The sequence below is a fragment of the Sorex araneus genome, chromosome 2, assembly GCF_027595985.1.
Source record: "Sorex araneus isolate mSorAra2 chromosome 2, mSorAra2.pri, whole genome shotgun sequence".
NCBI lineage: Eukaryota > Metazoa > Chordata > Mammalia > Eulipotyphla > Soricidae > Sorex > Sorex araneus.
This window is the reverse complement of record NC_073303.1, coordinates 334,648,042-335,141,056: the sequence shown is the minus strand read 5'-3', so window position 1 is coordinate 335,141,056 and position 493,015 is coordinate 334,648,042. Positions and strand designations below refer to the sequence as shown.

At 45.4% G+C, this 493,015-nt stretch overlaps 4 protein-coding genes and 1 pseudogene across 7 annotated transcripts; 2 read left to right on the top strand and 3 right to left on the bottom strand.

Moving 5' to 3' along the window:
* Positions 1-54,605: 54,605 nt before the first annotated feature.
* LAMA3 (laminin subunit alpha 3) lies at positions 54,606-318,776 on the bottom strand. Its single transcript, XM_055129258.1, has 75 exons — positions 318,501-318,776; positions 289,277-289,429; positions 245,476-245,593; positions 244,449-244,567; positions 242,322-242,492; positions 239,931-240,022; positions 236,364-236,479; positions 233,956-234,074; positions 220,627-220,717; positions 217,932-218,063; positions 216,479-216,541; positions 207,272-207,406; positions 201,481-201,618; positions 198,783-198,829; positions 197,015-197,114; positions 196,298-196,350; positions 195,964-196,069; positions 194,373-194,472; positions 191,631-191,787; positions 185,494-185,626; positions 181,264-181,406; positions 177,846-177,943; positions 177,298-177,451; positions 172,999-173,159; positions 169,444-169,552; positions 166,321-166,418; positions 165,297-165,441; positions 163,386-163,512; positions 163,164-163,303; positions 162,019-162,134; positions 160,294-160,505; positions 158,879-159,083; positions 141,844-141,988; positions 140,896-141,036; positions 139,435-139,596; positions 136,824-136,922; positions 134,450-134,533; positions 132,376-132,606; positions 128,407-128,520; positions 124,405-124,514; positions 121,006-121,086; positions 114,200-114,306; positions 111,099-111,149; positions 110,088-110,239; positions 109,589-109,699; positions 109,364-109,475; positions 108,984-109,151; positions 107,103-107,299; positions 104,207-104,323; positions 103,041-103,195; positions 102,641-102,782; positions 100,924-101,026; positions 98,956-99,072; positions 98,694-98,873; positions 97,870-98,012; positions 96,757-96,927; positions 94,906-95,057; positions 93,704-93,866; positions 92,993-93,126; positions 90,409-90,553; positions 87,954-88,073; positions 86,933-87,066; positions 81,455-81,572; positions 80,420-80,560; positions 77,514-77,653; positions 76,005-76,136; positions 74,873-75,026; positions 71,102-71,256; positions 67,051-67,234; positions 64,198-64,338; positions 61,153-61,312; positions 60,690-60,820; positions 57,069-57,162; positions 55,857-55,976; positions 54,606-55,109 (listed from the first exon to the last, which is right to left on the bottom strand). The coding sequence occupies exons 1-75, from the start codon at positions 318,774-318,776 to the stop codon at positions 54,964-54,966; spliced, it is 9,984 nt and encodes a 3,327-aa protein (XP_054985233.1). The 3' UTR covers positions 54,606-54,963.
* Positions 318,777-330,397: 11,621 nt separating this feature from the next.
* LOC101543736 (RNA-binding motif protein, X-linked 2-like) lies at positions 330,398-331,476 on the bottom strand (annotated as a pseudogene).
* A 17,385-nt stretch (positions 331,477-348,861) lies between these two features.
* Positions 348,862-405,908, top strand: ANKRD29 (ankyrin repeat domain 29). Of its 3 annotated transcripts, none has more exons than XM_055127339.1 (10): positions 348,862-349,083; positions 363,518-363,628; positions 367,748-367,846; positions 373,824-373,922; positions 377,343-377,441; positions 381,201-381,299; positions 390,732-390,830; positions 392,844-392,939; positions 396,761-396,859; positions 402,789-405,908. In XM_055127339.1, the coding sequence occupies exons 1-10, from the start codon at positions 349,063-349,065 to the stop codon at positions 402,870-402,872; spliced, it is 906 nt and encodes a 301-aa protein (XP_054983314.1). In that variant the 5' UTR covers positions 348,862-349,062; the 3' UTR covers positions 402,873-405,908. The 3 variants fall into 3 exon arrangements, with proteins under 3 accessions (XP_054983314.1, XP_054983316.1, XP_054983315.1); XM_055127341.1 differs by having other exon boundaries at positions 363,518-363,647; XM_055127340.1 differs by lacking the exon at positions 363,518-363,628.
* Positions 405,909-416,727: 10,819 nt separating this feature from the next.
* NPC1 (NPC intracellular cholesterol transporter 1) lies at positions 416,728-465,403 on the top strand. Of its 2 annotated transcripts, none has more exons than XM_055126466.1 (25): positions 416,728-416,880; positions 428,950-429,072; positions 430,769-430,875; positions 433,244-433,419; positions 439,546-439,713; positions 440,728-440,977; positions 441,824-441,897; positions 442,341-442,711; positions 443,060-443,286; positions 445,337-445,437; positions 447,651-447,753; positions 450,718-450,907; positions 451,759-451,941; positions 452,639-452,753; positions 454,593-454,720; positions 454,815-454,958; positions 456,028-456,117; positions 456,454-456,644; positions 457,772-457,887; positions 459,695-459,824; positions 460,519-460,719; positions 461,550-461,781; positions 462,525-462,638; positions 463,554-463,716; positions 464,706-465,403. In XM_055126466.1, the coding sequence occupies exons 1-25, from the start codon at positions 416,827-416,829 to the stop codon at positions 464,786-464,788; spliced, it is 3,834 nt and encodes a 1,277-aa protein (XP_054982441.1). In that variant the 5' UTR covers positions 416,728-416,826; the 3' UTR covers positions 464,789-465,403. The 2 variants fall into 2 exon arrangements, with proteins under 2 accessions (XP_054982441.1, XP_054982440.1); XM_055126465.1 differs by having other exon boundaries at positions 442,290-442,711.
* RMC1 (regulator of MON1-CCZ1) lies at positions 465,197-490,541 on the bottom strand. Its single transcript, XM_004606122.2, has 20 exons — positions 490,369-490,541; positions 489,792-489,868; positions 487,173-487,257; positions 486,082-486,138; positions 485,080-485,166; positions 483,053-483,193; positions 482,475-482,578; positions 481,298-481,387; positions 480,615-480,720; positions 479,648-479,759; positions 471,225-471,269; positions 470,989-471,042; positions 469,154-469,282; positions 468,363-468,469; positions 466,894-467,013; positions 466,557-466,634; positions 466,250-466,354; positions 466,094-466,162; positions 465,779-466,004; positions 465,197-465,335 (listed from the first exon to the last, which is right to left on the bottom strand). The coding sequence occupies exons 1-20, from the start codon at positions 490,468-490,470 to the stop codon at positions 465,256-465,258; spliced, it is 1,974 nt and encodes a 657-aa protein (XP_004606179.1). The 5' UTR covers positions 490,471-490,541; the 3' UTR covers positions 465,197-465,255.
* Positions 490,542-493,015: the final 2,474 nt, after the last annotated feature.

The window sequence follows — 493,015 nt, the reverse complement described above, 5'->3', positions numbered from 1 at the left end:
ACTTCATTCCCGCGGGGCCGCCCCCTGGCCCAGGCAGCCAATCCCCGAGGGCGAGCGTGGCGGGGGCGGGGCCTCCGTGCACCTGCTGGACGCGGCCGCGAGGCCCACGCCGAGGACCCCGGAGGCGGGAGGGGGCGCGCGGATTCCTAGACCCGCCTTCCGCCCCCGCCACCTGCACTAGCCCGGTGTGGCGAGGGCACGGAGGGAGGCTTCTATCCCCGGTACCTAAATGTCCAAAAGTTCTGAACTGAGCCCTCCAAGCGCGTTCTGGCCTCACCCTGACCGTGATCCGCGCGCACGGGGGAACGAACAAAGATTCCGTAGAAAGCTTTGCTTTTTACGTGATCGAAAGTCAGCCAGATATCAGAGATGACTGAAAGTAGTCGGTGGCGCAAATGTCAGGCTGTTCTGGTGACATCAGGATGAGTAATGACAGTCAAACGAGTCAGGATAATTTTTATTTTTTTATTAACTTCTTTCCCCTCCCCCTCCCCACACCTGGCGATGGTCAGGGGTTACTCCAGGTTCTGGACTCAGGAATTACTCCCGGCGGTGCTCAGGGCATCATATGGGATTGCAGAGATAGAACCAGATCAGCTGTGTGCAAGGCAAACGCCCTACCCGCTGTACTGTCTCTCTGGCCCCTATATTAATTTCTTTTACTGCCCATTTTAGCAAAATCGGTAAATACGTTCTTACAATCACAATTTTGTCCCCAGTGTCAAATTAGACCACCTATATTAAACCATTTAGTTCTGGAGCGATAGCACAGCGGTAGGGCGTTGGCCTTTCACACAGCCAACCTGTGTTCTATTCCTCCACCCCTTTAAGAGAGTCCTGAAAGCTACCAAGAGTATCCCGCCCGCTCGGCAGAGCCTGGCAAGCTACCCGTGGCGTATTGGATATGCCAAAAACAGTAACAACAAGTCTCACAATGAGAGACGTTACTGGTGCCCACTCGAACAAATCAGTGAGCAATGGGATGACAATGACAGTGACAGTGACAGTTCTTAGAAGACAATTGATCATTTCACTTGGTAGAATGTCTGCGGAATGGTCAGAAGAGATAGTACTGCAGGTACTTGTCTCCCACAAGGCTGATCCGGGTTTGATCCAGATCCCCTGAAAGCAGAGGCAGGAGTAAGCCCTGCACACCACCAGGTATGGCCTGATGCTTAAATAAGAGAAAGGGAAGGAGGGAGGCAGAGTTCTCTGCTGGAGCATTTACATTAGAATTTTTAAATTAGAGTGATCGTTAAGCCTAGTGATAGTTTATACATTTTAAACACTGCAATGGAATCAAGAAAAATATTGTTGCAGAAAAATGCTATAAAATAACTTTGCTTTATATGAGATGCTGAAGATTATCCTGTGATTTGTGCCTTCCTTACAACAGTATCTGGAGTTTTACATTAGTTTGAACATTCACAGATAGGAATAAGAGTAAGGGGAGCGATAGCACAGCGGTAGGGCGTTCGCCTTTCACGAAGCCGACCGGTGTTCGATTCCTCCGCTCCTCTCCGAGAGCCCGGCTAGCTACCGAGAGTATCAAGCCCGCACGGCAGAGCCTAGTAAGCTACCCGTGGCGTATTGGATATGCGAAAAAACAGTAACAACAAGTCTCTCAATGAGAGACGTTACTGGTGCCCGCTCGAACAAATCGATGAACAACGGGATGACAGTGACAGTGATACTGGCTTTGTTAACTAGTATAACTGTTACAAAACTATGCTAATTCTTGAGTACAGGTAGAGTCACAGATAAAAGCAGAAAAGTCACAGAGAAGATTTTCACCACTGGAATACAATAAACCCTCTTGGGTTAAAGCATTGGTCTCAACCATCAGCAATTGCTACCGACTTGCAGGACATCCAGAGGCCATAACCTCTTGTCTCAGGACATTATGCAAGAGATAAGCATTTCTGAGGATCCTGGGACTAGATGTAGGGAGTTGTAGGTTCCATGGAGCCTTCCATAACTGCTCAAATCTAAGTGGCAGAGGTATCTATGTGCTCCTTACCTCATTTATGTTTGTGCATGTTTGAGGGGCCAGGGCCCTCTGAAGCACCAGTGGCTGCTGTACTGGCCCAGAAACTCAGAGGGCTTTCTCCAGAGAGGGGATCTCGGCTACACATTCCCAGTGGTAACAGGAGCTAACAATGTATCTGATGCTTACTAACTACCTGAATGTTGGATCTGTGGAACCATCCACCCCCATCTGTCTAAAAAATAATAATAATCTAGTCAACAAGGGGCGGGGGATGGGGTCAGGAGAGAAATAGCAAGCTTAGCAACCAGCCTGTACTCCCCCAAACAGAGAAGAAAGCCAACTGAGTTCTCAGTGGCCCTATTAGTGGGAGGGGTGGGGCGGGGCTCAGGAATTGAAGGCACCATCTGCAAGTTAAGAAGTGGTACCTGGCTCTGCAGGAGAGAATGGAAGTAGGGGTTAGAAAAACAAACAACTCTTGGGAGATTAGTGCTGGCTCAAGAACCTGGAGGAATCAGATGTTCAGACTTAGTGATACTTAACTGTTTCACGATTGGGGCAAGGTCCAGTTCAAGTGCCTAGGACCCCATCATCAGAAAGGAGAGGGTGGAAGTGGATAAAGGACAATGCTGCTATATAATGTACAGCAAACATGTAGCAAATTTGACTTAACCAGATACCAAATAAATTAGATCATCAGTAGTAGCATGAATGGACATTTTCAAAGAATTGCTCAGTAATGAAGGATGCAAAAAAGGAATCAAAACAGGCCCCACCATCCTGAAATGAGACACTGCGGGGACCAGTAATCAGGCAGCACCCAGGGTTCACCTAGCAGGTGGGGGAACAAAGCCTGATGGCATTTTCTTCAGTAGGCAACAATGGGAGCAATAATGGCTGTTTAAGAGGTCATGATGTATATTACATACAAAAGAAAAAATCTAGATGACAGACACATCAGGTTTCTATGCACTTGAAATCATGAGCTCATGCAGCATCTCTGCAAAGCGAGTGCAGTCTGCAGTGCACTCAGCTCCAGTCTCGAAGGATGAAACAGAAATCTAAGTGTTTCTTCTGCAGGGGGGAGGGGAGGGGGCAGGACAGCTCTCTGGTGAACAAGAAAACCTATTCCCTTTTACACACTTTTGCGGGCATTTGGTGGTACTGTTTCTGATTTCATGATGAAACTAAAAATCCAAATGATCAGTATAAAGTTTTAATCTTATGGGTTACCCCTTGCACAGTAATTTATAAGGTGTCTTGGTTACAAGCAACCAGAAAAAAAAAAAAACTGACTCCCTGACTCTGATTCAAAAGAGCAATTTTACTCATTCTCAAAGGGGTTTCCTAAAATGAGGCAGAATCGGCAGAGTTGGAGCGGCAAAAGTCCAGGCCCCCATTTCTCCACCTCTTAGCTCAGGTGTTTGGGGCCTGGGAGTCTGGGAGCTCTTTCCCAGCTAGTTCTCCTCTCGTGGTCCCCAAAGACCCGGGCACTGCCAGATTACCTGCCCCCACTTTCCACTCCACACCAAGGCACTGCTCCTCCCAAGTTTAACCAAATGTCATCCAAATGGTTCTCACTGGCTTCAGCTCAGCTGGTTGTGGTCAGGTGCTCATTCTAGTATCCATGCGTATAGTTGGGGGAGGCTGGGTGGGGCTCATAATCATTGGATCAAGACAGTAAGAACCTGCCCCAGAATCCAGCTGGGGTCACTTCCTGACTCCTAAATTCTAGGACTATCAGAAAGGACTAGATGGCAAAGAGACCAATGAAATGATCCTCTCCCCTGCCCTCCTAAACATGTTTTGGAAATTTGAGTTTCTGAAATTTCATGCCAAATATATTTGGGTACTGGAGTGATAGCACAGTAGCCGGGTGTTCACCAGCCAACCTGTGTTTGATTCCTCCGCCCCTCTCGGAGAGCCCGGCAAGCTACCGAGAGTATCACACCCACATGGCAGAGCCTGGCAAGCTACCCGTGTCGTATTGGATATGCCAAAAACAGTAACAATAAATCTCACAATGAGAGACATTACTGGTGCCCGCTTGAACAAGTCGATGAGCAACAGGATGACAGTGACAGTGACAGTGACCCTATACTATACTATCTCAAAAAAGTCTAATGTGTTATACTTAGGATCTATTTTAAAAAAAACAAACATTTTTAGTGGATCATAGTGGTAGTATAGCAGGTAAGGGGCTTGCCTGGTACGTAGCCAATCCAGGTTCCATTCCTGGCATGGTATATGGTTCCTGAGTGCACAAGCACTGAGAGCAGAGCCAGGAACAAGCCCAGAGTACAACCAGGGGTGGCCCCAAGACAAAAAATGTTTGTAAGTAATGCTGATAATCATGCCTTAGTGTATCTATTTAATTCTTCAGCAGTAAATTGAAATAAATACAGGTGCCCAGAATATCTGGGATTCAATAGCAGAGGAGAGTGAGATCCGTGTCACCACACTTTCATGTGGCTAGCTCTGTCATTGTGGAGCGATAGGACAGCAGGTAGGGTTTTTGCCTTGCATGCAGCCGAACCGGGTTCGATTCCTCCATCCCTCTCGGAGAGCCCAGCAAGCTACTCAGAGTATCCCTCCTGCAAGGCAGCGCCTGGCAAGCTACCAGTGGCATATTCAATATGCCAAAAACAGCAACAAGTCTCACAATGGAGACGTTACTGGTGCCCACTCGAGCAAATCGATGAACAACAGGACGACTGTGACTGTAACAGCTCTGTCATTAAATCCAGCTCTTTGACCCTTCTGACCTTGGGGAAGGTTCACTGCTTTCATTTAAGAAGGCAAATCATGCAGAGAGCTGATAAAATCCCACTGCAGTTCACTTGCTGGCCTCTACAGAGAGCACTTAGGATCAGTCTGGTTCTTCCTCTGATCTTTGACGTCACTGATGGTCTAGTTAGGCTTTTCCAGACACCCTGGGTGGTACCTGAACCAGCACCATGCCCTCAGCAGGGACTGGCTACCTCTCGTCTACCTTTCCCCAGCTGAACCCCAGTGGGACACAATAAGGGTTTAAGCAGAGTGTTACTAGAATTTATAGTTCTATTGTACAGATTCCAGCACAAGACTGGGGGGAAAGGCTTTGTGTCACTCCTGAAGCCATGTCCCTCCCTCCCCAGGGGAGCAAGCACTGAAGACTTTTCCAGCTCCGGGACTGTTATGTCTTTGGGAATTCCATCCTTTCATTCATGGCTCTCTCTCTCTCTCTCTCTCTCTCTCTCTCTCTCTCTCTCTCTCTCTCTCTCTCTCTCTCTCTGGTTCTATCTTTCTTTAGCCCAGTCTCCTTCCATTGGACTGATCTGCCACGCACCCAGCTCCTTACAGACGTTATTGTCCCTGGGCCTTTCTCACGACTGCATATTTTGTAGCTGCTCAGAGTGAATGTCTTCAACTTCTCTTTTTGTCCCCTGGCTATTGCTATGTGGAGAGGACTGTTTTCTCTGGTGTCAATGCCTGCATCTGTTGAGTTCCCAGGAACGGAAGCAGATGAGCTCAAACCCCTGGGATAAAGGAAGGAAGGGAAATGTGTGCAAATGTGCGAGATTTTTCACTTTGTGTGGTGATGATTGTTTTATTTCCTGGCGTATCTAAAAATCAAACTCATCTTGTTAGAGAATTAATCTATACATGGAATTCTCTTTTGTATCTAAATCAAATATTTGTTTATCCTTCCATTAGCGGAGCTCTATCCTAGTACTTACTAAAATCCCAGCTGGATCATGCAAAGATATAATATATCTTTATAATAACTAACAACAAATGTCACTGTCCCAGTTCTTATCTCTAAGAACCAGACTTCTTTATTTCCTGACAGCAGGAAGAATACCTTTCTGTTCACCTAACCACATGCATGTGCCTATATGAGTGGAATTAGCAGCAGTATTGGCATGTCTTTTCCAAGTCTTGGAATCAAACTCCTGAGGATTTTTTTTATCACATGCAGAAGGTACTCATACTCATTTAAAAGCCATATGATGAGGTGGCCAGAGTGATAGCACAGCTGGTAGGATGTTTACCTTGCACACAGCCAACCAGAGTTCTATCCCCAGTATCCCATATGTTCTCCAAAGCAATGCTAGGATTCTTTGAGTGAAGAGCCAGGAATAACCCCTGAGCACCATGGGGTGTGGCTCTACCCTCCCCCCCCCCGAAAAAAAAATCTATCTGATGAGGTGAGCTCCCAGGAGGAGGGTTAGAAGTAGGAAAGGAAGACTGGAACTGGGCCAAGAGTCCAAATCATAGATTAGAATTCTGGTTCTGCAGTGCATTAACATTGCAGCATCTGTAACCTTTCAACCTCAGTTTCCTCATCTATGATCATCAGTAATCTTTTTTTTGGGGGGGAGGGGTGTAAGGGTGTATTCCATGATGCTCAGGGATTACTCCTGGCTCTGTGCTCAAGAATTACTCCTGGTGATGCTCAGGGGACCATAGAAGTGCCGGGGATCAAACCCAGGTTGGTCACATCCAAGGCAAGTGCCCTACCTGCTGTTTTATCACTCTGGCCCCAATAATCAGTAACTTTTAAGGCAATAAATAAATGAAATAAAAGGCATGCGAGTGTGGTTTCTAAGTTGCAATCACAAGATACCTGCTTCCATGCAATTAGTTGTCTAAAGTCAGTAGATCCTTCTGTTCACATATTTCCCTGTCAACAGTTTCATCTTGAAATATCCAGTGTAACGAAAAGAAAATCTGTGCAATTAAATAACCAGATGCATCATATGGAGATAATTAGCTTAGACCATTCTAATATAAACAATACATGTTTGCGGTTATGAATGCAGCCTGAAGGAAAAGTACAAATTTTCTTGAGAAGTATAAAAAGATCCAAAAATATCCAAATTTTAGGTATCTTCATTTGAATATGAATGGCTTCAGCATTAATCATTCATAAATACATTTGGGGCACTTCCTGAAGAAGGGCTAGACAAGGAACTCAATAATATTTGGCATGAAAGTTTGCTGTGTGGGGAGGATTGGGGCTCTCTCTGGCTATGCTCAGAGATTACTCCTGGCTCAGTGTATAGGGGTCACTCCTGGTGGGTGCTTGGGGGACCATCTGCAATGCTGGGGATTAAACCTAGGTCAGCCTCACTCAAGACAAGTACTCACTGTACTATCTCTCTTGTCCCTGATATGAAGGGTTTTTTAAAATGTATCTTCTATGTCCTGTGTATAAACATGTTTATAGTTAGCTCTTGTTTATCTTTGTTAGAAGAGATACTTTGCTGATATGAAACAATGCCTTAGTTACAAATCACTTGTGTTTTGCTCTGAGGTTAAGTGAGCAATCCATATGTCCCAATCCTGATCTCAGAACCACTGAATTTCTTATTATGACATAAGAACTTGTTGAAAAAGTTTTCTAGGAATAAAGGTAATCTGTACAGGTACTTCCTACACAGATACTTCCTGACACTAGCTGATGCTGATTTTCTATGGGGCATTCACTAAATGTACCTATGGAATCAGAAAAGGAGCCACACTGGCATTGTTTAGACACATGTCACAAGATCCCTTGTTGCCGCAGACAAAACATGTACCCTGGGATGACATTCATAGTAAATAGCATAGTAGACTTGGCCCATGAGTATCAGAAACCATTTGATTACTAGATGTCTTTCTTAAAGGATTAGAACATGAAATGATAATTCACTAGATTTGGTCATTTCACATCTAGCTTTAAGCAAAGATCCTTAATAGGGGTCTCAAGAATGACTCAGCAGGAAGAGCACTTGCCTTGCAATCATGAGATCTCAAGATTGATTCCCCATGCAGTTTATACGTGCTGAGAGCAGCCCTCTCAGCATTGCCATCTGGGCACCCACATTGCAACATAGCTCTGTGACCTCTGCCATACAGCTAGGTAAGTGTGTACAACACGGCCAACGATGTATGGGCACTATGACCAGGAGTGAGAGAACCACAGAGAATTCTGGCACTGCAGCCAGAGTACACATGAGTGGGTTTTAGCCCCAGCAAGCACACATGTGAGGACCATGGCAAAGGTGTGTGCACCTGGTGAGCTCAGCAACGAAGAGTATAAGCACCCTAATCAAGCGTGTGCAAGCTGTCATCGCAACTAGAGCAACAAAAGGAATGAAAGATGGAAAAATAAAATAAGATGCAAGCTGGGGAGATATCTCTGTGGAATGGAGTCCTTGTTCTGCAGTCAGGAGGCCCAGATTTGATCCCCAGTGCCATATAATCTCTGCTGAGCACTGTCAGTAATGACCATTGAGTACTGAGCCAAGGTAGCTCTGAGCTCTGCTGGGTGTAGAAACCACATTCCCGTCCCCCAGAAAGAAAGAAAAAGAGAAAGAAATAAAAAGAGAGAGGAAGGAAGGGAGGGAGGGAGGGAGGAAGGAAGGAAGGAAGGAAGGAAGGAAGGAAGGAAGGAAGGAAGGAAGGAAGGAAGGAAGGAAGGAAGGAAGGGGGAGGGAGGGAAGGAGGGAAGGAAGGAAGGAGGGAGGAAGGGAGGGAGGGAAGGAGGGAAGGAAGGAAGGAAGGAAGGAAGGAAGGAAGGAAGGAAGGAAGGAAGGAAGGAAGGAAGGAAGGAAGGAAGGAAGGAAGGAAGGGAGGGAGGGAGGGAAGGAGGGAAGGAAGGAAGGAAGAAAGAAAAGGAAGGAAACAGAAAGAAAGAAGGAAAGAAAGAAAGAGAGAGAGAGAGAAAGAAAGAAAGAAAGAAAGGAAGGAAGAAAGAAAGAAAGAAAGAAAGAGAAAGAATAAAAGAAAGAAAGAAAAAGAGAGAGAAAGAAAGAAAAGAAAGAAAGAAAGAGAGAGAGAAAAGAAAAGAAAGAGAGAAAGAAAGAAAGAGAAAGAAAGAAAAGAAAGATAGAAAGAAAGAGAAAGAGAGAGAAAGAAAAGAAAGAGAGAAAGAGAGAAAGATAGAAAGAAAGAATGAAAGAAAGAAAAAGAGAGAGAAAGAAAGAAAGAGAGAGAAAGAAAAGAAAAGAAAGAGAGAAAGAAAGATAGAAAGAAAGAGAAAGAGAGAGAAAGAAAAGAGAGAGAAAGAAAGAAAGAGAAAGGAAAGAAAGAAAGAAAGAAAGAAAGAAAGAAAGAAAGAAAGAAAGAAAGAAAGAAAGAAAGAAAGAAAGAAAGAAAGAAAGAAAGAAAGAAAGAAAGAAAGAAAGAGAGAGAGAAAGAAAGAAAGAGAGAGAAAGAAAGAGAGAGAAAGAAAAGAAAGAGAGAAAGAAAGGAAGAAAGAAAGAAAGAAAGAAAGAAAGAAAGAAAGAAAGAAAGAAAGAAAGAAAGAAAGAAAGAAAGAAAGAAAGAAAGAAAGAGGGAGAGAGGGAGGGAGAGAGGGAGGGAGGGAGAAAGAAAGAGGAAGGAAGGAAGGAAGGAAGGAAGGAAGGAAGGAAGGAAGGAAGGAAGGAAGGAAGGAAGGAAGGAAGGAAGGAAGGTTTGTTGTTTTTTCTTGTAAAGTTCTACCAGTGCTTTATGTATCTTGTATGTTAATTCTTTGTCAGATGAAGGAAGGAAGGAAGGGAGAGAGAAAGAAAGAGGAAGGAAGGAAGGAAGGAAGGAAGGAAGGAAGGAAGGAAGGAAGGAAGGAAGGAAGGAAGGAAGGAAGGAAGGAAGGAAGGAAGGAAGGAAGGAAGGAAGAAAGGGAGGGAGGGAGGGAGGGAGGGAGGGAGGGAGGGAGGGAGGGAGGGAGGGAGGGAGGGAGGGAGGGAGGAAGATGGTGTGTATTAAATTTGAAGACAATACCAGAACAAGAAGAGGAACTGAAAGTACAGAAAGGAAAATGGCTGAACCAGTTGACACTCCCACCAGCAATGAATGAAGGTCCCTCTTTACCCATGTGAACACTGGTAAAGTGTTTCTCTGTAGTTGTGCCAGTCTCTCTGGTGTGAGGTGTTATCTCGTTTTGATTTGCATTTCCCTGATGATGATTGGTGGAGAGCATGTACTTTTTCATATATTTTTTTGGACATTTGTATCTCTTCTTTGAGGAAATTTCTGTTCATCTCTTTGCCACATTTTTGTTGGGGTTTGATGTTTTTTCTTGTTAAGTTCTACCAGTGCTTTATGTATCTTAATGTTAATTCTTTGTCAGATGAGTGGTGGACTAGCATTTTCTCCCAGTCTGGAGCATGTCTTATTCTGGTTATCATTTTTTTGCGTGTGTAGTGTAGAAACTTCTTTGTTTTATGCAGTTCCATTTATTTATTTTTGTTTTCATTTGGTTGGCCAGTGTCATTGAGACACTGAATATGTCTCTAGATTCAAGGTGATGAAAGGTACTGCTTATGTTTTCCACAATATAATTTATGGATCCTGATCTGACAGCACAGTTTTTAATCCATTTTGATTTGACTTTTGTGCATGGTGTTAGAAAGGAATATAATCCAGCAATTCCACTCCTTGGCATTTATCCAAAGAGCTCAAAAACTTTTCAGAGAAGACATTTGTACTCCTATGCTTATTGCAGCACTATTCACAATAGGGAATATTTCCAAATCTGAAAATAACTCAAGTGTCCAAAAACAGATGACTGGGATAAAGAAACTGTGCTACATATACATAGTGGAATAATACTCAGCTACAAGAGATGAAGTCATGCAACTTACTGTTATGTGGATGGATCAGGAGAATATTATGTTGAGCAAAGTTAGTGAGAAGGAGGACAGACAGAATGATCTCTCTCATATGTTGTACATAAACAAACATGCTAAGGAAACAACAAATACTCAAAGACAACCGAAACTAAGAATTGGTCTTTAGTAGGAAATGGGTCACTACAGGGAGGATGACGACAGACTCTGGGACAATGGTGAGGGAAGCCGACATTTTGGGGAGGGAGGTGTGGTGTTGGGATATTTTATGCATAAAACCCTTCCATTATCAATATTGTAAATTATGGTGCCTAAATAGAAATGTTTTTAAAAGAATAATTATGTAGAAAATTAATATCTAACTACAAATATAGTAATAAAAATTGCCTTACCTAAAATAATAAAAATTGATCTTAATAAAAAATTTGGAAAAGTAGTATAAAAAAAAGAGGGGACTGGAGATAGAGTAGTGCATGCCTAACAGATGGCCAAACCTGGTTTGAACCCAGCACATATGGTCCCCTCAGCACTGCCAGATGTGACACTGGATACCCCTAAGCACCACTGATGTAGCCCAAATAATTCCTGGCACTACAGGTGCCCTAGTAGCAGTGATCCACGGTTGATCAGCCAAGAATATTTTAGCACCACTGGGTAGAGCTGAAAAAAGAAAGCATGAAAGAAAGCATTTGCCTTCCCCCAAGACACATGAAGGAGGAATTGCCCACTACTGCGCATAAAAATATTCTATATTTGTTTTTAACAAACTCTATAGATCAAGGTTACTCCCCTAATGAGATAAAACACACATACACAGCGAGAGAAATTAAAAACTTATCTTGAAGAGAGTTTAAAATTAGATGGTTGTACAACTCTGTGAACATACCAGAAAGTCAAATAATTGTATATGTAAAACATGTATTTTACAGTATGAAAATCATATCTTGAAAAAGATTAATAATGTTAGTGGGGTTTTTTTCTTTTGGGGGGTGTGGGAGGAGGAGAAGGAAACAATGGCTGTGATCTCTGGCCCCTAAATGTTAGTGTTCTATAAAAATAGTTCTAAACCACAAGGTTCAGAACAGTGGAAAAATGAGTTCATGCTCTCAATTTTTTATTTCCCATATGTGAGGAGAAGAAAACAATTTGCTATGAAATAAATCATAAGCAGTGTTCATAGAGTAGTACAGATCTTCACTGTAATGGCATGCCCAGTGCTGGCTTAAGATCTGACAACTTGTTGGTCGACTTAATTATCTAGATAACTTAGTGAGGTGGGGCTTATACCAAGTTCACAAATAAATCACTCCTTGAACAAATGCAGGGGTTGGGATACCAACCCCTGCAAGTCAAATATCCCCAATATAAGTTACAGATCAAAGGTTTTGCATCTACAATTCAAGCAGTCCACACCCCTTGTTGGATGATCTATAAAGAGAATTGCAGATAGAAAAATATCCTGGTGTAGGTGGTCCATGCTATCCACACTCAGGTTGTTCAAAGGTCAACCGTACACAGACTATGGGTAATTTTCCTAATATCACTGCAGGCAAATTAGAGTGAGGTTTACACATTGATCTCATCGCCCACTCTGTAAGTGTTGTTGGTTAAAGTAAAACTGCTCTCTCATTCATTAGTTTCATTTGATCACCATCATCTCTTATTGAAAATAAGAATGCCACTCATGCTAATTTTGATCACCTGCATATCATACCCTCCCTCACCATACACAATAACTCTCTCAATTAATTAGAAGGCTCTTTGAGGACATGCAAATATTTGAGCTCACGTCTGACATGATTTGCTAAGACCAGAATGGAGCTCAGACAACTGAGTTTGCCTGAGAAGTCCAGGTGATTCTAATGTCAGCAAACAAACATCAAGCAGCCCTAGGAGACAGAACTATCTAGAAGACAGATCCTGGAAAGCAGAACAACTGTTGTTTATCTTTCCATCCGTGGACTTGATTTCTTTTTTTCTTTTTGGGTCACACCCGGTAATCCACGGGGGTTACTCCTGGCTCGTGCACTCAGGAACCACTCCCCGAGGTGCTCGGGGGACCATATAGGATGCTGGGAATCAAACCTGGGTCGGCTGCATGAAAGGCAAACGCCCTACCTGCTGTACTATCATGCCAGCCCCGGATCTTGATTTATTATCCTCAGTATATGCTTCAGAACTACTGCAAGAATAAATGCATGGAAGGCATCTCTCAATGTATGATTTTGATAGTAAATTATTTTTATTTCTTTGGGTCTGAGCAGCTGTAAGGTGTGTGTTTAGGTTTAAAAAAATAAGGCTTTCATAGATTAAACCATTATTGGTGAAAGAGTCTTCTAATAATACCATAAGTTCTCTGCATTTCATCATCCTGTTATTTATATATCCGGGGTCAAAAGAAACACTTGTGGAGGGGAATCAGACAGGCCCTCCGCAGGGAGGAAGGAAGGATGTGGACACAAAGAAATCACTTCAGTCCTAACTCTTGACACTTATTTTTAAATTTGGTTGTAAAAGAAGACTCGGAACAGTCAGCCAGGTCAATACTAAAAATACACATTTCTTCACTTCACCTCACCCTCTGCATCCTGCCCTGCCGTCTCCTCTGAGACAAAAACAGTGAACACAAGAAGAGACTGTGAGGTGAGAGAGGGGAAATGAGAATGCTGTTTATATCCACAGATGGGGGTTGGATGCCCAGGCTCCTCAGGGACTATTTCTTCATTCCTAAACCAGGCCAGAGAACAACTGAACAACTGCTTCCCAGGCCCAGGGCATCTTCCTGACTCTACCTTTCTGAAAAGGAGTTGATCTCTTATAAACAAGCCCCTCACCTCTGTGTAAGATTTATGCTTCTACTTCCACACCTCTCCCCACCTCCCCCCTACTCATCTGGGAAGCTTAAAATAGTTCTATGTAAATTTAAAAAAAAATTTTTTTAACTATGTCTAACAAAACACACAAAAAAGTAAGCCAAACAGGATAAAAAATGATGGTATATTCAACTGAGGTTGGTAGAGGAACATCTTAATTAAGGGGGCAGAGACAAGGGCCTTTCAGAAGGTGCCATGCCTGATATCATGTTACGTGTCAGTCAAGATAAATGAGTGAAAGCAAGGTGTTCAAGCAAAAGTTGACCTCCGCATTTTCTAGATATTTCGATGAGCTCTAGTTACAGAATCTGCAAACATGGATGGAGCACAGGTGTCATTGCATTTGTAACCTCTGCTCTTGATCTGAGCCTGTGTCATTCTGTTGATCTGGATTTAATTTACTTAATCTTGTTCCATCTCAGTTTCATCATCAGCGAACAGAAACAACGATCAGGTCCCTGTTTATTTCATAGGGTTGCTATGATAACCAGATGAGAGAAACAGCTTTATAATTTTCTGGGCCTAGGACAAAATGAAAATGTGGGATTCCTTGTTTTCAAAAACAAGGTCTAAGTATTTCAAGATGGCAAAGAGGAAAGCATCAAACCAAGTTCCAGGTGCCTCTGGGAGCAGTGAGACCTGTGTGACAGGACAGGTCTCGTGCATGCCATGAGGTCAGCTCTGCCAGGTGAGATAAGGAACATCAAAGTGTCCTGGCCAGCGACAGAGCACAGCAAACTGGTGAATCTCTCTTTTTCTCTCTTTGGCTCTCCAGCGTTATATTCACCTGCCAGGGTTCCCGGAGAAAAGTCTTACAACCTGTGTGTCTCAGACTCTCCCAATGGATCACCTCGCAGTTTGAAAGTCCTCTATCAAGGGTCAGCAGGACTGATTGCTGCTGGCTGTAAGGAAAACTGTAAGGGAAGAGTCTGGCCTCTCTCCTTGACCTGTGCGTGGCCTCCTACTTCTGGTGTGCATCCAGAGTTTCTCTCCTGATTAGGACAGTAGTCCTACTGTAGCTCAGCTCTTCTTAACTTGATGACCTCTGCAAGACTTTATCTCCAAATAAGGTCCCATTCTGAGGTACTGGGAGGTTATGAAGCCATCAGTAAAGTGAGGGGAGGGACCTCATTCAAGCCACAGCAAGCATCCATCCCTACCTCTGCTGTTTTGAAGGTGTGTTCTACGGTGTATATTCTCCAGAAAAGCAGTGCTACTAGACTGTCAGGTGCACTGCCTGATGAGAGGGAAGGTCCTATGGACTTTCCGTGTGCCAAGCCCTGGGTGCCAAACCCAATCCTCGTTCCTGTGGCTCCCCTTCTTCTTCCTCCTCCCCTTTCCTGCCCCCGAGGCCTATAGGCCTCTGTTTTATTGCCTAAGGCTGCTGCTCCTTAGGCAATAAAATACTTGTTCCAGGAGCCCCATTCTTCAGTCTCTGAAAACCTTTCCATGTGCACCCAGTAACTCTTCGCTGGCCTAAGGAAGCTGCAGAGAAGGTTTCTTGTAAGCATGCTGAGCCACCTGGAATGCCATGCCATCACTGGGAAGGAGACAGGGCTGCACCTGAGTTCCGGGCCTGGCTCTGTCTGCCTCCACTCCCATGGTGTTGGCAGAGGTCCAGGGCCTCTGAGGAGATCTAAGATCTTCCCAACAGTTGGAGGCTGGGGTGGCACCCCCTGCCCCCATGCCATGACACTGAAAGAGGAAGCCTCCTTTCCTCCCTGCAGCTGCCCTGTAGCTGATGCAAGTCTACCTTTCAGACATTCCAGATCACTTTCCTAAGACCCTCAATTCTGCCCCAGCTCTTGGCCTCACAGGAGAGTCCAGGAACAACACCTGGGAGGTAGTCGAGTCGTTTAAAAGACCCCAAATATATATAGGGTGTTGGTTGCAACAGTACAGATGGGCCCTGAATTAACAAGGCCTCTCTGGGAAACCAATGGGAATCCTTTCATAGTTTGCTTGATAAGAAACACAAAGACCCAGTTTTCCTGTGAAAACCCCACAAAATGATTTATACTAAGTTTATCCCCTGTGGGGGGAGTTTCCTTACTTACTTTCCAATAAACTTTTCTATTTTCTAACTCTAAGTCTGAGCATCTTTATTACTCAACGTTTCCATCCTAGAAAATATTGAAGAACCTGGGAACCGTGGATGAACACAGACACCCACCATTGCCACGCCTGCATCAGACAGAGGGTGTCTGCCCAAAACTGCTTAGAGGGGGCAGTAAACACTCAGAATGGAGAGCTGAACCCCTGGGGACCATTTTAGACCAATGAAAGTCTGGAAGTCCAGGGAACCAGCAGATAAACCTTCCCTTTCGCCCTCTTGACAGCCAGTGTGGAAATGTGCTGACTCCATTCAGACCTGGTTTTGAGGTGCTCTGTGTGAAGTTCCCCTAGATTCGCTCCCAATCTCTCCTGATTCACTTGCCCTATGCACCTCCACTCTCCGATAGAGCTTTGAGCCTTAAGCTTCACCTCAGGCACTTTCCTCTAACAAAGCTTGGCTTGCTTTCATAGAAATAAGCCCTGCTTTGATTCCTGAAAGTGAAAGACCTTGGAGGAAGCCTTTGATTTGGACTTAGACCTGGGAAAGGCCAAGAAGGAAACCATTTCGTCACTCCAACCTGTCCGCAGAGCTGCACTTACCTGCTCACAGACCTGAAGTGGCAGGCAACCAGGAATTAATGAACAGTGAGACCAGGTTTGTTATGAAAACATCAATTATGTCAAAGCCACTCAGAGAAATGAGGCAATCATCCAAGACGATTGTGGAAGAAACTAGAAAACAAAAGGGCTTTCACTTGAGCTAGCTGTGTGAAGGTGGCTATAGAGAAGGGGTTGGGACCAACCGCAAGTGTTTACTTAAGGGGTGTGGCTGATTCTGCAGGATCCTGAGTAGCAGGATGCTAGCAAGTTTTAACGCTGACCACAGTTTACCACTTCAGTGCTCCTGAGAGCTTCACGCTCAGTCTGGGTCCAGCTTCTCATTTCCTGTTCCTGCGCACAGCGAAAGGAGGAGAAGCACCACCCACAGCAGCATTTACTCCTCAGGCACAAATGACTGCGGCTTTGGCTCTTCAAGGCCATGAGAACGTCTTCAGATATTTACAGAGCTCTTTTAACAAAGCGTTTAATTAGGTTTTCTAAGAAACAGTAAAAACTAAAGTTTGGAGTCTCTCAAAAACAAAATTAAGAGAGGAGTTTCAGAAAGAAAAATAGTTCTGTCGGGACTGGAGCCATAGTACAGCAGGTAGGGCGATTGCCTTGCATGCGGCTGACCCAGGTTCGATTCCCAGCATCCCATAGGGTCCCCGAGCACTGCCAGTACTAATTCTTGAGTGTAAATCCAGGAGTAACTTCTGTGTATCACCTCGTGTGACCCAAAAAGCCAAAAACACAAAGAAAAATTGTCTGTCATCTAGTGGCTTTACGGTCCCAGGCAAATGGCTGAATCTGCTTATACAAAACAGACTGACAATTCCTCGTCAATTGGTATAAGGATAAGGGTAGAGGCATAGCATATAGTTTATTAGTTATTATTGTTATTATTTTGAGCAGGAGGCGCTCCCAGCAGCCTTGGGCCTAATGGAGCTCTGCCTGTCAGTGTCTCAAGACCAAGGCTAGACCCAGGGGTGCTGGGCTGAAGGCCAACAACCAAACCCAGCACCTCATACACAGATGGTATAAGCTCTGCTGTTACATACTTCTTACATAGTGGGTATTGGAAAACAAAATATTTTTAAATACATTTATTTAGGACTGGAGCAATAGCACAGCAGGTAGGGCATTTGCCTTGCACGCGGCTGACCCGGGTTCAATTCCTTTGTCCCTCTCGAAGAGCCCGCAAGTTACCGAGAGTATCCTGCCTGCACGGCAGAGCCTGGCAAGCTACCCATGGCGTATTCGATATGCCCAAAACAGTAACAAGTCTCACAATGGAGACGTTACTGGTGCCTGCTCGAGCAAATCGATGAACAATGGGATGACAGTGCTACAGCGCAGTGCTACATTTATTTGGTCAGAGAGAGAATGCAATGGACTGGAGTACATGTTCTGTGTGCAGGAGGCTTGGGTTTGCATAGCCCCCCATCTCCACCCACAGCACCACCAGGAACGACCCCTGAGCACGGAAGCCAGGATAGACCCTGAGAACCACAGGGTTACCTTAAAAGCAAAAAAAAGTTTCTGATATATTATTAATAAGTGTTTGATGTGTATATCTATTTTCTATATCCACTGTGATCTTGTAAATGTTTCTCAAACCAAAAGGGGTTGCGAGTGGAACAAATGTAAGAATTCCTACTCCACAACTTTACCCACCCCTGTGATATCTTTATTGATGACCAAACACAATTTCTGCTCAGCATAGAGGCGTGATTATCTGTGAGAACAGCTTCTGGAAGACTGGTTTGGGAGCATGCAAACATGGTCATAACTCCCTGCCCTACCTCCCTGTAGAACAGTTTCTAGGTTCCAAATTGCCTGCAGGAGATTCCTTTTGAAAGCGAGTTCTTAACAGGAGGTCAGTTACTTGTGCTTTGAAAGTAAAATTTGCAGTAGAAAGATGGTCCCTTTGTTTTGGGGATATATTGTGGGGAAAGGGGGAGTTCCACACATTCAGGGGAACTCCTGGTGGCCTTGGGAAACCATCGGGAGTGCTGGGAATCAAACCTGGCTTAGCTGTGTGCAAGTCAAACACTCTACCTGCTGTACTATCACTCTGGCCCAAGATGGCCCCTTTGTAGGAAAGGAAAGATATAAGAAAGGGTTCATGGATATAAGCACATAGGAAGCTCCTGAACTGTATGTGCAGCTTTCTATGCCCTGTCCTCAAAAACTCTGATTCAATACTCTGGGTTTTGGAAACTGGGAATTAGCATCACACACACACACACACACACACACACACACACACACACACACCATTTTATTCACTTATTTATGTACTCATTTATTGAGGGCACCTCCCAAGCAGTGCTCAGGATACAAACCAGAGGATGCAGTGCTGCTCTGGCATTGTGATGAAGGGAACACGAGGTCTTCTGGCCGTGCTTAGGGCCACACCTGGGGGTGCTTGCCATGGGCCTTAAACCTGGTACTGTCTCCTCTCTCTCTCTCTCTCTCTCTCTCTCTCTCATGCACACACATATCATTTTAAAGTAAAAGTCATTTGATTCACAATTCCACAATTACCTTCTGAGACAGCCATCCAACTCTGCAATGAATACAGTTGAACAGCCCACTGGTCCTATTCCCTGTCTTTGAATAGCAGGCACCAGGCATCCTTAACTAGCTGGACTGGCCACACAGATCTCTTTGTGAGATTAGCATGGGTGAAACAGCTAAGCTGTTTAATATTAGCATGGGTGAAACAGCTAAGTTTTGAGAGTATGCATATACAGAATAATGCTCCCCCAATTTGGCTGCTTGTAGGAAACATCAGGGAACACTTAAAAAAACTTTTCCTTTCATTTTGCATAGTGGCATTCCTGGTGGTGCTGGTGTGTGTTTGTATTTGTGTGTGCCCACACACAATGCTAGTTCTCAAACCTCAGGTCTATTGATTCAGAACACTTGAAGACAAGAATTAGAAATCTGTGCTTTACCTCTGCAATGTTCTTTCTGGCCCCATCTGAGAAATTAAAAAAATATATATTACTACCACACACACACACAATGTTTGTACAGACATAAGAAATAAAAACTTACATCCATAAGCCATTAGCCAAGTGCTCATGGCAGCTTGATTTGTAAGAGTTTCAAATTATAAACCACCCAAATGTCCTACAATAGGTGAAATGCTAAATTCTGGAGCACACTCATCATGAAATACAAAGCAATAGAAAGGAAGGAACTATGGATATAAATAACAATATGGAAGGACCTCAAGAAGATTATGCCAAATGAAAAAGTCAATTTCAAAAGGTCACACACTGTATAATTTCATTAATATGACATTCCTGAACTGACAAAATGCAAGATGATGACTAGATTAATATTTGTCAAAATGATAGGGAGAAGGAGGGGTAGGTGACTTTCCAAAGAGGTAATAAAAGGTGATCTTTGTGATGATAAAATAGTGCTGTATCTTCTTTGCAGTGGTAGAAAATTGCATGAAAAAAAATAGCATGGAACTATGCACCCAATGCCAATTTTCTATTTTTAAAAAATATCGTAGCTATAGTTATATAAATTATAAACATTAAAGAAAAGTTTGCACCCTGTTGTGAATAGATATTTTTGGAGAGAAAGGAGAAAATTCCCTCTGCTGAGGCTGCTTCCCAGACCCATGAACTGTTTTTTCTGAGGCCGGGTGGGCGTGGGGGGGAGGGCAGTCCTTGTATCTGTGTGCCGCAGAATCAATGCAGCCAAGGTTGAAGCCAATTGAATCAGCCACTTCATAGCCTTCGCTGCCACCGTCTTTCCATTTGGTGAGCATCGTAAGCAGCAGAAACAGTCACCCACGACATAGCAGGGCTACGTGTGCCAACACTGGTTGCATAGTGATGAGGCTTTTTTCAAGCCTTGAAACAGAGCTGACTGAAGATATTTCTTGAGAAATGTAAGTGGCATTAAATCAGCATTTGAGAATAAGCTTCAGCAACTGGGGATGTGTGTTGGGGGTGGGGGAGAGGGTGGCACAGGGTGTTCAATTAAGCTCACAACGGCCCTGGGTTTCACTGTTCCCCTAGATTCCTAGTCAAATACAGAAAAGACTCCTGGTTTTCAGTTTTAAGTTCCTAAGATATTCTCTAAGTGTAAAACATCTCTGAGCAGCACCCACAGGCTCCCACAGAGTTGAGAGCTGCAGATTGTTTTCCTCTACCATTTCCTCTACCTACCAGTAGTACGGGGACTGGAGCGATAGCACAGCCGGTAGGGTGTTTACCTTGCATGCGGCCGACCCGGGTTTGATTCCTCCATCCCTCTCGGAGAACCCAGCAAGCTACCGAGAGTATCTCGCTCGCATGGCAGAGCCTGGTTAGCTATTGTGTCATATTCGATATGCCAAAAACAGTAACAAGAAGTCTCACAATGGAGATGTTACTGGTGCCCGCTCGAGCAAATCAATGAACAATGGGACAACAGCGATACAGTACTACCAGTAGTACTGGCTACTACATATCTGTTTTGTTACTGTGGCTTTCTTACTTATTTCATTGAATACAAGTGAAAATCATTCCACAAACATAAACTGCTAGTTCTCAAGATAGACGTGCATTTTTCTTTCTGTTTCTTTGGTCTAACTATCCAAGGGCTGATCATGAAAATAATAGATCACACTTTGCACAGATTGTTTCCCTCTGTTTATAGCCTTCCTCTATTTCTTGCTATTTTATTGAAATGACTTTAAAGTGTTTGGGAGTTTAGTGTGTCTGATCATTTTAATGCTTTCCAAACTAAATTTCTTCAGCCAAAAACTGTAAGAAATCTAAAGCTTTGTTAATTGGAGCATTCACTGAAGATTCACATGGAACTTTGGGTTGACTGTGGATGTGATATGAATCTCAAATCCTCTGCTGTCAATCCTGGTGCATTTCCCATTATATTTCCAAAAGTAATTAAATATAGCTCTGTAGCACTGTCATCCCGTTGTTCATTGATTTGCTTGAGCGGGCACCAGTAACATCTCCATTGTGAGACTTGTTGTTACTGTTTTTGGCATGTTCAATATGCCACAGGAAGCTTGCTAGCCTCTGCTGAGCAGGCGGGATACTCGTAGCTTGCCGGGCTCTCGAAGAGGAACTGAGGAATTGAACCTGTGTCAGCCTCGAGCAAGGCAAACACCCTACCCATTGTGCTATCGCTCCAGTCATTTTAAAAATGGTTTTTAGTGTATAGCATGTAGTGTCACTAAATAATGATCCAAAATGGTATTGCTAATTGTGATATTACTTAAGTATTCATGAAAAGGAAAATTGGACCTGATATTTTAATCACAGTAACTCAAAGAGAGCAGAAGATTAGATTCTAAAGCTCACAGTTGGGTCACACTTTGTTCTTTATACTTTTTCCCACTGAAATTACAGGGGCCTTCAGATCATTTTTACATATTCTCAACCAAGTAAAAGTAAAAAGACTCCGTGTATACATGTCTATTAAAATATTTTATTTTAGAAAAGAGCCACATACCTCATAAAAATTAGTTATTACAAATGTGATAGTCATTTATTGATAAATTACATGCCTGCTCTTTGTATATTTTAAATTATAGTAGATATTTATTACCAACCTGAAGTTAATTCAAGTCTTTTAACCCAACCCTTTATATGACATAATGGAAGTACTTCAACATCTGTGTTAGCTCAAATGTTAGCAGAGATTTAAAGAATGTCATTGAGCATTATCATGTTTTATGAAACCATGATGGAAGCATCTTTCATAAGATGCTTATGAAAGCTCACAAAGATCCCTCCCTCTCTCCCTTCCTCCCTCTCTCTCTCTCTCTTTCTTTCTTTCTTTCTTTCTTTCTTTCTCTTTCTTTCTTTCTTTCTTTCTTTCTTTCTTTCTTTCTTTCTTTCTTTCTTTCTTTCTTTCTTTCTTTCTTTCTTTCTTTCTTTCTCTCTTTCTCTCTCTCTCTTTCTTTCTCTTTTTCTTTCTTTCTTTCCTTCCTTCTTGCTTTTTCTTTCTTTCTTTCTTTCTTTCTTTCTTTCTTTCTTTCTTTCTTTCTTTCTTTCTTTCTTTCTTTCTTTCTTTCTCTCTTTCTTTCTCTCTTTCTCTCTCTCTTTCTCTCTCTCTTTCTCTCTTTCTCTCTCTCTTTCTCTCTCTCTTTCTCTCTTTCTTCTTTCTTCTTTCTTTCTTTCTTTCTTTCTTTCTTTCTTTCTTTCTTTCTTTCTTTCTTTCTTTCTTTCTTTCTTTCTTTCTTTCTTTCTTTCTTTCTTTCTTTCTTTCTTTCTTTCTTTCTTTCTTTCTTTCTTTCTTTCTTTCCTCCTTGTAGCATGATTATAGTATGTTAACTTTCATGATATCAATGGACAAAGTAACTGCCCCTCACCACCACCAAAGTACCCCAGAACCAACACCTCTATCCTTCTGTCATCTCTAGTCTGCCTCTCTCCTTTTTCCCGCCTGCCTTCCCCCATGACTTTGTAGTCTCAGTTTTGCAAACAAAGTCCAAGGATTTGTACTCATTTGTTGTTGTCTAGTCCCCTGTTTTGTTGTAGGAAGCATTTGTTTCCATCATACTTCTTGTCAATTTCATGGAAAGACCTTTTATTTTGTCCTCAGTTGGCACTAATATTTTGGCATCAAAGATGAACTTAGCCAGTGTAATGAAAAGTATGATAAAAACACAAAATGATAGATGGTTCCTCCTATCATCCTGGTCCATAAAGTCACTCACATTCTCTCTGACTCTCTATCTATCTCTGTCTCTCTCTCTCTGTCTCTCTATCTATATCTGTCTTTTTCTTTCTGTCTCTCTCTGTCTATCTATATCTGTCTTTTTCTTTCTCTGTCTCTCTCTGTCTCTCTATCTATATCTGTCTTTTTCTTTCTCTGTCTCTCTCTATATCTGTCTCTGTTTCTGTCTCTGTCTCTGTCTCTCTCTCTATCACACACACACACACACAGAAAACAAACAACTTCCCCCTCCCCTGGGGAATTCTCAGGAGCAACGAATAATGTGAAACCTTTCTAGGCTAGTAACGGGATTGTTTCTCCCAATGACAGTGAGGACAACAGGGGACCACATGTATGGGCAGAATTCAATTGCTGGTGCAGTGAAACTTTCCTTTCTTTCCCCCCACTTTACTATGGAACTGTGATTCACCCTTAAGCATAAGTCAGATCAAACAAGGCTGGCACAGCTCAGGCAGCCTTTTCTGTACTGCGGACCCAGGAGCACCGCCTTTTTGGCTTACAAGCCAGTTGGCTGCTGTCTCCATGTGTGTGCCGCACTTCAGTCTGGCCTGCCTGCCTGCCTGCCAGTTGCCCAAGCGTTCTGCAGAGCGAGGAGCAGGCCAGGCTTGTCAGGCAGGTTGCTACATTCCAAGCACAGAAATGTCAAGTGCACATAATTACTACTAATTCGAAAATACAGAAAAGCTGCTACAATTAGGGGGCAGTGGAGCAGTGCCTTTGTTGTTTCCCGGAAAGAACTGAAATTACAGCTTTTCTTCCTCACCTCATCAGCACACATCCTTTTTAATGGGTTGCAATGTGCAATTATTTATTCATTTTTGAATCTACTCTCTGCTAGAAGGAGGGCAGAGACCAGTTGTGTTGTGTTTGCCATTGCACACACTCAAGATGATGCAGGAACTTAGTTAACTATTTGCTTAATGAACAGATGAGCATGGTATTTTATCTCTAGGAAAGAACCTCCAAATAGATATGCCCCACTGTTGAACCTAGTTAACTGAACAGTCTACGTTATTCATGTTGAATAACAATGGACTATCATTTCTCCTAGGAAATGATATAGTGACCTTTATCCATAATCCTTTATCCTCAATGTTTTATGTAAGGATAATGACCACAATAGCTTGTACAACATATCATAGACAAGGAGTCATATTGACTGATACCCTTTTCCATTTGTTTGTCTCTTGAAAGATCTACTTATATCTACTTATATTTATATAATCTCATATATTTTCTTTCTTTTCCCTCTTATTTTTAAGTATGCATATCAAACCCAGATCTTAAGTCATAAGCTTTGCCATTGAATCACATCCCTGGTCCCTAGATAAATTCTGTGTCTAAATGACTAAAACTTCTTGAAAAAAATCTTTCATTGCCACTTTCAGTATTTTCTAATGGGTAACAGTCTTAAAGATAACTACCACATCATTGACACGTAATAGATGTTAAATGTATATTATTGTTTTGTGAATTGAATTCCACAGTGAAAATTAAACTTGCAGCCACCAAATATTTTGGTTGTTATAGCAGCTTTTGGGGATCACTTTTTAATTCAGTTGTGATTGTGTGAATTAAATTTCTTCTTTTCTAGTGCAAAGCTGACATGCCTTTTCTTCCAAAGGCAGGCATTTCCCCAGCCATTTTCGTTTTTCTCTGCTCAACATTTCTAGGTAGATGGCTCCCAAAGGAAGTCAGATTCCACGCCATTAGCTAGATCACTATTCTCAAAACCCCGGACCAGATAGGCATTACAAAATTGTTCTTTTCAGTTTTTTTTTCTGTGTCTTTTAAAAGGAAGACATACTTTTGCCATGTGGAGTACTTTAGAGATTTACCTCTTAACAGAACTTACTGGAAAATAACATTTTAAAAGATTTTTGGTTAGTAGATATTTTATTTATTTCTAATAACCATGAAGTATCATTGTTACATACATGAACATTAAACATTTTCTATGAGTTAAGGGCTAGAATCACAACTATGATTAAAAAATTTTTTTTCTTAACATGTAGCTTAAACCCAGAAGTAAAGGAGATGTTGCCTCTTCAACAGAGAGTATGTTAGGAAGAGTCATTTTTACCAGAGTCATGGACTGAAGGTTGAAAGCATCATTTAGGTATAATTTTTTATCTTACACCATCTTTTAAAAACTTAACTGATGCATTCTGATGTTCACTTGCTACAGATATTAAACACGTCCTATTTGATAAGCTTTGATGTATGTGTATATCATCAAAATCCAATTCACAATTAATCAAGGCAGTGAACATATCCTGAACCCCCCAAAGATTTGTCCTCCACCTTTGTCATCTCTGTCCCTTACCTCTCCACATCCTGATCCTTTCTCACACAACAACGTATCTCTTCTTTTATTAGAAGGTAGTTTTCATTTTCTTTGTTTTTTTTTAAAGCTTTTGTTGAGTTTTGTTTTGGGGCCACATCCAGCTATGCTTGGGGCTTGTGGCTCTATGATCAGGATCACCTTTGGCAGTTTCTGAGGAGACCATAAGCTGCGTCAGAATGGAATTATGGCTGGCTACATGCAAATCAAGCCCCTTTTCACTGCACTATTTATCCGGGCATGGTAGTTTTCATTTTCAAGAACTTCATATAAATGAAGCATTGGAATATATACATTTGGCTTTTTTGACTCAACAAGATCATGTTGAGATTCATGGAAGTTGGAGCATAGATATAGTTCATTGCTTTTGCTTAGTTGTGTTTTATTGTACAATTAAACTACAGTTTATCAGTTTATCTGTAGACGGAAATCTTGGTTCATTCTAATTGTTCTCTTACATGTAAAGCAGTTCTGTGGGCTTTCATGACACATCTTTTAACCCTAAATGTGCCTATATAATCACAAGCATAGATTAAGAAGCTAAGCATGTAAATACACTCTGACATTTCTAAGTATTGGTGTTTATAGTTTTCATTTGGCCATTATATGTTGATTATTCATTTATTGTCTATACACATTTCCCACCACAGACACATAGAATTTAAGTTCCATGTTACATGATATTCTGTTATTTTATTCATGACTGCTCTTAATAAAGAGATGGCACATAAAAGTTGAAAGATAGTTCAAGAGGTGAGCACCTGTTTGAAACCCTGAGTTCCATGCCTGGTGTGGCACACTCCCCTCTTGCCGTCCACACCTGTGCACCATTAGTTCTGGTGGCTTCTAAGCGCTGCTGGGTATGATCTTCATGGTTCCCAAATACTTCCAAGTGTGATTTTGGTGGTCCCCAAACACTGCTGAGTCTGAGCTGTGTGGCACCAGGCACCAGCACCAAGCCATCAGCCTGCATTGCAAAACTGATCATCCCCAGAGTGGTCTCAGACCACTATGGGGTGTGAATCCCAGAAAGGACATTAAAAAAAGTTGATATATCAGTGTCAGGGATATGGCTCAGTGGTAGAGTAAGTGCCTCACATGTGTGAGGCTCTGGTCTGCATCTCCAGCAGCACATACACACCCCACACAAAATATACACAAACACACACACACAAAACACACACACAGAACACAAAACAGACATACACACAAGTCACTGAAGCTCAAGTAAGGAAACAAGTATTTTGAGACAATTTATATTATTTGATGGAAACCCAAGCCCTTAATAAAAATCCTAGAGGTCTGTAAAAGGCCTAATTCTCTCAAACTTGGACTAGTATTTTCTAGAGCAGGAGCAGGGTAAAGAAGGAAAAACTGATGGAAAGAGAAGACGGTGGTAATTTTAGCAAGACAGCTAGAGAAGAAGTAGAGGGGACCTACCACTCAGTTAAAGTTAGAGTAGTAAGAGAGAGAGAAAGAGAAAGAGTGAGAGAGAGAGCGAAAGGGAGAGAGAGAGTGAGATAGAGAGAGAGAAGAGAGAGAGAAGTGCCTGCTATAGAGGCAGGCTGGAATTGGCATGAAGGTTGATTGGGAGGGAAGCTGGGGACATTGATCCTGGGAAATGTGCACTGGTGGAGGGATGGGTGTTGGAACACTGTATGACTGAAACCTAAAAATGAATATCTTTGTAAGGGTTTATCTCACAGAGATTCAATTAAATAAATAAAAGATTTTTTATAAAAGAAAGACTAACAGGGGCTGGAGCAATAGCACAGCGGGTAGGGTGTTTGCCTTGCATTCGGACGACCTGGGTTTGAATCCCAGCATCCCATAGGGTCCCCTGAACACCGCTGGGAGTAATTCCTGAGTGCTGAGTCAGGAGTAACCCTCGTGCACCGCCGGGTGTGACCCAAAAAGCAAAAAAAAGAAAAATAAAAGAAAGACTAACTTTTTTTTTTTTTTAATACAGAAAGAAACATCAAGGAGAATTGTCAGCAGAAACTTTTAAGAGGAAAAAGAGCTAGCAGGGGACCAATTACTTGTATGCACTTTGCACTTTACACATTATGTGGCACATTCTTTCAAAAAGACTGTCTTCTGCTAAAAATATGATAGGAACAAAAAAGAAAGTAAAGAGCTGACCATGTGGTCAAAGCCTGAGTTGAGCTAAGTTTGCCTTTTGACCAGAGCAATAGGTATGGCCTTGGGCTTGGGACTTTGTTGCTTTGTATCCATAATAAAGGAGATAATAACACTTACCCTTCCTAGAATTGTTCTGGGAATTAAATGAGCAACTATAAAAAAAAGAGGTGACTGATATCTTTAGACAGCTCAATAAACATAGTGCATTGTTAAAATCATCATCAAATCTGCCCACCAACAGAATGATATCACCACTTGGGGATGTTGCTTAACATGGAGTCTTTCTCTCCTAGTCACACATTCTCTCCCATCTTTCTCTCTTGGTTTGTGAACTCTCAAGGACCAGTTCTTCTCTTCCAAAGGTGCATGCCTCTTCCCAGTGGTAGGCCATCAACTGAACATCAGCTCAAGGGTAATGTTTATTATTGTATCCACAGATTAGCAGAATGCCTAATTTACAATGGGAAGTCATTTTTTAGTTTTGGTTTTGGGGCCACACCCAGTTGTGATCAGGGCTTACTCCTGGCTCTGTGCTCAGGGATCACTCCTGGTAGGGTTTGGAGAATGGTATGGGGTGCTGGGGATTGGACAGGTGCACGAAAGCTAAGTGCCCAATCCCCTATATTATCTCTCCAGCCCCTACATTGGGAGATCTTAAGAGTAACTCTATAATAATATTAACATTTTATTAGTATCTTAGATAACTATACCAATGAACATGACTACTGCCCATCTTTGTTTTGAGTACCATCCATAACAAAGGCCATTACAGTCATTACATCTGAGATTTTCTTAACAGCAGTCAAACAAAAATCCTAAGTATTATCATAGAATGACTTTGGGAGAATAGCATCGAAGACTTAGATAAACTAGCTACTTGGGTTTAAAGTTTAGAAACTCAAAATGATTAAGAATTTTGCTTCTGGGTCAGAGAGATAGTACAGCAGATAAGACACTTGCCTTGCCTACAGCTGACCCCATTTGATCCCCAGCACCAGGTATAAAGCCCTGATCCCTGCCATTAATGATCCCTGAGCAGCCAGGTATGTCAAAAACAAAAAAAAAAATTTGGGGGGAGGGGAGTTCTGAACAAAATGGAATCTCTGTCACACTGAGGACAAATAAAATATGTGAAGCAAAGTGAAATACAGCTAGATATCAAGCAATAAAGAATTATCTTTGAAGGACAGGAAACAGGCTATATGAGTATATAGGATTGCCTTAGAGAGTTTCCAGGTCACAGCACAGAGAGAGCAAAACAGAGAAAATACCAGCGGATCATGAGATAAAAAGAAGTGGCTGCAAGTCTGGGCTGGGGGCTGGTTGGGTTGGTGAGGGTTGGGAGGAGACCACGGCAGCTGGAGTCTCAGACCATATCCTGGAGAATTCAGAGCTACTCAGGGAGGAAATCTCCCAGGGTCTGAAGGGGAGTCTTTCAAATGGCCATCTCAGTGCTGATCCATGAATGCCAGGAAGCACACAGCTTGGGCGGAGGAAAGTGAAGCTGATTTTTGACAAGGAATGCAAATGCAGGTGGTGGAGATACCAAGGTGATGCAGTGGAGGAAAGTCTTTAACAAACAGTGTTGGAACAATCAGGTATGTTATGCGAAACACAACGGACTTCATTCATATCTTGTGTCCATATCTTGGCTTATATAACCTTCCACAAGCTCATATGTAGTCATTACAACTATTATTCAGAGCTTTTCCTTATCTCAGACTTAGTTCAGGTTATTCAAATGAGAAAAGCTGAAAGGGCCAGAGCCCTAGTAAGGAAGGGTGTTTGCCTTGCATGGGACTGCACCAGCATCCAACATGGTCCTTCAAGAACTGCCAGGGGTGATCCTGAGCACAGAGAAGGAGTAAACCCTGAGCACTGTGGTGTGCAGCCCCAAAACCAAAGTAGAAAAAAGCTGAGAAGTTTGCTTTTGAACATATTTTCTTTTTTTAATGTAAATCAGTACTTATAGTCTAATTTACTTTGAAAAGTTATGTCATACAAATTTTACACTGTATTAGCTTTCAAAAATTGGTCCATAGCTCATTATTTGCTTTAGAAACACATAATTAAAGACAATTTCCTATAGATTCCATCACTTTCAGAATACTTTTTACTTTCTCTGATGAGTCACAAATTGCGTTAACATTCAAGTAGTCTGGGCCTAAGAGATAGTACAAGGGGTAAGGCACTTGCCTTACATCCTGCCAATCCCAGTTTGAATCCCTGCACACAGAGCCAAAAAAAGCCCCCAAACACAGTCTGATGTGACCCGCAAACCCCAAATAACCACATAATGTTCAAGCTGTTATTTGGTTGAGGGTAATCAAATATTTTCAGAATATTCACTTCTTGAAAATTTAGATTAAGACCAGTCAAATTAAAAGGCATGAATACATTTAAACTTTCACTCTGCCTACTTCAAGACTAAGTGCTCCTAGTTAATTAAAAGAAACGAGAAATGTGAGTTTGTTATTTAAAGGAATCTGGTGAGGTGCTGGAGTGATAGTTCAGTGGGCAGGGTACTTGCCTCGCATATGGTCAACCTGGGTTCAATCCCTGGCACTATCATCCCCAGAGCCCTGCTGGGAGTGACCCCTGAGTGCTGAGCTACAAGCAAGCCCTGAGCACCACAGGGTATGGGGAAAAAAAACCCAAAACAAAAATCTGGTGAAAATTCCAATATGATGCGTTCTATTTCAGAGAATGACACAAACAACACAGTACTCACTGCAGGGCAGAGGAGGAAACCTGGGAGTGAAGCAGTGTTTCCAGGTTCTCTTTGGTGGGCTTCCTCCCCTTCTTGCCTGCCCTGTGCCCAGGACTCAGAGCCCATGGATTAAATTGGATGCACCTGGCATCTGTGGTGTGCATGCAGGGGAAAAAGGATTTTGAGCTTTGCACTTGTCCAGCCGTAACTGATGCTCAGCCTGTTTACCAAATGTCTGGTATATGGGTACCAAAAATTCAAGTCACATGAGAATACTAATAGCCAATTCTCACATGGTTCTGCCTACCTGGTGGAGATGACTCTAGGGACTCTACTGTGGACCCTTTTACTCTTCACTGTACTCAAGGGAAAGGTACTCATGTTATCTCTGCATTGTTGCTGCCAGTTATGGAGACCACACTGGGCAGTGCTCAGGAGTCACTAGGGCCATGCCAGTAGTGCTCAGGGGACCATATCTTGTCAGGGGTAGAATTTGCAGCAACACATGTGCAAGGCCTATGCTCTACCACAAGAACCCAATTTTCAGTTCCTGTAATCTCTGTTTTGAGAGGAGGAAACTAAAGCAGGGGAAGCTACTACATGGTAGGCTTTGGATTCTCCCCAGGGAGTCTGACAATGCTATATTGACTCTCAGATGGAAAAGTAAGCAATATCCTTTTCCTCTGCTTTGGAGGTGTTTCCAGAGGAAAACACTTGTGATTCTTCATGTATTCCTACCTTCACTCAAGTGAAGTATCTGGCTCTATCTGAAGACTGGACTATATTAAGAACCATGGGAACTGGAGCGGACATATCCCCTCTCCCTGTGGAATGTAGAGAGAATAGAAGGTGGCAAGTGAGGGGCCAGGGATGTTGCACAGCAGCAGCATTTTGCCTGTGTGAGGCCCTGGCTTTTATCCCAGCGTCCTGTGAAAATATGGCACATGTCAGACAGATATAGGAGCCCGACTAGAAGTAGTTAACTTGGCTGGTAGACAGTGAGAGCTTGCTAAAGAAAGCCATGTGAGTTTGAATTCTTTTGAGTTTTGTTTTATTTTGATCTGCTCTTTCCAGATACAGGCAGATTCACTACTTAACACCAGCTTAAGCAGCTCAGAACACTCTTCTTTTGTTTCTTTGCATCTAATGAGATGATCTAAGCGTTATTTCTAAGGATGAGTTATGCATCTCCTGTTAAGATGGATCTCCTGGCTGGCTTAATAAGTGAAGTGGGATCAATCATTATACTACCATGAGGATGAATTTTTCATTCCTAGAGAGCGGAGTGTGAAGAGAATGGGGAACCCCGTGGGCCCAAAAAGCTGGACCTGTGGGATGGAGAAGGGGAAGCAGAAACTTCCGGAAGCAAGTGCCCTTGCTCCCCACTCTCCAGTTTCCCAGGCCTTTGCCAGTGGGATCCCAAGGCCCTTGCTGGTGGGTTCACCTGTCCTGCACCGCCAGAGCTCCAGGCTGTCTATGTTCTTGCTCTTGTTTTTCTGTTCAATTTCTGCTCAAATTCTGTTCAAATTCTCACTTTCTGAAATAGAAGCCTCCTCCTTTATTTTTAAAAAATTTTATTTATTAATTTTTAAAAATTTTTATTAGTGAATCACCGTGGGGTACAGTTACATACTTACAAACTTTCATGCTTGCGTTTCAGTCATACAATGATTGAGTACACATCCCTCTACCAGTGCTCATTCTCCACCACCAATGATCCCAGTATCCCTCTCCCCACCCCCACCTCCTCCCCCCCACCCCACCCCACCTCTGTGGCAGGGCATTCCCTTTTATTCTCTCTTTCCTTTTGGGTATTGTAGTTTGCACTAGAAGCATTGAGTGGCCATCGTGTTCAAACTATAGTCTACGTTTGGCTCGCATCTCTCAACCCAAGTTGTCCTCCAAATACCCTTTACTTGGTGTTCTCTTCTCTATCTGAGCTGCCTTTTGTCCCAGCATTTGAGGCCAGCTTCCAAGCCATGGAGTAGATCTCCTGGTCCCTATCTCTATTATTCTTGGGTGTTAGTCTCCCATTCTGTTACTTTATATTCCACAGATGAATGCAATCTTTCTATGTCTCTCCCTCTCTTTCCGACTCATTTCACTTAACATGATACTTTCCATGTTGATCCATTTATATTTAAATTTCATGACTTCATCTTTTCTATCAGCTGCATAGTATTCCATTGTGTAGATGTACCAAAGTTTCTTTAACCAGTCACCTGTTCTTGGGCAGTTGGGTTTTTTCCAGATTTTGGCTATTGTAAACAGTGCAGCACTGAACATACAAATGCAGATGTTATTTCTACTATACTCTTTTGCCTTTCCAGAATATATTCCCAAAAGTGGTATAGCTGGGTCAAATGGGAGTTCAATTTCTAATTTTTTGAGGATCGTCCATACTGTTTTCCAAAAGGGCTGAACCAGTCGGTATTCCCATTAGCAGTGAAGGAGAGTCCCTTTCTCCCCACATCTGTGCCAACACTGGTTGCTTTTGTTCTTTTGGGTGTGGGCCAGTCTTTTCGGTGTAAGATGATATCTCATTTTTGCTTTGATCTGCATCTCCCTAATGATTAATGATGAAAAGAATTTTTTAATGTGCCTTTTGGCCATTCAGATATCTTCTTTGAGAAAGTTTCTGTTCATTTCATCGCCCCATGTTCTGATGGGGTTGGATGTCTTCTTTATGTAGAGTTCAACTGGTGCCTTGTATGTCCTTGATATCAACCCCTCATCCAATGGGTATTGGGTAAATATCCTTTCCCATTCTGTTGACTGTCTTTGTATTTTGGTCACTGTTTCTTTTGAGGTGCAGAAGCTTCTTAGTTTAAGATAGTCCCATTTGTTAATCTTTATTTCCACTTGCTTGGCCAGTGGCATGTCATTTTTGAAGATACCTTTAGCTTCAATGTCGTGGAAGGTTTTGCCAACCTTGTCTTCAATGTATTTTATGGATTCTGGTATAATGTTGAGGTCTTTAATCTATTTTGATCTGATTTTTTGTATATGGTGTTAGGTAGAGATCTGAGCCCATTTTTTTTGCATGCAGTTGTCCAATTTTGCCAGCACCATTTGTTAAAGAGGCTTTCCTTGCTCCACTTCACATTTTTTGCTCCATTATCAAAGATTAGGTGATCTTGAGGGTGTGTATAAGGATATTCAACCTTGTTCCATTAGTCTGCGGCTCTCTGCCTTTGTTCCAATACCATGCTGTTTTAATTATTACCATTTTGTAGTAGAGTTTGAGGTTGTGGAAGGTGATGCCTCCCATCTTATTTTTTCCCAGAATTGCTTTATATATTCATGGTGATTTGTTGTTCCATATGAATTTCAGGAGTGTTTGATCCACTTCTTTGAAGAATGTCATGGGTGTCCTTACAGGGATCACATTGAATCTGTATAATGCTTTGGGGAGTATTGCCATTTTGACAATGTTAATTCTCCCAATTCATGAGCAGGGGATAATTTCCCATTTCTTTGTGTCCTCCTTATTTCATGAAGTAGTGTTTTATAGTTTTCTTTGTACAGGTCCTTTACTTCCTTAGTTAAGCTGATTCCTAGGTACTTGATTTTCTGAGGCAGGATGGGGAACGGGATTGCTTTCTTCATGTCACTTTCTTCTCTCTCATTATTTGCATATAGGAAAGTCATGGACTTTGGGTATTGATTTTATAGCCTGCAACTTTACTATACAAGTCTATTGTTTCTAGGAGTTTCTTGGTGGAGGCTTTAGGGTTCTCTAGGTATAGTATCATGTCATCTGCGAATAGTGAGAGCTTGATTTCTTCCTTTCCTACCTGAATGCCCTTAATATCTTTTTTTTGCCTAATCGCTATTGCAAGTACTTCCAGTACTAAGTTGAACAGAAGTGGTGAGAGTGGGTATCCTTGTCTCATCCCTGATCTTAGAGGGAAGGCTCTTATCTTTTCCCATTGAGGATGATGCTTGCCAAAGAGAAGCCTCCTCCTTTAAAGCTGTGTTTACTTCAACCACAACACCTAATCAGAGAGAGAGAACAAAAGGGAATTCCCTGCCATAGTGGCAGGGTGGGGTGGGGGGAGACGGGACTGGGGAGGGGAGGAGGGATGTTGGGTTTACTGGTGGTGGAGAATGGGCACTGGTGAAGGGATGGGTTATCGAACTTTGTATGGGGGAAACATGAGCACAAAGATGTATGGATCTGTAACTGTACCCTCACGATGACTCTCTAATTAAAAATAAACTAATAAAAAAAATAAAGCTGTGTTTACTTCAAAATCAGCTCTGTTGCCTTAGGGGGTTGGTTTCCCAATCCTGCCACTTCAGGCCAACCCCGGCAGGGTGAGTTCACTGTGGGGCCTTGAGCACACGTGGTGCTCTTGAGTCCTGCAGTGGCCATGACCACTAGGGCCATGCCCAAAGGTGCTGGTAGGTGATGTACAGAAGGTTGAACTGGGGTCAGGCCCATACCCTGATGGTTGTACTTAAAAGTTTGAACAGTGTGTTCCAGGGATGAGACCAGCCTTCTGAAATGAAATTACTCTTTTTTGGAGTTCTGACGATGAAAGGTACAAGTTATTAGAGAAAGCATTTGGAAGCCGCTCATAGCAGTGCGTGGGTGGGGTGTCTAGGCAGCCAGGAAAGTGCCTGTTTTTGATCTGTCATCAGCACGGAGACCCATACACTGGCCGGGTGTGGTCCAGCTCTGTCCCGAGAGAGGCCAGGCCCAGGCCTGGTCAGAGACATCTCCCTCCTGAAGAGAGAGCTGGAGGGCCTCACTGTTCCCCAGTGAGAGACGGGAGAGAAGTGCCTTTGGTAGCTCATGGATGTGTGCTAAGAAGTTGAAGAACTTGGAGAGGTACTTTGGCAGTTAGGCCACTGGCCTTGCACCAGGGTTTGAGTCCCGGAACCCATATGATCCCCAAACCTCTCCGGTAATGACTCCTGAGCACAGAGTCAGGAGTAAGCCCTGACAACGGTTGCTTCATCCCTCACCCCCGAAGGAAATTGGAGAGTAAGTAAACGGAAGGAAAGGCTGCCTTATTTATTAATTCTGACAATCCATGGAAGACATGCAGAGGGTGAGAGGACACTGGTGAACGGGTGTGATTTTAGATTTCAGGGAGTGTGGACAGGAAAGGGGCACCGGCAGAGCCTGCATGAGGTTAGAGGGCAAAGTCATTGCCAAGAGGGGAGGGGAACAGGGGTGAGGATGAGCTGGAGAGGGGTGCTCGTGCAGGCCTGTGGCAGGAGCCATATGGCTGGCAAGGGTCACTTTGCCGGGACAGAGACCCTGTCTTTCCTCCAAGAGATTTGTCTCTCAGTGGGGTGCTCTTTCTTCTTTATCTGTCCATCAGTGCTCCGCTGTCAGCAGGCAGAGATCCGGACACAGAGAGAAGCTTCCAGGGCTCCCAACAGCACAGCGGAGCCCCAACCCAGCAGGCCTGCTCTGCTGGGCCAAGAATCACCCAGAGTGACCCTTGGCTCCACAAAAGATGAGGTGGTTACAGGTCCTGGGAGTTTCAAAACACAGAGAGAGGGAGCTCTGATGAACTTTACCTGAATGCTCCTTCTTCTGGAGTCACATCCGCTCCCTTCCTCGCTCCTCCCCCTGAGCACTCACTGTTCTGTACAGCCTACTCCTCTTTCTGACCCTCTCCTCACGGGTGTGTCTGGGGGCAGAGCGTTTCAAATTGTGCAGTTCATGGCTTCTCACTCTGCTCAATCAGCCACCAGAGGGTCTTAAGGGCGGGGCTTGGGGGGCAGAGGTGCTAGGAGGGGGTACAGGGATAGGAGGGTTAAGATGCCTGATTAGTCACCATCTAAGCTCTATTTCTACTTTGCCCCCCCTTTGGCTGTTGGAGGCCACATTTTCCAGAGATCTATTTTTACCCACTGAGGGATGGGGTAAAGCCGCCTTTGTTAGGTGGGGGCTCCTAAAGTCGCTCTTTCTGTTTGCTAATGCTGAGCCACTGTCAGCCAGCATGAGCCTGCAGACAGCTGTCCACTCACCGCATGCTCAGGGATGCAATGGCTAAAGTCTGGCATGTGACAGAAGCCTCAGCACGGAGCACAGCTACTGCTTGGGAACTATTTGTAGAAACTTTGGGTATACAGAGAGTTTCTGAGCCAGGCCAGGGCTTCCAGCTCAGGGGCCTTCCAAGAGCCCTGTGTCACTAACCCTGCTGGAGGAACACCCTGAGCGCTTCTGACTTTGGCAGAGTAACACGTAGTTAATGGGGAAGGTGAAGCCTTAGAGAATCAGTGATGCAGTTACGGCTCTTGTGGGGCTCCACTCCCTAGATCTGCGATAATTTCAGGCAATTCATGCTGCACAGCTGCCTGGTGCAGGTTAGAGCACCTTGAGAGCTGCACAGACATGTCTTTGCTGGTTTGAAAATAGGAGGAAGGAATAGTGGAACCATGATGCATTGCATAGACGCACACTTGGGGAACCTGCAAAGCTACCTGTGCAGCACACTTTGATGATGGTGATCCTTCTAGTACCAGTGCCAGTGAGGATAAAATATTGGCAATATAGCAATAGCACAGTGAGTAGGGCATTTGCCTTGCATGCAGCTGGCCCGGGTTGGATTCATCCGCCCCTCTTGAGAGCCCGGCAAGCTACTGAGAGTATCCTGCCTGCAAGGCAGAGCCTGGCAAGCTACCTGTGTCGTATTCAATATGCCAAAAACAGTAACAAGTCTCACAATGGAGATGTTACTGGTGCCCACTCAAGCAAATCAGTGAGCAACAGGATGACAGTGACAGTGATTCTTTTCTTTGCAGTATCAATTTTATCATCAGGCAATATAAGCCTCGTACATTTTCAAAAGACCCTGGCTCAATTAAAATAGCTAGACTCCATCTTATTCAAATATTGCTTTTTAAAAAGGCATTGGGTTCCTTCCAATTAGCATAAACCATGCTGCCAACATTTAGAAATAATAATTAATCAATACAAGCTGTAATTTAAAATAATCACATAAATTGTAAGTCACCAGAAGCCAACTGTATGTTAATTATTAACTGAGAAAGGATGAACTTTATTACAACTATGCCTAAAGCCTGCGTACAACTATGCCTTGAAGCTTCTAACTACCTCCTGAAACAATTCCAAAATCATGACGATTAAGTATAAAGGTAGGGTGGGGTGGGGTTTACATGTACTGCAAGGGTCAGGAAATTGTGTACCTATTATCTTAATCTAGGTGCCATTATAAATGGCACTTGAGATCAGGACATGGGTCTAGGTCATTAGAATCCTGGAAAGTAGGTCCTTAGAATCCTGGTGAAGTACAAGTTACCATAAATGTGGAGTAACTCCACACTATAACATAATGATATCACTAATAGTTTTATAGATTGGAAGTCCAACTTGAATTCCATTATGCTAAAATAAATTTCTGATTTAATTTTTATTTACTTTTTTTTGCAGTTATGTAGCATGGTTACTAGAGTGTTAGTGTTTCAGATTTTAATGTACACAGTTACTAAACTTTCACCACCACCAAAGTAGCTAAGGTTCTCCATCACTGTGTGTGTGTGTGTGTGTGTGTGTGTGTGTGTGTGTGTGTTCTCCCTTACAATGTCCTGTGTCTGCTCTAGTCCTCTACTTCCTACCCCCTCCCCCACTGCTTGGTAATAGAATAAAAGAGAAACTGTGTTATGAAAAATGTTCACCATCAATGCTTTCAGGGACAGTCAACTCAAACTGACAATGAGATCTCATTACCGTGAAAGGCCTACAACTCATTACCATTTACTATATAAAAAAGAATGGAAATTGCAGATGCTGACTGGGATGTGGTGAAAATGGAACATTTATTCACTGCTGGTGTGTCTATTGATTGGTTCATCTTCCTAGAAGAATAATTAGGTTGCACACAAAAGATTATGAATGGAACTTCCATATTACCTAGTGATTCCACTCCCGGGCATCTATTTCCAGAACACAGAAGCATTGATTTGAAAGGACATATGTACACTTGGAAAGTGTACATCTCAGCAATTTTTATAATAGCCAAGATCTGGGAAAAAACCCAAGTGCCCAACAATTTGGAAAAGAAATTGTGGTGTATATGTATAATGGAATACCGCTCAGCTATGAGGAAAGATGAAATCTTTTCTGCATCAGTTTGCTGCAACTTGGATGAATTGGAGGGTGTCACGCCAAGTGAAGTGAACCAGAAAGTAAAAGATAAATATCATGTTATCTTGCTCTTATGTGGAGTATAAGGAAACAAAGAAAGGAATCAGATAATTCTGAATATATTTAAAAAACTCAGATAGGACAAATAGAATTGGAAATTGAGAAAGGCAAAGGGCAAAGGGGTGCAAGGAGGAAGGAACCATAGGCACACTGGATTGGTGTAACAGCTGAGCAACTGTAAAATGACTTCAACTATAATACTGCAATACAAGTATTAACAAAGCAGCTTTAAGGATGTGTCACTGTATCACTGTCATCCAGTTGCTCATCAATTTGCTCGAGCAGGTGCCAGTAACGTCTCCATTAGTCCCTCTCACGTGCTAGTGTAGCCTAATGGCATCTGCTTGCTCCAGGAACACGAAGTGAGGCCCGTATTGTTACTGTTTTTGGCATATCGAATATGCCATGGGTAGTTTGTCAGGCTCTGCCGTGAGGGCGGGGTATATGCAGTAAGAATGAATTCCTAAAAAACGGAGGATTCGCTCCCCAACTCAGAGTTCTTAATTTAATCACACCTTGAAATTTCCTTTTGTCAGGAAAGGTAACATTCATAAATTCTGGGATGTGGACTTGGGCATTTCTGTGGGGACAAGATTCCTCTTACAACAGAGGCTAGAGGCCATAGGTGATACATGCACATGTATGAATGTGCATGCAGCAAAGGATGCCAGAACTGTTCACGTGGAGGACAGAGTTTGCTGAACGAGGATTCCTTCTCAGACCACTCTCCTGCCCCACAGACTGCCTCTCACGAAGGCATGTGGACACGGCTACACTGGTGTATCAGTTGTGCTGGATCCAATCAGCACAAGGTGTGAAAATCTCATACGGTCACTCTCATAACTGCCCTGAACATACAAGTGTTTGGAAAGAATGAGGTCAGCAGCTGCTAACTCCCTGGAGCGATGGTGCTTAGACCTTGTGTACCAATACCTGAAACGAGCTCTGTGCTCACTCGTTGTGATGCCTTCACAAGTGTTCAACTCTCCGAACCTCAGTTTCCCCCACTTGTTAAATGGGGAGATGACTTTGGATCACACAGAAGTGTCATGAGTATTAAATACATAAGTATACGCAAAGTAACTTGATATATAACCATCAACTGGTCATAAAAATGGCAGCAGGCTAGCCAAGGAGATAGCTCAGAGGGCTGGAGCCCAGGCTGTGTATATAGGAGATCCAGGTTTGATCCCCAGAACAGCCCGGTCCCTCGAACACCACCAGATCCCCAAATTCTGAGCCAGGAGTAGCTCTGAGCACAGGTAGGTATGGTCTCCAAATAAAAAGGCAGTACAAATATTACTCATCAACCAAAGAAACAGTTATTGGGTGTCAGATACTGAGGATGCACCAAGAAGGAAGACTAGCGAGACCTTCCACTTGTCTAGGGGGAGAGACAGGAAATAGACAGGGAAAGAATAAGCACACAAAGCCTCCCCGATGCTGGTTGTGGCAGTACAGGACACAGGAAGGTAATAGATGGCACCTCAGAAAGTAAAGGGGCAGGAAGATGAGAGACTGTGCAGCCTCCTCGCTACTTTTCCCACCCAATAAAACCCAGTGTGCTCAGGAGGCTTGAGCATTTTCCTTGATCCTGAGAGAGGATCTCCCACCCCAGTGAGAAGCACAACCGATCTTAGTCCTCAACCCCCACCGCCACCCCACTCTGCTACCTGGCCATAGGAAAGTACACTGGACCCTTGTGAGGTCCCAGGGGCCTCTGCTGCTGCCTTCTATGCCTGACCGGTACAGAAAGAAAAACCTTTTGCTTCTTCCTGCTCTTCTCTTTCTCACGCAAAATGGATGAGTCTTGTGAACTGGCAACAGGCTTTCTGAGATCATAAAACAAATGTGGAGATCAAAGTCTGACAGAGCAGAGACCTCTGAAGGGCTGAGCCTGGGTGATGTAATTGAGCAGCAAAATCAAAGCAGCCACAGCCTCACAAGGATGGTTCATGTAAGAGGAATTGCCCGGCTCTTGCTTTCTTTCGTGTAGAATTCCTCCCCGGTGGTGCTGAGGCGGGGCTGGGGAGCAAGCTGAGGGCCTTGCACGTGCGAGGAATGTGCTCTGCCACTTTAGCCACCTCCCTGGTCCAGTGTGTCTTTGAACACTCTTAGGAAAATCTTGTTTTCTGTTGCTTGCAGTAGAACACATCCTTAGCTATAGAAAGACCAGAAGGGATATTTTACTTTGAGGCCTGAGGATCAGAGAAGAACACTCAGGGGGAGGGAAGACATGGAAGGCTGCATACTGGGTGGTGAGTGGGGCAGGGAAGAGGGGACCCTCATGGGTCTCAACAGAGATGCTCTAGAAAGTGAGAAATCCCTAGGACTTTGCCATGCAGGGTACATGTTGGCAGTGCACTGTAAACACTGAAGAAATGGAAAGCGGAACAACCTGCCATTTTTCTGGGGCTATTGAAGAAGTTATTAAAAATTAGGCTGAAGGCAGAAACCGGAGGCTCTAATAAGCACTTGGAAACAAAGAGCCTTGGAAAGGGAAGAGGTCGACAAGCTCAGTTATTTGGGAGAGGTGCCCTGAATTGTAAAAGCTTCTCCAGCTCATAATGCACAGAAAGGCCAGTAGCATTTCAAGGACACTTGACAGCACATTCTGAGAATATACATCCTGACCTTTGTTGGGGTGAAGGCCCTGGGGCCAGACCTACAGGTTTTGTATTTGGCATTATAGAAATTGTTAAAGAACCATCTAAAGACAGACATCACAGTGTTAAAATGCATTTCTGCTGTGTATTTGGAACTCCAGGGTATATTCCCAGAAGTGGTTTTGAGGGTCAAATGGAAGCTCAAATCCTAGGTTTTTGAGGAATGTCCATATTTTTTTCCAAAATGGCTAGGCCAGTTGGCATTCCCACCAACAATGAAAGAGAGCCCCTTTCTCCCCTCATCTGCACCAGCACTGGTTGTTCTTGTTTTTTGAATGTGTGCCAGTCTTTGGGGTATGAGATGATATCTCACTGATTTTATTATTTTTATTTGCATTTCCCTAATAATTAGTGATGTAGAGCATTTTTTATGTGCCTTTTGGTCATTTGAATTTCTTCTTTTAGGAAATTTCTGTTCATTTCTTCTCCCCATTTTTTGATGGGGTGGGATGTTTTTTCTTGTGAAGTTCTACCAGTGCCTTATATATCTTTGGTATTAACCCCTTATCAGACGGTATTGGGTAAATATTTTTCCCATTCTGTGAACAATCTTTGTATCTTGACCACCATTTCTTTTGAGGTACAGAAGCTTCTTAGTTTAATATAGTCTCATTTGGTTATCTTTACTTGAACTTACTTGGTCAATGGTGTTTCATCTTTGAAGATGGGAAAAAGAATACAGGAGGCATCACCTTCCCCAACTTCAAACTTTACTACAAAGCAGGTAATAATTAAAACAGCATGGTACAGGAATAAAGACAGACCAGCATATCAGTGGAATAGAGTTGAATATCCTGATCACTTAATCTTTGATAAAGGAGCAAGAAATATGAAGTGGAGCAAGGAAAGCCTCTTTAACAATGGTTCCGGGAAAACTGGGCAGATACACATAAAAAAGTGAACTTATACCTCTATCTAACTATGTACAAAAGTCAGATAAAAATGGATTAAAATCCTCAAAATCAGACCTGAATCTATAAGGTCCATGGAGGGAAATGTAGACAGAACCTTTCATGACATTGAAGACTATCTCTTTTAGAATAAAACCATTAATAAAAAGGCAGCATGATAACTGAATGGCTAGAAATTTTCATTTAATCCACTATTTATCCTAAATTTCTTGAATTCCCCTTTTTCCTAAAAAGTATAATGCTTTCTCAATGCTTGGTTGAAATAATTCTAATATACTCATTGTAATCAGTTTTGCTAACAGTTATTTCTTAATAAAGACATCTCTTGACAGATGTGATTTTTGATATATTAAAACAACAACAACAAACTGGAGGCAGTGGGCGAATGATTTATAAGATAGCTACAGTGGAGGCAGGCAGCCTGGTTAGAGTCCAGCAGAAAGATTGATGGCCTGACTCGGGGGACAGAATTGAGCATATATTAGGAGGAAGAATGGACTGACTTAAGAGACCAAAGATGACTCATAGGGTTTTGCTTGAACTATTTACCGGAATGAGGACATTTGGGAGATGACTAGCTTTGGGTGAAGATGTTTTGATCTGGGTACATTCTGCTCTAGGAGTCAAGTTGATCTCTAAGGGGGATATGAAGCTGGCGACTGAATATGCTAAGTCCAGGGTTCAGCCCTGAAGAAAGTGTGTGTGCAGAGGTGACACTCAGGTAGGCCCCTGAGACTGTTTTATTTTTTACCCCCAGCAATAGAATTGCCACCACCACCTTCTGGAGAAGCAGTTTGATGCAAAGAATAATGACACCAATATTTTTTCAACCTGCTGCTATACGCATTTCTCTTTGGAAACCCTAGATGTGTAAAATTGGGTTAGGTAGGCCTGATTGTACCAGGTGCCTCTCTATAGTCTCTAGGAGATGATCTCCCAGTCAGTTAGGTTGCAAATAATGAAAGCTACTCGCGGTGTCTGTGGACAGCAAGGCCTTATTAACTGTGTGACTCAGACTGCTGAAAGCTGGCTCTCTTGTGGGTGACTAAGACTCCTTTGAAAGAAGATGTGGGTTCCGGCAGCATTTTAGTGCTTGGATTTTAGAGTGTTACACGGTGTCTTTCTCTCTGAGTACAGACATCACTTCGAGCTAGAGAGGATGGTAGGATTAAAGTTGTACTGCAGCCCTCAGGCCCTCACCCACATACTAGCTGTTCTCATAAAGGTGATGCTGAGAACAGCTTCCAGGAAATGCGCAATCCTGTGTCAGTGTGAACTTGGGGGCTTGAAGTAGAAGTTAATTATTTTGGTGATTAACCACTATTTCCAATGTGACCAGTGGGGTATCACCCCAAAAGGGGATAAGGGGGAATACCTTCCAGCATGATAAATGGAGGAAGTCAGGGGACTCCCCATCTGAGGGAAAATAAGACTTTGAAACTGGGGTCCACCTATTCTAATTCCTTTTGAATGTATGTGCAAATGAAGGACCCTGGATACCCTGGGACGCCCCCTGCCCCATCCTCATTCACAATGCCATGAAACTGAGAAATAAAGAAGTGGTCCATAGGTCTCGGAGGGATTCCTTAAACTACCTCTGTGCTCAAAGGCGTTACTTTGTCTCTGAGCACACCAATCTTGTTGATAGACAAAAGGCCATGTTTCCTTTTTGCACCTCTACCTTCTTGACTTAGGTTTGTGGCCATTGAGGCCAACACATCAGGAGACCACCTGCATTGTTAGGAGGGAAATGAGAGGGAGAGGTCGGATAATCAAAACCCCTGAGAGGCATTGGTGCCTCATTTACGTATGTGATTTGATTGGTCAGTCGTATAAACCCTTATTTACATAGTGAGTAACCAGTCAGATATCAGGAAATCTTAGGTGCCTTGGGTTTTGCTACCTCAGTCATGGAGGTTGCTGCTATTGGAAACTTTTGAACCCATGACTGCTACTAATTCCACAGGAAGATTCAGCCTGCAGAGATGTACCTATGTGTGCTGTATGTAAAGAGCGGTAGCACCAAAGGCTTCTGGTGGTGGGCGTGTTAATTTTACTGACCATTTATAGGAACCTAAGGTCAGTCTGATCCACTGCAATTGCACCAAAAGCATAGCATGTAATACAGATCATTTGAGGCAACCGTGGGCGTGGGGGCAGGAAGCATCAGGTTGCTCAGGAAACAGAAGCATAAGAGCAAGAAGAAGAAAATTGGCAATTTGCCAAAGAACAGGTGAAGCAGGGAAACAGACTTGAATTGGCAAGTTTAAGTTATTTTAGTTGGTTGAGGTGCAAGGGGCCTTGGGAGAATAAGGCTGTATAAAAGACAGAGGAGTTAGGCTTTAGATGTGTGGTTTGCTCTGCTGTGAGATTTGGTTATATCTAGGGATTAGTTAATCCTGGAAGGGAGCGAAAATTCCCTCCCACCCCCCAAGCATCTGAATAGTGTGGGCTGCACTGCCAGGACTGGGTGTGTAACTTTGGGGTTTACTCTGAGAAATAGTCTTCACCTCTGCTACAAGGAATAATAATACTTGGCTTTGGGGCTCATTGTTGAGGCTGAGGGCAGTTATATAGGCACTATGTCTGGCACCTGCAAAATAACGAATACGTTTCTTTGTGGTTAGATCATGAGCTCCAGTTACAGAGGTTTGAGGGTTGTTTTAGAGAATTGAATGAAGAAGGGCAGATGTGTTCCTTCAACCCCAGTATTTCCTAGTTGGAAGTAGTTTCCAAATGTAACCAGAACTTGCTTTATTTTCTTTTAAATTATTTTAAATACCTAATGAGATGCTTTGCTTAAAGGCAATGGTATCAATTTATGGATCCATAGGTTGAGCAGATTCCATTTTCCTGGGGAAACTTTGCATCCAGAAGAGTCAGTAATTTCCTTAGTTTTCACCAAAGAGAGGAGTAGCCTAGCCTTTTTGGAAAATCTTCCATTGATTGTAAATGAATCAATTTCCCTTTAACCTTGAGTAATATGTGATGCTAGTGAGATTGAAGTTTGGATAACTTTACATTTTAGTTCATCTCCCACTTGTGTAATTTCTTTCTCTTTTCTTTAATGAATATTTATTATATCCTAGGCAGAAGGAGGAAGCAATTTACATGAAAGAATTTAACAGGAAGAATCAAAACAAAAGCAGCTCAGGGAGCCTGCCTCACATTTTTCTGGGTACATAACTAGTGCTTAGTTTAGATTTCTCTGCATTTTGGTGAGTATATAAAGGAAAATATCAAAAGGAGAAAGTGAAGTCTGAGGTCGGAGAACAGCTGCCCTCAATAATAATTAGATGTCTCTGTTTTCAAATTTCCTTTTCTTTTGACCTGAGGGCTTCATCTAACTTGTAATTATTCTGCAATGTCTTCAGAGCAAGGGAAGTTGTTTGGTGTAACAACTGACAGTACAACAGCAATGTGGACAATTAGCCCTGGAAATAGTCACATCAGCAGACAGCTTTCCCTGTAAGCCAACCTCTTCTGGTCTGTGCTCAGAGCAGCTCAGGTTCTGATTTTTAGGGGTTTTATTTTATTTCCAATGCCATGATCTTCCCAGGTGGAATCTCTACTACTTCCAACCCTCCCGTTTGCTCTTTTCTGTTTTTATCCCCCCTCTTCCATAGCCATATGGTGAATGGGAAACCCTGTTTGGGGAAGTCATTGAACCTGGCTTTGAATGTCACCGATTGCTTACGTTTTCTGAGCACTGAAGTGCTCTGGTTGGAGGTTTTCAATGTCCTCAAGTTAAATGAGACACTTTGTTGGACAGTAGGTTCTTACAATTTTTCTAACGCATTGCAAAGGCTGCCTGCAGCTGGCAGAAAAGCCTGGGCAAGATCAGAGAAAAAGCTGCTCTTCCTTGAACTGGAAAAAGGTCAGCCCGTGGTAGGTCAAGGGCAGGAGGAATCTTTAAAGGACCTGGCAGTGGAAGCATGTTAGTTTAGAATTTTTTTTCCTAATTTTTCTGAATCACCATGAGATAGTTACAAGCTTTCATGTTTGGGTTACAATCACACAATGATCAAACACCCATCCCTCCACCAGTGCACATTTCCCACCACCAATATCCCAGGTATACCCCCCTTCTCCACCCTCCCCCTGACTCCATGGCAGACAATATTCCCCATACTCTCTCTCTACATTTGGACATTATTGTTTGCAATGCAGATACTGAGAGGTTATCATGTTTGGTCCATTACCTACTTTCAGTACACATCTCCCATCCCGACCAATTTCTCCAGCCATCATTTTCTTAGTGATCCCTTCTCTATTCCAGCTGCCTTCTCCCATCCACTCATGAGGCAGGCTTCCAGCTATGGAGCAGTCTTTCTGGCCCTTGTATCTACTGTCCTTTGGTGTCAGCCTCATGTTATTTCATACTCCACAAATGAGTAGACCCTAGTAGTTATTTCAACAGCTCCAAACACAGGATTTCCCAGGTCAGAGTCGGCTGTTGGTTTTTAGTCAGAGTACTGTAGTGGTCCTTACCACATGCTTTCTCTCAGGTCAGCATTTAAATTAGTATTCGTCCACTTTCTGTGATTAATCATAGTGATGGGCTGATTACTCAGAATACTCTACACTTACCCCTACAGAATACTCTACACTAAGAATACTCTACAGTCACCCTCCATACCCCTGCTTTTCTCTGTGTCGGTCCTTATCTGGAACACCCACTTGCTGAGGACCACTCAAGAAATCTAGTGTGATGGGCATGTCTGTGTGTGTGTGTGTGTGTGTTTGTGTGGAGGGAGGGTCTTTAAAGTTCACTGTTAAATCCATGGGAGCCAGTGAAAGCTCCTGGTCCCTGGTGCCCTTTGCTAACCAATCCCAGCTAGAGTAGGACAACACATGTGCATCAACCATTCTGAAGTACCCCCCGCACTCCCTAGGCTGCTTTCTGGATGAGTGAAATTTCTAGCAGGAGCATCAGATGGTCTGGGTCTGGGGCGAGGGTGAGGTGTAATGATTCTATTATGATCTATGGGCTCATTCCCTCATCTTTTGCATTGCCCTCCCCACATAATTATTAACAGAATTCTTTAATTCAGGACTGTATATTTTTTAAAGGACACTTTAAAATGAAAATGGTATACAAGGAAACATGTACCAAAGTTCGAAAGAACTTTGACAGTACCTGAGGAATTGGAAATGACACATCCCAGGACTTGCTAAAATCAGGGACTCCGGATCCTGACTACGCATTAAAATCATCTGGGTGGGAGGTCAGAGAAATAGCTCAAGAGGCTGCGCATTTGCCCTTGTATCCCAGAAAAGCCAGATTCTACCCTGCACTGCATGGTCTCCTGAGCACCTCAGAAAGCTTCTCCTCTGAGCACTGCTGGAAGTGGCCTAAAAGCAAAACAAACAATCACACACACAAAAGAATCACCTGCGCTGTTATAAAAATGACAATTGCTGACTCCACCCAAGACGAGACTTCTAAGTGGGGCACAGATATTATATCTACACTGGAAATAACTTCCAAGGCACTTCTGTTGCACCAAGCATTTAAAGAGCCACTGGACGGGCTAACTCAACCCGTCTGTAAACTGAGTCACTCAATGCTTGGTACCTGGAAAATGAAACTAGAAAAAAAAACCCAAAAAACCATCCATCCTCAATCTTGTCTTGATTCCTGCACCCATCTTAAGTGTTCATTAGGTGAGTCAGAGTTAATTATGTGAAACCTGCCTAAATGATGGTGAAATAATTACAAGTTTCATTATCATCCATCATCTCACATAGATACAAAAGATGAGAAATGGTTTCTTTCTCATAATGAGAACTTCTGAGTTAATTCCACAACATATGGCAAATAGATCATTGCATTGTACATTCGAAACTCTGCCTCACAACCTGCCGAGTCCTCTGCTGTTGTCCCTCACAGCTCATGGTGCCCCTGATATTCTCCACCTTTTCAAGCTTCCTCTTGCAGACAACAAGGATTTCTCACCCAGAAAATAGACTCCTAAGGTTCTGTTTTGTTTTGTTTTGGGGCCACATGTGACAGTGCTCAAGACTTCTAGCTCTGTATTCAGGGATCACTCCTAGTGGGACTTGGGGGGTCCATATGAAATCATGGGAAGATTGAACCCAGTGAAACACATGAAGGCAAGTACTGTACTTGCTGTACTATCTCTCCAGCTCCTACAAGTCATTTTTCAAAATAAATATTTTTCCTTATGGCAGGTGGTAGTTTCCTCTTATTGGGAAGGGGGAAGAGGTAGATTGTAGGGATCAGGGGGAGCATGAGACAAAACCTAATGTTCTCTGTTTTCTTTTTTCTCCAGGAGCTGTTACAGCAGCATCTAGACTTTTTGGCATAGGAGGCATCTTGGGAAACCATGAGGCACTTTAGCCTCTATCAAAGGCCCCCTGTTCCCACCATATTGCAGAAACAGTGTAGCAGGGGCCACATTCTCTATTGACAGCTCTGCAGTTGGATGCTACATATTCTGACACTAATTTTCCAGAATGTAGACTTTACTTCTGAGGAAGTGTATTTCCTGTAAACGGTAATGCCTACTGTGGTCTTGGTTTGAAAAGGTGCATACCACCCAAGGACAGTAGATACAATGGCCAGGAGGATTGCCCCATAGCTGGAAGACTGCTTCATGAGCAGAGGGGAGAAGGCAGATGGAATAGAGAAGGGATCACTAAGAAAATGATGGCTGGAGGAACCAGTTGCGATGGGAGATGCATGCTGAAAGTAGATAATGGACCAAACATAATGACCTCTCAGTGTCTGTGTTGCAAGTCATAATGCCCAAAAGTAGAGAGAGAGTATGGGGAATATTGTCTGCCATGGAGGCAAGGGGAGGGTGGGAAAGGGGGGGTATACCCGGGATATCAGTAGTGGGGAATGTGCACTGGTGGAGGGATGGGTGTTTGATCATTGTGAGATTGTAACCCAAACATGAAAGCTTGTAACTATCTCATGGTGATTCAATAAAATTTAAAAAAAGGAGAAAAGGTGTGTGCCAAGCTGTCTCCTTAGTATGAACAAATTCAAATTACTCATGAACTCGCAAGGGCTTTCGAGCAAGAGTGAACGTAGTGTGTATGTGCTGCATCTCTGTGTGCACTCAGGGAGACTAACGTGCTCCAGAAAACCCGGGTCTTTTACTCTCTGAAATTTCAAGCTCCCATTTTACCAGAAACTCAGTGTAGAGGAAGATAAACCACTCATTCAAAATTAATGGGGACCAAAACCTTCTGGCAACGAAGTAATCTGGAGTCATAGATAACTTTATGAGCAAAAGGGGGAGGAAACATTTCCAGGAAATAGTATTCATTCTCTTAAGATGCCAAGTCCCACTTTGGAGAATAATTTACTCAGTCCTGCAGACGATCAACGGGGCTATTTCAAAATGTATCTCTGCTTTCCAGGCCTGTAGATATTATGTTGGATTATCTATGCTGAGGAATTATTTTTTGCAAACCAAGGTATAAGAAGCATAAGTTTTTGTCATTTCCTGTGACAAGTTCTAACATCACTCAGGTTGGGAAAGCTGAGCTTTAGAGTTCTCTGCTGGGAGGCCAGAGTGATGCTACAGCTAAAGAGATAGTACAGGGTCAAGGCATTTTCCTTGGATTCTGCTGACCGTGGCTTGATTCCTGACACCACCATGAATCACTCTTAAGCGCAGAGCCACAAATAGGCCCTCAGCACCACCAGGTGTGCCCCTCACCAAAGTTTTTTTTTTTTAATGGCTTTTTTTGGGTCAGACCCAGTGATGCTCAGGGGTTACTACTGGCTTTGCACTCAGGAATTATTCCTAGTGGTGCTGAGGGAACCATATGGGATGCTGGGGATTGAACCCAGGTCAGCTACGTTCAAGGCAAACACCCTAACGCTGTGACTATCATTCTGTCTCCCCCCGCCACACACACACACACACACATACACCAAAGTCTAAATCACACACACAAAAGCAATTTCGAGGTGAAGAAGGAAGTAGCTGGATTGGCCTGTGGCTGTGGCCACTCAGGCAAAGAGAGAACAGTGCACCGGGCCAAGTCTCAGAGGAATACCTACTTCCATCCTGGCAGCATGTCCAGGGCCTGACATCTGCAGACTCACACAGTTCGCAGACCTGCGGTGTCCTTGACTCAGCACTGACTCTGAGGCCCAAGCCCAAAACACCAGCTCTCCTGACTGGTACACCTGCTGCCCGAGTTTCCCGGTGGTGTGAGTTTGGCCTCTCCAAGCCTGGCACTCTATGGGCAGCTTTTCCAGCTGCCGCTCCTGGCCTTGAAGATCACAGCACATGTGGGGAGTTTACCTTCCAGGCTCTGGACTGAGGCCAGTTTGAAAGGTTTGAAAGGTAAGTGAATACAGGAAAAGTGGTACAGGTAAGGCGCTTGCCTTGTGTGCAGCAGACCTGGATTCAACCCACAGCACCCCATCTGGTCCCGCTCAAGCCCACCAGAAGTGATCCCTGAATACAGAGCTAGGAGTATCAGATCCAGAGGACAGACAGGTATGGCCCTCCCAAACAAAAATTAGAAAAAACAGAAAACATTAAAGTTAATTGAATACAAACTGTTGCTAAAATATTTGACAACTGCAAATAACAAGCATGAATATGTTTGTATCCTTATCCTAGTTATTATACTTTAAGATTGTATCCTCAGAAAGTAAGTTAATATCCATAGACATAGTAATTTTAGGTTTTATTTTATAATTATAAAACAAAAAATTGGAAAGAATCCATTGTTAGGAACTGGAGGTTCGTTAAACACATGATGGCAAGTTGATCTGGTGGACACTTTTCTGTAAAGCATTAAGCATATGGCTTTTTGTTTGTGTGGTTTTTTTTTTTGGTTTCTGGGTCACACCTGGCAATGCACAGGGGTTATTCCTGGCTCTGCACTCAAGAAATACTTCTGGTGGTGCTCAGGGGGCCATATGGGATGCTGGGAATCAAACCCGGGTTGGCTGTGTGCAAGGCAAACGCCCTACCTGCTCTGCTATCGCTCCAGCCCCAGCGTATGTTTTTGGTTTTTTTTTTTTTTTTTGCTTTTTGGGTCACATCCAGCGATGCTCAGGGGTTACTCCTGGCTTTGCACTCAGGAATTACTCCTGGCGGTGCTTGGGGGACCATATGGGATGCCGGGGATTGAACCCGGGTCGGCCGCGTGCAAGGCAAACGCCCTACCCGCTGTGCTATCGCTCCAGCCCCGCCAGCATATGGTTTTTAAAGCCCTATTAGACAAAGGAGCTGGGGCGAGAGTACAGGGTTAGGTGAATGCTTTTCACACTTGATACCCAGTGGTCTGATCCTGGCACTACACCCTTGGAGCATCACTAAATACAGTCCTGAAGCACCACTCAACTCACCAGCACTTCTGGATGATCTGGGTGGTCCCTTCAAGACTCAAGCAGCCCTGCATCCTCGGGCATAGCATCATCTGGATGGCCAGTTGAGATTTATCAAGAGTGGCCCTGAGTCCACTGAGTATAGCCTGGGAGGTTTCCTCTCTCCTTCAATAATATATACAGTATAACTAATTTTATAAATACACATTATACATTAAAAACAGAATATGGGAAGGGGTAGAGTAATAGTATAGCAGGTAAGGTGCTTGCCTTGTAAGTGACTGACCAGAGTTTGATCCACCGCATAGCATATGGTCACCCAAACACTTCCAGGAATGATCCCTGAGCACAGAGCCAGGAGTAAGCCCTGAGTCCAGCCAGGTGAATCCCTAGCACAAAACAAAACAAGAATATAACTTTTTCTGCTGCCCCAAAGTAGAAGGTTCCAATTTGGTATTATTTGGGAGATATTGTTGGGATACCTAGGGATACTATTATTATTAAGTTATAATTAAAATGTTCTTAATGTTACCTGAAAACCAGATGCATTCTGATTTCAGTTAGTGGGGAAAACTGGAGCAACCAAAAAACTTACATAGAATTTCTGAAGGGATTATGCGTGATTTGATGCTTGTCTGTGTATTCCAAGTTTTCCAAAATAAACACATAATATCCATCTATTAAGAATTGGCACCAATCACTGGCCTTAAGTCATTCTTAGTTAATAGTCTGGATTTTGTAGGACTAGTGCTGATGCCCAAAATTGAGGTGAGTTTGAAGATGAGCGCCTAGGTGAGAGGAAACACCTGTGTCCTCGGATGTGCATGGGCAGTGAGACTCTAACTGTAGCTCGGGATCTGTGCTAACAGGTGCCCCCACTTCCCCAGGTACTCCAGCAGTAGGCGCCGCTAGTTAATTTCCTCTCAGTGGCAGTGGCCGCTAGTTAATTTCCCCTTTCATGGTGCATTGGACCCATATCTCAGCCTTCTATACCGAACTCTTACAAGGGCTGCCTGCCCCAACCACATTAGGCTAATAGTCTACTAGCCTATCCCAATCAGAATACCCTCCCTCCAAACTCAGCAAAATAACGATAAGCACAAGAATCTGTACAACCCCAATCTAAAAGAACACATCCCCCGAATTGAATCGGCATTCAAGGCCCCATGTAAGTTGCACAGGAGCACCAAAGAGGAAGGTAATATCCTTGAAGGGGAAAGAGGAGACCAGCATCTACTGAGCTTACCCAGAGTCCTTCCTGGCAGTGAGAGGGGGACACCAATAGTGAACTGGAAAGATCCACCGCCAGACTACCACAGCATCATGGGGAAATAGCGCAGTTCCCCGCCACAAGGAGTGTATGAAGAGAAGAGCCCTGCAGTCTCCACAGGGAATACCCACATACATAATCTCTCTGATAAAGAATTCAGAGATGAAATCGTGAGGATTTTTAATGAGCTCAAGGGATATCCCACGTTGAGGTGAGTGAGAAGAGAATGGGAGCTGGGAGGGAAGTGGATGGCGGGGAATGAGGTCCAGGAGGCTTGAGAGAAGCTGAAGGAAGCAGCTCCCCAAGAAACATCCTTGCTTCTGAGTGACTGGGTGCCAGTGACTAGCGAGGGGTCACCCGGAGATATGTGTGGCAGGTTTCAGAGTCCCCAGCAGGAACCCAGTATACAGGTGCTGTGAGCTGGGCAGAGACAAGCCCTGTGGCTCGCTGTCCCCACACCCCTCAAGTTCCACACGTGAGTGGATAGTGACTGCGACACCACCGAACAGGGACAATATTTGTTTCGTCATTGCAATTTGTTAGTAATTTCCATGATAGTTGAATTAAAGAGCTATAAGCAGCCCCTTCAAAGACCACATTTCACACCTGAGAACATGCCCAGAGAAAGTGAGTGAGGGCGGACAGTTTCCTCAGGGGCAACTTCCTACCTGACACTCGCTGCTGCCTCCTGGTGGCTGAGATTATAGGAGGCACAGGTGGACAGACTGTTCCTCAAATTACTCAAGAAGAGGGGAAACCTGTGGGATTAGGGAGAATTAATTGCCCCACTATAATGTATCTCAGAACTATTGACTAAAAATCCATAATAATGAATAATCTCATAGATACAGGTAGGAATCCAGGAGGAAAGAGTCCCCCTTTAAAAAGGATGTTCTTTGTGCAAACTCAGTTTCTGGGTGATCACCTAGTAGAGTGTACACACACACACACACACACACACACACAAGTTAAGGTAATATGTACATATATATTTACATGTGTATAAACACATAAGTAATTTATTGAGGTAGCATGTTTACCTATATACCTTACATTGGCATTATTATATACTCTAGTATGTATGTTTGTTTTAGGGTAAAATGTTACCACACCACGCCAAGTATCAAAATGCCTACATCCCTCCACCTGTGTCCACAGGACACTTCCTTTCCTTCCATTTCCCATGTTGTTGTTATCACCAGTCTGAGGGCCACAACCAGTGGTTCTTGGGGCGAGGGGGTTCCTTGAACCTAGGAACCTAACCCAGGGCCTCAATGTACAAGGTCTATTCTCTTCCACTCTAAGCGCATCCCCACCTGGTACAGTTTCCACTCAGATACCAGCAAGTGTTTCCAAAAAACAGTGACTTAGGGTTCTGTAAGTAAGGCTCTCCCAGCCAGTTTCTGTTGAATACCTAATGAGAAGAAGACCTTGTTGCCATTCCAGGAGAATAGCCCCCGTTTGCAGAGGTGGAGCTTAGAAAACACAGCCATAGGACTACATGGGGAGGGTCATAGAAGGGCCCTGAGTTGAAGGGACTGTGGTTCAGCTGCAGAGGTGGAGGGCACATTGGTATCAGGACACCAGAGAGGATGGTAATATTCAAGTCTTGGAATTATTTGTTATTTTTCTCCTGATAACATCCTGCATAGAAATGCTTTTTAAATGCTTATGGAGTGCTCTTTGATCCAGAGACTGTGCTGGACAATAATGCTGAATTAATACATGGTTCATTATTTTGTCAGTAAAACTAAAAACAAGGCCTCATTCTCCTGGACTTCTGGTAGTGCACCTTTCCAACCTTTGATTGTGATATGCATAAACATCCCAGTACCTCAACCAGGGAGTTTCCACGAAATTGATCATAACTAGATTTGCTTGATAATGGATTGCCTATATGGGAAGTCAAATGGGAGTATAAATTCACTGAGTGGGTTTGTTACTTACCATTTTATGGGTATAAATGTGTATCCCCAATCTGACTGCCCCTTGTCCAGGGAAGAACTTACTTCTTGCACCTAACTGTGAATCTAACACTGACCACACATACCACCTCCCCCATCCTTGCTGAAATATTATTTGGTGAAAATATGGAGCAGGTGTGACAGTGAGCAGGTATGACATTGAATAGTACAAGAATCAATATAATTACAACGACCATCAAACCCATTAATTTTTAGGCTAAAAACACATTATAAAGAGCACATTGCATTTTATTTAACCCCATAAATTATATACCCTTGACATATGTAAAACTTTCATATTTTTAAAGTGCTTTTAAATATATATTTTTAATAAATGGAAAATAATGTTCCTTAAAAGACATTGAATTTTTAGTGGAAAATAATATTACCAAAAGCATGTGACAATTTGTTCATCATCTTCAAGCAATGGAATTTTTATATAAAATACATATCTAGCACTGAATGCCAAAATGGTGGTTAGATGTAGTTGGAATTAGAAGTCAGATTTTCATTGGAACCTGTCTGGATGGTGTCTTAAGTCAAGAATGATGCTATGTGGGGCGAGGGAGTGCCTGAGACATCAGTGCCAGAGAAGGTGAACTCCCGTGCTCTTCCGGAGGTCCCCGTCAGTGGTCAGGGCAGCCATTTAGACTGACAGTTCCCTGGACTTCCAGGGCCTCGGTGACAGGGACAGGAGTGTGGTTGACTTGAATGTTCTTCAGACAGCCGAAAAATGATTTCCACACTGGTATCTTCAGGGTCTTCAAATTGGCTGAAAGAGCAAAGAAGAGGCATTCAATGGGTAATTCAAGCTGTCAAATGAATGCACCTCACTTAAAAAAAAATGGGTTTATTTATTTTCAAATAAAGGGACCCGGAGTTCCATCTTATCCAGCCATTTTCTTTCCTCCAGCAGGCATCTGACATGCCACCTGCTGTAATAAATCAGCACAAAGGCAACCCTTGAGCTTTTCCAAAAGAAGGAATTCTATAGCTTGAGTCACTGAGAATAAGTACAAATTCTAGTGCCTCTTATATGTCATTGAAGACTTACAGAATTAACATCCAGACTATGAGAAATGACAATTCTCTTTCCAGATAAAATTCCAGTGTCGAACTTGTCTCCATCTAAACTGTCACCTCCAATCACCTGTCCAATTCTCCCATCCTGGCGTCACCTCGCTTAACAATGCACCCATCAAATGTGATGCGTGGAGAGGAGAGACCAGTTTTTCTGCCCCTTTCCTGATTCCTGGCCTATCTCAGACTGCTACATTAAAGCAGTCTCTTCCAGGAGACTTATAAATTAGAGCCTTGGGAAAAGGGGAAAGAGAAATAATAGGGCCAGGACTATCCCTGACAGGGATCACTGCTGGCCAGTGAGCAAGTCCACGTGCAGGCTTCACTGGCCAGCCAGTGGCTGCCCTGCTGATAACCCGCAGGCTTACTGCCAGGGTAAGATGGAGAGGCAAAAGTTGACATGAGGAAATATGTGAAAGCCAAAGGTGGACAAGCTTACCTGGGACACCTCCGATGTGCAACGGCTCCTGAGTGCTGGTAGATGGGAACGGAAGACGTCCCGCTGTGTAGCTGTTGTCTGAGTCCAGTTCCAGATGCAGGATGTGTTGTTTTATGGTGACTGCAAGGAAAGGACCAGGGACAATACTCCTACGTGTGCATGTCTACACTTGTGTGTCACTTCGGGCTTTCTCTGGACTCCTTCCTACCAGATCTAGAGGAGTACCATTCACAGAAGTCTGGAGCCAAGACATAACTGAACTAGTTTCTAAATGCCAGGTGGTGATTATGCGCTTCCAGAGATGTGATTGAATTTAACCCATCAGTGAATCAGCAAGGCAAGTATTATCCCTCCTGTTTCTCAGACAAGACTCAACCACTGAGGAGTCAATGGAGTGGGTTAGAATATGGTGAATGAACTGGACTGAAGTCCTGGTCTCTTCTTTCTACCAGTCATGCTTATCCCACAGGCTTTTTGCTTCTTGGAAAACTGACTCCAAAACAGTCACTTTTCACCCTCAAAACAAAATTTCTCTTATATTAACAATTTTGGCTAATTGAGATAGCATTGGGTTTTAAGTTAGCTCAGAAAAAATACTCACAAAAGGTATTTTAGCTAATATATTTTCAAACTAATGTCTGTTATCCATAAAAGAGAAAATTCAATTTGGAAGGTTATTCTCCACCCAGCAGTCTGTCTAAATGGTTTGCTTTAATGTTAAGTATTTGTTATAATAAAACCAACCACGAATCTTAATAATATTAAGAGCAAATAGTAAGAGCAAATACTGAAAACTTACCATGCAGCATACACTATTAATCTCTTTACATGGGATGCATAAAATCCAGTTCATTTAAATCCATATCCCATTTAATTAATTTCCTCAGCCCTGGGAGATGCACATTATTTTCCCTCCCTTGTGCAGATGCGGAGACACAAGGTCAAGAGCAATAAAGTAGATGGCTCAAGGTCACACATGCAAAGGTGGAGCCCAGAACTGGTTTCTGTTTTCTTCGACTTTAGGGCCGAATTCTAAATTATAGTGTTGCTTTATCTAGAAAATAATCAAAGTTTTTCAGTTTTCTGGGAGAGAGATGAAAAGACATTAATTTGGGAGACTGGCCTGAGTCGTTAATGGATGATGAAACGAGGCTGTGTCTGAAATAGTCCTGATGGAAAAGGAGTGGGTGGGCAACAGGCCAACAGACATACCTGCCACCGAGTGCCACTGTCCATCACACAGAGATTGCTTTGGCGTGACTGACGTTGAAATGCCACCTGCTTCACTCTCCACTGAGGCTATGACCTGGAACACACATGAATTTTCCTCTAGAAAGGAGGGTGGAACCAACTTCCCTGGCCATCTTCTCTTTCCCCCAACCATCCAACCCCCGTGACAGCCCAGGAACCCTCAGCTATAGGCATTTCCCCCAGCATCAGATGTCACTCAGGGCCCAATGCTTGGCAGGAACCTGATGCCTCCCTTGTGGGCCAGCGGACTGTAAACCCCATGTCCTGTCTGGGCTGCTGCCAATGGAAATGAGCACTTTCCTCCTAACCCGAAGCCTGCCCCTGTCAGGCTTGACTGGGAGGCTACCAATTAGCACAGAGAAGCTTCCGGAGCTATTAATATGTGACCGTGACTCTGCTTAGAAGGACCTGTGATATTTGGAAGGCAAATATAGGCCTGCAGTTGTGGCAGGAGGCAGCCAAATATAATAATTCCATGACCACTTGACTTTATGGAGGGGTTCTCATTCAAGGAGTTTAATAAGCTGATTGCATTGTGAAGGATCCTGCATCCTGCTCCGTGGGCCAGGATTCTCCAAGGGCTGGCCAAAGGTGAGTGAGATAAGAGGACTAAAATAAGCCTGTCTATAAATTATTTATATTTCATTTGCACTAGACAGACAGAGAGGCTTCTTCTCAGGCAGTGTTTGAGCTAAACAATGCCCGAGCCAGCAGGGTGCCCAGAAGTGCCCTTGACCCTAAACCTACTGCTCCTGAAGGTGAACCGAGGAGGAGGATGTTCAGCAGGATGGGGACTGTGGTCAGGACCCGTGCCCCCAGGCTACCCACCCGCACTACAGAGCCCTCTCTTCTGTGCTTGTTGTCTCTCAGGGCAGCAAGTGTGAGAGAGGCAGACAGAGAGGAGGACACCGGAGAGGAACTTTACCAAAGGAATGAAGAACCTTCTAGTGCGGGGATGAAGCCTGATACTGGCCCTTGACTGACTTTCCCTCTCATTTTATTTGTTTGTTTGCTTTGGGGCCACCTCCAGCGACGCTCAGGGCTTACTCCTGGTGGGTTCGGGAGATCCTATGGCGTATTGGGGATTGAACCTGCATCGGTTATGTATAAGGCAAGGCCAGGTCTATCCACTGTACTATTGGTTGAGACCTTCCCTCTCATTTTAGTACTGACACTCACACGTAGGTTGGAGACTTAATATGCAAATAAAGCATGTCAGAGAATGAATCCATACTGGGTATGCTCCAAGAAAGGTACCGCCTCTACATGCTCAAAGGGAGCGACCTTACTGATTGCTGTGCCTAAAAATGAGAGTCCTTAAAAGGATGCCTATTATGAATGGGAAGAAGTATTTGCACATCATCTATCAGATAGATGGATAACAACCAAGGTACATAAAGCATTCTCAAAGTTCAATAAGAAAAAATCATAAAAAAATGGGAAGAGGATATGAATAGAATAGAACTTCCCTGGAAGGATGTCCAAATGGCTTATGAAAAAGTATTCTTATTATCAGGGAAATGCAAATTAAAACAGCAACAGACATCATCTCAGACCAGGGGGAATGGAGATATCAAATGGACTGGAAACACCCAGTATTGGAAGGAATGTAGTGAAAAAGAAAACTTTGTTGACTGTTGGTGGGGCTGTCTACCCCTTAAGTCTCTGTGGAAAATAATATGGAGACTCTTTAAATAAAGTAAGACTAGATCTTCCTCTGGCCCAGCCATTCCACTTCTTGGCATCTACCTCCAAATCATTGCTTCAAAAGTATGCACACCTATGTTCATTGCAGAACTAAGTATACAGATAGCCAGGATATGGAAACAACCCAGATAAACAACAATAGATGAATGCATATAAAAGTTGTGGTATAGGTGCATGGTGGAATACTATCTAGTCATAGAATGTACAAAATCACGCAGGTTGTTGCAATGTGGGAAGAACTAGAAGGTATCATGTTAAGTAAAGCAAGTCAGAGGGAAAAAGACAAATACCAGATGATATCATTCTTTGTGGTATATAGAAGAAGCAAAAGGGACAAGTATTGAGTGCTGACAAAACAAAAACATGTATTCAGTGCTTACAACCATATGAGTGAAATAGAAGTGGCATAGGGACATTGCTGGAGGGTCTCAGGCATTTGTTGGTGGTGAAGGTGCAGTAGATTTGTACATCAAAACTATAAACATTAACATTATTATAACCACCATCTTACCTAAACTATGATAAACATTAAAATCAGGCAAAAGTGAGAACTCTGCAAGAGACGATGACCCCTGGCTTTCTCTCTTTTCCCTGGAGCATAGAAAATGAACGTCCCATGCAAGCCAACATTTGCCTACCCTCATCTCCTTCCCCAAACAGCCAGACCCACCCATGGATCTGCAACGAAGTCACTGCTGTTACAAAAGTCACCAGGTCTTGATTTGATGTCATGAGTATGTGATTGTTTCTCATCGAGAACCACTCCCTGCAGTCCCTCCCCTTAAAATCCAGCCTCTCTCAGGGTGCCAGAATTCTCAGCTTGCTGCCCATCGGCCAAAGCTTTGGGCATTTTTTTTCTCTTCTGGGATTCCCATCTTCTCACTTACTAAACTGGGGGAGGATGTGAGGAAAAAGAAATGCATTCAGTAACCATCTTGGTCTTGGGACCTCAGGAAGGGAAGTTTCCTAGAAGAATTTGGTTTTAAAGAGAAGTTTTGAGAAGGAAAGCCTGCATGGGTGGGGAAGATAAACAATTGGCTGCATGTGTGAGTAAGGGTTGGGCTGGAGCCACAGAGGCAGCCACTAAACAAGACCTGGGAAGTCAAAGAGGCCCTGAGGAGGCTGCGTGGCCGTGGAAAGACTAGTGAGATGTGAAAGTGGAGAATGAGAGAAAGTAGAACTGATTTAGTGGACACAGGGTCCAGGACACAGGTATAGACAGCTGACAGGGGATCTTCTCCATGCATAGAGGTGTACCCTGAGCATACAGATGTGACAGGGATAGAGGGGAAGAAGGGAAATAGAGCACATGGCAGGATGGGGGGTCCTATGGCTGCTTCTACCATCTTGACAAAAGCCAGGTATCTAAGAAGGATCATCCACATTCAATGTTTTCTTTTTCTTTCATTTTCTGGCCTTTGGGTCCTACCCAACTTTGCTCGGGGTTTACTCCTGGGTCTTCAGGGAGGAGCTTGGGGAGACCATCAGGGACACTGGGTAATTGAACCCAGGTAGACCATGTACAGGCAATGATTTACCTGCTGTGCTATTGCCCCGGCTCAGGATTGCCCACATTTTAAAGATAAGGAAACCAAATTTAAAAGAGATAAAATAATTTTCCAGGGTACCTATAAATCAGAGGTGGAGCTGGGGAGACAGTCAAGCATATTTGCAATTTTCCAGTTTTAAGGGTGAAGAACAGAAACCCTAATGAACAAACTTCTTGCTAGAGGAAATAAGTAGGCAAGTCCAGCACTGGGGCCTCTGGAATACATAAACTCCTCCCTGCCATCATGTCACCTGCCCTGACCCCCACGGTAGACTCAGCCCTTGTGTAAACCCCTGCCCACTGCCCAGGTATCGGCTTCTACTCACCTTCCCTGACTCCATATACACACACAGGTGCTTCCCTGTCTCGGTCCCGATGAGTATGAGGATTCCAGTAAGACTTCTTGGGCGAATACTGAAGACAAGCTTAAATTCTGGTCCCAGGGACACCGGGTTAGCTTTCAAAAAGAGAGAAGAAGAACCAAGAGCCAAGCAGTTAAACATCATCATGGGGGGTGGGGATGTGGAGAAGATGTATGTTCTTCCAACATCAAACAAAGGTTCCTGAACTCAATATCCACCCCATTTTCAGGAAGGAAAAAAAAGGACTCTGTATCCCTTCCAGAAATATCCCTTCTGTGAGGCACAGACAGAAAGTGCTGACTACACTGAGGTCACTACAATCCCTCCCTCCTGTGCCCCCCACAAGTCATTCTGGCACCCCCAGGGGGTGGTAGTGCCCACTCTGGGAAAGCCCACAAGACACAGACAGCTCTCAGCTGCTTCTTACCTAGGACCACAAGGCCTCCTTCCTGGGAGAAATAAATGCCTTTCTCCACAGAGCCGTCGAAGCAGGGAGACACCCCCACGCTTGCAGAAGGGCTACCCAGGGGTTGCAGATTGAGTTGAAAGTTCTTCAGGCATCCCACAAAGCTGATTGCGGGGAGGCCCTGCAAACAAGGAAAGATGGTGAACGTTGGCACCTGCAACCCCAGCACTGAAGCTGAAGCCAGGCAAAGGCATGAGGACAAGGGGGAGACCTGGTCCTTCCTGCTTCAAGGAGTCATTTGGGCCTGATGGTTCCCTACCCGCAGTGCCAAGAGGACCTGGACCGCTATCTGGTGGGTGGCCACGGTCTGCAGGTCCACCATAACAATGCCGTGGGGGGGGGGGCACTAGTGACTGCTGAAGAACAGGGGGAGACCTGGCCCCAAGCAGAACTGCCATGGTCAAGTTCCACACATAGCTCACAGATCTCTCTGTCTCTTTGCGGGTAAAATCCACTTCTTAAGAGTTTCCTCTGTGATCACTTAATGCAGGTGGCTGACTGAAAAAAGAGGCTGAAACCTTCCCCAAATAAGAAAGTGTCAACAAAGCTCCCTACCTTGTTTGGTTCATTGCACCCCATCAACTCTTGGCATTGTCATTAAGTCAAGGCGTGGAGTACAACCCCAGGGAGTGTACATGGGGTCTTGGGCCCGCCTGAAGCTCCTGAAATGGGGGTGTCTCATCTAGGGCCCAGGGCAGGCCTCAGGGGCTTCAGGAGTTCTGGGAAAACCACATACAGCCCCTGAAACTCTGCCAGGAGTTACCCCTGAGCACAGTGGCCTGTGGTCTCCAACTGAAAGGAGATGGTACGGGAGGTAAAGCACCTACACGCAGCTGCTTCTGTTGACCCTGATTCTGTCCTTGGCACTGCAAAGCGACCCCCAAGTACTGCCAGGGGTCACTCCTGAGCACAGAGCCAGGAATAGCCTCTGGACAGTGCTGAGTAAGGCCCTCAAACAAAAATTTCCTAAAACGTTCTCAAAAGTATCATCAACTAAAATCTCTATGAACTCCCTTCTAAAACAAATGCTTTTAGGAATTTGGAGTCCGATATGGCAGATACACAATTTAATGATTAGAGAACTTATTAAATTTGCATATTATATTGGTGTCAATGATAAAACTAAGGATTCCTCTCCTAGTAAAACTTTTAGTTGCTTAATATTTGTCATCTTCCATAGTGTGTCTGACACCATCCAGGGTAGCACCTCCACAGTGGTATTCTGGGGCAGACGGCATTTGGCTGGAGGTTTGTTGCCCACTGAAATGATCCAGGTTGAAGCAAGGCTGCAAAGGGAACCTCAGATTGTAAAGGAAGTTGCAAGTGAGTTGCTACGGATCATTCCTGATAGTAGGATGTTGACTGTGATGAACACAGGTCTAAAGATAAGGTTTATTATTCAGGGCCCAGAGAGCTAACTCAGAGGGCTGAAGCAAGGCCTTGCACTTGAGAAAGCTGAGTCCCATCCTAGGCACCACATGGTCCTGCCAAGCACTGCTGGGGGTAGCTGGGACATGGGGCAGAAAAAAACCCTCAATCAAGTGGTGCACTTTAATGGCTACATAATGCTGGTTTCTGTGGCAGGGAGATAAGCACAGAAAAACTAACACTGACATCAAGGGTCCTCATCAGTGATTACTGTTACAGGCACACACACACAATGCCACATGAAATTTATGATTTGAAATGATATAACATAAAATAAATATTATTTTAAATGTATTATATGAAGTATATATCTGTAACTAAAGAACGTTATTTTCTGTAAGAGAGCAAAATAATGCTCTGGGATTTTTGCCCAAACCTCAGTAGAAAACTCTAGTGAGCAGCCTGGGTCGCCCCAGAGTCCCCTAGCCAAGGGTGAGTCACTCTGACCAGCTGCAATCGAGGCTGGTGGCAATGACCTGCTTTCATTGCATCCTTTTCTGGCCCAGATTTCAGTCGTGGCTCTTCCTCCTCTGCTGACAGCAAAGACCATCCAACAGTTAAGGGAAAGGCCTCGAGAGCTGGTGAGCATGTCTGGTGTAAGTAGGCGGAGCTATAGTGGTGTCCACAATGAGAGGAGGGAGTGGCAGGGGTGGCCACTCAGAGCCCAGTCATGGATGGGACACACCCCTACAGCTTGGGGATAAATAAACACCTCTTATACAATATGAATTAATTTAATATAATTTATCAATCTTTCCCATTTGTGTCCCTTTTTTAGTCTCATTTCCCTCCAGTGGCCTCTGTCCTACATGCTAGCCTCATACTGCTCAGCTTCATTCACACAATTTTCACATGTGAACCCCTTGGAATATCTGGGGACCAACAAGGGACCACATGGCACCCTGTCTAAAAGCACTATACTTGACCACTTGCCACTCTCCTTTCCCCCAAAGCAAGAAAGTGTAGGTCATTAACACTTTAATTTTTATGTATTTATTTATATGGCTACTTACTCTTTATAGTAAAGGGTATTACATTTCCATTTCTAAGAAAGGGGAAAAGATCTGTTCCAAACAAATCTTAATTAAAAAGTAACTGATTGACTATTAAATACTGTCACTATCACTGTCATCCCGTTGCTTATAAATTTGCTCAAGCGGGCACCAGTAACATCTCCATTGTGAGACTTGTTACTGTTTTTGGCATATCGAATATGCCATGGGTAGCTTGCCAGGCTCTGCTGTGCGAACAGGATACTCTCGGTACCTTGCCTGGCTCTCTGAGAGGGGCAGAGGAATCAAACCCAGGTTGGCCACATGCAAGGCAAATGCCCTACCCGCTGTGCTATCGCTCCAGCCTAGGCTATTAAATAAATACCCAAATATAACAAAAAGGGTGAGAGCTGTACAAATGATGAAGTTTGAAAAACTTTATCAAAACTCTCTGCCTCTGACCCCAAATCTATGTTTACATTCTTGTAAGAGGAGTATTTTGATATTGTTGAATATCTTATATAATTATGATTATAAGGTAAAGAAAAATAATTGTTTATCTGCAAATTGAAGCATGATCATTTACCTTTAGCTTCCCTGAAGGAGGTGATCCCAGGTAAATTGATGAGCTGAGGCCAACAGTGGAATTTCCAGGGAAACTTCCCTCCCGGGTCTTCAGTCCATCCACAACCAAGAGCCCTTTGAGTCCATCTTGCCCAAACACCACCTTGAATGGAGAGAATAAATTCACCAGCTTCTTCCCCTTGGTGTGCTATCCTAGTGATCTCAGGACATTGAAATCCAATGTCTTTCTGTTCCTTCAAATGGCCTTAAAAAGTAACAAAAGATTTTTTTCCCCTAGGATTTTCACCATCAGCACCATTTTATGAGATTATGTTAGACACTGAACAGACAGAGCTGAAAAGTAAACTGACAAAAAGTTGGAAAACTAAATTAATTAAAAGGTATAGTTAGTCTGTGAATTTAAACAAAAGATAAGCAACTGAAGACTCAGGGGAATAACTAACAAAATACAGCCCCGCCCCCAACAACAAAGGGTGAGGAATCACTGTGTAGAGCTAAGGCGGTCTCCCAGAGGAAGGCTTGGGACACCGAGTAGCGCCTTTTACTAAGGAAAACAAGTGCTATAAAACTCTTTACTTAAGGACGGAATCCCTTGGGGTCAGAGAGAGAATGCAGCAGGTAAGACACTTCCCTTGTACACCACGAGCCCAGATTCGATCCCCAGCACCCCAAATGCTACTCCAATCACCACCAAGAATGATCCATGAGCACAGAGTCAGGAGAGCACAGTCAAATGTGACCTCCAAATCCAAACAAAACAAATAGAAATTGAAGTTGGGATCCTGGGCCCTAATGTCATCTGCTATCTCATGGCTAGTAACTTTCCAATTTATATCCTCCAGATTATAGTTAGAGGATGATGTCTGCTCTCTACGGTCTGAGACTCAGGGGATTGAAATTCTAATCTCTGAAAATACGTGGTTGTAGGACAATCTAAACAGAACTCCTACTGGTCCCCAGCTCAGAACTGTCCTACAGCCTATCTGCTCTCCTTATTTCCAGTCTCAGGAAAAGCCCCACTCCTGGTCAGTTGCTGGTGCCTAACAAAGACCACAGTACTGGTTCCTCTTTCACTTACACTCCACAGCTTGCCATATCGTCCTGGTTCTGCCCTCCATCCACCTCACCTGGGGACCTTGAACCCAAGGCAAGACATTCACCTGGTTTCTCTGCTTCAATTCTTACCCTCTTCTAGTCTCTTTGACTAAAGAGAGCTTTGAAAGTGTAAGTCTCTATATGTTCATCGTGGCACTGTTTACAATAGCCAGAATCTGAAAAAAACCCGAGTGCCCAAGAACAGATGACTGGTTAAAGAAACTTTGGTACATCTATACAATGAAATACTATGCAGCTGTTAGAAAAAATGAAGTCATGAACTTTGCATATAAGTGGATCGACATGGAAAGTATCATGCTAAGTGAAATGAGCCAGAAAGAGAGGGACAGACATAGAAAGATTGCACTCATCTGTGGAATATAAAATGGCAGAGTAGGAAACTAAAACCCAAGAATAGTAGTATATAATACCAGAAGGTTGGCTCCATGGCTTGGAAGCTAGCCTCACACGCTGGGGGAAAGTCATCCCAGATAGAGAAGGGAACACCAAGTAAAATGTGATTGGAAATCCTGAGCGGGGAGGGAGATGCACGCTGAAAGTAGACTAGAGACTGTACATGATGGCCACTCAATACCCCTATTGTGAACCATGACACCCAAAAGGAGAGAGAGAGAACAAATTGGAATGCTCTGCCACAGAGGCAGAGCAGGGTTGGGGGGGATGGGATAGGGGGTGGGAGAGATACTGGGTTCATAAGTGGTGGAGAATGGACACTGATGGAGGGATGGGGAAAAACTAGTACAAAAATGTGTGAATCTGTAACTGTACCCTCACTGTACCTCACTAATTAAAAAATAAATAAATTATTAAAAAAAGAAAGTATAAGTCTGTCCATGCAGTTCTTTCTGAGTATGACTCCCAGAAAACTTCAGAGTCACTAAGACTAAAACCCAGAGACTGAGACAGGCCTTCAAAGCCTTCATGATCTGGGCGCATCACTCTCGGAGCCCCTTATTTTTTCTACTCTCTTAGCTCACCTACCTCTACTCCTAGAGGTCGCTGTTCCCTCTCCCCTGAGCACTTTGTTCGACTTCACCTAGAGAAGATTTTCCTTCATGACCCCCACTTATCTGACTCCTTCCCGAGCCACTTTTCAGTCTTGTTTCAGCCTTTGCTCAAAGTTCTGACCAGCATCTGCCGTTACACTGGCTAAGTTTTGTATTTCAGCTCCAGTTTGACAGCTCATTAAATAGCCTGAATGACTGAATATAATCTGAGTTCTAGTTCCCTCATCAGAAAAAAAATTCCTTTTGGCTCCAAGTTGTATTTCTTTCCAAGTGAGCTAAGGACACAACATCCAAGCCAGACACGAGAAAATCATCCTCAGGAGGAAACTGGTCCTAAAAATAGCAGTCAAAACAGGTAAAAGGCACGGGGCAGCACCGGGCAATTATGGAGAGGCCAGGGGCAGCAGTGAGGGCAGCTGATGTGGCATTGGGATGGCAGTTAGGACAGTACCCTCATCAGTGAAGCCCATCATGTTGGGGACTTCGAGACCTGTCCATTCTTCTTCTGGAAGATACAGTGTCTCCATCTTCTCCATTCATTTTTTTTTGGGGGGAGGGGGGAGGGCAGGTGGTGCTCGGAATTTACTTCTAGCTCTGTGCTCAGGTGTTATTCCTAGAAAAGCTCGTGGAACCATGAGCAGTGCCAGGGATTGAACCAGGGTCGGCTGCGTGCAAGGCAGCCACCTTAGCCTCTGTGCTACCCTTCCGGTTCTCCATCTTCTCCAACTTACCGTGTGCCACTTCCCATCGTTGCACCTCTCTTTGCTCTTGAGCCTCAGCCTTTTCCCATCAGTTCCCCGTGCAAAGACCAGACGTCCTTTCGAGAGATAGAGAGCCACGTGGGCATCTGCGGTGCCTGTGGAGAAAACGAGTCCTCTGGGGGACACTGTCTGCACATCCACAGCAAACTGCCACCTATGGAAAGAAGGCAAGAGACAAAGAAGGAAACGGGGAGATGAGGAACATGTTTCTGGAACTTCGAGTGTTGGGAAGGAAGGTGATGAACCCCCTTTATTCAACAAATAAATAAGGGTGAGTTTTGATTAATGACCCATTTCTCTGGGGAGTTCGAACATATGCGGGTGTTGAAAGTTCTTTCGTATAATCTCCATACTGAGCCAGAGAAGGCAAGCATGCTCTGTGGCCAACTTACTAGTGGGAGAAGAACCAGAGCACGGCAGGCAGGAAGATGACGCAGTAACAGACAACAAGGTGACATGAGCAGTACTGGTACCATCTTAACCAGATGGTATATTCCTAATCATACAGCCACTTCCCAGAAGTCTTTCAACTTACAAAGGTGAAGCTCCTTACCCAATTGAACACTCCATTTTGGCACCTCCAAAGCCCCTGGAACCATCATGCTATTTTCCATCTCTATAAATCTGATTTCTCTAAGTGCCTCATCTAAGTGGAATCATACAGTATTTGCCTTTTTGTGACTGACTTATTTCATGAAGGCTTTTACTTCTTAAACCCAGTGAACATACATTCTGTTTTGTATCTAAGGGAAATTGTGGGAAGATGGGGGACAATTTGAATGACAAGAATTAAAAAAAAAGAATTTGAATTAAGCATTAAGTAAGCATTTGATTTCTGCAAGACAGCCTTAACACAGAGGCACAGAAATATAGATTCCACCTCCTACACCTTTACTTTTTTAGGACTCTAACATCCCACCTATGTTGGAACAATAATTGGACAAGAATCTTGCAGTAAAAGCAGGAAGTGAAGGCAAACATTGATTCAAAGAGTTACTGATTATTCTATGCACTTTGGACTAAGCAAGCTTCACTTTATCTGAAAGCTTACACCTTCCATCCCTCCCTTCCTCCATATATCCATCCATCCATCCATCCATCCATCCATCCATCCATCCATATATCCATTCATCCATTCACCCATCTATATATCCATCCACACAACCATATATCCATCCATGCACATATCCATATATCCATGAATCCATTTATTCATCCATCCATAAATTTATCCATTCAGCCACCCATCCATTTATCCATCTATCCATTATTAAATCAACATTCCTTCTATTTATCCAGCAACCAAACAATTATTTACTGAGTGTGTAATATGTGCTGGGAATGCAATGACAGATGCTACACTTTCTGCATTATTTATGGTGCACGTGCACACAGAGAGGGGTGCCTGAAAGTGCAGTGGGAAAAGGTGAAGACAAGGGAACCATCACATTCTCCTTGTGGTTTGCATCAAAATGCATATCAAACAGAAGACAGGAACTGGCCTATCCTTGCCAAAGTTGTACTCCCAGTGCCCAGTAGACAGCAAGCACTCAAGAAACAGTTACTGCATTGAATTAAATAGTAACTGGAAAATTTGGAGACAAAATCAGAAGTGGAAAGGAAAAATTAGTTTCTTCTCTTTGCTTCTTAATATCGTGAGACTGATTAAACACGGAGATGCACTTTAATTCTACAGATTAGTAAATTTCCTTGAGGGTAACATTCCTCAAAATGAAAAGGAAATCTGTATTTGTTAAATTAAACCATCCAGATGGTGACACTGCTCAATATTTCTCTGGGTACATGTGTGTGTGTGTGTGTGTGTGTGTGTGTGACTATGAATTGGTTTTCTATGGCTTTCTAGAATCTGGGATAGCTAATTAAGGAGGGTATCAGAATTTGTTGCAGAATTAAAGTACATATGTGGGCTTGGCGATCAGACTTGACATTTGCTTTCCAGAATTATTTCCTAAAGCAACAAATTTCTTTCAGAAAAGGCTAGCTGGCTAACCCCCCTCCACCCTTCTCCCATTCCCCCCGCCCCCCCATAAAGGCAACAGGAAATTCACATCTGAGCATGTGATAGTGTAGCTACACCCCTTCCTTGCTGGTGTTTAAGTGGGTATGACAGAGCATGAAAATTCACTTACACATTCATCCAAGAGCCAAGATAGAGATATTTTAAAGGAGAGTTTAAAAAATAAAATAAAACTTAATTAAACATGATGTTTACTGGGGCTGAAGAGATGGTTCAAAGGGCTGGAGAGTGTGCAGGAACCCCCTGGTCAAGCCTGGCACTGTGTGCTCCCCCAGCACTGCCGAGTGTCGCCCCTGAACCCTGCCCAAAATTATGTGTGGCCTAAAATTATATTTATTACCAGGTTTCTCCCATGTTTACAGGAGGTATACAAGATACTATTAAACTTTTTTTTGTATTTTCTTTTATTTAAAAAAAAAACTATATTTACTAATGATTGGGTAGTTTTACTTTCCCATTAAAAACTGTACTTTTCGGAGCTGGAGAGTTAGTTCAGCATTAAGCTGTTTCCCATGGCTGACTCAGGTTTAATCTCCAGCACTGTATAATGTCCCCTGGGCACTGCTAGAGTGGTCTCTGGGCAGAGTCAGTGGCAAGCCCTCAGCGCTGTCAGCTGTAGCTACCACCTCTCCCCCACCCCCAATTAAAGTGAAATAAAATTCTGGGGCTACAAAAACCCAGAGAAGGACCCCTACTGTTTACTGTTCAGGTTTGGGGAGAGAGCTGCACCCAGGAGCGATTCCCCACCTCACAGCTGGGAGCAACTCTGAGCCCTGCTGGGTGTGGCCTGCAGCTCTGCAGGACCCCAGTGCCGCATCCTCAGGCCTGACGCTCCACCTCAGTCCTGGTTGGTTGAGAATCACTCAACTGAGAATCACTGCGCATCACTTGGGGGATCCCCAATAAAAGAGGACCTGCTTCACTGGTCCAGTGGACCCTGAGGCCCCCTGCCACATCCTTGAATCCACTGCTGCATGCTGCAGCTTCCAGCCCTGGGTCTTGCCTGATATACCCAACACGAAACCTTCCAGGTGGTGGTTGTTGGCAGGGAGGTCCCTGCAGTCTGCCTCCCTTGGGGTTTCGCTGAGGCCCTCCTCACCTCCTTCCTACCCCTTTCTTTCCTCAAACCTCTCCCAGCTAGACGCCCCCTACTCTAAGTCCTTTTTCTTGCATACTACTCTTATCCTTACAGCCGTCTCCCAGAGGACTTGAACCCAGGCCTTCAAGTCAGGTCTTTTGGACCCCTGGGCAGTGTCATCTCTGCAGAAAGAAAACACGGGCACCTTTGAATTGATGACTCCTTCAAAACACCTGGAAGCTCACCTAAGAGCTTGGCCACCACTCCCCCAGACCCTCCAAGAGATGCTACTTGTTGGCACACAAAGTCCAAATGGATTCGGAGATGACCTATGCAGTGTGGAGTCACCCTAAAAGAATGATTTCCCCCTAAATGATCTACCGCGGGGCAGAGCTATAGTACAGCAGGCAGGGCATTTGCCTTGCACGTGGTCAACTTGGATCTGATCTCCGGCAGCCCATATAGTCCTCCGAGCCCCTCCAGCGGTGATCACAGAACCATAAGTAAGCCCTGAGCACCACTGGGTATGGCTCAAAACAGAACACAAAGTAAAATAAAATGATCTATCCAGTTCAGAATATTCCTAAAAAATGATTTCCTCTAAGTATAGGGCACAAGAGGAGAGAGCTGATTGATCACAGAAACAGGAGCAGCTTTGGAGAGAACGATCGGCCTCGTTTTCAGAACTCCATCCATCCTCAGCTGGCGCTGAGCTGACTGTTCTGGCAGCCCTGGGCAGGAGCGTGCTGGGGGCACACTATCTGCAGCGCTGCCTGGGCAGGCCTGGACCTCTCTTCACAAGGGTGGGGGAGCTGAGGCAGGAGGGAGCGGGCAGCATATCATGCCCACGAGGTACTGCAGAGCAGGGCTGGGAGCTGGCGCGGAGTAGGGAGATGCATCCCTACCTGGGGGTCTGCAGCTCCGGGGGCAGTGTGAACCGCATGTGACTGGTGGGGCTGTCCCCAAATCTGAGGGCCCCAGGAGATGATGGGCAGGTCTGAGCTTCTCTCCACATCACTGCTCTTCTCCTCGGGGTGGCCACTGGCATGTCCTGTAATAGCTGCAGGAGGGGAGAGAAGCGAAATCAGGACAGCCAATTGTCAGGGGAAGGCAGGCGGCCACTCTGGCTAAGTGCCCAGCTTGCTCTTCACTTTCCCTCCAAAGAAATGAAGCCAATAGAGAGGGCTTCATCCTTGTGGAGGATGCACGTTACTTCCCACCCCACCCCCCCCCCCCCGACATAGAATGGCTATGTCTGAGAGAGCCAGTCCATGGCCAGGGGCACGCAAGCCTGCACGGAGGCCCAACTCACATGTCCCCGGGGCCACTAGCTGGCCTTCTGCCACGGGGAACTGAATGGAAGATGGCAGGGAAGAGAAGGTGTGGGACGCGCACACAGTCCGTCTCTACTGCTGACCCCTCGCAGAAGTCTGCCGTCGGGTGGGCTTCTCCACAAGATCCACCCACCATCAGTAGAGAGCATGAACAGGAAAACGGTGGGCACGAGGGGAACATGAGTCTCCCTAGCGCTTGCCCTCTTTTTCTTTCCTACAGACCCCAGATTTTGATAATGTGCCAAATCTCCCCCAGGGGCACAGCGCTCTGCAGGGGTCTCTTTTCACCAGAGTTCAGGGCGTGGATTCGCTCTGTTCTGGGTTGGTCATCCTGGCCTGGCCTATGAGCCTTCAGAGCCCACAGCCTGGGGAAGGCCCTTCCTTCTAGAGGGAAAGTGGCAGAGCTGGGACCGTGGTCTGTGTAACACCGGGCAGGGGTGGGTGTCCCAGAACCAGCAGATGGGCCAGACCTCAAGCCCTGCCAGCCCAGAACCATCTGTTACTACATACATGTGGGACAGGGGCTTGGACTCTTGAAGCAGGTTGCAGTTAAGTTTTCTTTTTTTCTTCTTTCATTGAATCACCGTGAGATAGAGCATGACAAAATTGTTCATTATTGCGTTTCTCCACCAGTGCAATTATCCAGCAACTGTGCCTCCAGTCTCCCTCCCACCCCTTCAAGCCACCCTCTATCCCAGCCTGCTTCTGTGGCAGGTCTCTCTCTCTCTCTCTCTCTCTCTCTCTCTCTCTCTCTCTCTCTCTCTCTCTCTCTCCCTCTCTCATTTTAGGCATTATGCAACTTAACTGTATCTCAGTTCAGTTTTCTGGAGCTTGGAGGAATAGGCTTCCTAACAAATTCACAGTCCTTCAAGACTGGCTTTGATTCGTAACTGCTGACTGAAGGCTCAGCCTGGGACTGAAAACATTCTGGGCTGGCAGATGGTTGAGCGCAATTGTTCAGAAAGCTCAGTGAGCTGCTTAAAATCACGCCTAAACCCGAACCCACTGGAGCTTCCTGCCTGCGACTCCCTCCTTCCTGAAAAATTCTCCTGTGTGTGTTAAGAGTGGGAAGAGTGAGACGGACAGTTTTCATGGGCTCTTCTCATTGTCAAATCTTCCTGCACCTTCTTCCAGGTCCTTCTGTCCTAGCACCCAGACCCAGGTCTTGCTTATCACAGACATGGCCTCCCCTACCTTTCACACATCAGCTCGCCCCTTTCACCCCTGTGCGAGGAGCCCTGAGCTCGCACCTGTACCCCTGTAACCCCTGCCATGTAGCCTCCTCCTCAACACAACTTCACTAAACTGAAACATTCTGCCAAATCAGGGGTCTCACAGCACTCTAAGCAACGAGGGGCAGTTCCAGGGCCAAGCCTGGCGCTTCACGGATGCAAGGCAAGTGCTCAATTTCCAAGCTACATCTTTGCAGGGATTGCCCTCCCCTGCATTTAGTAACGTTGACGCAGCTTTAAGCAGTTGTTCCAGCAACTTCATGTTGACTGGAGCAGAGGGGCAACCCCCTATCAGGTCATAGAGGCTTGTTGGGGCTGGCTTCAGGGCGTGAGCCCCCCTTACTCACTCCAATCTCCCCTCTCTCCCTCCTCCCCCCCACTCCCCAAGCTTTCCAGGATTCTAAAGGCCACACAGGATTCCAGGGGCACATCCTTCCAGCCCCACCAGTGACTGACAGGTGCCCCTTGTCAGGTGGTCTTTGACCTCACTGAGGATCCATTTCCTGACCTGGGCTGCATTTTATCCTGCCCTCAGATGGGGGTGATGAGGACTGAAAGAAAGAGAATGAAGATGTGTGCAGATCAAAGAGGAAACCGTGTCTTGCATCTGCACGGTTTCAGGTGCAGCTACGTCCTGCTCAGGATAGGCTTCTGCTGTGCAGTGAACTAGCTCCCCTCTCCACCCAGCTGTTCTTCCCACCCCGTCAGGCATCATCTCCTCCAGAAAAAAAGCAGCAGCTCTCAGGTGGGCAATTTCTGCAGCACCCCGTGCAGCAGGCATGAGCCTAGCTGGGTGAATAATAAGTCCCAGTAGCTGCTGTTTGCTTTCTGGGTACTGGGCACTTTCCTAAAATCTGTGTTTATTCTCTCCTTTCACCCTTACACCACCACCAGGAGCTCTTGCTTGGATCCACTTATTTTGCAGAAAACAGATGCATGAAGAGAGATAAATCATTGTTTGAGGGGTTAAATCATTGAGAGGACACATCTTGTTAAGTCCTGAAGCCAAAGGCAAGCTCAGTAAGCCTGACTCCCACTCTTTGTACATACCAGGAGTTTTGTGCTCTGCCCTACTACCGGGATTTGGGAGACAGAATTAATGCACGTGATTCTGTTGAACTTAGGAACTTGCCTGGAAGAGAGCAGCCATGGAAAATGGGGTATTGAGAAGAGCACCTGGATTCTGGCTCTAGGTTTACCGTATACTCTACTTCCAGTTGCCAGAGTTTGGACACAGCAGTGACCTTTCCAAACCACAGACACTCTGCTCTGTAAGCTGTGACTAGTAACAGTTCTTATCTCACACGGTCACTGCGGACTTAGTAAGACAACCACTTAACGAACTTAGTCTGACACCAGCACATCCATGAACCACATTCACTGTGACTTCAGGCAAAGGAGGTCACTCTGCTGACTCAGGTAGTGCAAATCATTCCTTCGTCCTCAACCATGACTTTCACTCCCAGATTCCTTCAGTCTGAACTCTGTGTTCAATTTGTTAAGATGCTTCCACTCCCCCCAATAAGGAGCTGCATCTACTGTCAACCCCTCTTGGTGCTTTAGAATCCCCTGGAGACCCATATAAACCACTGCTCCCTGGACCCACCCACTTAAGAGCATCTGACTTAATTCGTGAGAATGCAACCTGAATTCAAAATTTAAAGCCAGGAGTTCCTTGTGCGCTACCAAGGTCAAGATCGATGGGGATGATGATCTGGTCAGGAGACGCAAGACGAGGGGAAGCCCCTCTCACCCCTCATCCTGGGGTCAACCACCATACCCTTGGGCTGAATTATCAGACAAGAAGACAGCTACAGATACTAGAATCACAAGTTAGGTTCTACTTGTTCCCTGGCTGCAAAAAATGACCAAGCTTTCAGCAAGATACAGAATCAAAAGTTAGAAAGAGAATGGCTCTGACATTTTGGAGTACTCCAACTACTGCTGACCCAGCAACTCCATGTCACAGGGGCATAGACCACCATGGGACCCCGTGATCTCGCACCAGCCTCCCTCCCCCTGCCCCTGGGTTTAACTCCTTCTAGGCGGATTTTCTCCCAGACAGTCCCCCATGGGGCAGCAAAGCCCAGTGTAAGGTTTCGATACTTACCTGGTCTCTGTTGAATGTCTTGGCCTTGGAAAACTTTGTTGAACCTTTGAGCAGCATCAGGAAAGGCGGTTTGTTTAAATCACAGCCTCCCAGTGACACCTCTCTCTTGGTAGATTTACTGACAAAATCTAAAACAGTGGGATTCTGTGACAACCTGGGCAGAAAGCAGGAAAGGAAGTGCTGTCACTTTGTGTCAGTGCCGTCCTCAGTGTCAGCAGACCACAGAGGAAGACGAGGGGTTTTAAAGATGCCCGTTCTGAGTCCTGCTCTCTGTGGAGGTTTCCATCTCCTGCCCAGCACTCTATCTAGAGGAGGAGGAGCGCATTGCCAACTAGAATATTCTATGAACAGCATATTCTTATCAGCATCCCCTGAAGCCCCAGCACTAGAGCGGCATTCCATAAAACACCAGCACCAACCACGCCCGAATAATCAGGGCTATCACTAAATCCAAATATATAGATACTTTCTTTGGAATGGGTGTCGCAGGGATATACAGAAATGGAATATGCAGAGAGGAGAGACACGGGCACTGAATAATCTATGATAATGTTGACTGAGTTGATTTCTTACTCGTCTGAGTAGAAAAGTCTTACAAGGCTGCTTTATCTCATGACTGTTGCTGAGTCTGGATGGTCACTTAGGCTGACCGAGGCTCACAGCCAGATGGGGACCTTGCTCTGCTTTGGGGAGGGTTTTACCTATGAGCTTGCAGAAAAGAGCACTGAAGCATTGGCATGACAGCCCTAGACTCAGTTTCCTCCAGAAAAAGTCATGTTGGCTGTGGTTCTCCTGTCTCCTGGCCCTGCCTCTCTCCATGTACACACATCCTTGGTCTTTAAAACTGGAAAGAGCCAATGCAATACCATGGCACAGTCTTGATTCGGAGACAAGATGCCAGGGCCAGTGTCTGAACGCTGACTTCATTAATCCTCTTGCCACCAGGGCAGCAGGACATACATGTCCTGAGTGGTGGCAGTTAATGAGTGCCACCTCAGAGAGGATGCTGGGTACATGGGTGGTGTGGGCGCCCCCTGAAGCCCAGGGGTCAAGGCATCCTCCATGAACCTGACCAGTGTAACACCCTCTGTCTGGACAGGCTGCCCCTTCCCCCCCAAGAAAGGACACGCACCTCTGGATCAAGACGTTGCTGATGCACCCCTCAAAGTCACTCCCGCCCAGACGCAGGGACTGCAGGGAGTTGGAGAAGCCCTGAAGCCTTTGGCTGCTTTTCAGGGGCTGGTCGTCAATGAGAAGCCGGAGCCTGGAAGAGGAGGAAGTGACACAGCCGTGAGAACCACGGGTCAGAGGGGCTTCCCCTGTGGCCAGCTTCTACTCTCTCCTCAGACTCAGTGCCTCTGAACTACACAACCTGGCAGACAGACTAGCTTTGAAAGTGCCTTTCCGTTCTTTTATGTTTTCTTCTCTTTATAGGCAGGCAGAGGATTGTTCCCAAGAGGGACTTGAAGGATCTGGGTACTCAGCCAACTGGGAGTGGGTGTGTGAGTGAGGGCCTGAGGGCATGGAGCTGTACAGGCCTGTGGCGGTGGGACCCAGAAGGGTCACCCAGCACTGACAGGGAGTGCAGGCTTTGGACCGGGGTCTTTTGCACACACCCTTGGCAGTTGCGCTTTACCCTGTGGCTCCATGTGCAATATATTTTAGCTCAGGATATTTCAAGTGTGTGGCTCTGTGGTTTGTGCCGTGTAACTGGACCCACACCTAACAAAGCTGCATCACTGAAAGAAGCAGAGCCTGCTGGCACCCCAGGAGCTTTATCCTGGGTTCCCTTGCCACCTTTAGCTTCCTCCCCTTGAGTGACTCCACTGAATCCACCTCTTATTTCTCCTCCACTTGACGAAATTCTGAGGAACAGCCTCATTTTCCCAGCTTTTGAACTTTGTGTAAATGAAATCAGAGGAACTGAAGCCCCTTTTTTTGGGTTTGTTTATATTTGGTTTTTGGACAATCCTTGATGTTGTTCAGGGCTTACTCCTGGCTTTGTGCTCAAGAATCACTCCCGGTGGAGCTTACGGGTCTATATGTAGTACCCAGGATTGAACCAGGATTGGGCATATGCAAAGCACATGCCTGAATCCCTGTATTTCCCTGTATTATTTCTCTGGACTCACATGTCTTTTTTTAAAAAATGTGTGTGTGTGTGTGTGTGTGTGTGTTGGGGAGAGGGCACATTTTACAGTGGCTCAGGGCTTACTCATGGCTTTGCACTCAGGGGTCTCTCCTGAAAGGGCTTAAGGGACTATATTTAATGCTGATGCTCAAATTTTGGTTGGCTCTGGGCAAGGCAAGCACCCTTCCCGCTATAACAGGGTCAGCCCCTGAAATCTTCTCCATCATGAGACTTATTTCACTCAGCATTCTGTAGTGAGGTTTGTCTACATTATTTTGATCACGTGTCTAATTTCCTTCTCATTGCTGCGTAGTGATAACTATATTTTAAATTCACTTAAATTTAGTCATCTATCCAACTGCACACACAATTATATTTTCATTCCGAACTTGAAAAGGAAACAGAAAGAAGGCCAAGACTTGTAAAACAGCATCAGCACCAAAACCAAACGTTTTTTCAAAAGACTTGAGAAAAATTCCATTAAACAGAGTAAAGAGCCAGCCGACTCACCCAGAGTTGTCGCTGATCACAGTCACATAGTGCAACAGCCCATCCATGTAGGTCTGCGGAGATTTGAGAAGTGGGCTGCTGCTGTCTCTGGTGCTCAGCTCGATGTGACCGTCTTCCAAGGTGACCTGCAGACTACTCGACTGAAACAAGCAAATGAGAGACCTGTCAATGCAAGACATTCATGTCTACAGTTCATGAGTCAATTACGACCTCACAATCAAAATGTATTTCCTTTCTATCATATTTTCTTGCTCTTTTGATCCAAAAATTGTATTTGTATATCTTATTTCTGCCTTGAGACCACACCCAGAGATGCTCAGGGATTACTCCTAACTCTGCACTTAAGAATTATGCCTGGCAGTGCTCATGGGACCATATGGGATACCAGGGATGGAACTTTGGTCAATCGCATGCAAGGCAATCACCCTCCTGCTGTACTACCTCTCTGGTCCCATGAATTTGAATATCTTGATTCCATGTTTATGAACATGAATCACTGTATCACTGTCATCCCATTGCTCATCGATTTGCTCGAGCGGGCACCAGTAACGTCTCCATTGTGAGACTTGTTACTGTTTTTGGCATATCAAATATGCCATGGGTAGCTTGCCAGGCTCTGCCGTGCGGGTGGGATACTGTTGGTAGCTTGCCGGACTCTCCGAGAGGGGTGGAGGAATCGAATCCAGGTCGGCCACATGCAAGGCGAACGCCCTACCACTGTGCTATCGCTCCAGCCCATGGACATGAATATCTGTGGCAAATTACTTTAACACTGATGAATTTATCAAGAGCATTTTATGGGTCTAAATACATGAATAATTAAATTTCTTGGTAAATTATAAAAAACAGATTATACTGCTGCAATGAACATAGGAGTGCAGATGGTGTTTCTGCCGTGTGTTTTTGGATCCCCAGGGTATATTCCTTGAAGTGATATTGCTGGGTCAAATAGGAGCTCAATTTCTAGTTTTTAAAAAAATGTCCATATTATTTTCCAAAAAGGCTGGATAAGTTGGCATTCCTATCAACAATAAAGGAGAGTCCCTTTCTCCCCACATCCGCACCAACACTGGTTGCTTTTGTACTTTTGGATGTGTGCCAATCTCTGTGGTTTGAGATGATATTCCATTGGTATTTTGAGATCAAAATCATCTCCCTGATGATTAATGATGAAGAGCACTTTTTCATGTGCCTTTCGGCCATTTGAATTTCTTGACTGTAGACTCCTTTATTTTAGTTGAACTGATTTTTTCCATTTGGTAGCATTGTCACCCAGACAGGAGAACGCTCATTGGTATGACTCAGCTAGCTCACAGAGGAGTTGAGGGAGATGTTCGACCTCTCAAGAGTTCACCACTGTCTGGAGTTGGTGGCATCTTTTTGCACAGCCAATTCTTTTGTCTGCTTTTGACCATTTTGTATCAAGTGTCTCTTTACACTTGGCAGAGGAAACAGTGTTGAGTGTCAAGAGTTAGGTCAACACAGTCTGCTTTGACAGAAGAGTCGCTCTCATAAATGGAATGTTGACATGTGCTTCATCGGGCTTAATCGTTAAAGAATAGAGCACTAACAGCCAATGAGCAGTCACATCCAGAAAGGAGAGGTGCTCTCATGCAGCCGCTGCCCCTTCGTTCAGCAGCTAGGAGATGCTTCTAGTGCAGACAGCCCTAAAGGAATAGACTCGGCAGAAGGAGAGGGACAGATACAGAGTGTCTGCATTCATTTGTGGTATAAAAAATACAAAGTAGGAGACTAATATCTATGGCCGGGGAAAATAGAGGCAAAGAGGACTGGTCAATGGTTGGGATCAACCACAAGTGTGTGTGGGGTAGAGGATAGATAAAATAGAGAAGAAATCAGTATGACAATAACAGCAGGAATGATCATGCTGGACAAGAACTGAATATTGAAAGTAGGTAAAAAGATATTGATACCCATTCATTATCTAATAACCTTCCAGCATCAATAATGAAAACCACAATGCCCAAAAGGAGAGAGAGAGAAAGAAAGAGAGAGAAAGAAAGAAAGAAAGAAAGAAAGAAAGAAAGAAAGAAAGAAAGAAAGAAAGAAAGAAAGAAAGAAAGAGAGAGAGAGGAAGAAAGAAAGAAAGAAAGAAAGAAAGAAAGAAAGAAAGAAAGAAAGAAAGAAAGAAAGAAAGAAAGAAAGAAAGAAAGAAAGAAAGAAAGAAAGAAAGAAAGAAAGAAAGAAGAAGAGAGACAGAGACAGAAAGAAGAAAAGCACTTGCCATGGACTAGGCTGGGGGGTGGGGGGTGGGGGTTGATGAAAGAGAAACTGGTGCTGGGAATTGTACACTGGTGGAGGGATGGGTGTTGGAATATTATATGACTGAAAATTAATTATAAACAGCTTTGTAAGTGTCTATCTCACAGTTATTCAATAAAAATGTTAAAAAATAAAGGAATAGACTTGGGAATGACAGTGTGGTATGTCTGTTTTAAAACCTCATTCATTCCACAAGAGAATTTATAGCATTATTTGACTTCTATGCTTACAGAACCATGTTAACCAAATGCTCTCAAGTTATAGTGAATATATTTTCTTACTAAAGGGAATTTTTGTGGCTCTGATGTACAAAAAAAGGGAGAAAATGAACTTAATTTCTCCCAGTCACCAGATATAAATATTGTCAAACTAGTTACTGCTGCTATAAATATAGACAAATTCAATTCTATAAACTATAATGTACTCTCTAAACGTGACTTCCTTAAGGGCCTACTTTAGGAGGGTGAGAAATTTTCCACCACTGGAATAATATACTGTTCTGTTTACCATGTGCTGATAAGTGCCCAATAAATTCACCTCTGAAATATCTCTATTGTTTTTGGCATCAAACTTTGAGTCCAGCTTAAATCACGCTTAACATTTATGCAATGGTTCAGACGTACCCTTGTTTGGTGATTTAACAAAACGCCACTGGGTTGAAAGGTCTGAAATCCGAAGGAGGCCTGGTAGTAGTTGGGCAATGGGTAGTCCAGATTGGTGAAACTCAGTTGGCCTCCCCTGGAGAATGAGGCAGATCGCACGAGCTGCAACACAAACATGGAATAAACACCTGGCATTGTTCATGGTTGTGATCTGCAATAATACCTCATGGCTGTAATCTGGTACTTCACCCTGTGCCCATTCACCTCAACAGATTCAAGTAGCCTCAGAAGTCAGAAAGAGAGGGGCAGCCATAGAGTGATTGCACTCATTTGTGGAATATAAAATAACATAATATGAGCCTAACACTCAAGGACAGTAAAGACAAGGGCCAGGAAGATTTCTCCATGGTTGGAGCAATGAGCTGGCGAAGAAGGCAGCTGGGATAGAGAAGGGATCACTAAGTCAACGATGATTGGAGGGATCACTCAGGAAGGAGATATGTGCTGAAAGTAGACAAAGGACTAAATATGATGGCTTCTCAGTATCTTTATTGCAGATTAAAATGTCCCAAAGTAGAGAGAGAGAGTAAGAAGGAAATTGTCTGCCATAGAGACAGGGGATAGGATGGGGTGGGAGTGGAGGGAGGGATACTTGAGAACATTGGTGGTGGAAAATGTACACTGGTGGAGTGATGAGTATTCAATCATTGTATGACTTAAATTCGATCATTAAAGTTTTGTATCTCATGGTGATTCAATTTAAAAAATAAAGTATCCTCAGAAGAAACAGTTTGCTTTTCTGCATGATAATTTACCAAATATCTGTTAGGTTATAGATAATAGATATAGATATAGATATATAGATAGATGCTATGCCTACTTCCCAATATACTTCATAAGCAAATGTAAAGAGGGTTGGAAACTTATAAGTACACAGCGAGTGTACATTAGGTAGTTCACTACAACACTTTGTCTAGTGGAAAGTCAAAAGTTGACATGGTAATTAATAAACACCCAGGATGGACTGGCTTGGTAAGGTTTTGAATCATATATTACCTGCCAGTCTTCTGAGCATTTTTTGGTTACTCCCACAGTATCATTCAATCTCACAACACCACTTGTTTTCTTCAGATTTTTCATGCAGCCCCGGAATGCAGGTGTGGAGATATTGAATCTGATCGGGGGAGACAAAAACAGGGAAGAGATATCCCACGTCAGGCACGCCTGTGAATTGGGCTGGAACAGTGCTTTCTATCACTCTGCACCAAGGAACACGGGGGGCAGGGGGGCTTGCAGTTATCTGTCCTCACAGGCTTTCTATGATGCTATTTTGGGATTCTGGGAAAATCTATGATTCTGCACTCTTAGCGTTAGAAACGACTTCCACAGTGTTGACAGAGGAATGACTGGTGTTCCTAAGTATAAAACCACAGAACACACACAAGGTAGTCAAGGTAAATAGGAAGCATATCAATAAGTTAATTTACTATGAATATTATATACATATATAAATCACTGACATAAATGGGTAAGGAATACTCTGAAACAAATTTTGCCCTTTTTTTTGGTTTGTACGAGTGGGTGTGATGTGGTTCTGGTAGGGAAGGGGCAGGTGGTGCCTGGGCTTGAACTCAGGGATCTGCCCATGTCAGGGCTCGTGCTCTAAAATATCCCTGTTTTCTCTGTCCACTTTTAAGGCAAGCACTGTAAACTCAGGAGAAATAGAGGTAACCTTTTGGTCCTACACACTGATGAGACACGTGACTTGGTATTTAGTTGTTAATGACGCAAAGTATGATTGGGGCTCAGCTACTGCATCTGCCACCTTCCAAGTGTCCAACCTGGGCAAGGAGGAATGGTGGTGACTCACCACAAGGAAGCAGGATGTGTGCCTGCACCCACACATTGTGGTGACCCCAATGCTTTGGAGTTTTCTCTGAGAGGCAAAGTGTGGCACTAGAGCTGTGAGTCTCAATCTTTCCCTGACTGACCCCTTCTGGCCATGTTACCTCCCTGTGTCCCACATCCTGCCAGAAAGTTCCCTTATTTATGGTCCCCTACTTGCACAAATTTCACCTGTTGTGCCTTGGAATATCTGGGGCCCACAGGTGACCACTGGGATCCACTGCCCTGAAGTATGGGCTCCATAGTCTATCTGTGGTCAGTTGTCATCTATGCAAGTTAACTTTTCTGCTCCTGTTGCCTCCCTTATCCAAAGAAACTATGTAAGTCTGTTTCATAGGTCTGCTTGCGAATTTCAATGACTAATATGGGTAAGACAATTGAATGGTGCCTGGGATAGAGCAAGTACTTCATGCGAGGCTCCAGGGTCAGTAACTAACCCCAGACTAGTGGAATCATTTCAACAAGGACTTCAAAGTAGCTCTTTCTACTGCCTTTGTATTTCTTGTTTGATTTGACTTTTACATCTGTCTGGTATTGAAGTCACATGAAACATAAAGACACATAGACTGATTCTTACTGGAGAAAATATTTGTGGATCCTTTTTATTTTCCTAAGGGCCACAGGCAGCAGTGCTGGGCACCCAGGGTCCCTCATGGCAGAGCCAGGTCCTCATGTTCAGTGGAATTCAGGGGCCAATGAGGCTACACCTAGGGGTACTAGGGAAGTAATGGAGGGATGTTGGGAATTGTACTCAGGGCCTCACATACTCTAGGTATATCCTCTACCACTTGAACCATCTTTCTATGATGCCCCCCAGCCTCACCCCCAATATTTGTGCTCAAATGATGGCTTGGAAAAATGCAAAGTTGCATTCATTCTAAATCTCTAAGACAGCATTTCTCTCTTCTAAATGGAAAGGTGTTTGTATTCATTTTTTTGTCCAATTCATTAAAAACAGTTCATATGCAGTTCCTAATCAAGTTTAATTACAGAAGAAAAGAATCTTCATTGATACATAGCACGAGCTTGGCTATGTTATAAAAATAACTTGCTGCCTCCTGAGAAGAAAGGTCACAATAATTCCTAGAGTATAGGATAACATTGGTTTGTCCTTTCTGCCTTGCCACAGGGAGCTTAGGGTTATCAGGTTACTCCCATCACAGTGCTCCCATTTCTCTGTGTTTATTTGTAAACTCTTTCTTTGTGCTCTGCTTTCCCAACCGGTGAATCACCTTTATCTTCTAATCAGACTCTGTTAACAGCTTGTAAATATTGCTTTTCTCTTCTCCTTAAGTCCTTTGCATAGTTGATTCAGAGCAATGTCTTTTTTGCATAGATACAGGAAGACAGTTAATGCTATGCTTTTGTAACTTGGGAGTTAATTGTCTCTGAGGGATATTCACTCCTGGGCATCTGTTCTCTCAACTTAAGCCTTAGTTGCCCTTACTTCCTAGCTCCCCAAAAGCAGGGTCCCGACAAAGGAATGGATGGACCCAGGGCAAGCTGTGAGCTATCCTGGCATCAAAATGGACCAGGCCAAAGTGCCATAATACTTAACTATAAGTTAAGAGCATGGTCATGGACAAATTCTGTCATGATCCAAAAAAGTAACAGCTGGATTAGAACCCTCCTAGGGTTAGGAAAGATTCATCTGGCCTGAGCACTGTAGTCTGAGATCTATAGCGAGATGTCTCCAGGAGAGCCACCCTACAAGCTTAATGTATCTCTTACTGTGTCCATACAAAATAACTAATATTAAGAAGTAGAACTAATATGTTAATTTAGTTATTGGACTAAGGAGAGGAGAAACACTCGTAAGTAGTATTTTGCCCTTGAACGGAAGAAGGGATTTTATATGTTAACTGTGCTACCAGACAGGGTGTGGTGGCTACCCCCAATGTGGAGAGATGGTGAGAGACTAGGGAGAGACCAGGCTGCAAGATGGAGCACGGAGAGATGAATGGGAGAGACAGGAGACGGGGATGAGGGGCAATGTGAGACTGGAATGGGGAGCTTAGTGAGACTGGAACAGATGTGTGGAGAGAAGGGAATAAATGGCAGCTGATAACCAATCACCTTGATCCTAGTTTATTCCTTTGTCCACCCATTGTGGCATTGGCTGTCCTGAGTGGGTAAGTGGCCCAAGACCACCAAACGCAGGTGGTGAAAGAGAGCCGTGGGTCCCCTAGCCGCATGGAGGTTACACACTATAGTTTGTCTCTCTATACATCATTTACATCATTGACATCTACTCATTCTTGGGCTTCAACTTGTTTCCAATGATTTTCAACCAAAGTCCTCACACCAGAGTTGATCCACAGGCATGAGAAGGTGGAAGACTAAGGGATGTGCACCACCACCCTCTGGTCCTTTCCATTAAGAGCAGGCTGGGGAAAGAAGTGGCAGATAAGAATGGGGTGCTCATGGATGGAGAGTACCTGTTTTGTGTCAGGGTTCTTTTGTTCTTATAATAACCATCTCAGGCTTATGATTGTCGAGCTCATACTGCTGCAATTATGAAACCAGGTACTTGGCTTACTCCTTTGCTCATTCTAAAGCCTCATGTCCACCTTCCAGAGAGGAATCTGCTCTGCCCATGTTAGGGATGCAGCAAGGAGGCCGCGAAGGGTGGGTGACCTGCCTAAAGTCATGCTGCTGGGAAATAATAGCTCCAGGAGTTGGTGTGTGAGAGAAGCTAGAGGGACTTGAGACCCCTGCTAAGAATGTTTACACTGGAATGAGTCTGACTCTCTGCCCCAGCACAGATACGAGGATGAAAGAGACCACTTTTTTTTTTCTTTTTGGTTCACACCTGCAATGCACAGGGGTTACTCCTGCTCTGCACTCAGGAATTACTCCTGGCAGTGCTCAGGGGACCATATGAGATGCTGGGAATCGAACCTGGGTTGGCCACGTGCAAGGCAAATGCCCTACTTGCTGTGCTATCACTCCAGCCCCAAGAGACCACTTTCTTGGTGCCTTCCAATGCTTCAGATTCTGTCCCTGGGCCCTCAGTGTCTGAGTCCCCCATCCTGGCATTCTTCATGCACTGCTCTTTCTTCCTCTACACTAGAGTATCTTTCCTATTTATCACTACTCCAAACTCCTGCCACACAACCAGCTGTCATGAGACACTATGAGTCCATGTGGGATGACCTGCTGAGAACTTCAGGGTATACAGTTGTGTGGGTTCCCTTAAGTTCCTCTACTTAATGCCATTCAGTGGAACAAAATTAACATGATTAAACATTCACAACTAGCTAAAGTGCTAGTACACAACATGGTTAAATTGCTATCAATATGTATGGCACGACTAAGATAACCTCTTTGGTTCTCAATTTCTTCATTAAAATGAAGTCTTCATTAAAATTAAAAGCCATAATCTGCCGACTTTTTTCCAGTTCAAATAATCTTGGAATAAAGATATTCACTTCTCAACAATAGTGCCAAGCTTTCTATGCACCCATGTCTGCTGGGTCAATTTTCAAACAAAGATTAGTGCTTTCGTATTAAGGTGGGAACCAATGTCTACATGTATAAGGGCTCCAGGACAAAGATTACCTTCATCGGGCACCCAGAATCACACCTAGCACTTCTTTAAGCTGGGTTACAAATGAGAAGGACTGGAGCGAGAGCACAGCAGGTAGGGCGTGTACCTTGCATGCAGCCGACTCGGGTTCGATTTCTCTGCTCCTCTCGGAGAGCCAGGCAAGGTACCGAGAGTATCCCGCTCGCACAGCAGAGCCTGGCAAGCTACCCATGGCATATTTTATATGCCAAAAACAGTAACAAGTCTCACAATAGATACATTACTGGTGCCCACTCGAGCAAATTGATGAACAACAGTGCTACAGTGCTACAAATAAGAAAATGTGTTAACTAGCCTAAGCTCTCCTACAGAAGCAATTATAATCAAATGTCTTGGGAGTGTTTTGAGATTCCACATGAGGCTGCACTAACCCACAGGGGAGTCTTCTTTCCACACATCATCTTCCTTCTAAAAGCCTTTTTTGGAAGATACAAATCCACCAAATGTAAAAGCTATTTTTGCAGACATTGCCAAAGAGGTGATTTTTTACTCTGCATGCAGATGAAACTGTACTTCCTTTCAAACAGACTTCATTTGTTCATGTACTCATTAATCCAAGAAACAGCTGTGCCCTTATCCCATTGGGTGATGGCCTGGAGGAGGCCAGGGAATACAGATATGGCTTCCCTTCCTAGAGATGCTCCCGAAGGCAGTGAGCCCAGTGCTGCCTGCCAGGCCCGGGTCTGCCTGTTGTGCCACTCTCCTCCCTCCCAGGCAGCCCTTCAGGACCCCAGGGCCACCCACAGCCTCCATTGCTCACAGCAGCGCTGTCAGCACCAATAGTTTCCTCGTGCTTTCTTTCCTCTCCAAATGACAGTGGGGGTGGCCTGCCGTTCTCTCCTTCCACATGGCCAGTGCCAGTATCCTGCATTAGGGTCTATTTCATTCTGCCGACTAGTACAGCTAATATTGAAAAAGTAACCTCCTAGTGGCGTGGGGGTTGTTGCTGACATTAAAATAGGTAGACTAACCCAGTGGAATAATGGATTCTACCAGGGGCAATCCGCTTCTTCTTTACTTTAGAAACCACGTGCTCTTACCTTTCCCTGAGAGCAATTGGAATTCCTCCCAGATAGTAAGTGCTGAAATCAAATATATCAGCTTCAATTTTAATGTTTTGGGTATTCACATTTATCCACATAAGTTTTTGGACTTTGCCAATTTTGATGAGAATCTGAAATAAATGAAAGAGGAGTCAGCATGTCATGGTCAGGAAAAGCTTCTGGGCCACATATCTAGGTTATTACATATCCTTCAGATTCATTTACATACAGACCAGGAAGACTCTGAACCATCGTGCTTTTGGATAAAAGTACAATATAAGGGTGGAGAAATAGTTCAATGTGCTAGAGCAAATACTCTGCATGTAGGGGACCTGGGTTTGATCCCCAGCACCATATGGTCCTCTGAGCACTGTCAGGAGAGACCCTCAAGCTATGACCCAGGAGTAGCCTTTGAGAACCACGAAGTATGGCCCCCAAACAAAAACAAAGCATACATTTATACACATATCATTTTAGTAGAAATGTTTGCACTTGAAATTACCATTATATAATTCATATATATGCCTTATGCCCAAATTATCTAATTGATTAATTAATCTGTATGTGTGGGGATTCGATCACATCTGCTCAGGGCTTATTTCTAACAGGGTTGGGGGACCATAGGTGGTGCTGGGGATCAAACCCAGGTTAATGATATGCAAAATTGTAAGATAAGATAAGCATCTTATCTGTTATACTATCTTTCCATTTCTTTTATCTTTTACTGAGAAACATAGGTTTTCAAGATTGTAAATGTTTTTTTTGCTTTAGGGTAACAATTTTACCCCACTAACTACCAAAGTGCCTCTAGCCCTCCACCACTGTTCCACTGAGCCCCTCCAATTCCCCCTGTTCCCCTTCTGGGTAACCTCAGTTCTGTGGTCAGAGTTGAAGGGTTACTTTTACTGGGAACCAAATGCTCAAAGTATAAAATGTTATCTCACTGTTATCTAGTAATAGTGTTTGGAGCCCATTTGAAAGGGCATTTAACAGTCAGAAACAGATTGCAAGGCTATACCGAATGATCTTTCCCATCATTTATGATGTCTTTGAATCCTCTCTCTTCAGGCAAGTCTGAATTCAGTTTGTACCGCACCACGAGAACACCATCTTCTATATTTAGAGAGATGAAGCGATCCTAGAGCACAGAAATAACGCCGGTTAGCAAAAGGTTCCACTGAAGCAAGACTGGTGTCTTGGAACTCATGGTTACCCTCAGCCTCGGCCACCTCTTCAGTTAAAAGGGACTACAGTGCTGAAATGTTCAATATCTGGGACAGTTAAAATTGCTAAATACAATACATTAAACTTCATGTCCTGTAGCTGACACAGCTGAAATAAATTATTTCATTATAGCCTATAATCAGTATTTGAAAAATAACACTGCCATCTTTCAGAGAAAGGCATGGCATATTGCTATTTTTAGAGAAAAGGCATAGTCCTACTTAAACTCTGATGTTTCCCACTATTGGCTTCCTGGCACAGTCTGATGTCTGTCTCCTGCTGTTCAACCTGATATTTGAGTCCGGAGACTCGCTTGGGGAACCTGCATAGAATCCTCCTCCCAACCATCTCTCTCCGTCACTATCACACTCACTAGCCCCAATTCAGGGGAGCCCATGAATTTGCTTGCATGGATCACAGGTACCTCAAATGCAGAATCTCAAATAGAACTTCAGGGTCTTATTCCTCCAGCCAGCTGACCTGCCTCTTTCCACACCTCCTCTCTGCTCTCGCCTTTCTCACTCCCTCACTTTGAGTCACCTTGTTAAGTAAGTCACAACCCTAAGAGAAACCATTCTTGAGATTTCCTTCCCTCTTCCATCCCACCAGTTCTAGTCAGGCCATTATTTCTTCATCTCTCCTATGTCATGCCACTACTTCTTCAGCTGAGTGGCACATTAACTCACTGTCCTCCATTGTCCATCTTTGTCTTGCTTAAATCCACTTCTACTCCCAGCCAAAGTGGTCTTAGGAAAAGGCAGGTGCAACCCCCCCCCCTCCTCATCCTTTTATCTGAACACTCTTCTTTGTTACACATTCACATTTCACCTCAGACTTTCTTCTACACTACTCATCACCATTGTCATAAGCTCATTAATGGACAATGCTTTACTTTTATTCTTCCCCACCAAAATAGGAAGCCTTGAAGGGCTGGCAACATGTGGTATCTCCCAAGTGGAAAGTATCATGGTTTTTAATCCTGTTATGACTGAGGATGGGAACTGATCTCGGAACCAGTTGTTGAGAATCACCCATGAAAGGTACACGCTTAAACCAGCCATTTACTTTTGGAAAAATGTGCTCAGTAACATCTACGGAGGGACTGAGGTTTGCTCTTAAACAATTCCCTACTGACAAAAGGCTCATGTCTCCGAGAATTTGCCAGAAACCAATCTAAAAGGAAAAACCAGTCCTTGCCTGGGTCCAATGCCTCGGTCTTGAAAAGGGCATCACATTCAAAAACAAAGGAACAGCTTTACTGCCTGAGAGTAAGAGCCATCCTACTTAGCAGGACACTGGATGTATTTTCTTTTATCTGCTTGCTCAGGAAATTTCATGTGTTTTCTTCTAATATTAGCAGGACTTACCCTTAGTCCCTAAGAACTTCAAATCAAGGTCTCAAGTTGACCTGCTTTTGAAAAACAGTCGCCTTTCCCAGACAAAGTCACAGGTGCAGTGTGACTCATCCCTCCATATTTTTCAGGCAGCCTGAGACCTTACCAACCCATCAAAACTAACTCAGCCTTGGAAACAGTCTGGAAGACCCTGATCTAAACAAATTGCCCCCCAAGAGGGGAACTGAACCAGGTGGGAGGGTCTGGTAAAATCTCACACTCATATCATTTTCATAATCTAAGATCTGAGAGCCCATGGACTGATCCACCTTCCTCCTGGAGCACTACCTATGGAGTAACCACAGACACCCCGTTCTTGAATTCTGTCAACCCCTGGACCTCCTACCAGCGATGGACTAATGATCCCTTGCAGAGTGACACTAGACTTTTCTAAGCTCATATACATAAGGGGTCTCTGTGCTTGGAAATAGGATTCTGTGTTTTGGGAAGACAAGGGCCAGGCTGATAAAGATGCAATGCCACAGGACTTGGACAGAGTGAGCCCAAGAAACAGAGTGGATCAAACAGCCTTGCTCTCAGAAATTCCAGGAGTCTTCATGGGCTTTGGGGCAGAACATTTAGATTTTAAGACAATCAATAGTTTTTGAAGAGTAAAATATGACCATGACAACAGGGAGAAAAAGTGGGAGGTGGCATGTTCTCAAATATCTGGGTACTTGTTTCATGAAGACAAATATTCATTCCCATGGCCAAAGAAAATAAAATTGAAACAAGGGAAGAATGTAAGTAACCTTTGCAACTAGTTTTTCAGTCCTTGTTAGTTGTTTTTTTTTAAATCAAGTATCCCTTACATTATTGAACCGAGTGGACATTTGGATGCTTCTTACAGATTACCTGGTTCTCTGCAAAGAACAGCAACCCTCTGTCCACGGTGGTCTGAATAGTCTGTCCGAAGGTTGGGAAAGGATGATTTGGTTGAGTTGGAACTCGAGCATAACCTGTACCTTCAAAATAATTTTTGTCTGACTCTTCCTTTCTCCTGCCAAGATCAATCATTGTAAGTTAGAACATTGCAGCAAAGAACTGCCACATGAATGACAGATAATTAACATGAGATTCTATGTGAAATTTAAAAAAATCATATACTATATATGCAGTACATTTGTCATGATTTTATTAAAGAGGAAGAAACATATTAAACATGTCAAAACAGCTAGCTATTTTGCTTGGAAAGACTACTTCACTCTATGATATTCAAACTTCAATTATAAAAAGATATTATTCAAGAAACCAGGGATGTGGCTTCGTGGTAGAACTCACAGTTGAGCACCCAGCTTGTATGTGTGAGGCCTTAGGTTTGATCACTGGCACTTCAAAAAAGAAAAACAATATTCTTCAAGCAAACCTCCAGGTTGCTTCTGGCTCCATAGAGGACCCCAGTGTTTCAAAAAGTAGCACCATGTGGCAAAGTCTTCTTGCAAAGTAACTTCTAAACATCTAAAATGTCTAAAGGCCAGACCCATACTAGAATGCAAAACATTGTACTATACAAAGTGAGCCACACAAACTGTGAAATTGAAATCACAGTCTGTTCTATGAAAGCACAAAAACGGCTAATTTTTCTTCAAGATGGAAGCTACAAACAGAGAAAAGCTATTTATACCATCCTGTGGCAAGTCCACCACTACTACATTAGACTACCTCCTTGCTAACTCCCAGCTATTTTAACCATACTTTGTCTCTATTTGAGTAGGCGTTATTATAGCCAATATCAGTGAACTAGTAAAAAAAGTCTTTTTTCCCCTTTCCTTTTTCTTGATTGAGTAGTCAGTGAATAACCTGTGGAAAGTTTATTTTAATGAAAGGGGTGACTGCAATCTAGAGCAGAAAGAATAAAAAAGAAAAAAATAACAGCAAGTCATTTGCCCCCTTAGTGAGTGATCTGGTCTCATTAAATTCACCAGCTGAAATAAAATATCAGGGCAGATTGTTTGCTTAAAGAGTTGGAATAGAATTTAAGAAGGCTCTTTGGCCTTGGGGAAGATGCAGAGAAACAACAACAAACATAGGAGTGTTGATTGAGTTCATGTGACTAAAAGAACAAGAAAAGATAAGATAACCCAGGCCATTTCCAAGGTACCAGCTCTTTCCTCCATATTCATGAATAGTTCAATCACTTTAGAAGGAAATGCTTTCCATTTGGCTTGAGTTCCGCTTTATAAAGGTTTCAGGTGTTATCATGTGTTCAATAGATTATCTCCAGATAAAAGATGGTCATCTCTTTTTGAAATGGGACTTATTTAGTGGTGTTCCTGTAACCTTTTTCTTAAATATAAATGCTTAGTACAGAAGAAGGACAAGGAGGAGGAGGAGGAGGAAGATGTGGAGAAGGCGGAGGAGGAGGAGGAGGTGAAAGAGGAGGAGGAGAAGGAGAAGGAGAAGGAGAAGAAGAAAGAAGAAGGAGAAGGAGAAAGAGGAGGAGAGGGAGGAGGAGAAGGAGGAGGAGGAGGAGGAGGAGGAGAAGGACAAAGTGGAGGAGGAGGAGGAGCAGGAGAAAGAGGAGGAGGAGGAGCAGGAGAAGGAGGAGGAAGAGGAGGAAAAGAAAAAGACAATATTCAAGGTCCTTTCTGCGAATGTCTACTTAGGAATCTAAGACCTAAAAGCTGAAGATCTCAAATATATTAAATTAATAATTTGGACCAGGGAAATAGTACGGCAGATCAATCTGCCATACCACACAACCCCCTGAGTCTTGCTGGGTATAGTTCTAATGATCTCTGAGATCATGATCTCATGAGACACCTTTGGCACCTGGTGTCCCCTGAGCATTGCGGGGGCAGCCTGTGTTATCCAGGGCACCACAAGGCCTGTGTGGCGGCACTTCCTTGGACCTGTGCATCAAACTGCTGCCCTCGATGGCCAGGAATCACCAGGAGTGGATCTGGGTCCCCCAACTAATTGCTCAGAAGGCCTCTGTCAAGATAAATTATTAATTTAAAGCAAAATTTTATATTCTGTCCTATATTGGAATATTCCAAAACTTTTTAACTATAGGGAGGGTCAGGACTTTGAAACAGCAGTTTTCAGGAAGCTCAAATATTCAAGTTCCTGGAAAACCAGGTACCCCTACCCATAGACCACTGAAATTTACAGTTAATGCATAATTTGGGGCCTAAATAAGTCATTACCTTATACTGTGCAAATCATTTTATAGTAGAAGGCACAAAAAAACTTAAGAATAATTTTAAACCAAGAATTTGATTTAAAAAAAAAACACGATATATACAAATGAGGAAATAATGGCCATAATTATAATTAAGAGGATGACTAATAGAGTTGTGCCCAAGCATAATTTAAGAACCTGTCCCCCAAAGCAACAAACAGCATCAACAACATCTAACCAACTTATTATATGTAATATACCTACAGGTCACCAAAATCACAGTGACAGAAACACTTGTTTCCAGGTTTTATTTACCGTCTACAGGGCTCCACTTCAGTTGTGTTGAGATTGAATGCTGACTTGAAATTGTACAAACTGATCACATTTTCATTTAGGTCATCTAGTTCAATACAACCTTTGTATGGAGGGAATCTTATTCTACTGGGAAGCTGAAAAACAAACAAATAAGTCTTCCACTAACTGAACAGAGGATAACGAGCAGGTTGACCAGAAAGCAGGTGGTCAACCAATTAAAATATATTATTTTTATCCATCAATGTGCAATAGGGCTTAAGGATATAGACTCAAACCCAGCCTAATGTCCTAACTACTAATTATCAGCTTTCCTCATCTGTGAAATGGAAATGTTCATTTTGCTTATTTTTAATTTATATACTTAAGCCAAATGACTGCACTAAAGAGGTGCTCTACAAATGTTAACTATTGTTATGAGATATGCCTCAAGAATCACTGTATCACTGTCATCCCGTTGTTCATCAATTTACTCGAGCGGGCACCAGTAATGTCTCCATTGTGAGACTTGTTGTTACTGTTTTTGGCATATAGATTATGCCACAGGTAGCTTGCCAAGTTCTGCCATGCGGGTGGGATACTTTCCTTAGCTTGCCGGGCTCATGCCTCAAGAATACACAGTTAAATGCATTTTATTTCTGGCTAATAGGCAAGAGCATTTTAACATATTTAAATTTATGTATTTTCACTCAGCAAAATAACATTCATACTTACTCTAAAATCAGGTGGGTAACCTCCAACATAAAATACAACATTTTCAGGATCCAGATTCAGGAGTGTTTTGCTGTTTCCACTCTCCATTTCATAGAATTGCGGAATTTCCAATTTACTGGATGTGGCTTTTTTGGTGTAATTAAGCCTTGCAAACTGGTAAATTCTGTTTAAACATAAATTGGATAAGAAAGTTATGTAGAGGCATGAACTTGAAACAGTGGGGAGCGTGAACAGTCTCGGGCGGGGGCGATACTGGTTCGCGCTCCATGGAGATGTGACCCAGGTGGCCACACGTTTGTGTGGCCACTTTGCTGCTGATTGACCACGATCCGGAGGCCAGCTAGGCTACTTTTGGTATGAGTAACTGCTTGCAGCAATATCTCTAGACTGTGAACTAAGCCATAGCCCCATGCTGCCCCAGGAAGGGAAATGATGCAATTTCTAACATAAATCTCCCTGGATTTACTTACTAAAATACTAAAATACAGAAATCCTAAACCATGCAGCCATAATAGTGGCCGTGCGACTTCATATGTCTTCATTCTCAGCAATGGAAAACTAATTATCAAAATGCTTCCTTGTGCAGGACTGTTTTTTTTTTTTTTGGAAACTCCAACAACAATATTGAGTTTTGTGTTGAAATATGGAATGTAATCAAGGTAAAGAGAAAATGAAGTGAAATTTATCAGCTACGCAGGCGGGAGTGGGGGGTGGGGGGGTGAGAGGTATACTGGGGTTTTTGGTGGTGGAATATGGGCACTGGTGAAGGGACGAGTGTTCAAGCATTGTATAACTGAGACATAAGCCTGAAAACTTTGTAACTTTCCACATGGTAATTCAATAAAATAAATAAATTTTAAAAAATTTTTTAAAAGGAAAGTTATGTAAAAAACTATTAAAAATTATATGAAATATATTTTTCATATATTATATGGAAAAATCGAAGCCAAGATACATAATGGAAGTTCCGTAGGCATGGTTAGATTAGCAAAGAGCAACAGTTGGGGCTGCAGAAATAGAATGGGGGCAAGGTGACTTGGATATAGCTGACCTTGGTTTGACACCTAGCAACAGAAATGGTCCCCCAAGCACTACCAGAGGTCACTCCTGAGCACAGAGTCAGGAATAATCCCTCCAAGCACTGCAGCTCTAATCACAAAACAAAGCAGAAAACAAAGAGCACCAGTCAATATAATCCGTACCTCTGAAATTTCACTCGGTCCATAACCGCCTCCTGGGTTTCGCTCCTGGTTAAGATCTGGTCCACCTGGAGTTCAGCCTCATGATCTCCCAGGTTGTAGATGCATGTGAGTTGGCCCCTGATAACTGCCATGCCAATGTAGTCCCTGGAGGACTGGAGACACGAAGCCCACCTTAGAATACCTCACACACTTCTCTCAAACTCTCATCCCATAGGAGTATGCTTCTAATGACTAAAGAGTTTAATGTCAAGAAGACTCAGGCAGACAGAATAAATGAGGTGAATCCTTGTATAGAGTATTATAGATAGAGCATATAATTAATATCGTAGATGTCTTTGCTTAGCATAGAAGACTCATTTATTCACAATTCTCCCCTGCATCCCCTGTCCCCATTCAGTTAATCTACAAAAGTTACCAAGCCTCTGTCATAAGGATGCTGGGGATATGATTCAAATGATAAGAGCACATGTTGGCAGGTGTGAGGTCTGGGTTATATACCCAGCATGTCCACTCCCCTCTCCAGTACCACAAGGTCTGTTCCTGATGGTCCCAGAACACTGCAGGGAATGGCCCCATACTAGATACGGACTCGGACCTTCTTTATATATAGATAGGTAGATAGGTAGGCAGATAGCTAGCTAGATAGCTAGATAGATAGATAAAGATATAGTTTTTTTGGGTCACACTTGGTGCTGCTCAGGAGTTACTTCTGGCTCTGCACCTAGGAATTACTCCTGATGGTGCCCAGATCATATGCAATGCCTGAGATTGAACCCAGGTGGGCTTTGTGCAAGGTAAATGCCCTACCTTCTGTACTATTGCTCCAGCTCCTCTATTACATTTAAATCTGGTAAAGGAGCTAAGTCATTTTTGTTCTTCCTATAGAATGTTCTAGTAGCCTACTGTACATGCTTCTGTTGCATCACCCTATACGATCACCATTAGCTTCATAAACATTTTCCTTCCCTATTACAATGTGAACTTCTAAAGGCAGGCATAACTTGTTTTCAACTGTGGTAAAATATATATTACATAAATTTACCATTTTAATCATTTAAGTGTACATTAAATACATTAAAAAATAAGTGTCTATTTTAAATGCAAGGTGTGGTACTCAGCAGGTGTTTGGTATAAATTTGCTTTATGAATAAAGCAATGTATATTTTTTCATTACATAAAACCTAAAGTCATGTGAGCATAAGGCTACAAATAAAGTACCAACATGAAGCAAGAAAAAGTGAGGAATAATAATCTTGGCATTCCTTGTCCAACCATTGTATCCTAACCCACCCAGTGATGAGCTGTCCTCTAAAACAGACATGTACTTGGAAACAAGGAGGTAAGAGCTAAACTAAATCAGTCAAAAGTGCCTACAGCAGCAGTGGTTGAAATTTTAGAATTATGACTAGAGAGGGTGACTGAAGTTCTTATTATTTAGGCAGAAGGGGCTGCATTGGTTCTAGGCTCATCCACAGAAGTCTCTCCTCCACCTCAACTCCAGATCTGAGGAAGATGCCGCCTTGGGCAGGAAGAGGAGAAAATTCTCCATTCTGTGAGGACGAGCCATTGTTCATTTCCATTAAGCTGCCATATTGCTACCCTAGTTGTGCCCATCTTAATCCCCGCATGTGTACATGCTCAGGTGTACACACACATGCCCACATGTAGAGCACACTGGGTAAGACCTCTAGATCTTACAGGAGACAAGCAGCCACAATCGACAGGAGGTGTCCTCAAAGGTGGTGTGGTAGGTGGACATTTGGGTGGGTTTTTCTTTGCTATGGCATCACTGTATCAGACACTTCAAAACCCATATTTTGAAAACAAGAGAAATGCCCAAGCAATACTTACATCTTTATTTCCAAGGTACATCACAAACATGTTCTCTGTGCCCCCATTTTCTTTGGGCTCAGGTCTTTGAAGAAACAAAGAAAGAGATGTGTATCCTTTCATATCTTCCAGGTCACTGGGCAGCCGGACTTCAACTCCAGATTTACCATTGAACCTCATGGGGACAGCAACCTGCCAGGAATGAAGCCATGGGATCAAACACTTAAGAAGACAAAGATGCACGTGCTTGAAGTTTATGTTTCTGTGGCTACTCCTTGTAATGATGTATCAGCCTTTCCCAAAGTACTCTAAGGAACAAATTAATGTGACTATTTCCTAGAAGTGGATTATAAACTCATACAACTGCTTTGGGAACTAGGCAATTAAGCATTCTAGTTCTTTCTATTTGTCAATTTGGGATGAGTGACAGGGAGGGATTGAGAAATGCTTTTAACTCGCTTCCCTTGAAGTAAATGCAGATTTGAGGTAAAAGGTAATAATAGTGAGCTGAGAAATCAATCTGCGAAGATGACTTGGATTCCGGCCATTTCAGTCCTAACCCCCAAGCATTTCCCTGGAGGGAATAGTGGTGGTTGGGGGGAAAAAAGAAGGTATTTTATTTCTAATACTTGAGGACAAAACCAACTTTGAGTTGGAGAAGTCAGGAATTCAAGTAAATAATGGCGAATTCAAATGAAAAAAGCTGATGCATCAGTGCCCATTGAGAAAACCTTGTTGTAACTCATGTTCAGCACCTTCATGTGGATGTGTCCATCCTCAAGAGAGGTGGTGTCTACAACTCACAAGTTACACTGAGGGGGCCAGCCCTGCACAGTATCACCTCAACATTCTCTGATCATTGAAATCTTTTTTCACATGCAGGAACATCTTCCCAGCTGGCCCTGGGGGATAACCCCTTTTCCTGCCTGCAGAAATTATGTGAACAGGAAGCTGGTTCAGGGTCCCGACATCCTGGATCACTTAGGGGATGAAGATGTGTTGGGGACTTGGAATGTCCACATTGTAAGTCAATAAAGAATGAAGGCCAGAAACTGAGCATTTTTCCTTTCTGATGAATGTGATGACTTATCAGGGAACCGTCTTGCTCCCCTGGCAACGTGTGCACATACCCACCTTGTTGGCAGCATCTCGTGCCTGCTGGATTAGCTCTCGAATCCTATCCACATTGTCGGAGATGTTGCCCAGAGGCAACAGCTGCTGGTTGATACTTTCAATCTTGCTCAAAAGATCAGGTAGCTTGTTGGTTAGCTTCTTTACTGTGTGCGAGATTACCAAACACAAATCTCTCATTTTAAGTTGAGAAAACGTTAAAAACAGATATTCTCACTGACAATGTTTGTAAAATGGTGCATTTGTATCCCAAATTATGTACAAGATAACTCTGAATCAAGTAAAACATTTTCTAAATACCTGGTGGATTTTGTTATGCAATCTAAATATCCTCTTTCTCAACCACAATAGCTCCCTGTGGCATATTCAATATGCCAAATACAGTAAAAATAACAGTCTCATGACCCTGAATGAAGCCTCCAATCATTGGGAAAGACTAGTAAGGAGGGGCTGCTAAAATCTCAGGGCTGGGATGAATGGAGATGTTACTGGTGCCCGCTCGAGTAAATTGATGAACAATGGGATGGCAGTGATACAGTGACAGTTTCTGATACTTCATATCAGTAATAATTCAATACCAAGATTTAAATTCAGAGATACAGACTTCTACAATCTGAGGGAAAACCAATAGCAATGTTAATGGATTACAAGAAAAGTTTTAATGGGTTCTAATTAATAGAAAACTTAGGCTCTCTGAGTGTATTATATCATTTTTTTCTCTTAACATTTTAATTTATGAAAGGAGAATTTACCCAAGAAGAATTAAAATTAATGTAAAACTTCCTGCCCAAATGGATAGCATATCCTGTCTATAGAATGCCTGATACCAGAGTTATCTGCATCGGTGAGAGCCTTGTTGAAGTCTTCACTCTGTGCTGTCCCATAGGTGTCTTTCATTCTCTCCACGTCTGTCTGAATGGGGTTGAGCCCATCCAGAACCTCATCGGTGATGTCGTTGGCATTTCTGACCATGCTCTTTGCACTATTGATCATCTCATCAATGTCATCTGAAACATACAAAAACCAAGAGGGTAAGACTCGAGAATGCTCTCAAAATAAGTCAAGCCAGCGGGCTCAGGAGATGCCAACCTCTTTGTATCCCACGGAGATCATCACGGATGACTGTGAGGTTGGTTTCTATCAGCTCCTTCTGAATTGTCACACTGTTCAGAGTTTGGTGTAGGTTGTTGAGAGCGGGACTGATTTCTAAAATAAAATACCAAGAATAAATTACCCTGTGGGTTTTTTCCATTGGTAAGGGAGGCTCTGATACAAACAGTAATTGCAGAGAATTGACAAGACCTGTGTCTGAAGGATCATCCCTGGCAATGTTTACTGTGTGTGCCTAGATTCCAGTTCTCAGGTCCCCATGATAGAGGCCAAGAGCTCATCAGAGCCTTTAGCCTCCCTGAAATGCACATGGAGAAAGGAAGCGGCTTAATAACCTAAGAGAAGGCTCATCTTTTACTCTACTCAAATCAGAAGTCTCTGCTCAGAGCAGGAAAGCGTGTGTTAGCCTAGCTCACTGCTTTGACCAAGCATATGGAGCCGTGTCTGACATTAGGCAGGGCCTAATGTTTGTGCATACTTAGTGAATGAATGAATGAATGTATTCAATTAGAATACAAGAAAGGTATGGTGGTGAGCGAGCATCAGCCACACAAACATGCACATAAAGTATTTGTTTCTGTTGATTTCCAAATAACACATTTAAGGACATTCAGGTAAAAATAAGAGACTTCACAGACATTTCTGGTAACAAGACCTCTTTGGGGTCATAGAAAATGAGAATAAATACTCTTAAGACAAAACTGATGGCAGATGGATTAAGTAATAATCACAGACCTGGTTTAGGCTACAATATAGTGTAGCATCTTAGCCCTACTTAAACAGATCCCTAACTTTCAGCTCAAACTCTGCACGGTGTCCTACCAGACCATCTGAGTTACCAAAATTTTCTAAGCAAGTGATTGCATGCTAACTCATATTTTTAATGTTTATTTTTCATGCCTGTGCTTTTATTTTTTTATTTTTATTTATTTATTTTTTTGCTTTTTGGGTCACACCCGGCGATGCACAGGGATTACTCCTGGCTTTACACTCAGGAATCACCCTTGGCGGTGCTCAGGAGACCATATGGGATGCTGGGAATCGAACCCGGGTCGGCCGCATGCAAGGCAAACTCCCTACCCGCTGTGCTATCACTCCAGCCCATGCCTGTGCTTTTAAAACATGAAAACAAGGGCAAGAGAGATAGGACAGGAGTAAAACCACTTGGATTGCATGAGGCTCGATCCCTGGCACTACATATGATCCCCCAAGCTCAGGCAGAAGTGATTTCTGAACACAGAGCCAAGAGCAAGCCCTAAACCAAGTATGGCCACAAAACCAATGATATAAGATAAAAAATGAAAATAAAAATATTCATTAATAGAGGTATCTAACCCCCCTGATAGGAACTAAAAAAACAGAAGAAGGCCTGTGACCCAGAGTTCTGCTCGGCCACGACTAATGGAGGCCAGAGACGACCAACAGCAATTACAAGGTACAGGAATGTGGTGAGACTGAGGCTGTTTAGTTCAAATAACTAAATGGGAAATTTCCCAAGATAAGACTTACACCCTCCCCCTTTTATTTCATGTTCCACAGTAGCAGTGGGTTTTGTTATTTTTGGTTGCCAAGATTTTAGAACTTAAATTTCCCCAATGGCCTGAAACTAATATCATCTTGACTTTTAAATAACAAACCTTTACTGCACAGACCTCTAATTGATGTGGCTTCCCAATGCCATGATAACACTAAGAGTAAATGAAATAGCCATACAGGTCAATTACATTCAAGATTTATTTATAATCAAGAGGCGCTAATTTAGTATATGTTGACTATTGTGAGGAAACATCACATCCATAAAAAACAAACACACATGGATTTGTAAAGTAACACATGTGTCAATAATGAGATTCAAGAAGAGAAAATTTACCCTCCTGGTTCCATAGCCCATTTTCAACTCTCGACAGCCCCATTCATTCCTTCCTCCTGGCCCCAGCCCCTGATTACCTTGCTCTAGCTTCTTCTGTGTTATCTTGGCTTCCTTTAACAGCGTATCACTGTCAGAACTCAGGGTTTTAGCTTTTCTAGGAAGATCTTCATTTGTCAGTGTCTGAAAGCAAAACATTTATCAGTCTTATGCATGCAGTTGGCAGACCTTAGAAAATATCTGGTAATATATTCATCCTTCTCTTTAGTCTCTGATGTCTGAGGTTCAAAGTTGAGGGGATGGTTCTAAAAGATGATTCCTGAGGGGCTTGTAGGCACTCTGGTGGTGGTGAGGTGAGGTAACTAATTATGCCAAGACCATGAATGTTATTATTATTGTAAACAAGGAGCAATAGCACAATGGGTAGGGCATTTGCCTTGCATGTGGACAACCCGGGTTCGATTCCTTCACCCCTCTCAGAGACCCTGGCAAGCTCCAAGAGTATCTCGCCCGCACAGCAGAAGTAGACAAGCTCCCCATGGCATATTCGATATGCCAAAAACAGTAACAACAAGTTTCACAATGGAGACGTTACTGGTGCCTGCTTGAGCAAATTGATGTGCAACGGATGACAGTGATACAGTGAATATAAATTATAATTAAAAATATATAACACAAATGGTAAATGCTAGGAAACTATCAAGACTGTTTCTTCAAAACACAGTCAGGATTGGTGCACCCCTTCTTGGTGATGTGCTGGTAGTGACCCCGTCTTTTCTCCCCACAGACTCTGCTGTAATACCCTCTGGAATAGAGGAGGTCTGTGTTGACATTAGGTTTTGAATCTTGGTGAAATGAAAATCTTCAAACTTCTAAGAAGACCAACCCCTGACTCTTTGATATTTAATATTGTTTTTCATTGTTAGATAGGGACATTGAAAGGAATCAGAAGATTCCAGAGGACTCTACATTCATGACAGGCAGAAGACCAGGTAACCAGAGAAAAGTGGTTATCAAGGGCCTTGCAGAAAGTTCTCTCTTTCTTGAAAAGTGATAAAATTTCATTAAAGTATAAAATCATAAGAAGCAAACTACAATATTTGTCAACATCTATAATAAGCCTATCTTCTATCTTTAGAAATATTTCTTAAACTGTGCTACATAAATCAAACTATTGATTTAATATAGAAATGACCCATGGCTAGAGCAAGCTGTGTAGACTACAAGAAGCAGTGGTCCAGCAGCGGGCTTTCGTCTGAGATAAGAGTGATGGCAAGTGGGCTCTTTAAGGGAGGACGCAGTGCTGGAATGTTATGTGCATGCAGCCCTACAAAGAACAGTATTGCAAACCACGGTGCCCAAATAGAAAAACTAAATATGCAAAATTAACATGCAGGAAGTGGAAAGCATGAAGCAGGTAGGGTGCTTGCCTAGCATGTAGTGACCCAAGTTTGCTCCCAGCACCACATGTGGTCTGATCACTCAGGAGTGACCCCTGAGCAAAGAGCCAAGAGGAAGCCCTCAGCACAACTGGGTGTGGCCCCCAAAGCAGTTGGTCCGTTGCTCATCCTGGCTTGATGCCTGGGTTGGTGGCCAGAGCTGTTTCATGCTTGGGGCACAAAATAAAAAAAGAATAATAATAAATAAAAATAAAATAAAATAAAATTCAGGTCATCCAAAAAATAATGATAGTATGATCTTTTTTTCTTTTCCTTTTCTTTTTCTTCACAGAAAAGGGAAGCCCAGCTCTCTGCAGACAGGGAGACGGCATCTGGGGAAACAGCAGACGGGGCTCACCTGGAGGGCCCCCTCTGAGGCGCTGCTGGCTCTGTCGGCGGCATCCTCGGCGGCCTTGATGGCTTTGAGGATGTTGTCGTAAGCAGTGGCAGCATCCACGGCGCCACGCACCAGTTCATCCCCGCTGGCATTCTTCTTGATCCTGGAAGACAGGTGGGTGAAGATGCAGGCAACCTGCCCTGGTTGCAGCAAGGGCCCCCCTGGAGTCCCCAATTCTCTCATCAAATGGAAACCAGAGGTTGTGGGTGCTGCAGCTCTGCACCAAGGATGGCTGCAAAGGCACCCCTTATTGTTGTCAGGTTTGGACATGGGCCCCACCTCCTGCCCTCCACCCTGTTCTGGGGCCACATGTCCTGGGAACTGGGCCCCGCAGGGTGCAGGCAGAGCTCCCGACACTCACTCCTCCAGCTGCTTTGCCAGTTCTTGCAAGGACTGTGCGTGTTTTTCTGCCTCCACCACCAGGGCTGTTTTGCTGGCAGCTTTGGAAAGTTCTCTCACTCTGTCACTCAGTTCAAGCCTGGCTTTGTTTAATGAGGCTGCTAATTTTTCATAGTCCTGTTTCCCCCGAGTAAACAGAGAGAGCATAAATTTAGGAATGTACACTCCAACGTCAGAAGCAACACACTTCCACAAGGCAGTGAACAGGTAATTGTTTGAGAAACCTAATTAACTCTTAGCCATTTCAGATGGTGATACTGATAATATTCTCTCCACTTCTCTTATGGTGGACACTACCTTTTGATGCATGTTCTAAAAACACAGTTATCAGCATAAAGTTATACTAAGTCCAATCATGTTCTAGCTTAGAAATAGCAATTATCAAAGTATTTTTTTTGTTGGGGGGCACACCCAGCAGTGCTCAGGAATTGCTCCTGGTTCTGTGCTCCAGGATCATTTCTGATAGGCTTGGAAGACCACTATGGGGTGCTAGAGATCAACCTGCATCAGCCATGTGCAAGGCAAGTGTCCTACCCACTGTACTATTTCTCTGGCCCCATCATCAAAAGTGTTTTTAAAATGTCCAATGAGGGCCAGAGAAACGGCTCTAAAGGCTGAAGCACATGCTTTGCATTTGGGAGGCCTGAGTTTGATGCCTGGCACTGCCTGATCCCCTGAGAACTGCTGAGAGTAACTCCCAAGCACTGGGCCAGGCAGGAGTAGCTCCTGAGCACTGCTGGGCAAGTCAAAACACAAAATGAACAAAATAAAACACAGAAAGGCTTTCTAAGAAATGCCATTCTTTTAGCAACCACCAAATTCTGCTAGTAAAGATATGCTTGTTGCTCTATTAAGTAAATAACTGCATAATATATATACACATATATCTATATATAATCACAAAAGTAACAAATGCTGACTGCAGACAAATTAGGCAATCAGATAGACATACAGCAGACACGTCATTCTACCCTCTCCGAAGGCAGCACTGCAGTAAATATCTGTGTGCACCATTTCCTTCTGTTTCAATAAATGTATGTATGTAGGAAAAACATAGGTCATTCCATCTTAGAGTGTCTCTCAGTAGCATCTGAATTCCACTTTTCTAGAGAACACATGGGTCCCTACCTCCTGGCTTCTCCCCATCTGTTGCAGGACCACTCTGGTTTGCTGCAAGGACACATCTGCATTCGTGATATACTTGGTGAAATCACTCTGCAGGGAATCCATTTCTTTGACTTTTCTCTGGAGAGAATAAAAGAGAATAAAAAAGAAGACATGAGGTCCAAGATACAGAATCAGAAAGTACAAGTATATTTGCTGGATCACAGCACATGAGTCATTTCAGAGTCAGAATGCTCTCCTGAACTCAAAAGATCGCCAAGACAGCTACAATGCAGGGCAATTAGTTCACATTGAGAGGCCATAGTTAGCCCAAAATGTCACTGCACTGTCACTGTCTTCCCGTTGCTTATCGATTTGCTCGAGTGGGCATCAGTAACGTCTCCATTGTGAGACTTGTTTGTTACTGTTCTTGGCATGTTGAATATGCCTCGGGTAGCTTGCCAGGCTCTGCCGTGCGGGCGCAATACTCTCGGTAGTTTGCTGTGCTCTCTGAGAGGGGCGGAGGAATCGAACCTGGGTTGGCCACATGCAAGGCAAATGCCCTACCGCTGTGCTATTGCTCCAGCCCAGCTCAAAATGTGTGCCAATGAAACAGCAGTTATCAAGAGTATAAGGGCTCCTTCTCTAATCTATTTAAAAAACGTTTTAAAGGCTAGTAAACTACTTATGTATATTCTGTATACGTATAGAAGCACATTCTATAAATAAAATATGTTTTCAGAATGTTAAGCAAAATATTTATCTTAAGCCATGTTAGCAGTGTGGCACTGTTGAGTAATCACTGAAAATGACTAACATGGGACCCTGGAAATACATGATGGCAAACAAAAATTACATTATTTGCCAACCAAAAGTGAATTAAGAAAAGTTCCTTCAGTGGACTGGTAGCAAACTGTACACATGACTGAAAATCAATATGCAGTTTTATCATGTTGAAAAAAATCAGGCTTGCCTTTTGACCCCGTGTTCTCTCTTGAACACACATCCTCCTTGCTTATCCCTATGTCTCTTTGCCTGCTTGCTCTTTCAAGCTTAGAACTTATTATTCCTTACCTTCTCTTCTTTTGCATCTTTCTCAGTAAGCTTCATTTAACAAAAACTACCTTGTTTCACAAAAAAACAAAAACCAGAAACCCAATCCAGTAATTATCACTGTGGAAGAAATTTTCTACCCTTGGGTCCATGGCGAATACAGAATTCAGCTCTGGTTTGTGGATCAGAATGAAGGGTTGCCACTGCGTTCACCAAGCACCCAACCTTGGCCAGTCTTTGCGGCCGCTGCGCGGGAAGGAGAGGGTGCTTCCCCCAGGCAGGCTCCCAGGAGCCAGAGCCGGCCTGGAGCAGACTCGGGCCTCTCTGCGGCCCTTTTAGTGCCATCCTTCACATTCTGTGCTTTAGGCCTGCCATCTGCTTAAGAAAACGGCCTCGTGGCAAAGTGCGAAAGCGCTGCCTGGCTCTCCCGCCCACCAGCAGGCTGCCAGGTCACGCGGGTACCTGTGAGCGCCTCACTCCTGAGACACAGAAGAGCGCAAATTAGACAGGCTATTTGTATACAGGAGCACCGAGGACCATGTTACAAACTGGCAGGCTATGGAAATATCACGGAGGCTGCAGCCCGCACCCTGCGTCACACACACTCGGAGACCGCAGCTAAGTCCGAGCTCTGAGACTTGATCCTACAGATGGCTGTGAGGGCTGAGAAGAAGGGGAGAGGCTACAGACTACAGAACGCAGATCGTTGAGTCCAGGCAGAAGCTGCCAGAGTTCAGAGATCCAGAAAATTGGGTCCTGCTCCCTCCCTTTGGCATAATCAGCAACTTTGCCTGAAGCATTATCCTCAGAAGAGGCTTTGGCAGCTGTGAGTATTGCCGTCATCTAGCGTATCTTTAATTTTCCTTTTACCAAGTCCTTCTTCGGGGTGAGTGGCGGGGTGGCAGTTCTGCTATTCCACTTTTACTTTCCTGTCATTTTAAGCCCCTTCACGTTTTTTTGCTGGCTTAGCCTACAGAGCTCACCTCTGAATGCAGACACGGACAGAACTTGACCTCTCGGTCCTGTCAGAGCTGCAGGCATTTCTTTCTTTTCTTTTTTTTGTTTTTTCTTTTTTTTGCTTTTTGGGTCACACCCGGCGATGCACAGGGGTTACTCCTGCCTCATGCACTCAGGAATTACCGCTGGTGGTACTTGGGGGACCATATGGGATGCTGGGAATCGAACCAGGTCAGCCACATGCAAGGCAAACACTCTACCCGCTGTGCTATCGCTCCAGCCCCTACAGGCATTTCTTTACAGCAGGGCTTCTCAAACTGTTTCCCATGGGGGCTTCTCGCAGACCTTTTCCCTCCATCTGGCCTCCAGGACTCACAGTGAACCCCCACTCTCATACTATGCTCCTGCCACTCACATATTTTCACATGTGACCCCCTTAGAACATTCTAGGGGCCCATATAGTCTCTGGCTGAAAACTGCTGCTCATTTTCATGTTCCTCTTACCAAGAAGAGACTGGCTGGAAATGTCTTTTGTCATTATGGTAGTGATGTTTATACCACTGACATCAAAAGTCCGTTATTAAAAACATATCATCTATGTTGCTGTGAATTAACGACAGCAATCGGTTTAATTTATCATTTACTTGGCGGCACCGTTCCTCTACTTCTGCTCCCGGCAGGAAGTGGGTGAAGCACTTTGCTTTGCTTTCTTGGCGCTTTATGTTCAGAAGTCTCTGTGGCCACTAAGGTATAGGGATGGTTTTGGTTTTGCAGGTAATGTGCCTTTCCTGTTTGAATAGGGTCTGATGTCCAGGTGGGTACCCGGCCATGTCCCTTTATCAACTATAAAGATCGCTGCTCCCACCCCTTGTCACTGAAGAAAGCATGCAGCTCCTAGCCCTTAACTCACCCGGATGGACTCCAAGGCCCTCTCATTTTCCTGGTTGAGGCCGCTGGCCTTCTTGGCATTGGCTGTTGCTTCTTGTACCATAGCATACAGGTCACTCACTTTGCCTTCGTATTCGCTTAAAGAATCGTGGATACTCTTGACCAGGCCGCTGTTCTCCCCGTGGTGGCTTTCCAGCCAGCTCCTGATTCGAGTCAGCACTGTAATACAGTTGGGTTTCCACATGAAGCTGCCAGAAAGACTACAGAAGGAGTACTGGGTTCCTATCCAGTGCATGGTTTTCCTTCAACGTGCAAGGAAAACAGGAAAGAAGCTAGCAGTTACAAAGTACCTGTGGTGGCCACTACAAACTTCCTCAATTAACTTCCACGGAAACAGTTGTTACCATGCTCATATATCAGAGAGGGAAATCTAAGCCCTGAGAAATTGGGAAAAGCCAGGCTTGCATGATTAGTCAGCCCTGCAACTCAAACTAATCTGAGGGTATAAAGCCTAGCCTCCTTCTCCTCCAATATTGTCTCTTTAGTGTTAAAAACCAAGACCATGTTTAGGCAATACAGATGCTATAAGAAAACTGACATTTTGTGTATAAGTAACCACGGAGAGAAATTTCACTAAAGATCAGTATTTGAAGAAATAGGTACCAAACTCATATTTAAATATATATGTATATATTTATATATACACACATGTATGTATGTATTAGAAGAAGAATGTCCGTGGCCAGGGAAAACAGAAATTAGGAGAACTGGTCAATGGTTGGAACTAACCACAATTATGTGTAAGGCTGAGGGTAGATAAGATAGAGAAGAGACCAGTATAATAATAATACTTGGGAATGATCATGCTGAACAAGATCTGAGGGTTAAAAGTAGGTAAGGGCTATTCTTGATAACCTTTCAGTATGTAGTACTGTAGCACTGTCGTCCCATTGTTCATCGATTTGCTCGAGCAGGCACCAGTAACGTCTCCATCATGAGACTTGTCATTACTGTTTTTGGCATATCGAGTATGCCATGGGTAGCTTGCCAGGCTCTGCCATGTGGGTGAGAGACTCTCGGTAGCTTGCCAGGCTCCCCGAAAGAAATGGAGGAATTGAACCCGGGTCAGTCGTGTGCAAGGTAAATGCCCTACCTACTGTGCTATTCATTCCAGTTCACCTTTCAGTATAAATATTGCAAACCACAATGCCCAAAAGGAGAGAGAGAGAGAGAGAGAGAGAGAGAGAGAGAGAGAGAAGAAAATTGCCTGCCATAGAGGTAGGCAGGGGGTGGGGGTGATGGGAGGGAACTTGGGGACACTGGTGCTGGGAAATGTACACTGGTAGAGGGATGAGTATTGGAATACTGTATGACTGAAATTCAATCACAAACAGCTTTGTAGTGCTATCTTTCAGTGATTCAATAAAAAAGTTTAAAAAAAAAAAAGAAATACGCACCAAACTAATTATTTCCCATAGTTTAAAGCTATGAAGAATTTTCCCTAATCAAATTTTCACATAGACTCAGTATACACACATTTTTATAACTGTAGCTCTAATGTCAATTTATGGTTTAGCAATTCATATGGTGTTAAGGTGACCATTAAAAATAGAGAAAGATGAGGTGCTGACTCAGAATGAAATTGCAGTTAAAAAGGGGAAAAAGATGAACCAACAGGTAGGGTCTGAGAGGAATCTGCTCTGCATGATGGTAAGATGTTTTAGTAGATAGCCTCTTGGTGAACTTTGAAGACACCCCCCCCCCCATTTTTACCAACTGATGCTTATCTCAGAACACCAAGGATGAGATCTTCCACCTACACGTAGGAACCCAGACTCTGCTGGACACAGTGTACTTCAAGCAGCTAGAAAAGATGGGAGGCAAGAATATGGAGCATCCTTACAGAGCTGAGACTCGCTCTTTGCAGTTTCTGCTTCTTTCAGGGACTTTCCAAAGTCACGGCTCCTCAGTTCCCTCATCATCCGTTCTGCCTCTGCCAACTGTCTGGAGAAATCTCCTGGAGGCACATTGTTGCCTTCTCCATCGGTCCCAGAAACCTGCTTCAAAAGAACTAGAGAACAGAGTGGATTTGTTAAGCTGGGATTCTAGGGCTCCAATAGAGAACTTAATTAAAACATGGACGACTATTCACAAGGGTTCCTATTAATTTTTTAGTATCACTACAGAATCTTTTTCATGATGCTGAACTCATAAAGAAAAAATTATTTCAGGGTATGAAAGGTTATATAATATAAATACATAATCAGACTGAGCGACTCTTACTTTGCACGTTGCTTATGACAGTTTTAAGCTTGGAGTCCAGCTCTTTGGCACTCTTTATTGTCTGATCAACGTTGTCATTTAGTGTTTGTGCTTTTCTGGAATTTGTTTGAACCTGTCAAAAAATGAATTGATTGCCAACAAATTAAGTTGATTAAGAAAGAAACTAACAGAATTTTGAAAGCAAAAAAATTAAAATAGGTTGATGTTACTGATCTAATACATTACCTTTTCTTGCACAGTTTCAAACTCACGATTCAAATTACTCAGTTCTTTTTCTAGGCCATCCACTTTCAAGCCATGATTTGAAATGGTAGAACGGTAGTTGAGCAACTGGTTCTGAAAGTCAAATACAGAGAGAATGTCACTTTTGTCACTTTAGAATGGACATCTGGAATAAGTTCAATGAACTTGGGAAACCTGATAATGATAGGAAATGAATCGTTTAGCAAGTTTAATGTTAATTCTGCAGGGAAAAACATGTGATTCTTTGATTGTCTGTTGTTTGGCCTTTTTGCCCAGCTCTGAGCTCAGGAGTGACCCTTGACTATGCTCAGGAACTATACATGGTGACAGGAACACCCGTGAACCAGGTTTAGGCTGCAGGCCAGTCAAGGGCTTGGCCTCCCACACTATCTCGCTGGTCCCGAGTGTGGAACGGACACACAAAGGATTGACTTCTGCTGTGTCCTGGGCTGGGCACGTGCCGGGCCCGCAGGGGACTCACCCTCAGATCCTTAGTCTGGCTCTCCAAGCGCCTCATCTGCTCCAGAGTGTCCGCACTGGCACTCAGCCCCTGCAGCCGGGATTGGACCAGGCGCAGCTCATCACTCATTCTGGCCAGGTCATTCAGGAGTGTCATCACACAGCTGTCACAGTCTGCAGGGGACGCAGCAAAGGCCAAGGGCTGTGAGCTAGTGGAATGCAGTGCCGGGGTCGGGGGTGGGCTGGTGAGCCTGGGTCAGTGGAGCTCCCCGGGGAATTGTGCCAATCTGGGTTTCTCAGGGAGGTACGTTGATTCTGGGGAAGGGGGAGTCTTAGACTGTTTTAAAAAGAACTGACGGCTGACAGAGATGGGGGTCAAAAAGTCAAATAAATACCCAGTCCTAAGATAAGTCCTGCAGATGAAGTGTCTGCCATATTTGCTATAGTTAACAGGGCTGTGTCATACACTTAGTGTTGCTAGAGAATAATCCTAAAAGTGTTCCTCCTAAGTAAAAACAGAACGTGATAGATACTAAGGGAACTTATGGTGGTAATCATTTCACAACACACATATATATCAAAGCAATATGTTACATGCTTTATACACACAGGTTATGTACCCATTATATCTCAGTAAAACTGGGGTGGAGGGGGTGAAATGCTAATTGTATGTAGCTTGGTCTTTTGAAGGTGGGGGAAATAATTTTTTAAAAATAGCCTTTATTTTCTGAGTGCTTGCTATTTATAAGGCAGATATCTTGATAAGGGACTTATAATTATTTTTTATGCCAACTTATAATTATTTTTATGAAGGTAGGACTGATGTTATGCCATTTTCCAAATGAGGAAACCGAGGCTTAGAGAAGTGAAGTCAACTGCCAAGACCATGCAGTTTGTACCTGCCAGAGGCTGCACATGCCCCCAGGGAATCTTCTCCCACCATTGTTGTCCCACCCTCAGCCCTGCACAGGTAGCTCGGAAGTCACACAACCTCTCTCCACACTCGGGACAGACAGGGGCTTTCTTTGCTCACCGTCACATTCTTCTCCAGGCCCGCTATCTTTGGGTTCTTGGTTTATGCAGTCTGAAATGAGAAACGAGAGTCAAAGAAGAGATTGTGACTCGACTTACTCTTCAGCTGCTATTTAACTTGGCTTTGGGGAGAGGCAGTTAGGGGAGGTGACAGTCAGTTCCTTATGCCTCTGCATCACTGTCCCTGCCCTCTCCCTGGCCCTGCCCAGGCAGATTTATCCCCCCCTAGATGCAGGCACTTCCCTTGGAGACTCCCTGATTGTAAAAACACAGTTACTTCAAAATAAGGGGCTATGGCATTCTGATCAAATGAAAATGTTTTCTCATTCATGTTAAGGCTTTCTTCCTTTGATAGCCTCCTCAGAACAGTCTCTTCCCATACCACTCAGAGACATTTTAGAAACACTTGTGGAGCACCACAAAGCAGCCCCTGTGTGCCATGGCACCTTGCAGGTGAAAAAGAGACAAAGCGCAAGGCAAAAGTCCCTGTTGTCCTATGGCTTAATGGTCTGCAGATGAGGGGAGTTAAGTAACACAGCAGGGGGACAGGCACTGAGAGAGACACACACAGGGTGTTGGTGACCAGAACCTCCAGCTAGCACATATCAGGCCAATTTTGTGGTTCTTGGCTAGTCTGGAAAGCACACTAGTTATTCTTTACTTCTTCCACTTCTGTTCTTTCTTTCCTAGTATGGAATTCTCTCCCCGCCCCCACCTCCGCCAGACCAGGAGGCATCTCTACACTCTCACAGACCTCAAGAAAATAATCTTAACATTGCTACAGAAAAATTCTAAGCTTGAAATGTTCCTTGACAGTCCACAAGGACAGTTCACAGGGACTATTTTTGTGCTTTTCCTTCTCAGCAGTAGACTACAGTTTGTGTGTTTATACTTTTAAACCACATTAATTTTATTTTTTGGTGGGGTGTTAGGGATTTAACTTAGAGACTCATTCATACAAAGCAGATGTTCTTCCCCTGAGCTACATCTTTGGCCTCCATATTTATTTTGATATAAACATCAACCTCGATCTTACCACTCAAAGATAATCAATGTTTCTTTATGTATGCTTATCTATATTTTGGTATCACACATCAAATCATGGTTTCTTTTTTTAAATTTTTATTTCTTTAATTGAGTCACCATGAGATACATAGTTACAAAGCTGTTCATGATCAGGTTTTCAGTCATACAATGATCCAACACCCATCCCTCCACCAGTGTCCATGTCCCACCACGAATGACCCGTTTCCCTCCCACCACCCTCCCCTTCCTCCCCCAGCCTGCCTCTATGTCTCTCTCTCTTTCTCTCCCTCCCCCTCTCTCTCTCTCACATTCTTTTGTGTCACCTTCATTTCCTCAGTTAAATCATAAATGCCTTATTGCCCAGACCCTACTTTTATCTGGTTTTATTTCCGTCATTCTCTCACTTGGCCTATGAGGATTTGGCTTATGTGTGTGACCATTTTATCATGCAGTTTTTCCAACAGGTCTGAGTTTTGGCCACCAAAGAATTTGTGGACTATTATTTAATACAAAAAGAATAAAAAAAGACAAAGTTTTATGTATTTGAGCATTATCTTTCATATTTGGAACAAAGAGCTGCCATGTGCAATCCAAATTGCTTATTTGTAAGAGTGGGGTTGAGAAAGACAGTCAGCTCCTGAGAAGCTGTGTGCACACTGAAGCTCAGTAATCTAGACTGAGCATGTTCTTCAGGGAGCACTCCTTCTCCTCTGTCAACATGTCACACATCTTCCTTCAAATAGATCTCCCGCCATTGGTTTCCCACAAGAGGCTGCCACTCCTGTTTTAGAGCCTCTCTCAGGCCACATGGGACAAGAGCCACCTCCCTCCACCAGTCTTTCAAGCCCAGTCTTTCTGTCCTGACGTGCTAGTCCTTCCTCATGGGACATGGTTCCATGTCCTTCCCCAGCCCTCAAACAATTTCTGAACAAACCTTGTCTACTGTGTCCTACAGACACCAGGCCATACAGAGACTTGCAGGACAGCCTTCCAGGGAGCCAGACACCTGGTGATGAGCCCAGGGACATCAGAAGTGTCTTAGAGGTGGTGACATCCTCTGGAGCTATGCCCAACTTCCTGCTGACTGAAACCTAAGCTCTTTCACTATCCTGCTACTAAACCACAGTTCAGGTAGCCCATACGGATTATTTTCCCATCCCACTAGAGGACCACATGATTATTCCTAACATAATTTTGTCCGCTTGGAAACTATCCAACATGGCAAGTAGTTCAGGTCTTTTTATATTCTGTGTTAGATGGAGGAGGCATTGGCTGAGTATCCCAGCTTGGTGTCATCTGATTTTATGGTGGCAATGTATTTTATCTTTCTAATTCACATGGGAAAAGTTGAAGAAAATAGGACTGAGGATAAAGCCCCAAGGCTTGATAACAGACTCAGTATTCTAGACTGAAAATAATCCATTTACTCTGCATTCCTTTGGGAACAGTCACCTGATTTATTCTGATCCCACACCCAGGGTTTAGCTCTCTTCCTTGTCATAACTATAAATGAGATATTTGATCTAAGGGTTTGATGTCACACATTATTAGTGGCATTTTCCTGACAAATCACTTTAATATTCTCTGTCAAGGAAGAGAAGAACCTACCTGTTCCTTCCCAGTTGGTTCCTAATGAACCTATATTGACTCCCACAATTGCCTTTTTTCCCTGCCATGTAAAATTCATCATAATTATACCACCCACATCCCAGAACATCTATTGCTCTTACACAAAGAACGTTTCGATTCCTCAGCTATGCACATGAAGAGAGCTGATATGAAATAAACTTAGAATGTCAAATGGAGAGTTTAAAAGAAAATACATCAGAATAGGGCCCGGCGGTATTTTGATATAATAAGTTGAGTTTAAAAACCAATTTCTTTAAAAAAGAAAAAACCTCCAAGTGAGTTATTCACCAAAACTTTAAATACTACCCAAATATTCCTGAGATTGTCAAAACAAAGGGCAAACTGCTAGCTAGAATTATGTACTAGACTTGCTGAAATGTTTGCTGGGTCCTTGCCTGCTACTTTATACCAGTTTTAGAGGTCAACTGAGATGTGAGCCAACCTTACCTCCTGTTATGGGGTCACAACTGCCCAACTGGCCATTGCTATTGCAATTACATGGTTGGCAGCTACCTCCAAATTTCTGGGGATTCCCAAAATATCCTGGTGCACACCTATAGAAAACACAGAAAACAACAAAAAATTATTTTCCACTCAATTTTCTCAAGCTTTAGCTCTCTATTTTTGGTACTGTAACTCTGTGGGGAGGCACTGTCATCATTCCACAGGCATAGTTTCAAGCCAGGTACTAATGTCTTGAAGGAGAACTTATGAGCATGGAAGTTTGGCTCTGACACCCAGTATGACAGATCTACCTGTAACAATTACCCTCTAAGCAACAGGAAAGTGTAAAAGATAAAACATAGGAGCCAGAGGCTTGACCACCGGAAATCAGAGGAGAGTGAATTTCATGTGAGGGCAATGTTCCCGAGCAAGGGAAAGAGTTCAAAGCACTGGAGTGTGTGCCCTGCATGTACTGGATGCTGTCCCCACACTGCTAAGACCCCAGCACTTTGGCACCAGTTGATCCCAAGTACCACCCCATCACTGGCCTTAGTGCTGACACTTCAGGTCACACAGTCAGTTCAAGTACAGCCAGAAGTGATGTCCCCTTCACCCTGGAGGCACTGTCTGTTTGGAAGAACCCTCCAGAAAGCGAGAGAGAGAGAGAGAGAGAGAGAAAGAGAGAGAGAGAGAGAGAGAAAAGAGAGAGAGAGATTTATGTTCCTGAAGATATCACAGTTAAAAATGTTTTAATTTACAGACAATTTATTCAAAGAAAAAAATGTAAAGTAAGATACATAAATTAAAATTCTTGCCTAACAGGGCCTTTTATCAATCTCTCCTATTGTACTAAACTTATATTTGTACTAATCGCTCAGAGCTGAATACAGTGAGAGCAGTCCAGCTGCTGCCTTGAGCCTTCCCTAGCACTGTAGCACTGTCATCCCATTGCTCATCGATTTGCTCGAGCGGGCACCAGTCACGTCTCCATTGTGAGACTTGTTACAGTTTTTGGCAAATCGAATATGCCACGGATAGCTTGCCAGGCTCTGCCGTGTGAGCGAGATACTCTTGGTAGCTTGCTGGGCTCTCCAAGAGAGACCGAGGAATCTAACCCAGGTCTATCGCCCTACCTGCTGTGCTATCGCTCCAGTCCAGGGCTTTCCCTATCCTAGATAATTTTTGGAGACAATAACTCACTTTGTTACCTACAAGCTAAAAGATCAGGGACTGGAGAGATTGCACAGGAAGGTGCATGGTTTGATTACCAAGCAGCACCACATGCAGTCCTGAAAACTCCCAAGCAATGCCAGGGTGGCATTGAGCAGCACCACATCCTCAGACCCTCGCACTGAACTATCTCCTGGGCCTCCTGAGCACTGCTGGTGGAGTGAGGGTAGGGGGCACCAGATCAGAATTAGAACCAAAGATCATATTTCCTTAGTTCTGGTATTCTGTAAAAACACATTTTACTGTTTCTAAAATTGGATTGTGAATTAAAATATTTGTATCCATTAGCAAATTTCTACTAACACTCTTCCCCCTCCCCTCCACACACCCACCAAGTTGTCGTGAAATCAATGTTCATGGTAGTTTATCATCAGTCAAGGGTGTGTGGGTATGTATCAAAGGAAACTTATGCATCAAAGGAAACTTAAGCTCTGCACCAAATAACTGTGCAAAAGGCACAGGTTTTGAGTGAAGACGGTCTGTCTGGGAATGGAGAGCTACTACAGGAGTTAAGGTGCTTCCTTTGGATGTGGTATGTGTTATGGACAATTTCTTCAAACAAAAAAATGTGGTCTACCAGCACCGCTAGGAGTGATGCCTGAGCATAGAGCCAGAAATAAGACATAAGGACCACCAGGAAAAGCGCAAGCCCCAACCCTCAAGAGATCTGGCTGGATTCTGGCTTCCACCACAGTCTAGGTTGTTCCTGGGCTGCTGTTGTAATGTATCAAACTTCAGTGTTTTCATTTTCCATGAAAATATAAGCTCCAAGAGGGTACGGAGGTGTCGGCTGCTGTGCTTCACTGATGTGTCACAAGCACCTGGTATAGCAGAGCTTGGGTGCAGGTTGGGTACATCTTAGGTACCAGATAAGAATAATGTATCGCTGTCCGCTGTCATCCCATTGCTCATCGATTTGCTAGAGTGAGCACCAGTAACGTCTCCATCTTGAGACTTGTTGTTACTGTTTTTGGCATATCGAATACAACACAGGTAGCTTGACAGGCTTGAAGTGAGGGCGAGATACTCTCAGTAGCTTGCCAGGCTCTCCGAGAGGGGCGGAGGAATCGAACCCAGGTCAGCTGCATGCAAGGCCCTACCTGCTGTGCTATCGCTTCAGCCTAAGTATAAAGTAAAGTAAATAGACAGTGCAATATTTTGGCTCTTATATATATATATATATATAGAAAATGTAATAAGGAGTCTAGTTACAATGCCTGCACGTAATAGATACTCACTAAGAGATACACACTATTCTTTGTCTCTCTCTCTCTGTACTCCCCACACTCCACACTCCCCCTCACCCACTACACACTTCAGAAAGTAAATGGGAGACACAATTTTTGTTTGTTTGTTTGGGGGCCATACTCCTGACTCTGCTATCAGGTATCTATCTATAACTCCTGGTGATGCTCTGGGGACTATAACTCAAGTTATCCACATGTAAGGCAATTGTCCTACCTGGTGTACTTGGGAAAATAACACTGGTGGTGGGGTTGGGGGTGGAATACTGTATGATTGAAAGTCTACATTGAAAAATCTTGTGAATCACAGTGTCTTAATATAAAGTAAAATAAAATAAACTCATGTAATGTGGCCAGACTTGTATTTAGAAGTTTAGAGGTGAATTTATAGCAATAAGAATCTTAAGAATTAAAAAAACTAAACAGGAAGTAGAAAACATACACATTCCCTAAATATCAAGAAGATAACTAACTGACGGGGCTTATTTAAATCTACTCAATAGTTTGATAATGGACTAATAGTTGAGTTTAGCCCATAATATCCAAAAACAGAGAGAGAGAAGGAGGAGGAGGAGGAGAAGGAGGAGGAGGAGGAGGATGAGGAGGAGGAGGAGGAGGAGGAGGATAAGGAGGAGGAGGAGAAGAAGAAGGAGGAGGAAGAGGAGGAGGAGGAGGAGGAGGAGGAGGAGGAGAAGAAGAAGGAGAAGAAGAAGAAGAAGAAGAAGAAGAAGAAGAAGAAGAAGAAGAAGAAGAAGAAGAAGAAGAAGAAGAAGAAGAAGAAGAAGAAAGAAAGAAAGAAAGAAAGAAAGAAAGAAAGAAAGAAAGAAAGAAAGAAAGAAAGAAAGAAAGAGAGAAAGGAAAGAGAGAGAGGGAAAGAAAAGAGAGAAAGAAAGAAAGAAAGAAAGAAAGAAAGAAAGAAAGAAAGAAAGAAAGAAAGAAAGAAAGAAAGAAAGAAAGGAAGAAAGAGAGAGAGAGATTTAGCATCTGTACTACATCTCTGGGCCCTGGACTTGCCTTTTATGTGTCTGGCCTTATTTTATACAGAACAAAACATTTTATAATAACTGGGATCTTAGGGTGCTGGGGGCTGTAGGGAACTTTGTGATGACAGTGGGATCTTGGCATTCTGACAGTGGACATGTGTAGCAGCACTGTAGGAATAACACAATAATATTGTAAGGAAATGAAATTAATAAAAAATGTAAAAGTTCAGTTTGATAGGTGTCACCTCTGTCTAAACTTTCCATTTGAAAGGTACACAATTACAACATACTTGTAAAGTCAACAAAATATTCAGGAAGTCTGGTTCTACTTTTGCCTTACTCTTGCAAAGAGTTAGTTACTGATAAGAAGGAGTAACAGTTTCCTCTAGACTCTCGATGGAAGTCATTAAACATAATGCTGAGTGAAGGAAAACTTCCTGATCTGGGGCAGGAATGAGACTCAGTGACAGATCATATGCCTGCATGGATGAGCCCCTGACTCCACAGATGGCAGAGCTACTAACAACTAATGAGAGCCTGGCTGTCATCAAAATTGAGGGGCTTGAAAGAGGGGAAAATGGTTATAAAAGCCAATGGAAATCCCCTACTCCAAAAAAAGTCTCCCCTTCCACTCACAATAGTACCCACTATAGAGGTTCTCAACTTGTTTGACCTATCACCCCCTTTCCAGGAAAAAAAATATGTCATTTAGTGGCCCTGGAGAAATCCGCCTTCTTTATGTGAATGAACAGAAAACACTCTTAACTGCACCATCCACCATGATCCCAGTGCCCCAGAAGTGGTACTGCCACTTTGGGAATTACTGTTCTAGTATCTTGGCCTTCTTCTTCTTTTTTAATTTTTTGCTTTTATTTTCTAGGAACAGGTGGTACTCAGGGGTTACTGCTGGCTCTGCACTCAGAAATTACTCCTGGTGGTGCACAGGGGACCATATGGGATATCGGAGATTGAACACAGGTCAGCTATGTTCAAGGCAAGTGCCCTACACACTGTACTATGGATCCAGCCCCATCTTGACCTTCTTGCATCATTACTTAGCTGAACTGTCCCTTGCCTCCACATTCTTGATTCCCTGACTCATTGCCCTCCCTCAGACCTCCCTAAATCTTAGCTTGTCTGTGAAGTGTTTCAGATAATCCCACTCTAGATACTGTACTATAAAATGCAGTTTAGAGGCCAGAGTGATATCACAGTGGGTAAGGTGCTTGCCTTACCTGTATTAGATCCTAGGACCTACTGAATATGTTTCCTTGAGCACAGCCAAGGGGCTTTTAGTGGTGAAATATATATAACATAGAGACATTGATTTACAATGATGTGCTATAACCTTAAATATATAATGTTGTGATGCAGTGTTACCTCAATAAAGCAAAATAAAAAAGATAAAACTTTTTACATCACATATTTATAGCTATTTCAAATGCCTCTTCAGTGAGGGTGGGAGGCAACAGGCTGAGCACATACTTTGCATGCAGGAGGCCCAAGTTCAACCCCTGGTACTACATGGTCCCCCAAGCATTCCCAAGGATGGATTAATAAAATAAAATAAATACAAATGCAAATAAAATCTGTCAGTTTTTAGTATCCAGTGGTGGCAGGAATTTGGTATTTTGCTCCTTGTGGGAATGTAGAGATACAACTGACAAAAACATATCAAAAGCCTAAAACTCCACTACTTCTCTAATTATATCTTGATGAAGTCTGTACACAAGTAGCTGTAAGGACTTGATTTTCATGGAACTTTGAATACAAAGTTATAGTCAAGATCAATAGCAGGAGATTATGTAATTTTTTTCCTGACATGGTGTGATCACAGAGTACTTATTGAAGTGTAAAGTTGAAAAACAGTGTTATATGAGAAAAAAATGGAAACAGAAAGTAAACAAAGAATGACTTGTTTTTTAAGAAAAAAAATTAGGCACATAAAAATGTTCTGTAAGAATACACAACAAGATTTTAACAATGGTTTTCAATAGGTAAATGATTATGCATAGGATTACATATGGAGTTTACTGCATAGGTAGGAAAGCCTCATTTGCTCCTAGTTCACTTATATTATTTATTTTTGCAAGTATGCATTTATCTTATTCTCACATATAATGTGAAAAGTATGTTGTCATGTGATTCATTTACTATATTGTCATTTTTTTCAAATAAGTGTGTACTATAGTTTAAGCAACATCATTAAGAATTTAATTTTAGGGGGCTGGAGCGATAGCAAAGCAGGTAGGGTATTTGCCTTGCATGCAGCCAACCCGGGTTTGATTCCCAGCATCCCATATGGTCCCCTGAGCACTGCAAGGAGTAATTCCTGAGTTCAGAGCCAGGAGTAACCCCTGTGCATTGCCAGGTGTGACCCAAAAAGAAAAAAAAATAATTTTAGTCTTCACAATCCTTGGCAATGGCCTGCATGAACAAACTAATCATAAATAACTAAAGCTTGGCTCTCCCTTAGAGTCAAGTACATCCATCACATTTTGCAATATTCTTTTCTTTACAAGCATTACTAAACATCTATTATACAACAGTATCATGCTGGGCACTGGGGATTCAGAAATGAATAAGACACGGATTATCCTTCAAGTGATCATAATACCCTGTGGGGAAAGAGAGGGTGTGTATATGGGGCGGGGTGGCAAATATCTAGTGTTGTGAATATCTGAGAATATGCAAGAGTGTATACTGCTCGATCGTATGTATAAGGAATGGCGGCATCATAGGGGTGTCCAGGAAGGAGTAGAAGGAAGAATTATGTCAAGATGCTTGGGCGGGTATGCAGAAATTCCCATAGCAATATAGAGGCTCTATAGGGGATATGTCAGTGAGCAGCACTGTAGCACTGTAGCACTGTCGTCCTGTTGTTCATCAATTTGCTCAAGCGGGCACCAGCAATGTCTCCATTGTGAGACTTGTTGTTACTGTTTTTGGCATATCGAATATACCACGGGTAGCTTGCCAGGCTCTGCTGTGTGGAATACTCTCGGTAGCTTGCTGGGCTTTCTGAGAGGGACGAGGGAATCGAACCCGGGTCGGCCGCGTGCAAGGCAAACACCCTACCCGCTGTGCTGTCACTCCAGTCCTCAATCAGTAGAGAGATCTATAAAATGTTGGACCTCATAATCAAGTTTTGAAACATATACCAGCCACGGAAGTGAAGAAAGACCATGAAGTATGGAATGAGCAGGCTCACAATGTTCTCGAGACCTTTTCCTGCCTTCCGCCTGGAAGCCAACAGCCTGGCTCAGAGCCACCACGATCAGCGCCCCACCTATTGGCACATGCCTGGACTGTTTGCCCAAGGAACCCACCCACCTGGAGGGGGTGCACCCACCTTTCACATTGTGTTCCCGTGTATCCGGGTTTGCAGGAGCACCTCACGTTTCCGCCAGTCACAACACAGCCAGTGGCAAAACTAGAAGACAAAACAAACAAACAAATAGAGTCATAATAGAAAGCAACAGGTTCTATTCTCTTTATTTGTTGCCACAAATAACTGGCTCGCATCAAGTGAACACAGAAACCGTAGGTCTGGCTATTTTCTGTGTCAAGAAAATTTTGCCCATTGAGACATACAGTTATGATGGTGCATTATTTTAGCTAACATTGGGCAAACTTTGGTGAATAAGGATTTAGAGGCTTTTATTTTGTTTTATCTGTGGCATACTGAAATACATTCTTTCCCTTAAGACAAAGCAAAGCGGCTCATTTTGGAAGAGATGATTACAACAGCATTTTTTCCGGGAATAACAAGGAAGGTATAAAACAAGTCTAGGCAGAAAAAAAAAAAAAAGAACAGAGAACTCTGGTTCTCCAGAATTTTTCTCTCCCTGTTTATTCTAGTTATTTTCTCCTGGGCACAATGTCTTCTGGGGAAAGTGGGGAGAGAGGCAGCCCCCCTCTTGAGCCCCCGTAGAGATTAAGATAAGAGAATGCTGAACTACCCAGGTATTTCTGTGACTCAATCATCATTCATTGGGGATTTTTATGTTCTCCGAATCAAGTTGTGGAATTCAATTCCTTTCCTTTAGAGTTCTAAGTGGGCCTCTATTTTGAGAAAGCTTTCAAATCATTTAGTAAAGATACTGTGAAAATCCCTGATGTTGCCATGAGAAATGTCTCAGTGTCCGTTGAGTATTACAGTGACAAAAATACAAGGGAATCTAGTTCCACTGATACTTCAGACTAAGAGAATTCTTACTGGGGAAACTTCTCTTGATGGACACAGAACTACCCCTCAAGACACAGTTAGAAATCCATCAGCAGTACAAACACTGCTGGAAGAATTAGATAAAAATGGGGTTTTATTGATAAATCAGAGGAACTGCTTGTTACTTCACGCTGTGGAAGCTGGAAGCTAACCTTGATAATAACAATGCTCTTTGCAACCAAAGTGGAAAGCTGTTTCTAAAGCACTTTGGAAATCTTGCTGCTTTCAACTCTCTAGCTTCTGTTCATACAAGTCTGGGCAAGAGTCAAGTGATAAATCTTTTCCAAATAAAGCTGCAGGACTGGGCAGGTTGAAGGAGTATCAAATGTATGGATGGCAAAGCAGGGTACAAGTTTCAAAATATGAATCCCCAGAAAGGGCCAGGTGACAGCTGGTGATTTTAAGGCAACTGCTAGGATACTGTACCAATGAACAATTAGCTGTCTACCCTGGTTCTCGAGCCTATGCACAATGGATGCTTTATTAGTATCTTCTCATTTTCACACCATCTTTTGCTTGCATAGTAACTTGCTCTGTTTTGCGTGCACCACAGTAAACATGATGAGCAAGAATGATGCACCATGGTGAATAAGGTGCCAAGCCCAGAGAGAAAAAGCCCAGAAAAGAAAAGACCATCAAACCATAATGCCCATAAGTAGAGAGAGAGAGAGAGAGAGAGAGAGAGAGTAAGAGGGAAACTGTCTGCCATAAAGGCAGGTGGGTGGGTGGGGTGCAGGGGGTGAGTGTGGGGGTTGGAGGAATACCAGGGACATTGGTGGTAGAAAATGTACACCGGTTGTGGAGGGATAGTTGTTCAATCATTGTATGACCGAAACTCAAATATGAAATCTTTGTAAGTGTTGCTCATGGTGACTAAATAAAAAAAGGGGGGGACAGTAGTTAGAATAGTTCGGACAGAGAAGAGATCACTATGACAAGATAGATGGAAATGATCACTCTGGACAAGACTTGAGTGCTGAAAGGTGGTAAAGAGACATAGATGATAACCTTCCAGTACCTATATTGCAAACCATAATGCCTGAAAGGAAAGAGAGAGGTGGCAGGGGGCGTGGGGGGACAGAGAATGTCTGCCGTAGAGGCAGGGTGGGGGGTTCGAGGAGGGAAACTGGGAACACTGGTGGTGGGAAATGTACACTGGTGAAGGGACTGGTGTTAGAACATTGTATGACTGAAGCCCAATCATGAACAACTTTGTAACTGTGATTCTATTAAATAAATAAATAAATAAATAAATAAACAAACAAACAAATAAAAAGGTCACTGTCACTGTCATCCCGTTGCTCATCGATTTGTTCGAGCGGGCACCAGTAACGTCTCTCATTGTGAGACTTATTGTTACTGTTTTTGGCATATCCAATACACCATGGGTAGCTTGCCAGGCTCTGCCGTGCGGGCTCAATACTCTCAGTAGCTTGCCAGGCTCTCCAAGAGGGGCGGAGGAATCGAACATGGGTCGGCTATGTGAAAGGCGAATGCCCTACCACTATGCTATCGCTCCAACCAATAAAAAGGTACTGTTAGGAAAAAAGAAATGAAAAGAAAAGGCCATCCTTCTACCCACAGGACCTATTGGACATTCTAGAGTTTGAATGACAATGCAGATTTAGTGTCCATGCTTCAGAGCTCTCCTGTGGGCCACCCCCCGACCCCGGCCTTACAGTGAGAATAAATTGCAAATACTTTCCAAGGGCCTGAAAGGTCCTTCAGATACCCAGCTGCCCCAGAACCCACTTTTCCCCTATCACCACACTGCAACTGCTCTCGCCTTCTTACTTACTGTGAATATGTCATCAGAGTCCAGTTATCCCCTGCTCTTCCCTTGCCTAGGACCTCATTTCTAAGAGCTTGTCATGACTTACTCCATCTTATTCATGGATCCTTCCCCCAGTGAACAGAGGAAGCCCTCCATCTCATTCTCTAACGTGGCCCCTTACCATCCAGGCAACCTCATCTCTAGCTGAAGGGAGACATCTTGTTAACTTAATAAAAGCACCCAACACATCTTTATTCTGTGTAACAGCTCCTTCCCCACACCTCATTTTTCAAGTCGAACTTCCTGAGTTCTTCTGAACTTCACTTTCACTAGCAAGTTCTAGCTCTATAGTGAGTGTTGGATTATTAATTCCTTGACCATTGAATGCGTAGCCAAAGGAAAAGGGGAAACCAAGGAGCAGACCACTTGGAAAAACTGTCTTGTCTTATATTTTTCAGTTTTGTTTTCATCTAACTGCTTTATTATTAAGATGGAATTCACACAGCATATAATTCACCCACATAAAGTGAATTATGACTTTTTAGCATATTTAAATGACTTTTAGCATATTTAAATGAGTTTGGGGGTATTTAAAGAATTGTACACCCATTAACACAATCAATTGGAGCATTTTCATGGCTTCCCCAAGACACCCATACCTTAACAGTCCCTTCTCATTACCCGTAACCCAGTCTAGGCAACCCCCAGACCACTCTATGTCTCTGGATTATTTCCAAGTTCCACTGTACCTGTTTGAGTGAGGGCATGGGCAGGCCTGACAGGACCCATGCACGGCGCTCCCATAGAAACCATCTTTGCAGCGCTCACAGTGGTCACCAGCGGTGTTATGTTGGCAGTTCTTGGGACAGATGAACAGTGCAATTAATAGCAATTAATAGTTGACACTGACCACTCTCAAGGCCACTGTGACTTTAATTACTTACACTGACAACTCAAGTCCTCTGAATCTGCAAGATGCTAGAAAACAAAGAGATGCAAGTGCCCTTCCCTAGCTCCAGAGGATTTTAAAAAGTGAATAATAACATATCTCCCTTCTATCTTTTTCTTAAAAAAACTTCTATGAAAATGAACTTGATTTTGCTTCAGAAGTCACTTAACTGCATTATGCTGAAAAACAATGATGGAAATATTTTTCACCTATGGTGTTTATTAAAATAATAAAAATTGTATCATAGATGTTGAAATTATTTGACTTGATTCCAATGGTCTAAAGCAGCAAAAAGAATTTTTAGCTAAGCTTTTTTGTTTATGTAAATCCAATGAGTTACATTTCAAATTAAATGTCTAATTAAATTTGTTCTTCAGTAAAGTGTTGAGATGCTTTGCAACTGAGAAGTCCACCGAGACAAAACCTGGTGAAGTGTGTCAATTTTGTGGAATTTTTAGCTTAATGTAACCCTTCTTGTTTTTTTTTTTTGTTAGCATCAGAGACCTAAATGCACAAAAATAGTCAGGAAAACTCCCAGGTGATGCGAATCTGAAAATGTAGTGATACTCTAGGTTAATTATATGGCCTGGAACAAGTGAAATTTTAAAATTGGATTATGAACTTTTTCCTCTGTATGCAAAATTGGTGCTTGAGTGGGAAGCTCTAATGATCGTTAAGTTTTTAAATAATGCCTGGTTCCAGGCTGGAAAAACACTGTGCATTTGGATGACAAGTGGGTGTGGGGTCAGTTCTGGGTGGTAAAGTCTGTCATCTGCCTGCTCACGATTAGCAGATCATCCTTTGTAAACTGCTGAATAATTGAGATCCAAACAATTCACTAATATACTAATTAAAAACTTTTTTTCCAGATGAAGATGCATCCTACGAACACAGATAATTAGTAATCATTTCAAGAAACAAGTTAGGTCTTTAAAGGGGGATGGTACTCCCATGATAGCATTGATCCCAGGATCACTGGAGAGCGCATCCTTGCCCCAATTCATCTTCCTTCCAGAAACTGTCATTGCGTGTGGGTTTTCCTATGGCCTGGGCACTGGGGGAAAGCCATGCTGCAGTGTGTGGCTCCACTCCACTAGGCAGCTGTCAAGCTTTACTGTAAATGAATGACTCAATGTATAGATGGGTGAATGAATGGATGGATTGACGGATGGACAGAAGGACAAACAGATGGAGACAGATGGATGCAAGGATAGATGGATGCATGCACGTATGGGTGAGTGGATAAAAGGATGGATGGATGGACAGATGGATGGATGGGTGGGTGGATGGATATGTTCTCCCTACCTCCATGTGATGCCCAACTATGCTGTACTTGTGTACAAAGAGAGATCAGTGACTTGGAGGTAGACTGAATCCTGTGGATATACACATTAAATACACAGAAAGTATGATGGCCAGAGTTTTTTGGCATACTCTATGGACAACAGGAGGGCCAGTGGGCCCTTCTGGAACCTCAGGGGAAACCTTCTGAAGGCCATAATGGAGGAAAGAGGAGAGGAATTAGCAGGGTGTAGAAGTGAGGGGAGGAATTAGCAGGGTGGAGAAGTGAGGGGAGGGCACTCCACGCAGAGGGTCTATGGGTACAGACCATTAGTCCTGCAAGACCACAGCAGTGTGTACATGCAAGAAAAGCAATTTGTGTTCTGGTGGGAGGCTCTGAGAGCAGCTGAAGAATGTGAATACCCCACCGTGAATACCTCTGTGAGAAGCCTCCTTCAGCTGTGAGTTCTAGAGTAATCATTCTGAGGCAGGAGGGAGAGAGATGCAAGCACAGGGAATGGAGTGGGTGGGGATGAAAGGTTACGGTAAAGGGCAAAAGGATGGGGGCTCACGAGAAGAGGAAGCCTGGGAGAAAGTGGGCAGAGGCTGAGTGGAGTAGATTGGGGGCATCCCCAATCTCTAGCTTGCCCAGCTGACACCTGGCACATCCCCTCCTGCTCCTGCCCACACCGCTGCATACACAGCACTTTCCTGGCAAGGAGTTGGGCTATTATTTTCACTCCAACTTCAAAGTTCATACTGAGACGATATGGAAATTTGCACACGTTGTGAAGATTCCAGATTTTTGGAATCCATTTTTGGAAATGGACTTTGCACCTTGAAAGGCAGAGGCCCTTTTGAAGAGGCATCGCCCATCTGAGAGGGAAGGATGCCTGAATGCCTGAAAGAAGGAGAATAACAACCTGGCTCCCACCCGTGACCACATCTGAAAGCTGCAGCCACACTCGGGCCTTGTGAGGGAGCATTGAGATGAGTGAGGACACAGGTTCCAAACCTCTGTGTGTGCAAGTGTGTGTGTGTGTGCATATGTGTGTATACATGTGTGTTCTGTGCATGTACATGTGTATGTATGTGAACACTGTGTGCGTTGTGTGCATGTGCATGCCTCTGTGTGTGTGCCCATCCACTCCCACAAGACAAGTCTCCTGAGAGTAAAGATTATATCTGCTGGCTTTAACCCCAACACTGAGTTCCATCTCCCCGTCATGATCAAATGTTCAGTAAGGATTTCCTGAATGAGATCCTTCTAGAGGGTGGCACATGGCCATTGGGGAAAAGTGAAGACAGCATGACAAAGAAAGAAAATGGGAAAAAAAATTTTTTTGACTGATAAAAATACATGAATTATGACTCACTGGAAATCCATTCACAGGGTAAATGCACTACAGAAAAAACTCTTTTTGATCTCTGGCAGCTTTTAGAAAGTGGACTAGACATCTAGCAATGGTTCAGTGACAGATAAATATTTATTTTTTTCATTAAAGGATCTACCTGTGTTACGCACAACATAAAGTATGAGAGACACAGTTTATGTATGAATACTTATAAGCTGAAAAAAACAATTTCTCAATGTTCTCTCTTATTTTTGAACTTATAAGGTTAAAATCCTACAGAATAGTCTGTCGGGCTCTTCATAACAGTTTCCTGTCCCAGCCTGTCCTATCTTGTAAATGAAGCAGTTCCCTGGGACACACTGAACTGGCTTCATACAGTCAAGGAAGGAAAATAGATGCACTTTAGTTGCATTACACAATGCTAAGGAAATTGTGCCAGAATGAATTTCCAAAGAGCACAGCAAAACCAAGAGCTTAACATTTCCAGGGGTTCGGATGTTCTTTTCTTGCCTAAGAACAGGCAATTTTCCTTCTAGCTGGGGGGATCCCTGGCCCCCAAGGAGAGGGGATCTGAAAAAATAGAGGATGGTTGTAGAAGTTTTCAAATGTTCTATTTCAGGATGCAAAAGAACAATTTCACGACAATAGAATGTTCTGTGGGATATTTCCTATAAGATTCCAAGAGAAAATAGCTTTTCAGTGATAAGAAATCAAGGAAGTCTTTTGCTTCTTCTTCTCCCCAGTTGCTTCCTGGAGCAGTGGCTCATTGGATAGCAACGTGGATCCCCCTCCACAACATCCTGCCACCCCAACCAATGTGGGTCCAAGCAAGGATTCTAATGTATTAATGGCCTGGCAAGAATTCAATCCCAGGATTCACCCATTCATGTGATTTAATGTGGCAGAGATTTAGAAACCTCTCCATTCAGTTTTCTGATGTGTTCTTCTCTGAAGGTGCATGTTAAATGAAGGAAAAGGTGGAATGTTAAAGAACTCAGTCTGATAATGCCGCAGCCTCCTATATTTACAAAGCATTTATTATACCAAGCCTATCAGGAGTTTGGTAGAACATGTGACATCTGACATCTCAGGTTTGGGGGTGCCAATTAGCGGGGTGGGGGGAGACCCAGGTGGCTGCTGGTTGCATCACAGCATCAGTTACTCACAATACATATTCCTGAACCTTCCTGGCATCGGTTTGAGTGTCCGTTGCAACTGCAGGGAACGCAGCGTCCAGTATACAAGCCATTGCTATCCCAATAGTATCCAGGGCTGCAACCCTATTTTTCAAGCAAAGAGTTAAGTCAATAGGAAGGAAGAAAATTACTATGCAAAGCAAATGACCATCTATCAAGCATTTAACTATGTTCTTTCCATTTGATGATGGTGGATTTCGAGTTTCACACACTAGCCTCGTGCACTTGCTTGCAGGGTGAGCCACAATGGGGTGGGGTAAGTTTTGAGCCTAAGAGCGAAGTGTGTGCAGGCAGGGGAGGGAAAGTGTGGAAAGCTGACGCTCTTCTCATGACATTTATTTGTGGGTATGTGAAAGGTGGGAGGGGTGAGAAGGAGGAGGCTCAGTCCCTTTGTCCTTAGCAGGCGGACCTCTAAGTTAGTCTCCTCATGGTCAAGTTCTTTTTGGTAGCCACATCCTTTCCAAATCGGGCTAGTTGGGGAGGCAATGTGGAAGGGAAAAGAGATTTCATTTCTAACTCTGTGGCAAAGGCTGGTGGAATCCCTTTACTGCCACCCGCAGCATATGAGCAGCAGGGAGAGGAAGGTGCTTGAGTTATCATTAAGAACTTTCCAGGAACATTTGGTCCTGGCTGAACACACAAAGACTGGGCTTGAGGCACTCTCCTGAAATGACCTTGTTCTCTTGTTCTACACCACTTTTAGTATTTCTGTCCTCTACATATTCTTTTAGTGTTAACACATTCTTTTTCTATATGGGTGAAAAGAAAGATGGTTTTCTTTGAATAAATTGTTGGGATTTTTTGCTTGTTTGTTTGTTTTTTTTTTAGTTTTGTTTGGGGGCCACAACCAGCTGTGCTCAGAGCTAACCCCTGGATCTACACTCAGGGATCACTCTGGCAGGGCTCAGGGTACCATACGGTGTGCCAGGGATTGAACCCAGGTTGGCTGTATGCAAGGAAAAAGCTTTATCCACTGTACTATCTCTCCAGCTCCAAACTGGCATTTTTAAAAAAGATTTTAATTAAGAATGCCCCCAATTAGGGAAAAAAAGAGCATTCTTACCTGAATCCACCCATTAAAAAGTACTTAGTTCTATGCCTTTAAAGGACAATTATGGAAATTTCCTTTATTTCAGGAGAGTAATTCAGTATTGGCGATTTAAATCAGATGTTAGTTCTAGCTTCTCTCATTGATATCCTATCTGCCCTATCTTTAGAGTATCAGAAGAAAATTTCAACAGAAATTAGAATATTTCATCCAACTCTCTTTAAGTCACACTTATATCTGTAACACTGAAGCTATAGTCAAGGGAAATCTTGAAAGAAACGATCTCATTCATTCATGGCTGGCCAGAAAGGCCTCCGCTTGTTGGGTAGGGGAGAGAACTCTAAAGCTGAATAGAACTGGAGAAAGAGGTCTGCATACTCCAGGGGTGAATATCCCCACCACTGGCAATTAGCTCAGTTAGTCTCCAAAGTTACCAATGACTTTGGATAAAACACATTAACAAGACTATAGTTTCCTCTCTCCTTTTTAGCGGTTAAAAACCTTGTTTAGGCAAAGGGATATACTGCAAAAAAATTAGATTACTTTGGGTTGTTATGTGAATAGGCTTGTCTAAAGGAGAAGCAAAGTATGAAAGGAATGTTCTTTAGCTGAAAGCCTGTCTGAGAGATTCTTTAAACAAGATTCTGCCAATGATGGTATAATCACATCTACAAATTAATAATCCTTACCAATAATTGATAAGAACCTTATCATTATCACCACAGATCGTATTCCATGCTTATACAATAGTCATTTTGGGTAAAGGACAATTCTCCAAAGATACACTCTGGTTTGTTATAACAACATAAGCTTTAAGGGAAAGACTTAACTAATGTGTTTTGTGGGGAGGATAAAAGTGAAATCACCCATTTTAATTTGCTTTTGATTAGAAAAAGAGTATTCTGCAAGAGTTGTGCATTGTGTGACTCAGAACATCTCTCAGTTACTGAAATATAATGATCTTCTAATTTCTCTAAAGCATACCTGAGCCACACTTTACATATAATTTGGTTCAAAAATTCATGCTATATGGAAAACTTATCAAAACAGAGATGATTGTATCCTAATATATAATTTCAGTAAAGGAATTTTGCAAACAATAACTTTCTAACCAGATAATGCTCCCTGGTAAAGTTTCTAATAAATTTTTGTCAGACAATTAATGATACAACTACATCAGATTTCTAAAGCTACGTTAGAGCATAAGAATCTAATTCTCTCTGAGTGTGCATGTAACATTCAGAATGTTCAAAAGGGGAAAGCAGAATTTAGGAGGTTAATGCCTAGCAAATTGAAGCACAGACATTAGATCTCATCTCTTTCTAAATGCATATTTCACTGATTCTGATCCTTAACTTTTCTTCCAAGTAAACTTTGGAGGGCTGCAAGGAGAGGAATGAATATTTATGTCCAAGAGACTTGGGATATTCCTAAAAGGGCACAAAAGAGCATATACCCAGCCCACAGGCAAACTGTTAGCTGTCTGGGCATTTTCAGGTGGGCCGATGCTGACGGGGCTGTGGTTAACACTCCGGAGAGGCATCGTAATGAACACATCAGTCACCAGGACAGGACGGGAGCCTAGGGTCTGTCCCCCAGCCCACCCATTACATATTTGACCCTCAAGCTGGAAAGTGACAAAGCTGGGAGCCCAACCGCAACGCCAACCACAGTTTCAAAGGGAAGTTACCTGTCTGGGTTTAAATTCCACAAAACTTGCTTGCAGACGGTTTTGGCCAGGGTGTGGGAGAAAGGCCAGCCTCTGTTGCTGTAAACTGGATCCTAAACACTGGCCCAGGGTGGCCCCCAGGACCCACAGCCAGGCGGTGGGGTGCCAGGCTGACCACCTCACTGCGGGGGGCATCGCGGTCCCTGGGCGTCCTGCCGGCTGCTCGCACACCCTTGCCTCCTGTACTTATAGCTGCCCTTCCTGCTCAGCGCCCAGGCCCGCCTGACTCAGGGAAGGCAGGCTGTCTGCGGCGGGAGGCCCCACCTGTAAACTTCATGCATGAGTCAGCCTGTGCGCGAGCACACATAACAGTCTCACCGGCAGCGCACCGCTCTGTAATTCCTGCGAGGTGGGGCACGCAGCACCTTCCGTGGCCTCACCCCGCAGACGGCACTGGCCCATTAGAGCAGCTGTAAATCACAGGCTGAGTCATGCGGAGAACACGCCCTGGGCGGGAGGGCGGTAATCCCGAGGTCCCACTCCTTCCCTGGAGCTGTGCGTTTTGTTTTTTTTTTTTAAATCATTATACATGAAGAAAAATTTATTTTGAATTAAAATGAAAAAATATATATGCACACATCTATTTGTAAAGAACTGAACTATTTGGGGCTGGAGCGATAGTACAGTGGGTAGGGAGCTGTGTGTTTTAATCCAGCTCCGAGAGCCTTCGGGCACCTGAGGACTGTAGCCAAGTCAGGAGTCCCGGAAAGCTGGGCCCTTGAAGGGAGGAGTGGCTGACCCACAACGGTGACTCCTCCCAGGCTGACCTACTGATTGACTGGAAGCCTTAGGGAATGCATAAAGAGTGGCTCAACACCAGTGCCAGCTTTTCTGTAGTTGGCATTGTATTCTTACAATAAAACTAGAGAAAAAATATATATATGTAGCATTGTAGCACTGTAGCACTGTCGTCCTGTTGTTTATTGATTTGCTTGAGCGGGCACCAGTAACGTCTCCATTAAATCCTAAGTCTGGGAAAAGACATTTGCCACCCAGGGATTTCTTTTCTGCATCTACTCCCTGCAGGCGGACCAGCGTTGCTCTAGGCCAGCAGAAACCCGTGCAATGAATGGAGCAAGAGTCCCCAGCCCATCCCCAGCAGCTCGGAGCTGCAGCCGGGACTTCCCTGGGGGGAATTTTCCCAGCTGGAGGGACTTCGCACCTGGCATGAGTCACCCTGGAAGTTAGGGGGACAGGCACACTTCTCCACTTGATGTGCTCTGCGTCCACTTCCTGTGTCAGAAGCCTCCTCCAGCCCCACCTCGCCCAGGGTGAGCCGCTGCGTCTCCGTGAAGTAGAGGCCTCGCAGGCGCATGCCTTGCAGTCTAGACAGCAGCGTCATCAGCTCTGCCCTGGACACGGGGGCTCCGCTGCTGGCGTGTCTGAAGTTCCCCTGCACCGGGAAGCAGAGCGGTCAGGACCACCTTCGGCGAGCTCATGTCCAGGGGTGTAGAAACAAGTCATAGAACAGACATTTGAAAGGCATAAGTAGGGCTGCGGAGAAGGCAAGGGGGCACAGACGGCCCTTTCAACCACACGGATATTGTACAATATGGATCTGTACCATCCAACTATCTGTGTCTAGCTAGTCTAGAACTTGACCGCTGTCACAGAACTGAAACTCTGTGAAGCCCATTAAGAACTCCAATTTAGGAGCTGGAGCGATAGCACCTCGGGTAGGGTGTTTGCCTTGCATGCAGCCAACCCGGGTTCAATTCCCAGCATCCCATATGGTCCCCCGAGCACCGCCAGGAGTAATTCCTGAGTGCAGAGCCAGGAGTGACCCCTGTTCATCGCCGTGTGTGACCCAAAAAAAGAAAAAAAAAAAGAACTCCAATTTATTCCTCGCCCTTGCCCTGGAAACCATTCTACTTTTCGCTTCTGTGAATTTTATTGCTTTAAATATCTCATCTAAGTATAATTACGCAATATGTGTCTTGTGGGACATGACTTGTTTCGTTTAACTCGGCACCCTTAAGTTTTACTCATGTTACAGCATGTCAGAGCTGCTGCCTCTTTCAAGGCTTAATAATATTCCAATGGCACTTCTGAGCACCAGGATGCAAGAATTTGCTGGGGGTCTGCTCATGGTCCACTTCGTGATGTTACTGAAAGAATTTCATATTTGAAAGAGTCCCCTCTCTTTTGCACAGATCATGTGATCACAGCCAAATCGGCCCCAACCTCTGGGCAAATCACAGGAGCATCCATGGTTCCTGATCAACACGGGGTACGAGGACAGCTCCCAGACAGATGGGAGCTAGGGACACCCTCGCTAAGAAAGGGACTTCAGTACAGAGCAAGATGACACTGAGAAGAGATCGCTAAGGTAGGGGACTTCAGCCTTTGGAACGGGATAGGTCACGCTGAACACCTGGCACTCCAACCCACAATTCTATTCTCCTAACACTGGAGTGGAGGCAAGAAGCACAGGACATACGCAGGACTTGGGACACCAGCAGGCCTCACCACAGCGACCGGCAGCCCTGGTAGTCCCTCTCTGACAGCGTGTCATATCTTGTTTATTTATTAATACATTTATTTAACTCGAGCTGCCAGACACATTTAATACAAATGGACCTATCTGGGAATGGCTGTAACCAAGTAGCTAGAGATGGTGTGTTAGGATTCGAGGTGCTCTCCATTCACTTGGATTACTCTTATTTCACAAGAAATAAGATATTGGGGTGTCTTTTTTTCTCTCTGCTCAAGCTAAGCATTTGTTGTATGCTCACTAAATGCCAGGCACTGAGGGAAGCCTAAGGATGAGAGGGAGATATATCCCAGCGTTTACAAAGTTTCAAAGACCAGGATAACTCACAGAATAACAGAGACATCACTGAGTGCCTTCAAGATAGTACAGTTTGTATCTTTGTTTGCTGAAGGGATAGGAGCTGTGCTCAGAACTTTCTCCTGGCTCCCTGGCTCTGCACTCAGGGATCACCTCTGGCAGGACTGGGGGCCACAGGCGGTGCTGGGGATTGAACCCTTGCTGGCCTCATGTAAGGTATACTTCCTGCCTGCTGACCTATCCCTCCAGCCTTAAAACTAAGGTCACATGAGAATGAAACTGTATAGTTTACATAATCTATATTTTTAGTTGGTATAACATTTATATGAAAAAAAACCTTTTTAATCCATAAAAGCAGCTTTAAAATTCCAGGATAGCTTGAAAGAAGAAAATCAGAAAATGACGAGGATCAAGAAGAAGTGTTTTTTGAGCATTTTCCCTTTACCTCAATCAGCTGCACACGCCCCTGATACAGTCGGTCTGGCCGGGGGCTGTTTGGGGCCTCGTAGAAAATGGACACATGCTGACCCTGTCCCAAGAGAACCAGGAAAGTATTAGTGTTCTTGGGCTCATATATCTAGGAGCAAACTCCTATGGAAACCCATTCCATTAAAAGTCTGATTCTAGCAAATAGTGGTATAAAAGAACTGGCTGGCAAATAGCTTAGTAACACTGAAGTAAGGGAAAAAGAAGACTGCCTCACACAGTTATTTTAGGAAATAGGAAACTGGGGAAAATCTGGTTTAGCTTGAACATTGCTAAAAAGATGAAAAACAATTCTTTTAAAAACCACGTGTTGCAGCAAATATACGAAAGGTCATTGCTCTGACCGCCTGCAGGAGTAGATGGGGTGGGTGAGTGAAGAGGGTGGTCAGCCTGGCCTGCAGCCCACAAGGCCACAGAGTATAGAGCTTGCATGAGCCTCCCTCATCATCCGCTGTCACAGTCCCTCGCTACTACGGACAGCAAACGCAAAGCCATTGGTGTGCATAGACAGGACACCTAGGACCTTACACTTCTGCTGTTTCAGTTTCTTGGTGGCTTTTGAGGAACTCCAAACAGGACCTAATGGGAAGGTCAACCCCCACTTTAGCACCGCTTTCCTCTTAAGAACACACGAAAGAATCAGCATTTCTGATGTACTAGCCCTTGAGGACCAGCTCTCCTAAACACGCTTCTTTCATTAGAGCCGGTATTTCAGAAAGAAGTGTAATCACAAATCATTAAAAACCTTAATCTAAAAACCATGCCCCATCGACTCTTATTACAGTGGTTCAGAACAAAGCAAGAGAGTAAATGTCCCATGAGCTTATTTATTTTCCATGTTGGAAGGTCAAATTAGGGGGGGGGGGGAAATGGTCATCACTTCTCCATGATTTCCAATTGCTCTTGGCAATAAAAGCCAGATAAGCTAATGTCTGACCTTGACGTGTGCTGCAAGAATATGTCGCTGAAACCCAGGATGGTTAAGACAGTCATTTTACTGAAAGCTTCCTCCTCCCTGCCCCTTTAGATGATAACTCTAAAATATCTGGTGCTTCACTTTGACTTTTAAAAACAACACATCAATAACTCTGGGTGCCGGTAGGACAAACAGCAGCACAGCACTATGTGAACCCAAATATCTCCTAGCAATAAATGCCCTCATCTGTGAAGGAGTATGAGTGATGAAGGAATATTTGCCAACAAGCCGGGATTGCATCCCAGTACTCCAAGCACCTAAACCAGAAATGGTCATATTCAGGTGATGGGGCTCTACCTAAGCTCCAGGAACTGTGCCATGAATTGAGGGGTATTTAAAGAATGTTCTAGATTAGAGTTCTGGCTTCTTTGCCTGGCACACAGTACACAGACATCGTTTTTACACTCAAAAACACCCAGAATGACTCCTCCACGGTCTGCAGCCAGCAAAATTCCCTGCCAAAATCTTAAGCCTCCTCCTTCCTAGTGCCAGGTTGGATTTCCCGAAGTCTGCACACAGAAGAGAGAATTGGGGTTGGGCTAGACACCCCTGGAGGATGCTCACCCACCCCACATCATCTCTGCTCATCTTGTTTCCTGCCCCTCAAAGGGCACTTCTCTCAGAAGCGTGGCAAGAGCAGGGACAAAGCTAGACCTTTCCATGAAGCTCTCCGAGTGCCTCTCTACAGGCGGTCTCCACGGAACTGTCTGGCCTTCCTCTCAGATATGATGTACTGTTGGTGGATCATGACTGCTTGCATATATCTCTCATCACCTCTCTCAGATTCCACTCTTATTTTTGAGGCCAGAGATCACGTGGCCGTTGTGTGCCCTGCACCTGAGTCTCACACACAGGACGGGCTGAGAGCATGTGTCAGAGCTTTCCTCTTTGAACTACCCCACATCCCAACCCGGGGGGTGTAACTGCTTTATTTTACCTCAGGGGTCCCGCCCTCTCTTTTTCTCTCATACTTCCTAAATGAAACTGTTTTACTGCATAAGGACATGTACAAAATTAAACTGAGATAGAGAAACATCAGGAAAGGAATTCTTATACCATGAAGCATCATGTTTGAGAAGCCAGGGTGAGACACAAGTGTCTCTTCTGGAGGGAAATTACTGAGGTCCGGGAGCTCAGGGGCAGAGGATGCTGCGAAGGTTACACTTGGGGTTAGGGTTAAGGTTCGTGTGAGGGTTCGAGTTAGGGCATATGCTCTAAGATTTCCTTCTGCTTTCTTCAAAAATTAAAAAGGGCATAAACCAGATATGATGCAGCATCTTATCCCGAAGCCCTAAAAGTAAATCATCACCAACTGCGGCCACCACTCCTAGTACGTAGCTGATGTTCTGGTACTGACCATGAGCTGCACATCTGGCTCCTTCTCCAGAAGGGTCATGTCCCCAGGGAGGCCAAAAGACTTGATTTGGTAGGTGAGGTACCCACCGTACGAGGAAACCTAAAACCAAATGAACAGGATCAATAGCACAAGCATTTACAAAGACTATGGCAACAAGAACCCCGACAGAGGGTGGCAAGGGCTCTGCGATCAGCCTGTTAACTGGGCTTATCCTTGCAAGGTGCAAATGAAAGTTTTTAAACTTTTTGCTTTGTGACATTTGATAACATTTCAGATATTTGGCGTGAAAGGGATTGAGTTATACAGGAAGGTGGTTCAGTGACAAAGAAGAACAATGACCGCACAGAAATGAATAGGATCTTTTCAGTCCAGAAGATGACTAAATTGAAATGTTCATTTAATCCACAGCTGCTCTGAGAAATCTGGGCCATCTGTTTCTTATTCAACTCAGAAGGTTGAGTTAATACCTCACAAAGCAAAACTTTGAAAAAAGATTTAAAACAAATGTCCCCTAACCCTATCTCCTGGGACATGGCCGTGTGTCCGCTGGGGTGATGGACCCATCCTGGGTGTTACCCACGTAGCACAAAGGCTGTGACTGGTCACTTTTCTTCCAGTGACTTCACCATTGGTGCTGCCACCTCCTAACACCTCTGCAGAAGAGGAGGGTGGGAGCAACAGGACTGCGGGCAGGGCATTTGCCTTTCACGTGGCTGACCGGGGTTTGAGCCTGGCACCCCACATGGCCCCCTGAGGTTTCCCAGGAGTGATCCTGAGCACAGAAAGAGGTAGAAGTCCTAAGCATAGCTGGATTGACCCTCCCCCTCCCCCCAAACAATAATCCATTGAAAGGATACCCACTGGGGAGATGAAAGCAGCATCACCTCACAGCAGGCAGGAGAGGGCAGTAACAAGAGCTGAGGAAAAGCAGAGGTTCTCCTGGGCTCCCTGGGAGTCCATTGATGTCCCTTCTTCGCACCCCCTAACCCCCTGCCCCCAACAATCAACACAACAAAGCTTCCATGTCTCTGAATCTTGGAACCTAGAAACACTCCAGTAGAATATCTTGAATCATCGGTTGGAGGTGAAGTGTTGCCTTTGTGCTGGGATAAAAGGATTTCAATGAATTAATTCATACTATTTGTATTAGGGCCAAGTTGGCTGTGCTCAGGGCTTATTCCTTACCCTGTGCTCAGGATCACGCCTGGTGATGTTCCCAGAGGGGGTTATATGTGTTCAGGGACTGAACCTGTACAAGTCAAGAACTCTACACAGTTTCTTTCTCTCCAGTCCCTAAGGGAATTTTAAAACTATGACCACATATTCTTTCTTTCTAGCTGGGAAACAGCAGAGACCTGCCTGGGCCTTTCTGGAAGCCAAGGGAAGAAGATGGCAGAGTCCCAGCTTTAGATAGTTTACTTTTGATGGGCATAGAGAGTTTATTGGATAAACTTCTATACAACAGATAAATCATAAACATACACATGTATGCATGCACGCACACACACACACACACACACACACACCATCATATATTCTTTGGTCCTCCTGCCATCAAAGAGGGGGAGCTTAATTCTTTTCCCCATGAATATGGGGTGAACTTAGTTTCTGTCTTTTAATGAATAGTATGTAGCAGAAATGATGATATATAATTTCCAAAAGTTAATTATAAAAATATTGTGGTTTTGAACTCTCTCTTTCTCTCTCAGCTACTACATCAGTAGGCCCCTTGTGCACTGAGGAACTGAGGCTTCAGTCGAAGGCCAGCAGAGAGCAGGGGTTGAAGAAACCTGGAGGAGCAGATGACCACAGCTGCTGCTGCCTCGCTGCCTGCAGCTCCTGACAGATCCTGACGTCTAACCCTAGACTTCTGATCCACACATGCTGTATCACATCGTCACCTCTGTAAGCTTCGAGGTTTGGGTGTGATTTGTTACTGAGCAGTAGAAGACCAGTACATGGGTGTGCTATGTAAAGGTCAAAAGGAGTGTGACATGAGGGGGAAACCGCATTCCCACTCTCGGAGGTAAAAATCCACAGTCCCTCAACAAGAAGAGGGGATTGGAGAGCGAGGCGGGAGAGGCTCTAATATTTTTAGTCATTCGATAGGTGGAAATATGGAATCACTGGAGCTAGTAGTGACTAGCTTCTTAGCTCTACAAGAAGCATCTCACGGAATGCACCAGATTCTGCTAAAGAAAAGTTGAACTGCCCTGGGCTCAGGTACTGGTGTTGCTTTTAATAAGCCCCTGAGTCACTTTTCAGCTTTTGTTTCCCTGGAAGAAGCCTCTCCTTTGCTTTAAAACAAAGAATTCCCAGCACTGGCATTTAAAGGCGTAACAGTACCATTTGCAACTGGTAAGATTTAAAGAGTTACTTCTCTGGAGTTGTCAGTGAGTGAAAATAGAACAAAACCAAGTGTGTGATCCCTTTGCTGGGGAGCTAACCTGGGGGCTCCAACCAGCCGCACCTCACCTCACTCCAGAACTACAAAAGCACCCTTACTGCTTTTGTAGTTACCTTCTTTCTTCCATTTTAGGAACCAGAACTTGCCAACGTTCCCCTCCAGCAGCCCTGTACCTGATCCTCACGCAGGGCAGACAAGCCTCACCTTGTCCCCTAGGTAGGAGGGCGGTGCCACCCAGAAGGCACTGTGCTCCGTGGCCGGCAGCTCCTGCAGGTCGGCGACCACACTGCGGCTGCCCGGGTTGAAGGACACCGGGATGTGAGCCCCGTTCGCCGTCTCCAGGTGCCAGCCCATCATATCCACGAACTGAAGCAGAAATACAGAGAGGGAAACACACTGTGGCATGTCTGGTGGAGGTGGTAGCCGAGGGGTGTCTCCGTGCTGCCCTGGAGTCTGGACCCAAGTGGCCCTGTCTGAGCCACTGCAACTAGGAGCCCCTGGAGAGGGACCCATTTGGGATTCATTTGTCTCCTACCACACATCTGAGCTCTGAACACGCAGTATGCACCAAATGCCCAAACAATGGGCACGCTTTAATGGTGAGCACCTCTTAGAGAAAAATGTGACTTGGACTATGGTGTCCTGTGATCAATGTTTTCTCTCCATGGAGGATCCTACCTAATGTTTCTTTGATTGCAAAGGAAGCTAGGAATTAAATTAAAAAGGGAAGTAAAAGTAGGAACTGACAAGGCTCAAATTAGGAAAAACCGCTTCTAGGTTTTCCTAGGGATAAGAAAGAAAACACAAGACTGGATTTACAAACTAAAAAATAAAAATTTCCACCATGAGCCTAAACTCCTTTTAGGAGGCAAAAACCAAAATATATAATTTTCTCAAAATACTTCCTGGTTGTAAGATATTAATACATGAAGAGAGAAGTCTTGAGATTCCTTGTTGATGGAATGAGGAAGCAATGAAAGTTTTTATTTCATGGAGTTCATTTAAAAAGCAGCCCCCCACAAAAGATGTGGTAAAGTAGATAAGGGGTTAAGTAAAGTAGAAAGAAGAAAAAAAGATACAAAAGAAAACAACAAAGCCTGTTTATTTATTGAGCATTAACTGAGCATCTACTAAGCCCCTGGATCAAGCTCCAGATGCTGAAGCTGCATCAGAGAGTTTCCAAGCTAGTAGAAGGCAGATCATGAACATACTTTAGAGTTGAAGTATGGTATATCGAGTGATAAAAGCACCAGAGTATGCAAAACCAAGGAAGCACTCTGGGGCCCTGGGGCCTGGTGAGCTGTTCTGTGGGGAGAGTTGAAGAAATGTTCCTTCTGGGCTTGGCTCTGGGATTTTGGGCAGCATCTGGCAGACAGGATTGGACAGAGCACAGGACTGAGTTGGGAACACTGAGTTGGAGAAAGGAACCAATGGTGGTGGTGGAGATGTGGGAAAGGGGTGTAGGACCACCTGCTAACACTAACAGAGTATGCTACAAAAAATTATAGATTCAGTAATTCTACAGATCTCCAAAGTAATCTAACAGAATTCTAGAATTCTGTTAGATTACTTTGTAGATTCCACAACTGTTCAAGTTTCATGCCAATCCACTCCTTCCTCTTTCAGAGGCGCTAAACAAAAGGAAAAGGCAAATTTCTTACATACCTTAGTTCTTCTCCTATGTGTACTTTGACAGAGAGTGGTTACTCTAAAACAAAAGCAGCTGGTACAGCCCTTGGGATTTGATGGGTCCAGATGGAATGATCCTTTTCGACACACACTGCATTCTGGACCTTCCACATTTTCCTATTGATGGGAAATACAAAATGAGAGGTCATGCCCACTCTAGGACATGGCAAAATTTTTTTTTCATTCTTGCACGAACAAAATTCCTACTCAAAATGTCAGGTGGGTGATACATCTAAGCACTGAAAGATACATAATCACTAAGCCTTTATACTCTGTGGTTTAAACACCACACCCAAAAGGAAGTTTCCACATTTTCATAAGATGCCCCTGGGCTTCTAGAAAGTAAATAAATCAGAAGGTTTTACAACATGAGAGATATAATTATCCTCTCAGCTACTATCCCAAAATATCCACACGGATTTGGGACCCTGAAACCACCTGGTAGAGCCCCTTGAAGCAAAACCAATGAACCCAAGGTCGCCAGGAACCACCTGAACCCATCTGAACCAGACACCTGATCCTTAAAGGTTCCAGTGGCCTCCTTAAAGGATCAGTGGGGGAAAGGGGGGAATGAGATCTTCTCATCTAAGTATTTCTATCAAATGAAATTAAAGACTAATTTATTATGCCACACACATTACAGGACTCATGGTCAGTCTCATTTCATACATGATTCTATATGTTGACTCAACTTGAAGAATTTCCTCACCATACTGGATAGTACAGGGGTTATAGCACTGTTTTTGCACACCGTTTGTTTGGTCCATGCATAGAATTCCAAGAGCACATCAGGGATGACTCCTGAGCACAGATCCAGGAGTATCTGAGCATAGATATGGCCCAAGCTGCACCCACCCACACCCTCCAAAAAACAAACATCCCCTCCAAAGCCCCTGATTTGCCTGACATTGCAGGTGGCCTTACCTTGCAGAGGCAAGCTCCGGTGTCGGGGTCACAGACCTCTGGCAATGAGCCATCCTTGCTGCACCGGCAGGGGAGGCACTCAGGGAAGTGGTAAAACCCTGCAGCACACCGGTCACACTGCCGCCCTGTGACCCTGGGTTTGCACCTAGGCCACAACGAAAGGGAAGCAAAGTTTTCATCATCTTTGGGCACACACGGCCGGCACTCTCGTAGGCTCCCTGCTACTGTGCTCCTGCAAAGCTCTTCGAGGGCAAAGACTGTGGCTGGAGGGACAAAGAAGGCTGTGCCAACTCAGAGCAGGCTGCTGGAACTATAGTAAGAATGTCAAACTCTATGGGGTGAGACTGGGAAGACTTGAAATGTTGTGGCATAGGGATAGAAGAGGCAGCAAGGAGAATCTGGGTTTTCTAGCTCCAGTGATGGAATGAATTTCAGGACTGTGGTGGAGGAGAAGAGGAGAGGAAGGGAGGAGGCGAGGGGGAGAAAGGATGTAGGATTACATTGGTTTGTCCTTTCTCCCAGCCACAGAGCTTTTGGTTTATTGGGTTGCACCCATCACAGTGCTCCTGAGGCACTCCCATTCCTCTGTGTTTATCTGTAACCTCTTCTCTGTTCTATGCTTTCCCAACTGGTGAATCACCTTTATTCCCTAATTAGACTCTGTTGACTTGTAAGGTCAGATCCTAGGACACTGGATTTGTATTTGTAAGTGTACTATTGCTTTTCTCTTCTTCTTATGTCCTTCACATAGTTACTTTAGAGCAATATTCTTTTTGTGTAGACACAGAAAGAGAGTTAAAACTATGCTTTTGAAACTTGGGAGTTAATTGACTCTGAATAATATTCACTCCTGGGAATCTCTTCTCAGCTTAAGCCTCAGTTTCCCTTAGTTCCTAGCACCCCCTAAAGCAGGGTCCCAATGAGGGACTGGATGGAAACAGGGCAAGCTATGAGCCATCCTGGCATCAAGATGGGCCAGGCAAAGTTCCATAATACTTAAGTATAAGTTAAGAGCATGGTCATGGACAAATTCTGTCATGATCCAAAGAGTAACAACGGAATTAGGACCCTGCCTAGGTTAGGAAAGACTAATCTGGCCTGAGCACTGTAGTCTATCTATATTGAGATGTTCCCAGAAGAGCAATCCTATAAGCTTAATGTATCTCTTACTGTGTCCATACAAAATGACCAATATTAAGGAAAAAATAGAATTAAGATGAATGTCTAAATGGTTGTTGGACTAAGAAAAAGAGAAAGGCACCCCTAGACGGTTGCTTTTTTGTTTTTGTTTTTATTTTGCTTTTTGGATCACACCCAGCGATGCACAGGGGTAACTCCTGGCTCTGCACTCAGGAATTACCCCTGGCGGTGCTCAGGGGACCATATGGGATGCTGGGAATCGAACCCGGGTGCAAGGCAAACACCCTACCTGCTGTGCTATCAGTCCAGCTCCCCTAAGTGGTATTTTACCCTTAGACAGATCATCTTTCTGGATGAGAATTTGTCCTAGGAGAAGCTTCCCCTGAGGGAAGAACTTTACATTTGTTGATTGCATGACCACACCTATGTGTAATTGCTACCCCAACCCATCATGGTTTGGGATATAACTAAGGCTGTAAGAAAGGAGAGGGGAGGAGGATCAAGGAGAATCAAGAAGAATTGGGAAGAGCAGGATCAAGAAGAAGAAGAAGGAAGAGGAGAACCCAGGAGAATCCGGGGGATGGAGGAGGATCAAGGAGAATCAGAGGAGAATGGAGAGGAGATTGGAACAATCTTCAACTGATACCAACCAGCCTGGCCCTCGTTTCCTCCTTTGTCTGCCCATTTCCATTGGCTGTCCTGGATAGGGGAAGTGGCCCGAGATCACCAAACGCAGGCAGAGAGAGAGATATTCATTGTTTTTTTTAATACACAAAAGGGGACAGGAGAAGGAGAGAAGAGAGGATGAGAGATGAAGAGAAAGAGAGGGAGGGGAGAGGGAGGAAGGGGAGGGGAGAAGAGAAAGAGGACAGGGGAGGAGGAGAGGGGAGAAGGAGGGGAAGAAGAGAGGAGGAGAGGAGAGGAGGAGTAGGAGAGGAGAGAAGGAGAGGAGAGAAGGAGAAAAGAAGAGAATGTTGAGGAGAAGAGTAGAAGAAGAAAGAGGAGGATAGAAGAGGAGGAGGAGGGGGAGGAGAGGAAAGGAAGAGGGGGAGGAGAATTAACGGGGAGGAGGGATGGAGGCCGGAGAGGACCTGCAATGGAGACGAGATGGGGAAATGTCCGGAGAAGCAGGGCATGGAATGTGAGAAAAGGCAAGGGGCTTCAGAGAGCTCCAAGGCCCTAACGTGGACCCCAGCTGCCCAGTGCAGCCCTGGAGACCCCCAGAAATGCTGAACAGAGTAGCACTGCATCTCTGGAACAAGTGCTGAACCCTCAAACAGAGCTGAGTATCCCCAGGATTGGCCTCTGGGCCCCCAAACACTGCTCTGACCTCCCACACCCTTACCGGGGTTGGGGATAAAAGGGGAACAAAAGAGATCCCAAATAAAGCTCCAAACTGGATGAGTGCTCAAGGAGCGGAAGGAAGAGAAAGTGGGCACCTGAGTTCCACAGTTGCAGTCTGAGGAAACCTACATGTAAATCCTTCTTTGTGGGTCGAAAGAAAGCATTGGGAAATGCTTTTTACTGGCATTTAGGAAGTTGGAATACTTGAATATTGAGCTATTTCAATTTCATATATTAATTAACTTGCTGCCAGGTGTATATAATCACCTATCTCGCAAGTCCTATTAAAATATCTTACCCCAGTGACCTAGAAAAGATAAACACAACTTTATAGCCACTGAGTGCATTTGGCAAGTGTCTGCCTGTAGCCAGGCGAAGGCCTCTGTGTTGGGTGGAGGACTGAAGTGTGGGGCCAGGCAGCCTCCACCTGCATCTGAACAGAGACATGTACTGAGGGCGGAGCCCTGAACACATTAGCGCCTCCCAACTGTGCTTCCCTACATGGGGGTGATCATGTCACTCTGTAGGATTACTGTGTGAATTAGCTGCAATAATACATAGGAAAGTCTTAGAACCAGACACACATGCCTGTGTTTGCCATGCTGTTCTTGATTTGGCATTGACAGAAGGATGTGAGTGGACATCCCCGCATTCCACTCACCACTGTCAAAAGAAGACAAACATGAGTGACCTGCAAGGTCAGTCAGCAGGTCTGATGTCCTTTCAGTGCCTTCCAGCTCTTCCTTGCTGATGGAGAGTGGCCTTGGACTTGGAATGGACATTCTAGTGCACTCTGGTCAGGGACCCCCCTCAAGGATTTGGATTAAAAACAAGCCATCTTGAGGATGGAGAGATAGCCCAGGAGTCAAGGCGCTTGCCTTGCACCAGCCGATCTCAGTTCCATCCCTGGTGTGAGAGTCTTCTGAACACTGCCAGGTGTGGCCCCTGGGCATAGAGCCAGAGATAAACTGGAGCACCAACAGGTGTGCACCCCACCACCACCACCACAAAACAAAAGCACCATCTGTGGGAAATCCCTGGCACAGACGGCTCCAGCACCACCCGGGTGACCCCATGGTCCTAGAAACCATCAGCTTGGCTGGACTCCAGCAGCATGTCACCAGGCCTGAACAGTGAACCGTAAAATATAATGAGGCTCACCTTCTTAGAAAGGCACCACCACCCAATCATATTACCCTTGTCTCAGGTTTTTTCTCTGTCTACACACACACACACACACACACACACACACACACACACACACACACATGCACACATGCACACACACGCACATACACATGCATGCACACGTGTGCGTGCACAAACACATACACACACACACACTTCCACTTATTATCAATGTGCCTCTGGGCCACTGATCCAGCTAGCCTCTTCTTCCTCTAAATCTTGAATCTCAGACAAAGTGCAATCAGACAGTCCAGACCAAAATGACGACTCACAGGTCATTCCGTTTGTGGAGGAGCGTGAATATGCAGTGCCAAGAACTCTGATAGAAAGAAGAGAGCACAGACAGCCCAGGCGCAAACAAATCCATCAGGTGGAGAACTCCTGAGAAGAGGAAGCGAGGGAAGAGCTGACCCAGGTGCAGTGACCACCATGTCTCTCACCTGCAGTGAGGGAGTGAATGCTGCGAAAGGACAGTGTTATTGTCACCCAGTATCTGATTCTGGGTCCCTGCTCTAAAGAGATCTGCTATACTCTTTCCAAGGGTGAATTGTCATCATTTCTCAAGGAGCAGGTCTCACACTGAATGCTCCCGGCAGACAAAGCCGAGAGTGGTCTTTGGAGAAAATGACCCAGATCTGTAGCGTGCAAGTGAGGACAAGCAAGTGGGAGAGTCTCTGGGATTTTTTTTTCTTTTCTTTCGCCTCAATGGAAAAGAGGAACAAGACAATTTTCCAGGGAGGGCAGCTGCTTGTTGAGACAAGAAGAAACAGAAGCACGATCATCCCTTGTCTGCCCGTTGATTTCAGGACGTGTGTGAGATAATGTGGTGGCAAGGAGAGCTGGGCTGAGCATGTCAGTAACGTGAGATAAGACTGTGAGCCTCCACCACCGGCACTTACACAGCAACCGAATGCATGAAAGCGATGCCAAAAGCAACAATGCTGCACAGGGGGTGGTAAGAGGGACACTGGGATCATTGGTGGAGGTGAATGGGCACTGGTGGAGGGATGGGTAAATGATCACTGTATGTATGAGCGAAATGCAAACACAAAAGTTCGAAAGTTTGTAACTGTACAGCACAGTGATTCTCTAATAAAAACTTAAAAAAAGAAAAGATCAGCAGCCTATGAGCTGACCCTGAGGATGACGGTAGGTCCGACCCACCAGGGTTACCCAGAACATAAGGAGTGGCGTCTGGGCTCCTGAGCAGTGTCGTGCTTAGAGCAGCCGGCACAGCCATCCTGTGCAAAGAGCAAGGACCAAAGGAGTTCAGGGTGGGGCTGTGACAGAAAGGGGATGGAAAAGGAACTTCCTCTTCAGAGTGAAGCTGGATCGCTATGAACACCTGCCCAAGGCCAGCCTGACATCCTCATCCGGGGAGATGCCCTGCTACACCAGGAGAGACCCACATTGCAAAAGGCAGAGGCTGCTGCATGGGGCACAATGGCAGCGTCTCAAGTAGGGGAAAGTCACCTCCAAGACAATGGGCCGAAGGGGTGAGCTCTGCACATATGTGGCTCACCACATCTCAGTGAAAAAAGAAAATTGGGTGTTTGGGTGCACTCTAGGCTCAGGATCTTTTTTTTTTCCCAGAAAGATAAAAGGAGAAAACAAAGAGGATCCTTTTCAACATGCATCAAGCTCCATTTTATTCTAGAATCCAAAGCTTAACTTGCCCCATTGACTTGTTCATTCACCAAGTATTAGGTGCCTTCTAGATACATATCCAGGGAGACTAGGAGGGAGGAGACAAATGGGAATAAGTCCAACTTGAGGACACAGGATGGAAATGAGGAAAGTTTGGTTATCATGGTAGAGGGGGGCTAACTGAGCTTAAACAATTGCTGTAGGCGGGGGCTAGAGCAATAGCACAGCAGGTAGGGCGTTTGCCTTGAACATGGCCGAGCTGGGTTTGATTTCCAGCATCCCATATGGTCCCCTGAGCACCGCCAGGAGTAATTCCTGAGTTCAGAGCCAGGAACAACCCCTGTGCATCGCCAGGTGCGACCCCAAAAAAGTAAAATAAAAATTGCTGTATGTAGTGAGATGAAAGGGAATCTCTGTAGATTGGTAGAAGGTTGCATGCCTTTTTTGAGTTTGTATTTTCAATGCACAATTCTTGAGGGATATGTGTTGTTGGGGGTGGTGACAGAAATTCAAGGATAATAGAAAAGGCAGCAAGAAAACAGATAACTGTAAAATATGCAAAGAAGATGTAAGAGAAAGTGAGAAAAACAAGTTCGAAATTTGAGGGAAGTGAGAAGCCCAGGTAGACACAGGAAGTCGGTCTTTATCTTAAATGATAAGTGTGAGTGAGGTGTGCAAGTGAGGTGTGAGCCTTCTGCACGGGACCAAAGTACCCGAACTGGAATGGATTTTAGAAACTACATTTTGATATTGTATGCCTGAAACCTAATCATCAGTAACAAATTTCACGGTGACTAAAAAAAAAATTGTGTCGAGGCAGGAGTGATAGCAAAACAGGTAGGGCATGCCTTACATGCGGCCGACCCGGGTTCGATTCCCAGCATCCCACATGGTCCCCCAAGCACCACCAGGAGTAATTCCTGAGCGCAGAGCCAGAAGTAACCCCTGTGCATTGCCAGGTGTGACCCAAAAAAGAAAAAGAAAAACAAAAACAAAAAAATTTGTAGAAAAAAAAAGCAGAAAGAAAAATAGAAACTACAGTTTGACTGATAAAAAGAACTAAAGCAAAAATGGTGACAATGTGCAAAGAACTGAAAGCAATATTTCATTCTGGTTAAAGGAAAATGGAGAAAGAAGATAACCGCATAAATACATGCAGGAGGTGGACAGAGTAATATTACTTGCATGCTTGTCTTGCAAGCTGCTCACCTGGATTTGATCCATGGCACCCCATAAGGTTCTCTGAGCACTGCCAGGGGTGATCCTTGAGTGCAGAGCCAAGAGTAAACCCTGAGCACAGCCGAGTGTGGTTCAATTCCCCTCTTTTCCCCCCAAAGTCCCATGTTTGTAAGAAAATATGAGAAAAATAGAAATTTTTAACCCAGTGTAATTGCATGTTTAGTCTATTTCTCACTTCAATTAAGGGGAAATAAAAGACAAGGAAAGAAGGAAGGGAGGGAGGGAGGGAGGAAGGAAGGAAGGAAGGGCCCAGAAAAATAAGATTAATTAGGATAACATCAATATCATTCAAACAAGAAAGGTCTTAATCAATATGGCCACAGGAGGCAGAGAACCATGGGAAAACACATGGAAATTCTATACCTTTCCAGAAGTTGATACTTTACTGTAGGGGAGAAGGGGCTGATTCTATATAGTATATAGATATAGATAGCATATAGTATATAGATCTCAGGCATTGAGGACTGATCACCATTAATTATATATATGTATATATATTTATGTATATTATTAATTCAAGAAAAGAACTAATTTGAAAGGCAAGGGATGTCATAGTTTTTGATATAGGATCAAATTGTAGAATTTTGAGTTGTAAGGGGTCTTTGAAAACCTAAGCCTTATAAAGCAGATTATATAGAGGAGAGGACAAGAAGCCTGAAGAGTTTAGGGGAATTATCCAAGGCCAATCAAGTAAAGCCAAGGTAGGAGATTTTCAACAAAGATAGGATAAACAGGCCACGAAAGATCAGGACTGGAGCCGCCAGTCTGAGAATCATAAGAGGATGTGATGAGTCTATAAGCCCTCACTGGGTTGGCTGAAATAGAGATGCCCAAGAAAAGCTTTCTTTTTGCTACTGCTCTTCTGAAACTGGCAGAAATGGGAAGGGGCGATTTTAGGGAGACAAAGCACGTGACAGTTCATCCTTTAAAAACCCTTATGAGATAGGTTCCCCCAGGCATGTCATTTTACAGATGAAGAAGTGAGGTACACAGAGAAGTAACATACTGGGGTCACCCACATAACGGCAAGACCTGACCTTAAGCAAATTTACACTCGACATCTTTTGGATCTGAGGGCAGAAAGAAATGGGTGAGTACACCAGCAAAATAGAAAAAGCATCCTTCAGAGTGTCACCCAAAAAATGTGTGCTACCACCTGTCGGGGTGCTGGAACGATCTAGGTGAGCAGCAGTAACCTTAGGTGCATTGGTACTTGTTCACTTAAAGAAGGAAGATTTCCACGAGTGGCCAAAGAATTTTGTCTCTGGACAGAGGGCAATCGGCCAAGTAAGTTTGGGTACCTCTGCAAAGGGCAGTAAGGGAAAGATACTATGTCTCCAACGATGAAGAGAGATGGTAAGAACTCTGAGTGCTCTCTGCTCTGCTCTCTGATTGCTTGTGCCCGCGATCCTCAGAATCCACCTTTCCCACCACTCTGATGTGCATCAAAGGAATGGCCTCTCTTTCTGCTTGTTACGGCTCATGGTCTAAGACAAGCTGGGAGTGCTTCCGTGCTAAGAATGCCAACCAAGCCAATGACCTTTTCTGCGATTTCAGTTTTCTGTTTAATACAAACATTTGGCAAATCTGTGTTGACTGAAATAGAGATAATCCAAAAAAAGCTTTCCCTTTGCTACTGCTCTTCTGAAAAGAGCACATTTGTACAGGGACATAGCTTCACTGGATATCCAGGTGTACTGCCATCCCCTTTAAATAATTTTAATATAGCTTGAGAGTGGTAATTTTAAAAGCAACCATCCATAGCTTCTTTGTATCGGGAACTGCTGGATGAAGTCTTTTGAGGATACACCAGTCTTTCTGATTGTTCTAAGAATAAGATATATTCTCGGGGCTAGAATGATAGCACAATGGGTAGGGTGTTTGCCCTGCACGCGGCCAACTTGGGTTTGATTCCTAGCATCCTTTATAGTCCCTTGAGCACCACCTGAAGTAATTCCTGAATTCCTGAGTGCAGATCCAAGAGTAACCCCTGAGCATTGCCGGGTATGACCCAAAAAGAAAAAAAAACATTTTCTCTGATTCAAAGCCGATACAAATGTATGTTTTCACTCATATAATATGGATTAAATCATTGTTTTGTGTTGTTATGCAAGTTGAAATTTTGGTCAACCTAAATAAAATTTTCGACTTTTGGGCATTTACACAATTTTACAGTATTTTCTGTGATGCTCAAAAATAATGAACAGATAGAACTGAGGTGGAAAGGTAGAGATAACCTTAAAATTTTTTTCCCATTTCTTTTCCTTGGTAACTGTTCCTGCAATGACAGTAGGTCATGCACATAAGGTTGTGGTATCCAAACACTTGGTGCTCATTGAAGGTCTTCCACAAACTGAAGTGCTCACATACTAATCACTACGAGACACTCCGGGTGATACAGATGTGCCTGAGATCATGCACTTTTGTTGTGATGCTGGAAATCCCAAATAGAAGAGCTGCTGGGATCATACTCAAGCTTGTGGGTGGTGCTCAGACTCATCAGCCTCATACTTGCAAGGCAGGTGCTCTACAGCTGAGCTATCCCCTGCCTCACAGCTATGCTTTTTACCAACTTCCTTTATAGATTAGGAAGCAGAGGCCCAGAAAGAAAATACAACTTTCCTGGATCCAGAGCCCCCTATTTATTACAAGAGGGAGGTGAGTCAAGAGCTCAGATTTGTGGCTTCAATATAATCCAGCTCAAATTGGCTCTGAAACTCCTTTTTTCTTTCTTTCTTTTTTTTTTTTGCTTTTTGGGTCACACCCAGCAGTGCACAGGGGTTACTCCTGGCTCTGCTCTCAGGAATTACTCCTGGCGGTGCTGGGAGACCATATGGGATGCTGGGAATCGAACCTGGGTCGGCCGCATGCAAGGCAAACGCCTTACCCGCTATGCTATCACTCCAGCCCCAGCTCTGAAACTTCTGTACCAACTTCAATGAAGTAAATAGTGAATAGTTTGGATTTCTAGAATTACTTTATATAACTAATTTGAAGGTGAATATTTGTAGTTTGACTTTCTTTTAAAAAGAGATTTACAAATTTCAAGTTATAAATATTCAAATAAAATGTGAAAATTCCCATCTCTATGTTTTGTGATTTGTGGCAACTTGTACCATTGCAAGAGAGTCTGTCATACAATTGAGAGATTTTTTTCCTTTTACTGAAAAACAAAGCTCTGTGTATTGTTGATTTTTTTCTTTTTATATAACTTCAGTTTCATCTAGGCATGTTCTTCTTTTCCTTTAGAAAAGGAGGGAATAAACGCATTCTTTTCTTTAATATCTTCTAAAGAAATAATCTTTCCAAGCAACCAAAAGTCTTTTCAGAGTGAAACTGGAATTACCACAGCAATTTGTGCGATTCAGAGTCACATAATAAACTGAAAGGTTTTCTTACGTTTTCTGCCAAGAGGCATTTTGTGACAAATAGACTTTGATCATGGAGATGTGGGTCATACCATTAGGTTAATAAAATCTTTTTGGGAATGTCAAGATGCATTTTATTTCAACGTCTTAGTAAAAGTGTGAGACAGAGCAAGAAGATTCCACTTCTCTTGGTTTCTTTGGTTGAGCAAATCTCTGTAAACTGCCTTGGTCCAGGCTTAGGACTTTTCTAAAAGCTACTTAATTGTCATGACTAATGAAGGTTTGTTAAGAATTACTCCTTACAATTTTTACCTAAAATATTATAGTAAATTCATCCATTATCACCTGACATCTAAGGTGATATCTTTCCAACAGAATGCACTCTGGGATTTCTTTTCCTCATGGAACAACACTGAGAAACTGTGAGGTCCTGTTTGCAGCAATTTGTTCTGCTAAACCATTACTTCCTTTTATTTAACCAAAACTTATTTATTTAACTAAAACTATGCATCTTGGGCTAGAGAGATTGTGTAGCAGGTAAGGTGCTTGCCTTGCACACAATCTCTGGCACTGCATAGTCCCTAGAGCCCCACCAGGAGTGACCCCTGAGCACAGAGTCAAGAGTAAACTCTGAGAACCACTGGGTATGATCCAAAAAACAAAATAAAATTATCAAATGAGTTCTCAGACAGTAAATTCTACTTCTCTTCCAGCCTGAAACTGCCTTTCTCTCCCCTTGGTGCCACTGCCTCTTGTGACTCATCACAAGTCCCCCAGAGGCGCCTACCTTCTCTGGGGGCCCCTCACTCACTCACTCTTCCCTCTTCCCTCTGCATTGGCTCCCAGTCCTCCGGTCCCAACTCCTCACTTGGACATCCTGTTTTCGAAAAAAATCTGCAGCAGTTGTTATGGGAGGGTTGGAGGATGGAAGACGTTGTACTTCCTTGCCTTTATTCTGTGGCTCATTGTGGTCTTATTTGCAATCACACTCCGGGGCTCTGTTGGTCTCCCATACTTCAGAATCTCCCTGCAGTCTGACTTTGGGGGGGGGGGGGCAACTCCAAACAATAACAGTGAGTTTTTTGTTGAAATATTGAATATAATCAAAGTAAAGAGAAAGTAAAGTGAAATTTATCAGCTACACAGGTGGGGGTGGGGTGGGGTGGGGGGTGTATACTGTGATTCTTGGTGGTGGAATATGTGCACTGGTGAAGGGATGGGTGTTCGAGCATTGTATAACTGAGACTTAAGCCTGAAAGCTTTGTAACTTTCCACACGGTGATTCAATAAAAAAAAAAATTTAAAAAAAAGAATCTCTCTGCAGCCATGACTTGGACCAGAAGAGCATCCTGAACCCCAAACTCTGCCAGTCTCCTAAGGGAACCCCTTTAGTTTCCTTTCCTGCTCTTTTGCATTTCCTCCCCAAAAGAGATGAATCATGACTATTTATTATGGTTATGAACTGCTTATTCTGCTGTTTACAAGGAACTCAAATTCATTTGCTCCAGATTCATGCTGCACTATCCCTGAATGAAAGGTTCCCCCTCTACTTAGTTGCCCATGCTTAGTTGTCAAACTTGGCTTCCGCTGAAGGACTGTGCACACGGATTCCACATGAGGATAACAAATGATTTTTTATATCCCTTGTTTTTCGAATATATTATTGGGGGGAGAGTTCCCAAGTGGTGCTCAGGAGGCCCAGGGGTTCCACCAGCGATTTCTGCCAGCTGTGCCATCATTTCTATGCAAGGGTCTGAGGAGCCAGTGCTGCTCGGGTTCTGTGGTGCTGGGAAGACCCAAGCCACTGCAGTGTAGGTGTTGGGACCATACCCAGTGATGCTCAGAAGATTGTGTGGTGCCGGGAATTGACCTTGGTTCAGGCTCTAAGTTTCAACCCCTATAACCAGTTATTGATTGATTGTTTGCAAATAAATAGCATTGCAAAACTATTCATGACTGGGTTTCAGTCATACAATGCTCCAACATCCATCTCTCCCTCAATGTAATTTCCCAGCGCCAATGTCCCCAGTTTCCCTCTCACCTCCCAAACCACCACCCTCACTCCCCTCCCCTCCAATCCCCTTCATTCCCCTCCCTTCCCCTCCCCTCCTCTCTTCTCCTCTCCTCTCCCCTCCTCACAAACACACATACATACTTTCTCTCTCCTCATTTTAGGTATTATGGTTTGCAATACAGATGCTGAAAGGTTATCATGTGTATTTCTTTACCTACTTTAAACACTCAGTTCTTGTTCAGAGTGATCAATTCCAACTACTGTTGTCATATTGGACCCCCCTCTATCTGAACTACCCAACACCCCCAACACACTTGCGGTAATTTCCAGCTACTGACCAATCCTCCTGTCCCCTGTCTTCCCTAGCCTTTAAAATCAATGATTTTAAATCAAATATACTTCTCTTTCTATAATACTTTATATTTTCTTTTCTAACTCCAGTCTTAACCCCATGGCTCCCTTTGTTATGTTGTAGGGAGCTGTAAAGAATTTTTCTTTTAAAATGTTTTCTACTGAGAAGCCACTGAGGTGTTCTGGTAGCAGCAGACTGGCTTGGCTGATGACCTTCTACTGTCCTCCTAACTCTCTGATGACGGTCTCTTCTCTAGCCCTGCATGGCAGACCTGGTCAATGATTCCCTCCCAGCTTCGCGGAGAGAAACATTCTGTTGCCCTTATCCCTCCCTCTGGATTTGTCCATGAAAATCCACACATTTTATTTACAGGTACTCTGGGATCTGGTGTCAAATGACAATCAGTTTCGTTCTAATTTTTAAAAAGGTGGTTTTCAAGGAAGGGAGGGGTCTGGAACCAATGGAGAACAAAAGAAGAAGTGAGAAGTCATAGAAAAATAATAGAAAATAATTGAGAGGTACTTGATATCCTCAAACTCCTCAAATCAGAGATAGAAAGCAATGAGATGAAAGCACAGGAGGAAAGCACAGGACAGAAGAAAATGAAAGGACAGAAGAAAAGCAAAGAAGTGGCTGGAGCTATGGCGAAGAGGAGAGAAGCTGCTGGAAGGTTAACAGGCAACACAGCTGAAATCAAGCAGCTGAAATCAACCATCATGTACATGAGCACATGATGGGCCAATCTACGACGTTCTGGCATTTGTCCAGTTACTCTGGGGACCGGACTGGAGCGATAGCACAGCTGGTAAGGTGTTTGCCTTGCACCTGGCTGACCCGGCTTCAATTCCCCTGTCCCTCTTGGAGAGCCCGGCAAGCTGCTGAGAGTATCCTGCCCACATGGCAGAGCCTGGCAAGCTACCCCTGGCAAATTCGATATGCCAAAAACAGTAACAAACCTCACAATGGAGATGTTACTGGAGCCCATTGAGCAAATTGATGAACATCGGGATGACAGTGCTACAGTGCTACTCTGGGGACCAGGGTTGAAACAAAGAGGAAGCTATTTTCTCAAGAAGCCAACTGAGAGCAATAATGACATCATTGGATCACCACATAACTTCTTTGTCGTTTCTATGAAGTCGCCTGAGCCACGTGGGACACAATCAGGTCCTTGCTTCTTTCCACTTCTTCATCTCCCACCTACCAACCCCTGGGACACTCTCCCAATGACTCCCGGGCGGGCGACGGGAACTCCCCTGGAACCCCCCAACCTTCTGCGCTGCGTGGACACGCCTCTCCGCTCCTCCCTAATGCCTGAACTGTCAGTCAGGTACTCACACAGATGACCATAACCCTGCCTACCCGGCCCTGTGCCCCCAAGAGATTACTGGCCTGTATCTCGGGTGTGGTCTCAAAAGGGGCGTGGCCGCCTGCCAGAGAGGCTGCAGTTATAACTTTTCTTACATTATACTCTGTATAACCTATTTCTTCGAAAAACACCCTGACCATCTCAATCACTCTATACCAAATAGTCCTTTAGCTGACTCAAACTTCACAAAAGCTGTCAGTGAACAATAAAAGTTGCACAAACTCCTTGTAAAGAGAGCATAGCCTTAAGTCATCACTAGAGGTCCCACATAAACCAGGAGGTGCACCTGAGAGTAAGGAAGTATTCTAGAATTGGAACAAGGCTACCATCATCAACTTAACACAAACTAAATCCCACCTGCAGAAAGAGGGAATAGGGATAGACAACTAGAAGGTTCCAACTCTATACTTCCATAACAATATGGAGAAACAGAGAAAATCTCCTCCACAAAGAGAGGATGAAGAAAAGATTCCAGAAATTTTCACAGGGGTTACCCACATACAGGACCTCTCAGAAAAAGAATTCAGAGAGGAAATCTTGAAGAGGGTCGATGTAGTCAAAGTAACCATAGAACAGACATCCAATAAATTAAGGGAGGATATGAATGAAGCTTTGGAACGGTCAACTAAGAAAATGCAGGAAGAAATGAGAGCCCAAATTTCAAAGCTACGAACAGATGTCACAAAGCTACGAACAGAAGTCACACAAATAATGAATTCAGTAAATGAATTAAAATCTCAGTAGGTGCCCTCAACAGCAGAATGACTATAGCTGGAGACAGAATCAGTGAGCTTGAGGATGAGCTGCAAAAAGCTTACAGGCAACAACAAATAATGGCAAAGGACCTTAAAATGGCTCTAGAGTGAATCAGAGTCCTAGGGGATGACCTCAAGAGGAACAACATAAGAATCATTGGAGTACCAGAAGCACAGGGAAGTAACCCCAATGAAAAAAAACACAGTTAAAGACACCATTACTGAGAAATTCCCAGAGCTGAAGAAGGCAGGCTTCCAGATCCAAGGAGTCCTGAGAGTACCAGCAAAAAGAAGCCCAAATAAAAAGACTCCAAGGCATATCATAGTCAGAATGACTGTAGATAAAGACACAATACTGCAAGCAGCAAGGTCAAAGAAGGAAATCACATACAAAGGAGCACCCCTTAGATTTACAGCAGACCTATGAGAGGAAACCCTCCAAGCCCGAAGACAATGGTGGGACATAGTGAAAAAACTCAACGAAATGAACGCCTCACCAAGAATACTCTACCCAGCTAAACTCTCACTCAAACTCGAAGGAACCATACATTATTTCATTATTTTATTACATTATTTCACAGATAAACAACATCTCAGGAACTTCATAGACTCAAAACCAAACTTAAAAGAAGAAATTAAGGGGCTATTGTAAGTCAAGGAAGAACCCCACAAGAACAACAAACCCCACAGAAAGATGACACAAAACCCCATAACAACAATCCACTTCTCCATCTCCTCCAGCCCCAACCCTTGGAGCTTAGTCTATGCAATTCTCTGTGCAGAGAACCCAACCAAAAAGAGATGCTCAATTGCTGCAGTGAAAAGTCTGGTATCACAATAAAATTCTCTGTGCATGTCACTTTCCATCCAGATTTCCTGTTTGAGAGGCATGAAGCTCTGAGGTGATTCAGGGGGGACTCATGCCTGTGGTTTTAGGGCTTTGGAATGTTTCATGACTCAAGCTCTCACTCAGCTTCCTTCCAAGATTCCGGGAGTACAAAGGCGTTGTCAGGCATCAGGCAACAATCAAAGGTGAGGTTGAGGGCCCTCACTTCGGAAAAGCAAACACTGCTGCTACAGAGTGAGAGTTTGTGCCCCCAAAAGATATGCTCACGATCCAACCCTCTATATCTAAGAATGTCATCTTATTTGGAAATGGGGTGTTAGCAGATAAAACCAAATTAAGGCAAAGTCATTTGGGGTGAGGTGGACCCAAATCCCGTGGCTGGTGTCTGTGGAAGGACAGAAGAGACACAGAAACACACATAAAGGAGAGTTCTGTGTGAAGACAGAGACACGCAGGGAGAAGCCACACCATAGTAGCACAGGAACTAGAGGAATGCAGCCAATAGGCCATGGACTGCCAGCATCACAGAAAGACGCAGAGAGGAATCTCCCCAAGAGCTTTCAGAGTGAGTGTCACACTGTCAACACCTCTGTTTTGAACTTACACTCTTTAGAACTGTAAGACAATATAAATTGATGTTCCTATCCTGGAAGGGTCAGAGAATTAGTTCAATAATAAAGCACTTGCCTATATGTGTGAAGGCCTGGGTTTGATCCCCAGTACCACAAAAGCACCCAGTGACTCAACTGTGGAGTAAAGATGAAACAAGGGCGTAGACAGTATTGAACAATTCACCTTGAGTTACAGAATTTGGGTTTTTTTGGGGGAGGGGTCTCTTTTGTGCAGTTTTCGGGCCACACCCAAATGTGCACAGGGCTTATTCTGGCTCTGTGCTCAGGAATCACTCTTGGAAGGCCTAGGGAAACAAATGGGGTGCTGGGGACCAAAGCCATGTCAGCCACATGCAAGGCAAGCACCCTACCAGCCATACTATCTTGCCAGCCCCAACTTACAGATTTATTAATAAGTAAGGGTAGGGGGAATAAAAATTGGAACAAAGGTGACATAGGAACAAAGGATCGTGGGCACTGTGACGGTGGAGGGGTGCAATAAATTTGTACATCAATATTATAGATTTTAACAGACTATGACCATATTACCTAAATCATCAGGCCCAGTAAATCCAACATCCTAACCAGGAAGCATCTGCCCATGCTGGTCTGACACCCTCTCCTTGCTCAGTAGCTTGGTGCAAATAAGTTAGACCAAAGGTCCCTTATATGAATTCAGCACCTAGTGGTTGGAAAGTAAGACAGTCCCCTTGGGAACTGCTACCCAGATGTATTTAATGTTGTGTTCCAGATGCTTTGCCTACCAGAAGCTCCACCCCCGGCAGGCTCCCTATTGTGTTTCTGGCTTCTCGGTCCCAGGCATGGAGCCCCTAACAATGAGGGGAGCCCCTAACAATGGAGCCCCCCTGAGGGGGTCCCAGACCCTTTTCTGCTCAGCCACCGAGTTCAACTTCAGTCTGTGTCACACACTGTCCCTACAAAACCACCCGCTGACACTGACTGAGCTGTGGCCTCGGGACAGCCGTCTGCTCACACAGGCTCTGCTGCACACCGACAATGGGAGAGACAATCACCCCACACCTGCCCCCATTCTGGGCCGGAAGCTCCTCCTAAGGGGAACACCGGGAAGTATGTGAGCGAGACGTGGGCAGGGAGCACCTTCCCTCCCAGCACAGGTCAGCGGAGTGTCCCCAAGCTTACCTGCACTGCCCGTGATGGCTGTCACACTCTGGGCTGTCGGTCCCAAGGGTGCCCATCCGGGAACAGTTGCACCTTTCACAGCCGGTCAGGGGATGGAAGCTGAAAGAGTTGGGCTCACACACCTCACACTGGGGCCTGAGTGTGCGGGGTGGGCACAGGCACTTCCCGGTGGTCTCCTCACAGAGGCGCCCACCACAGCTGCATGCTGGCCACAAGAGAGAGAACCAAGGGCAAGATCAGAGGCTGCCCGACCTCTAGCAGAATTTCCAGAAGCTCCCAGGGGGACTGTCTTGCTTTCCATGCACCATGGCATTCCTGGGGCCTAGGCTTGCCTAGGAAGGGCCATTTCCAGAGACAAAACCATCTTAACAAAGGTTCACAGCTGATGTGTGTGAGTCCTGAGTGACGAACGGGGGCCCAGGGGTCCAAGTTCAGTGACATGCTCAGTGGGGACTAGGTATCTGCTTTCTCTGTCTCTCTGTCCAGCTGCTAGCTCTGGGCATGCACTCTGCCGGCTTCTGCTGATGTTTACAGAATTAAAGCTTAGAGAAATTTGAGGGAGAGACCACGCTGCTTTAACTAGCGGGCTGAGGCTGTCTACAATGGCACCCACCATACAGCTGCTTGTAGGCTTCCAAGGTGGTCCCATCCCCGCTCAGCCCCCCACTTCACTGAGCCGAGGGTCAGGGCAGACAGCAGCTGTGTCTACCATTACTGGGCTTGGGGAGCCTTTATTCTGCCTGGGACCATTTGGGTATTTGTAGCATCCTTTGTGGGCCCTACAGTACAGGCAGGCGGCCTTCAGGCATCTGCGAGAAGCATCTGTATTTGTCCTGCTATGTATTACAGCTACACCACGTGATTTTGTAAGCATTATACAACCCATGGCCAGATGTTCCCCACATCTGCTCCCTAGAGCCCTCTTCCACGTGAGAGATGTTTGCTCCACACCCTCATGCTGCCATGTGCCCGGAGATGCCCCTGGGTCTCAGGGCACCGGGTGGTTCCTGGAGCTCCGAGGAGGTCCTGTGCAGCAAGCGGTACACTCACGTGTCCACGGTTGCCTCCCCTCTCCACTGAGGGTGCAAAAACGGAGGGGACTTAGCTCGCCAGCATTCTGATGCTTACTGACATGCTCACGCGCCTGCTTCTCAGAGAGTCTGGGTCGCGATGAACGTGCCAATGCACCGTTTCCCCCTAGAGCCTCACAAATCGGAGTGTGGCTTCTGGACCAGCAGCACGGCCACCAGCTGGATGCGGGTCAGAACTGCGGACTCCCGGCCAGCCCAGTGTCCTGAACCTACAGCCCATGTCTTCACGGGAGCCCCTAGCACAGGGGCTCGAGCACTGAGACATTTGAGAAAACCTGCCCGGGAGGGCCTGAGCCCTGCCTCGCGGCCGGAAGGTGCACTCACGTTTGCAGTGTGGGAATCCGAAGTAGCCTGTCTGACAGCGGCTGCACTGCCGCCCCGTGACGCCGGGCCTGCACGGGCACTGTCCGCCCTCCGGGCTGCAGTGATGACCAATGGTCCCAGCCGGGTGACACCCACAAGGCAGTGCACCGTTGTGGTAAAGGGCCACCAAGGACGTGGCAGAATTCTTGCAAAACTGGGAGGCTGTCTGAGGGCTGTGGAGACAGAAATGAGGCCCGCTGTCCCCTAGCTGGACTGTCCAGAGAGGACCCCAAGCTTTCCCTTTCCTTTTGTTCCACCAGGCAGTGATGGGGGAGGGGTGGAGGTTCTGACTACCAGTCAGCCCCGACATCCCATCTGTGCCTCACAGCCTGTCCACCCACCCATGCACCCTGGACACATCCCAGAACCAGCAAGGACTTTTGTGGCTAGAACGAAAAAGTGAAAATTTACTAATAAGATGATTTGTACAACATGGGGTCTTACATCTCAATGCATTGGTTATTTAAAAAGAAAGTACATTACAAACTTATGAACTTTCATGTTTGCATTTGGTTTACATCCCTCCACCAGTGCCCATTCTCCCCCACCAATGTTTCCAGTATCCCTCCCACCACCCCCACCCCCACCCCCACCACCCCACCCTGCCTCTGCAGCAGGGCATTCCCTTTTGTTCTCTCTCCTGTTGGGTGTTGTAGTTTGCAACAAAGGTATTGAGTGGCCATCGTTTTCAGTCTATAGTCTACTTTTGGTATGCAGCTTTCAACCTGAGTGGGTCCTCCCAAAATTCTCTACTAAGTGTTCCCTTCTCTATCTCTGCTGCCTTTTGTCCAAGCATGTGAGGCCAATTTTCAAGCTGTGGGGCAGACCTCCTAAATAAATAAATAAATAAATAAATAAATAAAGTCAAAAAAAAAAGAAAAAGAAAAGAGAAATGGCAGAAGCTCACAAAATAAAAATAAATTACAAGCTAAAAAAAAAAGTACATTAAATGAATGTTAGTATACCAGTAACAGTTACAATGAGGAGGCAAACTATTCAGACTTACTTAATGTTGTGTTCTAGAAGCTTTGCCTACCTATAACCACACACACACTCAGAATCCCATAACCATTGAACCAAATATCTATTTCATGGATAAGGAAAATAAGCTTTTGGAATAAGTGACATCCCCCAGGCTGTAGAGGGCTGGCATGGCCACTTGGACGCTTAGTTGCTGGAATTCTCAGTCTTTCCTTCTGGCATTTTCTCTTCACACAGGCCCCTGGACTCCCTGGCTTCTCAAGACACCTACAGTGGGGGAGGGGCGGGCTGCAGGAAATATAGGGCCATCCTAGGCTGGGGGGGGCGGGGGGGCAGGCAGGGCCCGAGGAGCAAAGGCTGGGGGTGTTTGGTGTCTGGTGACACCTCTGCTCCCTCAGATGGGAGAAGAGAGTGAGCAGGAGGTGCAGGTCCTTTCCAGTAGGTGGAATTTGTGGGGCATTTTTCGGGAATTTCAATGGAGCAGCAGGAAGCAGCAGAAAGGAAGAGGAAGCACGTGCCCTGAGCAGCCTGGGAGTGGCAGAAGAGGGTCATCTTGCTCAGCCCCGCCCTGTGATTCCTTGCTGCTCCTTGGGGTGCCCAGGAAGAAGAGGCCCTCCGAGTAGTTCCCTCTCCCAGTCTTACTCTGGGTAGGAAACGTGGGGGATCTCTCTGCACCTGGTGTCCCATATACAAAATAATACTTACTCAATATAAAAACTGTTTCTTCCACAGTTGGTGATAAACTCGGATGACTTGTCCAGGAATTTCTTGTGAAGGATTTGGTAGTCATATTTTTCCGCAGGCACCACTAGGATACGGACCTAAAAGCATCCCATCGGTTTGACTTAGGATTTCTAACAGGACACACTACACTTCTCATCCCTGAGATCCATGTTCCTTATCTTTAAGCCCAAGGTCAAATGCAAGAGGATTTATGCAGAAAAAAATAACAACTTTAAACTAGTGTGGGGCTGGAGTGATAGCACAGTGGTAGGGTGTTTGCCTTGCACATGGCCAACCCGGGTTCGATTCCCAGCATCCCATATGGTCCTCTGAGCACCACCAGGAGCAATTTCTGAGTGCAGAGCCAGGAGTAACCCCTGTGCATTGCCAAGTGTGACCCAAAAAGAAAAAAAAAAGGTGTAACTCATGTTTCTAAGAAGGGGACAAGAATGGATGCAGATGGGCAGAAACACCCAAGTGCAGATGACATGATCCAGAGGGAAACGAGAGAGCACCACGCTCAGTGTCCTTCCCCAGGGAATGCCAACATATGGGGCATGGGGAATGAGAAGTCACTGAAGAATATCACCAGATGGTTAGGGGACAGCAGGTAGGGCATTTGCCTTGCACGTGGCTGACCTGGGTTCAATTCTCAGCATCTCATATGGTCCCCTGAGCACTGCCAGGAGTAATTCCTGTGTGCAGAGCCAGGAGTAACCCCTGTGATTGCCAGGTATGACCCAAAAACTTAAAAAAAAAAAACAGTACCCAAAGTAGCTCGGAAAGCCCCCACCCTTCCTGAAAGAGACTTTCTGGAATCTAGATGTTAAATTCTTCTAAGAGAGAAGAGTTCAATGGGGGTATGAAACAGTGACCAGAGAATCTCCAGAAAAGTTATTCTTTCTCCTTTTGCTAGTTTGTGTGTGTGGGCGGGGGGGGGCTCCCAAATGGTGCTCAGGAACTCTGGAGGCTACTCCTAGTGATACTCCGAGTGGTGGTTCGATGCAAAGCTCAAGAATGACCAGGGTCACTACAGTAGGGCCAGAGCCCAGGCCACGATCCAGGCATGGAGAAGAGCCCGCCAGGGCAGCCATATGGACAAGGAGCTACAGCACAAGCAGACGCACCAACACTAAGGATTTTCCTTCTGGAATCTTCACTGTCACAGCCACCTCAGGTTCTGAGACATCAAATTCAATTTGATTTTCTGCGATCACTTGGTCCCGGCAGCCCAGTACATGAGGACAAAAAGAGGCACGAAAGATCCCTGGGTGGTAGAGAGAGGAATTGCCGTTACATCTCAGCAAGAATAAGCAGCAGGCAGCCACACAGCTGTGCCCGGGGCATACCTGGCCGTAGGTGCCCTCCATCCACAAACACTTGGGCAGCAAACGTGGGGTGTTCAGGTTGGCAAAAATGGATGACAAAGACATATCGGCCTGGGTGAGGTACAAGTTCTTTTATGGTCATTTGGTTCTAGGAGTGAAAAAGAGAAAGAAGGCAAATCCCTCTAGCTCAAGTATTATAAAGAATTAGAATAATGGGGTGTTTGGAGGTTAAAAATCACGATGGCCCAAGATGAAGGCACTTGCCTTGCATGAAGCCAGCTCCAGCTCGATCCCTAGCACTGCATGTTCTCCCAAACGCCACTAGCAGCTGACCCTGACACCACCAGAGAGGGGTGCACCCCCCAGCTCTTCTCCCCATCCATCAAAACATTCCAAGCATTTATCCAAGTGAAGTAAGCCATGTTCACACACAACTTTCACTTAGGTGCTGTTAGATGCTTTGTTTGTCCTCAGAAACACTGAAAAGAAGACAAATGGCCCTGTAATGAACAGCCTATGGCCCAACCACAAGTCTGGAGGCAGTGTGATTCAGTACAACTGCTTCGGCCGTGTTTAAAAGTCAACATAGCAACTGCACTTCAAGTAAACACACATGCATAATATGATCAGAAACAGGCTGTCCAAGAGTGTGCACAAATTTAAGCATGACTTGTCATGGTCACAGAAGAGTTCAACTCCATTTGTGGTGTTCAACCACCGACACTTTTCGAATTCCACCACCTCCCTTTGCCCTGCACCTGAGTGAGCCAGTAAGAAAGCTAGGAGCTCACCCCTTCCATATGCAGGACGTTCAGACTATGTAAATGCTAGCCCTGCTACAGTGAACCCCACACTACAATGAAAACCAGAAGAAAGACGTGCCTTCTGCTTAAGCCCAGTCAGTCCTACTCTCTTCAGAAGAGTTTCTTTTCAAACGTCCTAGCGGCTACAATAAGAGATTGTCATCAGCTTCCAAATGAGAAGTGTGACTCAGGAGGAGAAGTAATTTATTAAAGGTCATACACTAATTCGATAGCAAAACCAGGGTAAAACTCTATTGTCTGAATTTTAATTCATTTCGACCTGTGATTCTCAGGCGAGCTTTTCTTTATGAAGTTTCATCAAATAGTCCTCTTGAGACATTATTAATTTTCTTTTCTATTCTTTTCTTTTTTACTAACTTTTTTTTTCAATGTTGAAGATTGAACCCAAGGCCTAAGGCATGCAAGGCAAGTGCTCTTCGACTGAGTTACATCCCTGGTACCTGTAAATTTCCTAACTCAACAAATGGGAACTGCCACCATATACCTAAGATTACAAGGATATCCTGTCATCAGAGCTAGTTGTACAGGTCCTACAATTTTATTTAGAATGTAACTGCATTCCCACATCAGATTTTATCTTTTTAATCTAAAGATGATTAATCAATAAACATTTATTGAACATTTTCTCCTGCTCTTGGACTGGTACAACTGGGGATCCCCCAAAAATTGTTTTTAAACCACCAACAGCAACCACTGCAACAGTGTTTACTCTTAACATGAGAGAGAATTATTCCTTGGTAACCTATAAAAATGTGAGTCATCATAAAGTAGGCCTTGTAGGTTGCCCAACAACTGAGTGAAGAAAAATACAGGAGGTAAAGAGAGAGGATCAGAGAGGGTGGTAATCAATAAGAATTATCTAGACACCTCATGATTGGATTCTCCAGAGCTGAAAAAAGAGGTACTTATAGTCCAAGGGCATGAATCTTAAGGCAGGTTGAGGTAAAAAAAAAATCCTTGAACCTCACTTCCAGAAATTTCCATTTATTTTGTGAATTTGCATTTCTAGATAGTTCCAGATGATGCTTCCAGTGTGGGCGAGATGCATATTTTGAGAACCTCCCATCTAGAACAACATGGTCCCTGGATGTCAACTCAGATGTCCTACCTGAGGGGCCTGCAAGGTCACTCCAGTAACAACATCGGCAGCAGGTGTAGGATCCTGAGGCAGGGGCAGTGAAGACTCACCACTCGGGACGTGAAAAATTAAGGCTGTTGGAGGAGTTTCAGGGGCCAGCGAGACACAAGCAGCACTGGGGGGAAAAAAGAAGAAAGGAAGACCAAGAAAGGACATTTTAATATAATCACAAAGTAGAAGAACTATCCACTGGGGAGGAAATAGATGTTGAGCATGAGGCTGTGTGAGTCTCCAAAAAGGGTTCAAGGGAGCCACAGGACGGTGGTGGAGTCTTTAGACTTGGCAATCTCTGGTCAGGTATGTATCAGCCCCTGCTCCAAATGGAGAGCTCCAGCTGAAAACAATCTTAATTTTGAGGGAAAGTGAAGTTAGATCAAAACTGATTGCAACTTCCCATCACTGAAATAAAATGTATTGTTTAGTTAAATCAGGGAAATGAAACATGATTCACTTAAAGCATAAATGTTCACATAACTCTACATAAAAAGAAAAGAAAAATATGCACCATTTCTTCAAGAAACAACTAGATTTTACTGCCTGGGTTGGGTTTGTAGTCCTAAATATATGCAACATATTTTGGGACAGTGCCTATAATTTGTTTTTCAATCAATGTCAAAATAAACCTAACAAAATCTCAACAAGCACTGATTAATTCTTCTAAAGTAGTTGTGATGTAGTTCATTACTTTCATCTTATTTTTTATGAAGACTTTCAGACACAGAGATTAAAGGAATAGAACAAAGTCTTTGCAAGGGTTCAGAATAGAATTCAGAATAATTGCTTTGGAAGGTGAGGCTTAACCACTTCCGGCCAGATAGTACTGTGGCAGTTCTGTGAAGGTGGCTGAGATAAATTATTTAGGTAGGTTTTTATTGCTAAATCCATCACCAGCATTTAGCCTCTTGGCCACTGAAGTGAATTTTAAAGGTGCAGATCTGTCCAAATGGCAGTATCACTCCGTACAAACAAGGGAGAAAGGAAGGAAATAGGTTACCTTTGATTAGCAACTTGTCCATAACTGGCAATGCATTTGACTTGCGGGCTCAAATATTCGGTTGAGAATTCTTCAATGGGTATGAGACAAATCTGATGCTGTTGAGCAAATATAAAGCAAAAAGGTACCTCAGCATATTAGCAAAACCTGTGGTAAGGTCAAATACACTCTTTAAAGAACTGCTGGCACTATGTGGATGGAGCCTGAGAATATCACGCTGAGTGAAGTCATCCAGAAGAAGCGGGGCAGATCCAGAATAATCTCTCTCAGATGTGGGCTACAAAACAGCGTAGTCAGGGATAACAAATAGTGAAAGACCTGAGTACCAGTTTGGTGAACTGAGCTTACCAAAGGAGGTGGACGGGAGAGGCCCCCGGACAATGGTGGAAGGAAGCAGACGCTCTGGCGGAGTGTGTGATGTTAGAGCCGTGTGCGCATGAAGCCTTGTAATAAACAGTACTGTAAGTCACACTGCCTCCAGTTAGTAATTTAAAAGCTGTTGAGTAAAGACTTCAACCTGAGAAATCCTAATTGTTGTTTTAAAACTGGCTAACAATGGGGGGCAGAGTCATAATACAGCAGGTAGGATGATTTCTTTGCAAATCACAGACCCAGGTTCAGTCCCAGGCATCCCCATATGGTCCCCTGGGCACCGCCAAGAGTGGCCCCTTAGCACAGAGCCAGGGGTAAGCCTTGACCAATGCTGGGTGTGGCCCCAAGCCCAAAAATAAAATAAATTACATTACCATTAATGTAATGTAATTTACATTACCATTACATTAATGGTAAATGGCCAAAGGCAATTAACGTAAGAAAAAATTCCTTTTTATTGTTAAACAGGATTACTGTCTAAATTTCTTTTAGAATTAGTATACAAATATAATCATGAGAAAGTTTAAAATAAATGTCTGTGACTTTTGGTGACCGTTCTGCTTGTTAGTTTGTGTCTCCTGCCCGAGGCCAAGGCAGACTCTTCAGAGCCTTTAGCAGAGGGGAGGGGTATGTGAGACAGAGGCTGTTTCAGCTAGTAATCACCCTCTTCCTAAGGGACACCTCACAGTGTAGGCACATTGGGATTTTGTGAAGAACCAGTCTCCAGAGCTAGTTTAAGAAAGCTAGTCGTGGGGCTGGAGAGATAGCACAGCGGGTAGGGCATTTGCCTTGCACGCAGCCAACCTGGGTTCAATTCCCAGCATCCCATATGGTCCCCTGAGCACTGCCAGGGGTAATTCCTGAGTACAGAGCCAGGAGTAACCCCTGTGCATCGCTGGGTGTGACCCAAAAAGAAAAAAAAAGAGAGAGAGAGAGAGAAAGAAAGCTAGTCGTGAGGCTGAAGAGTGGGTTAAGGTGCTGCCTCATGGTGGCCACCCTTGACTCAGTCCCCAACATTGGCACTGCGTGGTCCCCTGAAGACCACAGAGCCTGGAGTAGCCCCTGAGCACTGCTGGGTGTGGTCCAGTCAGTCATTAGCTTATCCATAGACTTCATTTTCAATCAAAGCTACATCACTAGCTCACACATGCTTCAGTAACCACAAAAATTTGTTGGACTAAATAACTACTACGACGCCAGGCATGGAGACCCTGGGAGTTGGCCAGTCCAAGCCGGGTAACACCCTGTGCTCAGGAAGCTTCCTGTCCAGCAGCTTCGCACCTGAATGACATTTGGCTGTTTCAGAAAGAATAAACTTATACTTAAAAGACAAAACTACAGCTCCATTATAATTTACAAAAATGAGGAGGTTAAAATTTACTTGGATTATTATGTTTAAAAAGAAAGTAGTCATTTTAAAGAGAAAGTCTTAGGTCATTACATACTTCATATAATAATTGTTAAAAAGCTGCATTCCAGGTGCTTCTTAACAGAAAGGCCAAAGTTTTCAATTATGTCAAGCACAAATGTTTAGCTTATTAAAAAGGTGGGTCTGGCACTTCCCAGAGAGTGAAGCAAGCTTAAATATGATCACCAGCAGGAAGCTGCTTCATCTCTCATTCTATATTCCCTGAGAAGTCCAGTGTATCTGACCATCTCTTTGTAGTCCAGTTCCTATTCATTTATACATTTGCCAAACTTGGTACTTTTACTTATTATTATGCATCCCCTACTTTGTTAAAGTTCACTTTCACTAAAACCTACCTTAGTACCTCTCTTCTCCACCAAATGGAATCCAAATTATGGAGAATAGCCCCCAAGCTCTTTCCCCAGAAAATTGTTCCTACAGGCTGTGTGTTTATATACCAATCCTGCTCTCATCGTGTGATATTTTTTTAGGCCTTATGTGTTATGTGTTATGACTTGGCATTTATTTGAGGGCAGGCCTGAGAGTGCTCAAAATAATTTTCCTTGTAATTGAATGGTGATTGCTTCTTCACAGTACGCCATTTCAGCTCAGGAATGCTTTCATAGGAACACCAACCTTAATTTTGGTTTTAGGGTTACACCGGGCAGTAATCAGTGACTACTCCAAACCTGTACTCAGGGTTCACTCCAGGTAATTCTTGGGGGACCATATGGTGTCAGGATTTTTAAACTAAGAAACCAACCAGGTCTCTTGCATCCAATGCAGGTAGCCAGCCTACTGAGCTCTTTCCAGCCCAGGAAATGCTCTATTTTGGGACAAAGGAGGAAACTTGTTTATCTGGTTTACAGAATGATACTCTCTTTGAAGTAGAGGAGCTACGGAGTATGAATAAAAAACACTAGATGATGACAACCTTTAACCTTCTGAAGGAATGTGCTTCAGAAGCTACAGACACAATCAAATAGTAAGGAAGCAAAGAAAATAAATAGAATATGGCAATTGTCTGCATCTGCAATAATAAACTAGAGAATACAATGCAAAGCTATTCCATTCATAAAGTAACCATGAATGAAATAGAAATTTCTGATATGTGTTCAAATGTGACGACTAAACCTCTATGGGGCCTTATAAAAAAGGCTTGAACAAACAGAGAGGGGAGTGAGATTTGTGGACGGGAAGATAATGCATATGGAAACTGGCAAGTTTTCACAGGGTTGGTTTTGTAGCTGAAATGCAAACCCAGCCAAAACATTTTAATAAGATTTTTCGAGCACATAAATCAGCAAAGAGCTTGTGAAATATAGTGGACAAGACAGACGTACCAGAAAGAACTGGGCCCTGTGCACTTTGAGGTGAATGTCCGCGTCTGCCAGCAGGTCATACACGGCCAGGCGGCGCTGGCTGTCAGTCACAGCACTGCGGCAGACGATGCTGTAGGAGCAAGCAGAGTGTTCTCAGTCCCGCTCCCCGAGTCCCCATGCACCCTACCTCCCTGTGGATGCCGCCTCCCCTCAGCTTCTCCTGTCCATAACCAGCTAAGCACCTGTTAGCTGGCCTACACCATGAGTTTAAGGGGAAGGAGATCCGCAATTGTCCACTGAGGCCTGCACTGCAGGTCTCAGGACTGAAGCCCTGGCTCACCTTTCTCACTCTCCACCGATACATTACTAGGAAGTCCAGTCACTGCCAGGGGGCGGAAGGTCTACACTAAGACACAGCCTGCTCCACAACCAGTGCAGGTCCAGTACCACTGGTGGAGAAAGCAGCCCGGGGCCTCACACCATCCATCCCACCCCCAGTTAATAAGTGTGGCTGCCACACTTGTGAGGAAACCCAAGTTTTCCTCTGGAGGGTTAAACTGTTCCTCTCATCCTTCCTTCCTCACTTCTCTCATACTTCTCTACTCCTTCCCTCCATCACATCTGATGAAATACCGAGGTCAGGGACATTTCGAAGGTCATCATTTCTGACCATCTAGTGGGGACACCAACCCTCAGAGGCAGTGTTTCTGGAGAATAATTTTGGACTGATTCCCTGTTGTGCTCATTACATCTCTCCTGGTAGAAATGTAATCTGAAACTAGGAACACGCCAAAATAGAAAGACCGTTTCTTGGAAATTATTGGAATAATTTATGCCATGACATTCTTGGTAAGGATTAAAATGACATTGTCTATAAAGAACCAAGAACAGGCTATGAGAGGTATTAGAAACTCAGTAAACAGTCCTTTCACTCCTCTTTGGCTGTGTGTGCATGTGCGTGTACACACGTGTGTATGTGTGTCAATGAAAATGTATTTCTTTTGGATTCAGCATAATCCTGGGAGTTAAGTCTACTACATGATTCTCTTAGATTTACTTTTCCCTTATCCTCTAATAAATTATTATTAAGCATAGGCTAAAAATAAAATATGGCTTAATTTAATCATTTTAATCACTTGTGGAAGCAGATTAGATTTCTCAGTACTAAGAGTGGCAATCTACCAGCATGGCTTCTTTTCTACTTTTCATATATATATATGTGAAATATATATGAAATGTCATATATATATATATGAAATTCATTTGAGAGATGTAGGGAAAGGCTTTAAGCCTCAGTGAGAGAAGTTGCCAGGGTCAAAGTTCCTGTCATTTGAATTAGATTTTCATGTATCCATTGCTTTCTCATTGCACCAGAATTTTGGACTTGACTGTTTCTTTTCAGTTATTCACATTAAAAAGGGGGAAAAGAGGCTGGAGCAATAGCACAGTGAGTAGGGCATTTGCCTTGCACACGGCCGACCTGGGTTCAATTCCCAGCATCCCATATGGTCCCCTGAGGACCGCCAGGAGTAATTCCTCAGTGCAGAGCCAGGAGTAACCCCTGTGCATCTCTGGGTGTGACCCAAAAAGCAAAAAAAGGGGGGGAAGGGGGGAAAGGGGCATATTAGCTATCTTAACAATTGAAAAAAGGAACGTGAGACTTTCCTGAGAGCAGTTAACTTAGAGTGACAATGACTCCTACTCTAATAGAATCCTGCATTGGAATTCTAATGATAGAGGCTGGAAAATGAGAACTCTATTATTATCATGTCAGGAATCATGATGACCTGCTGAATATCATGCCATTCACACAAAAGCCATGAAATGATGCTTATGGAACACTGGAGGGACACCTTTCCTTTTTCCCATGTTGAAAGCACTCCCCTGTTTGAGCTTGATCTTCTCAGCCTTTTCCAGGCCCTTAAGAACATTTCCACCAGTCCCTCAACCCTCTCCACTTGGTAGCCCATGAGCACAGCTCACGCCCTGTGATAAAGGAGCTGGAAGGAGTTTGCAAGTTGGACAGATGTGTGTGGAGAAACCTGTCCAGATGCTGCACGCAAGGGAACTCAGGTGGCACAGTGACCCCTGCCCGGGAGCGTACATTACAAGGGTTGCTGATCTCACCTACTGCTGGAACCAGTGCTTGCACATAAAGACAGAACATTGCCGGGAATTTGTCTGGCCTATCTGATGCTCTTGTTAAAAGTCTAAATACGATTACATTCTTCGTTTTAAACCATCACCCCAGAGACAAAAGCTGCTTAGATTTAAAAAAATTTTTTTTGAGGAAATCTTTCACAGCTGCATCCATCTTTTTACTAAAAGTAAGTCTTCGTAAAATCATTTACTTGCAAAACAGGTAACATGTCCAAGTCCTTTGGGTCAGTCATCTTGGGTCTGACAAAGAGCAAGGCAAAAATAAATACAATGCAATGTCATGCCCAAGGCCATGGCCCGAACTAAGAGGATTCTTTGTAAATTCCCACCTGCTGTCTCAAGAGCCTCTGACTTCTAATGCCATTTACTCTACAATTAATTCCATGTGGAAACACTCCATGCCCTGATTCTTTAATTAAAGCATACTCAGAATATTTCTTGCATATATATCATGAACTATTATGCAAAGAAAACAAATTTTAAAATAAATCCTTGTCAGTCAGAGCTTTTGTAAGTGATGAATTTCATCCCCATGAATTTAAAAATTCTTTGTCAAATTATTTTTCACATAATGATCAAACATTAATTATCCTCAGCTCTGAAGGCTTTATGTGGAAGGCAGGTGTGCACCCACCGGCATTACCAAGAACAAGTCTTTTTGCATATGCCATACGGTGTCAGCGGTGACAGCTCTGCATTCCGAGTCCCACACAGGACTGATACCAAGACAATTAGGAGCCTGAGTTGCTTCTAAGGGTCTAAGTCCAACAGCCAGTCGAACATATACCTTTTTGAGAAAACATAACCTTTGATTTGGTTTCTGTTTGTGTTTTTTTCTGTTATTTTGCTTTGTGGTCATATCTGATGGTACTCAGGACTACACCTGGCTCTGCACTCAGTCATTACTCCGGATGGATTCCAGGGACCATACTGTGGTACTGTGGGTCGAACTCGGGTCAGTGTACTATCACTCCTGCCCCCAAAGTGCAACATTTGAAAGATTGCACATAGAAAAGTTTCACTGGATTGCATAACCAGTCCCCTGCTTGTTTTCAAGACCAGCCTCAAAAGGTATACACTAAGACACAGCCTGCTTACCAACTGGCGTACAGAACTGAGAGCACCATTGGAGGGGGGGCGGGTCGGGGGCAGGTTGAGGGGGCGGGGACACTGGTGGAGAGTGTTGGAATCCTGTATCAAAGAAACCCTCACATGAACAGTATTGAAAATCAGGATGCTAAATGAAAATAAATATAATTATCCAAACATTGCAGAAATATGAAGGATCAAAAATAAAGAACTACCTAAACAGATGAATGAAGTTCCCTCAGCAGACCTCCAGAGGTTGCTCACTTACTGAGGAACCCATGCCATCCTGCCCTGCTCCCACCACTGGCTGGCGCAGAACTGAATTACCTGTACTTGCAGCTGTAGATGTTCACCTGACCCGCCACGACAGAGCCAGAGCTCTCCACATCCACATCAGCCACAGTTGGTTGGTCTGCTTCCGTGGCATATTCCACCACGACCACATAGCGGTCAACTTGTGGGACCCAGAGCTGCAGGTGGAGCTCCACCTGTCAGAGAATCAGCACAGACAGACAGTCACCTGAGGACCACAGCCCTGGCTGCATGTACACAGGCAGCAGTGGCCATAGCAGGCGCTGCTCAGAGCTGTAGCTGCCATCAGAGTGGGAAGTGACCTTTCGGGTAGGGATGCCGGGTAACGAACAGGATGCTCTACTTAACCGGGAATCATAATGGACTAGTACCTTCCATTCAAGTGAAAATGGGTGTCCTGTACTTTCATTTAACTGGCAACCCTAATACTTATGGGGTTTCATTCTACAAAGCAAACGAGTATACTTGACTTGTTTCTCAAGGGAAAAGATACTGTAAAGTCTGAAGTGAAAAGGAGTTGCCAATGAGAGATCAGAAAAAAGAAAATGTGCCCTGAAGCTCTCTAATTGCTCTAATTTTTTTTTTAAGAAAGGTTCAATTTTGTGACTGCAAATAAGGAGAGTCCCCACACAAATCCACTGTGGGGACAGGGACTAACAAGATGTGCTTTCCTACTTCTAAACCATTTTCTCTGTCTGAAATGTGTCTCTTTGCACTACCTTTTTTAAAGGAAAAATATACCATGGATGTTATGCACCTTCAGCACAGCTAAGTCTCTATGCCAGTGTGCCTATGGCCAGAAACGTCAAAAAGTTAACAGTTTGGTCCTTGACAGAGGAGAAAATCCAGTACTTGGTCTATATTGTAAAGAAAATTAGAGGCCACACCCAGTACTTAGGAATCCTCTGCCTCCAGCCTCGCCATCCTGAACCAGTACTTACACTTCCATGGAGCCTCTTGTGTAAAAACAAGTAAAACAACAGTATTCACCTACTCAGAGTAATAGGAAAACTCAATGAATCTAAAAACACATGAAGCATTTTAAGAACTGAATGAAACACATTAGTATTTCATGTGTCTACATAAGTACCTTTAACTATACTTCATTTTTTCTATTGATTGACCCCCACTGTACAACACAAAAGTAGAATTATTTACTCAGTGAATATCTAGTTGGTGGGGTTGGTGGGGACATTTCTGGTGGTGCTCAGAATACTATGGTGGTGGTCAGAGGACCATGTCAGGAATTAAACCCTAAGTTCCCACATACAAAGTGCTTAATCCATTTCTGTTTGCCATCTTCCTGACCCATTAATGCCCCATTGATGGAAACCTACGTGGCCTCTAATTTTCTTTACAATATAGAATTCTATGCTAGTATGTCTGTGAGATTCCTGCAGAATTGCCAGCTCCAATTGTATATGCATATTTAATGCCTTTACCCATTTTAGAACTGCGTTTCTTGGCAGTTTTATCCACTTCTGCCCACAAGGTGAAATCCAGCCAAGCTTTAGCACATTTCATTAAGATGACCCAGTCCTTTGCCTTCAGGATATCCACATTTGCCATTTCTTCTGAACATCCCTGGACCATAATCTGCTATTTTCCACAGTAATATTTCTCTCAGTTAAATAATAGACTTTCCTCAGGGAAAATAAATGTGGGATATCCACACAATTTTTCCACTGCGTTACAGAGTGAAATACAGTGCTATCATTGTCCATCTGGGGAGGTTATTACTAGCATTTCTCCCCTGGGCATCTCCCAACAAAGACTTATCCATCTTCTACCCACAAAGCACACACAGGCATGTGAGAGATTGAGTTTTTTCCCCCAGAAGTTATTTTGCCTTCCAGTTCTGCCACACCACTCTATTACTGTTATTATTTTTACTCTGAGTCCTCTGGATAGATTTTTGGAAGAGTTGTTGGAAGGATTTTGAGAAATTCAGATAAGAGACATAAAAGAGGGTCAACAGAAACTTTTACTGTTTGCTGTTACCAGTTATTTATCTTTAAAGGATGGATTGAATGGAAGCACTGTCAATCTGGAGAAATGTTCTACTGTTTCATGGCACAGAATTGCCCTCACTGAGTTACAAGTGTCTGAGAATAAACACCAAAGCTGGTGTGTCAAATCTGTTACTTACACAAAGATAAGAGGGATAAAAATATTTGTGATATCAACGCAAGGATGCAAAATGATTTGGCAAACATATACTTATCAAAACCCTCTTTCAGGACAGCCCATCTGCAAGAGGGTGAGCACTGAATGGGAACAAGCTGAACTTGGGCTCTGCTCTCAGAAAGACTTTAGTCAAACAACTAGGCAGATGCAATGTGAAATTACACATGGGAAAAAGGCTCTGAAATGTGAAATTACGATGGGGACACCTCAAGCAGTACCTGAGTGTGTCAGGAAGGTAAGGAGAAAAGAAAATTCTTCCTTAAAAAAAGCAACAACTTGACTGGAAGACAAGGAACAATTATCAGGCCCTGAGGAGAGGAAAGAACAGGGAGGCAGAGGTAACAGCATGCGTTAAGAGGTCGCCCTTCCACAGACAGCACCATAAGGTTGTACATAACGCAAGTCCAAAAGGCTGAAGGCAGGTCACATGGGTGAGGAAAAGAAAGAGGCAGGATATAAAATTAAAAGCTAAGGTGGTCAGCCTTAATGGCCAATGAAAATGACATGCCTTTGCCATGTTCGGGCTGTATATGTGTGAAGGAGATAAGAAAGTGGGTGATGCTGAGATGTTGCTGAACAGTAGGAGTCTAGATAGGAAGATACAATGGACACGATATAATTAGGATGAGCTAATTAGGAGCCCATGCAGAGACTTCGATGGAAGCTGATGGTATTTGGACAGGGAAGACGGATAAGGAGAAGGGGAATTGTTTGAGAAAATCTTGGGAAATCCACTTGGGAAGGGGCTCCTTCAAGTCATGAAAGGCTAGAAAACAAAATTATGGCAGTTTACCACCTCGGTTTCTTTATAAGAAACTAGAATTTGGGCACCAAAGGCCAAAGATGTAGCCTCATGGCCATGAACTGACTTTAAGCCACCCACAGGCTACTGCAATGGAAGAATAGAATTTCTAGATTTATGTACATTTAACGAACATAAATTTATATAGACACATGGGACTAGAGGTTGCTATATTAGACAGTCCTAGTCCGTAAACATCCTGATAAAACAGTACTAAGACTGTCATATAACACTGGGCAGGCCAAGACTCAATTTTATGTATCATGCAAATAGGGCCCTGCCTTTGGAGTGCTGGGGCTCTGGGCTATATTAGGCAAGAACATCTTCTGATGAATCATAGGCATGAGTTCCCTGAGGCCGACCCTTCTTATTCTCAGCTCTATTTTTCTGTTAGTTAGGAAATGTGCAGATAAGATATGTGTGTGTGTGTGCACGTGCATGTGTGTGTGTCTGTGTATGTGTATATTTGTGTGTGTGTGTGTGTGTGTGTATGAATAGGTGTATGTGTATATACAGAATGAGTGGGGTATGATTCAGTGGACTGTTAATATTCGCATTAGCATAATATTCAGTGGTTTTGATTTTATGTTTTGTTGTTTTTCTGAGCCATGCCCAGCAGTACTCCTGGCTCTGTGCTCTGGGATCACTCCTGGAGGTACTCAGGAGACAACATGTGTTGCCAGGGATCACACACAATTGCTGTACTATTTCCAGCCCCAACATTACAGAAAGTTAGAAGAATGAAATATCATGGAGCAAATTTCATTTCAGGGTTGAGGTGTTGCATTGTATATTCTTACTGGTTTCATAGACGAACAGTGCTCTAACTCAAATCATCAATTAGCATAATCTTCAGAGGTTTTCAAACTCAATAAAACTCCAAGGAGAAAAGGCCAAGACCTGTTCTCTGAGCTAGGAGGGAGCAGCGGTGCGCTAAGCAGTTCCAAATTGTTAGCTCAAGGAATTCAGTTACAAACTCCTAGCCTAAGGGGTGACTAAGTCAGAGAGCATTTTGTCCTTTTAGGGTAACTGTGGAGTTTCTGGAGCCCTCTTGCCCTGAGTCAGGTAGAACAGGAAGATCCTTGCTAAGCTCCCTTCTAAGGGGATAGAAAAGAATGGCTTCTGTGGTGGCCCATGTTCCAGAAAGTGCTGGAGGACTAACCTTACCGAGGGGCTGTATGGAGTACCCCCAGTCCCAAATTCAGAGAGCACAGGCACTTTGAATGAACGCCTCTGAGAACATCTTCCAGACTCTGGCTGAGGGACTGCAGCAGACACAGACAGGGACCAGAAAAGCACTGTCAGGAAGTAAAAGGTGACCCCACCTCTCTCCCATGGAGGTCGGCCATGACAGGGTGTGCAGGGCTGGGCTGCCTCATTGCCAGGGGCTTCGGCTCTCCATCGAGCAGGAAGTGGCTGGCCTCACACGCAGCAGCACAGGAAAATCGGGCCACAGGCAAATGCTGGTAGAGCAAGCAACTTCAACAACAAAACACAGCAGTTAGCGCAGAGCACAAAAGCACCAGCGCCCAAGCTCATTCCCCAGGACTTAACCGTTCCCTCCACTCTCCCTTCCTTCACTAAACTCCCCCGGACTGCTTACTAGCAGAATCAGGAGATTTTCATCGGCATGAGGGAAGGAGGAAGCAAAGGTGGGGAGGCCGAGTTCTATTTTCACTCTTGCTAGCCTGGACACAGGACTGGAGAGAACTGCTTGGTCAGGCAGCAGCTTGCCTCTGCGCTAAGGGGTCAGATTCATTAGTCACCAGCTGCCAAGAGCAAAGGCCTTAAAGACAGCAGTCCCGTCCCAAGTAATCACGCCCTGCTTCTCCTAACTCCCAGGCCCCCACGGTGCACCCGCTGCCATACTCACTTCTCCCCGGGGTCTCCGATGTCAGCACAGGGCTCTGTGACGGGCAGCTGCAAGGACAGTGCATCATAGTAGTCCCGAGGCAGCAGCACCAAGTAGTCCTAGCAAATAAGGACCGAAGAGACCATTACACATCTGCCTCGTGGCCCTGCTTGAGCACTAAGTTACGTCTATTTAGGGAACATGAACCAGGTGAAGTGTGCAAGTTAACCTCTCCACATTAACTGCTTTTTCTGATTCCTGACTTGACAGAACTCACAAAGCAACTCATCATGAGCTATTGATCGCTGGCGACCAACACCCCAGGTGAAGGAGGGGCCATCTCAAATCTCAATAGCTGAGTGACTGACATCTTCAAAAATGATCAGAACAAACTTGCAAACAAAATAATGAATTTCTAGTCAATAAAATGTCACCTGCACCATAACAAGACCCTGAATTGTAGGGTCTCATGCCTCCTGGCCTCTTCTTCCCTTCCCAGGAATCTCTCACCTGGGCTGGTATAAAAGAGATGATGTTTTGTGACTCTGGTGAATCACAGGCTGAAGTTGGCCTACTGCCTGTCCTAGGAGAGGAGAGGAAGAACATGTTCCATGGATTGTGCCAAAATGAAGCCCACAACATAAATGCAACTAAACAGCTCTTCAGGAAAGAGCAGAGCTCTGGGCTTCTGAGACACAGTGATTGACAGCTGCAGGCGAGCCTGGCAACCTGCCTCTCCAGAGAGGGAAGAAGGGAGGGATGTTTGCCACCACTGCGAAGAGACTCATGCATGAACCATAAGGCTTGTTCTCTCTTCAGAGCCCTCCATCTGTCGAGAGGAGAAATGGATGGAAGAGAGAAAGGAGGACATGCCAGCCCCCGGGGGCTCAGAGACCCAATGCTGTGGGCTTATTCCCAAGTGAATTTTCCTTCCTTCCCTCCTTCCTTCCTTCCTTCCTTCCTTCCTTCCTTCCTTCCTTCCTTCCTTCCTTCCTTCCTTCCTTCCTTCCTCCCTCCCTCCCTCCCTCCCTCCCTCCCTCCCTCCCTCCCTCCCTCCCTCCCTTCCTTCCTTCCTTCCTTCCTTCCTTCCTTCCTTCCTTCCTTCCTTCCTTCCTTCCTTCCTTCCTTCCTTCCTTCCTCCACCCCTACCTTTCTTCCTTTTTATTTTTTATTTATTTTTTTAATTTTATTGAATCACCATGAGATAGTTACAAGCTTTCATGTTTGGGTTACAATCACACAATGATCAAACACCCATCCCTCCACCAGTGCACATTCCCCACCACCAATATCCCCGGTATACCCCCCCCTTTTCTACCCTCCCCCTGCCTCCATGGCAGACAATATTCCCCATACTCTCTCTCTATTTTTGGCCATTATGGCTTGCAACACAGACACTGAGAGGTCATCAGGTTTGGTCCATTATCTCCTTTCGGCACACATCTCCCATCCTAACTGATTCCTCCAGCCATAATTTTCTTAGTGATCCCTTCTCTATTCCATCTGCTTTCTCCCCTCCACTAATGAAGCAGGCTTCCAGCTATGGGGCAATCCTCATGGCCCTTGTATCTACTGTCTTTGGGTGTCAGCCTCATGTGATGTTATTCTATACTCCACAAATGAGTGCAATCCTTCTATGTTTGTCTATGTCAGGGATCATTTCTATAGTATATTTTTGGTTTTTGTTATGGGGTCACACCTAGCAGTGCTCAGGACCTCAGAAGACCATATGTGGTGCTGGAGATTGAACCCAGGTGGGAACCATGCAAGGCAAGTGCCCAATTGGCTGTACCATCTTTTGACCCACACATGCATTTCAATTTAAAAATGACTATTCTCCTGGTAATGTTCTATAGGTTGGAACATATCTTCTCCTTACTTTATAGTCCCATGGATCCCTGGAAGAGTAAAGGCCGATACACAGGCTGAACAAAATACTTTTAAATGAACTGTATATCATATGGAGCCATATATATGAATTACAACACAGTCACTCTGAGCAAAAGTCACTAAGCATCTTCCCTGCCTAAGAAGAAACCTTCATAAGGAATTTCTTCATTCTATCATTCTAACTCTGGATTGTTATTAGTATTAATGGTATTTTCCTCTTCCTTGTTTCTAACATTTGTGAAATATTCTTATACCTTTATAAGGCAGCAAAGATGCAAGGAAAAATGGAATGAGAGCATGAACTTTTATGTTCTATCTGTGTGTGATCTCCTATTGGCAGAGGACCTAGAAGAATTCCCTATTGTTAGGAAGGAGCCACTGAAGCAGGCTGAGAGTTAAGGTTCTTACCTAACATTTGCAAGTATCAACAATCAAATGGGATAAACTAGAAGAGAAAGGTTTATCTTTCAAAGTGCGCAACACCAAGTGCCACGAAAGGTCTCCTTTCAAAAGGACCTTGCTGTGCTCTGAAAGAGACAATAAAGAGAGGTAGTGCAGAGAGCACGTTTCATCTCTCCAATTCCCCATGGCTTCTCTGCCGGTTGTTAGTGTTCGAGGACACAGTCTCCCCTCCAAGAGTTTTCTGTCTAAGGCAGTCCCTCTGCTCACGTGCAACCCCCTAGGTGGAAGAAGCAGAGAAGAGCTGAATCCTCCAATCTCTCCTTTCTCTTTCCTCCACCAATCATGATACTGATACTAACATCTCCATTTCCCCTAACTCCTAGCTCAGAGGTCATATAACTGAACATGGGGATCTCAAGCAAGCAATCAAAATATTTGGTCACATAAAAATGTTGTAAACATGAAGCAAAAGAATTAAAAATCAAAATGCAAGCTAAATATGAGAAATTTCTGGCAGTGCTCGCCCGTGTTGTATTTCTCAGACTGAAGGGGTCTCAAGTGGGAAAATCTTCAGAAACCCTGCTGTGTTTATACTGACTCCCTCTAAACAATTCCCAGAGAGATGGATCTTTTAACCTGCCCATCTGATTCTTGATAAAAAAATCCCACAAACGGGCAACAAGGCAAGGTAATATGCTCATTAAGCTCTTACATTTCTTTTAATAACTTAAAATGTGCCATTATGAGTTTGGAGTCTTCTATTTGAAAGCACACAAGAGATATTTTAAGTTGATTCCTATGTCACTGAGGGGCAAATGTCAACTTATGCCTTGGTGTCAAAATGAGAACTACTTACGATTTTTATCTTTTGGGGGAGGGTGTTGGATCACACTGGCAGTGCTCAGGGGATGCTCCAAGCTCTGTGCTCTGGAATCACTCCTTGTGAACTTGTGGTGCTTAGGTGACCATATGCAGTGCCAGGGACCAAACCAAAGTTGTCTGCATGCAAGGCAAATGCCTTAAGCCCTGGTCTATCTCTCTGGGTCTGATTTTAATATGTTATGGTCATTGTGGGCCATGGGAGATGGGACCCTCTTTAAGGGAAGGAGAAATCCTATGAAGTTTTTCTCTCAGAATTATCACTTACCAGAAGAACTCCCTCTGCCTTGATACAAGCAATCCATGTTCCTGGTGCAATTGAAAATGGATCTACAAAACCATTTCCCGGGATGGTAACAAAGGCTGGTTCCTTACTTGGCAGGAAGACGATTCCTTTGCTTTGAGCATCACCTATCAAAAATAAAAAGGACAGTTTAAAATATGTGTCCAAATGTTGGGGTTACAATTTTAGATCACTGTCACTGTCACTGTCATCCCGTTGTTCGTCGATTTGTTCGAGCGGGCACCAGTAAAGTCTCTCATTGAGAGACTTATTGTTACTGTTTTTGGCATATCCAATACGCACAGGTGGCTTGCCAGGCTCTGCCGTGCGGGCGCGATACTCTCAGTAGCTTGCCGGGCTCTCCGAGAGGGGCGGAGGAATCGAACCCGGGTTGGGCGCGTGAAAGGCGAAAGCCCATTCAGATATTTTTACATCTGAAAAAAATTGACGTGATTTACTGGTCATATTTGCTTATCCTAATTTTTAGTTGCCAGTATGCATATACATATGTATAAGAGAGTAGGAAGCGACTTATATGAGCAGTAGCTATGCTGGGATTGTGAACGATTTTTGTAAAATTTTAAATAACTAATAGATTAAGACATGTAAATTGCTTAGAAATATTCTTTGCATAATGTGCTACTTTAAAAATTAAACTGTTTTCCCTCCTTGCTAATATATAATTTGAAATAGCAATTGCTACTTAAGAATATTCATTGAAGCCTTTTTGGAAAACAATATGGGTATTCTTCAAAAACCTAGAAACTGAGCTCCTTTCTGGGAGTAACAATACTTGTGGGAATAGACCCTGGGGGAGCAAAAACACACAGCAGAAATGCCATCTCTACTTCCATATTCATTGCAGTACTATTCGCAGTAACCAGAATCTGAAAACAACCCAAGTGCCTGAGAGCAGAGGACTGGATAAAGAAACTATGGTGCATCTACACAATGGAATACTACACAGCTGTTAGGAAAAATTAAGTCGTGAAACTCACTTATTAATGGATGGACATGGAGAGTATCATGCTTAGTGAAATAAGTCAGAAGGAGAGGGACAGGCATAAAATGATTGCGGTCGTTTGTGGGACATAAAAAAAAATACATAGTATGAGACTAATACCCAAGGACAGTAGAAACATGAGCCAGGAGTATTGGTCCATGGTTGGAAGCCTGCCTCAGGTGCTAAGGGAGAAGGCAGTTTGGATGACTCTGGATAAGAACTGCGTGCTGAAAGTAGGTAAAGGAACAAACATGATTAACCTCTCAGTATGTCAAATCATAATACCCAAAAGGTGAGAGAAAGATGTGTGTGTGTGTCTGTGTGTGTGTATCACTGTATCACTGTCATCTCGCTATTCATCAATTTACTCGAGTGGGCACCAGTAACATCTCTATTCCTCTCAGCCCTGAGATTTTAGGAGCCTCTCCTTACTTGTCTTTCCCAATGATTGGAGGCTTTTTCAGGGTCGGGGGAATGAGACCTATAGTTACTGTTTTTGGCATATCGAATACACCATGGGTAGCTTGCCAGACTCTGCCCATGTGGGAAGGATACTCTTGGTAGCTTTCTGGACTCTCCGAGAGGTATGTATATAAAGTCATCCTGTTGATCAATGATTTGCTCGAGTGGGCCCAGTAATGTTTCCTTTCATCCTAGCCCTGAGATTTTAGCAGCTTCTCTTTACTCGTCCTTCCCAATGGTGCCACATTAGAGGCTCTTCAGGGTTAGGGGAATGAGACCCATCATTGTTACTGTATTTGGCATATGAATATGCCACGGAGAGCTTGCCAGGCTCTTCCGTGCAAGCAGTAAACTCTCGGTGGCTTGCCAGTTTCTCCAAGAGGGAGAACTAGGCTATCAGATGTCTAGTGCTTCCGGGAGCTTGGTTTTATAGTCTCTGGATGTTGGCTATTGATGGGATTACATGGTGCCAGGAGCAGTTTCTGGATGTGACTGCCTAGCTACTGGAAAATGGGGAATCTGGGTGGAAGAGGCCCAGTCCCGATCCGAGCAGCCTTGGAGATCTTGGCCTGGGTCACACACACCTGGGTCCTCTGCCAGTTCCTTCATGTGTGAGGCTCGTTTGAACATGTGGAGAGTAGCCTTGAGTATGGCTGTGGCTGGGTTCCAGAGGTCTTCAACTGCCGGGGCTCTGCTCGGGGTGGGGAGGGAAATTTAACCTGCCCCCTCCGAGAGGCCCTGATGAAGACAGATAGGCGCAGGGGCAAGAGACTCTGCACCACCCTCTTTCAGGAGCTTGGTTTTATAGTCCTTAGATTGCTCGAGGCCACTCTCCACACATTCAAATGAGCCTCATGCATGAAGGAACCAGCAGAGGAACCCAGGTGTGAGGGATCCGGGGCCGAGATCTCCAAGACTTCTTGGATCGGGACTGGGCCTCTTCCACTCAGATTCCCCATTTTCCAGTAGCTAGGCAGTCACACCCAGAAATTGCCCCAGGTGCCATGTAATACCATCAATGGCCAACATCCAGAGACTATCTATATGCATTTACATATATATGTGTATATAGGGGGGGAGAGAGAGAGAGAGAGAGAGAAGAGAAGTGCTTGCCATAAAGGCAGGCTGGGGGGAAAGGGTGGAGGGAGGAAATTGGGGTCATTTGATGGTGGGAAATGTACAAATGTGGAGGGATGAGCGTTAGAACATTGTATAACTGAAATCTGAGCATGAACAGCTTTGTAACTGTGTATCTCTTGGTGACTCAATAAATAAATAAATAAATAAAAATAAAATAAGGAAAAAAAGGAATACTCATTGATCTTGAAACAAGAGACTGTTTGGGGATTCTCTTTGTTTTCAAAAGGCAGTAAGTTTTCTTCTACACTAAGTAGTTGATCTTCTCTAGAAGACCCAGACACACACAACAAAAACTGTTACAGAAAGGTATTTATTCCAAATCCTTGTGTTTTGCAGTATCTGTGAGGCCCAGGGGTGGAGGAGTAAGAACAGCAGCATGGCCTTTGCTTCCTGATGCTGAGAATGTGAAGGATCAAACAGCAGAAAACAGGAGAATAGAATATGGTACAGCCTGGTCATTGGTATTTGGGAGGAACAAAGATTATGTAATTGTATTGAACCTGATACTTATACCCGAGGACAGTAGAAACACAATTTAGATCCAGACCTAGATATAAGGATCTTAGAAAGTTGTTCCAGAGGGTTAGAGAAGAAACCAAAGTGTAGCCCAACTTCTTCCATTTAACAAATCACAAAATTGCATGGCAGTCACCAATGAGGCAGTCAGACCTCAGAAGGAATCTGACACTTGGGACTTGGTTACAAATACCAGCCAGCTGTCTGCTTAGGAATTCAATACACTTCTCTACTGTTTTCCTCTTTCACCTCTGCAGTTCACAAGGTTCTCATTATGTGATCAGATGGATGTGTGCTATAAGTGATATGGAAGGCTGCTCCTTCTTCCTGTTGGTTATTAATCAGGCTCTAGACCCCAAGCTTGGCCAACCAATGTGAGGATATCAGTTTTGCCCTAACTAGTCCAACTCAGCTGTGGATGCTGAAGGAATGAGCTTAAAGTCTGATGCTAAATCAGATCTCTCTTGGCAGCATCTATGTTCACAGAGGAGTGGGAGAAACCCCAACTCAACAGCCAACAGACCTCCCTCCGGGTTTCTGACTGTGGCACCCTTTGTCTCCCCGGAGCTTCTTTGACAGCCCAGTCCTCATCCTTGAACGAGTCTGGCACAGTTTCATCTGGAGCCCTCTTGGAATTTATCAAATTGATCTTAAACATCCCTATCTTCACCCCTTTCTCCTTGAACTATCTGAAACAATGTGAGAAGTTAGGGCAGTGGGCCAAGTGTCTCAACACCACCGAGATGGTGCCAGTTGGTCATGAATAACCTTTCACTTAGCTTGGCCCTGGCATGATATTATGTTTTCAGATAAGGCATAGATTGCAATATAGCTATTATTTTTTATTAATGGTTGGTGATGCATTTGATTAAAATGTTTCAATAAGCAATTATTAAACAAGCAAATATTTCAATTATGCAACAAGCATAAGCTTAAAGCCTGAAAAGGTAGCAAAGTCCAGGGCCCTCAAACCTCACCCTGATGTAGTCAGGTACCAGGCTGTCTTCTAAAGAGGTAAAGTTTGTAAAAGTTGGAGAAAACATTTTACTTGTTAATCATTTTTTAATCCAGAAGAGACTGAGAATTTTGCCTACCTTCTGTAGATGAGGCTGGATAAATTATTACGTGGCCCGATGCTGCTTGAGTGCCAGGGTTAGCATATCTCAGAATAATACGAAACAAGGAAAGGCTTGATTCCCCTACATTCAACCGGATCCTTACTTCATTCTGAAAAATATCAAGAAGCCGTACGTTGTAAAAGAGACAACTGGTTAAAAGAAATGCTAGCCCTGGGACCAGAGCAATAGTATTATGGGTAGGGCGTTTGCCTTGCATGCAGCCAACCTGGGTTCAATCCCCAGCATCTCATAAGGTCCCTCAAGCACTGCCAGGAGTTATTCCTGAGCACAGGGCCAAAAGTAACCCCTGGGCATCTCTGGGTGTGAACCAAAATGAAAAACATGCTAGCCAAATAGTCACTTCGTGCTTAATTTGGATTACTGCCAGGTTTGTCGAATGCACACTCATACACACACATTTTCTCTCTCTCTCTCTCTCTCTCTCTCTCTCTCTCTCTCTCTCTCTCTTCTCTCTCTCTCTCTCTCTCTCTCATACACACATCTACCCAATTAGTACCAAATAACTAACTGTGGAAATTGGCATTACAAGCCTAACAATATATTTAAACCACTTACAGTTATAGTTGCAGTAAAAATGCACTTTCTCAGCCACAGATGCTCTTTTGGCCTTTTTGTAAGCAGGCAGACAGAGGGGGACTTTAGATGACCTAGCTTAGGGAAAGTCACAGTAGCAGAAGCAACCACCATTGGCTATAAGAACTAAGAAGGCAGAAGAGGAGAGGAAAGTGAATTATTTAACACCATCATGCTCCCAGTAGACCACCACCAGTGTCCATTTTACATGCTACAGTTTAAAGTGGTCCTAGAAAAGGACTAAGGAAGGTGTAAGACACACCCCTCCCAACACTCGTGAAAGATAAAAATAGAGATATGACTAAAAACTAAAATATGCTTATGAAGTTTATCTCAATCACTAGGCTTGTAGAATATGGGCTTTCTGACCAGTGAGGGAGCGATCCGATAGACCCACTACCATCACTCAGCCCAGGTCCCAGTGCTCCATAAGATACTCTGTATGTTGCTGAGTCCATGATCGTAAAGGGAAAAGAAGACTATTTTCATCTAAATTGCAAACTAGGTTCAGCTCCAACTGTTGTCCAAGGAAAATTCATGAAGCTTGGAAATTCCAAAATCAGTGTTTCTTTTGGTGTCTTCCCAGAGCTTCTGGTTAATAACATGAAGGGGACTTTGTTGAATGAGGCATTAGTGTAACACAGACTAACTGGTCAGGATTCTTGACTCCGAGAGAAGGAGCTTCAGCTGCCCCACTGAGGAAGCCCAGCCAGCTCTCTCAATTGGACAGGATTCCTCTTAAAGCACTCCATCTTGGAAAACAAAAATGCAAAAATGTATCTGGAATTAAGTAAGTGATTCAAGATCCTCTGTCTAAAAATACTTAGGGACAATCCATCACTAGAAATTAATTCTTTGGTGTTAACCAGCTGCTCATTCTCACTGTAAAAATCTGTGAAAAGAGGTACATAAATCTTAGGGCCAGAGGGACAGTACAGTGGGTACGACATTTGTCTTGCATGCAGCCGACCCAAGGTTGAATCCCCAGCATCCCACATAGTATCCTGAGCCGCCCAGGAGTGACCTCTGAATGCAGAGCCATAAGTGAGCTCTGAGTACTGCCAGGAGTGGCTAAAAAGCAAAGAGAAAGAGAGAGAGAGATACATACACCTTGATTGGCTCGATTTTTCAACTCCATATAAACAGTAGCATCCAGTGCTTTTTTTCTACATAGTGGAGGAAAGGCATCAAACTCAAGAAATGGAATTGCTATATTTGGGGAGAAGAAAAGAGTGGGTGTCTTGAAAGAAAAGTGTCTGCTGTAGAACCAGTCTGGGGGTACAGGGGATGGGGCAGAGGGGAAACTGGGGACATTGGTGGTGGGAAGCATACACTGGTGAAGGGTTGTGTGTTGGAACATGGTATGACTAAAACTTAGTAATGAACAGCTTTGTAACTATGTTATGGCAATTTAATTTTAAATTAAAACTTTTTTTGCCCAGTCGGGCCCGTGCTCGGCTCCGGCCGGCCGGGTTTTCGGCCCGGGCGCCCATGCCCCTGCAGAGCCGGTGGATGTGGAACAAGCGGGAACCAGAGACAGCTTTAGGAATTGGGGTTCCAGCAAGTGCCTGCACCCATGTATGGAGACTGTGAATTAAGCCTTTGCCCCACGCCGGCTAACGGAGGAAAGAACCTTCCTTCTTGGTCTCTCTCCCCTCCGGGAGAAGGCGTGGAGTCCGACATTTTGTGGGTCCGTTGAGAAGGTACGAACTTGGTGGCGCGGAAAAAAAAAAAAAAATGTGTGCTTTGAACTTGAAACAGCCGCAGGATACAAAGCCAGCCCCAGTCGGGCCCGTGCTCGGCTCCGGCCGGCCGGGTTTTCGGCCCGGGCGCCCATGCCCCTGCAGAGCCGGTGGATGTGGAACAAGCGGGAACCAGAGACAGCTTTAGGAATTGGGGTTCCAGCAAGTGCCTGCACCCATGTATGGAGACTGTGAATTAAGCCTTTGCCCCACGCCGGCTAACGGAGGAAAGAACCTTCCTTCTTGGTCTCTCTCCCCTCCGGGAGAAGGCGTGGAGTCCGACATTTTGTGGGTCCGTTGAGAAGGTACGAACTTGGTGGCGCGGAAAAAAAAAAAAAAAAAAATGTGTGCTTTGAACTTGAAACAGCCGCAGGATACAAAGCCAGCCCCAGTCGGGCCCGTGCTCGGCTCCGGCCGGCCGGGTTTTCGGCCCGGGCGCCCATGCCCCTGCAGAGCCGGTGGATGTGGAACAAGCGGGAACCAGAGACAGCTTTAGGAATTGGGGTTCCAGCAAGTGCCTGCACCCATGTATGGAGACTGTGAATTAAGCCTTTGCCCCACGCCGGCTAACGGAGGAAAGAACCTTCCTTCTTGGTCTCTCTCCCCTCCGGGAGAAGGCGTGGAGTCCGACATTTTGTGGGTCCGTTGAGAAGGTACGAACTTGGTGGCGCGGAAAAAAAAAAAAAAAAATGTGTGCTTTGAACTTGAAACAGCCGCAGGATACAAAGCCAGCCCCAGTCGGGCCCGTGCTCGGCTCCGGCCGGCCGGGTTTTCGGCCCGGGCGCCCATGCCCCTGCAGAGCCGGTGGATGTGGAACAAGCGGGAACCAGAGACAGCTTTAGGAATTGGGGTTCCAGCAAGTGCCTGCACCCATGTATGGAGACTGTGAATTAAGCCTTTGCCCCACGCCGGCTAACGGAGGAAAGAACCTTCCTTCTTGGTCTCTCTCCCCTCCGGGAGAAGGCGTGGAGTCCGACATTTTGTGGGTCCGTTGAGAAGGTACGAACTTGGTGGCGCGGAAAAAAAAAAAAAAAAAAATGTGTGCTTTGAACTTGAAACAGCCGCAGGATACAAAGCCAGCCCCAGTCGGGCCCGTGCTCGGCTCCGGCCGGCCGGGTTTTCGGCCCGGGCGCCCATGCCCCTGCAGAGCCGGTGGATGTGGAACAAGCGGGAACCAGAGACAGCTTTAGGAATTGGGGTTCCAGCAAGTGCCTGCACCCATGTATGGAGACTGTGAATTAAGCCTTTGCCCCACGCCGGCTAACGGAGGAAAGAACCTTCCTTCTTGGTCTCTCTCCCCTCCGGGAGAAGGCGTGGAGTCCGACATTTTGTGGGTCCGTTGAGAAGGTACGAACTTGGTGGCGCGGAAAAAAAAAAAAAAAAATGTGTGCTTTGAACTTGAAACAGCCGCAGGATACAAAGCCAGCCCCAGTCGGGCCCGTGCTCGGCTCCGGCCGGCCGGGTTTTCGGCCCGGGCGCCCATGCCCCTGCAGAGCCGGTGGATGTGGAACAAGCGGGAACCAGAGACAGCTTTAGGAATTGGGGTTCCAGCAAGTGCCTGCACCCATGTATGGAGACTGTGAATTAAGCCTTTGCCCCACGCCGGCTAACGGAGGAAATATGTAATTTCTGGCAGAATTTTCCCAGGACTTTATACAGAAATCCAAAACCGCGCGGACGCTACCGCGTCCGCGCGACTTAACATTTATAATTGTCATCAGTGTGAAAGGGTTCCATTGGAACAGGTCAGACTTGGGGGGGAAACTCCAAATAATAACAGTAAGTTTTTGTTGAAATATTGAAGGTTCTTAATGTAACAGCCACCTCTGGACTATGAGCTAAGCAAAAGCCCCACGCTGGCCAACGTGGCGTGGAGTACACCATACTATGAGGCGCAGGAAGGGGGATGAGGGGGAAAAATTAAAAAAAAAAAATGGAAAAGGAAAAAGAGAAAAAAAAGAGAGAGAGAGAGTTATGTCAACTATAGTGAGTTTTGTGTTGAATTATGGAATGTAATCAAGGTAAAGAAAAAATGAAGTGAAATTCATTAGTTATACAGTAGGGGGTAGGGCGTGGGGGCGGGGGGTAAACTGGGGTTCCTGGTGGTGGAATTTGGGCACTGGTGATGGGATGGGTGTTTGAATATTGTATAACTGACATATAAACCTGAGAACTTTGTAACTTTCCACATGGTGATTTAATAAAAATTAAAAAAAAAAAAAATAAAATAAATTAAAACTTTTTTAATTTTGAAAAACATTGGAAAGAATAGCGTCTTTGGGTCTTATGTACTGTTCAGACTGTATGGAGATTCTGACCAGGCAAGAAACACCTTTGGAACCAAGAGAGGCTCCCAGATCACCTGCCCTGTCACAGTTTCTCTAAAGGCAGATGGAGCTAGAAATAGCAAGGACTGGTTCAGACTTGGGTAAGGGCAAGTACTGGGTAATTCTGGTCATCATTCTATTTTCTTCGACCGTGAGTAAATGCTCGAGCAAATCGATGAACAATGAGATGACAGTGCTACAGTGAACTTTTACACAGAATAAAAGCTTCAAGAGACCAATCTCCAAGAGAAATTCTAAGAAATTACTAAATGACTTGAGAGAGATTTTTCATAATAAATATGTTCTAAAAGTAAACAAATAGTGTATATACTTCCTTACTCATTTCAGTACAAAACTGACAGAGTCAGAGAGAAGAATAAAGGAAAAGAGAACAGCAGAAAAGGGAAATTAAGTAGCAACAACAAACACTCCTCATTTATCTTCCTTTTTATTCATATATCATCCAGAGCTGAAAAAGCATCAAACAAAAATTTTCTTGTAGTCAGCTCTTTTTTATTTTCCACAGTGGCTTTAGAGAGAAAATGTCTCTCGTGTTGAAAGAAAATCATTCTCCAGACCCTGTACCAGGATGTTTCATTCAGGGAAACCCAGAGGTGGGCGGGTGAGGCCTCTCCATGCCTCAACAGAGTCAGCCCCAGCAGCCAAAAACCAGAACTCAACCACCACCATGCTCACGAACGCTCTCTACATGTTCAGATTAGCCTCATACATGAGTGGACCTATTCCTGGACATCTTATACCACAAATATTCCAAGAATAGCACACCACATATGATGGGGTTTAAAGAAGAAGGCAACCAATCTTAGGGGGAAATATACTTATACAGACATAGATAAAAGCACACAGGCTCAACTTTAACAACATGTTAGTAGTCTTTTATAGAAGGGCTTAATGGTTCCTGGGTGAAATACAATAATCTTCACACACTTTCCTCTAAGAAACCTTTTTTTGGATCGTTTTTAGCAGATTATTCATAACAAACAATCCAAAATAAATTATTTTGGTTCTGTTTTGGGGGCAGGGGTTGGGGCTCTGGATGGAAATATCCAAAATATGGTGGTGGGAAGGTGTAATGGTGGTGGGGTTGGTGTTTGAATATTAAATGTAATCAAATACAGTGAACTACTTTATAAAAATAAAATATAATTTAAAAAAATAAGAGAAAAGAAAACCTGATCTTTTTAAGAACTTTCCCACTTCTTATAAAAACCATTTTTATTTAACACCTTAATTTTTTTTGCCAAATAAAAGTACCCCTAAGCTATAAAATACACTCAATGTGCTCATCTGTTAAAACGCAATCCTGTTCTGAGTCTCAGTAATCCTGCAATCAGGGCGGGGATGATTTGCCTCCGGGGACGCTCAGAGCATGCTGTGGCTAAGTGCGTAGGCATTTCTACCCTGAAACCACTTCCTGCTGGAGACGTACCTGCAATGAGGTCATCTGGGCATAACCTCTCCAGCTGAACCCAGGGAACTCTAGGGGATCAAAGCCAAACCGAAGCTCTCTTCCATCAGGGGTGCTGCCATCTTCGATCTCATACTTCATATGGTGCAGATCCGGGAAATAGTAATTGTTTTCAGGTCTTTCACACATGAAATGGAAATGTGAATACAGCAGGTTAGGTTTGCTGATACTTGAATATACTCTAATCCCATCAGCAACAGCAGAAAAGAATTCCCACCAAACTGATAGAGGAAAATTGACAGGGGCCCCCAAACCTTTTTGCTATGGTATTACTTTCACTCACATAAAAAGTTCATATGAAACACCCCAACACCTACTTATTTTAAGCAGCAAAATCAGAAAGCCATCTAGCAAAGATCTAGAAAAAATATGAAAAGGAGTTACCTCTAAGTGGTGAAATAAAGATTTTTTTCTTTTACCTTTCTGCCTTTATATATTCAATTAAAATTTTACAGTGAATATATATCAATGTATTATCACAAAACTTGTAACCACAAAAAAAATGGGAGTGCTTTCCAAACTTGCAAAATAAAGACTGAAAAATGCTCAAATGATACCATCTAAAAACATTTGGCAGGAATTTAGTCCAAGAGGACACAACAGTTACCAACCTGCAACTGTTGGCGAGAAGATGCTGTGGCATTTTGCAGTGCTTTGCTATCCTCTCAATTCCAGTTGAAAGCAAAAGACATATCCAAAATAATATAAGCTATGACCAGTTTCCTATGTCTATATTTTTGCTCCAGGATGTGGAGAATTCAAACCCTATTCTGCTGCATTATTTCAATGTGAGAATTAGCCAATGACAAGCCTCGCTGGAAAAAGAACAACCTATGCTGGTTGAATTGTGGAAAAACTCATTTTAACAGCACAAGGGTAAAAAGGGGGGCCATGTAGTTCACAGGGCATTGTGAGCAGGAGCCCTGGGCTTGGTCCCCAACATGACATGATCCTTTGGACATTGCTGGGAGCAAGTCCCAGCAGACTTGCACCCCTGGAGTTGGCCAAGGAACTAGGGATAAGAAACGCTCATGAACTATTCACCTAGTTCCTGTAGCACTGTGCCGCTCACAGCTGCAGGGGGGAAAAAATGTCTTCTTCACACATGAATGTTACCACCAGCCTGGCGGTGACGGCCATTGAGAAATGACTGAGGAAGCCCACGTGGGGGCGGCTTCTGGCCTCTAGGATTCAAGTGTTAAAAACAGTGAGGGGAAGAAGTGTGCTATGCAATGGGTCCTGCACCTTAGTCCTCTGTTTGTAACGCAGAACTGAAGAAACTCAAGGTATGGAAGGAAGAAGCTGTGTTTCGCAGAGTTGCCAGGATAGGGTTAAGAGTCAGAACATTAGAAATCAGCTGTTTGCTCTCCCTGGGTGGAGGGAATATTATGCCTGGATCATGTATAACTCAAAGGCTACTCTTTACTTGGAACAACACAGAGGTTTGCGGGTACAATCCCCACACAGCTGAAAACGCCTACATAACCTGACTCTCCAAAAACTCAGATACTCATGACCTGCAAATACACTGGCCTTCTATTTAGGCAGCCATGAAGATGGATTTTTATGTTTAACGTATTGTGTCGTATGTTCTCACAATAAAGCATGCTAGGGAGACATGCTGGCATGAGGAAAAGGACATATTTCCAGCACTGAGCTCAATTCACCACTCCCAGAACTCTACACTGTGCATGTTGGGGGGACCCACACAGTCCCAGGCCAACTGTATGACTCAGTAAATCCGTCAGCACAGAGAGGACCACACTGCCTCCCTTGCCCTCCGGGATCTGACTGCTCCCAGGCTCTTCAGTTGCTTCTCATCAGCTCTGTGCAAGAACAGGTCACTTCTCCCGTCTCGGGGCTCGTCCCACTATGCTTCTCCTGTAAGCAGCACCCAGCACATCTATACCCTCACTCCCAGGTCCTCAGGGAGGAGCAGGACCTGAACCCCGTGGGCCCTGGGGCCCATCTAGCTGCTGGACTCCTCCATGATGTGACTTTGCACATTTTGTTTCTCAGGAGTCACCCCCAGAGACAAGAGTCTGGGAACTGAACCCAGGTGGAGATGTAAATGGCTCCGTGTTGTGCCGGGGACCAAGCTTGGGGCCTTTTGCACCTGTGAGGCGTGGCCCACACTGAAGCTCTCTCCCCAGTCTTACGACGTAATGTTCCCACAGGGGGTCAGCTGTTCCACAGAGGACCTGAGAGTATCTCGCCTGCACGGCAGAGCCTGGCAAGCCACCCATGGCGCATACTCGATATGCCAAAAACAGTAACAATAAGTCTCACAATGGAGACATCACTGGTGCCCGCTCGAGCAAATCAATGAGCAACGGGATGACAGTGACAGTGACAGTTCTATTACTGTTTAGGCCAGTGGACTTCAACCACTGGTCCATGAACCACTGCTAGTCCACAGGTGTAAAAAGACGGAAAACCACAGGTCTGTACCTGGATTATAACTGCCAGTCTATTCTGTGGGCCCAGTGCCAGTGGCAGCTATAGAAAGACTGAAGGATGCTGGTTTATGGCATGCGGCTGGACCAGGGTCTGTAGGCACCGTTCCCTCCCCTCCCACCTCGATGACACTCACTGACAGCATCCAGATTTCGAAGGCCCTTCGCAGTCCTCTCCCCGCTTCTCTCTTGCGCAGGAGAGAGGTTCCCTGGTATCGGTTCTGGAAGGGACTCCCCAAGGACTCACCGCTGGCAGGTCGTCCCCACAACATGCTCGCGGCACTGGCACTCTCCCGAGGACCCACTGCACACAGGGGTGATGGCTCCACCGATGTCACACTGACACCCTGAAAGGCAGGACGGGGGTCTCAGGAGCCGGGTTGCTGTGCAGGTGGGCCTGCCTGTATCTGACAAGCGGAGCAATTCCCAGTCCGAGACAGCACATCTCCCCAGAAGTCATAAGCTGGACGTGTCGTCCTAGGCCAGTGCTAACATGGCTGCGAAATGAAGGGGACAGGGCCCCAGAGCTGACTATGGCTTTGCCATGATATGTGCCATGGAGAGGCTGTGCAAGGCTCTCCGGGGTGCCAGCAACTGTCGCCCAACCAGAGTGACCCCAGCAACCTCTCCCACAACTGTATTATTGAACACTTGATTATCTCAAGAAACCTGATGTGACCATGGCTTGGAAACCGGCCCCCGGCCGCACGTGCTGGGGGAAAAGGCAATTAGGAGAGAGGGGACCACTAAGTAAATGATGAGTGGAGGGATCACCCAGGTTGGGAGATGTGTGCTGAAAGTAGACCAAGGACCAAACATGATGACCTCTTAGTATCTGTATCGCAAATCACAATGTCCAAAATTAGAGAAAGTAAGAAAGAGTATACCTGCCACAGAGGCAGGGAGTGGGGTAGGGTGGGGGTGGTGGGTGGGACACTGGAACAATGGTGGTGGAAAATGTGCACTGGTGGAGGGAGGGGTGCTGGAGAAATGTTAGAGTGAAACGCAATCATGCAGGTTTGTAACTGTATCTCACGGTGATCCAATAAATTTTTAAAAAAGAAAAAAGAAACCTGGTGTGAGCATTTAGGATCAAACAGAAGACACCCAAACTACAACAACCAAACATTAAAAGGTGCTTGTAAAGAGGGCAGGTGAGACAGGGAAGGTGGGGAGGGGATGGGAGTGGGAAAGAATTTGGGGACACTGATAGAGGGAACTTGATACTGGTGGTGGGATTGATGCTAGAATATTAAATCTGTAACTCAACTATCAATAACTTTGAAAATTGTGGTTCTTTAATAATTTTTTTTTCCAAGGAGAAAAAGACTGTCTTGGAGCCAGGAAATAGTACAGCAGTGAGGGCCATGTTGGGCGTTAGCCCTCTGGATTTCTGACCATTGTCAGCAGTGGCCTTGGAGGACCCAGTACTGCCGCATGGGCAGGGATCCACAGCACTGCAAGGTCAAACAGCATCTCAGCCAAAAGGCCTCTGTGCTAAACCATCGCCCCAGTGGCTGAGAACCACCAATGGGGCCCCCGGAGCTCCTGACCCTGCCTCAGGAAGTCTCCCAAAATAAGAAAGAATAAAACATCATCCTAACATTATTTATGAGAGCCCTTTGCCCTGCTCCATCCCAATTGAGTTTTACAATATTAAGCCAAGAGTGCACCAAAGGGGGAAGGGACGGGAAGTGTCCCCACTGGCGACCTGTGATGCTGTGTGCTGCGGCATGCCTGCATCCGGGTTTGGATGTGGCGAGACAGTCGGCCTGGAGACGCCCCTGGCTGCTCCGACTGGCTCTGCGCTCCTCTCAGGACTCACTGCAGGGACTCACCTCGACACCCAAAGTAGCTGTCCTTGGCCAAGGCAAAGTAGCCGTCCTCACACGTGTCACAGGCGTCGCCGCTCACATGGAACTTGCAGCGACAGTCTCCGTCTTGCTGCAGAATAATGAGCCGCACGACAGACTCAGTCACATCCTAGAACTCCCCAGATCCTCAAGATTCGACACTGCCTCGCTGCAGGCGTGCAGCCAGACTCTAAGAATGGTCGCTCGGACCCCCAGGCCACGGTCCCATGGCACAACCATGCTTGCCCACTGCACAAAACCCCACGTCCACCTGCTGTGACATTCCCACAGGACCCTACGAGGAACTGGCCCACGGTACCTGGCCGCACTCTCCAATTCCGCTCGCTGTTCCTGCCGTGTGGCACTGGCATGCTGTGAAGAGACAAGAGCATCCTTGGACCGAGAGCTCCACCCAAAGTCTTCCCCGGCTGGGACCAAGGCACATCAGCAAAACTACATGCCCCGACCCTTCCCGGCACACGGCCTTTCATGGAGCTCCAGTTTGAAACTGGATTTTCAAGTTGCCATCAGGAGGTGAGGTCTAAGTGACGGGATAGCTTTCACGGGGGCAGAAATTCCCAACAGGCCCCCTCACTGCAGCATCCTGGCATCGTTCTATGACTCTTGAGCACCAAGGTCATGGCCAATGCGAGTGTATGCACACGTGCTCCAGTTAAGGCTATATGTTCCTCGTGGCTTCCTATAGCTCAGGGTTTGACGGTTCCTGTCTTGGCTTCAATGCAGGTGTAAAACCAAAATAAAACTCAGTCAAAAAGAGAGGACTTTAAGACAGGCAGTTAAAAACATGTATCAAAAAACAGCTTTGGCAAACAACAAAATACATATGGAAACCGTATAAATCCCCTGCTGAGACTGTGAAAATGGCAGTTCTGCCAACACAGGGAGCAAACTGTCAAAATATTTACACAGAATTTCTGAGAAATTGAACTGATGAAATAGCATTTTGCGGATCTAGTCACTGAGGTAAGAGTAAGACATTACATTCGCACAAATTATGGCCCGGAAGAAATTTTACCTGAGCATCCAATGGGGTTGTCTTCGACCAAATTCCAATATAATGGTTTGCAGATGCTACATGAAGGACCTTCAACGTGAAGCTTACACTGGCAATAGCCCTGTGGAAGAAATCAAGCTTGCATTTGACACCACAGGCTCAAGACCCATGTTCAAACATATGCTCACAACAAATCCTTTCCTAGAAATGTATTTTAAGTAAACTAGATATATTCAGAGAGAATAAGAGTATAGTGGGCAGATCAACGGTGTGATTATTGTGTCTCGCTATTCACTTATTATACACATGATCTGTACTTGTCATTCAAATAAAATTGAAATATTTAGAAAAAAAGAGAGAAAAATTTAAGCCACCCTTTAAAGAACATTACCGTGATCTGTTAAACTGTTACAGCCTGCACTGTACATATAAAGAGGGGGGAAGGCACCTTAAATACATAACATGTGGAGAATCAGTAGGAAATATGTATCTGAACCTGTTTTTATAACAGACAAGTCACTGTCTTATTCGAAACATGATCAAGCCTTAGAATGTGGGTGCAGAGTGCTCCCATCCCCGTCCCCGATCCTGTCGGTGCCTGATTTCAGTAGCTCTGGGTTCTAAGGTTAAGAAGACCATTTCTTATTTGTTTGTTTTTACCAGGTTCAACAGCATTTAATTTTTTTAATTTCTTTTTCTTTGTTTTTTTTGCTTTTTGGGTCACACCCGTCGATGCACAGGGGTTACTCCTGGCTCATGCACTCAGGAATTACTCCTGGCAGTGCTTGGGGGACCACATGGGATGCTGGGATCGAACCCAGGTCGGCTTCGTGCAAGGCAAACCCCTACCCACTGTACTATTGCTCCAGCCCCTAAATTTCTTTTAAAGAGCCATGATTTACAGTTATTGATAGATTAGTCTTAAGCATACAATATTTAGACACCAATCCCACCACTATTGTCAACATCCTTCCACCGTTGTTCCCATGCTCCCTCCCATCCCTCCACCTGCCCCTTGACATGCACATTTCACAGTTCAGTGGCTGACGTTTAGATATCATGTTTTCAGTGTTGTTGAGTCTGTGCTGTGGATATATGGCAATACCACTCTCTCACATCACCAATATACCTGAGACCCCTGACCCATGTTTCCCCATTAGTTCCCTTCTCTTCTTGCGTCCCCCCTCAATAGTGCTTAGAAAACTCATCAGAATAACACAGCGATGTACTTGGACGAATGCCACCCAACTCAGTTGCAATGACTTTGCACACGGTTATGTTTCGTGCATGTTGGCCGTTGCAGGGGTTGTGTCTTAATTATGTATGACGGTTATGTGCCAGACCTGAGGTGCCGGTAAGAATTAAATCCTAGGACTCTAGAGTGAGCAGTTTAAACAAATCTTCCCTTTCCACCCTCCACATACACAATAATATGCATGGAATTTGAAACAGAAAGAACAAAGGTTCTTTAAGAAACTTGGCCTTGGGGCCGGAGCAATAGCACAGCGGGTAGGGCGTTTGCCTTGCACGCGGCCGACCCGGGTTCGATCCCCGGCATCCCATATGGTCCCCCAAGCACCGCCAGGAGTAATTCCTGAGTGCAAAGCCAGGAGTAACCCCTGAGCATCGCTGGGTGTGACCCGAAAAGCAAAAAAAAAAAAAAAAAAGAAACTTGGCCTTGTGGCTTCACTTCATTTATTTTTAATTTCTGGAAGGTCCCAAATGTGTGAGTCTTCGGTAAGCACAGGGAGAACAGTTCGAACGGCAACTTCCCTCCTGCCTCACTTACCCTGCTCGAGTCGAGGGTACCCGCGGGGTCACAGGCACTGCCGGAGTCTGTGAATGGTTTAGAAACATTTTAAATACCTGCCACATCACTTGGCTTGTTTTGATGTTTTACGTTTTTTAGGTTTTATGTGTTTTTTTTAAGTAGTGAATCCACATTTATTTTCATTGTTTTGGCTTTTGCAGTCACACCCAGAAGTGCCCAGAGGCTATTCCCAGCTCTGTGCTCCGGGGTCACTCCCAGCAGTAATCAGGAGACCAGTGTGGCTCCAGAGACAGAACCGGGGCCACCTGCATGTAAAGCCTGTCCACTGAGCCACTCCTCTGACCCTGCATTTAACACGTTTTTGATAGTTGGGGGCAAAGACTTAGCACATACTTTAGGATATGTCACCTTGAATAACCTTCATAGACCTTTAATCTCTTTGCCATTCAGCAACGTTATCCCTTTGCCACAGAATAACTCTACTCCCTGCCTACTACTAATAATCGATGTCTAATAATGAAGAAAAAAGTGGTAGAGATTCTAAACTTTGTGTATCTTTAGGTTTGTCCAGAAGAGGGCAACATTGTACCAAAAATTTCAGTTATACACTTAATTTGTAAATGTGGTTTTCTTTTTAGCTAATCAAGACATATTCATAACAGCCCCCTGAGAGTTCACCTGTACTAAAGTTTTTCTACAGTTAACTATTTTGCTTTCCTGCATTGGTTTAATAATATTACAAGCCCAATACACTCTTCTCAATAAACAGATTTGCAAAATCTCAATTATTTTTCTATGGCATTAAATAAAGAGAGTTAGCTGAGCCTGTCCTAAATTTGGTTTGCTGAAGAACTTAAATATACCCATAATATCTTGCTTTTGAACTTTTTTTTTTTTTTTGGTTTTTGGGTCACACCTGGCAATGCACAGGGGTTACTCCTGGCTCTGCACTCAGGAATTACTCCTGGCGGTGCTCAGGGGACCATATGGGATGCTGGGATTTGAACCTGGGTCGGCCGCGTGCAAGGCAAACGCCCTACCCGCTATGCTATCACTCCAGCCCCTTGCTTTTGAACTTTTTGCCTTTGTTTGTTTCAGCTTTCCCCTTGATTCCTGGCCCCTCTTTTCTCTTTCTTTCCACTTTGACTCTTCATCTTTTTCTTCCTTAGTGGTCCACACAGCCTTCCAGCTCACTGTGGTCCGGGTCTGGCAGAGGCAGTCTTTGCTCCCCTGCAGGCTGACAGCATTGCCACCAAGACTGGAGAAGGGTTGTGGCCACTCACAGCCTGTGCCACCAGACTCTTTCCTTCCACTCCTTACCCCAGGCAGAGCTGACCCACCCCAAGAGCATCCTAGGGCCCTTCAGACCTTCTCTCAAGGGGGCAGCCCCCTTCAGCTGTGGGCTTCTTCCATGGCGAGCAAGCCTGGTTTTGTCTTCGGGAGACTCTGAATAAGAGGCCCTGCAGAGAAAGCCACGCTGTGTGTGGGCAGCATTCTGCAAACACCTCTCTGCGCAGAGAAAGGGGCCTTTTCAAGCCATCCACAGGGCAAGCTGCCTTGGGGACTGCGGGATGCACGCACAGAGCAGAGGGTGATTCCTCAGACATCCTAAGACTCAGGCATAAGATGACTCTGTCCCTCTCACTGGGTCAGTGGAAGGATGAGTTCCAGTCACAGCCTGCCCCACTCTTTAAGCCCCTATTTTTTTTTCTTAGCCTAATAGTTTCTCATTCACCTCCTTCCCCTCATTCCTATGCTGGTGTACCAGGGCACAATCGCCATGGCCAGCAGCGAGAGGAACATGGGACTCCAGCCGAGGTCCCTAGAGCAGCTGGGGACAGGGACCACAGTGCAGCCAGTATCGGAGCTAAGAATGCTGCAAAGAGAGAAGCAGGGGGACAAGAAATGAACTGTTTAGCTCAAAGGGATCAGCTTTGACACTCTGATCTTCACAGAGATCAGGATCAGGAACCCCACGTATAACACATGGAAATAATGAATTTCCATAAGAAATCCTTTGAAATCATCCAATTTGCCACTGTTGGAAGGAACTGGAGGGTTGTCATACTGAGTGAAGTTAGTCAGAAAAAATGGGGATACTGCCGGCTGGTCTCTCTCATGTGTGACATCTAAGGATACACAGTCAGGGAGTAACAAATGGCTAGAGGCAACAGAATAGGAGATTTGGCCCAATCCCTACGCTGGAGGGTTGAGTAGGGGGTGGATGGAAGGGACAGTTGGGACATTGGTGAAAGGAAGTGGTACTCTGGGGGTGGGGTGAGGTTGGAATGATGTAGGCCGGGAACTCGTGACCAGTGTTGTAAAGCATGGAACCTCAATAAAGAGAAGAAATAAAATAAAGACTAAAGGGGGTGGGGGGAGAGAATAAACCCCTTCTGGGTTTCGGAAGGAGGGTGTCTCAGTGAGATTAAAGTGGAGAGCCAGCGGGCAAACGAGGATCAAACATGGTAGAGGTAATGCTACACACACACACACACACACACACACACACACGCACGCACACACACGCACACACACACGCACGCACACACACGCACACACACGCACACACACACACGCACGCACACACACACACACACACACGCACGCACACACACGCACACACACACACACACGCACACACACACGCATGCACGCATGCACGCACACACACACCCCAGGCGCCTGGCCCTTGGCACTCTGGGGTCTTCCCTACCTTGGCAGTCGGGGAAGTCAAAGGCTCCTGAGAGACACCGGTCACAGCGTCTTCCTGTGACCCCCGGGCGGCAGGCACACTGGCCGCTCACTGGGTCGCAGGGAGTCTGGTAGGAGCCGAGGGCTGAGCACTGGCAATCTGGGAAAGAAGAACCTGGGTTAGAGCCCGGAGGGAAGGGGCAGCTTCCCGCGTGGTGTGGCCCTGCGGGAGATAAGTGTGGGGCCCTGTTCCATCCCAGCTCTGCAAGAGGCAAATCAATTAATTAAAAACATAGAAGCTGAACCTGAAAGTACAGCTTCATCGCTTATTAGATCAGGATATCTTATTAGAGCCTTTCTTATTGGAAAGGGGTTTGATGTCTATGAGGCAGGCACGTCTGGATTCAGGGACCAGCATTGCCACTTAGTTGTATGCAATCATGGGCACACTGCTTGTATCTGGGAGCTTGTTTTCTGCTCTGGAAACTGGAGCTAATGATATTATCTGCTTCCTGAATGTTATCACACTTTCACCCTTGACCTGGTTGCCATGAACACAGAGGAAGCGTTCACCATTAGTTACATTTTAATTGTGATTATCCAACTTTGGGGGAGGTATTCTGTACACAATCCCGTGCCACATTTATGGGAAATCAATGGGTTAATACCTCTGGCTTTTGCATTTTATTTATGGTATCCAGTAAAATGAACCAATTACCAACGGTTAATTGTTCACAAGGTTGTAAAAATTCCACACTAGTTAAAGACTTGGGAAAGAAAGGACTCAGGAAGATTAATGCCAATTCTGGCATTTATTTGCAGGTTTCTTTGGGATCTCTCTCACTCACTCTCTCTCTCTTTCTCTTTCTTTCTCTCTTTCTCTCTCTCACACACACAGACACATACACGCACACATGCACACAGAAACACACACACCATTGCTAAGCCTCAGAGGCAGAGCACCAACAGGAATGAGACAGAGCCATTTCTTTCTTCTGGCAGGACTCAGCTCAGATCCATGTGTGATGAATCTTTATGATCATGCTTTTGGTGAAAACGATCAGGGTAGCACATACCCAAGTTGTCACTGAAGTCATAAACTTTCTCCAATAAAAGAGAAGTGAGGTAACTTCCTCACTTACAAATTGCCCAAGACAATTTGACAGGGACAGTTAGGTAGGTGCAGACCTAAGAATTTGTCACCTACCCAATCCTCCCATTTCTCATCCATCCAACCAACAGCCTTTGACTGCATGTTCAATGGCACCATGACTAGGTGAGGTTTACTCATCACCTAGTGATGCTAATGAAAAACGTATTCTGATCCCATACAGAAGAGAGGCTAGAGAATTACAGCCCTACTAAGAAGCAATTCCCTTTCTCCCATGAAGACTAAATCCAGGAATGAAGACACATGTCTGATGCTTCTTACCATCAGGGTCTGATCTCTCTTGGCAGGCAGCAGGGCAGAATGCAGATTTGCTACTATCCGAGTCAATCTCCTTCCTTGGGGCAGGGGCAGGGGGGACAGAGGCGGGGACAGAGCAATAACTTGCCAAGCATTGCTCAGGGGGCCCAAGAGTCACTACCGATGACAAATGGTAAGTGCACAGGTTGGATGAGACAACAATTGGGCCCAGTGATGCAGCAGGCCTGGCAGGCTGGAGATCCAACCCCAGCCCATTAGCTATCTCCCCAGTCTGGTCAGTGTCCTTTCACGGTCTGTGTTCCCCAAGGTCTGTCTGCAGAGATCAAGGCCCCACCAATGCACAGATTCCTGGGAAAATGTTCCTTGGATCGATGATGGAGAATTATAATTGTCTACTTGGCTGGGTACCAGGGCTCACCTATCTAGATGTTCCTGGACTGGACCAGCATTTCCACAGATGTGTCTGAGCTAGTAAACCTGGAGTAGAGCAGATGGAGGGGGTGCCTCCATGTAGCTGGGCCTTGTCCCATCAGTTGAAGAGAACACTGAGACTCCCAAGGAAGAAAGAATTCTGCCACCAGGTTGATTTTGGACTCATGCTACAGCACCAGTCCTTCCTGGGTCTCCTGCCTGCAGGCTGGCTCTATAGGTTTTAGACTTGTTAATCCCCACAACTGCATAAGTCAAGTTAAGTCAAGTCCTTAAAATAAATCTCTCTCTAAACACACACACACACACACACACACACACACATGCACACATACATATATGCACGCATGCACTCACACACACACACACGCATGCACGCGCGCGCACACATACACACACACACGCATGCACGCGCGCACACACACTCACACACACGCATGCATGCGCGCGCACACACATACACACACACGCATGCACGCGCGCACACACATACACTCACACACACACGCATGCATGCGCGCGCACACACATACACACACTCACACACACGCATGCACGCGCGCGCACACACATACACACACACTCACACACACACGCATGCACGCGCGCGCACACACATACACACACGCATGCACGCGCGCGCACACATACACACACTCACACACACGCATGCACGTGCGTGCACACACATACACACACTCACACACACACGTGCATTCACACATACACAGCGCTATGTTTGTCTGGAGAATGTTGGTTACCATAAGCTCGTCTGCCATTTCTACTCCCTTTGTGAGAAAGTGAATGCGGAAGGTGGAAGCTCGGCAAGGCCAGCTCTGGCCAGCCCCTGGTGGGACCTCAACACTGACCCCTGCAGCCCCAGGGTGTGACCAGGGAGGCGAGAACAAAGACACAGAGACTTTTTAAAAGTGAGTGTTTGTTTTAAAACGGTGGGTGAGTTATTCAATCTGGCACTGCAATGCCACTTTCAATCCAGAGATTAGTGAACGTTGCCAACCTCCCAAATCGAGCCCCAATATTGGCAGCCCTTTTCTCCCTCTTGGAAATGCCAGTGGACTCTACAGATATTGTTATTCTGTGCCTTGTTCTGGCCCAGGTCCTTTGGACTGAGGATTTGAGCCATTCCCATCTACTCCTCACAGTTTTTGCTCTGAAACACTTGCTTCCACTAGTGAGGCGTTGACAGGAAGTTCCCAGGAGGCAGGTAGCTGGCCTCATGTGTTCATCTCTGCCTCCCAGACCTGGCACATGCCCAGTATCTATCTGTTAAGTAAGGAAGTCTAGAGAACCCTCTACAGGTCCAGCCCCTGTGTAGACTCTCGGCACCCACTCATGAAGTCCCACACTACTACTGCTACAGATGGGTGAACTTCGAGAATACCCCGCCACCTCCCCCCGCCACACACACACCTTTCTGTCAGTAAGCTCACAGGGGAACACACATGGGAACAATCAGGCAGGCCGAGCTTTTTGTTTCAGGAGGGTCCATACCACCCTGGCTTTGGAACTTTCTGTTGGAAAAGAAGGCACCTTCCCAAGTCAGTGCCACCAAGCCTGTATTCAGTTCCAGAGTACGGATACTATTTACCTGTGAGGAAACTAGTAAACTGGGCTTGGGATAAACTGATCGACTTAAGAAAATTCTAAATCTTTTTCCAAGAAGAGGACATCCGTTTTGTTGTTGTTTTGCTGTTGGTGTGGGAATGGTTGTTTTTGTTTTGTTTTGTCTTTTTTTGGGGGAGGGATCATACCTGGATGTGCTCAGGGCTCGCTCCTGGCACAGCTCAGGGATCACTCCTGGTGGGCTTGGGGAAACATACGGGGTTCTGGGCATTGAACCCAGGTCAGTTGAATGCAAGGCAACATATTACTGGCTGCATAATCTCTCTGACCCCCATCTCAGTGTTTAAATCAGAGGTTCCCAAGCAAATTCGCCTACCACTCCCTTTTCAGAAAAAAAAATCACTTTCCTGAAATCTATCTTCTTTTTTTTCTCTTTTTTTAAAAAAAATAATGTAGGAGTACTGCTAGTTATTCAGCCATTGATTAAACTGAATGAATTGGGCATGAACTCCACATCACTTTTTAATTTTTATTCTATTCTGAATGTTAATTTTATTTTATTATTTTATTATTATTCCCCCCCTTATTTTTGAAATCTACCTTTTTTATGCAAACACAAAGAAAGTTCCCCCAGTTGCACCCTTCCCCCCCCCCCACTTCTAGTTGTTCCATTAGACCCTGGGGCTGTGGGGGGCAATTAGCACACAAACAATCCCAAAACATAAATTGCCAGTTCAAGACAAACTCACACAGAACTTGGTGACAAGGCATGCCCAGCTGTGGGGGCTCAGTTCCCCTTGGAAAGCCCCAGGGGGCTCAGCAAGGAGCTTCTCAGACATTTGCCCTGCAGCAGCCTTTATACTTGTCTGCTCCTCTTGGCCAGTTTGTCTGATTTGACCCACTATGATGACAAGCCGAAGGGTAATCTCATGCTGGCAACATATTCATAGGAGATTTCTATAAAAGATCTTCAGTACAACTCAAAGATCTAGCAAACTGCACTAGGAACAGTTGAGAGCCCATGGGGGAGGAGTGTGAAGCTGGCAGCTGCTCTCAGGTCCCTTCTGTTCACGCACAGGAGGACCACCTGAGTCCACATTCCTGCCCACATCACCCTTAGTCAGTGACTAGAAAGATGCTCCAGGAAAAGAAAGGAAGAAGATGGAAAGAAGAGGAAGAGGAGGAAAAGAAGAATTTAGGAGGAAGATGGGAGTGAAGGGCAGGAGGAGAAGAAAAGGAAAACCAAATGGTGGGAGAGAGGAGTGAAAGAGAAAAGCGAGCTCCCAAATGAACAATTTAACCAAGTGTAGATGTATCCTGTGGTTAAAGGTAAAAGCTAAACCAAACACCAGCAAAAATACAAGTCATCAATACAAAGAGTCAATTCTCCAATCTGGCCTCCCATCTATGACTTGATTTACCTACAAGAAAGTACGACAGGGCACTTGAGTGAGTTGAAATTAAAATGAGAAGAATAAGGCATTGTAACTTAGAGAAGTCTGTATTAAATTAAGTTAATACAAAACATGAATGCAGGACTGCAGTTGGCAAGAACAGCATAAAAGGTTTTTTAAAAAAAAATGTTTTCAAGATCTTTCCAGTGCTTAACGCAATACAGAGCAGATCCATAATAATAATTTTTTGGCCTCTGTATACCAGACTGCCTAATGTACCATTTGGGGCCACATTGACCGGATTCTAAAATACAATCAAGTAATCAACCTCATCTAAAAGAAATAGAAATGAAAACGCTCGTTCAGGCGGTGACGCTAGGCCAAATTCAGACTCCAGTGAGTCAAAGCCTCAGCAGTTCACCTGGATGCTGCCCCTTCCAAGGCGAATTTTAAAGAGGTGCCAAAAGCTGTCCCCCAAACTCTAAAGTCAGAGGAGAGAACCATCTCAAAGAAAATGTCGAAGCCTCCTGGACTCTCTCAGTCCTAGTGGCTCAAATCTAAAGCGGCAACCTGCAGGAAATACGGCTTCAGGTGGAGAAGGTCAGGGAGCGGCACTCCCAGAGACTCATTCATTCATTCATTCATTCATTCATTCACTCACCCACACACCACACATGAATTCCTCTCCTCTGGGGCCCATCCTGCCAGGCCGGTTCCTAACTCTGGCAGAAACCACCTGCTCTCAGGGCCAGGGTTGGCCCTCAAGCAGCAGATTCAGAGCCCCCTGCCCTTCACCACGAGGGAGGAGGAAGGGGATGAAGCCAGGAGAGGGGCAGCCCTGCAGTGCAGGCACGCAGGCCAGGGGCACATGCACAGAACCCAGGCCAGGGGCTCACGCAGGGAACCGCAGGCTGCAGGCTGCTGCTCAGGGCGAGAGTCACCACAAGGCACCGAGAGGCCAGCCTGAGCTCACTTACCTTGGCAGATGGGGAAGGAGTAGGCCCCCGAGCGGCAGGCGTCACACCGAGGGCCCTCCACCCCAGGGCGGCACAGGCATCTTCCTTGGGCATCGCAGATCTCTGGGAGCACTCCTTCCAGCTCACAGTCACAGCCTGGGAAGGACAGGACACTCAGGCGGGGCCTGACCTCCCCCGCCCCCGATCCGGTCATTGTCTCCCTCCCCCACACACCTGCTGGGGAAACACAGGTGACGAGGCACCTACAGCTCACGGGCCTTTCTGTCCCCCAAAACAATATCCTTAGAAGAAATAAAACCAACAATCCAGAAAAACGGGGACTGCCAGAAGGAGATAGCTAGGCTGGGTTTGATTTGGTCAAACAGCTACAATCTTGGAATCTATGCCTTTGGGCAAACAAAATTTTCCCCTCTAGTGTAGGCCTTGTTCAGCAAAATATCAATTTTCTAGGTTTCCTATCTAATGATGATCTTAGATTAATCTTACTTCTAACTTCCGTCTTTTCGAAGAAAAGAACCTAATGTGTCTTCAGTGTATCAGATATGGCTTTGGGGTGCTTCTCCTGACCCTCCAGCCCGAGGTCTCCCCAGCACACAGGACAAGTTCAAACCCAGCTCCTCCTTGGAAAGTCTTCTCCGGCTGTACAAGCCAGCACCTCCCATCCCTGCACCTGACTCTGCCTCCACTGCGTGCCTTTCACCTTGGCATTGCTGAAGTCGCACGCCGGCCTCATGACTCCTCTGGATGACCAGAATGAGTTGTGAAATATCTGAGCCAAGTCACAATAGACTTTGGGGTTTCCATGCTCATCCTTTGGGACCCCTGAGATCAGTGCAGGAGGTACCCGCTGGCCAAATCTCATGGAGAGAGAAGCTCAGCAAGTCCACCCAAAGCCAACCCGGACAAACAACTCAGATTAGGAGCAATCCACATCGCTTTAGCCCATTAGGTTCTGGATGATCGATAACATCTTAGCAAGGCTGAGTGAAACACATCAGATTGAAGCAGTTTATCTCAGGGCCTGCTCCTCCAACTGACATCACACTTACTCCTCAACAAAGAGTCTCAGTAATACAACACTCAGGGCCAGAGAGACAGTCTAGCGGGTAAGGTACTTGCATTGCTGGCAGCCCCCTCAGGTCTAGCCCCCAGCACCAAAAATGGTCCCTGGTTCCTTTCAGGAGTGACCCCTAAGCGCAGAGTTATGAGTAAATCCTGAACAACGTGGAATATGGCCCGTAAACCAAACATACATATACATACATATGTATCATATATATTTATGTACACATGGTTCATGTTTGGCTCGCTATGAATGCACAACTATCGGTAAGCTTTTTTCAGCTGAGGAAAAAGTTACTCAGAAATATTAATCTCCATTTGAACTCCAGTCTGCCTAGGTTCTAAAACCTTTGCATGTTCTTCCTATTATTCTAAATCTATACTGAAAACTGATTTTAAAAGTCATGTTTAGACATATCTTACATTCATATACATATATAAATACAAGTCGCATGTTTATTTTTTAATTTTTAAAGTTTTTCACAATAATTTATTACATTCAATATTCCAACACCAATCCTGACACCATACAAAAGAAGTTATTTTATATTGCTTCTTATAAATAATCCACAAAAAAATGATCCAAAATAGTTTCCTTAGAGAAAAGTGTGTGAAGAGTGTAGTATCTCACCCTGGAGCCCTTATATAATCGCATCTTTAAAACATCCATGTGTCCTTTTTTGTTTATTCATTTGGGGGCCATAAAGGGTGCTCAGGAGCTACTCCCAGCTCTGTGCTCAGGACTACACTCATCTTCTGTGCTCTGTGGTACATTCAGCTCACATGTCTTTGTGCCCAACTGTGAGGCTCAAGGAGGCGCCATCATACATGACTGCTCACTCATCTGGGGGATGCAGCATGTCTTTGACACTGTTCCCTCTAAGAGGAGTCCCCCAAATGATGAATAGGGCAAAACAAAGCATGTCAGACAGTCCAGAGATCCCTCACTTCTTGCCTGACTACTTGATCCATATGGGTGCTGACAACAGTGAGCAAGATTCAGTGCCTGACAGCAGTGGGGCCAGGACCAAACTCAGGCCCCCAGCAGACACAGGGGGCACTCAGCACTCTGAGCTCTCTCCAGACCTCAAAGTCTAGTTTTGTTTTTAGCAAAGCAGCTACATTCCCTGCAATAGCATTAGCACTTAAATGTACAATCTGTTCTGAAGGAAGATTTAGAAAGATCCAAAGACTCAGTTGGGTCCACCTACTTTACAAGGGAGGGAAGGTGTTCTTTGGAAGGATTATTTTTTATTTTTATTACTGAATCACCATGAATCATACAGTTTTATTGAATCACACAGTTATAAAGATGTAACTGTGATTGAGATTCAGTCAATGTTCCAATACCTATCCCTTCACCAGTGTATATTTCCCGCAACCAATGTCTCCAGTTTTGCTCCCATCTCCCCTGATCCATGACCCAACCTGCCAGCCTGACACCCTGCCACTTTTCTTGTCTCTGTCTCTGTCTCTGTCTCTGTCTCTGTCTTTCTCCTTTTAGGAACTGTGGCTTGCAGTACTGTTACTAAAAGGATATATCATGCATATCACTTTACCTCCTAGTCCAGAGTGATCATTTCCAACTATTATTGTCATAGTGGCTCCTTCTCTGCCCTAATTGCACTCTCCCAGCCAAAGATTTTTTAAGTAGGGCTTCGTAGATCATTTGAAAAGTTAGCCTGAATCCACTCTGTAGTAATTTTCCTTAAGTCTTTACTATTTTACCCTTTAGATAAAACATTAGTACCAAGATTATACATCTATTTTTCCAATGCAATAGTTAAGAAGAGATCAGACCAATGAGAATGACTTTACAGTCTGCATAATCTCTATCTTGACCATAGGTCTATCTTGATCAGTGTCCTAATTTGTCCACAGGGCCTTGGCTGTGTTTGAGAACACATTTATCACAAGAGATACCATGGAACCATGACTTGCATGGGCACTTTTCTGACCATGCCCCCAGCCCCACCACACAAGGTCACAATGCCATGGCCTGTAGGCTGAGAACACTGCATGGAAAGGAAGTGATGAGTTATAGTCTTGGCATTAAACCAAGGGTGGGAATTCAGTAACAAAGTTGGGTTTTATGTTGGTGCTTAACTCTAAAGAATCCTATAAACTAAAAGCATCTCGTGCCTGCGCACTTAAAATGTTGTCCCTCATTGAGTCATTGGTGGAAGGATGCTGACACTTGGTGGTAGATGTGGAGCTGGAACACTGTGTGCCTGAAACTATTGACCATGGTACCAAAATAAAAATTAGGAATAGAAACACTCTGGTTATGAGATTTATTTTCCAACTGTTCCTCTTCTTTATCTAGCAAATAGCTCCCACACAGTAGCAAAGCCAGAAGCCTCGGCAGCCCTGCTTCTCACCCTCATCTCCCTCCACCACACCCAGCTCACATTCTCTCTGTGGGCTTCCTGGCATCTCCCTCTCCCCCAGAGTCCCACCGTCTCCCTTAAGGGCCTCAGTCCCATGGCCAAGGTTATTCTGAGTCTCGCTACAAGGCTGTTGGCTTCCCATCTTGACCCTTCCAATTTATTTTTTGTCCTGGTGTCAAGACTGGTCTTCCCAAAAAGCCAGTCATGTCACTTTCCAATTTAAGTCCCTCAAAAAGGTGACCCAAAGGCTTTAAGACACACTTCAAACTCCCTGCCATGTGTAACATGAGGAGCCTCCTACCCCCAAAGCTTCTAGGTTACCAAGAGCCCACATATACCTAGAAAATAGTACCCACCTCATACCTAAAAAATAGTAATGTTTTCTCAACCTGCCTTCCTGTGACTTGCTGGAAACTTGGCATCATCCATATTCAAATAAGCCATGAGCCCCCCTGGTGACCCCTGGTTGCAGTGGCCTCTTAGATGAGGGGCAACTGTGCGCTGCATCCTGCACCTCTGGACCTGACAACCCCTTCCAATCTAGTCCTGATTCTCTGCTTTCCCTGAATCAGCTCCAAGGTTCCTTGGCATCTCCTGTCCTAGGTCTTCTCCCAACATGGGGCAAAATAAAGCATGTCAGAAAGTCCTGCAAGCTCCCAGGGTTTCCTGTTGCCCAGACATAGCATCAATTCCTACCATCACTGTTCACTGCTCACCTGTGTGCTTCCCACAGGACCAGGAGCTCCCAAGAAGCAGGGACGATGCAGCTGGTAGTGGCCTTGGTATTGCCCAGTACATACAGGCAACTTCATAAAGGTTTAACAGATGAAGACTACGCTAAATATCCATTGGCCACACATCTCTTTGGTAAAAATATCCACAACCACAAATCTCTTTGGTAAGCATTGTTTCTTGAATTCTACTCTTTCTCCAAACCAAGATTCCAGAACTTGCTCATCTGTCTCCAAGCCCTGTCTGAGTTCCTGAGGCAACTGTGACGGCCTCACTCTGCCAGACAGGTGAAGAGCACAGCTTGAGGAGGGACAGAAGCACATTTCCCCAGGATGTCACCCAGCCTCTCTTAGACTTAGCTTGTCCCCAGCCCCAGGGGCCTCCTCAGACACACCATCAGTGGCAAGTCTTCCTTACAAAGGATTGGGAGAATCAACACCTCATGATACTTGGCAAGTCTCCTCCTAGGCATCCATGTCATCAGGATCTTTGCCTAATAATCCCAATATTTCTTTTTTTCTTTTAGGCAACATGATTTACAATGAGCTACTATTTTAGGAATACATAGTCATTGTACCTCACCAGCCACCAGAGTGTCAACATCATTCTGCCATTGTCTCTAGGTCTCTTCTTGTCCCCAACCCCAAATCGCCAACACCCCCTGACCAAAATACCCTTGGAATATTCATTTCTATAAGGTGAACTCTCAGGGTCTGTTACCATTGGCCATTGGTTCTCTTACTAGGTTTCTTTACTCTCCGAAGGCAAGTCAGACAATTTGCTATTTGTCCTTCCTCTTACTTCACTCAGCATGTTACCATCCATTTCTTCTTCCTCTTCTTCTCTTCCTTCTCCTCCTCTTCCTTTTCCTTCTCCTCCTCCTCCTTTTCTTGTTCTTGTTCTTGTTCTTCTTCTTCCTCTTCCTCCTCCTCCTCCTTCTTCTCCTCCTCTTCCTCCTCCTCCTTCCCTTTCTACCACTCCTCTTTCTCCTCTTCTTCTTTTTCTTTGTCAGGTAGGCCATACCTGGTAGTGCTCAGGCCTTACTGCTGGCTCTACATTCAGTAATCTTTTCTGGTGGACTCTGAGGACCATACAGATGCGGTGCCAGGGTTCAAACCTGAAGCAGCTGCATATAAGGCAGCACATTACCAGCTGTACTATTGTTTCTCCAGTTCATTTCTTATAGTTAAGTAGTATCCTGTGTTGTGTGTTTGTACATATGTAAAAACAAAAAACTTTTTTAAAATGGTGCCTGGACTCAAGATGCAGGCTTCACACATTCAAGGCAAGTGTTCTCCACATTATATCCCTTATCCCATAGTTTCCTTTATCTACTCATATGTTGTTGCAGACATGGGTTTCTTCCAGATCTTGGCTACTGTGTAGAGTGATACATTGAGGAGAGCACATATCTTCTCAAATTAATGTTGTTATATTTTATATTGGGGTAGATACTAAGTTATATTGGTGTAGATACTAAATTATAGAACTAAATTATATTGGGCTGGAGCAATAGCACAGCTGGTACGATGTTTGCCTTGCACTCGGCCGACTCCGGGTTCTATTCCTCCACCCCCTCTCAGAGAGCCCGGCAAACTACCAAGAGTATCCCGCCCACATGGCAGAGCGTGACAAGCTACCTGTGACGTATTCCATATGCCAAAAACAGTAACAAGTCTCACAATGGAGACGTTACTGGTGCCTGCTCGAGCAAATCGATGAGCAATGGGATGACAGTGATACAGTAGATACTAAAAAGTATAATTTCTCAATTATTAATTTTTTTGAGAAATCTCCATATTGTTCTCTATAGAGACAGAACCAGATCTAAGTCTCACAAACAATAGATAAGGGCTTCCTTTCCCCACATCCCTGCCAGCATTAGTCACTTCTGGAATTTTTTGAAGTGGGTCATTCTTGCGGATGTGCAGTAATATCTCATTATCATTTTTCATCCCAAGATTTTGTTAGTCTCTTAAAATATCTTTCTAGAACCATCTAGCAATAGTTCACTTGCTTGACATTGCTCTTAGTCTGAAATTAGAGAAAAAGAGTGTTTAGGAGTTTAATGCTATTCCAGAATATATGTCTGTGGATGTTGTCACTTTAGAAGGGAATCCTGGAAGATATATCTATTTATGCTTTGACTAAAAAAAAAAAACCTTAGGTGGCTATAAATGATCACTTTAAAAATCCTATTACTATTTAGTGTTTTTAATAGGATAAAAACATTCTGATATACAAAAAATAGTTTTATTTATTTATTTATTTTTTGCTCGTACTCTTCAGTGCTTGTAATTAAGCATATAGATTTTCTTGCACAGTGATAGTCGATCTTGGCAACTCATTAAAATCACCCAATGCAATGTCCTGACTGAGTGTGAACTCCCAAACCCAGAGATTCTGACACTACTCCAACATCTATAAAATATCGCCTGAGGGTCAAGTCCATCTCTGTTTTCACAAACACAGCTTTATCAGAACATAGCACAGCTCCTTTATTACATGTTGTCTCTGACTGCTTATGTTATGTGTATCAGCAAAATAGACTGTTGTCAACTCTGCCCACAAAGCCAAAAATACTGTTTGCAGGGCAACTGCTAATACCTTTGCAGGACAAATGCTAGCTAAAAATTTCTACTAATATAGAAGTGTTTCCTGAGGTGAGTCATCTATCAAAATCTCCAGTAAAACACATTCAGAATACATGCCTGGGCATCACTCCTGGAAATATAGATTAAGATCTTAGATACATGGAGGAATATATTTTGTAAAAGCAAGAGATCCTAAAGTATAACTCTGATTAAAAACTATATTGTAGAAAACATGAAAGCTGGTAGAAATAAATACATGTTAAAGCATCAAAATCCTCAGTGGTGACAGAGAACTGCTATGTGTGGCCTCAACCCCAAATGCTCAGGCATGAGAGGGAATATGGTGTTATCCAGGGCTGTCTCTCTTCTGGCAGTAGAGATGTTTGTGTTTTTAATGTTCACTGCCAGGGGTTAAGCCCCACATTGTGTGTTTTGAAAATTCATTAATAGAAGACCAAATTGAAGTGGATTATCTGTGTATACAAATTCCCAAATAAATCTAGCCCACTAATTGAAAGCTCTTTTCCTTGAGGCTATGTTCTAAGGCTTCCCTACTATTTTGTAACAGATGTCTGAATTTTCCTTCAAGTTCAATTAGATTTCTTTTCCTGAAGTCACCACTAGTCTACTGGAGAACAGAGAGCTGACTAACAAAGAGATGACTATAAACAGACTGTAAGTTTGAGATCTAAAACATTCTTGTGGAAGAAACCAGACATGTGTGTTGTAATACGGTTGATTGTCAAATTTCTTGAGCAGTCTCAGTAACGTCTCCATTCATCCTAGCCCTGAGATTTTAGAAGCCTCTCTTTACTCGGCCTTCCCAATGATGCCGATGCCGCATTGGAGGCTCTTTCAGGGTCAGGGGAATGAGACCCATCATTGTTACTGTATTTGGCATCTGAATACACCACGGGGAGTTTGCAAGGCTCTCCCATGTGGGCAGGAAACTCTCGGTATTGTAATCAGGGCTCAAAAACTGACTTGCTTTCCTGTCAATGAGCAAACATTTAAGAAAGCACTTTCTGGTGCCCATTATGGGCAGGATACCATGGTAGGTTCTGTGGAATTAGAAATCAAGTCTAGCAGAGCCACTGTTCGTTCCCAAGTGACACACAGCTGCTGTCCTCATCCTGGGAAGGGATCAAGCTAATAAATACATCATGGTACAAAAAAGGAAAACGGAATGGCATTATAACCAAGCCCTCAATTCCAGCCACTCTCACAGTCTCTCCCACACACCAAGGCCTCCTCCCTCTTATCCTCACTTTCTGCCACCACTTTGATTCTTATTTCAAAGAGAAACAAATGAACCATCGGAACAAAATGCCCACTAATATACACCAGCCACCATTTCTTCCTTCACAATCATACTCTGCTCATCAACAACAAAGTCTTTCTTGCTTGGTCCTTTGGAAGGCCTTGCTATCACCCCACCCTCTTTCTCTCAGAATCCACTTCTTGTTCAGCAGTGCCCTCCCCTGCCCCTAAGTACTGCTGGTTCTACCTTCCGACTGGTTCTATAATCTGTCTGTCTGCTTCCTGTTGTCTCTGCTGACATTTTCTACAAGGAAGGAACCCTGGTCTCTTCCTTGTACACTGTTGCAATCACTTCCTAATTCCTCTCTTCTCCCCTAACAGGTGGTTTTAAACACAGTGGCCACAAAGATCTAATGTCATCTCATTCTTTGGGCAAAAGTCTCCATTGCTCTGGCTCCTCCAGGGTAAGAGTGGTGACTCTTATCCTGGTGACTCCAGGGTAAGAGTCTGGGCCTTTGGTGTGGCTGATGAGGGCCTCAGAGCTCATCCCAGAAGCTTCCCTCCATTCCCCTCCCTTCCCCTCTTTCTATATTCACACCATGCACACTCTCTCTTTGGTTAAGTGCATATACTCCTGCCCCCAGAGTAAGTTGCATGCTCTTAATTTCTTTTCTCAGGGTGTCTTCTTGTTTTGGGTTTTTTTTTTTTTTTGCTTTTTGGGTCACGCCGAGCAATGCACAGGGTTTACTCCTACCTCTGCACTCAGAATTACTCCTGGCGGTGCTGCGGGGACCATACGGGATGCTGGAAATCGAACCTGGGTTGGCCGCATGCAAGGCAAATGCCCTACCCGCTGTGCTATCACTCCAGCCCCTCAGGGTCTCTTTTTGGAGAGCCTAAGTATGACAGTAGGCAACTGAGAGCCACTGAAGATGCCCGAGCAAACTAGTGATAAATCCATCTCAGCTCTGTTTAGTGTCTTGAGTCAGTCACTGCCACTGGAAAGGAAAGACTGGAGAAGAGAATGGCACGGGGTGAAGAGCTCAAATAGGAGGCCCCCAAAATGCTCCACCAAGAAAGACTTGAACAAAGCCATGTGCATAGGAAACAGGGGAAGAATACGGAGCATAAATTTGTACTGGAGTGAAACCAAAAGAGAGGATACTTGCCTTTTATATCCCCAGCTATGGGATCTTCTGGATTTGGAGTAGAAATAGATGCAATGGGAATTCCTAGGGAGAAAACTAGTTTATTACAAAATAGAGAGGGGCTAAGGAGACAATAAAGTAGAAACTTTAAACTGGTACTAACTAGAAGGAAACTTGTTATACCTGGGGGAGAGCAGCAGGTGGAGGCTGGCTTAAAGAAAGGCCAAGATTTTTGTTTGTTTGTTTTGTTTTTTGGGTCACACCTGGCGATGCACAGGGGTCACTCCTGGCTCTGCACTCAGGAATTTCTCTGGGCGGTGCTCAGGGGACCATATGGGATGCTGAGAATCGAACCCGGGTCAGCCGCGTGCAAGGCAAACACCCTACCTGCTGTGCTGTTGCTCTAGCCCCAAGGCCAAGATTTATATTTTATTATTTATTTATTTATTTATTTATTAATTTTTGCTTTTTGGGTCACACCTGGCGATGCACAGGGGTTACTCCTGGCTCATGCACTCAGGAATCACTCCTGGCAGTGCTCAGGGGACCATATGAGATGCTGGGAATCGAACCTGGGTCGATTTTTTTTCCAGCCCCCAAAGGCCAAGATTTTTATATGCAAAACTGTATCTAGTGAGTGAGACCAGAATGTCAGCACTCTGATTTTTATATTAACAGAAATTGATGCTTGGAGCACACAATAACTGAGTCTCAGTCCAAGCCTTGGTTTCCTTTACATTGTCATTGTTTTGTTTTTTCTAATGTAAAGGTGATTCATTTTCTAAAAGTGTTTTATTTCAGGCTTTTTCCCAAAAACTTTGTCATAGAATGATTTCAGGTTTCCTTTTGTGTTTTTTTCCCATTAAAAAGGCACATGTAATTTCTACCCAGTCTTGATCTACTAACAGCAGATTTTTTAATTAAACACACATTTTAAATCAACTAACCCCTGACTTAATGTTACTATATTTGGGCTTAAAAATTGGTTTCTTTGGGGCTGGAGCGGTAGCACAGCGGGTAGGGCATTTGCCTTGCACACAGCCGGACCAGTGTTCAATTCCCATCATCCCATATGGTCCCCTGAGCATCGCCAGGAGTAATTCCTGAGTACACAGCCAGAAGTAACCCCTGGGTGTAATCCAAAAAGAAAACAAATGGTTTCTTTAAAAATAAGTCATAATATTAGTTATCCTATAAAGTAGGACACTAGATATTAAAATATGTTCCTGCTTCTTCTCTTTCTTTCACATCATCCCATAAATTACTTCCATTATTTTCTTGTGCCTAAAAGAATAGGCAAAGGAAAGGGCCATCTTCAACAGGGTGCACCTGACTAGGAATCTTCCTGGACCCACTTCAATCTGTTAGATGCCACCCCTCCACCCCATGCCGGCCTTATCTGCCAGGGCCCCCAGGCACTCAGGGCAGCTGTGTGCCAAGAAGACAGACTCATCACTCCACAGCAGGGACTTACTCAAGCACGCGGGGTATCGGTAGTATCCAGTGGCACACTTCTCACAGTTGTCTCCGCTGAAATTCGGCTTGCAGGTGCAGCGGCCAGAGCCCTGCTCGCAGTCCTCCGCATGCTCAGGGTTACAGCTGCAAGCTAAGAGAAATCCCAGGCTTTGCTGCACTTACTAAGGCACATGTTACCTCCGGGACACAAAAACATTCATTCAAAAGGACATGTGCAAACACATGGCAACACTCAGCACAACAGTTAAGATATGGAGTTGATCTAGGTGACCCAAACAGATGAGTGGATGATGAAAGTATGGTAGATGTACACCATGGAATAGTATGCAGCTGCCAGGAAGGATGAGATCATGCAATTCACTGCAACTTGGAAGGAACTGGAGATTATCATGTTAACTGAAGTGAGCCGAGAGAAGGACAAAACCTGGGTGACTTCACAAATTTGTTGTATGTAGAATAACAGGAGGAGGGAATGCATTGTTTCAAAGGTGGGGGAGTACTCAGTTTGTCCTTGACCCTACATTATAGAAATGGAAAGGACAGGAAAGAAAAGAAAAGAAACTGAGGTGGAGGAGTAAGAAGAGATGGATGGAAGTTAACAGGGGAAGGTTTCAGGGGTCTCAAGCATATTGTTGGCATAGAGGTGTAGTGCAGGTATATGTGTGAATATCTCTATTTTAATAGAGATATACGTATAAATAAAGAGACAACAATACTGCAATCATAAGATCCAAACGACAACCACCAAACTTTAAAATGGGGGAGAGGAGGGAATCTGGGGACACTGGTCGCAGGAAGTCTACACTGGTGGTGGGACTGATGCTAGAACATCGAGGTCCCGAAACTTAACTACAAAATAAATACATAAGTCAAGGTGCCTTAATCATTAATAAAATAAATAAAAATAATAAGGCACATATTCCCAGTGCTCCTAGTGTTATGTTTTATCACTGGTCTGCAGTCATCCTGGCCAAGCACACACAGTCCATCTTCTATTTTTGCCTTGGTAGATGGATCACATGAAACCTCATGGGCCGTCAAGGAGAAGCTTTAATTCCCCCTGAGGAGAAATGCTCAGGAATGCCTCTCGTTACATTGAGTGCTGCCCAGAGCACTGGGCCAGAAGCAGAGTCTGCACAAACTGCTGTGGGAGGGCTGTCAGTGGGTGCTTGGAGCTCCTATAGGAGATGCCTGGAACAGTCTCTCCTGGACACAGGCCAACTGTGAATTTCCATGTAGGTATGATCATGTTACAGCTGTCATAAAGGCACAAGTGTGGGGTGCCTAAACATGAATATGTAATCTGTGGATACCATACTAAGATTTGTACCCCCACCTCGAGGTGTCTAAATGATATAGCTTATTGAAGTTCCTGCAATCAACATAAATGTCAGGTTTGCATTTCAAAGAGCCATACTTCGGTTTAGTGACCTTGGACTTGGATGCTTCTTTTCACCTGGCAGAGAAAACACTGTCCTAGCTCAGCTGAATTCATGGTTTCTGAAGATTCTGGAGATAAGGGAAGCTAGAAGTGATTAGCATTGCTTCAGCCTGCTTCTCTTAACATCCTTTGCTTAATTTATTTAGAAGCTATGCACCCTGTGGATTCTGAAAGCAACACCAATAGTATTTATTTGAAATCATGTTAGTAATAAGAAAAGAAGCTAGGAAAGTGGAGAGTTCAGATTCCTAACCAGGTGAGCCTCTGTTGAAGATGGCCTATTTCCTTTGCCTATCCTTTTGGGTACAGAAGGTGATGGACATCATTCATGGCAGGATGTAGAAGGAAAAGGAGAAGCAGGAACATATATTAACAACTTAGAATGTACTTAACAGAGGCATTTTATGGATTTGGATACCCTCAATGTTAATTTATGTGACAAGTAAGTGTGAGGAGTTGGTGAGCACAGAGGCCAACAGCAGGACTGGAATTGCTTTCCAACTGTGACACACAGAGCACCAAGCGAACTGTATGAGTGATATCCAGAGAGCAAAGTCCATGATCTAACCTAAACTGATCATCTCACAGGGAAACATCAAGGTTATTTTTCTATCTGAAAGATGTAGTATGAAGTCAAACAGAAACTGACCATATCTTGTACCCTATCACACAATGGTTTTGCTCTCTTGATCAAAATATTTCATTTATCAGACTCTTTGGTTTCTCCATATCTAAAAAGGAGAATCAAAACTGAGCGGTTTGTTATGGCAATTAAATGAAACATTTGTGGAAGTATTTGAGCAATCTAAATGTGGTGCCTAATAAATCAGAGCTAGTTTAGATATTAAAACCTTCATTAAATATTTGTGAAATCACTACTATAGTGTCTTGATGCTAATTCTGATAACATCTGAAATTATATTGTCAATTATAGAAAAATATCAAAACAACCAAGAATGACTAATGTTTATTTCAAGTCTAGTATATGACAAGTTCAATATTAAGTATTTTCCTAGGTGTTGGTGGTGAAATTTCAGTTAATCATGGGAACCATATTATAATTTTCATTTCTATAGAAGAAATCTGAGCATTATAGAAACTGTAACTGCCTGAGATTATACAAGTAGAGAGTAGAACCAATCAAATGAAATAAGAGCAAGGGATCAGGGATCTTCCCATCAGAATTTGGCCTGAGCATCTCCCTAAAGGAGTCTGCATTGTCTGAGACCCCCCAAGTTGTGATGTGACTTACGGATACAGCCGTGGGGGGCATCAACTGGGACACCATATGGGCGATAATAGCCCTTTGCACATTTCTCACAGTTTATGCCAGCTGTATTGTGCTGAAAAAATAAAAAGAAATAAATTTTTAAAAGTGCTTTGAAGGAAGAGCACTGGAGATGCTTTTTTTTTAATTGAATCATTGTGATATACAGTTGCAAAGCTTTCATGTTGGAGTTTCAATCATACAATGATCAAACACCCATCCTTCCACCAGTGTACATTTTCCACCACCAATGACCCCAGTATGCCTCTCCCGCCCCATCCCACCTCTCCCCCTGCCTCTATAGCAGACAATTTACCTCTTATTCTCTCTCTACTTTTGGGTATTATGGTTTGCAATGCAGATACTGAGAGCCCATCATATTTGGTCCTTTATCTACTTTTAGTACACATTATCCATCCCAAGCAACTCTCCAACCATCATTGACTTAGTGATCCCTTCTCTACCTCACCTGCCATCTCCCCTGGGTCATTAGGCAGGCTTCCAAGCATGAAGCAATCTTACTGGCCCTTGTCTCTACTGTCCTTGGGTGTTAGTCTCATATTATGTTATTTTATATTCCACAAATGAGTTCAGTCATTCTATGTCTGTCCCTCTCTTTCTGACTCATTTCACTTAGCATGATACTCTCCATGTCCATCCACTTATAAGCAAATTTCATTACTTTACCTTTCCTAACAGCTGTCTAGTATTCAATAGTGTAAATGTGCCAAAGTTTTTCTTATATTCTGATATTCATCAGGAAAATAATTCTGTCACACACAATTTCAGTAACTGAAAATATTAAGCATTCAGAAGCTAGAGCTATAGATCAGAGTCACGGGCACCTGTCTTGCATGAGCAAGGACCCACGTCTGACATCTGGAACCATATGGCTTCCAAGTACTGTCAGATGTGACTCCCGTAGCCCTCAGCATACCAGGGCAGAGAAACACCACATTCATTCCAGGCCCCGGCATTAAACCAACTGGCACAGTGGACGGAGTAATACAAGAGAGGTCCCCTTGGACCCTGAGCCCTGCTTGGGGTGGAGATTGGGGGTTAGATATTAAACATTGAGGACAGCAGTGTGGATCAAGTAGCAGACTACATGCTTTACATGTGAAAGGTCTTGGATTTGATTGTTGCATCCAATAAGCCCTGAGCACCATCAGATATGGCCCTGACATCCCACCCCTAACTTTCACTGTTGGTGTGACCCCCACAACCAGCAGCAAAACAAAGGTTGATCTTGATCTTGCATCTTCACTATCTACCCCAAGATAATGACTTAAATGTGGCCCTAGAGATTTTTCCTGGAGGAAGAGGAAAAGAGGGTAAGTTCCAAAAACTAGACAAACTTCTCCCTTTTGCTATAGAACCTGCCTAATGAAGCACCTGACATACAGTGAACAAACAAAGACCTCAAGAGGATGAATCTTCAAAGCCCCATTTAGAAGAACTGATGAATGGGTAATAAATCACAGTTAGGTTTAACTCAAGAAATAAAGGCCATGTATGCATTTCTATCTGCTCCAGTTTTTGGAAGAAATTACATATACAGATCCTCTTCGGTTGAAATTCTAATTTCATCTGCACTTTAGTCATGAAACCATTTTCCAAACATTTCTGTTACATGAATGGAAAATGCAGGCGTGAATCTCATACACAGAGCTCATTTAAGGCACAGTACTAGAGGGCTTTTTATATTTCATGGCTAATCCTTGTAATTGCCACAAAATTCAATTACCCAACATGCATCAACAGTTTCCAAGAACCATACACCAGGGCCCCAACTCAATTCTGCCCCTTGCTCTCCGATTTGGAAACAATTAAGATGCCAGTGTTCTTTCATTAATGAAAGGAAAGAAATAGGAAGCTAAAAAAAACCACACACAGTATGACCCAAAAAAGGGTCTGCAGAGAAACACAAAGGGGATAACAAAGACCTTTCTGTGTCCTGTACCCCATTTTAAGATTATTTTTATTAATGGCAGACTTTTATTTACTGCCCACTTCTGGTCTGTGGGCTAAAATCTGAATTCATTTTAAGCTCTGAGGTCTAAATCCACACTGGCCACTTCTCTGACTTCATATTTATTTGCAAAAACATTTGGGATAAATAAAAAACAGCAGGAGTTTACCTTTTCTTCTGCTGACTACCAAACAACCTCTCAATCCTTTCTCATTACCACATTACTTATTGTACCCATAAGAAAACAGGTTAACCTTGGTTCCGTGATTTGCCTTCTTTGGAATAGAGACTGGGGACAAGTTCTCTGAAGCATGCGCCCCAGCTTTCTCCTCTTGCACAAACTTTGGTTGATGAAGCATCAGCCTTCAAACGTGCAGTGATTCTCTAGGACACGCAACACCCATCAAGGCTATGCACTTTATTGGCAAGAGGTATGGCCATGTTTGGACCAAGGCCCAAAGGAGACCCAAAGGTGGTGGTGATTCTGGCATTTTCACACTAGAGGTGCTGAGGGAATCAAGCTCAGTGCAGGAAATGGTGCTTGGAATTGCGTTTGCAGAGCATTTAACATGACAACACCTCAGTTACCACAACCAGAAAATGGTGTGTGTATGCTGATTGACTCTAGGCAGGAAAGAATAGGCAGCCTCTCTGGTACTCTTCTCTGGGCACCACCCAGAGAGGCGTGCTTTGGGCTGCTCACTTGAAACCCAGACTCTGTTTGAAAATCCTCAGGTCCCAATTCCTCCCAGCAGAACTTTCCAAGCTACTTTCAGCCATCGGCTAAAGTCCAGCTCTCCACTTCTCTCTCTCCATCAATTTCTTTGCCATACCCACAATCACAATGCTGGCTTCCAGACTCCGAGGATCTCAAATGCATGGTGTTGAGAAAGGCAATCAGAAGAATAGGACTGACTGCAACATTGTAAGACTGAAACCCAATCCTGAACAACTTTGTCTCTGTATCTCATTGTGAGTCAACTTAAAAAAGAGAATAGGACTGCTGGGAATGACCCACCAACCCACGCCCGGGATAGTCAGAGGCTTTGAAAATGAACCTTTCCAAATTCTGCTCCAAAGATACAGTCTAGAAAGTGTGACATGTTGCTGAGGCTATAGGTGATTGTACACACAGCAGACTACAACTAAAGCCTCTAGAAAAACTGGGACCAGGGCGTGGGGTTGGGAGAACTGGTGCCAAAAAATGACTCACATTGCAGCCATCCACGACTAAGCCTCATCAGTAAGTTCCTTTGCTCCTGAAAGCTGCTCCCTTAATTAACTGAGAGAAGGCTCCTTTTCCTTGGTCTCGCCATGCCTTCTCTGGATGGGCTCATTTTCTGATGAAACCAGGGAGGTACCTGGGCGTGGCCCAACACGTAGAGATTACCAGCTAGGCCACAGTTCCTTAATCTTTTTCCACTGACTTTTTTTTTACAGGTGACACTGGGTATACATAGCTATATAAAATAGGTATATAAATCAAACATTTGTAATAGTAAGTCACAAAATTCTTCTAAAAATTTTTTAAAAGCTATTAAGAAGCCACCAATCATCTACCTTGTGCCCCCACTCTTTTTTCCCCCTTTTTTTATTGGATCACCTTTACAAAGCTATTCATAATTGGGCTTCAGTCATACAATGTTCCAACACCCATCCCATTGTACATTTCCCACCATCAGTTTCCCAGTTTCCCTCCCATCACCGCCCACCTCACCCCCAGCCTGCCACTTTTCTTCTCTTTTTTACTTTCTCTCTCTCCTCTTTCCTCTCTCCTCTCCTCTCTCTCTCTCTCTCTCTCTCTCTCTCTCTCTCTCTCTCTCTCTCTCTCTCTCTCTCTCTCTCTCTCTCTCCCCCTTTTGTGAATTATGGTTTGCAATATGGGTATTAAGAGACCACTGTGTTTGTTCAGGGCATTCAGTATTTTTATCAGAAAGGTATAGCTGGAGTAGCCTTTTTTTTTTTAAAAACTGGGTGGTGGCCTTAGGGTGTGAATGTGACTACCAGGGCTTCCAGAAGTACAGAGAGGTGGGGGGAAGTAGCCCCTCCAGAACCCAGAAAGTCCAGAGATTATAGTCACAGAACCTGCATACATAAATTTTCAGCATATTAATATCTCAGTGAAGTCTGTCCTGAGACAATAGAGTCCAGCCAGGAGCAAGGCAGTGATTTTGAATTGTGGGAGCAAGCAGCTGCCAGGGGCTCTGTTTGGGTGGGACTGGGATAACCTGCCCCCCTCCAATTTGCCATGGCCTCACACTTTCAGGAAGCCTCCTACCTAATTTCCCATCCCAACACCTCCAGCTCCCTCTCCAGACTCTTTGCTATATCGTCCTTTCTGCTGTAATACTCTCTGATTCATTCTTCCGTCCTTTGAGGTCTTACATGAGAAATTAAAGGAAGTTGCTACCTGTTAAGCTATCACAAATCTATACTTAACACAGTAGCACTGAAGCACTGTTTGTAGCACTGTCCTCTCGTTGTTTATCAATTTGCTCGAGCGGGCACCAGTAACGTCTCCATTGTGAGACTTGTTGTTACTGTTTTTGGCATTTTGAATGCGCCACGGGTAGCTTGCGGGTGGGATACTCTTGGTAGCTTGCCGGGCTCTCTGAGAGGGACAGAGAAATCGATCCCAGGTCAGCTGCATACAAGGCAAACGCCCTACCCTCTGTGCTATTGCTCCAGCCCACTTAACACAGTAAACCAATAAATAAAAATAAAAGCAATACCACATGAGACTATCGCTGATAAACACTTGCCCCAGAGACTAACAATTTGGTTCCTTTCGTGCTGGCTGACTGACCACCTGAAAGCACCAGGCCCAGCCTCCCTGTACGGTTTCCAAGTCCAGTCACCAGCCCAGAGCCAATGGCAGCTATTTCTTCATCCCCTCACAGCAAACACTGCAGAGAACTGCCTGGAGACATCCAGGTGGCCCATGCTCTGGCTTTAATGTTTGTTTCCACCACACCTCATGTGTTGACGCCTATGTCATGTATCACCATGTGAGCTCAGGGAGGAAATCAGATCATGAGGGTGGGGCCCTCAGACTTGGATTAATGCCCTGATATTGAGGAGATAACGACAGAGAGAACTTCTTTCTCTTGTTTTTGCAGTACCAAAGTTAGAAAACCAGTTGCCTCTTAGACTATCTCTGGTCATTCCAACCACCACAAACGGTACTTTCCTGCCTTGCTGTGCTTCTACTTTCTAGATTTTTTTGAAGTATTTGGTTTTACTAAAGCATCACAATTTTATAGTTGAGTTTTAAACATACAACATCCCACCACCAACTTCCCTCCGTGAGCATTCCCAGGCTCCCACCAGCCCCCCATCCCAAGCCTACCATCTTCACAGACTATTTTAAGTTTGTTTGTTGAAGTTTGAGTCTCATGTTTTCAGTGTTGTTGTCTCTGTGGTTGGTTATTTAGCTACACCACTCAGATACATCATCAAAGTACCCAAGTCCCTTGACCCCTGCTCACCCTCATTGCCTGCCATCTGTCTCCTCTTACTCCCTCCCTCGATTTCTATTGATGACACTCTTATTTTTCATGTTATTGTGGATTCTCAAAAAAGAAACTATTTTTACTTTTTTAATATCTTTTCCAACCATTTGTGGAATTTGTGGCAGGAAGGAATAAAGTCGTATGTCCTCTGTGTGTTTTTTTTTTCTTTTCAGGTTTTTTTTTCAATTGAATCACTGTGAGATAGACCATTCGTTACAAAGCTGTTCATGATAGGTTTCAGTCATACAGTGTCTCAACACCCATCCTTCCACCCGTGTACATTTTCCTGCATCAATCTCTGTATGTATCTTGATTGGGTTCATGTAACAGGTGGAGGCTGGACTCTCCAAGAGGGATGGAGGAATCAAACCCAGGTCAGCTGCATGCAAGGCAAATGTCCTACCTGCTGTACTATCAGTACAGTCCAATTTAATTACATTATATTAAATTATAAATTTTCTACATGGCAAAAGAAACATGGCTAAAACTAAAAGGCACACTACTGAGTAGGAGAAAATATTTGCATGTTACATGTTAAATAAAGGGTTAATAGGTTAATATCCAAGTTATACAAAGCACTTACAAAGAGCAATAACATAAAAATCTAAAATCTAAAATCAAAAAATTGGTAGAGGAAATGAATTGGCGCTTTTCCAAAGAAGACTGGCAAATGACCAGAAGGCATATGAAAAAGTGATCATCATCACTTATTATCAGGGAAATCTAAATCCAAACAATAATGAGATATCATCTCACACCACCGAAAATGGCACATAGCAAAATATCTAGAAAATAAGCTGTGTTGGCAGAGATGTTGTTTCAAAAGGAACTTTCATCCACTGCTGGTAGGAATGTTGTCTGGTTTAACCCCCATGTAAACAGTACAGAGATTTCTCAAAAAAGTAAGAATAGAACTTCCATATAACCCAGTGATTACACTTCTTTGTATCTACCCCCAAAGGACATTTGCGCACCTCTGTTCAATGTAGCACTTAGCGAAATAGCTAGGATGTGGAATCAACCTACATGTTCAATAATAGATGTTGGATATCATTGGTTTGTCCTGCTCCCCTTGCTACTAGGAGCTTAGGTATATCTGTCACGCCCATCAAAGTGCTCCCAAGTCACTCCCATTCCTTTGTTTATCTGTAACCACTTCTACCACTTTATCTGCTCTTCCTCTAATCAAACTCTGTTAATTTGTAAGGTCAGACCTTGCTAGGACAGTGTACTTGTATTGTAAGTTAATGTCTTTCTCTTCTCTTATGTCTTTTGAATAGTTTACTTTAAAACAATATCCTTTTTGTATGTACAAAGAAAGACAGTTGTAAATATGCTTTGGTTAACATGGGATTTAATTGGCTTCAAATATTATTCACTCCTGGGCATCTGCTTTCTGGACTTAAGCCTCAGCTGCCCTTACTTCCTAGCACCCCCAAAAGCAGGGTCCCGACGAGGGACGAGATGGACCCAGGGCAAGCGGTGAGTTGTGTGCTACCCTGGCATCGAGAAGGGCCTGGCCAAAGCGCCTAATGCTTAACTATATGTTGAGAGCTTGGTCATGGGCATGTCATGTCATGATCCAAAAGCAACAACAAGACTAGGGCCCTGCTAGGGCTAGGAAAGACTAATCTGGCCTGAGCATTGTAGTCTGAGATCGAGGTGACCCAGGAGAGAAATTCTATAAGCTTAATGCATCTCTTGCTATGTCCATACAAAATGATTTATAATATGAATACTTCTATGTTAGTTGGACAAAGAGAGGGGAGACACACCCAGGGGATTCCACTCTTGGGCGGATGTCCTGCTGAAAGAGATTCTGTCCTAGTGAAAGCATCCCCTAAGGGATAGAACTTTATCCCCCGATTGATTGTAACCACACCTATGCATAAGCCCCAGCCCTCCGCATCTGGAGCCGGATGCGGGGGATTTAAGGTGGCTGTGAGAGGGGGCTGGGGGCGAGTGTTGTCGAATTCCAGGGCCAGTCCCAGAGCCAGATGTGGAGAAGCTAGATCGAGATCGAGATGCAGAGAAGGAGAATGAAGTAGGATGGAGGAGGAAGAAGCAGGAGGAGAATCAGAGGAGAATGGAGATGAGATTGGAATAAACTGCGATTGAGACCAACCAGCCTGGCTCTGTTCCTTCATTCGCCCTGTGCCTGGCTCGATGCGGTGAGGCGCTCCTCCTGCGCCCCCGTTCTTTTTCTTTTCTTTTTCTTTTACAAATAGATGAGTAAATAATGATGGTATAGTAGATATACACATTGGACTACTATACAGCTGCAAGAAATGATGAAAGTGTGCAATTTACTGCAACTCGGATGGAATTGAAGGAAATCATGTTAAGTGAAGTAAGTCAGTAGGAGAACAAATACCCAATGTTTTCATTTATCTGTGGTGTACAGAATAATATAAGAGAATGGAAGGTTTCAAAGGTGGGAAAACTATTGTCTCTGTATTGCAGAAATGAAAGGTTAGGGAAGGAGAGAAATGAAGAGGATAAATGGGTGGTGCCAAAGTGTGATCTATGCATCCATTGAAACCACAGAGCCAAAAGTACTGTAAACATGGAACCTAAACTACAACAATTAAGCTTAAAATTCTTCCTGTTAAGAAGGTGAACTGGGGAGGTTAGAGGGAACCTGGAGATGTTGGTGAAAGGAAACTAACACTGCTGATGTGACTGGAATTGGAGCATTGTATGCTTAATCATAGCACCTACCTACATACAATTAATTAGTTAAAACCATATACTTTCATTTCTCAGGGCCAAGTCTTAAGAATGAAATTTATGAGTCAAAGATAGATGCATGCATTACTCCACATAGTCACCAAAATTGGGGTTAAATACTGTGATTTTCAGGTTAATTCTCTAACAATGGTAAGTCCTTTTTTTGTATGCACATTTGCCATCCAACTATCTACTTCTGTAAAGTAGTAGTTTACTGAAGTAAACTGTACTTTTAATACAGTTCAAATATTTTGCAACTTTTTTTTTTTTTTTTTTTTTTTTTTGCTTTTTGGGTCACACCCAGCGATGCTCAGGGGTTACTCCTGGCTTTGCACTCAGGAATTACTCCTGGCGGTGCTTGGGGGACCATATGGGATGCCGGGGATCGAACCCGGGTCGGCCGCGTGCAAGGCAAACGCCCTACCCGCTGTGCTATCGCTCCGGCCCCTATTTTGCAACTTTTTATTGGGTTATTTGTTCTTTCATTATTGAATGTGGGCATTCTTTTTACATCCTTGAAGTCAACCATTTGTCAGATTTATGTTTTGAGAATAATTTTTCTCCATCTCTGACTCGTCTATTCATTTTCTTAGTAGAATCTTTTGTGAACAGATGCTTTTAATTTTGGTGAAGTCTAATTTGTCCATTTTTCATGCTTACTGTTTTCTATGACCTAAGTAAATCTCACTCATCTTCCAAATTGCAAACATATTCTCATTTATTCTTTTCTCTGATGCTTTGGAGTTTCACAATCGGTCAGATCCCTTCAGTTTGGTTTTTGGGTATGATTGAGGTAGAGTCAAGAATTATTTTCCCATAGAAATATTTAGTTATTAAAAAAACTGTTAAAGAAATTTCTCCCCTTGTCTCCTAGATTCTTTGTTACTTTTAACAAAAATCAAATAAATGCCCCCAAAAAGTGTGGAAGTGTGGATCTGTTTTTATACTCTCTAGTCTGTTACTTAGTTCTGGTTTCCTTTCCTTATGCTGATATCACAGTATTTTAAATACAGTAATTTTATATTCTTACAGTAAGACCATCTTCAGCTTTATTTTGCTTCCTCTGGAAGGCCATATACATGTAAGGTTTACACAGTCTTACAAATTTTAGAATTCACTTGTCAACTTTTACCCTACCTATGTTAAATCTTGAGATCAATTTGAAAATAACTTAAATCTTAATACTATTGAATATTCTAATTCATAAATAAGTTATATCTTCCATTTATTTAGCTATTTTTGTCTTGGCAAAGCATCTTGGCAATGATTTTTATCTTTAGTGAGGATGACTTGCATGTCTTTTGTTAAATTAATTTCTAAGCATTTTATGTTCCATGATACAACACAATTTATTTGTTTATTTAATGATTTTTTTTTCTTTTTGGGTCACACCTGGCTCTGCACTCAGGAATCACCCCTGGCAGTGCTTAGGAGACCATATGGGATGCTGGGAATCGAACCTGGGTTGGCCGCATGCAAGGCAATGCCCTACCCACTGTCCAGCCCCAATACTATTTTTTAAACTGAGTTTTGTTTTCCTATTGTTTGATGCTGATATTAATATATAAAATTAATTTTTATATTATCTTTGCATCACTGTATTACTGTCATCTGTTGTTCATCAATTTATTCGAGCGGGCGCCAGCAACATCTCCATTCATCCCAGCCCTGAGATTTTAGCAGCCTCTTCTTCCTCATCTTTCCCAACAATTGGAGGCTCTTTCAGGGTCATATGGCATGATTACTTACATAGAAAACCTTAAGAAATATACAAAACAACTGCTAGAATTAGTATGTTTTTTTTTAATTCTTTTATTGATTCACCATGTGGAAAGTTACAAAGCTTTCAGGTTTAAGTCTCAGTTATACAATGCTCAAACACCCATCCCTTCACCAGCGCATATATTCCACCACCAAGAATCACGATATACCTCCCCTCTTCCCCCCACCTCCCCAGCCCCCCACCCCACATGTGTAACTGGTAAATTTCACTTTACTTTCACTTTACTTTGATTACATTCAATATTTAAACAAAAAAAATCACTATTATTGATTTGGAGTTTCTCCCCCCTAAAGTCTATCTGCTGAAAAGAAAGCATTTGGTAATTTGTTTTCCATTGCTGAGAATGAAGAGATATGAGGTCAGGAGGCCACACTAGCAGCAGCATAGTTTTGGATTTCTGTATTTTAGTATTTTAGTAACTAAGTCCAGAGAAATGTCTGCCAGGAATCGCAACCTTGTAAGCTTGTACCTCTCAGCTACTCTATATTCCACATATGAGTGCAATCTTTCTATATCTGTCTCTTTCTTTCTGACTCATTTCACTCAGCATGATACTTTCCATGTTGATCCACTTATATGCAAATTTCATGACTTCATGTTTTCTGACAGCTACGTAGTATTCCATTGTGTAAATATACCAGAGTTTCTTTAGCCAATCATCTGTTTTCGGGCACTCTGTTTTTTTCCATATTGTGGCTATTGTAAACAGAGCGGCAATGAACATGGAAATGCAGATGTCATCTCTACTATACCTTTTTGCCTCTCTGGGAAATATTCCCAGGAGTGGTATTGCTGGGTCAAATGGGAGCTCAATTTCTAACTTTTTGAGAATCGTCCATATTGTTTTCCAAAAGGGTTGAACCAGTTGGCATTCCCACCAGCAGTGAAGGAGAGTCCCTTTATCCCCACATCCACGCCAACACCGGTTGCTTTTGTTTTTTGGGATGTGGGCCAGTCTCTGTGGTGTGAGATGATATCTCATTGTTGTTTTGATCTGCATCTCCCTGATGATTAGTGATGTGGAACATTTTCTCATGTGCCTCTCAGCCATTCGGATTTCTTCTTTGGGAAAGTTTCTGTTCATTTCATCAGCCCATTTTTTGATCGGGTTGGCAGTTTTCTTCTTGTGGAGTTCAACCAGTGCATTGTATATCCTTGTTATCAACCCTTTATCGGATGGGTACTGCATAAATATCCTTTCCCATTCTGTGGATTGTCTTTGTATTTTGGTCACTGTTTCTTTTGAGTTGCAGAAGCTTCTTAGTTTGAGATAGTCCCATTTATTTATCTTTGTTTTCACTTGCTTGGCCAGTGGCGTGTCAGCTTTGAAGATACCTTTGGCTTCAAAGTCGTGGAGGGTTTTGCCAACCTTATCTTCAATGTACCTTAGGGATTCTGGTCTGATGTTGAGGTCTTTAATCCATTTTGATCTGATTTTTGTACATGGTGACAGATGGAGGTCTAAGCCCATTTTTTTGCATGTAGCCATCCAGTTTTGCCAGCACAATTTGTTAAACATGCTTTCCTTGCTCCACTTCACATTTCTTGCTCCCTTATCAAAGATTAGATGATCATATATTTGGGGGGTGTGTGTCAGAGTATTGAACCCTGTTCCATTGGTCTGCAGCTCTGCCTTTGTTCCAGTACCATGCTGTTTTAATGAGTACCGCTTTGTAGTAGAGTTGGAAGTTGGGGAGGTTGATTCCTCCCATTTTCTTTTTCCCAAGGATTGCTTTAGCTATTCGTGGGGGCTTATTGTTCCATATGAATTTCAGGAGCGCTTGCTCCATTTCTTTGAAGAATGTCAAGCGTATCCCTATAGGGATCGCATTGAATTTGTACAATGCTTTGGGGAGAATTGCCATTTTGACAATATTAATTCTTCCAATCCATGAGCAGGGGATGTCTTTCCATTTCCTCGTGTCCTCTTTTATTTCCTGAAGTAGTGTTTTATAGTTTTCATTGTAGAAGTCCTTTACCTCCTTTGTTAAGCTAATTCCGAGGTACTTGATTTTTTGAGGCGCAATTGTGAACGAGATTGCTTTTCTCAGGTCACTTTCTTCTCTCTCATTATTTGCATATAGGAAAGCCATGGATTTTTGGGTATTGATTCTATAGCCTGAAACTTTACTATACGAGTCTATTGTTTCTAGGAGTTTCTTGGTAGAGATTTTAGGGTTCTCTAGGTATAGTATCATATCATCTGCGAATAGTGAGAGCTTGATTTCTTCCTTTCCTACCTGAATGCCCTTAATATCTTTTTCTTGCCTAATTGCTATTGCAAGAACTAGAACTAGTATGTTTTAATTAAATTGCATGATGCAATTTAATTAAAACATACTAGTTCTAGCAGTTTTGTATACTTCTTAAGGTTTTCTACACAAGTCATGCCATATGTAAATAGATGGAGTTGTTCTTTCGTTCCAAACCTTTTGTTTCTGTTTTTGTTTTCTGACCTAGTGTAGCTACTCCCAGCCTGGTGCTCAGGGAAGGTGTCCAGTTGAAAAGACCATGTTTGAAGTATTGAAGATGACTCAAAAGAATCCCGCATGGGCTCCTCAATTTTGAACCATATCCCCATTTCTTTTTTTCCAGTCTTTAAATATAATTTTGCTTACCTTTTATTTAGTTTTCCTGCTTTATTGTAATTGTTAGAGCCTCTAGGGAACTACTTTAACAGAAGAGGTAAAAAGCCAGATCCCCTGTTTTATTTCTAATCTTACTAAGGAAACAATTCAACATCTCACCCCTAATGCAGTGTTATTGAAGACTTTTCATAACACACGTTATCAGACTGCAGAAACTCACTTCTATTCCTAGTTTGCTAAGAGCTTTATCATAAAATATGTATTAGAGTTATCTAATAGTAATTTAATGATAGTTCTATTTTTATTATTCTATGGATTGATTTTAATGCCAATGGCTACTCAGTAATAAACCTGTTTTTGTATAAAATGGTAATTTCTTTTTTCTGATCAGTGACGTTTTGAGTTTGTTCCTTTTATTAACCTTTTTAAATCATCATCTTTGGATTTACTCTTTTTTTCTATTATCACTTTGCTCTACCTCCCAGGTATATTTACCACCCCCCCCCTTTTATCAGAATGAAATGTCTCTATCTCTATTAGTGCTCTTTGTAATATCAGATCTTTTCATCTGCTATTAATATTATTACTCTACGCTTTTGTGTACAAAAGTGAAAAAAAGTTTCAGAAGACAATTGCATCAAACTTTCTTGACATCATTTTGGACTAAACCTTCCTGACTGCTCATTTTTCCCAATAACACTCCCATTTTGAATTAAATAGTTGCCTCACCTGACAGTCAATGCAGACCCCTCCACCTGCATAAATGCCCTGGATATTCAAGCTTGTCTGCAACCTCTCAACATTTGGGTCATAGTAACAGTCCCTGGCATGGCCATGGCAGTTACACGCTAAAAAACAAACAAAAAGAAAAGAACACTATTAGTAGTTCGTCATTACAATGAGACATTTAGTAAATTCCCCAGATAGTAACATTTCTCACCGAGTTACAATAAAGTCTATTCAGGCACACCAGGGACATAAAGGAAAATATTAGGGGGTCTTTGATGTAAAAATCAGCTATTGACAATACGTAATTTAATCTTCATTTTATATCCAGTGGCATTTCATTTGATAGTTTATTTAATTTGCTGTTTATTTTTTAAAGAAACATAATTACAACAAAATAAATCAAAATGCCAATGAAATTTCATGTACTAAAAGAATATTTCTAACACTATTGTGACTAATAACAAGAATAACTAGTTTTTTCATATGGTGTAAAAAAAAATATTTTACATGCCAAATCTCAGTTAACCTGCACAACAACTCTTTAAGGTAAGTCCTATTTTCCTTGTTGCGCACTGGGAAGGCTGGGTGTAGACAGGCTAAGGAAGCACTCAATTACACACATTGCATAAGCAACAGAGAGAGAATCCTGACTTCTGTGATGGATTCCGAAACCTACTCTCTCAATCAAAACTCTAGACTTTTTATCTCAGCACTATGTATAATATCAATTAATTAGAAGTGATCTTCATGTCTAATTATAGGAAATGGTTCAGCAAACAATATTTTCTTGACTACTGGCTGCTCATGTTTTGCATGCAATTGAGTAAAGTCTGATAGAATGATATCAAAATGGCCTATGTGCCATTGAAATGGTTTTCAAAGTGTTCTTAAGAATACAGGAGAATATATGAACTAGTAGGATATATGAACTAGTAGTAAAAAGGATTATGACATAAAATTATATAGAGAGATGGGGCTGGAAAGATAGTACAGCAGGTAGGATGTTTGCCTCACATACAGCTGACCCAGATTCAATCCCCAGAACCCCATATGAGTTCTGTCAGGAGAGATCCCTAACCACAAAGCCAAGAATGAGCTCTGAGCACCACTAGGTGTGGCCCCCAAATAAAAAAAATATAGAGAGATATTATAATTTCAAACATTCAAAGTATATATGAAATGTACATAAAGATATCTGATAAAATATTACTTACTAGTGGCATTAGGTGTAAAATTATTGCTAATTTTACTTCTTAAACAATTTCCCGGTTATCTATAAGCACTTCAAATGTTGTTAGGAAATATAATATTAATCCATTTAGAATTTTCATCATTGCCAAAATAAAAAAGATTTAATGTAAATAAAATTATATTTTTCCATATGCTATTTTGAAAAGTTTTATATACTTATTAAAATTGCCTATTAGATTTTTTTCAATTATTAGGGGCCATACTGCCAGTTCTGGGGACAAGGGTTCAACGCAGCAGAGGCCAGTGGTTTTCTGGCAAATAGCACTTGGGGCTGGGCCAGGTGGTCCAGGTATCAAAATCAGTGCCTGGCACACATTCCATCACTTGATCTCCTATTCACCATTTTACACAATTGGTAAGTTAAAAATTTAAGAATTTTTAACATTGTTCATATGTATTGGAATAAAGTATGTCATCCACTAAAAGATTCCATCAGTGAGGAAAACTGGCCTAATTCTAAACTTGGTGTGCCTGTGATGACGCAGAATCCAATGATCCTAACAGTGTGTCTTAAAATAATGGAAGAGACCCTTGAGGATGAGCTTCCCTTTATCAAGGGTGAGGAATGGCGAGTCACAGAGAAGGAAGCCCTGGGATTCATTCTAAAGTGATAAGGGTCATCCAGTGACAGCCTTGGGCCCAGAGCAGCCTGAGTCTTGGCTATGGGCTGAGAACATGAACATCTCTCAAAGCGCTCTGGAGCTCTTGACAGGACATGCTTATGACTGACAGTGTCAGCCCACAGGATCACCCAGTACTGCAAAACACATACTTGGCCAAGAGGTTGACCTCAGGCCCCAGAGTAGTTGTGATTCTGCCCCAGTGTCACTGAAGGAACAGAAACGATTTCCAACTGAATAGGGTTGCATCAAGCCTTCAGGTGCTAAAGGAGAGCTGGCACCCAGCTCAATCCCTCCACACAGTGCAAGTTCAAAATGCATGAATGACCCCTGTCAGCTCTGGTCTCCTGTGAACTTAGAGGGGCCACCTGCACCTCCTGTCTGCGGGTTTCCTGTGAATGACAGACAAACCTGCGAGCCGATGCCTGATGTGAGCCACCCCCTCTCTGAGCACAGCAAACACAGCGGCAGTCCTCAGGAAGAGAGGGGGTGAGTGGAGATGGGGCCCCATGCCCAGAGCCCCTCCCACTGACTCACCTTCACACTCGTGGGTGACCTCCTGAACGGCGGGCTGCCAGGGCCTCTGATTGTACCCTGCACAACAGTGATCACAGGTCTCCCCGCATGTGTGGTGCTGACATTCACACCGAAACCTGCCAGGGCGTGAGGCAACATGGCTTTACTGCAGAGTTTCCATTCAGATCAGCTCCCTTATGAAAAGCTGAGCCATGAACACAGAACCCCCGTACCATTGATATGAATGGTCCCTCCCACACTGTTGCTTATTGAGTCATTGCAAGCACAAGGCATTTTGCATATGTTATCCCAAGGTCTCTCCCTCTCCAACATCCCATTCTATTTTACAGATAAAACATTAAGATCTGCAGATATTAAAACACCAAAGGTCAAGTAACGATAATAGACACTCCAAAGTTCTCTGTCTTCCCTACCAGCTTGTATTACAAAAAATACAAACACATGAGCAAGCAAGTGCTGACATGTCAACACCATAAATCTGGATTAGTTAGTCCTGTGAGCTCAGTTTTCTTGCCCTCAACGTAGGATCAGGCAGAGAATCAGTAAAACCAAGAGATAACGTCACTATCCAGGGCCCAAAGCTGAGATTACTCAGAAAGGCAAAGGGGTTTAAATCTGAACACTGTTTCAAAGGATTGTATATAGGCCCCCAAACTCCCAAAGTCAAATGAAATTGTTGCAACCATGGCACTGGATTAGAAAGCCAGCTCTGAACACCCAGTCATCTGTGCTTGAAAGAAGATTCAAACCTGTCATCTAAGAAGGCCCTCAATTGTGCCACAGGGTATTGGCTCAACAGACAGGGACTGCTGTCTTCCACTGGGTGCCCGGAGAAAGGGTCATCCCTCTCCCACCCAGCACAGCTGCCAGGTGAAACAATTCATAGCTTTAACTAGGAAGCCAGAACAGCTGGAGACCAAATGGGCTTCTGTCAGGGGCACCCTTTCAGCCAGAAAAACATTTGGCACACGTTGGATTAAAGATTTAGTAAAGATGGCTTGAAGTCCAGCTATTTAATTCTCTCAGATTAAAATTGAGCACAGCAAAACAATTTAAAACACTGGATACTTTAAAATTATATGAGCGCCCTCAAATAATTGTTGTTTCTGACTTCATCCTCCCTCGGCTAATGGCTAACACAGATACCTCAGCCCTACATCTGCTGCAGGACGATGTTGAGAGGCTGTTGACTAGGAAATCCTTTTCAAGAAAGCTGTTCCATCCCCTGCGCGGGAAACTTCTTATCTAGCTCCAGGAGCCTCAGCTTCTCCTAAGCCACTGTCTATTGTTTAGATTGAAAGCTCACTGGAATAAGAAACAGAGCGGATTCCCTCTCAGAGTTGACAGCTTGGAAGCTCAGAGGCATCTCTGGGATCCACCCAGGGTCCCATGCACAAAGGCAGCAAGTCTGTATGCCTGGTTAAAGCTTTCTTCTGCTATTGTGGATTCGGTTTGGTTAGTAAGGAAGAAGGGTGATTATCCAAACTTGGCATCCTACATTAAGTCACCCTTCAACATAAGGCTTTTCTTCTACTTATGAATGTCTCCCTAAATCAGTTGTGCAAATCAGCTTGTAAAAGCCAGCCATCAGGCCAGAAGAGGCAAGGCACTTATTCTGAATCCTTTGCCCAGACATTGAGACAGGATCAGTGCACATAGATATTAGGAAAAATTACTCACTACAGGGGCTGGAGTGACAGTGTAGCAGGTCATGGACTTGCCTTGCATGCAGCTGACCCTGGTTCCATCCCAGAGACCACATCTTGTCCCCTGAGCACTGCCAGCAGTGACCCTAAGCAACCTCAGAACACCAAAAGTGTGGCCTGCCCCTCTCCAAAAAACAAACGATAAGATTAACTGCTTGGTACAGAACCCCACGAGGTCAGTAAGACTTGGTGCTCCTTCCAAGTAGGAAGTTCAGTCCCTCTCCCCAGGAATTCTACTTCCTTCCAATATCGTGCCATTTTCAGGCTCAAGGACAGCAGACAGGCCCCCCCTTTCTCCCACATGGTCCCTTCTCAAACTCAGGACCCCACTGACCTGACTTCTAGACTTTGAGGGCCCTCCGCTCCAGAGGCTTCCTGGTTATGAAGGTTGAATCATGAACAAGTCCCTGATGACTGAAATTAGTCACCTTGGGGACTCACATTGCCACTCAGACAGCCCAAATCCCTGAGTGGGTGAGGCATTATATATCTTTGCTGGATCCACAAAACATGTGACAGACATTGGCAGCTATTACCTCTGCCTGACCATGAAGCTAACGCTAATAATGCACAAGCCTGAAAATGGCAAGATATTGGGAGGAAGTAGAATTTCTTCTTTTTTTCTGCTTTTTGGGTCACACCCGGCTATGCACAGGGGTTACTCCTGGCTTTGCACCACTCAGGAATTACTCCTGGCAGTGCTTGGGGAACCATATGGGATGCTAGGAATCAAACCTGGGTCGGCCGCGTGCAAGGCAAATGCTCTAGCCGCTGTACTATCATTCCAGCCCAGAAGTAGAATTTCTGATTAAAATATACTTGGACAAATGCTGCTAATGGGGAACGGGGAGACTTAAAAAAATGCACTGAGAGAAAATGACTCCTGTACCTAGTATCTAACAACTTTGAGTCCTCAAATGTATTCCTCTTTTAGTGGTAATTAGTGCAAGAGTAATTCATTGACAAATATGTAATACTTAAGATCCATGTATCATATTTTATGTGGAATATATCTCAAAAAAAAGCAAAAATGAGTGTGCCCATGTTCTTAGCATCATTCGTCACAATAACCAAAAGGTGGCAGTAAACTAGTGTCTACCAACAGATGAATGGATCAGCCAAATATGGATTCATATCTTGACATATTATTCAGCCTTTAAGTGGAAGGAAATTCTGACACATGCTACAATATGACAAAACCTGAGGACGTCAGACTCAGTGAAATAAATTCGTCACAGAAAGACAAATATTCTGTGATTCCAGTGACAATAGGTACCTAAGAGTAGCTAGATTTAGAGATGAAAGTAGTGTAGAGGTTTCCAAGAACTCAGGGAAGGATAATGGGGACTGACGAAAAGTAATCTGGAGACTGTACAACAATGGGAATATAAACAACATGCTGAGCTTGAACCACTACCACTGACCAATGGTTACAATTATATTATGTTCATTTGTGTTGTGTGCATGTAAACTCTGTAGTATGTGCACCTTCTGACATCAAAATAAAGTAAGAGCTTTAAATGAGCATTTTTGACCCCATCGTATCAGGGAAATCAGAAATAAGTTCTATTTCTCTTGTGAACTCTACTCAAATGTTAATGGGTTTTAGGGTTTGAGGGCTGCATCTTGGCTCAGTCATAGGATGTAACAGATTGGCCGTGTCTGCAATAGACTGGTTGGGGACCAGGCACAGACTGGATGGAGTCGAAGTAGGGGAGACACACACATCAATGGTTTGTTGACCTTGAGACATTCCTGTGAAGGGCAGGGACTAAGAAATATTTAATAGGATACAAACCCTCGCTGAAACAATTAGACTTATTCAAAGCAAAATGTTAAAAAATCTGAACAGTGTACTTACTGTTTTTCAGGATTGTTTGCGCTGCAGACCTCAGCATGGCCGTTGCAAACACACCTCCCACCAATGCTGATGTCCTTTATGCTGTAATAATACTAAACCAACAAAAACACGTCCAGTTTTACCACACAACAGCACACATTTCTCTCTACTACTAATATTTCACTCATCTCTATGCTGATCCTACTTTCTTCTCATCCATTTCTCTTTAGCCTGATGCCACCTAACTGGTCAACACACCTAGATGCAATTTGTCTTACAAAAGAAACACATTCTCCAATTAAATTTAATAGCACACTGCCAAAGAAATGTGTTTTTTAATTATTTATTTTATTATATTATTTTTGTATTTAGGTATTGGGCCCACATCTGGTGGCACTCAGGGGTTACTCCTTGCTCTGCACCCAGGAATCACTCCTGGCAGGTTCAGGGGACCATATGGGACACTGGAGATTAAATTTGGGTAGTACAAGGCAAGTGCAGATACCTGCTGTTGTATCTCTCCGGCCCTGCAGGAATTGTCTTGGAAAAGAACCACATTCTAAAAGTTTTCTGAAAAGGGATTAAGTGCTTTTAGGTTAGTGTTGAAAGTCTAGGCTTCATACACGGAACCTAGCTGTGTACCAAAAATACACAAAATTTCTGTGCCTATTAGGTTCAGGTTCTGGGAGGGAAGACACTATTTGAAACCAGTTCAAATATACTTGCAGCAGCCCCAGTGCTTCAATTTTTGCCAGCTCAGTGTAAATAAGACAGAGACCAAAGTCCCAAAGGCCAGAGGAGCTTGAGCCCAGCCTGGGACTGGCCCCTACACCAGGTCACAAACATGGATAAGTCAGCTCATTGACAAGGTTCTGATGTGAAGAAGCCTCCTCACTAGAGACAATGGGTGGCACATCTGCCCCCTCCTCAACTTCTTGTAAGGCTTGGCAAAGCCTTGGGAGTAGATTGCCACACAAGTGTTGTCTCTGTGGTGTTAAGAGGAGCCACAGCAGGTGAGCAGCACACTAAGAATGACTTCGCTCAAGCAGCACACAAGAACATGATGACAAGAAGACTGGCGTTCAATTCCTCCATCCAGAGATGCGACCTAAGAGCAACCTAGATAGTGTGTGTGTGTGTGTGTGTGTGTGTGTGTGTGTGTGTGCGTGGGTGAGTGGGTGGGAGGTGTCCAGGATTATTAATATGGGGCACTCCATAAAAGTCTCCATCTAGCTAGGAAATATCTTACGAGCACAAACCTTACAACTCCCACAAAGACAATTAGAGGGGGGAAAGGTGGTGAGGTACATTTGTGGCAAGACTCCAAACCACCTGGAGGAATGGAAACAACTGCCGGAGTTTATCAGAAAGTCCCATTCTCCCCTGTAAATTCCACCCTCAGATCCCATGTAATCCCCACCTACAGTGGTTCCCGGGAACTTAAAGGGGCAGCAAAGACAGAAAGCCACTCTCCAGGAGGATTATACTTGCTGGAAAACGCTCCAAACTTATCTTTCTCTCCTTCTTCCTTTACCACACTCTGATCTAATCGAGACATGGAACCAAACCCTGTGAGGTGCACAGCATGTGGCATCTTCGTCTCACCCTCGGCGCCTGCCCTTCACCAAGGGCTGAACTTTATGGGTGCAACAATAGGGCTTATTGTTTTCTGATTTCCTGCTGCCTTTGGGAAGGTGCAAGTATCGTTTTAGGGAGTGGGAGGGGAGCACCAAGCCATAACGACATTTATTCTGCGGAGAAGCGCTGTTGGCAGGAGACGGGGAACTGTTCTGATGCCGAGTGAAAGACATTACGGTCTTACACACAGCAAGCAGAGTTTCAGTGCTCACCCAAGTCTACATCTCCTCTACCTCACTAGCAGGTGGTGTAGCACCCCCTGCCCTCAGCAGGCTGCTCCCCAGCTCCTGCCAATGCCAGTGAGGTTAGGAACAGGGCCATGTGCTCTGCCTTCTCTTCCCTCCGCTCCTCCCCAGGATCCAGAACAGACTCAGACCCAACAAGTCAGGTGGGCCTTAGGCAGAAGAATCTGGTTCCCTCAATGGCTGTGTGGAGTCTCACCATCTGCTGACCCACATTCATGTGTGACATGAGCAGAAAATAAAGCTCTATTTTGCTAAGCTTTTGAGACTTGATAGTTCTGTGGAGAAAAGGGCTAACGTCAGGTTCTCATCTTTTGTTTTTCATCTTCTTGGAATATAGTGGTTTTCCTTTAACAGTGGAACTCAGAACCGTATCTGGTATTTCAGAGGAAAACACTCAACCCCCTACACCATAACTAGCACAGGAGAATCAAGATGACTTGAGAGAGCTCAAGGTGATGAACGCGATAAGCAAAAACCAAAATGAACAAAATAGCAAAAGTGCGACTTGGCACTGAGGACCAGGACTCACCCGCCGGGTGACAGTCGGGTCCCTCTGTGCTTTGGAGATGAGGTGTCCAAGAAGCGTGTTGGTTCGGAGAAAACGCAGGCGGATGTTTGTGGCCTTGGTGAATTCCCTCAGGGTGGGAGAGAAGGTAAAATTTTTTGCACCTGGGCGGCCATTTATCAAGGACACCACAACCTAAAATAACCACACAAACATACGCACAAAAGAAAGCAAAATCCTTTCATCAAAATTTAGCTGCAAGTAACTAGAAACAACTCACATGCCCCTGAGCACTTGGTTTCTTTAAATCATCGGATGTTTGTAGGTGGTCTTGGATCTTGTTTGTGTCTAAAAACGTCATTGCTAATTCTGTCTTCCCTCCAGATTCTGGCAACTGGTTCCAGCTTTCAGACACTATCATTTTATTTCAAACTCTTTGTTCTATCAGTGTGGATGTGGGACCCCAGTATTTGAAAACATTCACTGTCACTGTCACTGTTATCCCGTTGCTCATCGATTTGCTTGAGCGGACACCAGTAATGTCTCCATTGTGAGACTTGTTGTTACTGTTTTTGGCATATCGAATACGCCACGGGTAGCTTCTCAGGCTCTGCCATGCGGGCTAGATACTCTCAGTAGCTTGCCGGGCTCTCCGAGAGGGGCGGAGGAATCAAACCCGGGTTTGTCTCATGCAAGGCAAATGCCCTACCTGATGTGCTATGGCTCCAGCCCTAGAAGACATTAATATCTACAAATATAAGGAAAGAATTTTTGGGTTTTTTGTTGTTGCTATTGTTATTTTGTTTGGGGGTCCACACCTGACAGTGCTCTGGGCTTACTTCTGGCTCTGCACTCTGGGATCACTGCTGGCAAGTCTTCAGGGACCACATGGGGTACCAGGGATGAACTCAGACTTACTGCATGCAAGGCAAGTGCCCTCCCTGATGTACTAACTCTCCAGCCTTAGGAAAGAGATTATTGTCAAGCAGCATCAAAGAAATGCTAAAGTGATCTGAAAAATCTAAATTATCTTAAAAAGGATGTTTCTAAATATAAAGTTTAGAATGATGGGGTGGGGTGAGGGGAAAGAAATCTACACAAAAACCCAGGTTTTGTTTTCAAACTTGAGGAGATGAAATTTTAAGTCCCAGCCATGTTTGGGGCCCGGAGCAATAGTACAGTGGGTAAGGCACTTGCCTTGCACACGGCCAGCCCAAATTTGATCCCTGGCATCCCATATGGTCTCCTGAGCACCATCAGGAGTAAATCCTGAGTGCAGAGCCAGGAGTAACCTCTGAGCATCACCAGGTGTGACCCCAAAGAAAAAAAAAACCAACAACCAGCCATGTGTGGCATGAACTACACCTGAATCACTGGAAGACACTGAATAGAGCTGCCAAGAAGGAGCAAGCAGCCTAAACAATGGGAGACCAACATGCTTGGAAAACATTTATTTATTCATTATTCATAATGCCATTCATTTCATGCTCACTAGAGTTTCACAATATCCATAGATTACTCTCCATTTTCCCCTACCCGTTTCCCAACCCTCCCTGGCTTACTTCTTAAGAACTAGATACAATTCCTAAAGGACAATAGTTCATTTCTCCCCAACGGAAGTTTGTCTACCACTATAAGAGAGGTCCACCTAATCCCCATTTCCTCACTCTCATAGGGTATAATGCATAGGTGAAGCAGAAAGGGTAGTTTTCATCTCCATCACTGAGACTTGCTTTCTAAATAGACCGCCAGAAAGGAGAGTTCAAGTCTACAATCCCAGGCCCTCACTTTCTGGGGAAATTTAAGGCCCAAACAGAATCTCCAACCCCATGCATCTCTATTGTTGAATTCCTTTACCATTTAGTTATAAGCACTGGTTTCCATCTTTAACTGTTAGATCTTCTGGAAAGTACAAGCTCTACAGCAATGAAAAATTTTATATATTCGTTTGCTTCTTTTTTCAAAGCGAATGTGAGGCTATAACACACACACATAGAATCTTAACAAAGTCCGATTAAGTCAAACTAATAGAAGCAATCATTAGAATGGAATTTTTCAGGAGTTTAAAAGTGTAAAAACAATTGGGAGATGTTGATTAAAGGGTCTCTTCATTTGAGTCTTATTTCTCACGTTTAATTTCTTCTGACTTACCTCACCATTTTCTAAAGGCACAATCCGAGAATATTCAGTAGTACAAAGTACATCATCGTCTCTGGTGATGGCCATATTTGCCTCCTGCCCAAATTGTTCTAAACAGTCTAATCTAGAATCTGGGACGAAACCATTTTAAAATTATAAATTGAAATAGCATCATCTTGTTGTAAGTCTTTAAGACAACTTAAATATCTTTTTAAAAATATACCCCTCCCAAAAAAATAAGGAACAGGTAGATACCTTTAAAAGTTTAAGACAAAAAGCTTAGAGTGAAGTTTTTCAATCATGAAATTACCAAACCATCTCAGGACACTTGATTTTCAACAGCAACACTTAGAAATGTGGCTTTAAGTCTTCATTCTTCATTTGGAAAGTTTATCCTCAAAGATGTTGGGGGAAACCCAGTAAGCAAAATGCTAGTCCACCAAAATGCATCAGAAAGTTCAACAGTCATTACATTTCGTTTTAGTCAAATAAGTAATATACAAGGCAGACTTCATAAAGATGGCACATGGCCCCTAAGTCTTCATATAAGAAAGATAGCTAGAGCTAAAGCCCATTGCTTCCTCCCTTCTCGCCCCCCCCATCCCTAAGAGCAGACTGTTATTTGCAGAGACATTTCAACCTCAGTTCTGCATAGCGTATCCTTAGAAATTAGCATACAAGCTTGAGAAATGGGGATGTTCCAAGGAGACATAAAAAATTAAAATTGCAAAGTCCTTAACTAAGCCACACTGAGAGCCTCCATTTCTAAACAAATCCAACATCTTGACAGCACCTCAAGATGCAGAAAGATTAAACCATAATACCCAAAAGTAGAGAGTATGGGGGAAATTGTCTGCCATAGAGGCAGAGGTAGATGGGATGGGGGGCAAGGGATACTGGGGACACTGGTGGTGGAAAATGTGCACTGGTGGGGGGATGGGTGTTTGATCAGTGTATGACTGAAACTCAAACATGAAAGCTTTGCAATGGTGTCTCATGGAGATTAAATTTTAAAAAAAGATGCAGCAAGATTACTTACGGGCAAAATATTGCCAAGGTGAGTAGGTGCTTCCAAAGTCAACAGATCGCTCCAAAACCCAAAGATCGGGACGAGGAGAATTTGCAAATTTGATTAAAACATATGCCACGTGGAAGAGCTGGAAAAGGAAACCAGATACAGTTATTAGAGTGCTCATGTAGAGTACTACAGTTAATAGCACTGCTGCTAGTTAGAGTTCATGGTACTGTACTGTTTATTTCAAAGTTAGTAAGAAAATATAAATCATAGAAGTGCTCATCACAAAGAAAAATTAAACATCCAGCAATGGTTGTTAATGAAACTTATTGTGGCAATATTATTTCTCAATATACACAAACATAAAATCGTCATGATGGATACCTTAAATTAATACACTGTTATATGTCAATTGTATCCCAATCAAAATTAAGCCCACTCTCCATAACTTCAACCATCTCTATAAGAGAGAATCGCTCATTCTCAAGTCCTCATATCTAGCCAGACATTCTCCCAAGACCCACATCCTATTTATACTTGCACAATGAACATCCCCAACTGGGTGCAGCCTCTCAAGTTTACCACATTCAAAGACCAAATCACAATTGTTGGAGTGAGAGCTCAACAAACTCAGTGCATAATTTGCCTACAGAAGGTCCAGGTTCAATGTCTAGCACCTCATGGTCCTCTAAGCACTGCTGGATTGGCCATCAAAAATTGAAGGGAAAAAAGAGTTGGGTTTAAGAGGCAAGACTGGTGTTAAAACATTTGCTTTGCACAAGACCAACCGCAGTTCAATGCCCACCACCTTCAAGCATTGTCAGGAGTGATCCCTGAGCACAAAGTCAGGAATAATTCCTAAGTATTGCCAGGTGTGGCTCCACCTTCCACTCAACACACACATATACACACACACCAATCATATTTTTCTCAACCTAAACTGTACATTATTAATTATTGTCACAATTTTATCATTTATACCCTTGTATCATCAGTCCTCAAAGCATCTTAAAATCTATCCATTTGGAGATTATGATGTGGTCACAGTCACTGTGTGCTATGATCTTCCAGAACCAAGCGTCAAGAGTGTCCTCTGCAACCCTGAGCGTTGTGGTTTCCATTCCCAATATTGGAACACCAGTAGCTGCATAAGTGACACCTGACAACGTCTTGTGCGTGTGAGGGGAGGGGACGCCTCCTTCCTCTGAGGTTGTACTCTCTGGTGAATGTTCTAGTTCACCCTCATGTCTTTTGCCCAGGTCCAGGACAAGCAAAGGTCTGAGGGGGATGAATTGGACTTTGGTCCTGCTCTCTTCACCTTCCTACTCTGGGACCCCAAGCAGTCTCTTCTGGTATCCCCCAGGAGTCCTTGAGTTAACTTCTATCCCTTCTCTCTCCAAACTTAATCTGGGCTGCAAAGATAGTGCAATGATTAAGGCACTCATCTTGCAAATAGCTGACCCCAGTTGGGCCGTGGCACCACGTATGGTTCCCCTGAACAACATCAGTAATGATCCCTGAATGCAGAGCCAGGAATAAGTCCTGAGCACTGCCAGGAGTGGCCTCAAAAATCAAAAACTTAATCTGACTTGGATTTTTAACTCTAAAGTTCATAGATTTATTTCCCAAAGAGTCTGGTATAGCAATGAATACAGGAGTTAGTCAAATCTACATTAGGGCAAGAACTAGATCCATGATCATATCCTCTCCCTACTCCCGCCAGCCCCCTATTATGCCAGGCCCTGATCATAGATTCAACAGCCACTTCTGAAAGGGGGCTCTGCCAGCACTAGTAACCAGCCTAGTGGGGCCATTTGAACAATTTGCTCATGGGGAAGGGGGGAAATCACCTTTATATTTTTCATAAACAAGACAGTATAGTAAGAGTCTTGTTTTTTTAATTGTGAGAACTACTAATATAAATGTTCTAAACTTGCTATAAGAGACAAAAATCAATAAAACAATATTTTGTAAATGTTTTGTCCTTAGAAATCCTTTACATATCTTTAAGTTATTAAGACCCTCAATATGTTTTCATATATTTTAATTATATATCAATATGTATTGTATAAAATTGTAGCTGAGAAGTTTTGAGAGATATATACCACTAAAATATCTTCAATAAAATAAACTAATTATGTGAAAACAAATACAACATTTTTATGGAAAATTCTATACTATTCCAAGTACGTTATTTGTAGCAAGGTGCGCTTAGGCATGTGGTTATATGGTGGAGTGTGAGGCCTTGAGTGTGATCCCAAGCACCTTCCCACATGCCAAGAGCAATTATGGCAGCACTGCTATCTGTAATCCCTGCCACCACAACAAGTGTGCAACTTTTTAACATTGCACCGATGACAAAACAACAAAGGGAGAGGATGAGGGGAATGTTAATAAGAATGGTGAATTTGCACAAGAGTGAAGTCCCACAAGACCCAAGTAATTCGGAACTTTGTGACCTCGGACTCTGGGCCCAATGGGACCGGGAGCAGAGATCCTCTGCCCACTTCCCCTGGTCTTCAGTGACCCAGGGGTCACACCCACCTTCTGTAGGCATCAGATAATCTCTTTATCGGCCACAGTCCAGATCACTTTTCTCCCAGAAGGGAACATAACATGACACCCGCCATAGCCATGCCACCAGACTCCACGCCAGGCTGTTTCACTTGGGGCCCCTCAGAGGGAGGCGGGTGAGAGCCCTCCCCACCCCAAGGCACCCAGCCCCAACAACCAAAAATCTCCAGAACCCAACTGCCGCCATGCTCAAGGTTGCTCCCCACATGCTTGGGCTGAGCCTCACGCATGAGTGAATATATTCCTGGACTGTGCAGTTGCATTCCCGGCCTCGAGACACATCATAAGACACTCCCTACCCATTCTCCATAAGTACCACACCACATTTGATGGGGTTCAAGTAGTAGGCAACAAATCATAGAACGGGAGTATATATTTGTGTATATACATATTTTCATACATATATACGAAAACTCACATCACTCAACCTTTAACAACATGTAAGTGATATCCTAAAGAATGTCCAAATGGCCCCTGCCAAAATAGAACAATCTTCACACTATCTGAATACTTTTTTGTAAGCATTTTCAGCAGTTCTTCATAACAGACAATACAAAATATATTATTTCAGTTGTGCTTTGGGACAAGGATTGAAGCTTGGGATGGAAATATCCCAAATTTGGTGGTGAGAAGGTGTAATGGTGATGGGATTGGTGTTTGAATATCAAATGTAATCAATCAAATATTGTGAACTACCTTATAAAATAAAAAATAAAATAATAATATAAGAAAGAATGGTGAATTTGTTTTACACAGAATGACTGGATATGGGAAGGCAATGTAGTAAAAGGGTGTGCCTAGATCACCCTTGATTCCAGAGTGTAGAAAGGAGGACAGAGAAGGAAAGAAACCAAGAGGGGAAAGGAAGAATATAAGAAAGGGAAGTAATGGAGGAGCAGGGGTCAGGGGCCTCAGGTACATTGTTAATGTGTGCGTGTTGGGCGGGGGGTAGTAACAGCTATATATCCAAAGCACAGACTCAACAACATTGAAAACATGAAATCCAAACTACAATCACTGAAACTTAAAAAGTGACTCTCAAGAGGACAGACTGGGATGGGGGCTGAAGGGAGGGGGACTAAGAGACATTGGTGGAACAAAATTGATACTGGTGGTGGGATTAGTGCTAGAACATTATATCAGTCAACTATCAATAACTTCGTAAATCATGGCTCTTTAATTAAATTTAAAAAATTAAATCCCTTTAAGTCTAGAGCCATACTGCCCCAAACACATTAACTCCTATCTAAGCACTGTCATCCCATTGTTCATCGATTTGCTCAAGTGGGCACCAATAACGTCTCTATTGTGAGACTTGTTGTTACTGCTTTTGGCATATTGAATATGCCACAGTAGCTTGCCAGGCTCTGCCATGTGGGCATGATACTCTCAGTAGCTTGCCGGGCATTCCGAGAGGGATGGAGGAATCGAACCCGGGTTGTGCAAGGCAAACACCCTACCTGCTGTGCTATCACTACAGCACCCTATCTAAGAATCTCTCTAAGAATCTAAATGTCTGCCTTAATAAGAGACAGCTGGACACCCCTATCTGTTTCTGCATGCAGTCCATTGTGATCACGCTGTTTGCACTAAAGCAACTGGAGAAAATCTGACCTCACATAAATCTGTAATGAAAAAATGGGGGAATTCAAAGCTTAAGGATTTTCTAAAAGGTCCAGAGGAACTCAGATTCTCAACCACCCAGGCATCTCTGGTGTTTGGGTCATTGAGATCTCCTGTGTCTAGGAAGCCTTGGACTTTCGGTCCTGCAGAAAGAAGAGTCCTCCTGCCAATTAATGAAAACCCTAAATTTCTGTCCAAACACTAAAACAAACAAACAAAACCCCACCTTCTTTGTCTCATATCAAAACTCCCAGACAGTGCACCCACACTTGGAAAAAAAAAAAGATCCAAACTCATGGAATAATACTAATTAGGAATTAAAAGGTGCTTTGAAAAACAGTGTTATCTGAAAGTAGGAGAAACGCATTTTCCAAGTAATACATACAATTATTATGTAGCCAAGGAGTTCACAGGAAATATAAGAACTCTCAGTTTGTAAAATCAAAATAAATACATTGACTTTAAAACTGCACATCTCTCTCAGACCAGAATAAGGTTAGGCTTCTTTAGATATGTAAGATACGTAAAAGAAATTATACGTATGGTAGTACTTCAAAGAAGTCTGAACCTCATTGTCAAAATCCCCCAATATCATCACTCCATACTCTCCTGAACCCATTTATTTAATAGTATATGAATTTTTGTTGGCCATGTTCCAGGCTCCATGATAATCATTTCATAAACAGTCTCACTCACATATACGCCTCACAGTAAAAAGTGGGGTTTCCTTAACTTTGCAGATGAGAAATGTTTGACTCAGAGAGGGTAAGTAAGAGGCTCTGATCTTGCAGCTATGAAAACGCTGAGTCCATGCAATTTTTACTGCCTGATCTTGGCCATGCTACAGAATCTAATAGGTACTTAATATTTGACTTGTCCCATCCTGCAGGAAGTAACTGTGGAAGAAGCACCAAGCATCATTATTTACAAAAACCAAGAGTTCATTTTAAGGAGTCCAGGAGTGGAGTGCTATGTTATGATGCATCTTAAGAGTCACTTGAATGTCCTGATTTGCCCACATGGCACTTTCTGCTACTGGAAATGCTAATAAATGAAATGACCTCCTTGACTCAGAGGCAGCCCGCCCACCCCCCCCCCCTTTGTTCTCACTTCATCCTGCTCGGCAGCCCAGCAGTGAGCAATCCTGAGCGGAAGCACAGGTAGAGAGCTGGTGGGGTGGCTCTCTACTTGCTAAGGGTCCTGCACCCACTCTGCCTCATGCAGTCTTCCCACTGCACCCAACAAGCCATCTCTCAGTGCCCACCAGACGGAAAATTTCATGAAAACACTTCCCTCCTAGTTTCATCTTGGGAACTTGTTTCCAAGTTCCCTCAGTACACACTAGTGTGCCCTGCTATTGGAAGGCAGCCTTTGTTCCCCTGAGCGCATTGTCACACTAGCACCCTCTGTCCTCTCAGTCACCAGCAACGCCAGGTCAGTTGTCGCTGATCGAAGCTGAGTGCCCAGCTCTGCGGCCCAGCAACTCTGAGATGGGCCATTGCCAAGAGGCAGAGGGAGTCCCTCCCAAAGGGGCATCACAGCCTGGCACGCGCAGAGTAGACCAGCAGGTATGGGCAGATTTATTCTCCTCAGTTTGATGTAATTTAAATTCATGTGTCTTTTAAATGGCACCATCTGTTAAACTCTTATCAAGTTGTTCTTTGATCACTCAAAATGCCTCAAGGCACTCAGGAATGCAGTGTGAGCATCTAAAGAAGGCCCTTTATGAAATCAGAAAACTCCAGGCTACGGGTCACCAGAGGAAGAAAAGCAAAGACAAATTGTGTCTTTTCAGATAAATCATATTTGGGAGCAAAAGACAAGGAGGAAAACTGACCAAAAAAGGACCAAGAGTTGCACTATTTTCTCCATATGTTTTCAAAAGGGGCAAAATGCATATTCTATTTGTTATTGATCATTCATTTAGAGATAAGAGTGGCCATTTAAATACTGCTTCAAAGGAGCAGATAATAACCACAAAGGTTGGAGTGTGAGGCACTTTGACTTCAAAAGCCTTCAAGGTGAGTCAGTAAAATGATTTAGCACCATCTGGTCCTTATCTCTTTCCCAAAGGCCCTTCATGTTGCAGTGTCAGTTACAATTCCCACAGCCCAGCATCTGTCCACTTCAGGGCCTTCTCACATTGCATAGAGTGGCTAGTCAATGAATGCTATGAATGTAAATATGTGTGAATATGTAAAAGTTGTGTAGTCAGTGGAATACTATTCAGCTATAAATAAAACAAAATGGGACTGGAGAAATATCTGACAGAGTACATGCTTTGCATGCAGGAGCCAGGGTTTGAACCCCAGCACAACAAGGTGCCCTGTGCACCACCAGGATATCTCCTGATCACGATGCTGGGGGTAGCCCCTGAGCTTTCAGAGAAAAAGCAAAGACAAAATTTTACCATTTCTCCATATGGAGAAAGAAAAAGTATAATTTCATTTACATGCTCTACATACACACACAGAAAAAATGTTAAGACAAAGACAAACTTGTAGGGGGTAAAAACAAACTAAATAAGACAAAAATAAACTTGCAGACTAGAAGAGCAAATTAGTGGTTTCTTAGAAAATAAAATGGGTTGGGAAGTTAGATAGACCTGAGTAGAAAGGTCAACTGTGTGGTGAAAAATGCAACTACTTTTAGTGGAGTGTTGAAGCATTATATAGGCTTATTGTCTTAAAATGTTGCACATCTGCAAATATATAATGTTATAATGCAATGTAATATATAATGCAATGTAGTGCAATGTAATATATAATGCAATGTAACTTCAGGGAAAAAATATTTCAAGAAAGCTAAATTTTGAAAAATTTACTTTGTGTAATTGACGCCAAGTTCAGGAGAAAGGCAGATGGGAAGCAAAGAGACAGTCTAATGTCAAGGGGTCTGCCTGTGTCACTGCTTGGGGGGTTCAGTGCTAAAGTTATAGATCCCACTCCCTGTGCCTTACCAGCCACACAACTCTAACTCTGGTACCAAACTCTGATTCTACTTCCAGGGACATAAGATAATAACAAAAAGTGATTATAAAAGCTACTTGTTAGGTAGATGGTAAAGTAAATCCACTACATACCCATTTTAACCTCCATCATTTAAAACACCTATCACGGTCTATGGTATAGACTTGTTTTAATCTATTATTCTCACGATATTATCACACATTTGTATCTTAATTCCTGTATCCTCAGAGTGGGTGTTTAATATGTGTTAAATTGAAACAAGTAGTATAAGTATATATATATGTATGTATGTATATATATATATATATATATATATATATATATATGACTCTCTTATATAAGAGTGCCTCTTGCCCGCATGCCTGGCTGTCTTCCCCGGGGGCCCCTTGGAGGGGATGGGCTCCAGCTTCCCTCCTGACCCTGAGCAGAGCTCCTGGCGGCCGAAGACCACCACAACCTAGCTACAGCCATGCTCGAGGCCCCTCGCCACACATTCAGACAGGCCTCATGCATGAAGGTACCGGCAGAGAAACCCAGGTGTGTGTAATCCCATCAACAGCCAACATTCAGAGAGAGACTTAAAAGCAAGCTCTCAGAATCGCACGTTCACTTTGTGGCCGCGTGATATCTTGTAGCCTATTTCTCCCTCTGGGAGAAACTGGCAATCTTCTGAGAGTTTCCCGCCCACATGGGACAGCCTTGCAAGCTTCTCACGGTGTATTCATATGCCAAATCCAGTAACAAGCTGAATCTCATTCCCCTGACCCTGAAAGAGCCCCCAGTGCGACATCATTACGAGGGCCGAGTCGAGATAGACTTCTAAGATCTCAGGGAAAGGACGAAATGAGAGGTTACTGAGCCCACCTGAGAAATCGGTGATTAACGGGATTTCGTGATTCGTGATCGTGATTCGTGAGAAATTGCAAAATACTAAGCAAATATCACATTCAAAATTAGCTTAATACACAAAAAAACACACTCATCCAAATTATGGAAAGAAAAAAGAGAGAAAGAAAGAAAGAAAGAAAGAAAGAAAGAAAGAAAGAAAGAAAGAAAGAAAGAAAGAAAGAAAGAAAGAAAGAAAGGAAGGAAGGAAGGAAGAAAGAAAGAAAGAAAGGAAGGAAGAAATAAAGAAAGAAAGGAAGGAAGAAAGAAAGAAAGAAAGAAAGAAAGAAAGAAAGAAAGAAAGAAAGAAAGAAAGAAAGAAAGAAAGAAAGAAAGAAAGAAAGAAAGAAAGAAGACATCCTACTGAGTGGGAAAAAATACTTGCACACAATATTTACTAAATAAAGGTCTAATATACAAGATATATAAAACAGTCATAAAGATCAACAAAAAATAACCAAAAATCCCATCAAAACATTGGGGAAGAAGATATACACTTTGCTGCAGAAGATAGATGAACTGCTGGTAGGCATAGGAAAAAGTGTTCATTATTACTTATTACCATAAAAATGCAAATCAAAATGACAATGATATATTAACTCAGAGCAATGAAAATGGCAAAATTTAAAATGACTAGAAACAACCAGTGTTGGAAGGGATTTGGTGAGAAAGGAAATCTTTTTTTTTTTTCTTTTTGGGTCACTACTGGCTCTGCACTCAGGAATTACCCCTGGCGGTGCTCAGGGGACCATATGGGATGCTGGGAATCGAACTCAGGTCGGCCACATGCAAGGCGAACGCCCTACCCACTGTGCTATCACTCCAGCCCTGAGAAAGGAAATCTTATTCACTGTTGATAGGAGTGTCATCCAGTTCAGCCTCTATGGAAAGCAGTATGGAAATGTCCCAAAAACACTCAGGATAAGGCTTCCATGTGACCTAGTGATTCCACTCCTTGACATTTACTTCCCACAAACAAAAACATTATTTCAAAAATATATGCATGGCTATGTTTACTGCAGTAACTTAGTACAACAGCCAGGATATGAATAACCCAAATGTCAAAGAAGGTTTGGTTTAATATACAAAATGGAATATTATGTAGTCATAAGAAAAGATTGCATCTTGCCATTAGCTGCAACTTGAATGGAAGAGGAGGGTTTCTTGTTAAATGCAGTAAAGCGGGGAGAGAGAGACAATGATCTTATCTACCTCTAGTATAGAGAACAAAACAAGGAAATACACAGTATCAAATGACAGATCCTTGGCCTTGGATTACAGAAATCAGAATACAAAGCAGTGGGGAGAATGGTGTGGATGCTGGGAGAGTAAGAGGCAGGTAAGAAGGGACACAGGGACAGTGGTGAAGAGTCTTGAGCACTTTGGTGGAGAGGAGGAGTGTAGAAACTTTGTACATTAAAACCATAAACATATCTTGGCACACACAGAAGCGACCAGTCCCAGGGGACACCACAAGACCAGAGATCTCTCTGGGCACCAGACCAAGCCAATTTCACTGGGGCTTCCAGACGAAGTAGGTGCAATCTCCCCTCCTTTTCCAGATGGAACCTCGGTGCCCATGAGCTTACACAAGCAAGGCTCCGGTATGTGGCTTTCAGGACTAAATCTCCAAACCTCACTCCATCAGTGGAACCAGGCAGCCTCAGCCTGGCTCCGTGATGCTCCTGATGCCGGGAGTCATGCCCACAACCTGCCCCCAGGCACCATCTTGGCACACCAACAGCCCACGCCCAGAAACTCCCAATTGAATCCCAAAATGGAATAGCTCCCTACAGAAGTGTCTCTGGAACCCATCCATTCATTTACAATCTTAGAATTTCAGAAGCATGCAGCCGCATAAGCGGGCACACAACTGTTCATGATATGCAAAATGAGCAATAGAAAGTAAATGATCTAGCGTTTGCCCCTGGAAGGCAGGCTTGAATGGTGGTTGGAAAATTCAGGCAAAATATAATGCCCCAAAATAGAGAGTGAATGTCGGAGCATTTGCCTACCATAGAGGCAGGGTGAGGAGGGGAGGAGGGTGGGTGAGGGGGGACATAGATGATGGAAAGTTTGCACTGGTGGAGGAACAGGTGTTCGATCACTGTATGGCTAAATCTCAAACATGAAAGCTTTGTAACTGTATCTCATGGTGGTTCAATAAAAAATTTTAAAATTAAATAAATAAATAAGACCATAAACTTTAATGCTATTATAACCATGTTACATAAACTATAATTTAAAATATAACTTTAAAAACAAATGTGAAATTAGTCTACTATAAAACTTTGCAATTTAATACATATTATTAAACAAAGCAACATTTTCTAGTCTATTTTTTCTAATTTTGGAATTTTGCCTAATATTCAAACACTGGGAAATTTTAGAGTAATACAATGAATACCCATATTCTTCTATGAGATCCACCAAAATTAACGCTGCTATGTTTACATTCTCTCTCTGTCAACACACACGAGTCTCTTTCACTGAATCCATGGAATTAAGTTTGGGATTTCAGTCTGCTTCACTCAGAAATATGCTATCGAGTATTTCCCAAGACAGCTCATTCTCCTTCATACACCAATTTTCATGTTTGAGGAATGTTATAATTTATCTAAAAATCCTATCTAACCCACTTCATAAATGTCCCTGATTCTCCTAACGCATGTTGGATTTTTCCATCCCTAAAGTCAGTCAAATATCAATAGGATTCCTTATCCTCTTTCTATTTTACACAGTCTCCGTGCTCCTTAACCTCATCCCTGACATTAACAACTGGAGTCCAAGTCCTTTGTATTTTAGAATGTTGCACAACCTTACTTCTCCCTAAATTCTCTGTCTCTATATGTCTCTCCCTCTACCTCTCTGTCTCTGTCTCACTCTCTCTCCCAACCAGGTCAATCCCCTGGGCTACCCAACAGTGATTGGGGCACCTCCAGGACCCAACTCCAGCACACCCAGAGTGCTCAGGGACCGTAAGATCAAACCCAGGTCAAGAGCCTGCAGCCCAGCTGCTGTACTCTCTCCCTGAGCCCCACAACCTAATTAATGATTTCCTCGGGCTCTGATTCAGAGTACTTGGCAGAAGTCCCTCCTGTGTGACATGTCCTTCTTGTGGCATCATGCGAGGAGCACAGGATACCCGGCTCTCTTGTTATCAGGGACAGTGTGTTTGATTGTTCACCTAAGATGGCGACCAGATTTCCCCATTACAAAGTAGCCTTTTGTCTCTGTCATTAATAAGTAATCCAAGGAGAAGCATTTGGAAAATTTATTTTCTCATTAACTGAATTATAAATGTTCCCACTCTCCATAGACAAATACAAGTGCAAGGGCCAAGAGATAAACTTCAAGCACTGGAGCAGACACTTCACTTGTGGAAGACCTGGATTTAATCGCCAGCACCCATGGTCCCCAAAAACCACTGGGGGTAGCTCTGGTGGGCCGTGAGCACTTCTAGTAGTAGCCGCTGGGCCCACTAAGCACTGCATAGGAGTCCAAATAAATTATTGCTTAGATAAGTAATCTCAGGAGAGTAGCAAGTGGATAAAATTTACTGGTAGACCAACAATCCTGCTGAAAACTCTGGGGTGACCTCGAAAAGGGGATGGGCTATGTCCCTAGTCACACTCACAACCCACAGCAGCTGTCATGCCAACAGCCCAACTCCACAGCTTCATGACTAATCTCTGCAGACACCAACTGATGAAAATTCTGGGTACACCAGTGTTCAGGCTGAAAATTCTGGGGTGTTCTTGGAGTGGTGGCCTTCCCTTACCCCCACTCCCGTACTTCCAAAAGCCCTAATAGCCGCACCCACATTCCAGGCACAGCCACGTAAATTTATTTCCCAGTTCTACAGGTCTTGAAGATCTTGGTTCATGAAACCTGCAAATGCCACAATACTGAGAGCCCAGTACACTGAATTGGATGGGAAAGTAACATAGGAGCCAGAACCATTCAATAAACAAAAATAACACAGAAGGCTCAACCAGCATTCATCAGCTTAGTAAACCCTCAGACAAGGACTTAATGACCCCATGGTGAGATATAACAACTTTTACAAATTTTCTTTTACTGAAGGATTTCTTGATAATTCAATTAGCTGCTTAGTTGTAACAAGGAATATGAAACCCATTATTTTGTGCTGGGGGGGGGTGGGAAACTGGGAACAATGGTGGAGGGAAGGCCACACTGGTAGTGGGATTGGTGTTGGAACACTCAATGCCCAAAACAACTGGATTGTAAGCAATTTTGCAAGCCACTGTTCAAATAAAGTAAAAATCATTAAAATAAATAATACAAATATAACTCTGCAAGTTATTATTGTAGCACTGTCGTCCCATTGTTCATCGATTTGCTCAAGCGGACACCAGTAACATCTCCATTGTGAGACTTGTTCTTACTGTTTTTGGCCTAATGAATACACCACAAGTAGCTTGCCAAGCTTTGCCGTGCGGGTGTGATACTCTTGGTAGCTTGCCAAGTTCTCTGAGAGGGGCGAAGGAATAAAACCTGGGTTGGCTGCATGCAAGGCAAATGTCCTACCCACCATGCTATCATTCCAGTCCATGCAAGTTATTCGTCCTTAAATATGAGATTAAATAATTAAATTTCCTTTGTGGCCAATATCCAATTCTAACATTTATCTAATAATCCAATTTATAGGGATTTTTTTTGGCAATTCCAGGTATCAGATCCATATGAAAGGCATGCACTCCACTACTAATCCATATTCAGACAAGATTTTTTTTTTTTTTGCTTTTTGGGTCACACCTGGTGGTGCATAGGGATTACTCCTGGCTCTGCACTCAGAATCACCCTTGGCGGTGCTCAGGAGACCATATGAGATGCTGGGAATCGAACCCAGGTCGGCTGAGTGCAAGGCAAATGCCCTACCCGTTGTGCTATTGCTCCAGCCCAAGACAAGAAACTTTTTTATTTTACTAAGACAGATGTAGATTGGGGGAAATTAAATTTCATTTTAGTCGCCTTATTTACAAACTTTTTGTAGAACACAATAAGCTCACAAAAGATGAAAACAATGTCACAGGCCCACATAGAAAGGGCTGATAGGTGCACTTTCAGGTGTTAAAAAGTTCATCTGGGACAGAGATATAGGACAAGAGGCAAGACTCCTGATTTGTATGAGGCTGTGCAGCTACTACCTTGGTTCAGTTCTCCCAGTACCATATATGATCCCTGAATAGAGCCATGAATAGCAGCCCCTGAGCACCGCCAGCTGTGGCCCTACCAAAAATTAAGAAGAAAAAAATTGGGCTGGAGAGATAGCACAGCGGGTAGGGCGTTTGCCTTGCACACGGCCGACCCGGGTTCGATCCCCAGCATCCCATATGGTCCCCTGAGCACCGCCAGGAATAATTCCTGAGTGCAGAGCCAGGAGTAACCCCTGTGCATTGCCAGGTGTGACCCAAAAAGCAAAAAAAATAAAAGAAAAAGAAAAAAATGAAAGAAAAGGTGTGTCCCCAGTGGAACCCTCAGATCGCATGTCCCAGTTCTTCTCTCTTAAGTGCTCTGGCGCCCCCTGGTCTTTTCCAATCTCCTGCTGGTCAGACTTTGGAACAGAAGGAGGCAGGGACCCCTGGAACCCAGCACAAACAGTGCAGACTGGGGTGAGGGAAGGTCACTGGGAGACATAGGAAGGGTGGGTGGGCTGCAGGGTGGCAGCTGCCAGGAGAGCCAGGTGCTCACTGTGCCTACTCAGCAAGGTGGCAGGGAGTGAGGAGAGTGGCAGGTGAGTGGCACTTCTCCAGCAATCATGTTTTCTCCTGCAAGTCAGCTCCAGGTAAGACATCTGCAGGGCAGGCACTGATGCTGTTGCAGAAGGGGTGTGGCCTGGGACAGGAAGCAGGGCAGGGCCCACTCACTGAAAGACAGTGAGATCTGGGTGTCTGAAGATGGGTGGCATCCAGATTGAGGCACCACAGAAGGGAGGATGTGGGGGTGCAAGGTGATAGATTGGGGTGTAGAGTGATGGCAGTGGAATAATAGGGAGAAAGAGTAATGGGTGCACAGTGATGGGGTATAGTGATGGGGTGTAGGGTGATGGTTTAGGGTTATGAAAGTGTAGAGTGATGGTGTAGGGTTATGCAGGTGTAGGATGACAGTTCAGGATGATGGAGTGCAGGATTATGGGATGTAGAGTAACAGGTGTAAGATAATAGAGATATAGGGTGATGGGGTGCAGGATGGTAGTGATGTAAATTGATGGGGCATTATGTAATGGGTAAAGGGTGATGGGATGTAGGGTATGGGATGTAGGGTAATGGGATATATGGTTATCGGGGTGTACGGTGACAGAACACAGGGTGATGTGGGTGTACTGTGATAGGGTATAGGGTTTTGTGAGTATAGGGTAATGTGGATGTACTATGATGTGGTATAGGGTGATGGCGTGCAGGACATGGGAGTATAGGACAATTCGGGTGTTGGGTATGCGAGGTGATAGGGTGTAGGATAATAAAGTGTAGGGTAATGGGGTGCAGGGTGATGGGATACAGGATGATGGGTATAGGATGATAAGGTACAGGGTGAGTAGAGCTCCCCCCTCCCTCCTCAGAATTTCCTGAGGGTCATCTCTTTTCCCTTTCCTTCCCCCGCTTCCCTCCCCCCATCCCCCCTGCCACCTGCCCTACCTATTCCTACATCTCTTCCTGAAGCCTTTCCTCAACTCTGGATGTGTTTTTCCCTGTGCCTCAAAGACTAAACACAGGGGAAGGTTTAGACCATCCCATCTGCAAATATCAAATGTGGCAGTGATTTCAGCTATCAAAGGAACTAAATGTTTTGTTGGGCTATGTCCCAATTATGCCCACGAGACCCCAGGGCCTCTCTGATCAAGTTGCAGCCAGCTGGGCCAGCAGGTCAGTGCTAGGACCCAAGGATGCAGTGTGCTTGAACCCACTGAAGCGTGTGCAGGCACCCCCAGTGCTGTGGGAAGATCATGTGGTCAAATGGGTCAAATGCATCAACTGCATACAAGACAAGTACCATAAGCCTGCATTATTTCTCTGACCTCCTGACCCCTTGAATAGCTTTTTTCATTGTCATTTTATTATAACGCCATGATTTGCCAAGCTGTTCACAATATAGTTGCTTCAGGCCTTAAATGTTCCAACACCAATCCCACCACCAGTGTACCCTTCCCTCTACCAATGTCCCCAATTTGCCACCCCATCACCCCAGTCTGCCCCCTTGCAGCCACAGGCAGATTTACTTCATATTGTTTGTTCAAACCAAAAACAAATAGAATGATCAGACCTTAGGTTGACAGTCGCCAGTTTGTGAGAGCTGCTGTATCTCACAGTGATATGAGTTAAGTCACCATCTGAGGATCAGCTGGGCAGGTTGTGCTAGTGGAACCTTCTGGGTTACTGTTGAGGCTCATTGAGCGTGGTGGGCTTTATGCGATTCTCAGCAAATCAGATTTGCTGTGATTCTACCGGGCTGAGAGTGCTATGAAAACTTGAGATTCAGGAACTATAGATCTGGAATAATTTGGTGGCTTAGCAATTTGAGGAGGTTCAGTTGTGGATCTGGGATGTTTCTATGTTGAAGGGGGTTGGGGCCACGGGCAGCTGTACCTTCCAGCAGAAAGAGGAATCTGACTGACCCATTCTGAGAAGACCCCAGAGATCTCAGCCTGAAGTAATCTACCTGGGAAGTTTTGGTGATTTTTTTTGAGACATTTCTTTGCTGGGTCATTTTGCTGGGCCATTTCTCAGCTGTTAAGATGGCAGGTGTCCCTAAATGCGTTTTTGAGACACTGCTTAGGAGGTCCTTCTTTTTGGTACTATTTCCTGGGATACAGATGCACATGTAAACTTTACATATCTGCTGCACTCCTTTACATCCCGTAAATATTTGTGATGTTCCCTGAGATGATATTTGATTAATCAGTGAGAAGTATCACTTCACAAATGGCCAAACAAACATCAACTTCACAGTTCTCAGAAGAGAGCAAATTATGTTTATAGCTATATGATGAAGCTTCATCACATAAAGTGCATAAATACAGGGCCAGAGGTGCCTGGATTTTATTCTCAGCAGCAATAAGAAAAAATGATATCAAAACTACAATAACCATACTTTAAAATGTGCCTGTGAAAGAGATAAGCTGTTGGGTGGGAGGGAACATGGGGGCTTGATTGGTGAAGGACAGTCAACACTGGTGGTGGAATTGGTGTTTGGACATTGAATGCCTGAAACTCAACCATGACTAATTGTGCAAATTCTGGTCCCTTCTGGTTAAACTCCACAAGAAGAAAACATCCAACCCTATCAGAAAATGGGGAAATGAAATGAACAGAAACTTTCTCAAGGAAGAAATCCGAATCGCTAAAAAACACATGAAAAAATGCTCCTCATCACTAATCATCAGGGAGATGCAGATCAAAACAACAATGAGATACCATCTCACACCACAGAGACTGGCACACATCCAAAAGAACAAAAGTGACCAGTGTTGGCGCAGATGTGGGGAGAAAGGGACTCTCCTTCACTGCTGGTGGGAATGCCAACTGGTTCAGCCCTTTTGGAAAACAGTATGGATGCTTCTCAAAAAATTAGAAATTGAGCTCCCATTTGACCCAGCAATACCACTTCTGGGAATATATCCTGGAGATGCAAAAAAGCATAGTAAAAGTGACATCTGCACCTATATGTTTATTGCAGCACTATTCACAATAGCCAGGATCTGGAAAAAACCCGAGTGCCCGAGAACAGATGACTGGCTAAAGAAACTTTGGTACATCTACACAATGCAATACTATGCAGCTGTTAGAAAAGATGATGTCATGAAATCTGCATGTAGGTGGATCAACATGGAAAGTATCATGCTAAGTGAAATGAGCCAGAAAGAGAGGGACAGACATAGAAAGATTGCACTCATTTGTGGAGTATATAGTAACAAAATGGGAGACTAACACCCAAGAATAGTAGAGATAAGTATCAAGAGGAGTACTCCACAGCGTGGAAGCTGACCTCACATGTTAGGTGAAGAAGAAGCTCTGATAGAGAAGGGATCACCAAGAGGTATAAGTATTGTAACTGCTGTGAATAAACTCTCTCTCTCCTCCTCCTTCTGGCTCTGCGCCTCTTCGTTCGGTTGCATCCCCTCCTTAGCCCCACGAAAGGTCCTCCCTGCGGGACAGGATGATGCCCGCAGGGGGGACCCCACAAACAAGCACCACAAATAATTTTGAAATAAAATAATGAAAGTAAGATTTTTAAATAAAAAAAAATTCTGGTGTGGTGCCTTGATGAGAAAGAAAAAGCTAAATGAACCAATAAGTTTAAGACACATGGTATAGAAGACATCATACCAAGTGTTATTATTTATTTTTGTAAGTTACCTTTTATACATACACTCGTCATACATATATACACGCAGATCTCTATGCACATAGAGATAGATCCTGAACCTGAGTGAGAACTTCACAGAGAGCAGCCCTTCTTCATATTTCATGAGCAAGGCCTCAGAAAGGTTGGGGGTTTAGCTCTTTCTGAGCTGCTTGATCTATGTGAATCCATACATCTTTTGGACACTCATTACCCTCGCCTGCAAAGAGAATCATAAGTTACTTAAAGCTGGAGTTATCTTAAGAACCCAATTAAAAATGCATTCCTCTGCCTAGCTTGGCTCTGATCCATGTGAGAATCAAAGGAGCCATGGCCATAGGGGCAAACGAGTGTCATTATTTCTGGTGAGGCTGGTATTACATTGGCGATGTGGGCTGTGTCTGTTAACAGTGAACACTGATGAGGTGTTGGGTATGGAGAGTCAGTCACAAGTCTCCGCAGGCAGAAGCAGGAAGAGGGGACGGATGGTGCCCCTGACATGTGGCCAGAAACAGCGGTGGCCATCCAGCACCTGGGCTGAGGGAGTGAATATGTGCATCGGTGCTCTGAGAGCAGGATGCCAGGGCTCTGTCCAGGGATGTGGCACAAAAGGGCAGAAACCTGCTTCAGGTTAGAGGACAAAGATACTAGAACAGAAGCTTATGATGCAGGAGATGGGGAAGAGTGGGGACCTAGGATGAAGGCAAATATGAACATGAAGCAAGGGACAGGAGCAGGAGTACAGCAGGTGGGGCGCTTAGCCTCCTTGCAGCCCACCTGGGTTTGATACCCAGCACCACATATGGTTCCCAAGTCCCACCAAGAGTGAGCTCTGAGCACAGAGGCAGGAGTGAGCCTGAGCACTGTAAGATGTGGTCCATTCAAAAGAAAAAAAGGAAAAGTTGGTTACATGCTCCTATCCGTCAAGCAAGGCCCACAGCCCTAAAATTATCTAATTGCTTCCCAGGGAGACAGAGCACAATAAAGCTACATGAAAGTCCTTAGCCATCACCAAGTATATATTACCTTTGTTTTGGTGACTTGGAAACACTTCCAAGGAACCCCTGCAAATGGCGATGGGTTCCTTCCCCTGGCTCCATGCCAGTGCCAGGAGGGAGGCAAGGCTGGTAAGCTTTAGAAACACAAAACAAGGGAGCACAGACCCCCTGGAAGGGATTGTTTTTCTTCTTATAGAAGCCGGTAATTAAGATTTTTTTTAAAACTCATTCCTATTAGCTAAAAGAGGTTGGCACATTAACTGCCTCACGTGCAGGACTGCTTCCACGTCAGCTCAGCCAATGGTCTCCAGGCAATAAAGTCACCCAAATTTGGGGAAATGTTTGGAGCTTGAAAATAATCATTAGATGGCTTTGTCCAGCGCCTGCTGCCTGACTCGTCCCACCGTGACCTTGTGATCACACTCCTGCCTCCCTTGGGTGCTGTTCAAGCTTGCAAGCACTTTACATAAGCTCAGCTCAGGAATGGCCACCTCCTAAGACCTCTAGAGCAAGGGAGCACAGAGAGCCAAGGATGGCCCTTGGCGAGTACCTCATGACCACAGTCCCGTTAGAATCTGTTTCTAAATTTTAACAACTCTGTGCAAGGAGCTGTAAAAAGAATATTTTTTCTCCCTTCACTGTTCCAAAGACTCAAATTAAAGAATCTTCGGCAACTAAGGTCATGACTCTAAAGAGTCCCACTCAATTCGAACCAAATCTGAGTGTGTTGAGACAGGCTGGTTGTACCAGTGATAATGCCAAAATTCAGTGATTTAAGACAATGAATTTGCATCTCACCCAGGTAGACACAGGTGAGAGCAGGCTCTGGCCCCGGAGCCCAGAAGAGAGAAGGAAATGGAAATCCCAAGAGCTAGGATTGTGCAGAGCTGCTGCTACTGAGAGGACCCCCAGAGCTGGCCAATTTGGTCCACTGAACTCACTATGTCAGAAATCAATGCTGGGGGCTGGAGCAATAGCACAGTGGGTAGGGCATTTGCCTTGCATGTGGCTGACCTGGGTTTGATTCCCAGCATCCCATATGGTCCCCTGAGCACCACCAGGGGTAATTCCTGAGTACAGCGCCAGGAGCGACCCCTATGCATCGCCGGGTGTGACCCAAAAAGCAAAAAATAATAATAATAATAAAGAAAAAGAAATCAATGCTGGTCCAAGTAAAGATGGACTAGGGTCTCTCATTTCCCACACCACCCGTGTTGGCCACAGTGGATGATATCAGGTGGCTGCAGATGTGCCCAGTTTCTGACAGCTGACCAAGGCTGACCAAGGCAGGGGAACAAAATGACACTCTCAGACATGCCTCCAAAGCCCCTGAGAGCAGGTGAAAATGCAGACTCCACAACTGTCATCCTGAAAACTCAAATTCAGTGGGAGCAGTAAAGTGTAGCCACAGGGCTGGCCCTCTAACACGCAGAGCCCAGAGCCAAGTGAAAACAAGGGACCTTTGACTTTGCAGCCCTCATGTTCCAGGCAGCAAGAGGAGAGAGCAGGAGGAACAGGGAGAGATTCCAGGATGCCAGGAGACCCAGCCTCACTCTCTCGACCCGAGAGTCTAGTGCAAGCCAGCTATCACCTACAAGTCCCTTTGGGGGGGCTTTGCCTTCTCCTCTGGGACCTCATCTTTTTTTTATATAATTTATTTATTTTGTAATTGGTGGGTCACAGTGAGGGTACAGTTACAGATTCACACATTTTCGTGCTTGTTTTTCCCTCATGCAATGTTCGAGAGCCCATCCCTCCACCAGTGTCCATTCTCCACCACTTATGAACCCAGTATCCCTCCCACCCCCCCTGTCCCATCCCCCCACCCCAATCCGCCTCTGTGGCAGAGCATTTCAATTTGTTCTCTCTCCCTCCTTTTGGGTGTTGTGGTTTGCAATAGGGGTATTGAGTGGCCATCATGTTCAGTCTCTAGTCTACTTTCAGCGTGCATCTCCCTCCCCGCTCGGGATTTCCAATCACATTTTACTTGGTGCTCCCTTCTCTATCTGGGATGACTTTCCCCCAGAGTGTGAGGCTAGCTTCCAAGCCATGGAGCCAATCTCCTGGTATTATATACTACTATTCTTGGGTATTAGTCTACTACTCTGCCATTTTATATTCCACAGATGAGTGCAATCTTTCTATGTCTGTCCCTCTCTTTCTGGCTCATTTCACTTAGCATGATACTTTCCATGTTGATCCACCTACATGCAGATTTCATGACATCATCTTTTCTAACAGCTGCATAGTATTGCATTGTGTAGATGTACCAAAGTTTCTTTAGCCAGTCATCTGTTCTCGGGCACTCGGGTTTTTTCCAGATCCTGGCTATTGTGAATAGTGCTGTAATGAAAATATAGGTGCAGATGTCACTTTTACTATGCTTTTTTGCATCTCCAGGATATATTCCCAGAAGTGGTATTGCTGGGTCAAATGGGAGCTCAACTTCTAATTTTTTGAGAAGCATCCATACTGTTTTCCAAAAGGGCTGAACCAGTTGGCATTCCCACCAGCAGTGCAGGAGAGTCCCTTTCTCCCCACATCCGTGCCAACACTGGTCACTTTTGTTCTTTTGGATGTGTGCCAGTCTCTGTGGTGTGAGATGGTATCTCATTGTTGTTTTGATCTGCATCTCCCTGATGATTAGTGATGAGGAGCATTTTTTCATGTGTCTTTTAGCCATTCGGATTTCTTCCTTGAGAAAGTTTCTGTTCATTTTATTTCCCCATTTTCTGATGGGGTTGGATGTTTTATTCTTGTAGAGCTCAACTAGTGCTTTGTATACCCTTGATACCAATCCTTTATTGGATGGGTATTGGGTGAATATCCTTTCCCACTCTGTAGATTGCCTTTGTATTCTGATCCCTGTGTCTTTTGCGGCGCAGAAACGTCTTAGTTTAATGTAGTCCCATTTGTTTATCTCCGTTTTTACTTGATTGCTTATTTCCGTGTCATCATTGAAGATACCTTTAGCTTCAATATTGTGAAGGGTTTTGCTGACCTTGTCTTCGATGTACCTTATGGGTTGTGGTCTGATGTTGAGGTCTTTAATCCATTTTGATCTGATTTTTGTGCATGGTGTCAGGTCCAGGTCTAAGCCCATTCTTTTGCATGTAAGGACCTCATCTTCTTAAACAGTATTCCTGCTTCTTCTCCATGACCGTCTGCACTAACCTCAGGCTTTACTTTAGCTCAAGCCCTGATAACGCTCCTGATGGCCCCTGGTCACTCAGGGGGGCACCCACCAGCAACTGTAGCCTCTCTGGGCAGCATCCTAGACATGCAGAACCTAGGAGCACAGACAAATCCTTCCAAGCTAGAGTGCTCACTTGAGTAGGTTCAGGTACATGTCAAGCTTAGAAGCACAGATCCAGTCCCTAATGCATACCCTTTGCTCCATCAGCAGTACCTCCTTCTGTGGGAACCTTGGGTCAAGTGAATGTTGAGTCAACATGTGACTTCTCTTAAGGACATTAGCCCTTCAGTAGCTTTACCCAGCAAAAGGGAATCCAGGGGCTGGCGAGGCACCTGTTGTACAGTTTGCAATGGCATTATGTCCACATCTGCTGTGCTCTCTACAGAAAGCTGACCCAGTTCCTCCTGTGGTGACCTATACAGCTGTTCCATGCCCTGACTACAGCCAAGTTTTCAGGACAAAACAAGGATCTTCAAGTAGTATATTTGTGCAAGTCCATCAATATGTTGGGCAAGAAATTCAGCATGGAATGTGCTTTATGAAGTTGCGATTGTTCTCCGAAGTAAGCAATAAGTTCTTAACAAGAGGAGAGAGAATGTCTGAGAAGAGGTGCAACGTGGGTGGGAATGGGGTCTTTTGAAAGAATGCCTGCAGGAGGTGTTATGAGTCAGGATATGAATGCGGAGGATGAATCCCTATGCATCTGTAAACAACCCCGCGCTCACAGCTATCAACACACATATCATCATCCCACTGTCACTGGAAACATTGGAGATGAAAAATGAAATCTGGGCATGAACTGGTACAATAGCTAATGAGGTTTCATAATTAAAAGATATGTTTGTTCTATAGAATCCATATCAACTTTGTATTTATTGTTGTTATTGTTGTTGTGGTGGGTGGTGGTGCTGGAGGTGGTGCCAGGGGCTGTACCCTGTGATATGGAAGGTGGGGAGGAACCAGATATTGAACTCCAGGCCTCACACATGCAAGGAATGTAGCTCTACCACTGAGCCACATCCCTGGGACCTCAAATCTGTTTTAGAAAGAAGACGGTTGAGTAAATACAGCCTTTGTCCATTGGGTGTTATAAAGAGACAACGGTAGCTCTGCATGCTCTTAGGTACATTATCTCTCTGCCTGATACTGAGCTTCTCTATAGCAATCCACTTTGAGGCAAAATTTCAAACAGAGCCAGAGCCAGCTAACAAGCTTCCACGTGTGCTAAGAACTGCACCATATGCATCTCAAAAGTACTATTTAACACCATCAAATAAGAAAAAAATTATGCAAATATACAAATCCTTCCTTCAGACCTCAGACAAGAATATGGATAGAAGACATCCTGACAGCTTATTCTGAGTGGCAGCAAATGTATCACTGAAATGAAAAAACTGATTGTATTTCAGCAAGCCATCAGTCCATTTTGGGTATTCATCCACATCTCATTTTTTTCTTTAAAGGAAACAGAAAAAGTGAGGAGGGATTAAGGACCTTAAATCCTAAAGGAGGTAAAGAAAGTATCAAGTGAATTGAAGTCAAATTGAATTTGAAATTTAATTTTTTAAAGAATCAAATTTTATACAAAGCAGCACAAAGGAAAGTATCCATGGGGACGAAATGCTGAATCCTGAGTGAAGAAGTCTGCGCAGTATATACGGGCCAGAAGCGCCATGTCCTCACATGGCAGACACATCCATCTCCTCCTAGAAGTCAACTTCAAGAGAAAGATGGGGTGCAGAGAGAGAGGATGGGGATAAAGGCTCTTTCGATGCACACAGTCAATTCCCAGCACCGTGAATGTCCCGTGAATGTTCCACTGAGCCCCACCAGGAGTGATCCCTGAGCACAGAACCAAAAATGAGGCCTGAGCACTGCCACGTGTGGTTTCAAAAAACAAAGTTGGGGGAAGGGGTAGAGGCAGAGACAGAGGGAGAGGGTCCCAGTGTTCACGTGTTTTGTTTTGTTTTGTTTTGTTTTGTTTTTAAATCATCGCACAGCCGTAGGGCGTTCGCCTTTCATGTGGCTGACCCGTGTTTGATTCCTCTGCCCCTCTCAGAGAGCCTGGCAAGCTACTGAGAGTATCTTGCCCGCACGGCAGAGCCTGGCAAGCTACCTGTGGCATATTGGATATGCCAAAAACAGTAACAATAAGTCTCACAGTGAGAGACGTTACTGGTGCCCACTCGAGCAAATTGATGAACAACAGGATGACAGTGACAGTGACAGTGACAATGCTCCCAAAGAAGCACCACTATGTCAGGGGGCCAAATGTATATGTTAAACAAATATTTATGGAGGAACAGCTGATATCCTGAGAGGGACATCAGGTGTGGCCAAAGATCCACTGTGCCAGGAGAGTGTCAAGGAAGGGAGCACAGAGAGATGGAACATCAGTGTCACACAGGGCTGAAACTGGCGCTGTGGTCTGGTTACCTGATCAAACCCTGGGGTGTGCCCTGGGTTGCCCAGGACTGTGAGAGCAGGCTGTGCGGCACCCAAGTCTAGCTAATGTCTGAGCTCCAGTCTCCTCTTCCAGAAAACGGAAACCTGCCTGGTAGGATTGCAAAGGGAATTCAGTGAAAATCCTTGAAAGGTCTAGAACCCTTTCTAGCACAGTATGTCCACCATAAATTCATGTTATATCTGCCATAAAGTTTAGGTTTTTAGTCCTAAAACAGTTGTCTTGTGAATCAGGTGTGGTAAATAGTCTAAGACTTACAAGCTTATCTACAAGGAAAAGAGTGGCATGATGTCATCCTACCACGTCATTTTCAAACATTCACATTACTCTCTAAATATAATGATCAAAGTCCAAGCTTTTCATTATGCTTCCACTACATTCCAAGTTCCAAGTGATAAATATTTGACTATCTATTGCATATGTATAGAGGTCTGGTAAGTGAGGAATATGTGTGTAAATCAGGCAGATTTATGTAAGAAACTATATGCTCATTCAAGCATGCATGAAACACACACTAAATTATTTCTATGCACCAGGCAGTCTCCTGGGTGTGGGGGCTAGAGAAAGGAACAGAATGCTTTTCCTTACTTTGCAGTCATAACTCAAAGAAGCTCTCTCTTCTCCTCCCCACCTTTCCCCATCCCACACTCTCACACATACATGCACACAGATTGCACGTGCTTTTGTCACTTTGATTGAATCTCCCAACAGCCAGACCTTAAGATGAGAATTCAGGAAGGTCAGCAGCTTCCCGCCCTGAGCAGAACAGAAGGGATAAATGTAGGCAGAAGATCGAGGTCATGAGTGGACATAGAGATAAGACCTTAAACTGCACAAAACCTGAGTCGGAGAAGAGGTGTGAGGCCAAGGAAAGATAAGGAGCTTTTCCAAGGAGAAGACACAACGGGTATCAATAATCTTGAAAGGAAACATACTGGACATAGGCCTGAGAGGAAGCACAGGGAGAGGACACTTCCCTTGCATGCAGCTGACCACCCAAGTTTAACCCCAACACCATGTATAGTCCTCTGAGCACTACCAGGAGTGATCCATGAGCACAGAGCCAGGAGCAAGTCTTGAGCAAAGCCAGGTGTGCCCTCAAAGAATGAAACCAACAGCCAACAAAAAGTCAGTGCTTTGTCATGGAGAGCTGGAGGAGCACTAGTCGAGAGAGTACTTCTTGGCTATTAATATGCAGGCGATATGCAGGTGGCCCACCCAAGGGCAGGAAGAGGAGGCTCCAGGAACTGGTCCTGAGCCCCCAGACCATCCCACGAGGCCCTCAAGCACAGGCCATCCAGGGCCACACTTTGTGCAGCCACGGCAAGAGCTACTGGGCTGCAAGTGAGCAGGATCCAGAGAGATGCAGGGGTGGAGCAGCAGCACCTGGAGGGGGCGCAGGGGAGTAGGCAAAGGAAGGAGAGGGCGAGGACAGCAGCCAGGGCCGAGCTGAAGGCTGAGTGTGGAGACTAAAACTGAGTTTGAAGGCGACAGGCAGGAAGCTGGGGGCCGGGGGCACATGCCTTACCCTGAGAGTACTCAATCCCGACCGGCATCTTGAGCCCCACCTCTGCACTGCCAGTGTGTGGTCCCAGAGGCCCCTGGTACCACTGAACCTGAGCAGCACTTTGGGGCCAGGCCCAAGCACTGAACCATCAGGCCAGGTACCCATGGGAGTGATCCACAGGCTTCCAGAGCATTGCTTCGAGGCATCCACCCAAAAAGCAAGTTTAAAGGGGGTTTTCTGCAAAAGCTGCAGCAACTAACAGGGGTAACAGGGCAGCCCCGGCCCAGTGTCCAGTCACCATGTTCTAAATAGCAGGTTCTTTCAGGACCATCACTGGGCTGAAATCACCAAGCCCCACAGTGTTGGGGCAATACTACTGCCCTAAACACAGGAATCTGCAAAGACAACTGCCCTTCATGCCGGCTCTCCGCTCTCATAAAGCAGGCCCCTCCCCTCCGCAGGCAGGCCGGGCACTGCTGTCCAGCAGGAGATGCTAATTGCCTGCATGGATCCTCAGCTGCTGTGCCCACACTGACAAGTGTGCCTGGAGAGCAAAGAGCAGCTGCCCCTGCCCCTCCCAGCCGCGGGCTCCAGGCCCTGGCCAGCCCCCTCCATTTGCAGGCACTCCCCAGACGACACCACGTGCTAGTGACAGATGATGCGAGGGACGCAGGAGCCAGCAGAGTGAGGACAACTGCGAGAGGAGAGAGAGAGAGAGAGAGAGAGAGAGAGAGAGAGAGAGAGAGAGAGAGAGAGAGAGAGAGAGAGAGAGAAGCAAATGTTCCCTGCTGGTTATTCCAGGGTGTTGAGAAACTATCACGGTAAACATACAAACGCATCGCCTCCGGGCGCTCGGAACATATGGGACGCGCCCGCCACGCACGAAGCACCTACAGGGGAATTCCAAACTCGTAGAATGTTCACACTTGTTTACACTCGCGCTTGAAGAGGAGAGAGAACAGCAGCTGGCCAGCTTTTGAGCCAGACAGGAGAGACAGGCAGCATCCCTAACAGCAGGGCACGCCGCCAAATGGGGCCTCTGGGGGCAAGGGGTGCAGAGGACCTGGTCCCTAACGGAGGAGGCTGCAGGGGGCTAAGGAGGGAGGACTCCCGAATGGCTCAGCACAGGACCTCAGCCAGGGCTGCAGCCAGGCAGAGCACCTGCGTCTGGTGGGCTAGTGTTCTAGGGCGCCCTGAGTAGCAACCCACAGCCGGCTCCCGACACGAGGGCTGGGCGAGGCCGCCAGGAACCTCCCATCTGAACACTGGCAGGACCACGCAAAAGGCGCTGATTTAGCTGGGTTTGACTTTTTCACCAAAGGCAAGAAATGCAGTGAAAGAAGGAAAAGAGGGGAAAAAGTGCTAGCTCTCTGGCCCTAAATATTTACCAAAGAGGTGACAGTCATAGGAATGGCACCCAGGAAAGACAAGAGTCAGGTGTGGCTTGGAGGTTTCAAAACGGTCAGTCAGCCATGGACATAAGCAGGCAGAGCAGCTCAACGGGCGGAAGCGGGGGTTGGAGGGGGTGCAGACAGTGGCAGCAGAGAGGAGGCAGGCGCCAGACCCCCAAACCTCCCCTGAGACAGTCACTTCACTCAGCTCCCTGGAACCATTGTCAAGAATCTGTGAGATGCAATTTCTCCTTATACACGCTTGCCATTAATAGCAAGAGGAAAATAGCCATGATTTAAGGCCCAAATATGTCAGAAATCCAACAAGTTTCACAAGGGAAGAAACATATAAAATGGTTTTCAAGATTAACTAAGGAATTATTTTAAAATCTATTTCCATTTACTGGACATCTTTCTGGTTCTGTTGGCATTAGGAGATTTCTGGTAGGCCAACATCAGCCCAGGATAAGACACAGATTCTACCGTGGGTCTGGAGGATACCTGGAAAGTTTCACCCAAGTCAGCCTTTCATCGGCAGTTCAATCCCACCAGGATTAGTTGTTCCTTTTCTTCTTCTCTGTGTTGAACAATTATTTTGTTTTTCTCATTAAGCTGTATTAAATGATTCTCAAAATTCTATGTTAGATTTTGATCCTTTTTTTTTTTGCTTTTTGGGTCACACCTGGCGATGCACAGGGTTTACTCCTGGCTCTGCACTCAGGAATCACTCCTGGCGGTTCTCAGGGGACCATATGGAATGCTGAGAATTGAACCCAGGTCGACCGCATGCATGGCAAATGCCCTACCTGCTGTGCTATCACTCCAGCCCCCTTTGTTCACAGTTTTTAAAAAGCACTGATTTAAAAAATAAACACTTTCAACTTACACACACACACACCAGAGTACCCACACGCATGGTCCACAAAATATTCTCCTTTCCTTTTCAAAGGCACATTGTTATCATGAAACAATCTTTTGCTATGAAGCTTTAAAAGCCCTAAGGTTGGGGAGAGAGTTTAAAAGGCTGGAGTATGGCCTTTGCAAGCAGAAGGCCTAGGATTGATCCCCAACACTACCTAGGTGCCTGTGCATCAAGGTAGGAGCACCCTCAAACATTGGGTGTGCACCCCCCCAACACACACACACACACGAAATTAAATGGCCAATTGAAATAAACAGAGCTGAAGCTATGCTTTTCTCATTGATTAAAATGGGGGGGGGGCTGGGGTTAGGAACGGGAGGTAACTTCACTTCATCTTCTGGAATGACTTGGAGACCTTGCCAGCTCCAGCTCCTTCTTGTTCAGTGCTTTGATGATACCACAGCCACTGTCTGCTTCTGTCTCAAATAGTCACACAGTCCAGAAGAGGGTAGTCAGAGAAACATGGGCTTCCAGGAAGCAGAGCACTGGGGCAGCCTTACAAGAGAACAAGAATCTGGGGCCAGCATAGAGCCAGCACTGGGTACCACCAGTGTAACCCAAACCTCCCTCCAATTTTTAAAATATTTTATGCAGACAGAGAGCTGTGTGAGAGTCCATCCCAGGTGCAGCTCCAGCCAGAGCTGGCCTGCTGGTTGCACAAGTCTTTTCTCCCAAAGGGAAGAAAAAAGTCCCAGTCTGTTTTATTGCCTTTCTAACTCTGGGAGTAACATATGTTTATTGGGGGAGATGCATGTATAGTAGCAAACATGGACTGGGTTCTTAGAAAGTGTGTGACAGCATTCTATGGGCTATTTCTACACTGCCTATTAATTCCTCACTACCACACTATAACATCGACATTAGACGTCCCCCAGTTTCCCGTGGTGAAACTTGAAGCACTAATAAAAGGGTCCAGTGTCAAACAAACAGCTAGAAAGTGATAAAGCCAGATTTTCACTTAAATAATTCAGAGCCAGCCATCTGGATGACAGTAAAAATGGGATTTCCAAAAAGAAAGCAGAAATCACCAATATTCCCTTCTATAAAAAAGAAAGCACAATCAGCATTTTTTTTCTTTCTTAACTCCTTTATTTTGGCTTATAAGGTACTTTCTTTGCAAAGAAAACCCAATCTTTCCATAGTTTTTTTTCCCTCTAAATAACCTATTTATTTTATTTATTTATTTTTTTATTAGTGAATCACCGTGAGGTACAGTTACAGACTTACAAACTTCTGTGCTTATATCTCAGTCATAAAATAGTCAAGTATCCAGCCCTCCAGTGCCCGTTTTTCACCACCAATGGTCCCAGCATCCTTTATGCTTTTTCTAATGTGGTGTTTCTTTGGGTCACACCTGGCAGTGCTCAAGGCTTACTCCTGACCCCGAGGACCATGTGCAACATGTAAAGAAATGTATTCCTATACTAGCTCTCTGGTCCTAAATCTTTATCAAATGATATGTAGTTAGATATACTTTATTTAGCTACACATAAATTCATATTTTTCTTTCAAGTATAACAAAGAGGGACTAGAGAGTTGCACAGGGGTTAAGACACATGACTAGCATGCAGTCCGGTTTGATTCCCCGGCACCACATGTTCTCCCCAGCATGGGACTTGTGGGCACCTGGGAGTGGCCCGTAAGTGACCCCCGGTACAGCACGGCTTGAGCAGCACTGCATGCTCCGGCTCTCGTGTTGGGTCCCTGGCCCGGTTGGCCAAAGAATTTCAAGCAGAGGCACCTGAGCACTGCTTGGGAGGTTCCCAAATAAAATAAAATATAGCAAATACATATGTCATGTCCACAAAGTCCCTCTGTGGTATCGTTTGAGTGGTTTCTAATTAGTTCGTGGGTATTTCAATCGCCTTTGACTGGGCATCAGATTGCCTCTCACTTGATACCATTATGAACGATGCTCCCAAGTATATCCTTGTTCAAACATTTTGGACATGTATCTCATCATTCCCCTAGGATAAATTTCTAGATGGAATAGTTCCATGACAATGATAAATAGAATTTTTAATGTAAACATTCTGTGAATATGTCACATCTTCCACAGACACTTTTGGGTCTCTGGAACTTTAGTGAGAAAGTGTCTATAGTTAATCCAGCCACTTAGAAGAGGTAAGGCATTTAAGTTCACTGGAAGCCTGAGAGAGAGAGAGACAGAGACAGAGAGACAGAGAGACAGAGAGATGGGGGGAAGAGAGGGAGAGGGAGAGGGAAAAAGAGAGGGGGGGGAGTGAGATCAATTCCTGATCAATTCCTACTTCCCCATAACTCACTGTAGTGTCAAGACATGTCATTCACCTCTGTCTTTTTAACCACTTTTCAAACTTTCAGGGAAGTGGGGCTCATATTTTCTAGAAAGCACCGAAGGTTTTAATTTTTGCTCATTTTTCTTTCATCAGATGAGATAAGGCACGTTCAGGGTGTTATGGCTGGAGCAATAGCACAGCAGGTAGGGCGTTTGCCTTGCACACGGCAGACCCAGGTTCAATTCCTCTGTCCCTCTTGGAGAGCCTGGCTACAGAGAGTATCCTGCCCGCACAGCAGAGCCTGGCAAGCTACCTGTGGCATATTCAATATGCCAAAAACAGTAACAAGTCCCACTATGGAGATGTTACTGGTGCCTGCTCACGCAAATCAATAAACAATGGGACAACAGTGCTATGTTGCTACTGTTTTCTATAGTGTGTGTAAAGATTTAAAGATATACATACTGTGCAAAGAACTATTTACTAACACTAAGTATAATTACTCTTTGGGAGAGTGGCTCAGTGAACGAAACAAATTCAGTATCTCAGGGATATAGTCCATTGTGCTGAATCTAGGAGTTTCCTTAATTATTTCATGCATTAATATAATTTGAATGCTAGCTTCTTCCTAATAATAAATTTCTTAAAAGGGATTTCAAAAGTAAATAAAATGACCTTTTCAAGAGATAACTTTTAGGTTACCATGGACCATAAAATCTAAAATTGCATCTACAGTAGCCTAAGGAATTGTGTTGGTTCCTATTTTTCTATCCATTAATAAGTTATTTGCTTTCAAATATTGAGTCTCATAATTATATGTTCGCTAGTAAATGTATTTAGTTATTATAAATTTGTAAGAATAAAATCTGTATCTTCTAATTGTTTTATTGCTACAAAATATTTAAATGACAAAGGTTCATAAGTGAAAGCAATTAATTAGAGTTAAAAATATCCCCTCTGGGGCTGGAGCAATAGTACAGTGGGTAGGGCATTTGCCTTGCACACGGCCAACCCGGGTTCGATGCCCAGCATCCCATATGGTCCTCCGAGCACCGCCAGGAGTAATTCCTGAGTGCAGAGCCAGGAGTAACTCCGAGCATCGCCGGGTGTGACCCAAATAGAAAAAAAAAAAATCCCCCCTGACAGATTTGTGCTACAGCAACAAGTCTCCATGGGAGTTTGGTGGGGAGATTAGACAGACACTCCATCATCCTTGATTCAGAATATACTCACTCAGCAAATATTTAAAGAGCATTTATTATATGTCAAACACTGAATAAGACATGGGAGTATAAAAGTCATGTATTGAGCAACAACAAAAAAACCCGATATGGACCCTGTCCTCCTGAAATTATAGTCGAGAGAATTTCTTAGGAAGCCAGAAGATTGCCTCAAATGTCAGTCATCTCCTTTCTGTGTTACACTGTGACCACCAGGAACAGGCTGAGTTAAAACTCCTCAGTGGCCTTGTGAGTTAGGCATCCTTCAAACTAATCTGACCTCCAAAGCCCTACAGTCCAAGAAGAGCTGAAACTAGCCAAGAACTTCCTCTCTAGGTCAGACTGACCAGGCTCATGAAGAATGTTTGGATCTATCTAAGAATATCTCATGGAAGTTGAAAGTCAAGAGGTTGGGTGGATCCTAGGAGGCCTCGACTCAATCCTCAGAGAATTAGATCTTATATTTATGTCTGGCCCCGCAGGAATTCATGGTCTGTGCTGAGTTAGGAAAAGTTAGAGAGGGAGAAATGGGCAATATCTTCTGAGACCAATTTTTAAAATTTAAAACATTATACTGCTATTTCTATCACTATGTCTACTTTTAGAGTCTTCAAATTTTCTGAAATTCCTACATATTATACTTTTTAAAATCTGTATATCATTTTTTTGTGAGAATACATAGAATGGCTTCAGGGGCTCAGTATATGTTTCTCTTCTTCCCAAAGTTTGAGTCCTCTCTAAAGCCAATTTTGAGACAAAATATTAGGTGAGTCAGGAAGTAAAGCAAGCGGGCAGGGCAGATAATCTAGACCTACAACTGGTTCTTCATTTACATACCTAATCCTACTGATTGAATAGTTTTACAAACCCTTATTTACATAAGCTGTAAACAATCAGATACCAGAAATAGCTACAGGGTGGGGATATAATAATATATATAAGCCTGTATAGGGGGCTGCTTTTGTTTCAGTTGCGGTTGGTGCAGCTGAAGGACTACTACTATTGCTTCTGTTCGCATTAAACAGTCAGTCCACAGAGATGAGCCAATGAAGAGCACACACATAAAGAGCTAGAACAATAAAGACATCAGTCTTTATTAAACAATAAAGTCTGCTTGTCCATTGGTTTGGAAGGTTGTCAGATCCATTGCTACAAAAGGCGTTTAGTAGAGTAGATTATTGGATAGTTGATCTTAAGAAGCATAGATAGAGAAGACAGACAGAAGAAAGAGAAAAGCAATGCCTGATATGTTTACGAGCAGATTTCTACCAGAACCAATAGGGTTCAAGCATCCAGTGGAAACACGCAGAGGAATTATGAAAAATGCACATCAAAATTGTCCCATGGAAAGGCAAGAAAACATGCACTGGGGCATTTTCACTAATTCTTGCCCCTTATGAACTGAGAACGAGTGGGAGTTTTCACCAATTCTTGCCTCTTGTGAACTGAGAGGTGCCACTGGGGTCAAGTCCTGAACTTCCCAACAATCTGCTCACAGGCTCAGAAAGTTTCCAGGGCTCTGGAAAGAGCCCTCAGTTAGGAAGCAGAGTCAGGCATAGGCCCTGGAGATGGGACATATGAATGGCACAAGAACTGTCCATTAAGACTGCCCACTCAGAGGGAAACAAGGGCTCTGAGTCTGCCCCTCACAAGCTTTGCCTCTGCGATGTCCTAAAGCTCTGCCTCATCAGCTATCCTGCTCCAGGCAGATTTCTTTGCCCAGCAATCTTGCAAGTCAGGATACAACTTGACTGTTTCTCTTTGCCTCTCCCACCTCTGAAGCAAACACTCGATCTTTTTGAGTTTATTGGGGAAAGGGGTTAGCCAATATGTTTTGTCAGCTTTAATATTTATAAATATCACTGTATCACTGTATCACTGTCATCCTGTTGTTCATCGATTTACTCAAACAGGCACCAGTAACATCTTAATTACACTCAGCCCTGAGATCTTACCAGCCTCTCCTTACTCATCTTTCCCAACTATTGGAGGCACTTTCAGGGTCAGGGGAATGAGACCTATCGTTACTGTTTTTGGCATATTGAATACGCCAAGCCTGGTAGCTTGCCAGGCTCTGACATTTATAAATATGTAAATATATTTATAATTTATAAATATATTTAAACTAATATGTTTAGAGAGTCCCGAGTTGCATAAAAGTTACATCTTAAAACTTTTCTTCTAGAGATGATTTTCTACTGCTCCTTGTGACAGGGGAGCCAGGTTTGCTGAACTGTGGACCCTGCCTTGCCCTCTTCCTTCCCACCTGAGAGCCAGCCTCTCCAAACCTCGACCACCTTGATTTTAGGGGGCCAAGAGAACCCCTGCTACACCCACCTCCACAAGCATTACCTGATACTTCCCTCTAAGAAAAGCAGTCTGAGTGTGGACAAAGGAATTCAGAGGAAGATCCCTTTTGATTGAGAAGGAAATCCAGGAGCAGATGGAGGTTGGCACCGCACCTCTGCCTCACAGCAGATCTTCAACCACCACGCCCCAGCAAAGTCCAGGCTGAAACTAGCAGCCCCGTCTCCCAGAGACCACTGAAACTGGATATAATTTGCTTCAAATGTAAAAATTCATTGTGCTTGATGGGAAGAGATTAAAGTTTTCTGTAGGACTGTACTGCTATAGCCTGAAGCTGGTGACTAAGGTAAAATCAAATCAATGCCTTTGGTGAATCAGAGAAACTGGCAGAGCTGCCATCTGGCGAATAAGCTGCTTTACAAGACCAAGTTCTGAAGGTCACATTTTCAATTTTCAGACTCTGGTGACCAAAATAAGTAATAAGAATAAAGACCACCAATTAGGGAGTTTTGAAAGAAATAGAAAAATGACCCTTTCATGCACATATAAGCTGTCAAAAGGACTCCAGCTCATCTAAATCAAATTTGAGTTCTCAGAAGATGAAAAAGAGAGATTTGGGGGTAACAAACCACGAATATTATTCCTACCCACACATCAAAATTCATGTTTCTCTAAGTCTAAAGTCTTTAGATGTCTATTACTGATGAAATCTAATCTCTCAGCAACATTTTCATGGCTCAATACAGCAAAGGGAAGAAAATACAGAGCCCTGCCAATGGAACATAAGACACAACCCTAAACAGACAGATCATGCAGTGTTACAGCTCCCGTCTCCCACACCAAAGAGGAAACATCTCTATGATGACGTGATGCGTGCTGCTTTTCCTGGGCTAGATCTTTGCTGTAGATTCTACAGTATTGCGTGCAGTGATTTCCCCCCTCCCCCCGAAGTCTTTACTTTGTGATACTGAATGCTAAAGTTCACTTTGCCTCATTAAAGAGAAATTGGTTTAAAAACCACTTGCCTACAGAGGTTTACTTAAGTGATTCACTCACGGAAGCCTCACAGCAGCCCCTTGAGGTAATGACTCTTATCATTTCATGTGATATCTGAGGCAGAAGGCAGCATAAGGTGTTGCCCAAAGCCACACAGTGAATCAGCACCAGATGCTCATGCAGAGTAAACAAGCCTGACCCCGGGACCCACACACTCAGCACCACACAGGCAGCCTCCTCGGGGTCTTCATGAAGCTGGATTCCATGGTAAATATCTGTACCTACAGATCACTAAATAGTTCTTACATTCATTTCTATTTTACTTAACTGTCTTAAATAGGCATTTTCAGCACATCAGAAGGGTACTTTTTAAAGGTAATATTTTTATGCCTATATCTTTAAGGGGATAGAGTGATAGTACAGGGAAAATGGTATTTGCCTTGCACGCAGCCAACCTGGGGTTGATCCCTGGCATCCCATACACTAAGTGTAATTAGGGCAGACACAGAAAACCATAGACTATCTAAACTAGTTTTTTAATTTATTTTATTCTTTAATTAGTGAATCACCATGAGGGTACAGATACAGATTCATACATTTTTGAGCTTGTTTTCCCTCATACAATGTTCGCAAACACATCCCTCCACCAGTGCCCATTCTCCACCACCAATAAACCCACTATCCCTCCCACCTCCCAATCCCATCTCTCCCACACCCCACCCTGCCTCTGTGGCAGGGCATTCCCTTTATCTGAACTAATTTTTATGCAAAATCTGGGGGAAAATTGTTGAAGTCAGTCCATAAGATAGTACAGTGACACTCTCAAATATATGATCATTTAATCCTTGATAAAAGAGAAATAAATATGAAGTGGAGCAAGGTACTGGCAAAACTGGACATCCACGTGCAAAAAAAAGGGGGGGCCTCAGCTTTCTACCTAACACCAAGCACAAAAGTCAGATCAAAATGGATTAAAGACCTCAACATCAGACCAGAATCCATACGGTACATTGAAGAAAAGGTCAGCAAAACCCTCCACAATATTGAAGCTAAAGGTATCTTCAAAGTCTTCAAAGGTGAAACGCCATTGACCAACTATGCAAGTGGAAGCAAAGATAAACAAATGGAACTGTCTTAAACTAAAAAGCTTCTGCACTTCAAAAGAAACAGTGACTGGGATACAAAAACAGCCTACAGAATGGGAAAGGATATTCACCCAATACCCTTCTGAGAAGGGGTTGATATCAAGGATATACAAGACACTGGTTGGAACTCTACAAGAAAAAAATCCAATCCCATCAAAAAATGAGAGATAAAATGAACAGAAACTTTCTCAAAGAAATTTGGATGAACAAAAGCCACATGAAAAAATGTTCTATATCACTAATCATCAGGGAGATGCAGATCAAAACAACAATGAGATATCATCTCACACCACAGAGACTGGCCCACATCCAAAAAAACAAAAGCAACTGGTGTTGGCATGGACGTGGGTAGAAAGGGACTCTCCTTCACTGTTGGTGGGAATGCCAACTGGTCCAGCCTTTTTGAAAAACAATATGGACATTTCTAAAAAAAGAAATTGAGCTCCCATTTGGCCCAGCAATACCACTTTTGGCACTACACCGGAGGAGCCCAAAAATACACAGCAGAGGGGGGCTGGAGCAATAGCACAGCGGGTAAGGCATTTGCCTTGTACGAGGCCGACCCAGGTTCGAATCCCAGCATCCCATATGGTCCCCTGAGCACTACCAGGAGTAATTCCTGAGTGTAGAACCAGGAGTAACCCCTGTGCATCGCCGGGTGTGACCCAAAAAGCAAAAAAAAAAATACACAGCAGAAACATTATCTGCACTCCTATGTTCATTGCAACACTACTCACCATAGCCAGAATCTGGAAACAACCTAAGTGCCCAAGAACAGACAAATGGATAAAGAAACTATGGCACATCTATACAATGGAATATTATGCAGCTGATAGAAAAAATGAAGTCATGAAATTTGCCTGTGGACATGGAGAATATCATGTTGAATGAAATGAGTCAGAAGGAGAGGGACAGATATAGAATGACTTCATTCATTTATGGAATATATAATATATAGTAGAAGACTAATATCCATAGCTAGAAAAACAAGGGTTAGGAGGACTGATCAATGGTTGGAATCACAAGTGTGTGGGGGCCTGAGTGGGGCTGAGGGTGGTAAGATAGAGAAGACACCAGTATGACAATAATAGCTGGGAATGATCATGCTAGACAAGATCTGAGCGTTAAAAGTAGATATAGGGATTTTCTTGGTAATCTTTCAATATCAATATTGCAAACCACAATGCCCAAAAGGAGAGAGAGAGATAGAGAGAGGGAGAGAGAGAAAGAGAGAGAGAGGAAAAGTGCCTGCCACAGAGGCAGGCAAGGAGTGGGTGGTGGGGGTTGATGGCAGAGAACCTGGGGACACTGGTGCTGGGAAATGTACACTGGTGGAGGGATGGGTGTTGGAATACTGTATGTCTGAAATCCAACCATGTACAGCTTTATGTAAAGGTATATTTCACAGTGATTCAATAAAAGAAAAAAAATTTTTTTAAAAAGATAGCACAGCAAGTAAGATGTTATCTTGCACACACCTCATATGGGTGCTACCACATACAGTCCCCCCTTGTCTTGACAGGAGTAAGCTCTGAACACAGCCTGGTACAGGTCAAAACAAAGAAAGAAAAGCAAAAAGGCTGAATTCTTTGAAACAGGAATGGTGGTTTCCAGGAACCAGTGGGGAGGTGGAGAGTGGGGGGAGGGCAAAGAAAGAAATAGGAGATACGATCAAAGGATCTAAATGTTCAGCTATAATATAAATATGTTCTTAAAATCAAACACATCAAGAGGATTACTGTTAATAATGCTACTGTATATATCTGAAATTTACTAAAAGAGTGGAAAATTGAGCACTCTCACTACACAACACACACACTCATACACACAAGGTAACTATATATTGATTAACCTGATCATAGCAATCATTTCATAAAGTGTACATATATCATATCATCTCATTGTAGAAATATAGATAATATTCTTTATCAATTTCAACTCAATAAAATTGGAGAAGAAAGAGAGAAAGGGAAGAAGGGAGGAAAGAAGTGGGGAAGAGGGGAAGGAAAGAAGGAAGGAATCCAGGAAGGAAGAAAAGAAGAAAAGAAGGAAGGAAAGAATAAAGGAAGGAAGAAAGAAAGGAAGGAGGAAAGGAAGGAAGGAAGGAAGGAAGGAAGGAAGGAAGGAAGGAAGGAAGGAAGGAAGGAAGGAAGGAAGGAGGAAAGGAAGGAAGGAAGGGAGGAAGGAAGGAAGGGAGGAAGGAAGGAAGGAAGGAAGGGAGGAAGGAAGGAAGGAAGGAGGAAAGGAAGGAAGGAAGGGAGGAAGGAAGGAAGGAAGGAGGAAAGGAAGGAAGGAGGAAGGAAGGAAGGAAGGAAGGAAGGAAGGAAGGAAGGAAGGAAGGAAGGAAGGAAGGAAGGAAGGAAGGAAGGAAGGAAGAAGGAAAGGAAGGAGGAAAGGAAGGAGGAAAAGAAGGAAAACTGAATATTTCTTAATAACAGGTAAAAACCTACAGATTCAAGAAGCTAAAGAATCCCAAAGAGGATTAATAACAATCCACAACAAGCTTCCACCTCCAGCACTGAACACATTCCAGCTCCTATCTCCAAGTGCCTACTCACATCTCCACTTAGACCAAATAAAATTTGTCCAAACAATATTTCCCTTTTAGCAAGTCCCAAGTAATTCCTCCCACACTCTCCCTTGAGCCTGCTCTTCCCACAGTCTTTAGCATCTTCGCAAATAGCTGCCCCCGCTCTTCAGACCAAAACTCTTGGGAGCCCTCGCAGGGTCCTCTTTTCCCACAGGCCACATTCAGTTCACAAGGAAATGACAGCAGCTCTCCTTTTCTTTTTAGCTCTAGCTTTTTTAAATGTAACCAGAACCCAATCGCTCACCTCCACTGGCACCACCAGCATCTTGTGAATTAGTGTAATAATCTCCTCATTGACTTCTACCCTTGGTGCCTCAATAATCCCAAATTTAAAAGCATAAAATGTTCTTTAACTTGAAATTAGGGGCTGAAAATATGGTATCGTACTTGCTTGGCACACAGCTGACCCATGTTCAATCCCCCACACCACTTATGGTTCGCTGAACCCTGCCAGGAGTGGTCCCTAAGCGCAGAACCAGAAGTAAGACCTGAGCACCACCAGTTATGTCCCAAAATACAAATAAGTCTAAATCAGAAGATAGTGATCAATTACATTCCTCCACCAGTGCCCATTCTGCTCCACCAATGTTCCCAGTATCCCTCCCACCACCCCCACCCCAACCCCCACCACCCCATCCTGCCTCTGTGGCAGGGCATTCCCTTTTGTTCTCTCTCCTGTTTGGTGTTGTAGTTTGCAATAGAGGTATTGAGTGGCCATCGTGTTCAGTCTATAGTCTACTTTCGGCATGTAGCTTTCAACCCGAGTGGGTCCTCCCAACATCCTCTACTAGGTGTTCCCTTCTCTATCTCAGCTGCCTTTTCCCCCAGCTAACTGAAATGCAAACATGAAAGTTCATAAGTTTGTAACTGTACCTCACAGTGATTCACCAATAAAAAATAAAATATAAATCAGAAGACAGAATCCCTTAGTCTGAAATTTTGTAATGGCTTTTATCTCCCTTACAAGCCAAAGTCCTCACCCTGGCGTGTGGACACTCCATGACCTGACCCCATCTGTCTCACTCTCATCTGCACTTTCAGCACTGTCCCTTCCCCCTCCCTCTATTCCAGTCACCGGGGCCTCGATGCTATTTCCAGAAGGTACTTTCCAGACAAGTCCCCGCTCAGGGCCTTTTCAGGGCTATTCCCTCTGTCTGGGTGACAGACATTGCACTGTCTGCCCCTAGTCAGTGAGCCTGCTCTGACCATACTAAATGAAACTGCGGACACCCTGCTGGGTGGAACTCATACTCCTCTTACCCTGATCTGCCTTTTCATTTTCTTGGGGTGGGGCTTGGGGGAGGTGGGGGGGAGGTAGAGATTCTTAAGCAGTGGTCAAGACATTCAAGGGTCCCTCCCAGCAATTTTTGTCCTTTAAGAAAAGTGGTTCAATGGGGCAGTCTAAGGACCCAGGGCTGTTTGAGTCTGACCATGCTGTGGATTAACAGAGCCTTCCCTCAGAACCCAGACATTATAGATGTGCACCCCGAAATGCTCAGGAGGACATGTGGTGCCCTGGATCTGACTAGGGTCACTTGCATGCAGGGCATGTGCCTTAATCCTTTTACTGTCTTTCTGAGCCAACACTAGTTTTCTCCTATGACTCCAATCTGCTTTTAACATACAATATTTTATATATATACATATGTAAATATATAAAGATATATAGTGGCAATTGGGTTATGGAGATTTTTGGCTGCTGGGGCTCTGTGTGGGTGCCCCAGGTGATATATATACATACATATATATGTGTGTATATATGTATATATATATATATATATATAGAGAGAGAGAGAGAGAGAGAGAGAGAGAGCACTGTAGCACTTGTGTCCCATTGTTCATAGGTTTGCTGGTTTGGGCACCGGTAACGTCTCCACTGTGAGACTTGTTGTCACTGTTTTTGGCATATTGAATATGCCACGGGTAGCTTGCCAGGCTCTTCCATGCAGGATACTTTCAGTAGCTTGCCGGCTCTCTGAGAGGGATGGAAGAATCGAACTCGGGTCGGCTTCGTGCAAGGCAAACGCCCTACCCGCTGTTCTATCGCTCCAGGGTTAAGTGTAGTAAAACAAAAATGGATGCTGGCAGATTCCAATGGCATAACATTTCTAGATCTACAGCAGCATTTTCTCTCCCAGGCTTGCCACCAGACTCTCAACTGGACAAGAAAGTTCCACAAGGTGACAGCTTTCCGTAAATTGTTCACCAGCTCCACTGCATGGTCGGACTGGCTGTGGAGCATGGCTGCTTAAGGACTTTAGAGCAATCTTCCAACACTCTCTTCTTTAACTTGCACTTCCCTTGTTTCCCCCTCAACTGTGGAAAGTATTATTCCTGTGATTAATATATTATATATATATTGCTTTCTGTCTCCTGCACTGAAATATAAGTGACATGAGAGAAGGAATTTCCAACTTTTTTGTTCTCGTGTGCATGCCAAATGCCTAGGACAGTGCCTAGCACATAAAAAGTACATAATAAATATTTGTTGAAGAAATGGGATGCAACAGATGGGAAGTACTTACAGGTCTAAAGTGCATTTATCTTATATTGCTGCTTATCAAATTGTTACTTAGAGGCTTAAAACTCAACATCTCTGCCTTGAAGTTCTGTAGGTCAAGGCTGCAGTACAAGTGTTCACTGGATACCTATAAAGACCTGCTTATAACTGCAGGAAGTGTTGGAGGAATGCAATCCTGCGGTTGGAGACCTGAGGTTCCTGCTTCCTTCACTGACTGTTGGCTGGGGCTGCTCCCATGCCCTAGAAGCAGTTCTTAGGCCCTTGCCATGTGGCCATCTGCAGAACAGTTTACAAACACGGCAGCTTTCCCCTTCAAAGTCAACAGAACACTGATCACATTTTAAATCTCTTCCTTGTGTAGGCCCCAGCCCCTTTTAAGAGACGCCTAATTAAAACAAGTGCCCTCGAATGCCAGGGGAGAGCACAGCAGTTAGGGAGCACACCAGCACACCTGGTGTCCTACCAGGCTCCATCACTGCTGTCACATGGTGCCGCCAGCACCGCCGGTGTGGCCCAGGGAATCCCCAGCATGTCAGGCCCTGAATAGCACCATCTCCTCAGGCCTCTGCATCAAATGCTGGACTGGTTAGCCAAGAGTCACTGCTAAGCACCTCTTGGGAGTCTTCTCCCGCCCCCCATTAATACATTTAATAAGTAAAAGGAGAGACTTGTAAATAAATCTCAAAGGAGATCAATAAGCTGCAGAGATGCCTCTAGACCCCACACCAGGCTGAATCTCATCCGGGGCACCCCAGAGGAGGGCGGGTGAGCCCACCACCCATGCAAACAGAGCCCTGGCAGTTGAAAACCTCCAGAACCCAGTCGCCACCAGGCTCACAGCCAGACTCCATAGACTCAGCATGAGCTTCATCTAGGAATGAATCTGTTGAAAAACTCAGGAATCAGGTGCAGGTTTTGTGACCAAAATCTCCAGGCTCTCCCATCCCCCTGTTCTTCCAGGAGCCTGGCAGTTACACCCATGAACTGCTTCTAGTGCCATGTAAGTTCATTAGCCAGCCATGATCCAGAGACTCCTAATTCTTGAAGGAAATCAACAAGCTGCAGAAATGCTTCCAGACCCCAAAATCAACATCCAGTTAAAACTTCAACCCCAGCTGTATCATCCCATTCAAAATTTTAGAATTCCTGGAGCGACATCTCAAACTCTACATCACTGATATGCCAGGAGTAGCACACCACATTGAATAGAATCTAAAGTAGAAAGCAACCAATCTGGATTAAGAAAATATTAACACAAGGCTTAACCTATCACAACATGTTAATAATCTCTTATACAAGGGGTCAGTTGCTCCAGGGTGAGATAAACAATCTTCACACACTTTCTTCTAGGAAATTTTTTTAATCATTTTTAGAGAATTATTCATAACAAGCAATACAAAATAAATTATTTAGGGCCTGCTATTGTGGCCGACTTGGGTGGTGGTTTGGAAACCAGGAAATACTGGTGGTGGAAAGTTGTCATGGTGGTGGGATTGTTGTTGGAATGTTGAATGTAATAAATCATCGTGAACAACTTTATAAAAATCAAATAATTTTAAAAATTAAAAAAAATAAAGAGTGTCCTGGAATAGTCTTCCTTTGTACCAACTGAATTGTCACCTTAGCCAACATACCTGCAAAATCCTTTCACCTTGATTGTATGATGCCACCAATCATAGGAGTGACTCGACATACCCTCAGTGTTGTCCACAGGGGTGGTTACACAGTATATGCACTCCAGGAAGCAGGCGCTCTCAGGGCCATCTCAGCCAGACCCGGGAGGCTCAGGCCAAGGTCAGCCTCCACAGTGGATGAACTGCCCCCCAAATGGACACAGACTATGGATGTCAGTGTTCATGCAGCCAGGATTTCCAGGAAAGAGATGTTATCAAAGCACCTTTGAGGAGCAAAAGGTAAATAGGGAAAACGCCAAGACTGTGCCTGACCCGGGGCTTGGTTCCCGGCACCTCGTGTTTTCCCAAGCATTGTCAGGTGCAGTGTGGAGGAGGCCAGCAGTACTGCCAGGTGACCTCACATCCCTGGCACCAGAGACCAAGCAGCACAGCATCCTGGGCCCTTTCATGGGGCTGATAGCCCAGTTGGCTGAGAATCATGGGTGTGGGTTCCCCACCACAAACTCCTGAGCATTGTTTGGCTCTGGGGCATTGGGGGAGGGGCTTAACAGGGGTTTAACCACCAAGAAAAATACCTTTGCCATTTCCACGCATATTCATAATAGCATTATTCACAAGAGCAAGAAAAAGAAAAAGGTGGAAGCAACCTGTGTCAACTGACATGTGCTCAGACTCATAAAATGTGGCCCAGACATATAACGGAATACTGTTCAGCCTTAACAGGGAAGGAAACAGACACCTGCAACAACATGAATTAGACACGTACTAAGTGAATATCACAAATATTGCTCCATCCACTGATATGGGGACCCAGAGCCACCAAATTCATTCAGGCAGAGGCAGAAAGGTGGCTGCAAGGGGTGTGGAGTAGAGGAGCTGGCGCTAGATCTCAGTGGGGACACTATAAGTTTTGCAGGATCCCAATTTAGGGCTGGACATGAATGCCCAACCATGAGAATGTTCCTAACACCACTCAACCTGACACTTCACTAAGATAGTAAGTAACGCTATGCCAGGTGTGGTTTACCGCAATTAGAAATAATTGCTGAGGAATGTCTTTGCCAGTGAGATTGTTTTCCAACTATTTCAAAGTCATTGAGTAGGCAAATTTGGACACACTTGTTAGGTGTGTGAAGGGTACACGTATTAGTATAATAAGATGCATAGTAATTAGTGAATTAAAATTGTAGTTGGTCTTCTCAAAAAAAATAATTGCTGCTATATCAGAAGTTAAAACAGACCCATTCCAGGGTGTGACTTACCTGCCCGAGGTCCAAGGTGACATTGACTTGGTTGTACATTGCGCCTGAGGACAGAGGAGGACTCTGCCACCAACTTTCAGAGCCATCGATTGCATTGCTGGCTGGATGCGCTTTCCTGGGGTCCTCCGAATTGCAGTAGTCACAGAACTGGCCCTGGTGGAGGGACAGGTTGTTATTTTTCCATTTTCAGATAACTTTTTTCTTGGCAATTTTATAAAAGATGTAACCAAAGAACAGTGCCATGCAGCATAGAGGTGGCAGCTGTTGACATTGATTCTAATGGAGTCTTCAGGCAGTAGTAAGATGGTTTCCTGTTTTAATTTCATCTTAAACCATGTCACTATTTACATCTCTGCTCATCATGTCACCATTCTAGGACACAGAGTCTACTTGTCTTCCACTTTTTCTCTGTTATCTTGTCCTACTTAACACAAGATGAGCCTGTGGTTGTTAGTAGGGGACGTGGCTCAGCGTGGCAGGGGTTTTGAACTTTCACATATGTGAGGCCCTGGGGTCAATCTAAGGCATAACAAAAAAATAAAGGGCACAGAGTGGGGAACATGGGGTGGCGGGGGGGGGGGTGCTTGGCTCAGCAGTAAAGTCCTGTCTTAGGTTCACGGGCAATGAGTGCTGCCCTATGCCACAACCTGCCAAGTGCCATCTCGGGCTCTGCCACTGAAACCCAGGGAACCACCACAATGAAGGGAAGGGTAAGAAGAAGCCACCTACTAAAGCGGGCTGCTGAAGTTTTTTTTTCTTTATTTTTGGGTCACAACTGGCGATGCACAGGGGTTACTTCTGGCTCATGCACTCAGTAATTACTCCTGGCGGTGCTCAGGGGACCATATGGGATGCTGGGAATCAAACCCAGGCTGGCCGCGTGCAAGGCAAACGCCTTCCCCACTGGCCTACCGCTCCAACCCCCCTGAAGTACACTTTTTACAAGAATCTTACTGAACATGCAAAGCTATCTTTCTTCCACATTCCTTTTTACTCTCCTATGCTTCTCTGGGAAAATTCTGTGCCAGGATTGGGGTCCGAGCAGGCTCTCTGCCCATATCCCAGTGGAGGCGTTGAGGGTTTAAAGCCCCATAATGGAAGTGGGGTAGGATCGAGGTACAGAGCCCATCACAGGTGTGCTCAGAAAAATCCGGGAGAGCGGGGCAAGCTCCCCGTGGCGTATTCATATCCCAAATACAGTAACATATACATACCTCTCGGAAAGCCCAGAAAGCTACCGAGAGTATCTCACCCGCATGGCAGAGCCTGGCAAGTTACCTGTGGCATATTCAATATGCCAAAAACAGTAACAGGTCTCATTCCCCTGACCCTGAAAGAGCCTCCAATCGTTGGGAAAGATGAGTAAGGAGAGGTTGCTAATATCTCAGTCTGTGTGTAATAGAGATGTTACTGATGCCTGAGCAAGTAAATCGACGAACAACAGGATAACAGTGACACAGTTTATATATATATATATATATATATATATATATATATACATATATAATGAGGAGCCTAGCACAGTAGGTAGGGCATTTGCCTTGCACACGGCCAACCTGGGTTCTATTCTTCTGTTCCTCTCAGAGAGCCCGGCTACCAAGAATATTCCGCCTGCATGGCAGAGCTTGGCAAGCTATCCATGGCGTATTGGATATGCCAAAACCAGTAACAATAAGTCTCACAATGGAGATGTTACTGGTGCCCACTCGAGCAAATTGATGAACAAGGGGATGACAGTGCTAATTTCTTACTCAATTACTTTTTTGTGGGATGCAGATTCTTATGATTTTTTAATGCAGCACTTTCTCGCCATCACCATCTGAAAAACCACACACAGATCTTTCTTAAGTACTGAATGTATTTTAAGTGGAGCAAAGGATCTTACTGAGCCAGCAGTGGACTTCACATACATAATTACACTGCTCCCAAATTTAATTATCTGAGGCACAACCATGGCATTGGAGGGTGACCAGAACAAGCAAACCCATTCTCACAATCTCCCCTAAAAGGCTCTGACAAAGGGCAGTTCTGTGGCCCACAGTTTCAGAACTTATCTTGAAAATTAAGTCTTCGATGTTAAAAGATAAATGTGATTCTGGTGGGTAACCAAAGGCATGACCAAATATTTCCATCTCTACAGCGTTTCACAAAGTGGATGATACAGCATACCCTCTTCTCCCTGGCCCTGGGGGACAGTTAACAGTTACCTTTCTTGGAAATAACCAGGGAGGGTAAGAATAGCCTCAAGTGTAATTGGGGACACATTCTATTTGTTCACTTACAGAAGGTTTCAGAAGGGTGCTCTGCAATTTTCTTTTTCTGAAAATGGGGCCTTAGGCCAAATGAGTTGGAGGACTTCTGACTCAAACTAAAGTAACTACAGGTTCTTTCACATGCAGTCATCTTTTTACCTACAATTGACTCTTTTGGCATTACAGATGGAAATTTATGTAACTTGAGAGCAGCACCGTGGGGGTCAGAAACTCTCCTGTCTGTTCTTCACTGCACTACTCATAATTCTTTAGCCCAGCATGCCACTAACAACATCATAAAGGCTCAAGAAGGGAATAATCCCATTTGCAATTTTTCAGAAATGTTGGGTTCTTTTTATAAAATGCTGCTGCTACAAGGAGGAGTATAATTGGTATGGATTTAACTAGTACATCTAAACATTTATGAGTACTTTGGCCATTTGCCTGTGATCTTTACTTTCCCTATTGTTTTCCTAGAGAACATTTAACCAGTTTAATTATTGGGTAGGGAAGCTTAACTTAGTATGCCTCGAAGTTTAGAATATTTATGCTTGGTTAGAAACAAAGGTCTTCCAAGACTGCAGACATTAGGACTTATATTTCTCTCCATCTCCCTGGTGTTGATGTGAGAATACAAATAATGTTTTGAATGGTGCTATAGTGATTTTAAGTTTTAATGTAACAATATTAATGATTAGAGCAAATATTATAGAGCATCCATTATGCACTGGGCACCATGCACTTTACATTTGTACAACATATAGTTCCCTCAGTTCCACCAGAAGTGATTCCCGAGCACAGAGCCAGGAGTAAGCCCTGAGCACCACTGGCGTGGCATCAAGATAAAAATAAATAAGTAAATAAATAAATAATAAAATATAATAAGCAAAAGAGAATAATCTTAAGGAGCAGACAGTGTCACAGTTACCCAGATTAGTGTCAACACTGGTATTTAGAAGGTTTGCTGATATAATAAGTTAAAGATACATTCCTTTTGGTGAACTTTGCCCAAGTAATGAAAAGTAAACCAAACCTCCTGCTCATGTCATGAGAGGAAAAAAAATACTTACCAGCAATGAGTCTGTCACTGTCACTGTCATCCCGTTACTCATGGATTTGCTCGAGCGGGCACCAGTAACATCTCCATTGTGAGACTTGTTGTTACTGTTTTTGGCATATCCAATACGCCACGGGTAGCTTGCCAGGCTCTGCCGTGTGGGCAAGATACTCTCGGTAGCTTGCCGGGCTCTCCGAGAGGGACAGAGGAATCGACCACGTGCCAACCACGTGCAAGGCGAACGCCCTACCCGCTGCGCTACCGCCCGCTCCACAATGAGTCTATGGAGAGTAAATTAACAAATCAATAGTGGCAGACGTTACGGCTTTTTATGTTTTGGAGTTACTTTCTTTTATTACATAAAACAAGTTCTAACAGAGTCCATAGCTTAAGTTAATAAAATATACAATAAACATATATTTTCTATTTCAAAAATAAATAAAAATTTTATTCTAGAAATTTAGATATTTTTTCTCATAATTTTTCTATTTTTCATAACATTTTTATTACAGTCTGGTGACATGGTCTTCATAGTTTTAAAGCATATGGTATTGACAGGCAAAGTTACTGCACACCAACAATACCAAAGATGCCAAGACCTCAGTCACTGTTCTTACATCACCTCTGACTTCTTGAAGTTATTCTTAAATGGCCAGCATGAGAATTTTTATTCATAGATTTTTATTAAAATTTTTATTCATAGATTTTTATTAAAACTTTCCTTTTATTTATTTTCTGGAATTTTCAGTGATTTTTATACTACCTCTCAAAGACCATTTTTACTGTTGATGTAACTTAAATGATGAAGAATTCAGTCATATCGTGAAAAATAGACTATGGGTTTGGATGTAAAAAAAAAAATCACAGGGAACCAAGACGGTTGTTCAAAAGGCCTGGGCACATGCTTTGCAAGCAGGAGTCCTGGATTCTATCCCAACACGCATGATTCCGGGAACACCACACACACTTAGGGAGGAGTCCTACACACCCACAAAAAGCATCAGAAATGTGTTTAATGTCAAAAATTCTATTCAGAGGACAGGAAAGTCTTGACTTGCATGCAGCCAATTCTGATTCATTCCCTTGCACCACACTGGTTCCCAGGCATCACCAGTGGTCACTCCTGGGCACAGTGATAAGAATGCCCCTGAAAGCCCCAAGATGTGGTTCCAATCTCCCATCCTAAAATTCTATTCATTTTTTCCTGAAGTATTTCTGCAGATTCAAATGGACATGGCTGTGTTACTATGGATTAGTAGATGTGGTGTTAAAGAACCTTCTCAGAGAAGCTAAGCATAGGTTAGTTTCTGAAAGCATAGTGTTGCCATTAAGAAATAGGGCCTTATCTTCAAAGATGAAACACCACTGACCAAGCAAGTGGAAGCAAAGATTAACAGATGGGACAACATTAAACTAAGAAGTTTCTGCACCTCAAAGAAAACAGTGACCATTACACAAAGACAGCCCACAAAATGGGAAAATTTAGTTATCCAATACCCACTTGATAAGGGATTAATATCAAAGATATATAAGGCACTGGTAGAACTCTAACAAAAAAATATCCAACCCAGCATCCCATATGGTCCCCTGAGCACCGGCAGGAGTAATTCCTGAGTGCAGAGCCAGGAGGAACCCCTGTGCAACACCAGGCGTGACCCAAAAAGCAAAAAAAAAAACCTCCAACCCCATCAAAAAGTTGGGAGAAGACATGAACAGAAAGTTCCTTAAAGCAGAGATATAAATGGCCAAAAAGGGACATAAAAAATGTTCTGCATTCCTGATAATCAGGGAGATTAAAATCAAAACAACAATGAGATATCATTTCACATCACCAAGACTGGCACACCTCAAATAAGAACAAGAACAACCAGTGCTGACACGAATGCAGAGAGAAAGGGACTCTCATTCACTGCAGGTGGGAATGCTGTCTGGTCCAGCCTTTTTGGAAAATAATATGGGCATTCTTGAAAAAACTAGAAGTTGAGTTTCCATCTGACCCAGTAATATCACTTCTGTGAATATATCCAGGGGCCCCAAAACACACAAGAAACACTGTCTGCACTTCTACGTTTCATTAAAGCATTATTCACAACAGCCAGAATCTAGAAACAACTTGAATGCCCAAGAAGAGATGACAGTGCCCATAAGCCACCTCTGGCTGGCGCCAGATAATCTCGTCATTGGCCACCACTCAGAGTCGCATGTCCTTCTCTCCCAGAAGGGGGCGTAACATGAGATTCACCGTAACCGGACCTCATGCCAGGTTATTTCATCCAGGGCGCTCCAGAGGGAGGCGGGTGAGACCCCTCCCTGTCCCAAGGCACCCAGCCCCCGTAGCTGAAAACCTCCAGAACTCAACTGCTGCCATGCTCATAGCAGCTCTCCACATGCTCGGACCGAGACTCACCCATGAATGAACTGATTTCTGGACCGCGCAGCCGCATTCACGGCCCTGTGACAACTCATAACTCACATCACCCATGCTCCAAGAGTACAGCACCACATTTGATAGGGTTCAAAGTAGGAGGCAATCAATCTCAGAGGTAATTTTTTTTTTACACACACACATATATATATAAAAGCACACAAGACTCAACCTTTAACAGCATGTTAGTGATCTCTTATAGAAGGGCTTAATGGTCCCACAGCAAAATACAGCAATCTTCACACTCTTTCCTTTAAGAAAATGCTTTTTGTAGCATTTTCAGCAGTGTTTCATAACAAACAATACAAAATAAATTATTTCTGTTCTGCTTTGGGGCAGGGGCTGGAGTTCCAGATGGAAACATCCGAAATATGGTGGTGGGAAGGTGTAAGGTGGTAAGGTGTAAGGAAAGGGCCTGCCATAGAAGCAGATTTGAGGAGTGGGGTAGTGGAAAGGAAACTGGGGACACTGGTGGTGGGAAATTTACACTGGTAAAGGGAAGGGTGTTGAAACATTATATGACTGAAACCCAATCATGAACAACTTTGTAACTGTGTATCTCACAATGATCCAATTAAAATAAAACGAGGGCTGGAGCGATAGCACAGTGGTTGGGCTTTCGCTTTTCATGTGGCCAACCCATGTTTGATTCCTCCGCCCCTCTCGGAGAGCCTGGCAAGCTACCTGTGCGTATTGGATATGCTAAAAACAGTAACAATATGTCTCTCAATGAGAGACATTACTGGTGCCTGCTCGAACAAATCGATGAGCAACAGCATGACAGTGACTGTGACAAATAAAATAACAAAAAAGGGGCCTTGAGAGATGACAACCTCATGCTATGATTTTTAATGCAATAAAAAATATAATTCAGGGGCTGGAGTGATAGCACAGCGGGTAGGGCGTTTGCCTTGCACGCGGCCGACCCGGGTTCGAATCCCAGCATCCCATATGGTCCCCTGAGCACCGCCAGGGGTGATTCCTGAGTGCATGAGCCAGGAGTGACCCCTGTGCATCGCCAGGTGTGACCCAAAAAGCAAAAAATATATATATATAATTCAATAAAAAAGATTTTAATGAAATGACTGGTACCAGTTTTCAAAATATGATTTGTGATGCAGAAGAGAAAATAATCCATGGGTCTTCCCAGACCACAGCTCATTGGGACAACTTTTTCTTTCTCCTGAGTATCTTCCAAAGAATTCAACACTCATTTTTCTGTAACAACAGCTTCCTATAGATGTTGTTCTGTGTGGATGCACAAAAATGGGAAGAAGGGGCTTATCTCTAAAAATTTCAGTCACTTCTGCTTCACCTATGTCTTTGATAAAAACTGAAAATGAAAGCTAGGTAGGAAACAAAAAGTATTTTTATTAAGTAGGACAAAAAACAAGCATGAAACTTGGACTGGAGAAAATAAAACTGACAACATTCATAGACAAAAAGATGATATTAAGAGCTCAAATGAGTCTACTGGGAAAAGTTAGAAATACTAGGGGAGTTTGGCAAGATGTCTAAATAGAAGATTAAAGTACGTCATTGCACTTCTGTTCAAAAGTAACTAACAACTAGCAAAGGAAAACAGAAAAATCCATTTTTATTTGTTTCAGAGGACGTCAAGTACATCTGAAGAAATTGACAAATAAAAATACTATTGGAGAGATTTTTTTTAATCCAAATAAATGGAGAGATACCATTCTCTTGGACAGAAAATATTATAAAAATTGTGCCCCTCTTCCCCCAGGTTGATCTATAAAGTTAACAGAGCTCCAATAAAAATCTTAATGAAAGTTCTCTTCGAACATAAGTTAATTCCATTACTTATACTAAATAATAAAGGACCAAGAAAATATAGGACATTGCTAAAGAAGACTAGAGAGAAGAGAACTTTCCCTTTACAGTGTCCAAATTTATTATGGGGCTATTATAACCAAGACAGAGCAAGATCAGACAAACAAACCTGTGAGGCAGAGAACTCAGAAAGAAACCCATGCACCTTGGGAAGCTAGTTTATAACAGAGGTGGAATGTCAGTGCAGCGGGAATGAGAGGGGTTCGATCCCCGGCATCCCATATGGTCCCCCAAGCACCGCCAGGAGTAATTCCTCAGTGAAAAGCCAGGAATAACCCCTGAGCATCGCTGGGTGTGACCCAAAAAACAAAAACAAAAACAAAAAACTCATAAATAATTTTTTTTTAGAATCTGGAGTAATGAAGGCTTATTAAGCACGATTCATAAAATAATAGATTTGGCTATATTTAAAATAATGTTGGTTCATCAAAGGCATCTTATGCAGGAAGAAAAGTTACAAATGAAAAATATTCAGGAGCTTCCCATGGCAGCTGCCATTGATTCCTTTTATCTCTGTGTGCACTTCACCATCGAGAGGTGGAGGCTATTTGTCTTGGAAGCTAGTCTCTCTCCTTGAATTCAGACAGACTTATTTGCTTTGCTGTAACACAAGTGCCATTCGGGGATGGCAAAGACCTCAAGAGGAGGGAAAATATGTTGTTTTAAACCACTAAGTTTGGTGGTGTTTTGTTTACACAAAAATCAACTTTGAACAAAGAACAAAATCAACTAAAAATTCTCATCAGAAATACATACTTAACTCCTATAAATTGATATGTATAAGTAGTTCAATAGAAGAATATTGACCAAAGCAGGAGCAGGCATTCTACAGAAGAGGAAATACACATGGCATATAGTTAGCTTTGGAAGAAATGTTCGAGGACAACCTGATTAAAAACAAAGGTAAAGCACAGCGCTGCGGCTTGATGCCTACTCGAGTTTAGAGTTTCAAGATGATAAGCATCAGCATCGGAGGGAAGTGGTACAAATATGAACTGGTGCAAAACCTTCAGAACTTAATTTTGTATCTCCTCCTAAAGTAAAAAAAAAAAGAAATCTGCAATTTATGACCCTTAAGTTCAAAAAAGAAAGCCCTATAAGACTTGATGGCATTAAGTTCAAGAATGCTTGTAGCTACACTGTTTGCAAGAGAAAAATCCTGGGAACAAAGTTAATACCCAACCACAGGAATATGACTGAATGAACACACATACCATACAACAAATGAATATATAAACATCAATGAATAAATGAATATCTACAACAACATGGACTGCTGTGGGCATTTCTGGGAAATATAAAATGAGAAAAAGCAGGCTATTTATATAAAGTTAAGACAGTCAAATTGAAAAGCATTTACATTTTAAGAATATTAAATATAATAAAATTACTTTTAAAGGAAAATAAATGAATAATCCATGGAAAATTATGTATGATAGTTACCCCAGAGAGTGGAAAACAGGAATGGGGAGGGTGGAAACTATATGGTTAGGCATGTAATTATCAGGGCTCTGACTTTTTTGACTTCAGTAACAAGTTCACAGATGCTTGCTATACTAGTTAAAACATATCCATTCCTATACACATTTAAATAGACCCAGCAAGAACCAATGATAAAAGCATGTCATAAACCTAAGGCTATGAATAATCTATAACCCGCTCTGTGCCTGAAGTCTCATTTTCTAAGTAATCATAAAAATTTTAAAACAGTATGATGACGCTCTCTGACTCCTGATCGAGTTGCTGAACGGTCATGATCCTAGAGACTGAGAAACAAATCTCGGAACCCAGCGACTATTGGCAGAAATGCGTCTGGACTCCAAATTAGGTTTTTGGCCCTGGGCCACCCCAGGCGGGAAAAGTTGCCAATCCACCGCCTTTTCCCCCTGGCGGAACGGGGGCCACCATCTTCCAGAGGTCAGTGGACAAACAGGTTTGGGCTCGCAGTGAGAAGGCACATGGGGCCACACGGGATAAGGATGGATGTGGGGCCGGCCCTTTCCTCCCCCGCCCTAACAAGACCCTTACTTGCCCATGAAAGACCTCTCTGACTCTTGATCGAGTTGCTGAACAGCCATGATCCTAGAGACTCAGAAACAAATCTCGGAACCCAGTGGCTTTTAACAGAAATCTCTCCAGATTTAATTATTAAAATTCTAGAATTCCAAAATCACATGGCTGCTACTGCGGCTGCATGACATCATATGCTATTCATAATCAGCAATAGAAAACAAAGTGTCTAATGTGGCTTTTTTGGCAGATCTAGGGGGAAAATATGAACTGGTACAAACTTAATTTTGCATCTCCCCCAAAAAGTTGAGGGAAAATCTCAAATAACAATGGTGGAGCCAGTGTCGAAATAGTGAATATAATCAAAGTAGAGAGAGAGTTATGTGGACATCATCTGCCACACAGATGGGGGAGGGTGTGGGATGGGGCATATACTGGGGCTTTTGGTGGTGGGAAATGTGCACTGGTGAAGGGACGGGTGTTTCATCATTGTATGGCCAAGTCTTAAACCCGAAAGCTTTGTAACTGCTCTCATAGTGATTCAATAAATAAATTAGAAAAAGAAAAACAGTATGATGAAGTCAAAGAGCACAGAAAGAAAATAAGTATCCTTATATCGGCTTTTAATTATTCATTCATCTGTGCAAAAGACTAACGCGGATCCTTTCTATCACATGCTATTGCTGCCAGAGATGAGACACTGAAAGACTTCCAGGACAGGCCCTGTGGAGTGAGAGAGGCAGTTAAAAAGAATGTTTCGACCCAGGTTCTAGCCCTAGCAGCACTATCATCTTCTGAGCACTACCAGGAGTGAGTAGCCCTGAAGGCCCCTGAGTACCTCAGGATAACCCTGGTGATTCAGGGCAAGGCGGGACCGAAGTAGCTCCACATCCTCACACCATCACAATGAGCCACCCAGTTTGGTTGGCCAAGTATTACTGGAAGTGATCCCTGAGACCTCTGAGCACTGCTAGGGAGGCAAGCCCCCAAAAGACAAACACAGGCCAGGGGCCAGGAGATAGTACCACATTGATCCATGTTCAATACCCTGCACCACATGCTCCCCTGTGCACTGCCGGATGCAGCTGGAGGCCCCAGCACTGCTGCGTGGTCCAGGGATCCTGGCACGATAAGACTCGAGCAGCATCAGATCCACCCTCAGGCTATTGCACTGAACTGATGACCCAGTTGGCTGAGAATCACCAGTGGGGCCCCTGGATCTCTTAAGCACATTTGGGAGGCAACCCCTGAAAAATAAATAAATAAATAAATAAATAAATAAATAAATAAATAAATAAAAGATATACAGGACAAGGGACTCAAGCCCTGAATTGTGTCCAGGCTATCAGTCTAATCATATGGGAACCAGCGAGTATAAGAAGATGCTAGAAGGAAAGGAGCGGAGAGAGTCCCAGGGCAAGACAGTATTAACCACAGAGTTCCAGAGCAACCGCCACTTTCTCAGAAGGACGGAAACAGAGTCTCTCCAAGGTCCTAATGTTTGTTTTTTTTTTTTCTTTTTGGGTCAGAACCCAGCGATGCTCAGGGGTTACTCCTGGCTTTACACTCAGGAATTACTCCTGGCGGTGCTTGGGGGACCATATGGGATGCCGGGGATCGAACCCGGGTTGGCCGCGTGCAAGGCAAACGCCCTACCCGCTGGGTCCTAATGTTTTGATGATTCTCCATGACTCCTCCCCTGCTTTCTCAGCAAGTGAATTCAGATTTCCCCTCAATGGCAGCAGCACTTAGTGACATCCTAGCCCTGAGGCGGTTCTAGGCTTATACACCTCAGGCTTCTGAGTCCTGGGAACATCTTTTCCTCTTGTGCTTGAATTCAAGTCATGCTACTTTATTTACCATGGCCCATCAGCATGCAAAAATCTACTAATGTGTCACTGCTGTACTCGGACAAAGAGGAAATCACTAACCTAGCATTTGTCAGAATGGATCCCGTCGTCTTAGTTTTATGGGCCCCAAAAATAATGTTCAGAGGGCCGAGGGGCCACTCCTGGCAATGCTGAGCCCAAGTTATGCTTGGTGGCCTCCAGGACCATACCTGGTGGTGCTGGGCAGCAGATAGTTGAGGGGTGGGGTTGGGGCTACAGATCTGCGTGGTGCTGGAGTTGGATTGGGGCCTTGCACTGCTGGACCACCTCCTCTATATCTCCATCTTCACACCTTGGGGCTCTATTAGAAGTTGATATGATGTGCTCTAACATAATTCATCTTTTACTATTTGAATGGACTGGAGCAATAGCCAGTGGGTAGGGCGTTTGCCTTGCACGCAGATGACCCGGGTTCGATTCCTCTGTCCCTCTGAGAGTCCAGCAAGCTACCGAGAGTATCTCGTCTGGACAGCAGAGCCTGGCAAGCTACCCGTGGCATGTTCTATATGCCAAAAACAGTAACAAGTCTCAAAATGAAGAAGTTACTGGTGCTTGCTCGAGCAAATAGATGAGCAATGGGATGACAGTGACAGTGACAGAGACTATTTGAATATGCACACATTGATTCAGCATCATCTGGGTTGCCTCCAACATGGAGAGCCCCACAGAGGGTGCTGGGATCAAAGATGCTTGGTGGAGGGAGCAGGTGTGCTAACAAGAGAGGCACACCTCACACGCCTTAATTTTCTCAGCACTCTTGGGTTTTTTATCAAAGGATTCAAAAACTTAATGACAGAGAAGGGGACACTCAAAGAGGCGAAGTGTCTTGCTATGAAGCACACATAGCCAGGACATGCAGGAAGCGAAGGCTGTGTGTGAATCTGGGGATGCTACTCAGGGCCCAGATCACTTTCCAGCTTGGTCCTGCTGCTCTTTGAGCTGCATCCAAGAGCCCTGTCTCGATCTGGACAGAGCATGAGGTTGCACTGAAATAATACCTATGTGATTTTCCAAACACCCACCCTCAACCAGATGTGCAAAGTGACCCAGTGCAAAGGGTAGGCTGCCTGCCAGAAACTAAGACTGAAACTGAGCAAGATGAGCCAGACAGCTCACCCGTCAACAGCCCGTTATCACCACGTTCCTGCTGCCAGGAACCCTCCTCCTGGCTTGAGGAAGGTGCTTGAGGTTATGTGACTACAGGCATAGTCTCAAGTGCCCGAGACCAAGCCAGCTGGAGCCTGAGGGGAAGGCGCTGCACAGTGCCCAGTGCACACCAGGAGCTGCCCCTTTGCAGAGGCAGTGCTGAAGCAAGCACTCTTCTCAGAGGCACAGAGCACGAAAATGGGTTGGTTAGGACAGGAGCTCTGATACCCGACTACCCAATCCAGGCACCTCCCGCATCTACGCCCACCACCTGCCTTGGTTCCCGAGGCTATGAACAAGTCCATTACATTCCAAATGCATACACACACACACACACACACACACACACACACACACACATAATGAAGTCTATGCTTGAACCTGCTTGGAGGTTCTGAATGTACCATTTCATCCCTAACATACGTTCCCCTGGATCTCCCTCATTCCCACTGGAGCTTTATTTTCATTTTTTAAAAATTAAAAAAATATATATTTTTTGTTTACAATACCATTAATAATGGTTTCTCATAGACACAATCCCAATACCACATCCATCACCATCTCACACCTGTGAGAACAGCACATATTAAAAAATCTGAAAATAGCCAGCATTGGCGGGGTAGTAATGAGAAAGGAACCCTCATCCACTGTCGGTGGGATGGCATCTGCCTCTATGGAGTGCAATATGGTGATGTCTCAAAAAATAGAAGTAAGGAGTCCCTCCCATATGACACGATGATACCGCTCCTTGGAATCTATCCCTACAACACTTCTCTGGATCTTAGCTTGTCCCTGACTGGCCCAAGCCCTTGAAGGGATATACAGCTCCACATTCCCTCTCACCCTCTGCTGATTCCCACCCCTACTACGTCCCTGCCTCAAGCCCTTCCCTCTTGCGGCTCCCTCTCCTAAGAGCACATGCTTCCCAGACCTAAGTCCCTTTTCCTGGGGTCCTCTCCAGCCATTTCATCTCAGTAGCGCAGCACTCTACCATCTCTTAATTCCAAGCAGGAATTGCTTTTCTCCACTTTATTTCATCTCTAGTGTTGCAAATGTCATGAGGGCAAGGACAGCATCTTGTTCTCTAGTTAGAAATGTCTCTGGCTGGAGTAGTCACTGAATATTAGCTCATTTAGCTAATAAACTAAAATGCTACTAAATTAAAAATTAAATTAAAAATAGTTACTCACTTCAGAAAACAAACTACAAAGTACTAAGTTCATTTGAAAAAGGGAAGAAGGGTTATCCCGGAGATGTACCCAGAGAAAGAAGTGTGTGTGTGTGTGTGTGTGTGTGTGTGTGTGTGTGTGTAAAAAGATCTACCCAGAGAAAGAAGTGTGTGTGTGTGTGTATGTGTAAAATTTTCTCTATGATGTCATAGGTTGAACTCATGAACAGCAGAAAATTGTAGACTGATACTTTTGTCTTTAAGCTCACTAGAAAACACTTGCTTCTTCCACATGAGATGAAAAACACTTGTTTTTTTTAATGAATCACCATGAGATACAGTTAGACTTACAAACGTTTGTGATTATGTTTCAGTCATACAATGATTGAGTACCCATCCCCCCACCAGTGCCCACTCTCCACCACCAATGTTTCCAGTATCCCTCCTGCCATCCCCGCCCCCCACTCCCCACCTCTGTGGGCAGGCACATTCCCTTTTACTCTCCTTCTCTCCTTTGGGATTTTATGGTTTACAATACGGGTATTAAGTGGCCATCAGCTGTTAGAAAAGATGAAAACCACTTGTTCTAGTCCTCAAGATTGCTTCAGAATCCGTTCTCTACTCCCAACACGAGATCATTTGCCTTCTCTGGCCAGGAAGAACCACCCAGGATTCTCTCAGGTCTTCCACCACTGAAGGGAGGAGAACGTGCCCCACTATAAAACCATCTCACTAACTAACTGCCCCTCCCTTTCATGGTCAAGTCACAGGAGAGAAAGTGAGGGTCATTTTTTTAGCCACCACGTGCTTCTTCACTCTTACTTTAATTCATCCAAATAGGTTTCCCAAGCAACTATGCCTCTTTTTCTTGTCTAGGTGCCCCATAGATTATATCCCATCTCACCCTATCCCATCCAGCCACTTTTGTCAATAGGTTTCCTAATTTGGGGTTAACATTTTATTCAATACAATATTCCAGGTATATGTGGTTTACTACATGTTCTCTTCAGAATAACCCTATAAATTAAAAGGTTCTGGTATTCCCCAGATGACAGGCAATGAAGCCAAGGCACAGAGAAGTTAAATTGCTCACTCAAGGCCACAGCCTCAGAAAAGAACCCTTTCAAAGAAAGCCTCGTTGATTCCGGAGCCCATACTTTTAATTATGACACCACATAACCTCATTTGGGATTCTAGTACCAACTGGCGCCTTCTTGAAAGAACCCAAGAAATTTCTTCTGGATGTTTTAAAATATATTTTTAAAATAATATGTACTTTATTTTATTTTTTCCCATTTGTATTAAGGTGCCATTGTTTATAATACTGAGAATGATAGTTCCATGCTTACTTATATCAATACACCCACCTATCTACCACCATACTGTCTGCTTCCTTCAAAAGACATTGTAGCGTATGGACACAATGGAATACTATGTAGCTATAAAAAAAAAAGTGAAATCACACAGTTTGCCACTAATGAATGGAACTAGAGGGCATCATTCTAGGTAAAGTTAGTGAGAAGAAAAGAGACTGATACAAGATTTTCTCTCTCATGTGTTAAATATACAAAACAGATTTGTAATAGTTTCTGTACAGTCCTCTTCCTTCACCAGCCCCCTATTTTCTTGCTTCCTGCATACAGTGCTGCCTCTCACTGGTTATCCTGAGTTATGTGGTGCTGAAATTCCACATGAGTGGTCTGCTTTAAAGTAAACTCAGGTTTATCGATCACACTTAGGCCTGTCCACTCAAGAGCCCAGGCCCAAAATACCTCCTTTTGAGAACTGTATCACAAAACCAACCAAGATTCACAAAGAGGTTTTCTCTGATTCATTCAGCTATCAGCATCAACATGCTAAGAGCCAGATCCTGTCTTCATGGAGATCAGCCAAGCTTAACCTTATCGCACCCTCAGACCAAGCTTTTCCCTCTCAGTTCCCTTTAAGTGATTTTTTCATCTCCAAGTTAATCTCTAAACCTTGGGGCTGGAGAGATAGTACAGTGGGTAGGTGGTTTCCTTGCATGCAACTGATCCAGGTTCGATCCCCAGCTTCCGTATGGTACCCCAGGTGCCACCAAAAGTGATCCCTAAGTGCAGAGTCAGAAGAGACCACTGAGCATTGCTGAGAGTGGCTCCAAAACCAAAGAAATAAATAATCAGATATTCCAATGTTTTGCTTCCCCATTGTCCCAATTCCTGCCTTTCTAAAGTGTACCAGTCACCCACATTCCTTCAAGGGCCAAGAAGATCCAAATGCATACAAAAATAAGTAGAAAATTAAAGGAAGTGTTTCTGAACTCTGGAGAGGACAGAGAGCTCTCATTCAAGGGCAGCCTTCAAACTATGTAGCATCCAGAGTGCTAGGGATCTTTTCCCACCCCAGGGTCCCTCGACCTGCAACACCCATGGCACCATCTTGCTATTCATCCAATCACACTTCCACCTTAGAGAAACCTTTCCAGCTACTCAACCTCTAGAAGCTTTCTTCATTTATCTCTATCACCCAATCCTCTGCTTTCAGTGGCCATCTACATTGAGGTTACATGTTTCCTGGTTGGTCCCAGTGTCCCCACAGAAGTTTAACGCCATGTGGGCAGGGACTTTCTCTGCTTTATTCAGCACCCTACTCCCAGCCCTTTTTAATTCCCCATCCCCTATGCCTGGGACCCAGTGGATGTCTTTAACTATTGGTTAAACAGAGAAGGGGAGACTATTACATACAAACATGTGTCTGAACATACTCAGGCATGTTCTTTTCTCAGGTGATATGAATCTAAATGCAGGATCATCCACAGAAGATATTCTCCCAGCCCCTCCAAGCTTTCAGGTGTGGCAGGTCAATGACAACAACAAACCCCATTGAAAGCAATTACCCAGACTCGACTCATGGACTGGAATGCGGCAGGCAAGAGACAGAAGGAACAAGTCTGAGTTCTACTCCCTGCATGGAACAACACCAGGCAAAGTAGAGACAGAGGAGAATGATCTCACTCCCAGAGATCCCCAATAAAAGCCTCCCACCTTTTTTATGAGCCAGAGGATTATGGGCAAGAACAGTGACAGTAAAAAAGTACTGAGTCAGAGGAAGAGAGTCAGCTCTAGCAGCCCAGTTAGAAGTCTCTGTGGAGTCTCCACTGGAGACCTAATGCAATTTCAAGAGCTGGGGGTGCAGACACACCATGAGCATGGTGGGGGTGAGGACGTGGCTCCGTGAATGCAACTCCCCTCCCGGGAAACAACCACAGACTCATGGAGGCATGCAAGGCCGTCGACAGGGAATGGTGTGGGCAGGCAGCCTGGCCCTGCAGACCTGCCCACCAAAAGCCCTGTCCTTGCCTGATTGGACCTAAACAGTCACACACAGGACCAACCTCCCATCCCCTCTTGATAAACTGTTGCACAGCACCCCACACTTTAACAGACAGTTCTCTTCCAGGGCCAATCGCAAGTCTTGAGCTCAACATTTTACAGAAGCCTTTTGTCTTGTCTGTAGTGAAGATGGAGAACTGCTGGTCACGAACATGTCTAAGGATTCTGGCACCCCTCATCCCCATCTTCCTGGTGGTTGATGAAGCAGCTCTACTGAGATTTGTTGGGGCTACGTTTGTCTAAGCTACAGCAATAGTTGCCATATGTAAGCACCAGAGGAAACCAATATGCCAGAACAGAGGCAAGCAAGTGGGATGGAGCAAGATGAGAGTGACCATGACACCAGGGGTGGGGTGAAAAGAGTTATTTCAAAACCAACTTGGGGCTCAGGGAGACTAACTGATTAGTTTTGTTATTATTTGTTGTTTAAGGTTATAGAATTCCATCTCTCTCCTCTCTCTGTCTCTCTGTCTCTCTGTCTCTGTCTCTGTGTCTCTCCCCCTCTCTCTCTGTATTTTTTTATAAAAATAGTGAAATAATTCTCTTATTTCCCTTTGTATTATTAATCTTAGAACAAAAGAGAAAGTAATATAGGAACAGCGAGACAAATTCTACTCAGAAAAGCATTCTATAAGAAATGAGTTATTAAAATATTTTTGTCATTATTTAATGTAAAATTTAACAGCAAAGATTGTGTATCCCTGTTATAATAGCCTGGGTCTCATTATCTTATATTCCAAGCATGAGGTAAGGATGAAGTTGACACTGAAGAGAAATGTGTAGAGAATGAACGGATGAAGATCACTAATTTCTCGAACATAAGTTTCTACTGTCTCTCTCTGTATTTTGAACCTCACCTTGTGGTGACAAGGCTTAGCCCTGGCTCTGCACTTAGGAATCACTTTTGGTGTTGCTTGGGGATCAAGCCCAAGTCAGTCCCAAGCAAGGTAAGCAAGTTAGCACCTATTCTATCTCTCTCCATTCCTTTCCCTACCTCCAAATAATAGTGTCTGCTAAGTTGACCTAAAATATTTTTTAAAAACTCGCTAATTTATACTAATCTTCATTAGGATTTTCTTCCAAGGCTGCCCAGGGGCCAGGGAGAGAGCTGGAGCACATGCCATGATTACCAAGGCCCCAAGTTCAGTGTTCAACCACACACTTCTCCAAGCATGGCCAAGGGGGCACTAAAGTCAAGTCTAAAGCCAAGGTCTGTTTGTGGGTGTGGCGGGGTGGGGGGCAGGCACACTTCCTATGAAGGCGTGTGAGGGAAAGGTCACCCCTGTCTGCTGCAGTTTCTGATACCCAGTCCTGGGTGGCGCCTTCACCACTGCCTCAGACACCTCTTCTTTGAAATTCCCCTCCTCGGGGCCACACCTGACTGCTGAGGCAGCTGTTGAAAGGCAGGTATTTATTTGGTCAAATAGCACTTCCAGCAGGGTGTTGCTTGAGGGGGAAACTCTGTGATGGTGTGGCCCTTTGAACAGTTCTTCAGAAAGCTGCCAGAGTGTCTGCACCCAGCTGCCTCGGGGAGACAGCCGGGAGCAGGAAAGCTGGCCTGCCCCCGGGCACAAAGGCCTCAGGATGAGTGGGGTGTGGAGGTGCTGAGACCAAAATCTGCAGCCAGAGGACCTAGTCTCCCCACACACTTGTGCCGGGTTCTTAGGCAAATCACATGCTGTCTTAGTGCTTTGGTGGCTTCATCTGTACAGTCCAGTCTCTCCCGAGAGATCTTCCCAGACCGCTGTGAGGACTGAAAAGTTGGTCTGTTGAGGTGCCTTTGGATTGCACCAAGCATTGTCACATGAGCAAGGTAGCAAGGTGGCAAGGTCAAGCCATCTTACTCATCATTCTGACCCCTGATCCCCTTATTTGGTGCCACGGCTGGACACACCCCCCTGTACCCAGCATGCACAGGTCAGGGTGGAGATGGAAAACAATGGAGAGTGATTTCTTTCCTCACTTCTCACCATCAGGAAATGCAAAGATAACTGAATTCAAACCCAGATGCGAGGACCGTTGGCCCCACTTGTTTTTTGAGCATCTGCGGGGAAGCCACTGATGACAGAGCGTTTTTTTGGGGGGTCACACCCAGCGATGCTCAGGGGTTACTCCTGGCTTTGCACTCAGGAATTACTCCTGGCAGTGCTTGGGGGACCATATGGGATGCCGGGGATCGAACCCGGGTTGGCTACATGCAAGGCAAATGCCCTACCCGCTGTGCTATCGCTCCAGCACCCAGAACGTTTTTTTAAAAAATCTGAAATCAGGGAGGACACAAGGTGTTGCCTTTCCCAGGGGACAGGTTCCACCTTGTTGGCATGGGGTGAGCCACTCACAGCCCTGCCTGCTCATCCAGCTCTTTTTCGTGCAGGAGAAATGGGCTCCCTGCCTCTGCCCAAGCTGGATTTCAACCCCACCGTGCCAGGAGCCCACCCATAGGGAAGTCCTAGGACGATGTAACGTTTCTACCAAATTAACCTGAAACTCACATCTCCCCACCAAAGTTTCATGAAAGCTGATTAAAAGTGTGATCCGACAGAAACAAATAACATCTAAACTGGTTGTTGACGTAGTGCTCAGACAATCTAATACAGCTGTACTATAAAAGACGATATGAAAGACAAATTCTTTATGTCAGAGAGCTTTTTAGCCTGAAATGTGCTCCACATGCGGCTGCATTCGCAACTGTGCGACATCTCATACTCTACATCACTGATGTACCAAGAGTAGCACACCACATTTGATGGAATATAAAGTCGAAGGCAACCAATCTTGATAAACACACACACACACACACACACACACACACACACATATGCACTCAAGGCTCAACTTTAACAACAGGTTAGTAATCTCTTATATAAGGGCTTAATGGCTCTAGGGTGAGGTTCAACAATCTTCACATATTTTCCTCAAAGAAAACTTTTTTGGATCATTTTTAGTGGACTATTCATAACAAGCAATACAAATACATTATTTAGGTCCTGCTTTGGGGGCAGGCTTTGAGAGTTGGTGGAAAACTTAGAAATATGGTGGTGGGAAGGTATAATGGTGGTGGGAAGGTATAATGGTGGTGGGATTGGTGTTGGAATATTGAATATAATAAATTATTGTGAAAAAGTTTATAAAAATTAAATTAAATTTTAAAATAATTTTAAAAACCAAATATGCTCCAAACATAATATATTGTACATTCACTAATAGAAGTTTTACTTAGGGTTCAGGAAGCAAAATCAAAGGGTTGGAAATCATGCCTTGCATAATCCCAAACCCAATCCTCAGCATACTGTGGCTCCCCAAACACTGCTGGGTCACTGAGCACTGCCCTGGGGTTGAGGGGGTGGGGCTGATGGAACCCAGGTAAGAGCCTTGGGATTGAAAGTGATGGCAAGATTGGCTCCCATGAAGAAGAAGTGGGAGGAAGAGGAGAAGAAAGAGAAGGAGAAGGAGAGGAGGCAAAGGAGATTATTTTTGCTTATATATTTTAAATTCGAAGGAGGGATTCGACTAGCCTCCCACATCATCCATACAACTGACTGCAATTCATTTCTAACGCTATCACTAGCAGTAGCGGTAGCTAGGTAGGTAGCTAGCGCTAGCTAGCTGCTAGCTGCAGCAGGAAGAGGGCACTGAATCCCAGAGGACAGGCCACTGCAGGGGGCTGAAGGGGAGGGAGCACGGCCCATGGCCACTCGTCGTTCTGCAGGGAAGTTGAGAGGGTTCCTGCCCCTCCTGTGCGGCTGGCACAGAGGGCTGTCAGGAAGGCTGCCAGGTTCGTGCCCAGGGCAGGAAGGAGGAAGGCCTGCTCGCTATCTCTTGCTGCTCCTCGTGTTTCTTTGCCGTTACTGACAGGGTTGCTGGAGGGGTGTGTGTAATCCCATCAACAGCCAACAGCCAGAGACTTAAAAGCAAGCTCCCAGAAGCGCGCAGCCGCAAAGTGGTTACGAGATATCTTATAACCTACTTCTCCCTGTGGGAGAAACTGACAAGCTTCTCATAGTTTCCTGCCCATGTGGGAGAGCCTTGCAAGCTTCCCATAGTGTATTCATATGCTAAATCCAGTAACAAACTGGATCTCATTCTCCTGACCCTGAAAGAGCCTCCAATGCAGCATCATTGGGAAGGTCAAGTAGAGAGAGGCTTCTAAAATCTCAGGGATAGGACGAATGAAGAGGTTACTGAGCCTGCTCGAGAAATCGATGATCAATGGGATTTTGTGATTCGTGATTCATGGTATTTTAAATGACCATTGAGACAAAACACTTTTGTAGCTTACCACTTTAGGACTCTGACTTTACAGTGTCTATGCCCCATTAAACAAGTTTAATGGCCAGAGCACTAGTATAGTGGGTAAGGTGTTTGGCTTATACACAGTTGACCGGGGTTTGATTCCCAGCACCATATATGACCCCCCCCCCAATCATTGCCAGGAATGATCTCTGAGCACAGAGCACAGAGTAAGTCCAGGTCGAGCTATATGTGAATATTCCCAGTTCTAACAATTTACCAATAGCCAGAAAATCCATGAGATTTATCCCTCTGTGATTGCTAAGGAACAGATTAAAATTACTGAGATTCTGTTGTGTGGAAGCTTATCTCTTAGCTGGCGAGAAGTTTGACTCTCGCCAACACTTCAGGTTTCACAGAAATGAAAACATGTTCCGTGTCTTCAAACACAGAACAGCTATGAGGAAAATCACGATGAAATAAGACTCATTCGACCTGAAATTGTTGACCTACGGTCATTTGTCTGAGGTTTCAAAATTATTCTTCTCATTAGTATGTCAATGGACACAGTAAATGTCTATAATTTCCCAGCCCTCATTCAACATTTCATTCCAGTTTCACAAAGGAAAAGACCCTTGTTAAGGTGAACAAATGGTTCCCTTTCACAATAGTTCTATAAACAGAGTCTTAGCAAAACTGAGTTTCCTGTTTGTGGTCATTCATCCAAGTCACACACAGTGAGAATTGCTCTGTGACCTGTTGGAATCAACTCCCTCTCAGCCACAGACCACTTGTGATCGTGCAGTTCCCTACTGGTATCACTTAGGGCAGCGCACAATCCTAGGAACATATCAAAGTGCAGTGAAAGAACATAGAAAAATGTAAAACAATAAATAAATAAATAATTTTTAAAAAGAACATAGAAAAATGTGTTGAACCCCACAAACAAAATTAAAATCCTGTCTCACAATGGAGACGTTACTGGTGACTGCTCGAGCAAATCGATGACCAACGGGATGGCAGTGACAGTGATAGTGTTTGATAAGTACAAGTTTCCTCACTGTCCTCATCTGAGGAAGGTAGTTCATAAGCTGAGTTCCTGTGAGGTGGCTCAGAAGCAGAAATGATGTAAAGCAAGGAGCCAGTAGAACATTTACTCAGCATTTCCAGAACCAAAAACATAAGCTACCAAATCACACATCATGACTAAATATTGGCACTAGTATATAGTGAAATGAAAACTAAGAGTGCCCTCGGTGCACTGCCCGGATTGAGCAGTTCCTGGGTAAGTAGCACTCTCCTCACAGTGCTCTCACTCTTCAGGGTGAACTCTGAATATTACTTTCACTCTAACCCTTTGTCAGATAGCAAAAAATCTCTTTGAGAGGTTCACACTTTGAAGACAGAAGCAGGGCAGAGGGAGAGTTACATTCCCAACCTGAAAACCCCGCTTGGATTTATGTAAATAATCAAAATCAGCTTCTGATGTCAGTAAAGGGAAAGTGGCCTAGGAGAGAGAGCCCAGGGTTTGGGGTGCTTGCCTTGCATGTAGCTGATCCCTGTTTGATCCCAGGCCCTGCACATGGTCCTGCAAGCACTGCCAGAAGTCAGCCTAAGTATGATGTAGGCAGGTAGGCAGATAGGAAAGGCCCTCTCCCAAGGAAATGATGAGAGCCAACCTTGTGAAAAATAGAAAAAAAAAAAAAAAAAAACAGGAACTAAGCCTCACAGCAACAGACCCACAGAAGCTCCTGCAGAAACAAAAGGCCAGGAAAGGAATTTCAAAGAAGACCATCACCAACCCAGCCCTACCCACCTTGGTAACCTCCTTAGCAATGGACTATTACCTAGATAGAAGCCCCACGGGGGGGGGGGGGGGGGCAGGTTGGAAAACTCCCTATAAAAGCCACCTTGAACAAAGAAAGGGCACGTGGCAGAGCACATGTGGTGCTCGACCATATGTGATGCTCACATCTCCCCTCTTGATATGTGTACTTCCAAGCTTTCATGTCTAATGATGGAATGTGTGTAGGGGCTCTACCCACCCTTGGAGAAGCCCGGGTTCTCTCTTCAGCACGTTACTCTCCACTCTCCCACTTTATCTTCCTCTTCCATTCAAAACCTCCAAATAAAAGCTGTTTTACTTCACTGTTTTTCTGCTCCTGAAATGCTTTTCTGAGAGGTGAGTCAAGAACCCAATAACTCTGGGTCCTGGGTGGCAGAGGTGGATGGGGAGAAAGTGACTGTCTTTCCTCCCTGCTTCACAAAGTCACCACCGATATCAAGTACAGCTACAAATTGCCCCAAAACAACAACATTAACAACAGCAACACATGAAGCAAAGTGATCTACTGTAAACTTTCAAAAAGCCCAGATACCTGAATGCATTTTCCATTCCTTGAGATTACACAGACAACAAACTAAAACCAAATACAAAGCTTAACTTTTGACACTGTCCTGCACTTTTATTTTGTCATCATTTCTATCAGATGTCTCAGGAAGAAATAATACCTATAGGGGCAGCAGAGATAGTACAGAGTGTGGTTGTTTGCTTTCCACATGACTAACCCAGGTTTGATCCTCAACATCCCATAAGGTGTCCTGAGCTGGATCAGGAATGACCCCTGAACACAGAGCCAGGAGTAAGCCTTGGGGGAAGGAAAGAAGGAAGGAAGGAAGGAAGAAGGAAGGAAGGAAGGAAGGAAGGAAGGAAGGAAGGAAGGAAGGAAGGAAGGAAGGAAGGAAGGGAGGGAGGGAGGGAGGGAGGGAGGGAGGGAGGGAGGGAGGGAGGGAGGGAGGGAGGGAGGGAGGGAGGGAGGGAGGAAGGAAGGAAGGAAGGAAGGAAGGAAGGAAGGAAGGAAGGAAGGAAGGAAGGAAGGAAGGAAGGAAGGAGGAGAAATTATTTAGAGTCCATAGGTGAGTAAACATTTAAAATTAAAGGACAAAGTGTGACACACTTTAGTTGATATAACTTTCACATGTCCAAATTTGCATATCTTACTTGTGGGGGAAATGTATACATTTTTAATTTACAAAAAAATACATTTATACATTTATCTTTACATTAACTTCTTTATAGCCTTTAATTGCTATCTTCATTCCACTCTCCTTTCACTGAGTATTTTCCTAGTTCCTGTACTGTCCCAGACTCTCTGGTAAAGTACCAGGCCAGAGCTGCCAACCAGCCCCTCAGGACCCCTCAATCATAGCTCTCAGACACCCAAAACTTAATGACTGAGGAGTAGAAACAAGTATATAAAAATCTGGCTTAATGGGGTCCAGAGAAACCACAGTCAACATTTTCACACAACAAACAAAATTCCAACTTTTTAAACACTAAGCCTGTTGGCACATGCTATACTTCAAAAGTATCAGTACTCTCCTTCTACAATCACCACCAGAAACCCAAGTTTTATTCTAAGACAGGACATTTATTCACTTTTGTAGATTTGTTTTGTTCTGTTTTGCAAAATCCTTTTGGCCTGAAATTTTAAACTCTGGCTGGCCCCAGAAACTTGATTTTAGAAAGCTGGAACAGAGCTATTTTTGTGCACTCCCCCAGTTCCTGTCTTTAGTTGAACATGAAGAGAGTAGAGATGGTCAAGGGTGAGATACAATCAATTGGTGAATCATGATCTCTCCTTCTCCTGCTCCCTCCCCCACCCCCCTTCACTTTTCTGCAAGGCAAGTCCAGACACTGTAGTCTACTCCTGGTCTTTCTGAAGGTCTTGTCCAGCCTCTAGGACTCACCCCCTCTCTCCTGACTCCTATACACTTCATGTAGGTGACAGCTGACAAGATGGCTATCAGCACCTTCCCCCCACTGACTGTGCTGGCAGAAAGCGCTACACCGCAGAGCTTTTGCTTACCTTTTATTTTCAGCGGAAGAATAAAATCTAACCCTAGATAACATTTTGTTTCCTACACGCTATTACCTGGTCAAGAAGAAACCCTGGGTTTTCAACCTCAGAAGCTCACCACTTTCTACTCAGACTGGGACCAGGACTCCAGGCTTACTGACCTTTTTTGGACTAAGTTAGAAGGGGAAACATGACATTGGGGCGGGGGCGAAGGGACGGAGGGACTCCAAAACAGTGTATCCACCTGTGAACACATAATGAAAATATACCAGTTGAGAATGAGGGTTGCCCCATTCCTCAGCAAATCTGGGAGCAAGGAGGCAACTGGAAATTTCTTTGATACCTTCCTTCTCCTTTCATCTGCTCTCCCCATTAGAACAGCTCTAAGATTTGAAGGCTGAGCAATCCAGCTTCCAGATACACAATAAGAGAAAAGAATAACAAAATGTTGGCTTATACTTACGTGACTTAAAAGTGAAAAAAATTCGGGGCCGGAGCGATAGCACAGCAGGTAGGGCGTTTGCCTTGCACGTGGCCGACCTGGATTCGATCCCCAGCATCCCATATGGTCCCCAAGCACTACAAGGAGTAATTCCTGAGTGCTGAGCCAGGAGTAACCCCTGAGCATCGCTGGGTGTGACCCAAAAAGAAAAAAAAAAGTGAAAAAATCCACTTTACTAATCTGAACACCAATTGCTTGGGGGTCTCCAACCAGTTGGCCAGTCAGTGGTCATAAGTCCAGAGTTCCACTGGCTCATGAAGCCAGCATGTGCCATGCTGAGCAGACACCTGTCTCTATTCTCCCAAAGAGTAGACCAGCCACAACCTTGTACTGAGATGAAGAGCAGCCGTGACATTCCTTTTGTTGGTTTGTTAGTCAGTTGATTTTTCATATTGGGGCCACAAGCCAATACAAACTTTGCTGGGTGGCACTCAGGGCTTACTCCTAGCTTTGTGCTCAGGGATCACTCTGGACGGTGCTCCAAGGACCATATGTGGTCCCAAAATTGAATCCAGGCTGCTTGCATGCAAGGCAAGCACCTTACCCTCTGGATTCTTTTCTCAGCTCCATGAAATTCTTTCAATTATACAAGATAATCAATTCTTTGGATTATCACAAGTGCTTATGATAAAAAAAAAACTAACAGAACTTTCAAATTAAAGAATGAGTTAGGTTTTTTTTTTTCTCAAAAAAGTTTCAAGCTTTCTGAGTTTTTCTTGGGTGGGAAGAAGCTACCAGTAATATGCTACTGGATAGATTGTCACTGTCACCCGTTGCTCATCGATTTGTTCATCAATTTGTTCGAGCAGGCACCAGTAACATCTCTCATTGAGAGACTTATTGTTACTGTTTTTGGCATGGGTGGAGGAATCGAACATGGGTCGGCCACGTGAAAGGCGAAAGCCCAACCAATGTGCTATCGCTCCAGCCCTGGATAGATTGTGACAAAGCTATTTACTCTCCATCAAAGCAAAGTTTTTTTTTTTCTTTTGGGGTCACACCCGGCAATGCACAGGGGTTACTCCTGGCTCATGCACTCAGGAATAACTCCTGGCGGTACTCAGAGGACCATATGGGATGCTGGGAATCAAACCCGGGTCAGCCACGTGCAAGGCAAATGCCCTACCCGCTGTGCTATGGTTCCAGCCCCCAAAGGTGTTGTTTTAACACTGTGTGAAAACATAAATACTACCCTTAAAAAATATATTCCTTGGAAAGAAAAATTTTCCTTTTGAAAAATCAGAGTATGCAAATGTTTCTTCCACTGCTGCTGAGAAGATGGTACTGTGTTACTCTAAAACCTGTGGTAATTGCATAGTTTTAAAATATGGAAACAGACTTTTAATTTTAATATTCCAAAAGAAGACTTGTAGTAGGTTTTGAATCTATTGTTTAAAACATCCAAATGCAACACCTTTCTACCAGGAACGTGACTAAATGCCACTTAAAAGGCAAACACTTTCTGGCCAAATTACTTCTTTAAAAAATGTTAGACTAACTAAAGAATGGAACAGAAATTTGAGTCCCAGGATTGTAAAACCTCAAGCAGCATGAGACCTCAGTTTAATGCTCTGCATATCCAGCTTAAAGCTCTTACTAATTTTTTATCAAGGGAGACCCCTGTTTTCATTTTGTACTTGAGTCATTAAATTACAGAACTGGCTCTGGAACTCAATAGTTATTTCCATTTTCCCATTGAATCTATATATTTTATAGAGCTTATATTCAGCGATGACAACCACTAAATTCCACTGTTAACATGGAACCAATTTTAATTGTAATGTAAGTGCCAAACTAAGCTTATCAAAAATATGCAAGTAATCACAGTGATATTTTTTGTGTATTTATAAGTAGTTATCACAATCACAAATAAAATAGAGAAAGCACAATTATTTGGGATGGTTCAAGAACAATTAAACATACTTTCTTGTTCTTATTATATCTTGTCCATTTTACTTTTGTGTTTAATAGTACACCGTATATTAAGTAAAACATGTGTATCATATTTATGTGCTACATACATTTACATGATTTAGAAATAAAGAAGCATATATTTGCACTGTATGCTCAACAGTTGGTCACTTATGGAAGTACACAGTCAAAAAGATTTCTAAGAGACTGACCTAGACTCCCAATAAAATGTTTTCCCTTGAGAAGACAACAAAAACTAAGAACTTGAGAATAAGTCTTGAGTCAGAAGTGGTAACTCTGGAGGAGGAGATGGTGCTACAAGTTGGTAAAGTGTGATGGATGAAACTCTACTAGTAACAGTACTGCAAACCACAAAGCTAATAATAATAATAATAATAAATAAGTAGCTTCATGAAGAGGAAGGGAAAGGAGAAACTGAGGACATTGATGGTAGGAAGCTGACACTGGTGATAGGATTGGTGTTGGAATATTGTATGTCTGAAACTCAATCATGAACAATTTTGTAAATCCTGGTACCTTAAAAAAAAATTTTTTTAATCTTTCCCTTCAGAGCCCAAACTCCAAAATTACTCCCTCTCCTGGCAACACTCTCCTAATCTTCCCAATATTTCCAGTAGAGAGAGGGAGGGTTCCTGTAAAGAGGACCTGGGTTCTTCTGGTTTTGGTTTGGCTTTTGAAAAGTTTTTTTTTTCTTTTTGGGTTTGGATTTTGAGTGGTGTCCAGGGGCTACTTCTGGCTTAGTGCTTAGGGGTCGCCCCTAGCAGGATCCCTGGAGACCAGACGTTGCGCGGGGGCGGGGGGGAGAGGGGGAGGTGGTGTTGCTGCCGCAAGCCCTGCCTCCCCTCTGCAAAGATGCGCACCAGTAGCCCTTTGCGCTCTATCCCACTCAGGTAAGTGGGTCTGAAGTCAGGACTCAGTTCAAATGCAGCTGCCACTTCATGAAGTGGACACACCTTGTCACCACCTGCTGCCCTGATCCACGTCCCCACGCGGTACACCTGCAGGTGCTGAGGCCGCACCAGGGACACCAGCACTTAAACCAGGCGCTTCTCTGCTGGACCGAGCGCCTGGTCCGACTCTGTCTCTATTCGTATCAGGTCTCACTGCGCCAAAGACTGGTGGGCCCTGGCACTTAAGACACTGGGCAAAGGGCAGCTCTGGAAGGGGACGGGGGAACCTCAGAGTGATAGCACTTACAAGAGCTCCCTCTCAAAAGACGATGCGGAACTGCTGCCACTGCTCCGAATCCCCTACAAAGAGGCTTCAAAGGACGCCTGGGGTGCTCAAAGCCTGGCCAGGGTCCCGAGGCCGGACGGGACTCGACCTCCACCACCGCCACCCGCAGCTGACTACTTTCTCCCCTGCTGGCCCACGCCTCGCCCCGGCCTTCACCGCCGTGCCGGGTAACCCGTGGCCACTCCCTCCGGGGGCCCCCCGCACGGGAGCCAGCAGGGGGTCCCCTCCCGAGCCCCGGCGACCTGTCGGCGCAGACGGAGCCCGCCACGCCCCCCTGTCCCCTCGGGGACCTCACCTGGATGGCTTGGCCGCTGCCCGGCGCCGTGGGGCCCCCGACCAGCTTGCAGAAGAGCTCGGGCCGGGGCCGCGCGCCGCCCGACTCCCGCTCCCCGCAGGTGGCGGTGGCCCAAATCCGGGCGGCCTGGGCCAGGTTGAAGTAGGGCGGCAGCAGGCTGCGCGGGGCCGCGGCCGGGCACACGACGGGCGGCGGCAGCAGCAGCAGCAGCAGTGGCGGCGGCAGCAGCGGGACTCGCCGCCGTGCCCGGCCCCGAGCGCGCGAGGCCGTCTCCATCCCGCGGCGCGCGGCTTCGGGGCGTCGGCGCCCCCCGAGGGATCCCACACCCCACACCCCAGCGCCCCGCGTCCGGCCCGCGCGACCCTCGGCAGCGCCCGGCTGCCAGCCCGACTCTCCGCCCCCACGTGCCCGGGAAGTCCCGGCGGCCGGAGCGGGCAGCGGCCGAGCAGGAACTGACAGCGCCCGGCCGACGGGCAGCAGGCGTGGACGCGGCGGGCCCGCGGGGAAGGCGTGCTGCTGGGTTCCCACCCTCCCGGTCGCGGCTAGGGGCCCGCCCCCGTCCCCACCCACTCCCCACCGGCGCCACGGGAGTCAGGTCCTTGCAGCCCTGCAGATCCCGTCCCGGACTAGCAGCCCGCGCTGCAGCTCGGAACAGCGGGCGGGACGGCGAGGAGACTGCTGCTTGGCGTGCCTCCGGGACCCTAGGGTTTTCCAGACCAGTCTCGGGGGTCACAAAACGGGTCCCGACGGCTCTCAAGCAGGGCGCGAGACGGCCCAGCGCTGCAGCCACGGACGGGTCGGGCTCTCCCGGGAGCTCCCGGGGCGCGCGCGCGGGGGCAGCCCGTGGTGCAGGGTGAAGGGAACCGGAGCAAACGCTTTGGACTCCCGGTTGTGTCCAGTTTGCAGGCTGAGTGGGGCAGATTAGTTGAGCCTTCCCAGGAACCTCAGGTCAGAGGATTCTCTCGCTCCCCCGGGGTCGGGGTGCTGACGATGGATCCTTGTATTATGAAGGACCCCTCCTTGCTTAAACCGAATCCACCTGGGGGTGACGACCAAGAAGAGAAGTGCCACAAGGAAGTCGGACCGCAGCTTTGAGGACTGGAGAAGGCGAAGGGCAGGAGGGTGCCAGAACCACCGTTCTTGGGCCCAGACTGAGCTGGGGACAAAAATGGTAGCGTTGGAAGGACAGAGAACTGTCCCTTGCGTTTATTAAATTCTGGAATATGTTGTAGAAGAAAGTGTAGCTATCTAATCATCTCTTTGATTTAAAAAAAAACATTTCAAAAAAGATATATATATATATATATAGCATATATTGCTTTCAAAGAAGATAGATAATGGCCAAAAGTCATATGGAAACATCGCCATTATTAGTCATCAGAGAAATGCAAATCACAAGACCAATGAGACATCACTTCACACCGATTAGGATAACTATAATTTTAAAAAGACATACTAGCACGTGCTGGTGAAGGTGTAAGGAGAAATGAAACATGTATACATTGTTGGAAAAACACTAGCACGGTGCAGACTTTTGAAAACATTTTGGCAGTTCCTCAAAAATTTAAGCATGATGTTATTACATGATCCAGCAATTGCAATCTTAAATATGTATTTGAAACTTGAATACATGTATCCACACAACAATTTATTCGTTAATGTTAGTAGCATGGTTCATGATAGACAAAAGAAAACGAGCCAATGCTCACCAACAGCTGAGTGGGTTTATAAAATGTGGTACATCATGGAAAATCATTTAGTCATTCAAGAGAATTAGGTTCTGAACATGCTACAACATATATGAACATCAGAAACATTATACTTGGCAAAGAAATCAGATGCAAAGGCCGCATACTGTAAGGTGTGAAACTATAAATGAGTTGAGAGATATTTTTCAGAATTCTTTTTAGATACTTGAATTCAATATTTGTGATAGTTGAATTATTTTGTAATTGAGCCAGAGTCAGAGAGATAGTACAATAGATGAAGCACTTGCCATACGTGTGATCGGTCAGAGTTTGATTCCTGGAATCACATATGACCCCCCCTGAGTACCACCAGGAGTGATTCCAGAGCACAGAGCCAAGAGTAACCTCTGAGCATCACCAGGTGCGGCCCCCAAACCAAATATATATATATATAATATATATATTATATATATACACTACATATATAGTAATCATGCTAAAACATATTAGCTTGGGCACATTAAAAATGAACTTATGGTGTGTTCATTATATCTTAATGTAGCTTTTATTAGAAAACAATTCAGAATAAAAATGTGTAAGTACAAAAATTATATCTGAATGTGTGTGCGTATGTGTGCAAGTAGATGCAGATTTTTAGAACTATACACAGAGTACTCAAGAGTGGATTGATGAGATATAAAGAGGGGACTTCTTGTTTATTACTTCTTTTTTGTGTGATTCTATAACTTAATTTTTTCTACTAAGAAACCCATATTGCTTTGCCCTAATAAGACTTTCACATTTTAATACAATTGAATAAATTTCCAGTACCTTCATAATTTTGCCTGAGGTAGCGAGGTTCTAGCCAAGTAAATCAAAGAAGCCTGGGAGAAAGAAAGATTTTTCAAAAGTTCAAAAGTGCTTTTAGACACACAACTATTTGAAGGATAAATATAACAAGCAATTCTAAAATTTATATGAATATCCAAAGATCACAAAGAGTCAAAACTATTCTGAGACAAAAGAAAGAAATTCATCAAACTCTCTGACCTCAAACGATATTACAAAGCAATAGTAATTAACACAGTACCACCTTGGAACAAAACAAGCCCAGAGAGCTGTGAAATAGAATAGAGAATTCAGAAGTAAATCCATATATATGTACATATATATATATATATGAACATCTAGTGTATGACAAAGAAGCTAAGACCATTAATGGGGAAAATGAACATTTCAACAAATGGTGCTGGAAACACTGGACAACACATATAAATATATATACATATATATATAATTAGATCACTATTTAGCACCAGACACAAAAATTAACTCAAGGTGAATTAAAGACCTGAAAATTAAACCTCAATTCACAAAATATTTAGAAAGTATAGGTGGTACACAGGACCTCAGAGAAGTTTTTGAGGACTCAACCCCATTAGCAAGGAAAACAAAAGCAAGAATAAATAAAATTACATCAATTTTTTAAACGTTTTTATTGAGATAATAATAGGCATAGGCATAAATGCTTATGTTTTGAGGTTACAATGTTACCACCAACTTAAAAAGCTTTAACACTGCAAGAGAAACTACCACATAAAACCAAAAAGTAACATACCAATTTAAATGTAGTTTTTTGCACATAAGACACTAATAAAGGACTGATGTCCTATAGATAACTCACACAATCCAACAACAGTGTGATGTTAGATGTTAGAATGTTAGATATTAGAATATTGAGGTCACGAAACTCTATAGTTAGCCATAGGTGCTTCGAATGAAAAAAACAATATTTCTTTTTTCTTTTTTGGCTTTTTGGGTCATACCTGGTGATGCTCAGGACTGATTCCTGGCTCTGCACTCAGGAATCCTCTTGGCGGTGCTCGGGGGACCATATGGGATGCTGGGAATCAAACCCGGGTCGGCCGCGTGCCAGGCCCTAAAAGTTGTACTATCACTCCAGCCCCTCGAATGGAAAAATTTTAAAGTTTAAAAATGACTTTATAGAGAGGAAGAAAGAATAAAAGGAGGCACAGGATGGGCAGCATTAATGCTACTATGAAATAAATAAATATTAAAATCACTTTGTGGTGCCAAAATCTAATACACGTGCTTCCCACGGAGAATAGCTCGAAAGGTAATCAAATACAACACATAACTAAAGCTAAAGTTTGCTGGTAAAGTTGTATCTGCAGAGACTATGTATCAGGGGCCAGAGAAGGAGGTTTAGGGACTGAGCACATGCTGCCTATGCAGGAGGTCCAGGGTCCACCCCAACCCAGAGCACCGCCAGGAGTGACCTCCAAGCACAGAGGTGGAGTGGCCCCTGAGCACTGATGAATATGGTCCCTAAGCAAACAAACAGGAAGTTTATGTATAAGTAGAAAATACCCAGACAGCATCTATCCTCCAGAGTTCTAGATTTCAGAGATGGCATAAGAACAAGGATGAGATGAGAATGGAAATATGTGGGGGGAAAGAAAGTCGGCTCTGGAGTCAAAGAAAGGAATATATGAGCAAGTCTTTAAACACTAAAGAACCCAGTATAAGGAACATTTGTGCTTTTAAGGCAAAATTGGACTGTTTTACTGTAGAAAAAAAGATAATGATGGAAAAAATTTTAATGATCTTCCCATATTATTCATGTAGAAATAATGATCCAGGACTTATGATTCTCAGCTCATGAACTTAAAATGCCTCTGAAAGGTCAGAGAAGGCCTTTCCAGGGAAGTCCATCTAAGGTGTGAAGCCTGAAGAATTTTCCTGAGCGCAAGAGGAAAAAGGAGCTATTAACTCAGACTGTGGGGTGGGCAGGGGTGTGCAATAGGCACACATAGTTGGGTATAAACAAACCCAAATGGACACAGGTGGATTTAGTGTTTGGCTGGACTCCCAATGCTTCAGAAGTGATTCATGCATAGCTATGTCCTTGAAACCTTAAGATGGAAATGTAACTTGTCATGTCATTGTTGAAAAGAATTTTGTGAGTCAAGGGCCTAGGTAATAAACTCACTAGGTCTCCCAAGGGTAGAATCAAAGGTCATAATGTCCCTTTCGCACAGAGATTAGCAAACCGTAAATACAAGATGGATGCACCTTTAAGTTCAAGCACAGGTTCAATACACCTTTAATTTCAAATACAGGTTTACTCCTTCAGCCTTTTCTATTCCCTCCCTTAAAAGGCAGTTTCAAAAAAAAATCTGTCCTCCCAAATCTTCCTAAGAATATAAACTAGAATCAGAAATCCTAGAACCTGCTTATTCTTCCATAAAGTATGCGGTTAAAATAAATTTCTCAGAAGAGAGCAATACAGAGCGATGTTCCATAAAGATGCCCCCAGATTCCACAACAGGCTATCTCATCCCAGGCAACCTGGAGGGGGGCATGTGAGATCCCCTTCCCTGACTCAACAGAGCCCCAGCAGCTGAAAACCTCCAGAACTCAATTGCCACCATGTTCACAGCCAAACCACAAGTTTGGAAGAACCTCATCCATGAGTGAATCTGCTGAAAAACCCAGGTATGAGGGACTTGCAACTGCAATCTCCAGACTTGCACCGAGTTGGGAATGGGCGACCTCCCCCCATCTTCCTGTGTTTCTAGTAGCCTGGCAGTCATGCCCACAAACTGCTTCTGGCACCACATAAGCTCATTAATGGCCATGATCCAGAGACGTACAAATAAATCTCAGAAGAGAGTAACACAGAGTGACAGGCCACAGAGATGCCTCCAGACCCCAAAGCCACCATCCAGTTAAAAAAAGATAAATTTAAGTAACCTCAGCCTCTATAACCATTTTTAAAATTTAAGAATGACTGGAGCAACATCCCATACTCCTGATGTACCAAGAGTAGCACACCACATTTGATTGGGTATAAAGTAGAAGGCAACCAATCTCGGGAGGATAGATAGATAGATAGATAGATAGATAGATAGATAGATAGATAGATAGATAGATAGATAGATATACATACACACAAGGATCAACCTTTTACACTACATTAGTTATCTCTTATACAAGGGCTAAATGGCCCTGGGGTGAAATACATTAATATTCACACATTTTCATTTAAGAAACTTTTTGTATCATTTTTATTAGATTATTCATAACCAGCAATACAAAATAATAATTTTTATTAGTGAATTATTGAAAGGTACAGTTATAGACTTACCAACTTTCATGCTTGCTTTTCAGTCATACAACGTTCAAGTACCCATCCCTCCACCAGTGCCTATTTTCCACCACCAATGGTCCTAACATCCCTCCCCCCGACCCTACCCCACCCCCTCCACCCCATCCCACCTCTCCTTTTGAGTGTTGTGGTTTGCAATAGAGGCATTGAGTGGCTATCATGTTCGGTCTATAGTCTACTTTTGGCATGCATCTTTTAATCCTAATGGGTCCTCCCAACATCCTTTACTTGTTGTTCCCTTCTCTATCTGAACTGCCTTTTCCTCCAGCATGTGAGGCTGGTTTCCAAGCTGTGGAGCAATTCTCCTGGTCTTTATCTCTGCTACCCTTGGGTTCAAGTCTAATTCTGTTACTTTTTATTCCACAGATGAGTGCAATCTTTCTATGCCTGTCCCTCTCTTTCTGATTCATTTCATTTAACATGATACTTTCCATGTTGATCCACTTATATGTAAATTTCATGACTTCATCTTTTCTAACAGCTGCATGGTATTCCATAGTGTAGAATGGAATTCTTTAACCAATCATCTGTTCTCGGGCACTCTGGTTTTTTCCAGATTTTGACTATTATAAACAGTGCAGCAATGAACATACAAGTGCAGATGTCATTTTGACTCTTTTGCCTCTCCGGAACATATTCCCAGGAGTGGTGTTGCTGGTTCAAATGAGAGCTCACTTTCTAATTTTTTGAGAAGCGTCCATACTGTTTTCCAAAAGGGCTGAACCAGTTGGCATTTCCACCAGCAGCAGAAGAGAGTCCTAAAATAAATTATTTAAGTCCTGCTTGGAGGCAGGGTTTTGGGGTCGGGGTGGAAACATTCAAATTATGGTGGTGAGAAGGTGTAATGATGGTGGAATTGGTGTTTGAATATTAAATGTAATAAATTTTTGTGAACAAAAAATAAAATAAAAAATTTGTTAAAGTATATTGTTAAATAACAACTTGACAGTGGCAAGTTGTCACTTAAGGAGTAAGTTACACTTTTCCTCCTCAAAGTCACTCACAGAGAAAACAATGTTGCCATTCTACACCAAAGGCAGTATATTGGTCACCAATGGTAATGAAAAGAATACAAACAGGTGTGTGTTGGGGTGTGTGTGCAGAAATTGGGGGAGGAAATATTTCCACTCTCATCAACAGGTAATACCACCTACTTGAAGACCAAAAGGAAGTAGACAATGTATAAAGTGATATTGGTCAACAGGTTAGTTTCACTGCAAATCTAAAACCCAACCATACTATGACATTATAACGGCAATTTCATACAACTGATTATCATTAAAATGTTTTAATTAAAAATGATGTGCATTTTACTACTTTTTAACTCTGAAAGGATTTGCTAATTATATTTTTAATATTCCCCATGTTATATAGAAGGCTTAAATATGAAATTATTAACACTGTGTTTTACATCAGTCTGAAGTAAAGCAGTATTTTCTGTTGGCATATATTGTGAACTCTAAATCAAGGCAATGTTTCTAGTGAGGGAGTAACAAATAACCAAAAGCAACAGAGCATGAGAACTGGTCTTACTATGGCAGGAGGCTGGGGAGGTGGAGGGCAGACACAATACAACTGTAACTACAGAGGAAGCAGATACTCCATTGAAGAATGCCATGGTGGGACATTGCAGGCATGAAACCCTATGGCTAGCAATGTTACTATTAGTTTTTGAAAAGCTGAAACTTGCTCCTAGCCTTCTGAGCATTGGAAAATACAAGTCTAATACCACCTACTTGTATTCATAAATCACAAGTCAAGATGAAAGGACTTGCCAAGTCCTCATGATCATGAAACAACATCCAAAAGCCAGCTTTGTGCCCTCAGGGATGACAGCAGATTTACTTCCCCTGCCTTAAGGTATGGACAGCCCTGCCCCAACCCCTAGATCCAATGGCTCCTTGTAAAGAAAAGTGATACTCCGTGGTCAGACATATCCTGAGTCTGGTTCATCTTCTCAGTTTCTAATCCCCAGTGGTTGCCAAGCCAGTGCAGAATTTTTCTGAACCCAGTATTTTTTTATTCACCACAAGCAGCTTCCAGCTTTGGTTGGAAGCTGGAAATTTAGCACTTCCCATTTGGGCACTCCCTGGTCATTTTGCCAAAGACCCTAGAAAGAATTCACATTCCAATTGCATGACTTTCCCTTCCAGCTCTTGTTTTACACACTCCAGTTTGGCTTTTATGTAAAATATGCAGAATGGTAGAGCAGTTAATTTTATACATTTGCTATTAAAAAGGAATCCTCCCCTCCCCCGCCCCCACCCCAGGTATGTGTGTTAACAAAAGCAATCACACTAGGAGAAAAGAAAACTGCCACCTAGATAACAGTACCTTCCTCTGTAATAAACATTGTTTTATCAGCCCAGAGCTGTCCTGAGAGATAAGTGGACAGAGACATTATTCTCACTTCATGGATGAGTGAAATAAAATAAGTTATGAGTAATTGGATCACCATGCTCAAGGATACAGGAGATGAAATGGAGTCATTATTCTCTTGACATGAAGGTTAATCATTGACTTTGAGTGAACACTTAAAAGCAGCCTCTAAGATGTCTTCTTGTCTAGTTTTTCACGCTTTCCCCTTTTGGCTATCTTATATTTTAGAATTTGAATCCTGACTCCGAGGCTCTAAAACTATGAGGCATTACTATTGGTAGGGTTAAAAATATGTAACTAGTAGGGCTGGAGAAATAGTACGGCGGGCAGGGTGCTTGCAGCCAACCCAGGATTGATCTCAGCACCCCATATGTTCTCCCAAATCTTGCCAGAGTGATCTCTGAACGTCAAACTAGGAGTAAGCCCTGAACACCACTGAGTGTGGCTCAAAAACTACTAATGTTCACCCATGCTACTCTTTGTTTCCAGATCCAAAAGAGGTCATTTCAGAGACATATATTTTGGTAAGAATTTGTCAATCAAGTCTGAAAATGGGCTCTTTATCAAGAAAGGCTGCAGATTATTTGAGGTCAAGGGTTAAGGAGATAAACTTTTATCCTTTGTATCCTTTAAGACTTCTACAGAAGTGCCTTATATGCAGCAGGTTTATAAATGTCAATTGAAATTCAGGTTGAACTAACTTCACTGGAGAACCCATTGACAATTTTGCAAACCACAGAGTCACTGAAGCCTCTCATCACATCATGACCTTTATTTTGTGTTTTTACATTTTTAATTTTGGGGCCACACCCGACAATACTCAGGGGTTACTACTCCAGGTTCTGCACTCAGGTATCACTCCTGGTACTGTTGGGGAAACCATATGGAATTGCCAAGGAACCAAGGTCAAGTGCATGCAAGGCAAGAGCCCTACCCACAATATCATCTCTCCAGCCCCCAGCTTCATGATCTTTAATTACCCTTTTAATATTGAACAGTTCACAGAATAAATGGGAGGAGCAGGGAGACTAAGTTCAATGCTTTCTTCCTAAAAAGCCAATGTCGATCAACTTTTTACTCATCTTTATCTAAATGTAGAGAGTGACTATTTATGCTTATGGGTAGTTATCAGTGTGTTTTTCATAGTTGTAAATTCCAAAGGGGATTTTTCAGGGTGGCTGGTTAAAGGCAGACTTATAAAACAACTGAGAATATATGAGTAAATTATAGAGTTCCAAGGAGGTGGGAGAGAATGAGAGAAAGATAAAGTCAACGGTATGTGAAAAATATGAAGGGATGAGAAAAAAGAAATACCAGAGAGACAGCAGAACACTTGACACTGCATGATGGAGCTGTCTGGCTGACTGCCAAAAACTAGACCTCCATTGCCAGAATACAGGGTTGTCCTTAGAAGCGGCTGCCTGTCCTGGGAACATATTCCCCACTGTACTTGCATCTGAGTGGGTCATAGGGCTGATTTTGAGTTAATAATAAGACGTTGTCTGGAAAAACTTCTTGTATGATTCTTCCTGTTTTATCTCTTTTCTTGCCTGGAGGCAAAGGACTCCATGGCCCTCGAGGATGGTGATCCACAGATGGGCAAAGTTCAGGTGCCATGTGGAGATAACCCCACACAGAATGCACTGTACTGTTATGGAAATGAAAAATATACTTACATTGAATTAAGTGACCGAGGTTTGGAGGATTATCTGTTAAAGCAGTTAGTGTCACCTTAACTCACATGGCAGATGGAGTTAATATTATTATTGTTGCTGTTGTTGTAGCATTCTGATGTATATGAGAGCAGAAAGAAAAGTCTTATAATCAAACACTCAATGGCAAACAAGAAGTTAAACATGCTAACTATCGTTCTAAAACAAAGCTAGCATTGGGTCATCGATCCTGACAGACAGCTTCCATCTCAAAATCTAAGTATGTTTGTGATTTTATTTTTAGATTCTGTTAGAATATTTTATTGGATTTACTTGGGCTGAGGTGAACTAATAACATCAAACACTTGTTTGGTTAAACTTGTGTCTACAGTGAGCACTCTTTTATGCTTAGAATTCTTAAAAGTATTTTCCCATTGCTCTTGAAGGACAAAGTTCTTTGACTATTTATGTGGGTAGGCAAAAAACTAATAATACCAAGTCTACTACTTTGAAACTGTCCCTAATAAAAGAAATTTCTTAATATTGTTCATCAACATTCAAATAAATGATGTAAGCAGGGTTTTTTCCCTTTTAATACTACTGCCTGTGCACCCTTAATTTGTTTTCCGCACTCCATCCATCAAAAATACACAAAAAAAATTAATCTTATTTGGATTTTATTTTAAATTGATGTTGAAACTCTACAGTACATAGGCCCTTTTCTTGGCCAATTCGTTAAAATTGGTTATAATACCAATTGATCTAGTATCCCCAAGGTAATATTTTTTGTGCAAATATCTATCTTAACACTTAATTCACAGGTGCTTAATAATCATCAATTCTCTTTTCCTCTTCCTTCCCTCTAGTAGGGTCAACAGATGAATTCTCTTCCCACAATTTCTTATGTTTAAATATCATTGATTACTATTTGCATAAATTTGTCCACAAATCTACCATGTTGGTATTTTTATCTTTGTACAGATCACCCTCCACCATGTCAAGAGCTGCATCCCTTGATGCTTTGTGCCTCCTTTACAATCTATCTCATCCATGAAGAGGTGAGCAGCATGATATACCACATCAAATGTTACACAATTCCCCATGGCCTTCTATTTCAGTTTACACTTGATTGCCCCAAAGTCCCTAGATTTGTGTTCTTCTCCTAAGTGTACTACTTGTCCCTACTTGTGAGTACCTGTCTGCTTCTTATGCTCAGGACAACCCTCTTATATCAAAGAAGAAACCAAATCCTGTGCATTTCACTTCCTAAGTAGCTCTCATGTTCATGCCTCAACTGCATTCTCACAGACCTAGTCTTAATTTAAAACAACATATTTCCTACTTAAATTGTTACAAGTCTACTAAAAACCCTCCAGTCTTCTACTTCTTCAATCCATCCTCCACACTGATGCCAGAGGAATTTTTCTAGAGCTGAGCTGTACAATACAGTAGCCAAGAAGCACATGGCCATCTAAATTTAAGTTTAAAAATAAAAGTCTCATTCCTCGGCCACATTGGCTACATTTCAAATATTCAAGAGGCAGAAGTGGTTAGCGGTTATCATACTGAACAGAGACTGCTACATCACATTTTCATAACTACCGTAAACTACGTTGGGGTGTCACTAAAACATATATTTAGTCATGTCTCTATTCTGTTTAACACTATTTAATATACTTTACTACTTGGAATAAAATATAAATTCTTTTTTTTTTTGCTTTTGAAAAACTGCTTTTATAACAGCTCAAATCTCGGGCCAGAGAGACAGTTCAGTGGACAGGGTGTTTGTTTTGCAGGAAGCTGTCCTAATTTCAGACCCCAGAACTTCATATGGTCCTGAGCTCTGCCAGGATTGGCCCTTGAGCACAGAGCTAGAAGTAAGTCATGAGAACCTCCTGGTGGGACCCAAAACACACACAAACATACACATGAAAGAACAAACCATTTCATGTCCAATTCTACCAAGCAACATAATCGGCTGCAATCTCAGTGATGCCTGTAGTCTCTGGAAGTGGGGATTCCCCAATCCCGGGAGTGCCAGGATCCTTGATACCCATGGGATTTATCATTGCTCCTACTCCTACTCCTACGACCATGCCATTCAGAACGCTCGTTGTTCCAGCCAACGTCAGTATCTGAGCTTTGGTTTCTGTCCCTATCCCTGTTCTCTTCTTCCCTTTCCTCCCTCCTACTTAAGGACCTGTGTTCCTGTTTGGGCTTCTCCTTCTTTGGCTCCTTAACTCGGGCCTCTGCTCCAGAGTGGTAGGTTGTCCTGACCTCAGGGGAGCTGTGGTTCTGCTTCAGCCCCTCCCTGGACTCTGACTTCAGAACCTTTCCAGAATTCTTGCTGTTGAACATATTATAGTCAGGGGAATTGTTTTCCTTTAGCATCTTGCTTCTGGGTGATGAAGAGGAGACTGGTGGTTCTGGCTGTACCTCTCGCTTGTCTTTCTTCGTTTTTTTTCCTTTTTGCCTTACATGCAGCTGACCCGGGTTCAATTCCCAGAATCCCATATGTTCCCCCAAGCATTGCCAGGAGTAATTACTGAGAGCAGAGCCAGGAGTAAACCCCCTTTTTTTTTGGTTTGTCATCTTCAGAGTCCTCAGCTGAACTGTTTGAAGGCATGTGAGCCCCAGAGCCCTTCTCTTGAAGCAATCTGGTCATATCATCCAATTCATCTGAGTCTTTAGACCCCGATAGTTAGACACATGATACACTCGAATAGTTCATCCTCTGATCTTGATGCCATTAAAATTGTCAACAGCCAGGATTGTGCTCTGCTGGTCTTCATAGCAAAGGAAACAGAATCGCTTGAATTTCCCAGTCTTCTTATCCGATACCAGATTTATGTTAACAATCTCACCATATCTATTTATTTACCAAAAAAGACATGGGAGAAAACACAGATAACATCCCCTTTGGCCAATTCATAAGGAAGTCCTCCCAAGAAGATCCAGGTGCTGTCCTTGTACTCGGAGTGCCAGGACACCTTCTCCACCACCCCCAGCTGGACCTCATGCTCGTTGAGCTCGTTGATTAACTTCACTTTTGTTAACGGGTTCATCCTCCACCAGCTCCTGCTGCAAAATGCCCTAAAATCTAAATTCTTTAATAGAGTGGTTCATAAGTTGACTCGAGCCTTCCTTTCTACCCTATGCCTTCACTTGCTTAGATCTAGACTTATCTCATGATTCCCCCTTTTCCCTGGGTAACTCCATGATCTTGCACCTGGCTCTGTCCTCTGCCATATGTGCCCTTCTCTACCTTAACTCCAAGTCTAACCCCGATTTATTCTTCCAAATTTCCTTGGCATCTCCTCGTCAAGCTTTCTTCAAAGTTGGCCCCTGTCACTGTGCTGGCACAGTCTAGTAGTTTTGCTTCTCTTGTAGAATGTATATCTACCTACTTATTAGTTTGAGAGTTCTTTTTGGTTTGTGCATCAAGTTTAATTCATTTTTATTCCCAGAGTCTAGAAAAGTGATGAATAAGCATAAGGGCTAGAGCTGAATTAGTATTCTTTCTTCCTTGCTCTTCAGTTCTTATATATGGGGGAATTTGATTCTGCAAATGCCATCACACCCTCCATTATTAATGAAATTATTCAGTTGGCATCTCCTCCAAGACCAGTTAAATACAGCCTGGTGAACACATCTATAGTAATCTATTTTATTACTTACTAAAGATAAGGAGAGCCAGGCAGATGTTGGCAAATTGACTTCCAATGTACCTGCTTTCCAAAGACAAAGAATCAGGTTTGAGAAATCCCCTTTCTCTAAGTGACTGATCTCCCTGCTTCTCTTGATTCATGAATCCAGTGTTTCCTACCATGATAAAACTCATGCAACTATTCAGGAGTAGTTAAATCTACATGCTCAAACTTGGATTATTAGTGGGTTTTTCCAACTTTTTCCAACCACACGAATTCTTACAATATATGTTTAAAGCTTCTTCAGGGCAAAGCAAGATTAAAAGTTTTGGGGCTTACCTGGCAATGCTCAGGGGTCGCTCCAAGTAGTGCCGGGGGTAAGAGGGAAGACCCTGAAATGCTGGGAATTGAACCTGGGGCTCCCACATATAAAGTATTTACTCCTGGTCTTTGATCTATTTACTCAGCTCACTACTTTATATATTGTATGTTTAACTTGTCACTGTTATATTCCATTGGAAGAAGCCAACACACATTGAGAGGAACGTTAACAATATTTTTACTATATATGTTTTCCAACCCTATGTACCTGAATGCCAGAATAATATGGTTCTATATGACTTCACACAATGACTTCCTAGGGCTCATCAATATTTATGGATTGATCAGTTGGCTTAGTCAGTCCAATCAGGTGAGTTTTTATAGCTCCACAAACTATCCAGAATACCCTCAAATACTGATGTTCTCAAAGCGCTCAAAGATAAACTGGATTTTCCACATAATCTAATTCCACTTTACTCACAAAAATAGAATTTTCACTTATATCACTTTTAATATTTATTTTAAATGTATTTATTTATTTAAATATTTTTTAAATTTCCCCTGGGCACTGCTGGGATGATCCTTGTGGTCCCCTTAACTGCTAGGTCTGATCAGCAGCGCATCTTTAGGCCCTTATTCAACCATCTAACCCAGTTGGCTAAGAATTGCCAGGAGAGTCCCTGCTTACCTGAGCACCGTTTGGAAGTAGCTCCCTAAAAAGACCACAAGGTTTGTTCTATAATGAAAACTGTTACACTGGAGGCTCTTAATAGTATTGCTCTTCAAAATCCCTGCCCCTGTCTAACGCCTTTCCACATAGTTCAAGTTTGATCACGTGACTTGCTTTGGCAAATAAGACTTCAGCAAGTAAGATATGAGCAAAATTTGAGAAGCACTTATCTTAGAATTCTCCCTCTAGGCAACCAGGTTCCATGCTATAAGGAAACCCTGCTGCAGAAATAAGATATATAAATATATACAATATAGATAGCATATATGTACTATAGATTACCTACGTATACATATATGGTTTATGCACAAAGCGAGAGCATATATGGGATGCAGTGTTGGTCAGATTCATTGATGCAGGACCTACATTTGGCAGTGCTGAGGGCCCTCGAGGACTATACCCATCAAGTTGGGGGTGGGGGGAAGTGGAAGGCAGGGCATCAAACTGGGATTTTGAATATGCAAAGAAGGCCCCTTGCCATCTTTCCAATACCAAGAAAGAATTTACAAAGAATCTTAGAATATAGATATGTGAGTGAAATAGTTTGCTCTTTTCTGTTTGTTTTGGGGCCCCTACTTCCAGCTCTGTTGAGAGGTTACTCCTAGCAGTGCTCAGGGACCCATGTGGTATAGAAGGTCAGACTGGGCCTCCTGCATGCAATAAACAAAGCAGGCACAGTAGCCCTTTGCGCTCTCTCCATCGCTGCAGTTGTGGGTGCTTTACAGTCCACTAATGTCCTCAGAGGAGAGACTTTGCATGAGGCCTCAAGCTAACGCCAGCAGAACTGCCCAGCTGGTCCTATTTCAGTTTACTCAGTCACAAATGGTGCTGTTTTAAATCACTGACTTTGAAGTTATCATGGTGTAACTCTAACACTCAGTCTTCTCTCTTCTTATTCATCTCAACACTGTCTTTTCTCTTCTTATTCATCTGTATTAGCTGAGAAATGTTAACTACCATAGACAGCCTCTAAATGCCTTGAGTTATTAGCATTATAAGTCAAATATACATATGCTTTCTAAGGAATGTAGTACATCATTACTTCTAGATACTTCTCAAATTGAATTTGACTTTTGCATCTAGAACATTTTACTGTGCGCTTAATGTCATTAACACAAATTAAGTTTATCTTTTCTTATGTTTTCTTTTTCTTTTCTGGCTTTTAATCCTGGGTAAGTGTCTGGGGAAAAGAAAAATTTGATCCCATGAGTGTTATGCCCTGGTTTTTTGCTCTTGTCAAATGCGCTACTAACTTCATTCCAAGTTAAAGAAAAGCAAAAATTCATGTGAATGTGTTTTCTGCCACAGCACCAAGAACAGTGCCAAAGGACAATTCTATAAAAATAGATTTCCTCATTCAATCTATGTGAATACCAGATAGAGACTCATCTGCAGCTTTCTTGAAAGTCATAGCTTCTCTCTGAAAGTAGGTTTTAGACCGTTTGTGCTCTGACCTTTCTAGCACAATCTTGGTCCGTTTGCCCTCAGCTCAAGGTTGTATTTTATATTTCTTTCTTCTGTTCTTTATGCATTAGTCTTTGAAGGAAGCATTCCTCCTCGATCTCTTGGATGGGAAAAGTGTGGCTCACCCTGGGGTTGGGAGACAGTTCAAGAAGCAGAAGTCCATGTCTTGTCTTCACTAGGGCTTGAATTCAGTCCCTAACACCACAGACCCCCTCCAGTACCACCAGGTACGGTACGGCTCAAGTGAGTCCCAGAACCACTGGACCCAAGGGGTGGAATAAGCAGCATCTCATTGCACTGATTCATCTGGCTCACACAGCAAGCCAAGTGCTATTGGGATGGCACCCGGGACTCCAGATCATTTCTTAGGAGGCCCCCTATCAAAACAATCATGAGAAAGTCCACCAACATGTAAGTAAAAATAAATGGGGGTGAGGGGATGGGTCATACCAGACAGTCCAGACAGTGCTCAAGGGTTATTCAGGGCTTAGGGCTTACTCCTGGCTCTGCACTCAGGGATCACTTCTGGTGGGGCTCAGGGAACCATATGGAATGTCAGGGATCAAACCCAGGTCAGCCATGCACAATTGCCTGGTGAGGCAATTGCATATATATATATATATATATATATTATATATATTATATATACACACACATATACACTGTAGCACTGTCTGTAGCACTGCCATCCTGTTGTTCATCGATTTGTTTGAGCAGGCACCAGTAACGTCTCCATTGTGAGAATTGTTGTTACTGTTTTTGGCATATCAAATACACCACAGGGAGCTTGCCAGGTATATGCATATACATACAATTATATGTATATGTATGTGTGTGTATGTTTTGGGCCACACCTCACGATGCTTATGGTCATCTGCATGTAAGGCAAGCACCCTGCATGCTAAACTATCATTCAGGTCCCATAAATACAATTTTAAAATAAAATAAATATCACTGGGACTGGGAAGATAACCCAAAGAGTTGTAGTGCTTGCTTTCCACACAGGAGCTCCAGTTTTGATCTCTGGCACTGTGTGGTCCCTTGAGCAGCACTGGGAATGACTCCCAGCACCAAACTAGGAATCGCCCCAAGAACCATGGGGTGTGACCAAAAGATAAAGAATAAAAATGAAAACATAAAAGTAAAAGCATCATGGAGCCAGGGATGTGACTCCATGCCTTGTATAAATGTGAGTTTGATCCCTGGTACCTCTTAACAGTCAGAAAGTAACATTCTGACTGTTCACTCCTCACCCTTTCCTTTCCCAATGAAATAAAAGTAAGGAAAGGAGGAAGACACCGAGGGAGGGAGGGTGGGAGGGAGGACAGATGAAAGGAAGAAGGAATGAGAGAGGGAGAGAGAAAGAAAGGGAAAGGTAAAATGAAAGCAAGAAAACTGATCAAAAGCTAGATTTTCAGTTGTGAGATGGTTTTAGAGGGTCCTGCTGTATTTAAATCAGTCCTACTCAAGCTGTACTCCTGTGGCCCTTGCCAACTCATGAGCCGTTGCTATAGTGAGAAAACTATGAAAATTCAATGTTTATAAACTTTCTTAGCCACTTAATATTGCCATGACATTCAATTGTTTACTCCTTTTACTCATAACCTAGTTTTGATATACATCACAAAATATTTGCCAACAAGTTAAGTTTTTATTCACAGTTAAAGAAGCACTGGTCCAAATGATTTTCAGCCTCCGGAATGGACTGTATGAGACCCAGAGTGGGCATTCAATGATTGATCGATATTTGATATCACCTAATCCTACAATGCTCTAATATTACACTAATCTGCACCATTCAGCCAACTGTACATACAACAAATAGAATGTCAACTTTTACAAGCTTTTTTGAAAAGGACATGAAAGAACCTGCCTAATTCTCTTGACTGGTATGAATAATTATACCCAAGTTTGGAGCTCTCAAAAGAAATGACACAGATGCTGGGGTTAAAATTAGCTTTCTCGGGGCTGGAGAGATAGCACAGCGGGTAGGGCGTTTGCCTTGCACGCGGCCGACCCGGGTTCAAATCCCAGCATCCCATATGGTCCCCTGAGCACGGCCAGGGGTAATTCCTGAGTGCAAAGCCAGGAGTAACCCCTGTGCATCGCCAGGTGTGACCCAAAAAGCAAAAAAAAAAAAAAAAAAAAAAATTAGCTTTCTCTCTCTCTCCAGAATAGCACCTATTGACTCAGCTGCCTTTGAGTAGAAATATGGGGGGAAGGTGTTGAACCCAATGCAAGGACTAAATCCATGACTCATGAGTTGAGAAGAACATATGCACCCTGGGTTATATCAGGTGAAAGCCACGCCACTCCTTACACTTTGGATAGGAAGTCAAACTTTTTGAATTGAGTATCTTCAGAATTGCTCTCTATCCTAGAGGCCCTTTACTAACTCACACTTCGGATCAAGGAGGTCTGACAGGTGTCACATTCTCAATGTCCCATTCCTTCCCTGTGGCACATCCATTTCAGACAGGCTTGCTGATTATTTTGCTCTGGTCAGTCCCAATAGTTGGGCTGTTGCCTCCTTCCTATGTGATTGTAATAAGTCACTTAGACTCTCTAAGCTTCAGATCCCTTAACTGGGAAAAGAAAACTAGAGGACAGAGCTGGACAACCCTCCTTGGTGCTCGCCAATATTTTTCCTTCCTTGCACTCAGGTTCGCTGCCCCTGCAGTCAGGTTAAGCTCCTCCCATGCAGCATCTATATAGTATCTCCGTGCACTAAGAGTATATAAGCCCACAGAATATAGAGTTACAAATGTGGGTTCAAGTCCTGATTTTCCATCTCCTAGCTTCTTAGCTTCTATAAACTTACAACTTCGGACAAGCAATTTACTCACTGAAGTCTCAGTCCCTTCATCTAAAAAGCATTACCCATAGGATCAGATTTGTGATTATAGAATAAAACTATCATTAAGAATCTAACAAAGTGCCAGCCCAGAGAATCCTTCCAATTGTGAATCAGCTCTAGGCCTATTATGTCTGCATTTCTGCCACAGGCTGCCTACGACCCTGGTTTCTCAAGTCTAGGTGCTTCCTTTACCCTGCCATCAAATACCAGTCCTTAGGGGCTAGAGGGATAAGGTAGAGGTGAAAACATTTGCCTTGCCTATGACCAATCCATTTTAATCCCTGGCACAGCCTATAACCCCTGGGTACAGAGCCAGGAATAAACAGAGTGCTGGCTTTACTATTTTATTCAATTAAAATGAAAGCTAAATAAATATCAGTTTTTACTGATTATATCTCAGTCTCTCCCTACTAACTTCTTCTATTGACTGTAGCCCACTTTTGGGGTACAGATGAAAAAGCAGACTACGTACCTTTGACCCCAGCATTTCACAGGTCCTGCTCTGAGTCCTAGAGAAGCATTAGTGTCCAAACCCCTTTAGTGGGTGGATCTGCCCCACCCATCAACCTCTATTCATCCCAGGGCCTGGGCAGGCCCATCCTCCAGGCTTTCTCACTCTCTATTGACAACTATCTGGATCTACCATCCCCCCACCACCACCTGGCCACTGTTCCCTGCAGGACTAGACTAGAATGATTGGACCCCAGATGCCTGCATCTCAGTTCTGACCAGACTTGCATAGGCAAGAACTGAGGACAGGGCCCAAGCCTGAGATTGGTACTTCCCCATGTACCATGGTATCAGAATACCAATGCCAGATTGCAGACAGGTGTCATAAAAACCATTTTATCTAGAAGTTGTGCTTGATGGTGCCTCCGCTGGAAGCTCCTGTTGACATTTCCCTTCCCAGCCAAATTACGTGTATTTCTCCCCATTCTTTCCTCCAATCCCATTCCACTTGCAGGAGCAACTAGAATCTCAGCCCCACATAAAAGCCAATAAAATCAGCAGTGCCCTGAGCAGATCCAAACTTGGTTTTAGTCACACCAATCAGGAAGTGGGAAATCTAGGGAATGCCTCCTACAAGCCAACTTCTAGTGGCCTGCCTCCCTCACACCCATGGTTTTTCCAGCACCACCCCCCTCCCCAGGTACCAGCCAGCCAAGTCAGGACTAATTATGAGAGATCTTTGCGGGAAGTAGGGGTGGGCAGTGTTTTATTTTAGTAAAATCATGGAGATTTTTCTACAGGCCTTCATGCAAAAGCAGGATAATGTTCTTTAGCATTGTCTGCCCCCTTAGCCACCCTTCCAAATGAATAGGCACCCGGCTTGGATTCTTGAGAAAGAGAAGCAATCAATCTGCAATCAGACTCCAAATCTCTAACATCAGAGACTGAGTTCCTATTTAAGAAGTTTATGGATCCTCAACTCATCTGTGAGCATTCACTGATTCAGACAAAAATATTCACTGTGCACCTACAATACACTGGGCTGGGCTTAGCACTCATGCTGAGAAAAGAACGAGGGTGACATGATTTCTGACTTCATGGGCTTGGTATCTATCACTATCTTTCCTCTGTGCCCAACCCTGTGCCTCCCTCTTACCCATCAGCTGTTAGAAGCCCATCAAGGACCTTTCAGAATTCACACAGACTCATGGAAACAATGAGGCTTCTGGGTCAGAGAGAATACATGTGGCTAACTTAGGTTTAATTCCTGGCACCAATTATGATTCCCCAGGAGTGGCCGCTGAATGCAGAGCCAGGAGCAATCCCCCCAAGCCCACAGTGTGTGGCCCCAACACCCTCCACCAAAAAAAAAAAAAAAGAAAGAAAGAAGAAAAGAATGAGGCTCCTGTCAAATGTCGGACTTCACAGTTTTTAAATCATGATTTGGTGACATTACTCTATAATTTCAAGGAAGAGCCCTGAAAGCCAAACTTAATTCATCTTTCAATTATGTTCTACATTTCCAATGGAGGGAAATGCAGAACATAATTGGTTTGTCCTTGTTTTTTCCACAAGGACAATTCAATTTCTAATCCACTCTTACTCCCATGTAAGGCTGTGAGAGAATTCCCTTGCAAGGCAATCTCCTAGACAAAGTTCCCTAAGGACTGAACTCATTTTTTTTCCCTCTTCTCTTAAATGGTTACAAGTAAAGATTAAGTGGAACAAGTTCCAACTTTGCAAATAGTTTGGCACTAGAAAGACCAACTAAGTCTGTGTGTACGTGTTGGCTCCATTTTTGCTTCTTATGGATTTAGCAACTGCCTAATAAAATAAGGTTTTCACATTCAGGGGCCTCCGCGTTTCATAAAAGATAGCTCTTGCCTGAGTCTCTTAAGTCCGTGTCATGCTGCAGGCAGCTTCTGTCGGGATTCACCTCCTTAGGAACCGTCCAGAAGAGATGCTTTAATTCCCAAAGGGCAGATCAGTGAGAGGGTACTTTCCAATCGCTAACCCAGACTCTACTTAAACAAATGTTGGAAGCCGAGGAAGCCAAGAGAGTTATAAAGGAATGCCAGCCACGCAGTGAGAATAAAGTGCTGTAGGCAAATCTAAGCATCTGACTAGGGGATGATAGTTCCTAAGACTGAAATTTCTACCCAGAGCATGGCTCCTGGGTTACAGGCTATTTTAAGAGAGGAGTCCTTATTCCCAGGCTTATCGATTGTTCAGATGGCTGAACTCCACATGTAAGTCAACTGGGCTCCAAATACCAGTAAGAAAACAGTAAAACCAGAGCCATAGAAAGCCTGTTTTGTTTTAATTGTTTTAAGCTGTCTTTTGACATAGCTGCCATAAGCTATCAGCTTGACATTATAAGCTATCTTTTGTTTTCTAATGGTAGTTTGCCAGGTTGCTGTATATTTAGATTCCAGAACTATTTGTAAGATGAATACTTGGGTTTCTGGTGGGGAGGAGTTGTTTGATTTGTTTTGGGGCCACAGCCTCCTGTGAGAGGTCACTCCTAGCAGTGCTTAGGGGTTCATTTATGGCTCCAGTATTTTAACCAGTGCTATCTCCTCGGCCTGAATATGTTGTTTCTAATGTACATCATTTAAAAGTTCTAAGTGAACAGCCCAGAAAGATAGTATGGGAGTTAAGGCATTTACCTTACATCCCATCAACCCTAGTTTCATTCTGTGACCTTAAACATAGTTCCCCAAGCACCCTCAGGAGTAAGCCCAGAGCAGAGTTATATGTGCCCCTGCCAAAAAATGTTCTATATGAAGCTGTCAACTTTATTAAGAAATATTGTTTTGTATCTGCCATCAAGTATAAAATAGACCACAGAATACATATACACAAAAAATATTCATTTTGCAACTTATTCTGATTTCCAGACACATAGAAACATACTCTAGACTTTCAGCCTGAAAAAAAACCATGAAGCTGAGCCATGCTCTGACTGAGAGATGCCACAGTTAAGAAGAACACCAAAGGATCAACAGTGCCCTTTCCCCCAGGAGTCAGCCCAGCACATGCCATACCTAAATGGCACTGCTTTTGAGTTTCCTTAAATTCTCTGGGTGTTAGGTTGTTGTCCACCAGCATGAAGGACTGTTCTCAGCCCTGTGAAATCCACTGATGTGCTTGCCTTAAAGATATTTCTGGGATTACAGAAATAGTGCAGTGGTGCTTCTACCGCATGTCTTCCACATGTCTTGCATGTTGGCCCCATACATCTCCCGATGTGGTCCCAAAAGCAGGGGCTGTAGCGATAGCACAGTGGGTAGGGCATTTGCCTTGCACACTGCCGACCCAGGTTCGATTTCCTCCACCCCTCTCGGAGAGCCCAGCAAGCTACTGAGAGTATCTAGCCCACATGGCAGAGCCAGCGAGCTACCTGTGGCATATTCGATATGCCAAAAACAGTAACAACAAGTCTCACAATGGAGATATTACTGGTGCCTGCTCGAGCAAATCGATGAGCAATGGGATGACAGTGACAGATTTATTAAAAGGGGCTTCCAAGCAGTGCTCAGGGGTTACTCCCCTGTGATATTCGACCAAATGAACAAGATGATTCAATGCTAGAGCCCAGGCGTGCTGGAGGTCACGGGGGTGTAGGGGATTCAAACTCAAGTGCATGTGTCCCTGGCTACTGAGCTAACTACCTGACAACCCCTCCCCATTTTAATATAAAGGTGACTCCTCAAATTAATTGGGATAAGTCTAAAACAAAATATACACTTTACATGAAGTTATTGCTACATGCCTTAAAATAAAGATAATTTTCCCTCATAGGCAAAGGCAAAATCTAAAGAAACAAAGCAAACGATTAGTCAATCCTTCATCCAAACAGACCCTGAGCCCTGATCAATAGAACTGTGAACTGAGATGCAAGGAGAGAGCAGTGGTGGGCCTGAAGTAGCAGCCCTGCAAGCATAGAACAATAGTACAGGACTATGTAAGCTAGGAGGCCTTGGTAAAAAGCAATTAATAAATAACTGCAATGGCTTCAAACTAAGAGTCAGAGCTCTAATGAGTACGAAGGGCTAATCCATTATACCTAGGTGTAACTGCACAGATTGGCTGACCACAGGCTGGTGCTGGTCTTGAAAAACATCCCTGTCCTATTCCTGGCACTGGGCACTCCCGCAGCATCTGAAGACACATGCAGCATAACAGAGCTGCCAGCAGGTCTGCCTCTGCTGCTGGGCTCTCGCTGCTGCCAGCCCACCCTGTGCTCACTGCACTCTCCGTGCTCCCGTGCACTCCTCCAGAAATCTATTTATGTCCTAGGTGACTTCTTTTACCCCCATCCCTACCTCAGCATGAGTCAACCCACTCCAATTAGTAGTAGGGAAATCTGCAAAATTGCACTGTCAGTGTTTTTAGATATGTTCTTTTTTTCTCTTTTTGTTATGTCCTGAATACCACCAAATTATTTATGCTGTTCTTTTCTACACATACATATGATAACTTCTAAATTATCAATTAGGCATAGAAAAAGATAGAAGATAATAACAAGGGGATGGGAGCGATAGTACAGAGGTTATGGAACATTCCTTGCTTGCAGCCAACCCCAGTTAGATCCCCAGCATCACATGGTCCCTGAGCAGAGCACCACTGGGTGTGGCCTAGAGGTCTACAGACCCCTTCAAGGTGACCTGGGTAACTCCAGGCAACTCAGGGCCAAGTAGCACTGCATCCTTAGGAGCTGGCATTGAACCACTGAATCAGCTGACCAAGAACCACAGGGAGGGGAGGGGACCTCTGGCCTCCTCTCATTTTACAGACCAAATAATAATAATAATAAAACAATCATAATCTCAAAGTGGGGTGGAGCAATAACACAGCAGTTGGGTATTCACTTTTCACATGTCCGACCCATGTTCGATTCCTCCGCCCCTCTCGGAGAGCTCAGCAAGCTACCGAGAGTATCACACCCGTAGAGCAGAGCCTGGCAAGCTACCCGAGGCGTATTGGATATGCCAAAAACAGTAACAGTAAGTCCCACAATGAGAGACGTTACTGGTGCCTGCTCAAACAAATCGATGAGCAACGGGATGACAGTGACAGTGAATCTCAAAGTGGCCTATTGTTTAAAATACTGATTATGGATCACATTTTTGGTTTGCTTTGGGTGGGGAGGGGCACACTTGACCGGCTGTACTATCTCTCTTGGGTTCCACTTATGGATCACACTTGACCATTGGGTAACAGAAACTGCAGTGAGGAAAAGCACAGATAAGGGGGCAACAGTCAAATCAATGACTGTCATGTGGATGGAGTGCTTCCTATTTGGTTATTCTTTTAGCACCATGTCAGCAATTATTTGTCCTGAGGAGTATTATTTGTAACCCTAAGATCACAAGTTACAGGACAGAAAATATCATTCTGAAGCATACTAGGCAAATACACACATGCAAGCCTTGTCAGGTGACTGGGGAAAGAGGAGTTTTGCCCTCACATTTGCCTGGGTTCACACACCACTCTCTTTCAGTCTCTGTGATTACAAGCTAGTTCCCCTCTCATGCGAGTCTCAGCTCCATGATCAAGAATAGAGGGTTGAAATGAGAATATAATTCAGCCAAGCATTATAAATGCCAGAACATCATGAATATTCATCAAATGGTGTTATTTCCTGACCCTCTGGTCCCCCAACTTTTGTTACTCTATATCAAATATGTTCAACTGAACCTAAAAGAAAGACCATGAAGACTGAGAGTCAAAGAGTAGAGCAGCACCAGTTGACACCATCTGTTTGCACTGCTGCCCTCCAAGAAAAACTTTCCTCATGGTCCCAAGACAATTGCAGCAGTTCCAGGCATCACATCCCTGCAGGAGAGTGTCCTAAGAAGGACCATCTCCTCCTGTGGAGGGTGGAATGGGGAGAGTACTTATCTTAGAAGCAAGGAAGCCCTTCTCAGAAGCCCCCAGCATTTCTCCTTCCAATGACTCACAGGTCATCATTTGTCAAACTCCCACACCTAATGCAGACATCAGTCTAGGTCAGAGGGCCTGGAAAAAGGGTCTGCACTTTCAAAAAACAAAACAAAACAAAAAACAGTCCAAAGAGGATCGTGGGAGAAGCAATGCTGTCTCTCTGCTAGTGGGAAGGGAGGAAGCAATGGCTGGTGGAGCATGTCACTCACTGCTGTGTCTGCCACTCTCTCTTGCATCAATTCCAAAAGGAGAGATAAGGGCTGGAGCAATAGCACAGCGGGTAGGGCATTTGCCTTGCACACGGCCGACCCGGGTTCAAATCCCAGTATCCCATATGGTCCCCCAAGCACCGCCAGGAGTAATTCTTGAGTGCATGAGCCAGGAGTGACCCCTGTGCATCGCCAGGTGTGACCCAAAAACCAAAAAAATAAAAAATAAAAAGGAGAGATAAGCTAACCACCTGGGCAATGTGGGCTGGGGAATTGGACTTGTCCAGGGCACTCTTAATTGGGACAAAGGGACCTATTGACAAAAAGAGGATCAAGAAGTCACAGTAGACCAGTATGACCTACTTCGTGATTCTGTCTAGAGCAATTTCTGTCGGAGCATAAATGGGGCCAGTGCAGAACACTTTCTAGTCTGCGCTGGGGGGATGAATGGGCAGCCTTGTTTGAGACAAACACAAATGTCTTTGGAGATGAGTAAGGGACTTCAGGCTATGCCACCAGAGACAATATAGGTCCCTGAACCTTCACCAAAGCAATAGCTAACTAGCATTGATCACCTACCCTGTCTCCCTCCCTAAAAATTCTTTCAAAGAAAATCACTATATCACTGTCATCCCATTGTTCATCGATTTATTCGAGCGGGCACCAGTAACGTCTCTATTACACTCAGCCCTGAGGTTTTTTTTCTTTTTGGGTCATACATGGCAATGCACAGGGGTTACTCCTGGCTCTGCACTCAGGAATTACTTCTGGCGATGCTCAGGGAACCATATGGGATGCTGGGAATCAAACCCAGGTTGGTGGCGTGCAAGGCAAACGCCCTACCCGCTGTGCTATCACTCCAGCCCCTCAGCCCTGAGATTTTAGCAGTCTCTCCCTACTCATCTTTCCCAACGATTGAAGGTTCTTTCAGGGTCAGGGGAATGAGACCTATCATTACTGTCTTTGGCATATTGAATACGCCACAGGTAGCTTGCCAGGCTCTGCCATGCGGACGGGATACTCTCGGTAGCTTGCCCGGCTCTCCAAGACCTGTGCATATATCTTTTACTGTATTTTGGGATATGAATAGACCATGGGAAGCTTACAAGGCTTTCCCATAAAGGCAATAAACTCTTGGTAGCTTGTCAGGTTCTCCAAGAGGAAGAACAAGGCTATTTATATGTTAATATGTATTTACATGTTACATGTATTTACAAAGAAAAGAAAAGGCAAAAAGAAAAGGCATAAATGACACAGGTCAGATTTGGGCGAATGTAAGCACTGCTGGAGGAGTGAAATGTCAAAGAAGTCAAGACTAATGTCAAGCCCCAAGGAAAGGAGGCTAAGGGGCAGAGCGCACCTTAAGGTAAAGGCTCAGCAAACCTGAAACAGAGGCGGCTGAGGGCAGAAAGGGGTCTTGAACTGGGAGTAATTCCAATAGTTTAGGATTTGGGTAAGAGCAGAGGGATGAGGAGAATGGTAAGCCAGGCCTGGGACCGAGGCTGACAAGCAGGAGAATCTGGACAAGCACAAACATGCTCTGTTGGGCAAATGAGAATTTATTTGGGCAGGGAGGCCACTACTATCAGGATTTAGTTTTGTGTGTGAGGCCTGGGAGGTGGCAGGATGGGGTCATTGTTAAGTTTGCAATGGGTCACATTAGGAGTTGCCTGGCCCTGATTATCACCTTTTTTTTCCTGTTTGGAGGCCTTTTATGAACTTAACCAGTTAACCAGGTGTATGGAGTGACACATTCTTTCCTGCAACTTTGACAAGAATCCTATTAGCAGCCCAGCCAGGGAGACACACCCAGAGACAACTGTGAAGGCGAGGATGGTGAGTGGAAAGGAGAGACGCTTGGAGGGCAGCCTAGTCCAGCCACCAAGAAGCACATTATTTTATCTCAGAACCTTAGTTGTTTTCATCTGAGGAATGGGCATAAAACTTATTTGCCCTCTAGGATTCCTATTATAAGAAAGTTCCTGGTACAAAAACAGCATTCAAAAATATTCTTTTACCCTTTCTCCTTTTGTTTAGCAAAATGACTGAAATAAAATTTTCTGCCTGATCTTACATAGTAATGCCACGTGGCAACTTCAAATTTTTCTTCTGCAGCCAACCAAAGCAAGGGTGGGGGAAGATTAAAAGCTGAGATTTAAAACAAAACAAAACAAAACAAAAACTAAAATTCATTTTTAAAAAATTTATTTATTTTTAATTAGTGAATCACCGTGAGGGTACAGTTACAGATTTTTTTTTCTTTTTGGGTCACACCCAGCGATGCTCAGGGGTTACTCCTGGCTTTGCACTCAGGAATTACTCCTGGCAGTGCTTGGGGGACCATATGGGATGCCGGGGATCGAACCCGGGTTGGCCTCGTGCAAGGCAAACGCCCTACCCGCTGTGCTATCGCTCCAGCCCCACAGTTACAGATTTATACACCTTTGTGCTTATGCTTCCTTCATACAAAATTCGGGAACCCATCCCTTCACCAGTGCCCATTCTCCACCACCAGTAAACCCAGCATCCCTCCCACCCTCCCCAATCCCATCTCCCCCCACCCCACCCTGCCACTGTGGCAGGGCATTCCCTTCTGTTCTCTCTCTCTAATTAGCTGTTGTGGTTTGCAATAAAGGTGTTGAGTGGCCACTGTGCTCAGTCTCTAGCCCTCATTCAGCCCGCAACACCCATCCCCCGCATGGCCTTCGACTACATTATAGTTGGTGATCCCTTCTCTGAGTTGCCCTTTCCCCAGAATGTGAGGCCAGCCTCCAAACCATGGAGTCAACCTCTTGGTACTTATTTCTACAATTCTTGGGTGTTAGTCTCCCACTCTGTTATTCTATATACCACAGATGAGTGCAATCTTTCTATGTCTGTCTCTCTCTTTCTGACTCATTTCACTCAGCATGAAACTTTCCATGCCGATCCACTTATATGCAAAATTCATGATTTCCTTTTTTCTAACAGCTGCATAGTATTCCATTGTATAGATGTACCAAAGTTTCCTCAACCAGTCATCTGTTCTGGGGCATTCGGGTTTTTTCCAGATTCTGGCTATTGTAAACAGTGCTGCGATGAACATACATGTGCAGATGTTGTTTCGATTGTACTTTTTTGCCTCTCTGGGATATATTCCCAGCAGTGGTATTGCTGGGTCAAATGGGAATTCAATATCTAATTTTTTGAGAATCGTCCAAATTGTTTTCCAGAAGGGCTGAACCAGTCGGCATTCCCACCAGCAGTGAAGAAGGGTCCCTTTCTCCCCACATCCTCTCCAACAGCGGTTGCTTTTGTTCTTTTGGATGTGTGCTAGTCTCTGTGGTGTGAGGTGGTATCTCATGGTTGTTTTGATCTACATCTCTCTGATGATTAGTGATGTAGAGCACTTTTTCATGTGCCTTTTGGCCATTCGTATTTCTTCCTTGGTAAAGTTTCTGTTCATTTCTTCGCCCCATTTTTTGATGGGGTTGGATGTTTTCTTCTTGTAGAGTTCAACCAGTGCTTTATATACCATTGATATCAACCCCTTATCTGATGGGTATTGTGTAAATATCCCTTCCCATTCTGTGGATAGTCTTTGGATTCTGGTCACTGTATCTCTTGCGGTGCAGAAGCTTTTTAGTTTAATGTAGTCCCATTTGTTGATCTCTGTTTTTACTAGATTGCTTAGTTCCGTGTCACCTTTGAAGATACCTTTATCTTCAATATCGTGGAGGGTTTTGCCAACCTTATCTTCAATGTACCTTATGGTTTGTGGTCTAATGTTGAGGTCTTTAATCCATTTTGATCTGACTTTTGTGCATGGTGTCAGGTCAAGGTCTAAGCCCATTTTTTTGCATATGGTTGTCCAGTTAGTTGTGCCAGCACCATTTGTTAAAGAGGCTTTCCTTGCTCCACTTCAGATCTCTTGATCCCTTATCAAAGATTAGATGATCATACATTTGGGGTTGTGTGTAAGAATATTCCACCCTGTTCCATTGGTCTATGGCTCTGCCTTTGTTCCAGTACCATGCTGTTTAAATTGTTACTGCTTTGTAGTAAAGTTTGAGGTTGGGGAGGGTGATGCCCCCCATCGTCTTTTTCCCAAGAATTGAAAAAAAAAACCCTAAAATTCTTAATCAAATTTTGGAATGTTTACTTTAAATTGTTTTGTATAAAGAAATTCACAATTTCCCTGAAGGAAATACTTTATATTTTCCTCATGAGCTTAAGTTTGTTGTATTTTTTTTTTTGCCTCTAAATTAAATTCATTACCAATAACTGAGATGAGGGAAAGCAGCATATAGAAAGCAGGCGAACAGCGAGTGTATGGGAATGAGAAGACCACAGAGATCGGGTGGACAGAGTGTCAGGGAAAGAGAAGGCCACGTTCAGGGCCAGTTTTTGACTTTTCTAGACAGCTACACCTGCTTTCCCTAAACCACCCCTAAACACGCAGAGGTGGACAGCTCCTCTGACACCCGAGGGTGCCTCTGAGGCTGAGAGGTGGGGCCTGATAAAGGGAGAGGGCATGAGGAAATGCATCTTGTTCAAATCTTGCCTTTCAATTTCAAAAAGCGAGGGAAAAAAAAAATCCCACTTATTGTCCAACCAAAGGGCTGATTTCTCAGTTCTCCCGGGAGGAAAAGATACCTTGACTCTTGGGAAAGAAAAAGAAACCCTAGGCAGAAAGACTAATACAAATCGCTTTTTGTCGCAGGGAGGTGCGCGTGGGTGCCTGCGGGCGCGGGCAGCTGTGTGCGGGATGGGCGGCGGGGGCGGGCCGTGAGCGCCGGTGGCCGCGGGCGCGGGGCCGTGTGCGGGGCCGGGCGCGCGTCTGTGTGCGCGGGCGCGTCGGCGCGGGCGGGCGGAGCCGGGTGTGCGCGGGGGGCGGCGCGGACGCTGCAGCGGGCCGTGCGGTGCGGGGAGCCCCGGGAGCCCCCAGCCGGCCCCGCCCCGCCGCCCCCTCCCGCGCGGGGTCTGCGGCCCAGCCGAGGCGGCGCTCTGCGGCAGACGGGTAGGCGTCCGGGCCGGCCGCGGCCATGTGCAGGATGTCCTTCAAGGTGAGTGCGGGCGCGGGCGCTGTGGCCTTCGCCCCGGGCGGTGCATCCCCGAGTCCGAGCGTCGCCCGGGAAACGGCGGGCGGGGGCGGGAGGAAGCGGGGCTCCGCGCTGCGGCCGGCCCTCCCGCTGCCCCTCCGCGTCCTCCTACCCGCAATTCCCGCCGCACCGCCGCTGCCCCCTCCCCAGAGCGCTCGGTGCACCTTGAGGCGCGAGTGCCCAGCAGGCACTGAGTGGAGCCAGGATGGATGGCCAGGCTTCAGTGTTCAGAGGAGTTTATTCAAGCCATTCCCCTTGAGGGGCCGAGTGATAGTACCGCCCGGACGGTGCTTGCCTTGCACATGGCCAACCCGGGTTCAATTCCCAGCACCCCATGTGGTCCTCTGAGCACTGCAAGAAGTAATTCCTGACGGCAGAGCCCGGAGTAAGCCCTGAGCGCTGTGGGTGTAGAAGTCATTCCCCCCTGAGCCCACGTTTTAGGAGGAAAGTGAAGTTAGCCGACCTGCCCCGATTGAAAGTCTTTTAATAGAGTAATAGGGACAGTGTCTTGAGCCCCTTAAAATGTGCCTGACGGAGAACCGAGGGCATCACGTGCGTGTTCTGACTCACCAGCAGAACCTGGAGATGGTGCTTATTTGGTTCGTTCTTCCCCTCGCTGGCTCTTTTCTTTTTCTAAGCAAGGAAACAAAAACTTGCAGATGCCATGCCGTCTTGCTGAACTACTAAGTGAGTGGTGTTAAAATGGGAAGCTGAGTGTGTGTGATCCATGTCGGACGGCAGCTGATGAAGGCAGCTGTGTCCCTGGTGCGGTTGGTGTTATTTAGAAGGTCTCTGGCTACCATTTGGAGAAGGGAGCGATGCTGGGACACCAGTGAGGGGGTGCCAGGACCATCCTGTTAAGTTATACCAGGCCACAGTCTCCGTGTAGAGGACGGAAGGAAGGACAGAAGCCGACAAATCCAAGTGACTTCAACTTTTTCAGATCTACAGAATTCAGGGACTGCTGCGTTGGGGGATGCCAGAGAAATAAAGACAAAAACAGTTTGGTTGGTTTTTTTGTTTAGTTTTGGGGACACACCCAGCAATACAGAGGAATTACTCTTGGCGGTGCTGAGGGAACCATATGGGATGCTGGGAATTGAACCCAGGGTCGGCCATGTGCAAGGCAAATGCCCTATCCACTGTGCTATGGCTCCAGCCCCGAGAGAAAACAGTTTGGGACATAAGAAGTTGAAGGCCAGCTGGGAGTCCAAGTAGAGAAGCTGACTAGGTGCTAAGATGGAGCCCAAGAGGGTGGGCCAGGCAAAAGAGAAAGGTGAAGTTCAGGAATGAGCAGTGTTACCTGTCACTGAACGCAGGGGAATAAATGTGATTGCCCGGTAAGGTCACACAAAAGTGGAAAAGAGGAGGGCTTTAAGGACAGAATCTTTTTATTTCTTGGCTTTGATTTTGGGGCCATTCCCAGAGGTGCTCAGGGTTTACTCCTGGCTCTGCATATAGGGATCACGCCTGGCTGTGCTCAGGGGACCATCTAGGGGTCCAGGCTCTTGTCTGGGTCAGCTGCGTGCAGCGTCAGTGCTCTGCCTTCTGTCCTATCTGTCTGACCCCTGTTCGGTGATTTTTAAAAATGTTTCATTGTAACACCGTGAATTACAAAGTTGTTCAGAATACAGTTGTTTTAGGCATTCAGTATTCCAATACCAACACCACCAGTGTGACCTTCCCTGCACAGATGTCCCTAGTTTCCAGCCCCACCCTCAACCTTCCCCCTGGCAGTTGCAAATTTACTTTATATTGCTTATTTCCAAAAAAAAGGACAAATGGAATTATAAAAATATAAGTAAATAAAAGTCAATTTGTGACCATTGTTATACCTCCCAACTGGTGTTACTAAGGTCACTGGAGGACAAATCTTGCAAGGCGACTTTGGAGTGAGCAGAAACAGACTGGCCCGCGGACCTGGGAGAGCGCTCAGGTGGTGGAGGCTATCTGGTCTGTGAGGTGAGCGTGAGTGAGCTTGGTAAAGAGCACTGTGTGCCTGGTCTGCCAGCACCACTGTGCCCCATAGCCCTGGTGACCCTGAATCCAGCAGGACAGAGCAATATTTCATCACTGGCCAGAGCACAAGACTGTGAGGCTCACATGGCAGCCCTTATAAAAAAAAAAAAAGAGAAGTCCAGGGGCTGGGGCAATAGTCCAGTGTTCTCCTTGCCAAACACGGGTTCGATCTTTGGCACCCCAATATGTCCCCTGAACCTGCCAGGAGTGATCTCTGAGTACAGAACCAGGAGTAGTCCCTGAGCACTGCTGGGTGTGACCCAAACCATGACTTTCCTACCCCCTACGAAAAAAGTCCATTGAGAATGCCAGAGATGTGTGAGATAAACTAGAAGTATGTGCTGTCACTAGGACCCAGGCTCTCTGGCTGTCCACTGAAGACAAGAGCCGGGCTGAAGAGTCAATCTAGCGCCCACAGTCAGCTCCATGCAGTTTGTTTCAACCCTTCCTGACTGACCTTGTTTCCTTCCCATGGCCTCCTGTACTGATTGCCGTCCCCTCCAGTCTCATGCTGTGCCACCTCCATTTGCCCAATTTCCACCTGTGGCCCTTTAGAATATGTTGGTCGTCCTTGGGGGACCGCACGGCCCCCAGTTGAGAAACACTGCCTTAATGTGCCTTGCTCACAGCTGCGGAGCCTGGCATCCAAGGCCAGGTGCCAGTGGACTTGGTGTCTGGTGCCAGTGGATTTGCCAGCAGCCACCTTCTTTTTGTACCCAGCCTGGGAGAAAGAGGAAGCTCTAGTGTCCCTTTCTTATAATAATGTCGTCCCATTATTCATCGATTTGCTCGAGCGGGCACCAGTAACGTCTCCACTGTGAGACTTGTTACTGTTTTTGGCATATTGAATACGCCACGGGTAGCTTGCCAGGCTCTTATAAGAGCAATAATCCCATAAAGGTTCTGTGATTCTGTGGGGCTTCACTCATGCGTGAGTTTCAGCCCGAGTGTCCAGAAAGCGGCCCGGAGTGTGGTGGTGGCTGGATAGTGGAGTGACAAGTGAATCCCATAAAATGGGTTCTGCCCTCATATTCTCAATTTAACCTAACTTAACCTAATTAGCCTTGCCTCTGAATGCCATCACATTGAGAGTTAGGGCTTCCATGTATGAAGTAGACCAGGAGTGGAGAACAGACTTCAGTCCCTTACATAAATGACCCAGTCTCTGGAATATCATTCAGCACCAAAAAGGAATGACACAGGGCTACAACCTTGAAAACACACTCATTGAAAGACACCACAAAGACCACCTAATACAAACCTATTTCTGTGAAATTTTCAGAACTCCACAGAGACTGAGAGCAAATCAGTGGGTGCCAGAGACAGGAGCTGGGGAAGGCAAGGAGTAGTGATTGCTTATAGGTAATGGTTTCTTTTTAGGGGTGATAAAAACTATTCTGGAAAAGCCGGTGATGGTGGTATGATATCCAGAGAACAATAAAAAAACATCACTGGTGCTTGAAAGCTGCATTTCTCAACCTTCACCCTACCAATGCCCACTTCATCTGGCTTCCTTCCTGTGACTCTCCTGCCCTAACTCTGGTCTCATGTCATGGATCCCCATTTATATTATTTTCTCCTTGGCCCTCTTGGCATATCTTGGGACCCCACATGGGGCCATATGGGTAGCTGAGAAACATTGCCTTAAAACGATGAATTTTATAAAGTTATATCTCAATTAAAGTTTTTGTTTTTGTTTTTGTTTGCTTTTTTGGTCACACCCAGTGATGCTCAGGGGTTACTCCTGGCTTTGCACTCAGAAATTACTCCTGGCGGTGCTTGGGGGACCATATGGGATGCCGGGGATCGAACCCGGGTCAGCCGCATGCAAGGCAAACGCCCTACCCGCTGTGCTATCGCTCCGGCCCCTCAATTAAAGTTTTTGAACTGAGACTAGGCAGAGGAGGCTGAGGGTGTACAACTAAGTACTCACAAGCAGGGGTCGGGTGCTCTGTGGAGAGCAACCATTAGTTCTGGAGAGGCAGAGAAAACCTCCTCCACTTAGGCAAGAAGAAAGGTGGTGGGTTGAGTTTATATACTGTTGTCTTGTGAAGTAAAGGCCAGGACCAGGTTGAAATTTAGGCTGGGGAGAAAGGAAGGTGCTAGAATTTCAGTCAAGAGAGAATGTTCCAGAATGATCCAGAGTCAGCAGTTCCCTTGAGTGAGGCAGAGAGAGATTGAGTGACCTGAATATTGGAGGAGCAGTGGTTGCATAGCTGCCTGGGTGGATACCGGCAGGAAGAGATGAGGAGGGCCGATGAGGAGGGCCAGACCCCATTTCCATTCCTAGGACTAATAAGGAGAAGGCACAGCCTCTGCCAGGCTGGGTGCTATGTAGATGGGCAGAGCTCCACCAAGGCTAATGAATAAGAGGGGCTCCTTTCCCATAACGGGGGGCTGTGGGCCGGGTATGATAGGCAGCTCCATAGGCTGGAGCATAGACTTTGCATGCTACCAGCCCCAGGTCACATCTCTGCACCAAACGGTCTCTCAGGCACCACCAGAAGCGATCCCAGAGCTCTGAGCTGGGAGTTTCCCTGAGCATCACCAGGTCTGCTGCCCTCCCAAGAAACAATAAAAGTTGTTCGGGTTCTCCCAAAGATCAGCAGAAGGCTCAAAGGGAAGGAGGGCAGAGCACACACAGACACACAGCAGTGAACTAAGCCTGTATTAGTCTTAGCTAACATCGGAGCAAGCACATCTCAGTGTACCCACAGTCATTAATGGTTTTTAGGGGCCAGGGAAACTGGCTCAAAGGGCTGGAGCACAAGCTTTGTATGTGGGAGTCCTGGGATCAGTCCCTAGCACCACGTAATTGCTTCCTCTTCCCTCCAGTACCACTGGGTTTGGCCAAAAAAATCAGAGCGAGTGAGAGAGAGAGAGAGAGAGAGAGAGAGAGAGAGATTTTATTGTATGCTTTGGAAGGCTTTTTTACAATGCTGCATTTAAATTGCTTAGCCATGGGTAATATTTGATTTCTATTTCCCATAATTTTTCTGCAGCTGTCATCTATCATAATTCTTATATAGTGTAAAAATCGACCTACAAATTATTTCTCTGTGTCATCAGTATTTTGTGAATACTAAAATTTAGCAATTAATAAAGTTGACAGAATATAGTATACTTTGTAGATATTATATATTCGTTAACTTTGATCTTTGGAGCCATAAATTTACTTATTTGCTTTGTTTTTTGTTTGGGCACACCCAGCAGTGCCCAGGGCTTACTCCTGGATCTATGCGTAGGGATCACTCCTGGCTAACTCAGGGGCCACATAAGGTGCCAGGGATCTAAGCCACATGCAAGGCGAACACCCTTCCTGCTGTACTATTATTTCTCTGGCTCCTAACTTATTTGTTTTCATTGGTCCCTGAAAGGCTCCCAGGTTCTGGGTCCTCAAAGCTTTGTTTGAAAATCCCAGCCACGGGCCAGTTCCATGGGAGAATAACAGTCCAACCCCTTCTTGGTGACTCAGAGGCCACATACAGCATGTTTGCTTTGAGCTGCCCAGACCCTGGCATGTACTTTTTTTGCCATTCTCCATTACGTTGTCAGCAGTCACTTCTCACTGGTACTGGTTTGCCTTCAGTAAACTTCCTCTTTCAAAATTGGCAGTCCTTAATTGATTCTCCGGGGGGAAATGAAGCACACGTGCAAGTTGTTTTTCTAGTTAAAGCAAACTCCAAAGATCAGGCTTGAGCCTCTTTGTAGGATAAAGTTCATAGGTTTCTCGCAGCTATTTTAGCTACTCCACACTTGACCCGTGCAATCATGGGACTGTGGCTCGAGGGGTAGCCTCGTATGTGTGACTCCCCGAGTTCAGTCATCAGCACCACATCTGCTTCTCCCAGCTCTGCAGTAGCCCTTGTGGCCCTACTGCACCCCCTTCTGGGTACGGCCCCTAAAAAACTAGAGGAAACATTGTCTTTCTTGAGCATGTTTGACCCTGAAAAATAATGCCTCTCCATCCCAGTTCTATTTTCGTGGTAGAAGCTACACACGCCTTGGGCAGACAGATGTATAGGAAACCAAACACTTCCTCCTTGTTCTCAGAGTACGTAGGTGAGAGCATCATTGACTCCAACTTGCTGACTTACCTGGATGGGTCCCAGGAAATGAAATTAGCAAAGTCATTTCTATTTTTTCACAACTTTATTGGAAGATACAGTTTATGCATTGAAAGTGCTCGTTTCAGTGGCTTTTAGTCTCTCGATTGGATTGTGCAACCGCCAGCGAAATCCACTGTGGAATATTAGAGTCACTTCCACGAGGAATCAGGCACTCACCAGCAGCCACTCTGACTTCCCAGCTTTTGAGAACTCATTATCCACTTCCTGTCTCTGTAGATCTGCGTGTTCTGGACATGATGGCACTTTGAACATGGTGCTGAGTGCCAAGTTTGGAAAGGCTGGTGCTACATGGGCCGCCTCTAATTTGCTGTCTTGGGCAAACTTCTTGCTTCTTCTTTTCCCTTCCCTAACACTTGGGAAATGTATCCGTGCTGACAGCATTGGGACTAGACTTCTGTTTGCTGTGGGGACTCCAGTGCTGTGCCGGGGCCAGATCAGGACCACACTGGGCAGTGCTGGCATCAAGCCCATCCTCGTGCAGCCCCGTAAGCAACACCCCCGGCCTGGAGTTGCTTTAATGTTCTTTAAGAGCTGTAAAAACTTCAGCTCCACTGCACCAGGAGGGACAATGAATCAGACATTGTTGTCTGGCCAGCATTGTTTAATTAGACACTGTGTAATTAAATCAGAAACACACCAAAAGCATCCTCTGTACAAGGATTCTCAATCCATCAGTTCCTTATTTCATGTGACCCCAGACATTGGAAAAACTCATTACAGAGCAAAGCTAATATTCTCTCGATTAGCTCAGTAAACATCACTTGTATCACTTGTCATCCCGTTGATCCTCGATTTGCTTGAGCAGGCGCCAGTAATGTCTCCATTTGTCCCTGTTGCGTGCTAGTGTAGCACAATGATATCTGCTCGCTCCAGGAAGGGAAGAGCCTCAAATCATTCATTCAGGGTTTTGATGAAGAAGTTGGCCATCTTGTTGGTGGATGGCCACATGGTTTTTTGTTTGTTTGTTTGTTTTTCTTTTTGGGTCACACCTGGTGATGCAAAGGGGTTACTCCTGGCTCTGCACTCAGGAATTATCCCTGGCCGTGCTCAGGGGACCATATGGGATGCTGGGATTCGAACCCGGGTCGACCACGTGCAAGGCAAACGCCCTACCTGCTGTGCTATCGCTCCAGCCCCCACATGGTCTTTTGATGTCCCGTGGAATCCAGTCGGTAACAGTTCTAGTCCAGCAGTCATCTCCGAATCGCATTACGTGTCCGACCCATTGGATTTTCGAGATGCCTTGGCAAACGAGACAGTGTCCCTGATTCTTGACCGTCAACGGAGGTCTGAACTCTGGATTCCTTCTCACTTGAGTGAAACATGATACTCCTAGCATAGCTCTTTCTGTTCCTCTTTGGTATACCCGAATAGCGTTCTCATCCTGTTTTTGTAGGGCCCAGGTCTCTGAGGTGCATGTTAGTGTAGGAAAAATGGTGGAGTCGAAAAGATATGCCTAGAGCCGGAGGTTCTTCATCCTCTTAACCACTTTTTCAACGCTCTTGAAGGCGTTCCATGCCCATGCCGCTCTCTTCCTCCTGCACAGTTCTGGAGCCAAGTTGTTCCTCATGTTGAGTTCTCGACCCAGGTACACGTAGCTGCTGCATTTAGAGATGTTCATTCCATTGAGAGCAAATGGAACATACCAATACAATAATAATTAAAGCTCACCTTTTTCTTAATCCATCTGATTTGTATTTTGGAGGGTTTGAGACCACACCTGGTGGTGAGGAGGGGGCTGTTTCCAGCAGTGCTGGGGAACTGTGTAGGATCTGGGACTGACCTGGGTCTGCCACCTGCAAGGCAAGCACCTTAGCCCCTGTACTCTCTCCAGCCTCTAAATCCGATTTGAAAGCAATGGTTTCATTCTCTCTACCCTCTCATAGACCTTTAGTGCTCCTGTGCTAGGGACTAGAGATACAGAGTCAGTGGTAGGACTCGTGCTTTGCATGTCTTAAGCCTTGGGTTTGATCCCTGGCACTCTTCTTAAAACAAAAAAGTTAATGGCAAAATAATTAGAATCTCAATTATTCTGTACAAGTAGCTGTTCACCATCTGTGCTTCTGCTCTCATTACTTCCTATACTTAATTTCTGGTCCTGTGCTTATGAACGTCATTAGAGCCAAAATTCTGGCAGGGGAAAAGAGAGAGAGAGAGAGAGAGAGAGAGAGAGAGAGAGAGAGAGAGAGAGAGAGAGAGAAATAGCTGTAAGATAGAGAAGGGAACACCAAGTAAAATGTGGCTGGAGATCCCGCCTAGGAAGGCAGATGCATGCTGAAAGTAGACTAGAGACTGAACACAATGGCCACTCAATACCCCTATTGCAAACCACAACACCCAGTTGGAGAGAGAGAGAGATCAAAAGGGAATACCCTGCCACAAAGGCAGGGTGGGGTGGGGGGGAGATGGGATGGGGGAGGGGGAGGGATACTGGGTTTATTGGTGGTGGAGAATGGGCACTGATGGAGGGACATGTTTGTGAACATTGTATGAGGGAAAAACAAGTTCTAAAATGTGTGAATCTGTATCTGTACCCTCATGGTGATTCACTAATTAAAGAATAAAAACAAAGAATAACTGGGTCTGGAGTGACAGTACAGAAGGTAGGGTGTTGCCTTTTGTGCAGCCGACCTGGATTCAATCCCTGGCATCATATCCCAGCTGGTCCCCTGAGCACTGCCAGGAGTAATTCCTGAGTGCAGAACCAGAAGTACCCATAAAACCAAAAGACTTGGTAACTTTGTAACTTACTGTGATTCAATAAAAAATAAGTAAAGAAAAAAAAGAAAATGGCTGTAAGTTTATTATAATGAGGCTTTCTCACAGGACATAATATAAGGACCTCAAACTCTGGACCCAGGTGTGAATCCTGGCTCTGTCTTCCTAGTGCTGTGACCTGGAGCCATTGATATCTGCGCCTTGGTGTCCTTGCCTTAAAAAATGGAACCAAGGGAACAGAGAGAAAGGGTTAATATATTTTCCTTGCATGCACCTGATCCAGGTTTGATCCCCAGGACTGCATATCATCTCTGAGCCCCTCATCAGGAGTGATCAACCATAGCTGGGTACACCCTCCCCGCAAAAAACAAAAAACACCTTCCTTTTGGAGTTCTTTTTAATTTTTTCAATTACAAGGAGACACAAGTTACAAAGTTGTTGATGATTGTGTTTCAGCATATAATGTTCCAACACCTGTCCCTTATCACACCGCCAATGTCCCCAGTTACCCTCCCACACCCCACACCCCCGCACTTCTCTCTCTCTCTCTCTCTCTCTCTCTCTCTCTCTCTCTCTCTCTCTCTCTCTCTCTCTCTCTCTCTCTCTCTCTCTCTCTCTCTCTCCCCTTTCTCAAGAGTGCTGTTGGCTTAAGCTACACCTGGCAGTGCTCAGTAATCACTCCTTCACTCCTGGTGGGGGACCTATGTGGTGCTGGGGGTGAAAACGAGGTTGGCAGCGTGCAAGGCAAACACCCACTGTACTACCTCTCCAACCCTCCTTTGAAGGCCGAAGGGCTTCCCCAGGAGGATTCCATCCCACAGTTCTGTGCATCTTGGGGATCCAGGCAGTGGCAGATGGTGCAGATCCCAGAGGAAGGAAGGTTATGAGGGTTTACATCTGCAGGCTTGAAGGGGAGAGACCCGCTGTCGTCATTGCGGATTCCTCCCGACCCTCTCACCCTCTCGCGCGTGCATCCTCGCCCACAGACTGCCCACTTCGATACCTTAAATTTCTCTGTTCTGTCCTATTCTTCTATCCTAATAATGTCACCTCGCTCAGGGGACGTACCTGTGCAGTAGCCTCCTTGTAGACTCCCGCTCCTGGGGGCTCTGGGCCTCGATGCCCTCTGAGCTTGATTACCGCCTCCATCTTTGTGAAATGCAGAATGGATGTGATGTCTCCTCCCACCTCAGACACCAGCTGACCATGCCCATTGCATGCCCAAGCTAGGCCCAGATACTGAAGCCCAGTCCAGCACCTGCCTCCTTACCTGCAGGCTCTTCCCCTCCCTCCCCTCCCCTGCCCTCCCTCTCTCCTTCCCTCCAGGGTAGAAGGTTCCTGGCAGGGGTGCTCTAATCTCGCCCAGATTTATCTTTCCATACTTGTCTCAAGCAAGTCTTCTGGGGCTCAGAAGAAAGGACAGGGGAGATAAGCGTGCGGCCAATTTAGATCCATCCCTAGCACTCATAATCCCGCAAGCATTGCTGGATTCGGGCCCCACACACTTCAAGGTGATCCGGGTGATTCCCGTACCCAGGGGCCTGAGCAGCACCACATCCCCAGCCCTTACACTGCACCTCCAGCCCATATGGCGGGAAATCAGACAGGAACATCCGCCACCCCTCCAGCACTGCTTGTGAGATTTCACACACACACACACACACACACACACACAGACATGTTCAGTGTCAGGTCAGATTGGCCAGTCGCTGCTCGCACAAGTTTCTGGGCTCCTCTAGCACCTGTCACTTCGAGGAGTTGGAGTTTCCTCCCGATTTTCCTTCTGGGCTATTGAGACCAAGGTTAACTTGTCCTGCAGTCCTAGCCTTGGCCAGCACCACTGTCCTCAACTCATGCTAGTGACCACGTAAATAACTTGCCTGTGCCAGTTCGTTGGGGGTTGATGTTTTTGGGAGGGTGGTGGGAGGGGCTGGGCCTTACCCAGGGATACTTGGGCCCTACTCCTGTTACTCTACTCAGGAGCAATTCCCGGAAGTGCTCGGGAGACTGTTTGCAGTGCCCAGGAGACTGTTTGCAGTGTTAGTGCAAACAGGGTTAGCACAGACAAGGCAGGAGCCGTAACCCCTATACTCTCTCTCTCTCTGGCCCCACACATATTTTTAAGAGTCGTGAGGGCCATGCATTGACAGTCAGCGTTTCTTGAATGCTTACGCCATGTTCTATCCGTTTCATCTTCCAGCAGCTCCAGAATGAGGCATGACAGGAACAGAGAGAAGCTCTGCCTGAGGTCTAAGGACTGGGCGATGATAGCCTCAGGACTCGGCCTCCGCCCTCTCAGCCCTCCCCAGTCTCCCCCGTTCCTCCCTCTCCCAGTAAATCAAACTCTTGAAGGAGAACGAAATCTTCGCTTATTCTCAGAAAGGCCCTTTGGTAGACTCTTAGAGGAAGCTGGAATGTCTAGCCTGAACAGGAGGGGGGCCCTGGGGCTGGTTGACGGCTGCGCAGCTCTTGGCCAGAGGCTTCTTGTCCCAATCAAAGTGTGTGCTTTGCAAGTGGGTTTTGAAAGGCTTAAAGCAAAACAACACAATTACTGAAAATAAATGATAATTTATTATCCCTGAGCTATCCTCTTCCAGGAAAAGCCACCAGAGCTATTCCATGTTTCCTATTAAATTCTTGCGCAGATTTTACCATCCCAGGTTTATTTTTAGCCTCGTGCAATCTCTTTATTCAAGGGCATTATTTCATGATTTATTGTACACATCAGACCTATCTGCCCTGCCACTGCTTCGACCAGTTAGTAACAGCCTGGCCTGGTGGCAAAGCCCCGATCAAGCAGGGCCATGAAGGCCTCGTGGCCGTGGGTGCAAACACTCAGGTCTCCTGTTGCTCCTTCGTGGAGAGCAGATGCACATTGGCATCTGAGGGGATTTTCCCCCCTCTCCTAACTCAGCCAAGAAGCTATTCAAAGTATGTTTGTAATCCGCTTCTCCTCTCCCTCTTCACCATCCTCTCCTCCTGGAATGCACTAGAACACTAAGCCTTGCATTGGCCTAAGGACTTCTGAGATAAAATGGTCTCAACAGCAAACGCAGCTGCCCCCGTGCTTGTCGGTCAGAGGACTCTGTGGAGGAGCGGAAATGGTCGCTTGCCATTTTCAGTTTTGTGTGGCAGGGGTCAGTTTAGGTCCTGTGCTTAATTCCTTAGCCATATGCTTACAAAACATAGTGCATTAACAGGCTTTTGGGGTCAGCTAGGTGTTTGGGGTGGAGCTAAGCCCCTTCTCAAAAAAAAAAATGTTTTTATTTAACACTTTACGGAAAGTGTTGACTAAAAAAGTTTGACTTGGGGCTGGAGCGATAGCACAATGGGTAGGGTGTTTGCCTTGCACGTGGCTGACCCGGGTTTGATTCCCAGCATCCCATATGGTCCTCTGAGCACCACCAGGGGAAATTCCTGAGTGCAGAGCCAGGAGTGGCCCCTATGCATTGCCAGGTGTGACCCATAAAGCAGAAAAAAAAAAGTTTGACTTCTTCGTCAAAACCCTGAATGAACGGTTTGAGGCTCTTCCCGTTCCTGGAGCGAGCAGATACCATTGGGCTATACTAGCACGCGACAGGGACATAGAGATGAATGGAGACGTTACTTGCACCCGCTTGAGCAAATCAAAGATCAATGGGATGACAAGTGATACTACTAGGAAATGTCCTAAAGCCAGCAAAATTCCTTAGTGTGGCCAAATACTTTGAATTACATATTGTTACTGATTTTAATATTGTAAAAAAAAAAGTGAATAGAGGTAAGAAATTTGGCATCCTTGATATGTTGGGCACTGTATTGACCAAGTAGCTTACATTTGTTCCTAAATTATAATTTTCATGGCAGGTAATGCAATTTCCATCTAACAAAAGGAAAAGGAGAGGCATCTAAGATAGTTCAGGGATTAAGGTGTTGGCCTTGCCTGCGATCCCCAGCACCAGAAGACCTCGTGAGCACCACCAAAGTGAACCTGGAAGTCCTGGTGCTGCAGGACCCACATCTACATCACATATGTGGGCATGTGCACTGAACCACTAGCCTGAGGAGAGCTGCTGCTGGGCAGGTGCCCCTCAAAACCAGAGTAAAGAGAGACCCACTATTCCAGGGTGGGATGTTAAGGTTCAGGCTTGTCTGGTTCAGAAATCTGCCCTCCCCCCCACACTTCCATTTCACCCTCACCATAGACTCTCTAAATCTGAATTGATTTCTTTTAGGTGACAGACATAGTACAGGAGGTAAGGCACATACCATGCATGCAGCTGACCCAGGTTCGATTCCTGGCACGACATATGGTCCCTTGAGTATAGCCAGGAGTGACCCCTAAGCGCAGAGCCAGGAGTAAGCCCTGAGCACCGCTGAATGTGGCCCATGCGCATGCCATCTTGTAAAAATCCCACCAAATTGATTTCTTTTAGAGAAGGCACTTGCACTGGAATCTGCTTTGCCCCTCTCCACTCAGAGACCTTTGCCAGCACCGTTCCTTGCATCGCTGTGTGCAGCAGGGGGAGGGGTTGCATGCATTAACATGAAGCTTTGAAAAAATATCTCTGCACAGGGGTGAGTGTGGCTTAGCTGTGGATTAGCAGAAGAGCACTGGCCTTGCCTGTTTGAGGTCCTGGGTTCAATACCTGGCACCCACCAAAAAATTTAATTAACTCAGCACTAAAGGATCAATACAAAGTTGCACAGTAGCTCCCCCACCCTTGAGTTCTTTCCTTCTTTTCTTTCCACTGCGACCTCTGGCAGATTTAACTGAAGTCCAGAAAATTGGGTGGAGGTGAAGGGGGGGGTCTTTCCCCACCCCCCTGGACTGGGCTAGGAAGTGTTGAAGGTGTCGGGTCTGTTGGGGGTCGTCCTGGGAGAGATCAGAAGTGAGTGCCAGTGCCTCTGTTGCAAACCACAACACCCAAAAGGAGAGAGAGAGAGCAAAAGGGAATGCCCTGCCACAGAGGCGGGATGGGGGTGGGGGAATGGGGTGGAGGTGATTGGAGGGATACTGGGACCATTGGTGGTGGAGAATGGGCACTGGTGGAGGGATGGGTACTCGAGCATTGTATGACTGAAACACAAGCACGAAAGTTTCTAAGTCTGTTACTGTGCTTCACGGTGATTCACTAATTAAAAAAAATTTTTTTAATTAAAAAAAATAAAAGAAGTAAGTGCTTCCTCTTTGAGGGGAGGAGACTGGGAATGGTTCCGAGAGGAAATAGCTTTTCTGCAGAACCTTGGCCTTGAAGGCTGCGGGAAAGTTCATTTCCAGCAAAAAGGAAACAGCGAACAAAGACCAGGCAGGCCAGTGGGGACACTGGTGGGAAACCACGTCTGAATGGCGCTGTGTAAGCAGCAGCCTGGCTCCCGGATAGAACAGAAGGCTCTAAGAACAGAGCCCAGGGCTCCGAGAGCCTCGCTCCCCGCTCCCTTCCCACCACACCATGGACGTGTGGCGACGCCCTGGAGATCCCCCTTTTCCGGTGGTTCCGTGGGCCTGGACCAAGCTTCATTGTAAGATGCTGTTCCTTTTGCCTCTGCAGAAGGAAACGCCGCTTGCCAATGCCGCCTTCTGGGCAGCCCGGAGAGGAAACCTGGCACTGCTCAGGCTGTTGTTGAACAGTGGCCGTGTGGACGTGGACTGCAGGGACAGTGTATGGCCGATCCGCGCTGGTATATGCATGCCAAGAGCACGCCAGACCTCCCCCCTCCCCCAGCCTTGGCCAGAGAACTCCTCGCTGAATCTACTTTCCTTGATGCTGCCTCTTTGCTTTGTCATGTGTTGGCTTGTTTCGTTTAAACAAACGCTCCCAGGTATTAAGGCAAACTCATAAACATCTTGGCATTGGAGAGAATCCAAGCGTCCAGTGGAAGAGCGTCCACCCACTGGGAAACCCATTTGCCCCCTTCCCCTCTGCTGCAGACCCCGACTGAAAGGGATCCCTTCTGTCCTCTCCTCCCCAGCCCTACACTGTCTGTAATCTTACCCCCACAGCCAGAGTCCAGTTCATCCGTCATCTCTGCCAGCTTTCTCCTGACGCTCCTGGTCTGACTGGACTGTCAGTTCTCTGCCAGGACCCACTCCAATATGATGTCTTGGGCATCTAGCAACCAGCCATCTGGGTCTGCACTGGCCAATGGCAGAAGCAGTGTTCCACTGGCCTGAGCTGCAGTAGATATGCCAAATTTCAAGGTGACCTCCCCATGACCATGAGGAAACCCATTTCCCCCCTAATGTCTAGAGTCTACCTTTATAAGGCACCCCTTTGACCTTCTCTTAATTTTCACCAGCACATCCCAGGACCTTCTGCTCCAACTGCTATAGCATCCCACACTGCATCTTCTCGTCACTCCCTTCCCACCAGAAGTCACGTAGCCTATACCCCTCCTGGCCGCTCAGGACTTACACTCTGTGTCCAGGTGTCTAGTAGTACTTGGATTAAAATTCCTGCTCCGGGAATCAGAGGAAAGCACATAGGGTCAGAGTGCATCCTTTGCATGCGGGAGCCCTAGTTTCCCCTGTACTTCATGTTCCTCAAGCACTACTGGCAGCAGTCTTAAATGTCTAGGTGACAGGAGTAGCCCCGAATGCTGGAATGAACCCTTGGGGACTGCCTAGGAAAAAATATTTCTTCACCGGCTGAATGTGGGCCAGAGACTGAGCACAGTGGCCACTCAGCACCTTTATTGCAAACCACAACAGCTAATTAGAGAGAGAGAGAACAGAAGGGAATGCCCTGCCGCAGTGGCAGGGTGGGGTGGGGGGAGACGGGACTGGGGAGGGTGGGAGGGATGCTGGGTTTACTGGTGGTGGAGAATGGGCACTGGTGAAGGGATGGGTTCCCGAACTTTGTATGAGGAAAACATGAGCACAAAAGTGTATAAATCTGTAACTGTACCCTCACGGTGATTCACTAATTAAAAATAAATAAATTTTTTTAAAAAAATATTTCTTCAAAATTATGTTAAAAAATTATTTCTTGAGTCGTAGAAACATTCATTTAATCATGTGCATTGCTTTGAGCAATCCCTGACCCGCTCCCCCCCACACTCGTGCTCACCCCACTCCACCCCAGCATCAATGAGACCGAGCTTCAGACCAAACTTCAGATCCACACCCCAGACACCATCGCCAGGAGTGCTCCCAGCCCCCTCGACATCAGTGGGCGTAGCCCTTACACAAAAATTTTGGCTTTTGTGACCAGGTAATAACATGTTTCTAGGTTATTCTTCCTTGCTTAAAACAAAAACAGTGATTTATATAAATCTTTCTGGAAATGATTCTTTGACTCAAAGAAACAATTGTACATTTCCAGCATCTCTTTGGTTTTGAAATCTCCTCTAAGGTTGGTAGCAAGCAGGGAGAAGTCCAGAAGCAACATAGGCCTCTGTTGCCATCGAAATTTCTCTGGGTGGGTTTCTGCCTCCACGTGTCGCCCTCCACAGAGTCCAGAGGAGTCATTTCCAATCACGAATGATGCTAGGCTGCAGCTTTTGTGAGAGCTGGTGTAGGCAAGGAAGGTTTTCCCGAGAACTGCTTGCCAACCCCACATGTGACTGGCTCCAGGCTCTTCCAACAAAGAGCACGGAAAAGAACAGTGTGTATTCTCTCCGCCACCAGCAATAGCGCGTTATGTGCCTGCTCTTCCTTGCTAGACTGATGCTGTCTTCCTGTGCTGTGAAACTTCTTGGCTTTGCTTCTCTCCCTAACTCGCATTTGCCACAAAGATGTGCAATAGCACGACTTTTTAAAGCCTCTTTACGTGCATCAGTGTGTGTGTTTTGCTGTTTGTTGTGCTCTTCATTATACCATTGTATCTTCTGTTGCGGGTCAACTAGTTCTAAAAGGTATTATTTTAATGTCTGGCAACAGAGCTAAGTAAGGTTAATCTTTAGAGAATTAAAACCAGCAAGCTAATGGGTTTTGAATGTAAAGGAACTATTGTTGCATACGTCAACAGATACTACTTCTTTATTTTCTTGTTTTCTTTATTCCCAAAGTCTTTTTTTCAAATGATCATTTTATGAGAAAATAGATATAAAATGAAAATACACCCATCAGGTATATAAAATGGAAATAGAATCCAGAAATAAATTATTGTATTTATAATTTTACACATCATAAAATTTATAACTTTAGTAGATTTTCCCAAAATGAGTAGTAATTTGTTTTGTTTGTCTTTTCTTACTTGAAAACAGATGAGCCAGGGACCGAGGATGTAGCTCAGTGACAGAGTGCATGCCTTGCATGCATTAGTCTTGTGTTTGATCCCTGGAACTGCAAAAACAAAAAAGCCAGAGGAACCTAATTTTTTTCAAATACCTATCCTAAATGTATACTAAATTGTACTTCTTCTGGCTCATGATTAATTTGCATGTTGAGGCCAGCCTGGCCATGATTTTTAAGAAATTTCACCTTTTGTGTAAGAGATATCTTCAGAATTTATTTATTCATGTTGACTTTTAACAAAGAATTTTTAAATTTGCACTCAAATGGAAAGTGCTCTCATTCCAGAGGAAGAAATTCCAAACTCACTGACCAATCCTAGAAAATAAGGAGGAAGATGCCCAGTTAAGTAATGGACTTCCAGCCAGCTGCCTAAGGGCCTCATGTTAAAATACCAAGTATGGTCAGATGGGGTAGAAAAGATAAGGAAGGGCATTATCAGAGTTTTCTTTGACTCTACATATACCTATTGTAGAGAGCAAATAGGACTTTCTCCAAACCGGCATTGCCATTCATAGAAATCAATACAAGTCTAGTGTTAACATTCATTGAAGTTTCATAATATTATTTTAACATCTAACATTTACTAAATTAGTATCTACCATTACTAGGGTAAGCATTCTGCCTGGGTTTTTTTTTTCTTTTTTCTTTCCCATTAAATTTAATCAGAGTCTCATTACTCCTCACATTGCCGCCTTTGAAGGTAGATACAAGCTCTATCCAGAACATACTATCAGTGACCTCAAGTCTACTGTCTTCCTCTGGAATCCTGCAGCTGTGACGAGCTCAGGGTCACCTCCCATTCTTTCCAGCAAACCTTCCTCTGGTCGGAACAGTCTTTCTTTCTTGCCATCCACTCTTCCAAAGCTGAGTATGTAGTGTCGATGGTTGAGATTACAATTCAGACCTCTCCAGACAACTGCATCACTTCTGTGGGAGAGAGACCACTTCTGTGGATGTGCCTCAGATCCTGGCTGACCTGGCAGAGACCTTAATGATCACCTCATCCAACCTTCCTTCTAAAGATGAGACCAGGGAGCCCCTTCACTGACACAGCTCACCCCAAGTTGCCCCGTTGGCAGATGGCAAAGATGGACTTGAACCCCAGGCTTCTGACTCTTCTGTTGACTCACACTTCCTCGAGGTGCCTATAGTCTTTACCTGGGTTTGAGGATAGAGACACCCAAACTCAGACAGCCAGTGAGGACTGCTTGGCCATTTAGTGTTCATTAGTAATAGTGTTTTAGCTTAGGAACCATTTGCTCTGAATCATAAAATGAGATGATTACACTGCACCACAGCCGTAAAATGCAGTCATCCTGGTTTACTTGGACTGCATTTCTAAAGGCAAGGGAAGACGGGTTTTGTGATGGATGATTCCAGTCACAGCAGTTTGTTGCTCTGCTTTATCCTGGCTAATCGGCATTACACGATTACTCACGAGGCACCTTAATTTGGCATTGGGCTGTGTCCTGAGTAGAGCTAAAGACTCAGGCTGTTCTCCAGGACCCCGTCCACTGACTGTCATCTATGTCTCTTCCCTCAGCATGGCACCACACTCCTCATGGTCGCCTCCTACGCAGGACATTTCGGCTGTGTGAGGGAGCTTGTGCTGCAGGGCGCAGACATCAATCTCCAGAGGGAGGTAGGTTGATGGAGCCTTACGTCAGAACGAATGGGAGGTCAAGGTCAGCCAAGTTTTCACAAGAATCAGTTGGTAAGAAAGATGAGTGATCTTTGGGCCTGGGGAGATAGCACAGCAGGGAGGCATTTGCCTTGCACGCGGCCAACCCAGGTTCAATTCCCAGCACCCCATATGGTCCCCCATGCACTGCCAGGAGTAATTCCTGAGTGCATGAGCCAGGAGTAACCCTGGAGCTTCGCTAAGTGTGTCTCCTCCCGAAAAGAGATGAGTGGTCCTTGCTGGTTTTCCTCTATGGGACCCTGATGCCGTGTTGCCTTATTACATATTTTGACTTGACTGTGTCCAAGGATCAGAAAATTGATTGTGTTACATACAGTTGAGTGATGGTGGTCTAATGTATGCAATTCTCTCTCTAGCATTACAATTATTACTCATGAACTTTTGGCAACTTGGAGGACCAGACTCTACAGCGCTCAAGGCTGACTCTTGGCTCTGTGCTCAGGTGCTGTTTGAGTGAGGCTCACCTGTCCAGATCTCTGAGCCATGTTAGAAGGGACTTCTCTAGCCACATATTAATTGTTTCCCCTACAAGTCCCGGGGTGAGGAATGTGAGCCTGCTCCCATACTTCCTTCAGTTGTGGACAGTCTTAGCAGTTCCGTCTGACCAGAGAGTCTGTGGAGAGGAAGAATGGAAGACAGCCTGGAGTCAGATGAGGAAGGCTTTTCTATGCCTGAGCCTCTCCGGGGAGTGGTAAATTAGCCTCTGCGGATTCACATCCACAGGTCACCCTGCCATGACTCACTCTCAGTCCACAGCTGCAGCCCCAAGTTGGTCGTGCTGGGGCAAGCTCCAGGACAGATGCAGCTCTTGGCTTGCTGCTGTGAGCACTCTCCCTCCCTTCCTCTCTTCCTCTCTCCCTCTCTTCCTCTCCCTCCCTCCCTCTCTTCCTCTCCCTCTCTCTCTTCCTCTCTCTCCCCCTCTCTCTCTTCCTCTATCCCTCCCTCCCTCTTTCTGTCTCTCTCCTTCCCTCTCTTCCTCACTCTCCCTTTCTCTCTTCCTCTCTCTCCCTCTCCCTCTCTCTTTCTCCCTCTCTTTCTCTCTTTCTCTCTCCCTCTCTCCCTCCCTTTCTTCTTCTCTCTCTCCCTCCCTCTCTTCCTCTCTCTTTCTCCCTCCATCTCTGCCTCCCTCTCTTCCTCTCTCTCTGCCTCCCTCTCTTCCTCTCTCTCCCTCCCTCTCTTCCTCTCTCTCTCCCTGTCTCTCTTTTTCTCTCTCTCCCTCTTTCTTCCTCTCTTTCCCTCTCTTTCTCTCCCTCTCTTTCTCTCTCTTTCTCTCCCTCTCTTTCTCCTTCTCTTCTCTCTCTTCCTTCTCTCTCTCTGTCTCCCTCTCTCTCCCTCCCCCTCAACTCTCCCCTCACACCCAACTTAGGGGCTACTTCCACATCTGTGCTCAGGGGCTGCTCACATGCATGGCTGGGAATCAAACCTGGGCCCTCCCAGGCACAGTATGAGCTCAGGCCACTGATTTATTTCTCCGGTCCATCCTTGAGCTTCTCTTAAATAGGAACAGGCCTGTAGTGGTGGTTTCAGGAAGAACAATTGATCTACCAACCTCTCATCAAGCAATATACCCTATCTTCCATGCCAGCCACCTCCCCCGCCCTCCCCCCCCCCATGGAGTCTCTTCAGGCATAAGCCGGTCTTTGAGTTCTGTGGAGCATCTCAACGTCCCTCCCATCTCCCCTTTGGGATTTCACCTGGGCTATGGCCCATGGGAGAATTACCTTGGGCTGATAAAATCTGGGGTTCAGTTCTTGGTTGCTTGAATTAGCAAGCCTGGTCTGTTAAGAGAAGTAGTACAGAGACTGCAACAAATCCAACACGCTTTCTCTTAGACTCTCCTGAGCAGTTTCCATAACCTCAGATCATTGTTTTTATTTTCATTTCAGCAGGAAATTTTCTTGGAGGAAAGTGGAGCCATTTATTATAGTTCCACATTCCCCCAATTTTCACATTTTGCTCTAATCTTTTCTTTCAATATTTTGTTTAGACTAACACTCTAAGAAAAGACTTTTTTTCCCTATTAAAAACAGTATGAGCCACAATTTGTTTGCCCAAAAAACAGTCCGGAAAAGCAAGAGCAATAGGCACAAATATCTCCTCAGAGCAACAGAGAGTAGTCGGAAGGTGGAAAAGAAACATTTGTTTGATTTCCAGCCAGTGTATGTTTTTTTAATGGTTCTTTATTCATTTGGGCCCAGATTGCTCAGCTAATATTCTTAGAGATGAAAGTTATTGAACATAATGGCCCTTGACAACCAAAGTAGGCTGAGTTTAGAAGTAAATAGTGGGGCTCAAATGAGTTCCTGGTGGTGCCCTGAGGCCACACCAATCTTACTAAGTAAGTTAATGATTAAGTTAAGACTTCCAGTCTGATTAAGTTCTTAGATAGAACTGCTAAGACAGAGGGAAGCCCCAGCCTCGATTCATCTCTTTAGAAGCTCTTTTTCTCTCTCTTTTTCTCACCGAGGGTGCTTGGTCACACTGTGGAATGCGCTTCCGGACAAGAGATCCGTTTGTCTTTCAGTATGAGAATATAGATTCCTCTCGGCTTTGCAAGGGGGTCCCATAACCCTTCATAAATAGTGACGATCATAAGTAGAACATGCATTTAATACTCATAACTGACCAAACATCATGGCTTAGCCAGACCTGCCTCTTTAAATGATTATTTCTCAATAATTAAGTTTATATTTCCAGTAAATAAATTTGAGTCTTTGTAGGCTAGTGTGATCACATAGAGGTTATACCTGACCCCAGTTTGATCCACATGCACCCCCCTAAGTATCTGAATAGAGCCTGGAGGCCGCCAAGCATCATGGGATATGGCCCTCATGGACCCCATCACACAGGCCTGAGCAGCACTGCATCCTTGGGTCCTCATGTGCTGGGCCAAGAATCCCTGGCATTACCCATTGGCCCCTGAGTACTGTTTGGAAGTACTCAGTACCCCACAAAAAGAATTTGAGTCTTGGGTGTATGTATAATCTCCAAGGGTGGCCAGGGAAGGCCCTGATGGCTCTCCCCCTTACCGCCCCCGTTCGGTGGGTCTTGGGCCACTCACCCAGCCTGGGTGGCCCGTGCCATGGGGCAGATGGAGGAGGAAACGAGGGCCAGCCTGGTTGGTTGATCAGTTGTCGTTTATTCCATTCTCCCCACGCGCCTGTTCCAATCTCTCTGAGACCCCCATTGTAGTCTCACACTCCCCGCATTCCTGTCTTTTCCTGTCTCCCCCCACTTATCTCTCCATGCTCCATCCTGCTCCCTGCTCCCTCTCCCAACTCCTCCAACTCTCAAGTCCCTCCACTCCCAGCACTCTCTATACCCAGTCAGGAAGCAAAATCAACATAAGAGAGCCCTTCCTGACTCCCCATCAGGCTCAAGGGCAGAAGCCCATCCAGGGATGCTCCTCTTCTCCTTAGTCCAATAACTTAATTAACATCTTAATTAACATCTTAATACTAGTTTTTTGGGGTTTTTTTGCTTTTTTTTTTTCTTTTTGGGTCACACCTGGCAATGCACAGGGGTTACTCCTGGTTCTGTACTCAGGAATTACTCCTGGCGGTGTTCAGGGGACCATATGGGATGCTGGGAATTGAACCCGGGTCGACCATGTGCAAGGCAAACGCCCTACCTGCTGTGCTATTGCTCCAGCCCCCAATATTAGTTATTTTTGTATGGACACAGTAAGAGATACTTGAGGCTTGTAGGGCAGCTCTCCTGGGAACATTTTGCCACAGACTCAGACTACAGTGGTCAGGCCAGATTAATCATTCCTAACTCTAGCAGGGTCTGAATCTAGTTATTACTTTTTGTATCATGACAGAATTTGTCCATGACCATGCTCTTAACATGTAGTTAAGCATTATGGCCAGACCCATCTCCATGCCAGGGTGGTCACATAGCTCACCACGTGCCCTGGGTTCATCCAGTCCCTTGTTGGAACCCTGCTTTTGGGGGTGCTAGGAAGTTATGGTAACTGAGGCTTAAGTCTAGAGAACAGATGCCCAGGAGGACACTATCATTGAGAGTCCATTAACTCCCAAGTTACAAAAGCATAGCATTAACTGTCTTCTTGTGCCCATACAAAAAGGACATTGTTCTGAATTAACTATGCAAAGCACTTAAGGAGAAGAGCAAAACAATATTTACAAGTTAACAGAGCACAAAGAAGTTACAAATAAACACAGAGGAATGGGAGCACTGTGATGGGAGTAACCCAACAAACCTGTGGCAAGCTTCCCATGGCAAGGCAGAAAGGACAGACCAATGTTATCCTACAGCTGTACATGACATTCAAAGGGATTTCAGACTTACAAGAGACTGCATTTCTGAGGGACACCACAAATTCTGTAAAAAACACTTTCAAAAGTCTCACTTACTCTAACCATACTGATGTAAGTACCTAGGCAAAAACACCTATACAATGCGGGTTTCATGCCTGAAATCTCCATGTTCACACAGAGTCGGGAATGGGCACCCTCCCCCCATCTCCCTGTGCTTCCACGTACCTGGAAGTTATGCCCACAAACTGCCTCTGGTGCCATATAAGCTCATTTATGCCCATGATCTAGAGACTCACAAATAAATCTCAGAAGAGAGCCACAAGCAACAGAGATGCCTCCAGACCCTAAAGTCACCATCCAGTTAAAAATTTAACTGCAACTCTGTCACCCTATTAAAATTTTTAGAATTCCTGGAGCTTTATATCATACTCTATGCCACTGATGTACCAAGAGTAGCAGACCACATTTGATGGAGCATAGAGGGCAACTTATCTCGACCAGATATATATATATATATATATATATATATATATATACATATATATATATGTATGTATGTATTAGCACACAAGGCTCAACCTGTAACAACATGTTAGTAATTTCTTACACAAGGGCTTAATGGCTCCAAGGTAAGATAAAAACAATTTAAGCACACTTCCCTGTAAGGAAAGCTTTTCAGATCATTTTTAGTGGATTATTCATAACAAGCAATACAAAATAAATTATTTAGGATCTGCCTTTGGGGTGGACTAGAGCGATAGCACAGTGGGTGGGGCATTTGCCTTGCACGCCACCAACCTGGGTTTAATTCTTTCATCCCTCTCAGAGAGCGCGGCAAGCTACCGAGAGTATCCTGCCAGCATGGCAGAGGCTGGCAAGCTACCCGTGGCGTATTCAATATGCCAAAAACAGTAACAAGTCTCACAATGGAGATGTTACTGGTGCCCGCTCGAGCAAATCGATGAACAATGGGACAGCAGTGCTACAGTGCTACAGTGCCTTTGGGGCAGACTTGGGTGGTGGTGGGAAAATTCAAAATAATGGTGGTGGGAAGATGTAATGGTAGTGGGGTTGGTGTTGGAATATTGAAGTAACAAATTATTGTGAACAACTTTATAAAAATAAAGTTAAAAAAGCTTTAGAAATGTGAAAAAACACCTAGCACAAGCCTATTTTATTTTGGTTTGTGGGGAGGGGTGTTGTAATTTGGGCCACACCTTGTGGTACTCAGGTGCTAATTCTGGTTCTGTGCCCAGTAGTGCTCTAAGGGGCTCAGAGAACCATATGTAGTGTAGTACCATATTCAGAAAGATAGAGACTAGTGCCTACAAGGCACTAGTCTCTATCTTTCTGAAGTTACTTACATCTTTGCCATATATCAATTTATACTCATGATTTATGGGAATTAGGATGGGGAACCTATCTTTTGTGCATTAACCATTCATCCTATGATTCCAAGACTAAAATTTTCCATTTACTGTATCTATCATTTCTAACACAAAATATAATCAGCTCAAATGTTGATTTCTCCTGGATTTTCTGCAAGGATATTATTTTGCTTTGTTTCTGCAGTGTTTGAGTCAAGCGTAATATGACCAGTTTCTTTTCCTACCAACTTTCTTTTCCTCTCCCAGTCAGGGACCACCGCACTGTTTTTTGCGGCCCAGCAAGGCCACAATGATGTCGTGCGCTTCCTCTTTGAATTTGGAGCATCGACTGAGTGCAGAACCAAAGTAAGTCAACTTTCCTGGCATCATACCTGTTGTAAAATTTCTGGCGGTGCCATGAAACTCCATTTGTCTTCAGGTGTAGTGCAAATTTGTACTTCTCTTTCAATAAGACTTCAGGCCACGAAACGTGTGTTTCATAAGGTTGCTTGTTCTGATTCGGGAGTTACCCTAGGGATTTCATTCAGAACATGGTACTTTGGAGCTTAGCAGTAAAGCACCCGCTTTGCATGTGTTAGGGCCTGGGTTAGATCCCTGGCAGAGCAAAACATGATAGTTTTACTCTGGGCTCCCAATTGGGGAATTTTATGGATAATTACTCAGTTTTTTTTCCTTGAATTAGTAACTTCCTACTCTGATGCACTAAATTTTGTTTTTTAGGAGGACTGCAGTAGAGCTGTTTATTAACTTTCATTGTTTTCATGCACTTTTTTTTCTGCTTCAAGGTTAATATCAGGGATGATAGGAATGTCGGAAGTATTAAACTAATCCTAGTGATTGGAGAGTTTCTAAGAAGGGTGATTTAGCAGGCATTTACTTTCTGAGCTATCCTCACTGAAAGATGTAACATGATTATAATTTATATCATTGGGAAAGAAATCATGGATTTTCCTTTTATTATTTTTATGCTGAGAATTGAACCTGGAGTATTTTTACTGCTCTCTACGTCACATAGGCAAAGAATGAACTCTACGCTGAGCTATAGCTCCAACCTATGATTCTTCCTCAAAGGAAGTAATTAGTTCTCCAAATTTGACATATAAATAAGAAAACTGAGCTGGAAGACGGATCAACTTTATGTTCACAATATAATTTTACATCACAGTGTGTGGTAGTAAAAGAACTTGAACTTCCATATCTCCATATCTTTTTTTTTTTTTTTGAGGAGGGATGGGCCATACCCAGATGCTCAGGGATTACTGAGCTCTGCACTCAGGAGTTACTCCTGGCAGTGCTCGGGGAACCATATGGGATGCTGGGGATCAAACCCAGATAAGCTTCGTGGAAGGCAAGTGCCTTATCCTCTGTACTACCTTTCCGGTCCATGCTGTAACACTTTTCTAGTTTTCCTCTTATTCCTGGTTGATGCATACTAAGGAATTCTTAGGAATTAAAGAAAAATTGCTCCAGTGGGAAACTGTTTGGTTTTCTTAATCCATTTATGTGATATTTGGGTAGCAAGGGAGCCCAGGTTTGGTGTTTTTGCTGTTGTTGTTGTTACAAAATCTGAATTTCGAATAGAATTTCTGTCTTTTCTGAAATCTGCCATTGGACAGTGCATATGGCCCCAAATATGCTGAGTATAATATGCAGTCATCCAAAACATACATGTGGATATATTATTCTTTATTTTTATTATAAAAGTGATGCAACTACAAGTAGAAAGTTCCATACACTAAGCTTTAATTTTTTTTTGCTTTTTTTGGGGGGTCACACCCAGCGATGCACAGGGGTTACTCCTGGTTCTACACTCAGGAATTACTCGTGGCGGTGCTTGGGTGACCATATGGGATGCTGGGATTCGAACCCGTGTCGGCCGCGTGCAAGGCAAATGCCCTACCCGCTGTGCTATCGCTCCAGCCCCATCATACATTAAGCTTTGATCAAGTCAGAATGATCGTGTGTGACCATATGTCTGCCTCAGTTTTCTTGGTGACAAGTTAATGCTGGTTTAAATTCTTTGTACCTGAGCCAGTTTGGGCTGTTCCAGAGATCATGGAACACGGGCCAGTGGGAACAGTCCCACACATTTCCATTAGGTCAGCTGCAGGTGTCCCGGAACTTTGCATGGAAAGAAGAACACTTCAGGAGGCTTTGAGTTTTAGGGTGAGCCTGCCGTCGAAGATGACTTTGTAGTAACAGTTGTTCTGTTATCACATCTGTCTCTCTAAAATGCATGTTTAAAAAGGAAAGATAGCTATTTTTCTATGACAGTCTTCATATTTTATCTGTTATCTTGCTTCATTAAGCGAAGGGCTGGGAAAAGTGACAGAACAAAACTTGTTCACATTGATGCTCATTGCCACTACTGAACCCTTTCCTAATGCCTTTAGTCTCTTCTAGTCCCCACAAAACACAACTCAAGTGCCCACCCCCCACCACAGAGCATGCTCCGTCTCACTCAGCCAGGTGTTATATCCCCCTGTCTTACCTGCTGTGCACCCAGGAGCTCTTTTTTTGTAGTGTGGGAGCTTTTGTTCCAAATGAGGTTCCAAAGAATGCCACTATCACCTAACAGGACTGGTCCAAAGGCTCTTTCTGGACCTTCACCCCTCAGACTCTCTGAGAATGGGATTCTGAGATGAGACATTTTGAATCAGCATCCTATGTTCAGACTCAGAAATTACCCTAACTTCATTATTTATTGGAACATTGCATCACTGAAACCCAATCATGTACAACTTTGTAACTGTGTATCTCATGATGATTCAATTAAAAAATTTTTTTTAATCTCCCTATTTTTTTACAATGAGCTCAGATGTCCCACCACTTCACAGTGCCGGCCACGTCACAATCCTCAGTGGGGAAAGACGATGCTTCAGCTGCAGCACCTGAGAAAAAAATCATTATAGATTTCAGCAGACCACAAATTCAATGAGTCACAAGCACGATGTGGTTGGCACAAAGCTCATTTTAATTTAGGCCATGGAGATAAAAGCGTAGTCGATGGAAGAAAGGAGTGTCCTGTTCCACAGAAGCCCACATCTATTTCGAGTGCCCTGTGCAGATCCAGGGCCTACAGGTTGAAAGAGATCTAGACTGATTGGCCTACGTTCAAGGAAAGTACTACGTAGGGTAGTGAGAGGTACATGGAATATGTTGGCGTTGTCTCTTCTATGTTGTTTTGTTTGCAGACCACACCTGGCAGTTCTTGGTAGCTGTGTCCCACTCGGTGCTCAGGGATCACGCCTAGCAGTGGTAGGGACCAAGCCCAGGGCTCCCGTATGCACAGCCCATACCCTTGGGTCATCTTCCAGCCCAGGAACCTGCTCTTCTAATGGACGCAGGTCTTTCCCATGAAAGCAGCCCTAGAGAATTATTCCATACAAGCCCCTTCCTCTCCCAGTCAAGAGGGTTTTGGCTGGAAGCCATAGGGGATGGACCACGCTAGTCATTTGAAAATGGAACTGATTCGTCCAGACTTTTTGTTCTGTTTCCTACTTTGAAAGGGCAAATAACTAATTCTGCATTTAAGATGGGAGATTTCTAAATGCATCATAACTTAGTCGAGCAGCTAGAACTGATTCAAGATGAACACAGCATGTTTAAGAATACAGCATACAACGTTGGTAAGACCAACTCCATCATGATTTCAGGGAACACGTAGGAAGGATGAAGGAGGAGAAAGGAGTTGGCTGCTTTCTGTTGTTTCCCGGACTGCTTACTGACCTGCTTTCTGATGTGTCTCATGTTGCCTGTGTCTAGGACGGGGGCACCGCTTTGCTGGCCGCCAGCCAATATGGGCACATGCAGGTGGTGGAGACCCTGCTGAAGCATGGAGCCAACATCCACGACCAACTTTATGTGAGTGCATTCCCACAGGTTGGTAAAGGGGCTGGAGAGATAGTACTAGAGGTACCATCCTATACTCCGCACCTTATACTGCTTCCCAAGCCCTTCCAGGAGTGATCCCTGAACACCTAGCCAGGAGTAAGCCCTGAGCACTGTTGACTGACCCAAAACCAAAAACAAGCAATCAGTCAATCAAAGAATGTTAGGGAAACAATCATTCCTTCCCCACACACAACATATATATATGTGTATATATATAGATGTATATATACACATATATATGGAAAAGGTGTGTATATATACATATATATATTAGCACCCATGGGGTGTGGAAAATAGGGTCCTACCAAGAGTGATCCTTGAGTGCAGAACTGGGGGTGAACCCTCAGCACAGCCAGCGTGCCCCCCAAAATAATTCTGTGTAGAAATCATGTAACTTTATGTGCCCATCTTTATTCTACCCTTTAAAATCTTTTGCACGTGAGATATTTTATTATACCTTGGCAATTAGAATCTTCATACATTATATAATACATTCTTGGGGCATGGGGGCTTATGGGTTATACCAGCAGTGCTAAGGGCTTACTCCCAGGCATCACTCCTCACAGGGCTCAGGGAAACCTAGGATACCACGGATAGAACCAGGGTTGGCTTTCTTCCAGGCAAGGAGCTTTACTCCTATATTTACCTTTCTGGTCCCACGTATTCAGAATATAATTAATCTAATGTATAGCCATGCAGAAAACAAAATAAATTCTGTTTTGGTGGTCATTTAAAGGGGGAAACATAAAAATGAAAAGATTGGGTAATTTGAATGAGGTGGCACATATGTAGACCATTGAAATACATGCATGCCACTGACCTTGGAAGAGCATCCGCTGCTGGTGTGGGTCTGCTTGCAGCTAATTGGCAATTAGTACTCTTCCCAAGGGTTTGCTTGATCAGCTGTACTTTAATTGACCGTCACTATAATTCTGTAGGATTTATGGCAAACATTGTTCCATTTTAATAGGAAAAAAAAAATCTAGAGAGATGAAGTGACTTGACAGAGTCACCTGGTAAGTAGAAGAATTCCTGCTTCCAATTATCTAGAAACCGCTGTCTCAAGAGGCCCTACCACTAGACAGGAGCCCGTATGCCTCGGGCACTAGACTCTCAAAGACAGGTAATGAGATGTGTAGGTGTGAACTTTTCCATTTGAATATCCTTTCCGGAGTTCACAGGGTTTGACAAATCACAGACTTCTTTGAAGTATATAGCAACTAGACATACCTTTTGCACTTCAAAATTCGAAATACCCTTTGAGCTTGAGGTATTACCCATTGAATATTCAAATGACTAGATAATGGTCAAGAAGTGATGCTTAACTCTAGCCAACCATTAGAACAACTTAGGGAGCTTTTTTTTTTAAAAAAATAAAATACTGGCTGGAGAGATCGTATAAGGGTAAAGCACTTGCACACACAGCATATGGTACCCTGAGCATCACCAGGAACCTCCGAGCACAGAGCCAGTAGTAAGCCTTGAGCATTTCAGGGCTCAGGGCTTGGGGAAAAAAAAAAAGGAAAAAAAATAAAGGGCTGTTTCTTGGGACAGAGAAACAACTCAGCTAGGAGGAATCAGAGGCCCAGAGTTTTGTTCCTTGTTCCACATTCCCCAAAACGGTCCCCACTGGAGCTGGCTGGGCGGGACAAATATCAGTGGCTCAGTCTAAAAAACTTAGTTCTAAAAGTCTTGGATATTTCTTTGGCTTTAAGTGGAGTAAAGTATACCTGAGATGATGAATCAGTAGATATCTGTACAGATTGAATACGAAAAGCCAAAAAAGAATCTGTGAAAAGGAAAAATTACTTGTGATTTAAAAATATTTTTATTAAGGTAATGCTGGCTTCCAACTCTGTGTTTTAGGGGTAGAGTTTCTGAGTGGGGATTCCTGTGGAGAGTGTTTCCTGATAGAAACACTCTCCCTAAGACTCATTTGGGTAGCAGAGGCTAGAGCGATAGTACAGCGATTAGGGTGTTTGCCTTGCACGTGGCTGACCTGGGTTCCATTCCCAGCATCCCATATGGTCCCCCGAGCACCACCAGGAATAATTTCTGAGTGCATGAGTCAGGAGTGACCCCTGTGCATCGCCGGGTGCGACCCAAAAAGAAAAAGAAAAATAGACTCATCTGGGTAGCAGAGAGAAATTTAAAGTTTGGAGGGATGCATTCCTTAGTTTATTCTTGTTATAAAGTGACTCAATAAATGTCGTGCACTAGAACTTCTATTTTACTTGACTTTCACCCTTATCAAAACTGTGTTTTTGTTGAAAAGAATAGTTGAGATATAAGGGATCCTGCTTGGCGATCCCTGAAAGCTTCTTCAAACAGAAATGTGTCACACAGTAAAGTAAATTCAATGCATGAGTATCGATTTCAGAAAGTCCCTCAGAGTTCTCAGCAGCTGAGAACTGGTCGACTTTCTGCAGCAGCATAAGAAGGAGCAGCTGAAGGCACTGTCTAGGTCTCGGACATCTACTTAGAAAGCTCTTCGGGCTGATTAACTTTTTAATGATTGCTCCGTGGGGAGTCCAGCTCACACCCACTGGAAATCCAGTCTCCCCTGCCTGGTTGGACTTGCAGGAACTGTACTTTGTATGTTAGTGTTGGTGTTTCTTGGTGGAGAGGGTTCCTGGTGACAAGAGAGATAATTAGCTGGGTTAGCTAAGCATTTTCCACTACAATGTTCTCCGGGTTTTCCACTGTGAGCTAAAAAAGAATGAAGCTCAGATTCTGTGAATGTTCCCTGTGTGAAGTGAGGGACCCCAGCTTTTCATTGACCCATGACTTTACTGACATTCCCTAGTGAAGTACCTTCAAGGAAAGTGAGATGCCCGAAGACATTGCTTGATAAAAATAAGAATACTTAAGAAAATTAGAAAATGAGAGCTTGTGTGGGTTTTTCTGCCTAAATGCCTAAGCATTTATTGTATTTATAGGTATTGTTGGTGTCTTTTCGGTTGTCAGAAGGAAATGACCAGATAATCTTTCTTGGGCATCTGAAAGCATCTTAGGTCTTAAAACTTGATAAAATTACGTGTTGAAAAGATGCTAAGGAGTTGAGAAAAATAAAAGAAATTCAGTAAGAAGACAATTTTCCTCACCTTTTTAAGAACTCACAAAATGGATCTGGGTGTGTTTGTTCTTTTTTATTAATACTTACTCCTTTAACCAACACTTAAATTTTACTTGGCAAAAGGATTGAAATGTATGTGTTTTTAATCTACCTGAAAAGGGGAGGACCCAGATTATACAACAGAAGCAGAAGGCAGCTAATGAGAAATAAGTCGATGTGGACAGGAGAACCGATGACTGGCTCTGTGGAAAAACAGTGATTGCAGATGTTACAACTTACCCTTGTGAAACTATTTCAACCTTAACCTCACAGCCTGATTTCATCTGATGCTTTAGGATCATTCTTCAAAGAATAAAATATTGACCATTCCTAAGGTTGGGGGATGGAAGACTGTGTTAAATGTGCACATAATTTGAATCTAATGTCTTTGTGGAAGGGAGAGGAGGTATGGTTTGAGCTGCGCAGATGGTGTCAGGAGCTCCTCCAAGCTGTGTCCCAGGGGATCATATGCGGTGCCAGGGACTGAAGCAGGGTCAGCTGTGTGCAAAGCAAGCACCTTAACCACCGTACTATTGCTCCAGCCCAATCTAGTGAGTGTCTTTGACAATAAATGTGAAAGATCCCTTTTCACGTTTCCAATATTTTTCTCTCAGGATGGAGCAACTGCACTCTTCCTGGCCGCTCAAGGGGGTTACTTGGATGTTATTCGATTACTGTTATCTTCAGGAGCAAAAGTCAACCAGCCAAGAGAGGTAATGTTCACATTTAGGGAGTTGTGGGGGTGGGGCCGGCCGCAGCAGCATCCACAGCCGCTAACCAGCCAACTGGGCGTTCCTTAAGCCCCACGGTGAAACGTTAATCGGTGAGCAGACTCTCCTGTTCTTGGCTGGAGGCTCACCGGAAAACCTGTAGAATCCAGTTGACATCACCTTTCACTACCTTTAAAACTCGAGTGCATGGTGTTTGAAGTCAAGAACACACTCTGCCACCTCCTGTTCAAATAGATTCTGGCCGCACCACGCCAGTGAGAGTGAGCCAGCTGGGGCTCGGTAAATAGTGGAGGGGCAGGTTGCCTTCCCTGCCCCGTCCCTCCAGCCGCATGCTGCCCCATTAGCTTTGCCCTCTCTTCTTCCCACAAGCCACAGAGGCATCCCTGGCACTGGGATCATTTGTAGCTCCTGCACCTTCACCTCTCACACTTACATGAACACATCGTTCACTGACACCTGGCAAATCCATCCGTTGATACTTAAAGAACAGAATTTAAGGTTAATTAATACAAGCCACATTTATAGATGTGACAAAAAAGTATAAAGTATACAGTATTAAAGAAAGTATAAAGCATTAGAATTCCCTTTTCTTATATAGGCACTGTTTCTTTGCCAAATATTTTTGACAGAACTTTTCAGATTAAGATAACATTATCATTGGGTTCAGAGAGATGTAGTGCAGGGATTAAGAAGCTTGCCTTACATACAGCTGAACCTGATTCAAATCCCCCGTGCTCCATTTGGTCCCCCTGAGTATTTCCAGGGGTAACTCCTGAGCACAGAGTCAGGAACAGCCCCTGAGCAGCCCAAATTTATATATATACATATATATGTATATATGTATATATGTATATATATATATATATATAAAGTCCAATGTGCTATCCACTGAGCCACCTATGGGCTGGATCGATAGCACAACGAGTAGGGTGTTTGCCTTGTATGCAGCTGACCTAGGTTCAATTCCTCCATCCCTCTTGGAGAGTCTGGCAAGCTACCGAGAGTATCCCGCCCGCACGGCAGAGCCTGGCAAGCTCCCCATGGCATATTCGATATGCCAAAAACAGTAACAACAAGTCTGACAATGGAAGTCTGACAATGGAGATGTTACTGGTGCCCACTCAAGCAAATTGATGAACAACAGGAAGACAGTGCTACAGTGATATACATATACATATACATATACATATACATATACATATACATATACATATACATATACATATATGTATGGTAGTTTTGTAAAGTCAGGCTGACTTCTTAAAAGTGACTGACCCCAGACCAGGTTCACTGTGTGGTGGTCTGCCCTGTGAGCACCTTCATGTTCATAAGATGCAGAGCTTGAGAAATACCACGGTTGATTGGAAGTGTTGTATTTGGGGCTGGGCACACAGGAACACTTGGGACCTGCCAGCATCAGGCTCACCCTGTGAGGTGCTCAGGTACAGCCTGCACTGGAGCAGAGCATGCACTCCCACCGCCACGGGACATCTCCCCAGTCACAGGAATGGGCAGGGGCTTCCTCAGTCTAGAAGGCCAGTTGACAGGACTGGAGAGACAGTACAGTGGGGAGGGTGTTTGCTTTTCACACAGCTGACCTGGGTTTGATCCCCAGCATCCTATACAGCCCCACAAGTACTACCAGGAGTAATTCCTGAGTGCAAAGCCAGGGGTAACCCCTGAGCACCACTGGGTATTGCCCAAAAACCAAAAAAAGGAAAGAAAAATGAAAGTTCAGTTGCTAAGGGATGAGAAAAGGAAGTATGTTAGGCAAAGTGCCCTAGAGGTTGGGAATCCTGAGTTTTAGATGCAACTCTGACATCTAACTGTACCTCTCCCTGAGTAGGCATCCTACTGAAAGAACTGTTGGCACTTCAACAAGTCTAGGAAATAGGTTATATTGTACCTGTACCTAAGGTACTGTTTGCCAGGAGAAAATAAGTTGATATAAGATTACATTTATATTTCCCATATTTCTTGGTGTCAGTAGATGGCCCAGGAGGTAGACCATAGGCCCAGTGTGTGTGAGACTTGAGTCTGATGCCTGGAACTGTTTGTCCCCCCAAGAACTTCTGGGGGTGGGCTCACTGTTGAAAAAAAAAATAGGAACCAGAGATAGAGTACAGGGGTTAAGGCACTTACTTTCCACAAGAAAGAAAAAGGAAGGAAGGAAGGAAGGAAGGAAGGAAGGAAGGAAGGAAGGAAGGAAGGAAGGAAGGAAGGAAGGAAGGAAGGAAGGAAGGAAGGAAGGAAGGAAGGAAGGAAGGGAGGAAGGAAGGAAGGAAGAAAGGGAGGGAGGGAGGGAGGGAGGGAGGGAGGGAGGGAGGGAGGGAGGGAGGGAGGGAGGGAGGAAGGAAGGAAAAAGGAAGGGAGGAAGGAGGGTGGGAGGGAGGAAGAGAGGGAGGGAGGGGAAAAAAGGGAGGGAAGGAGGGAGGGACGGATGGAGGGACAGAGGGAGGAAGGGAGGAGAAGGTGAGGATGAGACCTTTCTGCTCATAGTTCTGATGGCTAATTTATCTTTCGTTTTGGGACTTAAAAGTGAGAGAAAGTAGAGGCCTAGGATTGTTGTAGTTTGGGGCTATAATGATAGTAAGCAGGTATGGCACTTGCCTTGCACACAACCAACCTGGGTTTGAATTTCGTCATCCCATGTGGTCCCCTCCGTCCTGCCAGGAGTGATCCCTGAGTGCAGGGCCAGGAGTAAGCCCTGAGCGCCCTCTGGAGTGATCCCTGAGTGCAGGGCCAGGAGTAAGCCCTGAGCGCCCTCTGGAGTGATCCCTGAGTGCAGGGCCAGGAGTAAGCCCTGAGCACTGCCGGGGTGGCCCAACTTCCCAGTTCCCCAAATGGTTGCAGTTTCTTGAGTGCTTAGCAGACAGCAATGAGGTGACCCACCTGGTTGCATTTCCTCTGCGCATGGAGGGCACCCGGAAAAGGTTGACTCTAGAAGATGTCCTGGGGCTCGGGCAGAGCATCAGTGAGGCATGGAAGGCTGCAGTGCGTGGAACTGAGTGACTGGGAGCTAGAACAAGGCTCAGACGCTGGGCCGGGATCCTGGACAGGATGCTAGTCGCAGCAGGCCTGTAAGAGTCAGTCAGGCTGCCACACCCAGTTCTCTGGCTGGGGAGCAGCTTAGTAATTAAGGAAACATGTTTATTCTGTCTTTCTGTCTCTCTCTGTCTCTGTCTCTCAAGTACGGGGGACATCCCCCATGATGCTCAGGGGTCACTCCCGGATGTGGTATTCCGGGGACTCTGCAAACCTGGGCCGCCTCCATACAGAGCCATGGAGGTGGCGGGGGTGTGGGGTGGTCTCTCTGTATCAAAAGGAGATTTTTTCTTTTCTTTAATTCCCTTTAATTTTGGGGGGGTCACACCCGGCGATGCGCAGGGGTCACTCCTGGCTCTGCACTCAGGAATTACTCCTGGCGGTGCTCAGGGGACCATATGGGATGCTGGGAATCGAACCCGGGTTGGCAGCATGCAAGGCAAACGCCCTACCCGCTGTGCTATCACTCCAGCCCCAATTCCCTTTAATTTTTAAACAAGATTAAAATTTAAAATATGCCTATAGGCAATAGATAGATAATAGTATGAAAATTCTGGAAACGTACTGGTATTTGAAGCCGCCATCCAATTCAACGGAGAAAGCATGTCTGTCACTGACAGTGGAGGGCCCACGTGCAGGGCTGCTGTTTCCCGGTTCTCTTGTTGCCTGGAGGGAAACATCTGCGCATATCCCCCTTGAAACTACCCTTTTTCCTTTTCCTTTTAATTTTTTAAAATTGTTGTTTTGTTTGGGGGCCACGCCGCACAGTGCTCAGGGAAGACCATTTGGGCTGCCCGGGCTCGAACCCTGGTCACCGGCCACATGCAAGGCAAACAGGCGCCCTACATGGTATACTATTTCACTGGCCCTCCTTTTTCTTTCTCATTTGATTTGGATTGTATCTGATGCGCTGTGACTGAAATACTATTCATGGCCGGGTGGGATGGATCCGGCATGCCAAGCCCACACTCCCCGCCAGTGTCCCCCGCCCAGCACCGGCTCCTGCCGCCCTGGTCAGCCCTGCTCTGGAAACCAGTTCTCTTCCGTCACCTTCCTCCCTGTCTTAATTCCTTACTGCCTCTCCTTGCCTGCCCTCTGGTGGAGATACTGGGGAGAACAGCCCGCCCTGAGTGGGCACTGTTGCCTGGGCTGCAGTGTTTATATATTTTATTTTCAGAAAGTAGTTTACAGGGCCTGGAGCGATAGCACAGCAGGTAGGGTGTTTGCCTTGCATGCAGCCGACCCGGGTTTGATTCCCAGCATCCCATATGGTCCCCTGAGCACCGCCAGGAGTAATTTCTGAGTTCAGAGCCAGGAGTGACCCCTGTGCATCGCCGGATGTGACCCAAAAAGAAAAAAAAAAGTAGTTCACAATAGATAGGCAGTTCATCGCAGATAATATTCAAATACCAGTCCCACCACCAAGCACCTTCTCACCACAATAAAAGGGAAGTGTGTGAAGGTTGTTGTATTTCATTCTGGGGCCATTTGAGCCCATATATAAGAGAATACAAACAAGTATGTTAAAACCAAACAGATGTGTGCTACTTTTGGTACGTAAGTGGGCTAGAGTATGAGAGGTTGTATGGCCGCAGGTGCAGCCGTGCGCTCCAGGAAATTCTGCACTGCTCTCTTCCCGGAGCTTTAGTTTTTAGTCTCTGGGTCTTGGCCATTGATGAGATTACATGGCTCCAGGGGCAGTTTGTGGGTGTGACTGCCAAGCTACTGGAAAACTGGAGAGCTGTTTGTTACTTTAATATATATACATAAAGAAGTATTACAATATGTAAAGCCATCTTTGCTCACTCCTGTCATTTAAATATTTTCTGTACATTGTGCCAGCAGTTTAGAACATTAACTTAACTTACTTAAAAAGTTTGTTTTTGATTTGATTTTAAAATTTTTCTGTGAAATCATTATTTTACAACTTCCTCTTTCCTTATTCCCTCCAGTCTTTACATAGTCACAGAATCAGCCAAACTGTTAGCCTAATCTGAAATCTGAATCTTTATTAATGACACAGACTTAAAACCATTGGCACATCACACCTTGTTTGTATTTGTATTATTTGTATTACTTTGTAATTTAATTTCTAAATACATCACATGAATTTATAATTTAATGTCCTAATTTTAATGATCTAATAAAGAATTAGCAAAATGAAAAAAAAAAAAAAACCTGGAGAGCTGGGGGGAGGAGGCCCAGTACTGATCCAAACAGGCTTGGAGATCTCAGTCATGGGTTCCCGCACACCTGGGTTTTTCTGCTGGTTCCCTCTTGGGTGAGGCTCATCTGAGAGCGTGTGGAGAGTGGCCTTGAGCATGGCGGCAGTAGGGCTTTGGGGGTTTGCGGCTGCCGGGGTGATACTGGGAGTGGGGAGGGAAACTCAATCCACCCCCCTCCGAGGTGCCCCGGTGAAGACAGCTTGGTGCGGGATCAGGGAATTACCACAGCCTGGGCTGGGGGAGAGGAGGAACTGTACAGCCAGGCCCCCCCGCCCCGGCCCCCGTGTGGGCAACCATGCACGTCCCTCCAGCTGCAGTCAGCTTTCCCACCGTCACGCCCATTCAGGTTGCACTCACGGTGACAGGCTTACCCACCCCTTTGGTCCCACGGAGCCATATCCAAATCCTCCTTCAAGACCCCGCTCAGATAACTACCCCGTTGGTGAAGGAGCCCCCTGAGCGCCCCCCAGTCAGAGAAATCCTCTCACCATTTGTTTCATGCATTTGCTCTTGTGCTCTGCTGTCCTCACACTGAGATGTGTGTCTGTTCTCTGGCTTTGAGGTAGACTCAGGCAGAATCCTAGAAACATGTCAGGGGTCCTGCGGATTCTGCTGGCGAGGGACTAAGGAAGTACTTAATAATTGACTGGTGAATCCTAAACGGGGAGACTAAAATAGTGAAATGTTAAAAAATATTTAAAGTAACTTTAATTCTAGTCTCTCCATTTAGGATTTCGTTTTTTTGTTTGTTTGGGGGCCACACCTAGTGGTGCTTAGGGGCTACTCCCAGCTCAGTGCTCCTGAGGTTTGCTCCAGGTGCTGCTCACAGGGGAACTGTGGTGGGAATTGAAGGTCAGGCATACTGCGTGCAAAGCGTTCTGTGGAGGATTTAACCATCCACTCAGTCCGCCAACATTGGGCATCTGGAGAGCCTAGAATAGAATCTGCACTTAGCAAACAGAGCAGCGGTGCTGGTGGACCGTGTTCTCTCCTGCACACTCTCACCAGGACTGAGAAGAGTTGCTATAGAGACACCGATACATTGGCATGCTGCCTCTCACAGACAGGCAGAAGGAGAGAGCCCAACATTAATGAAGGTGCCCAGGCCCTTAATAAGGAGATAATCAAGGGCATCCATCAGGAAAGTGTTGCCCTTAATTGGAAGATAAACAGGGCCTAGACAGAACCTGTTTATACATAGTCTTCACAGAGGGCTTTCTCTTGACTCTGCACTCGCGGCTATCACTCCTGGCACTGCTTTGGGACCACATGTAGTGCCAGGGATGGAACCTGAGTCAGCCATGTCCAAGGCAAGTGCCCTACCCAGTGTACTATCTCTATGCCTCATTCTTCACTCCATCTTAATAAAGATGACTGATACTGCTTTTTGAGCAATCAGCAGATCCATTCACTGAACTATTTTCTGAATACCTACTATGTGCCCCCCAAAAAAATGGTAACCTCATGTACAGATTTTGGGATGAAAGAAGTGCTTTGGAAACTAAAAGTGCAAGTTATGATATCATTGGTATTACTAATCACTTACAATAAAAAAAAATGTTCTCAGAACCAAGAACATATCTTCAAGGCCCTTGTAAAAGTATACAGTAAGGCGAGATTGCCTCAGCCTTCCTCTGTCCTGTTTCCCCACGTGTCTTCCAAGGCACGGAGGTGCCCACATCCTCCCAGGCCCTGCCATTCCTTCTCCACCACCTGCTCAGACCACTTCATCCCTTCGGGGACCACCATGGGCAGGGCCCCTGGTCTGCTCGGCCCGTCAGGAGGTTGATGTTGCTTTGACAGTGGCAGCAGCGGGAGGTGAACTTTACCCTCCGGAAGTGAACCCTGTTGCTCTTCGGCCCCACTCCCCATGATTCATCCATCTTATCTGACTCAATGGTCCCTGTGGCCCCTGTTGCCTGGTTTACCACAGAGCTTAAGCTTAGTCTGATTCCTTCCTCCTCCCTTCCCATCCTCCTCTCCAACATGTCCTACGTTTCTGGAAGCCAGACTGTACCCTGACACTGGCTTGTGGTTGGGGTATTCATGGCCCGTCCTTGTCCCCAGGATCCTGCACTGAGGTTCTGGGAGATGCTGCTACACGCCCCCCTCCACCCCACAGCCCTGCCAGGCTTCCTGCTCAGAAAGCCAATGTCTTCTGCCGAACCCCCGACTCGGCTCCTGTGGACCCAGCACTGCCAGTGCCTCACAGCTAAGCAGCCACACGTATTTGTGGGTGCTTTGTGGGCTCCGAGGGTCGGGGGTCATATCTGGGGCCCAATGGACCAGTCACTTTCCACCACATCTTCATGGTTTTTGGGTCACAGCAGGGCATACTGAGGGACTACTCCCAGCTTGGAGGTCGCTCCCAGTGGTGTTCTGGGGACTGTGCTTACCAGGGATGGAACCAGGCCTGTGAGCTCCCCCCTAGCCATCTCCCCAGCCCCTGGCTCGTTTGCTTCTCTTGCCCCTGCCCCCGCCAAGAGCAGAGCTTCTCTAAGAGGCTTGTTCTCCAGCCACGAGAGGAAACCCTTCCCCACCTGGACTCTGTTGGGTGTTTCCCCCCAGCCCAGGTTAACCAGAATAAGCCAGACGGAGGAAAACACAGACAGCGCAATGTGACCCGACTCCATCCCGGCCTCTTGGCCCTTCTTCCAGCCTGCCCGAGTTTTTTCTTTGCCCTTCTTCCCAGAACCACCAGGCGGCTCATCCCCGCCTCCATCCCTGGACTCTCGTGCAGCTTTCCTTCTCTGGACCCAAACCTCTCAGCCTCATGGCCTAGTGTTCTTGGGGGAAAGGTAACAAGGGGAGTAATACCCAGGAAATACCCATTGAAGCACTTCCTGCTGATGCAAAAGACTGCAGCATGTTCTGGTGACAGTGACCCCCAAGAGTCCCAAGCCTTGGGCTTCATGATGACCCCCTCACTTTCGTTTTCAGTCTTAGAGCTCACAGGTTTGATTCTGTCCCTGGGTTGCAAATGGGTGCACAGAGGGTTTTATTTCCCTTGGGCATAGAACAGCGGGCGATGACGCCGTGGTAGGGGATTGGGGCCTCCCTGGCTTTGGAAGTTCAGGGTCGTCATTTCCCCTGGGACTCCTGTGAACCCAGTCACCAGGTGAGATCTGACACTTCATGCCATTGTCCTAGGCACCTTCTACCCATGCGGGCACCTCTGAATTAAGTGTTAGAAGAAGGCAGGTCCTTGTGGAAGGAGCAACAGGGTCAGTGGGAGAAACTTTCTTAGAAAACTCAGCTGATGAGATAATGTATTTGAGAAGGTTGCTTCTTCTGAAGGAAATTCTGCATTTTCCTGAAAACCACTTAAAATTTTTCTCATTTGGGTGAGAAGGATGGGGAGGGGGGCGCATACCTGGCTGTAGGCTGTACTCAGGGCTTACTCCTGGCTCTGTGCTCAGGAGTCACTGCTGGCGGGTTGGAAGTGGGAAAGGGGGGAACCATATATGGGCTGGAGATCTGGGTCAGCCACTTGCACGGCAGGTGCTTTGACCCCTGTACTTTCTCTCCAGCCCCCAAAGAGGTAGTACAGGGGTTAGGGCACTTTCCTTTTCACTATCAGGTCACTTGCAAAATACTGTTCCTTTCTCACAGATTTTAGTTGTGCCCTGAAGGTTAAACCAAGCTGAAAGATCAGATGGTCTGAGTCCCCAGAATCGTTACTCTGTGAATAGTGCCTTAACCAGGCTCGCTTCTGGTTTCAAGCTGAGTAAACCCTGAAAAGAAACAGGAAACTCGTGCCTTAGGAATTCTGGACCCCAGAATAGAATGGCAGGGGAAATCTCTGATTTTCTGAGTCTAGTGGGAAAGACTCGCCGGGTTCTCCTGGGTTTGTCAAGCTTGGTTTTTCTGTCAATGTTCAGACTCGCCCCCACGTGTCCCCCCCCCTCCCCCACACACACACCAGTGCGACACCACCGTGTTTGGAAGCAGCTCGGTGCAGTGACTGGCCTGTGGCATTCACCCTGTGCATTGGGTTAAGAGCACCCTCCACTTCGCTCTCCTCCATCCCGGTTGGGGGTGTGTGGGGGGGTGCCCGGTCCTCAGGGAGCCTGTGCCCGGGGTTCGCTGGCCGCAGCGCAGAAGCGGTGCACGTGGCGGGGTGCAAGCGTGTGCTGTCGCGCAGGACGGGACGGCGCCGCTGTGGATCGCATCACAGATGGGCCACAGCGAGGTGGTGCGGGTGATGCTGCTGCGGGGAGCCGAGCGGGACGCCACCCGGAACGTGAGTGCGTGGGAGCCGGGACGCACGGCGTGGGGGTGGGGGCGGCTGCGTAGGTGGGAGGGAAAGGTGGTGCAAGGTTCCGGGTTCCCGGCCCCATCCTCCACCACTGCAGCGTTGGAAACTTACCACGCGCTGCAGTCAGTCCCTCCAAGGGGTAAAAAACAAAGAGATGAATTCCTTGGAGATCTTCCTCCACCAGAGCTGACATCTGGATGAACCCAAGAAGCCTGGGAGGCAGGGGGAGGGCGCACACAGCCCCTGGGGATGGGTTCCCAGCAGCCTGGGTTTTGCTTGCTTGTGGTTTTCAGGCTTAGGTGCATGAGGTTACTAGGATTTGGGGCCACTCAGGACTCCCAGTTGACCCCCGCCCCCACCCTGCACCTTACCCAGCTTCCCAGAGCTGCAGGAGCCCAAACCACATCCCCTAGCCAACGGCCACTTCCCCTTCTGCTCTTCTACTCTAACTCTGCCTGGTTGACCCCACCGGACCCGGTGGCCCGGCAGAGCTGAGGGCAGATTGGGATGACAGCTCTGACCCTGTTTTTATGTTTCTGCTGAGAGAGGATGGAAGCCAGGGTCTTCCACGTGGAAGGCAGGCTCTCAGCGGCAGAGGCATGTCCGGATCCCTCAGCTTTTTTCGTGGGTCCGACCTCCCTGCCCTTAGTATTATTACCCTGGCTTAGGGGACTTCCCAGACATTTGTGGAGCTTGAGCCGGAATGGGGAAATGAACACAGCACATCAGCCTGGCCTCGGTACTCGCCCCCTAACGCTGCCTGCTCTGCCCACAGTCCGTGAAACCACGAAAGAAAAATCCCTGAATCTTATTTTCTTTCTTCCTCATTCAAGCTAAACCTATAGAACCTGCAAACCTAAAGGACATTTCCCTTTCTGTGGGAGGGACTGGAGCTGTAGACTCCAAAGACATCAGTTGATGTGTTCAACTAGGACAGAAAGAATTTGAAAACAATCTCCTCTCCAGCAAGCCCCCCACCCCACCCCTACAAAAAAAAATTGTTATGAAGAAGCTGAATGTTAAAATGTGAGGTTGTCTTCACAGATTTCAGTCTCTGCCTCCTCCCCGGCCCCTGCCTGGCCCCTTCCAGCAACGGACAGAGCCCCAGTGCACGCTTATACACAAGAGAAGGCAAAAGGAAAAGTGTGTTTAAAATTTAAAAATAGTAAATACAAGGCAACAGTTTCTGCTGGCTCATGAATGCAGAGAATCATTCTTTGGTTCACCTTTGTCCTAAAAATATGCTCTTGAAATTCTCTTTGTCCCTTACCCAATGCTCTCAGAGACTGGAAGAACATAAGATTATATAATAAGTTACATACTTTGTCTGATGGGCTTTATTTGTTTTGTTTTTTTTCTTTTTGGGTCACACCTGGTGATGCACAGGGGTTACTCCTGGCTCTGCACTCAGGAATTACTCCTGGCGGTGCTCAGGGGACCATATGGGATGCTGGGAATCGAACCCAGGTCGGCCATGTGCAAGGCAAACACCCTTCCCGCTGTGCTTTCGCTCCAGCTCCCATCTGATAGACTTTATGAGGAACTGTTGAGCATTTCTTTTTTTTTTTTGAAGAGCAAGCATGTAATTAAAAAATGTACAATCCTTGAAGATATTCAAATGTTAGTGTATTTTTAATTTTTATTTTTTTAATTGAGTCACTGTGAGATACACAGTTACAAAGCTGCTCATGATCAGTTTCAGTCTACAATGATCCAACACTCATCCCTCCACCAGTGTCCATTTCCTACCACCAATGACCCCCGTTTCCCTCCTGCCGCCCCCCCAACCTGCCTCTATGGCTCTATGGCGGTCACTTTCCTTCCCTCCCTCTCTTACTAAATTGTTGAGCATTCCTTAAGTGTTCTAAGAAATGTTGCATATCTGTGCTTGAATTTCCACATTTTGCCTGTTTCTGAGAAACAGTTCCAGTTCTCAACCTACATTTTATTTTCCCCTGCCTCTCTCTGATGCTCATGTCTTTCTTCTCCTCTAATAAGGATGGTACAACAGCATTACTGAAGGCAGCCAATAAAGGGTATAATGATGTCATAGAAGAATTGCTGAAATTCTCACCCACCCTCGGTATTTTGAAGGTAAGACCCAAAGGGAAATTGTATTGATCTGCAAAACAGAGATGCTGGAAATAAAGAAATTCATACTGGCCACAAATTCTGGGTATAATCGGGGGCACTGGGTAAGATGGGGAGGTGATTAAAAAGTGTGAACCAGGGCCAAAGAGATAACAGAGAGGATAAAGCACAGCCAACCCAAGCTCGATCCCCAGAATTGCATATGGTTCTCTGAACTCCATCAGGAATGATCCCTGAGCACAGAGCCATGAGTAATCCCTGAGCACAGTTAGTGTGATCTAAAAACCAAAGTGAGGGACTGGAGCGATAGTACAGCGGGGAGGGTGTTTGCCTTGCACACGGCTGACCCGGGCTCAATTCCCAGAATCCCATGTGGTCCCCCAAGCACTGCCAGAAATAATTCCTGAGTGCAAAGCCAGGAGAAACCCCTGTACATCGCCAGATGTGACCCATAAAGCAAAAAAAAAAAAAAAAAAGTGAGCTAGAGCCTGTTAGTATTCTAGTTTCCCAGAAAAGCACTAGCAATGGTGATCAAATCACTACACCACAGTCTAGCATATTAAAGTATCTTTGGAGGATTTGTGAAATCCTCCTTTCACAAGAAAAGCCTGAAAAATACTCCTTAATTATCTAGAACAAAGAGCCACAATGTTTTCTTAGATAATATAAAAATCTTCCAACATCTAGACATCTCAGGTAAAAAAAATCACTTGAAGAACCAGAGCCCAGTCTTCCAGAGAAAATCTCCAAGCTCTTTTTATGTGTGTGTGTTGTGTGTATGTGTGTTTTTAAAAAAAAAAAAAAAGACCCAGAGATGCTCAGAGGACCTGGGGGCCTGAAGCAATGGGTCTGAGGATTCTGTGCTCAGCACCTCCAGTGCTCCGGACCATAGGCATGGGGCTCACATCCAGCAGTTCTGGGGGTGGGACAGACCCTTCAGGGATCAAACCGAGGGCTCTACACATGCCAGGCTACCCCTCCGGGTCAACAGCTCACCACCATAGTTCCTGTTTATGTTTTCATTGTTTCAGATTAAAATGACTCAAGTCTATGCCAGGACCGGCTGGCTGTCTTTTTCCATAAAGGATGAAGTCGTAACTATTTCAGACTCAGCCAGCCACGCAGCCTCTGTTGTCTCGGCTGAACAGACACAGCCACAGAAAACAAGAAATACCGTGGCTACATTTCCATAAAGCTTTATTTTATGGACACACATCTCCAGAAGTTCATGTTTTCATGTCACAAGATAGTCCTAACTGTTTTAAGTGTCACTTGCCAGGACCCAGGAAAGCAGGCGTCACGCTCGAGAGGCCTGTGCATCGTACGTAGTGTACGGCCCGTGCCCTGTGCTCTGGTGCTCCCCTTAACAGAGGTGCACAGCTCTTCTGAATCTGGCGCAGCAGCTCCTGGGGTGAACACTTGGGGCTGGTTAATATAGATGAAGGCTCCTGAAAGACCCCAGAGGCTCTCTGGCTATCTTGTAGCTGATATTTTTAGACTCTGTTCTTGCCGTCATTGATTCAGAGCTGCTCTTTCTAGTCGGCTGGTTCCTTTCCATCTGCACAACAACACTTGCTAAACCTTTATAAAATAGGAATCGTCCATGAAGGTGAAATCTGAATAGCAGGTATGAGCTGCAGAAATGGACTTTCCAACAGATCTGGCTTTAAGCTGCTCTTGCTTTGGCTTAGTGTTATCCAGTTAGCCAATTGACATATACACTATATATACTGAAAAACAGACATGGAGGGTTGGGAGTTGGCCCAAGGAGCAAAAACACATATTTTGCATGCAGGAGCTCCAGGTTTGAGCCACAAACCACATGGTCCCCTAAGCACACAGATAGTAATAGCTCCTGAGTACAGCACAGTGACCCCAAAATATTCACTGTATCACTGTCATCCCTTTGTTCGTCAATTTACTCGAGCAGGCACCAGTATCGTCTCTATTCCTCCCAGCCTCTCCTTACTCATCTTTCCCAATGATTGGAGGCTCTTTCAGGGTCAGGGGAATGAGACCTATCATTACTGTTTTTGGCTTATCGAATACACCACAAATAGCTTGTCAGGCTCTGCATGTGCGGGCGAGATACTCTCGGTGTGTGTGTATATATATGTGTGTGTGTGTGTGTGTGTGTGTGTGTGTGTGTGTGTGCGTGTATGATTTTTTGCCTACTGTCTGAACCCCATCAAATATGGTATATAGGAAGCGTCTCATAATGTGTGCGGTCTGGAAAGCGGTCTAGAGTGTGGAGGTGGTTGGGTAGTGGAGGTCACCTGCCAGGGCTGGGTCCCTTGGGGCAGGGAGGGTTCTTACCATCCCCCCTCTGGGGCACCCCGAGTGAAAACAGCCTGGCACAGAGTCCCAAAATATTTAAAAGCAAAATAAAGAAAAATGGAAAATAAAAGTGGGAAAATGCTAAACTTTTCTATAAGAATAAGTATAGCTTATTCTTTTGTGTTTGCTTGTTTTGTTTTCTTTGTGGGGGGAGCACACCTGGCAGTGCTCAGGGCTTCCTCCTGGCTCTGCACTCAGGGATCACTCCTGGTGCCACTCAGGGAACCAGCTCTGGGAACTGAACCCAGGATGACAGCGTGCAAGGCGAGTGCCCGCTTCAGTCTAGCCTACTCTTAAAAAATACAGAGTGATTTTTTAAAAAGTTTAAAGTTAATTAAAAAAGGAAGCTACAGTTCGGCTTTTGACAGACTTATGTGTGTTCTTAACATGTAACAGAAGCTCAGGTGTGGCGTGTGGAACAGATGCCATGGAATGCCCACCTTCCCTGACAGAGTCTGTTCTCTTCCTCCCCTGCGGGAGTCTGGCTACACTCCGCACCTGACCTTTCCCTTAGTTCAGCACATACTTGCAGTAAGGTGCCTCTCCTGTCAGCGCCGTCCTCCAGGCTCCTCTGGCTCAGCACTCGTGGGGGGTTCCCCCCTTACCCAGCCGCTCTCTGCCTGTGGCCCTGGTATGCTGTGGACTCAGCGGCTACTGCTCCAACCTTCCTAGATGTGACTCAATCCAGAGCACAGAGACACTGTCCCTTGACCTTACCTGAAAAAGGTGTTTCTTTTTTTTTCCTTTTCTTTATTTTATTTATTGAGTCACCGAGAGATGCACAGTTAGAAAGTTGTTCATGATTGGGTTTCAGTTGTACAACGTTACAACACCTGTGCCTTCACCAGTGTACGTTTCTCACCACCAATGTCCCCATTTTCCCTCCCTTCAGCTCCCCTAAACCTCCCAGCCTGCTGTATGGAAGGCACTTATCTTCTCTCTCCCTCTCACTCTCTCTCTCTCTCCCTCCCTCCCCTCTTCACTCTCTCTCCTCTCTCTCCTGCCCTCTCTTCCTTTCCCCCCTCTTTCTCTTGCTCTCCCTCCCTTCCTGCCTCTCTCCCTCTCTTCTTCCCTGCCCCTCTCCTTCTCTCCCTTTCTCCTTCTCTCTCCCCTTCTGGGCATCTTGGTTTTCAATACAGGCACTGAAAGGTCATCATGTATATCACTTTACTCAGTTCTCATCCAGAGTGATCATTTCCAACCATTACCGTCTTACTGGTCCCTTCTCTATCCTAACTGGAAAAGGCATTTCTGACCCGGCATGGCTGCTGTCTGCAGCCTGGCACCAGGGCAAGATCCCCTACTTGACTTGCAAAGGAACAGCAGCCCAAAAAGAGCATGTTAGGTGTTTTTGTGGTTACTCTGACAAGGGATGCAAGGACACGTCAGGCTGGGACACAGATTCTCACCTTTCAGGCCAGTCGGGGTAAAGGTACACTGCTGGGAGAACTGTCCTTTCTTAGTGACACAGTGTCGTTTTCTTGTAGAATGGGACATCAGCTCTCCACGCGGCAGTGCTCAGCGGGAACATTAAAACGGTCGCTCTCCTCCTGGAAGCTGGGGCAGACCCGGCCCTGAGGAACAAGGTATGTCTTGTCACGGTGCAGATATGGGGGTTGGGGCTCCCTTTGTGGACAAGGCATCTCTCTGACTCAGAGCCGTATTCCTGCTCCTGTATAGTGATGCCATGCAAGGTTGTGAGTCACTTAGGGATGAGCGCTACACTCGGTCCCAGGGGAATTCCACTGGGAACCTCAGTGGCCAAGGACCTAAGTTCAAACTCCAGTGCCACGTGAACCCCTCCCTGACAAGGGGAGGCCTGGAGGCCCCCAGTGTGGGTTCGGGAAGGGTCTTCTTGCTAGAGCCAAGCATTGGACAGTCCAGCCCAGTATGCCGAGTAACTGCAGGGAGTAGACTGGACACTCAGAGCATAGCTTGGGGCTCCCAGCCAAAAGGAAGCCTGTGTCACTTGTGGTTTTCAGCTGATAGTGGTGCCATCCCCAGGCACAGGGAGCATGGGACAGTTGTTGGGGGAGCAGGTTATGAATATTGTATCATGAACAAAGTGTCCTAAAAATGTCCCAAGGTGCGGTCGTTTGTGACCACCCATGGGAGATGTTCATGGATTGACCTATGCCCTCTTTGGTGACTATGTGGAAAAATTCTTGTGCTAACAAAACTCGTTCTACCTGTCCTTTTTCAAAGCCAACCTGTCATTTTAATAGTTCAGAAGCCACTTGAGGCTGGCTAGAGTGATAGTATAGAGGGTAGGGCACTTGCCTTGCACGGAGCTGACCCAGGTGGATCTCCAGCACTCTGTATAATCCCCTGAGCTTGCCAGGAGTGATCCCTGAGCACTGTCAGGGATGGCCCCAAAATAAAACAAAATAGAGCAAAAAAGAATTCTTCATTCACAGTTAGGACACACTTGGAGGTGGAACAGTGCTTTATAGTAATAGCAAAAATGGTTGTGATTGTATTTCCTCCTGCTCAGCATTTGTATAAACAGGCAGATGTTGAGATCAGAGACAGGAGAATAATGGGGAACAGTTTGAGAATACACGAGACTGCCTTTGGGGAGAGGGAGAAGGAAGAGCACTTCATAATAGGGAGAGGTATGAGAAGCTATTTTCATCCTATGTGCATATACCATTTGAATTGTTATAAACATCTACTACTAAATCAGAGTTTGTGACAAAAACATATACTGCTCCTTCTTGACATTTTGAAAAGAAGCCAGCAAGAGCTGGAGAGATAGTACAGAGGTTAAGATTAAGTTGAGAGGTTAAATAAGTTGGTTAAATAAGAGCTTAAATAAGTTACTTAAACTGGTTTAAATCCCTGGCCAACAAAATCCCCCAAAAGAGACTAAATCAGTAAGATGTATAATTAAAGAAGTGCAGAGTTTCTCTCTTTTACATTCCATTTACATAGGAAATTTCCCTTTTCTATGAGCCGCTATTCAAAAACAGCATTCATGGCTGGAGCGATAGCACAGTGAATAGGCAGTTTACCTTGCACGAGCTGACCCAGGTTCAATTCCCAGCATCCCATATGGTCCCCTGAGCACTGCCAGGGGGAAATCCTGAGTGCAGAGCCAGGAATAACCCCTGTGCATCGCCGGGTATGACCCAAAAAGCAAAAGCAAAAACAAAAACAAAAAAAAACAGCATTTCTGCCTCTGTCTCTCTGTCTCTGTCTCTCTCTGTCTTTGTCTCTCTCTCTCTCTCTCATTCTCTGATACTTTGATTTTGATTCATTTTTTAGTCACCTGGCAATGTGATAACCTAGTTGATTCACAATTATTCTCTTAGCTTCAGAGCTTGGACAGAGATGTCCTAAAGAGATAGACATTGATGCTATGCCATTTAGCACTGAATTAAAACAAGGGGAAGACTTTAATATCTTTTTGGAGAAACTGAAAAATGCAATCTTATGTCTTGGCCCTTATGGTTATGGGGAATTTCCAATGACCAAGTTCTAAACTTTGGACCTTCTGAAAATCTCCAGCTACTTGGGGAGCCCCACCCCACCAGTCACCAGCCACAGGATGGAAGCCCGCCTCTGTCAAGGCAGCACCAGAAGCAGGACATGGGGTCCCAGCAGCCACCTTTTGGGTGGATATTCTTGAGCTTCATTTGTCCATTTTACAGATGTTTAGTGAATGCCTGCTGGATGCCACATGTGGTGAATGAGATTCGTTAGCGTCTGCCTTCATGGGGCTCCGTGTTCACCACTGGGCAGTAAAGCCAATGAAACAGGCAACTGTAAGCCAGAGTGACGAACACTCTCAGCAGGGAAGTGAAGGCTGCCGAGGACATCTCAGAAGTGACTTCTATTCAGGGACACCTGCCCGCATTTGGGCCCCAGGACTCAGATACCCCAGGGTAACCAGAGCCCACCGCAGTCATCACCACACCAGAGACTACCCTGTGCCCGGGACCCCTGACAAGACTTGGAGAACATCGTCCTCCAGAAGCTTTGGGGGACAGGAGTGCCTGGTTTGGGAGCACCGTGCAGACGGTGGTCCCGCTCTGGAAGGGATAGGGGCCTACCTGGCACCAACCATCCTCACAAACTCAGCAACCCGAGAATTCAGGGGGAAGCAACCAGGGCAGAGGAGGAATCAGAGCATGTCTGAAAAGCCATGCTGATCACGCACAGAAAGCTGATGTGCGTGGCCCAAATGTGACAGTGTAGTTTGAAATCATAAAGTCATTTTAAGAGGCAGAGAGGGAATTCGGTGGGCACAGGCTCCACCCACGTGAGCCCCAGGTTTGATCCCTCGCATGCCCCTCCCCAGCAGCACCAGGAGCAACCCCAGGAACAGCCCCTCAGCACTGACATTTGTGGCCCCCAAACCAAAACCAAATGTTCTTTGAATAGGAAAGGCTGTGGGCCTGCATGGAGCTGGTCGCACAGGCCAGCAAGCTTGGGAACAGAGGTGTGTGGTGGGAGCCCCTCTTCTTCCTGACTTTAGAGGATCCTCTGGCCACCCAGAAGCCTGTGCCCCAAGGACCAGTAACTGAGAGAGAACATGGGGTTCTCTCCAAGCATCCTTGGACACTTGGTGGGACTTGGGCCCTTTGTCAGGAGCACAACTGCAAATGCAAGTGTTAGGCCTGTGGGCACCAACGTGGGAGGAAGGAGATGTGCAAGAGAGATTGTCCACCACAGGGCCAGTATTAGAGGGAATATTTAGAGTCATACAGCTCCTTGGAAACACTGCTAAAATGTTCTCTCTTCTACTTCTACTTACCTATTTGAGGCTGAATCTTCTTCATTTTTTTTTCTTTTTGGATCACACCGGGCGATGCGCAGGGGTTACTTCTGGCTCTGCACTCATGAATTACCCCTGGTGGTGCTCAGGGGACCATATGGGATGCTGGGAATCGAACCCAGGTTGGCCACATGCAAGGCAAATGCCCTACCCACTGTGCTATTGCTCCAGCCCCTTCTTCGTTTGTTTTGACCAAGCCATCACAATGCATCAGATGTAGGCCCAGATACAGGAATCCAATTGTCTTCTTTCAGGGTGTGTGGAGGGAGATTTGGGCCATGCTTAGAAATGCTGTTGGGCTTGGGAGGCGTGGCTGAGGGGGCCAGTCCCGGCTGTGCTCAGGGTCCAGTTGGTCAAATGCCAGGTAAGTGCCATAACCCCTGTCCTCTTAGTGCCTTCTTAAGTGACACCTCATAGTAATATGCTGAACTGTCAAACAGTGCTACTCTTTTCACTAAGTCTGGGGGTTTTAAAACTTAATTTATTTCTCATGGTTGGGGAAGAGGTGGAGAAAAAAAAGAACTCTGCAATAGAAGTATAAATTTGAAGTCTTGATAAACTGAAGTTTCCTTAAAACAAGTAAATTCTACACAAACCAGAAATATCACTCCTCAGTATTTATTCAGAGGGCATGTAAGTCCTGATTCAAAATGCTGCATATATTGGGGATGGAAAGATAGGACAGGGGTAGGTGCTTATCTTGCATGTGGCCAACATGGATTTGTTCCTCAGCATCCCAGATGGTCCCTGAGCCCTGCTAGGAATCACCCCTAAGGGAAGAATCAAGAATAATCCCTGAGCACAACTGGGTGTAGCCCAGAAACCAAAAAATATTTATAAATAAAAATTTGAAAGATGACATACTGCTTTTTGTAACAACATGGATGGAACTTGTAGTTTATGCTCAGTGAATAAATTAGGAAGTGAAGGACAGTTATCAGTTGGTTTCTCTCATATGTGAAAGATGATGCTCATGGCAAATGTACTATCATATAACAACAAAAATTGCTTTTAGATTCTGTGAAAAATAATATGGTTATCAATGACAGAGAAGGGGGTTCTGTGATAAAGGAACGGCACTTGAACACAGTGCTTAGTGTGTGAGGTTTATGCACCCACAGAGCTAGTATGCTCCAAATTTGTATAGTATTATAAATCAATGCTAAATCAATAAAATAAATAAATCAATAAATAAAATAAAAAAATCCTTTTTACAAATATTTTGTTTATATTTGCCTTTAATGGATTTATACCTTTTGATTTTTTTAAATGTAATTTTTCTCCTTTCCCCTTGTTGCAATGAGCTGGGGTTGCACATGGCTAGGCACGCACACACTTTGGTCATGATACAGGCACGTAATTGGTTCTGGTATGCTGGCTGTCACAGCCAGCAGAAGCTCTGCCACTCAGCTCTTCCTGGGCCCAGGTTTTTTTTTCGTTATTTTCTGTCCTTTTGTTTTTGTTTGTGGACCACACAGGCAGTACTCAGGTCTTACTCCCGACTCTGTGCTCAGAGGTGGTCTTCTCGTGGACTCAAAGGACCATATGGGATGCTGGGGATCAAATGCTGGTTGGCCACTTGCAAGGCAAAGTGTCCTACCTGCTATACTATGTCTGCAGCCTCTAGGCTTTTTTTTTTCTTTTTAACAAGCTAATCGATCTTGGGACTGAGTAATAGTACAGCAGGTAGGGAGCTTGCCTTGCACGCAGCTGATCCAGGTTTGATCCCCAGCACCCCACATGGTCTCCTGAGCACCACCGGGAGTAATTCCTGAGTGCAGAGATAGTAGTAACCCCTGAGCATTGCCAGCTATGACCCAGGAAGGAAGAAAAAAAAAAGAAAAGAAAACAAGCTAATTTTATTGTTTTTCTCAGCTGTCATCTCTAAGAAATTAAGAGGGACAAGAGCTCACTGGGATCATCAGCACATTTTAAGAATGTAAAGGCTCACAGGAAGTTGCAGTGATACTACCCAACTTTTATAGTATTGTAAACCAATGATAAAACAATTTTTTTTTAAGATTCAAAAGGTACTAAGACAAAAAAGTTCTAAGAGCCATTGTTCATAGTACCTATTGCATAAATTCGGGGTGCACACCCAAATTATTAAATAAAGGCATATTAAACTATTAAATATTAAAGTTAACTATTAAAGTTAAATTTTATTAAAATAAAATAACTATTAAATAAAGATTGTTAAATTAAATATTTGGTTAAATTTTAATTAACTATTTAATTAAATAACTATTAAATAAAATTAAAATAAAATAACTATTAAAAAAAGACATAAAGAATGTCTCTCAGGGGTGCTAGAATAGGAGAGGACAGACCAGGACCTGGAGGGAAGATAGTGGGGGCCCGTGCAGCTGGTCTTCCCACATATATCATAGGATCTGGATGTTTCCTAACTCACCTTCTCATCAGAAATTACCAGAGCCTCAAGGCCGTAGGAGAGAGAGAGTCTGATACAGTAAATATAAGTCATCAATATTTATTGAGCCCCTCTGCATAAGGTCGGTGCTATGCTGGAAATGAGCGCAGGCACTGGGCTTATAACGAGAAAGTGGCAGGTGGCCGTTAGAGATGTCAGGAGTCCTTCCTGCCTTAGTTAGGAATGATGTCGTCCAGCAAGGGGTCTGCACCGAAGAGCAGCAGGATTGGCTCAGGGGCCTCTCTGGAGTCCCTGAAGCAACACTGACCCAGAAGTCACTAATGTTTCTCTCCTCTTCTTCCAGGCCAATGAACTTCCAGCAGAACTAACCAAAAATGAAGGAATACTGGGTCTCCTCCGAAGTAAAGAGGGTCCCAGGAAGAGCTAATCGGATCCTTCACACTGGACTGGGACTCCACCAGATTCCTGTAGTCCATAGAGATGTTCCTTAAACTGCAGTAACCTGGGCTCTCAGTTAAACTCTAAGATAACAGGTTTTCTGTATTAAGCAGGGGGATAGAATGGTTTGTTCCTTTAAAAAAAAAAAAAAGGAAACTCCAGAAAACTGGAGCAATAGTATGGCTGGTAGAGCACTTGCCTTTGCATGTGGCCAACCCAGGTGGGATCAGCTGCATCCCATATGGTTCCCTGAGTCCTTCCAGGAGTCATCCCTGAGTGCAGAGCCAGGAGTAAGCCCTGAGCATCACCAAAACACAAAAACAAAGACAGGCAACTCTGGCCTTCAATGAATCACTGCACTTTGGCTCTGGTGTTCAATGTGTGCTAGAATATAGTTCTGTTATTGTTTACATGTGTATATCATTCTAATGTAAAATGTTTTTTTTTATCTGAGGAGCATAGCCATGATTATTATGAATCAATGATGGGTCAGGTTACTAAAGTACCTGGGAGAAAGCTCCAAGGGCTGGAGTACAGGCTTTGCATGCTGGATCCTTAAGTTTGGTTCTCGGTATCTGATGGCTCCCCCAGGCACCAACCTGGAATAGCCCCCAAGCACCTCCAGTTATGACCCAAAAACTAAAGGAAGGAAGGAATGAAGGAAGGCCACACAGGATCTCCTGAGCACCATTTGGAAGACCCCAAATAAATGAAAAAATTATAATTTTTATTAAAAAGCCACAGCTGACTTACTGGCATATGCTTTTCCAAGATGGACTATTGAACGACAAAGAAAGACATACTGCTTATTTGTTAGTTGATCTTCATATTTTTCATTAACTGTAACATTTTTATTACCTAAAGTCCATATTATAGGTGTGGCAAGTTTGGAAATTCAGAAACTTTAAATTGCAAGAACTTTAGGCTTGTCTCTTGAGCTTTTATTTTGGTTCTATTGCTGGGAGTCTATTTCCCTTGCTACAGCAAGTAAATTTAATATGCTGTGGAGCCTTGAGCTCCCAACACCATATTTCTCCACCCTGTGGCTTTAAGGCCACTGGATAAAATGATGATATATGCTAGTCCAATGTGTTGCTATTACTCATGGAGGAGTACAATAATAGAGACTGTTACTAGTATTTAATAACTATTCACCTATGCATGTTTTTGAACTGTTTCCAAGAAAGATACGTGATTTACTGTTTGTGTTTTTTTTAGGGGGTAGGTGGTTGGCTGTTAAAAGCTATAGTCAATGTACTTTATAATCAATGGTGTGTCTAACTGCCTCAGTCAGTGCCTAACTGCACATATAAGAATTAAACCTTTTCTCTGTAATCTACCATAATAAATCTCAATAGTATTTCTGTTATCTAAACATAGCTTTAATCTTTCTCATATTGTACTCTGATTTTCAATTTTTTTTTTTGGAGGGGGGTGTTGGGACACACCCCGAAGTGCTCAGGACTTAATGCTGGCTCTGTGCTCAGGGATTACTCCTGGTGGTGCTTGGGGACCATCTGTGATGCCAAAAATCAAACCCAGGATGACCACATGCAAGGTAGACACCTTACCTGCTATACTGTCACTCCAACCCACCAGATAATGTTTTATGTAAAGACACGTTATAAGTAGAGTGGAATGTTGTAATCCCCAAATGTATTTTTCAATCAACTTGCAGTGGCATTTTAAATTTATTTGACTAAACAATGAAATATAATTTTTAAAATTAGAAGATAGTCTCTTAAAAATATAATCAGTATAACAAAATTCAACTTACTTTGAACAATACCACAAGCCAGTAATGAGCAACTCACAATCCCCCACAGAAGCCTACAGCCTGCCTAGAAATTGCCAACAATCTGCAGTTTAATTGCAGGATTAAAAAAACTGGAAAACTCCATCCATGTTACCAAAACACTTCAATATAAACTAAAAAATATAGCAGCTAAAAAAGCAGTGCCAATTTTCTCATTAACTTTCCTCTTTCAGCAAAGTTGTATAAATACATATTTCCCGAATGGGAATTTCATAAAACTCTCTTTATTTTGAAAAGGAAAATAATGTGGCCTTAAATGCATTGTATTTTCCTTTTAAATAGCCATTATGCAAAAAAATAGTTGCTCATCACTGATGCAAATAAAAAAGTACTATGTGCACTGATGGAGCGATATCACAGCGGGTAGGGTGTTTGCCTTGCACGCGGCCAACCCAATTTGGTTCCTCCATCTCTCTCAGAGATCCCAGCAAGCTACCGAGAGTATCCCACCCACACGGCAGAGCCTGGCAAGCTACCCGTGGCGTTTTCGATATGCCAAAAACAGTAACAACAAGTCTCACAATGGAGACGTTACTGGTGCCCGCTCGAGCAAATCAATGAGCAACGGGATGACAGTGATACAGTGATATGTGCACTGATAGCAAAGTTCTAGAAAACAAAATAGGATGAAGTCAACAGACTTATGTTTTTCAGTAAAACACATTGCCCTGGGCCTGTTCCTCTTGATCCGTATTTAAGGCCAGAACAATGAATCCAGGGCTAGAAATATAGTAAAAAAGTTAAAATGCTTTCCTTGCACATAGTTGACCCTGGTTCAATTCCTGGCCCCACATAGTCCCCCAGGCAACATTAGGAGTGACCCAGAGTACAACCAGGTGTGGTCAAAACACTACCCACAAAATCAATCTAGTAGCATTGGAGGCCATCTTACTGTAGATAAGAAGGGTTCTGGCATCAAAGGATCAAGATCAAACTAGATGAGGTTACAATATTAATGCTTACAAAAGTGATTATATTGACCATTCACCAAAACTAAACAAAGATCTGTTATTTGAAGTTAATTGCATTTTCATTTGCACATAGGTAGATGAATCTGATTTTGTATTTCAGTGAGCTCTGCATTCTAAGGTTTAGAACTAGCAATTCACATTCAAATTGTCTCTTAACTACAAAAGTTTTTAATTACATCTATTTGTGCAAGAAAATATTTCATGTTATGGTTCAAAATAAAATCAATATTCTACCCAATTTGCCTGTTTCCTTCCCAATTTGTTTTAAAATGAAGATAATTGTGTGTGGTTTCAAATAGCAAGGAATATTAGAATAAATAATTCAGCAGGCTTGGCAAATATTTTTATATTTCAGATTATGAGTAGACCTTTAATTAACTTTATATGATAAATGGTCAACAATTTCATTATTTCTACTGTGGTGAACTTTTATAATGGTAGCACTGTAGCATGTTCATCAATTTGCTTGAGCGGGCACCAGTGACGTCTCTAGTGTGAGACTTGTTGTTACTGTTTTTGGCATATCGAATACGCCACAGGGAGCTTGCCAGGCTATGCCGTGCGGGCGGGATACTCTCAGTAGCTTGCCGGGCTCTCCGAGAGGGACAGAGGAATTGGGAATCGAACCCGGGTTGGCCGCATGCAAGGCAAGTGCCCTATCCGCTGTGCTATCACTCCAGTCCTTTTTAAATAATGGTACTGTAGATTTTTCATTCAGATAAAAATTTCTGAAAGTGTCACTTGAAGACACTGGACATAGAAATGCTTACTTTATTTATTTTTGGTGGTGGCACCAGTAGTACTCAGAGCATACTGCTGGCTCTGCACTCAGGGATCACTCCTGTTGCGGCTTATGAAACCATATTGTGTTCTGGGGATCGATCCTGGGTCTGCTGTATGCTACCTACCTACTGCATTACTGCTCTGGCCCAGAAATGCTTGCATGTATGGGGCCCTGTGTTCAACTCCCCAGCATGGGGTGGCAGGGAAGAAAATTACTTTGGGGTTGGAGAGATAGTCCAAGGGTCAAGGCATTTGCCTTTCACATAGTTCATCCAGGTTAAATCCCTAAGGCCCACCTCTAAACACAGAGCAAGGAGTAAGCCCTGAGCATCACCAGCTATGGCCCAGCACCCCACACCACCACCAAAGAAAGGTAATAAACTTTACTAAAGTATCATTAACAAAATTTCAACAGTCTCCCCCATCTAATTTACATATGCATCACCTTTCATAACTTTGGTGGGTGGGAGAGAACATCTTAATTTGTATCTATTATCTGTGATACTCCTGCTCTTCCACCCTTTGTAATTGCTTGGTCTTGGGGAAGCATTGATGGCCTTGAACATTTTCTGTCTGGAAACAGTGATTTGCAGCAGGAATATCTGACATCTGGAGAAGAGTCCAGGGCCCTTCTGGCTTTTTCTCGGCTGCAGCTACCCTCTGCAACCTCAAGAGACCTACATCTCCGAACACCTGAGGAAAAGAGCATCCCCATATGCTAGACTGCTTGGAACCAGGCAACGATGCCTCGATTCGGATTGGGCCTGTACTATTGGGATGAGGAGCTGAGGTTCTAAGCTCACAACTAAGTAGTTTTGGTGTTCAGGGTGGTGAGTGCCAGCAGGTGATGGGCTGAGGAATCCTCAGACCATCACTAGCAGGAACAGCTTGTTTGTCCTAAGCACTTACACTGACAATCATGGTCTCGTCTCCCATTTATCCTGGCATCAGCCTTATGAGATAGGCACTGCCACTCTGCCCTCTTACAGCTGAGAGGCCAGGCTTAGAGAAACACCCACGTCACAGAGTGGATGTGTGCTGTCCTCAGTCTTCCGGCTTTACCTTGATAGTCAGTGGCTGTCATTACTTGGACAGTGACTCTCCATGAAGTCACACTTGTGGAAACATAAAATACGGATATTCTTTAAAGAATACTTAGAAGTAGGTCAGGGAGATAGACAAGTCTTATGCTCGGGACCCCTGCAGATGCTGGTATTGAGTTATCCTGGAGCATGGTCAGGTGCAACCCTGTAGGCCCCCCCAAGTTACCTTGGGTGGTCCTGATAACCCCCAGCTTTTCAGGACTAAACAGTTTTGCAGTCTGTCTCTAGCATCGCCCTATCAGGCATGGTAGGTTTGGTATCACTGAGGGAGTAGCTTCACTCCTTAGGAGACATTCCCCAAAGTTAGAAGGAAAGCTGAGAATCATTTGAGATTAACTGTAACTAGAAAGCAAGGAAAAGAGCTGGGCACTATATTAGGGTGTGCCAGGGCTTCCCAAGATCACCAGAAGAGTCGGTGATTTTCTAGGAAGACTCAGGAATCAGACAGTCACATTCATGGCTAAGTAGCAGTGAAACGATAATCCAAATTTTCCAGCCAAATGTTACACATAAAAGGGAAACATAGAGGCTAGAGAAACCAGGTTGAAACTTCCAAGATTGTTTCTTTCCGAGTTTTTTACAGGACAGGGTTAAGTCTTTAATCAGTGCATTTCGATTCCTCCGTCCCTCTCAGAGAGCCTGGCAAGCTACTGAGAGTATCTTGCCCGCATGGCAGAGCCTGGCAAGCTACCCATGGCATACTCGATATGCCAAAAACAGTAACAACAAGTCTCACAATTGAAACGTTACTGGTGCCTGCTCGAGCAAATCGATGAACAACATGATGACAGTGCTACAGAGCTATTGTGACAAGATAAGTGTTGTCTATTGAGGAAACTCATTGAAGACTCACCCAGGCATTTTGCTTTGTTTGGGTTTTGGCATTTGGACCACAGTTGCTGGTGCTCAAGGGATATTCATGCCTCTGTGCTAGGATGACCATGTGGTGCTGAAGACTGAACCCTGGTCTCCCTTATGCAAAGCCTATGCTGCACCCATTAAATCAGCTCTCGTGGCGCTCACCCATTAGTTGGGAACCGGATACATGGGCATCAAGTTAAGCTAATGGTAACCAAAATTCTAGACTTTTAGAAGGAAGCAAATATCTATTTGAATTCAATTTTTCCTCAACTATTTTTCTGGAAATGATTATAGTTGTGATATCTAGAAATGAATTTTGAAACCACTTATGAAGCTGCTCAGAATTTTCCAGTAGTTCGGCAATTATCAATATGGTCTGTCTCTGCTGATGATCTTATGTTACAGACGCAAGATCTGCATGAGGCAATGCAGATCTCCCTTGTGAGAAAACCAACCTCATGACAAAAGAGAAAATTTGCTTACCAGTGCTTGATAACAATTGGTTTTAGAGAATTGTACATCTAAAGATGCTAAAAATTATGAGGGACCCATGTTGAGACCCACCTGTGAATGACCAGGCCTGGAGGATTTATCATCATTATCCACAGCAGCGCCTGCTTCTGAACTTATCTTTGTTTCCAGATATGGAGCAAAACTAAAACAGAACATATACAAAATAAGTTATATGCACTCTGGGTAAAATTAGAATCATTGGTTTCATATTCACGAAGACCTGGCCTGTCTATTTACTCTACTTAACCATGAGAGACGTCAGTAGGAGGTTTTCTCTCCGGCATCTATACCTATACTTAGTCCTCTGCTAAATAATGTATGCATTAGTGGGTCTGGAAAATCTTAGACTCTTTTCCTAGTGACCTTACCCTTATTTTTAGCAATACTTTAAGATAATTTAAAAATATGAGTGGTCATATTTTAATAATTGAAGGAGTTAATTAAAGATCTTCAGTTTGTACATGGCTGGAAACTAAAGGCTTTATAATCTATGACAACAGAAAGAACTTTCTCTTTATCTATGGCAACAAAAAGCATTACTTGTCTAGAGGCTGTGGGTTGGAATACATGCATACATGCTTTGTGTTCAGGAGGCTTGGGTTGAATCTCCAGCACCGCATGGTCCCCTGAGCTCAACCCAAGACACCCCCAAGCCCCGAGATGGAAGCATCCCCTGCTTCTCTGGGTCTGAGAGGAAGGGTGGGAAAAGTTGAGAGGCAGGTAGGAAGGGGGACTCCCATAGATCTACCAAGTTGTATTCCCCAAGCAAGGAAGGCCTGACCCAACCAAATCTCTGCCTTCGGAAACATTGCATGTGTCTAAGACTGAGTGTGAGGTGAAGAGATAACAAACTGGTGGCAGATAGGAAGGTAGGAGAAGAGGAGTGTTGGGAATCAGTGCATGGAAATTGAGGAGCCAAGAAGAAAATCTTCTATCTTTGGCTTCCTCACTCACTAGGATTCTTCCCTTTCCTAGTTTTTACAAAGAAAAATGCTGTGGTTTCCCACTGCCTGCAGTTGGACTTTTTTCCATTTACAGAAGATGCAGGCTGTGTTTTAGAAAGTTAGGTAAAAACAAAATGCCCCAAGCAAAGGAAATGGTCATGTGAGTGAGTGAGTCCTCCAGAAAAGGGAATGCCCATGGGAGCACTGGCTGCCAAGCTTCAGTTATTTCCACGTCCCATCTCAGTGTAAGTCACACCAGAGCCCGTGACTGGGCAGTCATCTACTCATGTGTCCTTGTTAGAGTGAGTAATGTTCTACTATACTCTGGCCACCTATGCCCCCTTTTCTAAGTCCTAACCACTGACACTAAAGTCATGAGTTGTAGCGTAGTAGCAAATAAAACGGAGATATATGTCTGGGGCCAAAGCAATAACAAGGTGTTTGCCTTGCACACAGCTGACCCAGGCGCAATCCCCAGCACCTAATATGGTCCTTTGAGCACCGCCAGGAGTGACCCCTGAGCACTGCTAGGTGTGGCCCAAAAACAAAAAAATTGTTAATAAAAGAAATAAAATTAAGATATCTATAAAATTGGGCTGGCTAAAATGTGGAGCTTTAAATCAGTACCCAAAATAATTTAGTGCATGGAGGTGAGGGGGGAGCATGTGGATCATGCCCCGTGGTGCCGAGGGGCTACCCCCTGCTCTGTGCTCTGGGACCATGGCTGTCAGTCCTCAAGAGTCCTTTGGTGCCAGAGATAGAATCAAATTCAGTCGCATATAAGGCTAATGCCTTAACCCCCATACTATCTCTCCAGGCATAATTTCAATTTTTGTTAAATCAAAAGAAAGCTAAGACCATAGTAGTAATGAATATAATAAAAAATCTATCATCATGAAGTTAGTCTGAATCATTTTTGTCTTAATGACAATGCAGTTGTCAAATATTCTCAGGGGTGTTTTTGCTTTTGGTTTGGAAGGAGACCTCCAAAAGCAAAGATGTACAGGATTCACTAAACTCATAATGCAGTCCTGAGCAAAAGAACGGGTGCCAATGATGAATGGCGTCTTCTCCCTTTCCCAAATTCTTATGTTGAAACCCAAAGCCTCTATGTGACTAGAGATTTGGCTGATGGATATAATTAAGGTCAAATGAAATCATAAGGCGTGGCCTTACTTAAGTAGTATAGGTGGCATTATACAAGAACAGAGAGATGGGGAGGTAGAGATTTCCACACCAAGGGAAGGCCACATGAGTATGCAGTGAGGAGACTGTTTACGGGCCAGGAAAAGGACTTGCACTAGGAATGGAATTGGCCAGCACCTGGGTTGGGAGCTATTAGTCTCCAGGACTATGAGATCTGCACTTCTTTTAGTTCAGACATCTCTGCCTACAGTATTTTCCACCTGACTCATGCAAGGGGAATTGGAACCAAGGTGAAGTGCTGGGTTTACCAGCCACAGGCTCAGGGCAGGTTTGGTGAAACTGATTACATCCTACTACCCCCAAAGACACAGCTTTGTTCATTTTCTAGTTTTGCACTTCAACCTTCAAGTCAGAAGCTAGGCAAGTGGGGCTGGAGTAATAGTACAGTGGGGAGGGCATTTGTCTTACATCCGGCTCACCCAGGTTCGATTCCCAGCATCCCATATGGTTCCCTGAGCACCGCCAGGAGTAATTCCTGAGTGCAGAGCCAGGAGTAACTCCTGTGCATCGCCCGGTATACGCCCCCCCCCCCGCAAAAAAAAAGGAAAAAGAAACTAGGCAAGCTTTTAATAGATAAAGTGGTCATGCATTGTCTTTCCTTTGCCTAGTTGAGCTACTGCTGACTTTGAAGTTTCCAAGACAGCAGGAAAACCCAAAACCTTCCATAGTAGATGTCAGTTATTTCATTGCAATCAAAATGCTCCAGTCACATTCCTATTCTTGATTAATGGTTCTCAAAGTTATTGCACATTGAAATCAACTGAACAGATTTAATACTAAAATCTGAGTCCCATCATCAGATATTTTTCTGATATAACTGTCACATATAATTATGTGATGTAATTGTCTGGTTCTCAGCCAAGTAAGCATAAATATTAGAAAGACATTATGAATTTAAAAGCTCTCCAGGTGATTCAGAGAAGGTTGAGAAGCTCAGGTCTAGATGAGATCTAGTTGATGCTCAACCAGTGAGGTAACCCAGTAGAGTGCGAGTTAAAAAACATGTCTTATGGGAGAGTGTGGTCATCTGTGTTGAGTGCTTATTAAGAGGTTTAGTGAGAGGAGACCAAAGGAGTTGTCATTGGATCCAGCACTACACAAACAAACAATGACTTCTGAATTTCCAGTATGCATGTGATTGCCTTAGGCTCTATGGAGGAAGGGAGTTGAGTCCTTTTGTCATAAAATACAATAAAATAAATTCATATGCATCAGTAATTTTATATCATTAAAACTATAGTTTATTTTAATGGAATGCTAGAAGAAAACTTGGAATGACCCTCAAAATCCTGAAAACTAGTAGTGAATTGGTAAAAGTATCTGCAATATATATGCTAAATCGACAAATTAATTGTTTTGTTTTGTTTCAATACCCAGTGGTGCTCAGAGTTTATTACTAGCTTTGTGCTCAGGGCTCAGGGGGAAGGTATGGGGGGTATAGGGGTGCCATGGATTAAACCCAGGTTGACCAAGTGCAAGGCAAGTGTCCTGCCCACTGTACTATCTCTCAGGTACCTAATTTTCTTAGTAAATAAAATGTTTTTTGCAAGTCAACAGGAAAAAAGGAAATCTACTAGAAAATGGAGAACACAAAAAAGGAAGTCAAATAATTTATAAATAAGTGATAATATTTTTAATCTCACTTAAAATATTAATCATCTTATATATACATGCATACAGTCAGACTCTGCACTCAGGAATTATTCCTGGTGGTGCATGGGGGATTATATGGGATGCTGGGGATTGAACCCAGGTTGGCCACGTGAAAGGAAATGCCCTACCTGCTATATTATGTCTCCAGCCTTACATCATAACTTTTTTTTTTTTTGCTTTTGGGTCACACCCAGCAATGCACAGGGGCTACTCCTGGATTTGCACTCAAGATTTACTCCTGGCGGTTCTTGGGGGACCTATGGAATGCTGAGAATTGAACCCGGATTGGCCGCATGCAAGGCAAATGCCCTACCCTCTGTGCTATCACTCCAGCCCCCATAATATTTTATTTAATGAAATAAGTAACATCGCAGGTGCCATTTTCATATATCGCAATGACAAAGATAATTGTAGGCAGGAAATGGAAATCAGTCACTTCTAACTGTTGTTAGCCAAGGCATGTATTGCAATTTCTCTGAAGGGCAAAATTCACATTTTTTATCCAACATTATATGAATTTCCCAAAAGTTATAGGTGTATATGATTGCAAAGACTTAGGGATAAGGATTTTTATTGCATCATTATTTCCTGCAACAAAGTGATAAACTGTCTGGTAGAGAATTGATTAAGTTATGTAATGGCTCCAAAACTATTTCTATGAGTATTTCAAGCCTTACCCATCCATCTGCTAAGTAAAGAGAATTTTTGTCTTAGGTCAATGTTCTCTCTCCCTCAGGGAAATATTCAGTTGCTTTTAAACTTCAGTGAGGCAAGAGCATGAGAGATGAAAAGGTCACAAAAAATGCAAAGCTTCATAAAATTCAGACAAGCTCAGGAATGTGAGGAAGCATATGGAAAAAGAAAGGTGATTTATGCAGTATTACCAGTGCCTTGAAATGCAAACTGAAATCAATTACTCTGAAATAGCTGTTGGTTCGTGAGCTGTGTTTCAGTGATTTAGGTACTGATCTGATGCAGGTGCCCCACCAGCATTTCCCAGCTGAGAACCGTATGGCAGGATAGTCCAAAGGAGTCACAGGTGAAAATCATGTAAATAGAAGGCCAGCTGAAATCAGAGAGGCCAGAGGATGTTAGCAAGGTCAGAAAGGTGCACCAGACATAAACGGTTGAGAAACATTGACCTATAAACTATGGGCTTTTCATACATGTACAAAAAGGAATCCTGTAGAGCTAGTATAAGCATAGTGCTAAATGTAAAAGGCCTGCTGCAAATGATACATTATTTGTTCCCAATTGTATTTCAAAGTCTATATATTCACATGCATGTTTTTAAACGCATGAAAGTTTTCTGGAGGATGTTTCAGCACGTTCATAAAGGTTCACACGTGTAAGAACCTAATTTCCTTCTTGTTTTGTCTGTTAATATTATGCAATATTAAGTGGCATTTATAATATATGAAATAGGTTAAAAAAATGGGTGAGAGAGAAAATACAGAAGTTAAGGTGCTTGCTTTCCAGTTCTGGTTTGAAGCCCCAGTATCACATATGGTCCCTCGAGCAATGCCAGGAGTCACTCTGAGCACAGAGCCAGAAATAGGCCCTGAGCACTGCTGAATGAAACTTAAATCATATTTTTACACATATAAATATTGACATTGAATATTTTATTAATTTGGAGAGTTTAGGGCCACAATGGTGGTGTTCAGGAGCCGATGGGGACCATGCAGTGCCAGTTTGAAGATTGAACTGCATGCCAAATGTGGTACAGCCCATCTCCCAGACTTTGTGTGTGTGTGTTTATAACATGGGCCACACCTTTTGGTGCTAGAGTCAAGTAGTGTCAGAGAAAAAACTCAGAAGTACTATACTTGTTCTCTACCTGTTGAGCTATCTCCTCAGTCCATGGTAGAAGTTTTTCTTTTTATTTTATAGTCTAAAGCTGACTCTTCCAGCAAGATTTCAAAATCTTTTATAATCATCTTTAATTGTATGCAAAGCAGGGGGGTTATGATGAGTTTATGAGGAGAGGAAGTTGTGTTCTAGCTCTTCCAGGATTTAGAAGGCTTGCCAGGGCAATTGTGAACTGTCACTATTGTGCTAATATATTACAAGTAGATTATAATGAGGGAAAGTGGGTCTTACAGCTTTGGATTGTCGCTAGAGGCCACCTTGGATTCAGCTGGCATTGGCAGGTGCAGAAACCTTATGCTGAGTCTGTTGCATCATCAACTACAGAGATGATGGTGGGAGACCCCATCATGCCACTAGTGGGGTCTCTGTCTCAGAATTACTTTATCATCAGTGGAACGACTAGGACCTGGAGAGTGCACACTTAGATGAGGCCAGGTCATCATGAACCATCTAGGACTGAAGGTGCAGGTGAAATCTGCGTGTTCCAGGGTTTCGGTGCTCAGCCAACCAGGTGAACTCCTCAGGGCCCACCAGTGTGGGAGAGGCGAAGGTAGTAAATGAGTCAGCCACTGCCTAAGTGTTCACTCTGGTCCTATCTTGGTCTGGGTTTGACTGTTGCTACAGATGGCTACTTAGTCTTCTGAAAAGGGCTCCACTCTTTGGAGAGGGATCCTTATTTCCATACCTTCAATGTGGAAATAACAGATGTTTTAAGGGATCCCAATAACTGAAATTCCAGGGGAAATGGAACCAGAAATGCTTATCAGTGCAATACCAAAAAAGATTACAAGTGCAGCGTTCAAAAAATAAGATGCTTCTCCTTTATCTTTATCACTTGGCTCCACGGAATATTTAAAAATGGACTCAGCATGACTTGCTGTGGTTTCCCCCACCCCTATTTTTCTAGTCTTCTTTTTCTAACATTGTAATTAAGGATTTGTTCATTCGCCTTCTTAGCATTGTCTTGCTTCACTTTATTTTTTTTTTTATTTTTTTTTTTTTTTTGCTTTTTGGGTCACACCTGGCGATGCACAGGGGTTACTCCTGGCTCTGCACTCAGAAATTACTCCTGGCGGTGCTCAGGGGACCATATGGGATGCTGGGATTTGAACCCGGGTCCACCGCGTGCAAGGCAAACGCCCTACCCGCTGTGCTATCACTCCAGCCCCTGTCTTGCTTCACTTTAGCTACTGCTTTCGATAATATACAGACGTACTGCATTCTTCCCGCTGTTCACAAGTTTTGTACCTGCTACGGTATAAACTGGTGATGCTTTGTTTATGTATAGACAAAAACGTCAAAAGCTCAGGTTCCACCTGAGCTAATTTCCAGGATGTGGGGATGGTCCGAGGGTCGCTGCCACACTTGGATCCTCCAGCAGGTGGAGCGATTCTAGCGCTTTTCCGGGGAAGCTGAGCCCAGGAAGGAATCCGGGGTGTTGGGGCACCGCTCCTCCCCTCGCTCTCACAACACCGTCAGGCCACTGGGCGGCACCGCCCGCAGCTTCGCTGGGCGTGCCCAGGTCAGAATTCCTCTCAAGTGACTGTCTTTGGGAGGAGAACTTGCTCAGAATGCTCATCGAGGCACTCTGCTGAATGCTGTCGTCGTTGGGCACAGTATCCGTGCACTTTGGCTAAGACAATTTTGTCCGCAGCCTCTAATAGAGAAAAGGCGAGGCAGAGAGTTTAGTTCAATGTTGATACAACTCCAATAACATCCTCCAAGACTGGGTTCCACAAATTAAGCTACGCTGTTCTGGGATCCCCTGGCCCCACGCCACGCCGCCCGGGGATTCGTAGAGCCGCGGATTGCAGAGCTGGGACCTAGAGGGGGTGGGGGGCTGGCACCCGACCCGCTTGGCCCCGCCCACACCTGTCCACCCCCTCCCGATGGGCTCCACCCCGCCCCGGATTGGCCCCTCCGAGGGTTGGCCCCGCCCCACCCCGGATTGGCCCGTCCCGATATGGGCCTCTCCCCGCCCCGGATTGGGCCTTCCCCGTCCCGAATTGGCCCCTCCCCGGTTTGCCCCGCCCACTCCCCGCCCAGTGTCCTAGCGGCGGCACCGCCCAGCCGAGGGAGGAGCCGCGCGCGTCAGCTGCCCCTGTGAGTGCGCGCGCAGCCGTCTCGCCCGCTGGCGTTGCTGCGTCCCCCCACTGCGCCGGCAGACCGGGTTGCGGGACGAGCCAAGCCCGGGAGCCCGAGCTCCGCCGCCGTTTGCAGCATGAGCGCTCGCGGGCGCACCGTCGGCCTCCTGCTGCTGCTGTCTGTGGCGCAGGTGAGTGGCCCCGGGACAGTCGGGCTGGGCAGTGGGGGTCGTGTCCGGGCGCTCCGGGCCTCCGGGGCGGGCACGGCCGCCCCTCCGCGGCCCCCTCCCCGCCTCTCGGCGTTCGCGCTCCGTCCCACGCTCTTCCCTGGGGTCTGCGAGATGGCACCAGCTGCCTGCTGCTTGCGGGACCGGTCTGGGTCGCTTTGCAGAGGTGGTCACTCGGTTTCTGGGGTTCGGATGTGTCATCTGGGTTGAGGGCGGGGAGGCACACTGTAGCACTGTCCTCCCGTTGCTCATCGATTTGCTCGAGCGGGCACCAGTAATGTTTCCATTGTGAGACTTGTTACTGTTTTTGGCATATTGGATACACCACGGGTAGCTTGCCAGGTTCTGCCGTGCGGGCGAGATACTCTCGGTAGCTTGCCGGGCTCTCCGAGAGGGGCGGAGGAATCGAACCCGGGTCGACTGCGTGCAAGGCAAACGCCCTACCCGCTGTGCTCTCGCTCCAGTCCTGAGGGCGGAGGGGAAACGGGTAAAAGGGGGATCCCACCCTCCTTGATCCGAGCTGCCCGGCTCGCCGGGCTCACTTTGTCAGTGTTTGGGTGATTGGATCGCTGGAGTGCCCTGGAAAGGTGAAAGTGGGCGGGGATGTAAACAAGGAAACCCTACGGGCCGGGCACTGGCTGCAGGGGCAGGCTCGCGGTCACTGACCCGCTTCCCTACACCGCGGTTTGCTGAGCCCCCGCCCCCACCCATACGCCCTCCCGGGTCGGGTGCCCGGCCTGGGACTGCAACCCCGAGGCAGGTGCAGAGGCTGCTGCTGAGGCCACACCTGGACGGAGGAGCCAGCCCAGGTGCCTCCAGGACGGCGGCAATGCTAGCGCGGAGCCGGGGGAGGGGGGCGGGAGGCAGGGGAAGCGAGTCCCTGGACCAGAGGAGGAACCTTCCACCTGTGTCTGCTCACAGTGATGCCCAACCACCTCAGAAGGGCTGTGGCTTCCTTCCCCGGTGTGTGCGGGCGCGGGGGTCCCCAGCATGAACGCAGACCGGGGCGCCGGGTGGGAGGGCAGTCAGGAAAGAGGATTTCAGGGCGGTGCGTGGGAATGTCCCCCCCATACACACACACCCGCCACTCTGCAGCCCCCTCGGCGCCTTTGGGCATGTTACCCTCTGCAGCTCTAAAGACACGCTTCCTAGATTGATTGGGGTTATCATGGAACATGGAGTAGGAGATTCCTCCTCGCCGTAGTAATTCTCAAGAATAAAAGCGCTTAATGGGCTTTGACGTTTTTCTGCTGGTGCTTTTCTGCTGCTGCTGGGATCAACTTCCTGCGGCTCAGGAGTGTTGACTGACCTCTGTCATTGTACCCCGAGGTAGTATGTTAGGGGTGGTCCAGCCTCTCCCTCTGGAACTTTTGGTATAGGCCCTGGGGTTGGTCTTTGCCTCTTTGCAAAATCACCTGGAAACGTTGAGACCTGTAAATCTCAACGGCGAAGACTCCTGCTGTCCTTTCAGAATTAATATAGCACTTTGTGCTTATGTTGTGTTTGTCTGCAGAAGCCTTTCGTGCCGCTCAGTAGATTGGGAGGGAAGGTCCTGCTTTTGGAGTCATGGGGCGGGGGCGCGGAGGTAGAGGGAAGGAGGCACACCCAGCGATCCTCAGGGCTTGCTCCTGGCTCAGCGCTCAGGGGTCACTCCTGATGGTGATGGGGAACCATATGCAGTGCCAGGATTGAACTGGGGTGACTGCATGCAAGGCAAATGCTTTAACTCCCGCACTATCTCTCCAGCTCCTGCTTTGATTCTGTCTAACCAGTGATAGCAGGTCCAGTGGGCTCGGTCAGGGCATTCATAAAGCCCTGTCACATAACTGCAGTCTTTTGTAAAGTTTAAGAAACTTTTGGGGGGAGGTGAATCTTCTCCTTTCTTCGTTTTTAATGTTTATAGGTGATGAAATAGCATGATGGTTTTTAAACCTTGCAGTCATCCCAGTCATGTGTGTTGTTTGAGAAATAGTACTCTCTCTCTCTCTCTCTTTCTCTCTCTCTCTCTCTCTCTCTCTCTCTCTCTCTCTCTCTCTCTCTCTCTCTCTCTCTCTCTCTCTCTCTCTCTCTCTCTCTCACACACACACACACACACACACAAATTTCCTGACTAATTTTTATAAGCCCTTTTGTGACTGGTGTGGAACACAGGCCTGGGTAGGAATTAAACCATTAAAGTGGTATTTTCTGAGGAGATCAGGAAGGTGTCCACACTTGGGGGCTGGAGCGATAGCACAGCGGGTAGGGTGTTTACCTTGCATGCGGCTGACCCGAGTTCATTCCGCAGCATCCCATATGGTCCCCTGAGCACCGCCAGGAGTAATTCCTGGGTGAAGAGCCAGGAGTAGCCCCTGTGCATTGCTGGGTGTGACCCCTCCCCCAAAACAGGAAGGTGTCCACAGATCTGCCAGAGAGCATTGAGTGCCTGAAATTGAGCCTTGACTCCCTGGATGGTGTCATCTCTCTGCCTTCCTCAGTCTTTGAAGCTGTGAAGAGAGGCTAACTAACACAAGTCATCTCATTTTATCCCAGTGAGTAGGCTGAAAGAAAACTGCTTGCTGAATGGGCCTTTGTCTCCCTTCAGTGTTTGTCATATTCCCCAGAACAAAGACTCCCTCTGGTCACTCGGGCTGTGCCATCTCTCTTTCCTGGGTCCCCCTCTCTCCTCTACACTTATTATGAAATGGATGCTCTGGGGCGTTTGGATGATGACACATCACCTGACTTCGGAGGCAGTTTTTGATAGTCCACCTTTGATCTCACATACCCTTTCCTGCCCTTTCACCCACAACTGTGTCACCAAATTAAACTTTTGCTATCCACACCCCACCCATCTCCCAAGGCCCAGCTCCAGTGCTCTGTCACCCATGGCATCTGTGGTACTGTTGCCCCAGCTAGCGTGCCTTCCCTCCAAAGTGGAAATCTTGGCTGCCCGGCAAAGTCTGCATCTTCACTCTAGCCCTTGACAGGAGTAATCGCCAACAAACCAATTCCCTGCAGCCTCAGTCTCTTCTGTCAAAATCAGTTACCAACTTTATTTAAGATGCTTATGGAGAGAGAGATATTTGAATTACAGGGTTACAGGGCTCCTGGAGGGTCACTGTATCACAACATCCCATTGTTCATCGATTTGCTCAAGTGGGCGCCAGATTTGCTCAAATGTCTCCATTTGTCCCTGTCGTGTGCTAGTGTAGCCTGATGGTGTATTGGGGGCTCTTTCGGGATCAGGGGACTGAGGACCATTGTTGTTACTGTTTTTGGCATATTGAGTATACCACGGGTGGCTTGCCGGGCTCTCTGAGAGGGATTGAGGCTTTCGGGGTGGCCTCTAATCGCCTTTACAGGTGTTCCCAGTCTACCGAATGGAAGCTTTTGGTCCAATGGCATGTTGTTACATAAGAACTATATTTTGCTGTCTCCTGTGTGACCAGCACTCTCACTCTCCTGAGTTCCCCAGGTCACTGGGTGTTAAAATTATTTTGGGTGTGATGTGTGAGGGGTTGGGGCTAGTGGGGGTTGGCTGGCGGGGGAGTAGCTCAAAGGACAGGAGCATATGTAGTGCATGTGGGAGGCCCAGGCCGGGGCTGTGGGCACTGTCTGCCCCACTCCTGCTCTGCTGGATCTGCTGTGGTCAGAACTGGATTCACCGTAAGTTTCTGGGTGATATCAATGACCAGCCTCGGCCCAGCAGGTTCTCCTGTGCTTGAACTATGCCTCTTCTATCTTTGGGATATTTGCTTTGGCAAGTGTTTAATAAAATTTGGTGCGTGATGGGAGGGGGGCGGGGGGGCGGGAGGGTGACTTTGCAAGGCAGTTTTCGTCAGCCAGGGGGAAGAAAGCCCTTCCCTGTTGAGCTGCAGTTGCATTCTAGCCCTCACTGATGACACCGTTGTAAAGACGGCTCCTCACAGTAGCTGTTAAGACCAGCGCCAAATAGCTGGCTAACTGAAATGTCCTCAGAAGAGTTCTTATCTCTTTATTTGCCTGTCTGAGAACCTAGAGTGACTCCTACCTCAGGTTCAAAATGCATTTTTCTTGTTCAGCATGAGCTACTGACTCCGCACCAGAGAGAAATGCTCTGTTAGTTCCAACTATTCAGTTTTCCCCTCTGCTCCTCTGTAGCCTGTCATATGGTATGTAAACCTGCAAACGGGAGTTCGCAGCATGGGAAGCTTCTCCTCAGAACGTTCTTAGCTTCTTCCTCAGGCATCCCTGAACTTAAACTCTGGAAACAACCCCCCACACCCCCTCCATCCATGCAGCAGTTATATTTTATTTTAGTTAATGCAAGAAAGTTTAAAGCAAAATTATTCTCTGATGCAAGTATACTGTGAGACAGGCGGGGAGGGGTGGTTCTGACTTTTTCCAAAGCCCACGGAGGAACTCAAACTACTGTCATTCACTAATTTTATAACTGCATGGTGATTGCTTTGGGCACATATAGGCTATAGGGTAGATTAAAAGAAGTAACATAGGGACTGGGCAAAGGCCCCAGTTTAATCCCCAGCACCACATCTAGGCCCAACCCTGCCAATGGTTATCCCTCAGCGTAGAGGCAGGAGCAAGCCCCAAGCACCTCTGGGTGTGACTCCAAAGCAAAACCTAACACATAAAGTTAGTAGTTACCAGTCCTATCTGCTCATAGTTGGTGGGAGGGTGGGTAGATGAAAAAATGGCAGTGCAGAGAAAAGTGCTATAATTATGATAAGGGCAAATATTATCAGGCAGTCTGGCTTTGAGTGAAGCTTCGGGGGGTGGGTCAGTGCTAGGTGAACCAGAGGAAAACTGGAGAAAATAGGAGAAGCTGCCTAACTTACTGAAAAGCATTCTATGGTATCTTGAAATAGTGAACTTTGTCAAGAGGAGACTTAATAAAGCTGTTTAGTAATGGCATTCTAGATTACAAGTCTGTGGAGTAACGAGCTGCCTGCTTTTTGCACAATACTCCAGAATACTCCGTATTTGTATCACTTCTGGCCTTGATTTAACCTCACAGCACCCCTTTAATACAAGTGTGAGAGGTTGTTTTTCCTGTTTCAAGATACGAATATCAAGGTGCAGACTTGTCCCAAGGTCACATGGTTAGTAGGTAGCAGCCAATTTCTCTGTCCTAATTTATTTAAATAAAATATTCCCTCAGATTTGTATTTATCAAGCTAAATTGAATGGGCTTGCAGTGGATGTCCCACTTGACCAGTAAGGCCTCTCATTTGGAGCATTTCCCTGACTTCGCACCGTATGCGGGTGATTGAGCCTGCTGGCCTGAAGCATAGTTCACTTGCCGTGTTGTGTGTTCATTCCACCAGGAAAAGTCCTGCCGATGATCCATCCGCCCACCCACTGCTATGGTTTGTAGTCTTTGGGCTTTTGGGTACTTTTTAGACCATGGGTGCTGGAGTCTGTAATGTTAGTCAGTAATAAGGCCTGGTTCAGTTGCTTAAAGAACTGCAAACTAGAGGGGTTCTATGTCAAGTGTGGGTAGAACCCATCTGACTAAAACTATGCCAGAAACCATGTAGAGCGAGCCAGGCGTGCACACACATTCTCCTTTGCTCTATAACACGTCCACCACCTGCACCGCAGGTCTGGTGATTTCTGTCTCTAGGAGGCCTCTGTCCAGTCCCCCCGCTCTGCCCAGGCCCCCTCTAAGGGTCTGGTCTGCCCACAGAAGGAAACAGCCCCTCCCTGACCCTGCTCTGTATTGTCCTGACCGCCAGGCTAGCCAGGTCAGAGACAGGCTAGGGGTCAGGACCTACACCCCACCCAGGGTTGCTGAATAGAGACCTGGCCTTGAGAGTGCTCACTGAGCAAGACGTGACTTGGCCACTGTCTGACAATCACTGAAAAAGGTGGGAATGTTGGTCATTGGTTCTGTGTGAACAGGTGTGGGTGGGATGGTAAGGTGGGAGTATGGGGGTGATTTGTACCCCATTCACTGCAAGCCCATTTGGTGGTGCTGGGGGAGATACTCCAGGCTCTGTGCTCATTGGGTTGCTCCTTTCAGTGCTCTGGGAACCATTTGATACTGGTGATTGAACCGGATCAGTCACATGCAAGGAAGGCAAGTGCCTGAACCCCTCTACTCTTTCTCGGCCCAGAAAGATGGACTCGTATGTGGGTTACAGCGGCTGCATTGTCAAAATCAGAGGATTCACCTCTGCACATATTCAGCCGGGGTACTAACAGTCACGACTGAGAGGCTGAACTTGGCCTGTAAAATGATGCTGTGATACTACTCCACAGGGAGCTTGAGGGAGAAAAAGGGACAGTGAGCATAAAAACCGCTTTGTGTCTGGTGTATAGTTGATGTTTGGTGAGATTTCAATAAGTTGGTACTTTGGCAGGATTTTCTAAAGTCAGCCTGGATTGTCGGACTCCTGCTATACTCAGAAGTTCTCCAGATTAGATGGAGTTTGCCGCTGTTGTGTGGTCGTGGCAGCGGTTGCTCACGTACATAGTGCAGAAGGAGCATTTCTTGAGCCTTTCCTGAACTCTCCTTGTTATCATTCAAAGACGCTCTCATGCTGTCGGCAGCCCAATAATTAAGCTCTGGAGCACACTGTGAAATGGTCTTAATGACCCATCCTTTAAAAGTAGAGACAGTTTAGCCTTGTAACTACTAAATTTTGGGTCAAAGCCAACAGTTTTCATCTTTGAATTTCCATAAAACCCTATTGAACTTCTTTAGCTCATCCTGAGTTTTGGTGGTTTCTAAATTGGTGCACAGGGGGATGGGGCCCTTTGGAGAATTCAAAGAGAGTATAACAGGGGCTCTTCCCTAATTACAGAGCTTATGGTCTTAAAAGGGAGTCGGGACAAAAGCAAGAAATACTCTTGCAACCTGTTCTGCTTGAGACAGCCCAGAGCCAGCAATTATGGTCAGGCTAGAATCTTTGGCAGTAAATCCACTTTTCTTGGGCACACTTACGCCCCTTGCTTTTCTGTTGTCTGGTGGCACTGCACCTCAGCAGTGTTTGCCAGAAACCTTGCAGTCCACAGTATCTAAGGATTGGTGCCTTTAAAGAGGGTTTATCCCCCCCATCCTGGCTGGTCCACCTGGGCACCTGTAAAGTGTGAGTGGCAGACAGGTGGCACATCTGTGGGTACAAGACACCTCCTGGCTTGAGCAGTGAAGCTTTCTTGCCCCCCACCCTCAACTTAGCCTTGTGGTGCCTGGGGCTACCCCTCGCAGCCCAAAGATGGTTTGCCTGGTCTGGGAGGACACGACTGCCACCAGGTAAAAAGGAAAAGAAGTCAGAGTTGGGCTTTTATAATTTGTTGATTGCGGTACGGTGATTTACAGAGTTATTCTTGGTTGAGTTTCAGTTGGGTTTAGTGTCGGCAGCTGCGGGAGGCTGGTTAGAAGGGTGAACGATTGAAGGATGGTCACTCTGGGGCAGCCTTAAACCTTTCCCCAATTCTTTTTGCCCAAGATATGAAACACGGAGGGCTAGATAGTCCAGTGGGTAGGGAGGTCGCTTGCCTTGCGTATGGCTGACCTAGGTTCAACCCTAACATCTCATATGGTCCCTCAAGCACCACCAGGAGCAACCCCTGAGCGTTACCAGGTGTGGCAACCAAAACCCAAGAGATTTTTTTCTTTAAAATTTAAAGACACACAGCATGACTGAGTGCTGCAGAAACTGCGGATGAGCTGCATGGTTGATTCTGAAGCAGTGTTTGGTAAATGTGCATCCAGAAACCTTGGTGCCATTAATTTTTGGGATACCCACTCAGTTGCTTGTACGGGGTTGCACATACAGTTGAAGAAACTAGGCAGTGGGGCCCAGCGGAAGCAGTGGGCATGCTGGTTTCTCAAGGTTGAGACCAGCAGTGTTTCCCAGCAAGTGGGTCCCCTTGCCCTGGGCCGGGGAGGGGGCTGAGAGGTCTGTGGACTCACACCACGGAATCTAGGCGCAGAGGCCCTTTGTGCCTTGAGGGAAGAGGCGCAGACTGTGGAGAGAGTGGCTCCGGGGTCCCAGAGGATGGTGGACCAGGAGCAAAGTGTAAGCAGTCAGGGCTGACGAGCGTGGGTGTTAGGTGACACGCTGGCCGGCCACAGCCCAAGGTGGGTTTCAGATGGACGTTGGACTTCTCTGGTCTCTGCCAGGCACCTTGCTGGCAGACATCCAGGGGTTGTGCTTTACTCAGAGAGGGGAGCGAGTGGCCAGCACTGAGATCCCTGGTCCACCCAGTGCCCCCTGGGCCTTGGCGTCATTTTGTGCGACTCTGACATTGCCAAGGTCTCGAGTTGCATCTGACCTTTCCTTTGTGCTTCGCTCTGGTGATCGGGACGTGCCGGCCAGGTTCTTCAGGGCATCTCGAGCTGCGCCTGACTCTGGGGTGCCGTGTGGTGCTAGAGCTGCAGCTCTGAGCCAGCCAGGCTGTTTCTCGGAAGTGGCCTCAGAGGATCCCCTATAGCTCCCTCAGTGTCCTTGTCCGTCCAGCAGCGGACACTGGCTGCTGGCCGCACAGATCTGAGGACTCAGGGAGACCTCAGGGGCACACTTAGCTGGTGCCTGGAGGAGGGGCTGGACTGGGGGAGGCGGGGGGGGGGGGAGTCCATCGAGGAGCAGAAGGGAAGTGGAGCTGGAGAATGGCCTCGGCGAGCTGCAGGTGATGGAGGAGAAAGGCTGGCACAGACACAGCAGAGGCGCAGGGCTGGGGGAGCCTCGGAGACCCAGATGAGGGGTGACCAGGCGGAGGGAGGCAGCTGGCTCTGCAGGGGAGGGGGCAGTTGGACGGGTAGAGGAGATGTGGAGCAATGGGTTTCTTCTCGCTCACCTGGGGTTGTGGAGAGAAGGTGGGGGTCATTGGAGAGAAGGAAGTCAGAGCAGTGTGTGGGCGCAGGCAGAGCAGGGTGGGCGAGGGCAGGGCTGGGGAGGTGCTGGAGGGACTGGCTCTCTGAGAGGAGGGGAGGAAAGGGGAGCTGCAGAGACCTGCAGCAGATGAAGACAGCAGACCCAGCCCCACACCTCCGCCCGTACGGGCACAGGCAAGGGAGCGCGTGCCTTGGCCCGCGTGGGAATGAGGGCCAGTGGAACCCGCGTCACCCCTCAGAGCCCAACCCAGCAGGGACCTGCTTCCACAGCTGCTTCTGTGCAACCGGAAATGTTTCTGCAACTAGAATGTGTTTCTGCACCCGTAAAAAGGGACCAGAGTTGTACCCTCCCCATCAACACGTGAGGCTCCCTTGGGAGACTGTGAGGAGAAGTGAAAACAGTGCCCAGCACATCAGGGGGGGCTGCTAAGTTCCTTCGGTACCCCCTTGGAGTCAGGGGTGCTGCCGCTCCAGCCCAGGATGGCTGTAAGCAGAAGCATGTTGTGTCCAGCCCAGTTTTCCCTAAAGTAGCCTCAGGTGTTTCATTTTTACTTCCACTTACCTGTTTTGTGTTGTTTTGTTTGTTTGTTTGTGGTCAGGGAGTGTGGGGTGTTGGGCTTGGGCTGCACCTGACCCATCGGCTTAACCCCTGTCTGTGCCCGGGGTTGCTCCTAGTGGAGCTCTGACCACATACAGTGCTGGGGATAGACCCAGGGTCAGCAGCTGTGCTCTGGCTCTAATAGCATACAGAGATTTCTGGATCGGATCGTGTCATCACCCCCAAATCTGGGAGTTTTGAGCTGCAGGGCGCTGAGACAACCCTGCTCAGCACGGCTAAGAAACATGTTCAGGGTGTCCTTGACTCAACAAACCTGTTTATTAGCGTCCTCGTGAATCCTGGGGCTCAGAACCCTGATCCTGGCCTCCAGTTCTCTGTGTCCCCAGCACCCCGCCCCCACCCCTAAGACTCTTTTCCGGTGGGTGGGAACAACTTTGCACCTACTAAGTGGCGTTGCTTATAAAGGATGACCTTTGTAAATGGGAGTAGGCAGTCTGGGTCGGTTTTTTTTTTGTTTCCTTGTCTCACACCCAGAGAAGGAGCCAGGAATTCAGCCCCAGATGGCCTCTTCTCTGTTGTGCCAGAATTTCTGTGTGTTGGCTGACTTCTGCCCTGCCTGTGGGTGATCTGTCGGAGTCCCCCCATCTGAGACCTGTTTCTATTGTTCTATTGTTCCAGAAGATCTGTGTGAGGTTGAGGGAGGGGTCCTAGTTTAGATTGTACGGTAGCCTCAGTAGCAAGTCCTGCCCCTTTCTCAGCTTCCACTTTTGCAAACTACAGTAGATAGTGAACTTTGTTTGGTTTAGGACATTGTCTCTAGAACTGCTCCCATATAAGAATTATAGAACCTTGCAGCTTCTTGCCGAAGGTTTAGTATGCGGTAGTGTAGCACTTACCGCTTCCTCATTTACATGATTTCCTTCTCTTGTGACCAAGACATATGACTTTAAATGGCTCAAGACAAAACTCATCATTTATTTTAAAATATCTGAATTTTAGAAACCACCCAGAAATTCCACCCCTGGCATCCATTCCAAGAAAACAGAATCATTAACACCTAAGGATATATGTACACACACACACACTCACACACACACACACACACACATACACATATACACATATACACAGTGTGTTCATTGCATCATTATTTACCGTAGTTAAGGTTGGGAAACAACCCAGGTGCCCACCAGTAGACAAGTGGATCAAGATATTGTGGCATGCATACACAATACTTACTGAGCTATGAGAAAAGATGAAATATTGCATTTTGCTTCAACTTGGTTGAAAATGGAGGGTATCATGCTAAGTGAATCAGAGAAACAAAGGCAGATCTGGGGTTGTCCCGCCTATGTGGAATATAAAGAAAGCAAAGGAATAGATAGTGCCCAGTGGAAACAAGCCCTGTGATAATGCCAACAGAGCTGGTGGGCAGGAAGGAGACCCGGGCACTGGGTGGTGGGTTGGGTGCAGTAGTCCCATGAGCATGAAACAATACTAGTACTATAAATCTTGATGCTGCAATGAGGAATGATCGATACTATACCTGAAGAATGAATTCAGAGAAAATCATATTTACCCCCATGATTTTCCGGCCTGCCCACTCCAACCTTCTGCCTTGTTTTTCCTGCCATGAGTTTAGGGCTTTGTGAACGGTCTCAGGCTTTGGGGTATGTGTGGGTTGTCGTGTCCCTGGAGAGAATTCATGGTGTCAGTTCTGTGATGATTTTTGTGGGCGTGGGCATTGCCTCTGGGGATCTCATTTCCTCTGGGACAACAGGGATATCTGCAAGACGGCGCAGGCCCGGCCCAGCACTGGTGGCTGTAGTGTCACAATGCTTCCTACAACGCCCTCCACCCTTCTGAAGTCACTGTGGCCTTGTGACTCTCACGTGGTGGGGGGCGGTGAGTGACTCTTAAGAAATCTTTGCTTGAGAAGTTTAAACCTTTTGAGATTGCTGAGGCGATTTCCTTGCAGCTTGCATGCCCCTCGCTCTCTTGCTGGGTGTCGGGGAAGGTGTTGCCCCTGACCGGGGGATTATAGTGTGGGTGGTGTGTGGGTATCTGTTAACTTCAGTGCACAAACATGTTCTTTCATTACCTAGAATGTTCCTGGCAGAGTATGTGAAAACGATGTCTTAGTAATCACAAACTCATGTGCCAATGACTTGCTTTCCTCTACACTCATTCGTACCCAGAACTGTAGCTTTGTCTTACCAGCAGTCTAACTGCAAGTAGGAATGATAAGTGATTTCAACTACTTGCTTCCCTGACAAGTCCTTATTGGATGTTTGGTCTGTTCTAATTTTAATTTTCTTTTTCTTTTTTCTTTCTTTTTTTTTTTTCTTTTTTGGGTTACACCCAGTGATGCACAGGGCTTACTCCTGGCTCTGCACTCAGAAATTAACCCTGGCGGTGCTCAGTGGACCATATGGGGTGCTGGGACTCGAACCTGGGTTGGCCGTGTGCAAGCCAAATGCCCTACCCGCTGTGCTATTGCTCCAGCCCCTAATTTTAATATTTTTCAAAACATCATGCCTCCAGCTCTTCAGTTCATCTTGCACACACCATTAGGAGGTTCTATAATAGGCACTTTTTGCTGTTGCAAATGGTATTAGGCCCCAGCCAATCGAGTTTTGTGTTGCTCCCGTAGGTGTGCGCACAGTCCTGTGTGTGGTATGGAGAGTGTGGAATTGCATCTGGAGACAAGAGGTACAATTGTGAATATTCTGGGCCACCAAAACCGCTGCCGAAGGATGGATATGACTTAGTACAGGTAAGTTTGTGACTGAGACTTTGGGAATGCAAAGTGCAGGTCGTGAGAGCCTCTATAGTCATTATTTCAGTGTTAATTGTGGGATGGAGGTAGAGCTGAAATTAGTTTTTTGTGTTTTAAGGTTTTTTTTCATTAAAAAACTTACTTTCAGATTTAAAACATCACGAATTACAAAGCTACAAAGACACTTATGATTTTCAGGTGTATAATGTTCCAATATAAATCCCTTTGGCAGTGTCCACTACCCTCCACCAGTGTCCGCAGTATCCCTCTCGACAGAGACACTTCCCCCTCCCCCATTGTCCTAGGGTTCCCTTCCCTAACTTATCCCAGTCCCCTAACCCGTTGGCAAGCTTCCTGCTGGACGCCACTTTTCCTGTTCTTTGTTTCTGTTGCCTTTGGCATTTGATATTTCCCTTCGAGGGTTCTTTATATCCCACATACAAGAGAGATCATTTTGATAGACCTGAATCTTGTCCCAAATTTTCACGCAACACACAGGCAGAGAAGAGACTAGAACTCCAAAGGCTCGGATGTTGTAAGAGTTGACTTCATTCCTTCCTCATAATTTCCTGTAAACAGACCCCTGTCTAGGGACTTAATTTGGTTCCTCAAATGTCGCCCTCCTCAGCTTCTTAAAAATAGGTGACTAAAGTTTATTTACTTATTTTTTGGTTTTCAGCCTAGATTTTTGAACTTGAATGAACCAGGTAGGACTCTAAGCAGGTGTGTTACCCCTTGTCCCATGTTCATTTTAACGATTCCTTCATTTTACACCAAGCACCTATGAACTTTACCACCAGGATTCTGTTTTCAGTTGTCACATTTACCATCACTGATAAGCAGGGTGATTAGGAAAGAACTAGAAAAATTCCAGGTGAAAAGGCTGTTTATTAGTTACTTGAGCTATCCAAAATCAAGTTGGTGCAAGAGCAGGTCTTCAAGACTAACTTGGTAATTTTGTCAGAATTATTGAAGATGTTTGGCTTGCCCTGGGCTATCTAGGAAAATTTAGTAGTATTCTGGTTGAACTTAAACAAGCCAAAAAACAAAACCAAAAAACAAAACCTAAGAAGTGGTCAAATGATTGCCAATTGTGATTCCAAATAAGAGAAAAAGACACGTGCTATCTCTAATGTCCCTCCCTTTTTTTTTCTCTTTTTTTTATTAAATCACCATGAGCTACACTTACAAAGCTTTCATGTTTGAGTTTCAGTTGTACAATGATCGACCACCCATCCGTCGACCAGTGCACATTCTCCACCACCACTGTCCTTACTATCCCTCCTTGTCCCCCTCCTGTCCCCTCCCCCCCAGCTTCTATGGCAAACAGTCCCCCCCCCTCTCTCTCCTCTCTCTCTCTCTCTCTCTCTCTTTCTCTCTCTCTCTCTCCTTACTTATGGGTATTTTGATTGGCAATACAGATGAGAAGTCATCATGTTTGGTCCTTTATGTACTTCAGCACACATCTCCCATCCCAAGCAATCCCTCCAACCATCATTGACTTAGTGATCCCTTCTCTATCCCAGCTGCCTTCTCCCCCAGCTCATGAGGTGGCTTCCAACTGTGGAACAATCTTCTGGCCCTTGTCTCTACTGTCCTTGAGTGTCAGTCTAATATTATGATATTTTATTCTCTGCAATGTTTATCCTTATTTAGCCATGCTCCCCTGAGATTGTGCCCTTCCACCCAACAGGAACTGTGTCCTGGATTCTTCTTTAACAATGTCAGTCTCTGTTGTGATGTTCAGCAGCTTCAGACACTGAAAGAGAACCTGCAGCTCCCTTTGCAGTTCCTGTCCAGGTAAGCTGCACTGGCAGTTAAGAGGAAGAATGGATTTTAGGTACCTGTTGACCCTGTAACATTTTGATGTCCCTTAAAATGTCATTTCGATTCTAAGAAAGCAACCTTCTGGCCACTGGGATAAAGAACACTGATAAAGTAACAGTGATCAGACTTATTTTCTTCTTAGTTGCCTTCCAGTTGGTAACCTGGTTTCCCTCTGAGATGTCTGCATTGCCTAGGGGTCTCTGCCCTGTGGATTACGTTCTTTCAGGGAGACTCGGGGCTCTCTGTCCTGAGGGAGAGAGCCTGGTGATCCTGCGGCCATCTCTGACCAGCCTCCCATCACACAGTTCTCTCTCTGCATTGCGGACCTTGTCATCTCCATTTTGCTGATTCCTCATTCATTCCACAGTGGTGTGATGGGTTTAGAATCCTGATCCTCAGCTGAGCTGGCCATGGGTCACCGCTCACAGGCTTGGCTCATTTTGTTGGCTCGTTTTGTCAGAAACTTTCATTTGGCTGTTCAGTCTATTCTCCGGGAGCAGAGCAGTGAAAAGGAGCCGCATAATAGATGTTTTTCTCTAAGCTCACCCGGCGATTCTCAGATAGTTAAGCGAGTGGCGTCTGGAACAGAGCGGGGGATTTCTCCCTGAAGCGCTGGGGCTTGCACACGCTGCGCGGGCAGGAGGAGCATAGGCCAGCCTCCACGTGAGAACCCTGCTGCTCACCAGAAGTTTAAATTGATGCTGCAGAGTGGGAGGACCACCTCATGGACGTTCTTTCAGCGCAACGTAAAGCAGAGTAATAGACTGAAAAGTCGCACCCTCATTGGGGCTAGTGTACTCTGTAAGGGCCACTGCGTTGCGCCGTGGAGCCAGATGGCAGTCACCAGACAGAGATACATTTCCTTTTTGTTTTATTGTTTGTTGGGGGGTGGAGGTACAGAGCTATATCTGGGGGTATAGCTCAGCGACTCTTCCTGGTTTTGTGTTTGGGGCTCACTCCTGGTGGTCCTTGGGGGGCTGTGGTGCTGGGACTCAAACCCAGACCTCCTGCTTGCAGAGCGTACACTCCACCCATTAAACTCTCTCTCCAGCCTTCAAGTATATTTTTTTGTTCGTTTTGTTTTTTTTGTCAAACCCTGGCAGTGCTCAGGGTTTACTCTTGGCTCTGAGCTCAGAGATCACTCCTAATGGGGCTCAGGGGAACAGCTGAAATGCCAGGGATTGAACCAGGTCAGCTGCATGGTAAGCAACTGCCTATCTGCCATACTATTGCTCCAGCCCCTCAGGATACATTTCTTTAGCGCCTACTCTGGGGGAGGCATTTGAACATACACATCAAACGATAGCCATATTGTCAGAGGGACCAAAGCTCTGCAGTAGCAACTAATAAGAGCCTAATGCTGCGGTCAAGCTTTGATGATGGTGTTGGCCGGAGAGGTGCCCCAGGGCTCATGCATGTGCTTTTCATGCAGGAGGCTGCATTTGGTCCCTGGCACAGCATGGCCCCCTGACTACTCTGCCAGGAGTGCTCCTAGATTTGGTTCCAAACCTCACCCCCCCACCCCGTGTGTCTCCAGGCAGGATTCTTTGGTTTGAATGGTGTGATTGGCGTTCTTGTTTCTATCCCAGTAAGTCATGGGACTCCTGAAAGTCCCTCAGCAGAGCGGAGGCTCCTGAACCTGAAACCGCATCTTCCTCCTCCTTTGCGTGTCCAGTGCGGTCCCCTGCACCGGAGCAGAGGCCAGAGTCCTCTTGATTCGATCGTGTTGCAAGACTGCAAGTGTAATGAAGCAATACGCCTTTGTGGAGAACAGGGAACCAAAGAGAGGAGAGGGCTCTTACCCCTTGAGCAGTGAACAATAGCAGCTTAACCTTTGAATTCTGGGACAGAGACAGTTCTGGTTTTCATGAAAACCCATATACTTCTGAAATGCCCAGGCCAGGGGTGTTCTTCACAAATCATAGGGAAAGCCTTTTCAGAGCAGACCTGAGGATTGTCTGGGGTGTGGGAGACCTCCCTCCAGTAGGTTAGACGATGAAATTTTGCATCTTTATTACTTGTCATCAGAATCGTTACCCCGGTGCTTCTCCTGACCCCCTGAAGACAGAGGATGCCTGTCTGTGGATTGTAAAGCACATGTTCAGAGAATGTGGTTCCTTTTATGAAGTTAATTCTGGACACTTAGTAATGGGAGTCATGCTTAAAGAGATGTCTCTATTTTAATATGATTTTAGGCCTAGAATTGCTAGGCTTACTATGTTCTCATGGTAATTCATTTGTCACTCTCGTAGATTTAAAATACTCATTGAATTCTTTCAAGACATCTTTTTTACTGACCCTTTTTGTAAGCTGATGCAGGATATAATTTACTTTTCCTTAGATGTCCTTCCTGCTTTTATAACCTCATGAACCTATTTTGTGAGCTGACATGTAGCCCTCGACAGAGTCAGTTTCTGAATGTTACTGCAACTGGAGAGTATGTTGACCCTGTTACAAACCAAACAAAGAGGAATGTGATAGAGCTACAGTACTTCATTGGAGAGAGTTTCGCCAATGGTAAGTAAATTTTGAAAACCTCATTATATATGTTAATACTCACCTCTGTACACATGTAAAATGTGGTATGACTGGGATACTAAAACACCAGGCCACTGGAGGGGGCTGGAGCAATAGCACAGCGGGTAGGGCGTTTGCCTTGCACGCGGTCGACCCGGGTTCGATTCCCAGCATCCCGTATGGTCCCCTGAGCACCGCCAGGGGTAATTCCTGAGTGCATGAGCCAGGAGTAACCCCTGTGCATCGCCGGGTGTGACCCAAAAAGCAAAAAAAAAGAAACCAAAAAAAAAAACACCAGACCACTGGTAAGTGTAACTTCGTGCAAGCATTGGAAAAATCATTCAGAAAGTGATTTTACAATGCCTATTGAAGGTAATTTGTACCTTTTCCTGTAAATTGCACTTAGAGATACTTGTCATAGAGAAATTTTTAATGCTTGTGAATAGAAAAACATACGAAAACATTCACTGTAATTTTGTGATGCAGAAAAATTTTAGACTTCTGTAGTATGAGAAGACAAGTGTAGAATATGAAACATAACACTTAAAACAAAACTGCACTGTAGCACTGTCGTCCTGTTCATCAATTTGCTTGAGTGGACACCAGTAACGTCTCCATTGTGAGACTTATTACTGTTTTTGGCATATCGAATATGCCACGGGTAGCTTGCCAGGCTCTGCTGCGCAGGTGGGATACTCTTCGTAGCTTGCCGGGTTCTCCGAGAGGGATGGAGGAATTGAACCTGGGTTGACTGTATGCAAGACAAATGTCCTACCGGCTGTGCTATCACTCCAGCCCAAACTAGACAGTGAAAATGTAAAGAGCACAGTTGAAAAATGGACAAATGACCTAAGCCGAACACCTAAGGATGTGTATGATAAATGAGCATATGAAAAGATTCTCTATATTCATTAGAAAGACTAGCATGTAAAACCCCAACAGCACTGCAAGCTGGAGCTACATCACACCTTCTTCATTGCGTGGTGAAAGCAAAACGCTCTAGGGAACATGGGAAATGGCTTCTCAGGAAACTGCCATATACTGCAGCCATCACATTCAGTTGGTATATACTCAGAGTTGGAAACCTTTGGCCACACAACCTGTACATGGATGTTTATAGTAATTGTGAGTTCACAAAATAATGTGCAGGTGCTGCTGCTTCGACACGTGCGTGTTCAGTGGCCCAGAGCTGCCTCCCGTCCTCCCCAACAGAGAAACAGAGAGATAGGGGGACCACAGCCTGATGGTGAAAATGTCTCCTCTATGGATACTTTTTGGTAGCATTTTCAGCGGTTTTCCATAACAGACAATTAATTTAGAATATATCATTTCACTTGTGCTTTGGAATAGGGCTTGGGGCTTGGGATGGAAACATCCCAAATTTGGTTTTGGGAAGGTGTAAAGGTGGTGGGATTGGTGTTTTAATATTAACTCTAATCAAATATTATGAACCACCTTATAAAATAAAAAAAAAAAAGAAAATGGCCAGTTTAATGCAGAACTGCTAGTACACTTATAGAACATCTGAAGGGGAGGCATTGAGATAAGGATACAGGTGTGATTAATCATCTACATAGCTAAAACCTTTGTCTTGAAATTTACATAGATCATTTACATAGGTAAAACTAGGAAATTCTCATTCTCTTGGGCAGATTAACTCAAGGAGACACTCTTGTGTCTCCCAGGGACATCTGCATTGCTGTTATCTTTCCCTCTAGTTTTGTGTGTTATTAATACTTGCAGTTGTTTGGATAAACACAGTAAGAGACAAAAATCCCAACACTTAGTTCTCTGGGCTCTGAGAGTGAGCAAGGCTCTTACTGTAAGTCCCAGACTAAGTAGTCAGGCCAATTCAGCTTGTCCTACCTCCTGGTGTCCTCTCTCTTAAGTCATAACAGCTTGCATTTGGGGCTGGAGTGATAGCACAGCGAGTAGGGCATTTGCCTTGCACATGGCGGACCCGGGTTCGATTCCCAGCATCCCATATGGTCCCCTGAGCACCGCCAGGGGTAATTCCTGAGTGCAGAGCCAAGAATGACCTCTGTGCATCACCGGGTGTGACCCAAAAGCAAAAAAAAATAATAAAATAAAAATAACAGATTGCATTTATGCTTTCTAGAGTGTCCATTTCAATGCCAGGGTAGCTTTGCCACTTGCTCTTGATCCATCCCAGTCCCACGGCGGGACCTCCCTTTTGGGGTGTTAGGAACAACAACAACTGAAGCCTGAGTCAAGTAATTCTGATGGATGCCCAGAGTCAACCAACTCCCAAATATTAATGGTCTTTCTGTGTTTAACCAAAGAACATTACTCTATAGTAAAATATAAAAAGGCTATTGGGGAAATATAAGAGCAGGTACCAATACACAGCAATTCAGATGTAAAACACAGAATTACCAGAAAGTTTTGCCTTATAAGTAATGAAGACTGACTTGGGAAACTGTGTCAATGAGAGGTAAAATGCAAAGGAAAAGTTAAAGATAAACTTTAACTAAATTAGGGATGCTAGCAAGAGCACGGTAAGCTTCTCTGGGAGGAGGAAAAGGGGCAATTCATTGATGAAGCCTAAAGCACGTAGGGTTAATACCCAACAGTTATCAAACTCATAATTGCCAAAACTTGGAAATAGCCAAGTACTTTAAGTAGGTGAAATAATAAACTGGTGCATCCAAACAATAAATTGTTATATTCAGCACAAAGAGGAAATGAATTATCTAAATGAAAAGACCTAGAGGAACCTTAAGTACGTGTTGCTAAGGGAAAGAAGCCAATCTGCAAAGGGTACATCCTGTTTGATGCCAACCATATTTCTGGGAAAGGCAAAATTATAGCAGTAGCCAAGATCACTAGTTGCTAGATTTGCAGGGAGGAATTAGGCAGAGCCCAGAGACTTTTGCAGTCAGTCAAGTTACTCTATACGGTGTTATAATGGTGGACAGTGATTTGTTAAAGTTTACAGAATATAAAGCAAAAAGTTCAGGGTCTAGAGAGATAGTTCGGGAAAGGGACAGGGGCGTGGTGTGGTAAGGAGCCTTTTATCCCATCAACCCTGGTTCAGTCCCCAATACTATATATGGTTCCTTGACCACCAGGAATACTACCAGGTATGGCCCAAACCCCCGTCCCCGAAAAAAGGGACAAAATATTTAATATATTAAAAAGAAATTTTATTGAAGTGTCATAGTTTATAATATTGTTGAAATCACTGCTTTTTAGTTTACACCAGTCCTTCTAGCAGTGTTTCAGGAACCCTCCACCATTAGAGTTTCTTGATTTGGGGTCATATCTATAGATCATCTCCCAGTCCCCACCAGAGTGGTGACTTGTTACAGTTGATGATTTCATATTGCTAAACCACAATCATTCAAAATCTACAGTTTACACATTAAGGTTTATTCTTAGTATGATACATATAATTTTTCTTCATTTAATATTTTAAATTTTTTTCCTTGGGACCAGACAGATGATACAAGGCGTAAGATGATGGCCTTACATGTAGCACCCAGCACTGCACAGTGAAACCACTGTACTCTGCTTATTTTTGCTATAAACCAAAGTTACTCTGAACAATGGAAGTACATTTAGAATAATTAAGACGGAGCAATAGTACAGTGGGTAGGGTATTTTCATTGCACACGACTGACCTTGGTTTAATTCCCAGCACCCTATGTCATTTAAAAATATTTACACAATGGAATACTATGCAGCTGTTAGAAAAGATGAAGTCATGAAATTTGTATATAAGTGGGTCTACATGGAAAGTATCATATTAAGTGAAATGAGTCAGAAAGAGAGGGACAGACATAGAAAGATTGCGCTTATCTGTGGAATATAAAATAACATAGTGGGAGACTTAACACCCAAGAGTTGTAGAGATAAGGCTTAGGAGGTCTGCCCCACAGCTTGGAAACTGGCCTCACATGCTGGGGAGAAGGCAGCTCAGATAGAGAAGGGAACACCAAGTAGAGGATGTTGGGAGGACCCATTCAGGTTGAAAGATGCGAACTGAAAGTAGACTATAGACTGAACATGATGGCCACTCAATACCTCCATTGCAAACTACAACACCCAAAAGGAGAGAGAACAAAGGGAATGCCCTGCTTTTTAGGCAGGGTGAGGTGGTGGGGGATGGGGTGGGGTGGTGAGACGGATACTGGGATCATTGGTGGAGGTGAATGGGCACTGGTGGAGGGATGGGTAAACGATCACTGTATGAGTAAAATGCAAACACAAAAGTTCATAACTTTGTAACATAAGTTTACATCACAGTGATTCTCTGATAAAAAAATTTTAAAAAAATAAAAATATTGACTTAACAGAAAGACAGGGAGAGACATAGAAGGACTGTACCCGTTTGTGGAATATAAAGTAATAGAATGGGAGACCAACACCCAAGGATAGTAGAGATAAGGACCAGAAGGATTTTTCTACAGCTTGGAAGCTGGCCTCACATGCTGGGGGAAAAGGCAGCTCAGATAGAGCACCAAGTAAGGGATGCTTGGAGGGCCCACTCGGGATGGGAGATGTGTGCTGAAAGTAGACTAGGGACCGAACATGATGGCCACTTAATTCCTTTGTTGCAAACCACAACACCCAAAGGGAGAGCGTAAAAGGGAATGTGCCTGCCACAGAGGCGGAGGGGGGTGGGGGAGACACTGGGAACACTGGTGGTGGAGAATGGGCACTGGTGGAGGGATGGGTACTCGATCATTGTATGACTGAAACATAAGCACGAAAGTTTGTGAGTCTGTAACTGTACCTCATGGCGATTCACTAGAAAAAAAATTTTTAAAAATTGACTTAAAGTTGCAGATTATGTATGGAGTGTGTATTTGTTTTAAAACAGTGGTCACCAAGTTCCGTGAAAGAACATAAAAATGCCTGGGGAAGGCAGTGATCAAAATCAGCAGTTACTGTGCACATATTTGTTGCAGGGGACAGTCAGGAGAGGCTTCAACTGTGTCTGTAGTGCATTACTTTTTTTCCTGTTGAGTCAAATGTAAAATGGTTACATTAGACTGATGTAGCTAGGTGGTGAGTAAATGAGAGCTCTTTCCTCCCTGTTTTTTATATGTTTGAAATATTTAACATCAACAACAAAAGGCTTTGAAAACCAAATGATAAACTGGAAAATGTGAGAATATTACCTAGAAAACGTCAGAACTCTATAAATTGGGAAATTGTTCAAGAAGTAATGGGGGCCAGAGAGATGGTACAGTAGGTAGGGCACTTGCCAACCTGGGTTTCCATCTCTAGCATGGCACCCCCAAACCCACCAAGAGTGATCCCTGAGTGCAGAGCCAGGAGTAAGCCCTGAGTACCCCTGGTGTGCAACCTGCCCCCTCAAAAAAAAAAAAAAAGAAAAAGTAGAAAAAGGCACAGGTCACTTCATTCCAGCTGTCCAGCCACTGGACAGCTGGAGATTCACCAGCACTGGCGAGGCTAGACAGATTACTCAGCAGAAAGAAAGTAACTATCATTCCGATTGAACTTTTCAGGAGTAAAGGTCCACAGTAAATGTAGAAGCGTCTCCTTAGAGCTTAGGAGATCTGGGGAGTTTCTAGCAAGCAGAGACTGGTAAATGACAAGTATTCATTCCTGCTGCTTCTGTATTAGCGCAGCGTCAATCCCGTCTACACTTAGCGTGGCGTCTCGGTGCTCACGAAGCCGCAGAGTTCACACCGGTTCCCCTCACCCATGGCCCCTGCCCTAAACCCAGACTTCCTCTTCTCTCATTGAGAGCTCTGTGCCTTCTAGAGCAGGTTCTTTGACTGCGGGTTCACCTAGGTTGTTAGCCTCTCCACTTTTGTCTGCGCTTATATTCCCAGGCCGAAGGCAGACCCACAGGGGATGATAAAGTGTTTTCTGTTGGTTTTTTTTTTTTTAAATCTCTTCCATTACTAGAAATTTGTTTTAGCCTGTTATTTGTCAAACGATAAGCTGGTTCAGAGGAATTTCTGCTCCAGCCCTTCATGATTCCCATGCTGAGTTCCTGCCTCTCAAATGGAGCCTCTGATTGCCGTGCACTTGGATTTCGGAGCTGGCCTTTGAGTGGCCTCCGAAGATCTCACCCAGTGAATGATGGCAGCTTGGTGTTACCCTCTTTCCCCTCTGTTCTTTCGCTAGCCATGTACAATGCCTGCCGGGATGTGGAGGCCCCCTCAAGTAATGACAAGGCCCTGGGGCTTCTGTGTGGGAAGGAGGCTGAAGCCTGCAACGCCACCAACTGGATTGAGTACATGTTCAACAAGGACAATGGGCAGGCGCCCTTCACCATCACGCCCATCTTTTCAGGTAGGAACCCAGAGTCCCGGGTTTGGTGGGTGTGTGACGTTTTCAAGTCCATGAAGTGGCAGGTGCCTTAGGAAGATCAGGAAATGCAGAGAAGTAATTTCCTCCAGGAGTGCAGTAAGGCCAGCCTGTTCCCTGCCCCGGGACAGTTAGAGCACTGGGAGTGGGAGTGAGGGGGAGGAAGGGAGGTCTTCAGGCACTAACTGAAACACTGGACTGTGGGCCAGACCTTAGTGCAGTGGGGAAGGTGCCGGCCTTGCACAAGACTCCCTCTGATCCCTGGTGCCTGGTATGGTCCCACCAGGTGTGATCCCTGAGTGCAGAGCCAGGAATAAGTCCTGAGCACTGCCAGGTATGAATCCTTATTTTTTTTCCTTTTTTTAAATAACAGGCTTACCTGTTTCTAAAAACCTAAAAAGCTTTAATGCCCCTCCCCCAATATATATTTTAAAATAAAGCCTTTTCAGAAGCTCAGTAGTCGTGTTAGACCAGTTCTTTAGTAGAGCTTAGATATGATGGAAAGGTTTTTTCTGGAATGTGGAGCAGTGGTGCAGTCCTTTCCCCCGCTGCTGCTGTCTCCCTGCTTCCATTCCTTTTGTCCCTGGGGCCACACGCGGCTTGGTGGTCACACTCCCCAGATGACATGGCCTTTCTCGGTGCTCGCTGGGGGTCACACCCTGCAGCTCACACACCGGCCGACCCGGCGTCCACCCCCTCGGCTGTGCTGCTCACACACGCCTGGCCGCAGAGGCCTGGCTGGAAATCACACAGGGATGACAGGTGCTGGCAGTGCTCTGATCCTGCGTGGCCCACGTGGCAGCACGGGGACGTGAGCTCACGGTCTGAGGCTTGCAGGGCAGGTGCTCCGAGCCGCTGACCCCTACTCACTCACTGAGCCCAGAGCTCTCCCTCTGATTCTGTTTCTTCTTCCCGTTGTGCTTACGTCGTCGGGTTTGAGTGGAGTGTTAGAAGGACTTTGTTTTCCATCGAGATACTCAACATGATTTCCCCCCTCAGACCTCCCGGTCCACGAAATGGAGCCCATGAACAACGCCACCAAAGGCTGCGACCAGCCTGTGGATGAGGTCACGGCACCGTGCAGCTGCCAGGACTGCTCAGTCGTTTGTGGCCCGAAGCCCCAGCCCCCGCCCACCCCTCCTCCCTGGAGAATCTTGGGCCTGGATGCCATGTATGTCATCATGTGGATCACCTACATGGCATTTCTGCTTGTGTTTTTTGGAGCATTTTTTGCTTTGTGGTGCTACAGGTGAGTCGGTTTTGTGTGTCCTCCAGAGCAGAATGATCGAAGTGGCACTTCCACAGAGAACTCGGACCCCATATTGAAGTTGCATCCCCTCATGACTTTTGGGGAACAAACCACGTGCCCTACGGGCGCTGTCTGCCTCTGTGCTGGCGTCCTTTGACCATAGAATGTATCTTTCAGTGCCGCAGGCCTGTCTAATCCCATCATTTATTTCATTGCTCCTATTTTCCCAACTTCCCTGTCTTTTTTAAGCCAGTTCTTCATTTCTGGAATCACAAGCAGTTCCAGGCTTCATGGCGGTTTTGCCCTCCCCCAGCCCTGGAACCAGTTGCTTCTGCAAGGAACCTGGTTCTCTGTTCGAGGAGAACTCTGCCCCTGCGGGTAGCTCACTGCTACTTCAATACAGTGCTTACTGGGTTTTCAGAGGTTAAAAATTTAAATGGAATTGAGGGCTGCACAGTGAGACGATCCATTGTTGGGGGGGGGCGGGTAAGTAGTTGGGGGAACTACCGACACGTCCCCCCGTGAGCACTGTATTGAAGTAGCAATGAACGGTGAGCTTCGTGTGCCGTGCTCCGGGGACCTTGTGGCCACTCCTAGTGACCTTGGCCAGCTGGCGTTGGTGGTTGAACACTGGGGCCTACAGACATGGCACTGCTCAGACCCCGTGGTGCCAGGGACCTCCCAAAGCCTCCCTGGGGTGCTGGGGACCTGCCTCAAGCTAGGGAAGTTAGGGGAAAGTGGCGGCCAGCAGGGAGCCCGGCAGTGGGAGGAGGCAGTGTGCTGCAGGGGGCTGCCCAGACGCCTCCTTACGCTGAAGCATGCTCACTCGGGGCTTTTCTCTTTCAGGAAACGGTACTTTGTCTCTGAGTACACCCCTATCGACAGCAACATCGCGTTCTCCGTGAACGCCAGCGACAAAGGTAAGCGTACTTCTGGGCCGGGACTGTGCTGGCCCGAGGAAGCCCACTGGGGGGGCACAGTTGCAACTGAGCGGGTGTCGGGTCTGTCAGGCTGTGACTCGCAGTGCAGTAACTCGGGGCTAGGGGTGCCACCACCAAGATAGGGGCAGGTCGCTGTGGCAGCTGCTTCGGGCCAGCTGAGAGAACTTTGCTTCAGGGCCTCAGTTGCCGACAGCGGGGGGGGGGGGGGGGGTGTTGGAGGCGGGAATGGTGGGCGTCGGGGGAAGCCGTGTGGCCTCCAGAGGTGGCAGGTGGCGCAGGGCCCGGGAAGCGTGAGCATGGCGGGGCCGGGAGCGGGCCTGGGTCCCCGGCCGTGCAGCCACGGCTAACGCTCTCCCTGTTCCGACTTTCAGGAATGGCTTGGCTCTTAACCTCCACCCTCCCTTCCTCTCCCGCCCTTCCAGGGGAGGCGTCCTGCTGTGACCCCTTGGGCGCGGCCTTCGAGGGCTGTCTGAAGCAGCTCTTCACCCAGTGGGGCTCCTTCTGCGTCCGCAACCCCGGCGTCATCCTCTTCTTCTCCCTGGCCTTCATCGGGGCGTGTGCTTCCGGCCTGGTGTTCGTGCGCATCACCACCAACCCAGTGGAGCTCTGGTCTGCGCCCAGCAGCCAGGCCCGCCAGGAGAAGCAGTACTTTGACACGCACTTTGGGCCCTTCTTCCGCACCGAGCAGCTCATCATCCGGGCCCCCCACACCAAGGCACACACTTACGAGCCGTATCCCTCGGGGTCCGACGTGCCCTTCGGGCCTCCGCTGGACAAAGAGATTTTGCACCAGGTAATCGGGTTATTTTGCAGAAATCAATTCCAGGGGACCCCTTTTACCTGTTCCCCATTCCTTATTTTCTTTTGATTTGGGGGCCTCACCTGGAGGTGCTCAGGGCTTACGCCTGACTCGGAGCTCAGGCATCACTCCTGGCAGTGCTCGGGGAACCATATGGGTGCCAAAGATTGAAGCAGGTCAGCCATGTGCAGGAAAATGCTCCACCTGTTGTAGCATCGCTCCGGCCCACCTAAGAAGGTGCTTCCCCGGCATACTCCTAACCCCCCGCAGAGCAGCCATGGCCAGTCAGAACCCGACAGAAGTCTTCACGTGTTTCTGGGTTTACGTTTTTCAATCTTCCAGGTTCTTGAGCTACAGACAGCCATTGAAAACATCACTGCCTCCTACAACAACGAGACGGTGACGCTTCAGGACATCTGCCTGACCCCTCTCTCCCCCTATAACCGGAACTGCACCATCCTGAGCGTGCTGAACTACTTCCAGAACAGCCACGCCATGCTGGACCGCAAGATCGAGGATGACTTCTTCGTGTACGCAGACTACCACACGCACTTCCTGTACTGTGTCCGGTACGTGGCAGGGTTGCTCTGTGGCCTGGCTGGGCTTGGCCGAGGGAGACCCTGCCCGGGAAGCCCATGTCCTAGTAACAGGGGTGCTCAGACTTGAGAGAGGGTGGACATGAGCGCCTTGGAGGAAGTGAAGCCGGACGAGAAAGGAGGCACCTGCTTGTGGGGAGGGGTGCTGAGGGAGCCTCCGGGGGCTCAGAGGAAGGTGTTCCGGGCACAGGGCAGGAACCAGGGAACAACTCTCACTTCTCCCTGAGTCGAGAATGCAGCCTCCGGCCTGCCGCCCGCTGGATCTCCAAGTGCAGAAGAGTCACAGAAGCCTCTAGAGCTTTCTCTGGTCCTGTCGAGGCAAATCTGAGCCAGACGTGGAGTCATTGCTCAGCTGCGCCATGTCCCACTGAGGAGAGGGATGGGGGTTCAGGTCAGCTGGGTCACAGGCCACTGAAGCTGTGCCCTGCAGGACACATATGTCATTGGGATGCGTCAGAGAAGCTGAGCTGGAAGGTGGCCTGTCGGTTTGACCCCGTAGCAGAAGGCCTGTCCTTGAGACCCCAAGCTGCCTGCCCCAGCAAGGCCAGCCGAGGGAAGGCAGCTGGCCTCCAGCCTGGTGGACTATGGCCATTTCTTCCCCAGTGAGCAGCCACCTCTGGGCATGCGGCCTGGCTGGCCACGTCTCAGGAGCCCAGGACTCTGCCCAGCTGGATTCGTGACCCTCAGTTCTGCCCGTTTTTATTACAGGACTGTCCCCTAGATTGGGCTGTGTTTATTTTAGGCATTGTATGGGCACTTTACAAACATATAAAGTAAACAGGCATGGATTCCCTCAAATCTGTGTTGTCCATGCAGCGGTGGCGGGGGGACACCACGCCACACAGGCCAGTTTGGAATCTATCAGATACTTTAAAAATACGGGCCGGGGGGACAGTACAGAGGGTAAAGCCACTTGCCTTGAATGAGGCTGATGTGGTCTGAATGGGGCCTCCACACGCGGTCTCCCAAGCCCCACCAGGAGTGAACTCTGAGCACAGAGCCAAGAGTAAGCCCTGGACACTGCAGGCAGGGCCCCAAAACAATATAAGATAAAAAAAAAAAAAAAAGATTTAAACTCTATAATTTTTCTCTTTAAGGGAAAAGTGATTTGCTTTCTTTTGTTTTACACAGTAGTTGATCCAATGGTAGTGGTGAGGGAGATGCAAGAGACTCGAGCTTTATTCTCGGAGAACCAGGACTTCTGGTTCAGACCGGGTGGCCCGCGGCCATCGGCTCTCTTGGGCAGGCGGCTGCACACGTGTGGGCCTGGTTCCCCCTTGCCCCCCCTCCCCCAAGTCTTTCCTGGCCTCTCCCCTCCACGTCTGAGCGGCAGAGCTGCAGTCAGCACACACCCACTGGGTCCCGTGCCCGTGCTGTCTGCCGCTCACTTGGCCCCCAGGCACTGTCCCTGCATTCTTCCTCAGGGCAGCAGAGGCTTGTGCCAGGGGAACCCTGCGGGGGTCTGCTCCTGCGGCCCAACCCCTCAGCCCTCTCTGAGAGTGCCAGCAAAGCTGTGGCTGTCCTGAAAGGCTGTCTCCTTCCCCCATCGGTTGTATGTCGTCTGCGCTCCTGGCTGGCCCTGGCCTCTCATCCCCACTTGGCACCTTCATTGTCCCTGTCCCCAGTGTCTGCAGGATGCACATCGACATGCTCTGGACCCCTTCTCTTCTCCCGATCCCCCAGCCACACCCTTGAAGCCCTAGAAACAGGCTGCTCGGTCCGCAGACCTCAAACCCTCCTCTTGCTCTCCTCCCTCCCCTCTCCTCACTTGCTCTCCCCGAATCTTTGCCCGGAGCACCCTCATTTCCCTTGTCCCAGGCACCTCTGCCTCGCCCAGGAAACTGGTTCTGTACAGGTCGGACACATCCTCCTGCACTTCCTGCCTCTGACCTCCCTAGCCAAGGGCCAGACTGTGGTTTGTCCCTGGGGAACCCGAGGGTGCCCGCATTGTGCTTCAAACAGCTTTGTGCCTGCTGCTGTCCGAGGAGGCATCCTCTGACCGGGTGTTTTCTGAACTTGGCAGGGCTCCTGCCTCTCTGAACGACACGAGTGTGCTCCACGATCCTTGTCTGGGGACGTTTGGCGGGCCGGTATTCCCCTGGCTCGTCCTGGGAGGCTACGACGGTGAGTGGAGGGGCTTGCACGGGCTGTTGGTGCTTCAGTCTCGCTTCTTTCGTTAGTAGCCGAGAGTGCTCAGGGTCATTGCGGAGAGTTCGTGAATGGAGAAGTCGCCTGGTGCCCAGACACCGTGTCCTGTGCGGTTGGATTTGATTCTGAGCTTATGAGGAAGTGGGCGGTGTCAGCCTTTTCAGGTCATGCTTTGGGAAGCTGTGGACCACTAACTACTTGGCCACAGAACACCACCTGCCCTTGGGTCATCCACTTGTAGCATTCGAGTTCAGGGCATGGGAGAAAGCTTTGTAGAACCCCTACTGGCGAGGGAGCCTCATAGTCTGTGAGCTTCAGGAGTGAAGAAACCAGATAAGTGGTTTTCTTTCCCGGGAGCCAGAGGGTCAGAACTCAGTCACCTTCGCTCCCCTCTGGGCTCATCCAGGTCCCAGCCCTGAGTGTCCCCCCTCCTGGCCACCTCCACCCTGGGCCGGCCCCTGTCCTCCTGGACTACATGAATTCCCTCTCGCCCACCCTCCTCTGTCTCTCTGGAGAATCCCACGTTCTCCCTAGCGTTAGTATATTCCCTCTTAAAACAATTTTGCTTGGCACATAGGGACACTGAGGCAGAGTGGAGTTACCCTCACCCTAAGGACTGGTCAGCGTTGTGGCATGAGTCCTAATTAACATTGCTTAAATCCGGATCCACAGGAAGCCTAGTTAGGGGCAGTTCAACAGGTTTTTCTCCACCCCAGTGAAGAGGCCAAATGGATGTCCCTCCACCGGGAAGGGGGAGGTCAATTGTGATCTGTATTTAAATTGTTCCTGTCTCCTGTCATAAAATGCCATGTGTAATTTGGGGGGGGGCGGGGGCAGGGCATGTAACTAGTAAAGCAACACAGCCATCAAAATTTAATTTGGCTGCTAACCTTATTCTTCAGCCTAAATTCAGATAAGTATTAAGATGAAATTAAAGAAGTGGAACTATCAAAGAACTAGAAGGAAATGCAAGAGGATGTTTGAAAAGATGAATTTTAAGTGGAGAAGGCCTTTCTAAGCAAAGCCCAGAAGCCACAGAAGGAAACAATAATGAATTTCACTTCTTGGAGGGGTGCATTGGCAAATTGAAGGGACATTCAGCAGTTGAGGGGGAAAAGGTAGCATACAAAAGACAGCATTTCCTTAATGTGTAAAGAGCCTGGGGGCAAGGGACAAACACCCCAAAGGAGGCTGAAGTCATGTCAAAGTTGACCGAATTTGTGTGACTTAATCATGGTGGGGAAATGGTTATTCTTAGCCCTAATTAGTGAAATGCATCTTACCTCAATCTTTTTATTATGCAAATTAGTGAAGCCCTAAGGGTTGAATGAAACCACACAGCATGGGTGAAAACATGGGGACTCCAGCTATTGATGTAGTATTCCCGGGTCACAAGAATGTAAGCTGCAAAAAGCTGGAGGTCTTCTCTTATGTTCTTTGATGCTCCCATGATACTGGAATAATGGCTGGCACAAAACTCAACCTCAAGAAATACTTGGTTGGGTGATGGAATGAAAATAGCATAGTTCTCCTAGGAGGGCAATTCAAAAGAATACATCAGAATTAGAAATGTGCTTCTGTTTCTTCAGTGATTATGCTTTAAAGAATTCTGCACATGTATATTTTTCACACCAAAAATGACAGATTTGTAATTTTGTAATTTTGCTTGTAGTTAAAAGGTTGCAAAAATAGCCACCTGGAGATTGGTTCATTTGTACCGGAAAATATATGGGAGAAAAAGTAGGAGGTTTGTGCATAAATGGATCCATCTCCAGATCCACGTCAAAAAACATAGTATGGCAAAGTGTTGTTCTTCATCTAATGAAAACGGGGACCTTCCTATGTGCTTGGATGTGTCCACACACCTGGTCACAGGACGGGGAGAGCCAAGAATAGAACAGAGGCTGAGGAAGGGGAGAGATGGTCACTGACACTTTTGCCCTGCACTTGCTCTTGATGAAGGCGACTGGCCTTCCTCTCTGAATGAAAACTGTGCCTGTCTCAGTGGAGAATGCTTTTTATTCAGGCATCCAACTGCATGGACACAGTTTCAATGGATTCTCTTGTTCTCAGAGCACAGACTAATTGTCTCCTGTGAGAAATCAGGCACCTTCTGTATTTGTAATTTCCTCTTGCCTAACTTTCTGCAAGCTTGTAATTTTATTTTTCATGTCTCGTTTGTTTTTTAGATCAAAACTACAATAATGCCACAGCCCTTGTGATGACCTTTCCTGTCAATAATTACTATAATGATACAGAGAAGCTCCGGAGAACCGAGGCCTGGGAAAGAGAGTGAGTCATTCACAGGGTCGGAACCACCTCACCATGCTTCCTGGGAAGTCAGGTGCTAGCAGACAGCATTGTAAACCTTCAGAACCGACAAGCACCACATCTAAATTGTGTTAGTTTTCCTACCTGAAGTTAGTGGTCCTAGAAGGAAAAAGAAAAAGAAAAAAAAACCGTAAATAATTTTAACCTGTGGGCATTATTCGAACAGATATCCCTGCATGAAAGCATAAAGATGCATACAAGGACAGGTTTTTTGCAGCATTTTTTAACAGCAAACTTGGGGAGCAGGCCTAATGTGAGGGGTTATTTCAGCAAAACTTATACAGCCCCTAAAGACAGGCCAATATCAAGACATAGTGTTAGAGGAGGGGCCCCAGCTATGAATGTTCTCCAGGCCTTTTAGAAAACAGGAGTTATGTCTTTGGCTGCCTATGTTTGTATGTACAAGAAAAGTGATATTCCCCGAGGGACAGAATAGCATCCTAAACCCGTGAAGGAAAGTGATCATAAAAAGAAGAAAGTGGGGCTGGAGCCATAGAACTGGATGGGGAACTTGCTTTACATGCAGCCAACCCAGGTTTGATCTCTGGCACCCACTAAGGTCCCGCAGCGCCGCCAGCAGTATTTCCTTAGTACAGAGTCAGGAGTAAGCCCTGAGCATCAGCAGGTGTGACCCAAAACAGAAAGAGAAGGAAGCAGTGAAGAGAGCACTTGGGCTCAGCAGAGGCGCTGGCTCCCCGGCCCGAGCACCACGCTGTGAGCTGTGGGGCACAGCCTGAGCTGCCCACCGGCCCTGCACAGTGGGGCTTTTTACAAGAGCTCTCTGGACGGTAGCGAACGGCACCCGCCGGGGTCAGCATGTTTGGGTAGATGCCCGCTCATCTCGCACCTCTGGAAAAAAGGCAGCGAGTGAGTGAGTGGAGTGAGGCACTGTAGTGAAAGAGGCAAGAACCGAAGAGATCGGGGGCTCTCTTTAGTGCTCCTTGTTCAGGATAGAATCTGTATCAGTTCACCCGTTTGAAATGGACAGTTCAGAAGCTTTGAGACTATTCACAGATGTGCAGCCTTCGCCACAGCCAGTATTAAAACACGTTTTTTGCCTCAGACGCAGCTTGTGTCCTTTAGCTGTCTCCCCGCCTGGGCTTTGCCTCCCTCCCACACCCCACACAGTCCCCACCCTCTGCCTTCTGCTTCCTCTTCTGGGCTGCTTCAGGAAAGGCATCGGCTGCGGCCTTGGTGTCTGGCCTCTCTCATTGGGCGAATCCTTCAGAGTTCCTGAGTAGGCGTGTATTAGCACTATTTTTTCTAGTGGCTTACTAGTACTTCCATGCTTTCAGTTATGCAACGTTATGTTTGCTAATCGGTTGATGCAAATTTGTGCTGTTTCTGTGTTTGGGTTATTCTGAACTACCCAACTCTAAACTTTAGAATGCAGATGTTTGTGTGAACATGTGTTTTCACTTCTTGTGGGCACACACCTGGGGTAGACTTGCTGGGTCGTGTGGTAAGCTTGGTGAGGAACTGTCAGGCTATTTATTTCCAGTTACTGTACCATTTTACATTCCTTCCAGCAGTCAGAGGGCTTTAAATTCTCCACATCTTCACCCTCACTTGTTATCCAACTTCTTCATTCTAGCGAGAGTATGAAGTGTTATTTTAGTTTTGTTTTGCATTTCCTTGATAACTTATCATTTTGAGTATCTTTTTCATGTGCTTTTTGGTCATCTGTATATTGTCTTTGGAGCAGTGCCTTTTCATGTCAGGTGCCCTTTTTTTTTTTTAATTCTTTTATTAATTCACCATGTGGAAAGTTACAAAGCGTTCAGGTTAAAGTCTCAGTTATACAATGCTCAAACACCCCACGTGCCCATTTTTATCCATTATTTGCACTTTTATTATTAAATTACATTCTTAATGTTCATATTCATACTATTCAATACTATTCAATAATTAAAGAAAAATATGACCGGGCTGGATAGTATGGTGGGTAGGGAGCTTGCTTGCCTTGCATGCAGACAACCAGGTTCCGATCTCTGTCATCTGATATGGTCCCTTGAGCCTGTCAGGAGTGATTCCTGCATGCAGAACCAGGAGTAAGTCCTGAACACTGCTGGGTGTAACCTCCCCCAAAAAAAGATTTGCCAGTGTTTTCATTTCTCCCATTTTGAGTTTTTTGTATGTTGTGGAGTTTTTCTTTTTTTTAATGTATCCTTTAAACGGACTGGAGTAGTAGCACAGCAGGCAAGGCATTTGCCTTGCATGTGGCCGACCCAGGTTTGATTTCTCTGTTCCTCTCGGAGAGCCTGGTAAGCTACTGAGAGTATCTCACCTGCACGGCAGAGCCTGACAAGCTACCCGTGGCATATTGGATATGCCAAAAACAGTAACAAGAAGTCTCACAATGGGGACGTTACTGATGCCCGCTCGAGCAAATCGATGAACAACAGGATTACAGTGCTACAGTGCATGGTATAAAATAAGGACCCAAATTCTTTTTGTTGCTTTTTTTGGTTTTGTTTAGCAAATTCAGTTGTCCCAGACAGTTTGCTGAACAGAGTCCCATTCGATAGTTTTGCCACCCTAGTTGAAAATTAGGTGACTGCAGAAACATTTCTGGACAGAAAGATTTCTTTGTTCTTTTCACATATATGTGCTAGGTCCGCACAGTCTTGATTTTCCGTTGTTTTCTCATGACTAATTTTGATATCAGGAAATGTGAATTCTCCTACTTTGCTTCTCTTGCAAAGGAAGGCTTTGCCTGCTGCACACAGTCCCACAGAATCCGCTTTCTACAGAGACGTCATCTTGGGCTCTCTTAGGGATCCCGTTTGAGTCTATAGGTGAATCTTCCTCCATCATCACCTGTCTAGGTCTCAGTTAGAAGTCACAGAAGGCGAGGAGAAGTTCATGGCTTGCTTGTCAACAGTGTCAACTCAAAACACACAATCTTGTCTGTCTGCTCTTCAGGTTCATTAATTTTGTGAAAAGCTACAAGCATCCAAACCTGACCATTTCTTTCACTGCTGAACGGAGCATTGAAGACGAGCTCAATCGTGAGAGCAAGAGCGATGTCTACACCGTGGTGATCAGCTACGCCATCATGTTCCTGTACATCTCCATAGCCCTGGGCCACATCAAGAGCTGCAGACGGCTGCTGGTGAGCACCTGCTCGGGGCAGCGGTGCTGGGGACGCCACGGCCTCGTGGTTTTGCCTCCTTTTCATCTTCTTCTATTATAGTCAAGCTGACTTAAAAGTCTGTATTTTAACTGTGTGTAATATTTTTCTGAAGGTTTGGTTCTTTCCTGACTGAAAATTTATTTAATTTTCATCTTACATTATCCTGGGCTAGAGCGATAGCACAGCGGGTAGGGCGTTTGCCTTGCACTCGGCCAACCCGGGTTCGACTCCTCCATCCCTCTCGGAGAGCCCGGCAAGCTACAGAGAGTATCCCGCCCGCACGGCAGAGCCTGGCAAGCTACCCATGGCGTATTCGATATGCCAAAAACAGTAGCAACAAGTCTTACAACGGTGACATTACGGTGCCCGCTCGAGCAAATCGATGAGCAAACGGATGACAGTGACAGTGATTACATTATCCTGGTCTTTATTTTCTTCTTTTTTTTTTTTTTTTTTTTTTTTTTTGCGTTTTGGGTCACACCCAGTGATACTCTCTGGTGGTGCTTGGGGGACCATATGGGATGCCGGGGATGGAACCCAGGTCAGCCGTGTGCAAGGCAATTGCCCTTCCTGCTGTGCTATTGCTCTGGCCCCATATCCTGGTCTTTTCTAACTTGTGTATCTCGCCTCAGTGAGTGTGAGCTTGTGGGATTCATTGCTTAGGAATATCTAGACACTTTTTTTTTTTAATGTCTTTTTTCAAACTGGGAATTGTACTTCTAACTCTGGGTTGACTTTGCCCATTTAACGAGGCCAGGATTAGTCCCTTCTAGTGACAGGTAGGACCGAAAACACCTTAAGGTATGGTTTGCGTCTCCTTTCTCTCTCAGGTGGACTCTAAGATCTCCCTGGGCATCGCAGGCATCCTCATCGTCCTGAGCTCCGTGGCCTGCTCTCTGGGCATCTTCAGTTTCCTGGGGATCCCGCTCACCCTCATTGTGATCGAAGTGATCCCTTTTCTGGTGCTGGCCGTCGGGGTGGACAACATCTTCATTCTGGTCCAGACCTACCAGGTACGTTTTTGTCCTTTCGGAGCTTGGAGCTGGCCGGGCACCACAGAACTCCGTGGTGGCGGGCGGTGAGAGGGCGCGGCTTCCTCTCTCCTCTGCTGCTTCTGCTGCCAGTGCCCGGGGCCTGTGCACGGTTCATACCTCTTTTGGCTGGGAGGAGAGAGAGAAAGTGAGAAGTTCATTTTTGAGTATGTGCAGCATGTGTGCAAAAAAGCAAAGGACTAATATATCTGTGAAAAATATTTTGAAGCCCAGTTGTTAAAATAATTCTCATCATACTGTAGAAACCCAAAGATTTATCAGTAGTGCCACCACCAAGGTTATCTGATGGAGAGAATACTGTCAGTTCTCACAGGGTTCCCAGGCCCTCATCCCTAACTACATGGAGACTCAGTGACGGAAAGGGTGTTGCCATGTCCAGCTGCCTGCAGCCCGCATGTTCTGTGTTTTCCTGATAATAGGGCTCAGTCTTTCCTTGAACTTCTCACCTTTCGTGTGTTACACTCTGGAATTCAGAAATAGTCTGAAGGACTTAGAATGAGGAGGGTTTGTGTCCCCTCCCAAGTTTACATACAATAAATGGAAGCTACAAATAATTTTTTTTTTTACTATCGACAACACCTGGCAGCAGAGAAGCAGAGTCGTGGCATTGGTATTGAGAGTTTTTAAACATTGCTGGTTTTTTTTTTTTTTTCTCAAGAGAGATGAACGCCTTCAAGGAGAAAGCCTGGACCAGCAGCTGGGCAGGGTCCTGGGGGAGGTGGCCCCTAGCATGTTCCTGTCATCCTTCTCAGAGACGGTCGCCTTTTTCTTAGGTAATTGATTCTGTGGGTTCTGTGGCTCTAGCGTTTGGCTGAGCTTGGGAATGGGGCCAGGGTGTCAGGATATGCTCTTCAATGTCCTGTGGCAATGGTCTTCCTTCTCGTGGTCTTTCAGGATAGTGGTGAAGCCGGGGTCAAGGTCTCTAGGGCTCCCGGGCCTGTCATTGGCTCCTGTGTTGATATTAAAATAGCATCCTGCAGGGGCTGGAGTGATCGTACAGCGGGTAGGGCATTTGCCTTGCACGCTGCCAGGTTTGATATCCGGCACCCTGTATGGTTCCCCGAGTGCCACCAGGAGTGCTTCCCGAGTGCAGAGCCAGGAGTAACCCCTGAGCATCGAAGAACAATGGGACAGTGTAGCCCAAAAGCCAAACCAAAGAAATAAGTAAATAAATAAACCAGTGTCCTGCAGAGTCGGTCTAACCAACAGAGTCCCCGTCACTCGCTCCTTGGCCGTGTCCATGTCATCTCCTCGCACCTCACTGGGCAGCAGCCCTGTACCAGCACTGAAGCTGGGCACCAGAAGCCTGAGTCAGGCGGGAACACTGCGTGCCCGTGTCTCTTTCCTGAGCGGCAGGACTCAGCTCCCCACACCACCTGCAGAAGCTACCCAGACGCAGGTGCCCGCCGACGGCTCCTCTCAGAGCCAAGGTTGCAGGTTCGCAGCACACACGGTCGCCAGGTTGTTGGTGATGGCAGGATGCCGGGCGCCGTGGAAGCTGCATGGCCCTAGGGCTCCTCCACTGACGCAGGGGCGGGAAGGCACTTCCCTCCCTCCCCTCCAGACAGGACGATGATGATGGCAACTGCTGCTGTAGCTTGAGGATGGGGTCACTTGGGGGCGGGGCAGTGTGAGAAAGGGGACCGTGACCTTAGGAGTGGGAAGGTTCATCTTTAGAGGTGCCTGCCCCATGCTGCCACATTCAGTTTTTCCTCAGACAGTGCCACGAATCTCACTGGTAAGTGTCTGTCCTTGGTCCTTACAGGACAAACACACTGTTACTATGTTTTTTAAATCATCATTGTATCACTGTCATCGATTTACTCAAGCGGGCACCAGTAATGTCTCCATTGGGAGACTTGTTAACTGTTTTTGGCATATTGAATACACCACGGGTAACTTGCCAGGCTCTGCCGTGTGGGCAGGATACCCTCGGTAGCTTGTCAGGCTCTCCGAGAGGGACAGAGGAATCGAACCTGGGTGGCTGCGTGCAAGGCAAATAAAATCATGTTTGTCGTTTTTAATCCCCAAATAGGCTGGCATAATGTGGGCAAACCGGTGCCTCTGACCACAGGCCCAGTTCTCAGCATCTGAGACAGCCTTATGTTTTCACTGGCAGTCCCTCAACGGGGAGAGGGATGCTCTGGGGATGGTAGCACGTGAAGCTTTTGCCGCTCTCCAAGTAAAGCGCATCCGCTTCTAAGACACGGGACCCCTGGGCGCCAGGAAGATGACTCAGAGGACTGGCACACAATTCCTGCCTGCAGGAGGCCGGGTTCAGTCCCCAGCATCACTGGGAGTAGCCTGAAAAACCAGAACAAAAGAAATGACCAATTAAAAGAAAAGAAATGACCAGTTCTAAGGGTTCTCAGGTTTATGTGTGCGCCCACGTGACCGCTGAGCCTGTCGAGTGCCGTGGGGTGGGCGTGTGCGCGCCCGCGGTCTGGGTTTGGTAGGGTGAGGCTGGAGCTGGGAAGGAGCAGCCCTTCGAGAAACACCCAGGAGTGGCGGGAGGCCCATCTGCAGGGTCCGCTCCTGGGTGTGGCCTGTTCTGAGCCCGCGTCCCCTTCGTCCCCTCGAGGGAGCCAGGCCACAGCTTCCTCTCCTCGCAGGGGCCCTGTCGGCGATGCCAGCCGTGCACACCTTCTCGCTGTTCGCCGGCATGGCGGTCTTCATCGACTTCCTCCTGCAGATCAGCTGCTTCGTGAGTCTCCTGGGCCTAGACATTAAGCGGCAGGAGGTAAGCTGCCCTCGAGATTCGGGGGGTGTTCCTTGGTTGGAGCCCAGCATCCCGCGGGAGGGCGTGACCGCCGTCCCTCTCCCTGTCCGCGCAGAGAGGCCGGCTGGACATCCTCTGCTGCACCAGTGTTGCCGATGACGACGGCACAGGTGTGCAGGCCTCGGAGAGCTTCTTGTTCCGGTTCTTCAGAAAGTCCTACTCCCCGTTCCTGCTCAAGGACTGGATGCGGCCCATTGTGGTAGGCGCGTCTCCGGGCGCATCTCCGGGCTCTCGGTTCTCCACCCTACAGTGCTCAGACAGCCTGGGAAGCAGGGCCTGACAGCTGTCCGCTAGCAGCTCAAAAACGCAGACGCGGACATGTCCGAATATAGGGTCCTTTCCTAGCTAGGGATTGTTTTGTTGTTATTTCCCTGTGGATTGTTTGGGGGGCCACCCCCAGCAGTGCTCCAGGCTAACTCCTAACTCTGTGCTCAGGGATCACTCCTGGCAGTGCTTTGGGGGCTGTATGGGGTCCCGGGGATCAAACCTGCGTCAGCTGTAGGCAAGGCCAGTGCCCTCCCCCGTGTACTCTTCTGGCCCCTCACGCTATGGTTTTGTTGCGTTCTGGGGGGCATCCAAGCAGCACTCAGGAGGTCCAAGGGCCTAACCACTGATTCTTGGCCAGTGGGGCCAGCAGTTGAGTGCCTGGGTCCGAAAGGGTGCAGTGGAGCTCGGCCCAGCAGTGGGGGCTAGCTGGGTCACCTGGCAGTGCTGGGGTCCTCCAGGGTCACGGCACGCAGTACTTGGGTGGGGGCTGTGTGGTGCTGGGGTGCACATGCCACACACCAAGCTGCACTGTCTCCAGCCCCTCTAAGTAGTTCTTAGCCATCAGTGTAAGGATTTTCTCCTTCCCAGCCCCACCAGGAGCATTCCACGAGCACAAAGTCAGGAGTAAGGCCTGAGCACAAACCCAAAAATAAGTCTGAATTATCCCTAGATTCTTCTCCTTAAGTTTACAAGGCTATTTGATGTTAGCAGTCTTTATTTTTCCTTTTTGGTACATTTAGAAATAATAAACATTAAAAATTGTTGAGTGACTTCCTCGGAGTCACTCAGCTTTTGAAGTGCCAGCATCAGTGTTTGAATTGGAGTACTTCAACCCTTGATGGACCATCACCTCACACTCCCCGTTTCCTTGGCATGTCGTTTAAGCCCGCTGTTCCGTTTAAGAAAGGACCCATTCCTTGTGCCTTTGAAGTTCTGTGTCCTTAAGCCCCCTGTAGAGAACGGCTGGCGTTCACTGCCCCCCGCTGCGCCCTCTGTTCCAGATTGCGGTGTTCGTGGGCGTTCTGTCCTTCAGCATCGCCGTCCTGAACAAAGTGGAGATTGGATTGGACCAGGCGCTTTCGATGCCAGATGTAAGTGGCTTGCTTCTCTCCTCCTGCGTCTGTGGCCAGTGGTGAGTCGGTGTTTCCGAGCGTGCCTGTGTCTGTGCGTGTGCCTCCTTGCAGACACAAGTGCCGAGAACTGCCACCAGACACTGCCCCGTGGGCTGAGGCGATTTGAGACCCAGCCGTAGAACGCAGAGCCCTCTTTCCCCGGACGGGTGCAGCTCTGCTCCTGGTGGGCCCCGCCAGAGGAGTACAGGGGCTGAGGGCTGTGGAGGAGGCTGGAGCAGGGAAGGTGGGACTCGCTGGGCTGGACCCTCCCCGCACCCCAGTGTGTGCAGCCTGGCCTGCGCTTGGCTCTTGCAGGACTCCTACGTGGTGGATTACTTCAAGTCGCTCAGTCAGTACCTGCACGCAGGCCCGCCCGTCTACTTCGTTGTGCAGGAAGGGCACAATTACACCTCCCTGAAGGGGCAGAACATGGTGTGCGGGGGCATGGGCTGTGACAACGACTCCCTGGTGCAGCAGATATTCAACGCCGCGCAGATGGATAACTAGTGAGTGCCTGCCCAGCAGCTGCAGACGCCCTGCCCCCCCCAGGGGACTCGGGCCGGCGGCCGTGTCTCCCTAGAAATAGGCTTACCTGGAAAATTTGCTTTCAAAATCTCTACTGTGGGGTGGGGAGCTGGCTCAGAGCCTGTGCATGGCCTGTGGAAGCCCTGGGTTTACTGCCAGCAGTGTGGCGTCCCCCAGCCCCTGCCAGGAGTGACACTGAGCTGGGACAAGTCCCCCAGGCACTGCTGGGTGTGGCCAAAACAATCAAAAAGTTTTCTGGGGGGGGGCCAGAGCAGTAGTACAGCTGGCAGGGCACTTGCCTGGCATGCCACCAACTTGGATTTGATCCCTGGCACCCCATATGGTCCCGGAGCGCCAGGAAGGAATCCTGAGTACAGTGCCAGGAGTAAGTCCTGAGTACCTTTGGGCGTGTACCCAAAACAGCAACAAAAAGTGCCTAGTGGAGCTGGAGCGATAGCATAGTGGGTAGGGCTTTTTGCCTTGCATGCAGCTGACCCGGGTTGATTCCCAGCATCCCATGGGGTCCCCTGAGCATCACCAGGAGTAATTCCTGAGTGTAGAGCATTACTGGGTGTGACCCAAAAAGAAAAAAAAAAAAGTGCCTAGTAAAACTTCCTGAGTAAAACCTTTGTGAGGATTAACTGTCCTACATTGAAGGCTTTCAGTTATGAACATGACCTGACTTTGTCTGGGGGCAGTTTGAAATGTGGAAAAAGGGCCAAGGGACTAACTCGGGGCCCCAAGTCCCACTCCTGGCGCCACGTGACTCCCTGAGCATGGCCAGATACAGCTCTGGTGGCCTCCAGCACCGGGAGGCCCCTAAAACCAAAGCAGAAGTTCTGAAAGGGAAACTTTTAAGAAAAAGAGCTGAAACGAGCTGGAGCGACAGTCCAGTGGTAGGGCATTTGCCTTACAAGCAGCCGAACCGGGTTCGATTCCCAGCATCCCATATGGTCCCCTGAGCACTGCCAGGAGTGATTCCTGAGTACAGAGCCTGGAGTGACCCCTGTGCATCGCTGAGTATGACCCAGAAAAGGGGGGAAAAAAAAGCTGGAACTAAAGACTGCCTGTCTGTGCCACAAGTCACCGCACCCCCCTCTCTCTCCAGCACCCGCATTGGCTTTGCCCCCTCATCCTGGATCGATGATTATTTTGACTGGATTAAGCCACAGTCGTCTTGCTGCCGCGTCTACAACAGCACCGACCAGTTCTGCAACGCCTCAGGTACTCGCACCCCTCCTGCGCGTCTTTCCCTTTTCTAGAGGACTTGCGCGTCTGCACGTAAAAAGCCCAGCCTGGAGGTTTTCGCCCATTTGGCTTCCGTTGCTCGGGTCCATCCCCCTGTCACAGCCACTCTCCTCGGTCAGGCCTTCTTTGTGTGCCTCTGTCTCTTGGGGACCACAGCAGCTCAGGCCAGACTGGGCCAAGTCGGGGCTTGGGTCTGCGGCGCTCGGTTCTCGTCCGCCCCAGCACCGGTTGCCTCTCTCGACTGTACCAGCCCGAAGCCTGTTGTAGATACGCTTTTAATTATGCAGTCCTTCGTTTGTCAGTATTGTCCTGTGGTTTGTAAGAATGTTGAAGTTGTTCTAGAATTCCCTTAATTAAATACCAGGGATCAAGGTGAGCTGGGGAGGTGGCTTAGTCAGCAAATAAATAAGCAACCAGTGGATGATTTAAAATAAAAAGGAAACCCTCAGTTCTACACCTGCTGGTCGAGGTGATGGTTACGACAGGAAGCCAAGGGCTAGGGCGATAGTACCACGGGTAAGGGCTTGCTTTGCATGCTGCCAACCCGGGTTCAATCCCAGGCATTCCATGTCATTCTCCAAATCACTCCAGGAGTTATTCCTTAGTGCAGAGCCAGGAGGAAGGCCTGGAAATCACTGGATGTGGCCCCCAAACAAAACAACAATAAAACAGGAAACCCAGAGGGAGGTGGGTACACTGGTGATGGGTGTGATGTTGGAATTCTGTGCATGGGAAACCATCACTGACGCTACTGTAAATCACAGAATCTCAAGTTAAAAAACTAAAAGCAGGGGCTGGAGTGATAGCACAGTAGGTAGGGCATTTGCCTTGCACGTGGCAAACCCGGGTTCGATTTCTAGCATCCCATATGGTCCCCTGAGCACCGCCAGGAGTCATTCCTGAGTGTATGAGCTAGGAGTAACGTTGATGCATGGCCAAAACTAAAAGCAAAACCGGAACCCCTGGGGCTGGAGTGATTGCAGGGGAGGGATTGGTAGAGCACTGGCCTTACTGATAGCTGATCCAGGTTTGTCCGTGGCACCCTGTATAGCCCCCCAAAGCACTGCCAAGGCTCACGCCTGATCACAGAACCAGGAATACACCTGAGCACCACCGTGTATTCCCCCCAAAACCCCTAAAGTAAAATTTAAATATAAGAATAAAACAGGAGACCTGCTTCAGGGAAGAAAGTATGTACAGCTTATCTTTGAGGCAAAGAAAGTGTCCCATATTTATTTGACTGTGAAGATCACATGGATGTCAGATTCCTTTTTATGTTCTTCGCCTTTTGTGTTTCTGTTTGGGGGCCACACCCAGCTGTGCTCAGGGGTTACCCTAGCTCTGCACTCAGGGACAACTCCTGAGAGGACTCAGGGGACCACATGGGATGACATGTGGGACCACAGGGATTAAACTGAGATCAGCTGTGTGCAAGGGAAGCACCTCTCCCCCATCCACTATCCTTTTGATCCCCAGGTATAAGATTTCTTCTTTTTTCTTTTTGGTTTTTGGGTCACACCTGGTGATGCTCAGGGGTTACTGCTGGCTCTGCACTCAAGAATTACTCCTGGCAGTGCTCGGGGGACCATATGGGGTACCAGGGATCGAACCCGGGTTGGCCATGTACAAGGCAAACACCCTCCCTGCTCTACTATCACTCCAGCCCCCAGACTTAAGATTTCTGATGAGGAAATAGCTCATTTCTCCATCAGCATTTTTAAATGTTGAAAGCTAAAACATGCAGAGAAAAGCTAAAACTTCTCACCGCCCCCGTGTCTCTCAGTGGTGGACCCCACCTGCCTGCGCTGCAGACCTCTGACCCCGGAAGGCAAACAGAGACCCCAGGGAGGAGACTTCATGAGGTTCCTGCCCATGTTCCTTTCCGACAATCCCAACCCCAAGTGCGGCAAAGGGTAGGTGCCTCAGTGCCCGCGGTCAGGGGAGGGGGCGCCCCCTGCGAGCCTTCCGGGAACCACAGTGGTCTGAGCCTGGGCTTCTTGCCCTTCCCTTTCTGTGCCCTCCCTCACTGCTCTTAAGGACTCAGGGCCCCGCTGGGAAGTCCCTGGTGAGTCTGGGCGTGAGGGGCAGGCGTCACCCATCTGTGAGCCCCCCAGCCCGCCTGTCTCGGAGCTCGTGGGCCTCTCAGCCCTGCAGGCAGTGACCTCCAGCCCGTGCCCTGTGTGCACCCACCTTGACACTTCAGGAGATGGGAGAAGACCCACAGTCGGCTTCTAAAAACCATCACACCACAACCAAAGACTGTGGCAGAGAGGCAGTGCGGGAGGGATGGGAGAAAGGCGTGTGGGAGGTCCCAGTCGGTGCCTCTCCTACCACTGGTTTTTATGTACATAAACACGCTTTGGGGAGAGTGAGGGATCAAGCCCTGGTCTTGTGTGTGAGGCCCACACTTGACCCCTGAGCCACATCCCTGGTCCCATCACTGAAATTTCCCTCCGGGTCTTACCTGAGTCCAGTGACCCTTGAGGATTCAGATTCTAAAGGCATTTGGAAGACGCGGTCTTTCTGGAGTCCAGGCTCAGAGGACTGGACCACACCTCTCCGCCTAGGACTTGCCCTTTCTCTGACACCCGTGGGTCTTCCCCCAAGGGGCCATGCGGCTTATGGTTCGGCAGTGAACATCCTTGGCAACGACACCGGTGTTGGAGCCACCTACTTCATGACGTATCACACGGTTCTCCAGAGGTCCGCTGACTTTATCGACGCCATGTCCAAGGCCCGCCTCATCGCTGCTAACATCACCAGGACCATGGGCCTGGAGAATAGCAGTTACCGTGTGTTTCCCTACAGGTGGGTAGGAATGAAAGGGCGTGGGGGCGGCCGGGCTGCTCCCCAGGGTCTCCTGGGTGGGAGGCTGGGCCTCAGCGTCACAGAAGGGGATCCAGCTGACATCCCTGGCTGCTACTGGAGGGGCGTCCCTGGCTGCTGGTGGCAGCACGTTCACCTGCTGAAGGTGAGGAAGGAGAGGCCGCACAGGGCAGTACTACGGAGGAGCTAGTGAGCTCAGAACACATGGGGAGATGGGGTAGGGGGAGCTCTTTCCCCACTTCTTTTTTTTTTTTCCTTTTTGGGTCATACCCGGCGATGCACAGCGGTTACTCCTGGCTCTGCACTCAGGAATTACTCCTAGCGGTGCTTGGGGGACCATATGGGATGCTGGGAATCAAACCCAGGTCGGCCGTGTGCAAGGCAAACGCCCTACCCGCTGTGCTATCGCTCCAGCCCCTGAGATACTGCTTTAAAGGGAGCCCCGACCTGCTCGTCAGCACGGTTCTTTCTGTGGCGTCAGTTCTCACATGAGGCATCCCGATTCTTGGGAAGAGCAGGTTGAAACCAAAAGCACAAGAAGAGCAGGTCAGAGCATTCTCTCCTCAGGCCGTGCGTGTACCTGAGGAAATTACTCAGGATGGATCCAGATTTGGTTTTATTTTCCCCCAAACACGTATGGAATGTTCTTCCTAAGTGCCAGACACTGTATAAAATACCCACGTGAGCATTTCCGGCCCTTCCTGTGGGTGTCAGCGGCGAGACCCAAGTGGGAAGGCTATGGAGGCAGGGAGCTGGGTGGAGCGCCCCATCGTGACATGGCACTCTAACGGGGCCCGTTCTCCTCCCCACAGCGTGTTCTATGTCTTCTACGAGCAGTACCTGACCATCGTGGACGACACCATCTTTAACCTCAGCGTGTCCCTGGGCGCCATCTTCTTGGTGACCATGGTTCTGCTGGGCTGTGAGCTGTGGGCCGCCGTCATCATGTGCAGCACCATCGCCATGATCCTCGTCAACATGTTTGGCGTCATGTGGCTGTGGGGCATCAGCCTCAACGCGGTGTCCCTGGTCAACCTGGTGATGGTGAGTCCCCAGGGGAGGCGAGGACCAGGTTAGCCTGGGACCCCCGTGGTGTTGGCTGCACAGCCGTGGGGTCTCAGGGCCGCAGGAGGGCTGCAGTTAGGAACCTCACTCTCCCGGCACGGCTCTCTGACCCAGCCTCTTCCTGCCCCGCGGCCGCCAGCAGCTTTCTAATGGATTAGGGCCTAGAATTAGCTTCCTGCGGGTCAGAACCCTGCATGGAGGTAGGTAACTCTAAGTTTTCTTGGGCCAGACAGAGCTGAACGGCCATGCCCGGGTTCAGTCCCAAGATAGATAAGCTGAGATGACTTCGCCACCATCAAAGCATTGCGTATTAGAAATGAGTTCATGGCTTATTATCAGTACATGTGTGGTTTGTATCCCTGTTTTTAAGACTAAAGACTTGACAAAAAGGGGTCGCAGGTGGGGACAGTTGAAGAACTCCTGTCTAAAAGACGGGACAAGAGAAGCCGGGCTGTGTTGGTCCTGGGTGCCCCAGTGCAGACAGAGCGTAGTGCAGCCCGTACCATGGGCTGAGTTGCGGGCCGTGGGGCAGGGTCACCTTCAGAGTTCCAGCAACTTCCCCTGGTACCGGCCTATGTGGCGTTGGTGCCCACCGAGCGGGGTCCCCTACTACCCGGTGCAGGTTGAAGTTCACCGTTGGGAGCGGTGCTCGGGTGTCTGGGGGGTCTGTGGCAGCGGTGGCGGCTGTTGCCTGCAGCCGGACAGAGCACAATCTCTTGCAGAGCTGTGGCATTTCCGTGGAGTTCTGCAGCCACATCACCAGAGCGTTCACCGTGAGTGCGAGAGGCAGCCGCGTGGAGCGGGCGGAAGAGGCGCTCTCCCACATGGGCAGCTCCGTAAGTAGCCCGGCCAGCCCCGGTCAGCCGCGTCGCAGGCCCCTCAGAGCTGCTTTCTCACACCCCGCCCTGGAATTCCCCACGGGCTCCTGGTGAAGGCCTTTGTGGGCCATCACAGGACTGACGTGGGAGAGCAGTTCGACTCGAGAAAGCCATTCCCCATGTGAAATATAGGCCTCGGGGCCCAGGGAGCTGATGTAGGGCTGGAGCCCTGAGGTTCAGTGCTCAGCACCATTGTAATATCCCCCTGAGCACCACTGGGAAGGGCCCAACAGGTATATGGAAACAAAACAGAGGGCGAGAGCGATAGCACAGTGGGTAGGGCACGTGTTGCTTGAGGCTGACCCGGGTTCAGTTCCCAGCATCCCAAATGGTTCCCCGAGCACCACCAGGGGTAATTCCTGAGTGCAGAGCAGGAGTAACCCTTGAGCACTGCTGGATGTGACCCAAGAAAAGCCAAGAAAAAAAGCTCCCAAAAAACAGAATGGAAGGTCTCTCCCCAAATTAAGGAGGTTGTTAGGCTCCAGAGCCCAGGGACAGTTTCTAGTCGAAGTTTGGCGTTCTCTTGCTTCAGCTCTGGGGTCTGTTAACTTTACTGCTATAGAGGAATAACATTACAAAGGAATAACAGGGCTTTTATAAGTTTGACATACTTATATTTGAAATATTTTAACATTTTCATCGGATGATATAAATGCATTTTCTCAGGATGTTTGAAGAATACACAGCTTTTATTCTTGGCTCTCCTGCGCAGAAGCAGCAAATAAAATAATTTTAGATAGAGCGTTGGGAGTGACTCTGAGAGCAGGGGTTCGTTCTCAGTACTTTCATCCCGATTAAAAATGTTGTTAGAAGTGTTTGGTTTTATAGCAAGTCAAGAGATTTGTCTTTTAACTACCGTCTCTCTTCTTTTAGGTTTTCAGTGGAATCACGCTAACAAAATTTGGAGGAATTGTAGTATTAGCTTTTGCCAAATCTCAAATTTTCCAGATATTTTACTTCAGGATGTATTTAGCAATGGTCTTGCTCGGAGCCACTCATGGACTAATTTTCCTGCCCGTCTTACTCAGTTATATAGGTAAGAACTCTAGAAAGAACAGTAGGGTACAGGGCTGCTCGTTACTAAGGAAAATTTTAACTTGAAATATGTGACTTTGAACTAACGTCATTTAATAAATAGTAAAACAATTTGGGGGGGGGGGGGGAAATCCTAGCTTGGGGCACTCAGGCTCAGCGCTGTAAACTGCCCGGGGTTTTTCTGACTTGTCATCGGAGTCTGTGTCAGCAGGCTGGGTGTCCCACCCTGCTGAGAAACCAGTGACAAGACATGGCCTGGCGGTGCCAGCAAAATGCTTTAATTGCCTTCACTGTTCTTGTAAAAACACTGCTTCCCCTCAGCTTAAAAGACTCACCCCAGGGCGGGAGACACTGCGCCCCAGTGTGCACAGGATGGTCCTGCAGAGTGGGGAAGCACAAGTGTTCTTTATTTGATGCACTAAAGAAGGTAGAGGGGCTGGAGCCATAGCACAACGGGTAGGGCGTTTGCCTTGCACACGGCCGACCGGGTTTGATTCCCAGCATCCCATATGTTCCCCCGAGCACCGCTAAGAGTAATTCCTGAGCACATGAGCCAGGAGTAACCCCTGTGCATCACCAGATGTGACCCAAAAAGAAAAAGAAAAAAAGAGGTAGAGTTCCAGAGACAGTGAGGAAGGCGTTTGCTTTGTATATGGCTGACCTGAGTTTGATCCCTGGCACCACATAGAATCCCCCGAAAACTGCTGAATATCATGGCATCCCCACCCTCCAAAAGAAGTGGATATCCAGGGAAAAGGTTGAGTGATTCTGGAAAGGGGGTAATTCTGCCAAATGAGCCTGGGAACCCCTTGCTTCAGCCTCCGTAAACCACCGTGGCGGGAGCAACAGGAATCATCTCCTTTGTGTACAGCTTTGCAGCTAACCTGAAACACTGAAATAAATTTGGGGGCACTCGCAGGTCTTGTTTCTTTACCCTGGGAACAGAAAGGGAAGCTCTGTTACAGTACGAATTATTTCTCTCCCTCATAGGACCATCAGTAAATAAAGCCAAAAGTCTGTCCACTCGGGAGCGATACAAAGGGACGGAACGAGAGCATCTCCTGAACTTCTAGCCCTCGGAGGTCTGGGGGTGCTGGACTGTGTCTGCAGACTGGACAGTTAAGTGGCTCCACTGTCGAGGAAGGTGAGCGAAGCTGGACGTGTGACCAGACGGCAGCAGCGTTGGCTGTAGTACTTTTCAAACTCAGGAACACAGACTGGACTTGTGACGCAGTATTACTAGATTTGGGAGGAACCCTGGAACACTAACGCGCCTTCCAGCTCTCCAGGACTGAATCGTGACTCTCGGACACCAGGATGTGGCTGTGAGCTGCTCACATGCCCCGTTGGAAGGCCAATCAATGCAATGTTTCTCCATTTTTAGGAGTAAGCCATCACAAGTTCAACACCATATTTTCAGTAACACTTGAGAACATTGTAGATAAGCTTTATGATAACATTTTATAGTTTAAAGAGCTTTATTAATGCAATAAATTAACTTTGTACATTTTTTATATATATATCTCTATAAACAGCGATTTCAGAATGCTGTAGGCCTCATCAGAGCTTGATCCCCAAAAACCTGTTTGAAAAAAGCAACATGTTCTTCACAGTGTTCGCCTATGAAGGAAAAGAGATGTCATGCATTAGGTGGGGGTACAAGAAGAAAATAAACACTGTAGCTCATACAAGTGTGTATGCGATGATTTACTGAATTTTCTTTTATTCCCTGAGCTCTCGAGTTGTTTTATCCTATGCACAGCAGTGCAGAATGAATCGGGTTACAAACTTCCCCCCACCCTGCTTGGAGAGACAGGCAGAGAATCTAAGCAGAAAAAGTTCACACCCTAAAGTTAAAAAATTATGTCACCTCTCCCCACAAAGAAGGAAGGTACCTTGCTCAGATCTCCTAACTTAGGAGAGAACAAGCAGCCACCATTCTTCCTAAAGGGATGCTCATGTGTCCACCTTCACCACTGCATACTCCAGAATGTCTCTCAGAACCCAAGAGAACCCTGAATTCACTATTACTAAGAATCAGATCAGGCTGGTTGCAATCTCACCTGGTGTGAAATTAGGGCTCCCTCGCAAACGCTGGTTGCGCTGTTCAAAAAACCGGAAGATAGTATAGAAAAGCATATTGTCTTCAGTCTGCTTTGCAGCATCTAAAAATTTCCGTGCGGAAATATTGTCGTGGCCACCTATGCCCCGTATAAACCGCAGGGCCGCTAAGACCTGGTGCTTGGAAAGCAGAACTTCCACGATCTCATCGTTAGCCGTGGAAAGTCGCTAAAGGAAGGAGAGAGAGAGGTGCCTGGGTTATTAGAGGCTGCAGCAGGAACGGCCTCCTGTGAGCGTGATTTCCGTGACTCGGTTACCTTCAACATATCCAGAGACAGCTGATGAGCGGGAGGATAAAAGCTTTCCAGGGATAACAGCAGACAGGCCTGAAAGGACAGAATTCTTTCAGCCCAGCTTGTGCCAGCGCCTCCCACCCCTATTCCCCAGAGGAGGAACATCCCAATGACCCTCACCAGCGGCTTCGAGTCGCTGAGGACGTGGTACTGCAGGAACTGGTGCAGCATGTAGAAAAGGTTGTGCTGGACCAGGGTTTTGATCACGAGCTCGTGCAGGTAATGCTGAGGACAGAGAGCAGAGCTGGCTTTCCCCCTGCACGACACGCAGCGCTCCGCAGAGCCCAGTGGCCACCCCAGCAGGTTCCCACTAGCTGTGGCTGGGCTCACTCTTGTGAATGAGGTGCCAGCGTTAGGGCAGTCGCCCAGAGTCCCAGGTCGGGCATGCTCTGAGCATTTCCCACGGCCGCATCTGACTAGACGGTACCTGCACTGCAATCTGGAACTGGTTCAGAGAGCGGATGTATTCCATCAGCACGGATATCACGAATTTATGAGGCATCTCCTGGGGGGGGGCGGGGGAGGGAATAAAAAGGCCTAAGAAACACCAAGAGTTGTAAAGGCGGCTCTGGGACGGCTCTGCCCACCCATCCCTCTGTGCTTTCCTACACAGACCCGTCACGACTGTGCGTGGGTCCGAGTAGCAGAAGCAAACGGTTCATTAGCACTCGGTCCTCGCCACGCTACTCTCACGGCCTGATGAGTGCCACCTCTGAGTCGTGGAGACTGTTGGGTCCACACCAAGCCCCCGAGCGGCCACCTGCCTTCTTCTCTGTGAACCCGGACAGGACGTGGGTGTACATGTCCGACTGATCGATCACAGCTTGGGTCCGCACTGGCCTTCTGAGAAGGGGACTGCTCCGGCTCTGCCCTGCTTCGACTGCCTGAGTAACATGACAAACGGGATCCAGGTCATCATTGAGTAACGGGGCTTTGGCAGTTAATCCAAAACATAAAGAGACCGTTCCTAGATGCTCTGAACCCAAGACATGTTTCCCTTGAGACTTTTCTAACCTTTCAAAAAGGAAAAAGAATTTTCTTATGGAATTATCCTGTGGTGTTTTCTTATCTAATAAAAATAAAATGGCTTATTTGCAGCTTGGTTTGGTGAAGTCCTGATTCAAAATTAGTGTCTCTCTGATGTTCTAGGTGATTAGCAAGGCGTCCAAGGGGTTCTCTGATGAAGATGCTGAGCGCCTGACTCTGTCCCCGACTTTATAGAGCCATTCGGACAGCAGCGTCTACAGGAGCAGCCGAGAACGACATTTTTCCAGTGGTACCCAGGGTGGCTTGGTGGGGGACAACCCCACCTCCTCCCCCGACTAGGACAGGCTCACAGAACCTGACAGGCAGGAGGGAAACCACTTCCTGCCGCAGGGCTGAGAGGGGGCTCCAGAACAGAGGGGCCCCTTTGCGGTGCAAAAGGCAAGGAGTGCAGTTCTGGGTTCTCAGTTACTGCCGACAGCCGCTTTCAACCTGAGGAAACCTAAAACTTGACAGCTCCAGAAGACAGAAGCTGCTCAGAAACTACTTTAACTTTTTCCAGCCCTTCATAACAATTCTGAGTTCACTGCTCAGCTAACCATCACTATCCGATGGGCAGACTCATCGCCAGTGTCTCATTTTTATGCTAACTGCATCCTAAAAGAAACGGAAGAGGATGCAGCAATTTACTAAGTCTGGTTTCTGCCCTGGAGTCGGGTGTATAAAACAATGACTGAGAGCCAGAGACCCAGCTCATGCAGGAAGCCTGGGCACGGTTCCTGCGCCACACAGTCCCCTAAGCTTGGCAGGGGAAGGGTCAAAACAAACCAAAAATTAAAAAACAATAATGCAGAGTTGATTGGGAGGCTACACCCACAGTGCTCTGGGGTTATTTCTGGCAGTGCGTGGGGGCCATATGCGATGCTGGGGATGGAACCCAGGCTGGCAGCATCAAGATGAATGCCCTACCTGCTGCACCACTGCCGGCACCGTAGTGCATAGTAGGGACTGACTTCTTTGATCCATAACACAGAAGTAGGCCGAGGCTCAATATACAGATCAAATAAGTCACAAAGATGAAAGCAGGAAGTGACGGGGTGTGGGGACTGACTGAATCCAGCTCCCGGCTGTGGCCTGCCCGAGCCTCAGTGCTTCTCTGTAAGAACCACGCAGGCTGACTCTCACAGCCAAGGCCACCTCCTGCAGCACGCTGGGCACAGATACCCCTCTCCACTGTCCTGGGACTTACCAACGTGTAACTCTGCTCAGCATCAAGGTACTTCTTATACTCCTGGTTGAGTTTGTCGAAAACGGTGGCTATCACAGGCAACGTTGCTTTGTCTGACTCGCTCAACACTGAAAGAAATCAATATGCATCCAGGTCAGTGGCCTCTGAAAACATGGGACCGGCAGAGAAACACTGGCCCCCTGGTGGCCAGTGCACACCAGCTGCTCACAAACACAACTGCGGGAGGGAGCGGGGAGTTCTGTGCTCAGGGCACCAAGCCCAGGCCTCCTGCACACAAAGCACGAGCTCAGCAAACCCCAGCTGCAGAGAATGTCACAGATCAGAGACCCGAAGCACAGAGACTCTCCAGCCCCTTCGGGTCACGAGGGAAAAAAAACAGCCCTTGGGGCTCTGAGAAGATTCTCAGGCACGTATGTAGCAAGTGCTCTGGAGAACGCTTGGCCTCGTCGAGTTTGGATAGTAGCCCCCTGTCCTCCTGTGTGCCCACATTCTGGTTCACTTTCATCAAGAAGTATCTATTAACAGTCTGGGGGGTGGGGGCGGGGGATGGGGGGCTAACTGAAGCCAGAGCCTCACACACACCAGGCGGTGGTCTGCCACCCAGCCACAAAGCCAGTCGATGTGTAGTCTCTCTACCACGTTTTTATACCTACAGCCTTTGTGGTGGGTTAAACAACTCATTGAGTATGGCGCGAGGTTAGAAGCTACTGATCAGGCGTGAGAAGGTGACCCCTTTGAAAGGTGACCCCTTTGAAAGGTGTGAGCAGCGCGGGCCGGGGCCGAGCACGTACTCTGGGCGCAGACGGACAGGATCACCATCTTGCACTCCTTCCGCTGCAGGAGGAAGTCCATGAGCCGCCCTTTATCCGGCAGGAGGTTCACCACGGGCTGAAGTTTCACTTGGAGGTTCCAGAGATACCCTGGAGAGAGGAGGCCATAAGTGTAATAGCATGACGGAGAACGTGGCGCCCCCCTAACTGGACACGGGGATCTAGGATGCACAGTCACGCCTTTCCAGAGGAAGCAAAGTGCGGCCGGGATGCAGTGAGAATGGCTGACCCCGGCCAGCCTGGCCGATTCTGAACAGCACAGCTGCCCTCTGCGGGGCTCCTTACTCCAGCCACAGAGCACAATTTCCCCCTGTGAATCTCAGTATCTACGACAGGAAAGTAAACATGGCTAGATTAATGTAGAAACTTCTCTGAGCCAGGGGATCAGATGACAGTACAGGGGTGTGAAGGCACTGGCTTTGCCTGTGGCCAACCCCGGTTCAATCCCTGACATCAAATATGGTTCCCCCTAAGCACTGCCAGGAGTCCCTCTTGAGCACTGAGCCAGGAGCACCCCCTAAGCACTGCCAGGAGTCCCTCTTGAGCACTGAGCCAGGAGCAGCCCCTAAGCACAGCCGGATATGATCCAAAACAAGTTTTAAAAAGTTCTCCCGAGGGTTAAGTTACAGTACAGCAAGAAGGGTGCCTGCCTTACAGTCAGCCAATCCAGATTCGATTCCCAGCATCCCATGTGGTCCCCTGACCCAGGAGTCATTCCCGAGCACAAAACCACGAGTAACCTCTGAGTATTGCCAGGTGTAGTCCACAAAACAAAAAAAATGCAAAAGTTCTCTCATAGAAATACACAAACAGCAGATCTACTGGGAAGAAACAGCCATGTGAGATGTGCTTTAGGCCTGCACGGCAGAAGTGGGGCAGGGACTTGGGGGAGTAAGGTTAGTGGGGCGAGCCCGGCTCTCCAGACGGGGACTTGGTAGAGGAAAGCACACAATGGTGAAGGGGCAGGTGTCGGAACACAGCATGGCTGGAAATCACGAGCAACTCTGTAACTGTGTATCTCAAGCTGATGAAATAAAAATTAAAAACAAAACAAACATTCAGGATAAGACACACTAGACAGGGCCAGAGCAACAGTAGAACGGGGAGGGCATTTGCCTTGCACGTAGCTGATCCAGTTCGATCCCCAGCACGATATATGGTACCCCAAGCACCACCAGGAGCAATTCCTGAGTGCAGAACCAGGAGTAACCCCTGAGCATCGCTGGGTGTGACACCACTTCCCACAGACACACACAAATTTACATATATATATATGGGCTGGAGCAATAGCATAGCACATAAGGTGTTTGCCTTGCACGCAGACGACCTGGGGTCAATTCTTCTGCCCTTCTCGGAGAGCCCAGCAAGCTACTGAGAGTATCTCGCCCGCACAGCAGAGCCTGGCAAGCTCCCCGTGGCATATTTGATATGCCAAAAACAGTAACAACTAGTCTCACAATAGAGACATTACTGGTGTCCGCTAGAGCAAATCGATGAGCAATGGGATGACAGTGACAGATATAAATATATATTTATATATACATATAAACAAATGTGTGGTGTGTGTATATATGTATATATATGTGTGTGTATATCTATATCTATATGTATATATATATATGTATATATATATGCACACTAGATGGAGTGAAATAAAGTGGAAAGGAGTCCCGTTCCCAAGGCTGGAGGAAGAGGCCATTTCTCTCAGGTTTACCCTGAAAGCATCACTGGCTCCAACTGTCCCCCCACGCCCTCAGCCCTGCTCTCCCTAAGGCACGGCGTCCCCTCGCACCTACCTTGGCTGGCACTGATGATGATGTCCGGCTGGAAGACAATCCAGGAGGAAGAATCCACGTGCTATCGGAAAGTATGTCAGGAGCAACGAAGACATGGGGCAAGTCCAGCCTCCCCCCGCCAACCCACCCTGCCATCCCCACCACAAGGCCTCCCCGCCACCCAGCGCCCTCGGATGGGGCTCCAGAGTGGTGCAGAGCCCCTGCACACACAGCACCCCAGCCTCTGCCAAGGATACAGAGCTTGCATGGGACTGGAGGCTGGCTGGTCACAGGAGCGGGGCCTGCAGGGGAGGAAACACAAGCGTGTAGGGACCGTGATGCCGCACTGGCAGGGTCAGTCCTGCTGTGACACCCCGGGGCAGACGCCCAGAGGAGGTGCGTCCCCACCCCCACACACTGGGGACCCAGGGCAGCCTGCAAAGGTGTCCTCGCCAGAACCCTGGCATCATAACGGTACCATCGGCACACCCCCATCAGCTGCGACACTTCCCTGGGTGATTCCGAATCTAACACCTGGGGTCAAGGCACTTGGCCCTGCACAGGTTCCATCCCCAGCCCCCCACAGCGTCCCCTCCCACCCCTGCTAGGAGTGATGCCTCAGCAGGGGTAAGCCCAAAAAACAGCCAGGTGGGGGTCACAAACAAACAAAAACTCTATTCCCCAGTGTAGGATAACATAGCCTCAGGTAGTTTAGGTTTATTGGGTTACTCCAGTTACAGTGCTCCTATTCCTCTGTGTTTATTTGTAGCTTCTTAGTGTTCTGTTGACTTGTAAATAATGTTTTTCTCTTCTCCTTGAGTCCTTTGCATAGCTTATTCAGAGCAATGTCCTTTTTGTATGGACACAGGAAGACTTAGCAAATGCTATGCTTTTGTAACCTGGGAGTCATTTGACTACATGATATTTTCCTCCTGGACATCTGTTCTCTTGACCTAAGCCTCAGCTGCCCTTACTTCCTAGCACCCCCAAAAGCAGGGTCCCGACAAGGGATGAGACGGACCCAGGGCAAGTGGTGAGTTGTGTGCTACCCTGGCATCGAGATGGGCCTGGCCAAAGTGCCTAATGCTTAACTATAAGTTAAGAGCTTGATCATGGACAAATGTTGTCATGATCCAAACAGTGATAACTAGATTTGGACCCTGCTAGGGTTACGAATGATTCATCTGGCTTGAGTGCTGTAGTCTGAGCCTGTGGCAAGATGTTGCCAGGAGAGCTGCCTTGCAAGCCTCAATGTATCTCTTGCTATGTCCATAAAAAAATAACTATTATTAAGATGTTAATAAGTGTTTGGACTAAGGAAAGGAAAAAACCTTAAGAGTCAGGAAGGGCTTTGGAATGCCCTGCCCTCAGGAAGGGCTTTCTTTTTTTTTTTTTTTTTTTTTTTGCTTTTTGGGTCACACCCAGCAATGCTCAGGGGTTACTCCTGGCTCTGCACTCAGGAACTACTCCTGGCGGTGCTTGGGGGACCATATGGGATGCCGGGGATCGAACCCGGGTCGGCCGCGTGCAAGGCGAACGCCCTACCCGATGTGCTATCACTCCGGCCCCAGGAAGGGCTTTCTTATGCTGATTTTGCTACCTGGCTGGGTGTAGCCTAGAGGGCAAGGTGGGAGAGACAAGTAGGAGGAGAGACTAGAGAAGCAAGAGGCTGGAGTAGATCCGGAGAGAGGCCGGAGCTGGGAGTGCGGGAGATGAGAAAGATGGAAGATTGAATAAACGGTAACTAATCAGCAACCAGCTTGGTCCTCGTTCTTCCTTCGCCTGCCCTTGACCACCGGCCATCCCGATTCAGCCCATACACTGCGGTTCCAGAGCACCGAACGCGGGCGGTGAGACAGAGCCGCACGGAGAGCCCGCGAGTGCACACGCCCCTCGGTGAGCTTTAGTTTTTTACACCCCAGAATCTAACACCCAAATTTAGTCACGGTTGTCATGTTCTCTCAGATTCCCCAAGTCACGAGCTTGCTTCCCCGTCGCTCAGGGTTGGACGAAGAGAAGACCCCAGAGCACTCCTCACTGCACGCCTCGATCTGCCCGGGGAGCCAGGGAAGTGCATCCTGTGGCCCCAGCTCAGCTCTGAGGAGCCGGGCCCAGCAGCAGCCACGTGACAGTTGATGGCTGGAAACATCTGGGAGGAGCAGGGCTGCGGCAGGCGAACCTCGAGCCAGGGGCCTGTGGGGCCACAGCGCCGCACCCATAAGCTGACGTTGACGTTGGGTCCCGAACCCCCAAGGTGATGCTGATACAGGGTGGAACCATGGGCCGAACTGACCGAACACAAAGGGACACGAGGGCAGCTGGCACTTCCCAAAACTGTTCTCGTCTCTCAAAAGAGTCTGACACGCTCTTCCTGGGAGGAGGAGCTGCAGGCATGGGGCGGGAAGCATCAGCAGCTGGGCTCACCGGACTCCAGGGCTCGTCATCTGTCCGGTTCCTTTGTGGGGAGGCACACCAGCTCCAGGGGAGTGGGGAGGGAGGGGGAAGGGCAGGAGTCCCAGCAAATGGCCCAGGGTCAGTCCCGGCCGTGCTCACGGGCTGAACCCGGTCTGCTGTGTGCAAAGTGCATGCTCCAGCCCCTTGCTCTCTCCTGACTTCTGACACTCTCGTTTTCCTATCTGGGCTACTGAAGATGCCTTCACCAGCAGACCCTAAGCCAAGTGGACGGATTTAAATGTGAAGAGTCCTTGTCCCTCCCTATCCACTAGCGGCAATCGTAAGATGATCATTTGACACAATCCTGGTTTTGAGGGGTAGGTCACACTCAACTGTACTCATTGATCCCTCCTGGTGGCCCGGGGACTGTAGGGGGTGCTCAGGACCCCGCCCAGGTCAGCGGCATGCAGGGTTAAGCGCCTTGCCCACTATACTATCTCTCTGGCCCCACACTATTCATTATTTGAACACTCTCCTGGGTGCAGGCGGCAGCAGACGCTTGAAAGAACACATACACTCACCAGGCCTATCAAACACCTGTGGAACCTGCTCCTTCCTCCCCAGCTGCGCCAGGGTGAGCCACAGGTTTCGAGTCATGGCTTCTAATTGCTAATTACACTAAAGCTAATCCAGCAAGACTGGGCCAGCAGGTTGCCATGGCCTCCTCGCTGAAGTACCGGCCAGGATCAGAACCTTCTTTGTTACAGACCCACAGCCCCCTGAGTGCTAGCAGGGCCAGCCCACCAATGCCAGCTGCCAGGTCTGAAGGTGCTGATGGGCAGAGATGCTTCCAGACCCCTCGCCTGGCTGAGTTGTCTAGGGCACTCCAGGGGGGTGGGGGCGGGTGAGCCCACCATCCGCCCAAACACAGCCCCGGCAGCTGAAAACCTCCACACACTCCACACTCCTGCCGTGCTCACAGCCGCACTCCAAGCTCCAGGCACACCTCATCCAGAAACAAACCTGCTGAAAAGCTGAGGCACACGGGTTTTGTGGCTGAAATCTCCAGGCTTTCATGGAGTCAGGGACGGGTGACCTCCCTGCATCTCCCTGTGCTTCTGGAAGCCTCAGCAGTCACGCCCATGAGCTGCCTCTGGCACCAAATAAGCTCATTAACTGGCCGTGATCCAGAGACTCAAAAATAAATCTCCAAAGAGATCAACAAGCTGCAGAGATGCTTCTGGACCCCACGCCAGGCTCTGTTGTCCAAGGCCCCCAAAGTCACCACCCAGTTAAAAGTTTAACTCCAGGGGCCGGATCGATAGCACAGCGGGTAGGGCGTTTGCCTTGCACGCGGCCGACCCGGGTTCGATCCCCGGCATCCCATATCATGTGGTTCCCCAAGCACTGCCAGGAGTAATTCCTGAGTGCAAAACCAGGAGTAACCCCTGAGCATCGCTGGGTGTGACCCAAAAAGCAAAAAAAAAAAAAAAAAAAAAAAAAAGTTTAACTCCAGCTGTATTACCCCATCCAGAATGTTTAAATTCCTGGAGCGTGCAGCCCATGTGACATCTCAAACTCTACTTGACTGATATACCAGGAGTAGCACACCACACTGGGTGGGATGTAAAGTAGAAGGCAACTAATCTCGATTAACAAAATATAAACATACAAGGCTTAACACACAAAAACATGTTAATACTCTCTTCTACAAGGGCTTAATGACCCCACAGTGAGATACAACAATATTCTCACACTTTCTGCTAAGGAAACAGTTTTTGATAATTTTTAGTGAATTATAACTATCTATAAAAATAGATATTTATTACATTGTGAATAAATAGATATTTATTACAGTGAATTATAAATATCTATAAAAATAGATATTTATTACATTTAGGGCAACTGGAGTCTGCCCTAAAAGACTCCAACCCTCTCGGAGAGCCCGAAAAGCTACAGAGAGTATCCTGTCTGCATGGCAGAGTCTGGCAAACTACCTGTGGCATATTCAATATGCTAAAAACAGTAACAACAATGGGCCTCATTCCCCTGACCCTAATACAGCAGTGTTAAGAAGAATGAGCAAGGAGAGGCTGATAAAAATCTCAGGGACGAACTAGACTGCCAAAACAAAGAAGGACTAAAATGACTGTACTTTCAATGCACATATGCTGGCATCAGAAGCATCCATCAAGGATCTGATGGTGCAAGCGCAGAAGATCAAATATGACATCACTGGTCTGACCAAAATGAGAAGGCATTGATCACATCGCACCATTTTTGACACTGAAGAAGAACTATTCCTCGGAACATTCGACAACAGAGGCGTTGGTGGCATCATGTCCTTGTCAACACGAACTTGGCCATGAGCACTGATTCATTCAAATGCCTAACAACCCAAATCAGACAATTATGCTTGAATAGATGTGGCTCACTGCCGGCAGACTCTATCTTCGTCGTCTACGCACCAACATCCAGCTATGATGAAGAAGAAATTGAAAAGTTCTACATGGAGTTCTACAAGTCCTATAAAGAAGACCACACCTTCTACATGATCACTGTTGGTGATTTTAATGCCAAGATAGGACCAAGAAGGTCGCCCAAAGAATTCCACATTGGGACCCATGGCCTAGAATGGAACAAACAGGATGAGAGACTGTCTGAGTTCATCATGTGGACCAATACCATCCATGGTAACTCGCAGTACCAGAAGGCCGAATCTAAACGTTGGACATGGGAGTCTCCTGGTGGACAGTTCCACAAACTGACCACATCATATTCAATCAAAGGTTTTGCCTGACCGATGTTGCTGTTGTCCCAAAATTCCAAACAGAATCAGGCCACCATCTCCTTTGTGAAAAATTCTACTTTTTGCACAAGGCGGGGAGAAAGGTCTGCAAAGTTTAAGTTTAAGAAGAGAACTCCCAGAATGACCACTAACTGGGAGCTCTTAGGCACTATTGCAGCAATGTGGGAAGATGCTGTCATTGACAACATCGACAAGGAATATGACTGACTAGTTCAGCACCTCCATGACTGCGTGAGGAACGCCAAGAGTAGGAAAGTCACAAACAGACGCGTGTCTTTGGAAACCCTCGAGCTCATTTGCCAACATGGTTTGGCACAAGCCTTAGGCAATCACAAACTAACGTCCGAGCTCACAAAGCTGTGCAGAGAAGTGATAAAGGAAGACCTCAAAGAGAGAAGAGCAGCAGTGTTGGCCGATGCAGCAGAAGCCGGGAAAAGTATTCACAAAGCTCTCCTGTCCTTCACCAACTACAAGACCAAGATGACTGCCCTCCGACGTCCTGATGGATCTATCACATCTTCCAGAAGAGCAATGGAGAGAATTATTCATGACTTCTACTCGGATCTCTTTGACAGCCACGTCCAGCTACCCACATACCAAATTCGGCAGAATGGATATGTTGATCCCAACGTCCTCCCTTCCAAAACCCGACACGCCATATCGCCGGTAGATGCATATAGCACCCGGTCCAGACAAGGTCAGACCCAAACACCTGAAGAATCTGCCCCCAGTACTCATTAATACACTGGCTCAGCTCTTCACATGCTACCTGTCCGTATGCAAGGTTCTGTCCCAATGGAAAACCAGCAGGACCGTTCTGTTGTACAAGGAAGACATCCACAACATCGGCAACTATTGCCCAATCAGCTTGTTGTCCATCATCTATAAGTTATTCACTCGAGTCATCCTGAATAGAATAGGCAGAACACTAGATGAAGGACAACCATGCGAGCAAGCCAGGTTCCAAAAAGGATTCAGTACAATCGACCATAACCACACAGTGACCAAGCTTACTGAAGTTTCGAGAGAGTTCAAGATGCTGCTCTGTCTACCATCAGTGTAAAGGCCTTTGATTCTGTTAAGCCTGAAGCCCTAGCCAAACAGGGCATTCAAAATCAGTACATCAAGATCCTCTGTGAGCTGTATTATGGATTCACCACCAGGATCTCACCATTCTATAAGGAAGTGATCACTGACATAAAGAGAGGGGTTCGGCAGGGTGATACCATTTCACCAAAACTCTTCAGTGCCACCCTCAAGAACATCACGCAATGACTAAAATGGGAAGGAATGGGAGTGAAGATAGACGGTCGGCAACAACACCACCTCTGATTCGCTGATGACATCATTCTTATAACACCAAACATTAGCCAAGTGGCACAAATGCTCGCCAATTTTGACTGTGAGTACGGAATGGTCGGACTGCAGATTTGAATCTCACCAAAACAATGTTCATAAAAAATGAACTAGTCCCTGATGTTCCATCTGCTCTCAACAGAATATCCCAAACACAGCAGCTATGTGTACCTGGGTTGAGAACTCAACATGAGGAACGACTTGGTGCCAGAACTGCGCAGAAGGAAGGGAGCAGCGTGGAATGCCTTCAAGAGCATCGAAGAAGTGGTTAAGAGGACAAAGAACCTCCAGCTCTGGGCACATCTTTTCAACTCCACCGTTCTTCCTGCACTAACATATGCCTCAGAGACTTGGACCCTATGAAAACAGGATGAGAACGCTATTCGGGTATCCCAAAGAGGAACAGAAAGAGCTATGCTATGCTTGGAGTATCACGTTTCACTCAAGTGAGAGAAGGAATCCGGAGTTCCGACCTCCGTCGACGATCAAGAATCAGGGACGCTGTCTCATTTGCCAAGGCATCAAAAATCAGATGGGCCAGACACATAATGCGATTTAGAGACAACCACTGGACTAGAGCTGTTACCGACTGGATTCCACGGCACGTCAAAAGACCGCATGGCTGGGGCTGGAGTGATAGCACAGAGGGTAGGGCGTTTGTCTTGCACGCGGCCGACCCGGGTTCAAATCCCAGCATCCCAGGGGTGATTCCTGAGTGCAGGAGCCAGGAGTGACCCCTGTGCATCGCTGGGCGTGACCCAAAAAGCAAAAAAAAAAAAAAAAGAACATTTAAAAAAGGGGCCGGAGCGATAGCACAGCGGGTAGGGCGTTTGCCTTGCAGGCGGCCGACCCGGGTTCGATCCCCGGCATCCCATATGGTCCCCCAAGCACCGCCAGGAGTAATTCCTGAGTGCAAAGCCAGGAGTAACCCCTGAGCATCGCTGGGTGTGACCCAAAAAAAGCAAAAAAAAAAAAAAAAAAAAGACCGCATGGCTGTCCACCTACGAGATGATCAGACTTCTTCATCAAAACCCTGAATGAATGGTTTGAGGCTCTTCATGTTCCTGGAGCAAGCAGATACCTTTGGGCCACACTAGCACGCGACAGAAACGAATGGAGACATTACATTATTGGCATCCGCTCTGAGCAAATCGAAGATCAACGGGATGACAAGTGATACTACAAGTGATTTCACGGCCTACTATAGGGGCAGACTTGCGGGGCGGTTCGGAAACTAGGAAATAATGGTGGTGGGAAGGTGCAATGGTGGCGGGATTGATGCTGGAATACTAAATGTGATAAATCATCATGAACAACTTCATAAAAAATTAATTTAATTTAAAAAAATTTAAGAAGCTGTTGGGGTGCCCAGTGTGTATTATCACACTATGATTTACACACTACAACAGCACTAGCTTACTCCGTCTGCCTGTCTGTCAGAGAGCTGAGGCCAAGGGACAGGGCCCCAAGGAACAGGACAGGCTCTGTGAGCATGAGGCTCTGGGCTATACCCCCCAGAACCACAAATTAATAAAGTCAAAGAGAGATGAAAACTAAGTTCTACCTTGCAATCAGCCTAGGAAAGAGGAACCAGATGTCTCTTTTTCCCCTTGCCTGGAATCCTGACCTCTACTCTGACTTCTGCTCCCAGGTCTTCAGGGAAAAAGAGTGACCGAGACTCACCTAAGAACCAGAGCCTCAAGCACTAACTTTGGTGGGGGTGAAAGCAGTCTGTATCCCGTGACACTGAATGGGCCAAAAATGAGGAAGAGCAACCCCGGGTTAAAGTAACAGCCACCCGAGGTCAAATGGGCAGGACAAGGAATGTCAAGGACTCATTCAACATTGCCAAAGTGCCCCGCTTCATGAAGCAATCACAACTCTCCATGTTAAAGCTCGGGAAAATGGAAACTTCTTCCCGAAAGAAGATGCATTGGTCCTGCAACACGCCTTTCTCCTCCACACAACTGTTGGTTACAGAATCAGCAGCTGGACAATACAGAACCTGTAGGAGCTTTTTAAAAAACCAACCAACCCAGCCCCCCTCCCCCAAGCAAGCAGATCTCCGGAGCGCTACATAGACTCCTGCATGTCACAATTTGAACTTGGTTCCCTTGTTACCTGCCACGGGGATCTGGTAGGGCTGAATGGATCGAGCTGGAAGCACTGGATGGTGGAAGGTAACGGTGCCATCAGACTCGCCCCTGAGCTTGATATCAAATATCACGGATGTCTAAGGAGAGAGAGAGAAGGCGGAGAAGCCACAGATAGCCGGGTGCTCTGCTACACAAGGTTCCTAAGGCAAGTTCTCGTTGGAGGACGAACGTGCTTAGTCACCTCACCACTAACTTTCATAAAGTCAAAGAGAGATGAAAACCGACTCTCCCAAATGTTCCCTGCTTTCCTGGGACAGGTCTTCTGAAGAGTGCCACGTTGGTGCAATGGATCATTCTCACTTTCACTTACAGTACCTTCACTAGACACTGCTATCCCCACCCTCCAGAAAGCAGGGCCAGTTCTAGTGCTTTCTTCCCAGCCAGAGGCTAAAAACCATCATCCTCACGGAGAGAAGAGAGGGAAGGCTCACAGGATAGACACAGCAGCTCTGCTGCGATTCTCAACTTAGCGGATTCAGCCAGATCAGGGCTCAAAACTCCAATCTACTCATTTATTATCTTCTGAAATAGTTTTGTATTATCCTTAATCAACTGATACAGAACCACTGCTTTTCCTAAACCACTCAACATATCAAATCCATTTCCATCTGGCAAGATCAAAATCTTTAGCATAAAGAATACTTTCTAGGCCTTGTTGAAAAGATCACATCAATTCTTTTTTTTTTTTTTTTTTGCTTTTTGGGTCACACCCAGCGATGCTCAGGGGGTTACTCCTGGCTTTGCACTCAGGAATTGCTCCTGGCAGTGCTTGGGGGACCATATGGTATGCCAGGGATCGAACCCGGGTCGGCCACGTGCAAGGCAAACGCCTTACCCGCTGTGCTATCACTCCAGCCCCAGATCACGTCAATTCTGACAGCTCACTTGGGCAAAGCTAACTTGGCCCAGCCCAGCCCAGTCACAGCTCGTACCTCAGTATCCTGATGATGGACGACTACCAGGTTATCCACAACGTTTAGGGCAAACTTCCCAGTCCGATTCAACTTTAATATGTGGGTCTTCTTACAGGTCCCTTCTCTGAGGGGCCAGAGAAAGAGTAATACATATATTAATATATACATATACACAAACACACATATACATACACGTGTGTGTGTAGACTGACAAGCTTAGTTTCTATTTTTACTTATTTTTTAAAGATTTTTTTATTGAATTACTGTGATAGACATTTACAAAGCTGTTCATAATTAGATTCAGTCATACAGTGTTCCAATACCCATCCCTCCACCAGTGTACATTTCCCAGCACCAGTGTCCCAGTTTCCCTCCCATTCTCCCCCAAGACTGCCTCTATGGCAGATACTTTTTTTCTCTCCTCTTTTTCCTCTCTCTCTCTTTCTCTCCTCTCCCCGCTCCCGGCCCTCCCTCCCTCCTTTTTGGCCATTGTGGCTTGCAATACAGATACTGAAAGGTTATCTGCTATATCCTTCATCTACTTTTAACACTTCATTTCCAGCTATTATTGTCATACTGGTCCCTTCTCTATCTTACCTACCCTCCACGCCACACCCTCACACACACTTGCGGTTGATTCCAATCACTGCCTTAGTCCCTGTTTTGAAATCAGAGGAAGAGGGAAGCGGGATTAAGCATACCGTGGCAGGTGATAGAGGACTACCTCCGCTCCTGTGCTGTTGGATGTCCGAGAATGGTGCCTCAGGAAGAGAACATGGAGCTGCCCGTATCTGGCCAGAGAACAGACACCGAGGTCACATTCAGCCATCAGCAATCCCGCCACTCAACTCACTGAATTTTAAGTTCATAGTTAAGTTAGGAGATATTCACTGCAGTATTTCACTGCTGGCAAAAATACTCATGGGGTGGAGAGGGTCACGCCAGGTGTGACCCAAAAACTTAAAAAAAAAAAAAAAGATACTAACGAAGTGCAATAAGTTTCATTTATTTTGCTTTTTGGGTCATCACACCTGGCAATGCTCGGGGGTTGCTCCTAGCTCTGCACTCAGGATAACTCCTGGTGGTGCTTGGGGGACCATAAGGGATGCCGGGGATCGAACCTGGGTCAGCAAGGCAAATGCCCTACCACTATCCTACCGCTCTGGCCCAAGTGCAGTAAGCTTAAAAAAATATATATATATTACCAAGTGGAGGATGCAAAACCAAGTGTAGTCTGGTTACACTACTTTAAAAGAAAAATGCAGACTGGTGTGTCTCCAAACACTGGATACCCGATGTTAATAGCTATCACTAGCAAGTAATATTTTTCTCAGTTTTCTGCATTTCCCAAGCTTTGTATGGGAGTGTACTCACGAGTATATTCTTTAAAATTACAGGTAAACATAATCATACTTCATCCCTGAGTCTCTTATAACGAATGTGGCGGGAGCAGTCGCTAGAAGCACACAGGGAGAGGGGAAGCAGAGCCTGCTCTGTTCTCATTTTATCTGCTGTCAAAACCAGGGTGGCACACTGATTGCGTCAGAGAGGACGAGAATGCGAGAGGGAGAGAAAACGATAGGGAATGGGTGGGGTGGGGAAAGAGAAAAATGAGAGAGGGGCTTAAGGCGCTCGCCTTGCACACAGCTGACGCCGGCATCACTGCACCAAGCACTACCAGGTGTGGTCCTCAAGTCCGAAAAAATAAGATCACAAAGCTCGCCACAGGAGGAGGAGGTTGGGAAGACCAGTGGTTCCTGCTCAGACCCAGGGACCAGACAGAAAGGGGGGGGGCTCACATGTGTGTGTTCCAGCGCACACGCTGAATGCACCGCCACTACCCAAGCAAGCGGTGCCCAGTGGGCGGCATACACATACATTGTCGCCATGGCCATGTCTCTCTCCGAAAGGCTCAGTTTAGTCGACTTGGGCGCAGCTGGTAGTTCAATCTCAAACTTGGGCAGCTTTGACATGGTGCCAGCCTGTGTAGGGGGGAGAGAAGGTTACAGGCCCAGCTCGTCAAAGCTCCTGATGTGTTCACCTGCCCTCTGTACAATCACAGAGGGCATACACTGACTCTGCCCATCCCTGCCAGTGGCCCAGTGGGGCGGTGCAGGGTGCCCTCTAGTGGTCAGCAGTGGCCAGGTGCTTGCTGGAGGCTCTGCCCCTTTGAAGGACAGACACACTGTAGATATTGGGGTGGGGGTTAAGTGGGCACCTTTTATTTTATTTATTTATTTTTGCTTTTTACAGGGGGGTGGGAGGGAGGCACACCCGGCGATGCACAAGGGTTACTCCTGGCTCATGCACTCAGAAGTTACTCCTGGCAGTGCTTTGGGGACCATATGGGATGCTGGGAATCAAACCCGGGTCGGTGCGTGAAGGCAAACACCCTCCCCGCTGTGCTATCGCTCCAGCCCCAAGTGGGCACTCTCTAAAGGGAGGCCTGCTCTTACCCGGAAGTAAAAGGGCTGCAGCACATTCCCGAGGACGGTGGTGGACAGCAGGATCACTGCGCTCTCGGGGCAGTACATGTACCAGTTCACGTTGATATTCTGGCTCTTCAGGAGCTTCAGACTGCGCTTCTCTGGCAATACCTGAGCCCAAGGTCAAGACACAAGACTCCTCAGTGGAGAAGAGCAAAAGGTCAGAGGACACACGTGGTGAATGCAGAAAACAAGAAAAAGAGAGAGGAATCCAGTGCATTCAAGCCAGAGGCGGTCACTGCAGCTGTCTCTTCTGCATCCAGGCCTGAGCGCTGACAGGCGCCCACTCTCCGCCAGCTCCCACCCCCTACCGGGGAAAGAGCACAAGGAAGGGAGGGAAGGAACAGGCCGAGTTGGCTCTGCCCGCAGGGCCGCGGCGGCCACTTCCCATCTCTCTGAGCCTCCACTCGTCAGCTGCAGCCAGCACTGCACAGAGCAGCTGCCTCCTTGCCCCTCCTGGGAAGGACACAAGCACAGCCCCGCCCGACACTCGCCAGCCAGCGCCAGGCCTCAGCTGCTTTCCCAGCCTGACCCTGTTCACACAGAGCCTGGGAGAAGCTCCCTCTGAACGGGGGAGCAGCCGCACCTGACCTGGGCATGGAACCCAGGCTTCCTGCTCCCCGGCCCTGGGCGCCCCCTGCCCAACACGAACACTACAGGCACACCACGCACTGCACGACCAAGATACTTCAAAATGCTTTACAGACCCTGAGACATTTAGATCCCAACACACACACGCATGCACAGACACAGACACAGACACACACAGACACATAGACACACAGACACACACACAATCTTGGCACACAGCATCTGCCAAGACATTACTACTAGATGAACACAGCACCGAAGATCTGGTATGAAAGTTAGACTAAGAAGGCACTGGTTTCTAGGAAATTCAGATAATAAAATTATCTTGCAGGACTAGAGCGATAGCACAGAGGGTAGGGCGTTTGCCTTGTCCGGGGCCGACCCGAGTTCGATTCCTCCGTCCCTCTCAGAGAGCCCAGCAAGCTACCGAGAATATCCTGCCCGCACGGCAGAGCCTGGCAAGCTCCCCGTGGCATATTCGATATGCCAAAAACAGTAACAAGTCTCACAATGGAGATGTTACTGGTGCTCGCTTGAGTAAATCGATGAACAGCAGGACAACAGTGCTACAGTGCTATCCTGGGCTTATATTAGGATAAATATTTTTTGGGGGGGGTGGGGCCAGCCACACCTGGCAGTGCTCAGGGACTATCCCTGGCTCTGAGTTCAGGAGTCACTCATTATTGGTATATAATCTAAAAATCAAAACTTAGAGCCCCTTTTCTAATATGTTTCTCAAACATTTCAAGACTATCTAGACCACAGCATCTTAATGATGCCAGAGCTACAAATACAAATCACAACCACAGATGGTATCAACCCTAAGGGCTCTTCTCGAAAACACAGAAAAGTGTCAGTGACAATGTCGAGGAGGGGACTGTCCAAGGGTAGGTGGAAAACAGCATGGCAAAAACTGAAAAACAGAATGTGGCTGACCCCGTTCAATCCCTGGCACCCCAAATGGCTCCCTGAGCATGGCGTGGAGTGATCCCTAAGCAGAGCCAGAAGTAAGCCCTGAGCATCGCTGGGTATGGCCCCAAAACAAAACAACAAACAAAAAACAACTATTACTAGTAACATAAAAGAAAAAAGAAAATTAAAACTCTAGAATTTCATATCTTCTTATTGCTAAATTCAAAAGGCTGACAAATTGGGGGCTGGAGCGATAGCACAGCGGGTAGGGCGTTTGTTTGCCTTGCACGCGGCCGACCCAGGTTTGATTCCCAGCAACCCATATGGTCCCCCAGCACTGCCAGGAGCAATTCCTGAGTGCAGAGCCAGGAGTAGCCCCTGTGCACTGCTGGGTGTGACCCAAAAGCAAAAAAAAAATAAAAATAAAAATAAATTTTAAAAGAAAGGCTGACAAATTGCTATCACAGTGGAACAAAAATGAAAGATAAATATACCTGGTAAAATTCTATTCCTTGATCTGTTATAAAGACAATTTCAGATGAGCTGGTCCAGCAGAATCCAAGTATGTTGGCATTCTTGGTCTGAAGAGAATTAGAGGTTTGTTTTCTTAAAATGGATGCTTCAAGGCTAACTCTTCTCAAAAGCTTAACACAGTCTCTGGTTCGCCATCAGTCCAACCCAAAGGTCTGATTACGGGGGCTGGGACATAGCTCAAACAGCCGGGCTGCAATGCAGATTCCATGGACAGGAGGCCCAGGTTCACCCCTAGCACCATTGGGACATCTCCCAGGCACCCACCGGGCCAGGACTACCCTAGCACCTGAGGGTGCGGCCCAAACAAACACATCCCATCCATCCCCCACAAAAAAATAATAACATCTTTACTCTTTACTTTTAGAACAGTGCAATTGGGGACTGGAGTGATAGCACATCAGGTAAGGCGTTTGCCTTGCACACGGCCGACCCAGGTTCAATTCCCAGCATCCCACATGGTCCCCTGAGCACCACCAGGAGTAATTCCTGAGTGCAGAGCCAGGAGTTAATCCCTGTGCATCACTGGGTGTGGCCCCAAAAGCAAAATTAATTAATTAATTAATTAAACAGTGCAAACTGGGCCTGGGAGACAGTACAGTGGTTAGGGTACATGCCAGCTCACAGCTGCCCCCCAAACACTGCCAGCTCTGGAGGTTTCCAAGAACTCAGACCCGAGCAGCTCGTATTCCTCGGCCCTTGCACTGAACTGCTGGCCCAGTTGGCCAAGAACTGCCCCGGGGGTCTCCTGAGCACCACTTGAGAGGCCTCCCCCGACCCCCACAAATAGATATATAATAAAATCGACCAGTCAGACAATGCAAAGTCACCGCGTCCATGGGCAGCCTGTCTCTGTACAGCACTCCGGCCTGTTTGGAATGCCACACGCCAGCATGTTCCTCAGCCCAGCCTGCCCAGGGGGCGCCAGCCCGCCCCGCCCCCACTCCAAAGCACCCCACCCCTACCTTGCACTCCTGAGTGTATTCCTGCTGAGAACTATCAGGAATGAAATTGGAAAAATCCTGAAAAAAAAAATCCCAGAGAGAAGCCTGGATTAGGCAGCATCCTGGCAACCTCCTCCAGTACACAACAAGGTGTGTGGTACACAACAAGAGAGGAAAGGAAGGACAGAGTGGACTCAAAAAGTGCGCAGAGGGGCTGGAGTGATAGCACAGCAGGTAGGGCGTTTGCCTTGCATGCAGCCGACCCAGGTTCGATTCCCATCATCCCATATGGTCCCCTGAGCACCGCCAGGAGTAATTCCTGAGTGCAGACCCAAGAATAAACCCTGTGCATCACTGGGTGTGACGCCCCCCCCACCAAAAAAAAAAAAAGTGCACAGAAAAAACTGACAAGGGACGATCACCCACCTCACCCGCCTCCTCACTCGCTGCAGCTAGAAGGTCCAGGTTTTATTGTTTGGTTTTGTTTTTTTAAGTGCTCTGCCTACACTTGAGTAACCAATCCCGATGAAAGGAAAGAGGGCTCCGCCTCTTCACTCACAGCTTTCCCTCTACAGAGGGCAGCGGGAGCCGAGCACAGGACGCTCCAGCGATGCTGAGCCCCGACAGCTGCAAGTGCCTCATTAGTGCACTCAGAGGACTCAAGTACCAGGTGAGGCAAATTCACAGAAGAGCGCAAATCACACTAGGCCAGCGAGCACCACAAAGAGGCCGAGGGTCCCCTTTGTTCTTAGTCTAAGTCAAACGAATTATGAAGATGGGCTTATCCCTGGGGCACTTGATGAACACGTGTGAGGCCCTGGACTTGATTCCACCAAAGAAATAAAACAGGAACGTCTACGGCCATACCACGCTGAACGCGCCCGATCTCGTCTGATCTCGGAAGCTAAGCAGGGTCGGGCCTGGTTAGTACTTGGATGGGAGAAACAAAACAGGAACGAGGGCCATAAGGTATTATTCCCTCAAATGTCTGTCTCGCTAAGAACTACAAAAGACCAAGTACAGTGCTACAAGAAGCAACCATCTTCACTTTTAAATATATGCATTTACTGCACTGACTTTTCCTTTAGATTACCATTAAAGATGAGTCTTACCACCGTCTTTGAGGTCCTCTGAACAGCCAGTATTTTATTTTCTAAGGAAAACTTAATGCACTTCACTTCTCCTTTGTCTTCCATCCTTTAAGAAAGAGAATGGTAAGAATCAAAGCTCATGGGCCAGGCAACACTTGTCTCCCACGGGTGAGGCCCTGGGCTCAATCCCCGCCCACACCAAGGACAATAAAAAGCTGTCTAATGGAATTCTAATTTCTCTCACTTTACGAGGAGAAAGGGAAAAGCTAAATATTCAGGAAGATCCCATCTTAGTTTAAAATCCCGTTCCTGAAGCTATCAGTCAGAACCTCAAAGGCAAGCTCCAGGGGCCAGAGCAACGGTACCGGCGGGCAGGGCTGGCCCTGAGGTGGCCAACCCAGGTTCAACCCCAGAGCCTCGCCAGGAGCGATCCCTGAGTGATCCCTGAGTGCAGAGCCGGAGTAAGCCCTGGGCACCTTTAACTACCCGCCCCTGAAATAAAAAAAGACAAACTCCCATGGGAAACAGGTCTGGGGTCTGTTGGACAAGTGACAGGTGGCCTCGTAGACAAGGGATGAGAACTAAAACCTCCTGCACGTTCATTCACCTGAGCCTGGCGGTCACGGTGCAGAAACCTGCACAAATCACTCCCTTCTCTCTCTGGGCTGCAGGGCACAGCCCAGCCCACCTGGGTCTCACTCACCCGCCTCATGGTTTACAGGGGGGTGCAAGGAAACTTCCAGGTTATGGGGGCATCCTTACTACAACGATTTCATGGTTGTACACACATGCCCAAAACTCATCCACTGTCTGTGCAAACGACGTGCCCCTAATAGTGAGCAAGCCACAACAAAGTGAGCAGACACTGGACTGGGAGGGAGAGGGTTACTCCTGACCCTGCACTCAGGGGCATTCCTGGCAATGCTATGGAAGAGGCAGAGGGGCTGGCTCGCCAGGGATCAACTGGGGCCAGCCACATGGATCCACCGCCATTCACCCATTTTTTTACACTCAACAGCCCACCAGGTCTGAGTCAAGACCCCAGGGAGCCCCCTCCTGCATGCGCCTGTGATTCCAGTCTACGCTGTCTCAGGTCTCCTCTTCCGGCTGCTGGCTCAGATGGCACCAATGGAATCAGAGCAGGGCCCCCACCTCTGACAGATCCTCACCAGGCCAGCCGCAATGCCAACGAGAGAGGGATCAGACACTCATACGATCAAGGGGGGCCCAAACGTTCAGTAACAGGCCAAGGTTCCGATTCAGCAATGAACACGGAGGGTTTAAGCCGGCTCCCGCCAGCGGCCACCTGACCAACACTTCCCCTTTCCTGCATGACATCTGGTGTTGGCTGACACTGAGCCCTGCTTGCTCACTGCTCCTCCTTCTGCTTGCGCCAACATTTTTTTTTTTTTTGGAGAGGGAGGGGAGCCACACCCGGCAGTGCTCAGGGCTCACCCCCGGGTCTGCACTCAGGAATCACTCCACAGAGGCATCAGAAGGTGCTATTTGGTGCCGGGATGTAACCTAGGTCAGCCATATGCAAGGCCAGGGCCCTGCCCACTGCATCATCTCTCGGACTCCTGCTCTCGCCTCCCAGGCTCATCCTGCTGGGGCAGGAAACGTGGACAGGCCCCCTCCTCTCCCCCCCGTCCTTCTGGGCAAGGATCTTACAGAGCTGAGGGCGTCCAGGAATGCTAGGTGTAGGGGGACTGACGTGCCACCTGTGATGTGACAGTGCTGGGGTGGCGGTGACGTGCCAGAGATCAAACGAGGGTCCCAGGCATGCCGAGCTCACGCCTGACTCTGGTGCTATGCCCATTATACAAAGCGCCCACCACAGGCCTGACCCCATGGGCAGTGTGTGCTAGTCACTCACCTATCTCCCTTCTACGTCTCTGGGTTCTCTAAGGGACACCAGGTGACACAGTCAGAGCCTCCACAGGCTGACATGCCCTAGCACAGCAAAAGCATGTGGGGTTTGTTGGATGTATGAGGACGAAGTGGAGAAAGTGTTAACTCATTTTCTACTTGTTTCCTCCTGATGCAAGCCAACCGTGAAAAGCCTTTCAGTCACCACAGAACCGGGGAAGCCCGCTGTACATTCCTCTCTGGCGGTCCCAGGAGTTAGGGTATCCTCTACACTGACCATCAGCTCGCAGAGTCCAGTGAGGAAAAGAGAGTCCTGGGCAGTCACAGGCCGGAAATAGCCACCTCCAGACACTGACTCGCTCATTTCAAGTACCAGGATGTAGGTGTCCTACTCTGGGGCATTTTACTAAAACAAAGCAGGGGGAGACCACGCCACATATTTCATGCTGAAAGTGCCACCAGGATTCCACTACAGGTGTCTGCTTCCCTGTCCTGCGTGTACTCACAGGCACTTTACATCTCTTAGGGTAGGCAAAGACCAAAATTCTAAAACACCCTCCGCAGGCCAGTGAGAGCTCAACAGGCTCAAGCTCTGCATGCAGGTGTCCCAGGTTCCTCCTGGCATAGTGTGGGCCCCTGAGCACAGAGCCAGGAGTCGCTTCAGCACCACGAGGTATGACCCAAAGCCAAAACCAACAACAATTCAGGCCGCCTCTGAAAGAGAAACTGAAAGCCCCCACTACGTTTTCCTGTTGAAAACACAACAGTTACCTAAAGGAGATGGGGTTCCTGTCATCTGGACCTTTAACTACCACGCCGGTAGCTCCGCCAGATCGAACAGCAAAAACCTGGAGGGCAGAGAAGCAAAGTTAACGCGTCCGCTCTGAAAGTCCCCAAGCACCGGAATCAGCTACGCCACCCTCTGGGTCCCACTGAACCAAAGAGATGACTGCAATCTGCAGTTGCCTGGTGCCCACACGAATGTCAAGAAACCTGAGAACCAAAGGCTGGCGGTCGCGCGAGCTGTAAAGGGGCTGCAGCAAACACCGTCCCGTTACGAACTGCACCTTCCCCCCTTTGCAAACTACAGCGAAGCCCCAGGTCTAAATCCTCCAAAGCAAGTGCAGGGCACGACAAAGGAGAAAACAATAGGCTCCGGGGGGAAACAAACGCGCTGGGCTCGGCCCCGGCCGCGGCCGTCACTCGGGCGGGGGCAGCGGCGCGTGGGGTCCCCGCGCACCCCCAAAGGCCGCGCCCGCGCCAGTCTGCGGAGGCCGCAGGCCTGGGAGCCCCGGCTCGGGCGCGGGGTGACCCTGGGCGGCGGAGAAGCGCGTTCGGCCGCGCCGACCTGCTTGTTGGCCTCGTCGAAGAAGACGTAGTTGACCGGGTTGGCCTTCTCGAACTGCACCGGCCGCTCGCACAGCTCCAGGTAGTAATGCTCCTCGCCCATGACGGCCTCCAGCCTGCAGCAGCCGCGCGAGCAGCGCCCGGGCCCGGCGCAGCGATCAGCCGGCACTTCCGGGTGCCACGCCCACCCGGTCACGTGGCGCGCGGCTCCGGGCCTGTAACTGGGCGACGGCGCCTGGGTGGGCCCACCCGGGTCACGTGGCACGCGGCTGCTCCTGGCCCTTAAATGGGCGACGGCGCCGGGGTGGGGCCCATCGGGGTGGTCCCGGACGCGGCTCTCGGGGGCTGGCGCGTCCTCGCGCGCCTGCCCCAAGGGTGTGGGGCCTGGGGCGGCCCCCGGGGCTGGCGCGGGGTGTGAGAGTCTGGCGCCCCGCGTCCTTGCCTCCTGGGAGGGAGGAGGAAGGGCTGGAGCCCCGCAGCCCTGCGGGGAGTGGAGAGTGGTGGAGTGCTAGCGTGCGGGACTGAGTCCGGCGTTTCGGAAGAGAGCCGCGGCCAGGACGTGCTGTTCTGCGCCGAAGAACCATGGAGTGTGGACTGGAGCCCAGGGGCCCTGTGCGGATCTGGAATCCAGGTCCTGCAGAGCCCAGGGGCCCGTAGATAGAAGTACCACGGATCTGGAACTCCGGTCCCTCACAGCCTAGAGATCGGAACCCGGGTTCCGCGGCGTCCAGGGACCTGCAGACACAGGTCCCGCGGGTCTGGAATCCAGGGACTGCGGAGGAGGAGGAGCAGGGATAGGAAGAAGGGTGAACTGGAGCTTCTCTGTGTTGGAGTGAGAGAAGGCTAACAGGAAAGGTGATGGAGAAAGAGAGAGATTGGGGCAGGACCCAGAACACACTGAGGGTTTCTGCATCCACAGGAAGGAGATTGGGAGATTTGTAGGTAGGATAAAAAGGTTTCTCTCTTTCCTCCAGTGAAAAGAAATTAAAACGTGCCCCTTTGAAGCTCATATCATTTGGGGCCAGGGAGGTAGCTAAAAGGGGAAGGCCCAAATTAGATGCTCGGGGCCCAGGCAACATCAGTGTCTTTGCGGTCATTATCTGTCTCCTAAATTTACAAGCCAGAGGCTTCCTACCTCTATGTGGATGTCCTGGACTACCTGGAAATCAACTTCTGTAAAACATCCACCCTGATCTCCCCACCAGAGCCCTGGGCTAGGCCCCTCTCCTGGTACCTGCTATCTTTGGCTTCCAGCTCACCAGGGAAGATGCTGGGCTCAGACTGGAGAGAGAGCTCAAAGGCTGGTGCTCACCTTGCACGCAGCTGACCCAGTTCAGTCCTGGCACTGCATCTGGTCCCAGAGCTCTGCCAGGAGTGATGAATCCCAGAGCATGGAGCCAGGAGTAAGCTCTGAGCAGAGCCGGATGTCCCAAACCATCCTCTCCCCTCAAAAGAAGCAATTGGGGTCATCCATCACTCTCACTATCCCAGCACAGGTCCTTTGGTTGAGAATAGGAACATGTGGAGAAAATTCCCAAGGGAACCTAAACATTCCTCAAAAGAGCATGTTTTGCATGTGCCCTTCCCCAGAGTGGCAGGAGCAAGGACGGAGTTGAAGGTGAGGAGCCCAGGGCGGGGGTGACTGCGGCCTCCTACCGTGTGCGTCTGCTCCAGGTATGAGGATGCTCCACGGTGGCAGATCTTTGCCCTGACCCAGAGCCAGGCCTTTAGTCACAGAGCTGGCCAGAGGCATGGAGATCTGCTGGGCATCTGAGCACTGGTGAAGCCACTGCATACCACGCAGAGTCCCACAAATCCCAGATTTCTTTGGGCAAACAAGCCTTCACCAACCCCTGCATGAGCTAATTATTTTTTTCTATATTGTTCAACGGGCTGGAGCGATAGCACAGTGGTTGGGGTTCTGCCTTTCACGCGGCAGAACCGAGTTCAATTACTCCGCCCCTCTCGGAGAGCCCGGCAAGCTACTGAGAGTATGGAGCCCGTGCAGCAGAGCCTGGCAAGCTACCTGTGCATATTGGATATGCCAAAAACAGTAATAATAAGTCTCTCGGTGAGAGACGTTACTGGTGCCCACTCGAACAAATCGATGAGCAACGGGATGACAGTGATACAGTGATATTGTTCAATGGGCTGGAGCAATAGCTCAGTGGGTAGGGCATTTGCCTTGCATGCGGGCGACCTGGGTTCAATTTCTCCGCCCCTCTCGGAGAGCCCAGAAAGCTACCAAGAGTATCCCGCCCGCACGGCAGAGCCTGGCGAGCTACCCGTGGAGTATTCGATATGCCAAAACGGTAACAACAAGTGTCACAATGGAGAGACTGGTGCCTGCTCGAGCAAATTGAACAACCGGACGACAGTGCTACAGTGCAGTGCTATATTGTTCAACATGAAAGACACCTTGATTATTTGCCCGTGTAGAATTCCCATTCTTTCTAGAGTTTATAAATTGCCTTTGGTTTGTGTTTGTTGGGGTTTAAGGGTCACATCCCTGATTCTCAGGGTTTACTCTTGGCTCTGCCCAGGGATCACAGCTGGCAGTGCTTGAGAGGCAAAATGCAGTGCATAGGCTATTGAGAAACAAATGGCGACCATAGTGGCAACCTTGCTACAGGCCTCTGTTAGGATCA

Excerpts from the sequence above, each read along its gene's own strand:
- LAMA3 (XM_055129258.1), bottom strand. The coding sequence starts at position 318,776 with ATGGAGACGGCCTCGCGCGCTCGGGGCCGGGCACGGCGGCGAGTCCCG. Across the intron at positions 109,152-109,363 it reads TGTCATAAGCAACGTGCAAA|TTCTTTTGAAGCAGGTTTCT; the intron begins GTAAGAGTCGCT and ends TCTGTTCTCTAG. Across the intron at positions 93,127-93,703 it reads GTTACCCACCTGATTTTAGA|CTTCCCAGTAGAATAAGATT; the intron begins GTAAGTATGAAT and ends TTTGTTTTTCAG.
- ANKRD29 (XM_055127339.1), top strand. The coding sequence starts at position 349,063 with ATGTGCAGGATGTCCTTCAAG. Across the intron at positions 349,084-363,517 it reads TGTGCAGGATGTCCTTCAAG|AAGGAAACGCCGCTTGCCAA; the intron begins GTGAGTGCGGGC and ends TTGCCTCTGCAG. Across the intron at positions 363,629-367,747 it reads ACGTGGACTGCAGGGACAGT|CATGGCACCACACTCCTCAT; the intron begins GTATGGCCGATC and ends CTCTTCCCTCAG.
- NPC1 (XM_055126465.1), top strand. The coding sequence starts at position 416,827 with ATGAGCGCTCGCGGGCGCACCGTCGGCCTCCTGCTGCTGCTGTCTGTG. Across the intron at positions 439,714-440,727 it reads CATCACGCCCATCTTTTCAG|ACCTCCCGGTCCACGAAATG; the intron begins GTAGGAACCCAG and ends TTCCCCCCTCAG. Across the intron at positions 462,639-463,553 it reads TCTCCCACATGGGCAGCTCC|GTTTTCAGTGGAATCACGCT; the intron begins GTAAGTAGCCCG and ends CTCTTCTTTTAG.
- RMC1 (XM_004606122.2), bottom strand. The coding sequence starts at position 490,470 with ATGGGCGAGGAGCATTACTACCTGGAGCTGTGCGAGCGGCCGGTGCAG. Across the intron at positions 487,258-489,791 it reads AGGAACCCCATCTCCTTTAG|GATGGAAGACAAAGGAGAAG; the intron begins GTAACTGTTGTG and ends TCTTTCTTAAAG. Across the intron at positions 485,167-486,081 it reads AATACACTCAGGAGTGCAAG|ACCAAGAATGCCAACATACT; the intron begins GTAGGGGTGGGG and ends AATTCTCTTCAG.